Raw genomic sequence first — 491,687 nt, 5'->3', positions numbered from 1 at the left:
GCCATGTCTTTTTCTGCTTGTTTTTAAAAACTGGCATATGAAGAAAAGAGCCCTATAGTACTTAACATTCTTTTTAGCCAGGTAGCTTGGTACTATTCAGCATTGTTTATGACTCTGCGAGCATTCAGAACTCAAGTGTGCTTCTGTGTATGTGAATATAGAGCAAGTAGACATTGGCCGCACTCCTACATTGCTATGATGTGCCATACAGTTAGGGGGTGAGGAGGGTCCTTGCCCGTGAGCTACTTGTATTTCCAAGTGTACCCTTTCCATAGCATCAGAGATGCTGACCATCTGGCAAGCTTATAGGAAATGGGCTCTCTCGTTCTTCAATAGCTATACTCAGAGAGAAATATATTCTTCTGATACATTGTGTGTATGTGTGTTGGGGGTGTCCCAATCTTTTCCATTAAGCATGAAAATAAAAATACATACATGCAGTCATTGGCATTTTAGCTGGCTGTATTTAATCACAATTTATCTTTCTGTCATCACTGAAATTTCAAAGGGTAACCTGAACAGGTATGAGTGTTTCAGAAACATACTAATTAAAGATCCATATTCTTTTGAAAATGATAGGCCATTTAAAAAAATTAAGGATTAGCTGAACTTTTTGGATGCATATGTAATTTCCCAAAGCTACCTAAATACATGACCCCCAAATTTATCTTATGGCAAGAAATTTTACGTTTTTCAATAATTAGCTTATTCATACTTTGATTCTCATTTTCTAATCAGCCTCACTTAAAGATACCAGTACATTGCTTTCTGCTAATCTATATTTGATTTGGTTTTTTCATTTATTAAATAGGGAAATGTTCTCTTGGCTTTTTTAAACCTTAAGAAATGGATGGTGGAGAATATACGCCACTAAACAGACCAAATAGTCTTTAGCTTAGAAAATGCCACATTATGACCAACAAATTTTATTGAAAAGTTTTCTCTGAACATAGTTGGATTTTTTTCTCAAATGATAGATAAATGATTCTAGGGGGCAAATTAAACGTATGTGAAACTTAGGCAAATGAAAGTGTTATCCGGATATTTTCATCCTTGATGAAAAAAAACCATGCACACATTATACAAAATTCATGTCCCATGTAATTTGAAGCCTGCTTAGTTACCAGAAATCTTAAGTAATGAAACAATAAATGTTTCAGTAAATTATGTTCTTGCTAACCAATAATAAGAAGTGAAGTGTTTTTATGTTTCTTTAATTTTAGATTTAATGCTTTTTACCATTCAATCCACTTTACTGGCATCCCAGTGGAACTCAGTAAAACTGTAGTAGCACTGTTACAATTATGTGATTTCATTAAATACATCAGCACCACCATGCCTATATCTAGCACTATACCTAGTAAAATGTTGGAAATAGTTGACTTCTCTAATAAAAGTATTCTAACTAGCTAATGAGATTTACTTTCTTTTTCCCCAAAATAATTTCTTTTACAAATTCTTGAATTTTCATGTATAAATAGATCAGAAATTATATGCTTCATTCTTAAATTATGTATATATACTATATTTTCAATACAACTTGTACACTTTTAGCTACCAAAAATTTGCAACCATTTTTACATGAAATTTACATTTTTCTTATTTACAGTTGTTTGTAGAAGGTTATTGCAAAACTAATTGTGCAAGTAGATTACACTGTCAATACCACATACCAATCTTTGAAGAAAATATTTGCTAAAAAATAAATATTTCTGCACAGAGTATTTCAAAAGCATCATGATTTCATGCTACATTATGTGCATAAAGACTAGGAAAAAGTATGTGTTTTGGTAGATTGTTTCTTTATGTTTAAAGCATTCCAAGGTACTTACTACTTAACCACTGTGAGTGAGCTTCTTTGTATCAGATGACTGACATTTTCAAGTGATTACACACATTATTTTTTGAAATGAATTATTTAACCGGCTAACATTCTGATGAACATTTTCCTATCAAAATCATAGAATGCAGATTTCAGCTAAAAGGAGGTAATGTGTCTTTCATTAAAATCAGTAGGTGCCTAGGAGATGAGAACTAGAGATTCCTCAGTATTTTTATTTTTATTTTTTTAATATTTGGGAAAAAGTGTAGCATATAATTTCAATGCTATAATTATAGAGGCATTTTGAAGACACTATGGAGGAGGTGATTATAGGATTACTGATCCTTGAACTTTACTCCTAAATAAATAAGGATGGTGGAATGGTGTGGAATTTTCTTACATGTACTCAAAATACTTAATATATACTTAATATTTATATATAATGTATATAATGATAGTACAAAAAAGATATGGTTTAAATGCTAACAGGTGTGATGATTTTCAATTTAAAACAATACACACAAGGTAAGTACCAAAAATATAGGTAAACATACAGTGCTTTAAAACCATAAATGTACCAAATTATTTTGTATCTTTTAAATTAACTAAATGGAGGTCACAAACATATGACTACAGTTTAGGAATTCAACGTAGTTTTGACATTAGCTCTTCAAGACTAACCATGTTAAATTTGCCATTTCTCATAATAAAAATATTTTATTGAGAGCATTTCGATAATGCTTGCTACTCTCAATTCAAAGTTTGATTGTAACTGGTAGAACAATGACATTGATTAAATGATCATATAGTTCTGTGTTCTTAACATTGCATTCCTGTAGATGTATTGTCCATCTATTCATAGTAATAGTCTATTAGCTTTAAATAACTTCTTGTTAATCCTCTCAACCTCCACTTAATAGTTTATATAAATAAGCTTTGTGATATTTCTTTTCATGCCATCAGTTACTAATAATTCATGTCTTCCTGTGAATTTTCTTTTCTGTATTGCATATTCTTAGAGCAACATGTATAATTATCCTAAACTCAGGCCCTGGTCAAACACAACAACTAATATTTTATAAAGCATTTTAAAGCATCCTTTTAGTTTTTGAAATGTGTTCACTTCACTTCCTTGTAAGTTAAGTGGAAGCCAGAGAAGGTAGCTTTGAGTGAGAACATTTAGGAAATGAGGAGGGAGAGGGAAGCTATTGCATACCTAGAAGACAACTGCAATGCAAATGCATGACAGAACCTGGGGTGCTGCATCACGGGACACTTCCCTAGCCTGCTGTTCCACTCTTGACTAAATGGACCTGTGAGAGCCGAGTGAGAATCACCGCAGACATTTTTGTTACAGAGGGGAAATGCTGTCAGTGTTGGGTAGGGAAAGAGCCATGGAAGGTTTTCAGAAGAGCTAGGTTGTGCGATGGCATTTCCGCCCGAAGGACATCGTATTGCGATGCTGTTCAAGTCCCCAAGTTCAAGGCTTACAATTACGTGGGGCTGTAGGGTTTACGAAGCACTTCCGAGCATACTTCAAGGCTTCTCAGGACCCCTCAAGATATTTAAGACGGCCCCTCTACATTTTGGGCTCCTGGGGCTCACTGAGGGTTTGTCTTGAAAGTAAGTGGAGCAGGTAGGATTTTAATTAAGATTTACCACCCCGAATCTCTGCCCTTTCTACCACCAAACACTGGACTTAGGTAGGCAGTCTGGTCTGTTTAACATATCTGTGCATGACGGAGTGGGCCTAGATGTGCTGGAAAGAACCACGACAACTATAAATTATATTTTCTGAAAAATAGAAAGTGTATTTTCTTCCAAAAACATATTTTGAAAATGCATTTTCAAATATCTACGTGGGAACTATATCATGGCTCTAAAGAGGGGCTTCCCCGGTGAGCCAGGCTTTAAAGACCACCTTCTACTCGTACCGAATTCAACAGATCACCTAGCATAGCTGGCATTTAACACTGATTCAGGATAGATAGGTTTGTAACAATGACATTCATATTCTCGCTTTTAATTATTATTATTTTTTATAATTATTTTTTTTAATTATTATTATTTTTTAAGATTTTGTTTATTTTCTTACTTGAAAGAGAGAGAGACACAGCGAGAGAGGGGAACACAAACAGGGAGAGTGGGAGAGGGAGAAGCAGGCTTCCCACTGAGCTGGGAGCCTGATTCGGGGCTCAATCCCAGGACTCTGGGATCATGACCTGAGCCAAAGGCAGGGGCTTAACGACTGAGCCACCCAGGTGCCCCTCGCTTTTATTATTACAAATAGTATTACTTTAAAGCTATAAACCTAATAGTGCAAAATACTGTTAGAAAAGACAATAGCTACACTTGACTTTTCTGAATCAAAAAATTAAGTCTTAATAACGGCTATTTAGCTGGAGACATAGCACATTATGTAAAAGCGAAATTGAGGAAAATTGTTTTCCTGATTGTTTTTAATATGTTCCTAGATGAAAATCAAAGAGTCTAGAGTTTAGGGCACCTACTATGTGCCAGGCACTTTATGTTATCTCATTTCTTAAGCTTCTTTGAGGCAGGTACCATTATCTCATTTTCACAAATTCAGGAAAAGGATTCAGGGACATTAATTAAATTGGTCAGGGTCACACAGTTGTTAATGAAAGAACTCATCCCAAGACCCAGCTACATTGATGATCTCAAAGTTTTTGTGCTTATTGGGATCATATATGGGAGGACTTATTAAAAGCTGGCTGCCAGGTCCCACCCCCAGAGTTTCTGAGTCAGTAGGTCTGGGTGGGACCCAACAATACACATTTCTAGCATGTTCCTTGGAGGTGTTAATGCTGCTAATTCTAGGACTACAGGTGAGAACGTCATTTGTCTTCCAAGTGCCTCTAAACTCACATGACAGACACATTCGTTGTACTGCCAAAAAAAAAAAAAAAAAAAAAGATTAGAAACCTAATAATATTTAAAGTTTTTTGTAACTTATAAAAATTTTGACTTGCAGGAAGAAATCTACTCAAATACATTGATCTGCTTTTGGTTTTAACCATGGCTAAGCAATTTAAAGACTATTATAAATTAGTCAGTGTTGTGATTCATTTTTAATAACTAGATCTACCACATTCTTTCTTTTTAGGCCATGAAAAGCCTTCGAAGAAAAGATACTGTAAGAATGATTATTTTAGGCATCCTGGTGAGGTGATAAATTTTATTCTTTCATAATATATGCTGGGATTTTAAATAACATTTGGTTAAGGACATTGTTCTTTTAGGCATTTTGGAACCATTGCTAAAGATAAACCTCCAGAAAGACCTGTAAGCAAGTCTCATACATACATACTCAACCTCATACCATGTGCTGCTATGCCCTGACCTGGTTTTTCTATCTTCTGACCTGAAGAGTGGGAGAATTCATCTTTGATCTTTGATGACCAATCTGTTATCGTGGATCTAAGAAACTAGGCTATCCCAAATTTGCCCCTACCTTCTCATGTTTGTTAAATGAGTGATTCTTAATGTAAAAATCTGCAAGGCTGGGACACCTGGATGGCTCAGTCAGTTAAGTGTATGCCTTCAGCTCAGGTCATGATCTCAGAGTCCTGGGATTGAGTCCTGGATCTGGCTCCTTGCTCAGTGGGGAGCCTGCTTCTCCCTCTGCCTGCTGTTCTCCTTGTTTGTGCTCTCTCTCTCGCTCGCTCTGACAAATAAATAGAAATCTTTAAAAAAAAATTTATAAAAATCCTGCAAGGACATTGCTTCAGTACTTTTCATTCCTCCTTTTTCATTCCTCCTTCCCTCGTTAGAATATGAGACTCCCGTATAGGGTAAAATGATACTTCCAGCTCTCTGCCCAGCAGTTAATAACAGCAGGGAAACATCTCACTCAGATAAACTTCAGATTTCAGATGGCATTTTATTTAGGCCTGGGAACTAGGAACCTTAATTTTTTGGTGGAAAGCAAAAGGAGTTACATTAGTGCTTCTAATTCCCTAGAAGGAGAGGCAGTACCATACTACTATGACTGGCTACGGCAGTTAACCCTGCCTCTCAGGACAGTCCCCACATTGGAGGGCTCAGGCCATTTGCTCCAGCCTGTGGGGAAAGTGACCGTGATTTAGGCATTAGACCTCTGGCTGGGACAAGGAGATGGATTTTGTAAATTCAGAGAATTGCTTTGGTTATCCATAAGTCATTTTAACAATGGAGCCTCTGACATCTCTGCCTAACTAACCACATCTTTACATTGTTCAGGCTCTTGTTAGAGTGATATTCTGTAAGCGGGGACCTTCTTAATCCTGTCCAATTCTCTGAGACTTAGATTGTAATATCAAGCGATTCTTTCCTGTTAGGGATTTAAGAGGAAGATGGTTTGTGTTATGCTCGAATTTAAAAAGCGGGATGCTTGTACACTCTTCCCTATTTTCCCATTCCTTCATGCTCAGTTTTTATAAAGTATAGAGACTTTATGTGGAAGGATGAATTTTACGCATGTCATACCAGTGTCGCAGTTGAAACATTCATTAATCCAACAATCAGATCTAAATTCCTCACCTGCCACATCTTCACTCCCTACAAATGAAGTCTCTGGTGAACTCATTCTGAATTTCCCTGGAGCTTAGGCTGGCAATCCTTATGAAATTTGTTGCAGCTGCAAAAATGTGCCTAAATATGGACACGAAATCCCTAAATAGTCCTCTGAATCAAAGTTAGCCATTTCTTTCCCCCTGCTAGGCACCCATAAATGTTTGTTGAATGAGGGAAGGACAGCATTAGTTAGTCCCTAAATTTGTATCTGCATTAACACCACAGGGTTTAAGAAGCTAGTTGAACTTGTTCTGTATTTTATTGAATGGCATGGTCATTTTGCCATACATACTTGTTTTGTTTTTTTCAAACATTTAGCAGGGATATGAATTTGCTCATGCCTACAGATCACCTCCCACACATGTGACCATTTAAAAATATATAGGGAGCAACTTAAAGTCACTTTAATCATATTTGGAATAGTGCAATAGCTTTGTAAATTTAAATGAATTGCTTGTCTTTGAAACTAATAGTGTCAAAGGTAAAGGTAAGTCAATAGATTACGTTTCTATCCTGGAGAGATAGAAATTAATCCATTTAATAATGTGCACAGATACATTATTTCTTTAAAAATATATGTGAGTGTCACAATTATTAAAAAATGAAGAAACTTGCAAAAAATCTCAAAATTTTGTCCAGAAGGAAAGGGTATAATGGGTCAGTCCATAGTAGGTTTAAAATTGTACTCAAATGAACTGAAAAATAAAACTTGGCTAAAAACTGACTAATCAGATTCTTGCAGTTTTTCTTCTGTATCCTGATTTTATGAGAGGCATGTATATCCTCCTCCCTCCAAAAAAAAACATCTAACAGTTGAAGATATTAAAATATATTTCATTGCATGTTCAGATATTCTGGGGTCCAAATATATTCCGCCCAGTCCATAAATAGCACGTATTCATTTAATCTTTGATTAGCAAATGTCTTCCTGAAATTTTACTGCTGGTGTGTTCATTGCCTTTACAGGCAGGTAAAAACACATTGTTTTTCCACAGCTGGGATAAGAAAACCAGGGAACAACATATACTTAATGGAAGCTAGTTTTGCCATGCACACCTGCTAAGTTTCACATTTTTTTAAAAAAGAACTCCGTGTGTCCACTCTTTTGATCCAGTTCAGCACAGCCCTAAAATATGAATCAGAGGAAAGCTGTGGATATCAGCTTGTGTCAGTCATGCTTTAGCTGTTCTTGACAAGACTCCCTCCCCCACCCTCAGAAAAAAAAAGAAAAGAAAACGAAAAATGAGGAAAAAACTTGTTTCTAAATGTTCAAGGAAATGTGCCAGTGAGAAATATTTTAGGTAATTTGTAAATGAAGTCAGAGACAGAATCATAAATAGAAAGGCCTTTTTGTCCTCACTGAAGCCGGCCCATATTCATGTATTTGGAGATGATTCCCTCCGTGATCAGAGATTTAGAATTTTTTGGAATTTTTTTAAGTGCGGTGAAATGAATGTAATTAACTACAAACATCTCCATACAGAAAGGTATCTGTTCTCAAAGTGACTAAGTTCCCTTCCTTCCCCTGGAACGTCCATGAGTTGAGGATCACCTGATTTGCACATATGAACAATGTTCCTTGGTTTCTTACTTGCTTGGAAGGCATTTTCATAACAAAATACTGGGGGTAGTAAAAGTAGTAAGTAGGAGTCTCCATGCAAGAGAAACTGGAGTTCCCTAACATGCACATGATTTTAAAAAAATAATACGAAGAAGATGCCTTGAGATGCTGGCAGTTTCAACATTTGGAACAAAAGAGTTCATATGTATATTTACATCCTAATTGCTCAGTTTTACCGTACAAGCTTCAATTTAGGAAAATATACAGTACTTTTGCATATAATGGTACCTTGTGAGCCCCTGAGTCAAGTAGAGAGGATTTAAATACAAAAAAAGGAAAACAGCCATTAAAAGCACTTACATTGTATGTGGAGTAAATAGTACAAAATGATTATTTCCCCGGAAGACCAGGATCAGAAACATGCCTATGAAGACCCAAGATTCCTACAGTGCTTAGGGATGAATCTGTCAAAGAAGGATGCCTAACTGGATGAAGGTAGGTTTTTCTTTGCCGCGGGTGAAGCTCTAAAGAGAGATCACTGTCTTGTTTTAAAAGTGAAGTCAAGTTGTCTTCTGAAGCTGTGTTCAGGTGCACCCCACTTGAGAGGGATTCTTTGGATTTAAGTTTAGATTTTTCAAGGTCTAGAAATTCAGGACACTGAGAGAAAGAGAAAAAAAAGATGTTTTTTTAAAATAATTCATTTGGACAGATTTCTAAAATTATGTTCACAAAATCTAAATACATTTAACTTCCTCATTAATCTATATTTGGCTAGTGATAGTGGCCAAGCTTTCCCTACCAAAGATGGGTCAAGGCATTGGAGGTTGGGCATCAGTTTGTCCTAAACAACCATTCTAAGAACTTTTACTCTGAAGCCAGATCAGATTCTTCTTTAAAACAAAGTGTACACACACACGCATTATTTAACATTGAGTTTTCCAGATGAGTTCTAATTCAATAAATCAATTTTAATTCAAAATTCGAGATAACTGGAATCAGAAACATGAGTCATTTGGTGAGTAAACAGTGTAAGGAGGACAGAAAAAAAAAAATGAAATATCACTCATCCTTGTGGTGAGGGAACAGAAGGCTGGCTGAGGACAAAGCAAAAGCTGACACCCTGAAACCTTCTCCCACCCTCACTCCTGGGGTGCGACATTCTTTAGGAATCTCCCAATTATCTTAATGTTAATACCTTGCTAGAGGGAAAAACCCTGACAATGACAAGGCCTCAGGGCATCCAGTATCTTATAGGTCCTCTTAAGCATATGAAAGTTCTATTGAAACCTCCCTTTTTCCTTACCTCCCCAACTCCCATCCTGCAACCTGCCACCCCTCACATCCTGCTGGGGCAGCAGCTCTCTCTGCCCATGGGTCCTGTCCCCATGCTCTAATAAACCTCTATTTTGCACCAACGATGTCTCAAGAATTCTTTCTTGGTCATGGGCTCTGGACTCCACCCAACTGAACCTCACCTATATTCTAAAACTTTATCATTTGGTCAGAAACTATTACCTAACTCCACCGAAAACAAAGTACATGGTTTTACAAGATCTAAGACATTCAAAACTACTTAGAGAAATTAAATTTCTACTTCATATTTCAGAAAGATTGCAGTGTTTTCCTTCTGCGTATTTCCCTGTTATTAATGTAGTTTCATTTCCCAGAACATATTACACTAAATTTCAAAACTTCTATAAAAGTTTTACAAGATTGTTTAGGAAATCCTTGCTCTTGGGTCCACCTTTCTTAGGTGCAGTTTGGCTATTGGGCTTAAGTAATAAAGAATAATTTCCTAAGTGGAATTCCAAGGGAGTTAGACTTTTCATATTAACATAATTCAAAAGGCCTTAGAGGTCTTCAGAGGCAAGATAAAGGACATCTTAATATTCCTCTTACCATGATGGAGATGAGAAAAGTTTAGATATCTCTGGGCATGTGTGGGGCACAAATGAGATTACCAGTCTGTTGGCTGTGGAACCTGAGGTCTTTGGACAGCTGCTGTTTCTCCTCCCCCTCCTCCCAGACTCCCTGCACAAGAGTGCCTCTTGTCACCAGAGCAAATGACAGACCTTTTTCTGAAGTGCTTTTTGGACTCGGGGCTATTGGCTTTGAAAGCTCTACCACATATAAACTTAAGCAGATTGATTCTTGAAAAGAATTTTTTTCTTAGAAAAAAATTGCTAATGTTTTTTTTAAAAAAAAAGTACCTCTAACTCCACTGTTCTCAAACTTGAAATGAACATGTTGATTAGTGGGGAGCTGGTTTAAATGCAGATTATAGGGGCTATTTCCAGCAATTTTAGAAACAGACGGGGATGAGAAACCTCATTTCCCATAGCACCCCGGATGATTCTGATTCAGGCGGTCCCCAGAGAGAGAGATTCCCAGTTTCACACCGTCTACACTCACTTGTGAGGAAGGACTGAAACTTCTGTCCGTCTTGATGGATGCTACAGGATGGCTGGTTCTCATCAGGCGGATGAGGGGCCTCTGATACTCGGCTCCAGCGGTTACCATGCTGTAGGCTGGGGGGACCACGGTGGTTTGTTTTTGCAGCAACTGTAAGATGGTCTGGATGTCGGCAGTCATTTGGGATTCAAGTCTGTGGGACAGACACAAATGGGGAAAGACAATCCTAAAACAGTCCAGGATCGCAAAGCATTTGAGAAAATTTCAGCACCACCAAGTAGAACTATGGCCCTGCTGTAAACAAGGATGACAGGAGAGGGAGCACGGAGATTCTCTCCTGGCTGATTGATGCTCACTTTCTGTGTCCCACTAATGGTTCTGATAAACACCGTTGCTTTCCTGCATCTACAATAAGATCTTCACAGAAAAGCAGCTCAGTTGAAATAGATGACATTTTTACTAATCTTTACTGATTTTAAATGTAAAACACACTGAGACTATTTTAAATCAGTAATCTGTTTTTTAATCAGGCTTTGCTGTTTCTTGTGAGCATTTTATTTATTCTTTAAAAATGGATTTGGCAGCACATTTCTTTCAGGGCTGTAGAAGTCAAGGAATTTCTTAGGTGTTTCAAATTTACATTACCTTTATTTTACCTTGCATCTCTCCTATTCATAGGATTGCATGTTATTCCTTTAGTGCTGTTAGATTCTTTATCATTAAGTGCTGTTAGATGCTAAATGCCTTTTCCATTCCTTTCTCATTTATAATTCCAGGACTTTTGTATTTAAGAAACGGACGAAATGTACAAGTTCACTTGCTTCTCTGACCCATCTGGCTTGCAAAATGCCAGTCTGATGATTTCTTCCTGCCAGATCTCATAAAGAGCCAACTGGTCTGTTCATTTCATTCTCATTTTAAAGTAAAATTCGAAGGAAAATAGCAAAATACAATAGGACTAACTTCCCCCTCTTTTTATTTTATTTTATTTTTTTGCATGTGTTAACAGCGTTTTAAAAAAGGGAATTTTGTGGGCATAAGAACAGAAAATTAGGACCATATGCCTCTTTAGAAAACCTTAACTCTTCACTTATTTGCACTATTTTGTTTCCAAATGAAAGCTGTAAGGAGAAGGTAAATCGTACCAAAAATGTTAAAATCACAGACCTTAGAATCTGCATTTTAACAAGATCCCTAGGTGATTCCAAAGAACATTAAAGTTTGAGAAACTCTGTTTTAGAACCAAGTGTTAATGATTTCCCTAAAAATGTATATCTGTAGGTATAACATATAAATATATAAGAACCCTTCTTATGTAGACCTTTAACCCAACATATAGTTTAATTGGTCATTAAAGCAGAAAAGCAGCAGGAGTGAAAATGACTCAAGATAGACCATTTATTATCTGTTTTTTTTTTTTTTTTTTGCATTGTGTACTTAATATGAATATTTGAATGAACAAAATGGGGTTGTGATTCACAGGTCTATATTTGAACAGAATGTGGACATTAAATAGGACAGACCCAACTCTAAGAAATGTCCCAGGATTCTCACTCTACAAAGTCCAAGTTTGAATTGAGTTGTCCTCTTCAAACTTATTCTCTATACCTTTGCCTTCTGGAGTAAAGTGGAAGAAAGATGATGTTGGAGATCTCAGTGCTGTAAACATGTAATGTGTTGGATTTTAAATCCAAGAGAGGCTAAGTGGAGTTAGGACAGAAAATATTTGTGAAAAAATTGGAGATAAACAGAAGTAAGTCAAAGTGAGAAATATGTCAAGGGACATACAGATGCTGGGACGATGTCAAAAGAGATGTCAAGAGAGATTTAATTGTACTTTTGAAAGGAAAATTTCATAGAATAATAACTAATGCAATCAAATAACAATTATTATTATTATTACTAATGGACAATTGCAAATTATACAGTCTTAGATGTGTGTGTCCTTAGGAGTTTACACTTAACAGTCCTAGGACATATTGAAAACACGTTTTCAGTAATCTTTCACTTATCTTGGCAGCAATGATTGGTACCACTGACCAGGCAACAAAGGAGTTCTAAAATCTGAATTTTAGTCCTGAAGAAAGGACTAAAGGAAGTACATGTAAAGTAGGAGGAACACCAAAAATAGAAGTAAAGTTCATTGCCTGTCAGATTTTACCTAACTGTTTACTTCTTGAGCATATATAGTTTCAATATATATCATATCTTAGTCTTTAACCATCTTTGCAGGTATGTATGAGTCAAAGATAGAAACTGAGGCTGGAGAAGCTTCAATGACTTGACCCAGTTATCCTGTACATAGTGAAGTAGCAGAGTTATGGTAATCTAGGCTAACTGCAAGTGTTTTGCTAAAGAAATCACTGCTGTCCCTGTCATTCACCCATTTACTCACTCGCTTTAATAGCTCCTCAACAAGTTGAACACATACACCATGTCCTGGCAGTAAAGAAATGGGCAGTTATTTTCTCTAAGTCACAGAAATCAAAGAATTCAAGTTCAGAGATCACACATATCAATTTTTATGTTTATACAGTATACAGTTTTATGTATCTTGTAACTAAAGGATCAACGTGACTTGGCATAAATAATAGGGAGAGTAAAAAAGCAAATGTATCAATTAAGCAACTTAATAGGTTTCCCTGACCATTAGTAAGTATTATAATGGGAAGTTCTTAAACTTGAACCAGGATTACTGACCCTAAGAAAATGATAGGCTGTTTTAATGTTCTCAGATATGTTTTAATTTGACAAGACCTGCAGTTAAAATTTAGGAATGGGATATGAACCTTATCACCAGGAGATTTTAAATTCAATTAAAATCCATGAAAAGATAAAAATACAAAATAAATCTTTAGTTCATGCAGTATTTTCCTACCTTTGGTTGACATTAACAAATTTATTTCAATTCACAAATTTGTCAATTTTCTAATTGTCTGTTTCAATTCCTGATTAACTTGTGATAGCAATGTATATGTGTGCGTACACACATTTCATATGCTTACTATATTGTTTGACACTGTTCATTTTTGAATTAAAACAATAAACAGCATGGATAAAACAATTAAAACAATAAACAGCATGGATAAAACAATTAAAACAATAAACAGCATGGATAAAACACACAAGAAACATTAAGGAAAGATTAAGTAAACCAGTAGCTTATGGGGTATACACAAAATTCCTGGGATGTGTTTAGTATAGATCATGAGTAAGCAAGTAGCTTGCCAGATGTGGACAGAATTCCTCAGCTGTATAGAGACAGCATGTGCATAACCTGTAAGACATGCCAAAGATAGAATAGAAATATGATGCAACAAACCAGAGTGTGGCTTATACAGATAGAGACAGAAAGGATGAATTATTCTCATGTCATCTCTGGAAAGAGAACTGCCCCCCCCCAACCTAAATTTGGCCATTCAGAGGTGACACACAGCAGAGGCTCATCTGGCTCTATCTGTGTTTTACCTACAAAAAGCAAATACAACCTAAGGCTGTTGAGTAGAATAAGTGGAAAGCCACAGCTGTGGCCAGGTGTACCTAGCCTTACATCTCTGTGAACGAATAAGTGTGGGCCATTGGGATAGAAGGAATTTTTTGTCTGTAGACCTTCTGTGTCAACCTCAACTCTGTCTGGTCCTAGTAACCACACCTCAGGGCAGGGTGATTCAGCACGTATGAACATTGCGTCAATCGGAATTCAGCTGTAGTGGGCTTCTTTTATGCTATGCTTGTATTTATTAGAAATGTGTTAATTACCTCTTCTCGCTCTTCTCATCTCATTGTATGTTTTATATCGGTTTAGTAAATTATGTGATTTGAACATTTTAGTTTCATCGGTGAAGTATTCGGTCTGTGACCACTGCCTTCCTTGGTGGTGTACCTGGAGGCTACCTTTGAATCAAGGTCAGCTCCCATATGAAAAACTACTCACACAGCTATATCATACTCATTCATTTTTTTTTTTTTCCTGAATCTCAGCGATCAATTTAATCTTAAGAAGTCCACACAGAGTTGGGTTAAGGAATTCCATCCCCCCTAAAACCAAAATTTATTCTTCATCTCAATTGGGTATAGATCAACGATGGAGGAAAAGTGGAGAAGACCTGGGCTTCGACTCTGTGGTATTTCTAATTCAATCACATTATTGAGAAGCTTTCTGAATAACCATATGTTTAAATAATTTTGTCTATACTGAAAAAAAAATGCCGTAACACATAACTAAGTTACCAGAAACAACCAAAAAGCATAAAAGCAGGATGCAAAGAGGGTGTTAGTAAACAAGCTAAATATGAATTATTCTGAGGAAAAAGGAGTTTTCTTCAGCAGCTGGTGTGGGTGATATACTAATTTTATGACAAGTAAAGAAAAAATAGGATTTACGTTGCCAGAATCATGAAGTTTCTAAATAAATGCTCCTTGCAATGCGGATTAATAATTCTGTCAACTTCTAGTCTTATTTTAAATAAGTAAGCATATGTGAAATATATGAGATTATGGTAGTAGGAATTTGCTAGTTGCAAGGGGAAAACCGTAGCCAACCAAGGGCCTGGGGGATGTCCTCCCTTTGCCTCACTATTGCTTATACCTGTTAAGCTGTTCTTGAAGCAGATCTAATCTTTGCTCCACTTCCCCATAAGTGAGGTCACTTTCGGTTTCCGAGATCCCCCAGGCAGCTCGCTGGAGTGCTGAGGTGCTTGACTCGTCAGCCTGAGTCTGCGCATGTTCCCAGCTTCTTGTGTCGGCGATATCTGTGGGAAACACCAAGATGGATATCAACTTCTTCAGGTGCCCCTTTGCATCAGCACACACAGACATCCTCAGGATGAGCAGGAAAGGATCTCAGAGTATAAGCCCGGAACCAGAGAGCCAGAGTGATTCGAGGACCTGTCCAGGGGCCACCACCGATGGACCGCTGAGCCCTACCGTCCTCACCCTGCCTGCCACCTCTTCTGCCCTTTTTCACATGAATAAAAACATAGAGACGGTTGTGAGCTTTGAATACGATTTTGTTGCAGATTAGAGAGCAGTGATTTTCGCTTCTGGATTTGGGAAGAAAGAACATAGCTTGCTCCTGTAGACATACCTCGTTTTATTGCCTCGCTTTGTTGAACCTCACAGACACAGGTTTCTATACGACCAGTGCTCTGACCCGTGAGCTAGGGAGCCTTCTCCTGATACTGGTTTTTACAGAGCAAAGGTTTGCAGCAATCCCGTAAAGATCAAGTCTATGGGCACCATGTTTCCAACAGCCTTTGCTCACTGTCTCTGTGTCATATTTTGGTAATTCTTGCAATGTTTTGAACTTCTTTATTACAGATTTGTTGCGGTCATCTATGATGAGTGATTACAACTCTCTGAGAGCTCAGATAATGGTCAGCACATTCTAGCAATACAGTATTTTTTGTTTTTAAGATTTTATTTATTTATTTGAGAGATAGACAGTGAGGGAGGGTATGAAAGGTGAGAAAGTCAGAGGGAAAAGCAGACTCTCCATGGAGCTGGGAGCCCAATGTGGGAATCGATCCTGGGACTCCGGGAACATGACCTGAGCTGAACATAACCAACTGAACCACCCAGGTACCCAGCAATACAGTATTTTTAAATGAAGATATTGCACATTATTTTTAAAGACAGAATGCAATGGCACATTTAATAGACTACAGTACAGTGTGAACAAAGAACAAATTTGACTCTTTTTATTGTGATAGTAACTTTTTTTTTTTTTTTTTTGCACTTGTGTGGAACAGACCTTGCAATACCTCTGAGGCATAGTTGTATGTATGGCTTCTCCTTGGATTGAAGGTTTTGGGAGCTGTTCTCCAGGATAATTAGCATACTTCATAATTCAAAGTGAGCCCAGGGAGAGAGCCATGGAAAAGTTCTGACTTTCAGGAGCTTTTCTTACGCCAACCCAACTCAAAGTAGAGCCATCAAAGATGGCCAGGGGTGTTAAAGGTCCTATAGTCCCATGATGCTATTGCATGTTTTTATCTTTCCTTGTAGCTCCTTCTGCACTGTCCTTTCTTATATCCATATTAATTTCCAATACACTTTCTTGTCATTCTTTTATTTAGAATATTTTTATATCGCTATACTTGAAACTTCCCACTTATCTGCTCAAGTCCACTTTTCAAAGGCTCTGAGGCTCTGTTATGTACCAGCGGCACTCTGCTAAATGTGGAGGAATTACCGGCAAAGAATACCCAGGCCCCACAATTGAAGAATCTGGTAGCAAGGTTCTGATCATTTCTCATACTGCTGATGAATCTCCTTTTAATTTTTGGCTTCTTGTACAATCTGTATTTGCAAGTTATCAATATTGGAGGGCAAATATAATCTCTTACTTTTCCTCTCATTTTTATCATACACTGTGATGGCTCTTCTTCTGCTTTCTTTCCCTCTACATTTTCCATATCCACATAAGAGCTTAAAATGATTTAGGCTTGGAAAATGAAAACCTAGAAAAAATACTAGTGGAGTTGGGAGTTTATTTCAGACGTAAAGAAGTGACATCTTCTCCTCATTGGGAGGGCTGGTAGGAGGAAAAGAGTATCTAAAAGTGGTCTTCATTTTCCATGGAAATAGATTTGAATTACAGAAAGTGATTTTGGTTTGATAGAAAAACTTTTTTTACTTTTTTCTTTTTCTTTTTTTTTTTTTGGACACTAGCTATGATTAAACACTGACAAAAGTTATGTAAAGTTAAGGAATTTATATCCTCAGCTATTTAAAAAAATGGGTAGAAAGTAACGATTTGGGAAGATTAGGTATGATTCTAGAAATAGGGAGCAGGATTTGCAGGCTTCTTGCAGTCCCTTCCTTTCCTGCAGTTTCTCCCAAAGTACAGTCAACTCAAAACCTCTCCTTTCTCCAAGAAACAGAGAAAGCCTCTGTACTCTTTCTTCTATCATTATGTCTTTACCATTGAATCCACAGAAATTTCTCTAATGAGGTGCCTACAATTGCTGCCTCAACTGGGTGAAGCCCTACCAAAGGAATTAGTACCTCCGAAGACAGTATTAGAAAAACAGAAGGTCAAGTTTCCCTGTTCTGTAGAAATGGCTATCAGATCTCATAGGGGTTATTAAGAATTCCAGAATGGTTCTTTGTGATTAAGGAAGGCTTCCTTAGCCTATGGGATCCTGGTGTTTTCTTTTGTCTTTTAAAGGGACAGAATATAATTCCTTTTGATTTTACCAAACAAACAAAATGAAAATGAACATAGAAAAACCATATTGCTGAAGTTTAGAGCAACGTATCAGCCGATTTTCACTGGAAAGTATGACTTACTATTCATAGACTTGTAACTCCATTCAAAATGAAAAACAACAATAAAATGTCTTAGTACAGGAGGTTTGCAATGTTGGAGCAGCAATCCCAAACATTTAGAGCACACATATAATGGTTTGGTGATGCCAGTGCTTGTCCCTGTCTAGCCACCTGCTAGCCGGTTACTATAGGAATCTTTAGAGAAGACAGTAAGAATTGGTGAGATGGAAGTTACATATAATGCTCAGAAGTTTTGTGTCAAGAAAGCTTACAGAATTTCTGCCTATGCTTAACAGCTCTCTCGTTCACAAATCATATATAATAAATTGATTTTTAAATAACAATGGTGAATCACATGCATGAATTATGTAGGATTATATTCTTTAACACTAGAAAAAAACTGATTATCTTCTCAGCAGAAATGAATAAAATGTAAACTATTAGACAGAAGCTTCCTTGATTATAATTTACTTTTTTATTAAGGTCTGGATATGCATGATTGGCTTGTTTAACAGCAATATAGAAGAAAAAAGTTCAAAGGGGAAATCCTGGTTAGTGGTCTTAATCAAAATGAACATCCTTGTAGACAGTTTCTAAATATATCTCAGAAAGAATCTGTACTTGGTTGCCTTGGAAAATGTTGCTATAGTTGCAAGACACATTTCTGGAAATGGATGAAGAGAAAGTAAACTTTTACTGTGCTCTGGGTACCCATTTTTTTCTAGAGTTAACCTTTGATTTCAATCTAAGTAGGATCAGAATCCACTTAATTTGCTTTTTTTCTTTTCAGTTTTACCAAAAAGGTGCTCTTCTGTTAGGTTCAGCATGGCAAGTGCAGGAATGTTAGTAAATGAAATTTCCTACTGATAAAATAAAATTTGTGGGGTTTAATAGTTTGCCCTGCAACTGTTGGAGTTGTACCCTACAAAGTATTCAATTTCTTGAACATCCCGTAGTATGTCACCTTAACAAATCATTAAGGTATAAAATTTCGCATGAATGAAGTTCTGGAATTCTCCCTTAGTTGGTCAGATTAATTAACCAGGTTAACTATGTGTCACACTGGTCAACTCTGTATGACATCAATTATTTTATTCAATTGACATGAATATTTAGCTATGCATTTTCATTCAAGGTAAGGATTTATTATTTGAATAGGGACTGAGTTGGAATTTTTTTTTGGAAATTATACATTTTTGGAAATTAAAAATTTGTAGATATTAAAATTATTTGTTAGGATACTTTTTTTTTTTTTACCCTGCATGAAGAATAGCTAATTAAAAACAATTGGAAGAAGCTGCCAAGAAAAATACAAGATGAAGGGCATGCGAACTCACTGTCAGCAAGAGTCATTACAGAGTCAAATAAAGTCCCAAAAATAAAGTCCCAAAAATACATCTTTAATGACTTGTCACTTGAGACTCCAAAACTCAAGAAGAAAACAACAAAAAGTACTTTTAAAAAAAATTAGGTCCACATTCTGCTGACTTTTGGAGAGTAGAGATGGTTTAGTGAGCTCTTCAGAACTTCTGACTGCCATAATACAACCTTTTCCTATTTTTAGTACTTCCCAGAATCCGATTTCATAAATAACTAAAATGGGACATTTGGTAATCACATCTAATATTCCATTCTTCCATTGTGATAAATGAGGCACTATTTTCATTCGCTTCATCAAGATTTTAAATTGTCCCGAGAACATTTGCATATATTCTTAGCTTACTTCAACATGGGATCATTGCAAAAGCTGATTTGATAGCATAGGGAAAGTAACTCTGGAAAAATGTGAAGCCTAAACATCCTAGATTCAATAAACTACTGTTGTCAGATATAGTCACTTCAAATAATGGTGACAAATTTAGGTAATATTTATTTACTCTGGGCCATCATTTTGCTATCTTGCCAGACCAAGACCATTTTCCTTTTATTTCTGTTATATTCTTTTGATTGTTTTTGGACTATACATTCTTTATCTCTACATTTTTATATATCCATTTGTACATATGCATTTTATATATACATTCAGTGATTAAAAACTTACAAAGTAAAATCTATGAGAAACTACTAAACTGAGTTAGAAAAAGTGATGTATGCATGTTACCTTGTTCAATAATGACAATCAATTAGTTGGTTAGAAAATGTTATTCTGTGTGAAAGATGAGCAAGCTGAGCTTAGTGGGGTCTGTCAAGTCACTTATTCAAAGACATAAAGGGAGCAAGTGAAAAAAGCAAATAAAGGGAGCTGGAGTTGGAACCCAAGCAGTCTGACCCACACCTGTTCTTGAACCCACCTAAAAAGGTTAGAGTTAATGAGATCTACAGCTCTAGCTCCCGTTTTGCTGAGTTAATTGTTGCTCCTGTGATAGTTCTTACCTTTTCCTGTTTCACATCCTTTAGAGCAAATTTGCATACATTAATCAAACATCATTCTCCGTCTCATGCATCTTTTCTACAATAAAACCCATATATTTGTGTATGCCTTCTCGTAGAGATGTTAAACAAATGTGTTTAAATGAGTTGGGTAAAGAACATGATTTATTTAGGGGCATTTCTCCCTGAAAACTGAAATTCTTTTTGGTGTTTTTTGTACTGTTACCATATTGGCCAAGAAAATGACTGGGTTGGGGGTGAGGAGTGGGTACAGTGGTTCTTATACATATATAAGAATTAACTGGTTAGCTCTCTTGAAATACTCAGTAATCCCAACTCCCTGTCAGAATCGTTACAATAGACCTTCCCACGATGTTCTATGTGGCATTATGTTAACTCTCACTACCACAAAAACCTCTTACGCTATCAATGTTTAGGAATAATTAACACTTTTCCGGATTTACACAAATGCTTTATACATGACCTGAGATCTGAACTCTGCAAATATTTCATGAAGTTGTAAACAGATTAAATTAACGTGTGTGAGTACAGTTCCTTGTTTGTGAGAAGGTGCCGTTTCACAATTAGCACCCAAGGGGGGCAATCTGATTCCTGAGAACCTTGATTACCTTTGCAAGAGTGACTTCTTTTATCTATGTGAATTCTTCCTGAGGTGGGTACTGTTTCTTCAAAATTGAGTCCAGCTGCTTTCCCCACTCCTGCAGGAGAATCTGCTATTCCTGAGAAGAGAGGCTTTTGTTCATCATCAATGGAGGAGATAAAAGATGAAGATCTGCTTTTTTTCTCTTCAAAGTGCTTCTTGGAAATCTGATAATGTCTTATCGTATCTACAGAGTCTTCAAGACCATTTGCACTCTTCCCTTTGCCAAAATCTATCAAAAAAATTATTGTATAGGAGATAATCAAACGTGAGGTTCTATGCACATTATATTTCCTAACGATACATAAACTACATTTTTAATAGTTGTGTTCTTTAAATAACTGTAACAGAGAATTTTCTTTAGGGGCATCTGGGTGGCTCAGTTGGTTAGGTGTCTGCCTTCAGCTTGGGTCATGATCCCAGAGTCCTGGGATCAAGTCTCGCATCCCTGCAGTGGAGTCCCTGTTCAGTGGGGAAGCCTGTTTCTCCCTCTCCTCCTGCATGCTCCTCCCCCTGTTTGTGTTCTTTCCCTCTCTTTCTGTCAAATAAACAAGTAAAATCTTTCAAAAAAATAAAAATAAAAAATAATTTTATTTAAAACCACCAGGAAAGTTGTTTATTCTCTTTTCCCCATTGAGAATGTAGCTACTTAAGGAAAATCTTTTCTTGATTTAAAGACATTAGATTATCTTAATGAAATACGCTGTGGTAGAATGAAAGGAATATCTGCATTATTAATAATGTTTACATCTCAGAATAAAAACCCTGTAATTTATAACCTTATTTATACATGTTCAATAGTCCTTTGTATTCTTAAAATCTGGTCCACTGTCGCTTTAAGGAAATGAAAAAAGGAGGGAAAATGTGTCCTAATTCTAAAATATCACGATTATGCAGGCTGTTTGTTTTTAGCCGCATGCCCTCTCATGTGGCAGCCAGTCGTGTGTTGCGAAGGTCAAAACCAGAAGCTTCCTTGTAGTGAAGGCTGACGGGATGAATTTCAACCTTAGTTCAGTATATGTAATGGCCTTGACATTCCAAGAAGTTTGGTAGTGTAGCATACTGCAAAGAATATAAAGCTTAAATACAGTAATTAAGGTGGGTTTACCTAATCACATTAAAGCCAGTAGTGCATATTGGCTGTTTTATACTGAAATGTCAGGATAATTTTAGCCCTGACGGTTGTTTTAGAATATATTTCAGCAGGAAAAACTCAAAAAGACAAATCCCAGAACTTATTTCCATTAGTGTCCTGGGGAGACAATATAATTCTCCATCTGGTAACTGCTAATAACTAACTAACACAACTCCAGAAGGTGTAGTATTTTTTAGAGAAATGGTTAAGATAGTGTCCCCATCTACTCTATGCCTGGTTGTGCTTAATCTCTTATTTATAGAAGTCCAAATGAGCTGATTTAAGCCACTCCAGAGAAACTTCCAATTATTTAAAAAATATGTATCATGATTTAAAATACGAGAAGCCAGAAAACAGCCCAAGGTCAAAATGAAGAGAGTTAAAAATCAACTTTTTAACTTGGGTGGCTCAGTGGGTTAGGTGTCCTACTCTTGATTTTAGCTCAAGTCATGGTCTCAGGGCCATGATATTAAACCCACATGGGGCTGTGAGTTCAGTGGAGTCTGCTTCAGATTCTCTCCCTCTCCCCTGCCCCTCCCCTGCTTGTGCCGGTGCACCCGTGCATGCACACACACTCTCTCTCTCATATAAATAAATAAATCTTTTTTAAAAATCAAGTTTATGTGAAATTGTTATTAAGGAGTTAGTTTATATCCTATCAATTAAATGTAGCAAAAACTGATTGTTTAATTTATTTTCTTTAAAATTTCATGCTTACTCAGTGATTTTATCATTGCTGAGAAGATCACAGACCTTTCCAGTTTCCCTTCCTTCCTTCCTTCTTTCCTTTTTTGAGAGAGAGAGATCGAGAGAGAGAGAGAGAGAGAGAGAGTGCGAGAGAGAGCCCCTGATGCAGGGCTAGATCTCAAGATCCTGACAGATAATGACCTGAGGCAAAACCAAGAGTCAGCTGGCTGCTTAACTGAGCCACCCAAGCACCCCTACCAATTTCTAGAACTGTGGACACATTGGTTGCTCAACATCACTTACATTTCCCCACTCAACCACTAATGTAATTGGCTGTAAATTTTCAGATCAGCATTTCCTTTTCTCTCCAATGTCCCTGACACAGTCCTCCTTAAACTTCTCAAGTTCATTATTATCATCTCATCCTCTGTTTTCTTTGGTTTTAACTTCTTCCCTCTTGAAAATTTGGTCCATGTTCCCGATTTTATAAGCATATCTCATTCCTCAAAAAAGAATCATTTCCAATTTTATGGTAGTAAATGTAAGGGGGGTGGGTAGAGCTTCACTGTTCTAACTTGTCCTCACACCTGCAGTACACCTTGTACTGCTCCTGAGTACACCTTTGTGCAGTTTGGGTACCAGTGGGATTTGAGTCAGTGCAGGCTTCTCATCTTCCTGAGAATGCCTTTCTTTTAACCATAGCATGGAGTCTTTTCCAGTATACTCAAATGTAAACTGAATTAACCATTACTTCGTATGCCTCCAATCCAAGTATGGAGAGTGCTAACATGGATCTCTGCAATGAATGTACATCACAAATTATGCAACATTTTGTCTTTTTGGCTTGAGAGGTCTTAGGAGTTCTCTGTAGACTTTTCAGTCCTCACACATAGTAAAATGTTCTGTCCTACCTGCCACCTGGGCCTTGCTTGGTCTTTGTTTACTAAGTATGACTTGATTTTGGATGCCAAGGGACAATCCCATCAGTTGAGAGATATTTTTCAGTTGAATTATAACTTGTTGATTTTAACTCAGGACAAATATTCACAAAATGTGGTGAATGAGGGATCATGATTTCATTCTCTAGTAAAATGGAACAGATTACTTTATATACATAGTCTCTAAATTCTATAATAACAATTCCAGGTAAAAGCAGAATCACAAGAGAAGAAGAAAGAGTCTAATATCCTTGAACTGTTCTAATTCATAAGGAGAGTTACTCTACATTTATTTCTGTGTTCATTGCTCCTGGATGATGAACCAGCTGCTTCCCGGAACCCAGGCCACACGGACAGCTTCTTTAAAGCAGCCTCGCTGCAGCCATGGTTTTCTATTCCTTATTAGAGAAATCAAAACTTCATATTCTATCACTGAAAATCAAAGTTGAAATGACAATCTATTTATGGATTAAAAATCGAAACTGCTCAGGGTTAGGCTGGAGGTTGGCTGAGGGAATACATGAAATTATGCTAAAATGCATTATAATTAGCCTCCAGGTACCTCTAGATTTTGATGGGCTATTCCATTTCTGCCTTCTTCTAGTTTAAGTGAATTATTTGATAGATATTAAATAGTATTGGGTACTGTTAATTCTTGATACTAATTTTTTTCTTTTTTTTTTTTTTAAAGATTTTATTTATTTGACAGAGAGAGATCACAAGTAGGCAGAGAGACAGGCAGAAAGAGAGAGGAGGAGGAAGCAGGCTTCCTGCTGAGCAGAGAGCCCGATGCGGGACTCGATCCCAGGACCCTGAGATCATGACCTGAGCCGAAGGCAGCGGCTTAACCCACTGAGCCACCCAGGCGCCCGATACTAATTTTTTTCTTAAGGCTATTCTTATCCTAAGTAGAAATAGTATTCTACAGGCAGTAAGGGAAGGGAGTTTTTACTTTTTCTCTTTAGTTGGAAGTGAGATTGTATAATCACTCCTGTTAGCCATCATTATACAAAGAAAAATTTTCATCTGTTTAATTAAACCTCAAATTTGCTTTCTGATTTAGATGATTAAAAACTTTTTTTTTTTTTTTAAATTTCTTGTTTCTGGAGGTTGATAGTTCACCTCCTCACAATTCTAAAGCATTTGTGATTTACCCTGTGGATGTCTCTCTGGGTTCAGACTGAATTCAAGAGCACAGGACAAGAGTGTCCTGATGGAGAGGTTGACCCATCCATCTTAAGAATGATAATGTAACATTATGCTATTTCAAACAATCTAGGAGCAAATGCTTCCTCACTCCATCTTTTATGGAGCCTTTATTTCAGATTAATTACCATTTTTATTTTTCAGACTCAGTAGATAGATCCAAATTTTGGCACTTAGTGTGTCCTGCCCTGTCAGCATTTGACACTGGATTTCCTACTGGTAACAGTTTTGAAATAAACTGAGCATTTAGGACCAGAAGCATTTTTAAAAAAAAAGTTATTTCATTAAAAATAGAGTTCTAAAATAAATTTCTTCAATTGATTTCAAATACCTTAGTTCCTCTCTAGCTTCAAGGAATGTTAAAAGGGGACCAATGTTATTTTTTTATACAAATTCAAGATAAAAACATTTAAACTATCTTAAAAAATTAAAGCAAATTACATTTATGTATCACTAAAGTGGATATTAAAAGCTAAGTATTACTTGTTTTTGGAGAAGATGTTCCTAAGAGATGCCAAAGTATAATACCAACATTTTTAAGGCTTAAATTAATAGAATTAAACCACTTTTATTACAAAAGTAGGTTCAACAATGTATATATTTACTCCATACTTCAGTAATTTTCATACTACTATATTACTTTGATACTGCATTTTCTGTCCATAGAAAGAGTTGTGCAGAATATTCCAAATATTTGGTCACAAAACCCCTATCGGTTAAAAGATACGTGTGTGTGTGTGTGTGTATCTTATGTGTTATTATACATGCTATTATACTAATATATTATGTATAATATATAATGGTATAATAGTATAAACTGTATGCAACATAAAATCTTAAATTATTATTCCTATCCACCCAATGAGTGAATCATATTGGTATACTCTGAAGTAAGTACAATCCAACTTTGAAGACTACTTAGAGACAACTTGTTTGGCATTTTCCAAATGACTCTACCTCATTTACTTCTGCTCAACCATTTTATCTTATTTTTAAAGATTTATTTATTTGACAGACAGAGATCACAAACAGAGTAGCAGGTAGAGAGAGAGGGAGGAGCAGGCTCCCCCCTGGCAGAGAGCCCGATGTGGGGCTCGATCCCAGGACCCTGGGATCATGACCTGAGCCCAAGGCAGAGGTTTTAACCCACTGAGCCACCCAGGTGCCCCTGCCCAACCATATTAATAAGTACTTAACAAAAGCCATTAAATAGGTCACTGAAGCATCATTCTTGTTCTTCACTTTCTGAAACAATGACTTTACTTCCATCTCAGGAACTGTAGGACCTCTTTCTACAATGGCCTTAGTTAAAGTTGGGCAGTTCCAGGGCACTTCCAGTCCAGAATTTGAAGAAATAAAAGAACTACTTGAAGATTAAACAAACAAACAAACAAACAAACAAACAACAAGAGGTCCTCAAATTCACAGCTAAACTAACAACTTTCTCTTGTTGAGAAGTAGGTTTATTTCATCAGAAGAAATGGGAGGCTCATGAGGACAAAGCACCTTCATCAACAAATTAATTTTAAGAGATAAGTGATCCACAATGCTAACTTCTATTTTGTTCAAGTCAGCTTGCCAGAGATTCTATGTACCTTTTCTTTTTAAATGTATCTTTTTGAATGTAAGCTCCTTAACAATGTGTAGCTGGCAAGATTGGAAGGGGTGGGAGGTGGTGAGGATTGAAGCCTGAAGAGTTCTGGTGCCTTGAGTAGGTAGTGAGTGGCAGTGTAGGACTCAGCCTTTGTCTGTTTCCAAAACCAGTCCATATGTTCTTCTCTCTGGTTCTTGATGCCTCTGCTAAGTGATTCACAGTCATCAGCACTCTTGGTTGTCTGCTTTCAAGGCAGTGTTTTACACGAGCAGTAAACTAACTAAAATAATCAATGCACTACATGAGCAGCTTTTAGTTTCTGTACCCCATAGCATTTAGCATCAATGATTTTCTGAAAGTTCTCTGTTCTTTATACTTATGTATGTGATTTTTTCTATACATTGATTCTACATCAAGATATGTATAAAATGAGTATTCTGCCTTTAGAACATTAAATTGGGGGCAATGGGGACTGGATTGTTTCCAGCAAATTTATATACTTGCTGTAGCACCATGGAGTCCTGACGACTAGAATGGGTTCTCAAATTCTGGATGACTGGAGTTAATTGTGTCTTCACATTGCCAAAATCATGCTTACTTATTGACACACCAGGAAACTTCAAAGAGCTACAGGCAGGCAAATCCCTCACTATGTATACTTTATATAAAATAAGCCCCATAGACTAAGTCTGCGATTAAAGAAAAGTTTTCAGAATCATTCAGAAATGTCTAGTTGCATGAGCACAACACATTGTAATATGGTCTCAGGGCCTTATCAGGAGATAACAACATTAGATTATTTAGCTTGAGAATGAGGAACATAAATAAGATTGAAAGGAGATTTAATAAATCTTCAAGTGTACCTGGAGCATTATTGTATAGACAACATTTTCAAGTTGTTCTTCATATTCAGCGAGAAAAAAAAATAAGAGATTAACTTTAGGATAAGAGATTTTGATTAAGCCTACAGAAGAACAGCTTGAGAGTAATGGTTCTGATTTTAGAAAAAGTTACCAAGAGAATAATGAAAGACACTGCAGAAATAAATTATCACCTATTTGAGTGGTTTATTGTTCCGCAATCAGCCAGAGGACTCAACAATTAGCCCAATTCAACAAATATGTATCAACCATTCTTTGTTAAAGGAATCTGCAGTTTGATAGAGAAAAGGGACAATAAATATTAACCACTGTGCTGGGAAAATCTGTATATTTGGGGAAATCTAGAGAAGAATATATTGAGGAGCATCTCTCTACTTGCTAGATAAGATGCTGCCCAATTCATGAATTGCTTATAAAGCCAATTCCATTTTAGAAAAAGAGTTTAAGTTGAATATATCATTGGAGATGACAAGAAAAAGGTAATTTTGGTTGACAAAAAAGTGGTGTGGTGTGGTGCATGGGCCTGTGTTTGACAATAGGAGGTAAATTCTGATTAAAGGAATGATATAAGCAAAAAGGCAGAAATGATTTACTTGGAAGAGAAGGCAGTTTAGTTTACTGGAAGTGTAGAGGAAGCTGATGTGAAGTGTAGATGAGCTGTCCTAGTGAGAGAATTCAGAGAGAAAGGGGCCAAAGAGAGAACTTGGATGAAGTCAAAAGGAGAAAGAGAATCAAAAGGAAGATGCTTGAATTCTATTCATTGATTGATTCACTTTTTCAACAAATATTTGCTGAATACTTGTTATGCGACAAGCACTAAAGTTACAGGTGACTAAATATTTCCCATCTTCATGGAGTTTAGAGTCTAGGGGCAAACAACATTGATTACATAATGATGCAAATGGACACAGAAGTACAACTGGAATTAATGCTGCAAAATAGAGGAGCTGTTGGGAGAAAAACAGGTTAGGGTAGTTGAGGGAAGGGGAAGTCCTTGGAGGGTAAGTCCTTTAAATATGTGCATGACATAAACATAAATGCATTTAGGAAAAAAAAAATCAGCAGTGGTCCAGTGTAAGGAGTAGATGACAGAGGGGCAGGCCAGATGTGAGAGGTGAATTAAGATGTTCTTTCATTATTCCAGGGATTGATTAGGGTAGCTTGGTCCAGAGTTGTGGCTAAGAAGATAGAGAGAAGTGAACAAAAAAGGACCTAGTTTGAAGACTAAATGAAGATATATTGGAGAAGCAATAACAAGATTTGTTGCCAGAGTTGATGGAAAGGTTGAAAAAAGGTCATCTCCTAGATAGATACCTGTCTAGATATCTGGTTTGGGCAATTGATTGGGTGGTGGTTCCATTTAGAGACATGGCAACTCATGAAGAGACTGGTTTTCAGAGGCACATCATGAGTTCAATTTAGGAAATTTTGAGTTTGAGCTGCCTTTGAGATTTCAAGTTTAGAGTCCTTTGAGAGTCCTTTAGAGAGTTCTTTAGAGTCCTTTGAGATTTCAAGTTTAGAGTCCTCTAATAAAGGATTGTTAGAGGGGGAGAAAAAGCCAGAAAGGACAAGAAGTGGCAACTTTGTCAGAGTGTAAGGATGAAGAGATCTATCAAATACCATCTTCATCTGCGTCATACATGTGAAAGGACAGAGGACTCTAGAGTCCTTGGATATATGAAATTGAAGCTCAAATGGTCTGGGATTAAAATGTAAATATTCACATCTCTTATGTGAGAATATAATTAAACAATGTAAATGAGATCACCCAGGAAAACATTTGAACGTTTGTATAGAGTGAGGGAAGAGGAGGCCTAGAGTCACACCTTGAGAAATTCTAATAGCTAATAACTGGTTTAGAAGATAATGATCCTGTAATTCTCTTCAGGGTATTACTGAGCATTAGAAGGAAAATTCTAAGACTGCAGTACCACAGATGTTAAGAGAAGAGTATTCAAGAAAACAAGGGGGCTTGTTCTGCTGAGAGCCAGATAAGGTTTAGACTAGAATGCTTGTTGGATCAGCTTAGGGTAAGAGTGGAGACTTCTTCAGGAAAACCTTCTCTTATCTCCCCAAGCTTAATTAAATATACCTTCATCTGGATTTCCATTGAGGTATGAGGTTATTCTGTTACACACCTGCTATTTTTATTCAAAATTACAAAGGGTGGTCCATTTCCCTTCCTATGGAAGATAGAGGCTGTTTTTACACAATTAGTTCCTCAGAAATTGAGTAGTTCTTTAAAAATGTGAAATGTTAAATATTCATTGAATTCATGAGTAAAACATAAAGGATTGTTAGAGGGGGAGAAAAAGCCAGAAAGGACAAGAAGTGGCAACTCTGTCAGAGTGTAAGGATGAAGAGATCTATCAAATACCATCTTCATCTGCGTCATACATGTGAAAGGACAGAGCACTCAGGCTGCAACAAGGGTCTTCCCTCCAGAACATTCTGTTTAGGAGCCCAAGTGTAGTTATTCAACTGCGATTAATTGGTATCCTTTTTAAATTTTTCTCTTTTTCTTTTTTCAACCAACCTACACTATATCTCTATCTGTGATGTCTCTGTAGATATCAGATGGCTTTGCTGAATAGACATAGTTAAGAGCTATCGATAAGTAACCCTATCTTTAGGTCCTGCTAAAAGCAAAGATTTGCTTTTCTAAAACCTGAATGAAACTCACCCTTGAAATCAGTAGTAAATGAGCATCTAGTAAGAAGAGCTAATAACCACATGTTGTACATTTAAACTTTAGAAATGAAATGAATTACCTTTGTCTCCCTCACTATCAAATGAGAATTTCCTTCTTCGTAGCTTACAGTTGTCTCCTTCCGAATCATTCACAGACTGTGATCGTAGTAAGAGATCAGCCTTTGTTAATGGACATGAAGATAAAATGGAAGATTATTCAATTTGAACATAATGTATTATCAGTAAGTTCTTTACTATGTCACATCATTTCCACCACTTGAGACTTAATTATTAGATTGCAGGCAAATAGCTACAATACTTTGCTTCTTGGTTGTCTCTAAATTATAAAATGGACTGATAGAATAATTCTAGTAGTTTCACCATCTGATGAGGAAATCATAGTTGTAGAAGTTATTTATCAGAAGTGTTTGGGGATAATGTTGTCAACATGTAGAGACAACATATTCTTTCATGTGGAATGTATTTCATGTAACTTGGTAAAGTTAAAATAAAAATAATAATTAAAAAATTGCAGAATCTGTATTACTGCAGAGAAAAAAGTAAAAGTTAATTACAACTAGCTTGATGTTTAAATACATGGTAATGATTGCAAAGTTAAATTTCACAGCAATAAATATAAGGTTAAATTCAATGAACACTGTGCTTTAGGCATTTTATTATTTTGTTATTGTATTCCCTATTTTTGTATTCCCTATTATTGTTTTCCCAGTTCTTCCTTCTTTCCTCTTTGGAAAATATTATCATTCTTGTAATAAAAATGGAAGCTCCCAAATAAGTAAAACCAATGGAAGCACCTGTTTTATTTGGTTGCTGCTTAAACTTTTTATGTAAAGATATCTTGTTGTTTTTTAAGGCAAAATCAGAGTGAAGTTGGTCACATGAAACCGAGATCTTAATAAGGTACTGAATTCATAAAAAAAAAAAAACCCATATGCATTTGATAACTTGAACCTCTTATCATCTAGGTATTTTTCAACTTCTCAGTATTTTAAAAAGAAGCAATTATCTGAGCTGATGCTTCAGGTTATTAAATGGTACCCTGGTGACTTTACAAGCTTATCCTTTTTTCAGTCTTTCACAGTAGCTGGGAATGACTGTAACTCTGGGAAAATAAAATCTACTACCTTTTACCTAACTATTGGCTTGAGAATTTTTTCTCCCAGAGAGCATATTAGTTAGCATAAAACAAACAAACAAACAAACAAACAAACAAAAACACTTGAAAGTGTCAAAAGCCCCAACATTTGGTTTCTGGCAAGAAGCTATTTAGAATCAGAGCTGGGGTAATGGGGTTTTGGGGAGAAATGGGAAGGAATAAAACTAGTGGTAAATTGTAGGCTGCAATTCTGTATCCTTAAAATAGTGGTAAGTCATAAAGACACATTTTCATAGGAGAAGAGAGTGAGGGTTACAAGAGCTACACTAATTTTGATTTGGGTTGAAGCCTGATTAATTTATACTTCTGTGATTTAGATATTGTGTGACATGCAGACCTAAACTTGAATGAGTTTAATATTTTCCATTATTATTGAAAAAACCTTGCTAGCTAGTATGTGAGGTAAGTAATAGCTGGGAGAATATTTTAACCCCTGTGTAAAATAAGCTCTTCTAGTTGACTTTCAACAGCCTAGGATGACCCATTTCCTACAAAGAACTGGTATGCACAGTATAAACCAAGTCCATTTCAAATCCAGTGTGTCAACCAAGATTTCTTGAAAGGTCAAATTTAATTGACCTCCTTAAAGTTATTCAGTGTATTTGAAAGTAATTAGAGGGAATTCCCTCTAATTTATAAATTTCAGCATGAAGTTGGCTTTTCCAATTCAGAATTGGTAAAGTTTTGTTACATTTTGCTTGATCTTTCAGAAGTATTTTGGTGATCCAAGAATAAAATAAAGTGTCATAAGTATAAAAATAAGCAAACTTAACATATACCTTTGCACTTTCATGTCTTAGGTTAAAAGTCAACTCTAGGTTTGTGAGAAAATGATCAGAAAACTCGGGGTACATATCCAAAACTTCTAGCAAGTCTTCTCTCTGGATCTTATGCAAGTCACAGTATGTGAGAGCTCTCACATCTGCGTTAGACTTTCCAGGTTTAGCATAAAGATGAACCATTTCTCCAAATATGTCGTTTTTTCCTAAAAAAAAAAAAGAGGTAAAAGGAGTCTGAACTTAATGTTTTCTTCCTAAAAGTACAAGGGGACCACTGACCAATCCTTGGACCAAGGATTTCAAATGGAAAATCCCACGGCCAACAGACACTTGGGCAGCAAAATTCCAGTATACTCTACTGACTGCTCAGTCACGTCTGTTTGCTGAGTGGAATTTTACCTCTTAACATACTGGTTCTGGTATAATTCCTATTATTTCTGGTTTTTATTCTTTGGCCAAGCTTCTAGAAATGCAGCAAACATGATTTTAGTCTGCTCTGCCCTGTATGGCTAGCAAAGGGTCTTGCCATATAGTAGGTGTGGTTTAATTTTGTCAATCGAGGAATTTGAAAAAGGTGGCAGTGGGACAGATTCACAAACTTTCTATCTCAGGATGGTCTGGGGGTGGGGGGATGCCAAGCACGGGGGTAGAGTGGAATGTTTCCAACACTAAGAGAACTAGGAGTATAATTTGAACATACCTTGTTCCCTTTAGTAATCACTTTTAGATTTCCCCGTGATGTATTTGTGCAATTGTTTAATAAATCTAGTTTTATTTATAGTCTTGCCTTTTTACCAAATGGCCTTTATTCTCCAAGTGTGGTCCTTCTTGTTTTCTTGCCAAACCGAGATTATTTCAGTATCCGGCTTCTGATGGGTCTGCCTCATCTCCTCAGCCTACTCACATGCCACCTGCTTTTCCAGGATTTGTTCAATAATGAGGATGATGACAGTAACAACAAATGCTTATTGAGATTTAAGTAGGTGCCAGGCACTGTGTAAAATGCTTAGGTGAATTATCTCATTTAATCCCTAAAATAACCTCATAAAGAAATTACTACTTATTATTTAAATATTATGACTATGGAAAGAAGATTAAAAAGGTAAACTGATTAGGTCAAGGTCACCTACTTAGGTGGGTGAAGGGAAGGAGAGAGTGTCCATGATTAAATCCCTTACATTATGACTTTAGTCAAAATTTTTTCACACTTGGTATGTCTAATTTCCTTCCAATATTTTACCTGAACGTCATGGCCATTCAGATTTTTCTGTCTCTGAATATCAAGACACTTAAAAACTATGGAATACATGCTTAATAATTACTGATAAATTATTGATCATATGACTTCTAAAGATCGTCAGTGGTAGTGTAAAATGGTCCTTTCTTATGTATATCATGAAGCTTCTTTTCAGATTTAGAAAAAAACTTTCTGGAAACGCTACGTTGATGGACAAGGTTATATATACCTGACTATGGAAACTATCAAAGAGTTTTTTAAACAATAACATTCCAATTGGTCAAAAATATCTGTAATGTTCTTATTTTAAATGTGAATTTAATGGGGAGAAATCAGAGCATATCTCTATGACAGAAATTGACATGGAAGAGAATACATTACCTTTTTTTTTAATATATATATATATATATATATATATATATATATATATATATACCTCACTTCAAAAAAAAAAAAAAACCACCTCACTTCAAACATGGAATGAATAATCATAATTTGTGAGGATTTTACATGGAAATGGGGACAGAAAAAAAGATTCTTGAAATTCTTTAGTTTTAATACTTCAGTGTAGATACTATCAAAGAAAAGCTCTCAATTAAATTCAGCATGAGCTTTGCATTTTAATTAGTTTACATGACTGTAAATGAGAAAAAACTAAGCCAATCGGTAGTGTACTGCTTAACTACACTTTAAAATTACTTTTTTTATAAGGCAGGAGAGCTTGTTACCTCCCTGTAGAAGCTGGGGCAGGCTGATTCTAAGATCAGGAATGCAATGAAGCATGCTTCTTTCCTAGCAATGTATAGAGCAAAATATTAAGGCCAAACCTGGTGAAAGTCCAAGTTTATTATGTAGCTGCCTCCTGATTTATGTTTTCTTTCTTTGTCTGCTTGAATTGTAAACCAAACTGTGTGTTTTGTCAATTTGGGATTTAAAGAAAACTGTCACTATAACAAAATCATCAAGATATATAGGAATTACTCAAACTTCTTCATCCCGTGCTAGGTCATACTCTGGTTCTACACAGCAGCAAAGAAAACAGACAAGATCCTTGTCCTTTTTTGGATGTTAACATCAAGAATCTAGTGAAAGGAAATTGCTGATCATTTTTTTTTTTTCAAATTGTTGATCATGGTCATTATTTAAATGGACCTGGATTTAATCCACAGGAAAACAAAGAAGTGTCTATGTTCACAACTATTGGGGGTGGGTGTTCCCATGGGAGGAGTGAGGCTTAAACATCCTGGTGAGAGTGTGGGGGAGAAAAACTGATCTTTCTCTCTGTTCCTTTCCTCTTTCACACTGTTCTAATATTCCAAAGAAATCCTACAAATTCACACTGACTAAATTTGGTTTTGAAGAGACAGATTGGACAGATGGACTTTCTTTTGCACCCGAAGCGGTTTAATTTACTAGTGAATTTAATCTCCTCATCACCTTTATCCCTGACTGCTAAGTTCATAGCTCTCTATATGACTTAGATAAGAATTCATATAATTCCATTTGATGGGATACAGCAGGTAAAAGCGAAGAGTGAATAGATGAAATTTATTTATGAAATTTAGTTTATGACAAGGCATTGGCATATACTAGCAAGAACCTTACAATGTATACATTTATTTAAGGTGTTAAGGGATCCACATGAATCTAAGGTTCTCCAACACGAGAAGAAAAATGTTGACTGTTTTCATATATTTGGCCTCAAACACTTAAGTAGCTGCCAAGAACTAAAGAGAGTCATGGAAGTATTTACACATCAGAGCAAAAGTGAGAGAGTATGAAAATGTGCTTTCTCCAAGGTCAGTTTGACTGGGATTGAATTTTAAATAAATTAAAATGACCTATCATTCTTGAAGAGTACTGACAAATAAATGGATCCATCCTGTTTTCTATCATGTTAAGCTACGTATTGCCCCAACTAATACCTCAATTTGTCACCATCAGTTCTGAAACACTCACCCAGAATAGCTACCACAATGTCATCTTTGAGGATTTCAATGGAGCCTCTGGATAAGAAATAAAGTGCAGTGAGGACATCCCCACAGTGAACCAGGGTGTCTCCTGGAGGTGCGTGGGTCGTCTTGAACTTCATTGCCAAAGCTCTAAGGCAACCTTTACTTGCCCCCCGAAAGGCTTTGCAGTTTTGCAGCAAAGTCTGGTTGAGATGTAGGCAAATGTCAGCTTGTAAACATTCTGGGAAACCCTTTAGGACCTGGGGGAAAAAAATAAAGAGTTTCATACTACCAGTGCACAGGGTACCTCCACCTGAGAAATAAAGTATATTTCTTGCTCACAGAACTGTGGGTGTAGTCATTGTCACACGAGTTCTTACAATGCTTCTACCTCGCCTACCTCAGTGAATAGTTGGTTTGCTAAACATGTCAGAATTTTAACTCAAAGACTTGTTCTCTGAATTAACTGCAGGCATTCAGACTCAACACAAATGCTGTCTCCTTACAATGTAATGCCTATGTTTCACACTGCTGCTTATTCCCTGCCTTTCGTGAGGTAGCACCATACTGTGCACATATGGAATGCAAATGTGACAATTAGTAAGACGTAACTAATGAAAGGTGGTACAGCTAGAAAGACAACCTTTTGAAGGAATCTCAAGTCAATTTGGATTGCTGTCTCTGGTATACTTCTTAATTAGAATTAGTAAAAATAGTGATCCTGAAATAGCTATGGTATTTGTAAATGTCATAGACCAGAGAGTCCTCTTAGCTAACAGGACTTGGAATATTTATGTTTCCTATACACACCATTAATACTAAATATTTTGATAAGCACTGAAAATAGAGAAAGTGAAGGAGAATAGCAATATTTAATATTACTTAGTACTAAATAGATATTTAATAATAATATCTAATTTAATAATATATTAAAAGTATAGGTATGTTTTCAGAAATGTAAATTGTGCCAAGAGTTTACAATGCAAACTTAAAGCTTCTAATAACACTACTGTTTTGACAACTTATTCAGTGACTAATTTAAACCTTACAGAAAAGATTAAATAAAGTTTGTGACAAGTGTCACTCAATTTAAACTGAATAAAATTCTGCATTATTTTATAAAATTCCTAGTATACAATGGGCCAAAGACATTCAACTCTTGCATCTCTGTGTGTGTCTTAGCTATTTTGGGTATCATATCTAGATTTTAATTCTCAGGTTGACTTTCCTCTGTCAGTAAAAATAAATCCATTTAAATGTGCTTTGGAGTAGAAGGGAGAGGCGTTACATAGTGCTTAATAGTGTAATTCCAGGATTTCCTTAATTTTGGTTCAACCTTGCTATTGCTATTCAATATAGCTAAAAGTCATCATGAATTAGTTGTCCAGATAATTGGAATGCATATGGTCCATAGAGGAACTTCAAATGAGCCCATATTTGCATTAACTTACACTTATGTCTATTGGAAATGTTAAAGCAGCCCACTGGTACACTGCTTCTGTAGGACCCCTGTGTGAGGCAATCAGTCAGACAGGCAAGGTATCATACAAACGGATCAAGGAGAGACCGAAACATGATAGCTACTACCTCTAGTCTTGTTTCCTTCATTGTGGAGTCACCCACAGATATGGGTCAAAGGTGTTTTAGAGGAAAACCCACAGAATGTGGGTTCTGGTGGTGAATTTGCCACAGGCTGACACTTGTGCAAGTCACTTCATCTATCTGTGTTTCTTTGCCAGAGAATAAGCGCTTTTTCGATTTTGAAATTTGTTGTAAGTTACCAGTCAATAGCGTGCCAATTTCTAGACACTGTATACCCAGCCCACACAGCTGCAGGAACTCAGACATCTATCCTGAAGTGTCTATATTACCTGGCTCACACCCAAAATAAATGAGCCGTCCTCTTCTCTGAATTCCTGGCACTCTTCTGAAACTTCTGTCCTTAACTCTATCTTTCAGACTTTTTCTCTGAGACGGGACTCCTACCAGATTTCCTACTTGGACTAAAGACCTCTCCAAAAGGATGAACTGCCTAGTCTTCACCCTTTTCTGCGTTTGAGAGCTGGGGGATTCTTTTCCCACTCTGTCAGATCCTAAACAACTCAGATCCTCTCACAGTGCTGACCCTCTGGTAGGTCGCTGACCCCTTCTACTGGTTTAGACCATCAACATGGGATTCTTTTACAAGTGATGCTACACTGGAAGTAAGCAAGGTTTGCACACTTTTTTTTTCTGAAATGGGGCCTCTTTGCCTGGGGGTGCTATAGTAGGAAAACCCCCAGTTTACTGGTCTTCCTGCATATGATCTACTTTCCCTCCTTGAAGCCCACTGTTGCAGTCTCAGCATAATTCTGAGATGTACCCATACAGATAAAAATGTAAGGAGCATCACACCAAGTAACAAGTTAGATAGATCTATTTTTTCCTTAAGATTTGGCTATAAAAATGTACAAAATGCATTTTATATTTCACATAAATGGGGAAATGACACTTTCTTTATAGTAGTTGGAATGAGATTAGTGAGCTTGTAGCTGCTATTTCTAGCATTTTCCTGAAGTTCCTCTGTTATACTTTCTGAGTATAGCCTGCTTATAAAAGGAAAAATTATGTATGTGTGTGGACACATGTGCACAAGGCTGTGTATGCATGCTTTGAACTGGAAGGTAAGATGAGACAGAGGTAGGGGTTATTCATTTCTCTGTTAAGATGGCCTATGGAATTAGATAGGCATGGCTGAAGTTCCAGTTCTGACACTTCCTAGTTGTGACTTTGGTTAATTTAAATTTTCTTGAGATTCAGTTTCTTCAATTGTAAAAATAATTTAATAATACCTACTTCACAGGGTTGCACCATAATTAAATGTGATAATGTATGTAAATTATCCCATACAATGTAGCTGTCCCTAGCTTACTTCTGACTTTTTCTTTTCTTCTTCTTGTCATACATATTTATAGTTCTTGAAGAACTAATAAGTTCTCTTTAGCTAGAAAATGAGAAACACAACACCCATTATATTCTCCTTGATATCTTTGGTGAATAGAAAATTCACCACTAAGTTTTTTGTTCTTTGCCTCAACAGAATTTAAGGTAACTTTTGTTTCCTGTTCTTTGTGTTAAATGTTTTGGCTTACTTGCACTTAGGTTTTCACTGTGAGTTGTCTTAAATTCTTTTTGAAAGTAGGCAGCTATGAAATCAATATAAACATGTTCTTGGAATGCCAATTCCAAGATATTCTGAGAATAACTCACCAAACCGTAAAGGGTACTTGGGAAAGTTTTTCAACAGTATTCTTTCCTCAAATGTTCTTAAGTGTCATCTCCTAGTATTTTTCCTATCAGATATGATACCCATTGGAAAGAATGGCCTCAACTTGGAAATATCACAGAGTTTCATGGAGAAGTCTTTGCTGGCCCAGAGAGAAGATACACACACAATGGCATGAAGGACTTATCTGGATTAAAGAATTCTCCTGTGGTGTTAGCCCTTCACTAACTTAATTTTCTTAAGCTAGTTACATAGATCACTCAAGTAAAAGTCAATAGAAGTTAATATTTAGTAAGTGAATCTCTTATTAGCCCAGAAGATTAAATGTCCTACTTAAGGTAGCTTTGGAATCTGGGGTATCCCTAAGTAAAGGGATTTTAAAAGCAGAATTAAAAGAGAGGGATTATAGAGAATTAGAACAGAAAAACATTGGAAAGGGTGAGGAGAATGGGATAGGTTTAAGTAGTATTCATCCAAAACACCCATTTCTGTTAGTTTCAGCAGCTGTGTTGTCTTCCTTCCTTCCTACTCATTATACTTTTTTTCATCAGGTTTTGTTTCTCTGCTCAACTACCTGACATGGAACTTCTCATTCAACAGTCAAATATTAGCATTCCACCAGTCCTACCAGATCTGGTTGTAAAGAGCAGGAATGTCAAGTACACAGGTACAAACGAAGACACAGCTGGTTTAGTGATTGTTATAATTTATATTTCCACTACACTCTATACAACCCTTTTGTCTGTCAAGTTCCAAAGCTCTGAGGGTACACAGCACCTTTCATCGTGTCTGGAGCCATAATTTATTGGGTTGATTTGATTTCAAAGACCCAGGAGCATCACCCAGAATCAGGGTCATAGCCTGCAGCTTGGAAAAGTAGCTCTCATTCTTTTACCAAATATGTAATAAGTATCTACCTTATACCAAGCACTATACTAGGCATGGAAGCATAACAATGAAAAAATATGTTCTGACCATATACCTGATCCTTAAACCTTTCTCTAAATGCCCAGATTAAAAATATGTATGTATGCATGTTTAATCATATATATATTTAGTTGGGTATAATAAATATAAAAATATATATTTAATCAGAATTTTCCACAGTTTGCTTTGCATGGCCATTTATAGTACACATTTGGACACTTATAGTCCTAATTGTTGTTCAAATGAATCCTCAATATACAGTTAATTAAAGGAGAATGAGAAGCTCAATTTAACTTTTCTAATATTTGCAGTTATGGTGGATTTTTAAAACTTCCTGACATTCCAAAAAATTTTTTCAAGGCTGATAAAAATCCCATGTCTTTAATATGGTATAAGGTCATGTGATTATTTTATAAATATAAAGCTAACTTTCCTTTCCTTGACTTTATGTGAATAAAACTCTTCGGGAGCCTCAACTTTATAAGACAAATGAGAGTCTTTTAAGTGAGTTTGAAATGCTTTCTGTGATTGCTAAAAGCAATCAGCCCTATAGCTTAGTACCAAAGGACCCGAAATTTAAGGACATTCAAACAAGAATAACTTAACAACTACACAAGATAGCATTATTAAATCAAACTAGATAAAACTCCCTGAAGAAGTTATACAAAGAGAGAGAAAAATTGAAATAATTAACTATCCCATAGCAAGCACCTATCAAACATGATCAGATATTAATTCAGAAGTACTTAATTTTATACTAAACTTCCCTCAAATGTGTATCTGCTGGCACACATATAGTGGAATAAATAGTACAATATCATTAATATTTGCAATTTTGCAGTGTGTGAATTCAAATTTTCTCCATACTGAGCAATGAACACAAAATTTAGAAAAGAATGGAGGCTGAGGTTAATGCCTGCAATTTCTGATCTGATATGAGTGTGCTCATCAAAATGGTATTTGTCTCATTTACTTTTTAATAAGTAGATCCTTAAAATAAACATATATACTTATGCCAATAAAACAATCATGGTACCTATTTTATGTATTAGGGTTTCAATGAAAAAAATAAATTTGGCCCAGGTCTATGACAATTAGAGAAATGTGTCCTGAGATTCAGTCAGTGGAGTCTGAGAAAAATATTAATAAATATTAATTAAGATTATTATTATTGTTTTTTACATGAAACTACTGTATCATCCTTCAAGGTAGGGGCCTACTTTCTTTAGAATATTGCTCTGGAAATAGTTCTTTTATAATTAAATTACAATACAACTTTATCTTTCAACAGTAACTATATATCCTGTGGGTAGGGCAGGTGATTTATAGCCTTAAAACCATGAATTTCTTCCGTGCCCAGCAGTTTAAGATTTTCTTTTATTCTATGAACCTTCATGCTCCTGGCTCCACCTGATGTGATTAAAGAAAGGCAAAAGTTGCAAGAGAGAAATTTGTTTCCTCATTCAACTTCTACCTGTATGCTGATAGATAAGGATTTTCAAATAAAGTTAAATATTCACAATATACTGACAATAAACTCCATTATTCTTTCCTCACATTTAAGACACACGCCTTCAATGTTTGCTGTCTCTTAGCTCAGGTTGCAAAATGCTCTTTTATGGTGGGTACACTTTCTAGCTTCCGTTAGAAGAGCATCCACAATGGAGTTTTTCACCACAATCCTCTCCAGAGACCATCCATGTTTTTTGAAACACTCTATTTACTTTAGAAAGCATCAAAATATATTTTCTTATGGACACCCCCATCCAGATAATATTGGAAAGTTGATTTGTGTTATAATGAGTGGTTTCTGATTTGTTTCACTTAGGGTAGCTGTAGAGGGAGATATTCCTAAAGGCAGGCTGAGAAGGGCACCATGAGGAAGGCAGTCTGAGTGTGTTAAATGATTCCCCTAAACAGCAAATTAATCATACGAACAAGTTTGCTAACTATGATAACTGACATTAGGAAATTTTCCAAGAAAATTCTCTGGCTCATTAAATACACTTAGATCTTGACAAATTAGGATTAATCAAAACACAAATTAATACTCCCTAAGAAACACAAAACCTCAAGTGTGATTATCAAATAGATGATGCAAGTAATATATTAAATCTTCAGTCTCTGCCCTAGAGCACAACCTTAATATTTTATAGCATTTTCTGATTCTGAGAAAATCATTGTTTGCCATGTGGGCATTCATCATTTGGTAAATCTTTACCACTTACAAGATACCAAATCTTGCTTTTTGTTGTTTTTAATAGCTAAGGTATTCCCTAATTTTGAGGTCATCCCAGATCATATTATTGCTACGGTTATGGTTCATTGTTAAGGAATGTTTTTCATGTTTCCTTGGGGATTTTTCATGTTTTTTATGTTTTTCATGTTTCCTTGGGGGTTACGTGTTTAATACATCTACATCATGTTCAATCAGTGGTCATGATAGGTGGGTTCTTTTAGCAGTTTTAAGCATTTAAGTATACATAGTCCTAGTCTGAAGCTCAAACTGCTTTGCTATCTGCTTTCTTATTTTACCTTCACATGGTTAATGAGAATGAGGAATTATTTTATTGTATAGGAAGGGTATCGTATCTGGCCAGAGTGAAATATTATGCAATCCCTCACGGGGCCTTTATAAGCCTTGAGAAAATTAACTAATTTTCTATGTGTAACTTTTGAACATTTATCACATGGTTACATCATTTAGAAGCAAATCATGAACAGAATAAAAACTTGCCACACACAGACATGGAAAACAACATAATAAATCCTGAACTGATTTTGGTGTAAGTAAAGATTCCCTAAAAAATGAAACAGTCCTTCCTCTTGCCTTTTCTTGTCTCTCTGGCAGCTCTTATGACTAGTTCACAGCATGATATGTGAGATGTTTCTCTGCTTTCAGAAGGACACTCAAACTTTAAAGTGACCCCAATTAAGTCAGGGCCAAGGATGAGTTGGAGTGTGGGTAATGATGAGTAGGCAGAGAGGATTTATTGCTTTTATATACATGTCCTTGTTACCGAAACTCTGGAGTTCTGCTAATTCAGCAACAGCCTGACTTAAAAAGGATTTATAATATAAGGTCCCAAGACGAAGTCATGGAACCCACAAGGGTCTCTAAAGGTAATAGGAGGAATCTGGTAACTGAGAAACAATTTCAGGACCTTCCCCTCAACCCAACTCCTTGAAAGAGGGAGGTGAGGGAAGGCATTAACAGAATATAAATATAGTGGGATCTGTTGGATGCTTTGCAAATACCTCTATCCAAATGGATTGATTGTAAATGACATGAGCTTGCTCACAAAGAAAGGAAAAGGGGGTACAATCTTCCAGGTAATGAAGAGGATGATTTAAGTACCACTTTGTACTTGATATGCCGTCGTGAATTTAAATCTACTTTTCTGTTTCAGAAACATCTCTCATATGATCACATTTTAGAATCAAATATTTTGATTGACTTGTCAACTTTATATAAGGAATAGAGAGTGGTGATAATCCCATTTTTATATGTGAAAGGTGACTCATAAAGGCAGTAGGGAATTTATCTGTAGAAGAACTAAGACTTCAAATTTATTTTACAAATTTACAAATTTATTTTATTTATTTTTTTAAAAGATTTTATTTATTTATTTGACAGAGAGAGATCACAAGTAGGCAGAGAGGCAGGCGGCGGCGGGTGGGGGGGGGGGAGCAGGCTCCCCGCTGAGCAGAAAGCCCAATGCAGGGCTCCATCCCAAGACCCTGAGATCATGACCTGAGCCAAAGGCAGAGGCTTAACCCACTGAGCCACAAAAGCACCCTTAAGACTTCAAACTGAGTCTAGGATTCTATCAACTATTGTGACTTGCCACAGCTGTCCATTAGACTGGATTTCTAAACTAGTTCCCAATATGCTCCCTATTCCTTTGATTTATTGGGTTTTATCAATAACTAACAAAGAGTAGAAATGTAGCATAAGTGTCCTTTTCACTTCGTATCAGTTAGGGTGTTTGTTCCTCAGAAAGGTTAGGGCCAGACCCCAATTCTAATTCTAGAGAAAGTGATGACTGTATCAACAATTGTATAATTTTTTTACAAAATAGGAGAAGCTCCCAAAATAGTTGAAGTTCTTTTACTAACAGATTCCTCTTCCATAAAACGTATTGATTCTTGCTGCCCCAGCACTCTGAATATTCCAGATATTGTCCCTACACATTTCTATTCCACCAACTGAATTTCAAACCAGCTGTGTACGTTCTGAAACTTATTTATGCTGGCCGTACTTGTTAGTGGAATTATATAATTTAATCATATTTTACATAAGAGGGTAAACTATGTGTAAAGAAAAGAAAACTGGTTTCCTTCCTCCCCAATAAAGCTAAATGTTTTGGAAAATCTGAATAAAAGATGAGTCATTTTAAATACTACAAATACAGATTTCTTCTACATTAAGTGTAGGTGCTTAAACATTTATAAAAGTAGAAATGTTATGTAGTTTGTTAACTCTGACTATAATCCAAATAGAAAAATATTAAAAAGTGACGAGAAAGTCAAAAATACATGGAAATTAAGAACAACACTCTATGATAACCTTCAGATCAAAGAAGAAATAATGTAGCAAGCAATAAAAGGAGAACATGTCATATCAAAACCCATGTTACCACAGAAAAGCTTGTATTGAAAGCAGAATGTATAGTTTTAACACCTTCATTTTTACAGAAGAAAGACTCAAACAAAAAAAGACCTTAATACAGAGACACCTGTGTGACTCAATAGGTTAAGCACCTGCCTTCAGTTCAGGTCATGATCCCAGATTTCTGGGATCAAGTCCCACTTTGGGAATCCCTGCTCAGCAGGGAACATGCTTCGCCCTCTGCCTGCCACTCTCAATCTCTCTGACAAATAAATAAATAAATAAAATCTTAAAAAAAAAAAGACCTTAATACAATGTTAAAAATAATAAGACAAAAAAAAATAATGAGACAATCCATAGAAATAAAAAAAAGGGGGAATTAATGAAGGCAAACTCTGGAAATAAAAAGAATAGTAACAAGTATAAATTCATGCAAAGGCTAGTTCCTTAAACAAAATCCAATGGAATTTATAAATCTTTCAAAAGCTTGCTACAAGAAAGAAGAAAGAACAAAAATATACCAGTTTAGGAATGAGAAAGCAGATATACCTGTTGATACAGAAAATACTAAGTGAGTTAGAAGAGAATCCTACATTCAATTTTACAACTTTGAAAGCCTAGATGAAATGGATGAATTCTTCACAAAACAGACATACTAATATTGACCAAGGAAGAAATAGAATACATAATTACCATAATAGAGTTAGAATGATGATTAAAGACCTGCTATGAAAACCTCCAGGACCACATGGTTTTACAGATGATTTCTTCCTAACAGTTAAAGAGTGTATAAGTGTATACTAATATCATTATAAAATAGATGCAAAATTCTAAAAAATTTACTAACCAACAAAATCAACAAAGAATCAAAAACTCTATGACCAAGTAGGATTGATTTCAGAAATGCAAAGATATTTTAAAAGTATTAGTCTTAATGGTGAAGTTATTTTTATTGAACTCAGCAATTACTACCCAAAATTGTTTTGTAGAATCTAGTGAACTAAAAATCATGATACATAGTATTTGAAAAGAGAGAATGAAACTATTTCTTTTTGACACTGACATGACTGCATATCTAGACCATATAAGAATAAATACTCAAAGAAATCCTCTCAAACTAAACCAAATTATATTAGACTAAGAAAGAGTTCTATCAGAACACGACAGGGAATATATTAAGGTGGCTATAAGGAAGATAGTTTCACTCTTCATTATTTATAAGCCAGTAAAGATAGAAATGTGTAATGTATTTCATTTTCTCAATTGATTATGCTGTATAAAACTTAAAAATGAATTTAACAAGAAATATAAGAATTTCTAAGAAAAAAATTATAACATTTTATTGAAGGAGATTTTACTTTTAAAGATCTATACCAGCGGTTCTCAATCCTGGCTTTGAGAATCAGGACAAGATCTCTTAACTATGTAAAGAAAAGTTGACTAATTGGACCATATATTAAAAAAACAAAACAAAACAAAACAAAAAAACCTTTTAAATCCAAAAGATATTTTTAACAAAACCTACACATTGAAAAGAGATTGGAAACAAGTTACAATATAGATGACAAATAAAGCATTAGTATCTATAATTCATAAAGATTTCTTATAAAATGATAAGAAAAAGGTAACAAGAACTATGCAAAATGCTACTATATATAGGTAATTTATAGAGGAAACATCCTGATTAACCATACCTGCTTTTTTATAATGTTTTGACCTCACTGCTTGGTGTCTGCTATTCAATATTAAGCACTGGTTATAGATAAAGCAGACAAAATTAGAGTTAGATTCTGGGCCAAACCTCCCATCTTAGAAAACACGACTAATGCCCCAGTTTCCGGGCATCCACACATAGTGATTCATAGTTAGAACAAGTGAAGGCTAGAAATGGAACTCCATGATTCAAATACAACAATTATACCTATGTGGAGTGAAACTTTGGCTTATCTTCCCACTCTAGTAGGTGTTTCTAGCTACTGGTAACTTTCAGTTCTATGTGTGTTATAGAGCATTCTGATCTGAGAAGATTATCACTAAAGTGGGAAAAAATAAATTAACATAGCTCTAGAGCATGGGTACTGGACCCTGAATAAGAAAGATTCTTATAATTCCTAAGTTGAGTGTAGATTTCTACTGGGCGTGACCCACCTGACCAACAGGAGCCCAAGATGCAAACAAAAAAGAGGGTGTTGTTGTTGTTGTCGTTTTTAAAGACCATCTGCTATGGAAGAGGCAATGATGATTATTTTTTTTCTATTCACACTCATCCTTACGGATAGCAATATATCTAAACCAAGAAAAACAATGAAAATATATGTAAATTCCCTAAATAATGTGGCCCTATGGCTGTAAGAGCAATTGGCATGGATGAACTTACTTTTGCTTATTTTCAACCTTTAAAAAAAGATTTAAAAAACTCTGACATATTGGGTGGAATACTGACATATTCATTTTAATATAAATATCTAGGCCCCTGTAATATCACAGGTAATTCTTGCATTAAAGAAAACACTGGATTTTTATTTTGGGAGAAATTGTGAATGACTTGATTTCATTAGGTTAGATAAATGCTGAGTTATTCTGATATCTGAATTAGAAGGGACTTAAAGTCATATTTACAAAGAGTATTTTAAAACTGAGATTTGAGGACTCTCTGTATTTTTATTATTGGTTAAACCTGTGTGGAATATTAAGCGATCTTAACATTGATTTGAGTTTAGATTGCTCCTCTGTTTCTACAACCCCAAAGAAAGTATTTGAAAACATGTCACATCCTCTAGCCTCAGGAATTACCCTCTAGGGTCCTGTTTGGATGGTACCATTATTTTAAAGAGTTAAAAAGTATTTCGAGACCTCATTTCCACTAACCTACTACTGGAAGAGGAACATCATTAATGAATGGAGAAACTGGAGTATGTTCATTGCCTAGTGTGGTGTTTCTGCAATGATGGTTTTTCATGTGTAAGGCCCGAGGCCATGCTGTCATTTCTCTAGGCTCTGGAACCACTAGAGATAAGATCCTACAGTTAAGAACTCCCTTTGCACAGAACCGGCATGGTGCCAGGTGTAAATAAATCCTTCTTGATAATGGTTGGAGACCAGGATGAAGTGACCAGAATCATTTGTGAAACGTGATTTAGGGCATAACATTCACGGCCCGAAAATACCAGACGCCTGTTTTAAGCTTGATATTCATGTCTAGGGGCTCCGAATGGTATTTATTGTTCTCTGGGTATTTGTGAGACTTCAGAATGAATAGTTTGGAGAAAAATAGGAAGGACATGTGCCTTGTCCTTTCTTAAGCACCTGCTGTTCAGGTTCTGGCTTTAGTAGGCAAGTATGTGTGCTAGTAGGAGATTTCTTGCTGGGCAAAATTTTACTACCTACATAATTTCTGTAGAGCCAGGCCATTTCTGTTAACGAATCAACATATCTATAAAAACATCTTTTAAAGTACATTGTAGACAACTCTTTTAATTCAAGTTCTAAAGGTAAGTAGGTATTTCTTTACAGAAAACTAAAAGATGTCACCAGTCCTAAGGATCATTATCATTTAAATGCAGGTTTTTTACAGTCTCCATGACCTATTTTTAAATGTGTGAATTTATTTGCTAGGAGAAGCAGCATGTCTTTCAAAGTTCAGTAATATTTTCAGTGCTTTTTACACATTGATTCCTGATTTTGAACCTATGCTTTTTTTGTTAAAATATTATTGACCAAACTAAAAATAATCAATGCAAATATACAGGCTCACCCATGTAAAAATTGTGTTGTACTGTTGATATCTTTCAATGCAAATAATTTTATTTTCTGAAGAATTCTTAGAAGCAGAATCCTTGGCCACTAGAGGAACAAATACGAGGGCGCCATATTTTTAATCATTTTTTAAGCTTTATGACTAATGAATCAAATGTTTTTCATTGACAGTATTTATCAACTTGACTATATAAAGGATGATTAGAAAAAGTTAAGGGAGGTGAAGACAAGCCATGTTATTTTGTATATTTTGCTTTACATTTTCATAAGGTTTAATGTCACCATGATTGTTTTTATATGAAGTTGCTCACTGAAAGAGCTCATTATTGCCTTTCACTGTGGTGTATCGAAATAGTCTGTGGGTGAAGGAGATTTGAATGTAAAGGTCTGTCATAGATGAAGTCATTTTGGGAAGTGTAGAGAGTGGGTACAACAAAGTTTTTGTTGTCATAGAATTAAATTATGAATGCAGATACAATCAATGTAAGTAGTTAGCAGTTAAGTAGATAGTAGCTAGTAGTAAGTAGGAGGAGGAGGAGGTAGCTAGTAGCAAGTAGTTAAGGTCAGTAATTAGAGTTAGCAAAGGGTATTCTGACAGGTAGCAGTGGAGCTGGAAAGGAGCCTTGGAAGGAAAGGAATCAGTTTTTCACTAAGATGCTTCTTAGAAATCATATCAGCTCCAAAGGGTAAGGATTTCTATTAAATAATATGCCATTATTTATTAATTCCATTTCCACTGTGATTGGCTTTGCTGGGGGCATTATAAATGAATGCTTTGTCACTAAGAGTCCACTGTGGTTCTAAGCATTTTTAGCCTAGTTGATTGGCTCTTGATAGAAATCTCTTAAGAATTCTCCCCCTTTTCAACTCTTCTTTTATACCTCCTCCCTTCTTAGGACTTAATGTACTCTCTGCTTAACCAAGGAGACTGGATCATGTAGTGTTAGTACCATTGAGTTTTCTTCTTTATTCCTCAAAGCCAGTGCCTTTACCCTTTCTCTTTTCGTTCCTGTCCGTCTTTAAGGAAAACTTGTCTATCTACCTTGATGAAACATTCATCTCTCTTCCTTATTCCAACTACTTTCTATGTTTGGTTTTCAAAATGTTCTCCGCTGATGCCTCAGGATTTAAAAAAAAAAAAAATCAGTTGCTCCTTTTCTTCCGAAAATAAATTAAACAAAGTTGTTTCTGGATTACTTGCCTCAGTTCTTCTTTGTGCTTCCCCACATATGATCCTTTATTCTTGTTCTGGCTTTTACATGAAATGATTCCCTTCTGTTCTCTGCCATCAACAATTCGTCATCAAAGAAAACTAGAAGCCCACTCAGAAACCAAAAGAGTAGGCAGCAAATAGGTTAGAATCTCCATTCTCAAGTGGAAAAACTCCCATAATAATTGTTCTACATATTTAGCATATTCAAATTCTGGTGCTTTACACACATTTGACAATGACAAGTATAATGAAATTGCAGAGAGGTTAAGTGACTTGTCCAAGATTAGTGGCAAATTGAAGTGCTAATGTTTAGGTTTTCTGAATTCCTGTTCCTAATTTGTTTTATATTATTAGGCATTACTGGCAAGACATTGTTAAAGAAAGAAAAAAATTCTTCATTAAATGTCCATAAAGTTTTTTTCTTCCATGTCAATATATTTTTAAACTATGAAGTAGTCTCTGTTATAAATGATTTATTTCTCTCCATCCAAAATGATGTATCTCTATACATCATTACTGGGGCTCTTCTTCATTCAAGCTAGGCTCTTGTATGTCATATGAAGATACTTGCCTCTATACTGACATGGAAGATGATTTTCAGTTCTTGCCCATGTTATAACCAGAGTCAATGTTGGATAATGTCAGAAAGTTTCAGACTGTGTCAGAGGACAGCTTTGATTGGGGGAAATTTCTTGAGATACCCTCAGTCTTAATATGAGAAAGTATCTCCTCTTCCCCTAACTAGTCAAATTGGGTGGAGAAGAAGGGAACAGTTTTCCAGAATTGACCTATAGACATTTTTAAGATAATTTTCACTATTGCTAAGCCTGACATTGGATACAAAAGAACACTTTCCTTTCTCTAACTTCATTTTCCTGACCTCTTTCCTTTTGTACTCTGAACCATTTCTTTCCATTGAAAGGAGCTCATAAATTTCCCGTGAATGCTTTTGGTTCTGGAACATTCTAGTAATAGCTATTTCAAAAAAAGCAAAAGATCCAGGGAATAAGAACAATGACTAGACATTTTAGGTAGATTCACTTCTAGGCGGTGAGATCTATCGAGGAATCAAATATTTGGGGTTATGAAGAATAATTTTAAGTCAATTAATACAGTGTGATTGGAAAACTTGTACCTCATCTTGACATGGTTGAACAGTAAAAAAAATGACCTGAAATGTTTCATGAGAACTTATATTTAAGGTTATACTTAAACAAAACAATATGAAATGCTGATGTAAAATACAACAGTTTGATGTACTTTCATGTATCACAATACATAAATTTAAATCACTTTAAATTATTACTAAATTACTATTTAGTTAAAAATAATAAGACACAGGGATGATAACAATGTGGTTTTGGAGGTGAGAAAATCCACTTTGATTTCTTTTTTTTTTTTTAATCTCTCAACAGTCTAAGAGTACAGTTGCTTTTCTCTAGCTTTTCTTCTATACATGGTGCTGAATAAACAAGCATCTTCCATTTGCTGAGTTTTCAGTTATCTTGCACTTTGATTTTTTACTCACTTTGTAGTCACAAGATGAGAAATGTAGACACTGTACAAACAAGAAGTTCGTGCAAAGTCAAGCTCTCAAAACCACATGCAAGACTCAGTGGCACATGGTTTAGAGCTCACACACTCCAGGATCATGTAATACAGGCATGCAGATGGGAGGAAAGAAAAGCACCTACATCATGAAAATAGAGGATGATGAAAGAGAATGACATTTTCTTTATGACAATTATCTAATGCAAACCGTATACCCATAAGCTTTACCAGATTGGGGAAAGGAGCAGTTAAGTGCCTTTTTGTGGGGAGTGGGAAACTGTATATAAATATTACTAGAGGTCAAGTTGTTGTTAAAGTTAAGGATTTCTGTTCTGTACTTGGCCTCTTCCAGGTTATCTTCCCCAGTTCCTTGCTTTGTATTTCCTCTGCTACGTCATGCAATAAAGATAGAACTAACATTGGAAATCACTTAACAAGCTCTAAACCTGACAGATAACAAGGGTGTTCTCCACAATTTACACGAGAATTAAATTGGATATAAATACCTCCTGTTCTTACCGGTGGGTGTTGTGATTCCATGTATTAAGGTGTGAAGCAGACAAGAAAGAGATAAATCTTTCATAAGTACATTATAAATAGGCAAGTGGTATATAAACCATATTCATAGGTAATAGAGTCAAACAATGAAAGGTAAATAGTTGTCAAAAAATAGACTTTATCACAAAAATGGTCACAAAACTAGTTATATGGAGAGGGGATGTACAATAAATGTTGATTACTGTTATTGATATAATCTGGCAGTATGGAACAACAAAATTGGGTGACACGTGTTTTGATTAAAAATTCTTGACACTGCTTCAGCCAACCCGCATTAGAGAATCCCCAATAGTTTCCAAATGCTGGTATCTTTGTTCAACAATAATACAGATGGAAATATATAAAGTGATCCATTTGTCAGTGCTTTCTAATGAGATTAAAATGTTATCTTAGTGATATCAATTTATCAAATGAATTTTCACAAGTAACTTCAGGATAATTAGAAATAGCACATGGGATTCAGTTATGCTTTTATATGAAATATGCTAACTGATAAGATTTTCAAATTAAAATTTTTATAGTGGTGTGTTCTTATTTCTCAGTCAAATAAATCACACAGGGCTTTGATAATCTTATCCTTATATGGCTTTCAAATTGGGCAATATTTGGCATGCCTTCTGTCCTTTTGCTTCTAATTTTTAACCTTACTTTTTTATTAAAATATTGCTGGTCAAATAAAAAAATGTCAGTCTAAACTGGATAGGCTCACTTATGTAAAAATTGTTTTATGCTGTTCATGTCATTAGATGTAAGTGGTTTTATTTTCTGAAGAATTCTTAGAAACAGGGTCCTTGCTAGGTGGAGGAATTGATAGATGGTAGGGCATCATATTTTTAATCTTTTTTAATATGTCTGTGATATGCCATAGAATTTGCGTATGTCACATAATTTATCTTTAGGAATCAGTCTTTATGGTGAAACAGGTCAAAAGAATGAGACAATTCACCTAATAATAAAAAATGCTCTTTAGATCGTGTTCATGTTATTAGTTATGGTGATTTTTAAGAATTGATAGAGATGGGAAGAATTATGAAAAGTGATTGTTGATGTTGATTTTGCTTAAAAGTTATGAAGAATTCCATACTTCCCCTTTGAAAGGAAAGATGCATTATACCAGGTACTGTAAAAGGGCACATGGTTAATTGTTGTAAAGATAGAAAAATTTGTCCTTAACAGAAACATGAAATTTCCTATGATAAAATGTTTATGGCATGCTTAAGCTCCCTAACCTCTCCTACAAACCCTCAGTGTCCTGTTTTGTTTCTGTTTTTGTTTTTTAAGGAATGTTAACTTTGGATTTCTGTTTGGGGGTATCATAGTGGTTGTTACTGTTTATTTGTCAAATCTTAATGCACATGGGTCCAACTGTTTTTTAGGGTGCTGGCAGCTAGGACATGTGGTAAAAGCCCAGATCCTATGTTAGCAATATTCTCTCTAACTGGAAGTGGGAACTCTACTACACACAGTTATATCAGTTTGCATCATGTTATAATGCCTTTGCCACACAATATAACTAGATATAGCACCATGCAATGCCATGAATTGAGAATGAGAGACTATCTCCAGGGGAGAAAATAAACATCGGAGAGGAAAACAAAAGCAAGGGGTTCAAAGCTGGTGAGACTGGGTTTCCCATTTGGACTGTAGTTATAATGCCTGAGGTACTTCCATTTTGGAAAACAGAAATACATACCATGTTCATGTCAATGCCATTGGTATATGTCCACGCGTGCTGGAAATATTCTTCAAGCCGTTGCCTCAGAGGGTTGGGGATTTGGTGAAAGCGAATGAACTCTTTCACTCGAAGCATCTGCATGTGGTACCTGGCAGTTCCCGAGTATAGTCTTTGGATAATTGCAGATACATTCCCAAAAATGCTTGCATACATTAGTGCTGGATTGGATAAAAAACAAAGTTATGGGGGAAGACTGCACTTTGGCTTCATTTTATCCTCTGAGAATCTCAAGTATATAGATATTTTTTATTATCTCAATCCAGTTGTAAGGATTTACCACTGGCCCACAGGGAAAAAATAAGTTAAGCCGATACTGTTATAAATTTTATAATTTTGATGACAAATCTGGAGAGGAAAAATCTCCAAACTCACCATGGATTCTAAATTAAAATATGAACTCAGATTGTTTACACTATCAGTCTATGATCTAGAGTACTGACTAGAGATAAAAATGCCTTTAGAATAAACATTTTCTTTGTTATATCATAAGGATGTATGTCAAAGGATTACTACAGATATATTTTCTGGAACTGGAGTTAAAAGATTAATTTTTAAATTGTGACATCTCTGACTTTTGGCCTCAAACTTAACCTATTAATATTAAAAAATCTATTATAAATCTTAAGGTTATTTTGAATACTTTGGTTTTGCTAAAGAATGATAAATTGTTCTAAGGAACTCATAATTTCCTTAGAGTATTTATTTGTATGCAATTTTTAATCTAAAATAATTCATTTTTACAGTATTTCCACATGTGAAATAGGTATCCCTGGCTTAGAATATGAGGATGGAATTTTATTTTTCTAGAAAAAAATGGGAAACACCTTTTTCTTTCATCTGTGAGAAGAGAGAAACTGCTCGAACAATCCTTGCCATACATTTCAGTACTTAGGTTGAGTACCCTTTTAAGTGGTTTCTGGCCAGGTTAAATCTTTGTGATTTAACAAGTTATTTGAGTAACTTCTCTTTCCTTTTATGTTTATATTCAGTTTCTAGTAATTCTAAAAAAGTGCTGTATTCTCTACAGTAAGTCAAATCATGATACATGGTCTGTATTTTGATCTTTGGGTGTGTGTTAAAACCTTAGAGAGAAGTAGTGTTATGTTTAAGACACTGGAATTGTTCTATTCCGAACAGGTTGTAAAAATGAACAGCTTAAAGTGTCTGATTCAACTGTATTCAACCAACAAATCCAACTCCCCCTCCCCCACACTTTACAAACCATTACTTCTTTAAACCACTTAATCATTTTTGAAGTAGATTTTGGCCTGATTCAGGTTAAGCATTTTAAAACAATTTATCTTCTTGGTCATTTGTTTTCTTTTCCATCTTATCTTTGTCTTTAGCTTAGTATGGTCCTTGTTTGCCATAGATATCCCAAATAAGAGAATGTCACAGAGAAAGGAATTATCCTTTGTTTTTTATCTATTTAAAGGGATGAGAGTTGGGGAGACCTCTAGGGAGCCTAAATTGGAATGTGTAAAAGACAGTAATTCTCAGTAAGATAGACAAGCTGTTTAGGTTGGATCTTCCACAGAGAAAAGACTTGAGCCTAATCTAAGTAAATGAATAGTTGATTAAGAAGAGAGTTAGCAATACTTGCCTGAAACTGATTCTTGTGATTAAAGGAGATTCATGTGAAGAATGTATTTTACTCTTCCTAATTGTAGTGTTGGAAATATTTATGCATGCTATTATATCTCCAAAGTATCTACCATTTTTTTAAGGAAATAGTTTAGTTTATACAGATTAATTTCACTTGATTTAATCAGAGGGCACATAATCAATGCCAGTTATTTTACCTAACCCACATATTTTGTGGAGAATCAGGGAAAACCTTGTTTTGTTTGTAATAAATACTATGGTTTCATTTCCATATTGTGGTTTTATCTCCATACTGCCATAAAAATGAACCAAGACATTAGTTTGGGTCACAAACAGGCATTTCCACCTGCTGACAACATGGCAAAATGTAGATTATAAGCATATAGTTGAATACATGAATAACATGTATTTCTCTTAGGTAGTTCTGTGTGATGGTTTTTAAAATTGTAATGAAGGCATGAATTATTTTTTCTATTTTTTTAGGAGCAACCAGAGCTAAAAGCTGTAAGCGAGAGAGAAACACAGTATAATCATATTCTTTATATATCATTTAGTTAATGCCCATCAATTGGCATAAAATATGAGTCAAAAGTAAGATGGCAGACTATATAAGGAAATTTATCTCCTCAACTCAATATTTTATTTAGCTTTCCTCAATAGCGAGTTCTAATTTCATCAAAATGGTTTGTTCTAGGTTTAGCTATCATAGAAATAAATCAGGTATATCCTAAAACTTCCTTCAACACACCACCCAAAATCTGATATGCTAACCAAACTAGTAAATTCAGTTGATCATTAGGCATTAGTTGAAATGTGCTTATAGAACAAATAAATTTCTTTTCTACCCATTACACGAACTTTTAAAAGTTTTAACTTAAAAACTTAGATGTTATAAGCATATCATTTACATATAATAAAATAAATCTGTCTTAATTGTACAGATCGATTAATTTTGACAAATGTATATATGCTGCTGCAAATACAATCAAGATATGGAACATTCTTGATATGGAACATTACTCCAAAAGATTCCCTTGTGTTTGTTGGCTGCCTACACACTCACTATAGAACCTAGACAACCACTGAGCTCCAATGTATGTCATTACAGGTTAGTTTGCATTTCTTAGGATTTCATATAAAGGGAATCATGTGTGTATTCATTTGTATCTGACTTCTTTTGTTTAACATGTCTTTGAAATTAATTCTGTTGTTGTATGTATCAGTAATTTGTTTTTTTTTTTTTCACTCTAGTTTGGGTTGCTTGACACTACTGGTTTATCTCTTCTGTTGACAGAAATCTCACTGTTTCTGGGTTTGGGCTATTATGAATAAAATTGCCATGAGCATTTGTGTCAAGTCTTTGTGTGGACACATATTACCATTTCCCCTTAAACACCTAGAAGTGGAATTGTGTGGTATGTATAATTTTATAAGAAACTGTTAGACTGTTCTCAAACATGTGTCAATTTATAATCCTTCCACCAATGATGACAATATCAATTGTTCCAACTTAACAGCTGGTATTGCCAATCTTTCATTCTAACCTTGTAGTGGGCATGTAATACTTCTTTTGAGTTTTAATTTGCATTTCCTGATGACTAATGACGTCTTTTCCTATACTTATTGGTCATTCATACATTTTGAAATGTCTATTTAAATCTTTTGCTCTTTTTTTAAATTGAGTTGTCTTTTATTATAGAATTGTATGAAATTCTTGGTATGTTCTACATACAAGTCTTTTTTTTTTTTTTTTTAGATCTAAGTGTTGAGAATATTTTCTTCTAGTCTAACACTTGCATGCTCTTTTTCCTAGCAGTGTCCTTTGTAAAGTTAAAGTTACTAATTTTGATGAAATATAATTTATCAATTTTTATTGTATGGTTCAGGATTTTTTGTTTGTTTCATTTTTGGTAATCTGTATCATTCAAATAACTTCTCTATCACATCTAAATTGTCATACTTATTATAAACTAATTTGTAATGTTATTTTATTATTATTTTAATATCTTTATAATGAGTAGTGATATCTCTCGTACAAGACATTGGTAATTTATGTTCTGTTTCATTAGTCTAATTGGAAGTTTATAAATTTTACTGGTGTTTTAAAAAGTCAGAATATACTCCCATTAATTTTCTCTAATGTTCCCATGATTTCCATTTTGTTAACTTTTGCTCTTATCTCTATTTATTCTATATTTATGTTCAGTTTGGGTTGTCTTAGAAGCTTAGACTTTGATTTTAGATCTTTCCTTTCTAAATAAAAACACTTAAAGCTACACATTTCTTTCTCAGCATGGTTTTAGCTGTCTCTTTCACATTTTGATACATTTTATTTTCATTTTCATTCAGTTAAATTATTTTCTAATTTTCCATGTGATTTTTTTCTTTGAACCATAGGTTATTTGGAAGTCTGTTACTTACTTTATTTCTTTCCTTTTTTTTTTTCTTTAAGATTTTATTTATTTATTTGACAGAGAGAGAGATCACAAATAGGCAGAGAGGCAGGCAGAGAGGGGGGAAGCAGGCTCCCTGCTGAGCAGAGAGCCCGATGCGGGACTCGATCCCAGGACCCTGAGATCATGACCTGAGCCGAAGGCAGAGGCTTTAACCCACTGAGCCACCCAGGCGCCCTGTTACTTACTTTCTTTCCAAATATCTGTACCACTCTTTTTTCTCTTCTCTCTTCTCTCCCTTCCCCTCCCCTCCCCTTCCCTCCTCTCCCCTCTTCCTTTCTTCTTCCTTTTCTCTCTCTCTCTCATTGATTTCTGGTTTCTCTTGTGGTCAGAGATATACTCTGTATGATTCAATACATATAAATTTGTTGAGTTTTTGTTTTGTTTCTGGTTCAGAATATGGGGTGCTTGGGTGGCTCAGTTGGTTAAGTGTCTGCTTTTGGCTCAGGTCATGATCCCAGGGTCTTGGGATCTAGTCCTGCATTGGGCTCTCTGCTCAGGGGGGAGCCTGCTTCTCCCTCTCCCCCTGCTTGTAATCTCTCTCTGTAAAAAAAAAAAAAAAAAAAAAGAAAGAAAAGAAAAGAAAAAGAAAAAGAATATGACCTGTCTTGAAAATTTGATGTGTAGTCCAGCATATGGTCTATCTTTGGTGATTATCCCACATACACTAAAACAGAATGTGTATTCTGCTGGTATTCTATAATGCCAATATATCAAGTTAATTGGTAGTATCATTCAAGTCTTTTATATCTACTGATTTTCTGTCTGTTGATTCTATGAAACATAGAGGGAGGAGTGTTAATTGCTGACTATAACTGTAGATTTGTCTTTTGAATTTGTCTATTTCTCTTTTAGGTTTGGTCAGTTTTTGCTTAATGTAATACTCTGTAACTCGGTGTTTACACACTTAGGACTGTGGTGGCTACCTTGTCTCTGGTAATAGTCCTTGTCCTCAAGTCTGATTTAAAATCAATACTGCTCTTTACATTTTCTCATAATTAGTGAATATGGGCACATCTCTTTCCATCTTTTTCTTTTACCTGTCTCTTTATATTTTAAGTGTTTTCTTTAGATAGGATAGAGATGAAACTTTTTTCAGAACAGTCTGACAATTTCTGCAGTTTAATGAGAGTTTAGCTCACTTACATTTAATGGAATTATTAATGTGGCTGTGTTTAAATCTACCATTTTGTTATTTGTTTTCTCTAGGTTCCCATTTCTCTTATTTCCTATCGTTTGGTTTTATTAAGTTTATTATTTAATTTCATCTTCCCTATTCATTTGTTAGCTGTGTTGAAGGAGTTACAGTATGCATTTTTAAGTTATCACTCTGGACCTTAAATAATATAATAGCTCTTCATGGATAATGCAGGAATCTTGCAACAATATACTTCCATTCCTTCTTTCCATTTTTATACTATTATTGTCACATTTTTAATTCTACATATGTTATAAAACCTAAAATTCATTCTCCTAATTTTTGCTTTAAAAATTATTTTTTGAAGACATTTAAAAATGGGAAAAAATCTTTTAAATCTATCTACATATTAACCTTTCCTGGTGTTCTTCATTTGTTTTTCTGGATCCAAATTTTCATCTTAATAACATTTTTTTTTTTTACCTGAAAAACTTTATAATTTCTTATACTCTGCTTGTGATGAATTATGTCAGGTTTTATTTGTCTGTCACTCTTGAAGGATAGATTAATTGAACCAATATTTCTGTGTTGACAGATTTTGTTTTTATTTGGGCACTTTAAAGATTTTATTACATTGTGTTCTGGCTTGCATTGTTTCTAATAAAAAATATGTTCTCAAACTGATGTTTTTCCTCTGTACATGATGTGTCTTATTTTTTCCCCTCTGGTTACTTTTATTAAGACTTTTTCTCTTTATCATTAGTCTTCAGTAATTTGAGTATGATGTGCTTTTGTGTGTGTGTGTGTGTGTGTGTGTGTTTTGCCTGCTTAGGGGATTCACTAAACTTTCTGAATCTGTGGTTTCTAGATTTTACCAATTTTGGAAAAATTTCAGCCAGTTAAAAAATATTCTTATGGTTCCCTTCCCCATTTTTCTGGAAGTCCACACACACAATTGTTAAAGTGCTTGGTATTGTCTGCTAGTTTCATCATTTCTGTCAATTCTGGTTCCGGGCTTTAGTTTGTTTGTTTTAGTAAGATATAATTGACATACAACATTATATTAGTTTCAGAAGTACAACATGGTGATTTGATATTTGTATAGAGTCAGAAATGATCATCACAAAAAGTCTAGTTAATATCCATCACCACACATAGTAACAAAGTTTTTTTCTTGTGATAAGAACTTTTAACATTTACTCTTTAAGCAACTTTCAAATATACAATACAGTATTATTAACTACATTCACTATACTATACTGTACTTTATATTCCTATTTATTTATTTATTAAGAGGAAATTTGTAACTTTGATTCCCTTCACGCATTTTACCTGCCCCTCACCCCCAGCCTCTGGTAACCACCCATTTGTTCTCTGGATCTATGAGCTTGGCTATTTTTGTTTGTATTTGTTTTTGTTTATTTGTTTGTTTGTTTGTTTTTTAGATTCTACACATAAGTGAGAGTATAGGGTATTTGTGTTTTTCTGTCTGACTTGTTTCATTTAGCACATAATGCCCTCAGGGTCTATCTGTGTTGTCACAATGGCAAGATCTCATTCTTTTTTCTTTCTTTTTATGGCTAAATAATACTCCATTGTAAGTATATATTACATCTTCTTTATTGATTCTGAGTTAAATTTTTTTTTCATTATTGTTTAGATTTTCTTATTCTTAACTTTTCAATTTTTAAATGAATTCTGGACACTTTAAATAGAACATTGTTTAATGTTGGTATGAATGTTGGATATTGTTCTTACACAGAGTTAAAATACTTGTAGATCAGTTTGTTTCTTTTGAGGCTTATTTTTTAAGCTTTGTTAGGGATAGACTAGCCCTAGTATTATAGCACTATTTTTCCGAATTTTCTAATAAATACTTTTGATATTCAATGAGGGCTTTTCACTCTGACAGGGATCTGAGTATTTTTAATACATGTGAGGTCAGGAAATTGTTCAATTTATGGTACTTCTGGTATGTATTAGATAGGCCTCAAGTTTCCCTCATGCATTCGTGACTTAGTATTAATCAGTAGATCCAAGAGGTACCTCTGCTTAACAGTGGAGCTTTTTTCTGCCATAGCTGCCTCTTTTCTCGTTGTCTGTCTTGCAAATTTTAGCACTCTAGTTACCATGACCTCTGATCTTGTTTTCTTAACTGGATGGGATCACTGTTATCTGCTTATGTTGCTTTTCCTTTCAGTTTGGTCCAGAGAGTGACTCCTGGCAGAAAGCTGAAGATATCATGGGGTCCATCTTGCTTGTTTTCCTTCTTCAGAAATCAAAATTCCCTACTGTTTTCCAATGACTGAAAACAATTGCCTTCTGTATTCTATTCAGTTTTCTGTTATTTTCAAAAATTTTGTGGGAGTGTGGTAAATTTTCAGTTATTCCATTATTGCTAAAAGCAGAAATCCAGTAATTTTCACATGCTATAAAACAAGAAATTCTCCCAAGATGTTTGTAAGAAGGTTAGAGATGGAATACATTTACCTTCATTTACTGGTTTATGTATTTTTAAAATTATTGTGTATATTATATTTATAATATTTGAACAAAAATATAAACTATAGGGTGCCTGGGTCACTCAGTTGTTAAGCATCTGCCTTCAGCTCAGGTCATGATCCCAGGGTCCTGGGATCGAAGTCCACATCGGGCTCCCTGCTTGGCAGGAAGCCTGCTTCTTTCTCTCCCACTCCTCCTGCTTGTGTTCCCTCTCTCTCTGTATCTCTCTCTGTCAAATAAATAAAATCTTCAAAAAAATAAACATATAGTATAATACATAGATATAAATATATGAGAATAATTTATATTTACATTTATTTAATGGCTGCTTAAGTTTTTCTTTATTTTTTGTTTTGAATTGCATACATTTTTAAAATGAATTCTCTGGTCACTCTTGTCTGTACACATTCAGCAATACAGTTGGTAACTGTCTTTGCAAACAACAGCTTTTAAAATATATCTACAGACATTTGAGTCATTTGCATTTAGTTAGATGATCTCTTTTTATGTTTAATTTTTAGTTTCCTTGAATTATATTGTTGTAAGAGAGATGGTAGATGCTTTGTTTTTTACAACTTGGCTTCAAATTTTTCTTTTTGAATGAAGATTGGTTTTAAAGAAGTTTAGGGATGATGAGAGAGTACACCTTGATAACTAGTGTTAGTAAATACACAATATTTCACATCATATTTTTTAAGATATTGTATATTATTTTAAGCTTAAATTTTTATTTTTATTATTTTATTTTTTTAAAGATTTTATTTATTTATTTGAGAGAGAGACAGTGAGAGAGAGCATGAGCGAGGAGAAGGTCAGAGAGAGAAGCAGACTCCCCATGGAGCTGGGAGCCTGATGCGGGACTCGATCCAGGGACTCCGGGATCATGACCTGAGCCGAAGGCAGTCGTCCAACCAACTGAGCCACCCAGGCGTCCCTAAATTTTTATTTTTATAAGGATTTTATTTATTTGAGAGAGAGTGAGAGATTGAGGGAAAGAGAGCATTAACAGGGGGAGGGCCAGAGGGAGAGGCAGACTCCCTGCTGAGCAGAGAGCCTGATGTGGGGCTGGATCCCAGGACCCCAATATCATGATCTAAGCTGAAGGCAGATGCTTAACTAACTGAGTAACCCAGTTAGGCTTAAATCAGGGCACTCATGATCTAAGGAGTATGTGTTTAGTATAGAAATATAACTAAACAAAGACAACCAAATCGTTTTCTAACACAGTTGGATCTGAATGGAAATACCATGTGTAGGTGCACCCATATACATGAAATGGCTAAGCACATTTTGGGGCATTCTTCTTATTAAGTTTTAAGTCTTAATTTGACTTTTTTTATTTGTAGCATAACAGGTGATGACAGAACTCCCCAGGAATACCTATAAATTTTTTCCTGTGTGACACTGAGCTCTACATAATTCCCTTTTGATTAAGGTTTATAGAACCAAGTCCATTACTCAATAAAGTATATTATGTGGAATGAGGTTCTATCTTACTCTACTCAATTAATTAGACCAATTGCTCTTTTTCTAAAAGATGAAAAATATCTGCAGAAAATAAGTATCCTTCTTTTAGAATTTATAGAAATAGCCTTGTATTATATTTAAGAGGGAAGGAAAGAAGGAATAAAGGAAAGAAGAAAGAAGGAAGGAAGGAAAAAAGACTGCCAATTATCCTGATTTAGGTATTAGAGATTGGATATAAACCAAATAAAGAACTGAGTTTCCCTAATTTAACATAATTCACTTCATAAACAGTACTATGTATTTAACATAATCCTCACAAGTGGTGGGAGTTTCTAAGTGGTTAGCAGGTTAGAAAATTCTTTCTTGCAATTTCTAAGTTTCAAAATGTAGGTTCTGTTTTATTTATTTAAAAATATTTATTTCTACATAGATGTTTGAATAATTAGGAACAAACTTTTAAAAATTTTGTTGGTTTTCTACCTATTTCACTAAAATTGATAAATCACTATATGATATTTACTAGCAGTTATAATCACAGAGTGGTTGGGACTGTGTTTGTCCTGAGAGATTCAATCTCTCTGGAATTAATTTTTCTGTGTTTCCTAGTAGGTCCCTTTTCCATCTCCTTCTGGGTGCAAGGCTACTTCTGTGTTTGTAGCCCAGACTTAGCCTGAATCTGTAGACTATCTCAAGAGTTATTAGAATATAATGCTATTTACCTATACAAATCTTATTAAAATAACAATACTGAGACATATATATGAAAAGCAAATTTTAAATACAATGAACAATAAACTGGATGAATTGATACAAGTTTCATAAATAAGGCATACCTAAATACATTTCATTTGCTATATGTGAACATTTAAAATCAACTCTGGATCTATTTTCAGATTTGTACACCATCTAGGAATGATGCCCTTTTTTAAGCTTTAAAATTCCATTATGGTTTAGTCAACTGCAACTTGGTATCACATCAGTTATCTTTAGTGACTCCACACTATGATTTTTAAAAATACTAAAATATCTTTAGTTGAACATATAATTTTTATTTCTTATTGTAAAAATATATCTCTTAATGATGCTTATGTCATCACCCCATTACAAGGTAAAGAGCAATCACTTAAACTTTGGAATAATATCATAGGGAAAGGAATTTTTAGCAAATAAGTGGTGAAAAATACATATATATATATTTATCTGTCTATACAGATATATTTAAGAAATATATATTATATATGTTATATAGAAATATATGTTACATAGAAATATACGTTATAATAAAATGTTATATATGTTATATCTGTATATATATATTTTCTATCTAGTAATATGTTATATATGTATATATATATATATATATATCTAGTAACATGTGTATATATATATATATGTATGTGTATATATATTTCTATCTATCTAGTAATATAAGCTATTCTTTCCTACTCTAATCTGGTCTCAGCTTAAAATAGAAAATAACCACTACCAGTCGTTTTACAGCAGCAAAAGTGAACTATAAGTATGAATTCTGGAATCCCAAGATCTACATTATTCCAGTTTATGTTTGTGGTTTTCTGAGGCTCTGAAAGTCCTTTTGGCATCTCCCCTTCACAGACAGAATCAGGTTTGATAGAATATAATACCCATATATGTAATTCCGTTATCTCTACAGTTTTCGATAGTTTTTTCTTCACCTTACTCTGAATTGTCTACAGATATCAATTCTGTGATATTTTATCCTAATAGATAACAAAAGAGAAATCTACTTACAGCCAATCAACATGACACAGATTGAAAAGATTTTCTCCGAATTGGTATTAGGAGACACATTCCCGAATCCTACACTGGTTAAACTGCTGAAGGTAAAGTAAAGTGCTGTGACGTATTTGTCTTTAATGGACGGTCCAGAACTTGAGTCACTGTCATTGTAACGTTTCCCAATTTGTTGTCCTAAGGAATCCAACCATCCGATTTTGTCTGTCAGGTAGGGCCTTTCTACATTCCCAATTGCATACCAAATGCAAGCCAGCCAGTGAGCTATCAGGGCAAATATGCACATTAAGAGCATTAGAACAGCAGCGCCATATTCTGAATATCGATCAAGTTTCCGGGCCACTCGCACAAGTCGAAGGAGTCGAGCTGTCTTCAAAAGACCAATTAATGTTGTTGTCTGTGGAAATAAATGTGTATGGTCAGAAATGGTTGGCAAACAATTCAGTGTATGTTTCTGTGAAGCCAAGTAAGTAAAACAGGTTAAAACAATATGGCAGCATTGAGGATGAATGCATATTTGAATCAAGTATTAAGGTGGTTTTTAAAAAATTTTACATCTGCTTTGGGAAATACTTTTAAAGTCTGTGGCACATTAATTCATTATAGTGACATGCAAGACCCATGGGACAGAGACTCCACCTGTCCAGTTTTATCTTCTAACCAAGTCCCTTGGTTACTCAGATAACGAATACTCAGGAAATTATCCCTTCACCAATAAACATCACTGTGTGTTGCTGGTGTGGCTAATAACGGTCACACACTGGGATTATAGTGTTGAGCAGGCAGACATGATCATTTTCATAACAGAAAGAGACATTTACTTACTAGACAAAATGCCTTCTCTAATGAGGAGAAACAAGGTTCACTGTCTTGTGGGGAGAGAAAGTTGTTTTTTAAAGAAACAAACAATAAGCTCATTTCAAGGTGAAAAGTGTGATAATGATAATAAAACAGAGTGGTATGAGAGATGGTGTCTGAGGGCATGGTCAGCATGGTGGTGACTTTAGAAAGAAAGGCCAAAGAAGGTCTTGCTGAGGAGCTGATGTCAAAGTTGAGAGAAGCCCACATAATGAGCCAGGCAAACACATCATTGGGAGATTTATTGGATGATTGTATGCATGCCTTATGCACTATATTTAAATTCATTTTTACTTTCCAAATGTGTTACATTGATGAATTGTTCCTTGATGTCGCAATGATATGATGTATTTTTCTTTGGGATGTGATATGTGTAACTAATTGTATGATTATTACTGACCAGGTATCTAATGATAGGACACTTCTATATAATAGCAGGATACTTAACTGGTTGTTTAGATTTGAAATCTGATAAGTACAAATTACAAGTTCAATTCTTAGGTTTCCTAAATAATGTCAGCTATAAGTACTATATAATTCACAGGGCATATAATTATTCCATAGTTACATGGTGTTTACCAATCAATTATTGAGTCATTTTATGTGTTCATTGTTGGTGTTTATTTTGCAAAGTACTACCAACTGCATTAAGAACGCTTATATTTTAATTAAAGAAATAGCACATGTCAGAGCTATTGCCCTCTATGTTTTCATATTGACTTGGAAAAAAAAAGCACTAAATGTTAAGAAAAATAGTTTCATTAATATTCCATAATAAGTGTTGTAGTTTCTTTCTCTTTCTTCTTTCCTTCCTTTCTCCTTCCTTCTTTCTTTTCTTCTTTCTTTCTTTCTTTCCTTTCTTTTTCTTTCCTTCTTCCTTCCTTCCTCCCTATCTATCTATCTATCTATCTATCATCTATCTTCTTTCTTTCTTTCTTTCCTTTTTCTTGTGCCAGAGTGGTCACTAGGAGAAGGGGAGATCCTTCAGTCTCCACTGAATTCTTTTCAGTTTGTATTGGAACCTACTAGAGATGAGAGAAAATTATGTAGTTGGGATGTGCTTATCAGATTTGGGCTCTGGTCTTTACTCATTATGGATTGTGTGGAAAAGTGGATCTTCCTTATTTTCAATGTTGAGTTACTAATTTTCAAGGTGGAATAGAGAAAACAGTATTCTTTTTCTTCACAGATGTAAAGAGTTTATCTCTTCTTGATCAATAAATGGAGAGTTTAAGTTAGTATTAGGTAGTTCTCTGGAAGAAAAATCAACTTCCATCATTTGAATTATCAACATTTTAACTGAGCAGCTATATATTTTTTTTTCAAATTTAGTTGGTTCTTTTTTGTTTGTTTCAACTTTTTATTTAAGTTGTAGTTAGTTAATATATAGTGTAATACTGGCTTCAGGAGTAGAATTTAGTGATTTATCACGTATAACACCCAGGGCTCATCACAGCAAGTGCCATCTTTAATCCCCATCACCCATTGAGCCCATCCCTCCAGCCCCACCCACCTCCCCTCCAGCAACCCTCAGTTTGTTCTTTATAGTTAGTAGTCTTTTATGGTTTGCCTTCCTCTCTCTCTTATTTTTTGTTTTTGTTTCTATTTTGCTCCTTAAATTTCATGTATGGGTGAAATCATATGGTATTTGTCTTTAGCATAATATACTCTAGCTCCACACTGTTGCAAATGGCAAGATATCATTCTTATTGATGGCTAAGTAATAGTCCATTGTATACATGTACAACTTCTTTTTCCATTTATCAACTGATGGATGTTTATCCATAATTTGGCAATTTTTGATAGTGCTGCTATAAACATCGCGGTACATGTTCCCTTTCAAATCAGTATGTTTGTATCATTTGGGTAAGTACTACAATTGCTGGGTTGTAGGATAGTTCTATTTTTAACATTTTGAGTCACTTCTATACTTTTTTCCAGAGTGGCTGCCCCAGTTTGCATTCCCACCAACAGTGTAATGGTCTCCAATTTCTCCTGCATCCTTGCCCACATCTGTTGTTTCCTGTGTTGTTGATTTTTGCCATTTTGGCATGTGTGAGGTGATACCACATGTAGTTTTGATTTGTATTTCCCTGATGCCAAGTGATGTCTGTTTTAGCTGATTTGTTAGGTGCTAGAACTTTGGAACAAACAAATGTATGTATGGATTCTGCATCCATACCAGTCTGTCATCTTGGACAAGTTGTTTATTTAATTTTTAAACCTCAATTTTTTCATCTCTGAATGGGTATGATAATGCCTCCTCACAGGGTTGTAGACAATGCCCCATAAATACTAGCTTTCTATGTTATTTAAATATCCCATGTGCTTTAGTTTCCATCAGTAAGCAGGAAAACTATATTGTGAAATAGATTGATAGAACTTACACATTTTCCAAATGCATTACTTTGATAGCTAGAATTCTAGCTGGAGGCTTCGTAACACCGGGCTTGTGGCCTCCCCAGGAAATGGCAGTAATGTTAAAGACAAGAGCATCATTTAGATGCCCTGACTGCTTGGACTTCAGTAACAGAAATCACCTTGGTTCAATGTGTCTCTTTCTACACTTCACAGTTTCAGTTTGTGTGTTTTTCTTCCTTGCTCTGTTACCTATTTACTTGTGTTGAGAAATCAGAAGCATTTGAAGATAATTGTTCAAAACTTATCTTTGAAAGAAAATTTCTCTCTGAACCTCAAAAATAAGTGAAATATAATGAAAATTCTCTAGGGTATTTGGTTAATGAGGTTAAATGCTTCAAAACAAATGAGATGTTTTAATAACATGTTGTGATAATAAGTACTAAAGATTCTTCTAGCTGCCAAGATAGTAAAACAAAAATGATGTTATAAAAAGAAAAAGAAAAAGGAATCAATTTGCTGTGTAGGCTACCTCCCTCCTTTCTCCTTCTTTCAAAAAAACATCTGATTCTTCTAGGATTGTATCAAAATGAGATAGAACCTAGGTGATAGTAAGTTCTTTAAGCAGATAAATGAATGTAATTTATATAATAACACATAAGTAACATCTTTTCTGGAAAAAAAACTTAAGAAATATAGCACATGATGGAGTCTCAACCTAACTGACATATTCCAACAAAGTTATTGAAGTTGTAGAGCAAGAGGGAGGGAGAGAAAGAGAGCAAGAGGGGAGGGAAGAGGGAGAGAAGGAGAGAAAAGTAGAGGGAGAGAAAACGGGGAGAAATAACGAAATAGTTGTTTCACCTTTCAGTTGCTTCATAAGGATGAGTGAAAATTGACTTCAACAGTCAAAGCTATTCTCTTGTGATTTCATAACATATAATCAAGAATAATCACATATGTTGTTTGACAATGTAACAAATGACTTGATCTTATTTTTATTGTTGTCAAGATGCTGCTAACACACCTGGGTATTCTTCCTTAGCTACTGTTGCATACAGAATATCTTGTAGATGACACCTAAGAGGGCAATAACTCTTTTCTTCTTCTTTAAATATCTCTTTAAAGATTTAAAGTGTTTTGCCCATATTACACAAAGAGAAAAACGATTGCACCAAAATTTCAGAGACAGTAGCCTAAAGAATGATCAATCTCCTCTTGCTGATTTGTTGGAGACTATTAATCCCCACTGTTTAGCTCAATGTACTCACTTTGTAGTATGTGCAAATGAAAAATGAGACCAACAACTACCTTATAGTTGTATTAACGTCAAAACTTGGCTAACTAGAATGTTTTTGGCATATATATTTCACTCACGGTATATCTAATTTCTAATTTCAGACATATTATGTAAATCTATTTTTGTGGGGTTTTTTCCTAATTTTTAAAAATACAAATAAAATTATCTTTTAAACTGTGCAATAATTTTAAAAGAGTAGAGGTAAAAATTTTCTCTTAGATGTTATTTCTTAACTTTTTACTGGTATTAGAAAAAATGCTGTTTATTATTACTTTTGGTAGACTAAAAAAGCATAAGAGCTCACAAGACTCTTGTGATTATGTGATTATGACCTGCAAGATATCATAATAGTAAGTAAGGTGGAGGAATAGGTGAGTTAGTTTGCCGTAGCTTGAAGCAAAGTACTTTGTTTTTTGGTTCTGTTCATGAACTGTAGCCAAGGAGACATAATGAATTCTAGCAAGCCGTGGCTCTGCCTCATTAGTACCTATGCCATTTCAGACCTGAACTCCTTTAACTGTGATTGAATGATATTGCAAACTCTTTCTGCCTGAATGCCACAGTAAAGAAAGTATACTTATTTAGGACTTTATTTTTAATGTACTTTGTCATAACTTTTAAAATGTAAAATAACTCTTCCTCTGGCAATTCAAATTATTCAAGTTCTGGGTGGTTGAAGCGTATCATCCAATTTAAATTTTTTTTTTTTTTAAATGTGCCCATATCATAGTTTATTAAAGCCCTAGATACTTTCAGGGATCCTGGGTGGCTCTGTTGGTTAAGTGTCTGCCTTTGGCTCAGGTTTTGATTGCAGAGTCCTGAGATCAAGCCCAGGTTAGGCTCCTGGCTCAGTAGGGAGTCTGCTTCTCCCTCTTCCTCTGCCCCTTCCCTGGCATGTGCTCTCTCTCTCTCTCAAATAAAAAAAATAAAAAATTTTAAAAATAAAATGAAACCCTAGATACTTTTTAATACTGAGGTAGAAGTAAGTTTCCTTTATTAAATATGACTTTCTTAACTAAACTTTATTTTAAATATATATACTCTAAAAAATTGCAATTTTAGAAACACCAGACCCAGACTCAAGATGACCATGTGATTTTTTTTTTTTTACTAGATATTTTACAATAGATGAGGTAATATCCTTTCTTAGTGTAAGTGAAATTCTTTCTGAAGGCCTGAAATTAGAACAGGGGACTTCTTACTATTATCAAACAATTCTCTTCTTAAGAATAAAGCCGGTTACACTTAAACGAGAAATCCTCATCAATAAGAGAAAATATTATGCTCAATAATTTTCAAAATAAATTTTAAGTAAGCATTTTCAAGAATTTTACATTTAAAATACTTTATTTCAGAAGTTTTCTAAAACTTTTCTAAAACTTTTGCCTGTAGTAAGTGGATAGAATTATTTATTTATAAATGGGGAAATATAAGTATGAGATCTTTAGTTTTGCCTACAGGATTGAAAGAATGAATCATCACTGAAAATTTCTCCTTAATCCATCATTCTGTTCTGTTTGTCAAGAAATATTTGGGTACAAGTGGGGAAATGGGAACACTTAGTAACACATTTCATAACTCTACACTCATGTTTTGCTTCAGGTTTTATTTTAATTTCCTCTAAGCTCTGTCGCTTATATATACCATTCCATGAATTGCTTACCCAATAAAACTTAACAATATTGAAACTAGTTTTGAGTTTTTTGTTCAGTTTGAGTCACACTTTTTCCAATATTTCTAAGGACACATTCACTAATGCAATAATAAAAAAGAAACCATATTTTGAGTATATAACAAACCTTAAGGAAATCACCTAATTTATTCTTTCTTTATTCATACCAAACCTTACAAATTCCTCCACAAACTGAGACTTTCAAACTCAAGAATTTACAACCTCCCTGTGAAACTCACTCCAATGTTTAACAACCTTTACTGTCAAGATGTTTTTATTTTTATTTTGTTTATAATTAACATTCTATTTTGCTGCAATTTGAACTCATTTTCCCTTTCTTTAGTTACAATAACATGGATAACTGGTCATCAAATGATTTTAAATAGTAATAAGCAAATGTTACAATGAATAAAAAATTTTGGATGTTATATTTTAAAAAGAGAATTTGACTTGTTTTGAGAAATATTAAACCAAAAATTGAACCTTTTGTCATCTCTAGCAAATTGTAGACAAAAGATCACACATACATGATGAATAAATGGTCAGCTAAATGAAAAACACATTTATTTTATGGAATGTTCTTATATTTCCTTGGTTCAAAAATTATTGCATTGGGGACCCTGCGTCTCTTACTTGTCAAACAACAGATTTTTAGAGGCATGACCAACAACCTCAAATATAAGCCAATGGAGACATCTGCCTTAACTTCCAAGAACTATCTAAATGGAGACACAGTCACTTTATGGGTAGGAATATATTATGTATACAGTTCTTCAAAATGTATTTTGTTTTTTAAATTTGAACATTAGTATGTCTAATGTTTTAGCAATTCACTTCTAACAAAATAATGGCAACTGCTGTAGATATTAGGTTCAGAAAGAATTCTGACAAGGTGATCTGAATTTCTATACAGATGCTTGCTAAGTTTTCCCTTGTATCCTTTCTATGATGCATCTAATAGACTACTGAAACAAACATATCAATGTCAACAGAAACTCCTCTTTTCTATTAAAACTTCCCCTCAAAGAGCACTGTATATACTTAGGTTTCGAAGACCTTGTTTGTATTCAGGATTCATGAAAAGTAACAGTAAAGTGGGAATCCAGAGAGGTCCACAAAGGAAGTAGTTAATAAAAAACAAACAAACAAACAAAAAATACTAATTTTCCGGAGAGGAAGACGTTAATGAAGTCTGTAACTAAAGAGAACGCTCTAGATTCTAACAGCTGATAGATTTGAAATTCAGATAAGCAAAATATGGGAAAACTTGAGGGAGGTAATGAAAAGTTGACTTTTTGGAGACAGAGTCAATAGTGTTGTTCTCTTGCATCAGTGATATTGAGACAATTTGCTATGGGTGGCATGATATTTGATGATGCAAAAATTAAGAAATAGAGACTCTTTTCCTTCCTTGGTCTGTCTGGATGGCATTAATAATAGGAAGATACTAATGACATCGGAAAGCCTAGTTATTGCCAGCATTTCTTTCTTTTCTTTTTTTAAAGATGTTATTTATTTATTTGAAAGAGACCAAAAGAGAATGAGAGGGTAAGGGCAGAGGGAGGGGGAAAAGCAGACTCCCTGTTGAGCAGGGAACCCAATGTGGGGTTTGATCCCAGGACCCTGAGATCATGACCTAAGTGGAAATCAAGAGTCAGATGCTTAACTGACTGAGCCATCCAGGACCCCTGTCAGTATTCCTTTCTTCAACATATTTTCTTAATATTTTGGAAAATCCTCTAGTTATTAGTAGAAGATTTGTTTTTACTTAGGCTAAAACATTAAATGAGTGTTTTGAAAAAGTGGGCAATTCTGTTCATATAAAATATATGTGTAATTCTGCTTTAGTAAAAATGTATATGCCAAGCTATCCTCAGCATTGCTAGGATATATGTTTTATAGATAAAATAATATAGATCCAAAATTCAAATAGGTTTCCTTCTTCAGGGCTGAGTGTAAATAGAACTGAAATATTACAGTAGCCTACCATTTAGAGAAATTGGCAAGGAAGACACTAATAGTTAATTAACTATTTTGACATTGACAAAATTGTTTTCTCTAAGGTAATCTGAGATGCTGTGATGCATAGAAAAAAACATTTTAATAATTCAGCTAGAGTTAAGCAATGATGAAATCATGGCTGCCTTATATTTAGCTTAAAACCACTGCTTTACTTGATTATTTATGTCTTTGTTTTGTAGAAATGTTCACCCGTGAGCATATGGATTTCTTCTTTGATCCAGATAAGGCCACCAAATCTTGCATATCTAAACAGCAGAAATTCCTGCCACTTTTAAAAATAAAGTTTTCAAGGTTTTACTTTAGACCTACCAAATGTGATCCAAACTCTTTTATAAGATCCTCATCAAAATCTGCACATGATCCTGAGGGAGAATCACTGGTCTAAACCAGTCTTTGCCATGATTATATCTAATTCATAATTTAATGGAGCTCACTTCTATTTCTTATACTCATATATATATCTTTCTAGTTGTTCATGGAGTCCCTGACTTGCCTACATGCCATCTGTACTCAGATGACTGATGGGCACCTCAAACTTCAAATGGACCAAAGAGGAATTTCACTCCCATAATGCACCTTCTTCTCACCAGGTTTTTCCTATCTGGAAAGTTGCTTCAGGACCTCCATCCTCCAAAATATCTCAAACAAAAAGAAAGAAATGACAAAATCTTTGAACCATCATTAATTCTGCTTTGCTTCTTACTCCTCCAACAATATTAATCCATCAACAAGCCTAACAGCTCCCCTCTACTATATCCCAAATGTGTCTTTATCTCCTCACCTCTATTGCCACCATGTGGTCCAAGCTGTTGCTGTTTTGTTCCTGCTGCATTATAGCAAAAGCTCGAAAGCCTTGAAGAAGCCTTCCCCTGCTTCCACCCTGACTAAATTGTCTGCAGACCATCAGCCAGGAGGTCTTTAAAACCATCTGTTAGATTATGTTGTTCCCACTCGGAAGGCGCCACTGCAGCCAGAATAAACCTCAAATCCCCAGATGTCACGGTTTGCATGTGATTTGGTCCCTGTCACTGCATCCTCCTGTCTTAGCACTCAACTCCCAATTCACTATGGTTCACCCCAGCTGCCACCGGCCTCTCTGCTCTAACACACCAAGCTTGTTCCCCAGTTGGGCCATTTTCAGTAGTGGGTTTTTTTTTTTTTTTTAAACATTAAATTTTTTAAAAAAGATTTTATATATTTATTTGACAGAGATCTCAAGTAGGCAGACAGGCAGGCAGAGAGAGGGAGAGGAAGCAGGCATCCTGCCAAGCAGAGAGCCCGATGCGGGGCTCGATCCCAGGACCCTAAGATCATGACCTGAGCCGAAGGCAGAGGCTTAACTCACTGAGCCACCCAGGCGCCCCAGTGGTGTTTTCTTTTGCTTGAAATGCTCTCCGTGTGTTTTCAAGAGACCAGTTTTTTCTGGTCAAGTCCCAACTCAAATGGCACTTCCCCACCAAATCCTTCCTAATCGCTTCATTCAAATTAGCCACCTGTGGAAGTCATTCTGCATCACAAGGCTTTTTCTTGTCAGCTCAGAAACTTCTTAAGGGGAGAATCTGAAACAAAAACACTAACTCTTTTCCTTCACCAGGTGTAGCCTTCCAGTACTGCCTTTCCCACCTGCTTTTATTACCAAGATTCTAGCAAGAAGGGGCCCTACATGCTTCCTGTTAATTTCTGAAGCCACTTCCATATGGCTGTGGCAAACGTCTGACCTGACACCACTTCAGCATAGTGAACTGACACACTTAGTGATTTATTTCTGGCCTTCATCCCACTTTATGTCTTTATACTTTGTAGTATTTGACACCACTTCCTGAATTTTTCCTTACTTCCCAGTACAGTGAGGTAAGTAGTCCTATAATGCCTAGAGTAGTCTCCAACAGCAGAAAAATTATCTGTGTCCTATATAACTTTTCAGTGTCTCACAGTCATTCATATTGGCAATACCTAAACTTTTTTTTGAGCTTCAATGCTGGGTTTTACATCTAAACAGATGTTAACTTTTGCACATTTTAATATTCATTAAAATATCCAGGAATTTAGCTACCTTGAAAACTGAGAGATAATTAACTTGTTTAGTTTGGACCTTCAGTAGGAATTGTTTACTGTTCTAGAAAATTATATCTTCAGTGACAGCAAGTCCTGTGGTATTGTATACTATGTATATATAGCATGCCTATGTCAGACCATGTTTGTTGTTATCACAGTCACGAGATTTCTAGGTGTGTGTATATGTTAATATATGCATAGATATACATATTTACCTGTACATGTGTATGCATACACATATATACCTATATAAACCTATATATACATAAACATATATACCTATATAAACCTATATATTCAACCCTTATGTTAAAATGAAAATAAAAGGCTATATTATTTGTGACCTTTTTAAAAAAAATGTATTTGTTAGACACAGAGAGAGAGAGATCACAAGTAGGCAGAGAGGCAGGCAGAGAGAGAGGGCGAAGTAGGCTCCCTGTTGAGCAGAGAGCCCAATGCAGGGCTCGATCCCAAGACCCTGAGAGCATGACTTGAGCCAAAGGTAGAGGCTTGACCTACTGAGCCACCCAGGTGCCCCTCTATTTGTGATTTTTATTTAACAATAATAAAAGGGGCTTTATAAAATATTTGTAATATTGGGTCTGATAGGACTGGGAACCAACACCTCATAGCTCCATGCTTCTAATGGGCTTCCCATCCAATTGGCATGACTTCCCCACCCCTTTTACCTGAAAGATGTCCACTGGTTTTCAGGAACCCCCCCTTCCATGTTCACATGTCCCCCTGTACATGGCACTATTAAAGCATTTATCAGATAGTACTCTCTGCTCATCGGCTGTTCTCATTGTAGACTGTAATCTCCCAGACAGTGGGGTCCTTGTCTTATTCTTTCTGTAAATGCAGGGTCTAGCATGTTGGCAGTAGTTGGTTCTTAATAAATGCTTACAGAATGAATGAACCTACTTGAGTAAAGGTTACCATAGCACTTTCTGGAAATGGCAAAATGAGTTAAGTCAATTCTCATTAAAATTTGTAAAAGAAAAAAAAATTACATGAAACTCCAGTTGGTGTAGTAGATACAATCAAGCTAATCCTTTACAGTGGAGGTGGATGGCTCTGAGTCTTATCAATCTGTCCTGATGTCAACTCTTGAGGGCCTCTGAACTCAGGCCAACTCTTTCAGACACCTTTATGATACCCCAGTCTGAAAAACATTGCACTGGATAATGTGTTAGAGTAACCTCTAGCTTAATGATTTTAGGATTTGCCATTTAGTTTTGGTTCAAATATCCCAAAAAGTTTTCTTTTTTTTCATATTCATGTGATAAAACTTCCCAATTAGTTCCTTTGAATATAAGATCTCTTTTTTTTTCTAGAAGCATTTTTCTTCTTTTTTTCCCAGAAACAAAAATGGAAGCTAAATATTTTTAATACTTTTACTACAAGACATTATACACTTTTGGAAAAGTATCATTCTGAACTATCACTATGTATTGAAAAACTTAACTAAAAGCTTGATTGTAGGGGTGCCTGTGTTGCTCAGTCAACTGAGCTCAGATACTCAGTTAAGCATCTGACTCTTGGTTTCGGCTCAGATCATGATCTTGGGGTCCTGGGATTGAGCCCCTGATTGGCCTCTGTGCTTTGCAGAGAGTCTTCTTGAGGGCTCTCTTTCTTCCTCTCCCTCTGCTTCCCACCTCACTTGCTCTCTATCTCAAATAAATATATATATTTTAAAAGGCCGATTATAGTTACATAATATAGTTTGCATATAAAAGAAGTATCTTCATTGTTACTCTTGAAAAATGTATAAAGTAGTCCAATAAATCATTGGTCTTGTTGTTACCTCTCATAGCCAACTCACCCCAATAGTTGACACCCTTAACCGCCTTCCAGACCCATGCCTTCCCTTGCTATCCTTGATGCCTACATACCTCCCTCTAAAATATGCCCTATGCTCCTTTGCTTTGCAACCTAATAACTGTCCTCAACATATTTCCTTTCTGTCTCCCATTTCTTCAGGATTCCTAACTGCAACTAGCTAATCAAATAACTACTGTAAGATCATAGACACTCAATAAGTATTTGTTCAATACCTGAATTACTTAGATATTTATGGATTACTATGGTAACATGTGAGTTTAAGGGAAGACTTCATTAAGAAATAGACTTTAATCCAAAGGGATGGGAAAGAGAAGAGTAACCTTTAGCAAGCACTTACTACCTACCTGGTACTGAGTTAGTCTTTCATATGTGCTGCTTTATTTTTTAAAATCATAAATTACCTTTCACCATTTTACAGAAAAACAAATGAAATCTTAACAAGTTAAATATCTTGCCAAAATATAACAAGTAAGTGGCAAAGAGGAGAGTCAGACCCAGGTCCAAGTCCAAAGTCAGAACTCCTCCGATAGCATATCACATCTTAAAAGAACGAAGAGTAGGTTTGGGACCATCAGAGAACCCATGAAAGCACATGGGATTAGAGAAGTTGTATTGCTTTCTTTGAGGCAAACTTCACCTTTTTCTCGATGCTACATGGAAAAAATAGTCTAGACACCATTTTTCCCAGAAACTATTTCCTCCTATACTAATGTGAATCACAATTAATTTTTGTTTCAGCTCTTGAAGTCCAGTCTGAGATAGTGATTATCTAAATCAGATATTTTAATTTTATTATTTTCAAGTGATATAGTAACTGGAAGTAAACTAATCAAAAGTTGAATCCTAAAAATTCTACCTTAATGGTTTTAATCAGCATACTCAAATACTGATTTGATTGTTATTGATGAAATCTCATCAGTAAATTAACTTCCCCTAACAATCCTATTTAACCTATTTATTTTTTGACTCATTCTTTTATTTCCACATGTTGAAATTTAATTTGGTGTACATATTTTAAAATTTGAAAGCATGAGATTTTACTCTATTTTTTATCAGTAAGAACTTATTTATTTATTTATTTATTTATTTTTAAAGATTTTATTTATTTGTCAGAGACAGAGGGAGAGAGAGCGAGTGAAGAGGGAGAAGCAGGCTCCCTGCCGAGCAAGGAGCCCGATGTGGGACTCGATCCCAGGACCCTGGAATCATGACCTGAGCCAAAGGCAGTTGCTTAACCAACTGAGCCACCCAGGCGTCCCAGTAAGAACTTATTTAATGTACGTACATGGATCACCCATTTTAAGAAACTCATAAAAGTAAGTATCAAGAAGTGTCTCGTTTTCTTGCTTTTTAAGTAACAACCGAAGTTAGGAATATCTAACATGAAATGGTCAACTGGTTTAACAACAACTAACTTTTTCTCATTATTTTTCTAAGAGTTTTGCGTGTATTATCTCATTAGAGTCTCAAATTAAAAATAAATAAATAAAACAATGTAAGTGGGGAAGTAATATTATTATTATTAATATTATTATCTTTACAGATGAGGAGAGTCAGGCTTGAGGCTTTGTGTAAGGTTTGTAGAATCCAGGAAGAACATATTGACTTTTTTTTTTTTTAAGATTTTACTTATTTATTGGAAAGAAAGAAAAAGATAAAGAAAATGAGCTGGAGAGTGACAGAGGGAGAGGGAGAGGGAGAGATTCTCTAAAGCACGCTCCATGGAGCCTGACACAGGGCTCCACCTTAGGACTCTGAGATCCCAACCAAAACTGAAACCAAGAGGCTGATGTTTCACCAACTGAGCCACCTAGGTGCCCCTTCACTGCCCTGTTCTTAACTGCCCAGAGTTCAACAGGCATGATCTACAGGAGATAATTCATTTCCAAACCAATTGTTCCTCTTGGTGGTGGAGGATTCTCTTATGGTCAGGGAGCAAACATCTGCAGGAGGCATTTGATATTTGACCTCCTCTTGAACAAAAAGCAAAGATGGGGTTCTCAGGTAGAAAAGCACCCTGAATTTTTAAAATTAAACACATTGAGGTTATCTTTCTCAAGCTACTCCCTTAGAACTACTTTCACATCTTCTGTAAGTCATTCAATTACAGAATCCAGGAAGATTATTTTCAATAAGAATTCGTGGCAATTAAATGGAGGGGGCTGTTGGAGAACTTAACTGCTTTTGGATCAAAGAACCCCTTAAGAATCTGGTTAAAGTTATGCACTTTAACCAGAAAATGCTCTGTACATATACTTGTCATATTTCCTTGAAGTTTCCAACTTCATAAGATACTGGGAACACAAGAATTATTTTCCAATATAGATATTATTTAAGAGAAAGATTTTTTTTTTAAGATTTTATTTATTTATTTGACAGACAGAGATCACAAGTAGGCAGAGAGGCAGGCAGAGAAAGATGGGGAAACAGGCTCCCTGCTCAGCAGAGAGCCCAATGTGGGGCTCGATCCCAGGACCCTGAGATCATGACCTGAGCTGAAGGCAGGGGCTTAACCCACTGAGCTACCCAGGTGCCCCAAGAGAAAGAGTTTTGAACAAGACATTTTAGAAGATGCTTCTTCCACATTATTTGAACATGAAATAAGTTCCTGCTGTCTCAAACCACAATTATGAGTCAAAAAAGAAAGAGACATCATCAACTTGGACAGTTTTATATCCGTGAAGTTAACATGGGAGATTTTATAGCCTGGAAATGTGTTACGTGTTATGAAAATTTTCCCAAAAATTTGCTTTCTTGGTTGAAAGATAGTCTTTAGTATCTCTTAACAAAAACAGAGAGAATTGTGAAGTGTTTGCAGTGGCAAAATTATGTCATTTCATTTTATAGCATTTCCAATAAGATGAAGTTCATCTCTGAGATACGGGAAGTTTGTAAAGCAACCACTTGTGGGATTTTTTTTTTTTTTCAGTTGAAATAGATTCACTTTTGTAATAGCAATCTTTCAGAAAATAAGATTCTGAAGTAACTTACCTCATCAGAACCAGATCCAAAAATCAGCAAGTCAAATGGAATTGCTGCAACCATGTCGATCAGGAACCAGCCTTTGAAGTAGTGTATTGCTATTTTGGCCGGATCACTTACCACTTCTTCATTCTGATTTACATACGTTGTTCTGAAGTTTATGAGAATATCTATGATGAACATAATATCCACAATCAAGTCCACCACATTCAAAGGGCTGCAAGAGTAGCCACATTCTCGTCTTTTCTGTTCTTCTCTGTCATTGAGGAGAAAGGCTGCAGAGTAGGGCGTGAATATAGCAGTGTATATGACCAAGAGAAGAATAAGCCAATCCCAGACAGCTTTGAAAGGGCTGTAGTGCAATATTGTAAACTTGTTGATGCGTGGGCTCTGCAGTTTATATTCTGGTAGGACATCCGCTCCTAAAGAGAGAACCTGAGCAAAAAAAGAAAATAGCACACTACATAAAAATGTCATTATTTGATCTCCTGACCTATAAAAAGGTAAGGTAATTATGCATCAAAATCTGTTAGGCAGGATACAGGCAATCCTGTATGTATGTATGAAAATGGCATACATTTAAAGGACCCCACATAAACCTCTATTCTGCAGTATATTTGACCCCAGAAAATTCCAGTCTTTTTTCTTGATAAATATTATTTTCACTGAAAAGTAATGAGTATTGTCACCGAAATAGCAAGGAGTGGTTACTGGTTCTTTGGAACATACACTACTCAGAAATAAAAATACATGGCTGTTTTTAGAAAATCATAAAACCATTCTGATATATGAGTAATTCAGTTTTCAAATCTCAGAAAGGATTGTCTGTAATGAACAGAAGAAGCCTACTTGGATCCATGCTCATATTTAATTTATATATGTTTAATTTATAATTAAACCTTGATAAATTAAATGCAACTCATTCAAATCTCTAATTATAATTTTCTCACCTGCAATCTGTTTTTAAAATTAGAAAAAAAGGCACATAAGTCTAAAATAAACACAAAAGAGTCTTTTTCCTAAAAGATTGAGAGAATATTTTCTATTCTGGGACAAATGTACTTGCACTCAAACTCCTCCATCACATTTAGAGAATTACAAAGAGACAATGGTACAAGGAAATGTTTAGAATATTGATCTAGAAATGTTGTAAGATTATTAGCACCAGTGGGCACGTAAGCTCTGGGATTTATTCTACATGATAAGACATTGGGTAGACTAAAGTAGTTCATCTTGTAAAATCTTAGTTTATCTGAAAAAAATGAGAACTAAACCTGAATCACAGCCCAGTAGAAAAGTTCATGAGTTGGTAACTTTAGACTAAGTTTCAATAACAAAGGTAGAAGCAAAAATGTTATTTCATGACCCCCAAAATGTAATTAGTCCTAATATAGAAGTGTACAAAAATTAAAAAGTTTTGATGGCTCCACAAGTAGCACATAGAGTCATGTTTTAAGGAAGCAGTGGGTGACACTCTTGTATTATGAATATCCCACATATATGCATTGTCTCTATTTTGGAGTTAAATTCACTAAATAAATTTTCTTAGGCTAGATTCTCCTAAATATTATCAGCTCCTAAATATTCTCCTAAATATTATCAGCTTTTCAGCAAGAACCTCAGACAATCCCTGTTAGTTCGTCAAAGAGTATTATTTCTCTGTTCTTGGTAATTTTATCCCTGTAGGTTTTAACTTGATTATAACAATAGCATAGGCAAATTTCAATTTTAAATCTTACTTTCATTGTCATATCTCATACATTGTTTTCACATATAATGAGTTACTATTGTTATCTTAAAAAGAACTTGAGAAGTTTAATAACAACCACAAATGAGATACAACAGATTTTTAAATATAACAGAAGAGTTCAGTTAAAATAGACAAAGGTGTTTTAAGATAACAGCTAAACCGATTTAACTTAAATTTAAAAAATCATAATAATACGGAACCTAACCATTTTTTCTCAGTCCAGAGTAAATTTGAACAGGAAACAGAGCTTTATTTTAAGCTACTATGAGAAAGGACAGGAATTATTAGTAAAAAAGAAATCTGGAAAATAAAGTGATTTCATTGTTTCTGAAATATTGAAAATCTTTAGAATCCAAGACCTCAATCTCTATCTCTAATTGTAAAGAAGAATAATGTTTGGAAAATCCGTGAGTTGATTACTGCAGACTGTTGATAATTGCAGACTGTTAAAACTCCAATCTTAGGCTCAGTACAGAAAAGTAGCCCATAATATTTTGTAGGATCATCTCTTCATCTCTTAAGGTGTTACTATGTAATGTCCCTTTCTAAAAAAAAAAAAAAAGGCAAAAACAAAAACAAACAGAACAAAACAAAACAAAGCAAAAAAACAGGGGAGATTCAGAGTGTACAAAATAAAATCCAAAACCTTATTTTGCCTCTCAAAGTCATCTAAAACCTGAACTCATGTTATCTTTCCAGTTTTTTCTCTCAGTAGATTCTTTTATGCACTCTGACAAAACTTGGCTAAAAATTTTAACCTACTGAGATATTTCCAAATCCCTAAATTCACAAATTTCTCTCAGAAAAAATGGGTATGTAATTATCCAACGAGAACAGCAACAACCAAAAAGTCATTCTTAATGAGAGGGATATGTATTTGAGTTTGCTCCCTGCTTAAGTGACATGCTTCTGATACCAACCTCCCACAGAGGGCAATTTGAATGCTTGTTTAAGCAGAAGTCTAAATTAGAATGCATTCAGCACCACGGAGCATCCCCTGAGAAGTGAAAACTGTGGATGGAACCCTTTCCATCACACATATGCAAGCATTCCTTTAACAGAGGACTGCTGGAGACTGAAAAATTGGGAAGACACTGTCCCTGACATTGCAGTTTATGGCCTACTGGGAGAAAGAAACATGCAGGTGAATGCAAGCTCTACTGAGGTCCACCCATTTCTGGGTTGGTGATGGAGCTGATGAAGGGGGTGGTCTCCATAGAGACTTTTCAGGGAAAGATGTCCCTTGAAGTGAGACATTGAGAGGAGAGAAGATAAGACTGTAGCTGGGGGATGAGGAAACTGGAAAAGGAAGACTATTAAGGCAGAGGAAACAGAACAAAGGTATGAAATAATGTCTTGTGTGTTGAGGAATTACAAGCTGTCTTATCCTGCTGATGGACAAAAATGCATTTGCAGTAATTGATACCAAATTAGATGATACAAGTTTGACTTCTGCATGGGTATGCCTGTGTTTTATCATTCAATTCTTTCATGAATTTTACTAGCCAATGATTTGAAAACTTTTATTTATACAGCATACTTTAGCACCACGAGGTCTCATTTGACAACCTGAATAGACCAATAACCAGTAACAAGATTGAAGCAGTAATCAAAAACCTCCCAGGAAACAAGAGTCCAAGGTCTGAGGGATTCCCTGGGGAATTCTACCAAACATTCAACGGAGAAATAATGCCTATCTCCTGAAGCTGTTTCAAAAAAAAAAAAAAAAAAAAAAAAGAAAAGAAAGAAAGAAAGAAAGAAATAGAATAAAAATTCCACAGTCTTTCTATGAGGCTAGCATTATCTTGATCCCCAAACCAAGCAAAGACCCCATTAAAAAGGAGAATTTCAGACCAATATCCCTAATGAATATGGGTGCCAAAATTCTCAACAAGATGCTAGCTATTAGAATCCAACAGTACCATAAAAGGATTATGCAACATGACCAGGTGGGCTTTATCCTTGTGATGCAAGGGTGGTCCAACATTCACAAATCAATCAGTGTAATAGAACACATCAATAGAGAAGAGACAAGAACCACATGATTCTCTCAATTGATATAGAAGAAGCATTTGACAAAATACAGCATCCTTTCCTGATTAAAACTCTTTAGAGTATAGGAATAGAGAGAACATTCCTCAACTTCATAAAATCCAGCTATGGAAAACTCACAGTAAATCTCATTCTCAGTGAGGAAAATCTAAAAGATTTTCCATTGAGATCAGGACTACAACAAGGATGCCAATTCTCGCCACTATTGTTCAACATAGTACTAGAAGTTCTTGCAACAGCAATCAGACCACAAAAAGAAATAAAATGTATAAAAATTGGCAAAGATGTCAAACTCTCTCTCTTCCCAAAATACTCCATTCCCAAATTACTAGAACTCATACAGCAATTTAGTTATGTGGTAGGATACAAAATCAGTGCACAGATATAAATTACTTTCTTATATATTAACAATGTAACTGTAGAAAGAAATTAGAGCATTTACAATAGCATGAAAAATCACAAGATAACTTGGAATAAACCTAGCCAATGAAATAAAGGGTCTATACTCTAGGAACTACACAAAACTTATGAAAGAAATTGAAGAAGACACAAAATGATGGAAAAATATTCCATGCTCATTGTTAAAATGTCTATGCTGCCCAGAGAAACCTATTATTTAATTGCCATCCCAATCAAAATACCCACAGCATTTTTCAAAGTGCTGGAACAAATGATCCTAAAATTCGTGTGGAACCAGAAAAGACCCTGAATTGCCAAGAGGATGTTGAAAAAGAAAAACAAACCTGGGGGCATCACGCTATGTTACAAGCTATATTACAACACTGTGATCACCAAGACAACACAGTACTGGCACAAAAACAGACATATAGACCAGTGGAACAGAGTAGAGAACCCAGATACGAACTCTCCACTGTATGGTCAACTAATTTTCAACAAAGCAGGAAAAAATTTCCAATGGAGAAAAGATAGTCTCTTCAATAAATGATGCTGGGAAAATTGGATAGCTATATACAGAAGAATGCAACTCGACCAATCTTTTACACCGTACACAAAGATAAACTCAAAATGAATGAAAGACCTCAATGTGAGACAGGAATCCATCAAAATACTAGAGGAGAACATAGGCAGTAACCTCTTCAACATCAGCCGCAGTAACTTCTTTCAAGATATGTCTCCAAAGGCAAAGGAAACAAAAGCGAAAATGAACTTTTGGGACTTCATCAAGATAAAAAGCTTCTTCACAGCAAAGGAAACAGTCGACAAAACAGAGACTCAACCCTCAGAATGGGAGAAGATATTTGCAAATCATACTACAGAGAAAGGGCTGATATCCATGATCTATAAAGAACTTCTCAAACTCAACACCCCAAAAAACAAATAATCAATTCAAAAAATTGGCAAACAACATAAACAGACCATTCTCCAAAGATGATTTTAAAATGGCTAACAGACACATGAAAACATTTTCATCATCATTAGCCATCAGGGAAATTCAAGTCAAAACTATGTTGAAATACCATCTTACACCAGTTAAAATAGCAAAACCTGACAAGGCAAGAAATTACAAATGTTGGAGAAGTTGTGGAGAAAGGGGAACTCTCTTACACTGTTGGTGGGAATGCAAGTTGGTGCAGCCACTTTGGAAAACAGTGTGCAGGTTCCTCAAAAAATTAAATTAGAGCTACCCTATGACCCTGCAATTGCACTACTGGGTATTTACCCCAAAGATACAGATGTAGTGAAAAGAAGGGCCACATGCATCCCAGTGTTCATAGCAGCAATGTCCACAATAGCTAAATTATGGAAAGAGCTGAGATGCCCTTCAGCAGATGAATGGATAAAGAAGATGTGGTCCATATATACAATGGAATATTACTCAGCAATCAGAAAGGATCAACATCAACATGCATAACATGGATGGGACTAGAGGAGATTATGCTAAGTGAAATAAGTCAAGCAGAGAAAGTCGATTATCATATGGTTTCACTTATTTGTCAAACTTAAGGAATAGCATGGAGGACATGAGGAGAAGGAAGGGGCAAATGAAGGAGGAGAAATTGGAGTGGGAGACAAAGAAATTGGAGTGGGAGAAACTATGGAGAAACTATGGACTCCAGAAAACAAAGTGAGGATTTAGAGGGGGTTGGGGGGATGGGTGAGCCGTGATAGGTATTAAAAAGGGCACGGATTACAGGGAGCTCTGGGTGTTATACACAAACAATGAATCATGGAACACTACTTGAAAAACTAATGATGTACTGTATGGTGACTAACATAACATAATAAAAAAAAATCCTCAAATGTGGTCATAGGCAGTGAAGTCAGGTAGCACTCTATTATTAAGTGATTATCTTACTGAGTCAGAAGATTATTTGGAGTTTTCACCAACATACACAGTTTTTAAGATTTTCTGGGAGAGTTTATGGCCCTTTGAGAATATTCTTTTCTGTGAATATTGGTTTAAGAATTATTAAAGGTTACCAGACAGAGAAGACAAGGTAACCAAATTAAGTTTTAGATAAATGCTTCTGGCAATGGAAAGCAAGAGAACCCAGAGGAAGTAGGATCAGAGGCTTAGAGATAAATTAGGACTTTGGTACTAAGAAAGATAGATAAATGAAGAGATCAGAAATGCCTGTATTAAGGGGAGGTGGCAGAGACTGAAAAGAAGGGTATATTTGGGAACTAAATGCAATTCAAGATAAGAATGAGGAATAAGGAAACATTTATTTCTTTGTGGTTTCAATAATGAGTTTTATTAGAGCCATTCATGGTAATACAAATCTATGAAGTTTCACCCATTTATAGACTAAGGGAAGGAACCCTAGATTTTAAATGTAAGGAACTGGGTTTAAAATTCAGATACAATTTTTCTGGTAATTTAATATCTCTGGATCTGGCTGTTTTGTTTTGTTTTCATCTGTGACTCTAGATAATATATATAATATAAATATATATACATTTATGTATATGTATATGTATATATTTATTTATATAATAGATTAATATAATTATATAAATATAATTATATTTATATATACATATATAAATATATACACATATATAATTATATGTATATGTAAATATATACATATAAAATATATTTATATAAATATATAAAATTTATATATAATTATAGTATATACACATATATTATATATTAAATATTTAATATATGCCTATATATTTATATTAAATATTTAATATATATCTATATATTTATATATTATATATTATACAATTATAATATAATTGTATATTATATACAATTATATAATTAGTATTAATTATAATAATTATTACATGCAATAATATAATATACAATTATATATTATAATTGTGTATTATATATAATTATAATATATTATAATTGTATGATATATAATATAATTATATATTTGTATTTAATATATATTTATATTTAATATAAATATAAAATGTGTTTATATTATGTTATTATATATATTTATATAATATATTAATATAATAAATGTAAATATATTTATATTTATATTATATAATAAATACAAAATATATTTATGTTTATAAATATATATTTATATATCTATATTTATATTATCTAGAGTCACAGATAATATATATAACATCTAGACTCTAGATAAATATAATCTAAAGACACGTATCTATATCTATCTATGTATAGAGAGACTTGTTATATATGTAGTTTTTAAAGAAACTGCATATACAGGGTTATATAGAGAGATATATAATATAAAGACTGTGTGTACATATGTGTGTATATGTAGATGTATGTATATCCAGAGAGAGATGTATTTATTTATACATACAGAGATACAGTTTCTATAAAAACTATATATAGTTTCTCTATACAGTCCCTTTTTGTGGCACTTTTCTATATGGTCTCTTCAGCAGGGTAGTAAAATGTCCATGTGGAGATTCAGTATTCCCAAGGGAGAAGCAGAAACATCTAGTCCTAAAGTCAAGGACTGGGAATAGTACGGGATCATTTTTTCCATATTCTATTGACCAAAGCAGTCACAGTCTAGCCTAGATTCAAGAAAATGGAGATATAAGTCTTTACTTTTTCATAGAAAAATAGCATATGTGTGGAAGGAAAGGGATAAATTGGGGCCGTCTTGGAGACAAGCTATCACAGGAGTTATTGACAATTGTTTTAGGCTTGATGCTATTATGGTTTATTTAAATAGTATTTACTTCTTAGGGGGTGCACCATGAAATATTTATGGACAAAATGCTATAGCTTTTGGGGTAACTATAAGAACATGAATTCCAGACCTCTGCTGGATGCCTGAAACTACAAATGATACTGAATCCAATATATATTATATTTTTTCCTATATATACACACCTATGATGAAGTTGAACTGACAAATCAGGCACAGTTAAGAGATGAACAAGAGTAACACTAAAAAGAACCACTATAACGACATGCTGTAATAAAAGTTATGTGAATGTTGAATCTCTCTCTCTCAAAATATCTTATTGTAATGTACTGACCCTTCTTCTTATAATACATGATATAATATAATGTCTGTGTGATGAGATGAAGTGAGGTGAACGACACAGGTGATGTAATTAGGTTATCATTGATCTTTTGATGATAGACAGATGATCACCTGCTTTCAAACCATGGTTGACCATCGCTAACTGAAACTGCGGAAAGCAAAGCTGCAGGTTAATGGGGGGTGTTGTAATCCAGAGTGAGAGAATGGAAGGTGGAGAGGAAGTCGAGTTATTTGCAGCAACATTAGTTGTACGCTGACTTTTACTACAACTGGGAGATGGGCATAGAGTATTTATAATTTTTATAACATGTTTATGTTTTTTCACTATAAAAACCAATACGTTTAGAATTTCAGCCAGAAAGGCCCAAGATCAACTGAGAATGTAATTTCTCGATGGAAAAAAAGAACTGGATCTACATGCATCAAGGGCTCACTCCTATCAGAGCTCCTTGTTGGGTAAGCTTGGATTACTGTTTCTACAATAGAACATTTAATTTGCTCTCTGCACATCTCATTCATATTATGTTGGTCTTCATTCAGCCACACAGACTAAACAACAATGCTGACTTTGCTGGCCTTGACATGTTTGCCTTTAAAGTCCCGTCAAATTGGTGGCTCAGACAAATCATGTTACAAGAAGATAGTTGAATAAGCTAAGTCTGCAAATGCTTATTCCTCTGAGTATACTTGGCTGCATTGCTCATTAAGTTAGATTAAAATACAGTCACTTCTCAGAGACTTATTAGGTTAGACCTCTTGTTGCAATACTTTTATTAACATTTCATATTCAAAGTTCAGGTTTTCATTCTGAATTGACATATGCATGCTTTTTTATTTTTTCTCCATAAGACTATGACTAAATGCAACATTTATGTTGGTTAACATCATTTTCGTAAATATTTGCCTTATGTACTCCTTTTATAATCCATTTCTAGGAAATAATATCTCTCTTAAGGAATCAAAAGGTTTCATTTCTTTTTTATTTTAAAAAAATAAGAATTATTCCATTAATTGTATCTCCTTTTGTCTTCTTACATAAAACTATGAGTTTAAAATTTCAGGACAATTATTTCTATTTCCCTTCACCTTGTTTTAATTGTTCTATTTCCATTTCAATGGTCTAAATGCATGTATCTTTTATAATGTCACTTTATACTTCTTTGGAAATAGGATAAATGTATAAATTATAAGACATAAGTAAGTTAATATTAATCTTGAAAGTGCTTTAGAGCCATTATGCTGGAAATGAAATATTAGACAGGCAAATATTTATTTTAAAAATGTGAATAGGATTCTAAGGTGCCAATGATTAAAACAGAGAAAGGCTGCTACACAATCCATTACGTTTCCTTAGGAGAGCCAACTTCTCCCACACATTTGAGAAATAGCATACTTTAGAAAGATAAAACACGATTAATTGAACTATTATAAGGGTTTTCTTTTAAGAGTCAAAGAAAAAAGAAGGAAAAAAAAAACCCTCACTATATTAAAAAGGGGAACTCCATGGTCTCCAGAAAGACACTTCTATTTTCTCTTTCCTCAAACCACCAATTAAATGTACAGTTTAACACAGACTAAAATATGGTTTTCTTCACCAAATCCAGTTTTTCTTCTTGCTAACACATTGCTATTTGTTTAACCTATAACAGTTAAGTGTTATATAAAACCCAAATCTTTATACGAAACAGCACTATTTATTCAATGAAGATCTACTGCGAAAATTTTGTGTGAACACCAGGATTAATAACTACTTTTCTCTTTTGAAAAGTGCAATAGGGAACGATTAAGCTTTCCAAAAGATTATACAGTACTTTTGGCAGCTGTTAAACGCCATGCTGAGGTGTTGGTAGAGACTGCTCATCTGTTATTTATCCTTTACTTGGGACTTGCAGTTAACTAATAGGCTAGCCATATTTTTATCTATCAGGAAAAGCAGTCAGTAATAAAATGAATCAGACAGATCATACAGCATCAGAAAATATTTAAATCCCCCTGGCTTTTCAGCAGATGATTTAAGAAGTCCAGCAAAATCTGAGTAATTTTCATTAATACAAGCAGCCTGATGGATAATTACTCAAATATTTAAATTAAAAGATGAAAAGATTCACACAATAAATGAAATCTGTCACAGAGGAAGTTTTTTAAATAAATAAAATATTAAAATGAGGTAGTAGAATCACTGCAGCAGTCCATATTTAAATAATTGTCCAAGGTTTAGGTTAAAGTAGACATTGTATCATTTATGCACATGTGCACATGTATGCTTGTGTGTGTGTGTGTTGGGCTGAATCAGAAGATAGTACAATTTTGTAAAAATCGGAGTCATGTGGGTACAGATAAATGCTAGGTTTAGTGTTTTGTTTTGTATGTAGTATGCTACGTACAAAAAATTTTTAATACAAAAAAATTTTATGTTAATAACACAAAAAATCTGCTTCTCAAAATATGTGACTCAGAATATGAGATAAATAGGTTACGTAATATCTTAAACATTTATAATATTCATAAATGACTGCAAACACATGTATATTAAAAATTGCAGTTTCTTCTAAAACCATATACTCTGAACTTCCACGGCAGTGGCCAGCTGGGCATCGCCCTCAGTTTTGGCTCCCTCACCCTGTACCAGGCTGGTCTGGGAGCTTGAGATAACACCTGCTTGCTGATACCAGATTGCTTCCTTGCCTCCTTTCTCCTTTTCCTTTTCTCACGGAGACGGCACACATGCACTCCTTTTCCTTTATCCTTATTTTTAAATGGATCTCCATTTAAGGCAAAGGAACAGGTAGCACACTGGTTTGTGAGAAAGCCTTTCACAAATGTTTTTCAAAAGCGCAGATAACTAAGAAACAGGCTTGGAGGTGGGAGAGAGGAGTGAAGGGCTGAGATAGGCTACTTGGAGGTAGATGCGCCAGGCGCCAATAGGAGAAGATACCTGGCAGACAGGAAGTCTGGGATAGAGCCCCTGAGGAGGTTGCAGCTCAAAATTTCATTCTGTCCAGGCAGGATGAAATTCTGGAAAGTGGATTTATTGGTCAAGAAAGTATACAAAAAGAGAGAACCCAGTGGGGATAACTAAAATGTGGGATAGAGAAAAAAAAGGCATAGCCAGTATTCCCGGGCTTAGCAGGGGATATATACATAGTTAGTAGGACAAAGAGTACTTGAGGGGGTGTGTCCGTAGGTTAAAACAGAAGAAAAAAGAGACGATGGAGATGGCAATATGGAAAATGCCCGAGAGAAAGGATTAGGATAGATATAGCTGCTGTGCACCAAAATTTGCTGTTTTTCCTTACATGGGATGGAGTTGTTGCTGCTCGAATGTGTCTGCTTGACCCAAAACTACATTGTCCAATCCTGTTTGAATCTAGGTATGGCCATGTGTCTCAGAAGTAGCACTTTTTGGCCCAAGCTTTCAAGAAGCAGGTGTGTCTTTTCCTGCTCTCTCTCTTTCCTTCCCCTTGGTAAGCACAGATGCTTCCAAAGCCTCAAGTCCTTAAATCCAATGGGGGTGGGAGAGCCTCAAATATAGGAAACTTTGTCACCAAATTACCAAGAGAGGGAAAATCCCTCATTGTACAGGAATACCAGCTTCTGCTACTGCTTGAGCCTGAAATCTAGTATTAGATAACCACAGTAATAAGGAGGTTTATTAGTTCCAGCAGCTAGCATTTCCCTAATACTTGGATCTTTTCTTTGGAATATGTTGCAATAAGATAACACTGACTCTGGAGAGAGAATGACTGCTTACTTTACAAATGCTTTGTCTTTGAGGAAGAGGACAGTTAATACCAAATATGTTTTGTGTTAGTTACCAGGCTCAGTACTGAATTATAGCATTCAATTCTCTCAACAGCTTCTTTAGATAAGCATAATTATCTCTGTTTTTATAGGCTAGGAAACCGACTCAGAGACTGAATAACCTACCTGAGTTCTCCGAGCCAACTAAAGTATTATCAACCATAATATTTTTTAACCTTACTGAATGCCTATTATTCACTGAAAATTATATGGGCATTATCCCATTTAAATGTCACAATTACAGGTATTTATTGTGGACTGAATTGTGTCTCCCCTGCCACCCCAAGAAAGAACACGTGATCTTTTTTGGAAATCGGGTCTTCATAGATAAAGTTAAGGTGAGGTCACACTGAACTGAGGCAGGCCCTAATCCAGTGTCACTCGTATCTTTATAAGTGGAGGAAAGAGACACAGAAACAGATCCACAGGAAGAACATCATGAGACAATGGAAGTAGCGACTGGAGTGACGGCCAACCTCACAGAGCTAAGAGAAAGGCATGGAACAGATTTTTCCCTAAGTCTTCTGAGACAGAACATTCTCCTTCTGACATCTTGATTTCACTTTGAGCCTGAATAATAGTAAGTGAATAAATAACTGTTGTTTTGAGCTATCTAGTTAGTGGCAATTTGTATGACAGCCCAGAAAATGAGACAGTGCTATTGTTTATTTCACTCTACAGATGTAAACTCTGAGGTTAGCTAACTTCCCAACACTGTCTGGTTCAATAGCGCCTGTCTTCTTATCTACACAGCATACCAATATTCAATTTATTCTTTTATGGGACTAAAGCCCATGTTTTCTCACCCTAAATACTGCTTCCAGAAGAAGAAATTATTTTATAGGGGTCCATGTGAATGCTTTCATAGTTATCAAATGCTCTTAATAAAATCCTGATCACTTATGGCAAAATAATAAATAAAGAGACTTATGTCGAACCACTTCTTGTCGAGAGCCTAGAAGCCACTTATTTGGAAGGACATACATGTGTAGGACAAAAACAAATGGAAATGTTAAATGGCTATGATGGGCACCAAAAATAAAAACAAAGACAATTTCCATTAATTAGAAATCCATAATCTGTCAAAGACTGCTGAACACACTAGACTCGAGTTTGAAATAGCCCTGTTAAGTAAATGGCCAGCTCTGCCATGGCTATTTAAAAAAATCTCCCTAGGTATCAGATTCTTTAGCAGCAAAATAGGACAGAAATACCTTCCTCATAGGCAACTGTGCAATAAGTACGAACACAAATGTATAAAGTTCCACAAATAATCCCAGTCTCACCATAAACAACAAATAAGTATTTTCATTATAATTTTATTCATTCATTATAATTTTAAGTGTATGTGTCTTGAACACCTCAAAATTTAATTATATATAACATTCAGCGCCAATTATAGTTATTGACCGAATTCAGTTCTCTGAGGTGACCCTTGGAGAAGTCAATTATGCAAAGATAGAAACAGCAAGAGACAGACAGACAGGCTCTTGATTATGTGTGTTTGCTGGTAAGATAACATGTTTTCTTTGTTTATGAACATCTCAGTTATGCTATACTGTCCTGTGGGCCGTGGTGATAAAGTGGCGATTTAGGGAACCAACTATTTTTTTAAAAGCCCTTAAACAATTTGAAAGGTCCCAGTCAAGCAAGTGATAAGATATTCTCTCATAAAAGCACATGCCCTAGACATAGAGAGCATTTAGTTGGTTTGGTTGGAATACTTATCATAAAGAATTGAACATCTGCTGGGTGGCTGGAGAAAATTACTTTTGGGCATCTTTGAAGAGTGCATGGAGTTCTCTATTTTACTGCGGGTAATGGAATATTTCTTTAATATGAATTCAATAAGTATTTATGACATCCTATCAGTTTTCAAATTTTAGTACACTTCCCAAGGATCCTATAGAAATGATATACATAACAAAACTAGTACAATCACCTCTGCAATTCTTCAATTCTGCTTTTTTTTTTTTCCAACAGAACAGGTTGTTCAGTTACACTAAATTGGTGTGATTTTACAGTGTATCAACTGCAGGTCAATGAATAAGATATTTTAAGGAAAGAAACTGGAAACTCTCTTCACAAAAATTCCAGGATGATGGGGAAATTAAATGTGTGTGCACATGTGTGAGTAAGTACATAAGTGTCTAGCACTGTATCACCCTGAGATGTACAGGTGGGCTTTTGTGAACTTCTTGAAATTGTCTAAATAACATAAGTTGTGTGGTGCTGTTTATTTCTCAGGAAATACATGTTCATGTTTTTTATCAGATTTTCAAGCATCTATGCCTGCAAGTAGTTAAAAAACCCAACTTAAGGCATGAACTTTTATGGGTCTCTGAGTCTCTAAGGACCACACACACATTTATAATCATCACAAAGAGAGAAATGCAAAATAATACGAACAGGAAATGTTTAGAGAGAAAATGAAGCATAAAGTAAAGGTGGTGGAACTACTAGGAAATGTCCTCAAAGTGGCAGTGAAGACAAGGATGGCATCTTCACTGATGCACAGGTGAGCTCTTTCTCCGAGACTGACAGATTTTTCTGAGTGTTTACAGGGTGAATGATCTGTTAATTCTCAGACCTGTGCTTCACTTTTATTTTATTATTATTATTTTTAAGATTTTATTTATTTATTTCTCCAACAGAGCAAGCAAGCAAGAGAGACAGAGAGCAAGCACAAGCAAGAGAAACAGCAGGCAGGAAGAGGCAGGCAGGGAAGAGGCAGGCTCCCTGCTGAGCAAGGACCTGATGTGGGGCTCTGTCCCAGGACCCTGGGATCATGATCTGAGCCAAAGGCAGCTGCTTAACTGACTGAGCCACCCAGTTGCCCTGTGCTTTGCTTTTAAATAACCTGGCTTCAAAGGCAGTTTCTCATTCCTGCTAAATTTTCAAATGAGCAATGTCTTTCTGTTGAGAACTGAGTACACTCAGTTACTATGCAGCCTTAGCAAGTGTGACATTCCTACCAAATTTGTAGTTAAGAGCCTTACTTTGATGGGCCATGTCTGAAGGTGAAGTGGCACTATCCTGCTGCCTTGCTGAAGCCTGAAAGGGAAGGCAGCTGCAGCACTCCCTTGCTCTCTGGTTGGAGCATTCTCCAGCTCCCAGCCTAAAACAGGTCAGACAAAGCACTCACCTGCGGCGTTCCTGAAGCCAACGGACCTACACGGTTAAGTTATCCACTGCCTTTCTGAAGCCTGCAAGCATGCCTTGCCCCCTACACTCTACAGCTGCCTTATTAAAGCCAGCAGGTACATGTGATCCACACAAGGGATGCCCCTTGATCTCACCTGGCCCTGATGGCCAAAGGAATGGTATTCTTGAGCACCACAGGAATGTGGCAACTGGAAAGACAGTTCTTAGCAGGCCACAATCCCAGGGCACTGCATAGACAGCAGACTGAAAAATAACCTCAGTCTTCCTATGAAAAAGGCCTATGTACTTAACCTGGAGCTTCAGCCTGAGGGATAGGCTTCAGGTTTCCTACACAGCTAAAAGCTACAGAGGGTTCCCAAAGAACACAAATACGGAGACACCCTTTGTATATACCTCCTTGGCCTCACTATCACTTAACATGACCTCCCAGAAAGGAGCTAATCTACTTGTCTGGAGCCCCAACTTTTGCAACTATCACTGAGGGGACAAATCCAGATCTCTTGGTCTGGAGTCCAGCGGGGATTATGATTATAGACCCACAGGACCATATATTCACATACTTCCAAAGCTGCTGTCTGAGGGTCGGGCTTCTGATCAGCCTGAAAAATAGGTGCTAAATGAGATTCTTTCTGTTGGATCACAGGTGTTGGAACACCCTCAACAATAGGGACATATCGAGAAAAAAAATTGAGCAGTTTAGACAATTGCAAAGGTTTGAGACACAAGAGCTAGGGAAAATTTGAATGAGAAGTGTCATTACCTACATAAGGCCACTTCTTCAATACTGAGAAAGGTAGCTGTTTTGCTTAATACATAGAAAAAAACACAATGGAGTACAGCAAAATGAGGAAACATAGAAATATGTTCCAAACAAAAGAACAAAATAAAACCTCAGGAAAAGATCTTAATGATATGAAAATAGGTAATCTACTTGATAAAGAATTCAAAGTAGTGGTCATAAAGATGCTCAGCAAACTCAGGAGAAGAATGGGTGAGCACAGAACTTCAACAAAGAGATAGAAAATATAAGAAAGTATAAAACAGGAGTCACTAGATAGATAAAGAATGCAGTAACTGAACTAAAAAAGACAGTAAAGGTCAACAGTAGAATGGATAAAGCAGATACACAGATAAGTGAGCTGGAAAAAAAAAAAAAGAAAAGAAACTTACTCAGACAGAGCAGGAAAAAGGAAAAGAATTTTAAAAAATGAAGATAATAAGGGATATACGGGACAACATCAAGCAAAATAACATTCACATTATAAGGGTCCAAGAAGAAAAGAGAGATAAGACATAAAGCTTATTTGAAGAAATAATGGCTGAGAAGTCCCCTAACCTAGGAAAGGAAATAGACATCTAGGTCAAGGAAGCAGAGAGTTCTAAATAAGATGAACTCAAAGAGATCCACACCAAAATACATTACAATTAGAATGTCAAAATTTATAGAATCCTAAAATCAGTAAGAGAAAAAAAATTATTACCTACAAAGGAAACCCTACAAGGTTACCAGCAGATTTCTTAACAGAAACTTTGCAGGTTAGAAGAGAATGAAATGAAATATTCAAGGAAAAGAAAAGAAAAAAGGAAAAGAAAAGAAAAGAACAAAAAAAGAAAGGAAAAGAAAAGAAAAGGAAAAAAAAAAAAAGGAAGGGAAGGGAAAAGAAAGGTAAGACAAGGCAAGGAAAAAACCTTCCAATCAAGAATACTTGGCAAGGAGATAATTTTCTAGGCCAATAAAAGCTAAGGAAGTTCATCACTACTAAAAACCCTGAAGAACCACGCATGCTCCCTGATTTCAAACTCTACTACAAAATTGTGGTAATCAAGACCATGTATTAGCATAAAAACAGGCATATAGACAAGTGGTACAGAATAGCAATAAACCCATGTATATATGGTCAATTAATCTATGACAAAAGAGGTAAGAACATAATGGAGAAAAGACAGTCTCCTCAATAAATGGTCCTGGAAAAACTAGACTGTTACACATAAAAGAATGAAACTGGACCACTACCTTTTACCACATCCAAAAATTAACTCAAAGTGGTTTAAGACTTGAATATAAGACCTGAAACCATAAAACTCTTAGAAGAAAACATAGGTGATAAGCTCCTTGATGCTGGTATTAATGATGGTTTTTTTGGACTTGACTCCAAAATCTAGAGAAACAAAAGTAAAAATAAACAAATGGGACTGTATCAAGCTAAAAAGCTTCTTCACAGCAAAGGACACCATCAACAGAATGAAAAAGCAATCTACCAAAAGGGAGAAGATACTATGATACTATAATCATCTATGCAATAAGAGGTTAATATCCAAAATATACAAAGAACTCATATAACTGGAAAACCAAAAAAAAAAAAAAAAAGTGATTGAAAATTGGGCAGAGAATCTGAATAGACCTCTTTCCAAGCAAGACATACAGGTAGGCAACAGGAACATGTAAAGATGCTTAGCATCACTAGTCATCAGGGAATGCAAATCAAAACCGCAATGGGATATCACCTTACACTTGTTAGAATGGCTAGTATCAAAAGGCAAGAAGTAATGTGTGTTGGTGAGTATGTGAAGAAAAGGGAACCCTCATACACTATGGGTAGGAATGAATATTGATGCAGTCACTGTGGAAAACAATATGGAGTTTCCTTAAAAAATTAAAAAATAGAACTATTATTTAGCAATTCCACTTCTGGGTATTTATTGAAAAAAATGAAAATACTGATTCCAAAATGTATATGTACCCCTATAGTCACTGTAGCATTATTTACATTAGGCAAGATATGGAAGCAACCTAAATGCCCTTTAATGGATGAATGGATAAAGAAGATGTGGTGTACCTCTACAGTGGAATATTTTTCAGCTATAGAAAAAAAAAAATATTTCCATTTGTGACAACATGGATGAAACGGAGCATTTATACTAAGTGAAATAAGTGAAAACAGAAAGACAAAAAGCACAAGATTTCATTTATATGGAGAATCTAAAAAACAACCAAGTAACGAAACAAAACAAAACAAAACCCAGACCACATATACGGAGAACATTTTGGGGTTGCCTGAGGGAAAAAGGAGGGGGTGGCAAAAAGGGGGAAGGGTATCAAGAAGGTGAACTTGCAGTTATAAAATAAGTCATGGGGATATAATACGCAACATGAAGAATATAGTCAAAATATTGTATTAACTTTATAAAGTGATTGATGGTAACTTACTGTGGTGATAATTTTACAATGTATGCAAGTGTACAGTCACTATATTGTACATCCGAAATTAACAGAATATTGTATGTCAAGTATAATTCAATTGAGAAAAGAAAAACACCTTGTCCTCATGGACCTTAGTTCCAATAGTAAAAATGGGTAACTTGTAGTTTTCATAGAAATGTTTAAAAAATAAGACCTCCCTTGGGGTGTCTGGGTGGCTCAGTCAGTTATGCGTCAGACACTTGGTTTTGGCTCAGGCCATGATTTCAGGGTCATGGGATTGAGCCCCATGTCGGGCTCTGTGCTGAGCACAGAGTCTGCTTGAGACTCTCTCCCTCTCCCTCTCTCTCCCCCTTTCCTTGCTCATGCATGTGTGCATTCTCTCTCTCTTAAATGAATGAATGAATGAATAAAATCTTTAAAAAATGAGACCCCCAAGTAGATCATGTAGGTCTTTTGTGTACAAACATTAAGTAATATTGAAGGAAATCTTACCTCTACCGTTTAAAGTACTTTTTGTTATACTAATCAGGCATATTTTACATAATTACAACCTGTAAATGCACAGATTTACTATGAACTTACAAAACTTTGGGTCTAAAAGTATAGAACAACACAATTTGCTTTAATATCTTCAAGAATAAAAAATCTTAGACAAATAGTACTTTCCTTCTTTATTCTGCCAAGAATAAAATCAATTTTTTAAAAAAGATTTTATTTATTTATTTGACATATGAAATCACAAGTAGGCAGAGAGGCAGGTGGGGGCGGCGGGGGTGGGGGGTTGGAGCAGGCTCCCTGCTGAGCAAAGAGCCCAATGCGGGGCTCAATTTCAGGACCCTGGGATCATGACCTGAGCTGAAAGCAGAGGCTTTAACCAACTGAGCCACCCAGGTGCCCCATAAAATCAATTTTTAAAAATATAACTGCTATCAGCTATAAGGTTAGAAACCAACGTTTCAGTAAAGTTCTGAAAAAAGGACTCACATTTGGTAGTCAGTCTAAACTTAGGATGGTTTGGTGTTAAGAGAGGAAATTTTTTCTTGAATTGCTGTTTAATAGAACATCCTTAAATTCCGATTAAATTTTTTTTAAAAGACAGAAATATGGCATTCTTGCATATTTAAAAGACTTGATGTAGAAGCATAAGTTTGTAGCAGGGATTCATTATCTTCCTGTTTTTGTGCATCTTCTTGCAGAGATAACTTCTTAGGAAATAATTTATCTTGATTCTAAGTGGTCCTGAATTCCATTTTGCCTGGTATTACACTTTATATCTCATTAGAGACTCTTTAACTTTTACATGAAAAAAGAAAACCTTCTAAGATTTTTGACTTTTATCCATGTCCCCTGGGGGAGGCATGAATATGATAATGCCTGTCTGAAACAACAAGTGTTATGCATGTGACGCAGAACAAGTGAAAATCAAGACAGTTTATGCCTCCTGATGTTAAGTATCACCTGCTCTATCACTTCTAGCCTAACAAATGTGTAATAATACGATTATCTTCATGCTTTATTCTCCTCGATTTTCTTATCCTTAAAATTTTTACATCTCATTGATAGATAAAATAAATGCCATTTTTTCAAGTACAGCTAAAATCTGTTATGTTTATTCTCTTGTTTGAGTCATACATGAATAACAAAAGATGCATCTTACATCCTTTGTGACCTTTTGTCAGATTTTACATGATACACAGAATCAATGTTCTTTAACATAACTCATCTCATAAATAACCCTTCTTAGTAATTTTGCCATATTGTTAAATTTAAACCTCTAATATACAGAATAAGCAATGGACTCCCTTCTACACTGGAATCTAAATCAGTGGTTCCCCATCTCTTGGATTTTATAGTCTGATAAAATTAAAAAGAATTGGCGTACGTAACAGGGTTGAGAAGGTTTTATTTAAACAATTACAAATGTTAGGAAAAGCAACTTTATCACCAACATTTCATAAAAGTGTGTCAAAATAAAGACAAACTTAGATAAAAGGCAATTACTCTTAAGTGAGTAAATTCAGCTATATGGAAACTTTGTTACACAGTTTCATCTTTCTCATTTTGTTGTGGACAGTTTAAAATTTGTATCAGCAAGCACTGCTCAGCAGGCCAGAGTTTAGAGAAATTATCACGCAAATGGTCTCAATTAGAAAATACGTGGGTTGAATTAAGTCATCTCTAAAATCCTTTCCAGTCCTAACATATTCTGTTTCTGATAGTTACTGCACTTTTTGTATTGCAAATTACTCTGCCAGTCAAGAGTGGTTACTGTGTTGGTCATATTAAACTCAAACTCTATCATGAAAAGGAAGATATCCAATAATATATGAATGCAATTTTTAAGCATAAGCTGTATCCTATACACTTAATAGACAGGCAACTGCTGTGGTAGGGCAGCACTTCATAGGGGCAGGCCCCCGAATGCTAAGCTTTCTGTCCAAGTGTATTTTGTGTCAATCCAAATGTCCTAAAGTGAAAGCTGCCTCAGATTACTCATTTTGGTCACAGACATTATTCTGCACGGGAAGCATTCAGTTAGTCCTGCTGAGTAATGGTGTGTACTGTATTCTTGCTGAAGGCACAGGGCAGGAGCTGACTACAGTGAACTATCTATATTCATATTATACATTGACCCCCAAATCCACTTAGTACCACACAGATGTGCATTGTGCTCTGCAGTCATGTATCTCTTTCTTTTCCATCTTTTTTTCTATGCATTTTTAAGTAGCTATGGATCCAGAAGAGTCATCTATTTTCCTAGATGATAGAGTGGCCACCATTCAATTATTTTTTCAAATCCATTTTCAATATTTGTTTTTATAGAGCATTCCTTTAAACTAAGCTCAAACTCTGAAGGTAATCAGACTTTACCCCGCGCTGCAGGCAATCAAACTTACCATCTCATTAGGGTGCTGTCTTATCTTTCTTTGTTTAATTGAATGCATCTATTTCCTTGCCACTGTAAGTTTAGTGGTTAGGTGTTAAGCTTATAACTGTGTTGCAAATTAGTGTATAAATACAATGTGTGTGTGTGTGTGTGTGTGTGTGTGTGTGTGTGTGTGTGTTGATGTTGGTATGTTGGCTAGAGCATGAAAATAGCAAGAGAGGGACACTACAAGTTACATGTGGCAGGGAGCTTTTGCCTGACACTATTGCATCATGACAGAAAACTTAGAATACATCAAAACCACATTTCTGTGACTTATAATATATGCCATATATAGCTATTTGGAATGGTATTACTTCATGGTACCTAGTTTGGGTTCCTCATTCAGTTTGACGACTGGTAATGTAAAGTAATTGTTGCTCAGCTCAAGTACTCAAAATTACCTAATTTCCAGAAAATTTGGAACAATTTAACTGGGAATTAACATTATAAATAAGTTGTGGAAAGAAGAGAGGTGATGCTAATATATTAAATATCTAATAGAGTAATAGTGAATGATTTTAAAGGGAGAAAGAATCACTTAAAAGTGAAGAGATGTGTTGTTCTATCAACTTTTGTTCATGTCTGTTCTTGAGGAAAAGAAGTGGATTACCGTAACCAGCATATCATTTCCAGATAATTCTGTATGACTCCAGGATGGATTTTAATTCCTTCCTATGACAGTGAAGGCTTTGTTCTGGAAATTCACAAGATATTAAAAGAAAAACAAGATAGCCTAAAGGATCCTCTGCTGACTGAGGACTGGAAAGCTATGTAAATTTCCTGTCTTTAGGGAAAACTAGTCGGCAGAAGATGTCATCGTGTCACAGAAAAGCTGGAAGTGATTCTTTTACTGAAGGATGTAAAATCAATATGTCAACTGAACTCCAAATGTAATCTACCATGTTTGATCAACTGGTGAACTTGTACATTTATGTGCCAAGAACCAACTGTCAGCTGCTCAGTATACTGCTGCCCACGCCTCTTGGTCCTCTCCATCTTGGAACAGCCTCCCTGGTAAGTGTAGGCTCACCAATGGCTCCATTTAAATGCATTTGGTTATGAATCTTGGCAACTATTTACCTTAAGTTGAAGGAGTCTGTTTACTGGGCACCTGATAGAGTTCAAGTTCCAATTAGAGAAGAAAAATTCAGCAGCAACGTCAAAGCATTAAAATAACTGGGACATTAAAATATAAATAAAAATGCTGATACGATCTGACCTTATGCCTTTGTACTAAGGAATATAAAGTTATTATGCCAATACAACTAAAAGTTATATATTATCTAGTTTGTGGTTAGCTATTCTAAATTATGCAAGATTATCAACAAAATGTCTTGGCAGAAGAATTTAATGTCCTATTTATATATCTTGGGGAAGCTATATATTCTTTATTATAATGTCTTTGAAAAGGTGGCATGTTATGGCTATATTCTTATGATATTTTATTTCACGTTTGAAAAGTAAACTCTTATGGACTCATGCAAGAAAACACATTTGAAAGCAAAATAATATTTTAATGTAATAGCTAAAATTTAAGGAAACATTGAGCAATGACTACGTTTGATCTTGTACCAAAAGTGCTGCCAGAGGTGGTCCCTGCATTTAAGTTGCTCTTTAACTGACCTGGAGAATTAACAGGCAAACTAATAATACTCATAATATCTGTCAAGAGCCAGGTAAGCAGAATCCATCAACTGTTGTGGGGCCATCTAGGAATGCTTGACATAGGTGCTATTTGAGTAAATCCTAAAGGGAAACTGTGATTTTTTTTTTTTTTTCCAGTTGGAAATGAGATGCTTTACAGGAAGAGGCCATAACACTAGTAAAGCTTGGAGGCATGCTCATCAAGACAATTCAGTGAGACAAGGCTATGGTCTTTAAGCCTTTCTATGTGAAAGGACTATCTAGGAAGCTTGTCAAAAGGCTGATTTCCTCTCTTCTGCTTTCTGAGTCTAGGTGAAGCTCAGGAGCCTGAATTTTAATGAGCGTCTAGAGTGAATCCAAAGCAGTTCTTGTGTATGTATTTGTGTGTGGGGGGGTTATGTTTGTGTGTGTGGGTGTGTACGTGTGTGTATGTGTTTGAGAGTGGGCAAAGGAAGAAGGGGATGTAGAGACGGTGAGGATAGAGAAGGCTGTGGGGAGCAGATTATGTGGAGCCTCAAGTGCCTAGTTGAAGAGTCTGGCTTGTGAAGCCATGCAATTATTACAAAGTTTAGACTTCAAAATCCCAAATAACAGGAAGGCAGTGAAAGAGATATGGGCTTTTATCCAGTCGTGTGTTAAGAGCTGCAAGTGAAGGGAAACATATTCTTTGATCTAAACAGAGAGCAGCAGTTCATGCTGCAGTCTCTTCCAAGCCTTAGTTGAAATATTCTTATGGAACTAGCGTCCGTGGGTGAAGGCATGAATATGTGAGGGTGAGACGCAGTATTAAGAAATGGAGACAAAGGGGGCACCTGGGTGGCTCAGTCGGTTAAACATCTGCCTTCAGCTCAGCTCATGACCCCAGGGTCCTAGAATCCAGCCTCACTTCGGGCTCCCAGCTCAGCGGGGAGCCTGCTTCTCCCTCTCATCCCCACTTGTGCTCTCTCTCACTATCTCTGTCTCTCTCTCAAACAAATAAACAAAATCTTAAAAAAAAAAAATGGAGAAGAAGGAAAGAAAGTCCATCAGAATCTCTCAAATCCCTCATTCATTAAATCATTCCCCCACATGTATTGGGGATCTAGTCTGTGCCAGTCACTGAGCGAGGCTCTGTAGATGTAAAAATATAAGATTGTTCTTTCTCTCTCTCTCTCTTTTAAAAATATTTTATTTGTTTATTTGACAGACAGAGATCACAAGAAGGCAGAGAGGTAGGCAGAGAGGGGTGGGGGAAGCAGGCTCCCTGCTGAGCAGAGAGTCCTGTGGGGGGCTTGTTCCCAGGACCCTGTGATCATGACCTGAGCTGAAGGCAGAGGCTTTAACTGACTGAGCCATCCAGGCACCCTGATTCATTCTTTCTCTTGAGATATTCACATTTCCATAGGTCCACAGAGAAATACACATGAAAATACAAGTATGATAAGTACCATAATGAGTTAGGGATGTGAACTGAGGGAAAACAAGATGCCACTTAACCCAGAAATTGTGTGTATGTATATGTGTATGTGTATGTGTGTGTTTGTGTGTGTTAGTATGCGTGTAAAGGTTTCCTGGAGAAAAGCTGAACTCCTAAATTGAGTATTTAAGCAAAAGTGAAAGTTCTTCAGGTAAAGGAGAACAAGAAAGGCTTTCCAAGCAACGAAAACAGTCTTACAAGAGGTCAAAATGGCCTCTTCACTGTACATTGGCTTAGTTGCTTGCATGGTATGTTGTGAAATGGCCTCAGATAAATGGGGAAGTTATAATAACAACTTATCCTTATTGAGGTCTTCCTGTGTGCTGGCCACTGCCAGTAGCTGCACAAGAATTTTCTTATTTAATCCTCACGATATTCCTATAAAGGAAATGCCTGGGTGGCTCAGTGGGTTGGGTCTCTGCCTTCAGCTTGGGTCGTGATCTCAGGGACCTGGGATCAGGCCCCGTGTCTGGCTCTCTGCTTGGCGGGGAGTCTGCTTCTGCCTCTCTCTCTCTCTGCCTGCCTCTCTGCCTACTTGTGGTCTCTGTCTGTCAAATAAATAAATAAATTTTAAAAAAGAATCCTGTAAAGTAGGTAACATTATTGTCTCAGGTTTCAGTGAGGAAATTGAAGCCCAATGAGGTCAATAAACTTGCCCAAGGCCATAAAACTGATCAACTGTGGAGCTTGGTTTTACAGCCCATGACCTTAGAGACTGTCTGATATTGCCTTCATGTACCATATGTAAAGGATCTTGTATGGCACATTAAGGTGGTTTGACATTCTCCTAAGTCCTCATTGTCCATGAGCAGTTGTTAGATGACATATTCATATTTGTAGCTTTTATTAAGGACCACTCTTTATAACAAGGGTAGTTTGATCAGAAGGGATCAAGAGTAGGCTGTGACTCTAGTTAGAGTGGTTGCTATAATTCCAGAAAGAAATGCTGAGGTCTTGGATTAATATAGTCTGTCAGTGTGGTAGACAGGCTCTGTGATAGTCCCTGATGATTTCTGACTTCTGGTGTTCAATGTCCTTGTAATCCCTTCAAGGGGAGCTGGACTGACTGACTTGCTTCTAATGAATAGAAAATGGCAGGTGTAGTGGGATGTCGCTCTCAATATTAGGTTATAAAAAAACTGTGGCTTCGGTCCCACATGTGCTCTCTCGGTCTCTCTTAGCCCACTGCTCTGGAAAAACCAGCTACTATGATGTGAGGCCTACTGGGAGGCCTGCATGAGGGAACTTGAGAGAAGATCTTCTGAGGTCGGTTGTTAGCCTCGGGAGTGAGCTTAGAAGCAGATCCCTCCCTAGACTAGCCTTGAGATGATTGTTCTGTGCTAGCACCTTCTTGCAGCCTTGTGAATACCCTGAGCAGATCCACCTAGTTAAGCCTCTCCTTGATTCCTGACCCATAAGAACTGAGATGATAAATGCTGCTTATCTTCAGCCGTGAATGTTTTGTAATTTGTTTCTCAGTAGCAGATAACTAAAGTATCAGGAGTCATCACATAGACCGCAAGCCCCTGGAGACACTTGGTATAAATGTGGCAGGTTGACACTGTTTAATGATGCCATTTGTGTACAGAGTACTAGGTAGGAGGGTTTCTCTGCGAGGATTATTACTACCTCTAATTGACAGTAAAGCCCTGAGGAATTAAAGTTGCTTATAATAATCTGTTTTTGTCTACTTTTCCAACAAAATATATTTTTGGTATTTCTGCATAATTCTGGGAGATCTGAGAGTGCACCCTCATGCTAGCTCATATGGCATGAGGCCAGATGATGGGGCTTGAATTTCCATCATCCACTCAGATTGCCCCTCGCTCTGGATACTAAACCAGTTCATTATTCTCTTTCTGGGTGTGTAGAAGAAACCACCGTGTTACACTATAGTTGTTGTGACACATAGAGAACACAACCCAGAAAGTGACTGTTGCGATATACAGCAAATAAATTTTGATAAAGATGAGATTGTTATGCACTCTTATGCTGAATTTCACGACTGTATAGGATATTTATAACCCTTAAATAACTGCCTTTCATTATGTATTCTTCCCCAAAATAGTTGACGAAAAAGAGGACAAATTTAAAATGGAGTCCTTGAAGGCCCCCCACCCACCCATGATGTGTACTTTCTCAGCCTTCTGAGTCATGAGCTGTGTGCATACAGTTGGCTCAGATGAGCTGGCACCCTTGAAACTGCAGCAGCTGCACAAAACAATTACCAGGCTCTGACTGAGAAAATTTCCCATGGGGGACAAAGAGCCAGCTGGGCATTGCTGGTGCTTGTCTGGTGGACGTTTGTTAGTTTGTATGAACACTGAAATTCCCAGGGCAGCAATCAATGGGTGAGATAATTCAGCCAAGAATACATTAACCTAGAAAACGGCAACTGGAGAAGACCCTTTTGAGGGGAAACTGTGCTTTCAGCAAAGCAAATTGGCAAGCCTTGTCCTGACCATTTAGAACCTGGAGGAAACCCCTGAAGCTTGGCATCTCATTAAAGGCATCTGGAACCCATTAATGAAATTCAATCTATCAAGCCTCAGTTTTCTCAATGTAACCTGCTGAAATAATGTCCTTAAACTTTCTGGTCAAAATTACACTTGAATTTTATACACAGAGAAAACTTCTAGTGCTAATCCTCTACGACATATTCATTATACCAAAGGCTGTGCCAAAATATTAATATTTGCCTGGATTACTGTCAGATAAGAATACCTCAGAGGACCTTAATACATTCAGTGATTCAGAAAAACTCATTATCTTGAAACTATCATTTACCTTGTTATGAAGACAGTAGGTGAAACGAGCTGATTTTTATGGTAGATTTTATATCTTTAATGTAATATATATTTAAAATAAAGGTCGTAAATCTTAAACTAAGGTAGGGTGTTCTTACCAGTTCATTTCAAGTTACTTCCATTTTACTAACTTATGTGTAATTTACTCTGTATTTTTAAAATTATAGATTCATTAGTACATTTATTTATATATTTAAAAACACATTTAAATACAACTAAATCTTGATATAACTGATCAGAGGTTAACCCCTATACTATCTGTAGTAAATGATAATGGCAGAGAACATTTTATATCATTTAGGAGAAAGAATACCTTCCCAGAGAATATTTGCAAATATGAAGCTTCAAAAAATAAGATTCTATTGTTACTTCCAGTAGAAACATAACTTCTCAGATGTTAAAAGTGGTTATGCATATAATTTAAGTTCCCTTTGCAATACAAGGTTTGGTGAGGAGCAGAAGATGCATCCCTGAACGTCTTTCATGTTTCATTTACCTCAGGAGTTAGGAAATAGGACATCTGAGGCTTGGGCTAGGCACAGGAAACTTGTCATTCACAAGAGTGAAGAAGAAGAAGGAGAAGGAGGAAGAGGAGGAGAAGGAGAGGAAGAAGAAGAAGAAAAGAATGAAAGAGAAGTGTGTAATTTTTGTCCGGGACATGGTAACAATTAAAGGCAGTCGCTTGAAAGTTTGGGGGCTTGTGAGCATTCCTGACACTCTGCAGCATTTCCTGCCGTGGTAAGTCTTCCGGGGTGAGAGCCCTCCTCACCTAGCTTGGATTTACTCAGCAGGAGACTAAGGCCCTGACAGGCATAACAGATTTGATTAAAATTGTGATATATGTAATAAATGGTAAAAGGGAGGTGCTGTGAGAATGTAAAACTGAGTGATTTTAACTTAGTCTGGTGAGGGTGGGGAAGGCATTCTTGAGGAAATGGTATCTGAACAGAAGTTGGCTAGGTAGGGTGGTGGCACATAGAGGTGATATCAGAGACAGGTAGGGCTCACATGCACGAAATCTCGAGGCTTCCAGTCACTTCCTGGACCTAGGATCTAGGTCTTTCCTATAAGGAGAAGTCACCATCTCCCATCAATCCCCCATCTTTTCCCAAAAGTAATTCTTTACAGCTTTGGGAACTTTGGTGGTCTTCCCATGTGGATGACAGCTTTATAGATGATTCGAGAAGGAAGTGGGCCAACAGATTGTCCAGCAAGCAGCAGTGGCCTGCTTCAGGTCACAGAGTATCATGGGTTACCTCAGTGGTGAACATCTTGTAGATGTAATCTACTTGTTTGCTGTAAAAATCTCAAGTTTAGTAAGAATTATTTGTAATTGGCACATTCATTCTGTGACTCTTCTAAAGTAATCCTTGATCAGTTTTTCTTGGTCTCTAGTCCCATAGGCTAAATATTTCCTGAATTCATTTTGCAAATTCTCCCCTCCACTGCCCCCGCCTCAACTTTAGAGAAAGCTCAGAACTATTTTGAGTTAGGCCATTATCTGAATTAATTCAAATTCAAAATTGTGTAAGTCTGAATGAATTAGGTTTTTTAGGACTTCATTACACATAGTAGTTCTCTATCCTCCCCATTTAATGTAAAGCCATGGAATCATGAGTCATTGCAGTTCTGGTGTTAATTTAACTTCAAACTTGCTTGCCTTTAGTCTAAGGTAGGCCCTTGGGCCGTTTAAGCTCCTGACCTACTTCAGAGTTTCTTTTATGCTCTGGAATGCAGCACATTTTACAGAGCGGGTTAGACTCTAGAACAGGTCATTAATCATTGTAGCTCCCTGGGCTTTCCTAGCGCTTTTGAGAAGGAAACAGAGCTGATACAAATAAAACATGTGGGAAATTTTTATTTTGAAAGCTTCAGATCTGTTCATAGAAACCACGAGGGAGGGGAGAGGTATTGCACTCTAAATTTAGGTAAGTAGGGATGACTCAATTACTGGAAAATGTTCACTTCCTCTAACAGGAAAGAGGGATATGAGGATCTAGAAGTCTTCTTTTAAGTTATATAAATGGTAATTCAGTATCTTGAAGTTATACCTAATATTTATTGATAAATTGATTGTAAATTATTTATCTTTTAAATTTAAATAGTAATTTAAAAAAACAACTATTTATGTATTTGAGAGAGAGAGAGAGAGAGAGTGAGCTCACACACATCAGTGAGGGGAAGGGCAGAGGGAATCTTCATGCAAACTCCCCAGTAAGCATGGAGCTCAATCCCAGGACCTATGAGATCATGACCTGAGCTAAAACCAAAGTTGGATGCCCAACTGACTGAGATCCCCAGGCTCCCAGTAATGCTAATTTTTAAAATAGCTAAGGATACCCTTACACATCGATCAAATGTTTCATTTTATGTTTAGGACTGCCAGGCCTTGATTTTTGGTAAAATAGAAGGCTTATGAACCTTATATATTTTTCTAAATTCCAAGCAAGCACATTTCTTTATGAGAGCAAATGATCGGTACCCAAAGTACAACTAAAGATTCAACTGAATGAGAAATTAGCTTTTACAATTTAAGCATAAATTAAATAATAATACATGCTTTACCCTCATTTCAAATTTTATAGATTAGAAATATGTATATTCACAGGATAAATAGGCATTTGAGGGACGTTCATCTGAAAAACTCAGTAAGATCTAAAATAATTGGATATGGAGAATAAAAAGTGTGAGGTCATAATAACTTTTCTGAGACCAGGAGTGTTTTCATAGGCACTCCTCACTTCCACAGCTGGGTCTTGCCTCAGCTCATCATGTTGGCGCTCTCCACCCTTCCCAATGCCCACTGTTCATGGCCCATTCCAGTTTTCCATGAAGTTACTCCTGACCACACAGATATAAGCTTTACCCATAAGCTAACTGCAAATAAAGTCTGGCTTATGCACATTACCTTTTAAACATACATAGCTCTGTAGTACATTAATATATTCTCCTATTATGTCATATATTATAAAAAGTCTTCCAACTAAGACTCATCAGAGGAAGTCACTATGTAAATTGCTTCTGCATAGCAGGTAGAGCATGTCTTATATGTCATAGGTACACAATAAAGGATGTCTCCAAAGGGTAGAGGCAGTGGAATTAAACCTGAGACACAACACTGAAGAAGTGTGTGTGTGTGTGTGTGTGGTAAAAATTGTTCTTATTTGCACGATGACTGAAGTGTGGCTAAAATCAGATTTTCAGAGCTGAACAAAAATATTTCCACCTACTTGGGAATGTATTTGGAGGGGCCTAGACAGGATTCCTACTGATGCCCCTTTTTAAGTTCTTTTCATTTCTGACTTTTCATTTTTCTTAGAATGGGAATAAGTACAGGCTGATCCTCAAGATAGGGGATAGAATTTATTTTAATTTCTACTTCATGATAATGTCATCTTAGATTTTATTTGAAGGCATTGCAAAGGTAACCTGATATTTTGTGAAGAATGATTTTGCCAAGGAGACCATAATTTCTCAAGGGCTTAATGAAGCTATTTCAAGATCTTATGAGAGGTGAGAAAATCTCTAGTTGAAGGCAGGTATTAGATTAAGCCATAAAAAATGAAGTTATGATTAGTTCATATAAGAATTCTGTTTTTTTAAATCTAGGTTTATTGAAATGTTACTGTTTTAAATAGACACCTGTGGTATAAGTAAGCACTTTTTTTTAGTTTTCCTGAGCAGTTATTACATTGCAAATGGTTCAGTCTACACTAAATGCAGGAAACTCAGCATATTCATAAATTTACTCTGAATAATAATTAATGCTCCTTTTTCAGGAGAAAACTGTTTTACTGAGCCCTTAACTCCTTCTGAAAGGGGAATGGGAATGGCAAGGTGGTTGAGTGGTACCTTAGGAAGGTGGTGTGGCAGGGAATTTGGAAAGATCCAGGCAGAACCAGAAGGCTTGTTACTTAAAAATATCTTTTCTTTTGCTTGTCATCCCTCATCTCCCTCCCTGACATTTCCATCAATAAAAGATTCATTTGAGTTAATGAGTTTCTCCTTCAAGACGAAAATACATCCTAGTGAGAACAAAACTCCCAGCTTTCATGCAGCTTTTTATATGAAATATTCCATCAAATTAGCAAAATTAACAAAAATTCAGAAACCATGGATTTTCATTATAATGAGAAGAACTGGAGGAATTTACTTGTAAACAAAGTCTATTTATAATTTTGTATATTACAGCAAAACACTTGGATAGTCTGTGGGATAGTCATCCATGACACAGAGGGAGCATTTTGGACTGGACTACGGACCAGGAAGAATGGTCTACCTTACAGAGCAAGAAGTTACTAGGTGTAAGGGGGTCAAGGAAGAGGAGGCAGGAAATAGGAGGGCAGTTCAGATATAGAAGCTCTCTCACCATGCATTTCTACAGCAGCCTCTGGGACTTTGTCTCCCCCATTAATCTGGTTTGAACATCTCTGCATGAATGTTTGTATGTACTGTGATCCTTACTATGCATGTCTCTAGCTGCCTCCCAGCCTCCACCTTCTCTCTTCATATTTTAGTGCAGGCACTTCCCCCTTTGACTCCTCCAGATTCCGTTAGATACTCTTTTCTCTGCTCACAGATCACCACTTATGCCACAGTATAATTTCTACCACGTTCTTAATGGGTTCTGTTAATCTTTTGATCTTTGTCCACATGACTAAATGGTGGGGATGTGTTACCATTGTAACCAGATTTGCAACACAGTGTCCTGTTCTGAGTAGGCACTGGGTCTGTACCTGAAGAATTAGAGAACCATTTGCTCTTCTGCTTTGACCTGAAGAGTGCCTACAACAAGAAAGAAATTATCCCTATTCAGATCCTAATTACAGATTCAAACCAGAAGGATCAAACAATGTCGCCAAGAACATGGGCAGTACTAGTGATGGGGCCTGGAATTTCAATTCACATGATATTCTCATTCTCCATTTTGAAGCTAATAGTATCAGAGTTGCCACCTCTTACAGATCCGCCCAGGCTAGTCCTCTCCCAATTGTTCTATCCAGCACAATGTCTCCTTATCATTTCCCGCCTCTTTTCTCATTGATAAAAAGGAGAAAATATGTATGTTTTTTCTTTTCTATTACATATATATATACCATTCTATTACATATATATATATACCATATATATTACATGGTAATATATACCTCTATAAAGAGGGAGTAGAATTAATTTTCCTGTGTCTTGTTTGATATGCCTGGTACTTAGAAGGAACTTAAAATGTTAAATGAATGGACACAGAATTTCCTTATTGCTTATTACCAAAGTATTATCAGAAGTTAGAATCCTCTCTTGTATGTGTCAAGAATATACTATATAAAATGTGATTTTACTGAGCCTGAATACCAATTGATGAGTAAGCCCTGTGGCTAGGTTTTTGGGGGCATATTTTAAAGATGTTATAATCTTATTCCACAAGGCATAGTTAGGAGGTGAAAAAAGTTATTATGAAGGCTTATGGACATCTCTCTATCTATCTATCTATCTATCTATCTATCTATTATCTATCTATCTATCTATCATCGATCTATCTATCATCTACCAAGATATACAAAAGAACCTGAAAATAAATAATTTAGTTTTATGAAAATAGACCAAGTGCCTTAGAGTTTAAGGATAGGAGAGGTCAACACAGGCTATGGTAGCTTACAAATTTACCTGGTGATGCTACAAAATTCAGAAATAGGTAGGATCTGATAGAGAAGAGGATGACAATATTGCAAGTCTAGGGATCACTGCCAGCAAACCTCCAGGTCTTATCATAAGTGGAGAAAGTGGAGACATAAGGAGACTGCCTAGAAGAGAGAGTATGTGCTGGTGAGGAGTAAGAATACAAGTGACAGGAAGGGGAACATAGGCATAGTGTTGATTGCTCTGGGGAGAAGAAATATTCAAATGTCTTCTGTAGTGTGTGTGTGTGTGTGTGTGTGTGTGCATTTTTCTAGACAGATGAGAGGAGTCAATTCCAAAGGATAGCAATATATAACTCAATGAACTGAGTTCATGTGGGTGATAGAGCAGAAAAGGAATTAAGTCATTAAAATTCCAAAGTTTTCCAAGACAGTGTTGGGAACAACTGTTTCAAACAGTGCCAGTACTTTTAAATAGCTGCACTGAACTCATTGGTTGAACCAGAATCAAAGTGTGCAGTAGGTCACTCAGGTGAAGCATTAAGCCAAAGCAAGAGAAGAGAATGAGGTTATTGATATCTGTTGCTTTCTGCAGCTACAGAAGCTTAGGGAATTGAAAATGTTCTAGAAGCAAGTTCTCCTAACCTTTATAGATTAATCAGGAATCTCTCCTTCCTATACTGGATAACTACACTAAACTGATATTTCCCTGAAACTTCAGAATCTATTTCTAATGTTTTCTGGAACGCAAAGTGAATGTCAAGTGTCAACTGAATATAATCATATCCCAGCTATTAGCAGGCTAATTTTCACATGTTGTAACTGAAAATTCTTATAACTCTTATGTAGCAGTATTTGTGCTCTGGGTTTGTTCTCAAGGGTTAAGGATGGGGAAGCACTTCTATCCTATTAATAAGGAATTAACTCTTCATAAGCTATGGAAATAAAAATAGGATGAAGAACCAATAACAAGGTATATTTCTCGTTTTTACATGCTCTCAAATTCCATTCTTGAATTTCGTAAATTTAAAAATAGCCAGTTTGATATTCCATGTGGGTAGGAGATAGAGATGCATGTGTTAAAACATGGATATATTTTTAAAGGTCTTATCTTAAAACAAATAATTAAAAAATCTTACATTTTAACCTTTTCAAATACTGTGGATAAGGAGCCATACTAGCGAAATCAAGTTTTAGGGTATAGCCCCCACATCCCCACGAGGTATATATTTCTTTGTACTGCTATCTAGCTTTTGATATAGATTTCAATTTTACATAAAGTGGACAAGGGATTTTGCAATGGAGAATTACTGTTCTTGACCACATTTGGGAATCTTATTTTTCAATGATAAAAATAATTTCTTAAGGAACAAAAGTTCACTGTTTTCTTTGTTGCTTTTTTAAATGTTCTTGTATATTGTATCTTCCTGACAGTATCAATTCTACATTTGAACCTGTTGGCACAAAAGTAGCATCAGATTTTTTTTTTTTTTTCTGAGAATATTCTCTGAACAAATGAGTAATAGCAGTCCAAATTTTAGTGACTGTGTTAAAAAAAAATGTTGTTTTCTTTTCCCCAAAGTTAATTTTCTGTCTTACTCTTGAGGCAGGTAGTGAAATATTCATCCTCAAAAAAGTAGCCTGTTTGCTTACTTGGTTTTAATAAGTTATATAGAGTTATATTTAGTAGTAACTATTTATACTTCTTGAACAACTTTATCTTGTAAAGAAGAGGATTGGAGTTAGGAATCGGACCAATTAGAAGGAGTTGGATCAGTTGATTGGATTCTTGGGCTCTGCCAGATTAGGTGGGAAGGAGCAAATACTGGAATTAAAATGGTCCAGCTCTCGAGAGGGCGAACCAAGTGGAAAAAATCCGGGACTCTCAGTCTAGAAATGAAGGTACTAGTCTTGAGTATGCAGTTAACAATTTATGGGACTCTGGGTAATTCACTTAAATCAAAATTCTCAATTAAATTTTATTCTTGACTAGAATCAATAGAATGAAATAGAATGAAAAAGTCAAAGTGGTTTTGATAAAGGAAAGCACAAAATAAATAGCAGAACAAGAGCAAAGTTTAGTGTCTGACCCTTTCAAGTTCCTCAAAACATTATACATGTATGACACCTTAAATGTCAATACATAAAGCCGCTTAGAATAAAGTTGATCTGACCAACGTAGCCATACAGTGGAGGTTCTGGAGCTCTGTCCCCTTGGGCCCAAGCTGCTTATTGGCACCCAGCACAAGTTTCACAGCTATTGGAACAATTATCTTTTGTAAAGGAGACTTCCTCCAAAATAGCACTAGAGTGTTTCTCTATATTACAGTCTTCTTTTCTGTATTGCTGTAGCAATAACATGGTGAAGAAATCACAAATACCACCACTGTCATTGTATATCACAATCTAGCTATTCAATGTATAATAATGTTTATCAGCAGTTTGATATGCCACAGAAGATAGGTGCATGGAAATATGAGCTAAGGAACCTATGTCTCTGATATTCTCCCTGAACTTAAAAAAAGGGGGGAGGTTTTGAAGGTTCAGGATAGAGCAAATCTGTCTTGTTGAAGGCAAGATTCCTTCAATTTCCCTGTGCAACAATTGTTTGCAGTTCTGGTTTTACTGGACTAATTTGTTTTTAAGTTGTTATTAAGCTGAAATAATTTGAAATAATATGAAATAATTCTAGTATGTAAAAATATGGTAATGATTTCTCTTTTTAAACTCCACAAAGTTAATGCCTTTGTTCTTACTCACTTTCAAGCAATCAGTTGTATAGAATGGACAGTAATACTTGTTCTTTGGAAAATACCATTTTTTCCCAGTTAATTTTATACTGAAATTTCATGCTTGCAGTTGTCCATTTACTAGAATTAAAGTACTTCATCCATCAGGATTTATGCCTTCACTTCTATGGAAGGAAATATAGGAAAGGGAGAGAAGGAATGTGCTTCACCTGAGACACAAAGTGGGCTGGTAGGATCTGATGATGGTAGAAAAATGATGCAAGGGCACGAGAAGTAATATGGCACTTAGTTTTGGAAGTAATTCAGGTGCCTGCAGGTAGGAAAATTTAGGGGCTTGAAATCACTGTTCTCCAATACCAAGCCATGAATAATGGATATAGCTATGGGCACAATTTACAAATTACAGCTTATCACCTGAAACAGGATTGTATAGCTCAACCGACAGCTGCCAGTCAACCAAGAAGTAGTATTAGAATATTTTTCTCCATTACATTCTTTTTTTCTTCTGACTTCCTTCACTCGATCTCAACTAGCATGGTTGCTGTGACCTGAAAATGAAGACCGTGTTCCTAGGTATAGTATGGAGATTTGTCAGCTTGATTCTTTCACCTCTTACCACATGCCACCTAACCTCTGTCCCCACCATTAAAGTGATATTCTTAGTACCACCAACCTCTGGATACTGGGAAAAGGGGCAGAAAAAGCAGGTTCTTCATTCTCAGCAACATGGCCACTATTATACAGCAGGTCAGCCTTAACTATGGTAGTCTCAGAAGAAAGACTGAGATACTTTTGAGGTCTCTTCTTCATGATCCTGCATTTCACATTTTTCCATTTCTACCTAAGTGATTCTAAATAAGTCAGCTTCAAAATACAGGTGTATTTGCAGCAGATGTATTTAAAACAGAGAAAAGAATATATTGGTGTTTTCTCCAGCCCCTTTAAGCTGAGTTGTATATTTGGGAGATGGTTCAAAAAGAAACCCAAGTTGACTTCATTAAAGCAATGAAGAAAAATGTACTTATTATGTACTACCACCTTCCCACCACTATTGTCTCATGCCTCTCCCAGTCTTGTTTCTTTTAAAAGTTTTAAGATTTCTAACACATCCATGTTTGCGTTGAACTACAGTGCCCACAGTTAGCCATGAAAAAGCTTTTTGTCTAGGCTGGTATTTCCTACAGAATTTCCCCTCAAATATGAATTCCCTAGAATATCAATAGGTATTATATACAAACAAACAACTAAAAATAGGTTCTGATAGGGTGCCTGGTGGGCTCAGCCAGTCAAGTATGTGACTCTTGATCTCAGGGTTGTAAGTTTGAATCCCATGTTGGGTGTAGATATCACCTAAAAATAAATCCAAAAACAAAAGAATACAAAAAAACAAAAAACAAAAAACAAAACAACAAACCTAAACTCCCCCCAAAAAACAAAACCCATGTTCTGTCATCAAAAAATATGAAATATTTGGTCAAGTAAATATCCATCAAGCAAATACTCATCAAAAAATATTGGGTAAAGCAAAGTTGTACAGATTTCTTTAATTTAGGACTTCTGAAAACTTCTAATGTGCTAATTTGCCATGTTAATCTGGGGCTGGGGAGAGGTGAGAGTGGTATTTAAATAAGAAAACGTTTCTTCTGGAAAATACTTGCGAGACATAGGCAAACAAATTTACATGGAGATTGTTTCTTAAGAGGGTTTGCACAGAAAGTGAAAATCGCAGTAGGTTCTCCTGGAATCAGTAGTTTCCCTATGAAAGGAAGTCTGTTTCTCCAATAAGAATTGCATAAATAGGGGCACCTGGGTGGCTCAGCGGGTTAAAGCCTCTGCCTTCAGCTCAGGTCATGATCCCAGCGTCCTGGGATCGAGCCCCACATCGGGCTCTCTGCTCCGCGGAGAGCCTGCTTCCCCCTCTCTCTCTGCCTGCCTCTCTGCCTACTTGTGATCTCTGTCTGTCAAATAAATAAATAAAATCTTAAAAAAAAAAAAAAAGAATTGCATAAATATAAGAATCAACAAGTTTTATCTTATTCAGAAATCTACAGAAAGAGATATACTTAGAATAACAATGAGAACTATAAAGCCTTAATCTGTACTTGGGTTCTCTTCTCGGTTTCTTCAGTGGCATAATGAATGGATGGGGCTACATTCATACTTTCCAAATTCGCCTGATCTTAAAAATGTTAGAATAGAGATTGCAAATGGAATGGAGATTGTTAAAAATTCAGAATCCTCAGACTCCACTGAAATTTACTGAATTTCCAGAGTGTGTATGTGTTGGGGGAGGAGAGAAAAGAGAGAGAGAGAAGTGTTCCAGATGACTCCATTGACCAGGAAGTTTTGAACAAAAATCTAGAGAAGATGTTATCTAAAGTTCCTTTGAATATTAAAATTATATGAAGATTAACTGCTTTTTAATGAAGTCTTTTAAAGCAATTGAGCTTTAGAGGGTTTATTATCTAACTACATAGTTTCCATTATAAATGTGACTTCCACAATACAGAAAATTAGAGTTAGAGAGGAAAATATATTACCCACAATTTCACCATCCAGAAAACTAATGAGACATTTTATTTTATTTTATTATTTTATTTTATTTTATTCTGTTTTTGCTGTCTTATATAGGATTTCCTTTTAAATAAGTTTCCATGGTTGAATTCATTTCCTGAGACTAGGGACAGTTCATAGCTACTTAACATTACAAGACCTTGGCTGCCTGGGTATGTGAAAATGCCATGTCTGCTCTGGAATTTCCATAGCTGATAAAAATCCTTTGCCTGAGTCTCATCCTGTGAAACATGAAAAATTTACTCCTGCCTACTCTCATTAAGCAACCTATTTTGAACTATTTGTCCCAACCCCTAGGCCATGAGGCCAAATGAGCAAAGAAACTCTCCCTCTAAAACGTCCTTTCTGTCTCTGGGTCTGAGTTTAACCCAAGCCTCACACTAACTGAGGGGATAAAAACGAAACATCTTGGCAACAGATATCCACAATCTTCCTATGTCTCTGTTGCTATAGTAACCAGGCTATCACTCTGTATGCTGAGCCAAATTGTTTTTACCTGTTCTTCTGACCACTGATATTTTACTTCTTTTCTTCAAGCATCTATTTTCAACCTGATTTCTTTGGCTGACAAAACTTTTAAAGAAGGCGATATTTTCCTCCTTCGTTCATTTAAAAATATGTGACGAATGTACAAAGCTGAACAGGTGTTTTTTTTTTTTAAAGCAATTATGTATAAATGCTTGTCCTATAAGCTATGGCTTTATTGCTAATAGGGCTTCATAAGGATGCTGTTCTTTCATCATCTAGAGTACAGAAAGTATGACTTTTGAGCTAATTAAGGTGTTTTAAACTGAAATAAAACTAATTAAATTAATTAGTAATAAATTACTAATTTATTACTAATTAGTAATAATTTAATAATAAATTAAATGTCTGTATTTACTTTTAATGTTTTAATTTAGAATATGTCAGCAAATATTGATCAGTTTTGATATGCATATAGTATTTAGTGAAAATAGACAAAAATTAATTTGTTGCATTTTAAAAATCACCTATTTCACCTTTCAAAATAATGAATTATCTTTATTTTACATTTAACAGCAAACAGCATGCTTGTAGTATTCAATTTTTACTTAAATGTCTGTATTTACTTTTAATGTTTTCCTCATCATAACTTAGGGTCTTAGAATATATCTATTTGCCCAGAGAAAACTAGATAACATAATCTAGGATCAAAGCTTTGTATTCAACAAAAGGCCCTTGAAGGTGAGGACCTTGATTTACACATTTTTTCATCACTATTGTACATAAAACTTTGACTTACAGTTGGTAAGCATTCACAAATACTGAATCCATAATGATCCTGATGAATGTGCTTTATTCCTACTTGTAGCATCCACATATATTTTTCATTTCAATGTGCGTGTATAGGCATAGATCAAACCCAATATATGGGGAAAACGCTAGATGGGGATTTCTGTTTTGCTGTGTCAGGTTTGATGGTATTCTAGAAATAATAATAAGACAATGAATGCAAAACTACATCATATTAAATTGGAAGTATTCAGAGGAAATTTTGAACTTCTGCATTACATTTCATATTTAATTTGGAATCTTATGATTATTACTATTTCTGGCAGTTCAAGATGATCTGTACAGTTTTATTGAGGTTTGCATGATTTTATATTAGTTTAGGCAAGAAATGTTTTAGAAAAACAGTTAAAACATACTGTAGAAGTATTGTGAATTTTGTTTTTTTTGTAATTTCATGAGTGAAGCAACAGTGAGGCTTTATAAAAATAACTGTTGAATAGAGACTTTTAAATGAAATGTAATTTTTTAAAAAGATTTTATTTATTTGACAGAGAGATCACAAGTAGGCAGAGAGGCAGGCAGAGAGAGAGAGGGGAAAGCAGGCTCCACACCAAGGAGAGAGCCTGATGTGGGGCTCGATCCCAGGACCCTGAGATCATGACCTGAGTTGAAGGCAGAGATTAACCCACTGAGCACCCAGGTGCCCCAATGAAATGTAATTTTTAATTCATGACTGTGATATTATGGTCTATAACAAGAAACATGTATTTGGTCTTCATGTTCCTGACACAGAGCTCTTAAACACTTGGCTGCTGTAAGTGAAGAGAGTGGCAAACATCTTTGTTATGTTAATGAGGTAACTCTGGAATGCCCCTAGGTCCTCTCAAGTCACCTGTGGAGGGAGGCTAATCATCAGTGGAACCAACTATGTAATTAGAGTGTTGGAACTTTCAATCCCAGCTCCTACCTCTGGTGGGGAAGGGGGTTGGAGGTTGAATATATAGCCAATAGCCAATGAGTTAATCAATCATATCTATGTAACAAAGCCTTCAGAAAAACCCAAAAGGGTGGGGCCAGGAGAGGGTCTAAAAACTCTCCACCTCTTTCTCCGTGCCTTGCCCTGTGCATCTCTTCCATCTGACTGTTTCTGAGTAATATCCTCCTAAAATAAACATAAGTAAATGTTTCTCAAAGTTCTGTAATTGCTCTAACAAAGTAGTCAAGCCCAAGGAACAGGTTATGAGGACCTCCTATGTGTAGCCAGCCAGTCAGAAGCACAGGTGACAACCTGGACTTGTGGTTGGTATGCAAAGTGAGGGGGGAGTTTCGTGAAATCTGGTGATATCTCCCAGGTCGATAGTGTCATAACTGAATTGAATTGTAGGCTATCCAGCTGGTGTCAGAATCTGAACTGGAGTTAGAATTACAATGGCATCACTAATGAAACTATTCCTATATATAAAACCACTTTTAATTTGTAGTTGCATCAGAAAGATATTTTTTAATACTGCCATTGAAGAAAGTTTAGGATTAAATTTATCCAATATGAGAGGAACCACAGAAAGTGTTAAGAAATTTTGTACTATTAAAGTCTGAGATGACAAATTATTATTTGTGGCTTTATTGAGGCTATTTGACATGCAAAAATTGTATACATTAATAATTTTAAACATTAGCTAATAAAATCAATACTATCCCTCTATTATAAGTCAATCTCCATTTCTAAACAAGTCCTGAATTATAAGCATTGTTTTGGGTTTCTGTCAAAAGTAAATATACGTTTAGAGTCATTGAGAAACATGAAGAGATAATGAGCATATTTGCAATGGACAAAAGTCAGTGGAAAATAAAAAGCCATAATCTTTGAGCTCCTCTTTATGTCAGTACTATCAGTGTAATTTTGCTTTTCCTGCAACTGAGTGGCATGCTACCAACAAAACCCCAAATCCTCTATCTTAATCTAAAATTAGCATAAGAAAAACAGGATAGAAATTTACACAAAAGATAATGCTGAAATGAAGCTCCCTGTTAAGGATTGTTTTCTTCTGCTTTTTGACAAGCTTGAGGAGTTCTAGAGAAAAGCTGCTATATCCTCTTCCCTATTTCTGTGGACTCACTTTTCTGGTAAATTGCTACTAAACTTTTAGATTAAGATTTTGACTAAACAGTCCAATGTTATAGGTATGTCCAAATGCCATCCTAACTTCTTAGCAGATCTCGCGGGCCTGTAGGAACCCAGTATAGACTCGTAGAGAGGGTGTACATTAAAGATAAAGGACTTCAAATTTGGGTTCATATGATCTCAGTTTGAAGGCTACTTCCACCATTTCCTTATGTGACCTGGACAAATTGTTTCCTCTCTCTAAGTTTGATTCCTCCTCTATGAGATGGAGATGTTAATAATAGTACCAACTCACAGGAAGGACTCTTATGTGGATTCAAATTGATAATCCATTAAACCATTTAGCATAGAGCTGGCACATAGTGAATGCTCAATCAATGTCAGCTATTATTAAGTCTATCATAAGTCTATTTTCATGCCAATAATACACTTAAATGAATCCTAAATAACAGGAATCTATTCTGGCTTTAGACTTCCATGTGGATTACAGGATTATATGGCCTTTTAAACATTCAGAGTTTTCTTTCTTGTGACCTAAGTCTCTGATCACTCTCAACACTTATTTTCTTAATAGTGGAACTATGGAAAAATTATACTTGTGGACTAGTAGTAATTCTTTTCCTCATCATCTTTTCACCAAATTAAAGTTTCCTGGTTCATTTACGGCCCTTCATAGTCTGATTTTCTGATGATCACAATACAGATTTCTATTAAATTCATCAGACATTCCTCTTAAGTACTCATGCAATAAGCTGTAGAATTATTTGATCATAATCCAACCAGTATTGAGTCTAAAGGAAATGTGAGCTACTTTTAGTTTCACAATTTTGTAGCATTTTTTACATTAGTACTTATAAATGCTATTATTATATATTGTTATATAGTGTTTCTCCAACTAGTTTATTACCCCTTGAGTACTGGTACTAGTTTTTATACTTTTGTGTTTCTAGTGCTTATCCAGCACATAATGCATAATGCAAAGTAGGATGTGTGTGTGTGTGTGTGTGTGTGTGTGTGTGAAAGAGAGAGAGAGAGAGACAGAGAGAGAGGGAGAGATAGAGAGAGAGAGAGAAAGAGACTCATGTTTAGCTTGAACTCCTATCTTCATCTTTGCAATGGGCCACTTATTTTGTTTTTCTTCTTTAGAACCTCTCCTCCCCCACAGCATTTTTCAGATGTGGTCATTGACCAAGGGGCTATGCTTCTTAGACCATAAGGATGAACACAGGGCCCACGATGGCCAGTAGGAGTCTACTTTCTCAGGAAGGTAATGGACACCAGAGGAGAGAATGCCCTTCTCATCAGATTACGAACTGTGAGCATAATGTGAGTTGAGACTGAGGTCCTTGGTTCCATAAGATGGGGAGTCAAGTTAATATAGAAGAAGGCATGGCTGAGATGGCAAGAATGTCATCACATGTTCAAACAATGAACACACCAGCCATGGCCCACAGCAGATCTGTCCTTGCACTTTTTAGTTATGTGACCCAATAACTTCCCCCTCTCCTTTCATATTTTGCTTAAGTGGTTCCAGTTGGGTTTCTGCTACATTCAGTTATGGCATTGACTGACTGATACAGTCTCCTGTGACTGGTCAATAAATATTTGGAACCAACAGCGCCTTCTTAAATCTTCCTGATACTCTTATGCATATGCAGGGAGAGTGATCTAATACCAGTTTGTAAAAGCTGAACATGACAACGAATAATACATTTTATCCTAAAAATTAGCATAACATTTGAACTAGAATTAGCCTCAGGAATAATGAAATCATACAAGAGTGCAAAAGTTCAGTTTACTTTTATTTAAAAGGGCGCAGATATAGCCAAGAATTTGATCCTCAACTGAGAACAACAAATGTATGGTAAAAGCAGATCTTTATTCTCCACCTACCCAACTTTTCTTCTAATTCTTTGTGTTTTCTCTCCACCACTCGACTGGAATTTGGTAAGAATTAGCCAACTAAGGCCCTGTCTTCTGAGGAAGGACCCTAGTACACATCAGCCTGTACAACGTAGATTATAGTTAAAAAAAAAAATACAGGTTTTTGAGAGTTATTTTTTATTTTCTCCAATTAATAGAGAAGGTCAGATGGAAATGACATAAAGAGCTAGTGCATTCCCAAAGTCTGGCCTATAAGACCAGCCAATGAAAAAAGTCTCCAGACCTGAAACAAGAGTCAGGCTCAGCATCTTGCCTATGAGGAGAATCTGGAAGGCAAGCATCTGCTTTGGAGATTTTTGACCAACAGTTACTCTTGCTTAATTCTCTTCAATTAAAAGATTCTCTTCAATGTCTTCAGTGGTCCATTTCCCAATCTTTTAAGATTCTTTTTATACATTGTGTAGGTACTAGTGATACAAACACCTCATGTTTCATTCCTTTTCTGGTACTCACAGTTCCCCAAATGTGCCCCATTCCAGATTCTAATTCCTAACCCTGAAATTTCTCAAGAGTTTATATTCCCCAACCACCATCCCAAAATCCCAATATAGGTAAGGTTTCCTCTTGCAGTACCCTCTGCACTGTTTTCCTGTAGTAAAATTCTTCACACTGCATCCTAATGTCCATGGATTGTGCTTGTCTATCTCTCTCACTTCTCAAAGGCACAGTAATTGCTTTTTCACATGAATTCCCAGAAATTATCACTGTACATAATAACTCTTTTTTTTAAGGATTTTATTTATTTATTTGACAGAGAGAGATCACAAGTAGTCAGAAAGGTAGGAAGAGGGAGAGGGGGATGCAGGCTCCCCGCTGATCCCAGGACCCTGAGATCATGATCTGAGCTGAAGGCAGAGGCTTTAACCCACTGAGGCACCCAGACACCCCCATAATAGCTCTTAATAAATGGTTATTGAGTGAATGAACAAATACATGGTGCATGAATGAATGAATGAATGAATGACTAACACCATGGCCCCTACTCTGAAGAAGCTCACTCTAGCTGGGGAAGAAATAACAATTTGGCTAATTAGCAATTAACGAATGTATAATAGAGATAAGATCCAAATATTGATAGAGCATAACATGAACAGAAATTAATTGTTCCTTTCATTTTATGCCTTTTTTCTTGATATCTGCTCTACTGTTGTGCTTAGAGGAGTATTTAAAATTCACTATTGAATGCTCTATGAACAAAACCCTGATTTCTTTTGAAGAAAGGGTTACCATACAGATCTAATAAAGGAATAAAACAAATAAGAACCTTAGATAAAGAAAATACTGCTGGCTGCCTATAGAAATACAGTTAGAATATCTCAATGAGGAGAATTTCCATACAAACCTAACAAAAGGAATAGTAAAATCTTTGGGTTTTTAACAGGGTATTTTAGTGATTGGAGGTCAATTGGTGTTCTATGTTGTGAATATGGAAATTCCAGAGACAGTTATGATGAGGAAACTTCACAAACATTAAGTGAGGCTAATCCTGCTTTCAAGTATTTAAACAAACTTTCCAGAATCATGTCTGCAGGAGGAATTTCTCAATATTCAACCTCTACCTTGTTTGGATTTACGTGTAGGCAGTTGGCAGGTTTGTTACTAAGAGTTATGAATGGCACGAAAAAGAAGATGGAGCATTCCTACCACCTCTTTCTAGTTTTTGGTCCCAGCCTTTTTTTAGTCCCTCATGATTTTTAGCCAGAACTGTAGCCACTTAAGTGTTCTGTTTTCATAATCTTCCTATCATTGTATTTTTTCATGTTGCTAAAAAACAGTGATCTTTTACAAAATAGTATCCAATCCAAATCTTCCAACATCTTTAAGGTGCATTGTTTTTCAGTTGGGGTCCTTTAGAGTCTGGGAGGAGCACTATACTATTTGGGTAAATTATGAAAAGCTGTAGGAAAAAGACTTTTTTTTTTTTTTTTTTTGAGGGCTTGGGATTATCTCATTGGTAAGTAATTTAAAACATTTTTTAAAAATGTTAAACAAAAGGGGCACCTGGGTGGCTCAGTCGTTAAGCATCTGCCTTCTACTCCAGGAATGAGCCCAGAGTCCTGGGATCGAGCCCCCACATCAGGCTCCCATGCTCAGTGGCTTCTCCCTCTTCCACTCCCCTTGCTTGTGTTCCCTCTCTAGCTGTCGCTCTATGTCAAATAAATAAATAAAATCTTTTTAAAAATGTTAAACAAATACTGTGATACTATGAAGGCAAATATAAAAGAGGAATTTTTTATTTTATTTGAGAGAGAGAAAGAGAATATGAGTGGAGATAGCAAACTCCCTGATGAGCTGGGAGCCCAACTCAGGGCTCCATCCCAGGACCTTGGGATCATGACCTGAGCCGAAGGTAGATGCTTAACTGACTAAGCCACCCAGGTGCCTTAAAAGAGGAATTTAAAAAGAAAGCATGAGACCTTAAAAGAATGCCAAGTGTTTGCTGGTAGCTGTCCCATTTTACTTATACTTCCAAGGCACTTCTGTGAAAACGTAGTGAAGAACCACCTAGAGGGGAAAATTGCACTCTTGTAAGTCCCTGCCCAGCCTATCCTCTCCTGGGCCAGGAAAATACCTGTTCTCAGAAGACATATGGATTTTTGTGCCTCCACAAATTTCTTTTTGTTGTTTTCTCTGCCTAGGATTCTCACCCCTTCCCTTTGCACCAATGTCCCCTTCCTCCCTCCCTTCCTTCAGTAAACATTTCATGAACTCCACTCCGTCAGGTGTGGAGGTTCTGCTGAGGTAGGGAGAAAATGCAGAGATGGTGAGGAGGGCAGAAGGAAGTCATACAAAAACATTCTAAACAGAATAATGACTAATACTGCATGCTATATACCTAGCACTGTGATGAACATTTCCACACATCACTCTATTTAATTTTTACATCAACACTTAGAAATAAGTTTTGTCACTAAAACTTGCCTTGATGTCACACAGTAAATGGCACTCATCTCCATGGCATACAATAAATGACTTAGCCAAAATTAAAACACAAGTGCCTGTGACTCCAACTTACGCTCTTAAAATCACTTACTACTCTATGTGACAGGTAACCTTCTAGATCCGGATGAAATGTCCCATCAACATCTTTCTTCTCTGAAAATTCTCCTTTCAAAGCATAATTACTTTCACCCTAAGTGTGTTCCTGTATTCATTATGAGCATAATTTCATTATAGCTATTTGTAATGTTTCCTCTCTCACCAGCCCTAGAAAGTCCTTAAAGCAGGCACCATCTCTGGTCCACATGCATGTCACCCTCTCCTGCCACCGAGAGTGGGCTAAATGTGACAGGATAGGGTGGACCCTGTGGTAAACCAAGGGCAGGAAAGCTTTGCAGAGATCACACTTGGCTGCCCAGACTTTAAGGTATGCCTTGTTTGGCTTAAAAAAACATTCTCAGTGAGTTTGCCAACTTTTGGAAAGTAAGAGCTTATCTTAAATCTTGGATTTCCAGCTTCTTTTTTAGATTGGAAGATTTGGAAAGCTTCATCAATCTTACATGACCACAGTCGTCTCGAGCTGAATGGTAACCGTCTGCTGTTGAGGGGCCCTCAACACTTCCCTACATTCTCCACTACTGTTGGGCTGTCCTGGTGACTCTGCTCACTTAGGCTACTGGCAGGGTCCTGACCCCAATATTTGCAATCAGTCTTCTGTGCAATTTCTGAAATCTCTTAATTTCAATGTTACAGGGTTATTATAAATAATCATTATAAATAATAGAAGTATAATATGATTATTACAAATTATTTTTCATTTCCAGTTTACTAAGTTAAGAAAAGTGAAATGCTAAGGGTAGAAAACCTCACTACTACATAAATATTAAAGCATGTACTAGAGATGCTCTCCAGTATGACATGGTAGAAAGCCTCATATACATATACATAAAACTGGAGGATGGACATTGGGGAGGGTATGTGCACTGGATATTGTATAAGACGGATGAATCACAGACCTGTACCCTTGAAACATACATTTTATGTTAATTAATTGAATTTAAATAAAAAAATAAAACAAATACACATAGTAAAGTATGGCATGTAAAAATCTCTCATCTCAAACAGAGGACTCAGATCTATTTATAACTGACTCACAGTCTTTCCATAGTTATTGCAGCACACATAATGGGTTATTTAGAGATGACTCAAGTACTGCTGGTAGTGATTATAATTACAGACAAAAACTTTATCAATTCAAAATATTCAAGGCTTGGGGCAGAGATTGGGGCCAAGTTTACCTTTATATCGAGACAGTTCTTGAAAAGATTTGCTGAGCAAACCTACCAAGCAAAGTGTTTGTAAAAGAACTTTTTACTTGACACAAATTTTAGAGTCATGAATTCCCAACAATGTAAGTGCGTTGTAAGCAAAAGCTAGATACTGCTTAGGTTGGTATTTTTATATAATAGGTACAAATTATTTTTATCTATTCTTTAAAGTAGGGCTCCTGCTAGACAGTACATTTTTAGCCCTAGTTCAAATTGTAATATTTATTTGAAAACAATAAAATATTGTTCCTGTGAAATGTATTATTTACTCTGACTTTTAATCATTTCAGCTCTTTTCCTCAAAGAAGTCTGCTTAGTAGAGTTTGTGCAAAAAAGGAGGTCATGGTTAAGAGTAAATCCCAGTTAGTCACCTAAAGTTTCAAGAGTCACAGCCATTATATTAAGAAACCATGCTTTACTATTGCAGGCATGGCAGCAAAACAATAAATGTCCAAACAGGATGAATAGCAGGTTAACCACCTCTGTAACAAAGAGAACAACAATACTAAGTTAGCCCATTTTTGCTTAATCTTGCAGTAGAGAAAAATCACAGTCTATAGTTTTATTTATCTGTTGCATTAGAGGGTTATCCAACATTTCAAGATAAATTGAAGTGCAAATAAATATCTTACCTCTTTTGATAATTATTCACATGAAAAATCATGTGTTTTACAGTACAGAGAACCTTGGAAATAGTTAAAATTGAGAGTAAAATCATATCCTACCTGGGTGACTTTCTCTGTCACATTGTGTGTTCGATCTTTAACCTTGGGTGCAATAATGGTTTTATCTGAAGAAGGAGGGGAGGCATTCTTTTTTTCGGTTTTGACATCTGAAAAATTCAGGGTGAGCTGTGGGATCTTGTTAATGGTGCTGTATTTGTTGAGATTTGAATCTGACGTGGATCCCAGGAGGCTTGACTTGATATGATTAAAAGGCCCTAAAAAAATTGGAAAATATTTGTAAAAGCAGTATCAGGAGAAATAGAAGAAAGAGATGGTCCTGAACGACCCGCTAATGGTCCACAGCCAGTGTGACCCTGCTTTGGGAGGGACTAAATGCAGCCAGCTGATACCTGAACACAAGTTTAGGGTCACTGTCTGCCCAATGGAGCAACATGTGAGTATCCGAGGGTAAGATGGGGTCCAAGGTAAGTACCCAGATGGCATCTTTCATTAAGGGCTTAACGTCTTTCATTAAGGGCTGGAATAAAAGAAGAAAAAAAAAACTCCACTCCTTATTATTGGCCTATTATTGGCTAAATTGATTTCTCAAGAATATCTTTTTATGATCCAGGGATTATTCAAGGAAGGACTTGCCTATGGTTAAAATCATGCTGGCGATGACATTTCTGAACAGGTTGTCTACTGAGCTCCAATATGCATTACTCCTCTCTCTTGGCCATGACAAACGACAAGCCAGCTGAGTTTTTTTGTATGAGATGATCTACAGAACTTCTAGAAGAGTTAAGCCCAGATGGAGGAATTTCAGCTAAGACTGAGAAGGGCCAATGTCTTTGTGTATATGTGTGTGAAGTCTATTGAAAACTCTAGAATCCTTTGTGAAGTTTTAAAAATCTTTCCTTTTTTTCTCCTTTTATTTAAATTTAAGACTTTCTGGATGGGGGGGGGGGGGTCCTTTATAAAGACCATTCCAGAAGAATGCTTTGACAAATGTAACATGATTGAAGTGACATAGCTAGGTAATGGGCTGGGGTCAGCAGTACCTGGTTACTTTTTTTTTTTTTTTTAATCATGCTATATCCTGGATCCCCAGAACTTATTCATCTTATAGCTAGAGCTTAGTACTGTTTGTCCAAACCTGGTCACTTCTCATATTTCATTTCTTCCCTGCGAAGACAATTGGTCAAGGTTCTAGGACTCCTGGCCCCCTTGTCCAGGATGAATACACTGACCAGCTACATCTGGAGACGAACTTACTGTGTGTTGCACATGGAAAGTCAGGAAATGCTCCAAAGAGTTTCTTGTACAGTGAGTTTTGCAACTTTTACCATTATATAGCTCTTAAAAATTAGCATCAAGAAGAATTTTATAGAAATCCTGAGCCTATGAGTGTTACCCAGCTGTTATCCTGCTGTCTCAAGAGTGCTTCAAACATAGAAACTGCAGGACTAAACTTGCGAGTCAGCAAATTTTGCCTTATGCTATTTTTTGTTGTTGTTGAGGATGAAACATATTTTAGAAGTTAAAAAGCACTTTATGTACCAAACAAGGTCTAACCACCTGAAAATTAGATTTACAGGTTGTATATTTTGAACCACAATAATAAATCAACTCAGCTTAAATATAATGCTAATAAAAAAATCCATCATTTAGTTCATAGTTAATTTGGAGAAAATTCATTCTATATTCGTTTATAAAAGTACATGTTAGGTTATTATAAAAGTTTAAAGTGATTTAAGAGAATTTCACCTATGTGGCAGATACTGTGTTCCTTGAAGTGCATTTCTATTCATTCTCTGAGTTTTATCCATGATCATGATCAAGTCCATCTAGGTGAAAAATGTCATTGAGCTCTTTGGGCATTTATTGTCCAATATGCTCTCATTTGCATACATATTAATATTCTCTTTTCTATTTATATGACAAAGAGAGAAATATGACCCCAAAATGGTACCATATTAATTTAGAGTTCAGACAGTTCAGACAGAAGCACCATCCCCTAGGTCTCTGTAGAAGCCTCCACCACACACCAGTGATTTATTATTGTAACGCATCCTAGATAGCATTTCCTTTTTTGTTATCATTTTATGGCTATATTCCAGACCTATATCTTAAAATTTGTAATTTGTGAAACATTCTAGGACTTGAGACTTCTTAGACAATGCCTTTTCCTCAACTCCAATGTTATATTTTCACCCATTAGGTATTTTTACAACACACAGGTATACTGAGAAGAGATTAGAGAAAGCTGAGCTCTGATACATGGTTGTGTTTAAAACTTTTACACCCATCTTGCAATTCTCTTTATCATCCCTCTATGTGGTGCATTTCTGTAGCGATTGTCTACAGGGTTGTTTATGAAATTGGGCAAAAACATGGAGGATCTATGACATTAAGGCAGACAAATACTGTTAAATATACTTTGATTGTTCTTGTGCCTGTTCCAATAAATGCCACTGCGTTGACCCTACCAATGAGCAAGAGGTCTCAATTACGATGGTACTTCATCTTCGGGGCATTTGTGGGGACATTTTTGTTTCTCATAATGATGAGAGGTGGTAGTTTTTCACCTGGAAAAAACATCCCATATGTTCCAGGGGACACTCATGACGGTGAAAGCCTATTTATAATGATCTGAGCCTTGAACGTATTCCACATATAAAGAGCACAATCTACATTTAACATGATTTTAATATACATTGAGCTTTCCAGGGCTATAGCTACTATGTAGGGGAAAAAACTTTGTATTGTTTTGTTCAGAAGTTTACCAAAACTTGTTCCTCATTTTGGAAAATCGCATCATCTGAAACTATGCTATTTGTGGCATTGGAATTTTGTGAAATATGACTTCAGGTCATAAGGTTATAGTTTGTGTTTGTATATTCTGAATAAATATGTAAGCAAAGAAATTTGACTCTTTTTTTTTTTTTTGCCAGTGTTGGAACCAAATATTAAATTTGCAGAGAATTATAGGAATCACAGTGAAAATCATTAATAAAATTTCTTTCAAATGTATCTCATATTATTGTTTTCTATATATGTAAAATGATGCATGATACAATCAAAGGAAACTATGTATAAGAGCTAAACACTTGAAATTATTTGTCTTAAGACTGCCTGTTGGTTTCCAGTCTCACTTGAGTAATTCCCTAGAGATCTGCCACACCTTCACCTAAATGTCTGAATTGCCATTTCTTGCTCTGAGTCCCATTGTTTAGGAAGGTATATGGTCTGCAAGGGCTTTTTTTTGAAATACTGGAAAAGATAGATGTTCTCACATTTGGTGGGATTTTCTCCTTCAGTGCAGTTCATTAGTATCACATGTTATCACACAGGGAATCATGCTGACATTACTCCAAGCTGGTAAGGCCTGGCACATTTGTGAGAATATCATTACTTCCTCATTCTTTCTCCAGTTTATCTTGGTGTATTCTTCATAACTCAATTTGGTTATTTCTTATTTTTAAAATTCATATATAAATAATCCTGCTCTGTTATTATTTAACCCAACAGTGGTTTTTATTTTGCTATCGACCCATATTCCTGCTCTGTTATCCAGTACTTATCTGGATAATTTAATGCTCTTAAAACCATTTTTTAAAAAAAATGTCTGATCATCGCATTGTATCTTCTAGTATAGTTATATTTGAACATCAACATATTGAGAAAAATAACCTTTTATTATAAACTGCTTTTCTTGTATTCTTCCTTTATATTATAGTTAAAGGATGAGGTTGACTTTTAGAATTAGTTTAATTATCTCTAAATGTGTTACAGTCTAGTAAAAAGAGTATAGCAAAATATTGTAGAAACAAGTGGACATTGAGTCTGACAGGGCTGAGAAACCCCTGGTCAATACATGTCATACTCAGATTTGCCCTCAGAGCATTATAACGTCATTGAGTCCCTGTTTTAGTTCTCATATTTACTTGTGGATAAACCTTCTGAACTGTTACTCTATTCTATTTTTTTAAGCTCTTAATATTAGAGATTTAAAGTAGACTCTTTCTTAAAATCTATACATTTAAAGAATTAGCAGAACCTAAAATGTTCCTTAAAATAATCCAAACATGCTACTTAGATACGACATTTACATTCTATTTCATCCTGCATAACAAAGATAATTATGCTTTTTCCCACTGATTTTGAAGCAGATGTTTATATGCAGAAGTCTGAGTCTATAAGATGATCAGTATTAGCTTAGGTTCCTCTAAAGCCTATCTAAATTCTGTAAAATTTTCCAACGCTTCAGTTAGGATCGGTATCCACAATATTCTCATTTTACCAATTGTAAGCCTAAGCAGACGGAGTATGAGACCAAAGGGGAATAAGCATCACGGTCTAGAAATCAGAATACAGGGTTTCCTACCTCCTAGGTCTATATTCAGAGAGGCCTTGGTTGAGGATTTAAAGGTGAAGGGCAGCCTCCCTGAGAGTGACCATGAACTGATGGGATTAAGGACTCTAATGAAAGAAAGGAGAATAACCTGAAAAACAAAGTAAATGAATTTAAATGAAATAAATGGGCAGAAATAAAGGGAAATAATAGATTCAATAGAAAGGAATGTAAAACTCCAAAGTAATAGGACTTGATGTTCTTTAGAGAAACATTTGCGAAATGGATGCCCAGGTTAAACGCTTCGGTGTACTAGAAGGATAAGAAAAACAGGTGACCAAGTAGACTAAACCAACAGCTGGATAAAACTCTCCTACATTACAAGTGTCTGATTAAAAATAAGGTAAGCCAGGTTCTGGCCACAAAGAAATATCCTGAATTTAGAGATCAAGCCAAAGACTAAAGCAACACCTGGAAAGAATTTTAGATTAAAGATATTTAAAATTTTTATGATGAGGCCATTTGAATTTATCATGGGTTACAAGAAACTGAAAGAGAATATATTTTCTTTTAGATGGTGCTGGGAATATAGCGAAGGACATCTGATAATTAAAAAAAAATCGTAATGCTATTTTCTTTTTTAAAGATTGCTGCTCTTGAGAATAAAATGGGACAGAGGAGAAGGAAAGCAAAAAAATTAAGGTTGTCAAAGCATCAGGTCTTTACACAGTTTTATTTCTTAGGGCACTGAGTTTATTAGGGTAAAGTTTAATAAAATATAATTTGCTGAAGTGACTTAATATTAAAAAATGCAAATGAAGTGCCTAGTAATTGGATTTTGTAAAAGAACCGTGGCAACCAGTTTAACGCTTAGAAAGATAGATAAGTAATCACATTATTTGTAGTCAGTATTCATATTGTCTGGGTTCAGTGCATGACACATGATTTTCAGAAGAAAACTATCACCGCTGAAAATCAGTTTGCAAATTCATGTAAGAACACAAAAACTTGGTAACAGCCAGTGTAGCTTAAGAGACACAACCTGTATCAGATCAGTTGATTTCTTCTGTGAGTCTGATAGGTTTTGTGGTTTGAGGAGATAAAGGCAGTGATAAATCTTACAAATAGTTTTGTTTCTGATTCATAGGTCAGATTCATAGACAAGATGGAAACTTGAAATAATAAGGAGGTGGAAGCAATAGAGGGGTAAAATTATATTAATGATCTATTTATAAGTAGGGTAAGTGGGGTTAAATTTTATGGATGACTTGAAAAGCAGAATAGGCAGAGAAACCACTAAATTTGAGGTGAAAATCAGTTTACCCATAGTTGAGATAGCATTAGGTTCACCTCTCATAATATTAAAGAAATTATTTAAAAATTTTATGTACATACACACATATAAACAGCATACATAATTTATTTGAGTTAATTTTTTTCAATCCTTGATAACAGGGCTACACTTAGATCTCTGGAGTCTTATTTCAAAGAGTCAGAGTGCCAAGGAAATTTATTCAAGGGAAATAACATTAATCCCATGAAATAAGGTTAAATGGAAATGATTCCATTTTAGAAGAAAGGACTGAGTACCAATTTGCAGTTTTTATACAGTGCTATTATATCAAGATTAAAAGTAACCGGCTGGTATCTGTCCACTCAGGATAGATAAAGGGGGCAAGAAAATTGCATTTCAGCAAGAAGGATTTAGGCTAGCTCTTTGTGTAACAGGCAATAAAATAGATTCCCCAAGAATATTAAAGAATGGGGTCCTTGGGAGATAAAGATCTTCTACCACCTGTGTCAGGGATTCAGCCAACACCCTGCCCAAGGTGAATAAACCAGACAAACTTGAAGTCCTTCCAAGTGCCTGCCAAAACTATTTACTTTATTTTGGTAAAGAAATTATGTTTGGGTGATTTAGATATTGAAAAAAAAAACACCCTGTAATTATGCATTTGTATACAAAGAAATATAGAAATCCCTTTTATTTTTTAAACCTTTTATTTAAATGTGGTTTAGAAACAACACCAAAAAAATTTTTAAAGTACACTTAATGTACTGTTCTGTATATAATTAGTATATTAATTGTTCTGTGAAAATCTTAAAGAGCCGGACATTTAAGGTTCTTTTTGATAGTTTCAAAACCAGAGTCTGAAAACTTTGGAGGGTACATTTACATTAATTTTAAAACTAAATTTGCACAATTTCCCTCTAATTTGGGAGTTTGACTTCATAAATATTAACATGTAAAAACTTCCTACAATGGTTTAAAGTTTCCTAATCCCAATTCTGACTTTGATGATTCATTTTTGTTCAAAGACTATTGCTGTTCAAAAAAAAATGGAGGGTTGAGGGAAAAGGGTTGGAGATTAAATGGATTCATTTATGAGAGAAAAATAAAATTAATGTAGTTTGAATGGCAACTGTGTGAACTGCTTGTTTGGAAGATAAGCAAGCTTGATTTTCATTTATTGAGAAAAATTAGATTCATTTCTCACTGCATTTAAAAGATCACTGGAAAAATAATGTCTAATAATTAATTGCTAATTGTTAAATGCTAAAGGCAGTCATATTTCATATAGGGGAGTTGGCAAGAGGTGTCTGTGTTCTGTTTCTCGACATTATATCCTGAATTATATCAACACAAATCACCATCACAGCTGACACTAATTTGCTGCCTTTTAGAAATTAGAGTAGACAGGCCAAGGATAGAATAATCATGTAGATGAAGTACCATCCTGCTATTGGAGGTCACCTCCATGACCCTTTTTGAAGTGCTTGCAAAATAAAATTGGGATGGAGAGAAGCTGTCATGATTTCCCTTCTTTTCAAATCACCCGGGACAGCTGACCAGAAAACAGCTTTAGTGTCTAGTGCTATTAATTCATAACCATCACCAGCTCTGACTTAATTAGGGGAGCAATTGAGAAATCAATATACAAAACTTCATAGTGATCAGAGTAGCAGTGACATACAGAAGAGGCCAAAACAGTGAATTTTAAGTAGTGATGGTTACTGGTGGAGACGTGTCCATGCAACACACATGCACAAAATGAGTCATTGTCACCATAGGCACACTCACAGCAGCATGCATGGCCTATGTTAAAAGACTAAGCCCGAAAGTCTTCAACTTGATGAGAATAATGTGATTACTGTGCTTTGTGATTCCTTATATCTACTCTGATTTAGTAGAAAAAACCAGAGGTGAATTTCAAGTTTTTAGTCAAATCCAGATTTATCCAGAGGTATGGCCCACTTAAACATTACCCTACAGGAGCTACAGGTCATGCCAGTGATTTCAGACTAATATAGGACACAATTAAAAATGACTGAAATGTAAAATAGAGAAAGAGAAAATGACTCTCATGCATGTACAGTTTATTACTACAGTAAGCTTAAAACCATACCCCCTGCCATCCAGGAACGTGAAACTAGTTTTAAGGAAACAAAAGAGGAACAAGTGAAGTGATACTGTCATGTAGCACTTTGATTACTTTATTTATTCTTGCACTCAAAAATTTTTTTGGCTGAAATAGGCTTATGTGCCTCTTTCACAGTGGAATATATTTAGCTTGATACTTGTTTCTTTCCAAATGGTTTAGATATTCAGGAGGTAATCATTGTCAACCTAGCCTTATACTTCTTGCAGGAAAAAGGAACTCCTAATCATTTTGGTGACATGGCCAAAAAAGTAACAATGTCTCCAACAAAATCAAGCCAGGATGTCTCCACCAGGCACCTGAACTAGCTAAGGGCCAGCATGATGTTGCATTGAACAGGGCATACAGCAGGCAAGTTAACATGCCAAGTAAAGGGGCACTCTGAGCATCAGATGATGAAATTCGAGTTCGTACATTACCTTTGACATTGCGACCATTGTCTGTTTTGAGCACATAAGGATAAAAAAAGAAAGAAAAATAAAAAAGACTAAAATTATGTTATATACACTGAATTACCTCTGTAAAAACAATCAGAGTAAACAGGATATAAGGACTGAAATGTATCTTTGAAATTAGCATTTTGTATTCTTCAACCAAGTAAAATGCACAAACCAAAAATGCTATCTGCTGTAAGCATGCATTTTCAAATATGTGAAACATTTATCTCACTTAATTTAACTAGATTTCAGGATACAGATTTTATAATTATGACAGTCTGGAGAAAGGCACCTCCAGCTGCCTGCAGTTGTGATAAAAAACTTTAGATCTTGTCAGAAGCCAATTTTAGTAGCAGTTCAACCATCATTTACAAAGAAAGACTGTGCAACATTTGGTACCTAAAGTAATATTTTTTCCCCCATATGATTTAACCTAGTAAATTAATAAGGACAAATATTTCTAAGACAACAGCTTACCTTAATAAACCAACTTGTGTTATTATCAGAATTCTCTTCACTGCCCCTCCCCACAAATGTTCTTCAATGTATATTTTGGAAATACCAAATGGTGCTCAAAGAGTCATTCTTAGGCAAAAGTAATTGTAAGAAATCAGGGAAAGATTTGACTGTTAAAATAACATGGGAATTTTAAGTTTTTTGTTGTCACAGGGGACTCAGTGTAATAACTAAAATATTTAAGAAATTCATTTATATTAGCATGGGCTGTTTTCAAGTCTCAGAATGGAGTGTTTTCAGATTTATTTTGAGATTAGAAATCTGAATCTTTAATGCATATTTGCTACTAACAAAATATGCATTACTGGTTTTGAAACAAACAAGCTTAAAATAAATGAAGTCATGTCAAAACCATTCAAATATATCCAAGATTTGAAAAAATCTGTTCAACATTTGTTGACATCTATGCTACTGCTGTGTATATTTAGAATCTTGAGATATATCGTAATTCTTTCAAAGCTTACAACTGAAGCAATTTCAATAATGTGGTATATTGAATTGCTAGTGTACATTGCCTTTGACAGAGATACACAAAGTTGTGACCTCATGTGATAACTCTGCCCTCTGAGGGACCATAAAAAGGCAAACAGAGATTACAGAGAATTAATTATCTTCATCAGAAGCTTGTCCCCCAAATCATTAGTTTACTAATGATTTACAACTGCTTACAAGTAGTTAAAAATTATAACATTGCTTATCATCAAAATTACACATAAAGATTTGTAAATTTTCAAAAAACCTGATTCAAGCTGCATCATATGGTTAATGATGCTTTGACATTCTAAGAGCATTCAGTCAGGGCACTGAGGCTAGTTGAGACCTTGTTATTTGTCCATGACAATGTAAGTGCAGATATTAGAGAAAGCATTTGGAGTCCTATAGCAATTTGACGGAGCAACTTTATGTCTGGTCATTCTAATAATAAAACAATTGGTGTTTATATTTTCTATGTCTGTTTTTTATTTCATTTTTCTAATAGTGCATTTTAAAAAAAGTATTTACAAACGTATTCATTTGTGATGGATTAGAAAAAATTCTGGTCCTTCATCATTAATGGTTTGAGCAGTAGAGTTCTAAGGTACTTGATAAGGTAAATTAAGTAAAAGGATAATGTAAACTATTACACACTACTACATTTGCAAATTATTTGAAGTTCTAAAAAGATAGTCAGTATAGAAGGTAATTTCTCTTCTTGAATGAGGAGGCAATAATCTGAATTCAAAATCTGCTGCAAGTGGGATCTAACCTATTAACCAGTCATATGAATTCATGAAACTAAAATCAGTTCAAAAATTTTTTCAAATTCATGGGGCATTGTCTGTCAACTCTACTCAAATAAAAAAAAAAAAATTAAGACATTTAAAAAAAAGTGTTCCAGCTTCCTTTGTCAGTGGCTCACTTTCTAAAATATACCAAATTAGCTACCCTTAGAAGGTGTAGTTTCTTTTCTGCTAATCGGTTATTTATAGCTAAATTTGTTCTAAAGCTAAACTACCAAATACCCTTGAACTATATCAATCAATAGCCAGATGACTGGAGCATCTGCCAGAAAGTGATTTTTTTTTTTTTTTTTTGAAAATGACACAGCTTGGGTGGAGAAAGAAAATCGAGGATGACTTCATTACTGAGGGTCCTGAATAGAGAAATCCAGAAGTATTAAATCACCTTTTCCCTTACCTGTATTAGCAACTGTGTACTAAATAGAGACCACATACATATGAAGAAAATAAAGTGAGATCATGGAATCTGATCTAACCTATTCAGCACCACTGTCAAACCACAGTTTAAGTCTGTACCACGCACTATCATGTATCATTTAAAAGGTAAGAATGTTAGTATACTATAACTCAGGAAAGAAGGCCAATTTCTGAAGTCTGTACAATTCCTAAAGATGCTGACACTAACTGGACTAACTAACTAAGTCGGGCATCTGAATCACCCTATTGGGTTTGTCGCTGTTCAGCCATGGGATTCATTGCTCAAAGATCAAATTTCAGAGGTTTTCAGTTAGGAGATCTTGAGCATGCCATTACTAAACAGTATGGGGGCCTGGATGATTATTCAGTTTGGGAATTGTCCTTGATTTGATTTTCCTTTTGACCTTCTTCAGATCACAGATTAAAATGGATGTGCTAATTGCTTTTGTACAGATACAGTTTCGCAAACCTATCTGTGGAAAACTTCAGTTTTTGTGATATTGACTTATCTCTTTTTGAATTCTTCCTGCCAATTCATTTGCTTTCATCACTTCTGTCTTCTCAACTTCACCATGCCCTTTACATAAAGCTCCCCCACATGACTTAAGTAGGATGGGGTACAATCACTTCCTGTTGCGTGCGGTTTTGAAACATACTTCACAAGCATAGTCCTGTCAATTTCACACCAACATTTATTGAGTTCCTGCCATGAAAAAGGCAATCGTGATTCTAAGGCTACAGATCTAACTGTGCCCAAGCTCCCGCACTGGGGGAGTTCACAGAAACATAGAGTGCTTTGCATATCTAACAGAAATGACAGACTTATAATGTGGAATAAAGGCAGAATGTAAGAAATGCTAAAATATGTGCAAACATTGCTTTATACACTCAGGTGAGAAATCATTTAATTCTTTTGGTTTGGAAAGTAAAAATGGGTCCTTATGCCTGAGAGAGTCAGAATGAGGAGGGACAAAGTGGAGAAGAGTTATTCCTGGCAGAACAAACTAATGAAGCAAGAAAATGTGTGATACATTTTTGGGAAAAAGCAATTATCTTTGTGTGGGTTTAAAGTGGAATATATAGTAGGGGAAGGAGTCCTTCACGAGCAGGAAGTAAGGCTTGAATTATATCTGTGGTACCTCGTAGTACCCTACACTGTGCCCAGTGCTTAGATCTATGTTTTAAGAAGAAAACTCGAAACCATAGCCGTGATGATGGTCATGCACGGTAATGGATATCACAGGAAGAACAGTGGGCCTCTCAAGAACCCGAGCTTGTGCGATTCAGAAAAGTGGGACTGATACATCCATTCAACTGGTACTTTGAATCTCCAACCCTGGGGGAAAGTTCAGTGGGTCCACAGAACCCTTCTACCATGGGAAATTCTGGTGTGGTGGACTGTGGACTCTGGAGATGGGTGATCCTGTGTGTGAAAGATGACTCTGGTGTTCTGCAACCTTGGACCAGTTATTTATGTAGTAGAAATAAACCTCAGTTTCCTCATCTATAAAATGAGGCTTCATAATAATTCCAAACTCAGAGAGTTGTTGTAAAGAATTAAGAGAGAATTAATGTGTGTCAAGCATTTATATTGCCTCTCACATAACAAATAGTATATGTTGGCCATCATCATGTTAATGATGATAATAATTTTATAATAATACATAATATATATACGTAATATATAACAATAATACAATTTTATAATAATAATGATGATAATTTTCTCCAGAGTCTTTTGAGCATTGCTGCTTTCACTACTGGCTTATCGAAGAGTATGAACACCACAAGTCCAGGGAAAAATAAATGAATTCTGAGTTGCTCTGACTTTGGTTTTCAAGTTTGGTCTTTCAGGACTCTCAGGGTTTGTTTTGGTTGTTTACCTCCTAAAAATCTCCCCTTCTTCCTTCCTATCTCCAACCCACCCCAAACACTTACAGCTTTCTAATGATGACTCAGTACACCCACATTTTATAAACCTCTTCCTTTGGAAAGATTTGGTTAATAGGCCTGTGAAGACACACCACTCATTCACCCCAAGGCTCGACTATTTGCTAAATGCAGCAAAATTAATTATTCTTGAGATGATAGTGTCATCACCTAAGCATATGTTATATAAAGCATTAATTAATACTCCATACGGTAGGCAGATAATGGTTATCATACCATTTTAGAAACACAGAAGAAGCCAGAAAAAACCCAAATCACTCACTATGGTTCAAAGAGGAAATCAGTAACAACTCTGAATGTAAGACTCCTAAAATTTAATTCCCATAATTTACTTGCATCTCTTTCTCCCAAGGCATAAGGATTAATGTCTAAATTAAAATCAATATGGAAATTACCTTTCATTCCCCATTAATATGCATTTCCATATTTTAAAAAAAACATACCTTCACTGGCATGTCGGTCTCTAAATATGTTCTTGGGGTGGACACTGAATCCTTCTATATCGTGAACTGAAGAAGCCCTCCGTATGCTACAAATGCTCTCCTTCGATCTGGAATGAGTCAGCTGGGTACTTGACTGCAGCATGTCAGGGTAGAGTCGGTCCCATTGCCTTTTGGGAGACGAATGGTCCAGAGGTCCAGATATATTCACCAAGGGGGAACATTTGCTAGGCTGTATCAAAGCTTTTGTATCATCTGCTTCAGAGGGGCTGCAGCTCTCTTTTGTAGGAGACTTGAAGTGCTTCATGGCTACCGAATCATCACTGTGTTTAGATGAATCGATTACGACCACATCAGGGTCTTCTTGTGGTAAGGACTGCTTTCTGTAAGTGAGAACTCTCAGACCAGGGAATTTGAACCCAAAAAGTTTCCCTACAAATGGAAACAGGAAAAAACATTATTACAAGACAAATACCTACAGACACAAACACACAGTATACATGTGTATAAGACATATTCCTTAAGACAAACAAATGAACAAGTACCATTGACTCAAATTTAAGTACCATGTAATAAAAGTTATTAATCAAAACTTAATTGAGTCATTTACAGTTGGAAGAGGGATATTGTAGAAAGCTTCTGAGACTAATATGAATTGTCACATCAGCTGTAAGAAAATAGTAATATAATCTTATCATGTTTCTGATGGTTAAATAGACTCCAATGACATGAAAGCATTACTTGATGACACGAGATTTCTTATTTCAATAAATTAAAGACAGGTTACACATTGTAACATATTACATAGTGTTAAAAACCCTATACATCCATTTTTAAGGAGATGTGAAGGGCGGAATACAGTTTAGAAAGGAAAAGAAGGGAAGGGGCACCATATGTAAAAGGGACAGGCACAGGAGAGATTATAGTGCCTATGTATGCTTGGGGGACTAGGGAGCTATTGTCCTTGAAGTAAGAGGGAAGAGAATGAGGTGGGCATAAGAAGTTGGCATGACATATCTAAGAGGGTTTGTGTTAGATAATAAATACTCTGAGTCATGTGCAGATTGGAAAAGTGGGGTCGACAGTGTATGAAAAAAATTCCTCATTCCATTCGGAATGTTTGAAAAACTGTTGGTTTCAGATAGAGATGTAAAGATAAGAATTTCTTTTTCCTGATATTTTTTGTTCCAAAATCTGAGAATATGGCATGAAATGCATCTCAGTAGATAATGCTTAGAAGGACAACTAAATCTAACATTAAAAGGTGGGTATTAAAATTAAAATGTTAACTAATAAAGATATAAACTCACTGGCAATAAAGATGAAAATCAAAACAAGGGCATATCATTTTCCACTCTTCAATTTAGCAGTAAATTAAAAAAGAACACATAATGTAGTGATGGCGAAAAATGCTGGTGAGCATTCTGGCACTTTGCTGATGGGACTGCAAATTGCTACAAATTCTTAGGAAAGTCATTGTACAATATCTATTAAAATGAAAGTATGTACTTTCTTTTTTTTTTTTTAATGTTTTTTTTTAAGATTTTATTTATTTATTTGACAGAGAGAAATTACAAGTACACTGAGAGGCAGGCAGAGAGAGAGAGAAGGAAGCAGGCTCCCTGCTGAGCAGAGAGCCCGATGCGGGACTCGATCCCAGGACCCTGAGATCATGACCTGAGCTGAAGGCAGCGGCTTAACCCACTGAGCCACCCAGGCGTCCCAAGTATGTACTTTCAATCTCATTTATAGGGTAGTACAAACACACAAAGACAAGATACAGTCTGAATATTCATTAGAAGGAGAATGGTTGAATAAATCATGGCATTTTTATAGTTAGGAATCTTCTTTTAAAAAAGTGTATTTAAATAAAAATACTAATATATATATATTTTTAAAAATTTTATGTATTTATTTGACAGACAGATCTCAAGTAGATGAAGAGTCAGGCAGAGAGAGAGGAGGAAGCAGGCTCCCCACTGAGCAGAGAGCCCGATGCGGGGCTTGATCCCAGACCCCTGGGATCATGACCTGAGCCGAAGGCAGAGGCTTTTACCCACTGAGCCACCCTGGTTCTCCTAAATATATTTATGTCTTGATTAGAATTAGAAGATTATTCAAAAATAGCGTAAAGTGAAAAAGCAAGTTTCATTTTAATATTTATGACCACTCATTAAAAATAATCAAAGTATATATTTGTCCATGTAAGTTGTATAACAGTAGAGAAATATGTGAAAGAATACATACCAAACTCATAATGTTAACTGACTAAGTGGGTTTGGAAGTGGGGGAAGGCAATGTATTGCATTCTTCTTTACATGTCTTTATTGTTTGTTACATCAAACAAACATTCCGTATATATTTTTTTAAAAAATTAATAAGGTAAAACTTCTACTTCTAAAAGAAATGAAGAGATAAGAGAAAACATCCAAACACTATTATATGATTCAAAGCTTTTCCAAGTATCATCTCTAAGAAAATGCAAAGTTTCGAGACCCTATTGCCAGTGCAGTTGTCTATGTCCGCATGGCCCCATGGCTTGACAATTACACATTGCTCTTCTAGTCAGTTGGATTCCTGCTTGGGGTTCAGTCAGTTGGAGTCTTTGGGCTACGATACTATCTACCTTCTTATATTCTTAAATGTCATGGGTACCCTCATCTTTGATATATTTATTATAAACTTTTCCTCAGTGCATTGAGGATGGTTTTAAAACATGGAAGAAGAGTCACAAAACTCATGGACTTTTCTGCATTTTATTTAAATACACTCTTCCAATACGTGGTCTTATCTGCACACCCAGATTTAATTCCATATTTAATCCAGTAACTCATAAACCTGCATCTCTAGCCCAGACCTATTCTCTTAGTTCCAAACTTGCATATCTATTGACCTCATTGACAGCATCACTTAAAAGTCTGAAAGACACCTCAAAATCCTGTAGCAAATCCAATCTCATGATCTATCTTTCTGATTTTAGCCCTTTTCCTGACAAACATTTCTGTCCCCCCGTGGACCATAGGCTTCGTGAGGGCAGGGCCCCTGACTATTTTGCTAACCAAATCCCACCTCTGACTGAAAGCCTGAGCATGATAAATGAATTGCTATAAGCAGATCCCAAACTGAAAATGTGCTTCAATTATGACTGTGGAAAATTAGGATATTTAATTGCTCTGACCAACTTAATTACATAATTTTAGCCTTCTGGAATGGCACTGACCCATGTTTACCAAAAATGATTAATTGAGTAGAACTCAGTAGCTCAGGGAAACGGTGAACTCTCTACCATGCCCTTTGTACCTGATGCAACTCTTATTGTCAATTTCACCGTTTTCAGAGGTTATTAATTGCTACCATTCTGGTTTTAGAACATATTAGAAATGTCTCAAACTCTTCATTTTATGTAAAATACCTATTACAGAGAATTTTAGAATTGCAGGCTAATCTATTATTATAAGCTTTTATTTGTGGGCTAGTAGTTAACAGTGTTCAATACAATTGTAATTGAATTTATCTTTCTGATAAAAGACATGACACAATGTGCAAACTCCAAATATGTTTACCTTTAAGTTCTAGATTAATAAATTGTAGATGAGAGTAACCAATCTGTGCAAATAAGATTAAGCAACAGTGTACTACAGTAGCTGTTTTGCCAGCATTCTTACATAATTCTACTAACAACTCTTACATGCTCAAGTAAATTGCCAAGTTAAAAATCAGTGAACTGCATCAAAGTCACTTGATTAGTTTTTAATGCACATAGAAGTGACTTATAAAGCAGTTTACAAATCAATTCTGCAAGCTTATTACAATGCACTGGAGGTCAATACCTACTTTTGTTCATTTTTCATCAGTTACATTACCCTCCTCCTTTAAAAACAATTCACTGCCTTTCTTAAATTAATGATCGCATGAGGCATTTAGTTTGCTCTTGTAGTTTGGTCATATCCAAGGTGGTACAGATGGTCTTTTCTGCATCACTAGGTTCATATGACCATGTTATATTGCATTACAGATTTAGTTGTCTAAATGCAGCTCATCCGGAAAGAATACACATTGAGAATTTTGTTCAATGCTAGCACTTTCAGGCAGGAAATATAAAGCATAGATGAGTATAATCCTGTCATGGTTTTTACCACTGGAAAATACCCTTATAAGTCAAGTCTCCACATTGTACTAGATTTGCTTTCTAACTTAAACAACCAAAATAGATACCATTTAGCCTTTTGTTTACTGTAACATTTGACACATCTGAACATAAGAACAACAAAATAAGAGTTTTTACCCATTTGTGCACTCTCCCAAATAATTTTAAGTACTGATAAACTGCTTACATGAACAGGATTTTCATCTAAGATGTATCTAGTTTCTAACACATATGGATGAACTACTGCTATAATATCTTTCTCAGAACATGTCACTTTTAAGAAGCTGCCTAATATAAGTTTGGAAGCTTCATCTTTGCATATTCTGTATCATATTTAACTGAGATCTTTGTACTTCTCACCCATGTAGGCACACAGATAATCTGTCATTGTTCTCTTTAAAAAGCCTGGAATTATGACATCTATCTATCTATCTATCTGGATATAAATATCCATATTGAGGATCTAATGAGAATCATAACTCTCTCCTAAATAAATATAGAAAAATGCATACACAAAATTTTGTTTTTGATATCAGAAAATGAATAACAAAATCCCTCTCCCTGAAGGAAAACCCTTCTACTAACCTTCCCAAGGGTTCCCTGGGATTAGCTGACTCTTAACATTCCTTCCAGTTCTGAGTTTCTTTACATATATATGCTAGTCATAGTTTTCACAAAATTATAATGATCACAGCTGCATTTCTACCCAATCTCCTATGGTAATGGGACTTTAGAATATAGTTTTACTAAACTTTTCAGAATGGAAAAGGTCTCATCAATCTGAACTGCTATTTCTCTTTCTTTCTTATCTTCTCTGGGAGCTGGTTCTTATCTACTTGAATTTGGAAGAAAACAATATTTCTAATTTAAGAATTGATTTAGGAATATTAGAAATAATATTTTTTTCAGAAAAAACAAATACTGGGACACCCGGGTGGCTCAGTGGTTAAGCCTCTGCTTTTGGCTCAGGTCATGATCTTAGGGTCCTGGGATCGAGCCCCGCATCAGGCTCTCTGCTCAGTGGGGAGCCTGCTTCCTCCTCCCTCTCTCTCTGCCTGCCTCTGTCTACTTGTGATCTCTCTCCCTGTCAAATAAATAAATAAAATCTTTTAAAAAAACAAACAAACAAGTATTTCCCAAAAGTCCTCCATGTATTTCTAGTCATTGAATTTCCTCACAATTACAAATTCCCAATCATTCTCTTAGTTCAACTTCCTTTCTGCAAACTCTTAGAACTTTGATTATCTAATAATTTTACTATGAAAACCCAGTTAAATATAGACCAGAAACAATTTATTCTTGCTTGGTTTTCCATTGAATTATGGGCTAAAAAGTAGAGAGAAACTTTAGTTCAAGCAGTCATGCAAACTAAAGGATATAGTTGGGTATCAGGAGGAGACACACATGGGTGAAGGGAATGGGTATATTATGAAGGCCCTGAACAGAGATATTTCATCTCACAAAAGAGTAGAGGAGGTCAGATTCTGAGAAAGGTCTGTGCTAATAGCTTTCTGAGGAGCGTTCTCAGGAGGTACTCCTGAGGAAAAGGAGGAAGACAGGATTGGGCAGAGGAAGTTAAACTCTTATGCAAATGTGATGGGGTTTCTGCTGACTCTCTGTTCTTCAGAGTGATGCCGAATTCAAGTCATGGTAACTGGCCTTTGTCTCCTGCATAGCTAGTCTCGTGCTACCCCATGAGAAGGTCCATAACCTATGTAAGGCAGTTCCCTGTCTTTGACTACAATTCTCAATGAGGAGCAGAGCTGTGGACCCTCAGTAGCCAATATTCACAGCAGCAGGGTGAGGAAGGTGTCTGGCTGAGTAGCACAGTATCCACAGTGCAGAAAAGGAACAGAAAAGGAACAATAGCCAGATTTTGGTCTAGGAAAAAACCCTATGATCTAAATTAAGTCTACTATCAGCTATTATCACACAAAATAAGGATTTGTGAGTTATTGTCTACATGCCTTTCTAAAATCATGGTATTCACACATCTGACACTTAAATTGCAAGCCTTAAAAATCACTGAGATTTTCTCCAGCCAAATAGCTCTGTATGTGCAGAAAAATGACTTTAATCTCTAAGTCAGAGAGAGCAATAGATTGAATCTGATGGGAGAAACAGGGAAGGTAATTGATATATCTGCCTTGTCTTTTTAGGGAGGAATTTCCATAGAGGCACTCTGCAAGGAGATGAATCTTTCTTACTCCTAAGTGTGTAATGAGTATATGATACTGCCCACAGAACAACCCATAATATTGTCAAAGAAGACAGCAGTTGGCAATTAGACTGGGAAAAAGGATCACTCAGTGTGAACTCAGGGCTGACTTGATTAACTTGAACTGTGGGTGACGAACATGCAGTACAGTCAGTGTGGTCCTAATGTTAGTGACCAGAAAAGATCACCAGGAAGTCCATCCATCTAGTAAACCTGAAGGTAAATTTGGGACACTTTAAAGGAGCAGATGTGGTCAGTAATGCCTTGAAAGGCTAAGACTCTTGGGAGATTTCCTCGGATGAGAGATACCACAGAAAAAGCAGCAACTTGCAATAAGGCGGTAAGTGTAAAACCAAATTAGAATCTTGAAGCAATGTGAGTCCTGACCCACTAGGGTATGGCACACATGGGTGGAAGTGGGGGAAGGTAGTGCCGCAGTAGCAGTTAGGCAGCAGTTACTGTCTGGGAGCTGCAGCAGCAGCAGCAGCAGCAGTAGTAGAGAACTTCTGGAACAGTTCATAAATGCTGATGATGTCTGAGAGATACTGCTTTCATCCTGGCCAGGTCATCGTGAAAGCAAAGAAGCAGAAAAGACAGGTTTGGGATAAGGGAGATCAGGCAGAAAACAGGACAGGGTGATGGGCTGCTTTTAACTACCCAAGGTTAAAATATCTCAGTGAAGAGGGATTGGAAATGAAAACAAATGCCATCAGAAGTATATTTACCTAATAAGGTGTTTATGTGATAACTACGTAATACATGAATGTTTCATTTATCGATACTATTATTGTGGTTCTCTTCAATAGATTTCTTCCTTTGCCAAATGCCAAGTTAAAGAAGCCGTTCAAATTGTGTGAGCATAAGAACATCTTAAACTAGGGGGGCCTGGGTGGCTCAGTCATTAAGCGTTTGCCTTCAGCTCAGGTCACCATCCCAGGGTCTTGGGATTGAGCCCTGCATCCTGCTGCCTACTCAGGGGGCACCTGCGTATCCCTCTCCCACTCCCCCCATTTGTGTTCCTTTTCTCTCTCTGTCAAGTAAATAAATAAAATCTTAAAAAAAAATAAAAGAACAAATTAAAAAAAAAAGAACATCTTAACCCAAATTGATCTGGGATGCCCATATACTCATCACACTGACAGGGATTCCCTTGATGGAGCATTCTAAATACAAACGGTACAGAAACCAGTTGCCTGAATGCAGTATGAATAGGGACCATCCTTGATTTAGATGTTGCTAGGTAACAAATGTTTCCAAATGATATGCACACGAGGACTTTCTGGCATGGATATGCTGATTTAGACAGTCATTAGGATTCATTGTTAATAGAGAGATAAAATATAATTTTTTTCAACTACCAGCAATTGTCCCAATTTTAGAAAAATGTACTTTGCCCAAATTCTAGGGGGGGAAACAGAAGATAAAGTTGATTGCAACCTGTGACTGAACTTTTCCCATATTTCTTTTAGCAATCATGTCATAGTTTCCTTTCTAGATCAAATTCAATCTTTAAAAAGAGGAAACTTTCAAACCTATGATAATAGTAAATATTAGTTGCATTGTAAAACCATTAATTAAATTCATCTGAATAATAGATTTTCTCTGTAGTAATGCTCACTGAGGGGGTAACTCTATAAAACTACTGTAGCTCTTCATCTTTGAATTAAAGAATAACTTTCAGCCCTAGTGGAGAATGGTGAAAATACTGTGAATGCCCTTTCATAATCCAGGATATAGAAAATTTATTTGTTCCTTAGTGTGAGGTCTGAAAACTGAGATGCAAATTTAATGTAGCTGTTCAGGCAAATATGTATTTTATGTGTCAATTATTCAGAATAGTTGGGTCCAAAGCATATGAATATATTTTTAGTGGTTTAAATTAGTTAGATAATTGCCTAAATTACCAGCTGTAGTTTGCATGTATAGACTTAGCTTCAGTCAAAGCTTTTAGAGTAATTCAAACTTTTATTTTAATAAGGATAAAAGTAGAAATTCTCCTTTGATTTGGAGACAACAATTCTAATCATTTCAAAGATAATGGAATCTCCTTTGTCATACCTTAATAAGATTAAATTAGATTAAAATGTTCACTTTTGAAAAGAACTGTAAGGATAAGAGACTATAAAAATTAAACTTTATTATATTTTTACATTTAATTTCATTTAAAATATATCTTTATAGTTTTATGTAAACATTAATTAACTTATACAAACAGTTCTCATTGTGACTTGTAGTATAATCATTTATAAATTAATAAAGTTCATAGTTTTTCTGTAAATAAAAGAAACAATGTGGGTCTGTTTTCTTGTTGAGAAATATTTAAAGTTTAGTACAATGAGACTGTTTCATAGATTTTTGACAGTGATGGCAAGAGTAAATTAACTAGACTTAAATTTAGACAAAAACTATCTTAAACTAATATAAGGAGAGTAAAAATGTTATTAAAGTTTATGTGGGGATATAAGCTGAAGATCAACTTTTCTAGGGACTCAGACTGACTCTTCAATTTTAAAATAAGATAAAAATATAAAATGCATTCATTTTCTGTTTGGATGTATATTGTTATACCAAGAAATTTTTGTTTAATTGATGTTCCCCATAAATCCCATGAAAATTTTTTAACAAACAAAATGTGTGTGTGTGTGTGTGTGTGTGTGTGTGCATGAAAGGGTCAGACTGGTGATCCTAAGAGGTCTAAACCTCTACCATAAAATAGAAGATATATAAAATTCAAATATACTTACAAATAATTTAATATGAAACTTAAATATATTTTACTTAGAATAATAAAGTGAAAGTCTCTTAAACTTGATTAGCAAAAACACATAATTTGGTTATCTTCCACACTGTGCAAATATTTCATAGCAACAGATACAAGAATAGGAAAAAAACCCTGCATTTCCCCATTCCATTAGTTCTTTTAGATGCAGTCCCCATTTAGTTGGTAGGAAAAGTACAATTTTCTCTTTCATTTGATATTGTTTCCATTCTTCAGACATTAAGGTCTTTAAAGAAACCATTAATGAGAAAAGACTTAATTATATATTTTATTTGGCATTTATATTCTTTATGTAGCAATTAATTGACTCAATTATGCAGTATTTATCAATTTGATAGACTTAGCAATATAATACTCTCTTCTGTACTTGCTTCATCGCAGGGGACATAAGACACTTATTTGTGGCTTGTTCTAGATCTTCAACAGAGAATAAGTTTGTGAGAAATCAGTTTTTTCCCAGAGAAAGCTGCTCACTTTAGTTGTGTAAGGTTCCTGACCCAGAAATTAGATATTTGTTTTTTTTTTTTTTTTTTTTTTTTTTTAAATTTTTTTTTTTATTTAACAGACAGAGATCACAAGTAGGCAGAGAGGCAGGCAGAGAGAGAGGAGGGGAAGCAGGCTCCCTGACAAGCAGAGAGCCCGATGCGAGGCTTGATCCCAGGACCCTAGGATCATGACCTGAGCTGAAGGCAGAGGCTTTAACCCACTGAGCCACCCAGGCGCCCCAGAAATTAGATATTTGTATTGAGAAAGGATTCACCACTTTATTTAAGGCAAAACAAATCTCTAGAATTTTCTCTGTCCAATTTATCATAGTTCCTTTTTGTGATACATCTCTCTACTATGCATTTAGCTTATTTTCTATTATTTCTTTATTTTAATTTTTTTATTTTTTATAAAGATATATTTTTATCCCCAGGGGTACAGGTCTGTGAATCACCAGGTTTACACACTATTTCACTTTCTTCTTGTCTGTGTTTCTTGTGTTGTCACTTCACATTTTTCTCTTTATTTTGTCTTCACTCCAGGAGAGGCAGTTACATTTACAGAAACCCACATCTTCTCAAACAAACAATAGACTTTTCCTCATTACTATCACTTAAATTCTTACTTTTGGGGTCTTGCACACACCCCCATCCTGACACACTTAAATATTTCTTATTATATAAAAATTAGGCATTTTGAAGGTTAAGATGTTTTTGCAAAAAAAAAAAAAGCATATTAGATTTGATTTACTCATTTCTTTTTTTGTTTGGTTTGATGGTCACCACTGGAACAACAATGTTGAAATAGTTAATACCTTTATTTTACACAGGGAGTAAAGTGGTACTTTAAGGAAAAAAAATCAGGATTTTTCCCACAGTCAGAAATAATACAAAGCAGAATTTGGATAGTATTAGAAGCTACCAAGTGTAATTTTTCTCTTCAACTTTTCTGATTGATTTAACAATCAACACTTCATAAATTGACATCAAGTCAAGGAAATTCCAGAGCATGAAATGACAGAAGGGTATAATCAAATCTAATATACTGGTTGTAAACAATGGTCCTTTGTAATGCTCTGGAAATGATTTTATCTGCATATTTATATTTTCCCCAATGACTCTGTATAGGAGTGACAGCTGCAGTGTAGGGAAACCACTCATAATCACAAAACAAAAAGCAATCCTACTGAATTTGCTATGGCTTACACATGAGATGCTATTTTAATCACAGTATAAAATTGCATAGGTTATGTGTTACATCCTGCAAAGCTACTGTATAGATTATCTTCCATTCAAGGAATCAAAGTTTCAATTCCCCATTTGTATTTCAGTTTGAAATGAATACTTTGATTTTTTAAAAAATTGCCCCCCCCCCTTTTTTTGCGATGCTGCTATTGCACAACTCCTTTTTTCAGTTCTATTCAAGTTGCTGTACCATGCAAAATAACTGTTCTATGGGAAAATGAAGAATTTGTGAAGACAATGAAGAAATAAAATCAGGCATCCCCCAAAACAAAAGTTCTTACTGATATTCATGACCAAGATACAGGCTGTCATTACCTAAAGTACACTCCCAGGAATCATTCAATAATGACTTAATTGGTTAGTGGGAAATATAAAGAAATAAAAATAGTCATCAACTTAGAGGAACAAGACTTTGGTATTACAATAATTCTTTTAAAGTACTTCAATTTAATTTTTAAATATGTCACCTGGGAGACTGACATATTGATGATTTTTTGATAAAGAGTTTTCCCCCAAGTGTGATATTGTTCAGAGCAAGATATTTAGTATATTAGAGTCATGTTGCATTAATATCGTTCTCCCAATATTGGTTTAACAGAATATTGTACTGTCATTTGGACATACCTAAGGAAGAAACTGATTCTATGAAAAATTCTCAGGTGTTATGCATTTGATTTAGTATTCAACTTAGATTTAATGATGTACTTTGCTATCTGAGTTTATATACAGGATAACAATATTTTTCCAAATATTAAGGTATTGTGACAAGGTTTCCAGCTACCCACAGACAATAACAGATACCTAAATTCCAATTTCCTCATGGATCTTCCAAAAACCACAGAGATCAACATATGAGACAAGTAAAAATATCCATAAACTATGCCTAAAGAGTAATTAGAGACAGAGACATTACACACTTTAATTTACATATAGGCAGGGAAATAAATTCCTGAGACCAGCAGAATTGGTTCAGGAAAGCACACTACAATAGAGTTACACAGAAACTTAGTGAAGAAAGGGGGAGTACAAAGGTCTCCTTAGAGTGATGGAAAAAGTATCAAATATGGTTTACCCACAGAAGAAAAGAACACACTATGTAAGAAATATTGAGAGCAGATATGTGAACTGAGTGGTCAGAGCACTGGTTAATAAAGAGACTATAAAAAGTGACTTGAAAAGTGCACAAGACCTCAGTTAGCAGTCTTAGAAAACATTACTTCTTTCGGGTGGGGGGTAAAGACTAGTGCTGAGGATTGAATATCTTTCACTAGAAATTTAATACCAAAACAAAGGTCTCTGACAAACTAGAAATACTGCAACAACAGCAACAACAACAACAACAAAAGGAGAAGGAGAAGGAAATACAGGATAAGCTCATCAAGGACCTTGTTGGTGAAAATTAGGAATCAAATAATATAATTTAAATTGACCAACTGAATGGCAGAAAACCATTCTTAGGAGTGCAAAGATAAGAATTAAAGCAGATATTATTAGCTAAAACTGCATGGTGGAAAGGGGAGGAAAAGAATTACAGGCTAATTTTATTCAGCTCATACTAAATCAAAATACAGTGAGGAAAACGAGAGATTAAGGACATTATATACAATTTTCTATAAAGGCAGCTACTAGAAAAAAATACAAATATTTTCAAATACCAAAACAAAAACGAAAACAGGATAAAACAAACCCAAAACCACACAGTTAAAGTTTATAAAAAAAACAAAGAGAACATAACATAATGACATGCTTTAAGAGAGTATATTCAACATAGAATATGTTCGTACTAAGAAAAAACATAGTAGTTATATCAGTAAGTATAATTACCTATTTTAATTATAAATTAAAAGAGAAGTATTATTTTTTCTTATAAGAAACAAAGGAAAACCAACTCTGGAATATATTAAAAAATACAATTAAAACAAAGAAAGACTAAAAAGTGGTTTAAATATGTAATAAGGAAATAGAACTGGGAAAATCATTTAAAAAAAACATAAAAGACTACTTTGCAGAATACTACTAAAATAAATTTTTAAAATCTAATAAAAGTCTGAGAAATAAGACTTTATAAAACTGGTACTAGTTGAGAGGGACAAGGGACTACTTGAATAGCCCAATCTCTGGAAAAAAAGAAAGAAATTTGTCAAAAAGCTACTCCACAAATAAGTATCAGACTTGGATGATTTCACGGGGGAATCATTCTTAACTTTTAAAGATCAGATAATCCCCAAACTATATGATAGTTCTTTAGCATGGAAAATAGAAAAGAATTTCCAAATTATTTTTGGAAGGAATTATAACATTGATACCAATACCTGATGAAATTGCACATATAAACACACACACACAAATTGCAGATGAGTCTCCCTAATGAATACTGATGTAAAAATCCTAAATTAATTTTAGATAAAGAAAATCCAACAGCGTAATAGAAAATGAAATACATCATGACCATATGTGACTCCTTTCAGAGATGTTAGTAAGACCATTAGTAAAATATATCATAAAAATAAATAGAATTGCATACCCATTTCCACAGATGCTTAAAAGGCAATGTGCAAATTTTAACACCATTCTTAATAAATATAAGTTAATGGAAAGCCTTAAAAGTCTAAAACACATACAACTCAACCCAAATGCTATCATTTGAATTAATGAAAAAACTTGCCATTCACACAAAAACCAGGAACAAGGCATGCTATTTACCATTAATTTCTATTTAATAATATGATGGAGGTAATAGCTAGCACAAAAGAACTAGAGAAAATTATTAGATGTACAGGAATTGGAAAAAATGTAAAATAATCTCTATTTGAGATAATAAGACACTTGAAAAATTCATGAGAGTCAATGTATAAGCCACTGGAAACTAAGAAAACTCACTAAGGTAGTAGGATATAAAATTAACATACTCAGAAAAAAATCACTACCCTTAAAAATGATCTGAAGATATAATGAAAAAGAAGATCCTATTTATAATCTCAACAATAACAAAAAGTTAAATGCCAAGTAGCAAACTAAAGAGTAAGAAAACATTGTGAACACTCCTGAAAGACAAATACTAGATTTAAAAATGAAAGTACATATAATATTCTTGTATAGAATGACTCAACACATAAAGATGTTAATATTCCTCAAATTAATTTATAAACTTAATGCAAATCTAGTAATTTTTTTTCCTTATCGAACAAGTCATTTCTAAAGTTCATATAGGACGCTATAGCAAGAAATAACCGCAAACCTCTGAAAATTAATGTCAAAGGGAGCATGTCATAGCAAAGATTCATTGTATATTTAAAACAATGTGATTCTGAATGATAAATAAGCTAACGAAGGAGAATAGGAAGTTCAGAAATATACTCAAGCACATAAGGAAGTTTAGTATCTGGTAATGGTAGCATCTCAAGTTATTGATGAAAAGATAGACTTTCTAATAAATGATGTTAGAACAACTGGAGAGTTGTTGATAAAATGATAAATTAAACATATGCCTTGCTAAACCAAGGTGTGTGTGTATACCGATATAAACCAAGCTAAACTTAAAATGTAACAGAGATTCTAAAGCGATACAAGTTCTAAGAAAATAATTTTTACAACCTTGGCATGGTAATAGTGACTCAAAAATTCAGAATCAACAAAGGAAATGCTTGATAAATTTAGCTGCACTATAAACAAACAAACAACAACAAAACCTTTGCATGACGAAAATCAGGAAAAAGACAAAAAAATATTTGCTGGGAAGATGTGCCACTGATTTTACCATTTGAAAAAAAAAAAGACAAAAAATGTATGTAAGAAATGGACAGATGACAGAAAAAGAAATGTCCTACTGCTTAAATATCTGAACCTCATTCATAATAAAAGAAATGTAGGGGCACCTGGGTGGCTCAGGGGGTTAAAGCCTCTGCCTTCAGCTCAGGTCATGATCCCAGGGTCCTGGAATGGAGCCCTGCATCGGGCTCTCTGCTCAGCAGGGAGCCTGCTTTCTCCCCTCTCTGCTTGCCTCTCTGCCTACTTGTGATTTCTCTCTCTCTGTCAAATAAGTAGAATATTAAAAAAAAAAAAAAAAGAAAAGAAATGTAAACTAGAACTAACTGAGGTATTACTTCTCACCTATCATAATGACAATTATCGAGAAGACTGACTCATTCTGTTAGCCTGGCTTTGGCAGAAAGATCTATTACATTGTTGATGGTAGTGTAAAATGGTTCAAACTCTAGGGAGGGGAATTTAGTAGATTCTAAAAAATTGCATATGCATTTACCTTTTGACCTAGAAATCCCACTTATCGACTCTTCCCCTGAAAATAATTTTCCCAAAATATACATACAGGTACTCAATTCATTCTGGCATTGTTTGTAATGCCCCAAATTTGGAAACAACCTTTAAGTCCATGTAGGGGACTGGATTAACAACAGTACAACCAAGTCAAACGGCTGTAAAAGCAACTGATCAATTCTGTAAGGCACCAAAGGGTAATGACAGTTATGTTTTTTTTTTTTTTTAATTACAAAATTATAATGGAAACATATTTTGAAAACACACTCAAATGAAGAACGTATTAAAATTACTAGTAGCAGTAATATCAGTAGCAGAATATCAATAGCATTATGTACATGTTGCCTTTTACTTACGGTTTACAGTTTTGACTGGTAATATTGGGTTTACCCTCTCTGGGGAGGCAGCATTTTCTTCATCTGTCACATATTCAAAATTAATGATGAACATCATAGCCACACCCTCTTGGTTTTTCACTGGAATTATGTGAGTGTTACAAATGAAAGTGGACCCTAAGGAGATGAAAAATGAATGTTAGGTCAAAAACATGCTTTCATTTTGAAATGTTAGTAATATTAAAATTATAATAAACCTTTAGAATTTTCTATCATAAATGACTATTAAAATTTAAGAAAAATAATTTGACTTTTATTTCATATTTCATTGAATGTTTATTTACATAAAAATGTACAAATTTTGACATAAAGACCTTAAAGGCAAATTTGGGTACTTCCTTATGGAAAAACAGAACATCAAATATTATTTGTCTTCACACCTACCACTGTAATAGTATAGGGGAAAAAGCATATTCTTTAACTTTGTAGAAAAACTCAGGCTTCTTATATATATTTTGATTAATTCTGAATTTGTATAAAATATAGCTATATGAACAGAAAGATAACTCATTTGTGTCATCTTGATCTTTGTGCTAAATTATTTTTTTTTTTCTTTTAATTTCCTGGGTATAAAATAGTAAGTTATTGACTCTGTATATATTCCAATACTTCTTTTCTTTTTATCTGCAAAATTCACAGTGCCCAAATTATAATGATTTTATTTGGTATGTAATCTGTTAGAAAATTAGAACAATATTTTGTATATATTACTGTGTTAATTTAATTCCTTAACCGAAAAGATGATATTCTTTTTAAAGCACAATTGTGGGGCTAATAAGATATATTTTATTAGACTTTTCTGGAAATGAGAACAAAAGAATGACTCAGTTTACAATTAACTACTGTCATCCATCCTCTAACAGAAAATCCAAGATCCAAGATTTAGAGAATTCTGTCAAGATGTTGATTTCTTTTAAATCAATTGACTTCTGACTGACTTCTTGAACTTGATTTCTAGAACTAAGTATTTCCTTAAAGTAGCTTATATCTTTACCCTCTGGATATTTCTTTTTTTTTTTAGTCATGATAATGGAAATTTCAGGTTAGGGATTTGTTTGGGTTCAAAAGTATTTTATTTTTAAAATGTAAAACTTCAGGAAAAGTTCTCAAGTATTCAGACAATAGAGCAATTTTTTAACTTTTTTTTTTGACTAGCTGGAACCATTGTGAATCTTGAGGAAAATGGTGGTTCAGTGCAGAGAGAGGAGCAGGTTGGGGGCAAGCTGGACCTGGATACAGAGGGAGCTGTGAGAAAGTGAGAGACCAGGAGCCTGAGGCCAGGGAATTGTCAAATAACAGGAAGAATGTAGTTGGAAGCTCAACATCCCTAAGACCAGTGGACTAGTATTCCAAAATGGTGTCCTATGTGTGCTATAGCTATTAAAAACAAAGTAAGTGTGAGAAAATTCTTTCCTTTTTTTTCATCCCTAAAACCTGGCTCCTACTGCCAGAGCTGAGAACAAAGACTATTGCTAGTATTGCTATAGACTGAGACATCACAGATGGAAGAGCTTTGGAGGGTGGGCCTAGAGATCTACTTGCTATTTATGAAATTGTTTGTATGAGTGAACATGTTCTAATTTCTAAGGAACTGACTTACAAAAACACTTTTAGAACATGGACTCTTGGTTAGTTGGGGAAGTCTATGTGCTAGTTATGATTCAGATTTTTAAATGTCAATAGCCTGCCAGATTTGAAGTGTAGAAGATCTTATTTATAATTAATCTCGTATTTTCTATAAATACGGCCATGGTTTTACAGATGTTGAAAAGTATGTCTTAAGAATGACATGCTGCACCTTCATAGTCTTCAGCTATATCTTCGATTCATTTAATAAAATAGTTAGCTAGAAGACTTGTCATAGTTTCCATGGTAACAAACGGGATGACTTTAGTAAACAGAAAATAAACAATTTAAGACTGTTCCATTAGAACTAAAAATAGAATTGCTTCAGGCCAGGCATTACAATACAAACTGGCTAAACAGAGAGACTGAGAAGATGCTAGAAATAGCCATTGTGTATTCTGTTAATGAACCAAAATACATATTGATTTAACCACTTAAAATGAGATTTCTTGGATCATTTAGAATATCATTGTGAATTCACTGATTTGTTACTTAGCAGTTTCAAATATTCTAACAATTGAAGTGTATTGCTGATTGTACTATAAGATATAAAGCACAGATTTTTAAGAAATCAATAAATAAAAGATGTGGGAATAGAGATCTAATAGGTTGGTAATAGAGCATAGTAATTTCGCTTCTGGTAATAGGGGCAAAATCACGTATTGCAATACTAATGCTTGTAAATTTACTGGCTCGTGCTAAAAATCATAAAACTATAGTGCTTTATAAAAAAGTTCAGTTATATGCATGGTCTCCATAGCATATTGAATATATGTAATTAATCTGGGATTTACTGCCCACTAGCATTGTTTCCTGTGTGTTTCTATTAAGCAATATATCTCCTCTAAAGTCAACTAAAAATTCACATTTACAATTTTTTCCCTTTTAGTTTTTGGATTTAATGTCTCCATCAATCTTGCAAAGCATCCTGGAAAGCAGATATTGAAAGGAGATAAATGGAATTTAAAAGAGAAGGAGAATTAAATACATTTTATAGAGAAAAAACATTTTAGCTTGCATCATTCGCAAACTCCCAAGTTCTGTCAAGGTATTACTTTTGTAAAGTAACATTCTTTTAAGAAGGCATTACTGTGTGCTCCTAAATACTGTTCTTGAATGCAACATTGGGAGAAAGAGAAATGGAAATACGATCCAGCAAACACTAATCTAGCAATGAAGAAAAAAAACAGACACACTCAATAATATGTAAATTAGAGAACAAAACCAATCTAGAGAGAAAAAGTTCAATCACCTTGTTAAAATGAATCAGTATTCAAATGGAATTAATAGTGTTTGTTAAGAAGCTTATTTACAATAAGATTATCTAATAATTTTACAATTATACATGCAATTATACAAATATTAGTTAAACCCAGGTTCATTTCCATGTTTTGTCTCCTGAGTAAAAACATTCTCAAAACCAGGAAAAGCTGCTTAGGAGAATAATGCTCATTATAATAAAATGTCTAGTATGTTAATTTTTAACTGTGGCCATACAGCAAACAAACTCAGGTAATCTGAATAATTTTTGTTTTATTAATAAATTGGTGGTATATTCCTAGCTTTCTCATTTAAAAATAAAAGACCAGGACTCCTCCCTTTGAGCTACTTTAAAGACGTTTTATTCTACTGTTTTTTAAAAAAATATTTTATTTATTTATTTGACAGAGCACACATAGGGGGAGCTGCAGGCAGAGAGAGAAGGAGAAGCAGGCTCTACACAAAGCAAGGAGCCCAGTGGGGGCTTGATCCCAAGACCCTGAGGTCATGACCTGAGCTGAAGGCAGGCACTTATTCAACTGAGACACCCAAGCATTCTATTCTACTGTTTGTATTCACAGGGCATACATATGTCCCCTAAAATCAATAAATGTGTATTGAGTACCTAGTGTTGGGTCACACACTGGTCTGGGTTCCCAGGTGGTGATGACAAAAACAGCAATAAAAAAACCAAAGCTTCTGCTCTTATGGAATTTACATTATCATAATATATAAATGAATAGACACTTAATATATGAAGTAAAAATAAGTACAGTGAAGGAAGAGAGAGCAGAATAAGAAGATAGATCATAATAGTAGTAAGGGGATGCATTTCTTTTGAAAATGACATGTAAGCAAAGACATAAAAGAAGCAATGGTGTTCACTGTGTGGTCCATGGATAGAGTGCAGGAGGCAAAGAAAACTGCAAGTACAAAAGTCTTCAGTTAAAAGCAGGGTTGTAAGCTCAAGGAACAATGTGGAAGCCAGTATAGCTAGTGCAGTATGTTGGTTGTTGGGTAGGATGTGATTGAAAAGTAGGTAAGATTGTAGGAGGAGTAGGAAACCACACCATGTAGAAAGCTCATGCATGGATTTGGAACTTTCTTCTCAGTTACACAAGAAGGTTTTTGTGCAGAGGCTGACATGATTTGACTTAAAACTACCCCTCTGACTTCTGTGTGAAAAATAGCTTGGTATACCAGCACAAAAGCAGGGAAGCCAGTAGGAAAATATCACACTAATACTGACAAGCAGTAAGAGTGTCTGGACCAGGGTGGTGCTGAAGATGGTGAGAAAGGGTCTGTTTGAGATGGTTTTCAAGGTAGGGATTATAGGGCTTGCTGGTGTAATACATGGCATGTGTGGGAATGAGAGGGGTCACAAACAAGTCCAATCTTGGAGGTTGAGAAAGTGGAAGAATGGAGATGCTTATTTATTAAAATGGGGAGGACTGTGGAAAGAGGTGGTTCTGGGAATTGTGTAAATCTATAGGTTTGGGTTATGTTAGGTCTGTGGTTGCTTATTAGATATCCAAATGCAGATGTCTAGAAGGCAGTTAGGTATAGGACACTGCAGTTTGGTTCAGGGATTGATCCAAGCCAGACCTATGAACTTGAGAGTAATTAGGAAATGGATTATATTTAAAAATAGTACAAGGTCATCTAGGGAACGAATAGAGAAGTTGGATTTTGAGCTCAACATTAAGGGACTACAACATCAAAGAAGGGAAGATGAAAAACCAGAGAACATTGTAGAGGAGACATAGAAGTGAGAAGCAAATTCAGAGTCTAGTGCACTAGGGGTTAAGAGAAGAAAGTATTGCTAGAGGAGGGCATGAATCAACTACAAAAAACTTGCTAATAGGCTCAATGAGGGCTAAGAAAAGATCAAGTCAAGGGTAACTTCTTTTAGTAGATTAGGTAGATTAGGGGCTAGGAAATTATTTGGAATACATGTAAGAATGAACAAGAATAGAAGTGTACAGTGGGTGCCTGGCTGGCTCAGTTGGTAGAGCAGGTGACTCTTGATCTCAGGGTTGTGAGTTCAAGGTCTACATTGACTACAGAGCTTATTTTAAAATAAATTCTTAAAAAAAAAAAAAGAATAGAAGTGTACACAATTACAGGAAAGTCTTTTGAGGTGCTTTACTAAAAAGGTGACCAGAAACTGGGGCTGGTAACTAGAAAAGATTTTGAAGTGATCAGACATTGGATTTTTTGGGTTGAGAGACACTACAGAATATTTATATACAAATGGAATTAATGTGTTTATTGATTACATTTCAAATTTTTGTTGCATAACAAAATTCGGTATTCGGTCCCACCATTTGGTAAGGTCAGTAAAAGTCTAATAGTAATTTACAGGACAGTAGTTTTCTGATTTTTGTTTCCTTAGTCAAGTGCAACTCGACTTTAGTGTTAATTAATTTTCCATGTTTTTGAACCTGTAGAAAATAGTTTATAATCTATTGCTTGAGAGTATCACTCTGTAACCAGAGTGTCTGAATCTGAATCCTGGCTCCATCCTTTAACTGCTGAGTAAATGGATGGTTTTAGAAATGCCACAGCAACTCAGTTTACTCTTCTGTACAATGAAGGGGATTCTTACTTCATAGAATTGTTCTGGGGACCAAATGAATTAATACCTGTGTACTTTGATATTAGAATAGAATTCTCCCTTTCTCAATTTTCACTCATGTGATATGCTAATAACTCTCAAGGAACTAAAGTGAGAACAATGTCTTTCCAATTCACACATGCAGATTATGAAGGAAATAGCTATAGAGCCTTTATATCCAGGATGTTAGAACAGATAGGGAGAGGAGAGTGGTGAGAGGATTGGGGAAGTGATCTTTTTGGAGAGGACTGGCCCATTGCTGGAGCTTCCCTCCTTCCACCCTCAAGTGCTACCACTTTCCAAGGCCAGGCCTAATTAAGAGATTTTAAAGGCCCCCTCTAGGACCTTTGGAATATGTTTTCTGAAGATGAGAGACATGGACAATTGGTATTTGAAAGCTATGTGGATGAATGGTAGGTCATAGTGGGAACTCAACCATGAGGGTGTAGAGGGACGAAAAGGAACAACCTCTCAATTTCTGTGGCAGAGACAATGGGAATAATTATTGGGACAGGCAGGTATAACCAAGTATTGGCAGAAGGGCCTCAAGGTCAAGTCTTCTGGACCAGGAGTGGGCACAGGGTCCTCCAGGGATGGGGATGAAGGAACTGCAGAGGAAGAGAGAGATAGCAAACTACCAGACACTGGAGGCCAAGGAAGAAATAGGCAAGAAACTCCAGAGTGCAGGGATAGAACCAGCAAGGGAAGGAACCTAAAGGGAGGCAGAGTCCTGCAAGAGTTCTGAAGAGCCTATCTAGGAAAGACAGTGTCAGCTCTGCCCTTTGGACAGATCCAGAGAAGGTAAATACAACAGCCAAGTATGGACTACCCTGCTCTATAATCTTTCTGCCTTCAATGTCCACAATTGCCAAACTATGGATAGAAGCTAGATGTCCATCAACAGATGAATGGATAAAGAAGATGTGGTATATAGAGACAATGGAACACTATGCTGCCATCAAAAGAAATGAAATCTGGCCATTTGCGATGATGTGGATGGAACTAGAGGGTATTATGCTTAGTGAAATAAGTCAATCACAGAAAGACAATTATCATATGATCTCCCTGATATGAGGAAGTTGAGAGAGAACATGGGGGGATTGGGGGGTAGGCAAGGAATAAATGAAACAAGATGGGATTGGGAGGGAGACAAACTATAAAAGACTCCAAGGTGAAATATAATGCACTTGCTCTTATCAAGGAGGAGCATCATGAAATATATTAATTTCACATAAGGCTGTTAAGGACATAATGGATTACTAGTCTTAGGAAATTATTTTTTTAAGGGGAATAGTGAAAAACAACACTTAACTCAAGATGAACTCCAATGTAGCCTCCATGTAAAAGAAATATTTTGGTTGTATAGATAAGACCATCCAGATATCTCTCAACTCATACGGTATATGTAATTGCCTGCTGATATCGATATCACTATAGAACAGAAGACCATAATGGAGTCCCAAAACAGAACTAGAAGAAATTTCTATGATTGGAGAGTTCATGGGCCATTGTTTAGCCATTTAATTATTTTCAACAGATGTTTTCCCACTCTTGATAAGAAGAGCAAATACAAAGGCACTTCATTTGTACTCATAATCCACTTCAAGAATGCATTGCAGAATAACTGAGTTGTGAAAATGTTCCATTTATAGCACATTTATAACCAGACTGTAAGCTTCCCAAAGACAAGATGTTATCAGTCCATGCACACAAACCTCAACATATTACAGGAGTTCAGTGAATATTTGCTGGCTACTTTTCTTTCTTCCTGATAGTGAGTTGTTTGTGAAAAGCTGCCCACAGGAGATGACCCTTGAGCTAGGCCAGAGCAGCATTTGTGACTGTGGTGGGTAGTGGCCTACAGTCTTAAGAAGATGGATTTGAGTTATAGAGAGAGACTTGGGTTCTAAACTTGATGAGTTATTTCATTTCTCTTTGTCTTGTCTTAGCTTTTTCTCGCACATTCAGAACACCTATACGTCTCTTTTAAAGTTGAAGCATGAAATGAGAGGATGCATTTAGAGTTTGGTGCCTAGCATAGAGTAGGGTGCCTAGCATAGAGTAGGTACTCACAAATGGTAGCTTACGGGAATGTAATCTTTAATACATTTTAGTAGGTGTAGAAACTGAATATACCTAAAGTGTTACTCTTATAAGAGGCAAGGGAATGTGGGGCTTAAGCTTTTCAGGCTGAGTAAGAGTAAACTTGGAGAAGAAGGAAGTTTCATGGAAAAGAAACATGCATAATTTAAACCAATTTCACTCTAACAACCAATTATTCAGAAACCACTGTGTGCCAGGCACTGTTCTAAATGTTACAGGTTCAACAACAAACAAAATTTAGCTAAATCCCCTCATGTAGTTTATGATCTAGTGGAGTTGGGGGAGACAGAAATAAAAAAAAAAATACAGAATAGATTGAAGAGTGATAGTATCATTGAACACCAGAGAGAAAATAAAGAAAGGGGTAGTGAGTGCTGTGAATAGGGAAAGGTCTGTAACTTTTAGTAGAGTAGGAAAGGCCTCTCTGAGAAGGTTACATCTGAATAAAGAACTGATGAAGTTGAGAAGTGAATTATGAAGGTATCTGGGGAAAGAGGTAACAACACATGTGAAAGCCCTGCCTGGTGTGGGGCTGAATTACATCCTCTAAAATTCATGCACTGAAGCCCTGTATTTGGAGACAGGACTTACGAGGAGGTATTTATGGCTAAATGAGGTCATAACGGTGTGTCCCTAATCCAAAAGGACTAGTGTCCTGGTAAGAAGAAGAAGAGATACTAAGAGTGTGTGTACAGAGAGGAAAAGCCATATGAGGAACCAGTGAAAAGACAGCCCTCTGTAAGTCAAGTAGAGAGTTTTCACCAGGGACTAACCCTGCCAGCACCTTGATCTTGGACTTTGAGCCTCAAGAACTGTGAGAAAATGTATTTTTATAATTCAAGCCACCCAGTCTGTAGTACTTCTTTATGGTAGCCTTAGCTTATTGGGATGAGCCCCGAGGCTGAGGAGCAGACAGTCCGTGTAGCTAAAACTAATTAAGCTGAGGGGAAAGTGGTGAGAGATCCAGGGCTGAGCGACAACAGAGCAGGAAGAGGGGAGAGCAGCAGCAGAACAAACCCCCTGTGGGCACTCTAATGCCTTCCACGGACAAAGGGAAGGCACTGAATGGATTTAAGAAAAGGGAAGTGATAGCCTCTGGCTGCTGTAAAGACATGGACACATGAAGCACTTAGTTTGCTAAGCAACTTGATCTGAACAGACTAACAGTATACCAGGTCATATCACATGGAACAGGAAGTGATGGAGGAGGCTTTGAGGGGTAGAAGGTCATGTTGTGAAAGTCTCCAATGTTCCTAGAAATCAGTCTTTTGAGGTTGTGGGAACAGTGACTTGTTTTAATCCTGAGAGTATCTTCAAAAGCAGTATTTTAGTATACACTTTGGACATGGGCTGTTTTAGGTACTAGTGATGGCTTAGGGAAGAGAATTAAGTTCAAAAGATATAGATGTTATTTATTTGAAAAGTCAGAAGGTACACTTAGAAAAACTATTTATTGGGGCGCCTGGGTGGCTCAGTCATCAAGCATCTGCCTTCAGCTCAGGTCATGATCCCAGGTCCTGGGATCGAGCCCTGCATCGAGCCCCACATAGGGCTCACTGCTGGGTAGGGAGTTAATTCTCCCTCTCCTACTCCCCCTGCTTGTGTAACATCTCTCACTGTTGTCTCTCTCTGTTAAATGAATAAATAAAAATCTTAAAAAACAAAAACAACAACAACAAAACTATCAACAAGAATAATGGAATAGCCTATGGTTTAGAGGGCCTTACGGTTTGGGTCAAATGGGACTGTTTACTGGAAGGCAAATATTCCAATACTTGCCTATTTCTCTTATTTTCCCAGTCACATGGTTACATCTAAAGGAATCTGACTAAGTGAAAGCAAATTGGAAGAAGTCATGTGAGCTAAGAAAGACATTTTATACAGAACCATTATTAACAAAAAGACTGAGCTGGCAAAAATTTGTCAGTGCACCTAACAATACATTAGGTATAAAAAAGAAACAACATAATAATTACCAACACATACAGTTTTAGCCTCACAATCAGAGATATAATGAAATCATAGCAATTATGAACATACTTAGATAGTTGAAGTTGACAGAGTAACACGGGACCAGCAGTACCTTCACAGAATATCCAGGAAGGATTATATAGATGCCTTTCATTCGAAAAATGAAGAACTAGCCCAATTTACACAATGCTCTTGTCACATTCACATTCTGGGTGGTAGTATTAGCACTGTCTGAGATGTCAACAGTATGAATAATTTATTTTTAATGGTTTCTTATTTTAGACTATTTTAAACATTCAGAAAATGCTGAGGCAATGCCAGTGAGTAGTGAATTTCCTGGATAGGAAGCACTATGGAGCCCCTGAAACTGTACTTACCCAGCTCTACTGTTATTCATGGGGTGGCCTTGGGCAGGTTACTTAATCTCCCCCAAACTCAGCTTCCTCATCTGTAAAATGAGGATAAGAAGGGAAAGCGCCTCACCTCATAGTGCTCATAGTGTTGTTGGGAAGATGAAATTAGAGAATACTTATAAAATAGGTAGATGGAATCCGGTGTATAAAAATTAAGCAATAAATGAAAGTTATTATTAACAACTGGGGTGGGAAAAATAAATTTCTTAACTTGTAGTGGTGGTTGAACTTCCCTCAAAGGTTCAATGATAAAACTGAGTGTTTCGACTCCTTATGGAGATTCAGTAATGAACTGATTACCTTGATCCCTTGTCTTCGGATGATAAAATGCATCAAATGGCCATTGGAATGGGGTAGGAGCTTAGTAATTTAATTATCTACTATCTTTAGTATCTACTACCTTTAATTATCTACTGTCTTCAAATATGTCTCCTTAACTTTAAAGTGACAAGGCCCCTGGGTTGATTTCCCCTTGTCCCTATAAACTATCTTATTGCCTCTAAGAAGAAAACTACAGACCAGGTAACTAACAAAAACAGAGCTCAGCCTATTTGGGCAGGCCCCACAGTCAGTGGAATTTGGTATATAGCAGGAATGTGTGAAGCAATCTTTAATTCTGGGTTTGCTCTAGGAGTACCATAATTAGTATTTGAAAGCACATGTTAGGAAGAAGGGTAATAATAACAGCTAACATTTATTGGATGCCAGCCACCGTTTTAATGGCTTTATATGCATTAATATCACTTGCATTTTTACAAATGATGATGGCACCATTATCATCCCTATTATGTAGATGAAAAGTAAGCCATCCATATTTCTTTTTCCTTGATCTTGGGGCACTCCTTCCCCTCACCATGACTAGGGAGGAATACTTGGATTCCAATTCCTTCATCAGCCTTAGACGCTGAATTCCATGATTTTTAAATCACGTGTGTTCTAAGAGATTTTTATCTTTCATAAGTCATGGCCTGAACTAAAACTCTTTCTTCCTTTTCCCCCAGTCTTGCACATTTCTGCAGCACTCCAGATTAGGCAGACTTCCTTTCTCCTGCCACAGAAGAGGCAGGAAGTTACCATGCACTTGCTGGGAGGGCCTCAGCCCAGCATTTCATTTACTCCATTCAGTCCTGTACTGCCTCATGCCCTTTCCACTGCTTTTCCTTTCCTATCAGCCTCGGCTTTCTAGGAATAAGGGTGTTCTACTCTGCTTCCTCAGTCTCCCTATATTATCTTACTACTGCTGTTAACAACTACCTAATTAAGTCATGGCTACTATGTTCTGAATGATTTCTATGTGCCCTGTATTTCTCATGAGAAAATGTTATCTTAGAGAAGTTTCTGAAGGAGGTAGTAGAGCCAGGTTGGAACTCTGAACTTTCTAGCTTTTACTCTTTCTCTTATGTCAGTATCTCCCATAGAGTGAGATGTTAATAGGGGTTATTGGAAAAGTGTTTACTATAATCAATCCAGTTTGGGAAGTGTCCTCTTAGAGGAGATGCTCGAGGCACATTATAGCATTAGAAATTTTGAGAAGTGCTGCAAAAATAAGCATGTTTACTTTGTTCAATCCAGCACATTTCAGATTTATTTGACTCTGAAATACTATTTTAGAGAAATTTGCAATAATATGTAACTCTTTGCAAAGCCATTGGAAAACACTGAGTTGTGTCACACTCCCTATCTGTTTCAAAGACACCCTTCTGAGAGGGAGGAAAGTATATACCATAGCTGTTTATAGGAGAGGAAGAAACTGCAGAAAACACAAGGCTGAGACAGGAGGGGAAAGAGAATTGCAAAGGCCAGTGTCACCTACTTAATCTATTTTGCTTGGTATCAGTCCTGATCTGAGCGTTCAGAAGCCCAGCCAAAACAGTATTGTCATGTTTGATCATGTATCTTGTGGTGATGATTTCCCCATAACCTAGCTCTAAGCTGAAAGGTTATCACTAAATAGGAGAAATATTTCATATCCTATGTCCTACTACTTACCAGAGATTAGGTTTTATAATGTAAAAACCCTAATTCAATAACTCATTGGTATTCTGCACCAGAAATCACGTGAGATAACTCTAATATCTGCAAGGAAATATTTTCACTGTGTTTCCTTAGAAGTCATTCCTCCTTATTTTTAAAATATGGGGATATGAAACATAATTATTTGTTTACTCTCACTCCTTCCTATTGACACATTTTCTGTTAACATTTATGCTCAGTGTTGGGTTGTTTTCATACTTATAAACTTGATTATTAAAAAAAAAACAAGTTCAGCTATTTTTCTATTTTCTTTATGAACCACTAATAAATTATTTGGGGGATTGAAATTAGAAAAGTAAACCTCCTACATCTTGTCTGGCTAGTAAATAAGATTGAGTCTTGAGATGTGCTATTATGATCATCCCCTGCCCAGTCTTGGTTCTTGTTTCATTTTGGAGCTGTTTGGATTGAATTAGTGTCTTGGTATTAATAAGTGTTAGAACAAGCTGAGGCTGACTTACAGTGCTATATTCAATGTCCAAGCAAGCCAACTCTGTATTTGTAATGAGGAATTTTGGGATACATTTGTGACAATTTTTAATACTTTGTGTTTTTTACACTCAAGTAAATATTTAGTTATTTGGTTCAAAATTTTTTGTAACACATACTCATGTTACCAAGTTGCAAATGCATCTACAGAAAGCTCATCACACTAAACTATCATTTTTTCAGTAAAATTGCATTCATACCTAACAGACTGGATGTACTCAGAATATGAGCAAATTTGCACATCTCCAGAGTATTTACACACTACTGTCAAGGCCAAACGTAATTAGAATCCTAAGCATCAGTGTTTGGGTGTCATTGCTAACTAAGCCTGTCTGTGTCACATGTGTGGTATGCTCCATTAGTGGTATACTTGTGACTGCTGAAAAGAATTATATATTTTCTGCTCATGCTAGATTTGCAACTTTGGAGCAAGAACATAAGTTATAAATAATACAAGTTTATTTCATATCTTAGAATGAGTAAAAATATATTTTAAATCAATAAATTTTAAAAGGAATGTGTGAGGTACCTACCATGTGCAAGGTACTAGATCAGAAATTGCAGGAGTTATAAACACAAATAAAAAGGGAAACTTTCATAAAAAAAATAAAAAGAATCCACTCATGAATGTGTGCTATACCCAAAAGAGGACAAGCCATTCATGGAAAAGGCCTCCTTTCAGCTGGACCTTAAATGACTGTGACGGGCAGAAATTGGGAGGGAAAAGAGCTAGAAATGAAGAAATATGGTGAATCTGGGGCAAAGGGAGTGGTGTGTGGTCCCCTTTGGGGCAACCAATTCAATTACCTCATGCCTCATATTTCTGATTTTAACAACAACAACAAGAAATAGGTACCTACTATTAAACAATTGCTATTGACCAGTTATCGTGGTGGGTCCTGCACTTGATGTTATTTAATCCTCATGAGAACCCTAATGGAGTCCCTAGAGTAAATATCCCCACTTTATGGAAGACCTTGAGTCCTGGAAAGAAGCAACTTCCCCTAGTCACACACCCAGTCCATTGGTGAGTCAGGGTAATGATCTCAATGCCACCATCTTCACACAGCACAGTGAGGCCTTTTTCCCCCTACTCATCTATAGGTCACATAGAGCTCTATAGTCTTCCAGCGTTGGACCTGAGCACACAGCTTCAGAATGCTAAGAGATACCCTCCACTTCATTCAACACAGGATGAAGGAATATTTTAAACACCAAACAAATCACAGAAAGTGATTCAGACCTCTTCTGAGAGTGCTCTGTAGTGAGTACGGGCCTTAACCGGGTTAAAAGTAGGCTCCGTAAGCCTGCCTGGGACAAAAGCCATAGAAGCAGAAAAAAAGGGAAATTGAAGTTATCTCTCCAGGTAACTTAGCCCTCTTGTCTCATAGAATTTTCTATCCTGTTTGAGCATTACAACTTTGGATTTTCATTTTTATTTTTTGAATGCCTAGACTATTTTTACAGAACGACAGATGGAGCAGAAAGGATGTCCTGGAAACTAGTGACAAATGGGTTTTTACTCCCAGTGGCAGTGTTGGGGGAACACCCTCTCCTAGGCTTTGACACCAGGCTTGGGGGCAAGTGACTACTACAGATGTTCCCTGCTCCCTCAGGCGGCCCAAAGCGTGGGCCTACAGCAGAAGCCTGATGGCACGGATTGCTTTGTAATGGCTCCCATTGCCCTGGATTTATATTTCTGAATACAGCTGCACAGCAGGAGAGAGTTTTTATTTCAAATTCACAATATCCTCATTCATTGTTGCTTTTGTGTTTTACCCACATCAGGATTCGTGACCTAGTATATATTTTTTGAGATAGCAAAGTAGCAACTGCTATGGTCCATCTGTCCATGGAGTCCAAGAGAAAAATGTGGCTGGGGACAATCTGATTTGTGCACCCAGAAACATACGTTTATATGAGGGGCAGGATGTACTTTCTGATCCATGAGAGGTTGTATAAAGTAGCAGATAAGCATAAAGCTTCTGTATCGGACTGTCTTTTGAACTTGGAATAAGTTACTTAACTCATACATCTGAGACTCAGTTTTCTCATCCAAAAAAATAAGGATGATTTTACCCACTACATAGTGTTATTGTGAAGATTAAGTGAGCCAATATCTACAAAAAGCTTAAAATATTGCCTTATACATGGAAAAAATGTTAGCTATTATTACCATAAAAGAACTATCAAAGAATAATTTTGAATTCTATAACTAACATGTCATTAACTGAAAGATAGAGCTAAACTGTTTCTTCAAGTTAAGGGGAAGGAACAAAATGTGTTTATAATGTACTCACTTCCCTTGTGAGCATCTAACTGCCCATCCACACCCTGTATTTCTGGTTCTGTTGGCCTCTAACCATACATCTCCCTCCTCAGACCTTGCTTCTGGTTCTAAGCTTCTCCTAGCTTTTATCTCTTAGGAAAATTTACAAGTCCATATTTTATCTAAGGGTCTTGCCTAGATTTCTGTCAACAAGTGCACTTGTTGACAGAAATAAATGGGGCTTAATTTTCAAATAAAAGAATAAATCTCAGCTCTCATGCCTGAAAATCTTTGGCAGATAAGCCCTATGCTCATTTAATTTTATCCATAACTAGAAATATGTTGGACATAAAAGCTGGGTTAGTTCCACCAGCTGAAGTTTAAGCCTTTAGCTTCTCCAAACAGAAACCTCCATCTAAATACCGAAGATTCCTTTTTGCCTGATGAGTTTGTAGCTTACTAGTGACTGTCTGTCAACACCTTACTTCACTTAATCTATGTGCACTTTAAGGAAGCTACCCTAGAGATAAAATCCTATATTAGAGAAGATTCTCTAAAGAAGGAAATTTCAGTTACCTTGATGAACCAATGAGACAGACGTTTTGATGGCAATGGAAATTTATCACCCTTTAAATGGTAAATAACTGAAGAAAAAAATTAAATTGAGCACACTGGTGAGATTTCAATAGACATTATAAAATCAATGGCAAGGCTGATTTGTCATGTATATATTTGAGAAGAAAAAGATTAAAACTTTTAAGATGAAAAGACTTAATTTACTAGATTTATTTTTTCTGTCACAGTAAATGGCTAGGGATAAAGAGAGCAGCCAATATTATATATCATTGAAGCTAACAAGAACAAGGAAGGAGCCAACATTTGGTTACATACTAACATCATTAAAAAAATATAACAGGAAGACTTTGTACCTAAATTTCAATTTACAAGAAGAAAATTGATTTTGTCGATATTTTTAAAAATGTTGCTCCTTCTAAGAACTGCACCTGAGAAGTAATCAGCATTTTGGTCTCCACTTGTGGATTTTATGGAAAACCTCCCAGAAAGATGATATCAAGTTGCATCTTAGTGGAGAATGCACAAATATTTTTAAATTCATCTCAAAAGGCAAGGTGTAGAATGGTTGGTAAATATAGACAGTGAATGGTAACTCATAAGCAAGCTAGAAGGAAAATAATTGAACAATGGCATATGCTCCTCCTCAGCCATGCCCTCTTTAGGAAGGCAGTGAGATGGGCTGTCAGTGTTGGTATTTCTGTTGAATTTATTCAGTTTGCCCTTTCAGGCTTATTCTTCATCCCTCTCCTCCTATTCAGAATGGAGAGAAGATGCTAACAGGACTGCCTCATCCTCTGGCTTCTAGCTGGTTTTTAGCCAATAGTGATTTCCAGCAAGAGATTGAAGGGAAGGAAGAGAAAGATGGAGTATTTTTCCCCGGATGCTCCCTCTACTGGGTTGCAGTTTGGGATGCACCCCTCACTAAATTCATAGTTCCTGTGAGCCCTCAGCACATGGATCTGTCTCAGGATTCCAATAACTATCATGCCCTCTGCCTGACCCTTCTAATGACCCTTCATGGTTACTACGCCTGGGACATTACACTGTTTCTTGTTGCTTCTCCTAAACCCTACCCTCATTTTTGTAAATGGCTCTTTCATGAACTCTCCTCAAGTCATCCAATTTGAGTGTTCCAAAAATATTTGGATACTGATTCATACAGGATAAAAATATTACTAGACAAGGAATGTAAGTGAAAGCAGACATTCCATATTTAAACAATAAAGATGTAGCAAAATATGGGTGTGATGAGAATCAGTTGGAAATGTTAGACAAAAAGAATCTAAAAAATCAGGCCAGATAATAATAATAATAATAATAAAAGTGCACTACATTTGTCCCCATACTGATTGGCAGAAATCTTTTTTTTTTTTTTTTAAAGATTTTATTTATTTATTTGACAGAGAGAGATCACAAGTAGGCAGAGAGGCAGGCAGAGAGAGAGAGAGAGGAGGAAGCAGGCTCCCTGCTGAGCAGAGAGCCCGATGCGGGACTCGATCCCAGGACCCTGAGATCATGACCTGAGCCGAAGGCAGCGGCTTAACCACTGAGCCACCCAGGCGCCCCTGATTGGCAGAAATCTTAATCAGGAGTATCAGATATATGGAGCAAAATTACTTTCCAAGATTAATTCCTTTAAAAGTTAAGCAGAGATGAAATGTAATAGATCTAGTTCTGAGCGGTGGTCAGAGGATGGTAAAGCAATAAGCAGTACTAGCCTAATCAAATTCAACATTTTAGTGAAAGTCAGAGGAACTAAAAATAACCATCAGGAGAGTACTTGATGGAAAACAAACGAACAGAAAAACCTGACAGAAGATTTAAAATATTTTTTATAAAGTACTCATTAATATCCCAGGGGAAACTTTTAGATCACTTAAAAGCACCACAGTGTGTTTCCAAGAAAATAACTTGACCACAAGCCCTTCATGACTTAAATGAAGAAAACAAAAAGTTAAGAAATTTTTTCCAAAATGAAGAAATTGTGAAAGAAAATTAAGGCACCTAGTAAAAGTCAAAAGTAAAGTGTAAAAAATTAGGCCAAAAATAATTTGAGAAGTACTTGCAAAGAATTTTTAGGCACTTAATTAAGTTAAATGAGTTATTTAAAGGTTAAAAAAAAAAAGAAAAATCAAAGGAGATAAACTGGGGAACAAATGTGATCACTGATGGCACATTCAGTGTAGAAAAGGAAACTCAGATAAAGATCATTCTACAACACACAAAGGAGTTAAAGAACCATGTGTAAGTTCAGCTCATTAAATGTATTGAACAAAAGTAATTTAATAAGTCACCTTCCATGACCAAAATTTAAAGTACTGAAGGTAGGGTACTGGTGGCTAAAGTATGTAATGTATTACTTTAATGTGCAACGTGCTAGTCAATGTGATTCCCATTAAGCATTTAAGAGGGATCAACAGATTAGAGCAGTGTTTCTATGCCAGGCAAGCTGTTGGCAATGGTTATAAATTGTAGGACACTAGCGCCCTATTGAGAATAATGTGTTGGTGGAAAGGTAACATTTTTCTATAAAGCAAAATCTGGTCCGTTTCATCTGTTGGGTATTTTTTAGCTTAAGTAAATATCAAGCAGGATCAAAATGAAAAGAGAAAAGAAATAAAACAATGGAATAGAAATTGTTAGCTGGCCACTCTGGACCTAGCACTGTGGGAGGGATTTTAACAATCCATTAAATACTAACAGTGTTTTGGGGTTAAGAATTATGTCTGCATTTTACAGAAGGTAACAGGGCTACATAACCACATCACTAACTGGCCAAGTTGGAATTGCCAGGGAGAAGTAGAATCCAGACTCCTGCCCAGGTCTGTCTGGTTCTAAGTACTCTGTTTGTTTCAGTAAATTCATTTAGACTACTTAAAAATTCTTAACAGATATTTATCAGAGATTTTAGGGTTTAAAAAATTGAATGGCAGTCTTATCTGGACAGTGTTTTGCGAAGAGCTGATTCAAAAATAAGAAAGAAAAAAGGATAGGAACAATCAGGCATTTCTATGCCTGGAATCACTAACAGTGTTTGCTAGGCAGAATTCTTGTGTGCATACCCTGAATAATTCTAGTGACACTGAATATGATCGATCTGACCCTTACAAATAGTTTATGTCACATGGTACAGTTGACTTTAAGAAAGGGAGATTACCCATGTGATTCTCACATAATCAATTCGAACCTTTAAAAGCAGAGCTTTCTCTCCGGCTGGTCACAAGAGGGAGAGCCTTCTCTGACTTCTGGCCTGGAAGCAAGCAAACACTGATGTTTGAACTCTCAGAGGGGAAGCCCCTAGCAGCTGAATGGGTGCCAAACTGACAGCTAGTAGGAAATGGATTCTGCCATCAACCCTTGTAGTTGAAGAGAGCTTCAACCCAAATGAGAACCACAGCCCTGAGACAATAGCTTGATATCAGCCTTGTAAGATCCCGAGTAAGAACCCAGTCATACTGTGCCTGGACTTCTGACCCACAGAACCAAGTGCTTATCAATTGTTCAAAGCTGCTAAGTTGTATTTTATCATGCAGCTTTAGGAAGTTAATGCACAATAAAAACTACTGGAATTTGTCTTATTTGACATTTTTATAAAAGTTCAGGTGGCTGAACAGTAAAATTACAGGAAGACTTTGCATAACCAAAAGTTTGATCTGTGGGGAACACACAGAAGGGAGACTGAGTTATGTGGACTGTGTGAAATGGCAGAAGTTTTGGGTGGGGCTTCAGGCAAGGCATTTCAGGAACAATTAATCTCGGTGATATTTTCAAGATAATGGATGTGACTCAACCATCAATTAGGATTCATTAAAGAGCTACAGTGCACAGTTTCATTGTTGCCTGTAGACATGGACTCAATATGCTACTGTTGAGAAGATCAACAACATTTCTGAGTATCCTCAGGAAGGGTGGTAGAAACTAGAATCAAAAGGTCTGGAAAAAAAATATATGATTAATCCTTGATAATGTGAAGAGTTACGCTTCCTTTTTTTTTTTTTTTTTTTAAACAGAGAGAGAGAGACAAACCAAGAAACAGATTCTGTTACACTTCTTAAACATCGGGCAATGCTTAAGTAATAGACCAGGTCCCCAGATGAGAAAGTAAAATGAGCAATAATCTGAACTTTCTTCAGAAGTACATTTCGCAACTATGCCCTTGATCTGGAGAATTAGAGATAGAGAAAGTATTCTCAAAATTAATTTAAAAAAAAGAAGAACTTCAGAGAAGGTGTGTTGGTAACAATCTGAGAGGCCAGTTAGTAAGAGAGGTTGCTTCTTTCCTTTTGGTGTATTTCTTCCACATCCCAGAAGCTAGATTGGTATATAACACTCCTGACCACTTTCTATCCCTTTGGTCACCTTTGGGAAGGCCGAGAAATTTATCCGGTTGGTAAAATTTATGTGATATACTGGGCATGTTTGAATCAGCTGCTCTTTTTATCTCTTAAGAATAAGTCTGACCGAAGAGAGCACATTTTCTCCTCTGCATGTCTCTGAGTAGATAAAGCTGTTTTATTCTGTTGCTTAGTATGAAGAAGTCTAAAATTCCCCAAAATATAAGCCATAAACTCTACCCTAGCCTTTTTTTGAGTCATAAAGGTGAAATTTTGCTCCAGAAATCACATTTTTTTCTGTTATTTTTCCACTGGTTTAATTTACTTTTGTTAGGTGTCCTCAAAGACCCTGACAATGAGCGCAAGGCAGTGCTTTCAAATATTACAAAGAGGAATTATAAAACTTGAAGCTTAAACATAGTTTTTTTCTTCATAATTGATAGTATATTTAAGAAATTTGTTACTTTAAGAAGTATAGTGGATGGAATTACAAAGGACTTCAAGGAATGCTTAATAAATCTAATTATTACAAATTAAAAAAGAATTAAAGCCATGAGTACATCCCCACATCTCTAAGGTCATAAAATGGGGTTCTTATATCACTATGCATAGTATCCCTGGCACATTATAACTCATTAGCTCATTGTTCATGCAATAGTTTAAACTCATGTAGCATTTTTAATATTTGCAGAAATTTCCAGTGTGGAAATATTTCTAATGTCAATATATAAATTATAATATATATATATATATATATAATATATATAAATCGCCCATAATATATATATTATATATCATATATATGAGTTTTATATATATGATCTATAAATCACCCATAATCCTCAACAAGAAAGATTTATAATCCTAGTTCTCTTGTGTATTTTTCTATATTTACTACTAATTTTATAACAGCAAGTTTTTAGACTTTTTAACATCAAGTTTTTAGTTACTAAATTCTTCATACAGAATGTGAATTTTGCTTTTCATGATTCTTCTGGGAGTTGTTAGTACTTCTAGGAGCACTTTAACCAGTGAAAATGCATGACAAACAATAATTAAACTTTTAAACACAAATCTCCCTAACAAGACAGTGACAGAAGATCTAAAATGAAGACCTTGATTAATTGATAGGTTAGACATCTCATCATCATAGTTCCCTGGACTCAGGAATGGAAAAGAATTATGGTGCTTTCATCTAGAAAACACCACTTAAAAACTGTCACTTTTCACAGGAATTTAAGGAGTCGAAGGCAATGTATTTGACAATTCCAAAGGGTTCTATTACCCTTTACCTGGATCTCTTTTATCTCTTTATCTCTATTACCATCTATCTGGATCTCTTCAGCATTTTTGAAAGGATTCTTCAATCTATTATACCATTTACATTGATGGTCTATTTCATGGGATTCTGTCATATTATTTGTATATTAAATTCACAATTTGAGTATAAGATGAAGATATACCATTTATTTTATTTGTTTATTGAAACACAGCTTTTTTGTACATAAATGTTTTGTTCAAGTTTAATGAGTAAATAAAGTTCCTAGAGTAGGTCCCACCAGAAACAACATGGCTACTGAAGACAGACCTGTAGTATCTATGGTGGTTACCTTTGCCTACACACCCCTGGGATATTTCTTTACAATGTTTAGGGACTACTGTGTTATCAGTGGCTTAGGGATCCTAGTTCAAGAAACAAGTCACTTTATCCTTGCCATAGCTATTGCTATAACATAAAATCATTATTACAAAAAACAATAGAAGGAAGGTATAATTTACTTAGGACCCTTCACACAGTTTTAGAAGGATACAACTGGAATAAAAGCTGATGCAAGAAAATTGAGGGGGGAAAAATGAGGTTGAGGATTGCAAAAACAGGTAGAAAATACAGTCATGTTGGTGTTCTAATCAGAACTTAATCAGTTGTGAATGTTTGTAAAATGAGTATTTCTAGCAGTCAAACTCTTCTTATCAAACCTACTTTATTATAAAGAAATGAGCTATGGAATTCTTTATAACAATGTACTTCATTGGTCATATAGTAGTTTCTTGTTGCTGCTATAGAAAATCACCACAAATGTAAAGATACATTTATCTTTACATTTATCTGTTACATTGTTAAGACAATGTAAATTTATTATTTTATAGTTTTGGATGTCAGAAATCCAAAATGGGTTGGCAAGCGGTGCCAACTTTGTTGGAAGGTGAAATCTAGGAAACTTACTTTGGAGCTGTCTTGTCATAGCAAGCTTGATATTTTTACATAAATTTTGTTTATATGGTGGCATACTGAAGGCTGGACTTAATAATTCAGGAAACAACAGATATTGGAGGGGATGCAGAGAATGGAGAGCCCTCATACACTGTTATAAGAATGCAAACTGGTGCAACCACTCTGAAAAACGTAAGGAGGTTCCTCAAAAAGTCAAAGAGAGTTACCTTATGACCCAGCAAATGCACTACTAGGTATTACCTAAAGGACACAAATCTAGTGATTCAAAAGGGCAAATGCACCCCAATGTTTATAGCAATAATGTCCACAATAGCCAAACTATGGAAAGAGTCCAGATGGCCACTAACAGATGAATGGATAAAGAAGATGTGGGGCGTGTGTGTGTGTGTGTGTGTGTATGTCTCTGTGTATATATATATATAGAAATATATAACACACATTATATATAATATGCATATTATATATAATAGAAAGACAATTATCATTATGATTTATTTCACTCATATATGGAATTTAAGAAACAAAACAGAGGATCATTGGGGAAGAGAGGGAAAAATAAGACAAAATCAGAAGGGACAAGCCATAAGAGACTCTTAACTATAGGAAAAAGACTGAGGGTTGCTGGAGGGGAGGTGGATGGGGGGATGGGGTATTTGGATGATGGGCATTAAGGAGGGTATGTGATGTATGAGCACTGGGTGTTATATGCAACTGATGAATCAATAAATTCTACCACTGAAACTAAAAATACAGTATGTGTTAACTAAATTTCATTTAGATAAACTTAAAAAAAAAAACAAACAACTTTTGGAAGTCAAGTTTTTCTCTTTTTCTTGCTGCTCAAGCCAAACCCTTGATTCTAACTAGTGTTAGAACTAGAACTAGTGTGGTTCTGCAACTGTTAGAGAATTCTGCTTAAAGGAATGGAAAAGAAGAGATAAGGCAGGCAGGTTGGTTCCACTGCGTGGAATTTACTTGGTGTTAACACTGACTGATCAAACAAATTCTTCTCTCTTTGACATTTTATTTTATCCATTAGTTCAATTCAATGTTAGTATGCTAATGTATGTCAACCTCATTCAATTTCTCAACATCTAAGATCTGATACCCTTTACCCAAATTCTGTCTTCAGATACTCATGTATATTTGGAACTTAGTCTTTGATTATAATTTCACATGACATAATAAAGTAAGAGTTCTCTTTGTGACATACTAAACTTAATTTTAATGTCATAACCCGGAACTTTGAACTAAACCTGATTATTTAGGAGACTAACCTTGATAATTTTATGGGAATCTTAGGTTTCAGGTTTCTCTAGTTCTTGTAGTCTGCATAGATTTGTTCATCAGTATTTATTTTTACATGTAGATTAGCAGCCTCCTGGTGTCTGTAAGGGTTTGGAATTAATAAAGCCCTTGCCTTGTCATCATAAAATGGTCTAATATAGTTGAGTGAAGATTTCCATATATTTAGGGTAATAATTTTTCCAGCTTCCTTGTTTATAAGATCCTATGTGTTAGATAGATGCTAATAAAGATGTTCATTACAGTGTTTTATATGCTGGCTCAAATTGTTAAAACAAAACAAAACAAAACAAAACATTCAAATAGAACCCTGGGAAAATTTCACATATGTTGTTGATAAACTGGAATACAATGTGGTTGTAAAAAGGAACTAGGCACATTTCTGTGTGTTGGTATAAAACTACATTCACACGATATAATAAAGAACTGAAAAATCAGCTTGAGAACAGCATTTATGATTCCATAAATTTTGCTAAAATGTATTCATATAATTATGCATGCTTAGAATAGAATCTGGAAGGAAATACACTTGTACATCGAACTGTTACTAATTAAAAATAACACTGAATGCTTATTATATGTCAGGCTCTGTTCTTTAAATGTTTTGTATGTATCATTTTATATAATTCCACAAGAAGCCTATGAAATATTATTATCTTGATTTTATAGATGAAACCAAATCACAGAGAGATGAAATAACTTGGCAAAGACACTTGGTTACTTAACACCATCTTTGGGATGTGAATATTCAGAGGACTGTTATCTCTACTTTGTTCATAGTCTATGCTAGAATTTTCAAGTGTATATGTATTACTTTTGTAATTATAAAAAAAGCTATTTCTAATTTGGGGGATAAAAGATCCCTATAAAGGAGGAAATCACTTAAAATGTAAGAAAACTGATACTTGAAAACCTATCTTACTGTGTTTTCAAAATCCATTACTTTTGAAAATAACTTAAAATTCAATTTCAAAATTCCCACACAAATAACTTAATAAGAATTCAATGATTTTTTTTAGTGTTTACATGTAAGTTCCATTTTCCTAAATATTAATTTTCACACTAAGCTGCAAAACATGTGAAATAGTATCTTCATTTTAAAATTAGTCTAAGGGCACCTTCCTGTCTCAGTTAGTAGAGCATGTCACTTTTGATCTCAGGGTCATGAGTTCAAACTCCACTTTTGGCATAGAGCTTACTTTAAAAAAAATAAAGTAAAATACAATTAGTCTATAAAATTTTAAAAGTAACATAATAGCAATATGGTGTAATTGCCACAGGTTTTGCTTAAAAATCCCTTAGTTTTAGTCAAGTTATTTTAATAGATTCACAGAAAGAAACAAAGAACAAGTTATACAGATCAGTTGATGCTCCATCTAGTCATCTGTTGCAAACTACCTGAGTAATTAGTGTTTTAAAATGACAATTTAGTATTATTTTGCACAGCTCTCTAGGTTGAGTTCTGATCTGGGTTATTGTAGCTCAGTTTCCTTCATGTTATTGGAGTTGGAATTTGGTTATGGCTGCAGTCACCTGAAGGCTGGCCTGGACTGAACTGGACTGGAAGTCCAAGACAGTGCACTTTACCTGGTTGGTAGTTGAAAGTGGCTGGTGGTTGGGAGTTTAAGGACACTATACACTAGAATGCTTACATATTCCTTTCTCTAAAGTGGCTTGGGTTTCTTAGAAAAAGATGTTTTAGTTTTTAGAGGAAACATCTTAAGAATGAGTGTTGTGAGCTTTACAAGAAGCAGAAAGTGAAAGTTTCTAGGCCAATTAATGGCTAACCCCAGTACCAGTAAAGCATCACATTCAGAATGTCACAAGGCCCTAGAAGAATAGACTCCCCATCTTGATGGAACAGTGGTAAGAAGTGGGAGATAGAGGGCTATGGGTACAGCTGTCTTTGGAAAGGCAACCTGCTGCAGCTTACTAAGAAGCAAATTTTACCTAGTTTTTGCAAAATGTATTTGATGTAAAAAAATTATTGTGTCAGTGACAAGGCATGGTTGAATTCCTGGATGCATGAGCCTGGTTACAACAGATGCTATCTTTCTCACTGATAGTGATTATTTTAAATGATGCTGGATACGTCACTTTACATTTCTGACAGTCTATTCTTCTGTATCAGGTGCTTTTTGTTTTTTTATCACGGGTGATTGGGAAGAGAAGATGGGTACAGTGAGAGAGTGGGAATAAAGACTGGCAGTAAAGAATAAATCCACAGATAGAAACCATGAAACCATAAAACAAGTTTGAAGATAAATGCTGTTACTCTGCCAAGTTAATTTTTAAGAGAAGGAAGATCAATTTTTCTGCATGATTGTGATAATACATATCTCTGTTCTCTGTAGTTTACACAACTTTTCACACACGTATTTCCTGTTTTGAGTTGGCATACAACTTTTTACAGATCAGGAAACTGAGGAATAGGTAAGTTACATAATGTGCTTAAAGTCACGTAGCTAATAATGGAGATGGAAGCATCGGTCTTCTCTCTCCAGGACCATACACTTTGGATCATCATACCTTTCAGGCTTTTCTTTCTGAAAAGGACATGAGGAAATAAGAATGAACGAAGATAGCCATGTAACTGTGGGCAAGCCGCATGACCTTTTTAATCTGGGAAAGAAATAAAATGGGGACAATAGTAACCATGGCTACCTCGTATAACTGTTGGGAAAATAAGGTGGGAAAGTGTAATAAAGTCAAAGAGAATGTTTGCTGGCAGTTATTAATACTACATTAAAAAGACAATATGATACAGCAGACCAATTTTGGAGTCAGATGGATCTAGTTTTTATTGGTAAAACTTGCTACAAGTTTTAAGGCACCCCCCCCCCAAACAACACTTGGTGAAAATGCCTTTCTGACATTAAAATAGCCTGGGAAACTTCTGTTGAACATATCCATGTACTAGTCACATTTGGAAGACGACACTATGGAAAAAGCAAGTTCCCAAATCTTGGTAGTCTACTCCAAAAATGGCTTATTTTCTGCTCCTGTTAAACATAGACTTAGCTGTGGGTTGTCTGTGGCTCTGCTGCTAGATCCTTCTTCTTCCAGGATCCAAGCGAACAGGGCTGTCACTATTTGGGACACTTTGTTCTCATGGCAGAGGGAGAATGCAATGGCTGAGCCATAAAATGCTCTTAAAACTTTTGTTCAAATGTGATATATGTCACTTACACTCACATCTCATTAGCTCAAGACATACCGTATGGTTAAGCTCAACACCAATATGGCAAGGATATTAATTCTCTTATAGGAGGATGACTAAGTAATTAGAAACAATAAAACCATCTATTATAGTCCAAGACAGGAAATATGTGACTGAGTTCCTAAAGGAAAAAAAAAAAACCCAAACCTAAAATATTTAAAAATATTTGTTTCTCACTACCTAGCACACCACTTCATACCCTCTAGGTGCTCATTAAATATTAATTGGTGAATTTATGGGATAGACAAAGATTAACATGCAGCAGACCTTTGCACTGTAATCTTTTATCCTCCTTGCTCCAAAATGAAGAAGCAATGACTAATATTCAAATGTCTGTTGTTAACCTAGATGTGTATTCAAACATACTCAGAAAATGAATAAAGTGCTCTTTATATGATTGCAATCATAATGAAGGAAAGCAAGCTATTATAGGCAATTAGGTCAAGTTAAAGTGGTTAATTAATTCATTCAACAAATAAGTTATTAGAGGTTTCCATGTGCTAGGCAATGAACAAGTATTTACAGATGAATAAGAATTAGATTCTTGCCCTTAGTGGGGTATACGAACACCTAATCAGGTCCATAGTTAAGCTTTATAGTGAAAAGTTTTGTGGGTTAATCTGTTCTTTTATTTTTTTTAATTTTTTTTTTTTGATTTTTTATTTATTTTTATTTTTTTTATAAACATATATTTTTATCCCCAGGGGTACAGGTCTGTGAATCACCAGGTTTACACACTTCACAGCACTCACCAAAGCACATACCCTCCCCAATGTCCATAATCCCACCCCCTTCTCCCAAACCCCCTCCCCCCAGCAACCCTCAGTTTGTTTTGTGAGATTAAGAGTCACTTATGGTTTGTCTGCCTCCCAATCCCCTCTTGTTTCATTTATTCTTCTCCTTAATCTGTTCTTTTAATTTTTAAAAAGTTTTTTATCTATTCAGGTGTGTGTGTGTGAGAGAGAGAGAGAGAGAGAATGAGAGAATGAGTGGCAGGGGGTGGGTAGAGAGGGAGAGGGAGAAGCAGACGACTGACTGAGCAGGGAACCCAACACAGGGTTTAATCCCAGGACCTAGAGATCATGATCTGAACCAAAGGCAGATGCTTAACCATCTGAATCACCCAGGTGGCCCTGCTGTTTTAATTTTAATGTTCCATACTAGAGTGGGGAGGTATGTCTGTGTGAGGGAGGGTACATAATTATTTTAGTAAAACTGCTTTCTCTGAAAGTAAAAACAATAGTGGGTTTTTTTCCTAATGTCCTTAGAAATAAGAGATAGCACACAGAGCTATTTTGAAGAGGCCTCCTAAATCATGAGCAAAATGATCTTTGTATATTATGTGAAGCAACTATTTAAAAATGTATTTGTATACAAGAGTTAGAGTTCAACCTCCAAGTTTTACATCATCTTGTGAAGAGAATTTTAAATGCTAAATTACTTTGATAAGACATATGTATGTACAGAAAAAGCAACATGCAGTGCTTTAATTAGCATTTTCTTCTACAAAGAGACCATATTCAAGAACCTTCCATTTCCTTTCTTTTTCTTAACATAACAAGATATAAGTCAGCTATATACCCAAAAGATATCTAGAGACTAATGAGAATATACAGTGGGTACTAGCAGAAATAATAGGAATGTTTCCAAAGTTAACTTAAGCATTAGGCAAATATTGAATATAAACTAATAAATAAAATTAGAGTTTTCAAAATTTCTTCCTAATTAACAACCTGTTACATAAAACTGGTGGTGTTTTGGATATTCACAGTTTTTTTGAGTTATTTAAAATCACAAAAGACATATTAAGTCCCTGGCAAAACATTTAAAAGCATTCTTAAAAATGGCTTGTTGCTTTAACTGTAAGAGCTGTTTCAGTGGTAAACTGACACACCAGATTTTTACTGATAGAAAATAACACACACACAATGCTTTTATAAAATTATCATAATTTGAGGTTATTTACTTACATTGATGTAGATGTCATCTTGGGAAGTTTATCAGAAGTGCCTTTAAAATAAATATTTTCCCCTTCATATACTGCAGAATAATTTTTCAACTCAATATAAAGAAGAATCACAATTAAGTTATTCATTCTGCTGCACACCCATGACTGAGTGAGGCCTGTGTTGGGGGCAGTAAACACAGGGAAGCCCTTAGTGTGCATGTCACCCAGGGGCCCTTCTCTCCATAGCAGCTCAGTGGAAGCTGTTTTTTTCTCTTGAACTGGGTTTTACCCTTTCCAGTTGGTTCTTCTATCTCTCTACCAACAAGGCAGTGTGCTTAATCTGAGTTACCTGATCCTTCCTTGGGATTTTTGGAGGGACTTAAACTCTTTCTTCCTTCTACCTCTGTTCACCTTTTCCAGAACTGTAGTGAAACCCAGTTTAGGTGACAATCAAGAATCCTACTCTCTCCCTCAAGCTGCATTTACCCATTGCTTCATAAAGCCCTGGGCATTACATATACAGTGGGCTATGCTACTAAAGTAGGTTTTCAGTCCAAAATCAAAAATCTTATAAAGAGCTATATCAGCTATATTAATTAGAAAGTAAGCTCTAATCAATTAGAAAGTAAGCTCTAATCACAAATTGCAATGCACAAGGTATGATTAAAAATAAAATGTCTTACACGAAAAAATGCTCCACATCACTTGGCATCAGGGAACTATAAATCAAAACCACAATGAGATACCACCTCACACCAGTCAGAATGGCTAAAATTAACAAGTCAGGAAATGACAGATGCTGGCAAGGATGCGGAGAAAAGGGAACCCTCCTACACTGTTGGTGGGAATGCAAGCTGGTGCAACCACTCTGGAAAACAGCATGAAGTTTCCTCAAAAAGTTGAAAATAACACTACCCTATGACCCAGCAATTGCACTATCGGGTATTTACCCTACAAATACAAAGGGGCACGTGCACCCGAATGTTTATAGCAGCAATGTCCACAATAGCCAAACTATGGAAAGAACCTAGATGTCCATCAGCAGATGAATGGATAAAGAAGATGTGGGATATATGTACAATGGAATACTATGCAGCTATCAAAAGAAATGAAATCTTGCCATTTGTGATAATGTGGGTGGAACTAGAGGGTATTATGCTTAGCAAAATAAGTCAATTGGAGAAAGACAACTATCATATGATCTCCCTTATATGAGGAAGTGGAGATGCAAAGTGGGGGGTTTGGGGAGTAGGAAAAGAATAAATGAAACAAGATGAGATCGGGAGGAAGACAAACCATAAGATTCTCTTAATCTCACAAAACAAACTGAGGGTTGCTGGGGGGTGGGGGTGTCAGGAGAAGGTGGTGGGGTTATGGACATTGGGGAGGGTATATATATAGTGAGGGCTGTGAAGTGTGTAAACCTGGCGATTCACAGACCTGTACCCCTGGGGCTAATAATACATTGTATGTTTATTAAAAAATTTAAAAATTAAATTAAAAAACAAAATGTCTTTAAAAACATCCTACTCAAATTTGGATGAAATTTTATGTACCCCACTTTTACTATGTCCTACTCAAATTGGTGTTTTTTTCAAAAATAAATTTTGCTTTGAAATTCTTATAACTTTAACAGTCTATTAAAGGGACCATTTTACAGATGATATGAGGTCTGATAAATTATTTTAGAAAAATTTTAGTCTGTAAACAATCTAAAATAAATAAGTAAAAGAAGTGAATAGTGTTATTGTGGAAAATGTACAAGTGAGGATAAAAACAATCACATAAACATGCATTTTGGGGCATTCACACACAACTCTGAACTTTTTCTTTGATTCACTAAAGGAAGATGGGTGGGCATGCGGGTGGTTCAGTCGGTTGGGGGTCTGCCTTTGGCTCAGATCAAGATCTCAGGATCCTGCATTGGGTTCAGTGAGAAGTCTCCTTTCCCCCTCTGCTCCTCTTCCTGTTCATTCTCTCTCTCTCTCTCTCTCCCTCTCTTTCACTCTCTTTCAAAAATAAATAAATAAAATCTTAAAAGAAATAAAGGAAGATGGAATGGCCAACAGACACATGAAAAAAAAAAAAGAGAGAGAGAAAAAGCTTAACATCACTCAAAATCAGGGAAATACAAATCAAAACCAAGTGAGATACCACCTCAAACCAGTCAGAATGTCTAAAATTAACAAGTCAGGAAATGACAGATGTTGGTGAGGATGTGGAGAAAGGGGAACCCTCTTACACCACTGGTGGGAATGCAAGCTGGTGCAGCCACTCTGAAAAAACAGTATAGAGGCTCCTCAAAAAATCAAAAATAGAGCTACACTATGACCCAGGAGTTGCACTCCTAGGTATTTACCCAAAGGATGCAAACCTAGTGATTCAAAGGAGCACCTGCATCCCAATGTTTATAGAAATAATGTTCACAACAGCCAAAATATGGAAAGATCCTGATGTCCATTGACAGATGAATGGATAAAGAAGATGTGGGATGCATATAAAATGGAACATTACTCAGCCATCAGAAAAATGAAATCTCAACATTTTCAATGATGTGGATGGAATTAGAGGGTGTTATGCTAAGTGAAATAAGTCAGTCAGAGAAAGACAATTATCATATGATTTTACTTATATGTAGAACTTAAGAAACAAAACCCAGAGGACCATAGGGTAAGGGGGGGAAAAATAAAATAAAATATAAAATAAGATGAAATCAGAGAAGGAAACAAACCATGAGACTCTTAACTCTAGGAAACTGAGAGTTACAGGAGGGGAGGTGGTGGGGGGATGGGGTAACTGGATGTTGGGCGTTACGGAGGGCTTGTGATGGAATGAGCACTGGGTGTGATATGTAACTGATGAATCACTAAATTCTACCTCTGAAAATAAAAAAAAATTAAAAAAAGACAAACCAAAAAAAAAAAAAAGGCAAAAATAAGAAATAAAAATAAAGGAAGATGGAAGGGATCTGAATAAAGTATATGAAGTTCTGATACAAAATAGGGTGTTTTCTTAAAAGTGTTGTCCGCATATAAAAGAACAGATGGTTTACAGGTGGCAAACCTGTAAAAGTCTTTTCATATCAAATGGTGTAGAAATCATAGAACCGCAGCATTTTAGAATTCATCAATTTTAGGCTCCTCAATTAACAGTTAAGGAATCTAAACCAGAGAATTTAAGGAATCAGACTCCTAAATAAGAGATAATTTCTAAAGAACTCAATTACAGGACCATGTTTAAAGAGCTCTATATCAAATAATCCCAATGAATTATTTGGAGAAAAATCAATGTGAGAGTTGCCTATGACCAGCAGCAGTAGAATTAGTAATAAAGATGCTGACTTAAGCCAGAAACTGCATAAAATGCTCTCAATATCTGCTACTAATCCTAGTACCAGTATCACTATTTGCAGATCTATTTATTTTAGAATGTTTAAAACCAAGGATATTAAAAAAAAAAAAAAAGCTAATGCTTCTGCTAGTTTACCATTTTCTATGACTTTGCACTATGCAGTCAGACACACATAACCATTTTATATTATTTTCAAGTTACCCAATTGGTTATTTTTAGTCACTGCCACTATTAGTCGTCATTGCAACCACATTAAATTAAAGCTTTATGTATGATCACAGAATGCAACAAGAAAAACGTGGGACCCAAGCAATGATGATATCCATATTGATGAGGAAATGTAGCCCCCATAAGTGTGTCTGCATGGAACTGTGTAGCTGAACTAGGGTTGTGTCTATGCAGACAGTGGGGCAGGTGGACTGTGTGGATGTGTGCCTGAAGTAAGTTTGTCACTAGTGATAGTTAATGGACGGAGTTCTGTCTGAATCATGGGAACACAATTTATAATGTGGAGTTATCTCACAGAAATGTATTAGTTAATAAAACAGGGCAGAAGCTGTTCTCATCTTCAGAAATGGACACCCACTGTAGGCATTAGTTCTAGCTCTCTAAAGTATTTGTTTTCTAGCATATCAGCTTGACCTATATGTTTGTCTGTGATGAAATCAATTCTTTTTGGGGATAAACTCCAAAAAGAAGTGAGGATGCCCAACTATAAGAATAATTCTTGTGTGGCAACTAGCCAGGAACATTGTGTTCTCAAAATACAAAAAAGTAAATGCTAAATTGCATTGTTACAAAATTTGTGAATCAGGAACCAACTTTTCCCTCTGTGTTTGGAAGTTTACATTTCTGAAGCATTTCTGTACTATTTCAAAGTTTCTTGTGCATGTAAGATTCTGGTCTTAGAAATACTTGTGCTGACAAGCTCTTTTTTACCTCTCAGGAAGTAGCTAACTTACAACCATCGCATGGGAACAGGAGCAAAAGCAGCACTTCCTGGCTTCAAGAATTCAGGGAAAGGAGAGACCAGAGGCTGAAAGGTAAGAGCCCACTTAGCCAGGCTGAGGACCGCTGGGAGTCCGCACATAGAGGCATGGCTAGCAACCAGAATTAAAAAGGGGAGAGAGGAACAGAAAGGAACATGTGACGACCCAGCTCGGAACTGTTTAGCCTTTATGTATAAAAGAATACCTGCTACATTCAAGGTGAGAAGTGTTATGCCTTTGCCAACTAGTGAAACTGGTCAAGCATGAAAAAGAATTTGATTATTTTGGAACATACGGCTTTAATGTCTAGATTGTACTTCCAACACCAAAACTGAAGAAAAACCAGATCAAACTAATATGTTCCCTTGAGCTGTTTGTTCAAAACAAAAATAATTTTATTTCTACAAATACTTGTGATTTAAAAATATTGCTGAGTTACAGCAGATTAAAGGGGTTGTAATCAGATTCCTTAAAAGGTGACTCTCCAGGCAATGGCTCATTCCATGATTCACCCTTCTTGAAGTAACTAAAGTATGAGGGCATTTTTTCAGGATGTTAGTCTCTGCAAGGGTGTTAGTTGTTGAAATGGAATGATTCTTATACAGAACCAGGGTCGTCAGCTAGTTTCACACTTAAAGTATAGATTTGATGGGGTGCATGGGGGGCTCAGTGGATTAAGCCTCTGCCCTCGGCTCAGGTCGTGATCCCAGGGTCCTGGGATGGAGCCCCACATCAGGCTCTGCTCAGCAGGGAGCCTGCTTCCCTCTCTCTCTCTCTGCCTGCCTCTCTGCCTACTTGTGATCTCTCTATCTCTTTGTCAAGTAAATAAATAAAATCTTAAAAAAAAAAACACATAGAATTCAAATAGCTTTTTTTGTTTTATAATCTGGAAAAATTCTTTCCATTGACTATTGGATTTTACAACATCAAAATTTTTGCTCCTTAGTGGATTTCCCTCAGATCCATAATTTTTATTTATATTCTAGAAACATCACAATTAGGCATCTAATTTGTATTGAAAATTCATGACATATAATTTGTGTTCTTCCCTTTTCCTTTAAGCGCTTTATTTTCATCTATTCGTATTTTTGCTGTGGCTGTTGCTTTTGCTATGAAGTAACAGCAAAAGTTGTTATTTTTGCTGAAAAGAATCAACATCTCATTTTCTTTAAAGCAATTTTTTATTCTTAAGTAAAAATGAAAATTTTGCCTTTGTCATGCAGTATACAAAATTTAAAATCAAAACCTAAATTAAAATTGGAATATTGTATTAAAATATTGCTTGTTTATAATTAAAAATCTGGGTAATTGAGACAGGCTTTAGAGGTAAAGACATGGGTTTGTCAGTGAAACACATAGGTCCCTCTCTGTGTACATATTCTGCCTTATGAACACTGTATGTATCTTTTAGATGGAGACAGTGCCCTGTGTAGTGTTCTGCAAAGTAAGCAAAGGATAAGCAAATAGTTTTAGGAACCCAAGGAAAAAATGTTGGTTCTTTAACTCAGATGTTGGAACATGGGAGACGAACTTGTCTCTCTCTGGGCCCTGCTCACATAGGCTGGGCTTTGAGAAAGTTCAGAATGTTGCCAGGTTGTCAGAGAAGGGTAGCCTCTATCAAAGAGAAGCAGCTTTCTTAGGAATCCCAAATGTCATGGGATCTTGCAAACTGACTTCTCAATGTCTATGTTCCTTTCTTTGTCTTGTCCTTGTTGCTATTCATGGCCCCTTGGCAAAGTCTGATTTAAATGTTCTAATATGAACTCAGCTCTTCTAAAATCCATTATCAAGTTGAGTAGTCACATTTATGCCATATAGCTGGGTACGACCATGGCAGTAGAAAATAATGCTTGCCCTTGTGGAGATCCTATTGCTATTGCTAACATTTGAGGATAACAGTAGGTTTTGGTCTTTCTTCAAACTGTCACTTAGCTGACTAAGAAACACAAGGTCACTTTCCATACGGTAACTATTTTTGACACTTGTAATTTAAGTGACTGCCACTAAATGAAAGATGGCATATTCCCTGAGTTTAAATGTGCAGTAATAAGCATTTCCCAGGCAGGGACAACTGCCAAGGGTTTGAGTTTGATCTTTGCCTCATATTATCTGAAGAAAGTTGCTTTCTTCATCTAAGAGCTCAGCTAACACTAGGTCCCTTGTGGGTGGTGTTCAGCATGGAATTGTATAATGACTAATATGAAAGTGCTGAATATATGAACTGTACTACTTATTAAGCAACAATTGATTAGTGCTCTAAGGTATGTGGGCATTTACATGGGAATTACTCCATTTTGTACCCTATTTCTTGATTAAAACAATATGGAAATCTGTGTGTGCATGCACATACACTCAAGTGCATGTACATACACACACACACACACACACACCCCTACTTCAGTGGAGGTTTTATTTGCATGGCCTAGAACACTATTATGCTTTTTTTTTTTTTTTTTTAGCCGATAATATATCTAGGATGGAATCTAAGAATGCCCTTGTAATAATTCAATGACTTCTTGCATTATGTCCTTAAACTTCCAGATTTAACTATCTACTACTATTCTTTTAAAAAAATGAAAGGAAAATTGAGTTCAAAGTTTGTAAAGTGCAGAATGAAAAAACTAATCCAGCATGTTGACTGTTGAACAAAAGCATATAATTAGAGTTTGCCGTAAGACCATTTTCAGTAGTAAGTGACTTCATGGCATTGTCTCCTTATGGTTATAGACAGTGTCTGAATCTATTAATCTGTCAATTTACACACACACACAAAGGGATTTTTTTTTTAGCATAAGAGAAAAAGTTCTTTTTTTCCTTAACATTCTCCTGTGCCTGGCATTTACAGTGATTTATTGTGGGATTATCTAAGACATATATTTTATAATAAAACTCACAGCTACTCTTTATAAGAAGCTTAAAATGTGTCTAAAACAAAGGTTTCATTGGGCATTCATTCTCTAATAGTAGTAAATTAGTGAAACTCAAAATTCTTCTTCCAAAACTTAAAACATACATGTGTTTTTCTTCTATATCTTTCCCACACATAATTAATTTAAAAACAATTATTATCACATTTCTGTTGCTTCCTTGATCCTGTTTTTCTATCTACATTTCTACTTTTCCTTTTTTTTTTAATCTCTCATTCTGAAATCTCTGCATAACATGGTTAAGACCTGCATTTTTTTCTACCTAATTTACAGATATGAGCCAGAGAGTTTAAATGGTATGACCAAGGTTGAGGAACAAGGCAGAAATTTCACAGGTACTGAGTTCCCCTTAAAAGCATTAGCACAGACCTTGGGAGTGTTATATTTGCAGAATTCTTCTCAATGAATTTTCTTAGCTCTGCTAACATAATGCAAGCATTGCACTCCTGAGGAAATTGAGGTCCAGAGAGGTGAAAGAGAATTCACTAACCCTTAAAATTGCTATACAATTGATCTGTTCTGCTTTTCTTTCTTAACAAACCTTGGGAAGATCTCTCATGGTAAATTTAAAGAGACATCTATACAGGTTATTTCCCTTATTATTTTTACGAGTGACCTTGATCACTAATTCTTTGTAACATTAAGGATGAGAGGATTATTGGTTTAGGATTAAGGAAGTACAACAAAATATTTTTGCATCTGTAAAATTACAACAGGATTCTACTTCTGAGATTCATTAAAGGGTAGATCATCATCCTGTTCATTTTTAGCTCCCTTAGCTCGATATATCTTCCGCATCAAACTCTTTGCCCCATATTTCATAAGCTTAGAAAATTCATAATAGCTTTCCATAGTTTCTCCAAACCCCACCTGGTTAAAGTAAGTTTAGCATTAAGTTAGACATGTGATTCAGAGCCATTTTTTTATTTCTGAAGGCTAATTCAGCTCAATGATGGATTAGTGATGGCCTATCCCCTTACCCTCCAAAGTAATTTGTTTTTATGTTCTCAGCCTGGAATCATGCCCTCACTATTAATATTTCATACCAATACGTAAGGGCTTCAATATGCCCATCTGCTAAGCTGGCACAATTCCTGCTACCCATATCTAAATATTGCCCCTAGGAATGAGTAATGATTTTCAGCCTCCTTCAGTTGCCATGGTATTTTTTTCCCTAAACAATGCTTAGACTAGAGTAGCATATTTCTTTCCTGATCATCAGTTGTTTAAGTAACATATGCAAATAGATTACTTTGTTTGAAAGAGACCAAAAACTCACTAGCCCTAGGAAATATCTCCATTTACGTAAGTTAGAAAACATAGGCTATTTAAAGAGATTTCATTATTTAGTATATCCCCCCACTAGGATATAAATACATATAAATGTTAGGAAAATTAGTAGCGTACAACATGATAAGCATCAAAGGCTGACAATTTTTACTGAATGGCAACGTAAGATGGGAAAGGAAAAAGTCAGTGTTATGGTGCTGTATGAGATTTCAATGTGTCCCATTAAATAAACTTGTGGTGTACAGCAATGGTGTACAGTGGATACTTACTTCTACGACTTTAAACACATTAGGACATTACAAATCAGAAGTCAGTGCTGGATCTCCCAAGATCCTATTACAAAGGATTTGAAACTGTATTTTTGAAATTTCATCATCTGTTATATTTTAAGTTTGGGAATTGGAGAGGAGTTTGGAATGTCCTGACATCAGATTCAAATATTAGCTTCTTTATTCTGACCCTGGCCAAATTACTGAGCTTTTGTACATTTGCTTCACCATTTATAAAGCATGAAATTATAAAGTGTTGTCCTGGGAATAAATAAAATAATGGTTATAAAAGTGCTGGGTATTAAATACTTAAATACTAACTTATCATGTATTGCTTTAAGACATTTACAAGTCATTTTAATTTTTTCTGGAAACTATGTCCTGCCAATGCTAATGCTCAGATAGAGAACTGAAAGTCTGAAAGAATTCAACCCAAGAGGCCACTGCCTTCTGGGGAATCTACTAGCACCAAAACTTTCCTCTGAAACAAGCACCTTTGTTTGTCGTTCTGTGTTTTTCCTTTTCCTCATATTTCATGGAGTTCACCAGCCTCATAGCTGGGACACCTATCTGGGTTTATGTCTTTTCTAAATCTATTTTTGATAGACACTTCGCCTAGGAAGACATACAAATGGCTGACAGACACATGAAAAAAATATTCATCACCATTAACTATCAGGGAGATTCAAATAAAAAACCACACTGAGATACCACCTTACAGCAGTTAGAATGACCTAAATTAGCAAGACAGTAAACTGGAGAGGATGTGGAGAAATAGGAACCCTCTTACACTGTTGGGAATGCAAGTTGGTGCAGCCACTTTGGAAAACAGTGTGGAGATCCCTTCAGTAATTAAAAATAGAGCTTCCCTATGACCCTGCCATTGCTCTACTGGGTATTTACCCCAAAGATACTGAGGTAGCGAAAAGAAGGACCATCTGTACCCCAATGTTCATAGCAGCATTGGCCACAGTTGCCAAACTGTGGAAAAACCAAGATGTCCTACAACAGACGAATGGATAAAGAAGATATGGTCCATATATACAATGGAGTATTATGCTTCCATCAAAAAGGATGAATACCCAACTTTTGTATCAACATGGACAAGCCTGGAAGAGATAATGCTGAGTGAAATAAGTCAAACAGAGAGAGTCAAGTATCATATGATTTCACTTACTTGTGGGGCATAAGGAATAACACGGAGGATATTGGGAGATGGAAAGGAGAAGTGAGTTGGGGGAAATTGGAGAGGGAGACAAACCATGAGAGACTGTGGAGGAGAGCGGAGTAGGGGGATGGATGAGACTGGTGATGGTATTAAGGAGGGCATGTATTGCATGGGAGCACTGGTGTGGTGCATAAACAATGAATTCTGGAACACTGAAAAGAAATAAAAAATAAAATAAAATGAAAAAAGAATGGTTACATTGTTCTAGTCCAATTTTATTTAGGCAAATCATAATATTTGGGGACTTGCAGGTGTTCAAGAAAAGCTTCATCATTATTTACAGTTCATTTATTCATAACAAGATTAGAATGAGGCTTCCTCACAAACTCAGTTCCATATGGCCTATACTACTGACACAAACTACCTGTCTTAATTGAACTCGTTGGCTTAAAAATATGATCATTTAGTACAAGGAAGGAAAAATAATTTACCATGTTATGAAAACAGCATTAATTCATTATTCATTTAAGCAGACACTTATTAACTATCTAATAAAGACCAGATACTTTGCTTGAAGCTGCAAAGACAAATAAGACAGAGTAATTGCCTTTATGGGGCTTTCATTCTGGTGAGCAAAGCTGAGGGTCAGGGAGAGATTAAATCTGTATACGCCAAAGTGTAACATTTTTGTTTTAGCAACGCTAAGAGAATTATGTATTGAACACAAGGGTACCCAAAGGGAAATCAATTTTACAAGATAGATAAGTATCAGAAGTGGCATTATTTTTCAAATAGTCTCTGGGGAGCCTTGTCCCAAAAGATGAGCAAGATTTGATCAGGATTTGGATGAGGATACGAGGGTTCAGGCATTTGAAAGGTAGAGTTTATTGATGACATGTCAATGGTGTAACTTTTTAAAAAGATTTTATTTATTCATTTGAGAGAGGCAGAGATGGTGAGAGAGAGCACACTCGAGCAGGGGAGAGAGAAGCAGGCTCCTTGCTCAGCATGGATCCAAACATGGGGCTCTATTCCAGGCCCCTGGGATTACAACCTGAGCCAGAGGCAGACACTTAACTGACTGAGCCACAAGGTGCCCCTACGTATTTCTATTTCATTTAAAATTTTATCCATTTTTTTTAACCACTATCCATTTTTCTATTTGCTTATTTGCTCAACCCCAGTATACAGGTATAGTGGTATAAGAATTGTTAACCTATACTTCCACGGGAAATAACTTTTTAAACTATAGTACAGTACTTTGGTATTATTCCTTTATTCATTATTCTTACAGTTTCCACTAATTTCTAATGTTACTTAGGTAAAATTTACCCCCCCATTCCCTTCATGAAGTTATGACAGAAATCTGTCATACAAATTTTTTAAATTTATTTTTGTATTTTTGTTTTTTAATATGTGAGCCCCCTTTTTTTTTCAGATTCCACACATGAGAGAGATCAGACAGTATTTGACTTTCTTTGTCTGACTTATTTTACTTAGCATAATGTCCTCAAGGTCCATCCATGTTGTCATAAGTGGAAAGACTTCATTCTTTTTTTATGGCTGAATAACATTCCATTGTATATATATTGCACTATTTCTTTATTCATTCATCCATCAGTGATCACTTAGCTTGTTTCCATGTTCCACATTGTAAATAATGTTGCTGAACATAAGATGCATATATCTTTTCATGTTAGTGTTTTAATTTTCTTGGAATAAATGCACAGAAGTGAAATTATTAGATTATAGGGTAGCTCTATTTTTAATTTTTTAGGAATTTCCCTGCTGTTTTCCACAGTGGCTGCACCAATTAACATTCTCACCAACAGTGCAGGCAGAAGAGTTCACTTTTCTCCACAACTCATCAACATTTGTCATTTCCTGTCTTTTTGATAACAGCCATTCTGACATGTGTAGGTGACAGCTTACTGTGGTTTTGATTTGCAAATCTCTGATGATTAATGATGTGGAGCATCCTTTTATGTACCAGTTAATCATATATATGTCTTCTTTGGAAAAATTTCTATTCAGATCTTCTGCTTATTTTAATTGGATTATTTGTTTCTTTATTGTTGAATTGTAGAAGTTTTTTATATTTTTTTATTAGCTCCTTATCAGATATATGATTTGTAAATATTGTCTTCCATTCATAGACTGACTTTTCATTTTGTTGATGGTTTCTGTTGCTGTGCAGAAGATTTTTTAGAATGATGTAATCCCACTTATTTATTTTTACTTTTGTTGTTTTTGCTTTCAGTATCAGATTTAAAAATCATCATCAAGATCTATGCCAAAGAATTCACTGCCTGTTTTCTTCTAAGAGTTTTATGGTTTCAGGTCTTACATTCAAGTCTCTATCTATTTTGAGTTTATTTTTGTATATGGTGAAATATAGTGGTTGAGTCTCATTATTTGGCATGTGGCTTTCCAGTATTCCCAGAACCATTTAGTGAAGAGACTTTCTTTTCCCTATTGTATGTTCTTGGCTCCTCTGTTGTAAATTAGTTGACCTTATATGCAAGGGCTCATTCCTGAGTTCCTTAATCTGCTCCATTGATCTTTGTGTGTGTTCCTATTCCATTATCATTCTGTTTTAATTAGTATAGCTTTGTAATATAGTTTGACATCAGAGACTATGATGCCTCAACTTTGTTCTTTCTCAAGATGGCTTTGGCTATTCAGGGTATTTTGTGGTTCCATACAGATTTTAGGATTATTTGGTCTATGTCTTTGAAAAAATGCTGTTGAAATTCTGATAAGGATTGCATTGAGTCTGTAGATTGCTTTGCACAGTAAGAACATTTTGACAACACTGGCTCTTTCAATCTGTGAGCATGGAGTATCTTTCTATTTGTGTCTTCAATTTCTTTCACAAATGTCTTCTGGTTTGCAATATACATATCCTTTGCCTTCTTAGTTAGATTTATTCCTGATATTTTATTCTTTTTGATGCAATTATAAATGGGATGGTTTTCTTTGTTTTTGTTTCTGATAGTTTATTTTTAGTGTGTATGCAAAATATCTTTGTGTTTTTGTGATTTTGTACACTGCAACTTGAATTAACTTTTTTATTTGTCTCAATAGCTTTTTGATGGAATTTTTAGGATTTTCTACATATATCTCATCATCTGAAAATAATGATAGTTTTATTTCTTTATTTCCAATTTAGATGCTTTTATTTCTTTTTCTTGCCTAATGGCTCTGACTAGAACTTCCAACACTATGCTGAATAGAAGTGAGGGTAACATCCTTATCTTGTTTCAAATCTTAGAGTAAAGACTTTCACATTTTCACCATTAAGTATGATTAATGATGGGTTATTTAGCTGTGGGTTTGTCATATTTGGCCTTTATTATTTTGAGGTACATACCATCTATACTCACTTTGTTTAAAGTTTTTTTTTTTTTTTTAATCATAGATTGGTGTTGGATTTTGTCAAATACTTTTTCTCTATCTATTGAGGTGATCATAAGAATTTTACTTTTCTTTTTGTTAATGTGGTATGTCACAGTGATTGATCTGTGGATGTTGAGCCTTCCTCTCATTCCTAAGATTATGGTCTATGGTACTTTCAATGTATTGGTGAATTCCGTTTGCTAATATTTTGTTAATGATTGTTGCATCTATTTTCATTAGGGATATTGGTCTAATTTTCTTTTCCTGTGGTATTGTTGTTTTTTGTTTTTGTTTTTGTGGTTTTTTTTTTTTTTTTTGGTCACATAGTGCTAGCCTCATAAAATGAATTTGGAAGAGTTCCCTCTTCAATTCTTCTGGAAGAGTTAGAGGATTGTTATTAGCTCTCCTTTGGATGTTTGGTAGAATTCACCAGTGAAACCATCTGGTCCTGGATTTTTTGTTTTGTTTTGTTTTGGTGCTGGGAGTGGGGGTAGGGTTGATTACTGATTCAATCTCCTTACTAGTAATTGTTCTGTCCAGATTTTCTGTGTCTTCTTGATTCACTTTTGGAAGATTTTATATTTCTAGGAATTTGTCCATTTCTTTTAGGTTGTCCAATTTGTTGGTATTTAATTTTTCATTGTAGTGTCTTTGATTCTTTGTATTTCTGTGGTATCAGCTGTAACACTTATTTCTAATTTCACTTATTTGAATCTTCTCTCTTTTTTTCTTGGTGAGTCTATCTGAAAGTTTGTTAATTTTGTTTATTTTTTCAAAGAACCAACTCTAAGTTTCATCGAACTTCTGTATTATCTTTTTAGTCTCTATTTTATTTACTTCTGTTCTAATCTTTGTTATTTCTTTCTTTCTACTAGCTTTGGGCTTTTAATTGTTCTTTTTCTAGTTCCATGAGGTGTAAAGTTATCCCTTTATATGTTTTCTTATTACGAATTAGCACCCTTTCTTTTCAGTTTTAGAAAGTCCCTTTAACATTTCTTATAAGGCTGGTTTAATGGCAATGAACGCTTTATTTATTTGTTGCTTATTTATTGCTATTGCTGATCTCTTTTCTCTAGAATAAAAGCTTTATAGGGCATTATTTACTATTTTAGCTACAATAGGGCCTGACCTATCACAAATAATTTTCAAACTAAAAAATTAAAGAAAGAATGATTTGGATAATACAAATACATGTATGATACAATGAGTCATTATTCAAAAACTTTTAAGATGTTAAATATTTTGTATCATTTCTATTTCTAGTCAGGTAAATAACAGAAAAAAATATAATGAAGCAAAGGTAACTGACACTTTAATAAGCATTTTTTCTTTGTTCAAAATTTATTATTGGGTTGTGTGATAATCAGATTCAATGTTTTATGTATTCTATGGCTCAAAGAATGAAGTTAGAGCTTAGATACAGTAGAAATAAGAAGAAAATCTAAAGATATATGAGAAATATGTAAAAGAAAGAATTCTAGTGAGAAAGTAGTGAAAGAAAATAATTTTTTAGGACTTAATGAAAATTATTGTAAAGAGAATCAAATGCAAATGGAGCTCAAATAGCATAAAAGATGCTTATCTTTTTTTTTTTTAGAAATATCTTTTTTGGTTTCTTAAAGTATCTTTATAGTTTTTCTCAGATATTATACATATGGAATAAATACAGGTATAATTTTAAAATAGGCCATCACTTAATGCTCTGAAAATAACTCTCAAGAAAATAAAATACAGTCTAAAATTTTTCAGATTAGATATCAATATACCCTGAAACTAATCCCTTCAAGAATTGCCGTGAAATGCTAGAGGGAAAATTACATAAATTAAGTATCTTAATGGTATCACATACAGAAAGGACAAAGGGCTATTGTGATGGAGGATAGAGGAATTCTGACATCCAACTGACCAGGTGAGAGACTCTCATGGGTAGGAATAATAGGTCATTCCTCTTTATTGGGTCAATATGTAATCCCCCAGTCCTTGAAAAAGGGGACCTAAACATTTCCTGAAGAAATACATACAAGAATGAATGAAAACTTCAGTTTCATGAAGGCACTGTTAATAATATAGTTATATACAGGAAAAACTCCATGCAGAGATTTCAGCTGAAATACCTTAGAAAGTCACAAAGCTATACAATTACATTGCTTGGGAATTTACCAAAATTTCATTTATTGATGATATGGTCCCAGAAATGTTGTAAAGTGTTTATGACTTTAATATATCTGTAAATGAGATTACCAACTTCAGCCCACTAGATAGATAAAATATTTGTTACCCTTACTTACTTACTTTTTGTTTGTTTTTTATAAATCTAAATTAAGATGAGCAAAACTATTCTGGGTCCCGCTTTGGAAGAACTATTCAACATGTGACCATGCTCAGTAGGATTACTTGACAGTTTTATATAAATATTGCTATCTATTTAACTGGCAGGCAACTTCTATGTTTCAACTTTTTAAGGAAAATGTAGAGAGATATTTGTATCCTAGTTTAATACATATGCAAGTACATTGCTCTATATACTCACTGGGAACAAATGCCTATGAAGATGGGCTGTTATATAAATTATGAATATTTTATAAAAAAAGAAGAATAAGCATATTTTTGAATCATAAATTTTCATTTATTCAAATTAACACAAACTTCTCTCTCTTAAGCAGGTAGACATTTTTAAGAATTTGAACTTATTCTTAAATATTGGTATCTAATTTTCTTTAATCACATAATTCACTGACTATCCACTGAACAAGTGTCAAAAGACAGGTGTATTTTTTTATGTCTGTGGCATGAATATTTATTTTCTTGGATATTTCAAACTACATACACTGAAGATTAATAAAAGTGAATGTTTAATACAATAAAAATGTAGCTGCTTGAAGCCATGGGCTATAGTTCTGACTTTTCATTTGTCATTCTTCAAGTTGACAGAGGAGCCTGTCAACTCATTACTTCAGAGCTTTCATTGTCTTTTTCTAACTGTAGCATAGTTTTCTTTTCTAAAAGTCTTAATTTCTTATTTTATAAAACAAAAGTAGAGGAACAAAATCTCAGTCATACACATGTTAGAGAATTGGCCTAATAGAACTGTCATGTTCCTTTATTATAACCTCTTAATACAGTTGTATGAACGCACTTGAAAGGTAAGCTATCTACTTATTAGATGGTAATGACTTCCAGAAGCTACTGAGGGCACAGTACTTTTTTGTTTGTTTGTTTTGTTTTTCATTTAGGCCTTTATGTATAGTATATAAATCCCATGTGAACTGTCTCAAAGAAAAACGCCTGAAAACTTAGTGGTGCTTATCCCTTTGAGTTTTGGAAGAAAACTATGGAAAGCTAGAGCCAAAACGAACATGTAAACTCATCCTACCAGCATGTACATGATGAAAGCCAATCTGGGTGGTGGTTGCAATACTGTAGCCAGGGCCCCCAAGTCCATGACCTGAAGCCTGCCCTCTGGACACTACGTTCCATGTTCTTTCCTCTGGATGATATGCCTAGGCTTGGTTTACAAAAGTAAAACACTAACTTTTGTCTCTTCTCATGATCAAATATTTTTTTCAGGTAGAATGTTAAATGTTCAGGTAGATAAGAATGGTAAACAACGTATGAGCCGTCCTCGGCATGCAATATCAAACAGCAATGGAAGTATTGGGCATTTGAGGCTCTTACTTCCTTGATTTTTCAGTTATTGGTAAAATATAGTGCTCATACCAGGCACTGACTCTGCACAGTTCAGCCCAGCCTCCTCCTCTCCAGCTAAGTCACTTGGCAAGCAGGCTTAGTCCAGGATCCAGAGCTCGGAATCTGACCGTGCGTGGGAGGCTTTAGAGCATGTAAAGCCTTCTATTTGGGGACACAGGATCAAATCACACCTGCTGCTAGTTTGCTCCTGACCTTGAAGTTCCGTAGAATAACTGGCTTTCTGCCTTATTCCTCAACCCTGGCTCCCTTCCATATTTACTCTACTCTTGCTTTCTTGTCTGAATCCCAGCCTTTGTAATTTGCTTTGGTTTCTACTCTGTTAGATAGTCTCCCATGGGGAAATTCTACCTCTGTCTGTTGTCTGGATCTCTGCTATTTGTAAACAGATTTTCCTGGGACCGACTGCCCACCTACTTACCTGAATTTTTGACACTGTCTTGTGCTGCCTGTGGAGCGATCCTCTTAACCTCTGTTGGATCTCCTTGTGCTCAGTAACATTCTGGACAGCCAGTTCGTGCCTACAGCCATGCTTCCTGCATGTCACAGTCATTTGGGACCAGACTTTCTCCCAGTACCAGCAGCTAGAACTGCCACTCAAGAGACTGACTTTCCCAGGGAATACAATTCCCGGTTCTGGCCCCTAGTGTCCGCCTTTCTTCTCCTGCATGTAATACCACTGCCTACATCCCAGGCCTTTCCAAGTGCTTTCTTTTGTCTTTTTTAAACATGAGCATTTATTTGTGAAGTAATTGAGAATACAATATTTTACCTTGGAACTAAGGAGATTATGCTTATGTGAGTTGAACTGTGAGAAATAATTATACAAAAATAAATAAATACACATAACACAAATACAAACTTTAAGCAAACTAAACAAACTAAATTACTATTTTAGTTAAAAAGTTCCAAACCTAGCCCACAGAGATATTTTACACTGGACTTTCTCAGTTAGCCATAGAACTGTAAAATTAAACCAAATATGTCTGCAGTGCTTGAAGCATTATGAACAATCTTTCAGAAGCTGACTCACTTGCAGGAAATGGGGTTTTGCCATGCGTAAACAACTTTGAGCAGCACATAATTTGGGTTTGATTTTAAAATTGAACCCATCAGTTTTAAAGAGGTCTGCATTTGGAAAAAGTGCATTTTTCTAATAGCAACATCTTTTTTTTTTTTTTGCATAAAAAGAGATCATGGCTGCACACCAAGTAACTGTTTTTTTGTTTGTTTGTTTGTTTTTACTTAATTGATGTGAATAATTTAAATTCTGGAATTTTCCCTGTGACTTTACTAACAGTTTGTTAAACTTTTTATTCCAACATTATCTGAGGGTAAGGATTAGGAGTTTTTGTAGTGAAAGACAAGAAAAATGGCTGTTCCAATAACTTCTTTGCAACTTTATGTGAGTTATGTAATTGCTCTGGCTTTCATTTTCTCATTCTGTGAAATTGTGGGCTTGGGGATAGTGAGAAAGAGATGAAATGTCTTCTAGTTCTAACTTACCAAGATTTAGGGAGTCAGGTACCTACTTGGAATGGAACCTATTCTTTAATGGGATCTGTTTCTTAGAACAGCAAACAACCACTCTTCCATTTTACCTTTACTGTTATTTCTGCAATTTCTGTCTTCACATTCCCTCACTTAAGGGAGGCCACATAAAATTATATTAATATCTTTAATTCCGTAAGTAGGGAAGAGAACAGGGGGAGTCATATATTAAGGAACCTGAAGAAGTTGCAAAGTTTGCTGCTCTGGCAACTTCGCTGGAAGCCTGCCTCAAATGGCAAAAAGAAGGGTGGGTCTTGGGTCAAAAGCCATGAGCTTTGGGTTTTGGACCTACCTTCCCCATTCATACAAGTTTTCCTGAAATTTTGGCCAAGACACTTAAATTAATTTCACTCACTTCTGTAAAACTGAGAGAATATAATCTGTTGTTTTCCTCACAGTGTTTTATTACCTTAGATGAAAAAGAGTTTTAGGAGGAGTATTTTATAAACTGGAAAAGCCCATTATTAACATAAACCACTTCATTTTTTTTTTCTCCCCAGAGTGGAATTGTCTAATCCTTATTAAAGTAGCAGAATTTTATCTAAAAGGCTTGTTTTCTATAATTTTCTGCAAGTTACCTATGGAATAAGTGAAAAAACGAAAACAAAGCCCTTCATGTATTTATCTTACCAGTGTCACATTCTTTCCATGTAGGCATTGTTATTTCTGTTTTGCAATTGAAGAGACAGAGCCTAACCAAATTAAATCACCTGTCCAAGGTCATAGAGCTCCTAAGTGGCTGAACTATGATTCCAAGTCTGCCTAATCTATGATTTTTCCACAAGGATGCCATGCCTTTTTGTTCCAAGGAATATTGAGACAAGTCCTTACGCTGTAATACATACCCAAGGCAAATGTACCTGCAGTGATTCGGGTCATTTTCTACAAAAACAGTGTTCTGATAGCATCTCTCTAAAGTATGCCACTCATTGGATAGTCTCTTCTCCATTCCTTTTCACTGATTTATTTGGGGCTGACTCAGATTATCCACCAGCACTAAGTGGAATCAAGATTGAGAGCAGACCAGAACAAAAGGCAGAAGTAGTTTTTTTGTAAGGGTGGGCTACATTTTCACAAAATTATCAAGAAGGGGAGCATGTTTTTTACTCTCCCGCCTGGGGCCTAGTTTGCACCCCTTCTCCCTAAATTAGGCCTTTCTTTCTTTTGAAAACTGATCCTCATAAAGCATCTGTTTTTAATTATTTATACCTTAGAGAGAAGAAATTCAGTCGTTAAGTAACCCTGCCCTGGGAATATTCATTATCTACAATTTGGGCTGCAATAATTTGTCTCTGGGTAGAAGAATTTCACAAATCAAAGAAGCAAGAGAACCCTTTCAAGTGATGTGTGTGTGCATATGCATGTGCGTGGTTCTTGGAAAACAGATTGATTTTTGGAAAACAATAGCTGGCAGTCCCAAAGGAGGAGAGCGGAACATAATGTGCATTGAAAAATAACTTTTTTAGTAAAGGAGTATCTGTTGGGCCAACCATTTGGTATAAGTTATTTCAAGGCATTTAAATATTTATATTTATTTTGTACTCCAAGCTTTCAAGCGTGTTTCCACGTATATATTGTAAACCTTTGTCTTGCCCCTGTAAAGCAGGTATTATTATTCCCAATTCACAAAGATTAAGGACATGTCTAATATATGACAAAGTAGTTAGTGACACAACCAAGTCTTCTGATCCCCTGGTCTGGGTTCCTGCCAGTGTCTCAAAGTCTATTCAGTAACCCCAGTATGACAGACAAGGTAGGGCACTGCACCTAGGACCTTAGGAAGCCAGGGCTGAAGCCTGGTTAATTGAAAATGAAAGGAGAAACTGAAGTATTTTGCCTTCTTCACACATTTGTTATGGCCCACTCTGAATGTCGCACCTGGAGAGATCATGCTGTTTGATTTATGGTATAGGAACTGAGGGTCGGAATACACTCCTTTACAAATGGAAAAGAGAAGAGTGATTTCAGGGTGTGAACATGGGACCAACTTCCCTTGATAAGCATCCTTTGCTATCACTGGGGAAACAAACAGACTTTCTACGAGTATGATCTTACCAAATTATTATTTTCAGTTCTACTAAAATCAAAATAAAGTTTTCATTCAGGTTTATATCTGCCTGCTCATCTATTGGAATACCTACAGTTGGACTGGTTGGGTAATAGAACAATACTATTTATTAGTGCAATCTAGCCACAGCATGAAGAAAAACAGATGTCAGATTTTTCCTGGGGCCATTTATAAGGCTTATGAGGGCTATGTGAATCCTTAAGAATCATATAAATTATTCAAGCAGAGAGCCAACCCACTTATTTGTGCTGACTGAGAGAATAGGGCCAGGAGGGGAACTTCACTGCTTCCCTAGCGTGAAGCTCACCACTTAAGTGAACTAGACTCACACTCAACTGGTCCCTTGGCTCCTTTGCGGGCTTCCACCACTCTACTCCCCAATGGGAAATAAAGAACATCTAAGTATGGAAGTGTGGGTTCATTCAACTTTACTTCCTGTAGAGGGAGATGCAGTATTTCTTGGCAGATGGAAGTGTGTGGAAAAAACTAGTGCAGTCACATTTCCAAGGCAGTAATGCCCTTCCTGTTCCTCTGCTGTGTCAACATGAAAGTTCTGTTTTCTTCTGTTTCAGTGAGCGGCTTAGAGATGCTTTCATCTCCCTAGTGTCTGACATTATCGGCTGCAGTCCAGAAACCTGTAGGGCTTCTTGTCCTTGGTGCGGTGAAACAGCTGGGGAGCTAGTTCAGGGATGTTGGTAGATAAAGTGCCCCTGTTCAGCTCACCCTGCACTTAGCAGATACATATGAAGCATGTGTAAGTCTTCCCCAAAGTCCGTATATCTTTTAATGGCCACAGAGGTTGTCGTTTAACAAGGAACACTAGCAAATCAGGTACAGTGTTACGGGGTGGATAGAGTATTTAATCATAGGGAGAAAACACTTTTTCTCCAGAAAGGTTAGCAAATAGAACTGTGAAAAAGAAAAGATTTACATACAGACAATGGTTTCTTATTTATGAAATATTGTGATAATGATTTTTAAATGATTCTTCATGGAAAAGTTAAAGATGTTCTCTATGGATGAAATATGTATGTATGTGTGTATATATATATACACATATATACATATATGTATACATATATATGTATTTCATGAAGAGTTGCTATCTTTTCATGTAGTAGTTCCTTACCTTCATTCAAAGCAGGCTTGGCTATTATAGTTTGGGTCATATGCACTTCAGGCTCTTCTCTTGGAGATATTCAGATAATACAACTTTGTCACCTTTCCTGACTTGTGCTGCAGACATCATAGCTTAAAGCCAGGAAGGCCTTTCTAAGTTATAATTGAATTTATATATATAACTTGCAAGTTATAACTGACAGTGCTAACTTGTTTATATTATTTATGGTTCACTGTTAAATGTCCATCGCTTAGAAACAGTGTAAGTTGATTTTCAGGCACACACACACATACACACACATTTTTTTTATCAGGGGCCTACAAAGAATGATTAAGACTCAGTTCCCATTCTTCGGGAACATGTAACATTTCATAAGAGTGATTTTTTTGAATAAAAATGGGTCTCAATAAACCTAAAACATGGAAGTAGCTATCACCTCAGAAAAACAAACTTAGTCTCACTGTAAGAGTCTAAGCAGGAAAGGCTTCAAAGAAGAAGGGTCCGGCACCAAGGTGTGCATCCTATTCCAGTCCTGCTATCATAGGCTAATCAACTGCATTCAAGTCAATTTAATTCACTTAGATTTTATTTATGTAACTCAATTCACATATTTTTAATTACAAGAACTTCATGTGTTGCTGTAGAAAGGAGGTCCCCTCTTGAATATCATGTATCCTGGAAGAGTAATGAAAGACCTGGATGAGAAAAAGAGGTGCTGCTAGGAGAAGTGATAACCAGGTCACCGTCGGAGATGACATGGAAGAAGCTTTTCTAAAAGAATGGCACCAGAGAGTGAGAAGAATGCTTGGTAGGTAGAAAGCAGAGAGCACGGCTTCAAGCAGAGTACCCCTGTGGGCAGGTAGAGAAATTTCTAAGCTCCCTATATAAGAATGATCTCAGGATGTTGAGAGGTCCAGGTGATATTCTTTTTTTTTTTTTTTTTTTTTTTTAAATTTCTGGGTGATATTCTTACAGAGAAAGAAGAGGATGAGATTAACAGATTTTTGAAACATGGTGGAATTATTTTTATTCGCTGTGCACAATGAGAGCCATGGACTATTTCCAATATTGCTTCACTAGAATCAAAGTCAGGGGAAAAATTAAAATTGTAAAGAATTTGGAGAGACCATGATGGGTAATGGTAGCAGGCTTCAGACAACTGAAATTTGATAAGTTCCTCAATATGTCCCTAATTAAAAAGCAGAAGAACTTCCACTTCGATTTCAAATAACAGGGTTCTCTATTTATGACAGATTGAAGTCAATACACAAAATGAACCTAAACTTTAAAACCTATTTTTGTTTTTGTTTTTTAAATTCCCTTACAACTTACTTTGCTAATTGCTTTTTTTGTACCCATAAGTATGGAAGAGACTTTAATAAATCAAACAACAATGGTACTCTATATTCAGAAAGGCACGAAATATATGAATGACTGAACAATACAACGATCACTACCATAACAGCTTAGCAAAAATAGAATCACTGTTTTATTATATCCATTACCAAGGTATTCGGGGCACATTCTTTCAGAGGTGAGTGCTTATTCTTTGCCTTGTAAGAAGAGTCATTGCAGGTCATATCCTTTGCTTGTCCTTTCTAACCATGGAAAATTACCTTTTGTTTTACTGTGACTCTTTTAGTTTTTTTTTTTTTTAAGTATATTTGACTACAGATTTTTTTCTCAAGATACAAACTAATTTTACATGTTGGTATCTTGTTAGGTCAATAGACTGATTAAAAGTTAATATTTATTTGAGTCATATTTGTAATCATTGGGGAAAATATAATACCAAATACCAAAATATAATACCAAATGCCAGAAGTAACGTCATGTATCTTAACTGCCTGAATTTTGATTTATTGAATTTTGACTTACAATTAAGAAAACTGCAGTGATCCAGAGAGATGTCTCAAACGTTTGTATTACAAAGGGACCGACCTGACTTGAGAAATGAAAAGCAGTGATGAGACGCTGGTTGTGTAAGAATCATCTGCTGAGTTGGACCCTCTCTTGCTCCCCTTCACGCTTCTCATTTGAAGATGATAAGCACAGCATCTGATGGGATGACTGGGGAGGTCTCCATGTACAAGCCAGCTTGCAAAGCAAAATGGGCTTGATAAACCGAAGGGCTGTTTAAACAGGGCTGGATAAGCTCGGCTGCACAATCATGACCTTTGCAGTGAGAGATTTATGAGAAAGGTGATTCTGAAAGGTCAAGATAATCTCTGCCTGGATAGGATGTAAGACTCTATTTGGCCTCGCAAGTAGTTAGATGCCCACGTGGTTTGGTTCGGGAAGAGGTCAGGCTGACATCTGCTGCCCTAAACAGCCTGGCATTCTTTTTTAAGATTGAAGAAGGTCTTCTGGAGTCCCTTATTAAAATAATGACCCTGAGAAGTGTTACCTCAAAGTCTTCTATATAGTGTGGCATTTTAGCATTTAACTCTTTAGTAAGGATTAGCAGGGATAAAGCATAAAATAATCACCTTAAGACCGGCAGGAAGCCTCCTTAGAGAAACTTCCCTATTTCAATTTGGTTGAGGCTTTCTGCCCTCTTCCTGGTGGGACAAGGTCATGGACACACAACACCCTACAATCTCATTTTCAGTGACTCAGCTTTGAGGCCAGGCCTCCGAAGGGGGTTTTGCTGAGTCACACTCTCTGTCCCCAGGCCCCACAACTGCCTTGGCAGCCTTGAGGCCATCGGTGTGCATGCTCTGGGGACAGATACTATCATTTCCTTCTTGGATTTCGAGTATAGCATTCCAAATGATGACAAAAACTGTTATACTGGACCCAGAATGAGAGGTCCTGGCTTAGATACAGCTCAGCCAAGTGATCATGCACAACCTGACATGTGAGGCCTCTCCAAACCGCATATTCTTCCTCAGATCAAAGAGAGTGAGTGACATTGTTCTATGATCACTGTCTTGGATGAGATTAGGTGACACCTGCGCTGAGAAAGTAAAACCAACAAACTCAATGAGAGTTTGCTATAATTACTTGCTCATAAATCTTCCCACACGGAGAAGCATTTTAAATGTTACATTTTAGTTGCTTAAGAGTGAGATATTTATTATCTATTTTTGGCATGGACAATGGAGACAACTTCTGTGGTAAATGCTAAATCTCAAAATTGCATCCCTGATTGTAGTTTTGAAGTTTTAAAGCAACCTAACTATTTAAATAAATCTGACTGACTAATAGCTATAAATTGCTTATAATTAGTTACTATATATTTAGGGAAATTTTCATTTCCCAGAATCTATAGATGCTTCAGGTAGGTGACCAGATGGTTAGCAGCAAAGACAGGTTGGGTATTTGTTTGATGAAAAAAGAATATAAATTTCTTATAGTAAAGAGGCTGGGATTTTCATCATGCTTTCTGTGAGGAAAGAAATTTAGATATACTTTCATAACCTGTTACAAGTAGTAAAAACTATTTTTTCTGAACACAGCAAAATAACACAGTCATATTTTAGGACATAGCTACATTTTCCTCAGAATAATTTTGTTAGCATAAAGCTTAAAAAGGTTAAAAGTCACTCTAAACTATCATCTTGTTATACTTGATCTAGTTATTAAGTATAATGTTAAACCAAGTTTCTCAACTATGACTAATATACTTGTTTTTAAATAAGCAAAGAAAAAAAAATCTTGTGAACCTTCCAGTAGATCTAAAATAATTTTATTATAACAGTTTGGAAAACATATGAAGCCATAACATTCAAAATTAATTTTAAATGTCCACAGCTCTTAACACATTTACAGCTAAAATATATTTACAAGTAAAACACATAGAACAACAAAAACAATGTAATCGAAACAAATACCAGTAATGTAATATGATGGCTGGTCTTGTTTGGCTGGAACAACACCAGCAATAAGAATAGAACACTAGTTTGGGGCACCTGGGTGGCTCAGTGGGTTAAAGCCTCTGCCTTCAGCTCAGGTTATGATTCCAGGGTTCTGGGATCGAGCCCCACATCGGGCTCTCTGCTCAGCAGGGAGTCTGCTTCCTCCTCTCTCTCTGCCTGCCTCTCTGCCTACTTGTGATCTCTGTCTGTCAAATAAATAAATAAAATCTTTAAAAAAAAAAAGAATAGGACACTAATGAGTCAATAAAGCTGTCATTAAAAATTAAAAAAAAATAGTATGCTTCCCATCTGATACAGAACCTTTGCAGTATCATACCTGTATAGATCTGCAACCTGTCCTTTGAAACCATCGGGGCAAGGTCCTTCTCAGAATTCAAAATTTTTCAGATTTTCGAAAAGGGGAAGTACCCAAACATCAAGCATACTAATATCTTTTCATCATAATATATAAATGCATACATATTCACAGTAAAATAAATAAAAACTACAAACGGCTTCATGTCCATACAGGTCAAGTTGGCTACCAAATGAGTCAAATGCATTACTCTTTTTTTTTTTTTCAAAACTTATTACATTTAGAATTATGGGTATAAGTCAAATGGCCTCTACTATAGTATACTATGTGATAATTTATTTTATATTCTGTAAAACCTTTCACAGCACAGTGTGACATCTTTTGGTTTTCATAGAAATATTACATAGGTATTAAGTCCATCTCCATTGGTTTTTTTATTAGCAATTTCAGTATGGTTAAAATAATTCTTGAACATTTGCTAATCCCCAAGAATATGCTCTTGAACTTTGTTTTATTTTTAAGATTTTATTTATGTATATATTTGAGAGAGAGAGAGAGAGCACAAGCACAGGCAGCTGCAAAGGGAGAGAGAGAAGCAGGCTTCCCACCTAACAGGGAGCTCAGCACAGGGCTTGGTTCCAGGACCCAGATACCTGAGCTGAAGGCAGATGGCAGATGTTTAAACAAGTGAGTCACAAGAACCGCAAACCCGAGGTTGAGAAATGAATGAAGATCTAATATATTTGAAATCCAATTACCACCTAAAGTGGTTTAGCCAAAGGGAGCTTGTCACAAACCTATGCGTCTTGTGTTCTAAATCCTGGAGCTATTGAAATTGGGAGTCGAGGTATTTAAGAAGCTACCACGTGTTAGAACTTATCCTTTGGTCTTTAAATACATTGCCTCATGGGAAACCTATATAAATGAGGAATCTAGATCTCAAGGTCACATAGTGTTATATCAAGCCTCTGCATTTTGCAGTGTTCATGAACTGTCTAGTAGATGTTACCGCAACATAAAGCTTTTCCCCACCAATTATGTTTCTGATTTGCTACACATAAAAAGAAAGAGGCAATAAGATGATCGCAAGGCTATGGTTTTGCACAAATTCTATCCCATTTTAGTTTTTCGTTTAGCTCTGGGCATTTCACTTTCCCTAATTGATCACCTGTTGCTTGATCTGTTAAACAAGGGCTCTAGCTGTCTCACTTATCGTTGTAGGATTTACTGAGAACATGGATATCTGTGAAAGTGCTTTGCAGAAAGAGATGTGTTGTGACCTTCATCATTATATCTCAGCCTCACTCCTGCCCCATGGTTAGCGAATTTCTTTGCATAAAGTATCAGTTGAGTAACTGTCTTTGATTAATAAGATGCATTAAAATGAAACACATACAATCTTTAAAAATGTAATATAATATATATAAACCCACTTTTTGCAAATTTGGGTTCATGTCTAGATTTTTTATTCTAATAATTCTTAGTTTTTGGAAGAAAATTAAAATTAACTTAATCTTTTGATAATGATTAATAAAGCATTTCTAAAATATCCTCTAACATATAACTGAATAATAGTCTCTAATATAAATGTACACAACTGGATAAAAGATTAAATAAAAAGACAGAACAGGATGAAAGATTAAATAATGAACAATTTTCTGTGCCATGTCTTTCTGACCCAAACTTAGAGCAAGACTTTCAAAGACACTATTAGATTAGTATAAAGCAAGTTAGGATTTGTGTTTGTATTGACTTGTCAACAAGTCTTATTTATACGTCTTCAAAAGAATGGAAATACATGTCTTATGGCAAAAATGTAGCAAACGTGTGAATTCATAAAGCCCCAGAAGGTTATTACAGAATCTTGGAATGGTTTAAAAATAGATTTTTATGCAAGAAAAACTTTTATTTTCAAATTAAATATTAAGTTTTCAGGATCTTTTTCCTATGTATTCACAGTTGGATTACTGTAATTTCATCTAAGTATTATTCCTCTTTTAATTTGATCATGTAGGAGATTGCAAAATATGGCCATAAATTCCTCCTGTCCTTATCTGCATGCCCATTTGCAAAGTGACTTCCCTGCTCTGCCCATCAAGGAGTGGGGTATCTTTCCTCACCCCTCAAAGCTGGCCTGAGCTTGCAACATGCCTTCAAAAGGCCATCAAGCTTCTGTTGTTCCCTTTGAGTATTTTGAGAGCACCAGACCCTGAAGGTGGCAGGGGGACCATAAGAAGAGAAAGGCCAAGTCATCCCAAATGAGGCTTCTGGCCTGTTAGGCCTCAAACTTGGAGCCATCCAAGATGTCCTGTCCTATCAATTATTCTGATGACTGTAACTCTGTGAGTCCAGCCAAAAATTTGGCTGGCTGAGTTAAGCCCAAATTTCAGAGTGAATAAATGGTGTTTCACTTAATGATTAATAGTCTGATGTTCACCATAGTAGGTGTTCAATAATATTTTTTAGTGAACATGCTGATTGACTAATTGATTGAATAGTAATAATTGAATTATCGAATGAACATTCTGTCATGGCTTTCTCTCTTCTAATCTCAGATAGGGTGTGTACCAGTAGCATTGAAAGGAGTCTAAAGAAAGGGCACGGGACTTCCTTGGTTTCACATTTATTTTTCTCAGTTTGGATATGTAATGTCTCAAAAATTGACGTCAATGGTTTTGCTACATGAAATACATATGTATCTATGACCCCGTAATTCCACTCCTAAAAATTTACCCAAGATAAATGAATATATATGTCCAGAAAAAAAAACCTTGTATAAGAATGTTCATAGCAGTTTTTGTGCAAGAATGTTCATAGTAACTTTATTTATAATAGCCAAAATAGCCAAAATCTGAGAACAAGACTAATGTTCATCAGCAGATGAATGGATAAACATATGGTGGTATGTTCATACAAAGAAATACTACTCAGCAATCAAAAGGAACATACCTGTTATATGCAACATGATATCTTGAATTTCATCTAGATAGGATAATAAGGTATATACTCTGGATTCTTTTGTTCAACATGATGATTTTGAGCTCTCTCCAGAGATTGCTATTATAAGTGAATAAATGGTGTTTCCTTTAAGCCGCCTAATTTGAGATAGTTTGAAATGCCTAAATATCTGGTAAAGTAAATAACTGATGTAATCATAGTGGCTTCTTCTCTGTTTACATTTTCTCCCTAGAAGTAGAAGTGGCATTTTGAAATCAATATGAAAGTTGAAAGTTAATTTGAAATTAGAAATACATATATATATATTTTTTTTGATACATATATATATTTTAGTACAAGTAATTGTTACCACATCATTAAATAAAAATAAGAAGCATTTGTATCAACTTCATTTCTTCATTCATCTCTACATATCTACTACATGTACTTCAGCACACTTTCATCATCATCACAACCACATTTAGTCAAGATTGCATGTCTAATTTAAACATGAACTCATAAAGTACACATACACTTTTCCCCCTAAGGAAGGAAGAGTTCATGCTCTTCCATCTCAAATTGCTGCCTAAATGTTATTTATGAGTGTCAATACTGTCATGGTGCAACTGTAATTTTTGCCTGTAATTCATATGTTTAATTTTCTGCTTAATTATTATGCTATTTACCTCATATTTATAAGTGATCTTCCTGTTCCATTAGGGAAATTTGTATGGGTTTTACCCAACATTTTGACTACATCAGTTTTTTAGTTAAGAGGTATTTAAGGTCCAGCTACCTTTATGTTTTTTTTTTTTTCCTGGGAAACTGTCACAGAGATGTAAAACCCAAACAAACTTTTAAAATACTGGGTAATAAGGTTTCCTTTACTTATATATATTTAACTCCTCCAATCTTCATGACACGCACTCACAGCTTCCTGAAGTATCACAAGGTTCATGTGAAAGAAGTAATAGAGAACCCATGTAAAAAATTGCCAAGACTTTTTTTTACACTTAAAAAATTTTTTAATTTAAATTCAATTAGTTAAGAGATTGTTTTTAATATCACTTTTATTGTGAAATCTTTGTCCTTGAGCAGTAGAATTAAATATAAAATTATTAAATATACATTTTTTTTAAAGATTTTATTTATTTATTTGACAGAGATTACAAGTAGGCAGAGAGGCAGGCAGAGAGAAGAGGAAGCAGGCTCCCTGCTAAGCAGAGAGCCCGATATGGGGCTCGATCCCAGGACCTTGGGATCATGACCTGAGCTGAAGGCAGAAGCTTTAACCCACTGAGCCACCCAGGTGCCCCAAAATATACATTTTTAATATACTGTTAAAAACAAACAGAAGCAGCAACAAAAAAACACTTTTATTTTTAGTTGTAGACACATGTATGTTGTGTCACCCATATCCTCTCTGTGTTCGTATGAGTCTGTTTTGGTATAGTTTCCTTGTCTCAGCTTTGTCCAGAGAAAATATTAGCATGTATGTTGATAAATATGATGATAAATTGCAAATAAAAAAGAATATCCTTTTTTGCACTTTTGTAGTGAATGATTGCATCTATGGAATATTCAAACATTTGCTTCTTCCCACAGTATAGGCTACTTTTTATTGACCTTGCCTTAGTATCTATTAGAGGCAAAGTCATTTAACTATGTCTTTAGGCTTTTTCACACCCTGAGAACACAAGATGAGCCAGTATATGTAACAATACAAGATAGCACAACCGAGGTACATAGAACTTCTGCTGATATACTTCCTTTCCCAGGAAGCAGCTATACATCTGTAATTGCTGCCAAGATAAGAAAACCAGTCATACTATGGAATAACAACAATGGTGCCATTGGCAAACTATCCCTTCTTCCTCCCACTGTTCCTGCACTGTACTAGCTATTAAAAGACCGCCGAGTGTAGACAACTACACACTGGAGCATATGAACAGAAGAATCAGTAATAACAACTCAATTCTGAACCTTACCTCTGAATGTTGTCCAAATTATGATAAATGACTTTTGAAAGAAAAATTAAGAACTAGCACAAATCTAAATTTAGTTATTTTTTCTTAAAAAATGATTATATTTTTATGGTTTATTCACCAGATAAGTAACTTGTTTAATACAGATCCTGGGCAGTTTCATTATCATATTGAATCTGAAGAAGATCTAATGTTTATGAACTCATTACTATTAATTTATTAATTAACTATTTAATATATTATTATTACTAGGGTCTTTTCCATACACCCCCACCAAAATGGAAACTGGGTGTTTATCAGATTGGGATATGTATAATAAGTTTATAAACCTCTTGTTAAAGTCAAAGTTGGCTCTCTTAATCCACTATTTGTTATGTCTAGATTCATTTCCCCTACAATCATGTTACATTGTCATTTAACCTGTTTATTCTCCTGCCTCTCACTCCATGTGGTCAATGGCACGTGTAATCCTAAACCTGGATTACTATAGTCAGGAGTAAATCTTGTATACCAGGACACAGGTCTGACACCCTGTACAACCCCAGTCACAATCTCATGAGTAGATCATCTGCAGAGTTAATATGGTTCACTAAAAGTGGTCTAAGTTCTTCATGTTTCAACCTGTACTAAATATTTCATCTCTGTTTACCTCACAAGCTTGATAAAAAAGTAAATGAAACAGGAATTCTGGGTGGAGAATGGTAATGTGGCCATGTCACCCATAAACTTTCTGGATCAAAAGATTCCCAAAGGAAGCCATAAACTGTATGAATCACGGAAGTGGTGGGAAGGGCCCATAAATCTGACCTCATTATTTATTAAATATGACTCTACTTCTGACGAAGATTATCTCTTCAATGTTTATCACAGAGCAGAGAATAGAATATTCTTCTTGATAGTTTGGATACATTACCATGATCCAAGGATTAAGAGGAGTGTGTGTGTGTGTGTGTGTGTAATTCATTAGCAACACTAGCGAATTATGTCATAACAAATAGAACATGTAGGAAAGGTCCCAAATATGACATTTTAAAGAAACAGATCCAAAATAATTTTTTTAGCACTGATGCTCAGATTGCATTTTGCAGAGCACAAGATTTCATATGAATAAATGTGTTGAGCATAATTACAGGACACACAGACAAGGCAGAAGAGGTAGTTCATCTTCCTCTTCTAGCAGAGCAGCTAGCTCTCCTCTCATCTAGTTTACATAGTGGGGATTGGGGCTCCACAAAGAAGTCTACCTGAGGAACAATTCCACGGAAGAAATAAGTTTTAAAACCATGAATTTACCATAAGAAACTAAATTCTCAGGTTTCAAATTAGGGTGGCTTTTGAAAAGTAAGGATAATGTATAAAGTATCATTACTGCTATTATCTCTATTATTGAGCTGGGGCACTTCCACGAGCACACACACTCATCCATTAAATGTGCTTTAGGTTGTTGTTAAAGTATTTGTACATTAAATCAAGAACTAATACACCAAGAATGAATGGTGGGAAATAAAACGCAAAGTAAAGAGGAAAAACACGCATGTGATGTGGAAAGCTAGATTAGCTTATTCAATGCAGAAGGCCTTAGTTAAATGGTAAAACCCCAGATGGGCACTAAGGAGGTAGCTCTGAATGGAGCTGGGAGTAGAACAGGAAAAGGAGATCTTCAACTATGGAACATGGGGGCAACTGGAGAAAAATTGACTTTTAGACTGTTCCATGTAGAAATATACTTGAAGATCGCTTTGTCCCACCTAAATCAAAGAGATTTCAAAAGTTCCCAACCATAGCATAGCTGGATAAAAGACATCTTGTTCTAGGCATTTACCCTAGTCCATTGGAGTGGAGCCCTGCACCTCCAGACGTTCTGGCGAGTGCTGAAGTTGAACACAGCAGAGAGTAAGGGTAAATATTTTAAAAACTGCAACTGGATTGACAAACACAGAAAATGCCTTTGAGATTCATATTTGAGCTCTAACACAGGTAATAGACTAGAGTCATGGGCATGTTGATGGATTAATGCCTAATCTCACTCGGACCAGAAGGTGACAGAGAAGCAGACCATAGGACCTGCATGCAGAAAAACAGCAAAGGAAGACAAAGGGAAAGCTGTACTCTTTAGTCTTCCTGGTGCTCAAGGCAAACACTCCCTAGCATCCAAACTGTCAGCACAAAATTATCTGTCTAATCCATCAATACCCCATTTTCTAGGTTATATTTAAAAATATGTATACTAAATCTATCCATTGATCTCCATTATCATTACTATTACTCTTTAGCTTGAATGACTGTAATAGTCCCACTTCTACCTTCCTCTCCCTAACACCCACCTTCCTTACAAATTTGCCATAGTGGTTTTTAAAATGTGGAAACCACAGCACATTGTTAAAGCCCTTCAATGGTTTCCCAATAAACCAATAATCAAATTCCAACTCTCAGGCCCAGCCTATAAGAACCACCATCTGGTCTTTGCTTACCATCTGGCCTCATCTCTGCCACCCCCAACCCCATTCATTATTTCAGTATCAATAAATTTGTTGTTGCTAGAACATGCCCAATCCCAACTCCCACCCGCGAGCATGTGCTGGTCCATCTCTTTTGACTACATTTCCCCCAGCTCGTCAACCAATGGCTGGTTCCATTCCCACCTACAGGGCTCAGACTATCATCTTCTCAGGAAGATCTTTCTTGCACAACCCATCTACCTCGCCCAGCAAGGTTATTTTGTTTATACATCACCCAATTTATTAGCTACATCACATTATCTGAAATTATACATTTCCTTTATTTGTATTGTTATTTTCCATTTTGTAATCTTACACCAGGATATGAATGCAACAGGACAAGGATCTTCCATCCTGTGTGTCTCTATAACTTTCTAACTTTATCTGGGATGTTACAGGCATTTAACAAGAGCTCAGTAATTATTTATTAAAACAAATGAATAACCTCTGATCACTTCTAACTTTCTATTTCAGAATTCAATCTTTACAGAAGAGATTTTTTTCCCCTTGAACTAAACAGCTACATATATTTTGTGGAAGACATAAAAAGCAAAGAGAAACCATGCATGGCATTAAAAAAAAAAAAAAAAGCCAGTCTTCATAGTGCTGCCACTAACTAGCCTTCATGCTGCTCTGATAAGTGGCTGAACAACTGCCCATGAGTCATCAAATGACTTATGTCTCATAGTTTTGACGTGTCTCTGTGTCCTTGTCACATAAAATCATTAAGATTTTTTTACCCTTAATTGTGGCTTCACCATTTTTTTCATATTACAGAAGTAGTGAAGAATTTTAATTTTTGAAATGTAAACTCTCATTGTAAATAGTTTCTTTTCCATTTAACTAAGAATCAACATACATGTTATTACTGTTCACATCCTTTCTTTTCCTCTCACAGATTACACTCCTACCTAGTTCCAGGATTCTAAGGCAGCCAGGTACATATAACCAGCCAACTTTCTGAGAAACTCATTAAAAGACTTGTAAATGATGGGGTAATGGTGAAAGTCCTATGCAAAATCAATGGATTTCAGTACACTTTTTCTTTTTTCTTTACTAGATTAACAGGGAGAAAAACTGAGAGAGGGAGATTGAGGAAAAGAGAGAGGCTGAGAAAGAGAGAGGGGGGAGGGATTGAGAGAGAGAGACTGAGAGAAAAAGAGAGACTGAGAGAGAGAGCAGTCCTATCCTTCCTTTTCCATTTAACAAAAACACTGACAAAGAAACAGTTAAGAATAGTATGCAAGGTTGGTAGGGTGATTCAAGTTTCCCACAGCTGAAAGGTTACTTAATTCAGAGTTGTGCTGAGTTGTGCTGAGTTTCCTGATCTATTCCTAGTATCCTGATAGACAAAGGTTTCACCCACCATCTGTAATCAGCACTAGAGTTATATTAAGGCAAGGAGGCTGAGGCATTTCTAAGTACATTGGCAAGGAAAGAGGAGGAAGCCGTCAGAGGCAGGGAGGACATTGTTAAGTATCAGAGTCCAGCCTAGTAAATCACAGTCCCCAGGCATGTGGGGGTTGGGGTGGGGTGGAAGGCAACGGAAAAACTGTGAGCCTACTAGTTTTATTAAATCCTCTCCATGGCTCTTCTTCCCACAAAACCTGGAGTGCATTGGGAAAATAGACTCTTGGTTGAGGGTTATGGGCAGGCTTAGAAATTTAATAGCAGGAAAAGTGTTAGGACTTAGGTGATGTGGCTCAATAGGGTCAGATCTGCAGAAAGTTGCAAAAACTGACTACAGGTAATGCCTTCAATCTCTCCCTGTATATCAGGTGTATCAGTGTATAATGGTGTTAATAAAGTATATACATCTACATCTATCTCTATATCTATCTATCTGGCTTTTCTTTTATGACTCTTATTTTTTGACTATACTGGCAAAGGTTTGCCTTATCAATTTCTTTATCTTCTGTAGAGCCGGCCAAGTTTACAAATAGCATCTTTCTTCTTGATATCAAAATATTGACATATCTTTGACATGTCATCAACTAATTCTACATTAGAAGTTATGATAGCATTTTGCAAATGAAATGAGTGTCTGCATCCTACTTCTACTTTCTAGGTTTAAATAGAGCATTACATTTTTATCCAAATCCTTTAATTTGCTAAAAATCAACCATTTATGTTACATTTAAAGGAACTACAGGCATGCTGTAGAGATATAGTGGGTTCAGTTCCAGACCACTGCAATAAAGAGAAAATCACAGTAAAGTGAGTCAAATGAGCTTTTTGGTTTTCCAGTGTATATAAAAGTTATGTTTACATGATACTATAGAATATAATGTGCATACCTTAATTTAAAAATTCTGTATTGATAAAATACTAACCATCATCTGACTTTCAGTGAATCAAACTTTTTGCTGGTGGACTTTTTTGCCTTGATGTTGATGGCTGCAGACTGGTCAGGATGGTGGTTGCTAAGGTTTGGAGTGTCTGTGGCAATTTCTTAAAATAAGAAAACAAGGAGTTTGTTGCATTGATTGACTCTTCCTTCAACAATTGATTTCTCTGATAGCCTGTGTTGTTATTTGGTAGCATTTTACCCACAATAGAACTTCTTTCAAAATTGGAGTTAATCATCTCAAAACCTGAAGCTGTTCTATCAATTAAGTTAATGTCGTATTCTAAATCATTTGTGGTCATTTCAACAATCTTGTCAATATCTTCACTAGGAGTAGAAATCACTTTCTCTGCTCAGTGTTAAGAGATAACTCCTCATCTATTAAAATTTGATCATGACATTGAAGCACTTCAGTCACGTCTCCAAGCTCTACTTCCAATTTGAGTTCTTTTGCTGTTTCCACCACATCTGCAGTTACTTCCTCCACTGAAGTCTTAAACCCTCCAAGTCATCCATAAGGGTTGGAATTAGCTTCTTCCAAACTCCTGTTAATGTTGCTATGTTGGCCTTTTCCCCTGAATCACGAGTATTCTTAATGGCATCTAGAATGATGAATCCTTTCCAGAAGGTTTCAGTTTACTTTGCCCAGATTCAGCAGAGGAATCACTGTCTGAGGCAGCTATAGCCTTAAAAAATGTACTTTTTAAAAGATTTTATTTATTTGCCAGAAAGACAGAAAGTATAAGCAGGGAGAGCAGCAGTCAGAGGGAGAAGCAAACTCCCAGCTGAGTAAGGAGCACAATGTGGGACTCGATTCCAGGACTCTGGGATCATGACCTGAACCAAAGGTTATTGTTTCCCCAACTGAGCCACCCAGGCATCCCACAAAATGTACTCCTTTTAAAAAAAAAATTATTTATGTATTTGACAGACAGAGATCACAAGTAGGCAGAGATGGAGGCAGAGAGAGAGGGGGAAGCAGGCTCCTTGCTGAGCAGACAACCTGACGTGGGGCTTGATCCCAGGACCCTGTGACCATGACCTGAGCCAAAGGCAGAGGCTTAACTCACTGAGCCACCCAGGTGCCCTGTACTTCTTAAATGACAAGACTTGAAAGTTGAAATAACTGCTTGATCGTTGGGCTGCAGAATGAATATTTTGTTGCAGGCATGAAAACAACCTTAATGTCATTGTATATCATCAGAGCTCTTGGGTGACCAAATGCATTGTCAATAACCAATAGTATTTTGAAAGGAATCTTTTTTTCCTGAACAGTAGGTCTCAACAATGGGCTTAAAATAGTCAATAAATCATGCAGTAAACAGATATGTTGTAATCAGACTTTGTTGTTCCATTTATAGGGCATGGGCAGAAGAGATTTAGTGTATCCTTAAGGGTGCTAGGATTTTCTGAATGGTACATGAGCATTGGCTTCATCTGAAAGTTACCAGCTGCATTAGCCCCTAGCAATAGAGTCAGCCTGTCCCTTGAAGCTTTGAAGCCAGGTCTTGACTTCTCCTCTCTAGCTATGAAAGTCCTAGATGGCATCTTCTTCCCATAGAAGGTTGATTTGTCTGTATTGAAAATCTGTTATTTAGTGTAGCCGCCTTCTTTAATGATCTCAGCTAGATCTCCTGGATCACTTGCTGCAGCTTCTCTATCAACACCTGATGCTTCCCCTTGCATTTTGATGTTACAGAGATGGTTTCTTCACTTAAACCTCAAGAACCAGGCTCTGCAAGCTTTGAACTTCTTTCTGCAGCTTATTCTTGTCTCTCAGCCTTCAGATAAGTGAATGGACTTGGGACCTTGTAGGTTTTGGCCTACGAGAATGTTGTGGTTGGTTTGATCTTGTATTTACACCACTAAAGTTTCTCCATATCAGCAATAGCACTCTTTCACTTTTCACCATTTGTGTGTTCATTGGAAGTATCATTTTTTAATTTCCTTTAAAATTTTTTCTTTTCTATTCATATCTTGACTGTTGGGTGCAAGAATTCTAGCTGGCAGCCTATCGTGGTTTTCAACATGCCTTCCTCACTAAATTAAAAATTCCTAGCTTTTGATTTAAAGTGAGGGACATGTGACTCTTTCTCTCATTTGGACACTTAGAAGTCATGTTGTATCTCAAGGAATATGGAAGACTGAGGAGAGGGGAATTGTTGGTCAGTAGAGCAGTCAGAAGACACACATTTATTGATTAAGTTTGGCATCTTATATAGGCATGGCTCGTGGTGCCACCAAATTCACAATAGTAACATCAAAGATCACTGATCATAGATCACCATAACAAATATAATAATAATGAAAAAGTTTATAATATTGCAAGAATTATCAAAATGTGACACATAGACAGGAAAGGGGAAATGCTATTTGGAAAAAAAAGTGACACCGACAGACTTGCTCAATGCTAGGGTTCAGTGTGTAAGAAACCATGTTATCTATAAAGCACAATAAAAGGAGGTGTGCCTGTATATTACTCATGGCCTTTTAAAGGGCTGGATAGAAAATATTTTAGGCTTTGTGGGTCACATAAGTTCTCTGTCACTGCATATTTTTAAAATAATCCTTTAAAAATGTAAAACTCATTCTTAGTTTCAGGGCCATGTAAAAAATAGGCTGAGAACTGGATTTGGACCATGGACCTTAATTTGCTGATCTTTGGCACAAGTAATGGAAACTATATTTAAGAATTTGCTTTGCTTCAACAAATAGCTTCATTTTTTTTTCTTTTTTGTGTAATGGGGATAATAATGTAAGCAGACAGAATTGACAGGTATTCTGTATTGTGGGAAAGATGACTCACTTCAAGAGTAGTGATATAAAACATTCCCAAATGCCCACTGCAGTGTATTCAATCTTAGTCTAGTCTAGGCTAATTTCAAAAAATTTGATCCAATATAACATTGGTAGCAAAATTTTTTTTGTTTGTTTCCAGAAAAGGCACCCTATTTAATTCTAAAATGCCATCTTCACTATTATTCTTTGGTTGTTGGGAGAAGGTTGGGCAGGGATGAGAATTGCCACTTCTCATCTGTGATAATATTATTTTCCATCTCTTTTTTCCTGCTTTCAGGCCAAATCGTCAGTCTTGATAACTAATAACAACAACAATAGGGCTGTGTGTCTATTTGACATTTCTCAGTTTGCAGAGTTTTTACTTCTAAATGAGAATGAAGATGATTTCTCTACAATTTTGTTTCTAATAATACTTGTCAAAGATTCACTCTCATAACCAAAGACAGGTAGTTGAATCAAAATGTCTTCAAAACAGATCAATTTATGTATTTTTTGAGTCAATATATCCATGAACAAGCACTCAGATACTGCACCCTTTCATTCAAATGTTGCATATGATCATTTTAGTGTTATCTTTCCTGTCTTGCACTTGCACTTGATTGGCTAATCTTACATATAAAAAATGAATTGAGAACTATGGTCTTGGCTTGGTAGCATCATTTTGAACATGAAGTCTTGTCTTCCATGACCTTTTGGGACCAGGTCTTCTTTCATCTAATGACAGTTTTCTCTGATTGCATAGGATACATTCAGCACATCATATTCCAAATAAGACTTGTAATTTAGCAAAGTCTTTGAGAATTTGGGGTGGGGGGAGCATATCCCTCTCGCTACCTTTTAGAATATTTCTAGCTTATCTAATAGACATGCTAATTTATAACCGGTGAATACTCCTTTTGGAACCACAGGCTCCATGAAATCCCTTCAGCCATGTTTAGTCTTTGTCAACCTCTCTCTCTGTCTCCATGTCTCTGTCTCTCTCTGTTATACACCATTTTTCATCAACCAAAGCAAAGTTTCTTATTGGGGGTGGATATTGAGATGAGAGAAAGAGAAAGAGAAGGTAGCCATACCAAATGAACATTTGGAAAAGCAACCCTTTTCCAGCTATCAGAAATAGGAACGTGTTTGGATAGCCATTGAAGCAGATGTGTAAATTTCAAAATCTAAGTTAGAACTCTGTGCACTATTTCCCGGAGAACCTTCCAACCCTTAAGTCTCAGAATTTCTAGCCAATCTTTAGCCTGTTTATTTACCCTGTACCAGTGCTCATTCTTCTACTCTTTCTCTCTTCTTACTCCCAGGGCTTGCACACAACTGATACTACAGATACCAACATTTCTTTCATGGTAAAGAAGGAGCTGCTGGAATCGATACTGTGCACACAAGTTAAACTGTGCAGAATCTAGCTGTATGCTGAAGATACTTTGGAAAGTTCCTTTAGAACACCTGTGAGGTTCACATGGAAGTTGCCATATACTTTTCTTTGTTTATAAGTTAAGGATATAACAACAGAGGTGGAATGTTGCAAAAAAAAAGTGACATTTTGCATTATAAATCACCATATTGACTACATATTTTAAGTGCACTTAAACCAATTTAAAAGTTCCTTTAGTGAGTGATTTGGTTAACTAAAAAAAAAGTCACTGCACACTGACAAGTACTGTGTGACTATCCCTTCAATTGTTTATAATTATTAAAGATGTTGTTACATCAATTTTGCCAAATAAAATGATTAATGCGACTAGGTCAAACTCTAGCCTCAGAATTTCATAGAAGACAAAGGATCTCACACCATTTTTCTCCTGCATTACACAATAGAGATATTATGTGGTATCAGCATTCCTAAGAAATGTCCCATCTCTTTGTGATTTTCTATATAAAATTAATATTAAATATTTTATAAAAAGGTTTTGAGGGAATTTTATAACTTCTCAATAGCTGAAACAATGACTTTGTAATCAGTTATCATGAAAGGTTATATGACTCAAATGGTTATCATAAATTAGCATTTCTTCAAGGAAAGCAATCAATACTTCACATAAATATTCTCCTTTGCAAGATCACAGAATCCTAAATTTTTTTGCATTGTTGGACTAGGCAAAGCTGTTAACAGCTTACATCAACACTACCTCTATGAAATAATGTTCCCAAATCAAATAAAATCAAATCAAAGTTTATAACATTCAAGATCTTTTGTCTTTATTTATGACCTAGATTCCTATGATGTTATTTAACATACTGTCTCTTCATTTCTCTTTAAATGTTGGCCAGCCTTGTACTCTTAACTTCTCTAAGTCCTTTTATTAACATTTCCTAACTTTTTCTACTTCCCTTATAATTATTTCCATCCTAGGTTTCTGATTCTTTCCCAAGGTTTCCAAGAGTTTCTTCACTGATATACCTCATAAATTAATTCTAAAGTGATAACTTAATGATTAACTGACATTTTCATTATTTCATTAACAAAATTATATATCACACTTAATCAAATAGTAGATGATACATTATATGAAGTATATATTAATCTGCTTTTTAAAATTATACAATCTGGAATTAGGCTACATTTCTAATTTGGCAAAACAATGCTGACCAAAGTACAGCTCACTAAGCAACTACTAGTATTTGCTCAACTCACCCACTTCAAACTTGAATTTGTGTAGTCTATGGTCTCTTTACTAAGTGCATTGCTACACAGTTGATTCTAGGAAACTCAATTTCATTTGCTTGTAATCATTTTTCTAACTGTCAAGGTCATTTTTAATTCTAATCCTGTCTTCCAAGGTGCTAACCCATCCTGATGATATGATTTACTTGGCAATTTTAATGAATACTCTCCAGCTTGTAATCAATCACACACAGAGATGTTAAATGCACCCAGGACTGCTCTCTGCAGAATATCATCTGTTCTGGGCTTGGGGGCAGTGGTTCTACATTACGTTATTTTTAAATTCTGGTGGTTGCTTCATTTTCCACACTGAGCCTCAGAGAAAGACCATAGAAACCTCACTGAGGGGGCACCTGGATGGCACCGTGGGTTAAAGTCTCTGCCTTTGGCTCAGATCATGATCCCAGGGTCCTGGGATCAAGCCCTGCATGGGGCTTTCTGCTTGGCGGGGAGCCTGCTTCTTCCACTCTCTCTGCCTGCCTCTCTGCCTATTTGTGATCTCTCTCTGTCAAATAAATAAATAAAATCTTAAAAAAAAAAAAAAAAAGATATCTCACTGAGTTAAATAAGACCAAGCAGATACAGGAAAGTGGCATCTTCCTCCAGGGCACCTCACAACTTAAGGCACCCTGCTTTGACATTATTTCATGAACAAACCAGATAATTTGAGGGTGGAAGATTTTTGCCTCTGCTAGGTATACTGGTTTTTATTTGTTTGTTTGTTATTGCAAGATAAGGAGCATGCTGCCCAGTATTTAGGAAAATTTTAGTTGATTCATATGAAAAGAACTGATTTCAGTAACAACTCCCTAAATGCTCCAATACTTCTGTATAGAGTAAAAATGGTAAGCAAGTGAGTCTTTCCAATGGTCATCTCAGTACTGAATGTTTTATGTTTACGGTTTGGTTTAGGAACGTCGAATATAAGGCAAAACAGATTAAAGTTTTTTTTTTTTTTTTTTTAAAGATTTTATTTATTTATTTATTTGACAGAGAGAGATCACAAGTAGGCAGAGAGGCAGGCAGAGAGAGAAGCAGGCTCCCCGCTGAGCTGAGAGCCCGATGCGGGACTCGATCCCAGGACACTGAGATCATGACCTGAGCTGAAGGCAGCAGCTTAACCCACTGAGCCACCCAGGCGCCCAAAACAGATTAAAGTCTTACTTCTCTTATGGATCAATTTATTTTCGATAGGAATAGTTTCCATTTCAAGATTGTAGGCTGAATCTCTAACTTAGCTCTGAATGAATTCTGGGCCTCTGCTTCTTTACCTATGAAATGGACATGTGGACTAGATCAGGTGTGGCAGGTGATTTTTACCTGGAATACCAATTGCCTGGAACTGGCTGTCTTAAGTGTTCTCCTGGAAATTGTGAAGTAGATTCTATGTTTCATGGGAAAGAACATTCCATGGAGTAGTGATATCTCTTGTGGAGAGAGAAAAAGAGAAAAGAAGCATCATGTATGCTATTTATTATCCCTGAGCTAGATGATTTTAAGTCCCCTTTGGCTCTAAGATCCCATGAGAACACAACCAACCACAAAGAAACTAAAGGGTAAATCTTTGTTCACATCAATACTCGCAGGAGAATAATACCTCATTGGAGTTCTGCTCTCCTAGGTACTTGAAGAGTATCTGTGTTCAACATAATCCAGTAAAAGCGTGTAGCCAGTAGTTCACAGATGATAGGGCAAATTATATCAGTTGAACAGGGGATCCCTTCCTTCAATATGAGTCTTTGAGTCCACCAGTCCAGAGTCTGGGCGTTCTGCTCTAATGTGTTTCACCAACAATTATTTGAGTATCTTGCATTTGTTTTGGATTCTCAATTTAAAAAACAACTTGTTTGTGTGTGTGTATGTGTGTGTGTGTGTGTGTGTGTTTTAACATTTCTCAGCTCAACTTTTAAATCAGGGCACAAGTGACTTTTAACGATCATGCCATTATTCAATTTGTACTTAAATGTCACATTCCCTAACAAACTATACAATTAATGTCATCAACTTTCTTTTTGGACCATCAATGGCAAAGTTTGTTCTAACTAGTCTTCCTGGAAGGTTAATAAGTTATACAATTATCTGTGCAATGAAGGATGTACTCAGTAATAACGGTTTCCTTTAAGAATTTTGGAAGACTTTATCTTCTCAAGTTATATTAAATATTGTATATACTTGGGGATGTTGATTGTTCCCTTTCATGTGTTAAACATGCTCTGTGCTTTGTTTTTCCTAAGAGCCTTTTCATGGAATGCACCTCTTCCACAAAGAGTGAATAGTTCATAGCATTTTTTAAAAATTCATGTTCTCTTGACAAACAGATTAATGTCAAATTTAAAAAGAAAAGTGAGAATAGTTTGGGTGTGTGTTTAAAAGGCAACATTATATTCCAAAGTATTATAACCCAGACATGAAAAATTAAATGCTCCTGAGTCCAGCTGGTAAAAGAACTAGACACATCCACAAAGATGTGAGGGTTGTTGCAGTGGGGTGGACTGGGTGGCAGTCCACATATGGGAGAATCTATTACAATAATTTGGAATAAAATGTAATTTCATTTTATTTTACTCCCTACTTCTAAGGGGGGTGAGGAACACGGTCTAGTAAGTTTAATTAGAGGAAATGAGTAGGAGACCTAGAAAGACATTTGCAGAGGACATCTCCTGAGTGAGAGCCAAAGCCTGACAGGCCAGCCCGTAGAAAGGGGAGAGCTCCAGGGCACCGCTTTGCCCAAGGAAACCCAAGACAAAGTAGTTAGCTAGAAGCAAAACCAAAACATGTTGGAAGCTGCACCAAGTTAACACATTGTAGGAAGAGGCCAAATATCAAATTCTCTACAAAACCCTACGTGATCTGGACTCTGGTTACCTTTTGAACCTTATTTTCTGCTTTCTGCAAACTCCTACAAAACCCTACATGACCTGGCCCCTGGCTACCTTTTGAACCTTATTTTCTGCTCTCCTTCTCTTCATTCACTGAAATCCAGCCTTCTCCCTTTGCCTCAACATGCAAACACATTGCTACCATGCCAGGACCTTTGCACTTCTATATTCCCTTTGTCTTGATATTTACTTGGGTCATCTTTTCACTTTATTCAGGCTTCTGCTCAAATTCCATTTTCAGAAAGACCTTTCCTGACCCCTTTTCCAAAATACTCCAATATTAGTTGTCCTATCACTCTGAATTGCTTTTTTGTATAACTCTTATCATCATTTGGTGATCTATTACATTACTGTTTTATATAACTGCATGAGCAAAGAGGCCAGAAAAGGAGAAATAAGCAATGAGGGGGAAAGCTGAGAGTGTCAAAAGCCCAAAGAAAGACAGGAAGTGAAGGGGTTAAGACAATATTTTAGAAGAAAGCACTGAGGTGGGAGGAGAAGCTGGGCTTCCCTTTTTGTTACATTCCTTTAGACGGGTTATAGGGTTCAACTTGGAACCACAGCAGGAACCTCTGGGGTCGGACTGGTGTAGCATAAGCACAGAAGTTATTCTGCAAGCCAGGCAGGCAGAGTTTAAGAGTTTGAGATTGAATTTTGTTGTCAATTCTGTGATTTTTGAGGTGTAGAGTCTTATTTTTCATTTCTGCTGAGTTCCAGGTCTCAAGAATACAAATAAAGGGGACTATTGACATTGCCAGTATGAAACATATGCTAATTTATCATTTGACTTTACTATGTTTGGGGGATGTATGGATTGCAAGAAGATAAATTATAACCCAGTAAAATAGAAGATGGTAGGTTTTACTATTTATTTTTTTTTTTAAATCTGTACTCCGTGGGGAACTTGGTGATGCTCCCAAATTCTCATTTTGCTTTTAGATTTGTTCTATATATGCAAGATTGGGTTTTGTCTCTATATAAATGTTATGCTTTTGTTATTTATATAGCCAATTATTTCCTTCTGCTGTATATTTTCAATGATTTGATAAAAGATACAGAGGTAGTTTTGAAAACATCATTCTCACTGTCCTTAAGAAAGATAATAGAATCACAGAGTTGTGACATCTGAAGATATTTTTCCATATACTTCCGTTCAAGAAACAAGTGAATTACCAGCCTTCGGAAAAAATGTCCTATATATTCCAAATCACTTTTCCCCTATTCTCTATGTGATATATGTTTGAACCCTTTCCTCAGTCCATTGTTCTAGAATGGAAAGATACAGTTCCAAAATTTACAGGCTAATTTCTCATCCCTTAATAAACTATTTTAACACTGTGTTTAAAAAATACAAAATAATTTTGCAGTATTGCTCGAATTTATCATCGATAATAATAAAATATTAACAGTGGTAAAATATACACCTTAAAAATAAAAATCTTGGTTCATAAAGTAGGGTAATTTAAGTTGTTAAGGAAGCTTGGCCTATTGTCCCTTTTTTTTTCACTGACATGAAAAAGTGTAAGTGGCCAACACTTAAGGTCATATTTACTTAGTTAGAGAAAGTTCTATTTTATACTAGAGAATCTATACCACATTCGATTGCTTTAAGAAGAAAATACATTTTCCCAATTGTGGCAGTCAGCCTTATTATCGCTTTTAAGAATTTAAAAAATTTCTGTTGGTTATGCATGGTCATAACTTACAAACAAAAAAGAGAGTAAAGAATAAATACAAGGATTCTAGAAAATCTATTCTTTGGTTCAATACTGGATTGTTCATTGGTCCTACAATTATAATTAATAGTAATTTTCCATTGAGATAATGGAAATTGATTTGCAGACTACTGCCATTCTATTTAGCTGATGCCATTCAACTCCATGAAGTCAATGACTCTTTAGGTGTTAAGGATTCTCAAATTTGTTTCTTTCTCTCAAGTTCCACCTTCATATCAGACTGTTTATTCCACACATATTTCATAAAGAATATATCCAAAGCTGAGCTGTTTGTTCTCACCTACAAATCTCTTCCTCTTTCTGTATCTCCTATCTTTGAGAAAGGTACCACTAGCTACCCAGGGACAAAATCCAGAAATAGGAGAGTTATTCCGGAAGTACTCCTCTTCCTCATCTTGGCCTCTTCTCAAATCTTTTTGACCTTTTTCATTTTACTTTCTCTAAATCTTTCATATCTATCCTCTCTCCCCCTTTTTTTCAAGCTAAGGTGTTAGTTGGGATTTTCTTGCCTTTGAAAAAAGGAAAAAAAGTCACCTTGACCTGCGAAGCAAACAAAAACTATGTTAAAAAAAAAAAAAAAGAAGTCTCTAGCCCTAATTCTTTATATTAAAAGCAGGAGTGGTATATAAGATTTCAGTACCACTGAATAGGTAAAAGTATTCTTTTTATTTATCTGTACATAGGGGAAAATAACCAAAAATGCTTATTATTTTATTAATTAATCTTAAAATACCATCAACTTATCATCCATATTTTCAGATACTACCATAGAGGCTCCTGAGCAATTCTCTTTTTCTCACTAGAAAATAGAAAAGATCCTAATATTACATGAGAATTGCAAAGAGGAAATGTGTATCAAAAGCTTCTTTTTTGGGAGAGATTGGAAGTGTGCAAACATGCCAATCTCTCTCATCCTGTGTGGCTGAAATGAATGGAGCTCAACATAGGTTTTCTATGCAACTAAATTATTGCCAGAGTTCTTGGGCTGAGCATAGAAAGCAAGTAAAGCAGCATTAATTACACTCACAGACTACGCGATAGAGTAGATTTCACCTTCATAGCGTCAGATTAATTTTGCTTTTCCATTTAGGTTGCTCCGGAGCTATTACAATATATATCATTTCTGAAAAGACTTATTAAAACCTATTAGGGTTCTTGTTTGAGCAACTCTCAAACATAATGGTCCAGTGCCAAGCAATAAACAGACATCTAGGGAGTTTATAACTAGAAATCTCTGGAAAAGGAATATAGATGCATTTTTATTTTTCAAATCTCTATGAAAAAATAAAATTTCCAATCTTTTGAAAGATTTTCCTTGTGATTTCTCGATCCCTAGAAGGTGATAGATGTGAGCCCTAAAATTTAATTTGAATTCTGCATTTCTCTGATAGAAAAGACATTATAGTTGTATCAAGTTTCAGTTTTCAGCTTTGATCCTTTCTCCTTGAAAGCTTGAACCATCTCTGTTACTTAGCTTGATTATTTGGTTTTCTTGGTATTAAAATAGACCCCTGACAGGTACAAGCAGAAAAATTCCAAAACTTACACAAGCCAAAAAATCTGGGGTTCCACTTCAGCTTAGACACAACTTGGATTCAGGATAATTATTTAAAGTTTACTCCCATTCTCCAAATCCTTTTGTACTTCTTCATTAACACATACTACATGCCTTCTTGGCGAATTCCATGCATATTCTTTCTTCCACTTTATTTTAATTGTATTAGAAAAATTAATATTCTGTTCAGAACAGGGTTTTTTTTAATTTTTTATTTTTTATAAACATATATTTTTATCCCCAGGGGTACAGGTCTGTGAATCACCAGGTTTACACACTTCACAGCACTCACCAAAGCATATACCCTCCCCAATGTCAGAACAGGTTTTATAAGCAGTGGCTGACTACCTATTAGAAGATCCCTTTGTATGTAAACAAATCTCCCTCACTACCTTTAAATTTTATTGTTAAAAATTTATTTCTGTGGCTCATAATTTTTTTTTTCACATCCTTTTCAGCTGCTCTGAGGTAATCAGCTTGAGCATGTGGCATGAGATATGTGGCCTGGGATAAAGGAAACTGCAACAATGTACAAGTCTTCAGTGAGAAACCTGATATAGGGATTCAAAAGTTAATTTTTTAAAGTCAAGCTTAAAAAAAGCTGAATGGAGTTAAAAATTATTGTGTTAATTAAAATTCTCATTGAACCAACTGACAGTAAATTAAAAGTTGATTAATTTTTAAGTATTCATTTAATTACAAGGTGACATTTACTGTTATCATTTTTTAAATTATTTTTTTTTCTACTCAGTGTCTTAAATCCTAAATTCTGTTCTGTTAATAGGAAAGAAATGGAAATATGATAGAGGATATGAAGAGTTAATAGAAGCAGTATAAATGGCTTATAAATGTGAAAAATGTTCCACCTCACTACTAATCATATTAATATAAATTTGAACAGATGACCATTTTCTGCCAATCATGATAACCAAGATAAATACACAGTGCTGTTGAGGATTTCAGGCTTACATACCTGAGAATAAATACACTAAAAAAAAAAAAAAAAAAGACTCCTTAGGAAAACTGTGGCAATTTGATTTTTACCATTCATACATTTTGATTCAATAATACTTTTAGAAATCTATTTTATTAAAATAATCAGAATCATAAATAAAAGATGTAAACAAAGACACCCATTAAAATATTATTTTTAAAAGGAAAAAAATGAAAACAGCCTCAATGTATGGCAATCAGAGAAGACACAATAATAGTACATTCATAGTTTGGAATATTATAATACTATCAAAATTGGTGTTTTCCAAGCATATATATTGACTTGGAATAATATTTAAAAAGGCCAAAACAAGAAAAGATGATACAATATGTATATCTAAGATCCCAATTTTTAAAGTATATACACAGATTTTAAAGAAGACTGTAAGTAAATATATCAAACCATGAATAGTGATTGTAATAGGTGGTAAGATTACAAATTATGTTTCCTTTATGTATTTATTCGCTTATGAACATACATTCATTTTCCAATTAGGATAATAAATGTTTTTTGAAAATGAGTAGAAATGTGGCTTGTATATTAGCAGAAAGCAAGTTGCCTGCGTAGCTGCTAAGTTTTTAGAGAATGAAAGCACGTTTGGAATAAAGAAAAATGTCTTAAATTATTACCTCATTTTAATTTGTATCAAATGGCATTAATGCATAATAGCATAAGCTTTGTGAAAGTACTCTCTTTAACAATATTTCAACATCGTTCATTATATATTTATGTAAGTTGAATGAAGATTTTAAACACATCATAGTTTATACAAATTATTTCCTGAACATGTATTAGTTAAATTTTACATTTCGCATAACTTTGAATAAAAATATAAAATTTTTATGTACTACCTTTTAAAAAAAAAACACAAAACACCTTAAATCTCTTCCAAACCGAATAAATTCAGTCAGCCAGAGATATGAATATAATTATAATGTTCTGAAAATAAGACTTTGCTGACTTAGAAAGTTTCTTAATTTATAAAATCTGATCTACTCCTTTAGCTGTTTTTAAACCCAGCAAGCATTTCATTTCTGTATTTTTTAGGCATGATTATTCTATTATGTTTCATTCCAAATCAAGTTAGTATCTGGGGTCATGCTTGGGCTGAGAGGCCCACAAGGGAGCTGCATTTTGAAGATGGAATTCGACTTCCACGTGTTGACCGTATCTACACACGCAAACACAAGTAGCTCAGTCAGCGGGCTGCTGCTGGGCCTGAGCTATATGGACTCTGCACTGACAGCAAACATGCAGCTGGCGTAAGCAGGTATTTGGAGACAAAGAGATTTGTTTTCAATAGTATTGAAGTTCACGCACTGGATGATGCCCAACTCTGAGCTCAACCGCGGCTCCTCTACTATAGAGTGTTCTGGGCACGACCTGGCCGCAGTTCTGCACCTAGAAGGCACTGGCCTCTAACTCTCTCCATTAGTGAAATTTCCCACCTCTCTCCTAAGTGAGGGACTCTGCGGGACTATCAAGATCGTTCTCTGTATTCAGCCATGGGAAGAAAGCATATTTGGAGGTGGCAAATGTTGCCCAGTGAATTCCTACTCATTCCCTAGATTTAGTCAAATGGGCCCACGGACAGACCACTGAACATTTAATGCATTCTTCTGATTCTGCCTTTGATCACACTGTTAATTCCACCGGGAACTATTTGTCATCATACCCTCTCCATAGGAGTTGGTATAGCTAATTTTAAGTAATTACTGTTAATCAACCTTTGAAGTTAAAGCCTTCTGTTCACCTCATGCAACTGGCAATTCACTTGTGTTTTCCTAGGAGCATCTTCTGAACTGTGATTCTAAATTGATGTTTAAATGTTCTATAGAGAAACTAAATTACTATGACACAGCTTCCTGAAAAGCAGGTACCTTTACTCTAACTTTCGAATCTTTACAAATGCTATTGCCTTTGATCAAGTCATTTTCTCCAGATTCCTTTTAATCATGGTTTCAAAACACACACACACTTCAAATCTCAGCAAAGGCATTATTTTTCCCAATAAGGTATTTCTATCTTCCCACCTAGGAGGTAGTTCTTCCTACATGAACCCCAAGCATCCTCTATTTTCACTATCATGATCCCTTATAACTGTTTCCTTCATCATCTATAAGTAAAGCCCCATAAGACTGAGTTTCTTTGTCATTTATGAATAAGTGAATGAATGAATAAATAAACTCCTTAAATATTATTTAACTTTCCTAGTACGTAGATCTTCTATACTTAATAATGAGGCTATAGGGTTGCTGAGGATAGAAATGTTTTGTTTTTTGTTTTTGTGTGTTTTATTTTTTTTATTTTTTATTTTTTTGAGTCGGCCACCACTCCACATCTCACAGTTAATAGATATTTTTTCAATATGTACAGGAGTTTTTTAAGGACTAGATTGGATTTTTCCTTTGCATTGTTGTCCTCATATGAAGTCATAGATGGGTCCTTAGAGATCACTTAGTCCAAACTTTTCATTGATATTTCCTTTGGATTTTACTGTGAAGGTATTTTAGGTATTTTGGCCCAGAGGCAAGATGAGTTAGTTAAGGGAGAAAGTGCTAAGTGTGCATAAATGAAGTTAGGGCAAACTTTTGCTGCTTTTTCCTCCTTTTGAAGGCATATTTGGCAGAAAGTAGAAGAGAGGGAGGGGAAGATCGAGGAGTGGAGTAGCAGATCCCAAAAAAGATCCACACTAAATGTGACTTTGGAAGAGTCAAGGAAACAAGTGAGTGGAGGGTCAGTGTTCTAAGACTTGGGCACTGGCCTGGGCTTCAGATAAAGTGGTCAGGAGGTTGTGGTCTGGAAAAGTCTAATTCAGGCTCAAAGCAGGTGATCCTTAGGAGAAAAGCAAGCTTAGATATGATTGCACTCACTGTATGTCTTTTTCTCTCAACAGCACTTTTATATTACAAAGATATGCTAAACTGAACAACAAAATGAACTTGGAAGGGGAAATAACATAAAACCCAAGATCTGGAAATCAGGTCAAGAGACATGGCATATCCTTTCAATGACATATGGGAGCATTGTTCTTAACTTTTTAAAAAGTATATTACAGCAATATAATTTGAGAGGTGAGGGAGCCTAGGCAAGCAGGGGAGGCATTTATGTTTTTTATTTTAGGTATCACAGTTCCTTTAGGGAATAGCTAATGAGTTATTTTTCCCACCTAGGTCTGGCAATCCACATCATTTTCAAGAAACACTATCTCTATGGAGTACTGTTTTCCCAAAGCCTAAGACACAAAGAGATTGAAGCAGAACATAAAAGTAGTTAGAGAACTGTTTTTATGAGTATATTTCTGGAGACAACAAAGAGTCCCTATTTTTATTAACTTACACGTGAATCACAATTTATTAAAATATCTTCCACTTTTCTGGTCTCTGTTTTCTGCCAATATTATACAATTGAGGTATAGGGTTGGTAATTCAGCTCTTTTCATTTTCATTCATCTTGTATCTTATAAGTTATTGAAATAATAACTGGGTTAATATCCTGAAAATTGGTGGTGTGTTTTCTCTTTTGCCTTTCTGAGTACTAGACCTTCACTTTGCTTACCTGAAGGCAGGAAGTGAGCAATGTAATAAGAATTAGGATTCATAAGTACTGAATGACATACAAAAGAAAAAATGTTTCTATGAGACAACATCTTTGAAGGTTAGGTTCAGTGAAAAGACATTCTCAGTCAACAATTTTACATAAGAAAGTAAACTTGGCAGCCCTGAGGTTTAAGTTTTCCAAACATCTTTAGTCATGCTCGGCATGGGTACAAATTTGAGAGGCAAGAGGCCCACCATAGGGCTTACTATAGTGGCACTGAAGTGAATAGCCAGTAGAGGGACAAATGGAGGTTGTGATAATGATGCAGAGGCCCCCAACCAGAGGCAAAAGTCGTGAGATCTTGAGTTACATCGGCCTTGCTCATTATCTAAGAGTTCCAGCAGGGCAAGCTGCAATCAAGTGAACAAGAGATCTTGTCCTGTGACATGAGTACCCAGATAGCATCACACTTCTAGACTTTGGCTTTTGCTCTCGGATACAAGGTTGTGTAAGATACACTACTCTCCAATACTTTGATGCTATTCTAGGGAGGAACTGAGAAAGAGATAATGAACTAAGAAATATGAGATATTAAGAGATCTTGTTTTCCTAGGTGTGAACATTATTTAAAGGCATTTAATTAAAGCAGCAGATCTGAAAAAGAATTGAATGGATTAGCCATTAAGTTAATGTTCTAAGACTAAGATGTACTTAAAGTTAGGGGAAAAGCATTAGTAATGTGAAGAAAAAAGAGTTCTATTTCCTGAGTACATTTGAACAGAGTGCGAGTTAAGCCTACAATTTTATCTGACAATAATGTACTGGATATATACAAGAAAGAGTAGTACCCATATCCTCTCCTGAGACACTTAAAGTTGACTAGAAATTTAGATATCACTATTGTTTCACTATGTCTGACTCCTATTCCTTATTATGAGGTTACTTGGAAGTGAGATTGTCAAGGAATGTTTCACAAAGGAGGCTGAAATTGAGTTGAATCTTAATTTATGCATAGGACTAATGAAAATGGAGAAAATCATTGCAGGAAGAATGTTCACTTGTTCACTTGTTCACTTGATTGCAGGGCAAGCTGCAAGCTGCAAGCTGCAATCAAGTGAACAAGAGATCTTGTCCTGTGAAGATCTTGCAGGAAGAGTGGAAGTTTGGAATGGAGCAGTGGAGTCAGGAGCTCATATAGTAGCTAACAGAAAACGTAGAATTTCACTTGCATTTTCAGCATTATAACATACAGGATAATTTGAAAAACCCTGTGAGTACAAAATACCTAGAAATGTTGGGATAAAATATAGCAAACATTTATTTAGACTCAGCATTGAACTTCTAAGAGAGGAAGAGAAACAACCAAGAGTCAAATGTGGAAATTAGGCTAAAATCAAAAGTAGAAGCTGATGTAGACGTCATGGCTACCTCAGAAGGGTTTCCCAACCCTGGTGACGAGGAGAACTGAGTATTAGTGGTCATGTAATTATACAGCAGAAAGCAGCACACAAAGCCAGGACCCATCTGAACACTGGACATGAGAAAAACAAGTAAACTCGTCTATTTTGACCTGAGCTTGAGTGAGAAAAAAGTCTCCTCTTTGTCTACATTCACAGAGATTTAAAGGTCAAATCTGTACTCTGCAGGTACTCTCAGAGATGCCAAATAGAAAGTTACCATAAGTAATTGGTACAGATGATATTATGTCAGGACATCAATCGAAAGGAAATAAAACTTCTCAGGACTCCTAGAGAATAAAATCTTACCAAACATGAACTTGGGATGTTTATTACAATTAAAAAAACACATGGGGGAGGATCAGATCTAATTAAAATTAGATCTACAAGAATACCAAACAGTTTACTTACTGAATATAAAATGTAAATCCATATGTTTAAAAATGCTTAGAGAAAAATAGGTTAAAATGTGAAAGAACATATATCTTTGAAAGATAGGTCGTAATTTTAAAAAGCACTTATATAGAAATAAAAAAATAATCAAAATTTAAAATCCAAGAGAAGGCTTAAATATTTGGCTCCTCCAGTCACCAGTTAAAGGGATACTTAATAAGAAAGTAATACGTATTAAAAGAATTTTGAAAAATTAGCACAGAGACACAAGAAAAAATTATGACAGGGTCTTAGAGGACAGAATGAGAAGTTTTTATATATATCCAATTGCACTTCTGATAAAAAGATTCTAGGGGCGCCTGGGTGGCTCAGTGGGTTAAAGCCTCTACCTTCAGCTCAGGTCATGAGCCTGCTTCCTTCTCTTTCTCTCTTTGCCTGCCTCTCTGCTTACTTGTGATCTCTGTCTGTTAAATAAATAAATAAAATCTTAAAATAAAATAGATTCTATATAATGGGAGAAATGTAGGAGAAGAAAAATCATAGACGTTTTCCAAGACATCTAGATCCTCAGATGAAAGGATGCTGATAAACCTTAAGCAAATAATAACAATAACAATAATAACAAAGAATCCATAGCTAGATATACCATGTCATAGTGAAACTGCAGAACACTAAATACAATAAAAATATTTAAAAAACAGTCTGAGATAAAAGCAGATTTTCTCCAAAGGGCTATAATTAGAGTGACTGTAAACATCTCAATAGCATCATTAGAAGTTGGAAGACTGTAGAACAATTCTTCCATGTACTAAGAGAAAATACTGTCACATAGGGTTTTATTCAAGGGAAGAATATGTATTTTAGTCAAAACAGCACTAAAAATTGCCATCAACAGAACTTCAGGAATGAAAGAACTTCTAAAGCATTAAAACTTCTTAGTTACTAAGAGTAAAATTATTCCAGAAAGCAGATAAGAAGCTCAAAATGTACTGAAGCAAAAAACTGGTAAAAATTTAGATGACTCAAACAATCACTGTTGGTATAAAACAATAATAACTATTAATTCAAATGACAAAAAATCAGAGGGAAGAATATACTAGATATAAATAATATGTGAGAGGGGAAAGAATGATTGTAGGTAAGTATACATGTTTAGTTTCTGATGGGTCGTCACTAAGAGTAGAAAGAAAGCATTTAAATTCTGTAGTGGAGGGGAAATGAAATAGAAATGGAATAATCTCTCTACCAAAACAAATTTTTGAAAGTTAAGCATAGGAAACATACTTATGTGTGAGTCTAGATTAATACAATCATTAGGAAGATTAATTGGCAGTATATTAAAGATTGAGTCGTGCATACCCCAGTACAAAACAACTCTATCCCAAGGTACATAGACTAGTGCAATACTTCTTTTTTTTTTTTAATTAATTAATTAATTAATTAATTTGACAGAGATCACAAGTAGGCAGAGAGGCAGGCAGAGAGAGAGGAAGGGAAGCAGGCTCCCTGCTGAGCAGAGAGCCCGATGTGGGGCTCCATCCCAGGACCCTGGGATCATGACTTGAGCCAAAGGCAGAGGCCTTAACCCACTGAGTCACCCAGGCACCCAACAATACTTTATTTTTTAAAGAAAATTTGTTTATTTCAGTGAGAGAAAGAGACAGAGAGAAAGAGAGAGAGAGAGGGGGGCGGGGAGGAAAAGTGAGAGAATTTCTAGCAGACTGTGCTGAGCCGGAGCCTGAAGAGGGACTTGATCTCCTTTTAAAACGTGTAACCTGCTGCAGAACAATAATGTTCCAACATACAAAATTGTGTGAGCGAATATTGTTGTAATGTCACATTGCTGTAAAGGATTTCAGCTGCTTCTTCTTGGTGGTTGTCCTTAACTCATCATAGACACTTAGTAATTCATTGGTTGACACTGATCCATACCGCCCTTCAAGCGCACTGCTATACTGAAAGTCTTAAACACGTGCGTAAGTAGAAATACATCAGACTAATCCCAGCAACACTGTTTGTAATAAATAGCAAAACCAAACCAAGCCAAACCAACTAGCTAAATATTCCCCAAAGAACAGCTATGGAAATTGTGGAATATTCATACATGTAACAATACTTACCAATGTGAATGAATGAGCTGGAAGTATATGAACCAAAACGAATAAATATTTTAGAAAAATGTAATACTTGCAGAACACCTCACATGTGATAGTATTTTATAATACAAAATGATGCTGTTTTTGTAAGGAATTCACGTATTGGTAGTGAATTATAAAAATATGCATGGGAGTGATAAGCACCAAATTCAGGGTAGTTCCTTGTTCTGGGTGGTGGAAAGGGAAGAAAATGCTATTTCAGAGGGTTCTTGAACTTTGTATTGTTCACACTTCTTCAGCTGAATAACAGTCTCAAGTGTGTTCATTATACTCATTATACCTTTTCTCTTATTTTATCTTTTTGTACATTTGATAATTTAAAGAGGAAAAAAGATATAATGAACAAAATGTCCTTAAATTGAGAGTTAAAAATTATATCCATCTGGTTTATTGTCAGCAACCATTTAGATCTGCCATTCTCAAAAACAGAGTTTTGTTTTTCATAGTTTACAGAACTTCAAGTTACGTGCTGTTAATATTTCAAGTCAGCGGAAGTGTATCATCTGTGGCTTCTGGTCACTTACGCTCCTTGTGGAGCCCTACTCCTACACAACGCCAATGTTTTCTAGGTATGGATGTGCCTGGAGTCCATCAGAGATTTTACAAGAAGATTCTAACAAGCTCTGGAAACCACTGTGCCTGCCATATTCGAATTCAAACTGAACTGCTATACACTTTACAGTTTCTTTTTTCTTCTTTTTTCACTTTTCAGTTTCTTATTCAGCATTTCAAACATTGTCTATAAACATGTTGTAAATAAACAGGCGATTGCCTTACTCAGCTGTTTACATAAAAGAAAAAGCATTAAAAAATATATTGCTCAAGGGACTAAGATAACAACTTAGAAGAAGCAAGAATTTGACTAGTGGTCACAGTGGCTTGGGCATTCTTTCTTAGCTTCTCCTGAGGCTTAAAAAATTTATTAGCGTTCTCAAATGTTAGGTAGCAAGGCAAAGTCATAAACCTACTTTAAGAATCATATTACCTCTCTGCACACATAGTAAGTATTATCTATCAATTGTTACTTTTAATTATAATTGCTTATCATTTATGCAGCACTCTCTCAATGCAGAGTAATTTAGAGTCATTTATTTATTGTTAAGGTAATGAAACAATGAGCTTATTAAACCCTCCCAGTGCTTTATTGTATTTTTTTTTCTTTTTAAAAGATTGTGATCAGCAAATTGTTTTAGCTCTCGGACAATGTTTATGAATGCAATTATAGTTGTGAATGCACATGCAAAAATGTACAAATGACCCATACTAAATATACTGGCAAAAAAAAAAAAAGTACAACTTATTTCCTGAATTGCTTATTAGTTAGTTTTCAAGTAATTAACAAAATGATTTCCTATTCACACTAAGAAGTCACTAAATTTGAGATAGGAAAGTTGCTGAGTTTCTAATACTATGGTTTCTAAACTACCTTCACATCCAAGTGTTGCTGGAATGGAATCAGGCAAAATTCTTTAAAAATACCAAAGATTCTGATTTTGTTAGGCATGGCCCAACACCCCAAATTTGTCCACATTAGTCTCATCTCTACTTCCGAAGGTCAGTTTTTGACTGAACTTGAGTGAAATTTAATTCCACTCAATTCAATTCTAACTCATATATGTTAAATAAACCTTGTGTTTATATGTTAGCATATATGGAGGCTGAAAATGGAGCAGGTAACAACTTTTCCTTATCAGGACTCTTGGAGACATTTGAGGGAGACAAGACTTGGGAATGGTAAATCTTTTAAGTGAAAAAATTGTCACAAAATCATATGTCATACATGGTGAAGAACAGAAGTGACCTAGGCTTTAGGAAAGTTGTATTACTGGGATGCCTCTGCGCTTAGCGGGGAGTCTGCTTCTCTCTCGCTCTCTCTCTTGCTCTACCTCTGCCCCTCCCCCTTGTACTCACTCTCAAATAAATAAATAAATCTTTAAAAAATTTTTTTTCTAAAGATTTTATTTATTTGACAGAGAAAGATCACAAGTAGGCAGAGAGGCAAGCAGAGAGAGAGAGAGAGGAGGAAGCAGGCTCCCTGCTGAGCAGAGAGCCTGATGCAGGACTCGATCCCAGAATTCTGAGATCATGACCTGAGCTGAAGGCAGAGGCTTAACCCACTGAGCCACCCAGGTGCCCCAAATCTTTAAAAAAAAAAAAAAATTAAAACAACAACAACAACAACAAAAAACATACTCTTTAAGGGCGCCTGGGTGGCTCAGTTGGTTGGACGACTGCCTTCGGCTCAGGTCATGATCCCGGAGTCCCGGGATCGAGTCCCACATCGGGCTCCCAGCTCCATGAGGAGTCTGCTTCTCCCTCTGACCTCCTTCTCACTCATGTTCTCACTCACTGTCTCTCTCTCAAATAAATAAATAAAATCTTTAAAAAAAAAAATTAAAAACCAAGGAGAAGAGCGTGGAGTCTTCTTGGGATTCTCTCTCTCTCTTTCCCTCCACTCCTCCCCTTGCTCTAATAAATAAATAAGTAAATAAATAAATAAAATCTTTTTTATAAAAAACCAAACTTGTATTATTGTCCTCATGTGTCACCAACCAGTTGTATGACTTCAGTTAAGTACCCCTTTTAACTTCCTGGGTCTCAGTTTTCTCATCAGTAAAATGAGCAAATCCGATAGTATGATGTTTAAATTCCCTTCCAGTCTTTCTACTAGACCATCAATGTTACTGGTCTCCTGGTCCTTACATAGGATTTGTCAATGGCCTCAGCCTCATCTTCTCTACACCAAGACAAAAACAGAAACAAACAAACAAACAAACAAACAAACAAAAAACGGTTGGTGGCAGAATGAAAAGGGAGCTACACGGAAGTGCAAATTCTGGAAAGGCCTTCAGAGAGAACATGTGTCCTGGGGTTTCTCTTGACATGAGGATGTAGAGTGATAGAAAATATTTGTACAATTCTATTACAAGAAAAAAACGATTTCAAATCTAAAAAACGAGCATTATTCTTCTCCCAAAGGGAGAAAGGAGAAACTCCCTGAAACTTTTCTGCTTAAACATATAGCAGTTCGTTCTAACGAGGAAAATTCAGGGATCCTATGTGCATAAGGTGTGGTTTCAGTTTACATACACACAGTTGTGTTCTCTTCAGGTTGTAAATGTGCTTCGCGCCTCTGCTCAGAAGTCATGGTCCTGAAGAGGATGTTTAAGGTGGGGAAGAAGGGGATTTGCGAGCCGATGAGTCGATTAACAGAACGAGTGGGGACGTGGGGGTAGGAAGGAAGCAAAGTGGAGACTGATGTCTTGTGTTTAAGAACTTAAGAGAAATCAAAGCATCCAGACTTCAGTGGCCATTCGACTGGATCTGAGGATAGAGGAAGGAAGCACAGGACTGAGAAACATGCAAAACCAGAATCACACACGTGAGCTGGAGTTAGGATCCTCAAGAGGGTTAATGCTGGTCTCAAATCAGACATGCGGAAATTGTTTGGAGAACACTTAAGTGGCAAGCAAAATTAGTGTAACATTTCTGATGAATTAAATGGGTTATTCATGGTGGCGGGGCCTTAGGGGAAGACTCAGTAAGGAGACTATGTGACCCAATCTCAGTGTTGTATAAAAAAAAAAAAAAAATCTCAGAATTGTAAATTGGAGTTCCATGTTGGGTGCAAAGCTTACTTCAAAATAAAATCTTAAAAAGTTTGTTTCTTCATGTGCAAAGAAGTCAAAATTTTATGAAGTGTGATGTGAATTAGTTCTAAATAAAACGTACAAAATGATTATAAAAATCTAAGTCATATATAAGGAGAAAAATCTTCCTGCATTTCTTAAAATGATATCCATTTAGAATATTTTCTCTAATTTTTTTCTCTTTAAAGTTCTTATATAAATCTTAATTCAGATAATCACAAGCATAAAATTTAGGGAGTTCTAAAAAATATTTATTTATTTTTACTATTGACAGAAAAAAAAATAATGATACTATTTCCAGTTAAATGAAGCTTTAGTAAAGAAAATGGACATTATTAATTTATTCTATCAAGCAGGATAATGAAGGGAAAAATTGATTATATTTTTCTTGGTAAATGCTACATAATAATAGTAAAGCAATTATAAAGTCACATACTCATAAATTATTCTAGCTGCAAGAGATTTATCTACTTCTTTCCCCAATTATGTAGTCTCAGGCTGCTGCATTTTGTAAATGAGAGTTGTTCAGTTGCTTTGGAAACAGTATGACTAGCAAAGATAAAATCAAAGTATTCTCCTAGTCTCTGATAGGGTCCAGGGCACCCTACCCTAAAATATGGGACCTTGGCATATTAATATCTTAAGCCCCAAAGTTTGAGAAACAGCATGTTCAGAAAGAACTTTCTGTACTTTCCCTCATGTGAGGGGTCCCCTCTCTCTACCTGGGAGAAAAGAGCATCCTTATCTCTGAAAACAAAACAGACACAGAAAGGAATCTGAACAAACAGGCCTTGTGAAGTTCCACCAAGTATACTATACTTAACTTACACCCTTTGTGCTTTCACATTTTTACCCTCTTCATTAAACTTAGCATAAAATCATTCAGATTTAACTATTTCATCTGGTCTTCATTTCCTTATGAAGGCTCTCATGTCATGTAAAACTTATATTAAATAAGTTTGTATGCTTTTCTCCTGTTACTCTGTCAGTCTAATTTCAGAACCCAAGAGGGTCAAGGAAAACTTTATCCTCTCCTATATCCCTAATACTGAATTTTATAACACAGATCCTACAACATCATTAAATGAGCTGATTATTATAAAACCTATATCTTACAGATCATTTTAGAGGACAGGTGTGTGCCCGTGCTCACACACACACAAATAACACATGCACAAAGCTTACATAGAATTTTAGTCTAAATGTATATAAAGATATCATTAGATTAAAAAAAAAAACTCAAGAACAGATTTAGAAATAATACTGCATCTACCCAATTTTACTTTGGGAAGATGAAGTAGTCTAATTCTTCAAACTGTAGTCTTTTACAAACTGCCACATTTAGTTTAGAAATTCTTTTGTGATTTCTTCTTCATGACTTACGATCTGTAAGAATCTATGAGTTTATGGTTTCAGATGTTAATGGGTTGATGTATCAGTTGAATCTTCTCTTTAACTGAAGGCTTAATAAAAGTCTCAGAATCTCCTCTACAGGTACCAAAGAAGGTGTGGGCAGCTGTTCAAGACAGCAAACTGATTTTGTCCCATTATCGTATGGGTTAATTAGACAGGGAAGCAAAAGAGTAGAGTAGGCTGCTTAGGACACATTAGACCAGGCACTTTGCTATCATTCTTTAGCATGTTCACTAACACAAGATTTGATTCATTCTTTCAGTAAACATTCGTTAAAATTCTGGCTTGGGTAAATCTCTCCTCTAGGCACTGGTAGGTATACAGAGATGAAAAGGAAAAAAGTTTCTGTCCTTAAGGATATTATAATCTTTGCCACTTTTGCTGAGCATATACATCATCTGCCTACCTATTCATTTATTTATTCATTTAATTATTCTTCACCAACTATGGTGTGTTCAGAGCTGCTGTGTCTACCCAGTCTACTCAGTTACTAACAGTGGAAAGTACAAAGTTATTATTGAAAAAAGTATCTTCCTTAATGCATCTGATATACTCTATTAAAGTATGTCCCAAACAGATAACAAAGCCTGAAAAGGTATTGCTAAGAGGATAAGGACAAAATGAGAAAAATATCATACTTTTGTTACCTATGGGCAGTCAGGACAAAAGACCAAAGGTAATACTGAAAAGTTCTTTGAAGAAAACTAATTATATATCAATTAATTATAATTCTCCCTAAGAGAGAACAAAAAACAGAATTATACCCTTGCTTTGGAGGGGTGAGGGGATACTCAATTCTTCCCAAACAAACAAAAAATAAATCCCTACCTAGTCTCTCTCTAAAAAAACCTCCAAAATCAATGCTGGACAACAGCTGACCTATTAATGTTTTGCTTTGTGATGGCGCAACCTAGAAACAAAATAGAAGACAATTATGCCCTTCCCCCAAAGGGATCCTTTTTTATAGATTAGCCAATATACATCCCTATCATTGATGAAATAATTCTCTTTTTCTCTTAGGTATTTGCTGACAACTAAAGACTTTGTTGACAATTGCAAATTAATCTCCAGATCCTGGAAGATGCTTCACAGTAATTAAACTCACCGTGTCCCAGAAATCTATTGCAGAGCATAGAGCTTGGCAGTCTAATTTGTTATTATCTATTACTCAACTTCTATTTATCTTTGTGCCCTATTTTTAGGAGGACATAAGGAATTTTCGTAAAGATATTTCAATTAAGTATACTATCTATTAACCTTTAAGCTTTGGGGATTTTACCACAACTTGTTCTATGGAGTGCAGGTACAGAGTACTGGGAGACCCAAGGTCAGTCCCCAGATTTACTGCTTTAGAGTCTGTTGATCTTGCATTGACCATTATAAGTTCACTCTCTATGTCCCTCTCTGTTCTCTGATAGATATACAGATAGAGAGGGAGAGAGGTATGAATATTGGACTCCATGCTAGACACTATCAGTGAAAATATATGTTCCAAGATCTTTAAGATTCCTTCATAAATTAAACGTCCACTTATTTCAGAAAATTTAAGATCCATGCAAAATCACCTAAATGCTGATGCTTTCAAATGCGTATTTCCTGTTTCTATGATTACTATGAGATGACACAACTTATTGGCTTGCCTTTTTGACCCCTGCATATAGTATTTTTCAGATAGTCGTCTCCTATTTTCTCTGAAAAATATTTTTCTTCCAATTTTTCTTCCCTGTTACTGACAAAGCCATTTCCTAAGTTCCCTAGATTCACAACTGATATCTACTTTTGAGATCATTTATCCATCATACTTTATTTTAAATCATTTAAAAATTCTATCAATTACCCCTCTTTTAGGTCTTATGGATCCCCCTCATTCTTTGTGTCCTACTCACTAAATAATAGTAACTTCATGTTTATATAAATGGTAAAGCCTGTCACAGCTTTTCCTGCCTCCCTTCACTCCAGATGCCAGGAAATCATAATATAATCTTACTGTCACAGACCCTCTGTCACATAATTCCTTTGCTCTGTAATATACAAGAAATCCCTAGTACTAAGCATAGTATAATGTATTATTCAAAGTGGATGTCACACTGGAACAAAAGGCATAAACTGGAATGCCCCTTTGAGACATATGGTTACTCTAAACAGAAATTACCCAAACCTCCTCCCATGACTTCCAAAGGCTTCCACCAATTAATTTTCCTGCCCTGTCTTCCATTTCACGTGAGTGTGTGTGTGTGTGTGTGTGTGTGTGTGTATTGTTCTGGTTAAGCATTTTTTTTTTTTTTTAAACTCACTCCCATAGGATATTGCTAATTTTGACATTGTAGCTTCTGCAAAGGCAAGTCTATAATTTTATTTTGTGATTTCTTGTTTTTCTTCTGCTTCAAATCCTGGGTAAAAATCATCATTAAAGTCAGGGAATATACAAGGATGATCCATAGAATGTGGGAAACTAAACACGTGCCCCTGCTGGCAATAATTTTCTAGTTCACGAAGAGGCAGAGCACACAGACACTCCTCTCCACTGAAAATGCTCCTTTGGCTCTGCCCTCCGTAGGAACCTAGGAATGTCTCTCATTTCACGTTCCAAAGTGGGGAAGAAGGCCAAAACCTTTTGTAGTGACTGTCCTCCTTTTCTAAGATTGTAAAAATGATTTGTGCTTAATTTGTCTTGATAATTGATTACACACTTTTAACTGTAAACCACAGAATTAATATCTGCAAAGTATGTTTAAATCACAGACTTCAAATCAATAAGTACATATTCAGGACCTACTCAGTGCCAGTGGGTATCTACATAGAAAAAAAAAGATTCAATTATATTTGAATTTAAATTTTGAATTTTATAAGCTGGTTAAATCTCTCTAGAGGCAGAAATCTTATGTAAAATTCTCCTTTTACATAAGAGGTTGTCGAGTATACAAAGTAGTCATTACCTTTTGTTTTGGCAAAGTGGAAGTCAGTTATTTAGTTACATTTGTTGAAGAATCAGTTTGCGCTATCTTCTGCATCATCACCAGTTACACGCACAGCACAAATATTTCTTTTATGAGAAGAGTCACCAAAATTCAAAAAGATAAAATTGCTATTAAAGGGTATTTTCCTCTTGCCACTTCTCATGTAGGGCTTTTTAAAGAATATTCAGTCTAATTTCTGTCTTGATATATAGTTTGCTATTCTATTTCTGCAAAATGAGAACATTCTGTTCTATTCATTCTCCCACTTACTTTTAGAAACTGCAGAAAGGCTTAAATTAAACTCCTAAAGAAATTAACTGCCATTCTCATGCATGGTTATCAAATATACAATACTCCTATGTCGGCCGCTCACAAGAGTTGTGCCATGCTGATGAGAGCGATCAGCTTTGTATTCACATTAAAAATCAAAAGTGGGTCAGTAGCATCCCTTCATGTGATGAGACAGGTTCATGATCACAATGGAGTGCACAGAACAGAATTTGGTTTGTTTGGCTTTAACATAGCTATGCTGGTGATTCTTTTGTTGCCAATCAATTGTTAAGTACCATCAAATAGTTCCTTCAAAATCACAGGATGTCAAATGAGGTTAAATTAATTTACTCTTAATACAGAGTACTTATTATTAAATACCTATGTGCTAAAAGAGCCTTTGGTTCTTCCTTTGGTTTCAATTTATTGAAATTCTTTATTGGGCATGGGGTGAAAGACAGGATTGACCTCTGTTTTCTTCTGGGTCTAAAGTGTTGTCTTTTAATGTTTAGGCTTCTGGGATGGGATGGTAAGTTCTTCAATTTATGTTTATGTATCTGCCACTAGAAGCCCAGTTGCAATGAATGATAAAACCTGGTCATAGATCTCTTAAGAATGAAAAGTTCTGTTTACAGATGCCTAGAGAATCAAAAGTTATCAGGCATATAATTAGCAAACAAATAGAGAGAGCTGATACAGAATTTGTGCACTGACTCTTGGCTTTGTCTCTCATACATTTTATTTCATGGATACTTTTTGTTCCGTGGATTTCAATTCTGCAAAAGGAAGGGACATTAGGAAGCACTGCAAATTTTTACCCTATGATTCTAATCGTTAGTGAAATACTAGTCCAAAGATGGAAAAGAACAAGCAAGCTTCTTCTTCAGAGAAATTCTTGCATTATTTATGGCTGAAATAGGTGGAATGTATAATATGGTTAGACAGTTTTTATGCTCAAAAACTTTCTTTACATTGTAAATCGTAAGGCTGTGAAAATTTCAAGGATTACCTCACTTTGTATTCTGTATTTGATGAGGTGATTGTACTCAAAAAAATCACCATTTTTTTCCATAACAATATGGGATTTTTCCATAACAATTTTTTTCCATAACAATATTTCTTTCCATAACAATAAACTAAAAAAAGTTGCACATATCTTCTTATATCTAGATTTTTAAGCAAATATTTGTTGATCTTTTACTGCTTACTACATTTAGTTTTCTAAAATGCTGTATTTTTAAATCATTTTCTTAGAGATACTGCATATTATAACCTCTTTTGCCATTTTTGTTAGCCCATTATTTAAATATTAGCAATTCCATATAGTTTAAAATAATGATGAAAATTTATACTCAAGTAAGATTTACATTATATATTTTCCTGTTAAAGGACCTGATATGTTGACAAAAATGAACTTACTTGACTCCAGAGCTATTTATTTTTTAATATGTGGCCTATTAATACTGCAGGCAAACACTGAAAAACCCTGATCTAATAAAATTCTCCTTACTCTCTTTTAGCACAGAGGTTGAGAACATGGATTCTAGAGCAAGACAACTTGGTTTCAAAACCCAGATTTATGAGTCAATCATAACACTTGGAGCAAATGAGCAAATTATATAATCTCTGTGCCTCAGTTCCCTGTGAAATAGAGATAATACTACCTATGAGGTTGTGATAAATATTAAATGAGCTAACATTTACAAAATTATTTGAACAGTGAATGCATCCACTTTACATGAATGTGTTGGTTAATATCATTAATTTTTGACCCAATAATTTGTGAAATTTTTGAGAGAGAGGATAACAACTAGATTAGGAGTAATGACTGTAGGATCACAGAAATAAGGATTTGAATCCTTAGCCCTTATAAATCTGTTTTCCCATTTGAAAAATGCCTATAAATGCATAGTGTAAAACCCGGCCTATTATTCGCTACTGTGCAATGCCCTCTTATGTACTCACTCTTACCTCTCTTAATTTCTAGGAGCGTGTTCAAATTCTGATATTCTAAAATTAATTAGAGATGTCCTTATTTATTTAATATGGTTAAATAAATATTAACCATATTAAATAAGGATGTCTCTAATTATATTAATTAATATATTAGTTAATATCTTATATCTTATTAATATATTTATTAGTATATCAATAAATATCTAAATTAAATTATATTAATATATTAATTAATATATAAATATTAATATTTATTTAACCACATTATCTGTAATTTTATGGATTGCTATCACACAAATCTTCCAAGAATGAGGAATTGTAATCATTTTCAGTAACTCCCATACAACAACCTTGCCACTTCCTTTACCAGTTTCTGAAGTTTCTTTCCTAACCTCTGTAATTCCACCCTGAGTTGTGTAATGATTCACTACATTGTATCAAAGTGAGTTCAGAGAGTTTTTAAACAGCATGGTGGTTAAATATGTACGTCTTAAATGTAACTCCCTGGGTTCAAACCTTGACTCTGTTACTTACTAGTCCTATGATCTTAGGTAATTTACTTCACTCCTTGTGGTATCCATTTTCTCCTCTATAAAAGAAGGAAAAAAAAAGAGTCCCTGCCTCACCACGTTGTTGTGAAGATTAAATGAATAAATGCAGGCAAAGCAAGCAGTGGGAATTCAGTTTTAGAGGTACAACTGCTTTAGGCAGAAACAAAGCAGGGGTAGCAAGAGCCCCTTTTAAAGAAAAAGGTGTTCTCTAGTTATTACATGATAAAAACAATAGAATTGCATAACCGGAAAAAAAAATAATATGGATATTCACCCCCCCCCCAACATACACAGGGTTTTTGTTTAGTTTTCTAGTATACAGGTATGCATTAAGATAATAATTAGAAAGAGCTGCAAGACCTGAGATTACATTAGAGATTACATTAGAATGAGGAAATTACAGTGGAAAGAGAAAAAGCTCTAACAAAAGGGAAGAACTGATCAGGAAAGGCAGGGGTAAGAGCTGAAATAAAAAGATATAAACTGATTGTGTATAAGTGAGAGAAGGAGAGTCTGCTCACTTGGGGGGAAAGAAGTTTCTCTAAAGTCTTGCTGTGGGAATATTAGTACACACCTGAAATTAAAAAAAAAAAATGCTTGTCAATCAAATGGAATTCATTTGAATGTGGTCTTGCCATAGAGCTAGGACTTTCAGACAGTCCAGTTATACCCTGGTTAAACTTTTGGTGTAATTGTGGAGTGGAGTACTGTGGGTATGGGGGAATTTTATTTATATTAATATGTAGTTATGTAACTCAACTTCTAGTAAAAAATATACTATTTATATAGTATACAGTTCACTTCCACTCTCACATACAAAATGTTAATTGTAGGGAAAGCAATTGAACAAAAATGTTGCAAACACAAGCCATTTGTTAATTAAGAGAAAAAATATTTAGAGACACAGGGTACCTATAGAAAACTTTGACACATTTGAATGAAGCCTGTATATGAACACTTAGTTTTATAGCCTCTGCAATACATGGCCAATGTCTCATAAAATAATTGTAATATTAATTATAAAACATGTTAAAAATAAAAGATGCTGTTATTTGGTAGAAAAGAGGAGTAGTTAATATAAAAGAGAAAACTGGAGTTCTGAGCATCAGGCAGACAAATACGTTGGCTGTGATTAAAGAGCCAAAATTTCTTTTACCCGCAGAAATAAATGATTGGCATGTATGATGTATGGTAATCTAAATGCAGTTTGATGAGTAATGGATGCTGTGATATAACAAATTCAGTCATAACATCAGTGCTGAAATTAATTTACTGATTTTTCTGAATTGTAGGTTGGCAGCACCATCCTTAGGAATAGGTGTTATCTATCACCGCATAGACAAGTTCATTCGATACCCATTATGGGTCATTATTAAAATTCATGTAATTACAGAATTTTTTAAAAATGAGAAATACTAACTTAGCAGGTATAGCAATACCAGTTGTAGACATAAAGACAAATAATTAAAAAGTCAATTATCAATATGGAAAATAAGCTGGTAGAACTTCAGTTTTTATGCTGGATTATTTTTCCAAACCTCAAGAGTGAGCTGCCTTTATTACTCTATGTGGTACCGATAAAATAAAATATTTAAAAAAAATATATTGCCATTGAGTATCTATATTGTGGCAACTTGAAAGATCATGCTCACAGAATGCACTCAAATAAAAATATTTGTTGAATTAGGGAGTGAATTCCCTTGTAGCCCTGAAAGAGGCTTCTCAATCATATGTACTGTTTGACATCTATGGGGAAATTAAAGTCTATCCTTTCATCTTTTGCCAGAGACATTCAGCCTGAGGAACTTGATTTTTCTGGCATCTAAGAATACTGAGAGTGCACTGCAATCTAGATTGTGCTCAGGACTTCAGATTCAAGTAACTGCAGTTATTAGAGGCAGTTCATGATTGGTGATTGATTTATCCATCTGTCTGTATGTTAATTGGTGTCATAGATGGGGTGAGAGGTGAATAAAATAGCATGTCTGACCCAGGTGAACATTACTTATCAACGTTATAGTTAAATAATGAAAAGTATAAACTAGCCACAGTGAAACTAAATTAACATGTGTACAGTATTAAATAAACTTTATTCCTAAACATGCATTCCAACAAAAAAGATAACTAAATGTGTTAATTTGTTTATAAGTAATAAATACTTGGATAATACACAGTGTACAGAATAATTGAAATTCAAGGCTAAATATTTTTAATGAAGCAAAAACTGAAAGATCTGAGACTACTAGTGATTTTTGTATCTTATGGTTTATGAAATTATAATGCCTTTGATTTGGAATTACTAAGAAACTTGGGGTTGGCCCAGACTTTGGAGGAATCTGGCCATGGCATCTGTCACTGTATTGATTGCTAGGATAAATCTGGTTAATTGAATGACTGACATAAACAATATTTAATTTTTTCTAGTGAGGAAAATTCTTTTTTTTTTTTTAAGATTTCATTTATTTATTTGACAAAGAGAGGGAGAGAGCACAATCAAGTGGAGTGGCAGGCCGAGGGAGAGGGAGAAGCAGGCTCCCTGCCAAGCAAGAAGCCCGATGTGGGGCTCGATCCCAGCACCCTGGGATCATGGCCCGAGCCGAAGGCAGATGCTTAACTGACTGAGCCACCCAGGCATCCCAGGAGAAAAATTCTTGAGAGTAGAAAATATGTGGTTTTCTCCCTCTTTAGTCTTACTTTAGCTAATAGCAACTCGTACATAATAGATATTTAGAAATTGTTAATCAAAAGAATGACTTATTGACTATAAAATATAGGGCAGTCACACATTATATGTATACCATCTTCGCAGTTTCTATTGAAAGCATTGAATTGAATACAAATAAAGAATGATTAGAATTAGAGTTTTTACAAATTCAAGACACAAATGTGTATACACATATTCCTCTATACTTCCAAAGTTCAGATGATACTGAGATAGAGAAAAAAGAGAGAGAAACTCTGTAATCTCTTCATGAGAATATTGGCATTCAGGGGAAAATACATTTATTTTCTTTTAATTGATGTTTGCCTTGTAACATAAATGTTTTCCAAGAAATGTGGTATTAGAGAAAGAAAAAAAATTTTCTTTGCTTTTTGGGGTTTTTGTTTTTTTGGTTTTTGTCTTAAGAGAGAAAGAGAGAGAGAGAGAGAGAGGAGGCAGGAGATCGCAGAGACAGAGGGGGAGAATCTTAAACAGGCTCTATGCCCAATGTATGAGCCGGATGCAGGGCTTGATCTTACAACCCTGAGATCATGACCTGAGCTGAAATCAAAAGTCAGACACTTCACCAACTGAGCTACCCAGGCACCCCACTTTTCTCTGATTTTGAAACATGCCCTACCAGGAATCATATGGAACAGAAAAAATAGGTTATTGATGCTCTAAAAGAGTGGATTGTTCATCTTTTCCTATTGTAGGTGGAGATGTAATATTAGCCAGAAACAGAGAGAGGGTCTTCAAGCCAAACAGTTTTTGTGGTTCTCTAGTCTCTGGTGCCTTATTCATCTTTTCCACATGCCCTCCTTCTTCTGTGTGACGTGGGGAACACTCATTCCTCTTTCCTTACAAGGAATGTTTATTACCAGAGAGACTTGCTCACAACAGTTTGTACATATTTCTCAACATGGGACCAGTATACATTTTGGACCTCAAGTTCAATGAATGGCAGAACGCATAAGGCAATCATCTCTCCTGGGGTGTGGCATAAGGTCAGTAGCCAAATGGTATCATAGCATGATCAGTTGAAACAAAGTAAAAATCAATAAATGCAACTCCCTCCCTGCCCTCACACACATGAGTTGTGAATGGTGGTGTGGTGATGTGCTGGAAATAACAAATTTCCCCCATGGGCCTACAGAGGAGTGCTGGACCAGGGCAAACTTGCCCATCTCACCAATGGACTGCTCAATATGGAAAATACCCTCAAGCAAGGATTCTGTGGACTATTCCTAGTGGCTCTTCTTTCACGAGATCACTGACAAAAGAGCCTATGATTGTGATGCTTCAGTAGAACAAAGAGAGTTACATAACAGAGCCAGTGGCAGAGACTGCACTGGTTAAGGACACCAGCAGAGAAGTAACCAACTTGTAATTTCTGTGGACTCATTTGTCAGTAGATTACATTTCCGTCCCACTGCCCTTGTTGGCAGAGGAAGTATTAGTGTAGGGCCTGATGCAGTTTAGAATCTGGCATGAGCCAGAAGGAAAGTAATGCAAACCTAGAGCCTGTGAGGGGGCTGCTGGAGCCACCAGGGCTCTTGCAAGCTCTCCAGACCTGATTTTGCAAAGATTTTCCCAACACAGCATTCAGGGATATCGTGTTGGTAGCTTGAAAGTGGCCACAATGGGAATATTGCAGAAATCAGAAAGCTACAGAAATTAGAAAATGTTATATATAAGAGGCTCTATTTTTTACAGAGCTATTTATTAAATATTTACCAGCATACTGCTGTTTAGAGTGAATTCTTAAAAGACAGGACATTGAATTATAAATAATGATGGAGATAAAAATACTAGAATCTGAATTTACCCAAGAAAGACTCAATTATAACCTGGAAGAATTTTGGATTGGACTATTTTCACTGAGTGAGATCACATAAGTTGTCATTTCGGATTACAGAGACCGAGAACACCCAGTTGATGACAATATCCATGCTTGGTCACGGGGTGACATATCAAAATGGAGTGGATCTGAAAGTCCATGGAATTGAGACAATCAAGGAATTACAAGGGTTAGGGTCTGGAAAGGTCACTCCAAACAATGGTAAGAATTCAGGAATGTGTAAAACTGTGTTGAGTTGTCCAGAGAATTTGAAATCCCTATGGGGAACCATCTGTACATGGGTAAGTAGTAGCCATAGGATGTGTGGATCTAGAATTTGAGGGAACATAAAGTTTCAAGTTACAATTCTGGGATTTAGATTCATTGCTATGACAATGACAATATCTAGAAAAGATTACCCAGGAAAAGATACATAGCTAAGACAAGAGAGGCTAAGGACATCTTTAGGAACATCTATAACTAAGAGACGGAGGGAGGATGAGAAATCAAGAAAGAACATTAAAAAAAAGACATGGAAAAACAAAGAAACCAAAAAATAATTTAAAAAATACAATGTTGGGGTGCTTGGGTGGCTCAGTGGGTTAAAGCCTCTGCCTTCAGCTCAGGTCATGATCCCAGGGTACTGGGATCAAGTCCCGCATCAGGCTCTCTGCTCAGCGGGGAGCCTGCTTCCCCCTCTCTCTCTGCCTGCCTCTCTGCCTACTTGTGATCTCTCTGTCAAATAAATAAATAAAATCTTTTAAAAAAATAAATAAAAAAGTAAAAAATAATAAAAATAATAATAAAATATAATGTCATAGCCAAAGGTGAAGACATGGGCTGTAGCAATTAGAAGTTGTTGTTTTTCTTGGAATCTACAGTTGTTTCAGGCAATGGAATTAGAAGATTAGACAATAAAAACACTTAATGCAGATCACCTTTTTAAAAAATGTAATGGGTTTTGCCAAAATAAGTGAAATAACTAAACATAGATTGGCAATATTGGTGTAGTAACAGATTCTAGGCAGTTTTAAAGGTTGGTTTAGCCAGGGTTAGTGGTACCCATGGGAAAATGATCTTTAAAAACTGAAGTCTTCCTTCGGGGGAGGAGCTGGATCAAAGTTTTGATTTTCTCCAAGAAAAAAGGTTCAGAGTTAGTGAGACACCTACCAGCAATTCTGCAGGCCTAAATTCCCAAACTGGGTTCCTGCTAACTGGGAGACTCCTGGCATGGAGTCTCCACAGTGATTTTGGATATCCCTCTCTGCCTGCCATAGGACCTAGTTTTCCCCATCCAGATTACACGTGGAGGGAAAGACCACCATCAGTTGATGCTGACAGCAGTTGGAGCACACCGACTGAGTTTTCACAGCTGGGCCTCAAGAATACCATATTAGCAAACTGAATAGGTTTGTCCTGGTATTTCACTTAACTCCAACAAGTGCATTTAGGCAACTGAATTTTGTGCGGAGCCACTTAACTGTGTTCTGACATGGTTTACTTTACTTTCATCTGGTGGGGACCTATAGACTGGGAAGCTTGCCCCCTCATCACCTCACTGCGGGGGCCACTATGTTTCTAGCTCTTTGGTTTACATTTTTTTTTCTCTGCAAGCTGAAGGAATTTGCATTTTTTTTTTTCTGTGTCTCTGTGTATTTTTCCATCAAACCACACCTCCCTGTGATAATTGTATGTGATGGAAGTTAAAAATGATGCACTCCTTTTAGAAGCTGGTCTAACAAAAGCCCAAAAAAACTAAGGAAAAAAAAAAATAAACAGCCTCTCATAACAATCTGAAGAAAAATTTGATCTGAACTGCTCCTTATAGCTAGATAGATTCAATATCTAACTCCTAAAAGTGAAGCTGAAATAAATTTATAAATAGTATTCCTTAATTTTAACTTGTAAGATTGTTAAAAACTGTTGAATTCTCTACAGTAAAATGTGTAAAGAAAAGAAAAAACAGCTTATATATATCTATCCATCTATCTGTCTATCATCTATTTAGGGCTAGGATAACTGCATCAAACTTTAATTTTATTTATTTATTTTTAAAGATTTTATTTATTTTATATTTTAGAGAGAGAGAGGGAGCGGGAGTGGGTGGAGAGTCAGAGAGATTGGGCAAAGGAAAGAATCCCAAGGAGACTCCACACTAAGCACAGAGCCTGACACGAGGCTCAATCCTATGACCTTGAGATCATGACCTGAGCTAAAACCACAAGTTGGACACTCACCTGACTGAGACACTCAGGCAACCCCCAAAATAGCTTATTTTTAAAATCACAGAATAACGTGAGTTCATTTCGGTGTCATATGAATTGGTAAACATATTTATAACACCCAAAAAGTACCTGAAACATTAGAAAAAAAGAAGGAAGCAAAGGAAAAAAAAACTCTAGATCACAATGAATCATAAACAGAATAAAGTTAATAGTCCACTATCAGGAAAAAAAAATTGACATCACAGAAAATGAAAAACTAAAAGAGGATTAAAAAAGATTGTAGATGTGTTATAGTTCATTTTATGAAGTATAAAATGAAAGCATTGTGAGAAATTGTGTTTCGAAATGTTATTAATTAATTAAAATAATTAAACCAACAGGACACTCCTTTAAATATACTTTTTAAAATACAAATATTTTTATTAACATATAATGTATTGTTTCAAGGGTACACATCTGTGATTCATCAGTCTTACACAATTCATAGTGCTTATCACAGCACATACCTTCCCCAATGTCCATCATTTTTGTAAAAATATTGAGCAGAATTTTTCTATTTTCCACCACCTCCTCTGCCCATTTTTCAGGCATTTATCTCCCAGACAAAAATTTTAATGTCCCTTTCTCTGATTGAAGGGTTCCAGCATGGGGAGTGGTTTTGAAAGAGGAGGGGTCTCCCTAAGCCCAATGAAAATTACCTATTGGAAACAAAACAAAACAAAACAAAAAACAAGGGCGCCTCAGTTAAGCATCTGACTCTTGGTTTCGGCTAAGGTTGTGATCTCGGGGTCTTGAGATCAATCCGCACTTCAGGCCCCTTGCTCAGCTCACTGTGGAGTCTGCTTAAAGACTCTCACTCCCTCTAACCCTCCACCCCTCAAACAAACAAATATTTTTTAAAAGAAAGAAACATAGAAACAAAATCATACTTACTGGTTAAGTATTACAAATCTCCCATTATTAAACTCTTGGTACAAAACTATTCAATATCATACATAATTTCATTCATTGCGGCACCTGGGTGGCTCAGTTAAACATCTGCCTTCAGCTCAGGTTATGATCCCAGGACCCTGAGATCGAGCCCCACATGGGTTCCCTGCTCAGCAGGGAGTCTGCTTCTCCCTTTCTGTCTGCCCCTCTCTCCTTGTTTGTGCTCTCTCGCTCTCTCCCTCTCAAAATAAATAAATAAAATCTTTAAAAAAAATAAGAAATTTCACTCATTCATTCAAAAAGAAAAGGTAAGTAAATGAAGGTATAAATATTGGAGAGGTGGGGAAAAAGCTTTTAATATTTAGAGATGATAAAATTATCTAAGAGGAAAACGCATATGACTTAAGCCAAATAAGTGGTAGTAATACAATTATTCAGCAAGATAATAAGTTCACCAAGCTCAATAGCTTTTCTATAGAGCAGGAATATCCAATTAGAAAATCTAATTGGAAAAGAATATCATTTGAAATAGTAACAACAAAAAAATAAAATGCTTGAGAATAAACTAAAAATAAACACATTATGACAATGTGAAAAAAACTACAAGTTTATTGAATGTGTGGTGCTAAAAAAAGTTTAATGAGAGAAGTATATCAAGTCCCAGGCTTTAAAAACTCAGTTCCTTAGGAAGTGGTGATGCAACATGGAGGCTTAAGTGGGTAGGAGAAGAATAAATGAAACAAGATGGGATTGGGAGGGAGACAAACCATAAGTGACTCTTAATCTCACAAAACAAACTAAGGGTTGCTGGGGGGAGGGGGTTTGGGAGAAGGGGGTGGGATTATGGACATTGGGGAGGGTATGTGCTTTGGTGAGTGCTGTGAAGTGTGTAAACCTGGTGATTCACAGACCTGTACCCCTGGGGATAAAAATATATGTTTATAAAAAATAAAAAGTTAAAAAAAAAAAAAAAAACTCAGTTCCTTAGGATGTCAATTTTCCTCAGATTACTCTATAACTTTTAACAATTACGATAAAAATCTCAACATAGAGAACTTGATGAGTTATTCTAAAATTTATAAAAAAGAGTCCAGAAAAGTAACTTTAATAAAGAATGTTACCCTAAAAGGAGTAAAAAAAGAAAGAAATCTATAGTAATTAAAACAGGGAAGTTGTCTGAAGAGTAAATACATAAATAGAAAAGAACAGAATTCAGAAACAGACCTATGAATAAAAATTAACATAGCTTTAATAAATGACGTGTAAAACTTCTTAGAAAACTGAAAAAGAGGGGAAGGCTTTCTAAATAAAATGAAAAACCCAGAGCCAAGGAAAAATCTAATACATCTAGATAAGTAAAAATTAAAATTTTCTCTTTCAAAAGACAAAAAAAAAATCAAAGCAAGTAACTATCTTGATAAAAATATTTGCAAGATTCATATCAGAAAAAGAGTATATTAAAATTCATGATCTGTAAAACTACATAACAAGGATGTCATCCTTTATTATTTTTAGCTTACCATTTATTGAACATTTTACTCTGTTTTAGGCAATGCACTAATGTCTTACATATTTTTGAATTTGTCATGTTAACACTATGACATTTATTTTTTCAAATTTTCATTTTAAAGATAAGAAAATGTAAATTTGGGTTAAATCATCAGCCTGAGATTGCATAGTTATATGTGCCCCAGGCAACATTTAAACCAGTCTTTTAACTGAAAAATCCCTAATTCTATGAATTTATCTTTGGTTGTGCTGATAGAACTTTACAGTTTTTCATTTGTAATTTAATTTTTTCATATGTTTAAGATGGTAAAAGCTTAAAGAGTCTATAAAAGTACAACTACTCATTAATATTCATGCAGTTACTATGTTTGATCTGTAGCATGCCCTCCCTGCAACAAATAAGTAATATTTTCTTCTTGTTTCTTGGTGTCATTTCATATAGGCCTTTAATCCACGTGGCATATATTTTTGGTATACAGTATGAGGCTAAATGCTAAACTGATCTTTTCCAATGCAAGTGACCCTTTTCCTATGTTAAACTCTTATTTTTAGTAGGGGCCATTTTGAATTCATACATTTTATTCTACTTTTTTAAATGTGTCTATTCTTATACCTATATTACATTGGTTTACTTATTGCAGCTCTATAATTTGTTTTAATATTTGATGGGGCAAGCTCATTATTCTTATTTTTCAAAGATTTCCAGAAACTTTTGTGCAAACCTTTGATTTTAAAAAAGATTATGCTTTTCTACAATGTTTATTCTTCCCAACCAAGAACAAGGCATGCCTTTTCACTACTTCATGTTTTCTTTATATTTAATTTATATATATTTATATAAATTTGATAATTGTCTTCTAATAGACCCTTCACACTTATTGTTAAACATTTTCCTAGATTACTTATTTACCTGTGTTTGTGTGATGAAGGAGTTGTGTATGGGATAAATATTGCTACATTTAATTGGATGTTTTCTGTTTTATCATATCTTGTATTTGTTGCTCTTGCTGGTTGCTGTATAACTATCTTATTTTCCATTAACAGCAGCAGTGAAGACTGTATTTTTATATCATTCAAATTCAGTAATCATTTTAACCACTAAATACCAGGTTCTGTTCTAAGAGTATGAAGACATGAATAAGACAGAAATCACTCCTTCAAAAATGTGCAAGGCCTGCCTTTATATGAAGGGACTAAGATTAATGACATATTGATGAGGGACAGAAAAATTATTGGTACCTACATGGAATAAATGGAAACTTTTTGGAAATCACTCTGGTGACTATACTGACTCATAGCTGGTGACTATACTATTCCTTCAATATCCTTGCAGTACTGAACACATTATTTTGCCCTTAACAACAACTACAGCAGATGTTAACAACTAGGGACAGCTACCATTTACTAACTCTTATGTATCAGTCATTGCCATAGAAACTAAGCATTTTGTCTTTAATCCTCCCAACAACCTATCAGATGGGTTTTACAATTCCCGTGTCGCTGGTGAGGAAACAACAGGTCTGCGTGCTTAGAATTCTATAGACACAGAGTCAATAATTATGAGATGGATATGTGATATTTGGTCACTGCAAGTCAACAAGGAAGACTGTTCCCTTTTAACTAACCTGAAATATGAGACTATTTTTAGACTATTGAGTGAGGAGACAGATGGTAGTCAAGCAGTATTGAAATAGTAAATTACAAAGCCAACACCTTCTATTCCCTTTACTCTTTTGCAAAATGTAGCACCACACTGCCCAACATATGGATAACTTCACATTTAAGTTATTTAAAATTAAGTAAAATTAATAATGCAATTCTTCTTTCCATTAGCCATATTTCATGTGCTTCATAGCCACCTGTGGCTAACAGCTACCAAACTGTGCACTGCCAAATATTTCCACCATGGAAATCTCTGTTAAGCAGTGTTGATTAAGCACATCCAACCCAGAAATCATATTCTAGCTGCTCTATAATTTCATTTCCTCAGCGAATATTTAACATGCCCTAGGTACCATGACATCAGCTAGGCACTGGTTTACCAAAACTGGTAAGACATGGTCTTTTTCCTTAAGTTTCTCAAAGTCCATTGGGAGACAAAAGTAATAAAATTTCCATTCTTGGGAATAATAATTACAAATAATAGTGATAAAAATAATGGGCCCCAAAGAGACTACTCTTTGTGATCTCTTTCCCTTCACAGATGTATAATGTTTACCGATAACAGGTTGATGTGGCGTGCTCTGAATTATCTACTGCCTTGAGATTCTACAAGTTCAGTTAACCTTCAAGTTTTGTAAATCTTGGTGATGATTTTATACTCACCTACCCAGGCCCAGCACTGCTGCCTTGGCCCACATCTGAATCACAATTTCTACTAATTCTTCTTAGATAATAACTTTGTAGAGAGTGATCTATTCACATCTTCTTTGTCTTTGTTACCTAGTGAAAAATAGACATTCTTGACCTAAAATTCTCCTGTTTATCTTCTATGAAATAAGGATTGATAAAATTATCAGCAAAACAGTCTGATTCTTTACTATTAGGTATTTGAAGTTTTATCACTTGTGAGAAGCTGCTAGAGAACATTTATTTTTCCACCATGTAAGAGAAAGCTTTACTTCCCTATCAATTTTCATCCACATGACAGAAGGGATTTGGGGGAACATCTTGCTGCCACAAAAAACTATCAAATATGCACCCTATGTGGTTCTCTCTTTATCCACAATTAGAGTAATTTTCTTCCTCACTCTAAAAAACACAACAAAAACTAACTTCATTTTTGCTGGAAGAGCCACGTCCATTTCATTAGAGCTTCCTTTTTGCACCTGCTTTGATTTTGAGTAATTTAGAATTCATGCTTAAAATGTCTGCTTTCCAAAGTGATGTTTAAGTTGTATTTATTTAGCACATTTTCCTATTTGGCAGTAAGAGCATTTTATCGGGTGGCATTATTTCATGGAGATAGCCTAAAATTAGCACTATCAAATGAGGGGTAAATCAGAATCTTAGCCAAAGATGGAAACACAGAGGAAAAGATTAAATGTATCTAAAACATTGATCTTCTTTTGAGAAAAGACTTGTCACTGAACGTTGTCCAGTTTTTACCTGAATCATTATGTCTGTAGAACATTCATTACAGATGCTGCCAAGTACTGTCAACTGAAGAGCCGATGTCATGTTGATTGCTGTTTACTGCTAGTTGTTGGATCCTCATTGTATTTCCTAGTCCATGCAAAATCAGCCTTGGCTGGCTTCTCACATTCACTTTTTCTCACTGTCTAGATAAATTTTTCTATTTCATTTCCAGGTCTGGATGATTTAGGGCTCCAGTACTTTAATGCCAAAGAAACGAATTAACATGTGACATGACATAGCCATCACATTATCACATACTGCATATGTCATAACACACAGTGAATTTTTTAATACACTGACTATAGTCAGTTGCTTTTTAGATATTTTTTCTTTATGTAAATGGAAGCAATGTATCCCATTGACATGAATAAAACCAAAAAATCCCACCAGATTAGCCTAGAAATTCCTTGAGGACAAGAAAGAAAGCTGCTCATCCTATTTTTCTCCACAAGGCCCAAGTCTTGTACTGTGCTTGGCAAAGGCAGCCAGATACATTTTGCTGAGTAAGAGCTTGTCTTTGTCATTTGCAATTTAACTCTCAACCTCTACCTTTCCCCAAGCTATTCCTCTACCTAATCTAGTGCCACCCAGCTTGCTAGGTAAGTATCTGCTCTGTGGACTAATCAACCTGCATTAGTGGAAAAAACATATCAGGTAGTTCTAAGTGACCAAAAATTTGAACTCTATTCTTTAATCCATTTGGCTCATTATAAAGCTAATGTGTTAATCTCCACTTGATCCTGGAGGAAAAGAATGGTTGTAATTTGTTGGCTCCTGTTGACCCAAATATTAATATTGTTAGTTTGCATGTTAGCTGATGAAAAGTCCTAGTCTGTCTTTTCTCTTAGTGTTCATATTTACATTATGTTTTGATAGTTCCATGTGAGAAACACAATGTTTTAATCAAAGCAGGTACTATGACGGAGGAACTGCAAGTCAACAAGGAGTTGACTGCAGGAGAGGCTGCAGGAGAACATTTTTGTAGCAAAATGAATCTTCAAATCTTATCATTCAAAGGAAACCATACTCCAACTATAGGTAGGATACTTGAGGATAACATTCTTGGCTACTTTATTTTTGTTACAGAAGTGGTATTTCCATCTAGAGGCAGACTCTGAATTTTTCTAGGTCCACCTTCAAAGACCAGGAGTCGAGCTGTAAAAGTGCTGCTGATCAATGGAAAAACCTTTCAGGGGGCCAAAACAGTCACTAGAGGTATATAAATTTAGATTCTGCTTCAGATTATTACTCTTAAGAAAGGAGTTGTGCTCAATCATCATTTGAATTTTTTCTACTAATTTTGAGTCAATATTTCAAATGCTGGTTTGAATGTCAAATAAGGTCATCTTATATACATTGCTATCTGGAGTAATTCTAACAATATAGCAATGCCTGGAGCATATAGTAAAATAGATTTTTGCATTTTGAAAGCAGAAGAGCAACTTTTCAGCACTCTCAGTGAATCTTATTGGTAGACAAGATGTCATATTGTTAATTCTGAGGAGTTGCTGAAATAGGCATAAATAAAAGCATGAATTTTAAAAGTAACCAGAATTTAAGACCAAAAAAGCAAAGCCCAAGAAGAGTTACTGAACATGTCTGGTAACTATAGGCAATGTGTTCTAGAAAAGTGGAGTTATTCCCAAGGAATATGCAATATTTGCATGTAAACATTCACGCTCTGGCTGATATCTAGGAGTATAAATTAATATATTATTCAATGAATGCCAGACAAAGTGTTATTCTGAATTTGAGGGAGCCAGTCAAAAAAAGAATCCTGAAAAAAGTGAGCTTAGGCCAGGGTTAAAGAGGGGATAGTGGAGGGGGGTGGAAGGGATAAGACAGTTGAATCACATACAGACCTGTACCCCTGAAACAAATAATACATATTATGTTAATTTATAAAAATAAATGGAAGTAAAAAAAGAGGGAATAGGAATATGCTGGTAACCTATAAGCTATCTTTAGCATGTTCCCACATATACATTTATTATCCATCTAAATCAAATATTTTCAACCTTGGCACTATAACATTTTGGGTCAGATAATTATGTGTTATAGGGGTTTCCTATGAATTATAGAAAGTTCAGCAGAACAGAACCTACTACTCCAGTTGAAGCAACCAAAAATGTCCCCAGACATTGCCAAATGTCCCTTGGGGTGGGGATAAGATCATTCCCCTTAACCCCAAAGGACCATTGATCTAACCATATTATTATAGGAGAATCTTTCATTTCATATTCATGGTCTAATAGTAACAGTGATAACAGCTAAAATTCAAATTTTATCTGTTATAGTAATGTGTTAAGCATTTCACCAGTATCCTTTCAGTCATTTCTCACCAGTTTGTGAGATAGGCAGGTACATTTAGTATCAAGATTTTAAAATATTGAATTTAAGTTTATGGGACAAATGAATACATTGTACCATTTGGCAGATAAATAAACTGAAGCTTATAGGAGTTATGAAACTTGTCGGGGTAACACTACTAGGAAGGGATAGAACATGGAAGTATACCTAATTTTCATTACCTCAAAGTCCATGCATGCAAGCACTATATTACAAGATTTTCCAACCCAACTTTTACTTTAACTGTAATAAAAACAAACAAACCAACAAAAAACTGACGTAAAAGTTAACCATATGCTGAGATTAAAATATCAGAAAGTCTGAATGCCTGAATGTTTTCCCCCTAAGATCAGGAAGAAGGCAAAAATGTCCATTGACAGAACTGTTACTTAATATAGTGATAAAAATTCTAGTCAGTGCAATAATACAAAACAAGGAAGTAAAAGGCATCCAGACTGGAAAGAATAAAAAAATGTCCTTAATTTGTACATGGCATGACTGTCTACATAAAAAAATCCCAAAAAATTTGCCAAAAAACCTCCTGAACTAATAAGTGTGTTCAAAAATGTCATAGGATACAAAGTAAACATATAAAAATTAATTTTATTTTTATATACTAGCAATGAGCCAAAATTAAAATAATGCCATTTCTAATCAACAAATATATCTGTATTTTATTTAATTTTTTATTAATTGATATTTTAACATGAATAAATAAATACTTAAAGGGAAAGAGGGAGGCAAGATGGCAGAAGAGTAGGGGACCTCATTTCATCTTGCCCTTGAATTTAGCTATATATTTATCAAATCATTCTGAACGTCTATGAGTTCAACCTGAGATGTAAGAAAATAATTGCTGGAATTCTACAAATAGAAAAGTGACCAATTTTGCAAGGTAAGAGATATGGAGATGTGAATCCGAGGGGATATATTGGAAGATAAACCAGCCCTGAAAGAAATAGTAAAGAGGATCCTGTAAGTGAAGAGAGAGCCGAAAAGTAACATAGATCAGAAAGAAACAGAGACAATCTACAGAAACAAGGACTTGACAGACAATACAGTGGCACTAAATTCATATCTTTCAAGTTACACTGAATGTAAATGGGCTAAAAGACACAGAGGATCAGGCTGGATTAAAAAAAAAAAAAAGCAAGACCTATTCATATTCTTTCTATAAGAGACCCATTTTAGACTTACAGACACCTCCAGACTGAAAGTGGAGGGGTGGAGAAGGATTTATCATGCTAATGGACATCATAAGAAAGCTGAGATAACAATCCTCATAGCAGACAAATTATATTTTAAACCAAAGACTGTAGTAAGAGATGAAGAGGGACATTATATAATACTTAAAGGGTCTATCCAAGAAGAAGATCTAAAAATTATAAATACAGATGCTTCTAAATTGGGAGCAGCTAATTATATAAGCCAATTAATAACAAATTTAAAGAAACCCATTAATAGTATTACAATAATAGCAGGGGACTTCAACACCCCACTCAGCAATGGATAGATCACCTAAGCAGATCAAGAATGTCATGTCCAAAGTAACAGAATACACATTCTTCTCAAGTGCACATGGAACGTTCTCTAGAACAGATAACATACTGGGGCACAAATCAGGTCTCAACTGGAACCAAAACACTGGGATTATTCCCTGCATATTTTCAGAGCATAGAGCTTTAAAACTTGAACTCAATCACAGGAGGAAATTTGGAAGGAACTCAAATATTTAGAGGTTAAAGAGCATCCTACTAAAGAATGAATAGGTCAACCAGGAAATTAAAGAAGAATTTTAAAAACTCATGGAAACAAATGAAAATAAAAACATAACTTTTCAAAACCTTTGGTATACAGTAAAGGTGGTCCTAAGAAAGAAGTACATAGCAATACAAGCCTTTCTCAAAAAATTAGAAAAGTCTCAAATACACAAGCTAACCTTACACCTAAAGGAGCTGGAAAAAGAACAGTAAATAAAACCTAACCCAACCAGGAGAAGAGGAATAATAAAGATTAGAGCAGAAATCAATGAAATATAAACCAAAATAACAGTAGGAAAAATAAATGAAACTAGAAGCTGGTTCTTTAAAAGAATTAATAAGATTGATAAACCCCTAGCCAGACTTATTAAAAATAAAGAGAAAGTATCCAAATTAATAAGATTATGAGTGAAAGAGGAGCGATCATAACCAACACCAAAGAAATACAAACAATTTTAAGAATATATTTTAGCAACTACATGCCAACAAATTAGGCAATCTGGAAGAAATGGATGCATTCCTGGAAATTTATAAACTACCAAAACTGAAACAGGAATAAATAGAAAACCTGAAAAGATTGATAACCAGCAAGGAAATTAAAGCAGCAATCAAAAATCTCCCAACAAACAAGAGTACAGGGCTGAATGACTTCCAAGGGGAATTCCACCAAATATTTAAAGAAGAAATAATACCCACTCCTCTGAAGCTGTTTCAAAATTAGAAATATAATAAAAACTTCCAAACTCATTCTATGAGGCATTACTTTGATCCCAAAACTAAACAAAGACCCCATCAAGAAGAAGACTTATGGACATTGGGGAGGGTATGTGCTTTGGTGAGTGCTGTGAAGTGTGTAAACCTGGTGATTCACAAACCTGTACCCCTGGGGATAAAAATATATGTTTATAAAAAATAAAAAATTAAAAAAAAAAAAGAAGGAGACTTACAGACCAATATCCCCAATGAACATGGATGCAAAAACTCTCACCAAAATACTAGCAATAGGATCCAACAGTACATTAAAAGGACCATTCACCATGAACTGGTGGGGTTTATTCCTGGGCTGCAAGGATGGCTCAACATTTGTAAATCAATCAATGTGATACATCATATTAATAAAAGAAAGAATAAGAACTGTATGATCCTTCCAGAAAAAGCATTTGACAAAATACAGTGTCCTTTCTTTTTTTTTTTTTTAAAGATTTTATTTATTTATTTGACACAGAGAGAGAGAGAGATCACAAGTAGGCAGAAATGCAGGCAGAGAGAGAGGGGGAAGCAGGCTCTCCACTGAGCAGAGAGCCCGATGCGGGGCTCGATCCCAGGACCCTGAGATCATGACCTGAGCTGAAGGCAGAGGCTTAATCCCACTGAGCCACTCAGGCGCCCCTACAGTGTCCTTTCTTGATTAAAACTCTCCACAGTGTAGGAATAGAGGAAACATATCTCAGTATCATAAAAGCCATTTACAAAAAGCCCACAGCAAATATCATTCTCAATGGGGAAAAACTGAGAGCATTTCCCTAAGGTCAGGAACACCACAGGGATGACCACTCTTCCTGCTATTGTTCAACATAGTACTAGAAGTCCTACGCTCAACAATCAGAGAACAAAAAGAAATAAAATGCATTCAAATTAGCAAAGAAGAAGATGACATGAAACTTTATGTAAAAACCCAAAAGATTCAACCCCCAAATCACTAGAACTCATAGAAGAATTCAGGAACATGTCAGCTTATAAAATCAGTGCAAAAAAATCAGTTGCATTTCTATATACTAACAATGAGACAGAAGAAAGAGAAATTAAGATATTGATCACATTTACAATTGCACCAAAAACTATAAGATACCTAGGAATAAATCTAACCAAAGAAGTAAAGGATCTGTACTCAAAAAACTACAGAACACTTATGAAAGAAATTGAAGAAGAAATTAGAAATTGAATTTTCCAAAGATTTGGAAAAACATTCCATGCTCATGGATTGGAATAATAAATACTGCTAAAATGTCTATGTTACCCAGAACAATCAACACTTTTAATGCAATCCCTATCAAAATACCATTGACATTTCTCACAGAGCTGGAATAATAATCCTAAAATTTGTATGCAACCAGAAAAGACCCTGAATAGGGGAATGTTGAAAAACAAACAAACAAACAAACAAACAAAAAACCCAAAGCTAGGGCATCACAATTCCAGACTTCAAGCTCTATTACAAAGCTGTAATCATTAAGATAGTATGGCACTGGTACAAAAACAGACACATAGAAACAGACACAAAGGAACAGAATAGATAACCCAGAAATGGAACTCTCAACTCTAAGGTCAACTAATCTTTGACAAAGCAGGAAAGAAGAGCCAATGAAAAAGAACAATCTCTTCAATAAATGGTGCTGGGAGAACTGGATGGCCACATGTAGAAGAACGAAATTGGACCATTTTCTTACACCATACACAAATATAAAAGAGACAGGAATCCATCAAAATCCTAGAGAACACAGGCACCAACTTCTGTGACCTCAACTGCAGCAATCTTTTGCTAGACATGTCTCCAAAGCAAGAGAAGTAAAGCAAAAATGAACACTGGGATTTCATCAAGATAAAAAGCTTTTGCACAGCAAAGGAAAAGTCAACAAAACTAAAAGGCAACCTATAGAATGAGAGAAAATATTTGCAAATGGCATATCAGATAAAAGGCTAGTATCCAGACCTATAAAGAACTTATTAAGCAGTTCATCCAAAAACAAATAAATGATCCAGTCAAGAAATGGGCAGAAGACATGAAGAGACATTTCTCTAAAAAAAAGCTTACTAATGCTTAACAAACACATGAAAAATTCTCCACCTCACTTGTCATCAGGGAAACTCAAATCAAAACCACAATGAGGTATTACCTTACACCAGTTAGAACAGCTAAAATTGACCAGACAGGAAAAAAACAAAAGTTGGCGAGAATGTGGAAAAAAGGGAGCCCTCTTACACTGTTGGTGGGAATGCAAGTTCATACAACTACTCTGGAAAACAGTATGGAAGTTCCTCAAGAACTTAAAAATAGAGCTACCCTACAACCTAGCAATAGCACTACTAGGTATTTGTCCCAAAGACACAAATGTATGAACCCAAAGGGGCACCTGCACCCCAATGTTTCTATGAGAAATGTCCACAATAGCCAAAATGTGGAAAGAGCCCAGATATCTATCAACAGATGAATGGATAAAGAAGATGTGATATCTGTGTGAACACACATGCACACACAATGGAATATTACTCAGCCATCAGAAAGGATGAATACTTACTTTTTACACCAACATGGAGAGACTGGAAGGTATTATGCTGAAAGAAATAAGCCAATCAGAGAAAGACAATTATCATATAGTTTTACTCATATGTGGACTATAGGAAACTGCATAGAAAATCATAGGGAAAGGGAGGGAAAAGTGAATGGGAAGTCATCAGAGAAGGAGAAAAACCATGAGAGACTGAATTATGGGAAGAAAACTGAGGGTTGCTGGAAGGGAGGGGAGTGGAGGGATGGGGTGTCTGGGTGATGGGCATTAAGGAAGGCAGGTTATGTGATGAGCACTGGGTGTTTTATGCAATTGATGAATTACTGAACACTTCATCTGGAGCTAATGATATATATTGACTAACAAATTATATATATATATATATATATATATATATATATATATTGACTAATTGAATCTAAATAAAATAAATACATAATTAAATAAAATAAGTACTTAAAGGTAAACCTAACAAATATGTATAGAACTTGTATGGGGAGGTCACACAATGCTGATGAAAGAAAATGAAGAAGATTTATAACTATAACTATAATATATCTTTGTATTAATTTGTATTAATTTGTATTAACTTGTATTAATTTATATAAATTTATAAATAAGTGGAGAGCTATATGTTCATGGATTGAAAAAGTCAACAGTAAAGATTTCAATTCTCTCCAAAGTGGTATGCAGTTTTAACACAATTCCTATAAAAATCTCAGCAAGATTTTTAAAAGATAGAGATAAAATTATTAAAACTTTATTTGGACAGGAAAAGGAACTAGAACAGTTAGAACAATTTTGAAAAAAAAATGAAGTGGGAAATCTAAGTCTATATGATTTCAATATAATTATGAAGATGTGTAATATTAGTAGAGCATAGATGTACAAATTAATGAGACAGAACAGAGAATCCAGAAACAGACACACACAAAAATGCCCTAGTGATATTTTACAAAGGTGCAAAAGCAATTCAGTTGAGGAAAGATAACATTTTCAACAGTAATAACAACAAAAAAAAGGGATCTCAACCCAAGTCTCAAATCTTATATAAAAATTAATTAAAATGCATCATAGGCTTAAATATAAAGTGTAAGTCAACAAAATTTTTAGAAAACATCATAGGAGAAAATCTCTAAGATCTAGACTAGGGAAAGAGTTCTTAGACTTGACACCAAAATCATAGACCAGGAAAAAAAAGAAAAAGATAATTCGGGCTTCATCAGAATCAACAACACTGATAAAAATGACAGGCCACAGAATGGGAGTAAGTATCTGCAAACCACATATCCAAAAAAGAAGTAGAACCTACTATGTATAATGAACTCTCAAAAGTCAGCAGTAATAGAAACAAACAACTCAATTAGAAAATGGACTAAAGGCAGAAAAAGAGATGTTCTACTGAAGAGTATATATAGAAGCAAATAATCACATGGAAAGATGTTCACTTTCTTGACATTAGGAAAACACAAGTTAAAACCATAATGAAATACTACTGTGCATCTATCAAATAGCTAAAACAAAAATACTGACAAAATCAAAATCTAGTGAGAATTTAGAGAAACTGAATCAATCATATATTGCTAGAAAGGCCACTATGCAGAGACAATTTGAGAGTTTCTTAAAAAAATAAACATGTAACTACCACATGATAAAGCAATTGCATTCCTGGGAATTTATCCCAAAGATGTGAAAACTTGTGTATATATAAAACTTATGTTTATATAAAACTTGTATATGAATGTTTATAGCAGTTTTATTCATAGCAGCCAAATCCCTGAAATAACACAGATGCCTTTCAACAGATGAATGGTTAAACAAAACTGTGGTACATCTATACCATGGAATACTACTCAGCAATAAAATGAACTAATGATACATGTAAAAACCTGGATGAAAAACCAGGGGACTATGCTGATGAAAAAAAGCTAATACCAACATGTTTTATACTGTATTATTCTATGTATATAGCATTCTGGAAATGAAAAAAAAAACTGTAGAAATGGAAAACAGATTCATGGTTGTGAGGGGTCAGGAAGGGTGTTGGTAGAGGAAGAAAGGTGATCACTAAGGGATGCTAGTTGTGATAAAACTGTTCTGTATCTTGAGTATATGGATGATAATATCCTGGTTGCTATCTTGTAGCATGCTTTTCAAGATGTTACCAGAAACTAGGTAAAGGGTACATGGAATCTCTCTACTCTTTCCCATAACTGTATTTCTTACAATTATCTCAAAGTTAAAAAAATAAAAAAGATTAAAAACTATGGCATCGAGAAAATGGTAAAGAGTCTGAGACATTTGGATAAGTTTAATAATTGACAAGCCTTAAGCATACTTTTTAACCAATTCAGTTTCAATGAAACCCAGGCAGTCATTTTCTTTTATTTGCTTATTAGAAAAAGGACAAGGGAGGAGTCAAGATGGCAGAGAAGTAGCAGGCTGAGACTACTTCAGCTAGCCGGAGATCAGCTAGATAGCTGATCTAAAGATTGCAAACACCTGAAAATCCATCGGCAGATCGAAGAGAAGAACAGCAATTCTGGAAACAGAAAAACAACCACTTTCTGAAAGGTAGGACCGGCGGAGAAGTGAATCCAAAGCGACGGGAAGATAGACCCCGGGGGGAGGGGCCGGCTCCCGGCAAGCGGCAGAGCAACGGCGCACAAAATCAGGACTTTTAAAAGTCTGTTCCGCTGAGGGACATCGCTCCAGAGGCTAAACAGGAGCGAAGCCCACGCGGGGTCAGTGTGGCCTCAGGTCCCGCAGGGTCACAGAAGGATCGAGAGTGTCTGAGTGTCGCAGAGCTTACGGGTATTGGAATGGGAAAGCCGTCTACAGGGACAGAGCCGACAGTAAGCTCGCAGCTCAGTGTAACCTTGAACCGGTCGCAGGCTCGGTGAGCTCGGAACGCAGCTGGAGGTCTGGCAGACAGGAGTAACTGGTGCTGTTCTCTGAGGGCGCACTGAGGAGTGGAGCCCTGGGCTCTCGGCTCCTCTGGGCCGGAGACCAGGAGGCCGCCATTTGTATTCCTGTCCTCTGGAACTCTACGGAAAGCACTCAGGGAACAAAAGCTCCTGAAAGCAAACCCGAGCGGATTACTCACCATGGCCCCTGCTAAGGGCGGTGCAATTCCGCCTGGGGCAAAGACACTTGAGAATCACTACAACAGGCCCCTCCCCCAGAAGATCAACAAGAAATCCAGCCTATACCAAGTTCACCTACCAAGGAGTGCGGTTTCAATACCAAGGAGAGCAGCAGAATTCCAAAGGAGGAGAAAGCAAAGCACAGAACTCATGGCTTTTTCCGTGTGATTTTTTTAGTCTTGCAGTTAATTTAATTTTTTTCTTTTTCATTTTTTGTTTTCTTTCTCGTCTTCTGGTAAATTTTTTTTTTTTAACTTTTACCTTTTTCTTTTTTTAGCGTTTTTTAACCAGTTTATCTAATATATATATTTTTTCATGTTTATATTTTTCTTATTTGTTTTCTTTTTTAAAATTCTTTTATTTTTTTTCTTTTTCCTTTTTTTTTTCTTTCTTCCTTTTTGAACCTCTTTTTATCCCCTTTCTCCCCCCTCACGATTTGGGATCTCTTCTAATTTGGTTAAAGCATATTTTCCTGGGGTTGTTGCCACCCTTTTAGTATTTTACTTGCTCCTTCATATACTCTTATCTGGACAAAATGACAAGAAGGAAAAATTCAACACAAAAAAAAGAACAAGAGGCAGTACCGAAGGCTAGGGACCTAATCAATACAGACATTGGTAATATGTCAGATCTAGAGTTCAGAATGACAATTCTCAAGGTTCTAGCCGGTCTCGAAAAAGGCATGGAAGATATTAGAGAAACCCTCTCGGGAAATATAAAAGCCCTTTCTGGAGAAATAAAAGAACTAAAATCTAACCAAGTTGAAATAAAAAAAGCTATTAATGAGGTGCAATAAAAAATGGAGGCTCTCACTGCTAGGATAAATGAGGCAGAAGAAAGAATTAGTGATATAGAAGACCAAATGACAGAGAATAAAGAAGCTGAGCAAAAGAGGGACAAACAGCTACTGGACCATGAGGGGAGAATTCGAGAGATAAGTGACACCATAAGACGAAACAACATTAAATAATTGGGATTCCAGAAGAAGAAGAAAGAGAGAGGGGAGCAGAAGGTATACTGGAGAGAATTATTGGGGAGAATTTCCCCAATATGGCAAAGGGAACATGCATCAAAATTCAGGAGGTTCAGAGAACGCCCCTCAAAATCAATAAGAATAGGCCCACACCCCGTCACCTAATAGTAAAATTTACAAGTCTCAGTGACAAAGAAAATCCTGAAAGCAGCCCGGGAAAAGAAGTCTGTAACATACAATGGTAAAAATATTAGATTGGCAGCTGACTTATCCACAGAGACCTGGCAGGCCAGAAAGAGCTGGCATGATATTTTCAGAGCACTAAACTGGAAAAACATGCAGCCAAGAATACTATATCCAGCTAGGCTATCATTGAAAATAGAAGGAGAGATTAAAAGCTTCCAGGACAAACAAAAACTGAAAGAATTTGCAAACACCAAACCAGCTCTACAGGACATATTGAAAGGGGTCCTCTAAGCAAAGAGAGAGCCTACAAGTGGTACATCAGAAAGGAACAGAGACCATATACAGTAACAGTCACCTTACAGGCAATACAATGGCCCTAAATTCATATCTCTCAATAGTTACCCTGAATGTTAATGGGCTAAATGCCCCTGTCAAAAGACACAGGGTATCAGAATGGATACAAAAACAAAACCCATCTATATGTTGCCTCCAAGAAACTCATTTTAAGCCCGAAGACACCTCCAGATTTAAAGTGAGGGGGTGGAAAAGAATTTACAATGCTAATGGACATCAGAAGAAAGCAGGAGTGGCAATCCTTATATCAGATCAATTAGATTTTAAGCCAAAGACTATAATAAGAGATGAAGGACACTATATCATACTCCAAGGGTCTGTCCAACAAGAAGATCTAACAATTTTAAATATCTATGCCCCCAACGTGGGAGCAGCCAACTATATAAACCAATTAATAACAAAATCAAAGAAACACATCAACAATAATACAATAATAGTAGGGGACTTTAACACTCCCCTCACTGAAATGGACAGATCATCCAAGCAAAAGATCATCAAGGAAATAAAGGCCTTAAACGACACACTGGACCAGATGGACATCACAGATATATTCAGAACATTTCATCCCAAAGCAACAGAATACACATTCTTCTCTAGTGCACATGGAACATTCTCCAGAATAGATCACATCCTCGGTCCTAAATTAGGACTCAACCGGTATCAAAAGATTGGGATCATTCCCTGCATATTTTCAGACCACAATGCTCTAAAGCTAGAACTCAACCACAAAAGGAAGTTTGAAAAGAACCCAAATACATGGAGACTAAACAGCATCCCTCTAAAGAATGAATGGGTCAACCGGGAAATTAAAGAAGAACTGAAAAAAATCATGGAAACAAATGATAATGAAAATACAACGGTTCAAAATCGGTGGGACACAACAAAGGCAGTCCTGAGAGGAAAATATATAGCGGTACAAGCCTTTCTCAAGAAACAAGAAAGGTCTCAGGTACACAACCTAACCCTACACCTAAAGGAGCTGGAGAAAGAACAAGAAAGAAACCCTAAGCCCAGCAGGAGAAGAGAAATCATAAAGATCAGAGCAGAAATCAATGAAATAGAAACCAAAAAAAACCAATAGAACAAATCAATGAAACTAGGAGCTGGTTCTTTGAAAGAATTAATAAAATTGATAAAACCCTGGCCCGACTTATCAAAAAGAAAAGAGAAAGGACCCAAATAAATAAAATCATGAATGAAAGAGGAGAGAGATCACAACTAACACCAAAGAAATACAAACTATTATAAGAACATACTATGAGCAACTCTATGCCAATAAATTTGACAATCTGGAAGAACTGGATGCATTCCTAGAAACATATAAATTACCACAACTGAACCAGGAAGAAATAGAAAGCCTGAACAGACCCATAACCAGTAAGGAGATTGAAACAGCCATTAAAAATCTCCAAACAAACAAAAGCCCAGGGCCAGACGGCTTCTTGGGGGATTTCTACCAAACATTTAAAGAAGAACTAATTCCTATTCTCCTGAAACTGTTCCAAAAAATAGAAATGGAAGGAAAACTTCCAAACTCATTTTATGAGGCCAGCATCACCTTGATCCCCAAACCAGACAAGGATCCCATCAAAAAAGAGAGCTATAGACCAATATCCTTGATGAACACAGATGCGAAAATACTCAACAAAATACTAGCCAACAGGATTCAACAGTACATTAAAAGGATTATTCACCACGACCAAGTGGGATTTATTCCAGGGCTGCAAGGTTGGTTCAACATCCGCAAATCAGTCAATGTGATACAACCCATCAATAAAAGAAAGAACAAGAACCATATGATACTCTCAATAGATCAATAGATGCTGAAAAAGCATTTGACAAAGTACAGCATCCCTTCCTGATCAAAACTCTTCAAAGTGTAAGGATAGAGGGCATACACCTCAATATCATCAAAGCCATCTATGAAAAACCCACCGCAAATATCATTCTCAATGGAGAAAAACTGAAAATTTTCCGCTAAGGTCAGGAACACAACAGGGATGTCCATTATCACCACTGCTATTCAACATAGTACTAGAGGTCCTAGCCTCAGCAATCAGACAACAAAAGGAAATTAAAGGCATCCAAATCGGCAAAGAAGAAGTCAAATTATCACTCTTCGCAGATGATATGACACTTTATGTGGAAAACCCAAAAGACTCCACTCCAAAACTGCTAGAACTTGTACAGGAATTTAGTAAAGTGTCAGGATATAAAATCAATGCACAGAAATCAGTTGCATTTTCTACACCAACAGCAAGACAGAAGAAAGAGAAATTAACGAGTCAATCCCATTACAATTGCACCCAAAACCATAAGATACCTAGGAGTAAACCTAACCAAAGAGACACAGAATCTATACTCAGAAAACTATAAAGTACTCATGAAAGAAATTGAGGAAGACACAAAGAAATGGGAAAATGTTCCATGCTCCTGGATTGGAAGAATAAATATTGTGAAAATGTCTATGCTACCTAAAGCAATCTACACATTTAATGCAATTCCTATCAAGGTAACATCCATCTTTTTCAAAGAAAATGGAACAAATAATTCTCAAATTTATATGGAACCAGAGAAGACCTCGAATAGCCAAAGGGATATTGAAAAAGAAAGCCAACATTGGTGGCATCACAATTCTGGACTTCAAGCTCTATTACAAAGCTGTCATCATCAAGACAGCATGGTACTGACACAAAAACAGACACATAGATCAATGGAACAGAATAGAGAGCCCAGAAATAGACCCTCAACTCTACAGTCAACTAATCTTCGACAAAGCAGGAAAGAATGTCCAATGGAAAAAAGACAGCCTCTTCAATAAATGGTGCTGGGAAAATTGGACAGCCACATGCAGAAAAATGAAATTGGACCATTTCCTTACACCACACACAAAAATAGACTCATAATGGATGAAGGACCTCAATGTGGGAAAGGAATCCATCAAAATCTTTGAGGAGAACACAGGCAGCAACCTCTTCGACCTCAGCCGCAGCAACATCTTCCTAGGAACAACGCCAAAGGCAAGGGAAGCAAGGGCAAAAATGAACTATTGGGATTTCATCAAGATCAAAAGCTTTTGCACAGCAAAGGAAACAGTTAACAAAATCAAAAGACAACTGACAGAATGGGAGAAGATATTTGCAAACGACATATCAGATAAAGGACTAGTGTCCAGAATCTATAAAGAACTTAGCAAACTCAACACCCAAAGAACACATAATCCAATCAAGAAATGGGCAGAGGACATGAACAGACATTTCTGCAAAGAAGACATCCAGATGGCCAACAGACACATGAAAAAGTGCTCCATATCACTCGGTATCAGGGAAATACAAATCAAAACCACAATGAGAATGGCTAAAATAAACAAGTCAGGAAATGACAGATGCTGGCGAGGATGCGGAGAAAGGGGAATCCTCCTACACTGTTGTTGGGAATGCTAGCTGGTGCAGCCACTCTGTAAAACAGCATGGAGGTTCCTCAAAATGTTGAAAATAGAACTTCCCTATGACCCAGCAATTGCACTATTGGGTATTTACCCTAAAGATACAAACGTAGTGATCCAAAGGGGTACATGCACCCGAATGTTTATAGCAGCAATGTCCACAATAGCTAAACTATGGAAAGAACCTAGATGTCCATCAACAAATGAATGGATCAAGAAGATGTGGTATATATACACAATGGAATACTATGCAGCCATCAAAAGAAATGAAATCTTGCCATTTGCGACAACATGGATGGAACTAGAGCGTGTCATGCTTAGCGAAATAAGTCAAGCAGAGAAAGACAACGATCATATGATCTCTCTGATATGAGGAAGTGGTGATGCAACATGGGGGCTTAAGTGGGTACGAGAAGAATCAATGAAACAAGATGGGATTGGGAGGGAGACAAACCATAAGTGACTCTTAATCTCACAAAACAAACTGAGGGTTGCTGGGGGGAGGGGGTTTGGGAGAAGGGGGTGGGATTATGGACATTGGGGAGGGTATGTGCTTTGGTGAGTGCTGTGAAGTATGTAAACCTGGTGATTCACAGACCTGTACCCCTGGGGATAAAAATATATGTTTATAAAAAATAAAAAATTATAATAAAAAAAAGAAAAAGGACAATAATGGGGTCATGTAGATTATATCTTTCAAGAGGAACTAAAGACTCCCGAACTCAATAAATTCTACTAGGTAGGTATAGAGTATGGGAAATTTTGCCTTGATTAAATTCTGTCTTAAGTCCTGCCCAATCTTATGAGGACAAATCTGTTCAGGTTTTCTGAATGCTCTGCAGTGATGACTCCTGTCTAGACTCTGAAAGCACTCATTGGTACCATAACTCAGAGAGCATAGTAATCATAGCAGCAAATACATATCGACTAGCCCCTATACATAAAACAATTTGCTATAACACAGTGCCTTTTGTATTATTATCTTGTCTTTTAATTTTTATGCTAATTTCTATCCATACATGCTTTTTTAAAAAAATTAAACAAATGGGTAGCAAGGCCCTTAAGGTGAATTCTTGTCTCTTGTCTGTGTATCCATTAGGACTTTAATACAATGTTTCGTGTGCAGTAGGAATACAGCATATATTTTTTTGAAATAGGGGATTAACTATAATGTTCTCAGTTTAGCTATTTACAGTGCCTTCTCAGGAAAGGCACAGAATACATTGTGGGGTATTCTTGAAGGCGTGTGCTGTCGTCAGTATTTGAATGATTCAGGAAAGATCATATCTGCTGCCAAAATGCTTTTCACTTGGATCACACTTGGCTGCCTCCTGGGGCCCAGAGAACAGCAGGCAGCAGAAACACCTGCATGCGTCTGCTGGAAGCCACAGAGAAGCCTGGGGCTGCAGTAACACTTGATCCACTTAAAATCCACATCAGCATGCAGTTGTTTTCTTGCTGTTCTGGAATGGAGAGTAGAGAACCAGGACGCTGGCAACCAGGAGGTTACTTAGCACTAGGTAGCCAGAAAACAACCAAGTAATAATGTTCCGGAGATTTCAGAATGTGTTTACTGTTACGCTGAAACAGTTTAACGAGGAAAAGCCTAGCGGTCAAATTATGGGCATTTGGGGAAGTATAAGACGAAAGAGTGCTTATGGTTGGAGAATTTTAAAAATACTTTATGGAGTGAAATGGAGAGAATATAGAAATATTTATGCAATTAAAACTTGAAACCGTACACAGCTCAAGCTATTACTGAGAGGAATCCTTGAGCTAATGGGATTTCTTCCCTTGATATATTTTAATGACTCTAAGAACTGCCCTCCCAATTCTTTTATGGTGATTTTTGTCAAATAATGCTAAACCAGCTTACTTTCTAACCTTATTGTATCAATCAGGGCGGCCAGCTGTCTCAGAGCATCCCTAATTGATGATCGTTCAAACTATTGATTTGGTTTTAGACACCACTCTGAGCAATTTATCAGAAACTATTTGCAAAACGTCTCCCAGAATATGCCGCGTCACTCTAATTACACTGTAAATAGAGGTATACATTTCAGAGAATCTATATGTAAACTTTAATAGCTGAAATGAAATTGCATTTACATTATGGAAAACAAAGAAATAAGTTTAATTATTTTAAGAAAAATGCTTAATGAAGCAAACTGATATACTATCCAATGAGATTTGTCTGCACCTATAAAAATAACGGTTCTGACTCAAAGGATTAGTGGGATTTTATAACAGAAAGTTCAAACTTGTTCCTCAGTGGACCGATTGTGTGGTTCCTGTTGATGAGCTTGGAGTTACCACCACTTTTCTACTCGCTACCTTGTCTTCTGTCTGCAACTTCCCCTCTTCTATCATCTGTTCAGGGTTTAAGTAAGATTTTTTGGATAAATACAGGAAAAATAGGCTTGAGAAAAGGCTTGGCATCTATGCTATCTATTTACAATTAAATTAAGCGTCCCCAGTCTTTAGCTCTGAAAGGAAACCTTAGCAAGCAAAAAGTCATTTGTATGAGGAAAAAAATGTTGATGGTACATCCTTTTAGTATGTCAAGGGTTTTGTTTTTTTTTTTTTTAAGATTTTATTTATTTATTTGACAGAGAGAGAGATCACAAGTAGGCAGAGAGGCAGGCAGAAAGAGAGGAAGAAGCAGGTTTCCCGCTGAGAGAGAGCCCTATGCCAGGCTTGATTCCAGGACCCTGGGATCATGACCTGAGCTAAAGGCAGAGGCTTTAAACCACTGAGCCACCCAGGCACCCCGAGGCTTTTTTGTTTGTTTGTTTGTTTGTTTTAATAAAGTTGTCCATATAAATAAAATAGTTAATAGCAACTCTTGATTCCAAAACAATATCCTATAACTTTATGCATCGGATCAAATTGTTTTTATCTGCCAGAAAGTTCCCTTGGTTTCTGTGACACTATATCGACAATTTTTTTTTCTCAACAAACGGCGAGTTAAGCCATCCTGTCCTGAGTATAACAAAGGGCAGTTTAATGATTTGAAATCTGACAAGTATCAGGGTTTATCTGATATTGAACAAATGTATGAACAAATGTAAGATTTTAGCCATTAATATCTCTATAATGAAAACTAATAATTATTCATTTTAATAATTACTTACATTTAAGCAAAGTCATAACCCAAAATAAGTTATTTTTTGGCTACTTTTATGTCATACACCTAGGAGGAAAGAATCACTTTGCTTTTGCTTTTCTAAATAAACTAACACAAGTTGCTTTTCTCAGATGACCTATTTCTTTTTTAATTATTTTAATTTTTCTTCTTTGAAAAACTTGGAACATCCTTATGACAAATAGACTACACTCAAATATTGCTTTATTAAAGGTCAAATACTGCTAAATATATAGAATATCTCTTTGCCTGAGGTTTCTTGACCCTAAAAAATAACAATTTTATAACTATAGCAAGTCTTTCTGTTTCTCTCTCTATATATATATACACATATATAGAGTCATTTATATTTAATTTCTAAAAATCACTACTACTTTCATTCATACTTCACTCGTGGCACTTCACAGTTAGTAAAAGTTTTCTACTCTGTTTTAGCAAAACAATCTATGTTTAATAAGACTTGTGTTTTGTTTTGTTTTTAAAGATTCCCTATGGTATTATTGTGTATTGCTCCTATTTGATTGAGTTCATACTTACTGAAGCATTTTTATAATCTGTAATTTTTTATTACTTTTTAAAACTGGAAAACAACTCTCTGTGGCTGAGCTCTTTTGCAATTGTAATGAGCATATACGGTATACTACCCGCTCCATGACTATTAAAAAAGGACATTGCTCTTTTTAGGTATGGAAAATATTAGGAAAAAAATGTATCTAGATTTTCTGAGGTTATAGCCATACAAATTTATCACCTACTGTCCTGGAACTTTGCAAAAGAGGCTACATCAATTTGTAAGTCTTTACTGTGCCTTGGGCATTGGAAGAATGTGCATCAGTATTCTGTTACTTCAAACTTTCGTTCTCTCTCCCATAGGAGATCACTCAGAGTTTCTGGTAACATCCAGAGAAAGTATATTTCCCTGGGAAAGCTACACTGATGCTTCATGAGACTATTTAAACTCTGTGTATGACACATCTTTCAACTCACATAATTCATCTCTTTTCCTGGGTTGATAAGCCAATGACAGTTATTTGTCCATCTTATCCTAGAAGGACATAAATGAGTAGTTTCTAAACACCATGAGTACTCCAGGGGTTTAAGAAAAAGATATGCATTCACGTAATGAAAGTAGACAAAGACTAGTTTTTTCAATGCAATGTATACAACAAAACATGCAGCAATAAATACAAGGGCTTCAGTTGTGGCTCCCAGAGTCAAAAGGCTTCTGGTCCCAAGTAAAAAGATGGAGAACCTCAGTCTATGTGTCTACCTGAGAGCACATGGGGCCATGTGAATTAGTTAAGTAGCTTCTGGCTCAACCTGCCTACATAAAATCTTCAGTTTCACCAGCTGACCCCTAAAATCTTAAATATCTACTATCTGGCCCTTTATAAGAAAGGGCCATCTGGCTTTAAGTCCAGATTAAATGCCATATTCCTCATGAAACCTATCTAAATTCTTCCAGGTGGGGGAAAATATCTTCTTCTAAGTCTCTTCAATAGATTACTAAGCAGCTAGTTAACATTGCTTTGCTTTTCTCTACACATAGAATGCTCAGAAATGTTTCTCCAGGTTCTAGCTGAATATACTTCTACATGTCATTCTTGTCAATGAACAACTAAACATACAGGAACCATTTGAATATCATAACTATTAATTCATAAATATTATTGGTAGGAGGGAGTAAGTGTTTATAATAAACTCTCTATTCATATCTGACATTTATTTACATAGTATTGCTAAAACTAGTCCTAGAATTCAGTACATGTTATTAATATGTTTTACATAGTTTTATTCTTTAATTTTTTAAAAGGTTTTATTTATTTGACAGAGAGAGAGAGAGAGAACACAAGCAGGGGGAGTGGGAGAGGGAGAAGCAGGCTCCCCACTGAGCAGGGACCCCCCCCCCCCAATGTGGGACTTGGTCCCACACTGGGATCATGACCGAGCCAGAGGCAGCTACTTGACCCACTGAGCTACCCAGGTGTTCCCATTTTACATATTTTTAATATAATAGTGTAATATTGTAAGTGATATTAGTATTCATGACTGTTTATTGAACGATTCTGGGTGTCTTTGAGCATACATAAATCTTCAGTTTTAAAGTTCTAAAGGTGTAAAAACAGTTTCACTATTTAAAATAATTTTGAGAAATGATATGAGGAATGTTAACAATATATAACGATAACAATATTAAAGGAATCCAAGTCGACAATGACCCTAAAATCCCATGATAAGGTGGGAAAGATGAACAGAAGCACTAAAAAATAAATGAATTAGTTGAATATGAGAACAAGGAAATTCCTGAATATTGATCAAATAGAAATATTGGATGTCAATAATCAACAAATTGCAATCATCATGGAAGGCCTTAATATGGAAAATAATGTTACAACTAAGAGATGCTGAACACATCAAAAAAATATACAAAATCCTGTAGTTACAAAAAGTTTTATTTGGCCTGCTGCCTCATGCATCTACTCTCTTATATGTAGGTGCTTACAGGAGAGTCACTCAAAGCAAAAGCCCAGAGAATCTAAATAAGAGAGCAGCTGAGGGGGTGGCTGGGTGGCTCAGTGGCTTAAAGCCTCTGCCTTCAGCTCAGGTCATGATCTCAGAGTCCTGAGATGGAGCCCCGCCTGCTTCCTCCTCTCTCTGCCTACTTGTGATCTCTGTCAAATAAATAAATAAAATCTTAAAAAAATAAATAAAAAAAAGAGAGCAACTGAGAAACGGCATTTGTATTTGTGGCATCAATATCCATTCAACTGCCTGGAAATAGTCCATAAGGGTTTCCAATACAAGTTAGAAAAAAGAGAATGTGTTAATATTTTATTAATAACTATTAAGACTTACTACAGCAGCTTTTTTTAGTACACAGTGAATAAGTACTAGAGTTATTTGCTAGATTTTTCCTTGGCTATGATTTTGAGGTTTTCATGGGTAGACAGTATTATTATTTATTTATTTCTATATTTTGTCTGTATTATTTTTTTGCATAAAGTAGATACTCAGTAAGTTTTTTTTAAATAAATGGAAGTATGAAAAATGAACTGATGAATTTTGTTTTTTTGTTTTTTTTTTAAAGATTTTATTTATTTATTTGGCAGAGAGAGATCACAAGTAGGCAGAGACGCAGGCAGAGAGAGAGAGAGGAGGAAGCAGGCTCCCTGCTGAGCAGAGAGCCCGATGTGGGACTCGATCCCAGGACCCTGAGATCGAGCCCCGAAGGCAGCGGCTTAACCCACTGAGCCACCCAGGCACCCTGAACTGATGAATTTTGAATGAACCTCTTACCACCCTTATACTCAAATTAAAATATGGGTGACTTACAGATAACATGAAGGTAGCAAGGCTTAAAGGGTCACATGGTGCTTCTTTCCAAAGCTCTAATTTTGTTAAAAAATTTTGGTTAATAAAACATAGTAATAGGGGTACTGGGTGGCTCAGTGGGTTAAGCCTCTGCCTTCAGCTCATAATCTCAGGGTCCTGGGATTGAGCCCTACATCCAGCTCTCTGCTCAGCAGGGAGCCTGCTTTCCCCGCTTCTCTCTCTACCTGCCTATCTGCCTACTTGTGATCTCTATCAAATAAATAAATAAAATCTTAAAAAAACAGAAATGAATCAGTTATGCATTATGTACTAAAGTATGAAACTTGCATTAGTTTTTAAGTTGAAAAACAAAACTTCTAAGATATATATAGCTTGCAAAAAGAACTTTTTTATTGTTGTTGTTATTAGTTGCAGAGACACATTTCACTATGATCTGCCATTAGGAACATTTCAGTGGAAAAGTTTGGGTTGGTGGTGCCTTGGTGGCTCAGTGGGTTGAGCCTCTGCCTTCAGCTCAGGTCATGATCCCAGGATCCTGGGATGGAGCCCCACATCAGGCTCTCTGCTCAGCAGGGGGCCTGCCCCCCACCCTCTCTGCCTGACTCTCTGCCTACTTGTGATCTCTCTCTCTCTGTCAAATAAATAAATAAAATCTTAAAAAAAAAAAAGTTTGGGTTGTTTTAAGTTATGAGGGAGAAGAAAAATACATCAAACTATATGTTGGTTTTCTGAATTTCAAAATATGAAGTCCAAATAGACTAACTGTGATAATGTAGTTTAGAACTGTAGTGTGTCAGCTTTGCCATAGCAGTACCTAGAGAAATAGAGATTGGCCCTGGGGTTAAGTTCAGAGCTTTTGAATGTTAAGACTCAGCACTTAGTGGTTATATTAACATCTATCTCTGAGCCTTGTCAGCCTTAAGGCCAACTTTATTTTAATTAAGTAAGCAACCAAGTAATGGATGGATAATCAAAGTCATTAAACGCTTGGGCATCAGACATACCTAGTTCATGTCCTGTCTTTGTCACTAACTAGAATTACGACTTTTGGCAAATTATTTTCAGTAAACTTTATTTATTTCTTCATTGGTAAATGGGCTTAATTGTATATATAAATCAAAACAATGGAAGAAATAGAAGAGATAATACAGGTAGAAGACAGCACTGTACCTGGTTAAAGTAAGCGTTCCATTAATTTTATTTATTAGCATTAAAAAAAATCCCTGATGAGGAGAGAGCAGTCATTCCTAAATAATCTGCTAATAAATACTGGTATCTTCGCTAGAAATGTATGGTTTCCTTACAGCAGCAGTGTTTTCAACATAAAGTTAATGAATGCTTAACAGCCTTTGCGATGCCTCCAGCTAATGTCTGACCTACTTATTAGGAAGGAAGCACCAATAATCTGGCCCTTATAAAGGCTCTGTTTTCCTGGACTGAGAAAATTGCATAATTGCTACTTTATATATTGCTATAGAATGATTTCAATTATATGAAAGTACTACAATCCTTAAAGTAGTTAATTTGTTACTCTTCCTAAATTTATCCTTTCTAAATCATTGTCTCAAATCCCCAGAAAAATATAATAAATGAAGTTTATAAATGTACTTATAATGTGGATGCTATCATTAGTAATCACACTTTAAAGTATCTAAGTTTTAGCTTTTTTAATGTTACAAATAAGACACTACTATAATAAAGTAATATGATTTTATATTAATTATATAATATACTGTAACTGTGATAATATAAATCTTAGTGGTCATGTAGTCTCTCTCAACTCTATAGTGTCAAATGAGATCATAATCAGATTTTTATAGTCTTCTATTCTTGATATCACATTTTAGAAAGGAAATTGATAGAATAAAATCCTCAGAGGAAGAGGCAACAGAAGATGGAAAGTTCACATGAGGAATGAGTGAAAAATATCGAGACTGGGTAAAAGAGATTTCCCAGAAGCTGCAAGAGGTGCAATCAGAGTTGAAAGACAGTTGTGGAAGAGGGAAAGATTACTGTGATTTCAGAAGACAGAATAGGGACTAATAAATAAGAATTACAAGTACCATTGTTCATAAATGGGATAGACAATTTGGGAATAGTTTGGGGCTTCCTGTCCTTGGCAGAATTCCAGTAGAAACCAGATAATGACTTCATTGGAATCATGGGCTGCTAAGTACACTACTCATTTCTTAGTCTCTGATTAAGTGGTTCTAGAACATTAGGCAACTGAAGTCCATTTATTTCTGGGCTTGAGTATCTTCAGATTCGAAAAATAAAAAGTATTGGAGTGGGAGTGGATCTTATATTGGAGGACTCTTTCCAAATGTTATGATTCTAAGGATGATTTTTTTCTGAATTTTATTAAATGAAAGTGTAAATTTAACCACTTTCAAGGTGATGGTTTTGAATTTTGATGGATCTACAGAAGCTGTATCTGTTTCAATGAAATAATATTACCATTAATGCTGTCCTGTCTCTGAAACTGAAAAACAAATACTTATTTAAATTAAAATGTGTTAAGCAAGAAAATGTTTCTGTGATGACCATTTTCTCTTACCAGTGCCTATATGGTTTTAGTTGAGCTTAATGAAGAGCGATTAGTGCTTGAAACATTTTCCAACACAGATACTTTATATGGTTAACAGAAGTTGCAGTCAGGCTGTCAGGTAACCGCACATCAGTATTAGGTAATAATAAAAAGTTATAAATACAGAGTTCATGTTTCAGAACGATGGAAATTTCATTAAGACTCTATTTCCATTATCAATTATTAAATAAACTCACCTGAGTGTTTTCTTCTTCTAACCTAGTCAAGACAAAACCTTCTCAGGGAAGAACGTCTTTGTTATGCATGAATGGATTTTGAAATAAAGCACTGAAGTCGTTTTTTTGTATGGTGAAGATTTCTTAGAGATTATACCTGAATAATTATGTCACAAAGCTCTTTGTTTCCAGAAAAGCTCAAGTCTACACAGATAGTAAATTTTTAGAGAACAAAAGTATGCCAGAAAATCTTGAAAATGATTTTTACTTTTAGGTTTATAATAACAACCATCTAGGACAATTTTGCATTCAAGGGATTTTAAAAATACCCCTTATTATTTTGAGGTCATTTAAATATTAATTCTCTCCTGAGAAGTCACATTGCTGTGCATAGTAGTACAGTATGTATTTTCTTGTTTTGGGCACTGGTACACTAGGAGATTCCTTATGAGAACTCAATGAGACAATGGCAGAACCTGAGAACAATTCCTGAGTCTTAATTTCCCAGTTCTGCATTGAACTGGAAGTCTTCTTTGATGAGTTGTCCTTGAATACTTGCACAAAAAAAAAAATAATAAATAAAAATGGCATTTTCAGATGTTGCTTGCAACTCAGGATATCTACTTCAAATTAAAATGGATTCTGTTCTCTTTTTGTTGGGTCAGTAACAGAACATAATTAAACATGGCTGCATTTGCATTCATCTATACAATTATACAGCAATAATAATAAATTCTATGTTAATGACACAAGATTATCTGATTGCATGTTTACTCATAAAGTAATTAATATATTCCTAACATACTCCTAAGCCAAATAATGCAGTAAGGAGTAAAAGAAAAAAAAATATTTCCTCTCTCTTTTATGTTCTTATAGCACTTTAATAAGCTAAAGAGTCTGACCTTCAACATAATTAGATGATATTTTGCTCATTGCTCATATGGCTCTTTGGCTTGATTATGGGGTCTCAGAGCAGGGTACATTATCTTATATTTCTTTGAGTCTCTAAAGCCTAGCACAATTTCTGGTCCATTATGATAATTTTTGAGTTTTTAATGAGTCTCATATGACTAAAGCTTCTGCATATTTCTTTACATCCATACAGTACATAGTATATTTAGCTCATATATCAATGGAAATGTTTCAGAACTGTTTCTATGATAGTATTTTTTAAGAAATCCTTTTATTGTGTATAAGGATATGTATAAAATGAGGACTTTATGACTTGTGCACTTCATTTATAATTCTTTAATGGGTCTTTTTCACAATTCAGAACCCAGGTGTTCAGTTATGCTCTTGAAGGCTATACTTCAAGATTTTTTTTTAAGATTTTATTTATTTATTTGACAGAGAGAGAGATCACAAGTATCACAGGATCACAGGCAGAGAGAGGGGGAAGCAGGCTCCCTGCTGAGCAGAGAGCCCAATGCGGGGCTGGATCCCAGGACCCTGAGATCATGACCTAAGCCGAAGGCAGAAGGCTTAACCCACTGAGCCACCCAGTTGCCCACTTCAAGACTTTTATAAATGAATCTCTACACCCAATATGGGACTCAAACTTACGACCCTGAGATCAAGAGCCACATACTCCACTGACTGAGCCAGCCAGGTGCCCCAAGGACTATGCTTCAATGTATAAAATCTATTCAGTATGAAAGAAGCTAACACAAAGCCCTGGCATATGCTGGTACCATGAAGGAAACTTTTTTTGTTCATTTGCACTTGGTCAACTCCCATTTTTTTCTCAGATCTAGTTTCAAATGTCAATTCTTTAGCAAAGCCTTCTCCAGTCTTCTTGACAGGGTTCAATTCTCCTATGTTCTCTCACAGCACTATGGATCTCTGCCTCATAAAACTTACCTCAAATGCCAATTTTCATCTTTTAGTTTGTTTACTCATGTGATGCCTATGTCCTCTCCTAGGGTCTCAGCTGCACCAAAATTTGGGCCATGTATGCTTTTGTAGTTACTTTCTTAGCCTAAGACCTGGCGTGGAGGAGACCCTCCATCAATACTCACTCAATGAGTGAACAGACACATGAGCCTGTGAAGACCCAACTGAGACTCACTTACCAGGTAGGTACATATAACAAAGGCCATACACACATCTAAAAAGAACCACACCATGAATAGCATTCAAGACAGCATATTAAAATACAAACAAACAAACAAACACATAAATAATCCCTTATTGTCTTGAAAAAATGCATTGCTTTTATACTGAAGAAGGACTGCTTAGTTTTGGAAACTTTTCTTTTTTTAAGGAATAACATTATCTAAATGCATTTTGACTTTTTTATTTATTAAAAAGTAAACTCTGGCATTTTTCCTATATGCTAAAGATCAACTCTGAAATATGAATACCTACAAAATGTAGGAGAGAAATAGCTTAGTGTGTTTTTATTATTATCATTATTTTTTACAAAATCTTGAGCAAAAGAAAATGTTTTGTCTCCTAAGCACTTCACAGTCATCTTTAGTTTAATTAGGAAAATGCAAAAGCAGTGAACTTCAAAGCTTTTGAGGTAGTGGAACGAGTTGAGACTTTACAATCTACCACACTAACTTGAAGAAAGCTCCTAAATTTCAGAGCCTTTAACTTACTCTCATAATGGAGATAATAATAATAATACCAGTTAAAAGAGCTACTTTGAATAAAACACTTTGTACTGTAGCTACTTTGTAAATACTAGCTCCGATTTCAGAACTTTCATAACAGTAAGCATTTACTAAAAGTCTTTTTCTTTCTTTACATCAAACACACTGTTTTAAGTCACAAAAATTATGTAGACCATTCGAAGAAAGATGTTGAATCTGGATAGCACCTTTCACTGTGTCTTTGGGATTCATGTAGCTGTAGATATTACTGAGTGATATCTGTGTGTTAAGAACTTCACTATTTCATCTAATTCTCACCAAAAAGCCCAGGGTTATAATTGCATTTCACTTGAGAGAAACTGAGGCTTATAGGGCAAACCTGACTCAAACATCACAGACTTTAATCTTGTCTTAGCAGATTTCAGGCAACTGCAATGTCTAAAGCTTTGGGTTTAGGATATAAGGTGTTGGTCCGAGTAAAACTATGTGTGTGATGTTTAGATATTTACACAGATACTCGGTTGAAATCAACAGAAGTTATCGATGTAATTTTAATATTTTAAATACACCAAGCTTTGAAGTCCAGTATAGTAGGTTATAATCCCAGCTCTGCTATTTGTTATGAAACCTTGGATAATTTAACTGCATCTGTAAAATGAGGATAATAATGTATGGTTCACAGGGTCATTGTGGTTATTATTGAGATATTACATACAAATTCTTAGCATAGTGATTAATACATAGGTAGTTCCTGATCAAATATTTGGCATAAAAAACAATATAACACAGAGAAAAAGGTAGAACTATGCCTACTTACAATCACTTAAAATAACTTCATGTGGCAAGCCTTTCAGAAAAGATTCTATTACACTATAAATATACAGTCCTTAAAATATGAGACTTTTTAAAAGATTTTTATTTATTTATTTGACACAGAGAGAGAGAGATCACAAGTAGACAGAGAGGCAGGCAGAGAGAGGGAGGGAAGCAGGTTCCCTGCTGAGCAGAGAGCCCGATGCAAGGCTCTATCCCAGAATCCTGAGTTCATGACCTGATCCAAAGGCAGAGGCTTAACCCACTGAGCCATGCAGGCACCCCAAAATATGATATTTTAATATATATTAAATATTCTTTCTTGGAGTTTAATTTTGTAAATACTCAAGGAAGTCTGAAATGATGTCTTTTTGGTTCCTGACAAATGTCTCTGGAGAAACAGAAACAAACACTAAACTCACTGACTCAAGTTTCTATATGGCCTTAGTGTCAATCTTTTTATAAAATTCTACATAAAGTCTATACCCACTAGACCATAAAATAAGTCTATATAGAATATAACATAGTCTATATGTGCATATTTGAAATACTCAGTATATGAGGAGTGAGCATTTAGAGGTGAGTCTCTTGAATCCAATTCTTTTGCTGCTCTTCCTGCTTGGTTTTCCCCCTGCCTCTTATCCATCATTTTTCTGAGAAAACAAATCATAGACTAAAAGCAGATAGGGCATTGCAGATGGGTGAAAAGGTATTGCTCTACTTTAGTGATAATGATCAGGAAGGAAAGATGAGCATAAGGGCTAGAAATCATCTCTTTTTCTTTTCATTCTCTGAAACTATAGCCAGGCCTGTTAGCAGGACACTGCAACTTCGTTGCCATGTTTGGAGACGTGGCAGAAAACCAATAAATGAACAGATTACATTAATGGCGGAACATGTGGATATTCATTTTGAAGCATCAAAAAAGAAGTAGAAAAATATACAGGAAAAATCTAGTGATTTGTTAAGCTATATCCAGCTTAAAAGAAACATTGAATGTTAGAAATGACTTATCATCAAGCTCAAGGGTTACAAATTCAAGTGACCACAGATAAGAAAAGTGAGAAATAAGCTGGGGAGACTGGCAATTTGGAGGGCATGTGTCCTTTCTAAAGATGCCAGACTGTTCTAGCAGATTGCTACCACACAAAGAGATGGTTGTGTACAACTTTAAATTATTTAAAATATACTTTTTTTTTTTTTCTGGAGCAGTTTTAGGTTTATAATGAAATTGAGCAAAAAGTAAAGAGTTCTCATATTCTCCCTGCCCCCACATGGACACAGCCTCTCCCTTTACTAACACCTAACACCAGACTAGCACATTTGTTACAATCTACAACTTACATTGACTGATTAATACCTTATTATCATCCAAAGTCCATAGTTTCTATTAGGGTTCACTCTTAGTATTGCACACTTTCTTGGTTGTGACAAATGTATAACTTATAGCTACCATTATAGTATACAGAAGAGTTTTATTGCTCTGAAAACCTTCTGTGCTTTGACTATTCATCCCTCCCTCCCTCTGAACCTCTGGCAGGCATGATCTTCCTACATTCTCCATAGCGCCGTCTTTTCCACAATGACACATAGTTGTAATCATGCAGTACATAAACTTCTTAGTCTCCCTTTACTCACTTAGTAATATGCATTTAGGATTCTTTCATGCCTTTTCAGGGTTAGACAGCTCATCTCTTTTTTTTAGCGCTGAATAGTATTCCACTGCATAGATATACTGCAGTTTATCCATTCACCTACTGAAGGACATCTTGGCTGCTTCCAAGTCTTGGCAAATATGAATAAAGGTGCTATAAACATCCACGTGCTGGTTTATGTGTAAACATAAATTTTGAGTTCATTTGGATAAACGCTAAGGAGTGTGACCTCTGTATCATATGGTAATTGTATGTTCAGTTTTGTAAGAAAGTTCCAAACTGCCTTCTCAAATGGCTATGCCATTTTGAATTCCCTCCAGCAGTAAATAAAAGTTCTTATTGCTCCATATCCTCACCAGCATTTATTGTTATCAGTATTTTGGATTTTCACCATTTTAATAGGTATATGTATATATATTTGTTTGTTGTTTAAATTTGCAATTATATAATGTCATGTGATGTGGAGACTCTTTAATTTGTTCATTTGTCATTTCTATATTTTCTTAGGTGAGGTATCCATTTGTCCACTTTTTTATTGATTTTCTTTATTGTTGAGTTTTAAGTCTTCTTATGTATTTTAATATATAACATAATAGCCCTTTACTGTATTTCTTCTGAAAATATTTTATCTCAGTCTGTAGTTTCTCTAGTCGTTTTCTTGACAATGTATTTCACAGAGCAGATTTTAGTTTTAGTGAAGTCCAACTAAACAATTATTTCCTTCATGGATCATACCTTTGGTTTTGTATTTTAAAAGTAATAAACAAACCGAAGGTCATCTGGATTTTTTCCTATGTTATCTTGTAGGAATTCTACAATTTTTTTTTTTAAACATTTTGGTCTGTGATCTATTTTGGTGAATTTTTTTGAAGAAGGTAAGATCTGTGACTAGATTTTTTTTTTTTTTTTTTTTTGGTGTGTTGATGTATAGTTGTTCTAGCACCATTTGTTGAAAGAGTCTTTTCTCCATTGAATTGCCTCTGCTCTTCTGTCAAAGATCAATTCATTCTAATTGTATAGGTCTAATTTTTGGCTGTCTTATTCTGTTCCACTGATCTATTTGTCTATTCTTTCACCAGCACCACATTTTCTCATCTACTGTAAACAAGTCCTGAAGTTGGGTAGTGTCAGTCCTCAGACTTTATTCTTCTTTGATATTATGTTGGCTATTGGTCTTTTGCCTCTCCTTATAAACTTTAGGATAATTTTGTTAATATCCACAAAATAACTTTGTGGATTTTATTGGGATTGTGCTGAATCTATAGATTCGGTTGGAAAATCTGCCTATCTATAACATTGAAATAGTTCTGTTTTGTTTGTTTGTTTATGTCTTTCATGAGAGTTTTATAGTTTTCCTCATATTTTGTTACCTAAAGAGTTCATTGTTGGGGGTGCCAACATAAATGGCATTGGAAAGTTCAAATTACTGTTATTTATTGCTGGTATATAGAAAAATGACTGACTTTTTGTATGTCAATATCGTATCATATAACCTTGCTGTAATAGCGTATTAGTTGCAGGAGGTTTTTTCCTTGTATTTTCTACATAGATAATCATGTATCTGCAAACAAAGACAGTTTTTATTCCTTCCTTCCCTATTTGTATACCTTTCATTTCTCATTCTTCTCTTACTTCAGTAGTTACGACTTCCCATTTGATACCGAAAAGGAGTATTGGGAGGGGACATACTTGCCTGTTCTGATCTTGGCAAGAAAGCTTTGAGTTTCTCACCATTGAGTATGTTATCTGTAAGGTTTTTGTAAATATATTTTATCAAATTGAGGAAGTTATCTCCTTATTCCTACTTAAATAAGAACATTCTATAATGAATAGTTATTGGATTTTGTTAAAGGCTTTCTCTATAACTACTGATATGGTCACATGCTTTTTCTTCTTTAACCTATTAATGTGACTGATTTCCATTAATCAGTTTTCAGTTTTTGAACTAGCCTTGCATATATGGAATAAATCCTAATTGGTTGCTGTGTAATTCTTATTATATATCATCCAGTGCAATATGCTAGTATTTTGCTGAGGATTTTCTATGCTCATGAAAGATATTGGTCTCAGTTTTCTTGTGATGTCTGGTCTCACAGAATGAGTTAGAGGTAGTAGCTCTGCTTTAATCTTTTGGAAGAGAGTATAAAGAATTGATATAATTTCTTCATTAAATTTCTTCATCTGCACATAGTGCTTTCTGCTTTAGAACGTTATTAATTATTGGTTTGGTTCTTTTAACAGATATGGACTTATCATCCACTTCTTCTTATGTGAGTGTTTGTAGATTGTGTCTTTCAAGAAAAGGTCCATTTCATCTAGATTATCACATTTTGGGGCATATAGTTGCTCATAATATTCCTTTACATTCCTTTTAATCTCCATAGGATCTGTAGTGATGTCTCCTCTTCATTTCTGTTATTAGTAATTTGTGTCTTCTCTCCTTTTTTCCCTCTTGGTTGACTTGACTAAAGGCTTATTAGTTTTATTGATCTTTTTGAAGAACCAGCTCTTGGTTTTGTTGATTTTCTCTATTGATTTCCTTTTTTTCAATTCCACTGATGCCTGATATTTTGTTATTTTCTTCTTTTTACTTTGGATTTGGTTTATCTTCTTTTTCTAGTTTCCTAAGATGGAAACTTAGATTTGATTTTAGATCTTTCTTCTTATTTAATATATGCATTCAATGGTATAATTTCCCTCTCAACAGTGTTTTTCTGGATCCTACACATTTTGAGAAGGTATTTTCATTTAATTCAAACTATTTTTTATTTCTCTTCAGAGTTCATCCTTGACCCATGATATTTATTTAATCTCCAAGTATCTTGAGATTTTTCAGCTTTCTTTCTCCTATTGATCTCTAGCTTAATTTCATGGTTGTCTAAGACACTGTATGCTCCCTATTCTTTTAAAACATTTAAGATGTATTTTATGATCTAGAATGTGGTCTACCTTTGTGAATGCTTTATACAAACTTAAGAAGAATATGTATTCTTCTATTTTTGGATATAATATTCTTTAAATATCAAATATATTCAATTTATAGATAGTGCTGTTGAGCTCAACTACATTCTTTCTAATTTTCTGCCTGCTAAATCTATCCAAAAACTCCCAATTTTCACTTAAAAATTATTTTTTTAATACAATGGCAAGCCAAAAAATGCTGTGACATTGCAGTGTGGATTTAAATTTAATACAATCTTTCAAACTGTTTATGTAGAAATTAAGACCAAGAGAAGGTAAAAATCTGTATGTTCTATAGTTATTTAACAGTGAGACAAGGACTTAGTTCTTTTAACACCAGTAATCTTGTTTCCACTATGATTGGTTTCCTGATGATTCTTGATAAAAAGTTCTGTATAATAATCTAGTACTTTTCCTTGGCAAAAAGATCTTTGAAAAAATTTTTTTTAATTTTTTATTTTTTATAAACATATATTTTTATCCCCAGGGGTACAGGTCTGTGAATCACCAGGTTTACACACTTCACAGCACTCACCAAAGCACATACCCTCCCCAATGTCCATAATCTTACCCCCTTCTCCCAAACCCCCTCCCCCCAGCAACCCTCAGTTTGTTTTGTGAGATTAAGAGTCACTTATGGTTTGTCTCCCTCCCAATCCCATCTTGTTTCATTGATTCTTCTCCTACCCACTGAAGCCCCCATGTTGCATCACCACTTCCTCATATCAGGGAGATCATATGATAGTTGTCTTTCTCTGCTTGACTTATTTCGCTAAGCATGATACGCTCTAGTTCCATCCATGTTGTCGCAAATGGAAAGATTTCATTTCTTTTGATGGCTGCATAGTATTCCATTGTGTATCTATACCACATCTTCTTGATCCATTCATCTGTTGATGGACATCTAGGTTCTTTCCATAGTTTGGCTATTGTGGACATTGCTGCTATAAACATTCGGGTGCATGTACCCCTTTGGATCACTACGTTTGTATCTTTAGGGTAAATACCCAATAGTGCAATTGCTGGGTCATAGAGCAGTTCTATTTTCAACATTTTAAATTTTAAAAAATAATTTGACTTAATAATTTTTTGAAGAAACTATGACAATCTAAAATTATTCTCAATATGCTCCAAAGAAATAATTTTTCCACAGGTAAGACTGAATGTGACAATACTATGATCCTGATGCCCCAAATAAATAGTGTTACAGTCCAGTCTCTAACTCTTGCCTGCACCAGGTCACAGAAAGAAGTGCTTCATCAGTGGAAACCCTGTGAATCTTTACCTGTTAGCAAAAGCAAAATAAATTATAATCCCTTACACTTACAGAAGATTACCAAAATGCTGAAAAGTTGCTGTTTGAGACAAGAATTTGGAAATGTAGGGAATTCAGAGTTTAAGGAAATATAGTAAAGAAAAAAAAGTTTGTAAAAGATGAACTAGATGTTAAACTGAAACTGGAATACGGTATGTTTAACAAAATTCCTTGTATATTTTTGGGGAAAAGTATACACTTGCAGAAATTTTGCTTGTTTTTGTTTCATCGATATTTCTAGTTTTTTTTTCCATATTTAGTTTTACCCGAAGTTGTGTTTTGATGACAACTTTCGATGATTTACTAGAGACAATAAATTCAAGTAGAATTTTTCTTATTTACTTTCCTCTCAGAGTAACACATAATTTTGATTATCACTAAATTCTCCTTTTTCATAAAGAACTGATTAGATTGCTCTTGCAGAAAGCCATCATTTAACTTTTTTGCATACTCTGAAAATGTTCAAGAGAATCAAATAATCAACTGTCGGAGAGAATAGAAACTGAAATGCAAATCTAAACATTTAACCTGTGTAGGAAAGAACTCACTGAATAGGCTTCATCAAACCAGTTATTGAGAATATCAGTTACTGAAAATAAGTTAACACCAGACAATATGATAATATAACAGTGATGAGATGGCTTAAAAGTCACAAAATTGGGTAGAAATATCATGTGAAATATATAACACAGTAAACTGAACTATGTAAATGGTTTTTAGTATCAAGGAGGGATAAAACAGAAGCAATTTGGAAAATAAGGGCTTCCCAGGGATCTGTTAAAAATCTTTGCCCTTACTTTGGGCCCCATTACAAAGATTCCATGTTTTCTACCTGGCTTTATTAATTCTATCTGACCTTATACACTCCTTTCAGACAACGCTACTTTCTTTCCAAGACCATATCAATGTTATGGTCTCCTTTCTTTGCAAATTCTTCATATTAGTTTCCCTGTCTAAAGTCCTATTCAGCTGCTGTTCTTATTCTTCATCTTTTTCTCTTTCCATGGCATTCATTTTCCTTTTTCTGCTAACTTTTCTTCAATCATTTTTTCTTTTTAACTGTTTTAAACTTAAAACACCCTTTAAAAGTTGAATAAATACAGGGGCACCTGGGTGGCTCAGTGGGTTAAAGCTTCTGCCTTTGTCTTGGGTCATGACCCCAAGGTCTTGGGTCATGATCCCAAGGTCTTGGGATCAAGCCCCACATCAGGCTCTCTGCTCAGCAGGGAGACTGCTTTTTCCTCCTCCTCCTCCTCCTCTCTCACTCTCTCTCTCTCTTTGCCTACCTCTCTGCCCACTTGTGATCTCTATCTGTCAAATAAATAAATAAAATCTTTTTAAAAATTTGACTTAATGTTTAAAAAAAAAAAAGGAATTAACAAAAACAGTGGACTCTTTCCCCAGAGGAATATATATTACATATAACCAGATTTTACTTGAAATTTTGGGGTATTTTTGAACATTATAAGGCCCAACTATGGATAAACTCCAGGTGAAGAACACCTGTGCTTCTTCCAACTCTCAAGCAGTAGCAACAGTTACCATTTATGTGGTAACTGCCATGCACCAGATACTGTGCTGGATGTTTTCTGTTATTTGTCTCTACATTTCATGAGACCCATTTCACAGAAGATGAAGTTGAATAAGAAAGAAGTTAAATGATTTTTCCAAAATTATATTTAGTTTGTAGTGGAACTGGGTTGGGAATCCAAGTCTAATTCTAATTACATACTTTATCCACTTCACCTCACTGTTTTGTGACATTTGGTGAGAAGAATCAGACACAGAAAAGAAAATCAATTCAAATTCCACAAACTTACAGGCAATAAAGTAGAGTTTGTATAGAGTATTGCTTATTCCATATCCATATAACTTTTCCGTATAACTATAGAATAGCCATATACAAAGTATATCAGCTTTTTATATAAATTTGGTATTGATAAGACAATATTGTTTTATGTATACACTTGCAGTGTAGTTTTATGGCTAGTATGCAGTAGAATATATGCACTCATTGTTAAATATTGAAAAGAATACCTAACGGTCAGAAAAATATTCAGATTTAATTCTAGATTATCTGGCTTCCCTGCCCCTCTCAAAGGACACTGAGCAATTAGGAATTAAAGTTTTTCATAGCATGGCCCCCTGCAAAGACTGTTTAAGATTTGCAGAAGTTAAATATTCTGGACATCTTGGTTATGGACAGAACATAAAATAAGTTGTCCAATTTCTCCTCCAAATCTTTCACCACTCTTTTTCTTTCAGGTTACACTCAATTCATATTTTTCATCACCTCTAATTACCTTTGAACGTATATTCTGTTGCTAGAAATGCAACACAAAAAATAGGAAACGTCCTGTGGATTTTGCTTGCAATTTTGAGATCTATTTTAATCTCCTAAATTCTTCCTTTCTTTCCTTAAATTCTGTAAGAACATAATTGATCTGAAGAAGTCTTAGAAAAATATTTTCAAAATTGCCTCTAATTATAATTGTGTTCCCATCTTATCACAATTGAATTTTAAAACCAAACAAACAAAATCCTACTTTTTGTATAGGTGTACTGAATAAATCCAAAATTACAATAAAGGTTTTGGCTTATGTACAAATAGTTCACCTACAATTGAAAATTCTAAAATTCATTTAAATAATTAATTTAATTAATCAAATAATTAAATAACTAATTAAATAAATTAAATAAATAAATGATTTATTTAAATAATTAAATGAATTAAAAATTTATTTTAAATAAATACATGAAATTTTAATTACAAATTACTAATGTATTTATTATTCATATCATTGGATGAAAAACTATGTTTGGCTCTGAATAAAAGGAAATATTGGGAGAAACAGAATTAGTTATATTTAGAAATAGAGATCATTTTCTAATGTCTGTCTAAAATATCATAATGATGAAAGAAAAATATTCCAATACTCATTGAAATTGTTGTAAGGTAACCAAACACAAAAACAAAATAAAACAAACAAACAAGCAAAAAAAACAAACATAGATCTATTTCTAACCTGGTATTTTATCTAAAAGCAACTCATTTTTGAGCTGTTACTAAAAACCTTTGATCTGTTTCCCTCTCTACTTCCTCTTATCCAGTGATTCAAGGATCAGGTGTTTCCTGATAATTTCTTTCATTCCAAGAGTATTAAATTGTAACATGCATGCATCACTTCTTTACATACTTTTCTCTCTATTATTGACTGACCTCTTTACTCTCCTTTGACCTCATGGAATTTTCTGCCCCAAAACTTTATGAACATGACAGGGTATATGGAAGTCAGTATTTCTCAAAGTATGGTATGTGTTTACTACCAATGTTTTATAAAAGGTGAGGGACAGAACATTTTTCATTTTGCAGTTTTATCTTTATTTCATTATACAAACAAACAAAACACATAAGATAAGAACTATTACCTCAAGCATTTTCTTCCACAGAAATTATTTCTTACAATGAGCCTAGGATGACTAGTCATCCCAAGATCCTCCATTACCTTGTGCGACAAGGCATTAGACTTAAGCCAAATAGGGAAGCAAGCTATGCATTGGTTTTCAATCACTGTTGTGTGCTTATATCATGCCCCATATTTCCATTCATCTCCAACAGCATCACAAGACCGACCTTCTCAGATTCTCTCACATCTTACTAATAATCAGCTTCCAAATCTTCTGAAGGCTCTGTACAGTCCCTAATAATTCTTGCCCTTCACCTTTTCCTACCACTACCTTCTTTAAACATTCCACAGTGTCTTTTAAAATTCTCATTGTATCCAAAAGGCAATTTTTTCCTTCTTCAAGCTCTTCTATGTTTTCCTTTGCATCCTTCCTTAGTGAAACCTCATTCCTTCCTGAGGATATTGTTTATCTGTGATGTTCAAACAGATTCTAGTTCTTGCCTCAACCCTTTCTTTCCACACTTCATGTGCCTTAAGACCTGGAGTTACAGTGATGTCGTCTTTGCTCTCTACAGCTGCTTTTTGTCTCTACTCCTTCCCTATTAGAAAACCTCAACTTCTTTAAAGCACATATTTAACTTTACCATTCATTACATCCCCTCTTTATTGTCATCTACAAACTTCCAAGTCATTTTATATCACTTACTGTTGATGTTTACAACTAGTTCTTGACTTCTTCTCCAATGTCCTCGGAGATTTCTAGTGTCATTAAGATCCACCCTAAACTGGTTCCTCTAGTTCTTGACAACGATGATCTTTTTTCTGCTTTGGTCTTTAGTCACTGCCATGACCTCTGAATTTCAGTTCTATCATGTCTCACTTATACATTCACCTCCAGTACCTCAGCTACAGTATTCTTTTGTTAGAACCATACCCTAGATCTTGCTATCACTCCAATGTCTGCATATCCTTCAACAAATGGGCTTTGGCAACCCTCTCACCAAAACTCCTCTTCTCTCCTTTACAGCCATTCTTATCTAGTCCATCCCATCCAACAGTTCTGTATGCATAGTAAATCTTCCATTTTGTGACCATACTGTAGGCAAATGCTTCTCTATCTAGACTAATTCCCATGGTCCAATACTCTAATAATTCCTCTTTAAACATCTTAACTATCCAACCTCATTCTTCCACTGTCAAAAATGCCTAATAGGGCACCTGGGTGGCTCAGTGGGTTAAGCCGCTGCCTTCGGCTCAGGTCATGATCTCAGGGTCCTGGGATCGAGTCCCACATTGGGCTCTCTGCTCAGCAGGAAGCCTGCTTCCCTCTCTCTCTCTCTGCCTGCCTCTCCGACTACTTGTGATTTCTCTCTGTCAAATAAATAAATAAAATCTTTAAAAAAAATGCCTAATAAAATCTTAAATCCAGTTACTTAAATCCAGTTAATTCAATTACCTGCTTGCAAAAGACCTACAGGTGTACCACTATAGATGAAAGTTGTTAAAGAAATTTTTAACTGAATTTATAAGACTCACTTTAATTTTATGTACACTTAGCTTAGAAGTATACACCCTAACTGGTTTTCTTTCTCATTTCCCTTCATTGGCATCTTCTTTACCAGATCAATAATTGCTTAATTACCCCTGCTCTTTGTCCTTAGTTTTCCTCCCTCCTGTATACTCCATCTCTTTGTAAGAAATTTCATTCAATTCAATGGCTTGAAACACTACAAAATTTTGATGACTCTCAAATTTTATCTCCATCTTAGACTTCTCCCTACTTACAAAATATAAAATCTCCTTCTTAATGTATCTAATTGGATATATAGTAGACATTTGCAACTTAAAACACTAATAAAGTAACTACTATATTTCAAAGAAAATGCCTGTCTATAAAGTTTTATTTCAGTAAATACCATCCTGAGAGTTAGCCTTTATTTTTTTTTCTCATATACTCAATCTATTACAGTTCCACATGTATCTTAAGCCAATCCTTCTAAATACCACCTCTTCTCCAACCCTAAACCTTTTCTATAACTCATGTGGATAACAAAATCATTTTTACCAGTTTACATTGTTCTTGCACTATCCAGTCCATTTGTTATACAATAGTAAGAAGGATCTTTCAAAAGTGTAAATCAGATCAGTCATACCCATGTATAAAGCCTTCCAATGGTTCCATATTCCATTTATTAAAATACCCTACCCCCTCACCATGGTCTATATATTTTATCATTTGTCATATACCTTTATCTTTAAACTTGTATCTCTCTACTCATCGTCCTTTTTTTTTTTTTAAAGATTTTATTTATTTATTTGACAGACAGAGATCACAAGTAGATAGAGAGGCAAGCAGAAACAGAGAGAAGAGGAAGCAGGCTCCCCGTGGAGGAGAGAGCCTGATGTGGGGCTTGATCCCAGGACCCTGGGATCATGACCTGAGCTGAAGGCAGAGGCTTTAACCCACTGAGCCACCCAGGCACCCCTCTACTCATCTTCTTACCTTTTGTATTTACACTGACCATCTTTTTTTTCCTTAAACACTCAGGCTAATTTGCATCTCCAGAACTTTCCAACTATTTTCTCCTAATTGGAATATCATTCATCTTTGAATGAGTATCTAGTTCTCATTATTCAGGCTTCAACTATATTTTATTTCCTCTAAGCAACTGATCCAATCTCTAGATAAATCAGTCCCTTCATCCCATATGACTTTATTATATCATTATACATAATTTTGCCTACTGGACTCATTGGTGTCCAAAATTATTATTTTTATGTCTCTGTTTTGGGCTTATTATATTTTTCTTCCCATTAGAATGTAATAATTTATTTGAGGGATGGATTCTGTCTTACTTAAATTATACTTTTAATGCTTACAGTAATGATTAGAACAACATAGATGTTCAATATATGTTTACTGGATGAATCAAGTATGTACCATTCTTAGACTCCAGTTTATTTCTACAAACACAACTTACTTATAAACAAGTATTTTAAAATAAATAAAAATTAACTTCCATTTACAGAATACATTAAAAAGCTCTCTGATTAATGTTTATTCTTAAAAAAACAACTAAAAATCTTCATTGTTATTGAAGAGTGTGTTTAAATTTATTGCTGTGCTGTCAAGAAAGTAAGAAAAACAACAAAAGGCTAATGTAAGGGAAAGTAAGAATCCAGAAAGGTAACTATTATCAAAACTTGTCAGTTACCTTGAGGGAACCTATCAATTCTGGTTGATGGTGATGGCTTCTGCTTGATGATGGTAGCTTAAGTTTAAACATTTTCTAAATGTGTGAAAAATAAGATTAAGACTAGGGTTTACCAAACTTTAAAAATCTGACAAGGTAGAATGCAAAAACTCAAAGGACTGTACTCCCTGTGAGACCTACTCAATAGAAGTAGAGGCAGTTTTACACAACAGTAAAGGATTCTGCCTTGAACTTACCACAGTTGATGAGAGGAGGGGAGAATTTCATTGAGAATTCAAAACCTCAAGCCTAATATAGGATTTGAGTCCAAATTAAGTTATGAATCATCTTCAAAACCCTAACTATAGCATTAAAGTGATCCAAGGTTTGTATTTTTCTCCAGTGCTTGACAGAAGCAGGAGCTAGTTCTCTTTGGAAAAGAATAAAAATATTCCACCAGGCCCTTATAATGTTCTCACAGATAAAGTTGACAATGAGTATGCAATGGAATCATAAGACACACGTAAGTATAAGGAATCATGAATAGAAGCAGTAGGGGAAAAATGAGAAGATTTACATTTTCAAATATATTAAGTATTGGAATTTTCAGACAAAAACTATAAAACAACTAAGTTGCTATGCATAAAAAAGGAAAGAAAGAATCAAAAATACATATGAAGATCCAGAAACCTTAAAAATTGCTAATACATTTTAAAAAGTTTCATAGGGATTAAAATTGTAATATTTAAATAGTAGGTTAGGTAGCTAAGTAGAAATGTATTTTAAAAGTTAGAATATAGGAGCACCTGAGTGGTTCAGTCAGTTAAGCATCTGCCTTTGGCTCAGGTCATGGTTCCAGGATCTTGGGATTGAGCCCCAGGTCAGGCTCCTGGCTCAGTAGGGAGCCTGCTTCTCCATCTTCTTCTTCTCGTTCATGTTCTCTCTCTCGTTTGCTCTCTCAAATAAATAAATGAATAAATAAAATTTTTTTAAATAAAGTAAAATAAAAGTTAGAATATAGGTAGGAAAAATGAAACTAAAAATAAACCAGAGAGTTAGAAAGGTGTAAAGTCTGAAAAAGAGATTAAGAATTATAAAGGATAGAGTGGAAAGTTATAATATATGTTCAGTTGGATATCCAGTAGAGAGAGAGAAAAAAATGAATAGAAAATAATTAAAGACATAATAGGGGGTGCTCTAAAAATAACAAAAGATGTGACTATTTGGATGAAAAAAACTAAATTAATCTAATATAAGATGGATAAAAAGAAATCTAGCCCTGGGCTTATAGACAAAACACAGCACACAAAGCCAAAGCAGCCAAAACACATCATCTTTAAAAACATGACCAAGTTTCAAAAGCAGTGATAGAAGCCAGAAGTGAATGGAATATGTCTTCTAATTTCTGGCAAAACAAAGAAACAAAAAAACAAAAAACAAAAAACAAACAAACAAACAAAAAACCCACCCAATCTAGAATTGTATACCCAACAAATATACAATTAGCTCCTTCAAGAGTAAGAGCAAAATAATAAATCTTTAAGATCCAAGTTTCAACCAAATCTTGATTTTAATGTCAAAGATATTTCCAAAGCACTAGTTCTCAAGCTGGAGTAATTTTTGACCCCCTCCTTGCATCTTCTCTTCAGGATATTTGGTATCATAACTGAAGGGTGTTATGGGTATCTGATAGGTATAAGTCAAGGATGCTGCTAAACGCCCATACTATACGGAACATACTATACACACAACAATTATTTGATCCTAAAAATTAATAGTATTGAGGTTGAGAAACCCTACAGTAAAGTAGTGTCTAAATATGTATTGAAGAAAGGAGGAAAAAGGACCCCAGAAAGAATGTCTACAAGGCAAGAAAAAATATAATAGGAAAGGTAAGCAGTCATAAACATCGACTATATAAACACAGAATAATTCATAGGGTGAAAAAATAAAACTAAATTACTGGAAAAGGATAGCATATAAATTAGGGTTTAATTAGCTTTTTAGTGTCCTAATAACTCTAATATTTCACAAATTCTATCAGAGATAGAAATACATGTTTTTTAAGCTATAATAATGTTGATACCAAAATGAGTAGCAGAAAGAAACATTACAGATCAATTTCACTCAGGGACAGACATGTGATGATTCTATATAAATACAGCAAATTCACACTGAACAAGCTATGAAAAAAGATGAAACAATGTTATCAATTAGGTTTATCCTAAAAATGCAAAGTTAGTTTAACATTAAAAAATCAATATATGCCATCACATTAACAGATTGCATTAGATAGTATTGTCTATTCAAAATTATTTATTCCTTCTCTACACTTCCATACTTCTTCATCTCAAGGTCTAGGATTTGGCCATCTGATTTATTATGGATGATAGAATATGAAGAAATGTCCAAGAAGATTTAAGTGCACTTCTGTAATTTGGCTTTCTCCTCCCTTATAGTTTTGCTAACTGCCATGAAAATAGTATATCCCAGAGAGAACTTGCTCATCCAGTATGGATGGGACTCATCGGATACACATTTGAACCACAACAGTCATGTGACATAAAAAAGAAGTGAATGTGTTTGTTGTATGCCACACATTGTTTCTTTTGACTAAAGAAGCAAAGCCCTGTGTTAATTTCCAATAATCAAAGTAATTTAAGAAAATATAAGTTCTCATCTTTCTAAAATATATTAAATTAGAAATTGAAGAAAATTCCTTTATCTGCAAATAAATTTGTATATGATACTTAACACATTTTTTAATGTTGAAATATCACAAACTTTCAGCACAAGAACACAAACAAGGCTTAACATTACCATTTCTAGTAAACAGTTATGAAGAGTTACCTCACAGTAAGGCAAGGAAAATTAATTGAACATAAAAAGATTGGAAAGGAAGAATTTTCAGATGATATATTTACATAAAAAGAAAATTAATTGAACATAAAAAGATTGGAAAGGAAGAATTTTCAGATGATATATTTACATAAAAAGAAAATCCAAGAATGTGCTGATAAGGTTTTAGAATTAATAAAAGAGTTCAAAAGCTTTGTTGGATACAAATTAATATAAAAATCAACTGCATTTATATTTAATAAGAAGAAAGAGTGTTAGAAAATATGGCAAAACTAATAGGAACAAAAATATTAAGTATTTAGCTAAAATCTAGTAATATTTGTGTGAGATATTTATAGAGACAATTTTTAAACTTTAATGAAAGACATTTAAGAAGAATTGAATAAATGTAGTAATATGCCATATTTGGGGATAGAAAGAATCAATATCCTTGGAATGCTTATTCTCCTTAAATTCAACCACAGAATACATGTAAGTGCAATAGACATATTAACATATATTCTTTGTGGAATTTAAAATACTGATTCTAATTTATAGAAATGTAAAGGTTTAAGAATGGCCTAGGCATTGGTAAAGAATAACAAATTTGGAGATATCAGTATTCATTGTAGAGTTATACTTATGAAAAGATGTGTTATCAGTCAAATAGAGCAATTCCACAAAATAGAAACTGCAGAAACATTTTCATACATCAGGGGAATTCCTATAAAACAGAACAAGCATGGCAAACAAAAAAGCAGCTCATTTTATAGAAAAATATATATATCTACTCCAAACTATAATAAAAAATCAATTCTAGGTGGATTAAAGATGACATATGAAAAACAAAAGAAAAACCTTTAAAAGATAATTTATGCAAAAAAACTTTGAGAATTTGCAATAAGAAAAGACTCATTTACCAAGACCCCAAGGCATTAATCATAAAGAAAATACTGATCAATCTGTTTACATTATAATATAGAACTTATATTCATAAAAAATGCATAGAAATTCAAAAGGCAAACTACATATTGGGAAAAGATATTTACAACAAATATTTACCAAAAGGTTAGATGGCAGAACATGTACTAAACTCCTACAAATCAGTAAGACTACAATAAATATTCTAATTTCAAAAAATAGGCAAAATGAGCAGATATTTTACAGGACAGGATACTTGATATGTTAAGAAATATTATGTATAAAATATATTAAAATATTAAGAGATGATTAACACAACTAGTAATAAATAAGATCAAACCAAATCTACAAGTTAATGTTTTATTTTAATTTTAAAATTGACAAAAGTTAAGAAATCTTATAGCAAATATTATCTATTTAGATAGTATGTGGACCTATAGAAAGTCCTTAGAGTCCTGAAGGGAATATAAATTGATATAACTCAGAAAAATAATTTTGAATTTTCTTTTAGAATTAAAATATGCAAGACAGTTTCCAACAGCAAAAAAAGTACAAAATAAATGTATGTTAAATTAATGTTGGATGAATAAATCACTATATTCATACAAAGTATATCATTTAATGGTGAAAATTAATAGAACTGTGATATATGCATCAACACAAGATAAATATCATATCATAATTTTGAATGAAAAACATGCAGGTAAAAAGTAACATGAAATGTATTTCTAATAAGAAATTCAAAAAATATTCAAAATGTTTTGAAAATATTCAAAACATAACCATGTATAGTTTACTGGTTTCTTTTAAACTTTAGAGAAAATAAAAAGAATAATAAACATAATATAGTAAGGAGGGGAGGATATATTTATGGGGATTTCAAGAGTTCTAATTTTTAAGCTCAATAGTGGATATTTGGTTATTATGATTATTGATAATATATACTTTTACAATTACTTTATACTTGTTAATCATTTAGTTAAGTAATAAAGCAAAAAGCTAAGCAAAATTTTATATGACAGACATTATGAAGGAAGAATGCAGTTTTAGAATCAATGGTATACATCAATCAATTCTTTGAAATTATCATACTTGTTCAATACCAGGATTCCATTAATATATTAAGTATATCTCCAACAGCTTTCCAAATTGGAAAAATGAAGGAGTGCATAAAAAGGCATAGATAAGAAATCAGTACTTCATCTTGTATTTAATTTGAGTGTCCTTTTCTAAACATCCCCTTTCCAAATTTTAAATTAACTTGAGGGCTTAAAAGGAGACATCGTGATGTCAGTTTTAGTATCTTATAGGGATGATGCTGTTGAAATCTATCTTCCATTCAGGCAGGAAGATTTGCCACTGAGGCTCTTTTCTACTTATGGGAAACCATGTTAATATTTAGGGAAAGTTCTTAAGGTTTTAAAGACAACAGTGGAGCCTATTAAGTAATCCAGTAAGAGATCTCATTGAAGACACTTCCAGATCTCTCTTAAACTTATATAGAAAGGAATCTTATAGTAAAAATGGGTATATTTCATGTTCTTATCCATTTATGAAATGATTATCAGTTTCTGAGCATTTAAGATAAAACTTGGGAAGCTAACCAAGAGAAATGCCAAATGTTTCAGTCCCTTTGTTCTCACTGATATAACTGCATAATACAGTGTCTAACAAAAAAAGAGATAATGCAGGAAGAACAAAATTGAACTTTCACTGCAAGCAAAGCACTTCCATTTTTACTCCCATGTATAGGAAATATTTAACTGCCAAAGCTGATATTCCCTAGAACTTCTTAAGTAACTTTATAAGAAATCCAGAATAAATGGTACAAACAGAAGCACTTTTGGAAGTTCCAGTAGTTACTACTGTCATGGTTTTAAAATTTGAAGTAAAAATGAAGTCTTCCAAAATAACTTCACAGAAAACTTTCCTTATTCTGTACTGGCATATATAGCTTAATTTTGTGATAGAATACTCACTTTCCTATTTCATGTACCTGATGTTCCCCTGATAAAAATCACTTATGCTTAGAAAATTTGTAAAGATATCATTTATGAAAAAACAAAAAACAAACAACAAAAATCCTTTGGCATCAAAGGATTTGTTTGAAGATAGGAAAAATACATATGGATGTAGACATTTTTCTAAAATATTATAAAATATTTAATAAATATTAAAGTAAAATATTACTTTAACATTATTAAAATCATTATTTTAATATCTATTGATTTATTTAATTCTGCCAAACAAATTGATTAACTGTAATAATATTAGTAAAAATGACTCAAACCATTGAAATCCATGGTTCTTTTAAATTTTGACAGATTATATAGCAGAAAGTGTAGAGACCTGGGAATATGTACTCTGAAAAATGTCTAATTGTTTGGTCATTAATTAATTAATATTCATTTTGGAAATGTCATCATGTTTTTTTTTTAACATTATTTGGAAAGGAATAACATGGAAGAGTAGGTAGATTATAAGTACACCACCTAATGAATTTTCACAAACTGAACATATCCATTTTACCAACACCCAGATTAGGAAACAATGTTACAGTACTACAGAAGCATACCCATTCAAGATACCTTCCCCCTAGACACCATTTTGCCTGGCCTCCTTCTCAATATTACATGAGAGGCATCCATACTGTTGCAGGGAGTTGTAATTTGTTTATTCTTACTGCCATGTAATATTCCACAGTATAGCACAATATGTTTATCTATTCTATTCTTGAGGAGCATATGTGCAGTTTTCAATTCAGAATCACTATAAATAATACTGGTGTGGGCATTTTTAAAAAAGATTTTATTTATTTATTTGAGAGAGAGGGAGAGAGAAGTCATGAGCAGGGGGGAGGGCTGAAAGAGAGGGAGAAGTAGGCTTCCCCTCTGAGCAGGGAGCCCAACGTGTCTCTCCATTCCAGGACCCTGGGATCATGACCTGAGCCACAGGCAGACGCTTAACCAACTGAGCCACTCAGGCATCCCTTGTGTGGATGTTCTTGTACATTTCTTTTGACATACATATTCTGCATTTCAGTGAAATTACTGAGTTATAAGGTACACATGTGGTTAGCTTAGTAGTAGCTGCCACTTTTCCAAGCTGCTTTTACCAAGTTATAGTCACTCTGCTCAATTGTGGGAGTGCTACTTGTTCCACATTCTAACCAATACTTGGTATTTTCTGTTTTAATTTTAGCCGTTCTGGTGGGTGAGTAGTACTATAACTTTATAATTTTAATTTTCTTGTTCTGGTGAGTATCTCTTCATTTATGGAGCATTTGGACATCCTCTTTTTTAAAGTGTTTGCGTAAGTTTTCTTGTTCATTTATTTGAGTTATCATCAAGTTATTTTGAGGATAAAACAAAATACTACAAATGAAAGATCTTTATACATTTGTAAGTAATGAACAAATTAAACCATTTTTATTATTAATTTTATTATTAATGTTGGCTGGAAGACTGATGTTTTTCTAGGTCAAATGAAAGCTGTGGGTTTTCCTAATGCGTTGTTTTTCTAACATTCTTTTTATGAAGATGAGAGTGTGTGTGTGTGTGTATGTGTGTGTGTATATATGTATGTATTATTATTTTTTCCTTAGAAGAGGATATAACATTTTGTACTCATGAAGTAATTGAGCTAAATAAGTAATAGTTTTTGTCAATTATAATCACATTATTTGAGTTTGAATTATTGAGAACATTGTTAAGGACTGATGATAACCCTGAACAAGATGGAACTCAATATCTAACCAATGTTAGGAAAAACTGTAATTGATGGAAGATTTTCATCAACAATGAAAAACTATTTCCAATGCAAATCTCTTTATGGTAACTCTGTACATAATGGGGGTAAGTAGGAAAGTCTAAAGTCTACGAGAAACCTTGTAATGCTCTGGGAAGATAAGCAGCCTGAGGATTATGGCTTCATTGACATCATTACACAACATATCAAACTCAGATGAGTATATGCTGGGGGTTTTGTCTGTGTGAATTTTACTTTAGAGTCTCAGAGAGTAAGAAACTTCTTTTAAACCTTAGCGTTTTTTGTTTTTTTTTGGGGGGGGGATGGTTGTGATCTTTTAAAAATTTTTTTAGTGTCCAAAATTCATTCTTTATGCACCACACCCAGTGCTCCATGCAATATGTGCCCTCCTTAATACCCACCTCCAGGCTTACCCATCCCTCCACTCCATGCCCCTCTAAAACCCTCAGTTTGTTAACCAACTTTGGTTACATATGTTTGGATTGAATGACTGAATTTCCTATTGAGCACAGCCAAGAAATTCTTTCAAAGTTCTTGAAGTTGAGTCTATTTTCCTAGCAGGTGGTGGGCATATTAAGGATCGGGGTAATATTAAGCCTGCATAGAATATTTATCCAAATGTATAGTGAAAAAGTCTGGAGTTTTGAGACTGAATGAAGACGACGATGATTGCACAGTCACTAGACAGTGGATCAGAGTTTGAAGTGAATAAAACAGGCACTGGATGCCTTTGCAGGATATTTGAGTCTAAGAGTTATATATTTCAACATAGACTTTACAACTGTAAATACGTGATGAGTCAACATTTGAAATAACAGGTCACAGGTGTGAAATTGGAAACAACAGCAGCATATAGATTATCCTAGAGAGCAAATTTTCAGAAACAAAGGTTTTTTTTTTTGTTGTTGTTGTTGTTTTTTTTTTTTTTTTTTTTTTTTTTTTATTTTGTGATGAAAAGAAGCTGTTGAGAAGTAAAAGGAAGGGAAGAGCCACACACAATAGGACTGGCAAACAGTGGTCCAGAATAGTAGTTTCCCTTGCATGGTTCTCAGAGTGGAAAGAATTGTTACCATGTAGTTATATCTTTAGTCATCACAGAGAAATGTTCAACAAGGAATACTGCAATATTTTCAGGTTTGCATATGTAAGCTAATGTGTTTGTGTGTAGAGTGCATTTGTAGATGATTGAGATATATTGTTTTAATTTAAATTATTTGCACATTATACTTTGGGTAAGGGAAATTACTAAGGTTTAAAAAACTCCCAGAGTTGAGACCATTACTCTATATTAATTCATCCCTGATGTGCTAATTACCAAAACATTCTGAGCAGTTGTTTAAAATATAGGAGCAATTTAGAGAGTTAAATACAGAATAACAACATCAAACTATGCATTTTCTTGCTTTTATGTTATGAGTCTTACATTCAACTCTTTTTAAACATCATTATCTTTATTTTTTTATCCATTCAGTAGCCCAGGAGTCATATGAAAAATACTTCACAGTGTTTTTAATTATCTTTATTTCAGGGTGAAAACCAAGGCAGGGTTTAGTTTTGTGTTAATTAATGTATTATGCCTTTTTTATGTCTGCACCCCATATTTCTCAATTTTAATGACCTTCTGAAATATTACTAAATTTGACTTAATTTGCTTTTGAAAACTATTTCAAAAACTTATCTGAGAACATTTAAAGTGTCCTTCAAGTTTACATAATTTAAGATATAGTAATTAAAATTTTATTTACAGAAGTAGAAAGCATGTCATATTTAAACGATAGTAGAAACAGAATCAATAAAGAACATAGCATAATTCTAGATGAAGAAGGGCAATATGTAATTAATTGAGTACCTTAATGGCTTATTGTATTTGACATTACAGTCTCGGTATCTTGTGCTGATTCACTTTCAAGGATCAAAACTGAAAAGGAAGGGATGTTTATTAGAATCTAGAACTGTACTGCAATTATCCCCAGAGGTGAGTGAACAGCAGACTGGTGTTCATACAATGGGCCACCCTCTCTCTAATGCTATTTCATTCATGTAACAGCAGTATGGAAGTTTTGAGGGGGGAAGAGAAGGAAGGGAAAACATAGTAAAAAGAGCAGCCTACAATCTTAGAAATATTAGACAATAGAAATAGAGGACTCAGTTGCTGGACAGGCTACTCATTGGTGGAGTGAGTAGGACTGGAGAAATGAAAGAAGTTGGATTTCCAGAGTGTATATAAGCCTTATGGGAGAAACTCAAACCTTCCTAATTTTTCCTGGCACCAGCTAGACAGCTATGGAATTTGTAACCATATACATAATCAGCCCCCCCAATCCATCTACCCATCCATTCACTATATACCTACTGAGATGCAGTAACAGGATGATGCAAATGATACATCTGTGTTCTACCTTCACAGGTCCTGCAAAATAGTGGAAGTTTATTTGTATACCATTATGCCAATAAGTATACAAATAATTTTGTAATTACAGTCATGATCCTTCCATGAAAGTAAATTTCTAAAAGCAATGACAACATTTATCAAGATCTCAAATCTGGGGGTGCCTGGGTGGCTCAGTGGGTTAAAGCCTCTGTCTTCAGCTCAGGTCATGATCCCAGGGTCCTGGGATAGAGCCCCACATCATGCTCTCTGCTCAGCAGGGAGCCTGTTTCCCCCTCTCTCTCTGCCTGCCTCTCTGCCTAATTGTGATCTCTGACTGTCAAGTAAATAAATAAAATATTTGAAAAAAATTTTTTTAAAAATCTCAAATCTGGTATTAGAGTCCACACAAAAAGTGTGGAATAGTGGTTAAGAGCCTGAGTTCTAAAGTCCGAGAGTCCTAGGTTTGTTTCCCTACCAGCTATGTGGTTTTCAAACTTAACTAAGCCTTTGTGTACTTACTTTTTAATGACTACAATATTATCTCTATACAGTCTCTGTAAAAGGCAAAGACACAGCACTGTGAAGAAAGGGAGTTGGGAGATAAAATCAGAAAAAAAGCCCATAGGACTTTTATATTAGTAATATAACTTTTCCCAGGTTGCATAGTGGATTATGACTGATGGTTATCATGCTGATATTTATCAGATATATTCTTTGGTATTTATCAAATTTTTACACATAATTAAAAAAATAATTTCTAGTGAAGTTTAAGAAAGACTTTTATAGTTACCTCTGGTATAGTATTATGGGGAACTTTCACTTTCTCTAGTATACATTTCTGGACAGTTTTAATTTCTGAAGATGAATATATAATATCTGCTTTTAAAAAGATACAGAGATGAAAGGTACCCGGGTTGCTCAGTCAATTAAGCATCCAACTTTTGATTTTGGCTCAGGTCATGATATCAGGGTTGTGAGATTAAGCCCTGTGTCAGGCTCCACATTCATGTGTCAGGATCTACGACCAGAGAGAGAGTCTCTCTCCCTCTCCCTCTGCCTCATCCCTCATTCTGTCTGTCCCTCTCTAAAAACGAGAGAGAGATAGAGAGAGAGAGACTAAAAGAAGATAAATAAGAAGATAGTGTAAGTAGAAGACTCAGTCCAGAGTATGCCAGTGAAGGGCTTAAGCAAGAGGGCTTAGACCATTCAGGGAATTTGAAAGACCAGGATATAGCTGAAGCTTAGGAACATGAGAGTGGCCAATGAAGGGCTGCAAAGTAAAGAGAGGGGAAGATCATGAGGACCTTGTTGACCAAGTTAAGTTCAGATGAGATAATGTTTCAAGAAGAGAACAGATGGTTGTAAAGAAGTGCTAAATTGATTAGAATGAACTGGCTGATAAGTGTTATCCAGAGAAGAGGTTCAGGTCCATAAAAATTATATAAATTCAACTGTTTTCTAAGTTCTTTGAATGGAAGAACTCACTCAAAGTCACTTTTCTGTTCTTGTTTTTTTAAGCAACATTGCTTTTTGAGTAAATTATTAAGTCTTCATGTATTTAATATTAGCAAATTCTAGGGATGATTTTTCCTAGAGGAGAAAAAAATGCACATTTTAAATCAATATAGAAGTTAAAAACAAAAGGGAACTCTGAATGCCATTTTGTGGGGTGACCTTGATACCACCACATCAGCTCCCAAGTGCCCATAATTTCATCTCTGAAGTCATGCACAAGAGCCACTGCTGTTAGGTCAAAGGACAAAACTTAAAATGGATTCAGAGAGATGAGGTTATCACATCATAACTGAAGATACAAATAGGGACAGAGGTGGGGACTGGATGAGTTATTAATTTTCATTATAAAAGAGGAGCAGAATGTCTTTTTCAAGATACCCTATTGACATCTACTCTGTATTTCTCAGTGACTTTCTAAGATCATTCATCTGAAGTTTTGCTCATGTAACAACCCTTCTAAATCATAGACCACAGTTGACGAAAGAAATAGTAACACTTGTAACTCATCTTTGTTTCCAGTAGATGTAGCACATCTAACATCATCCAACAACTATAATATGATATTGAATGATAATGGGCAGTACCTGCCTTTAGTTAATCATTTGTTTTATTGATATTGTGAATCACTCTGTTGAGGGCCAACTTTAGAGATCATTATTCTATGTGGTTATGCACTAGCCAATTGCCATTTATAAGGAAAACATAATTTAAGGTTTTCATTCTTTATACTGTTTTCCAAAAGCAGGTACCACAGGCATATTTGTATATGGGTGAGTGAGAGTTTCCAAAATTTCTGTTTGAAAATTTTATCTAAATTAACTTTGAATTTCGGGGCGTCTGGGTGGCTCAGTGGGTTAAAGCCTCTGCCTTTGGCTCAGGTCATGATCTCAGGGTCCTGGGATCAAGCCCCGCATCAGACTCTCTGCTCAGCAGGGAACCTGCTTCCTCCTATCTCTCTGCCTGCCTCTCTGCCTATTTGTTAATTTTAAAATTAACTTTGAATTTCAATGATAATCTAAAACATTAGAACAGATCTATGCTTGATCATGTGGATTATCTACTTTATAATTGGTACTGCTGGGGATGTGCTTGCTTCCTTTTATGTTGGAGTTTTCATGAAGTTAGTACTACATGGTACTTTTGAAAATCTTTAAATTAAAAAAAATTTTTAAATGGTATTGCCAATTAAGGAATTAAGGGCAGGAACATTGGGGTCCAACCATTTGGGTTTGAATCCTAGAACCATAATTTACATGCTATAAGACCTAAGGCAGATTATTTATTCTCTGTGTGGCCCAGTTTCCTCATTTATAAAAATATAATAAAAGAATAATAAATAATATGAAGAAATAAAAACAAATAAAAATAATAATAAAATTTTATAGTCCTATTTGAAGATTAGATAAATTCGTTTCAAGTAAATTCTGAGAAGTGTGTGCAGCACATAGTAAGCACATTTAACAAATGTTAGCTATCATCAACAAGGAAAATGTGGACTTAACACATCAACAATAAATTTGTGTCAAAACAAAAAGCCCAATAGTGCCACAGAGTGTTATAAAAACAAAGGTTTCACAGTACAGATAGCCCCTACTATTTCAATGTTTGTTGTGAAAGACCTACATTAGTAACCTCTTTTCCCTAACTGAAAGAAATCTGAAAAGGGTATTCACTTTTGTAAAAAAAAAAAAAAAAAAAAAAAAAAGGCAAAAGGCAATAATAGCATTCAGCATTTGTTTTGCAGTGAGCTGTTACAGAGCAGCCTAAACCTGAAGCAGCGAGACTGTTCCTTCCAACCTCTTTCCCTGAGAAGTACATTCCCCAGTATCTCAGCGTCAAGCCACCATAGCTTTGAAATGTGTCTGTGAATATCTGTGCACGAGTTCCTTATTTTCTGCATCCGTTGGCAAGATGTGTTCTAAGGTATCAGAAAAGCCTAAGAGAGGTTATTTTTGGGTCTTGGAACACTCAAAAATTTTCTATATAAATTAATTGTAATTGCTTCTTCACTTAAGGTCATTGAGGTTTATGAAAGGTTTCATAGGAATGCTCTACTTTCCAATACAGGGGGATACCTGTACTTCAAAAATAAAGTATAGAAATTGAGCAGTCATGGGGATTGCAGTAGTACAAACATGCCACCCACACAGACTATTGCTGGGTGGTCTTTAAGAAAAAGGATGAGCGTAGAGACTGGGATAGGGCACAAGGAACACGTCTGGGTTGATGATGATATTCTCTTCTGATCTGGGTGATGATTATGTGGGTAACGTTCACTGTGTGATAATTCAGAAAGCTGTACAATTATGATTTGTGCACTTTTATCTATGTGTATTTTAATAAGTAATTTAAGTAAAAATAAAGAAGGTGCAGACTTCTTCTTCTGATGTTTCCCCAAAGCGCATGCCTTAGCAGTCCGCACCACCTTGATGCTTTTCATGTTATGAAAGCGGTTAATTTTTGGACCAAAAAAAATCACCCCATTAGTGTTGCTTACTGAAATGTCACTAGTTTTGTGTTTTGTTTGGAGTCAATGTAAATTTTTCTTTTATAATTTTATAATTAAAAGCCAGAGTTTGCAGCTAGTTTTAAGTGTATACACATTAAATAACATAAAGATAGCTCAACTCGGAATTGTGACTTTTCCTTTTAAAAAGATTCCTTATTTATTTAATTGGCTTTGATGCATTTGTGATAAAAATGATTTACAAGGGGTACCTGGGTGCACTCACTTGGTTAGGTGTCTGCCTTCAACTCAGGTCTTGATCTCAGGGTGCTGGCATTGAGCCCCGTGGGGAGTCTGCTCCTTCTTCTTTCTCTGCCCCACCCACTATTTGTGCTCTCTTCTTAAATAAATAAATAAAATTTTTAAAATTAAAAAAAAAAAGGTAGGAAAGATAAAGACAGTCAGAAAATCTTAACTTTTTAGCATTTGTCATTTGTTAACTATTACTGAAAATTAATTTTTCTTGTTTTCAAAATTAATTTTATTCTTATAAAGATTGGTTGAAATGAGCTTATTGCCATAATTTATTTAAAAAGGCAAAGTCATAAAACTATTTTGACCCAGTGAAGTGATGGGTCAGATCTTAGCATACAGTGCCAATAGCAATGCACAGGGATTCCATGTAGGCAGAATGGAAAAGCTAGAACTCCCTTTCTTACAATAGAGTATGAATATTTCCTCACTGAGGAAATATTTATATCATTGACAAAGGTTCCAGGTACTACTTTAAGCAAGGAGAATTAGAAATGGAAATGCACACATGTATACGTGGCAATGGAAATCCATTTCTTAGAGGCCATTTTTAGAAGCATAAATCCTTGCTGTTGCTACTACCCATTTCTTGCCAGTTTTAAGAACTGATTTATTAATAACTCTAGTATTCCTGAGAGGGAGAGAAAAGATATCAGAATTTGAGAGATTTTGTTACAAAATACTTAGGACTAATCTATCACAGTCATGGTTTACTCAAGTCTATATTTCAGGGCTTATGATGAAGTGACATTTATTTGTTTTTCAAATGACACATATTATAACAAAAAACAAAGGAAGAATGTTAAACAAAATGTTATCCATGGTTATTTGTGTGGTGGGGTTATATATGATTTTATTTCTTCTTTGTGATTTCTATAAATTATAATTTTAAATAGACATTAATAGCTTTTCTAACCAGAGGGAAACACTGAATTGTAATTTATAGACTTTGAAACTAAATTTAAAAATATACTAGTAGACCTGCTTATATCTGCAATGACCAATACCACAAAGTTTATAGAACCACAGAGAACCATCACTTCCTGAATGTTCATTCAGGAAAAACCTAGACGGTAAATGATTTGCCAGTCAATACATTTCAGCTTAAACAAGACTTTCTTACATAGTGTCTTGCACTGAATTTGGCTTGCTTAATATATGAAAATATAGATTTTTTTTCTTGCTTTCCTCTTCTCAAGGGAAAAGATGATATTGAAATACAAAGTGCTAAAGTACATGGTTAAACTTTAAGCATTGTGGTAAAAGGAAATGTAGGTACAGAAATGGTTTTCCTGACGAGTGAACCAGAACTCTTTATTGCAGGGCAGGACAAGGTGATGATGTCTATTTATTTACTGGGGGATGCACTGAATTTTAGTACGTAGAGATTTATACTATCTCTATAAAGCAAACTGGAACATCAAGTCTCTTATAAGTATGTATACTACTTGATATTCAAAGCATCCGATTTTCTACAGATATTGAAAAATTAATTTAATATTTTTCAATCCCCAGGTCAAAAATTCCTCATTAGAAAAAGTTCTCACTTAGAAATTACAGCATTTTAGAGCTGAAAATAGCTTTTGGATTCATCAACTATAATTTCCTCATTTTTGAAGTGAAGGCATTCGCGGTAGAGAAATTAGGTGGCTCAAAGTAACCTAAATGGTAAAAAAGCAAAGTTCAATTTGTGCCTGTTCTTCTATTCCTAGCATGATATCTTTCTGTTAATCTTGTCGAAAATGATTTTTAAACCTTCCACCTCTTCTAATGTACCATTTTGACAACTTACTCTTCACAAGTATTTTTCCTTTTAGATTTTATTTTTTATTTAAACTCCTAAATTCACCCTTAATCTGACCTCCTGTGGCTCATTGAAAGCATCTCAAGGTTTTAAATACACTATTTCTGTCAGAATTCACAAATGTGAAATACAGTGAAGACATATTCAATAAGAGACATGAAGTCACATTAAGAAAGAGATGGCTAATTCTCTAGTATAAAAGGACATTTCCTGCATGTCTAAATTCATTTAGACGTATTATTTCTCTAATTCAATCATCATACTTTCTGGTATCAACAAGTAAGTTTTTATAGTACTTGCTGAATTTCTGGAAATTGTTAGGCATTAAAATCAATATAAAAAATTGGGGGACTGTACCTACAGGGGTGCTAGCACTTCATTAAGGAGATAAAATGCACAATTAGAAAATTGGCATAGGATAACACATAACAGAAGGCCAACTGAGTATATTCTGATGAGAGAACATATATAGTAAGATGGCTGGTTACAGGTGGCCAGAGGAAACACTGGAATTATTGGGAATGGCTCTGTGATTCATCTGAAACTGAGCTGGTACTGGGAGACCGGTAGTCAAGGTTGAAACATTATATTCGCAAGAAAATAGAAGCAAATGTTGGGGGTGTGGTGGGAGGGGCTGTTTCAAGGCGTATTAGCACAAGTAAGGTGAAGCCAGGTGGAAAGTTAGAGCCATGAGAGACTAACAAAGTCATCCAGGGGTTGTGTCATGTGCCTGGCCCACAGAATGGAAAGAAAAGGACAAATGAAAAATCAGGTAAGGAAATTAGGATATGAAAACATATCGATTTACTCAAACCTTAATATGACTCATTGTAACTCATCCTGTCAGGGAAGATAAAGCAATGCAGAACAAAACAATAAAGCAGATATCTCATCCAAAAATGAGAAGTCAGCTTCCTGAAGTTTAGCCATTTCTTTTCCTAATCAGGTGACTGATCATCTGACTGGGGTGGAATATGAACACCTCAGTTTAACAGTCATTCTCTGACATTACTGTCCAGACCATTAGGTAGTTTTAATGGAAGAGCCAACCAGGTCAAGGAGACTGAGGCATAAAGTGAGAAAGTGCATTCATCAGAATATTGAACAAAGCTTAGCGTATGGTGAGGCAATGGCTTTACCTTCCGATTGGCATAAAAAATGATCTTACAGGATTTTGTGGTCACTCTATATACTCCTTCTATAGCAGAGGAGGTAAGCACTAAAACATTTAAAAGCAATTTTGAAACCCAAGCTTAAAAACATGTTTGCTTCTTTCTTTCGCCAAGGATTAAAAAAACAAATTATTCAAGGTGGTTAACTTCTCCGTCAACCAGAGGAGGGATTATACGAGTTAGTTTCTAATTCTGAGTTTTTTGCAAATATCATCTCCCAAACAAAAACAGCAATTTTTATTAGCTATGTTTAGCGAGCACAAACTATTTCATTGCCAGAAATAATATTACCAACCTTGGCTAGTCATGCTGTGAATGTTCGTCATGGTTTTGTCTGAAAAGGTACCCAGGGAGACAATGTGGTTCGCATTTTGCAAATCTCAGTCTAAGGAGATGAAAAGCAGTCCAGGCCTTAGGATAGGTCTGGAACAAGTTCATCTACAAATCAGAACAAAGTTGCGTGCTATAAAAGGATAATCTCTACCTTCCTCCTTTGAAATATTTCCTGACAGCCCTTTTGTAATTCTGTATTTTCTTCCGTATCTTCCCTTTTTAAAATGTGCCTATGCCTTGTAGGTCCAAAACAGTTTCACAGACAAACCTGCCTAGGCCAGTACAAATTCTTGAAGGTCCCTACCCTTCCTGGCATGCAGGCAGCCTCACATGAAGTTTCAACAACTGCCTCCTTACAGATGAACAATTTTCTATTCATTGGAATTTTCCAGATCCCCTGGGAAGCCCATGCTCAGTATGGGAAAGTTGTTTGTGTCTGTTTGTTTGATTTCCAAGGAAGAAAGTATTCCTATCAGAGTAGTTGTGACTATTAGCTGTCCCCAGATTCCTTGTCTAGATCTATCAGGGTCACTGTGAACAGGAAGAAACCAGAAAAGTAGTGCCCAACTACCTTTCCCCAACTGTGAAAATGTCCATTAGGAACAATATGGCTGGTGAAAATCTCAGCCTCAAAATTGACCCTGATTAACTTTGGAAATTTTCCAGACAGTACTATCTTCATTCTCCATATCCTCATTTTCAAAACCTTGATGTTTTGCACTGCTATGTAGTTATGGAGGAAATCATATGCCTAATATCAGTGGTCTGCGGGAGCTGGCTAATACTACCTCACAGGTCATGACTCCTAAGAAGTGAGTGCTACATGTTTAGGACTTTTATGACACAGCAGTTAAACATTGTTATTATTAAAAATTAAATTATTTAGATTAACAAATTATATTAAAAACAAAGGTAACACATATATAAAATTCTCAGTTTCTGATTATTTCATAACATTTTACTATTATTAGAGCTTTTGAAGTGATTTATGCTGTTGTATCTACCTGTATGGTAGAAATACTTCACAAGGTGTATTAATGCACATTTTTTCACAACTGCACATTCAGTGACTTAACACTGGTAGCTTGAGATCCGCCACATGGAAGTGTTTGCCACAAAAATGGGCAGAGAGTACAATTCAGAGTTCCCTTCCCCTGTTAAACATTTACTAGTACACCCCTAGTAAGGACCTATCATTTTGAAGGCTGAACCATGGGGCAGAATAAAGATATGTTAATTAAAAATTTAAGTTTTTTTGTGCATGATAATCACCAAACTTATTTTCTATTGGAAAAGTACATTCAGAAGATGGGTTTCTAAGAAAAATGGCCCAAAAAACTCTCTGGTAAATAAGAACTACTTGTGTGCACAATCCAAGTTACTTTTATCAAGCATTTCATCAAGAAATTTTTAATTAAAGCATATTTCACTGTATAGAGGAATAATTTTTTAAAAAAATTACTAGCGATAATTTATCATATGTAGAACTAATACTCAAGTTTTGACAATGAAATAAAAACTCATTAAGCAATTAGGAGACTTATAGTTTCTACCAGGCTACTACTTTGTATTGGGAATATAGGGCTAATTCTAGTTAGGACACTTCATTTAAAGTGTTGGAGTTATGGCGTATCAAGTAATCCAGTGCAACTCATTCTTTTGCTGTTATGAATTTAACACATAGTGTAGGTATTTGTCCCACTTTTTTTTTTGGTGTCTGCTAGCTACATTGCCATTTGATGGCATGCTGTGTTCACTCTCATTCACAGGTGAGTGTAGGTGTCTAATGTCCTAGGGTTTTACAAGCTACTATAAGGCAAAGAGTCCAGACAGAGTCAGAAAGATCTGGAATGAATCCCTTCTCCACCAGTTATTAGCTGTACAACTTTTGAGCCTCCACTTTCCTATCTATAAAATGGGTAAATCGCCTGGCATCTTTTTAATTTTGCTGTAAACCTGAGTAATGCAGTATGCAATAATGCTCTGCAACTTCCTAAGTCAGTGTCTGGCACATACTTCATTTTACATGAACAGTATTTATTATTATACTCTTGAGATACTAAATAAGATACTAATAATTACGGTATTAAATTATTCTGGTTATTTGGTCTCTCTTATTTAATAACACAGAAATCTCAACTTTTTTTTCTGAAAAGACAAACATGTTGCCTAGTATAAGTAAATTCAAGAACTATGATATGCAAGGTACAGTTAAATCTGCTTGTATTGTTTCCTATTAAGATATAGTGTTTTTTAGGGGCACCTGGGCAGATCAGTTAAAGCATCTGCCTTCAGCTCAGGTCATGATCCCAGGGTCCTGGGATCCAGCCCCGCATTGGGCTTTCTGCTCAGCGGGGAGCCTGCTTCCTCCTCTCTCTCTCTCTCTCTGCCTGCCTCTCTGCCTACTTGTGATCTCTGTCAAATAAATAAATTAAATCTTAAAAAAAAAAAAAGACATAGTATTTTTTAGAGCCTTATGACTCAAGTAAAGGAAACAGTGGTGTTTACCCATAGGATTGTGGCATGCACTATTCAATCTAAAATTAACTGATTTCTAGAGGCTCTGTTTTATAGAGGAAATGTATAAATATGTCAACATACCTTTCAGATATGAATATGAATATCTGAAGAGGATGAGAAAGATAAGGAGTATAAGGAGGATAACCTTATTTATAATGAGTGGCTCTATGAATAATCTGCCTTCTAAGACTTTTTTTTTCACACTCCAATAAGAAGGAAGAAGAAGGAAACAATGCCCGTCTTTAAATAGGAGAATTTTGTCAATATTATCTTCTCAAATAATTGGCATTTAACCACACTTTCCTTTAAGGAGAGGAAACTTGCAGGCAAGCTCACATTCTATTCCTGCGGAGGAAGCCTATTGCCTGTTCCATCTCCAGCACTACCTATTTGCTGGAATTTCCTCGTTGGTTTTCTGGACAATGATGAATTTTGCTGAAAATAATAAGCATTTTATGTGTAACTCTTTATAGGTACAGTCAGTTCACTCTAGCAAGTTCAGGAGTAATATGATTGGTAGGTCACAGCTACCTGTGAAGACAACGGACTACAAGGTTGTATTTTCCACGTATGTGTGGGATCCATTTTAAAATGCTTTTGCAATACGGTTAAAAACTGGTCTCTGGTCCTGCAGTTTCTTCACCTATCCTTTAGTTGAACAGCAAACAGAGACTTCTGGTATAATTTGATAACTGTCTTCATAAATTTCTTTTATTTTAACAGATAATCTCATATTTTTTCAAGTCAAATACTGATATTCCATGATCTTTTTAATTAATCAATTAAAGTGAAATATCAACCATTTGAAAATAAATGAAACAATTCTGGTCTTTGAGGAAAATGTCATACACCAATGTCCTTGAGATCGTCAACATTGCATAATATTCTCTTATAGCTTCAAAGAAAAACCTCACTGTTTTGCTCCTATGATTTCTATTACTATTGATCTATGGGAATCATGACATGACTAATTATATTTAGTTCTGCAAATATGATAGTTCACATTTACTTATCATTAAAACCATGCCACTGTCTAAGGGACATTAATGCTGATATGAACAGCCTTAGATTTCATAATCAAAGTTACACTATAGCTACATTGAATTGTGGGTCTTAGAATCCATCTCAAACTCCTTTAAACAAAATCCCCTAATGTATACATACTCATTCACATGCACCCTCCCCCCCCACATACATACGGTTTTATATGTGAAATGTTGGTTAATGAATTTGAAGACTTTAATAAAAACATAGTATACCAAATTTTGAAAAGACTGTGTGACAACAAGGAACAGATTGTTTAATGCTTCATTTTTCTACTGACAAATCCAATAAGTACAAGGGAGTCTCAAGATAATTAGATTTTTCTCTCTGTTGATATTTTAGAGTATATGCCATATAAGACTGTTAAGGACAAAAGCAGTATTGAGGTCAGGTGGTAAGAATTGAGAAAAGTTCATATCTGTACTTTATTTCCAACCATTGGGAAAGAAGACAGGTATCGCTGTTCAAGAATTAGGGGCCACATGGGAGGATTCAGCAGCCACTTCAAAAATAAACATAAACCAGTTTAAATCTTCAGTCTTATTGGGCCCTATGGTTTCCACAGGAGATCATACTACCTCCTAGCTCTAAATGAGACTTACATGGCAAAAAAAAATAAACCCTATAGGCACCACACTGCAAGTAATCTAGCAAAAGTGTGAAAGAGAAAGATGGATAATGATTAAGAAATGTTGTGCTAGAGTTCCAAAGAGAACTTTTATTTATTTATCTTTCTAGGACTTATTTATTGGGGCATCTGGGTGGCTCAGTCAGCTAAGTGTCTGCTTCTGACTCAGGTCATGATCCTGGGATCCTGGGATGGAGCCCCATATCAGTCTGCTTGCTTAATGGAGAGTCTGCTTCTCTCTCTGCCCCCACTCTCTGTGTTCTCTCTCTTTCAAAGAAATAAATAAAATCTTATTAAAAATAAAAATTTATTTATTCATTTTAGAAAGGGAGAGAGGGAGAGGCGGGGGGAGGGGTAGAAGAAGAGGGAGAGAAAGAGAATCTCAAGCAGAGGCTGACATAGGGCTCAATCTCACAACCTTGAGATCAGACCTGAGCTGAAACCAAGAGTTGGAAGCTTAACTGTGTCACCAAAGCACCTCCCTACAAGAAAACTTTTAAATAATCAGAGGGAAAAAATGAAATAAGTAAATGAAAGAGAATTTGCATGATCATTTATTTTACTTAATTTGTAAATGATCAGACCTAGATTATATCTACATAGGTATGAATGCCAAAGAGTTCACATATGCTAATATGCTAAACAAGTGAGAAAAAGAGGTTTTGGAGGAAGGGACTCTAATTTACATGGACCATTTCATCATTTACTTGCTAAAACTGCTCATTGAAAATCACATTACAGAGCCCTTTAGTTTAATTCTTCATTTTAAATGTGCTCCTCAGTAAGCTGACCACCAAAAAATCCACATTCAGCACACATGCACATGTAACACCTAAAAGGAGCTTAAAGAAAAAAAAAGAAAGAAAGAACGAAAAGAAAGGAAGTGCTAAATTTTGAATAAGGTAAGGTTAAATCGGTAATTTTCAGTAATTTTCAACTATAGCATACGATTTGTGTTTCTTTCCAATCAGTTCTAATCACACATCAGAAGAATGTCATATCAGGGGAAGTATTAAAAATAAGTAAGGTGAGACTGAAGAATTATTCCATGTTTAAACAGCATCACGTCAGTGGAAGGTCATTTTCAGTGTGCAACATGCTATGCCATGAACACATACAGCCTACTGCAAATCAGAACACTAAGGACAAGAATCACCACTGAGGGCAGGGAGTAGAAGGCTGCGTGATGCTTGGAGGTACTGGCAATGCATCTCTTAGGGGAAAAGCTTGCTGAGGGGCAATAGACTGTTGAGCATGTGGGTAAGAAAATATGACACAATGACCTTATAAAGGAAGATGACATTTTTGATGTAATGAGTAAAAAGAAAAAAAAAAAAAAAAAGACAACTTCCAAATCTCTGAACTATATGTGGCAATAGGCTGAACACATATACTAAACGTTTTTCATGTCAATAAATATAGAAAAAGAAAGGCAGGCTGCTATGTCAAAGGATATTACAGATAATAAGGAGTCAATTAAGATATTATGAATAGAAGAAACACTATTCCATTAGTGCTAATTCTGAATGGTGCAGTGATTTCATAATTTAATTAAAAAAAAAAAAGCCTGTGAGGATTAATAAGATAATATTTTCAAGGTCCCTTAGAGAAAGGTGTTATAAGTATAAAGTCTAGCCATTAACAACTATCTACATATTTTAATGATATATACTCTTTCTCTGAAAGCATATTTGAGGAACTAAAATTAATCACTTCCATTTTAATTCTCTTATCTTCCAATAATTTACAGAGGGCATTATAGAAAACTCATTAGCACGTCAGAACGTGGGAAATTGTGCACTGGAGGCTGGGCTTTTTATTAAAGTGATACAGAAAAGGTATCTGATGTCACTGAGAAAGATAACTATGATGAGTCATTGATACATCAGATTTCTTTCTCTATCCTGACAGTTCAGTCTTCCATAGGGTCATCTCCCTCTGGCAGAGAGGCAGGGGGCATTCACAGATCTTTGGAGTTCTGACCACTCAGAGAACTATATTGGGTGTGTATGTCTGTTTGTGTGTGTGTGTGTGTGTGTGTGTGTGTGTGTGTGTGTATACTTGATACAAACATAAGGAGTCATAGCTTTTCTGATTCTTACGCTCCTTACTTGGGAATCTGATGTTACAGTCTGGGAATGAGTATGCATAATCTGAGGCTATGTTATGGGTTCTTCCTCTTTCCTAGAATTTCCTTCATAGGAATGGAGGACAGGCTATGACAAAATAACTAAGAGTAGGTGAGGAAGTAGAAGCACTCCTTAAAGCCAAGAGATTCCTGGAACACAACTCCTAGAGAGCTCAGAGTAAGAAAAAGAAAAAAAAAATATATATATATATATATATATATATATATATATGTATATATATATATAAAAAACAGTGGAGATTTTTACTAATTCTAGGTATCCTTACTTTAGTTTTTTGCTTTCTAATTATATTTGAAGGAATAAAAGTTTCATGTTTTTCCTAATAAAAAAACTTATGATATCATTACCTGTGTTATTTATGTAAATCTGTTAATTTTCTTTGGCTATTAACTGCAGTACTTTCATGTGTCTATTGAATAATAACCAGTTATTGGATTTGGGAAGATGGTTATGCTAGCATCAATTCATTTGAATCCCAACCAAAAGAGACAGATTCACAAAATAGCAGAACCAAGAACCCCAGGACAATATTTTATAACAAAATTAGCTGAACCCTCAAGGGCAAGCTTCTGAGATTAAATCACTGGCAGACACTAGCTAGAATCTTTAGAATCATTACTAGAATCTCTAGAATCATTACTAGAATCTTTATGGAATAAACAGAGGGAAGTAATGGGACACAGGTTGATCCTGAGAACCTAGCAGTAGTCAGGAAGTTTTAACTGGAAAGTACAGCGGGCCACCTCCAAAACAGCGGTTAAAACTGACAGTGATTTAGCTTAGCCCAAGAGTCAGTGAGTGTAAGATATGTAAACTGGGTATGTCTTCAGAGCACAAGGGGCCACAACAGTCTAGGCTCTGGATCTCTCAAAACTGACAACCCAGAGCCCCACTCTAGGGAGGAAACTACTGGAGAAGAATCAAAACTAGACTAACCATTGACAAAAGGAAATTAGACAGAAGGAAGGTCCACATTAAAGTCGGTGAGGAGAATAGCTCTAGGAGATACTGGAAAACAAGCTATGACATTTTTTTGGATCACTCACAAGAAAACAACACAAAAGGGGCTCTGTGCATTTAGAAAATATATCTTGACCCCACCTCTTCCTAAAAGTTCAGAAAGACAAATTTCATATAAACGAATTAGCTCTTCTTGAGGAATCTACCAGAGAATGACCTTCAAACAAGTCAAATGACCAAAGGAAGCAAAATGATGAGGACTGAGTTAATTGAGTGTATGGTTACTTGTAGAACTAAGACTAAATGAGAGTTACAAAGAGAGCAAAGGTTACTATTTAGGTAGTACAAATATGATACTAGTGAAAAAAGGACAGAAGAAATAATATGTTAAAACATTTTATAAATGTTGATGATTTTAAAACTAAAATTATATATATATTTAGAATTATATATGTAATACTGTTATTTGGAGTCTATTACGTGTATAACATGGTACAAACTAACTAAGTAATTGTGGCCTATTTTAATTCTATTATCCCTGAGTTTTTACTATTAGAGTTTTTATACAGAAGAGGTTAAATGATAAATAATAATAAATCCTAGAGTCCTGATATGAATAGGAGGAATCCATAGAAATTCATAAGGCATTTTATTTTTAAAAATATTTTTTTCTAGTGCTGTCTATTGGAAAGTTCTGGAAAACAGTCAACAATGCATCAGCAATGACCATACCTTGACCAAGATGTGGCTTTAAAATACCCTTCCCAACAAAAAGAAACAAGGACTTCTTCAAGAAAAGGCTGATTCTATGTCTATGGCACAAATAGCACAATGAGCCTTAGAAATTCTCATATCAGATATTGAAGAAGCAAGCAGCAACTACAAGGATCATGTCAGAAGGACTTGGGAACCAAAGCAAAAGTACTTCATTTCCACAAAATGGAAATATTTGAGCCTCAAAAAGAAAAATAATTGCAGCTAACTGAAATGCTTCAAATATGTTCAAATTCATAAGCTTATAACTACATTTAAAAAGTTCTAATTGGCTTTTGGAAGATGATAGGAAACCAATGTATTTTATGTTGAAAACTAGTAAATAAATGGACAGAATCAAGCTGTAGTCTTGGTTCTTTCCATTCAACCTGTCTTTTCTACATGGACTGTACCACTGGCTAATTAAGGAGCACATGGGGGAGCATCTCTTTAAAAAACTATTTCAATTAATAAATGAAAAAGGAATGCCAGAAGAAGCTTGTAATTGCCAACGAATTAGTGGATCTAGGCACTGAGCATCAATGGCTGTTTGCATCCCCAAAATAGAAGCAACCGGACTTTACATGCCTCTTGAGAAAAGAATACACTAGCACTCAAATCTTGCCAAAGGGTTGGAACACAGTCTAATTCAGTATCTGAATCTCTCTGCTAACTTGCAGAAAATACGGAGGACAAAAAGTCATGTTACAAGATGCCATGGGTATGCAATCAGCAAAATGCACACTAAAGGAATGCTACAGGTTGAATGCCCTGGGAATGAGTGTAAATAAATTATAAGAAAATACTAGGGCTCGAGGAAAACCCTATAGACTGAAAAACACTTGGAACTGAAAAAGGATGGGCAAAGCTAAAATAACAAAAAACAAAACAAAACAAAAACAACTATGTGTTCTAGGGAATTAAGGTCAGGTTGATGGTTACTCAGTGGACAAGGAAGGGAGGGGTTTGGTATTGGTACAGGATATGGAAAGGACTTCTGGAGTATAAGATATTTTCTTTCCTAGATGGGAAAGAAAATATCTGTATTATAATAACTCATAATGCTCTACATTTGTATGGTCTTCTGCATCTGTGCTTTATTTTATAATAAAATGTTAAAAAATAAAAATAATAATAACAAGTTGTCAATCTACTGCCAGAAAGACTTAGTGAATGAACAACTAGCTTTGGTTGACCTCAGCTGTCTCATTTTATATTCTTGTCATTTATACTTTTAATCTCTTATCTCTGAATTTCTATCTAAGAAAAAAAACTTCATACTACTTGTGTCTCAATCCCTGAGCATGAAAAATAAGACAATTAATTTTCTCAAGGTAGACTGTTAACAGCTTGATGTAGGATTTCTAGGCTTTCTAAGGTTAGTATCACCTTGTTACTCTCATACTGTTCATGGCACTTAAAAATGTGATACAAAACTCACAAACTTGGGACAGGTGAACTGAGAATCATAGCCTCTTGCTCAGTTTTTCTCTGATTTCGTTTCCTCAGCTCTTTAGCATTTTAATCTTCTGGTTTTACTTAAGGCCCATAAGATATTTAACTCCAACAAGATGACATTTTATAAAAGGTCGCCTGGGTGGCTCATTGGGTTAAGCCCCTGCCTTCGGCTCAGGTCATGATCCCAGGGTCCTGAGATTGAGTCCCGCATCAGCAGGGAGCCTGCTTCCCCACCCCCCCTCTCCGCCTGTCTCTCTGCCTGCTTGTGATCTCTCTGTCAAATAAATAAATGAAATCTTAAAAAAAAAAAAAGATGACATTTTACACATGTGAATGGAATACTACAGATATCAATGAGAGAAGATTTTGTCCTATTAAATTAATGCATCTGTCTGAAAATGATATCTACTCTAGCACTTAAGATTATGGATAGAAAGCCATAACAAATTGTAAGCAATAAATCTCCCTTATAATTATTTGTTCTGCCTTTTCTCTAGGTACGGGAGTATAAGTTTTCATAAAATGATTGTAATCTACCTTTGTTTTTTTTTACTATCATTTCTTGATTTAACATTTCCAAGGCTTATTAATGTGCCATATTTTCTCCAAAAAAGCTTTGTACTTCAATTGACTCTCATTTCTTTTTATAATAGGTCAAAATTAGAGTCCCTTAAGAATCAATTGCATTAAATAAAATCTTAAAAAGGGAGGAGCACTCGGGTGGCTCAGTTGGTTAAGCAGCTGCCTTCAGCTCAGGTCATGATTACAGGGTCCTGGGATCCAGGACCGCATCAGCCTCTCTGCTCAGCAGAGAGCCTCCTTCTCTTTCTTTTCCTCTGCCTGCCTGCCATGCTGCTTATTTGGGCTCTCTATCCCTCTGTCAAATAAATAAATAAAATCTTTTTTAAAAAAATTAAAAAAAAAAAAGAATCAATCGCTATCCCTCTCTCTATCCCTCTGTCAAATAAATAAATAAAATCTTTTTAAAAATTTTTAAAAAAGAATCAATTGCATTTGATCAAAACTCAGAGAACTGGATTTTAGAAGGAGCACTAGCTTCAAGTCAGACAGACCTGTATCTCATTTCCAGGTTCTGTATTTACTTAGGGGGAAATTACTTCATCTCCACGAGCTTTTATATCTTCATCTATAAAATGAAGACCATGAGACCTATATCACAGGGTTGTTGTACAGATTAAAGGAGGTAATTCATCTAAAATATTTGATGCATTTCAGATACCCTTTAAATGACAGTTACTCTCCTTCACCTGTTAAGTATTATATTCTCAAGTTTATGTTTCATGCTAGAGTGGATTTATTTCTGAAATAGTTACTGGGCAAGAAAATATTTTATTTGCAGCTTTTGGTTTTGTTTTTGTTTTTTTGAGTACAGTTGACACACAATGTTATATTAGTTTCAGGTATACAACATAGTGATTCAACAACTCTATAAGTAATAGTATCTTCACAAGTGTAGCTACCATCTGTCATCATATAACACTATTACAATATCATTGACTATATTCTCCATGCTGTGACTTTCACTCCTATAACTTATTCATTCCATATCTGGAAGACTGTAACTCCCACTCACATCCATTTTGCCCATCCCCTCACAACCTTTAAACTTCCTATCCTTATTTTCCCCATATTTATTTTGGTCAAAATATTTTGGTGGGACTGTATCGAATATGCATTCAGAATCTACAGCCTATACTCCTAAGTGATGGATTCTTGTCTTTATTTTAGATTCAGTATCTTTTCAGACATTTATATGTTTAAATCTGCTCTTTTCGTGATCTGCTTGAGATTTGATAGCCTCTTTTTAATTTGCTTTTAACGTAGTAAGTGCTGACAAATGGATAGGCAATAATCACCTCTCAAAACATGGTCTTTCATAATGCTGAACACAGTGAGAGGCTTCACTTTGAACAGCACAGAAAGAGCCATTTAAGTTCTGTATCTCTAAGAGTGTGGACCATCCCCCTACCCCCTGCCCACCATTGCCCCTCACTGCTTATTTTTCTAAACTATGTAAGTCACAGGGAAAGAAAAGGCAAATAACATGATCTAGGAGACAAAGGAAAGATAGTTTTTTTGTTTTTGTTTGTTTGTTTTTCCCCAGTAGAAGGAGCTGTGATACTTTTTAGCTATGACCATGTTTTCAACTTGGTACTGCCTCTGTAGTATGATTCCAGGGTGTTAGAAAGAAACCTAAGTTCAATAACTCATCACATATTCCCTTTCCTTTTCCAAAAAAAATTTTTGAGAGTTCCCGATGAATATGCAAATCTACCCAAAGTTGAAGCTGACTCCCCGCCGCCGGAGTAAGTGTTGTGATGTTGGTAGTGGGATATAGTGAGCTTGGAGGGCAGAGGCACCATTGGGTACACCATCTCCAAGGCCCTAACCAAAGGAAAGAGGAAGACATTTCAAATATTACTGTAAAAAAAAGACCAAATGCCAACACTTTCATCCATTCTGCTGTGGACCATGAGGTGCCATTCTGAATCCCTGTTCATCCCACAAGTTGATGACCTTGTGAAGACGTCAGAAAGATGTCTGTTGGCCAGCTTCTCTGCTTTCCTTTCAGTGGGAAAGCTTCTACTCTGTAACAATCATGATTTGAAATACTTATTTTTGGTGCACATGAGAAAGGAAAGAGGGCTGAATTAAATATGTCAAAACTGCTATCCTTGCTCTAGTAGACAAGTACTCCAGAATTCTACATGTAAAAATGTAAATGTTCACAAGGAGTCTCTTCTTTTAAAATAATCCATTACTTTATGACTGTCAGCATATTTGAAAAATAAAAATCCTTTCCAATTTCTTTGAAGCTAACAGAATCTGTTTCTTAGTGATTGTGTCAGAGGTTTAAAAGCTGTTGCTCTCAGTTTTTTCCTTAACATTTAAGAATCTGTTCCTTTTTTGAGTCTGTCAAAGGCTTTTAACAAATTGGAAGATTGTTGCTCATTCAGTTAGATTTTTTTTTTTTCCTGGATGAACACGATACAACAAATCTGTTTTGGTGTCTTTAAAATCCGAGTTTTGGCTTATTAAAATAGTTAAATATTGGTTGCTCTCTTTAAGGCTATGGGGTTGTTCTTTCAAAATAGAATTTTTTCTTGTATTTGCCCTATGTGCCAGAGCACTGATTTCATAACCAACTGGACCAATAGTTTCACATAATCAGATTCTCAGTTAATAAGGAATGACAAGCATATTGCACTCCTGGCACCTTCAGAACTATTATAATACAGTCGATGAATTGTTACTAAGGACACTGTCAAAATATAATGGTTCTAAAGTAGGCTTTGGGAATAAGAAAAAAAAAGCTATTTTGGATATTGTCAAATATAAATAATTAAGACATTCTCATTCCTGTGGTTTAGATTTTATTTATAGTTTATCTAGTGTAAACATAAAATTTTTTTTCTGTAAGATACGCAGAATAAAACTTTTGTTAGTTGTATATCATTGACAAGTTACCTGAAGAATTATTATATTTAGCAAATACCTATATAAATACAAATGTAGTAGACTATTATATATATATTTAGTGTAATCAACTGTATATATTATATAATATATATTAGTGTAATCAATTATATATATATATGTATATATTTATATATACACACACACATACATAATTATCTACCTGGGAATGTTCAAAAAGTGCTTACAGACCATTCCAAAAATTACCTTGGTTGAAATCCATTTATATAGCATTTTCATCTTTTAAAAATTATTTTACCCATTACTATTTTTAGCACCAAGTGCCTAGAAAAAAATGATACTGACTGGAAGATTCAGATAGTCTAGATTCTGCTAGAAAGAGCTATTGTGTACATACAAAATGTTGTCTTCAAAATATAATCTCATAACCACCCAAAACACCTCTAAAAGCCAGTAACTACACAATTTGAAATTAGACTTACGGGTTAGAGTTTAACCTAATAACCATTTAAGATCAAATTAAAGATTCTATCCTACTACTCATCAACATTTTATAGTCAACCAATTTCAATTTCTAAAGGGCATTACAAAGTGATAAAATATTGTTTTCCACATCTTAAATCCTTTTAAAGAAGGAACAGAGAAATATCATCCTGCATGAATCATAAACAAGTTCAATACATTATTACCATTGTCACTGTTATTACTGATTATGGTAAGCACAATACTCTCTTTGGAAATCAGAAAAAGCTAGATCTCTATTCTGTATCTCCCTTCTTCCTGCCACAGTATTGACATTTTGAGGCTATTATACTATATTATGCATAGATTAGCCACAGTAGTAAAATAAGTTGTATGATATCAATTAGTTTTGTCAAATAAAGGACACACGATCAGGTAGAGACATCTGGTTCCCATCTTGAATATAATGTGTTATCATTTTAGTGCAATCAACTGAAATACTGTGCCTCAAATGATACTACTCATCATTTGCTTGGATTGCTTAAAAATATTCTAAAAATAATTGCAACAATTATCCCATAATAATCTGTCAAATAGTTAGTGCACTGTAGATGTGATAAGAAAGAATTCAAGACATGTGTTCCAATATTTGAAGGGAAAAAAGTCAAATTCCCAGTTAAATTATTATTCATGAATCTAAAGCACTGTGATCCTTAATTCTTCTTTCTGTCTTAACACTCCGGCCCCTAAAACAAACTCATCTCTGTGTCTGGAGTACGTTCTCCCAGCTGTTACTATACAAGTTAGGGTTTTTTTGTTATTGTTTATTCTCTTTTTTTTCTTTTGATCTTCTTTAGTCATGTTAATTGTAAATCTTTGCTTATTTTCTTTCTTCCTCATTAGTCCAAATGTTTCTTGAGGGATAACATTTAACTCATCTTTGGAAATTCAGGGTTCCCAAAATACACTAGTTTTTTGTAGGAACTTAATAAATCCTTGTGCAAAGAGTGTTATGTAGCACTAATTCAGGAAAGCAGCAAACACCTGAGCCATTGTCAGAGAGGGGTATGAAGGATGAAAAAAAAAAGTGCTAAATATGATAGATATTCAAAAGAAAGAGAAGCTTTCACAGCAAATTATGTACAGTAATAGAAGGCAAATAATAATAATAGCTAATCATAACTAGTAGTAACTGCTACTGTACACCATGCATTGTGTAATATCTCATTTGACTCCCATCACCACCCACAAAGTGCCTACCATTATTATCTCTACTTTATATATGAGATACCTAAATCACAGAGAATGTAAGCAAACTTCAAGGATTTAAGCATGTATACTTGAGAAACACAACTGGCAGAAATATGAAATACCAGAGGAAGAAATAGTTTGGATCACTATCTTATCTATTTCATTATATCAGTAAATTTTCACATTTAAACAACCAATTTCAAAGGACACATCTATATTTAAACACAAATGATGTTAAACCTTATATATAATGTTTATGTGATAGCAATCTCTTTTTAAAAAGTAGGTATTTAAAACAGATATAAGAAATAAAGAAGCGTAAAATTTAAATTTAACAGCTTCACGATTTGGCCTAGGACTAAGACTGACTTCTACTAGACAGGAATTACCTACTACCATCTTCACCATTGTACTTGGAGGATAACAGAAGTCTTTTGAAATGGTAACTCAATTATCTTGTGGCTAGACCTTCTAGCACTTCTGAGGCACTACATATATTCTTAAGGAAATGGTAGAAATGGTGCTTTAATCAAGTAATCAACCTGCCAAATGTTCAAAATTATACATGAGTTTCTTGGAAGAGGGCAGAGAAAAGAATAATAAACAGCTTTTTTATTAACATAGAAACATGCAAGAGTGTGAAATATCAATTTGTGTAACACTGTGACTTCTGCTATTCAAATGTATTTAAGGGGTTACAGTGAAAACTATAATATTAGCAAATAACAATACTATGACCTTTCTGAAAAAATATTAGGATAATATTTTCCAAAGTGGAACTATAGATTTGGATATCCTGTTATGCCTCCTTAACCACTGAAATTATGTTTGGCCTTGACTAAATCATATAGTATTCTCTGTAGTTTAGTTCCCCTCTGTAGTTTAGTTCCCCTGGAGAAATGTACCTATTTTTAGAGTAAGCAAGTGATTATAGATTTGAGAATTAAAAGGTAAAAAATAATAGCAAAGCATTATTCTTACTTTAACATGTTCGAATAAAAAAAAGTCAATTAGAAAAGCAATCAAGTTAATGAAATCTCAGGGAAAGACATCATGGACATAATTTTTTCTCTCATGAGTTTAAACTGAATTGAAATGTAACACTTGGGTGTACAGAAATTATAGCCCGTTTTTTATGAGTTGTATGCCTTGATTCAGAGTGAAAGTCAAGGTCAACATTTCAGGTGCTGTGTCTTTTGGAAGAATTATTACTTTTAAATACTGGATTTTTTTTTTTTAAGACAAATCCCCAGCCTTGTCTAGTTAGTTTCTCCAGCTCCATAAGACAGAACAAGAACCAAGGCAATGGGAGAAATAATTTTTCCAGTCCCCCTTCTCAGGTTCTCTGATGTTTTTAGCCTGGGTGTTAGCCAGCTGTTTCTAAAATCATGACCCCCATTTGGGCTCTCTAGGTGACTGAAGGCAAAATGGTTTTCTGGCTAGGCAGAGTATACAAAGATACAAAAATCTACACAGATCTGTCCTCTTAATCAAGGGGCTGGAGTTAATCAAATTGATCTGAAGTAGCATTGGAGATAAGGAAAAAGAAATTCAGGAGAAAAAAGCTTATAGCAAGAAAAGTTCTCATATTTTTGAAAACCTGGGCTTTGACGAAATTAAAATGAAAAGGCCTAAAATAAATGAGCTAAAATTCTTAACACCTTTAAATAGTTTGTCACAATGGATTTTTTAAAAATCATTTGTAAATCATAATTCATTTCTATTATCATACATTGTACTTACAAATTGAAGACATATGGAAATAATTAAATAATACTAAAATCAAAAGAAAAACTGGTGTAAATATTTCATAGCATTTAGGTAATTTATCCCAAAGCAATCTAGTAACTCAAAATTGATATACTGTGGAATTTACATGTAGATCACCCAGCTTATTCAGTAAGAGTTGTGAAAGATGGCCCATTTGCAAATATTTTAGAAGTAGCAAATTTGAGTAACTAAAGGATTTAATGGCAATTTTATTATCACTAGCATCCTGTCAAATGGATACGATTTTTAAATCTTGAGCTATCCTTCTCACTTGTGGGAAGGCTGTAAAATTACATAACCATTCGCCTTTTCAGATCACTGAAACAATGAAGTGGCTTCAAGTTGTTTGCCTCATGCCTCAAGGGGAAATTATGTCTGGACATAACTCTTTTGTGTCTTGTCTGGTGTAAATTTGTTATAGTATAAATTGTGAAGAGGTACTAAAGTGGTGTTCAGGGATTTGTCCAATTAATGATACCCATTATTATCCCCGGGCTAATAATATGGACTGTGTTGTATCATGAGTGACTAGCAAGACCCACATCAGGTAATATTAAGATTTTAAATTAGCCTTCGCCCATCTAAAACCTTGCTAAGAGCAACCAGCGAAAAACTGGTATTTAGTATTGAAGTCAGCAAATCTTTCTCATCAATGGATTTTGGGTACTGAATTGGAAAAGATGCATTAAAAATGCATTTTTCCTAAAATGCATTAAAAATTAAGTTAACACACTCTAAACCAACTGTCAGCCAGGGCTTCCAGCTGGAGCATTTATGATGCAATAAAATTAGAATGTTGGAAAGGAAGCACACTCTACACAAATGCACAGGATTTGAAAGTCAGACTTTACATTTCAAAGTTTTTGATATTTCAGTTGAGCTTCTGCTCTGTATGCCCACAAAAGTACACTTTCAAGTCACAGAAGAATGTTATGCTAAATGTAAAATCCTTTGTGCTCCATTTCCCAAAGATAGAAGGACTTAGAGAGCTTTGCTGGAGACCACGGTGCTCTGATGCACTTATGATGACTTAGTGAACATAGCAAACCTTGGGAATTATTTAAAATTCACCTTTAATTTACAGAAACATTGAGAAACAGAAAACTTTTTCAAAACTTATATACTGGGGGAAAATCCTACACTCTCCTTAAAAATGGCGTTAGTAATTTTGTAGATGATCATGATGCTAGCATGAATGGTGATGATATTGTTCATGAAGACAGGAGTAGTTCTTATATACTCAGTGACTGTCTCCATGTACTTTACATGCATTACTCAATCCTCCTAAAAACTCGAGCATTGGCACCCTTGTTACCGTGGGTGTCTACAGAAAAGTACACTGAAGTTCAGAGGTATTAGATAAACTGACAGTGTCACAGTAGGCATATGGCTGAGCCCAATTAGGAGCTCAGGTATACCTTACTACAGTTTTTATCCTTTCTTTCCCCTTAGTTTCTATCCTTAATCATTGTACCATTTTATAAACTGAGGATGTTCAAACTCCTCCAAAAAATATTCTAGTTGGTATCTCTTTAAAATATTTTTATTTCTACAGCCTTCAAAGTTCTTAATAAACTATTTGCCTCTAATTGCTTTCACCCACAGAGAAGTCATGTCAGTCACCATCGAAGTGCAGCTGCCTGTAGGAGGGAAGAGGCTGGGAATAATGCTCGTCCACATAGGAAATAAAAACTGCTTAAATATCCTCTCATACTTAAGAAGGTAATAACAACAGTTAGAGGTTGTTCTGGTCATTTAAACCAGCATTTTATTTTTTTACAATGTGTGTTGCTGAGACCTTTAATGAGCACAGTTGGAGTGGGGAAGCTTTCTATTTCTGAAAGCCAAGGAACATCTCCAGTTTCATAGCGTTCCCTCACAGTCCATGAGAATGTGCATTCACTTAAGCCCAAGGACACAGCTTATTAACACATCTCTTGACAGTCCATATTTTTTCCCCTAAGAAGTTTTGCATTTACAGAACGTTTTCTCCTTGCATTTGGAAGTCAAAGCAAGAGAATCCAAATCTATGTGACTATAAAACATCTAATTGATTTTATTTTTGTTTAAGAATTTTCATCTTGGCTGTGAATTTGGGGTTACATTTGGTACTCCTTTAGATTTAAAAGAACAAGCACAGAATGCAAAAATTCAAAAAAGGCAAGAAGAACTAGGATTATTAACCTTAAAGGGAGAAGGCTTTGACATCAGTTGGTAACAGCCAAATTTAGATATCATTCTGCTTAAAACAGAAAGACGAGTCTTTATCAATAAACTATGTAGCTTACAACCAACTGTCATCTACAAACATAATTTAAAGAATTTAAAGTATGTATAAAGAAATGCTTCATTTTATTTTAAACATCTTATTTATTTATTTAGACAGAGAGAAATCACAAGTCGGCAGAGAGGCAAGCAGAGAGAGAGAGAGGAGGAAGCAGGCTCCCTGCGGAGCAGAGAGCCTGATGCGGGACTCGATCCCAGGACCCTGAGATTGTGACCTGAGCTAAAGGCAGAGGTTTAACCCACTGAGCCACCCAGGTGCCCCGAAATGCTTCATTTTTAAAGTCATCATTTACTTCATTTAATTTCATTAAAGAAACACTGACGAAGCACATCCATTATATCTAAAGAACAAAAGTTGACTCTGTGAGGGTCCAGTGGGTAATGAGTTTAAACTCTTATGTACGAAGAGTGAAGGTGGGGCTTGTGTATAAATAGACCTGACATACAAGAAATAGGTAATGAATATTCAAAAGAGGTAAAAGATAAGATGGAATACAGTAGAAGCAGATAAGTGACATGACCTGACATATCTGACATCATCTCCTACCCTACTCTCCCCATCACTCTCTCTGCTCTGGCCAGAACCACCACCCTGTGGTTTCTTGAATCACCAGATACTCTTCAGTCGTGGGATCTTTGTACCTGCTTTCTTCCCTGCCAAGATCTATCCGTAGGTATTGCTCTCTCATTTTCATCTAAACTTTCCTCAACTGTTTCTAAGTGACACCTTCCCTCATTGTCCTATTTAAAGTGACACCCTCCCTACCCACTTGCCATTGTCCTTGCCTACTTTATTTTTCTTCTTAGCTATTATTTTCATAGTATATTTTCTAACTTACATATTATCTGTCTCCTTACCATCTATGAGTCACAGTAATTTGTTTAATATTAATTTATTAGAGCTTGTACTAGTTCTTAGCATGTAGTAGGCATTCAACAATTATTTGTTAAATAAATGAAGCATTGAGTAGTTTAGGGTAAGAGTCCTTAAGACATAATAATTTAAAAATTTAAGATACTAACTAGAGTAATATCAGGTTCCAAGAAAGACTTGATTTACTAAGAAAACTAAGGTAGGTTTTAAACACATTTGAGGGCCAAGGAATATGAGTCAGGGACCACAGAAAGAAAAAAAAGAATTAAGAAAAAAAAATTGAAGATCAAAGTCTTGAAAGAATTGCAGGACACAGGCTTCGAGACATAAGTAGAGTAATTAGCTTACTCCCGCGGAACACCTCATCCTTTAAGACAAGATCAAAGGAAAGGAGAGAGCTGGGTGAGAATAAAAAGGAACTCGTAAATGTGAGAAGAATGAAACCAAGGAAAGTTCCTTTTTCCAGGGCTATTGGCTGAGAAAGAAGCATGCAGGGCAGAGACTGGGGTCTTCTGGAATGGTAAAAGTTAGAACAGCTGTTCAGTAGAATGCAAGGAGAATTACTGGAGATGAGCAGAATGTCTTTTACGAGTGGCGAGAATCTGACTGTAAGTGTACAATATGCGCCTCTGGAGCAACCAATCAGCTGCCTGATGTGTATGTGTATATGATGAGTGTATGTCTGGAGCCACCTAATGTTTAACACATAGTGCGGGAAGGCATAGTGGGCACCCAATATAGGACAGCTCCTATGTCGTTTTGTACAATTTAAGTAATCGTGCAGATGAAAGAATCAAGGCTAGATTCAGTGATAGTGACGAGTGGGGCGGTAACATGCTAAAACTTGTCATTAAAGTTGTGTGTAGCCCCAATATTCTGTAAGGTTCCAAATATGCCTTAATTTCATCATCTATAAAATAAGGATGATATTAGTACCTATCTCATATATTTATCATGATGATTAACTAAAATTCATTTTGATCCTAGGGACAAAAAAATTATTTGAAGAGGGATTAAAAACTGATATAAATTATAGATGAAGTATCTAAAATAACATCTGGTTTAGATAAGCACAGTATGTCTTGACTTTAAGCAATAATAACGTGATGGTTGTTGAGGATCTTTTCTCCTAAAAGGCACTGGTTCCTTGTTAGTGGTGATTGAGCAAAATCCTGATAACCAAACCTCCTGATCCAGTGGTGATTAGTATGTTCCCCAGCTCATAAAATGACTAATAGATAAGAGGGTAACCATCTGTAACAGTTGTTAACTAAAGCAGAAATGCTTAACTACTTGTAGAGAAGGTGAAGTGGTTGCCAGAACACTAGTATGACTGATGAAAAGAGGACATGGGTGTGTGTGTGTGTGTGTGTGTGTGTGTGTGTGTGTGTGTACGCGCTTCTGTGTCTCTGAAATGGAGACAAGTATTTCCCTCAACTGGGATTATGTCCCAATAAACCCCTTATAAGTTGAAAATACAGTAAATGCATCTAATGCACCTAACATACCAAACAGCATAGCGTAGCCTCGCCTACCTTAAATGTGCTCAGAACATTTCTATTAGCCTACAGTTGGGCAAAATCATCTAACGCAAAGCCTATTTTATAGAAAAGTGTTGAATAGCTAGTGTAATTTATTGAATACGGTACTGAAAGTGAAAATAACTGTATGGGTACAGAGTGGTTGTAAGTGTATCAGTTGAAAATAGCTGTATGGGTACAGAGTGGTTTTAAGTGTATCAGTTGTCTACCCCTGTGATCACATGGCCGACTGGAATCCTCAGTTCGCTGTGCCACTGCCCACCATCATGAGAGTATGGCACACATATCACTAGCAAGGGAAAAGATAACAATTCAAAATTCGAAGCACAGTTTCTACTGAATGTATATTCCTTTTGCGCTATTGTAAAGTCAAACTGTTATAAGTTGGGAACCGTCTGTACGCTACCGTCTGTAGCAGCTTTGCATATTATAATAATATCTTCTCTAGTCTTCTTGTGTTTTTCTTACTTCTTCTAAGATTGATTCTTTATTTTGATCTCTACTCAGGCTTGTATTTTTAACATCTAAACGAGTATATTTTTATTACTGTGTATATACATGTGTGCACATTTAAGTGCATAACATATACCTAATAAATATTTATTACATGAATAAATGGTTTCCCAAATTAGCTGCCTAAAAGCTATGGCATCATTCCATGGTCTGAATTTTCTGTGGCTATTTCTTTTCTTTTCTTTTTTTTTTTCAAGATATATTTATTTATTTATTTGACAGAGAGAGAAATCACAAGTAGGGAGAGAGGCAGGCAGAGAAAGGAGAAGCAGGCTCCCTGCTGAGCAGAGAGCCTGATGCGGGTTTGATCCCAGGACCCTGAAACCACGACCTGAGCCAAAGGCAGATGCTCAACTCACTGAGCCACCCAGGCACCCTCTGTGGCTATTTGTTATCTACACAGAATACACTTTGAGCTCCAAACCCTGGAATTTAAGGCCTACCTTATTCTGCCCCTAACTTCTCTTGTAGACTTTACTCCAGCCAATGAACCCGTTTATACTTTTCCTAACATCTCAAGGCACACCTTATCTCTGAGCCTTTGTTTTTCTCTTTGTCTGTGTTTAGAATACATTTTTGCCTGGTTTACTTACATACTGGTAATGATCTATTCAAGCCCTTCCTTTCTTCTCGATTTGCTCCAACCTTACATTAACTTCCCTCTAAATGTTTGTTGAACTTAAAATCTGTATCCTCTCTGACTGACCAATACATACCAGATGCCCCCAAGTGCACATTACTACCAAAGTACGAGGGCATAGAGTTTTATCATTCAACAGTAGATGTTGAAGGGATATGGGTCATTTGAGAATGACTTTTGGAGAGAACTCACCCTTTTACACATGCGTGATTATCAAGCAAACAAGATAATGAGGTAAAAAAAAGAATGAATAGGTATACACTTGAAAGCCTGTTGCTCAGACTCTATAGCATTAAAATGACTATGGGGACCATGATAGTAATTTGAAACAAAGCAATGTTAACCCATAAAATACAATACACATAGATGATAAAATTAGACTAGTTTATTTCTAGATTTTTTTTTTAACCAAAATTCTGGTAAGCTCAGAACTTTTGATTTTTCTTTCTTCTGTTTTATTGACGACCCATGCTTACTGTTAATCCTTTGGTATTGATACTATGGAGAAGCTTGTGGTAGAATTCACAAACTGACATCATAAACCATTAATATTTGGGAAAAGACATTCTTTGATTTGATTTTTTGTTTGTTTGTTTTTAGAATGAAGATCACACACCTAGAAGCCTTCAAGGCAGGTAACAAGCATTGAGTATGGAGTGGGAAGTGCAGGTACAGAACACATACACTGTAGAAGACTGTGGCTTGGTGTCAGGGATTCCAGCAAACACTGGTCAGAACTGCCCTTTAATAGAGTTCTTGTTACTTAGCTTCAGCCAACTTTGCCATTTGAGAACATAGGCCTCGTAAAGCAACATCTTCCAAGTTATTGGGAGAAGTTGGGACTTTGACTTTTTAATCTGACATTTAAAGATTTTAAAACTTGACACAAATTCGTCTAAAATATCATGGATCAAACCAAACACATCTCTGGCCCTGATATGGCCTGTACATCCCATTTTGCAGTTTTTGCTTTTGATTCCTGTGATGATCTTCTTCAATGTCACTTCAATTCAATAAAAAACTAACCTATAAGATGTTAAAAATAACCATCATACTGTTAATAATATATTTCCACATGGCTGAGAAAAACCCTTATCTAAAAATAACAGGAAAAGCTTAAAAACCAAGAGGCAAGGAAGAGGAGTTTTTAAGGGAAAATGTAGATTGCATGATATTCTTGCCCCTATTTCATTCAGTGTATGCCTTCTGGGCTGAATATTTTCCTAAAGCAATAATCCAGATGTCAGCTCTGGGTCTTCTGTATCAGCAGAGATTTTGAAAGGTATTATATTTTTAGAACTCTTGCACTAGGGCTGCTATTGCTACCATTAATCTATTAGTCTCTGCCTTTGCTAGGAAGGTACTATGAAAATAGTCTCTGAACAGCAATACCTTGATAGAGCATAAGTGGGAGAAACAGGGAAACAGGTTATGCATGGCAAAAGCTTCTGCAACGTGCGTTGCTCAGCAAAAGTTATAAACTATTGCCCCACTTCCACCTACATCCTGCATTTTCAGTAACAGATTTCAAAGGGAATTCAGTTCATGTTATTGTCATTAAAAGAATGACTTTGGAGCTATTGTGTGCCCAAGCAACCTCGAAGGGACTTTTCCTAATGACCAAAAGTCATGTTTCCCTTCAGCAGTTAACATAGCTCAAAAATTGGAAAGGGTAAAATATGCTCTTAGCTTAGAAGTCAAATGGCCAGAGTAAGTTCTGAACACTTCGCACAGCAAACGATTTTTTGTTCCCATAAAGAAGGAGCACACAGCAGAAACCTCAGCTCCTGCAGCAAAGCAGGTTTGCAATAGCTATTACCTTCAAAAGGAGAGGGAAAAGAAAGCCAAGGGACCAAAACAAATACATAAACCCCAGCTAAAGGCAATAAATGTGAAAGGCTCAAGAGCCCCCAGGTGACAAAAGGAGAGCAGTTCCCTCAGCCCACTCTATCCCCCACCCTCCTTTCCCATCTGCCTTTGTCCCTTTTTCATTGTTGTGCATTTAGGATATTGCATTTTTTCCTTCAAAGTTTCACAACAGGATCTGAGCACTTTGATCAAAGGGTATTTTGCCCTCCTGTACAAGACTTACCATTCAGCACTTTAACTTGCTGAATTTTTTACTCTATTAGGACTTTTCCCATCATATGTTTAGCCTTTGGCTTGTGTAGCATCTTGAGTATTTAAAAAAAAAAAAAAAAAAAAAGGGACGCCTGGGTGGCTCAGTTGGTTAAGCAGCTGCCTTCGGCTCAGGTCATGATCCCAGCGTCCTGGGATCGAGTCCCACATCGGGCTCCTTGCTCCGCAGGGAGCCTGCTTCTCCCTCTGACTCTGCCTTCCACTCTGTCTGCCTGTGCTCGCTCTCGCTCGCTCTCTCTCTGACAAAATAAATAAATAAAATCTTTATTAAAAAAAAAAAAAGTAAGCAATTTGAATGCTTGCTGAACAAAAGCGGATTTGGAGAATCACAGAAAAATGCCTCTGTGCCATAAACTCTTCGCCCCTCAGTCCTAAGGGTACAAGTTGGTGTTCTTCGTGAGACTGACTCCTGCTTCACTTCATTAGCAGTCTCCCCATGCCACCTCCCTTCCGCTCAGTACAGCCATTCTCTGGCACTGGCAAAGGGCTCCATGAACGTCCTTCTCTACAGGGCCTTCCACTAAGGCTGCTCTTGCTTTTGATGAGCTAGGAACAGTTTTTTTGCTGCAGACGGGAACAGTGGTTGTGACAAAATTACTCAACTGCACTCAGAATGGTTTAAAATAATTAAAGTTTGAAACAGACAACTGTCAGAGTGATTTTAAAACAAAAGAGAATGATTAAATGAACAAATCATTCTCAAAAGGTTTTTTGGAATAGATTAATTTATACTTTCTAAGACATCTGTATTGGTATTTTATTTTGCACAGATGCTTTAATATTGCTCTTCTACTAATTTGTTTGCTATCAGTTTTCAACATGTATGATTTAAAGGACCATTTAAAAAGTATTAGAAGCTGACTTAGGTTTTTACATTTCAAGCTTCACTTATCAGAACAATTCACTGAACTGTCCTAGGCAGAAGGAAGATCTTTCCTCCTTTATTTGAAGTTCAGGGGAAAATATACACTTATATTTAATGGTAAAATGCCAGTTAAATGCTGTTGTTGCAAGATGTAGCTACTTGGTTATAATTTCTCTCTTTTTTCAGCATTTGGAAGGAAAGATGTGTATAGAGTTCAAGTAACTGACTGAGGACGTTGGTATGACAATTCCTTATGACTGGAGAAAGTAGTCATAGATAAGACATTCACTGTCAAGAAAGGAAATAAGATAGAAAGTTCTTATTTTTACCAGTTTAGAGAGAATGACTGAGAAGGCCAATTTGGAGATAAAGAAGTGCTAAGACAACTGCTGCCTGAGCCAGCAAATCTCTGAAGGCAGAGGACATGCTTGTGGCTGGTAGCTCTGGGCAAAATTGATGGCATTTTGATCCCCAAATGCACTGAATACTTAGAACCTTATGTTAGCATTGAAAGTGAGCTCATTCCAAAGTAGAAATAGAGGTGAGTGAAAAAGGAGCTTTATAATCCAGCATGAGGGCAAAAGCAGAATTATAGGAAATTATCCTACTAGTTTAAATTATACTAGTTTAGTGACTACTCATTAAATTATACTAGGTTAGTGACTATTCATAAAATCAAATAAATAGGTTAGTGAACATAGTTAAAAATGGAAAGAATATATACAAGCATGATGATACTTCTGAGTTGGCATTATCGAACAACATTATGTAGTTAATTTCTTAAATAAGGATGAAGTAGAAAATGTAAACGTTAGCTAAACATCTAATGAACCATGACTACACCATGATACAGCAGTATTCTAATACGTAGAGTCAGAATGTCTGAATTCTGTATCAGGCTATTCTTTTTACTAAATATTCACTTATGTCTGAGGGGTCTGCCTTGTTGGAGCCTAAAATGTCAGGTCAGAGCCAGGAGGCTCCAGCTGGGGTGGGGGTAGGAGGGTTCTAGTTTTTGCTGCCTCTGACAGATGGGAGTATTGGCAGGGTGCTTCCAGAAGAGGACTTCTCCTTGAGATGAACTTTGCAGGGAACAACTGGTCACTGACACATCAGTTAATTGTCCAAGCCTAAACTGCAAGGACACTGCAGAGGGATAGCCAGCTAGTGTGAAGTTGAAAGACTAAATAAAGCAATAGAGCAGTGGGGGAAGAAAAAAAAATAAAGGTAGACATTAAGCTGGCAAAGAAGGTACATTATTACTGCCAGTCAAAATCATATAATATCACTTTTGACCTTTCCAAATTTTCACTGAAGGATCTTGGAGGAGTTATCTATATCACCATGCTAGACTTCTTGAGAAATGTCTGTTTAAAAACTTAAAATCCATATAAGTATCCTACAGTAGGGCATCAGAAAACTTTCTTCCTATAAATAGCCACATAGTAAATATTATACATGCTGGGGTCCAAATGTTTTCTGCTTCCGCTGTTGAACTCTGCCATTGTAGTGCAAACACAGCAACAGATGATATATAAAATAAATGAGCCTGGCTATATTCCAATAAAATTTTCTTTAGAGACACTGAAATTTGAATGTTACATAATTGTACATTATATAAAATATTATTCTTAAAATTTTATTTTTCAACTATTTAAAAATATAAACACATTCTTAGTCTTTGGGTTATACAAAAAAGAGGCCATAGGACAAACGTGGTCCACAAGCCAAAGTTTGTTGACCCCTGTTGTAAAGTTTTGTCAGTCAGGACTGCTTTATTAGAAATATCTTGATAATAATGACAATGTCTGTAACAATAGGATGTGCAAAATGTATTATAATTTACTGAGGGCTTTCAAGAACTTCATTTCGTCTTCAAAAATGTCCTATGAAATAAACTGGTGGGTGTGGTAGATTGATCACACATGGTCTCATATGGGTTACATGAGAATTCTTCAGTTCTCCCTGTATCCATGGCCATTGCCATGACTTTGAAGCTCCTCACAGCAAGAAAATGAAGTACATTCAACTGACCCTTATTCTGAGTTCAGCCTTGTGATTTACTTTGGGCAATGGTATGTTAGCAATTGTGACACAAGCAGAAAATTGAAAAATGCTTGAATATTTATACTTGGTGCTTATCCCTTAGAGTTACTATAAGAACATGCTGGAGGCAGCCTGTTGAAAAATAAAGAGCATAAAGCTGATAAAAAATCAAAAAGGAACTAAATAAATAGATATCCCATGTTCATGGATAGAAAGACTCCGTACTGTCAAAGTGCCAGTTCTTTCAAATGTGACCTATGGATTAAATGTAATCCCAATCAAAACACAAGCAAATAATTTTGTAGACTTGACAAGTGGATTATAAAGTTTACATGGAGAAGCAAAAGACCCAGAATAGCCCATAATATTAAAGGAACAGAACAAAGCTGAAGGACTGACACCACTTGACTTCAAGACCTACTATAAAGTTACAGTAATTCCAACCAGTATGTATTGGTGAAAAAAAAAATGAATAGATCAATAGAACAGAATAGAAAGCCCAGAAATATGGTCAACTGATCTTTGATAAAAGAGTAAAGGTAATGCAATGGAGCAAATACAGTGTTTCAACAAATGATGTTGGGACAACTGGACACCCACATGCAAAAAAGTAAATCTAGACACTGACCTTACACCCTTCACAAATATTAACTCAAAACTGATCACAGATCTAAAGGTAAAATGCAAAACTATAACACTCTTAGAAGATAACATAGGAGAAAATCTGTGAAATAGTTGATAAACTAGACTTTATTTTAAAAAAAATTCTGCTCTGTGAAATGCAATGTTAAGAGAATAAAAAGAGAAGCCACAGACTGAGATAAAATATTTGCAGAAGACACATATGATACAGGACTGTTACCCAAAATATACAAAGATCTCATACAATTAATTAATTAACAAGTTAACTTATTAATTAGTTAATTAATTAATTGTATGTGATCTCTACACCCAATGTGGGGCTGAACTCACAACCTCATGATAAAGAATTAGAGCTCTTAAAAGTCAAGAACAAGAAAAAATAAGAAAAATGGGCCAGAGACCTTAATAGACACCTTATCAAAGAAGGTATACAGATGGCAAATAAGTACATGAAAAGATGCTCTATGCTATATGTTATTAGGAAAATGCAGAATAAAACAATGAGATACCACTACATAACTATTAGGATGGCCACATTTTTGAATACTGTTAACACCAAATACTGGTGAGGATCTGAAGCAACAGGAACTCTCATTCACTGTTGGTGGGAATACACAATGGTACAGCTGCTTTGGAAGACAGCGAGCTGGGGGAGGGGCTGAGAAGGAGAATATTCTGGCAGATTCCTTGCTGAGCTCAGGGCCTAATGCAGGACTCAATCCCCCGACCCTGAGATCATGACCTGAGTTGAGACCAAGAGTCAGATGTTTAACTGACTGAGCCACCCAGGTAACTAAACATACTTTTATATATGATGCTGCAATTGTGCTTCCTGGTATTTACCCAAAGGACCTGAAAACTTATCTCCACAAAAAAACCTGAACACCGATGTTTACAACAGCTTTATTCTTAATTGCCAAAACTTGGAAGCAATCAAGTTTTCTCTCAGTAGGTTAATGAATAAATAAATATTATTACATCTAGACAATGGAATACTATTCAGCACTAAAAAGAAATAATCTCTCAAGCCATGAAAAGACATGGAGGAAAGTTAAATGCATTTTGTTAAGTGAAAGAAGCCAATCCAAGAGGCTTACTGTATGAATCCAACTATACAAATTTCTGGCAAAACCATGGAGATAATAAAGAGATTGGTGGTTACCAGGGGTGAGAGTGAGGGTAGAGATGAGTAGGCAGTGCACAGAGGATTTTCAGGGCAGTGGCAAAACTCTGTATGATATTACAATAATGGATATATATTATAATGAATTTGTGAAAACTCATAAAAAGTAACACCAAGAGTGAATTCTTAGGTAAACCACAGTCTATGAATGATTATGATGTGTCTGCATATGTCCATCCATCATTGGTAAAAAATGTACTATTCTGGTGAATGGTGTTGAAAATGGGGAGGCTATGCATGTGTGGGGCATAAAGGGAGATATATGGGAGATCTCTGTGCTTTCCTTTTAATATTGCTGTGACATAAAACTGCTCTAGCAATATAAAGTTCTAAAACAGTAAAGTTCTAAAACACACACACACTCTCTGTCTCTCTCTCTCTCTCACACACACACACACACACACACACACACAGCAGAGCTAATACTCCCATAGCTCCACCTCAGGCCATCCACATCAGTCAATAACCAGGCAACAATAGATATGTGAGGACACCCAGCTAAGGTCAGCAGAATCATCTTGCTAACTCATAACTCATCTCAGATGCATGAGTAAGCTCAGCCAAGATCAGCTGACCCTTGCTTATTTGTGAACTAACTAAATGTTTATAGTTGTATGTAACTTAAATATTGTAGCTGTTTATTACATGGCAATACATAACTGACGTAATCGGATGATAGTTTTTCTATTTTACAAAGAACAAGATTTAGCTAGGCTCTAAGTAGGATTTGTGAAAAAAAATCTAAAATTCTGAAATTAAGAATAATCTTTGAGAATTTTTTCAGAGCCTAAATCAATTTCCCAGAGGCATAGAGTTAGTAATTGGCACAGCTAGAATCAGAACGTAGGTTCTTTTAGTGAAATATAAATTCAAAGAAATACAAAAACCAATATGATGCAAGAGAAAAGCATGCTGACTATTTAAAAGAATATACAATGAGATAATTTAAGAGATCTAAAATTATTTCATAAATAAAGATCTATGCTTGCATTTAATGGATTTGTAAATTTTTTTCTAGAAACTGTAGAGTCTTATTTACCTACACATACTCTAGAATAAGAGACAAAAATCTAATCCAACTATTCCGCTAAGGAGTAAATGGAATTGTGTTCAGAGACTCAGAACTTAGTCTAAAATACTGTGAAATCAGATCTTATACAAGCCTTTTAGCTTTTACTTACTTTCAGACTGCAGAAATTTCAATTTTATAATCAGTTCTATTATACCTTCTGCGTCCAGAGTATGTATTATAAAATGTTATCTCAAAAACTGTTTTAGGTAAACACTTTTTGCAAATTGCTTTGTGCAAAGAATCAAAGTCTACAATAGTATTGAACAAGATCTGCAGAACTACCTTTTTAAACTGAAAATTGTCTCTCTCACCAAAGGATTGATAATAGCTTTAAAAGTGGTCTAGGGTATAAAGGGTTATCTGAAACAACTTGGATTACTTTTTCTTTTTTTAAAGATTTTATTTATTTATTTAACAGAGAGAAATCACAAGTTGACAGAGAGGCAGACAGAGAGAGAGAGGGAAGCAGGCTCCCTCCTAAGCAGAGAGCCCGATGCGGGACTCGATCCCATGACCCTGAGATCATGACCTGAGCGGAAGGCATCGGCTTAACCCACTGAACCACCCAGGCGCCCCTTGGATTACTTTTTTATATCAAGTGGTAATGTGGACTGATCTTGTTTGTTGTTTGTTTTTAAATATTTATTTATTTATTTGTTTGTTTATAGCCAGCAGTGGGGAGGAGCAGAGAGAGAGGGAGAGAGAGACCTGAGCAGGCTCCACTCTCAACACAGAGCCCAACATCGAGCTTGATCCCAGAACCCTGAGATCAGCTAAGCTGAAACCAAGAGTTGGACCCTTAACTGACTGAGTCACCCAGGTGCTCCTGTGGACTGATTTTGAATGTGAAATTTGAAACAGTATTCTAACTGCCGGTGAAATCACATAGGTATTTTAGGTATTTTAGAAAGTAACAAGGGTATAGTTTATTTGGGGATTACAAAGAAACTATGTAAAACTTATCTTTCTTTTGAGACAATAACTAATTTATCACAAAGAATAAATGTTATCATTACCAACTAGAAATTAAAATTTTATGAAAACCTGTCAGACAGATATATATGTAACCTTTGACAATCCGTTTTCAGATGAGAAACCTGAGGCTTAAAAAAAGTTCAATGACTTTTAAAGAGTTGGCTTTTCCTGCGAATAAATGGTGGAGCCATAGTGTCAATGATACTGATCTCTTCCCAAACTCGTGCCCCTTCTTCAGTATGAGGTTATAGCATACAATGGCTTGAATATGAAAACATCAAAGAGACTCTGAAGAAGTTTAGTAGCCAATGATTTCTTCACTTATTGAGAACCCTCATAATAAGAGATATTTTACTGTAACACATAGTTATAGTACCACATTAAATGGTTAGAATTTTATTATAAGACTATAAAAATGTAAAACATCTAACAATCTAGGAAACCCAGAGAAGAAAGAACACATAGAAATTATCTTTCATTTTACAGACAAGAAAACTGGAGTAGAGACGATGTCATCTGTTAAAAAGTCACAGAACACAAATTTTAAAAATTTGAAACCCAGAATCCAGTGCCCTTTCTATTTTTGAGGAAAAATACACTGTTTAATAAAATACATACTAATCACTTGGTTGGACTTTACATAGGCAGTTAATTTTTGGCTGAGATTTTACTTTGTGTGCTGACCAGCAGTAGTGACTACCAAAACTTGTTTCAGTAAGGCTGTGTCCAATCAGCACTTTAAGGAGAAGATTCCTTTTTGACACTAGATGAGATAACACTGTGAAAAAAAGACTGAACATGTGAAATTTTGGGTGTTTTTAGACTTATTTTATCTAGGTCTGTATTCTACTTGGAAAATATTGGGATAAGAAAGACAAACGGAGAAGAAAGTTAAATTTTAATAAATTGCTTTTAATGTGTTTTATAAGTTTTTAAGATTTGTTAAAGGAATACATACACTGAAGAAAAAGAGAGAGAGAGAGAGAGACATGCCCCTAGATGGAAAGATTTCTACTGCAAAAATGTTAGATAACTTCAAATTTATTTACAAATTTAACAAAGTTCTGATCAAAATTAATTATAAGCATACATTTTTAAAATTTCTACTCAGGCATTTATTTTTACTTTTAATTAAACTTTTTGAGATGATTATAGTTTCAAATGTAGTTGTAAAAAATAATACCAAGAGATCCTGTGTAGCATAATTAACTAATTTCCCTCAAACGTCACCACTTGCCAAGCTATGGTATACTATCACAACCACGATATTGAAAGTGATAAAGTCAAGACACAGAATGTTTTCATCTGTGTATGAATGTTTTGATACAGTGATGAATGTTTTCATCACTGTATCATGTTGTTCTTTTTAGTCACATCTACTTGCTCTCACCCACACCCCATCCTTAATCCCTGGAAAACATTAATCTGCTCTCTATTTCTATGATTTTATCATTTCAAAGATGTCATATAAATGGAATTATGTGGTGCATAACATTTTAAGAGTGACTTTTTTCACTCAACATAATTCCCTGAAGCTTCATCTAAGCTGTTAAATGTATCAATAGGTGTCTCATTCCTTTTTATTTCTGAGTAGTATTCCATGCTCTACATGAACCTCTATCTCCATAACCATTCAACTGCTGACAAACAATGGAGCTTTTCCCAGATTTTAGCTATTATGAATAAAGCTGCAAAATTCCTGTACAGGTTTTTGTGTGAGCATGAGTTTTCATTTCTCTGGGATAAATGCCCAGGAAAGCAGCTACTAGGTCATATGGTGGTTTCATGTTTAGTTTTTTAAAGAAACTAGTAAACTGTTTCCCAGAGTGGCTGCACCATTTTACATTCTCACCAACAGTGTACGAGTGATCCAGTTTCTCTACAACCTTGCTAGCCTTACATAGGTGTTACTTTTTTTTTTTTTTTTTTTTTTTTAATTAGCCTTTCTGGTAATGGTATAGTAACAACTCACTGTGGTTTTCATTTGCATTTCCCTAATAGCTAATGATGCCGAAGTGGAGGAAAAAAGGTGAAGCATAAAGAATTCCTTTTAAATCTGAGTTTTGGTAAAAGCACACACATACACATACTCAAACAGGCAGAGTAACATCATATATTCTCAGATTATAATGTGAAAACATCAGCTTTTCCAAATACATCTATAAATTGAACACAATTGCAACAAAACTCCCCCAAAGTTTTGAGCTTAATAATACAAACCTTATCTGAAAGTGTAATAAACCAAGAGTAGACAATAAAATTATGTTAAAAAGCAGTGATGTATAATAAATTTGCTAAAAGATGGTTAAAATTTATATTATTATATATTTGATGTAATAATTTGAATGTAACATTATTAAAATAATGTCATATTGGCTCAGAAAAAGACAGTTCAAGGAATGAATGAAAGTCCATAAACAGACCCAAGTAATTTTTATACCTTTAGTGCTTGAGAGAGATTGTATTTCAAATTAGTAATGAGATAAGTTTTGCTTTTAGAAGAAAAAATAAAGTTAGGTCTCCATTGTGTCACACAGCAAAATAGTGATAAAATAGAAAATCCAATGTAAAAATCAATTATAATATATGATTCAATCTCTGCGGCAGTACTGAGTCACTGGAACTGGTTCAAGGTACTAATACGTAATCACATGGAAAGATATTCTGATGGCAGCCACGGTGCACACAGTTTTCCTATATTTCTGTGTTTTAAATTTTTTTTCCTGAACAGCCATGTAATACTTTTGTGATTATGAAAAAAGCCATAAAAATGTTATTTCAGTTGTGTTTTTGTAAAGATCTTGAACAGAGTGGGTGCTGCTTCGAAGGAGCTAACCCTGAAAGTAAATAAATGGCAGCTGTTAAAAGGAGGTGTTGAAAGAAAGAATTGCATGGAAACCCCCTAATTTTTCACTGGAGCTAGAAAGTTAAGTATTTATTTAAGGGTTCCCCTTAAATATCTGTTCATATTAAAATGTGAACAGATACTTAACTCTTTCTTTTTTGAAAGAGACTTCATGTCTCCACGCTTTTCCTCCAGCTAATTCTTGACTGCTGAGAGCCCGCTGTCAAGTGCTGCCCACTTGTCATCTTTTTTAATCTCCACCACAATGAGATGGTGCCACTGTTATTTCCATTTGGCTGTTGGGCATCCAAACAGGGAGATGTTAAGAAAACAGATAATAGTGGATGAAGCTAAGAGATGGGCCCTGGACATTAATTGCTTTCCTATATGCCATTTAGAGGAAGTGTCAACCTTTCTTACCACCGGCCCCTGCCTACACCTCTTCTGCTCCATGGTACCTTGTTGTTCCTCAAAGTTCTCAGGATGTCTGCACTGTGTCATCTGGTAGGAAAACATTCCAACCAAATGCATTCAGATGTGATCATCTGTGAACCTCTCAAAGAGGCCTTTTTTGATTACACTGATTAGTATCCTCCAAAGCCCTTCACCCAGCTTAATTTTCCTCATAGTTCTTCTTACCACCTGATCTTGTATTATTCATTCAGGTGTTTATTGTCAGTTTCCTCCACTAGAAGGTAAGTGGCTGTTTAATTCAAAACATATATCCCAACACTTGAATGAATAGATGATCGAGATACAACTACTTCTGGAAAATAAATTCAGTAGAATAAAAATTATCCCTAAAGAGTGAATTCCTTAGAAAAGTTCTAGAAAAAAAACTGTAGGAACTCTGGACACCAATATTTGATTTTAAAACCCCGGGCCACGTTTAAGGAAATCAACCGTGTGCCCAAGAAGCAATGTGACTTGTTAAATGAAACATACTAGAATGTAAAGTTTTAAGTAGTGCTTTCACCTCTAAATCAACCCCTTGCAGGCAGTGTACTGACTCTAATGACTCTAGGATTGTTCAAATATGTTTCTTTGAACAACTCTTTGTCAGTGCCTCAGAGCTTGTGAAGACTGAATTGTAATATATTCCAAAATGGATATTTTTATCTATTAAGAGTGGGCTCGGTCTTGGAAATAGCCAGAAGTCATTTAAAGCCCACTGTGGGGAACATGGTATGAATAAACCAGACCTCATGAATTTTTCACCAAAAAAGTGTTACGACTCAACATAATGAGATTCTCCTTTTCACTAATTGCTCATAAAGTGGCTCTGGAAGAACATTCATAACTGGATTTTGAAACTCATTTTGAATGTCATTGCATAACAGGAACCTTGATATTGACACCCCCAAACCACTACTTTGGATGGAAGGACACTCATTTTGATGTTCATATTAGGAAATGTTTGATTTATGTTTTAAAAATTCCCACCCATTTTATAGTTAATATATACAGAGTTTAGAATAAAACATATTCTCTCCAGTCTCCATGTGAACTTTAATTCAAATGTCTCTGAACCTGCTTATGGATACCTTTTTAGTTGCTCTCTATAAAATCATGCAAACTAGCTAGCTGGATAAACTTCATTTTGCCCAGTGGATATATTTCTGACATGTTGTATAACAACCCAATTTTAAGAGTCAGAGAGGTATAAAATTTTAAATGCAGAAAAGAAATTTGTTCTGGAACAGGCAAGTCTATGGGGATAGTAGACAGATCAGTACACATGGTCCCTGATTTACAATGGCTCAACTTAAACTTTTTTGACTTTATGGTGTGAAAGCAGTATGCATTTGGTAGAAACCATATTTCAAATTTTGAATTTGGATCTTTTCCAAGGCTAGGGATATGTGGTATGATACTCTCATAACTCCGGACGGAGGCAAGCACAGCTCCTAGTCAGCCACAGATGACAATTATAAACAACAAATAATACACTTAATGACTATTCTGTACCCAGCCAACCATTCTCGTTTTCATTTTCACTACAGTAGTCAACAAATTACATGAAATATTCAAGAATTTATTATAAAATGGGTTTTGTGTTAGATGATTTTGCCCAACTATCGGCTAATATATGTGTTCTGGACATGTTCAGAGGTAAGCTATGAAGTTCATTTGGTAGGTTAGATGTATGAAGCACATTTTTGACTTAAAATATTTTCAACATAATGATGGTTTTTTCAGGATGTAAATTCATTTTCAGGACAGTGAAACTACTCTTTACCATACTAGAATATTAGATACATGGCATTATGTTTTTGTCCAAACTCAGAGAATGCATAAGAGTGAGCCCTAATGTAAACTATGAACTTGGAGTATTATGATGTGTCAATGTAGGTTCTACAATTGTAACATATGTGCCATTCTAGTGGGGTATGTTGGCTATTTTAGTTTATTCCTTTTCCTACAGTTCAAAATGTATGCTCATGTTTTCTCTTATATAGGATTTATAGGGAATGTCACACCCTTGGTAAGGTTCAGTCTAATTTCTTGCTAGTTTTGCACATTACAAACTAAAAAAATTTAAATTACATTTATAATAATGTTAGTTACTTAAGAGCTGTCTAAATCATTAAAGATTAAATTAGTTCCATATGGTCTTATAATATATATCTTTATATATACACATATTCATATATAATAACATATATTCCTATATAATAATATATTTATATTTAATAATAAAAATTTGTAAATATAATAGCTGGTACACTCAATCAACTTGAACAGTATTTTCCCCACACATTTAGAATAAATATAAATTCCAAATATTTGTAAAAAGAAAACAGAATTTGGTTCATGATCTTCCTCCTGTTTTCCAATTCAGTGATAATGTCACTCTCTCTGAATGAAGGGATGCCAGGAGACATGAGTTGTTATTCCATATTGGGTAACATGTTAGCCATAGATCTCAGACAAGATACCTAACTGTTCTGGGCCTCAGTTTCTATGGTGTGGATGTGAATTTGGACTAATTACTACAATTCTTTCCAGTCCTAGCTATTCTTTTATTCAGTGGTTTAGTGGGAGCTTGCTATTTCCAAGGACTTTATTGTAAAGTATCTTGTAAAGCTAATTTTTATCCTTATTTAATCCTTTTTAGGAAATGTAATAAGTGCGCGAAACATGGTAAAGTAACATAGTTTATTTTTTGTACTGACATGTTAAATATATAAGCTGCAGAGTTTTTTTCTTTTTTGTTTGCTCTTAATGAATGATATATTGTAAATCCACACTTGTGTTCTAAAAGGTTTAAATGTCAAACTGTTAAGTAACAAAGTGTACTTTGAGGGTTGTACTTGAGAGGATTTGTTCTAAGCGAACTGACTTGCATTTTTTTCTAATATCCACAGAATACCTCTATTTTGTTAGAAATAAAGGTGTTCTCATGTTTTAGCAAGAAGCATTTTATTATATTAAAAAAGAACACCCTGACTATGCAAATAACAGATCTAAACAGATGGAGTGAAAACCCCAATTTTTGCAACCTCCTTTTTAAATAGGAATATGTGGGCTAGATACTAAATCCAAAACCATGACTTCAACCTACTCACTATCCCAAATCGCTTGCTATTTTCAATCAACATCTTCAGGTTCAAGAAAAAACAAACAAACAAAAAACTCCCAAGACAGATAAAGTTTACCTGAATTTGCCATTTGGACTGTTCCATACCCCTCCCTTGAGTTCATCTTTGAATGGTTCTCTGCAGGTTTATTTATAACCTGGTTTTTATCCATGGATGTGTTTAAAATACTAGGAGCTGCTAGTTCGGACCAAAAAAAAAAAAAAAAAAAACCAAAATAAACAAAAACAAAAAACAAAAACAACCAAAAAAAAAAAAACCATGCAAATCCTGCAGTTGAAATTTCCATTGACTTGCAAGTATAAAGATAATGGTCTCAAATGTATGGCTTTCACTGATATCTTGAGAATGCTCTATCAGGAAGCCCAGGAATCAAGAATATTCCTTGTATATTTGTGGAGATAGATTTGCATCTCAACAAATTTGTTAGCTGAAATGCTAGCCTTCATAAAGCCCTAGGGAAGATTTGTGGGGCAGAATTTTTTTTTCAATCAAGTACAGAAGATAAACTAAATCACAAATTCTCTACAGGCCTTTCTTCTTTCCGTCTACTTAAAAACCAGTGATGTTTGATTAGAAAAGAAAAAAAGGAAGAGTGAACCATGGTGTGGAGAAATCAAGTCTTAAAATAGTTATCTGAGACCAAATCTATTTGGCAGTGGTGTCCTATAGGCAGTTCAAAACTAGCTTTCCTGTGTCCACCCTCCAAAAAAAAAAGTGTGCATCATTATACATAAATGAGTTGCCTATAATTTTACTAATATAAAGGTTATATAGCACACAATTTTAAGATAATAACAAAATAAGCAATATTCCATTGTAAACTCCATATAGCCAAATATGATTGCAGTTGATAAATGAGTATAATTCCAACTTGAATGCCGGTTAACATTTTCATAGAAGTTAATGAGTAAGATGAAAGTGAAGCAACTATGACATGTGTAGGAATTTCACCTGTTTGTCCTGCTGTAACTCCATCTAACTGGTAACATTTTATGAATGCTGGAAGAACATTCCCTTGATTTCTTTTTATGTGATAATCACAATATAATCATAATACAATGGCTACAGGCATTACATAATTTTACCTATAATCTGCATCATTAGCATTTTCTCTATCACTTTTTAAAATTTAAACAACTGACAAAACAATGTATCAAGTGCAGATCTGTAGTGTTCGCTGAATTCCGAGGTGTAACTACCGACACTATAACCTGCTCCAAGCTACCAGTACGATGCCAAGAAAATGGGAAAGGGGGAAGAGATGCACAGCAGCATGGCAGCATAGACAATAATTCCACCATTCATACAATAGATGTAAATAAGTTCAAGGGCATAGATAATGGTAAGATGAAATAAAATAATTAGGGAATGATGAGTTTTGAGGATTTGTTAGCTTTGCTTTCAATGCATTTTTAAATTGTAAGTTTGTATGCCTTAGTTTTTCGTAATAGCTAGAATTTTAAAACGGCTTTACTTTAATAAGTTTCATAAATTTTTAAAATGATTCTTAACAATGAGCTGACAAAATTCCTGAAAATTCAAAAAATTTAAAATTTAAAATTTAAAAATCAGTTCTTGTAAGTTGGTCAAGCTGGTACCGGCACAGCACATGTGGACAAAGACATCTGAAATCAAAATGTCAAGACACCACGTTCTCCTACTTATCCTATTAATTATTAATTATTAATAAGCTCAAGACATTAAAAGATACAGACACCAAGATTTTTCCCTAGTCCCAACGCAATATTTCCTCTCTCTTAGGTCACTCTCTTTCATTAGCTGATCTGTACTACTTGATCTCACAACACAGTAGGGAAGTGAGAAAAACAATGAAATCACACACAGCTATGACTGAACTAGCCTTTTGGTTGCTGTAGCAGTTCTTTTTTAATGACTAAATTTCATAATATGTAATTAATAAGCTTTAATTATTTTGTACTTCAAATGCTCTGAGAAGTAAAAATTTTCACCGTGAATCTGAAGGTGCCAGAAGGTCTACAGGATCATTTATTAAAAGTTTTAAAATTCAAGTATTATAAAGAGGACTAAAGATTTTTAAGTATTTGATTATATTTATTTGAAAAACAAAATCATACCAATGTTTAATGTTTCAATGAAAGGAAATTGATGGCTGAATACTTTTATATCCTATCAAGTAATTCTACATAATTTAAATCTAAGGGCGCCGGGGTGGCTCAGTCATTAAGCTTCTGCCTTCAGTAAGGTCATGATCCCAGGGTTCTGGGTAGGAGCCTCACATCTAGCTCCCTGCTCAGCAGGAAGCCTGCTTCTTCCTCTCCCACTTACCCTGCATGTGTTCCCTCCCTTGCTGTCAGAGAGAGAGATAAATAAATAAATAAATAAAATCTTAAAAAAATAAATAAAATCTAAGAAAAAGTAAAGTTGATTGCATACAGAAAAAAATTAATAACAATATCTGACACTTTCTTTTATTTTTGCCATGTATCTATCTCTACTGATGACATTTCTTCTTTATGATGACTCTGGAGTCCAGTGTTCAATCTTTCACTGGTACATATCACTGCTGTAACAGCTGATCCCCAGGGGAACATTAGCACATCGGCCAAAATACGCACAAAAATTCTATTTACTAAATGAAGAAGAAAAGGAGAAACTAAGGCTTTAAAATAATCATAGTAAATATACTCAAATAGTTTAAAGAAGATAAAACAATGAAACAAGAACAAAAAGTCATTTAAAAGAAATCAAGAACAATTTCAAGGATAAAAATAAATGTAACAGTTGAAAAGCATACTAAAGTGGACCAGGAATAAATGAATAAATGAAAGAAAGAAAGAAAGACGACCAGAAAGGTACAGGACAGATAAAGGCAAAGAATAAATTAGTGAGCTGAAAGATCAACTTGCGATGTCGTAACAGAAGACACATAAAGAAATAAAGTCAAAAGAAAAGCGAAGAGAAAAAGAGGATAGGATGGGAAATGTTGTATCCAGATAATACAAATCCCAAAGGAGATTAATAATAATAATACTAAATTTCCAAGAACTAAAAACAAATGAACTGTTTCTGATTGTAAACATTCTTAGAATATCCATTTAACTGAAGTCATCATGCTTTCATACCTGAGAGTGAAAAAATAAAATGAAAAATTCCAAAAATATTTAGAACCAAAGAACAGACTAATAAAAAGCCAGAAATCAGACTGATCAGATATTTTTTAACAACAATGTTATAATATACATGAAAAAAAATAAAATTTTAAGGGTTCAAAGTGGAAAAATAATTAAACCTGGTTTAATATTCAGTCAAACTACCATTTATTTATTTATTTTTAAAGATTTTATTTATTTATTTGGCAGAGACAGACACGGTAAGAGAGGGAACACAAGTAGGGGGAGTGGGAGAGGGAGTAGCAGCCTTCCTGCTGAACAGAGAGCTCAGATGCAGGGCTTGATCCGTGAGTGCTGGGATCATGACCTGAGCCAAAGGCAGATGCTTAATGACTGAGCCACCCAGGTGCCCCCTGAATTACAGTTTAAATAAGAGGACATAGCACAGATATTCTCATATTAAAGTATTTTAGAAAGTTTATCCCATGAAGATTAATTCTAAGACTCTCCTGGATTAAGAATCTAATGAGAATAAAAGTAAAGAGGAGACTAAAAATAGAGAAAGCAAATAAAGTTTACTATTTTCTAAAACAGAAAGCAGCAAAGAAGTGACATACCAAACGTACATTAATAAAACCCCAAAACTTTAATTCTAAGCAATATAAACATCGCCTCATTTGGGGATGGGGAGAGGAGGTTATGGATAGTGAGAACGTTTTAAAAAATCTACATGACTAAATACCTGTTTGGATCTAAAGGATATCCACCATATAAACAAAAACAGAATGATTTACTTTCAAATGAGTTAAAGAAAACTTGACTAACCAGCTGGAAACAGAGAAGAGAGATAGGTAACCCAAAGGGAGTAAAGTAAATGAAATTCTGAAAAAGAAATGGCAAAAATAAGAGTAAGTAAGATAAATGTGAATGTATTTAACTCACCAACTAAAAGATATTTTCAGACTGGGTAAGAAATACTTAAAAATATATCCGGTAGGAGTGCTTGGGTGCCTCAGTGGGTTAAAGCTTCTGCCTTTGGCTCAGGTCATTATCCTAGGGTCCTGGGATGGAGGCCCCCCTCCCCTATCTAGCTCTCTGCTCAGCAGGGAGCCTGCTTCCCTTCCTCTCTCTGCCTACTTGTGATCTCTGACAAAGAAATAAATAAAATCTTTAAAAAAATCCAGTAAAAGAGACACACTTAAAATATTGGGATATAGAAATGTTAAAATAATAGAAAAAAAATAAACCGGCAAAAATGAATCAAAATAGATTTGAAATAGTTGACTATCTAAGAAATTTAAATCAAATTTAAAGTAGAACCTAAAACAAAATGATACAATAAAGGACAAAAAGAAATGAACAAAAAGGGAACAATAGAGCAGAATATATAACTGTTACAAATGTGTGTAAAATTAAAATATATAATGCAATAAATAAGAATACTGCAAGAAAAATAAAGCACCAATCATATTTTAAAAATCTAACAAATTCTTTAATAAATAAAATATAATTAATCTGAAAATATAATTAATAAGTTTCAATTACTAGATAAATATAGAATACTACATTAAAAACAGAGGTGGGAAGAGAGAGTACCCAGTACTTAAGTAAAGTTCTAAGTATACTGATCAGGAAAAATATGGAAATTAAAATTTTCCATTTAAAATCGAAATTAAAATTAGTTAAGTATTCAAATCAAAGAATTATTTAAAATTATTTAAAAAGTGACTGAGCAACACCAAAGAAACAAGAAGAAAGACCATTATAAAAAAAAAGGGCAAAAATCATTGAAATTTTTAAAAAAGCAGTAAACAAATCACTATTCTTAAATATGTTAATAAAACAAAACTCTGACAAATTTAGCAAAGAGAAAAAGAGTAGATGCACATAGCAACATTCAGAAGGAATTACCAAAAAAGCACTACAGATCTAGAAGTTTTTTAAAAGGTATGATGAATATGCAAACTTTAGCAAATTTTAAAACCTGTAAGAAATTATTCTATATCTAAAAATATTTAAAATGCACAAAGTGGGGCGCCTGGGTGCCTCAGTGGGTTAAGCCTCTGCTTTCAGCTCAGGTCATGATCTCAGGGTCCTGGGCTGGAGCCCCGCATTGGGCTCTCTGCTCAGCGGGGAGCCTGCTTCCTCCTTGCTCTCTCTGCCTGCCTCTCTGCCTATTTGTGATCTCTCTGTCTAAATAAATAAATAAAATCTGTTTAAAAAAGTAAAATAAAATGCACAAAGTGGTACAACAAGAAATAGAAAACCTAAAAAACAGATAAATCATTATTGAAAATTGAAATGGTAGACTTCCTTTCTTACAATCTAGGATCACATAGGGAAGTTAATAACATTTAGTTCTAATCCTTATTTTTACTAGCTCTAAAACACAGGGACAGAATGAAAGCTATCACTAATTTCGTGATGTTATGTAATCTCAACTGCAAACCTGGTAACAATAAATGGAAGAATAACTTAAGTCATTCCATTCATTAGTGTATATGTTCTAGAACTAGAAGTGAACCTCCTTAGTTTGGTTAAAAACACCACCAACAACAAATATCCTGTTTAATGTATGGAAAGTTATAAGAAAGAAAAAGAAAACGAAGGTGCCAAGATCATAAATTAGAATTTATAAGTAGTATGATCATATAGAAAGAACCACATTTTTAAAAATTCCAGTTTGTAAGAAAGGTTAGCAAAGTTGCTAAATTAAGTTAAATTGAACAAAAATAATGTATCTTTTCCCAGAAGTATGTGCTAAAAAGATGGCATTCAAAACTGGTTAAAAAAATTTTTAGAACATATGTAGGAACTAGTTTAACAAAGAACACTCAAGACTTATTTAGAGAGAATGTTAAAACTCTATTAAAGGACATAAAAGAAATTCTGAAAGCTGGAGATGGAGAAACATTCCATGCTTTTGACTGGGGCATACCTAATAAAATAATTATATAAAACCTAGCCAATTGAATCTATACATTCAACAGAACCCCAAATCCCAATCTAAAATTCCAAGTGGATTTTTTAAAGAATGTGATAAACATAGTTTAAAATTTATAGAAAAGAACAGAAGTCCATGAATAGCTCTGTTAACTCTCAAAAAGAATTCAAAAGGGGCCTTGCTTTACTAGACTGTAAAAGATGTTCTAAAACTATATAATAAAAATTGTGTGATAATGACACGTAACTAAAGAAAGAGACCAGTGAATACAACGGAGATTATACAGACGCACGTACAAAGGAAAACTTAATTTGTAATGTTTCCACAAATCAATAAGGAAAAATCAGATGCTTTATAGATGGTCTTATTAAAACCAGCTCACTATATGGATAAAACAAACAAAATTCCTGCATACTACCTATGCAGAAGGGGCTCCATGTAGATTGCAAAACCCAGATGTAAAACCTAAAAGTATAGGCGAATTATCCAGGGGTGGAGAAAGACTTCTTTTAAAAAAAGTATAGAGCTCATAAAAGTTCTTTAATATCTTAGTTCTGGGACTAGAATCATGAAGGCTATAATAACAGCTAAGGATCAATTCACATAGTTTCAAATAGGTTCTTATCAAGTTTTACTGGAAAGATGTATCTGATAAAGATTTGATTGAAAAAGAATGAAGTGTTTTCTAATAACTCCAGCTTATTGTGAACTTGAAAAATGAGATAAAGGAAATCAACAACTTTGGAGTAAGAGGTAACAATGAAGCACAGTAAATTCTGCCTAATATCTTTCTAACAGAAAAACAATTGGTTGCCAGACTTGTTAACATGCGTAAATCTACTGTGTGTGTGCACATGTGCATGTACGTGTGTACTATGTAGGATTAAAAATGAGTATTAGTCAAATAGATATAATAGCAATTGACTATATCAAAGGAAAAGGTTCATTCTCTTAAATTCCATACAGCCCTGGAAAATACTTTTTCTTTCTTTCTTTCTTCCTTTCTTTCTTTCTTTCTTTCTTTCTTTCTTTCTTTCTTTCTTTTTTTTTCATGACTCACTGAAGATGTGTTTTATTTTTGGAATGTCTTCTGCAAAGCTAAGGTCACATCAGTCAACAGCTTGCTGATGAACACTTCTGTAATATGAAAAAGAAAGCCCATACACCTAATTTTAGCCATACTGTGGTTTCTCAACTCAACTATATTTAAATGAGCTTCTTTCATATGTTTCTGATAACATGATAAGTTACAATGTTAATGCAAATACAATTTTGTTATTGGTAACATTCCCTTATATATGTTATGGTCACATTGATTATTGCTTCCTACTTCAATAGTTTAATATATAGAATAAGTGGGATCATACTATATCAAAGTCTTCCTTCACATTCTTTTCCAAATTATGTTCTAAATTTAGAGAAGAAGCATTTATTATCATCTTTCTTTAGACTTTTATAATGGATATTTGCTAGGGTAGGATTTCTCTTTGAAAAATAATTATAAATAAAAATTTTTAATCATAAGGTAATCACAAGAACTATGGAAGATATATTCAGAATATATTCATGCAACTTTCATGCATTTTTTTAAAGATTTAATTTATTTATTTGAGAGTGAAAGAGATAGACTGAGAAGGGGGAGGGTCAGAGGGAGAAGCAGACTTCCTGCTGAGCAGGGAGCCTGATGCAGGACTCAATCCTGGGACTCCAGGATCATGACCTGAGCTGAAGTCAGTCACCTAACCAAATGAGCCACCAAGGCGACCCCCATGCAGTCTTTTTACAAAAGGTACCCAATATTAAATGAAGTTTAATTACCTTGTCCTACTTCATTTCATGTCAGTACACTAGAATAATAAAAGCACTCAGAGGTTATACAGGAGACCACCAATAGAAAGAAGGCAAACGTTTCTTTTTCTCTCTCTCTCTTTTTAAATCATTTTTAGGTATTTTATACTGTGTATATAGTGCATAAGTTTTTGTTTGGATGGACATTCCAAAATTTTTCTTTTTATTCTTATAGAAGTTTCTAATACGTTCACAATTAGAGATGATAGAGTAGAAATAACTGATGCACTTCCTACTCAGCTTACATAATTATAAGCTCCTGGGTAAGGTTGGTTCATGCATATCTCATATCTCTCACAATTACTTGTTACCAACCTATAATGTATATAGCAAAACAAGGTAAGTGCTTGAGTATTTCCTTGTATTTTCCAGTCTTCAAAATAATAAGCTTGAATGATTTCTAGTGTGTTTTTTTTAACGTATTATTATAAAATCATATTTAAGCATGTTTCAATCTATGGAGATTATAGTTATTTTTCAAGTTCAAATTGCCCCATCTATGGCTAGTAAAAACGTCTTTGACTCTAGTGTCTTTTTGGTACGTTCACAATGGTTTTAATAGTTTATTGCCTGGTATGATATTTTGCGCTCATATGTACATTTCCCATTCTACACTTGAATGAAATCAACCATTTCCTTGTTCATTTCACTTTAATCAGAAATGGTAGTTAGGAATCACCAACTAAGTATTGGGGAAGAACCTAATCGTTGCTACTGGGTCAGTCCACATTTTCAAGTTTGCCTTTTAGTAGCAGGGCTAATTTTATTTTATTTTTTTTTAAGATAAAAACACCATGAATCCATAGAGATGCCTTCAATTCAAATTTAAAGGTATATAATGTATCTGTTTCTCCTTTACCTGCACAAAAAATCCTGATTCTCAAAGATAACATAATTACTTATATATTTTACAGTGCATCTTTAAAATTCTTAAAATAATAATGCTAACACTACCAACAAAATATAATTACTTTTAAAAAGTGAAAATTTTTGGTTCAGTTTTTCTTTAGTCTTAGTGAAGAATAGCAAATTATGTCTTTAAAATCTTCTTTACTGAAGTACAGTTGTCTTGCAATAATACTGAACATTTTAAGTGTATAGTTTTGGTATAGACTACACTATAATTAAGATAAGTTCCATCACCCTCAAATTTCCTTTTATATCCCTTTAGAGTCAATCTCCACCATGACAATTTATGGCCCAGAATCCACTGATATAATTTTTGTTACTATAATTTTACCTCTTCAAGAATTTGATAGCCATGGGATAATGTTATACGTATTCTTTTATTCTTTTCGTCTGGATTCTTGCTCTCAGTATAATGTTTTTGAGATTCAACCACATTGTTAATACCTTCTTTTAGTAGCTAAATATTACTCAGTTGCATGGAAATCAGCACTTTTTGTTTATCCACCCTCTTGGTGATGGGCACCTGGGCATTTTCAGGTTTTTGCCTATTATTTATAAATTTACTATGAACATTCATATACAAATTTTCATGAGTACATATGCTCTCTGGCAGGGAGACTGCTTCCTCTCTCTCTCTCTGCCTGCCTCTCTGCCTACTTGTGATCTCTGTCAAATAAGTAAATAAAATCTTTAAAAAAAAAAAAAGAAATATATATCCCTAAGTATTTTCTCACAGTGGGTGGCTTGGTTTTTTAAATTTTCTTAACAGTGTCTTTCAAAGAGTAAAAGTTTAACATTTTGGTGAAGCCCAACTGATTACATTTTTATTTTGTAGTTCATGCTTTTTATGGTTCTGTCTTAAAAGTCTTTGTTTAAATCAATATTATGATGACTTTCTCCTAAGACTTATTCCAAATGTTATGATTTTTACCTCTTATGTTTAGGTCAATAATCTATTCTAAGTTTAGTTTTATATGCTGTGGAGTAAAGGTTCAAGGTTTACTTTGCTTTGTTTTGTTTTCATATGGAGATCTAAGCATTATAACACCATTTGTTTAAAAGATTATCCTCTTTTGAATTCCCAATATACCTTGACCATATATATATATATATGTAAATATATATATATAGATCACACACACACATACACACACACACACACATATATATATACACGCATGACTCTGTGTGTGTGTGTGTGTGTGTCTTCTTGTCAACTTTATACTGTTCCACTGATCTACATAACTATCATATATTCCCTATGTCAATATCGCCTACCATGATTAATGTAGCTTTTATAATATGTTTTGAAGTCCTCCTCTGATTTTTTTCTTTTTTCAGTTTTTTGGCTATTCTAGGTGCTTTGCCTTTCCATATGTATTCTACAATCGGGTTGTCGATTTCTTTGAAATTGCCTATTGGGATTTTGATTAGGATTACATAGACTCTACACTTCAGTTTGTGAATAGACATCCTAAAAATACTGTATTTTTCAAACTTTTGTAGTTTTCAGTGGCCAGTTCTTACACCGTCTGCTAAATTTATCCTAAAATAAAAGAGGGTTGATTTAAAAAATACATATAACCAAAAAATATATACATAGTAACTTAAAGTTGTTTTACAGTTCCTAAGAAACTAAAATCTAAAAGTATGATAAAACATTTTATTAAGGGGCACCTGGGTGGCTCAGTGGGTTAACAATGGGTTAAGCCTCTGCCTTCGGCTCAGGTCATGATCTCAGGGTCTTGGGATTGAGCCCCATGTCTGGCTCTCTGCTCAGCAGGGAGCTTGCTTCCCCCTCTCTCTCTATCTACCTCTCTGCCTACTTGTGATCTCTCTCTCTGTCAGATAAAATAAAATCTTTAAAAAAATCTTATTAAACACACCTGTATTAGGAAATTGGAAGATTTTGAATGAAGAGATAAAAAACATTAATAAGAAATTAAGAATCATGAATGCAAATGATTCTAACATTTCTAGAAAGAAAGAATGGAGAATGAGTCAATACTAAAAATGACCATAGTTGAGAGTTTCCCACATTTTGTTAAAAATACAAATCCCTAGTTTATAAGTACAGTAAGCTTGAAGTAATATTAATAAAAATACATACTTAGATACTTTGTTATGAAATTTTATTAATCTTAAATGAGAATTAAAGAATATGATCCACACAAAATAGAAAGTGGGGAAGTGGATAAAGAGAAACAAGGAGAAAGAAAACTCAAAATAAGATAGTTGAAATTAATCCAAATATGTCAGAAATTATAGTACATGTATATGAAAAAACTTACTTATTTAAAAAGCGCCACAACAAAGCTTATTGTATATTCACAAAATTATGTAATTAACCTATATGTTTTTTTACAAAAGACAGAAAAACTTAAGAATATACAAAAATAAAAAGTAAATGAATGGAAAAGTATATATCAGACATATACTAATAAAAAATAACTTGTAGTTACAGCAATAGTAACATCAGACAAAATTTGTTTTAAGGCAAAAGAGAATAAGGTAAAAGAGGGTCAATATATAATGCCAAGAAGAAAACTAACAAAATTGTAAGTCAAAACTCCAATGCAACCAATATTAGAGCTTCAAAATATATGAAGCAGATATTGCAGAAAAAATAGAAATTGACAAATAGCCACAGTTCTTAAAAAGTTCTTAATGTATCAAGAAATTATTTATTTGCCAAAAACTACTATAACAACTTATTTCTGGGGGGAAAATAAACTGACCACAAAAAAACCTCAGGGCTAGAAAACAGGTATTATACAAGTAGCATTCATTAACCACATGTAATCAAATTAAAAATAATAATGAAAAATGAACAGGAAAAAATACATTTGGAAATTTTACAAAATGAAACTCTTTCTAAATAACTCATAAATGAAACGGAAGTCATACAAAAAATAATAGAAATAAATTTAACTATATTTAAATCTTTAAAAAAATCAAATACTATAGGGGCATCTGGCTGGCTTAGTAAATAATGAATGTGACTCTTGTTCTTGGGGTTGTGCATATGAGCCCCACACTGTGTGTAGCGATTACTTAAAAAAAATTTGAAGAAAAATTAAATAGTACATATTAAATTTATGAAATTAAATTTGGAATTAAATGTTCTTCTTTTTTTTTTAAAGATTTTATTAATTTATTTGACAGAGAGAAAGATCACAAGTAGGCGGAGAGTCAGGCAGAGAGTGAGGAGGAAGCAGGCTCCCGCAGAGCAAAGAGCCCAATGCGGGGCTCCACCCCAGGACACTGAGATCATGACCCGAGCTGAAGGCAGCGGCCTAATCCACTGAGCCACCCAGGCGCCCCGGAATTAAATGTTCTAAGAGAAAAATTTATAGCTATAAGTTCTTGCATTAGAAAATCATAAACTATAAATTAACCATGCTTACAACAAAACCTAGGGCAAGAATTAGAGAAAACCTAAGGAAATTTCTAAAAATTAATTAAGAAATTAAAGTGGAGAGAAGAGAAAAATGAACTAGAATATCAAGGAACAATAAAAACCATTCTTGATTCTTTGAAAAAAGTAATAAAATTGAACCCTGGTCATCTGACCAAGAAAACTAGAAAATGCAAAACTAAACAATATTAGAAATAAAAGGCTCAAAACTAAAGACATAGGGATTTAATAAATCATAAGAGAATACTTTAATAAATTTCTACATTTACATTTAATATGACTAATATGAAAATAAATTAAAAACCTGAATTAGTAGTGACTTAAGATAATTGAATCAGTAGGTTAAAAACTATCTATTTGTCCCCAAATATCCACCCCTTCAAATTTATCAACAATGTGATATCTTTTTACAGGCAATTTCTACCATCTTACATAAAGTGTGATGAAAGCTAAAAATCAAGAGAGAAACTCAGTAAGTCATTTAATCAGTTCAATATAAAACTCGTGCCAGAACCTGACAAAGACAGTATAAGAAAGCAAAATGTGTTCCAATGTCACTTACGAGCACAGATACAAAAACTAAACAAAATTAAAGTTGTTGAACAATGGGTTATCAAAGAAAGGAAGGAAGCAAGGGAAAGAGGGAGGGAGGGTGGGAGGGAGGAAGGGAAGAAGGAAGGGAGGGAGGAAGGGAGGAAAGAAGACAAAACAAAAACTGGATCTAACCTTATACTACACACATAATTGATAACAGTGAATTACTGACTTAGTGAGAAATTTAAAATTTATAATAACAAATAAGAAAAAAAATCTGTATTACTTCAGAGCAAATAGGATATCTAAGATGCAAAATATAAAATAAATACTGGTTTAAAAAAAATTTTCTGCATTACAATTAGAAATCTCTCAGAAAAAGAAAAAAAAAGTCCACCATAAACAATGTGAGGGGAAAAAAAATAAGTCAAAGCCTGAGAAGATATTGATATAATGTATATTAATTATTAAAGACTTTATGTACTACATTTATATAAAGAGCTCTTAGAAATCAATAATACAGATAATCTTCCCCCAATTTGGGCAAAACAGAAAACCTAAATGATAAACAGAAGAAGATGTTCAAACTCACTAATGAGATACAATTGTGCATCCATCATATTGAACAAAATAAAGTCTGATAATATCAAATATTGCTGAGGCTGTGAAGCAATATGCTATTTCATATATTTTTGAAAGAAAGGTAAATCTATTGCATCCATTTGGAGAAGTATTTAGCAATATTCAGTAAAGTTGATGTGTATATTTTTTAATACAGTTCTATGTCTAATTTATACACATTTTAAAATTCTGGCACATATGCACAAAAATTGTTCTTGTACCTTATTTTGAAATAATAATCTAAAAGAAAGAAAACACAAAGGAAAAGGAAAGAATAAAGGAAAGGAAAGGGAAAAAAGAAAAAACAAAAACCTAAATGCTCGTAAACATAATATTGACCAAAAGATCCTTGTATATGTATTCTATTGAATCTTATACAGTGATTAAAATAAGTGAACTTGTGCTACATGTATCTGTATGAATAAATAAACATAATATTGAACAAAAAGTGTACAGTGCAGAAGACAGAAATATTTTTACCATACTTTACCATTGCTTTATATTCAAAGCAATGCCTTACTATTTTTATGAATATCTGCTATGAATAAAAATACATGAATCTTTATGGGCACCTGGGTGGCACAGTGGGTTAAGCCTCTGCCTTCGGCTCAGGTCATGATCTGAGGGTCCTGGAATGGAGCCCGCATCAGGCTCTCTGCTCACCAGGGAGCCTGCTTCCCCCTCTCCCTCTGCCTGCTTCTTTGCCTACTTGTGATCTGTCTCTGTCAAATAAGTAAATGAAATCTTTAAAAAAATATATATATGACTATTTATAGAAATGATCTATACCAAACTCAGGATAGTAAATTACCTCTGGGAAAATTCTAGAGAAAAAGAAAATAAAATTCGAGAGTTTTCTTACTTTTTTTAACTGAAATAATTCTGGCAAAAGTTAAATTTGTAAAGCTGGGTGATGGGCAAAGGGGTGTCAGGTATATCATTTTTATTTTATTTATATTTGAAATATCTTGTAATTACAAAAATGGGAATATAAAAATAAGCCTGTTGGCTTAGAAACCTGAACTGCTGACAGCAGGCAGATAAAGTTGGCAGAATTAGGGTGGTTGAATTTCCTGCTAAATGACAGAGTGAGCTGCAGACACTCTGCAGACACTCTGTGCTGAGGGGGTGACCAGACATCCCTGCTCTCCTCTGCAACTGTAGAAACATCACTGCCACCATGGTGATGCTGCAGACCAGATGCCTCGGGACTGGGCAGATACTTTGGCCATTGAGAGGAAATGTGTGTGAGGAGGATGAAGATTTTATTTTCCTGTTTCTGTAGCAAGTTGTTCTCCCGAGTTAATACTAGAAGTTAAAGTGATATTTGATTGGTTATCTGACAGTCTCTGATGCAAACTGTAACAGGGAACGCCATCAATGATTCAGGGCATTTAAAACTGATAAGTTCTATTTAGAAAAAAGGAAACCAGAAGTAAGTCAAGCAGACATCTGGTATATATATACCAGATGTCTGATTTACTTTTGGTTTCCTTTTTTCCATATAGAAGTTTATAGATAGATGAATAGGCAGATAATTTTATTCTTTATATCTTTCTTCAAATGATATATTCCCTTAGAATTTATATGTTCATATGGATAAATAGTACTTCAAATTTATTCAGTCATTGGTTAAAGAATTGATGCTTAAAATCATGATTAGGGGGGCACCTGGGTGGCTCAGTGGATTAAGCCTCTGCCCTCGGCTCAGGTCATGATCCCAGAGTCCTGGAATGGAGCCCCAACTCGGGCTCTCTGCTCAGCGGGGAGCCTGCTCCCCACCTCCCTGGTCTGTCTCTCTGCCTACTTGTGATCTCTCTGTCAAATAAATGAATTTTAATTAATTAATTAATTAATTAAAAATAAGAAAAACATCTTTAAAACTGTGGTTAGGAATCCTGTAGGTAGAACTAAACTAAATGCAAAGTATAATGGAAAAAAACAGAATTGGAGATCCACCAGTTTCATTTCTAATTATAAGGTGTGCTCACTTCAGCAAGTGACTCTGTTTCTTTGAACTATCTTACCTCATTTGTAACAGTAAAGTTACAATTTAATATCCACCTCAAAAGATTACTGTGAGGCTTGAAAAAGATGAGATAGGAGGAAAAAACCCTCTGTATAGGCATTTGGTACTCTTTATGTCTGAGAAAGAAAGAAAAAGAAGGTAGGAAGCAAACAAGCAAGGAATAAAGGAAGGGAGGAAAAGAACAGGAGAGAAAGAAAGGGAGGAAGGAAGGAGGGAAGAGGAGAGGGAGGAAAGGAAGGAAGATAGGGAGGAAGTGGGGAGAAGGGTAGAAAGAAGGAAGGGGAAAAAAGTCATCAATCTGGAATTCTGGAATTGCAATTAAAATCCTTCTCTCTAGTAATTCATTTTGGTCAAGTGGATCAATGTAATTACAGTAAAGCAAAATATACTTGTATTCTTACTCTCAAGTCTTATGTTATTTAATTAGAATATTAAATGGGGGTTCATTATTTTGATAGAAAATCGATATCATCTTGAATATTAATTAATTTAACAGGATACTGAATATCTATTTTGGTATAATCCACTCTGTTAGGTGAGGAATCCTGTAGGAGTGAGATAAAATGCTCTATTTTCCCTTTAGCTATATGTTCATATACTTCAAATGTGGCTTTTGTGGTCCTAATTCCAGACCACAGCAAAGGTTAGGATGTTAAACAAATAGATGGAGGGTAAGGGCATGACTTTACCTCCATATTCTGAAAAGAAGGCAGTCTTTTTAGATATGAAAAGAAAAGTTCAATTATCTCATTTTTTTAAAGATTTTATTTATTTATTTGACAGAGAGAGATCACAAGTAGACAGAGAGGCAGGCAGAGAGAGAGAGAGGGAAGCAGGCTCCCTGCTGAGCAGAGAGCCTGATGTGGGACTCGATCCCAGGACCCTGAGATCATGACCTGAGCCGAAGGCAGCGGCTTAACCCACTGAGCCACCCAGGCACCCCTAGAATATCTAATTCTATCAGTGTAAATGTTTCATGTGATAGAACAAATCCTTCACTTTCCACCTAAATATTAGACATATTAGTCACACAAAAATGAAGTCCCTAGAAGCTGGCCACTCCCTAACAATGGAAAAAGAAAATGATCTACTTATTTACTATGTAGCAATATGACAACTTCCTTGGTTACTCCCTCTTAGAAACTGCCAGTCAGAAAAGTGGAGGGATCTCTAGCCACACCATGATATTATTCAGAAACTAGTCAGTGAGCCAGATTTTGTTCAAACCATGTGTCATTAGCCTGACACTGTGTTATTAAAATACTCAAATTAATTGATTTTAGGAAATGTAAATATTTTACATAAAATTCCAGATTCCCAGCTTTTCTTGAAAATCTGGCATGTATAGCAATAGTGGATGCCCATTCCTTCCAGCCCTGGAACAATCTGATACCTGGTAGTAGAGTTCTACGGCACTGGGATATGTCCAGGAGCTGGACCTGGCTCAGAGCCAGCTATGAACTATGAATGGACAGAGTCACCAATCCTCATCTTCTTTTGGAAATATAGATCTAGTAACTCTAGGTCCACAATCCTCCATGACAGCAAATAAACTGGAACTGAGTAGTTAGCTGCCAGTAGTACCTGTGATTCTCTGTTGTTTATATCTTGTCTTCTTTATATTCTTTTATGTTTACTAACTTTGTTAAATTGTATTATTGTTCAAAATACTTGTTATTTTTCCCATTAGTGGAATATTCTTTCCTTAACCCATTAACATTAGACTTGGCCACATAACTTACTTCGGCCTGTGAATTGGAACATAATGCCAGTTCCAAGCAGAAGTTCTAAGAGACCTCATGTGGCTCTGCCTTCTGCAATTGTCCTTGCAGCCAAGAGATCAGGATTTCCCCCAGCTGAGGGCTGCTCCTCTAGTCTAATTCCAGAATGAAGATGATAAGGAGCAGAACTAAAGCAGGCTCATGATCCACAAGTAGCATGAGCAAAAATAAGAAATTTTTTATGTAAGCCTCTGAAATTTCAGTGTCATTTTCTATCACAGCAGATCTTAGCCTAAACTAACCCATAGATCTTCTTAGCTCTGCCAGCCATTTTATTCTGTTGAACATTAACAGCAATCTCTTGCCTGCCTAAAAAGAAGAGGCATTTGATTCACTCATCTAAAACTAAGTATTTTGAGAAAGGGGAATGAATGTATATAGCATGATAAAAGTATCTGGTTTTGCATAAAATGGCATATATATTTCCTTAGTCTTATAGTTTAGAATGAAATGGATATAAATGAATATTAACTGAAGTCCCACCAAGAGCTAAGTATGTTCCATAGTTCACCCATTTTAAATGACCAACATTACTTAAATATATAGTTACTGTTTTTCCCAGTTCTTAAACAAGTAAATTGTAGGCTCATAAATTTAGATTCTGTGTTTGTATTTGATTACATATGATTTTTAGTCCTAAACTTGTATCTTTTTTTTCTAAATCTACTCTATTCTTCACCGTGTGGTTTCTGCAAAGTCGTATTCAAAAAGTTCTCAGAAATATGGCAGTATTCAAATTTATCTGACTTTTGAGTAGAGACAATGATTCCTTCATGGATCTCTGATATCCTTTTATAAGGTTTTATCATGTTAACCCCCCAAACCCCCTGACAGAATATGGGCATATGCCATAAATAGGAAAATACGGTGCTTTTTTTTCCCATAATGCTCTGTATCATCAATAAAGAAAGGACTGTTTTATTTTTAGATTATGACCTTTACATGTTTTTATGACAAAATGTTTTTCCTCTGGGGCGCCTGGGTGGCTCAGTGGGTTAAGCCTCTGCCTTCGGCTCAGGTCATGATCTCAGGTCCTGGGATCGAGCCCCGCATCGGGCTCTCTGCTCAGTGGGGAGCCTGCTTCCTCCTCTCTCTCTGCCTGCCTCTCTGCCTACCTGTGATCTCTGTCTGTCAAATAAATAAAATCTTTAAAAAAAAAAATTAAAAAAAAAAAAATGTTTTTCCTCTGAGAAATAATGACCATAGATGCTGATTTTGTATAATGTTTTTATCTGAAAGCATTAAGGGAACATGGTATAAGTCTTTACTTTTTGTTCTTAATGCAGTTGTCCTACCTATGTATGGTGGATGTACTCTGAAACATGAAAAGAAAATGTGTTTTCCCCTCTGTTATCCTTTATCACATGAAAGTCCTCCTCCCTGTGTAAAGAAGACAGCAGAAACTTCTTGCCTCGGGACAAGCTGCTCAAACAGAAATAATGTTTTGAGCTCCTAAATGGACTTTCAAAAGTCATGGTATAGTTAGTTTAAGAACAATTTTCAAGATCATGACTTGATTTTGAGCTCAGTAGAACCCAAGGCATAAACCTTATGTCATAAGTCATAAGCCACAATAATAGAAAAACCTATGATTGATTGGACTCAACTATTTATACTAATCCTTCTTAAATCAACAAATAAAAACAGGAACAGGAGAGAGTGGTATTGAAAGAGAGGCATCCCAGTGGAGGCAATAGATTTAAATGCTGATGTAAGTCTTTGAGAAGGAGCTTTAAACCCTATTTCTTATGTTTATTGCCTTGTCGCTAAGCATAATATTTGGGGCTCTAAAAGCCAAGAAATTATGTAGGGGATCTTAAAGTTAACAGAACTTGTACCTCTATTTCTGGGAGACGGCAAGACTTACAGTCAATCTCACATGGTATGGAGCAGCAAGAAATGACTGAGTCATGTCTAGGCAAGCAAGACCTGATAGAGCACCCCACCCTACACTGCCTACAGAACCTTCCTCGAGAAGGGTGCAGAGTTAGTGAGAGAAAGCCAGTAGATCCGAAGGGCCACATGGTCAGGATAAGGGGGATGCTGAGTGACTTGTGTTGGCTAATAACTTCACCACAGAAAGAATGGATCTTTTGAGTAGATGTCTCCTGGTTTGGTGCTGATAAAAACAAAAATCATACCAACACTATCTGTTAATGGATGTCATCATGGGCTGGGGTTAAGGACTTAAGACCATCCCTACATAATCCACTGACATAACTCCAGGAGAAGCAAAGAAATCCCACTCTGAGTAAAAATCCTGATTGAACCAATAATACCATGAATACAATGAGTTTTTGTGTGGAATGGAAGCCCATCATCAAAATTAATTTCAGTAATAGAAAAATCAAGTTAATTCTGCATATATCATCTTAAGAAATCTAAACAGTTTGCCCGTTTTGCATAAACTTCTCAAATATGGGAATGTATGATTTTTAATGCCTGTGTCTTTGTGGTCCCTACCAGATATGATTTACTTCAAAATAGAAGCTTTAAAAGAATAATGTTCTGTGGGGCACCTGGGTGGCTCAGTGGGTTAAAGCCTCTGACTTCAGCTCAGGTGATGATCCCAGGGTCCTGGGATCAAGCCCTGCATTGGGGGGGGTCTCTGCTCGGCAGGGAGCCTGCTTCCTCCTCTCTCTCTGCCTGACTCTCTGCCTACTTGTGATCTCTGTCTGTCAAATAAATAAACAAAATCCTTAAAAAAATAAAAAAGGATAGTGTTCTGTAGAATAAATGAGACAAGGTGACTTGTCCTTATAAAGCAATGGTAAAGCTACAGGTTAAAAAGGGAGCTGTCTTTAGTAAGTTACTTAGTAAGTGATCCATTTGTGGCTAAGGGATATTTAAACAGTTTTCCCACCACAGATGATATGCTGTTCTCCAGAAAGCATAATTTGCTGTCATTTCTAAGGTAACTAAAAACACACATAAGAAGAAATGGGTGTGTTGGGCAGTGGTCATTAATCAATAGGTCATTCATTTCCTATTAATGAAATAGGAAGCATCAAGAAGTATTCTCAGAATTTAAAGAATGACACCAAGAGAACAGGATCTTCCAAAAAAAAAAAAAAAAAAAAAAAAGCACAGGATAAAGCCATTGCTAAAAGACTCTATAGGAGTTCTATTACCACCCCATGTCTTAATTATCTTTATTGTATTTCCTCATAGTGATTGGCAACTAAACTAAAGACTTGTGCTTTCATGATTTCATCAACTATAAAGCAGCTTTGCTAAGGAGGTAAAGCTTTTTCACAATCCAATTATCTCACAGATCCAGACATCTAAAAAACCCCCAAAACAAAAAAACAGTACTATGGTTCTGGAAAGATGGTGTGGTTAACTCTGTAGCTTAGCAGAAAGTCTCCCAGAAAACACACTGCGGCTTCAGAAAGTGATCTTCCCCCCAACAGTAACACAATTGTGGATATAACTTCCCAGTGAAGGATGAAGCACATTTCTATATTCCTAAAGATTTGGGGAGTGGCCAGAGAGATGAAACTGAAGTCTTTCGAAAGAAAACTGCTGGGGGGTGGGGTGGAAGAGTCAAGATGGCGGAGAAGTAGCAGGCTGAGACTACATCAGGTAGCAGGAGATCAGCTAGATAGCTTATCAAACCATTGCAAACACCTACAAATCCAACAGGAGAGCAAAGAAAAGAAGAACAGCAATTCTAGAAACAGAAAATTGACCACTTTCAGAAAGGTGGGACCGACGGAGAAGTGAATCCAAAGCGACGGGAAGATAGACCGCGGGGGGAGGGGCCAGCTCCCAGCAAACGGCGGAGCAACGGAGCACAAAATCAGGACTTTTAAAAGTCTGCTCCACTGAGGGACATTGCTCCAGAGGCTAAACCAGAGTGAAGCCCACGCGGGGCCAGTGTGACCCTAGGTCCCACAGGGTCACAGAAGGATTGGGGGTGTCTGAGTGTCACAGAGCTCGCAGGTGTTAGACAGGGAAGCCAGCTACAGAGACAGAGCAGAGGAATGAGCTCTCAGCTTGTGCTTACCTTGAACCGTTGCAGGCTTGGTGAGCTTGGAGTGTGGTGGGAGACCAGGGAGATGGGAGTGATTGGACTCTTTTCTCTGAAGGCACACTGAGGAGTAGGGGCCTGAGCTCTCAGCTCCTCAGGGCTGGAGACTGGGAGGCCGCCATTTTCATTCTTGTCCTCCGGAACTCTACAGAAAGCGTTCAGGGCACAAAAGCCTCCAAAAGCGAACCTGAGCAGATTACTTAGCTTGGACCCTAGTAAGGGTGGTGTAATTCTGCCTCGGGCAAACACACTTGAGAATCACTACAACAGGCCCCTCCCCCAGAAGACCAACAAGAAATCCAACCAAGACAAAGCTCACCTACCAGGGAGAGCAGCGAATTCCAGTGGAGGAGAAAGCAAAGCATGGAACTCATGGCTTTCTCCCCATGATTCTTTAATTTTATTTATTTTTTTCTTCTGCTAATTTTTTCTTCAACTTTTACCCTTTGTTTTTTTAAAGTTTTTTAACTAGTTTATCTATATATATATATATATATATATATTCCTTTTTATATTTTTTATTTACTTGTTTTTTTTTTTAATTTTTTTTTTCATGAACTTCTTTTTAATCCCATTTCTCCCTCCCATGATCTGGGGTCTCTTCTGATTTGGTTAAAGTGCATTTTCCTGGGGTCTTTGCCACCCTTTCAGTATTTTATTTGCTCCTTCGTATACTCTTATCTGGACAAAATGACAAGGCAGAAAAACTCACCACAAAAATAAGAACAAGAGGCAGTACTGAAGGCTAGGGACGTAATCAATACAGACATTGGTAATAGGTCAGATATAGAGTTCAGAATGACAATTCTCAAGGTTCTAGCTGGGCTCAAAAAAGGCATGGAAGATATTAGAAAAACCCTCTCTAGAGAGATAAAAGCCCTTTCTGGAAAAATAAAAGAACTAAAATCTAACCAAGTTGAAATAAAAAAAAGCTATTAATGAGGTGCAATAAAAAATGGAGGCTCTTAGTGCTAGGATAAATGAGGCAGAAGAAAGAATTAGTGATATAGAAGTCCAAATGACAGAGAATAAATAAGCTGAGCAAAAGAGGGACAAACAGCTACTGGACCACAAGGGGAGACTTCAAGAGATAAATGACATCATCAGACAAAACAACAGTAGAATAATTGGGATTCCAGATGAAGAACAAAGAGAGAGGGGAGCAGAAGGTATATTGGAGAGAATATCCCGACTATGACAGAATTTCTATGTAGAAATTCTATGTATGTAGAGAATTTCCCTACTGTGACAAAGGGAACAAGCACCAAAATTCAGGAGGTGCAGAGAATCCCCCTCAAGATCAACAAGAATAGGTCCACACCCCGTCACCTAATAGTAAAATGTACAAGCCTTAGCGACAAAGAAAATCCTGAAAGCAGCCCGGGAAAAGAAGTCTGTAATATACAATGGTAAAAATATTAGATTGGCAGCAGACTTATCTACAGAGACCTGCAGGCCAGAAAGAACTGGCATGATATATTCAGAGAACTAAACAAGAAAAACATGCAGCCAAGAATACTATATCCAGCTAGGCTATCATTGAAAATAGAAGGAGAGATAAAAAGCTTCCAGGACAAATAAAAACTGAAAGAATTTGCAGACATCAAACCAGCTCTACAGAAATATTGAAAGGGGTCCTCTAAGCAAAGAGAGAGCCTAAAAGTAGTAGATCAGAAAGGAACAGAGACGATATACAGTAACAGTCACCTTACAGGCAATCCAATGTCACTAAATTCATATCTCTCAGTAGTTACCCTGAATGTTAATGGGCTAAATGCTCCAATCAAAAGACACAGGGTATCAGAATGGATTAAAAAACAAAACCCATCAATATGTTGCCTCCAAGAAACTCATTTTAGACAGGAAGACACCTCCAGATTTAAAGTGAGGGGGTGGAAAACAATTTACCACACAAATGGACATCAGAAGAAAACTGGGGTGGTAATCCTTATATCAGATCAATTAGATTTTAAGCCAAAGACTATAATAAGAGATGAGGAAGGACACTATATCATGCTCAAAGGGTGTGTCCAACAAGAAGATCTAACAATTTTAAATATCTATACCCCTAACGTGGGAGCAGCCAACTATATAAACGAATTAATAAAAAAATCAAAGAAACACATTGACAATAACACAATAATAGTAGGGGACTTTAACACTCCCCTCACTGAAATGGACAGATCATCCAAGCAAAAGATCAACAAAGAAATAAAGGCCTTAAATGACACTGGACCAGATGGACATCACAGATATATTCAGAACATTTCATCCCAAAGCAACAGAATACATATTCTTCTCTAGTGCACGTGGAACATTATCCAGAATAGATCACATCCTGGGTCCTACATCAGGTCTCAACTGCTATAAAAAGATTAGGATCATTCCTTGCATATTTTCAGACCACAATGCTCTGAAGCTAGAACTCAATCACAAGAGGAAATTTGGAAAGAACCCAAATATATGGAGACTAAAGAGCATCCTTCTAAAGAATGAATGGGTCAACCAGGAAATTAAAGAAGAATTGAAAATATTTATGGAAACAAATGGTAATGAAAACACAACAGTTCAAAATCTGTGGGACACAACAAAGGCAGGAAAATATATAGCTGTACAAGCCTTTCTCAAGAAACAAGAAAGGTCTCAAATACAGAACCTAACCCTACACTTAAAGGAGCTGGAGAAAGAACAAGAAAAAAAAGCCTAAACCCAGCAGGAGAAGAGAAAAAATAAGGACCAGAGCAGAAATCAATGAAGTAGAAACCAAAAAAAAAAAAAAAGAACAAATCAACAAAACTAGGAGCTGGTCCTTCGAAAGAAGTCATAAGATTGATAAACCCCTGGCCAGACTTATCCAAAAGAAAAGAGAAAGGGCCCAAATAAATAAAATCATGAATGAAAGAGGAGAGATCACAACTAACACCAAAGAAATACAAAAATTATAAGAGCATACTATGAGCAACTCTATGCAAACAAATTTGACAATCTGGAAGAAATGGATGCATTCCTAGAGACATATAAACTGCCACAACTGAACCTGGAAGAAATAGAAAACCTGAACAGACCCATAACCAGTAAGGAGATTGAAACAGTTGTCAAAAATCTCCAAACAAACAAAAGCCCAGGGCCAGACAGCTTCCCAGGGGAATTCTATCAAACATTTAAAGAAGAACTAATTCCTATTCTCCTGAAACTGTTCCAAAAAATAGAAATGGAAGGAAAACTTCCAAACTCATTTTATGAGGCCAGCATTACCTTGATCCCAAAACCAGACAAGGATTCCATCAAAAAAGAGAATTACAGACCAATATACCTAATGAACACAGATGCGAAAATTCTCACCAAAATACTAGCCAATAGGATTCAACAGTACATTAAAAGGATTATTCACCACGACCAAGTGGGATTTATTCCAGGGCTGCAAGGTTGGTTCAACATCTGCAAATCAATCAATGTGATACAACACATTAATGAAAGAAAGAACAAGAACCATATGATACTCTCAATAGATGCTGAAAAAGCATTTAACAAAGTACAGCATCCCTTCCTGATCAAAACTCTTCAAAGTATAAGTATAGAGGGCACATACCTTAATATCTTCAAAGCCATCTATGAAAAACCCACTGCAAATACCATTCTCAATGGAGAACAACTGAAAGCTTTTCCGCTAAGGTCACCACTGCTATTCAACATAGTACTAGAAGTCCTAGTCTCAGCAATCAGACAACTAAAAGAAATTAAAGCCATCCAAATCGACAAAGAAGTAGTCAAACTATCACTCTTCGCAGATGATATGATACTATATGTGGAAAACCCAAAAGACTCCAGTCCAAAACTGCTAGAACTTAGTAAAGTGTCAAGATATAAAATCAATGCGCAGAAATCAGTTGCATTTCTCTACACCAACAACAAGACAGAAAAAAGAGAAATTAAGGAGTCAATCCCATTAACAATTGCACCCAAAACTATAAGATACCTAGGAATAAACCTAACCAAAGAGGCTAAGAATCTATACTCAGAAAACTATAATGTACTCATGAAAGAAATTGAGAAAGACACAAAGAAATGGGAAAAGGTTCCATGCTCCTGGATTGGAAGAACAAATATTGTGAAAATGTCTGTGCTACCTAAAGCAATCTACACATTTAATGCAATCCCTATCAAAATCCCACCCATTTTTTTCAAAGAAATGGAACAAATAATCCTAAAATTTATATGGAATCAGAAAAGACCTCAAATAACCAAAGGAATGTTGAAAAAGAAAGCCAAAGTTGGTGGCATCACAATTCCAGACTTCAAGCTCTATTACAAAGCTGTCATCATCAAGACAGCATGGTACTGGCACAAAAACAGACACATAGATCAATGGAACAGAATAGAGAGCCCAGAAATAGACCCTCAACTCTATGGTCAACTAATATTTGACAAAGCAGAAAAGAATGTCCAATGGTAAAAAGACATCCTCTTCAATAAATGGTGTTGGAAAAATTGAATGGCAACATGCAGAAAAATGAAATTGGACCATTTCCTTATACCACACACGAACATAGACTCAAAATGAATGAAGGACCTCAATGTGAGAAAGGAATCCATCAAAATCCTTGAGGAGAACACAGGCAGCAACCTCTTCGACCTCAGCTGCAGCAACGTCTTCCTAGGAACATCGCTAAAGGCAACAGAAGCAAGGGCAAAAACTATTGGGATTTCATCAAGATCAAAAGCTTTTGCATAGCAAAGGAAACAGTTAACAAAACCAAAGACAACTGACAGAATGGGAGAAGATATTTGCCAATGACATAGCAGATAAAGGGCTAGTGTCCAAAACCTATAAAGAACTTAGCAAACTCAACACCCAAAGAACAAATAATCCAATCAAGAAATGGGCAGAAGACATGAACAGACATTTCTGCAAAGAAGACATCAGATGGCCAGCAGACACATGGAAATGTGCTCCACATCACGTGGCATCAGGGAAATACAAATCAAAACCACAATGAGAACCACCTCACACCAGTCAGAATTGCTTAAATTAAGAAGTCAGGAAATGACAGATGCTGGTGAGGATGCAGAGAAAGGGGAACCCTCCTACACTGTTGGTAGGAATGCAAGCTGGTGCAACCACTCTGGAAAACAGCATGGAAGTTCCTCAAAAAGTTGTAAATAGAACTACCCTATGACCCAGAAATTGCACTACAGGGTATTTACCCTACAGATACAAATGTAGTGATCCAAAGGGGCACGTGCACCGGAATGTTTATAGCAGCAATGTCTACAATAGCCAAACTATGGAAAGAACCTAGATGTCCATCAACAGATGAATGGATCAAGAAGATGTGGTGTATATATATATACAATGGAATACTATGTAGCCATCAAAATAAATGAAATCTTGCCATTTGTGACAACATGGATGGAACTAGAGGGTATCATGCTTAGTGAAATAAGTCAATCAGAGAAAGACAACTATCATATGATCTCCCTGATATGAGGAAGTGGAGATACAATGTGGGGGCTGGGGGGTAGGAGAAGAATAAATGAAACAAGATGGGATTAGGAGGGAGACAAACCATAAGTGACTCTTAATCTCACAAAACAAACTGAGGGTTCCTGGGGGGAGGGGGATTGGGAGAAGGGGGGTGGGGTTATGGACATTGGGGAGGGTATGTGCTATGGTGAGTGCTGTGAAGTGTGTAAACCTGGTGATTCACAGACCTGTACCCCTGGGGATAAAAATACATTATATGTTTGTAAAAAAATAAAAAATTAAAAAATAAAGATGAAAAAGAAAGAAAGAAAACTGTCTTCACATTTTCTAGCAAGCAAAATGTAGTCATTTGGGGAACATGGTTTTTATTTGGGACCACCCAAAACTGAGCTACTACTATCCCTACATTATCTGTGAACATGTAGTGTTTGGTGAGGTGAGCCAACGGCAAACACTTCAGACTGGACCCCATGTCTTTTATCAGTCCATCAAAGGCATCTGGGCAGGAAAGGGTAATCTACCCTAAGTTTTGTTAGGTTAGAGATTGTCTGCTTAGTCTGTAGAATTTGGGTTCTCTGTCTAAGTGATGTAAGGTCCCAGACCAGTTGTTGAGGGCTTGTGAACCCCAAGAGGAACAGCTGCTTATAGATTTGGAAAGGACCCTGTTTACGCTCATGGATCACAACAGTGAGAGTGCAGCCTTGGGACTAGCACAAGGCAAGGTGAGATCACCAAGCAGGAAGAAAGAAATGAGACACAGCTCCAAGGACATGGTGGAAATGTGAGTATTCCAAGGATTCTCAAAAATATTTAAGGAAGGTGTCCAGGTTCTGCTGTCTTTCAGGTGAGAGATAAAATACAAACATTTGGACAACATATATTAACTTATATTAGACCCCTCCTGGGAAGAATATGGACGAAGACTAAAAAAAGTTACATTCAAAAATAATCACATGCTATATTGAAAGAAAATAATATTAATGATTGATAGAAACCATAACTCAAAGACAATAATACTACTCAAAACTAATCACAAATATACTCTGGAACTTTATTAACTGAATCTAAAATATTTTTGCTCCCTTTACCACTACATTCTCCTGCTGTAAGCTGAAGAAGGTCGAACACTGGGTGATATTGCTTGGCTTTTGAAAATAGTTATAAAAAAAAAACAGCATTATTTTGTTCTTGCTACAATGAGACAGAATATTTCTACAATAAGTTCCTTTTAAAAATTCTAAACTTGGGGCACCTGCGTGGCTCAGTGGGTTAATGCCTTTGCCTTCGGCTCAAGTCATGATCCCAGAGTCCTAGGATTGAGCCCCGAATCGGGTTCCTCTGCTTAGCAGGGAGCCTGCTTCCCTTCCTCTCTCTCTCTGCCTGCCTCTCTGTCTACTTGTGATCTCTGTCTTTCAAATAAATAAATAAAATCTTAAAAAAAAAAAAATTCTAACCTTGAATGTTAGTAGCCAAGCCATTGGTCAGTTCTAAGGGTATGGGGTTTGTGCATATCTGTGCGTGTGTCTATACACATATACACATACATTTGCTGTTAATCTTCGTTTGCAAACACTATATTCCTTCTGTGTATAACCACTAGCTGAGAGAGGTTGAGTTATGACCAAGTGGTTTGCGCGGTAAGTATTTTTCAGCACAGAGAAGCACAGCTCTTGTATCAGCATCTGCCTTTCAGCTCAGGTCATGGTCTCAGGGTCCTGGGATGGAGTTCTCCATTGGGTTCCCTGCTCAATGGGGAGCCTGTTTCTCCCTGTCCTCCATGCTCCTGGTCTCTCTCATACTTACCCTCTCACTCTCTGTATCAAATAAATAAATAAAATCTTAAAATAAAATAAAATAAAATGATCAGTGCCCTAATTCGACATTTTTCAAAGGATGTGTTCGCCTTGCTGGTTTCATTTAGTCAAGGGTTCTGTAGAACTTGCTGACAAAGTCTTTCTGAGCCAGGAGGTCTCTGAACTCTGTAGCTTCCTGCTGAATGCTGCCTAATCTGACCCAGTTCTTCCCCATGAACAAGAATCCTAAGGAAACACTGAAACTGAGTCAATACCAACAGAGCACATTGCACAAATATTCAAAAACAAAGCTCAGAGCCCTGTGTGCCCTGTTTTCTGACATTTGTCTGCCTGTTAAGATATTTGTCTGGGACTAAGCCAGAAAATGAGGGTAACATCCTCATGCAGGCTCTTAGGAAGATAAAATAAATAATAAACATAAAGTAGCATCATCTGACGCATCTTAATTGTCATTCCCCTCTTACTCAGACCTAGACAACCAAGTTGTCTAAGCGCTTTCATCCTGATGATGTTGAACTCCATCACAAGGTAAGTTTGGTAGAGGAACACCACTCTCATTGAGTCTATATCAGGCCCAGCCTAATTCCTAGTCCATAATTCCTCCCCGTGAGATGCCACTTTGAGAAACAGAGCTCTGACTCTGCTTTTGGATGCTGACCTACACCTGCACATGACTGCAACTTTCCCTGAGCCCCTCATGCCTGCTGGCATTCAGGACCTTTGGGAATACAGATGCCTGACTTCTTTGGGAGTCTTAGACACCCTTGGCCTCTGTAGCTCCAGCTCTTATAAACACTCTTCTACTCTGATGCTTGGTTTTCAATTCTTCTTCTCAAAGCCCCTGTACACCTGCCTTGCTCTTGGCTCTCTTTCCTTTTCAACTACATTCACCGCAGCTTCCTGTCTAAAAAGCTATGAACTATGCTTCAAATTCCTGCTAAATGGCTAAGGTCCACGTCCCAGCTTATTCATCTCCATGCCAAATGTCTACCACCATTTCTGAGCGTTGTCACCATAGATCCTTAGATGCCTCATCACCGTGTTCTGAAACAATTCCACTTCATCCTAAACTTTTGGATTGCCTGCCATATGCACCTGGATGTTCTCTGTTTGCCTTACTACCTGGGACACCATGTCTTTTTCTAGCTGATCATTTAAATTTCTCCTCACTGCTTATGTCACTGTACCAGTAGAAACCATACTGGACTATTTCAAGAGACTGAAACATTGTGCCCCAGCCCCTGGATGAGGCTCCATCAACAGGTGAACATTCCTAAAACTTTTCTATGTTTCCCACTGGAAACTGGGAATGGCACTGAGGACATTTCAGACCTGGCCATGGTCCTGTGTGAGGCCTGGTCATTGGGAGCACCTCCCCAATATTTTCCCATATAGCTTGGTTTGGCTTCAAGGAGTGGTCAGAATGCTGATCCAGGCCTATTCCTTCCTGCCCCATTCTACTACAAGTAATCTGAAGTCAGTAGCCACAGCTAAAGATGTGATCACTAAGACATGATGAGACGAGACACAGCTATGAGGAATGGTGTGTTCATGGGTGAGAAAGGTTGGGATTGAGTTGCATCCCAGAAGTGTGTATGCATTAAAGCACCACACAGGGGAACCATTAACTTGAGCACAAACTAATTTAGACAAGGGGAGCCAAGCAGTCGAAGGCCAGTATCCCAAGGGGCCGTTATGTCAGGAGTGGCTCAACAAGTTTTAGCATGTCTTTATCTGGGGTGAATGGTGGGTGATTCCATTCAGTGGATGGTACATAAGCAGGGATAATTCAATGACAAATGGTAATTCCAAGTCATCATCACTTAGAGGGATGTATCCATTTATATTAGGACCCAGCCAGGAGCTGAACAGCAGATGCATGTGAGCTGATGGAGAGAAAAAGGAGAAAGTTGGAGCCAAATACTCAGAAGAGACAAAGACTTACTAGAAAATGGGTTTAGAGCAATGTCCTAGTCTGAGGTAAACCTGAGACCTTAGGCAGCTAGCAAGGCAGACAAGAGCGTTTAGGAAGCATTGTGATGGAAAGGTCAAAAGATCCCAGGGTTCCTCCCAACCATATCAGGCACTTGAAGAAATTGGTAGCACAGCTACACTTCAACAAACACCAGACGGTAAGAACGGAGATGCTGACCTTCCTCCCCGATGACAGGGAAGTGAATCTGAGTCTGCAGGTGAAATTCAAGAGTATATCCAATTAAAGAGAAAAGTACAGGACATAAGAAATATTAGTCACACCCCTGCTCAATGATGCCTAGCTAGGAATCATATTTGAATCTTTAAACTGGCATCGCCAGCTTGTCAAGGGTATGGCAGATCCCAGGGTCCTAGCCTTTTTCATTTCGGGCCAAATCTTTAGGAGTGACCTTCCTATTCTACATCATGACATCCAGTATAGTCCCTCAAAATTTCTGCTGTTTCTGCCTCCATCACTTTACTCTAGACTCTTACCTACAATTTCTTTTTCTCTTTCTGTTAGCTTTCCAATGCTTCTAAGTTATCAGAAATGCAATAGTTGTTATGGTCAGTGTATACCTGTGAAACACTTTTTTGGGCTCTTTGGAATTGTCAGTTTTCTAGACACAGTAGGTTGTAACAATCTCAAGGGCATGATATTTTCTGTTATTATTTCTTTGGAATTCTCTCTGAATCTTGATTCAAAAATTTGCACATGGTATAGACTTCAGAAATATTTAATGATTGACACATCACTTATGCATATCCAGACAAAAGTTAACTTCATCTTCTCAAGGTAAAATTTAGTCAGTTTTTCAGGGGAGAGGTAGCTGGCATTACACAATGGCATACAGTTGTGCTAGCCCTATACATATTAGCATATGTCATTTTTATGTTAAATTTTTAAAATGTAAAAACCACACACATTTTTGTAATAAAGTTGTTACATATTTTATGTTGCTAAAATTTAAATAGCATTGCTATATATTTTATATTATTATATGTTGTAATTATTATAAAATATTATATAACATATGCTCTGTAGGTCAGATATTAGATGTTCTATATTATGTTATATATATGTTATATATTATATAATATATATATTATATATTTCATATCACCAGTGCTTAATCAGCATGCTCATAAATAATTATAATTCCATGTCACTCAATGGAACTGATTTCAGCTCTTAAATTCAGCTTTTAATTGTGAAAATCTTAACTTTCATAATCTCTGTTGTGCTCCTCCTAAGAAATGGATAACTAGCAGTTCATAATATAAAAATAATGGTGTTTGCATTTCAGCTTATAAAACATGTTATATTTTTCAAGGAATTTTCACACAATAGCTCCCTCTAAAATATACTCCCATTTTCATGAAGGAATGTGAAATATGTATAAGGTTGTAAAACTTAGTTTAAAGTGGAAAAAGTCTTGTTTTCTTGAAGTTAAGATTATTTTCTTTGAAGCAACAGTGTTGTATGTGAATAGATTTGTAGATACAGAGAATGTTTGGATTTATCTTCATGATTTGTTTTGAAAATATACTTATTTTCTCACTTGTGATATGATAACCAATGCTCAAAACAATTGCGAGGATAAGTCCAAATATCTTTAAGACCAGAATATAACTTCAAATCCAAATTATGACAGGAGATCTAATGCCACATCTCCTGGTATTTGTGTGGCAGAGACACAGTTTCAAAGAATAAAAGAACACAGAACTCGGAGTGGCATAAATAATGAAGATCAAGGTGACTTGAAGATGGTCCAGGGTAATACGTATGAGAAGAGGGACAGAAGGAATTGGTTTCATTTATGTGTTAACTTTGACCTTATATTTGTTAATGCAATGGTTGTGAAATGGGCTTCCTCTCACTTCATTTCTATAATTTTCATACATCATTTGTTTTTCCTCTTGTTCTTTATTGACTATAAAACATTAAAATATTTTTTCTAATATAACCTATTGATTATATCAATATGCTTTGCATATTTAATCCATTTTTTACTATCTGGCTACTATTTTACACACTATGCTTTTCATATTTCATTCCTCATTTTATTTTTTCCTTTTTCCTTTTTTCTTATTCCACTTGAGAACAAAAGATTTTAAAACGTTTCTTCAGAAAGAATAGAATAACATTGTAGATATATTATTTCTAATTCCACTAAGTCAATGATTTTAACAATACAGAATTTTTCCTGTTAGGCTCCATTCCATTCATCACACTGCTCTCTGGTATTAACTTGTTACCATTGAAGAGGATAACGGAGATTGAGAGACCTCCCTATAGTGGGTGGAAGACCTGAAATTTAGCAGACCCATTTTTTGTCTGTGACCTATGCTGTTGGTTCTTGTAATAAGAATAGGGATACACCCCAATACTTCAGATAGTAAAACTTTATTGTCAGATTACAATATGTGGGAGTAAGGAATGTCTCAGAAGTAGTACATTCAGGTTTGAGGGGAACTGGAATGTTATTCTTCTTGGTAATCTGCCAGAGGTTCTTGTAGCCCAGTAGAAACTCTACTTGTCTGTTGTATTTGGCATCCAACTTTTCCTTTTGTGATTCTCTCACTAGCTGCTACTTCTTCCCATTTCATTGATTATTCTTGTCAACATGACTTATGTCTCTGTTAATTACTATATCGCTATACATGATGCAGTCTACCTTCTGGAGCTCTCTCCAAAACTGTTTATAGGTGGTAACTTCTGGCAAGTGGAACTGGATGGCTAGGGGCCAAGGATGAGAGCCTTTTTGTATACTGGTTTTCTCATTTTTAATTTGATGTCTTGTGTATTTATTTTAAAAATTAATAAATCAATAATTTAAAAGAAGCTCTGCAGAGAGCAATTTCAAACTCAAGACATTATGAGAAGGAAAAAAGAGGGAAGAAAGAAGAAAAAAGATGAGTATATCAAAGATTTAAAAAGGAACACCAGAAATTATTTTCAAAATCAAAATAATATCACATAACATAAAATGTTGGTAAAACAACAGAAAGGACAGAACACTGATTTACTAAGATAGGTAAAACTTGATTAAGAACTGGAATCAGAATTCCGGCTCAGTGACTGGAATACCAGACTCATCACATTTCTAGTATTAAAAATTAAAAATATGCAAAATATTTTAGTGCACTTATACTCTATACCAATGGACATTGCTAGGGGCCAAAACTTCAGTAGTCTGGAGCAAACTGACTACAATGACAACAAAAATAAGAGAGACCGAGGTTCTTAGAATCTACATTATGCTACTCTAGAATGTCTGTGCCTGTCCTTCATACAAACCGTAAGCACAGCAAGAATTAAGACATGTTACCACAACGTACATCTAAAGGGAAGTAACATAGTTTATAACATTTCTTCATATATCGTACTAGTGTGTAAGAAGGATGGTCCATTACTGCAAATTATATAATAAACATCACATTCATCTAAGTTCTAGTGAAATTGATTTATTTCAATATATTTTACAGGCACAAGAAGTCCTCTTCTATTTCAAATTCCACATAATTCTTGGGTTCACCGTATCCACCAAATGCTGATGATCTAGAAGTCACTAGGAAGGTAGGGAGATTAATAAATAGAAAATAAATCATCCTTACAAATATATCATTTTTCAGGTTATAAAAAAAAAATAAACTTACAGAGACAGCTAACTATTCACAGAGGATTTAAAAAGCCATAAAGGTCTACCTTAATAAATGCACTATAAGTAATCCCCAGATTCAAATTGCCAAGGAAAATGTGACATCATTTTAATTGTATGAAACAACAGTTTATTTTTGATAGTTCCTCTAAGATATATAACTGCGGCCAATACAATCTTTTAAAGTTAGGCACCAGCCTTTTTCCTCCCTCAAGTGTTTCCAGTATTTTTCTTTGTAGTCACTGTAATTAAGTTCTCCCCAGGCAAACAAGCTTCCCTACCAGGCAGGTATTCCCAATTCCTCCTGGCTCTAATCACAGCATTCTCACTAGCTGTGTCCTGACAATTTCAATTCTACACATATAGTTGCACCCTAATTTACAGAACTTTTAATTACCACAATAAACTGCGATTATTCTGGAAACAAGACTGGTATGGCAGGCCTGCTGATATTCAGACCCCACTGAACCTTGAATGGTTCCACAAGTAACCAAACACTTCAAAACAGTCAAAGCTACTGCTCATTGATTTTTATGTATTTGCATTTTGACATTTAAGTAGCCAAAACACGCAAACATGCTTTGTTCCTGGGCTACATTAAAACACTGAAATTTGAAAGTATCCTTGTATGATTACTTGACTTTATGTGAACTTAACTAGTAGCATTTCTAAGGCTTTTATAGACAGAGATGGTTCATAAAGGTCTTGTTAACAGTCAACAATCATAAAACAAGCAAGCTGACGCAGTGATTTATCAGTTCAATCCCAATTCTGTTTTAAGCTTCATTTACTTTAAGGAGACTCACTTACCTCTACTCAACCACTGTATTCAACCTACCTTTTATAGCTGCTACTTGACAAAATCTAAGTGTCAATACCTAAAAGCTTTTATTTTTTTTTTCTTTTTAACTAAAGAGCACAATATTTAGAGTGAACTTTTTTACCAAGAATATTACATGGGATATTTAGGAAGTGGTCTGGGTTAATTCCCCTAATTGAAACTTTCCTTTGGTTTGAAAATAAGAGTATTGGGGCACCTGGGTGGCTCAGTGGGTTAAAGCCTCTGTCTTCGGCTCAGGTCATGATCCCAGGGTCCTGGGATCGAGCCCCGAATCGGGCTCTCTGCTCAGCAGGGAGCCTGCTTCCTCCTCTCTCTCTGTCTGCTTCTCTGCCTACTTGTGATATCTGTCTGTCAAATAAATAAATAAAATCTTATAAAAAAAACAAGAGTATTATCAGGCAATTTCAATAAAAACTTTCTTTAAGGGGAGCCTGGGTGGCTCAGTCTTTAAGCATCTGCCTTCTGCTCAGGTCATGATCCTGGAGGCCTGGGAGTCCTGGGAATCCTGGGATGGAGCCCCACATTGGGCTCCCTGCTCGGTGGGAGGCCAACTTCTCCCTCTCCAAATCCCCCTGTCTGTGTTCCCTCTCTTGCTGTGTCTTTCTCTGTCAAATAAATAAAATAAAATCTGTAAAAAAAAATTATCTTTAAATAAAAAATAGTAAATATGATTTTTATTGCCTTTATGAAATATTCCTTGAAAAAGCAATATTCCCCACAGAAGGTATTTTCCAAATACCTAACTAGATATTAAATAGCATAGAATAATATATAATAGTATACTATTTTGTATTTCCGAAGTGTTTGTTTAATTATAATTCATGAAGACCAAAAGTAAAACAAACAAACAAACAAAAAAAGAAATTTAAAATAGGTAGTAAGTATGTTTTTATTCTAAGCATGCATCAGATAAAACATTTTTACAATGTCTTTTCCTTGGTGTTTTTCTTTTTAAAAGAAAAAAGCTTTCTGTTTTTATGTGTTCATTTGTTTATTTTTAAACATATATAAAAGGTATTAAAGAACACTTAAATGTATTGTAGCTTTTTCTTACAAGCCAAAGTCTCCTGTCTCCCAGCTCAGTTAGCACATTAATGCTTAAAAATGACATAACTTTATAAAGACTGTTGGTTTTACATATGTAAAATTTGCAAAATGATATTCATATACTTGCTGTTTTCAAAGGTAAGGGGTTGCTGTTTTAATTCCTGTACCTATGTATTTTAAAAAACAGATACATAATACTCATTTCTATTCAACCTCCCATTCCTAATACTTTGGTTTTCAGATTTTCAAGATAAAACTATAATATAAATATAGTAATTAATATTGCTGGAAAATGAGTTTAATAATTTCAAACTCACTGGCTTTGTATTTTAGCTGAATCATTCTTAATAATGCTACAATAAAATGTATAGTCTTCAAATAGTAGTTTGTCATCTTAGCCTGTAAAAAGATGACTGATTTGGACAGTAATGCTCGAGGTGTTAATATATAAAAAGGAATTTGAGTTAGAGGTCAGAAAGTATTTTTATCTTGAAAATATTTATAGTGAATTCGGCTTTAGTTCCTGGGTTCTTATCCCTTGAGGATTGCTCTGAGATCCAGGTTTAAATGAACCAGAAAACTTAAACTCAAAACTGATCTCACACTGCCAAACTTTACATGGTTTCTGCCTGAAATAATAAATCAAACTTGAAATTCAGCCCAGATTTGTTCAGAACTCCAATTTCATGAAATCATCAAGGTCTTGAAACTTTAATAAAACTTTTTATAAATCTAAAGCAAGTATGTAAATCAGAAATAAGGTAAGATGCCAGTAAATCCACACACTAAAAAAATGCATCAATCTATTAGTGCATTACCTTTGCTTATCATGATTTCTGCAGATGACATAAGGGAACAGCATAGATAATTAGTGTAGGAAACTTAAAAGACAACATTTTTAACAATAAGAACTTGAAGTTACTCATAAAACTTATCAAAATAGTGATGTTGGAATAAAAGAACTAGAAAAAAAAGCAAAGACTCTCTTTATCTTTATTGAATTACCATGAATTTCCAAATGATCTTGCCATCAGCCATTAGTAATTAACAATTTAGGTTTTTCTTCCCACAAAAAAATAATAACAGAGCCAAAGTAGCAGAGGAGAGGGAAAAAGTATGAAAAGTTTTATGCATTTTGTTGGATAAAGATCTAAAATACTGCCTATACAAATATTCTTAATGCATTAATTTTCAGTTTTAAACAACTCCAGAGTGTACCTGTGTGAGCAGTCCATTAGCTGGAGGAGGAGTGGACAGCATGATTAAAAAGAAGTTTTTAAAAAAAGGTAGGAAAAAGCCGTCTAGTATGAACAGCAATTGAATGTGTAGGAAAACTGTGCATCTTAACAACAAAACAACAATAACAAACAAAACAAAACAATGTTATTTAAATGGGAGTCAGATTCTGAGGATTTAACACTGATGAAATTTAAAAATAAGAAAAAAAATAATAAAAGAAACCATTAAGAACTTTGATCTGTTAGCACTGAAAAGGACAGGAGCCAATATTTTTGTTCCAGAGAATTATTTCCAAGAGTGTTCAAAAGCAAGTACCTATTCTCTATTTTTTGTAGATAAGAATAAAGTGCTTAGATTTTTAGTGCTTTTTGTTGATGTATTTTCAAAGTGCTGCTTGTACATTCTAGGTGACTGTGGGTTGACCAGCTAGGAGTTCATGAAATGACAGCAAATGGGTGGGCAGAACTGAACTCAATATCCCACCCAACAGCCTAGTTCAAGATGATGGAGTAGCTTGCTAATGGAAACCACCTTACTAGTTGAACTGAATTTAAAGACTTTTCAGAAAATGGAACACACTGGGATGATGAAAATCTATGAGCGCTAACCAGGTAGTTTGATGTTCTGTAATCCCTAGGGTAGAATTGGGTTCTTGATATTCAAATGCCCTCATTATTCAAATAATTCCTTTTTACGAAAAGGTTGATGTATAAATCACGACCTATTGACTCTTAAGAACTACTTATAGCAATTTCTACAGTGGCCTAGAAAAAAGATGTACTAACGTATATCATGTATCTACCTTCCCTATGAAGAAACACTCATTCTGACCTTTCATTCTTACTTTTCTGACAGATGTTCTGTAGTTCAGAGATTTTTGATTCGTTGAAGTGATTGCCTGGGAGTCAAAGCAAATAATGAACCTTGAAATAGTAATCTTTGTATATCAGTAAAAAAACACATTTTACTCTGAAAAGTCTTCAAAAGACACTAAACTGGTCTGTGTAGACTTGCACAAAGGAAATGCAAATGCCTTTGTGGCCTCATTATTTCATTGCCCTCAGGGAAATCCTATGGGACACCATGCTTAGAATACATTATAGAATTCTCTATACCATAAAGTTTTGTTATGTCTCTGTGAAATCTGTCTTAAGTATTATCACTAGAGTTTTAAAATTTCATGTTACCCATTGATATCTGATTGGATTTTTAAAGCTTCACTTTTTTTTTTTTAAGCTAGAACAATAGTTCTTTTGCTGAAATGAGATACACTAGATTTTTATTCCTTTCCTAAGAGTCATTAAACTTATTTTTCAGACTAGTCAAGCTGTTTAATGAACAATCATAGTGCAGGTATATGAAATATTGAATACCTAAGCCAAGGCATTGATGGTGAAAGGAAAAAAGAAGGCTCTTCATGCATGAGAGTTATCTAAATGTAATAGTCTCAGTGATTTTTTTTTGATCTGGCTAGCTAGGCATGCACTCTCCTTCTTCCTCATAATTCTGTGTTTTTCTCTCCAAATTTGATCTTGCCAGAGTAGAATTATCCTCTGATATTAGTATACAGGTGGCCATATTCTTTTTGCAATAACTTTCAAAAGACTCCTAAAAATTATGCAGGTGTGACCATGAACAAAGGAGATATGACACTAACAAAGCAATACCAAGCAAAGTCAACAGGCATTTGTTTAACCTACCCACCTACCTTCCTCCCTTTTTCTTTCTTTCTCCCTCCTTCCCCCCACTCTTTCTTTCTTTCTCCCCTCCTCCTTTTTTAAATTGGGTATCTACTCAATGTGGATATTGATCAACTTTTTTGAAATATGCTGCACTGAGTACTAAAGAGCATGGAAACAGGACACAATGAAGGAAATTGATATTATCCATTCATTCAATAATTATTTCCAGAACACATATTATATACCAGATACTCTTCTAGATTTGTAGGATATATTAGTGAACAAAATGAACAAAAATCTCTCTCCTTATGGGACTTAACTGCTAGTAATAAAGGCAAACTGTAAGCAACACCATAAAAATAGTATATAAGTAAATTTTATATGTGCTGTGAAATGTGACAAGTAATATGTGAAACAGTTAGCAGACGAGGGGTTTCAAGACTGTGGGTAGGGATGACCACGTGAGGAGAGAGGAGAATGGCAAACAGCAATTTGACACAGTAAGCCTTTTTAGGAAGCTGACATTTGAACAAAGATTTGAAGGGACTAGACAGTCCTCAAGTTAATCTCCAAGATCCTTGAACTATATAGTTGTGCAGCAAGTACACAGACTTGTTAAAAACCAAAACCCAACCAATTAAATGTGAAGATCCAAATGGCTTTGATAAGCTATTCATGAATCAGTAAGCATTCCATCTAGCTCCCATCCCAAGTGTGGGGGAGCTCCCAGGAGTAGTATAAAATGGAGGTTTTTATAGGAAGGAAGGTGGGTGAAGGAAGTTATTAGTGAAGAAAAGAACTATTGCTGACAAGGTCACCCTCCCTTAGGGATAAGGGCAGACAGAGTGTCTTCTCATAACGATTACCTTGTCTTCCTTTTGGGGAGAGGGGAATGGAGAGGGCCCACGTGACAAACTACTAATCAGAAAATTTCCAGTTGATTGGTTTAAAATTCTACTCCCAGAGAAGCTGAAACTGTAACTAAGTCTTGGTTTGTTATCCTAGGGGCAAGAGACTCCAGCTTGGCTTGTAATTTTCTTTTTTTAACTGACTAAACATGACAGAAAATGCCAAAAAGCAATATAACTCAAATAACAAATTGGTAGAATACAGTGGGTCCCTCTGAGCACTGGAGGAATGCATAGGACAGAAGTATTAGAATTTAAGAAGATAATGACTGAATGAGGGAAAGACACCGTTCTCTCTGAGAGTTGGTAAAGTTTAAAGGTAGAACAAAACAAGCTATGATAGGAATGACTACTTTTTAATGAGTAAACTTAATTTCATTCTACTGATGACCTGGAAAGACCCTCAAAGTGGGTTTTCTCTATTTTCCAATATGCAACTTACACTGGGGATTTATGTGAGCCTAGGAAGGTTAATCAGATTAATTAAAAGAAATGACAAATCAGAAATGAACCTGTTAACACAGAGGAGATAAGGATGAAAACTTTAAAATCATTAGTGACATCAAATCAGCCTTTGCAAATCCAGCCAGTCAACAGAACACACGGGGGCACTGGCTTCAAGGCAGTGTCACAGAAAAAAGGTGGCAATAGGATGGGTTATAAAGAAAAAGAACCATAAGCCTTGCTGTACTCTGGGTGGAAATACAAAGACAGTACAGAAAATGTCTTGGAACTTAGTCTTTAATATCACAAAAGAAAGAAAAAAATCATATGAGCAAACAAAAGTTGAGGCCAATGGCAGGCCATCCCAAGATGGGCCACTTTGGAACAAACATTATTTTCAGTTAAAAACAATCAAAACTCAGTAGATTCAGGAAAAGCTCCCTACCTCCCCCTCAACTACCTCTTATATCAAGAAGAGAGTTATTAACAGAGATTCTTTTTAACTAAGAAACTTACCCATGATAAAACAATCTTTGTTTTCCAAAAATCCTGATAATGGTCTTTCTCCCCTTCATATCCTCAGACTCTTACCCATCTCCCCATTTCAAATAAATAAGCCATTGCCTCACAGTCTTTGGAATCTCCATGTTTGTGTAAATTCCTCTATCTGTACTATTACATTTGATTTTTCTCCTATTAATCTGTCTCATGTCAGTTTGATTCTTAGTCTAGCTGAGAAAACTGAAGGGCAGAGAAAATTCTTCCCAACATAAACAAAAAATACTGGATAAGCTTAAGCTTATGCAGTCAAATAAGTGTAAGACTTAGTGATACTAGATAGGCTTAAAAAAGAATAAAATGTTATTTACATTTGATAAACTTCATGTTAAATGAGTAAAATGCTTATAGAATTTACATTTGATAAACTTCATATTAAATGAGTAAAATGGTTGTAGAATTAAAAAAATTAATATAACCCATAAAGTATATACAAGGGAATTAATAAAATATTTTCCAAATTAAGTTCATATTAAATGAATGCACTTGTATTCTATGTACATACTAGAGATAATTTAGAGGTACAAGAAGTACATTAAGACATTTATAAAGTCAAAAGGCAGGTTGATAGATATGTTTAGCCCTGTAGGGCAGCTTGATTTATGTAAGTTTCATCAGGATTTAAATTTTATTTGATGAGCTTTTGGGCCTGTATGAAAGAATGTGTCACTTTGAAATTATTTTTGCTCATATTCTCACATATAGAAACAAAAAGGAATAAAAGTGATGCCTCCCAATATTTAATAGAAAACATGCCTAATCTGAAAACGTCTCACTGAAAATCTCTACCTCTTTCTTTTATACTATAATAAATACATATTTTTAATCTTAAAAAAAAATAACTGGCTTGTTTCTCCTTCCTTCTGCCCTCCCTCCCTTTCCTTTCCTTTCTTCTCCTTTCCTTTCTTTCTCTTTCTACTTGCCAAGACTCAGTTACCTTACGTACAGCTTCAAGGCCAACTTCAAACAAACAAACAGAAAAACAAGATAACATTATTAACAATAATTTTCATGAACACATGATTCATCTCCCACAACTCTTTCACTACATGTATAATACAGTCAGAGAACAAGAGTCCATTACCATGATACTCTGGTCCTCTTGATTTCTGGATGTCTTGGATTTCGTCACCTATGTAACATTGTATTTAATTTTTGTCTAAAGAGGAAGGCATTCATACTTCTCGAAGAGTGAGTTAAAATAGAAATAGGAATTCATGATACCCCTTATAATAGCTAAACTGCTTCCCACCAAAGTACTGTATCATCATTTAATGTTTTACAAGAAAAATAATGTATCAAAGATAAGCAAAATAAATTAGAGAAGTAATTTACTTTTTCCTGTTTATATGGTTAGAAAGAGAACCATAGACCCAAAATGGAGTCATTCAGGCCAATTCACCAAACCAGGGCTTAAAACCTAACCTGGTTACAGTTTCAGCCTCCCCCCAGAAGGCAATCTTCTTAACCAATCAGGCATCTTCTGGTCAACACCCAGGAAGTAATCTGTCCCATGGGTCCTATCCATCTCTCAAGGAAGATGAGGTAATACATCAAATAAGACCCACTGCCCTTCCCCCTAAGGGAAGGTGACTTGCCTGGCACAATTCTTTCTTTTCTTTTGCTAATAACTTCCTTGCCCAACCCTCCTTTCCTTAAAAACCTTGTTTTGGTACTTTTAGGAGCTCCCTTTCACCTGCTAGATGGGATGCTTCTTGATTCATGAATCACTTAATAAAGCTGTTTAGATCTGCAAATGTATTCAGTTGATTATTTTAAGAGATTAAATCTCATGTTAGCTTTTCTTCTGCTGTCTCTTTCTTGCTGTACTTTATATTTTCCACATGTCAGTAAGACTTATTGTTCTATTTAACTGATAGTTATATTTACCTAAGATGGAGGCTGATTGTACAAATAATCCATCATACAAAATACTAACTCAAAATTATGAGAAGTACTTATATAACCAAATGGATTTTTTGGCATAAACAACATTTTTGTTTTATTTTATGCTAAAGTTAAATCCAAAACCATTAAAGACTAACCAACCAATGTCTAACTAACTAGGATCATAAAGAGCACAAGAGAAGGACTTTAAAAAAGAAAATGCAACTTTGTTTTTTCAGGTATTTTTTTGCTTTGCAATATATATACCTGGCATTTCTTAAAAAACAAGTCAGCTAATGTTCTATTTTTGTCTAAATATTTTCTCATATAGATTTTCAGGCTTAAAAAACAGGCTTAAAATAGCCAAAGCAGAAGTCGTGTAAATAATTCATCTATGCTCAGTCAGGATCATACTTTGAAATTATCCTAGGCCAGGAATTTATACCTGTGATTCAGGGAGTCCACTAAATTGGAGGGGAAAAATTCTACCACCATGGCAGAAATTAAAAGAAATTGAAGATTTCTTTGATTTTTGTTACTGATAGTAAGTAAATATCAACTACATTGCTGTAAATATCTCAAAATATCATTTATACATATCATTTTTATTCTCATTTAATGTTATTGAAAAAAGATTTATATGACATAAAAATTCATATTTTTAAAACCGCTTAAATTTCTATAGTTTCTGATAGATGATAGAGAGAGATTTTGGATTTGGAACATTATTCTAAGTTGGGTTTCACTGACTTCACCAGAATGTCAAAGGGACACATGCATAATGGAAGATCAAGAAATTTTGATTAGTAGTAGTCTTAATTTTAATTTTATTTCTAAAAAAAAATCTTTAAACTCAGTCAAGAATATATTTAACCATTAAAGAGTCACCCAGAATTTTACAAATGCTTATAATTTTGCCCTGATCTTGGTCTCCCTCTGCCTTCTTTGCTCATTATGAAGACAGGTAATATTGGGGAGGGGGGTTCTAACATTTATTCTTTTTGTTATTTTACGTATTCCCAATGTTATTAACATTATTTTTGGTCTGTTTGCTGAATTTGACAAGCTTAGATGTGGAAAATGTGCACATACAATTTCAATTTCCTTTAACAGTTTTCCGCCATAGTTATTTTCTGTATTTGATACATGGTAATTTCACTGATGCTTGTGAAAAGATTAAAAATTATGGCTTAAACCAGACCATTAAGATACTCCTTCCCTACACTCTGACTCATGAGCAGAGGAGCAATGAAACTGAAAACACGGATGTTCTATGCTATCAAACAGTGGTGTTAAATTTAGTGAATTCAACCCATGGTTGAGTTGGCAAAACCCTAAAATTATTTCAGCAAATTTCTTACCATTTATGTTAGTTGGAGTCAGTTCTGTTACAACAAAAAACTAATTCTATAATCTCTCAGTTGGCATCCTAGAGGAACTGCTGCAGATGGGACGATTCCATTTTATAATTTTTAAATTAGTTTGGGAGAAGCTGCTTACCCTTCTTTGCTAATAAGATTTTCCAGATGAATGACTTTGGGTTTAGGAATTATTTCTTGGGGCGCCTGGGTGGCTCAGTCATTGAGCATCTGCCTTCAGCTCAGGTCATGATCCCAGGGCACCTGGATGGAGCCCCACATCTGGCTCCCTGCTCAGCGGGAGGCCTGCTTCTCCCTCTCACACTCTCCCTGCTTGCGTTCCCTCTCTCACTGTCTCTCTCTCTCTGTCAAATAAAAATTTTTAAAAAATCTTAAAAAAAAAGAATTATTTCTCCTCCCTATTAGTTTCTCTGTTTACTTTCTCTTCCCCTCTAAAAGTTTAACAAACTCCTACAGTTCATACATAGTCAAGTCATAAAAGTCCTATTTGCAGATTGAAAGGTAGCTTAATTTGTCACCCCAAAATTGCCTTTTGACATAAGACTTATCTTCAGCTGGTTATTTTTTTGAGAAACTACAGACATAGGAAAACCTTTGAAAATAACAGAAGTTGCCCTTTTGTAAAAGAAATGTACATTTATTTATTTATTTATTTAAGATTTTATTCATCCAGTTGAGGAACAGAGAGAGAGAAAGGAGGAGAGGGGAAGAGGCAGAGGCAGAGGGAAAAAAAGCAGGCTCCCTGCTGAACAAAGGATCCCCACATGGGACTCAATCTCAGGACCCTGGGATCCAGACCAGAGTGGAAGGCAGATGCTCAACAGACTGAGCCACCCAGGCAGTCCAAGAAAATTACATTTAAAATGGAAATCTCCATTTATAAGGGTTTTTTCTTATTGTGTACCAGGAAGAGGAAGATAACTAAATCTCTAGAAACATCAGTGGAGAAGACAGGGACTTAAATGTGCATAACAACCAGGCCCTGGTTTTCTCTGTTTTGCCTGAAAACTACCGTAACTTGTTCACTCAATCCCAAGGTTTTTTTCTCTTTAGCTATGGTATTTAGATATGGTTATTCAGATATGGTATTTAGATATGGTATTTAATGTGACTGTTTGGACCATTTGGGGGAGTTACTCAGTTTCCCTGGATATTGGTCCCACGTATAGAGTAGGTACACATGTAATTAAATTTCTGTTTGTTTTTCTTTTGTTAAACTGTCTTTTATTATAGAAGAGTCTCAGCCAAGAACATAAAAGTCTAGAGAGAGAATCATTTTCCTCCCTTACAAAATAATAGCTTAAATGTCCTATGGGTTAATCATTTATATTTTCCCCATTAATTTCAACTAAGATTGAACAATATGCTAAACAACATTACTTGCTTTTAATCTTGAGTATAATATATATAGATAATGCATATAAATGCATTTTCCAGGGGCACCTGGGTTGCTTAGTTGGTTAACTGTCTGCTTTTGTATCCAGTCATGATCCCAGGGTCCTGGGATGGAATAGGGAGCCGCTTCTCCCTCTCCCTCTGTTACTCTCCCCTCTTGCGCTTTCTTGCTCTCTCTCTCTCAAATAAATAAATAATATCTCTAAAAATAAATAAATGCGTTTTTAGCAGAATAAGACATTAATACAAGGGAATGCTATTGATTATTTATTTATTTATTAAATGATAATGTTTATTATTTATACTGTAATATCATTAGAAACAGCCTTTCATTTCCGGGAGTACATAGCCTAAACCAACACAATGACTGTCATTTTATAAACGATACATTTAAGAACGTAGAAATTGAAAACCAGGAGAGGAGAAAGGGATAGATCAAGTGATGATTCTCAAACTGTACCCAAATAGTAGAAATGAGAAAAAACAAAGAGGAAAAGACATTAGCAGAGTGAATAAACAAGTTTGGCAACTGACTGTCTAAGAAGGGGATAGGAGGAAATGAGAAGTGTAAATAAAAAAATAAAATTTCTAGCAAAAATAAAATTAATGGATAGTCAGAAAAAAAGGTTTGGAAGAAAATGGTTACAATGATTAGTGCAGATTTCAACATGAGGAGAGACTGAAATATTAGTAACATTTCCATGTGGAGATATCTATGTAACAGGTGAGAAATCAGGGTTGGGTCTATAAATTTATAAATTATATAACATGTCATTATTGTAATAATAAGACCAGAAGAGTAAGTCCAGGCACAGAATTTTGGGGAATTTATATTTACTTTTAAGAGATTAGGAGATTTAAGAGATGGATAGAGGCAGCTGGAACAAGGAAACTTGGCACATTCAAATCAAGAGATTTAATTCCATCACATCCAAAGAATATAATACTAAGGGAAAAAAATGAAGCTACAAACAAGCCACTGGGTTCAGTACTTAGCAAACTTTGGGAAACTTGGGAAAGCAGCTTTGGTAGAGAGTTAAGAACAGGAATCAATTTGTAAGAAATTTATTTTGGCCCCAACTAAACATAAGAAATGCCCACACTGGGCTGGAAACCTGCTACTTTATTCCACATCTAATGACTGCCACAATAGGGTCTGAACAGAAATAAGAAGTTTCTTACACTACAGTAATCTTCCTGTTTATGGTCAACCTTCTCTCTATCATAATTTTTTCTCTAGAAAAGCAGCAACAAAATTAAAACTTTTTCCAAAAAATACATTTTCTTTTGCAGCACCTGGGTGGCTCAGTGGGTTAAGCTTCTGCCTTTGGCTCAGGTCATTATCTCAGGGCCCTGGGATTAAGCCCCACATCAGGCTCTCTGCTCAGCAGGGAGCCTGCTTCCCCAGTACTCTCTCTCTCTCTCTCTCTCTCTCTCTCTGCCTGCCTCTCTGCCTACTTGTGGTATCTGTCTGTCAAAGAAATAAAATCTCTTAAAAAAATACATCTTCTTTTGAACAGAAGATATAGCCTATTCCATTATGTTTAAGTACATACCTATCATATATTTAAAAACCCACAAATTTTGTCAATATGATTTATTTAGTGTAACTTTTTTTTTTTTTAAAGATTTTATTATTTATTTGACAGAGATCACAAGTAGGCAGAGAAGCAGGCAGAGAGAGAGGAGGAAGCAGGCTCTCTGCTGAACAGAGAGCCTGATGCAGGGCTCGAATCAGGATCCTGGGATCAGGACCTGAGCTGAAGGCAGAGGCATTAACCCACTGAGCCACCCAGGTGCCTCTATTTAGTGAAACTTAATGCAGTTTTTCTCAAAATTGTTTAGATGGAATGCTCACGTGATACTGTGTGAATGTAAATTTAAATGTAAAGATGGTCATGGTGAACAGTTCCTAGCAAACACATATGGAAGAACTACCATGAATCTACTTTAAGATGTAATGAGAGAAATTTCACTTATGGACACATCCAAAAAAACATTGTTGTTTCATTATTGACTTATGAAAACCTTATTGCTTATATTATGACATGAAATACTAATCATGAACTGTAATCAACTTGGATTTTGGGGCTGAAAATCTTCAGGTTATTCTTGGTAAATCTAAAAGACAAACTTAAAGAAATTTAGAAGTAATGTGTTCTATAACCAGAGTAGTAATCCTATTTACATCTGTTTTATTATCCCTGAATTAGATAAACTGAGATCCTACTATTAACAAAATACTAAGATAAGAAAAGCAAGTGACATTTGTAAATTCAATGTTTCATATTTTATTTTAAGGGATATGTCTAATTATGATGACTAAATAAGGAACTCTATTTTGAGTTTTCATAAGATAATCATCATAAGTGAGTTGTTATAAAATAAACATAAAAGAAACTATTAGTGAGGTGGCTCAGTTGGTGAAGTGTCCAACTGACATTTGATTTTGGCTCAAAATCAAGATCTCAGAGTGGTGAGACTGAGCCCTGCCTTGGTCTCCACATTGGGCGTAGAGACTGCTTATGATTCTCTCCCTCTGCCTCTTCCTACCCCCCATTTTCTCATACACTCTCTCTCTCTAAAAATAAATAAAGAGAAATATTAGCTGTTTTATTCAGTAGACTTCAAGATAGAAAATTTTATACATCTTTGTCTCAAAATATATCAAAATTTCAATAAGATAAACCAAAGAGGAGGCTAATCTTAATTAGAAAAACAACTAAAAGAGATTAAAGTGACTTACCAAGATTTCGACTTTTCCAAGTCATAGGTTGAATGTAAACTATGTAAGAGCAATGTCCTTAACCATTTGTTTACTGCTGTACTCAGAGTCTAGGACAAATCCTGGACTATATTAGAGTCTTATTAAATGCCTATCGTTGAGGTGACACTCCTCTGGCTTCAGTTTCTTTTTACATCCAAGGAAAATCTCATCTCTGTTGCTTTCATTTGGAACTATTAACTAAACTAAATCAAAACATTTAGAGGACTTTATTTTAAAGAGTGATTAAATGGGCGCCTAAGTGGCTTAGTGGGTTAAGCCTCTGCTTTCGGCTTGGGTCATGATCTCGGGGTCCTGGAATCAAGCCCTGCATCGGGCTCTCTGCTCAGCAGGGAGCCTGCTTCCCCCTCTCTGTCTGCCTGCCTCTCTGTCTACTTGTGATCTCTCTGTCAAATAAATAAATAAATAAATAAATAATCTTTTTTAAAAAAGCAATCTAATTTAATTCTTATAGTGACTGTGTCTAAAGTGAGATTTGCTCTTAGATAATGCAAATTAAAAAATAAAAATCAACTACTCCTCTAGCTAAATCATTACAAAATTTAAAGTAATAGGGCCTGAATCTACCATTTTCTTTAAACGTTGAAGTTAGTCATCAAAACATAGGCAGTGGTAAAATTAGGTCCTGTTTACATTTTACTGTGATATTTTCTTTCCACCATTTGGGAGAGTATGAGGGGAAAAAAATCTATTCGTTTAAGAATATTTTTCTATGTTTAATTTTAGTTGTGGCTTTTTTTATTTTTAGATTATTATTTTTTATTTGAATCTGGAAAGCTGTTAGAAAATATGGAATGAATTACTGAGGTAATCATCTGCTGTTTTACCATTTCCTTCTGGTGCCAGCTAAAATTAAAATGGGAATATCAGTGTTTAGAGATTTAAATGTTAGGGATGATTGAAAGAAAGGGTTCCAGACAAATCTCTCCACAAGTATTGAAGAGGCAGCTGATTTTAATGACTAGCCTTCAGGTTCCCCAATTAGTCTATTTAATGAATTTTTCCCTCTAAAAGTGCAGTCTTGATTGGGCTACTGATGAAATGATATAGTTTTATTGCTAGAATTGAAATCTGTCAAGAAATAAAAAGCAAAATAAAATCTCCCTGAAATAGCTATATACTGAGTTAGCCCATCATCCCCAAGAATGTATATTCCAGGAAGCTTTTGATCACAAAAGTATTCCAGTTACCAAAATTTCTAAATAAAGGAACTGCAATGCAGAGATGATTATTTCTTCAGAGCTCACAAACATGCTACAAAGGATGATGGGAAAGTATTCACCGCTACCATGCTCTGGGAGCATATGATGTCAGACCCTGGATTTCTCACAAGATAGTAAGAACAGAAAGCCTGGGTGGCTCAGTCTTTTTGCACCTGCCTTCGGCTCAGGTCATGATCCCATGATCCTGGGATGGAGCTCCATATTGGGCTCCCTGCTCAGTGGGAAGTCTGCTTCTCCCTCTCACACTTCCCCCTGCTTGTGTTCCCTCTCTTTCTGTCTCTCTGTCTCTCTGTCCAATAAATAAATAAACAAAATCTTAAAAAAAAAAGAAAGTAGTAGTAAGGACAGCACACATCTCTACAATAAGTAAAAAGCCACTAAAGACCTTGTTCCTTGGGGGCAATTGTCAAAATTACACAGTTTCTCCAAAATTTAGCACCTATCAGACACTCTGTCATTGAGTCCTGGGTTTTCATGCACTCAACCATCCAATCCACACAAGTTTGTACCATGTACTTCTGAGATGACTTTAATGTCAATGAGCTCATTGTCCCTGGGCAGAATCAGAGCTAAAGTCAGTACAATGAGTAAGACTAGAGATTATGTATGCAGATCCAGTCTGTTAACCCCAGGGGGAAAAAGGGACAATAATCTATCCTTTCTCTGTTGTTTCCATGAGTCCAATTGTACCTGGAACATAATAAGAGCTGAGTAAATATTTGTTAAATAAACAAATGGATATATAAAGAGTTTGTTCTAGGAGATACAAGATATGGGAAACTGAAGATCAGAGAAAGTCAGAAAAATTGGGCAAATTATTGTCGGGTTTAAATTCTACCAAGAAAGCTATATCATTTCATCAGTAATCTTCAAGACTATAATTTTATCCCTGGAGAGAACAATCTTCTGAGCTCCTGGGCAGGCATTAAAGATTGGTTAGAATGCCATATAAGCAGCAAGGTCATATTGGTATTGGAGATATATTATGTTTAATCAAACATTATACAAATTATACAAATTAAAATTATTAAATATTTATTAAATAATTAAAAATATTTATTAAATAATAAAAAATTATACAACTATCAGGCCAAAAATGTTGAGAGAACTCTAGTAGTAACTAGATTTCTGTAGTTGTATTAGTGCTAGACACATCAAAATATATGCAAGCAGCTCTGGTAAGGTATTAAATTTAGAAGGAATTGTCGCCTATAAGAAAAGCTTTATTATTGAATCCTCTTATACATTCATCCTCTATACTTAAAATGTGAGTCAATTTATAGAGGTTTCAATAAAATTGAAAGCAAACAAGTGATTAAAAACTCTATTGCTCTTTAACCAAACTTTGAACTCTCATGATTTGCTATGCACAGGAGGAAATTTACAGATATCCTTATGAACTCATTTTGAGAACAAGGAATATAAAGGGAAAATAGTAAATTATTTAAGGGAGAAAAGTATGACACAAAGCATAGGTAAAGATATTGTCATAGATTGATCCAATAAAAATTCCTTGTTGAGTGCCCTGAGAAGTTTTTGCCTTTTTAAGAAAGAGACATACTTTCCCTTCTTTTCCCAGGTAAGTAGGTAAGGATTGGGTCTTTGCTTCTTTTACCTCCAGGAGCAAGTCCTTTGTTTTAGAAAATAGAGATCTCTGAAGGGATTATTAAACTACATTTACCTACATAATAAAAGGATAGGGACTTTGGGACTCCTGGATAAAAAAGGGAAGTTGCCTAGCCAGATAAGTGAATTGTATTGCTTTTTCTATTAATGGTGGTGATCTAAAACCTAGCCTCACACACAGGTCCTAGAAAGTGGCACAGCCCCTGAGGAGGAGTAGGCTGAATGAATGTTGCATGAATGTTGTTGGAATCTGCGGAGAACTGCCCAGCATAGCATTGAGGAACTGAACGTGGTAATAGAAATTCCACATTTTAAGCAGATGTCCAAGACAAGATTAGGTATAAAGGATTAATCAATCAAATCTTCTCAACCCATTGAGCTAAATAAGCCTTAAACCCTCCACAAAGCAAGAAGTATAAGGGTGCATTAAAATAACTGCTTTTGGACTTATCACTGACATGGGTTGGAAAGAAATTGCAACCAGGTTTGACTGGATTGAAGATCAAATATAAGGAAGAAAGAAGGAAAGAAGGAAAGAGGAAGGGAGGGAGGGAGAAAAGGAGGGAGAGAGGAGGAAGAGAAGAGGGAACAAAGGAAGAAAAGAAAAGAAAAAAGAAAGAAGCAGAGAAAGGAAGACTTTTAGAATTCTTAAAACCAGAGACTCAATTTAAACCTGTTACAAATGTATTAGTACTTTCAAGATGATAATGGCTATCTTTTCATTAATCATTTTCTTTTTTTTTTTAAATATTTTATTTATTTATCCGACAGACAGAGATCACAAGCAGGCAGAGAGGCAGGCAGAGAGAGAGGAGGAAGCAGGCTCCCCGCTGAGCAGAGAGCCCGATGTGGGGCTCGATCCCAGGACCCTGGGACCATGACCTGAGCCGAAGGCAGAGGCTTTAACCCACTGAGCCACCCAGGCGCCCCTCATTAATCATTTTCAACACTGCTACTAATATTGTCAAATTAGGATTCAGAGTCCCACCTATTAAAACATACAAAAGATACAGAGCCCTGAAGAATCCATATGTGGTAACTTTGTGTGTAATGCATTTACTAAAAATGGGTGAAAATAAAGTACGACCATGCCTCAAAGATACTATATGTTTGATTCCAGACCACTGCAAGAAAGCAAATACTACAAAAAAGCAAGTCACATATTATGGTTTCCTACTGCCTAGGAGAGTTATATTTACACTATCCAGTAGTCTATTAAGTATGCAATAATAGCATTATGTCTAAAAATGCAAAGCACTTACCTTAATTAAAAAATACTTTATTGCTAAAAAATGCCAACCACCATCCTGGCCTTCACTGAGTCCTAATCTTTTATTGGAAGACGGTCGATGTTAATGCCTGCTGACTGATCAGCATGGTAGTTGCCGAAGGTTGGGTGATCCTGGCAATTTCTTAAAATAAAACAACAGTGAAGTCTGCCACATTGATTCTTTCACAAATGATTTCTCTGGCAGCATGTGATGGTGTTTGACAGCATTTTGCCATAGTAGAAATTTCAAATTGGAGTCAGTTTTCTCAAACACTTTATCAACTGCTTTATCAACTAAGTTTTATAATATTTTAAGTTCTTTATTGCAGTTTCAACAGTCTTCACAGCATCTTCACTAGAGTAGACTCTCAAGAAACCACTTCTTTGCTCATTGATAAGGAACAACACTTTATTCAATTGGATCATGACGCTGAAGCAGTTCAGTTCCATCTTCAGGCTCCACTACTAACCTGTGTTCTCTTGCTATTCCTACCATATCTGCAGTTACTTCCTCCACTATAGTCTTGAAACCCTCAAATTCATCCATGAGGGCTGGAATCAACTGCTTCCAAACTCCTCTTAATGTCGATATGTTGGCATCTTGCAATGAATCACGAATGCTCTTAATGGTATCTAGAATGGTGAATCCTTTTCAAGATGTTTTCAACTTACTTTGCCCCAATCCATCAGAGGAATCACTATTTATGGCAGGTATAGCCTTACAATATGTATTTCTTAGATAATAATACTTAAAAGTAAAAATTATCCCTTGATCCTTGGACTGGAAAATGAATACTGTATAGTAGGTATGAAAACAGAATCTCATACGTCTCTGGCAAAGCTCCTGAGTGACCAGGTGACAAGAGAATCAGTCTGTCCTTTCAATATTTGAAGCCAGGCAGTGACTTCTCTCTAGTGGGAAAGTCCTAGATGGGATCTTCTTCCCAGAGAAGGCTGATTTGTCTACATTGAAAATCTGCTGGTGAGTTACCTCTTAATTCCCTTAACTAGATCTCCTGGAGAACTTGCTTCAGCTTCTCCATTAACACTTGCTGCTTCCCCTTGCACTCTTGTGTTATGGAGAGGGCTTCTTTCCTTAAACCTCATCAAACAGCCTCTGCTAGCTTTGAACTTCTTTCTGTAGTTTCTTACCTCTCTCAGCCTTCAGAGAATTAAAGCAAGTTAGACTCTTGCTCTAAATTAGGCTTTGGCCTGAGAGAATGTGATGGCTAGTCTGGTCTATGCAGACCTCTAAAGTTTTCTCCGTATAAGCAGTAAGAATATTTTGCTTCCGTATCACTTGTTTGCTGGAGCAGCACTTTTGATTTCCTTTAAGACCTTTCCCTTTGCATTTACAAGTTTGTTAACTGTTTAAACAGACTCAAGAGGCCTGGCTTTCAACATGCTTTCCTCACGAAGCTTAATCATGTCTAGTTTTTGATTTCAAGTGAGAAATGGGTTACTTTTTCTTTCACTTGAACACTTAGAGGCCATTGTAGGATTATTAATCGGCCTAACTGTGGTACTGTTTTGTCTCAGGGAATAGGGAGGCCCGAGGAAGACAGAAAAAGGGGAGATGGCCAATCAGTGGAACAATCAGAACATACACAACATTTATCATTTAAGTTTGCCATCTTATATGAATGTGTTTCATGGTCTCTCAAGGCAATTTTAATAGTCACATCAATGGTCACTGATCGCAGGTCACCATAACAAATACAACAATAGTTTAAAAGTTTGAAATACTGTAAGAATTACCAAAGTGTGGAGGCACACAAAATGAGCAAATGTTATTGGATAAATGGTATTGACAGACTTGTTCTGTGTGGGGTGGCCACAAACTTTCAATTTGTAAAAATGCAACATCTGCAAAGTGTAATAAAGCTAAGTACAATAAAATGAGTTATGCCTGAGCTTATGTGGAAAGTGTCTTAATATTTTCATAATGTTAAGTAATTGTGTGGCATGTAGCAGGTAATTTCTTAATACTATAAATTAATATAGCTTATGATGATAGAACCTTTATTTTCAACAATTCATTGACATAGTTTAACAATATGGTGCATTTCAGTGAGACTCTAAAGCAGGGCTTCAAACCTTTTTCAGTTTAGGAACAATTTTACGCAATTTTAAACACACCTCAAGTGTGCACATAATGCTTTGTTCTGACATATATTGATTAAAGAGATAATGAGTACCCTGAACCTTTATTCAGTAACTTACATTTGTATCAGTCTCAACAACTTTTCCTTACATTAGAAAGAATTATATGTGTGTGAGGCATTTTTAAAAAAATATCTTATTTACTTATTTGTCAGAGATCACCAGTAGGCAGAAAGGCAGGCATAGAGAGAGAGAGGGAAGCAGGCTCCCCACCAAGCAGAGAGCCCGATGCGAGGCTTGATCCCAGGACCTTGAGATCATGACCTGAGCCGAAGGCAGAGGCTTTAACCCACTGAGCCACCCAGGTGCCCCAGGCATTTTTCTTTTTAATAGAATCTTCAGATATTGCTTATTTCTTCTGGATGTGTAATAATAATTCTTCATTCTCTTAAGGTTTGTGATCTACAGGTTGGAAAGTTATAGTCACTTAGTTACCTTTAAAAGTGAAAAATATTACAAATTTTGACTTGAGGCTAAGTGTTATTAATTTAAGATCCCTTCATTAGTGCTCTAATGCTATCTTCTGAGACAAATACTAGTATTCTTAATGTGAACAAAAGTAGCAAATTACTGATCTTTAAAACTTAATTATACCAGAAATGCTAAGTGTATCTATATGCATACAAATAAACTCAACTTCAATATTTTATTTCACTGTAGTTATTTCATTGTAGCATCTTCTGAACAAGGATTTCCCTTTTAAGATATATGCTCTATTGAATGCATAAATAGTCTTTTTGAACAGCACACTTAAAATGTCTCTAGATGTTCATGCTAATAAAACTTACTTCTAAAGATAAGCACAGAGTATTATTTTTCAATTATGAACAAAACATTATTTGTATATAGAATAGTGACTAATTAATAATTAATAATTTCTATATCATTCTAGGTGCAGTGATTTCTAAGTTTATGTATATTTTTAAAATTTCCTATACAGGAATAAGACTGATACATTACAGCAAAACCAAGCTTGTTTTTCTTACTCTATAAAACTGGCAAAACAATTATTTTTTGGCCACACAGTATTTGTCTAATCTATGCCTATATTTTCTTCATTTTCTTTTGTACCTCTATCTACATTAATATCTATATCAGGGATACAGTTAGAGACCCACTCAATCAAGCTTAAGGGAAGGGAGATTCAGTGTAGGCATAAGATAGATACTGTAGACATCTATATGTGGTAAGCATATATTACTTTATCTGCTCAGCATCCCTTCTGTCTTTTTCTCTGCGATTGTCCCTCCCTTACTGACTTTAGTCTTGTAGTTCCAAAGTCCCTTTATTCTTACAGTCTGAACACATAACCATACTTAGGATAATTAGGAACAGCATCAAGCTGTTTTCTAACTAGAGCCTACAGAACAGAGACTGTTTCTCTTAGGCAAAAGTTCTATGAGAAGTGAGCCCCCAAAGCCAAAATATCTGTTGCAACAACAACAGTTGGTATTTGTTCAGTTCAGACACTGTACCAAGCACTTTCAATGTTTTACAACCCTGTCTTAAGTCACCACATTACACCGGTGAGGAAACGATAATTTAGAGGTGTTGTCCAAGTCGTAGTGCAAATGGTATGGTGTCTGAAATCAGGGAGTCTGATCTTCATCTGGTGAGTTTTAACAGTACATTCCCCTCCTGCCAGTGGAGGACAACTGTGTGAGAATGTGATATACATCGTACAGGGATTAGACAAGACTATCTGGTGGTATTTGAGTCTGTGGCTCCAGCTGCTTCTAAGTGATGGCAATGTCAGTGGCCCAGCCTCTGCCTTTTTGGTTTGTTTAAATATCCCTTAAATTCTGACAGAGGGGTGCCTGGGTGACTCAGTGGGTTAAGCCTCTGCTTTCGGCTCAGGTCATGATTTCAGGGTCCTGGGATCGAGCCTCGCATCGGGCTCTCTGCTCAGCGGGGAGCCTCTTCTCCCTCTCTCTCTGCCTGCCTCTCTGCCTACTTGTGATCTCTGTCTGTCAAATAAAAATCAAATAAAATCTTTAAAAAAGAAAAAAGAAGAAGAAGAGAAATTCTGACAGAAACTCTCATTCTTCTGGTAAGTCTTCCCCGACCAACCAGTAAGTTTCCCCACCCCCCATCCACCAATGCCATTTAACCTAGCATGAATTGGTTGCTGACACTTCAAGGAAAGGAAAGGAAACATAGTAAATGTGAGTCCCTCAGAGATGGATAGAAGATTTGGGAAACGAAGATTCAGTGTTGCTCCTTCTCTCCTCCAAGGGCAGTAAGGTTTCCTTTCTTTCTGCAACCCTCCATATTCTTTACTCTGTCTGTCTCGTGCACTGGTTTTTCTCATCTGTACATTTTACTTTTAATGGTCGAGACTTTCATTTCCTCCTTTTTTTTTTTTTTTAACTATATCCCCTACACACTATACAATTCCTTGTAAATGGATCATGAAATAACATATATACGAATGAGTCCTTGTTTTAACACTGGGGCAGTAAGTAACTTAAGCTAATGAAGCTCTTGTTGGAGGGGAAGAAAGACTAGGACGGGGTGAGAGTAAGAGGCGTGGGGAGAAAGTTTATGCCTTCTCGAGGAATGAGGAGAAAGAGGGCGGTTTTAGATTCACTCTGGTTTACTCAGCAGAGGAGGAATCGACAAGGCCATCCCATGGCAGAGCCTAGGAGGCCTCCTCTGAAACTGAGCGGCATTGAGCACATCCCTCGCTTAGAACACATTCTAGGGTGTCAGGTGTGTTTTGACAGCTTGTTAAAGTCTGGGCTCCTTTAAGGGAGTCTGAAGAAAGTTTGCTGGAGCCCTGAGAATTAGATTTTAGTCATACTATCTCTGTGCCTAAAACTTAACTGTTTCTACAGTAAGTACATTAACTCCAGCCTACTTTATAAAATCTGTGAGACCTGAAATTATATAATTAATATGAATATGTGTAGAAAACCATAAAGATATAATTAAACATGGGACATAGTTTTATTCAGACTAAGCAATCAATATATTCTGTATATTTAAGAAACTATTATCTCAGTATTTCTTTCAGTGTGACCGAAAGAAGAACATTCAGTCACTAATAGATCCATTATGACATCTTTAAAGCATTTTATTATATGATGGATAGAATAGAGATGATAATAAGATCCATCATTGCTACTATAATTCTTCTGTCCAATTTTTTATGCACCCTTCTAAATTGTAGTTCAGGAATGATGTCCCAAGATACCCTCCAATTGATGTATTTCTTTTGAACTTCTATAACTTTGTCTGAATTATATAAATTGGCTCTCATAAAGGAATGTGCACTTTTAAGGTGTGAGCACCATTCTTGAGTACTCAATAAACCCAAAATATTATTTCTGAGTCATTTCCAATCACTGAACCAGTCATCACCTTTGAGAAAATGTCTTGCGTCTACATTCCCTTTTCCACCAATTACCATGGTGCCATTTTGTGTCCCATTTATGGTAAGAAAAATAGATACAATTTGTTCAACGCAAATAACATCTGCTCAGCATCCTTTCAACATTATTGATTTTATTATCTAAACCTGCAAGTTATTCACTGCAAGTTATACAGAATGTTTCTTTCCAGTTTCTGTCACCATGCTGATGTTTAGAACGATCAGAAAACGTTCCAAAACTGGTGGAGAATAAGGGGGTCAGAGCTTGATGCCTCCGCAGATGGTAAATATTTGACTGAATTGGAGAGGGAGAAGAAAGGAGGAACTAGGCACAGGTTAAAAGGGATGAACAACCAGGGGTCATCATAGTGCTAGTAATTTTGTCTGAGTCCCGTTGATCATCTGGTAGAAAATTAACTCGAAGGAAAGCAATTGCAGCAGTAGCATTTTACACTGCTTGTGCATATTGGTTTCTTCTTCCACAACATAATTTTTTAGAACCTACTAGTATCCTCTGTGGATGAAATTCAGAGTTTTTTTTTTTTTTTTTAACTGAGCATATGTGTAAACAATGCAGCAAGTACTATAACGGATCAAGGAGAGCCAAATAAAGATGCTTTAGGGCTTAAGTGTGCATGGAAAGAGGGGGGCAATTCTCTACCTGAAGGAAAGATTTTATACCAATAGACAGTGTTTGTAAACTTCTTTCTTTTAGTATTTTTCTTTCCAAATTCTTGCCTTTTCCATTGCTTATATTTTTCACATCAGAAGTGGGTAAATATTTTTCAATAATATATTACTATGACTATAAATTTCCCAAAGGTTTCATGTAAATCTCAAGTCAGAGAGGTGTAAGTCAGGAACTGGAACATCTACAGTCAGCATACTATCTTGGAAAGTTACATATTATAAAAGAAAAATATCAACATCTACAATAGCCAGTGATGCTTTGGTTTTATGGTTGGTATGACTATAAAAATTCAAGGCACAAGGTAGCAATATTTTATATAAGTATTGAGAAGAAAATCCTTTACAAGGGAATATTTTCCTCCATGTAGCCTGCTTTATAACATCTTATAACTAGAAAGTATATTGTATTTTCTTCTCCAATTATCTAAATATTAGTAAAGTTGATAAAATCTAGTATAAACCAGCAAGATAATTCTAAGGTATCATTAGAAACTGATAAAACTTGAAAATGATACATAAATGCTTTACAAATGGATAAAACAGACTGGTCCATGTAAATTACACCCAGGTATAAATAATCACCTCTTTACAAACCACCACAAGAACAATGGCTAGAACAGAATTGATGGGATAAACAATGTGCGCTTGGATATTAGGCTTGGATATTAGATACCTAAAAGATCTTCATAAATTATCTTTCAAAAACTAAAGGCATGTACCCAATGCAAGCATAAAAATCTCTAAGCAGATGCAGTTTCAACTTTAATTTTTTCAAATTCATGATATTTTAGTATGTTATGAAGCATCATGTATAAGTTTACTCCAGCCAAAATAAATTTATGTTAAATAGGCAAAGAGAACCCAGCCAATATATTTTAGTTAGCTAACATAATTTTTAAAGCTGTTATATTTTTAAATTGTTAGGCATATATAACCATATAAACATCAAATAGAGCCATAAAAAGAAATTCAAAAAATATTAAAATGTCATGATACTAACATGAGTATTTACATGGACTTTATTTTGGTTGATGTGACTAGGAAAAGGATATGAAAGGAGGGAAAATAATATAGGGGAGCAGAAAACAGAAGACCAGTCTGTTACTAATGCCAACATTCAACAATAAACTTAATCTTTAGAGGGCAAGATGGAGGAGGAGAAAGCAACCTGAACAAGACTGAATTCAAGGTACAGGAAGAGGAATATTAATAGGAACTAATTTGGGAGTACAGACAATTAGTAAATTGAAGGTAGACTACCACAAGAACTATAACAGTAAATGAAAGACACTGTTGATAGATTAATCAAAACAAAACTTTGCAAGACATTAAAACTGAGATAAGATGACCGGAATTTTAATTATTTGGGACAGGATTTCTGAAGCTAGGGCCAATTTTTATAAACCACGCCTATATTTTCTACCATGTGGAGAAACACAACAACAATTTTGAGCAATCAGCGCCACCCACCTACTTCTGAAATCAAATATTTATTTTTTTTCTATGTCAATAGCAACTGTGGAATCAGATTCCATTCAGATTCCATTCACCCTGCCAGGTTTGGCTCATGGGTATGTGTGTGCGGTGAGGAAGAAAACTGAAGAGATGAAAGAGACATTATTACTTTATCACGTAGAGATAGGCCAGTAGTATTTTTTAAAGGAGAATAAAAAGCAACCCAGTCCTTCATAAGCGTCCCTTTCTGCACCTTCTGCACCCTTTTCATAAGCGTCAAGGCCTGGAGGAGCAAGTCTTCCAGCTCCTGCAAAGTCTAGGTGCAAGCTGCAGCCTCCCCTCTGCTTGTCCCTCATCCCTGCCCATGTGTGGTCAAATCACCAATCACCGTTTCTGCCCTAGGGCAGTTTGTACTGGTGCACAAAAGGAAAACAGGGAGAGGTGAACAGGAGGGATTGGCTAATGTTAAAGAGAAAGCTTTTCCAGAGTTCTATGGTTGCTATAGTAACGACTTCTTTTGTTTGTACATATTCAGAACAGCTGCTTCCTTTGGGTTTCTGGTGGCAGGGGTATTATATTATAAAGGTAACTGAGAGAGGAAGAAGCACCACTCTGACCATGGAATAGTATCCATAGTGAGATTATTCTTGTTTAACTGGCTTTAACTTCATGCTAGTGTCAAATGGGGCTTTTGAACATTGGCAACCAGCTTTTTTAAAGGACGAATTCCACAAGGAAAGACCTAGGTGTGCTAGGATCTGCAAAATGTCTTATGCTAATTTGGATAAGACATCTACTTTCTGTGCCCTTAAGATTCAGAGCCCTCCATTCCCATTTTACCTGACGTACATGCAAACTGTATTGCAAATTCTCGGGGAGGTATTTCTCTCAGGAGAAAAATACCCCTTCCAAATACCCACAAATCTCTGTTCCCCTTTCCAAGTCCTAATTAATTCCTTTAATTAGAACTCTTTCTGGGTATAACCATTTACGAAGGTGAAATGCTGCTTAAACACAAATTTAATGAATATTCATAAACTAACAATATTCACTGAATTAAGTTCTGTTGTCCACATACCGCTATTACAACCAGCCTATTTTAAGGCCTTCTACAGATCTTGGTAAGTAATATGTCAGTGATATGGACAAATGTAGTTTTATTTTACGGAACGGATGCCTTACCAACATATGTATGTATGTATATGTATGTGTGTGTGTATATATATATATGCACATATACACATACATATATGTATATATCCATATTTGTGTATCTATATATCTATGAAACTGTAAGTACATAGCATAAAGGAGAAACACAATGGGTTAAAAAATATTGAAGCAAAACATTTAAAATGGCATTCGCTAGCTGAGTAGTCAAATTTTGTAAATATACAAACTTAAGATGCAAATAAGCAAAACAGAAGGAACAGATGTCCTTATAAACAAATTAATATTGTACATAGGAGTACTACTGTGTTTCTAACCCTTTGGGATTTTGGAAAAGTGCAATATGAAAGCAAAGTGATGCTCCTGTTTTTTTAAATTAAAATTTATTCAACATTTGCCTAACAAGGGGTTTTTGAACTTTGAATTTTTAATAAAATCCATGAATTTTTTCGTTGGTTTCATTTGCCAATTGCAGGTATTCAGAGGTGCTATATCTTAAGTCTCAGTTCATGCAATTTGATTACATATTTGCCTGAGAATTCTCATCATAACCCATGCATTTTCTCTCTATACAGGGTAAAATCTAAATGAACTGACTGATTCAAAATGGGAAGAAATCTAGAGAACCCTAAAGATGTTTAGATTATGTAATTAAATACAGAATTCCTGAGTAGTGCTACTGGATCTCGTATGTATCCTTATTTTATTTATTTAATGATGATATTTTAGAATCCAAAGACTCTATTACTTTCAGTTCATTATAAATGACTAAATGTGAGGTTTTGGTCCAAAGACAAGCTCCAGAATTTCAGTTTCTCTGCTTTTTTGCTGCTTCATTTGGGGCAACATGTCTAAATGTTTTAAGTAGTAGTCTCACAAACTACAAAACAATGATACTAACACCTGTGGGACGTGCTTCTGAGAGAATCAATTTAGACCAGACATATAAATTCATTGACTTTGAAACCATAAATATCATACGATACTGCTATAATAATAAGTATTATTACAAGAAAATAACCTGTTTTATTATTTTTCATCTCATGAATTATGTTATTGTCACTTTTAACCTCTTAAGTCTTGTGTATTATCAATATGGTGATGACATTCAAATCCCTTGATTTAGTCGAACTCTAGACCAAATTTTCCCAAGGTGAGGTAAAATATCATTTCTTGATGAATTTTCCTCAATTCTTTTCCTTATATTAAGGGAGAACTATGTGGCCCTTTAGCTTTAAGTCATTTTTTCTATGTGTGTATTTCCAATTGCCTTGAGAAATTTCTAGATATGTTCAATCTAGCAACTATTATAAAAGGTTTAATACAGTAGGTATTTTAAATGATTACAATTTCTACCAATTTAAACAGTTTACACATGACTATGTATAATTTCTGGTCTATCCATAATGTCTCTATCCAAAATCTAAGAAACTTAGATTTCTTTTAACCTCTCATCTGATTTCATACCTTCGTATCTTCAGAATGTTTTGATTTGAGTATTTCATGAATAGCTTTAAAATTATGTATTTTATGAAGAAAATCATTGCTGGAATATACCCAATGAGTAGTCTTGGCTTTTAAAAGCAAATATGCAAGAAAAACAGCCCTTTTTCTTCCTGAGGACCACTGATGCTTGAGGTTAAGTTATCTGAAGACCCTGTAAGTGGACAGTTGAAGAGGACAAGCCTATAGGTAGAAGTAGGAACGTATAAAGAGAAAGAACCTGAGTCCACAATGACATAGTTGAGCTGCTGAATTGTCAACTCTGAGTCTATTCTATCTTTAAACTTCTTGTAACATAAGATAATGAATCCCTTGTTGTATAAGTCCCTTACAATCAAGTTTTCTGTTACTCTTAGCCAAAGACATCATAAAGAATAGCAAAGGAATTCAGAAAAATGAGTTTGATAGTAGACCATGAGACCCCGAGGAAAACAGCGGAGATAAAGAGAATAGGGTCACAATGACTTTCAACTTCTTATGAGCTAAGCTATACTTCTTTTGATTGGTCACTAATTTCCTTTTAATTTTTAAAACTTATCCCTATTTTATTTGAGTTAGTAAATGGATTTCAGGTCCCAGAGTAAAAACAATCCCTTAAAAAAACCCATATATTATCATATTCAAACACCATGACAAATAACTCTATAAGTAAGATATTAGGATTTCTTCCATTTGTGAAGTTCATAGCCAATAACCAGAGAGTCTAAACTTGAACCCAGACTGTTCTTTTTCACCATACTATGTCCTTCCCACTGCCTTCATTTTATGCATTTTATGGCCTCATCATCGTCTTATTTACAACTTCTCCAGTGACATCAATATATTGCCTCTTTGGCTTCATAAAAATGAAATCTTTTTTTTTTAAACCTTTATCCTTTTTCGGTCCCAATTTAGTCAATATAGTATAGTTTCTCCTCTTCATGTATTTATTACATCTAACTTCCTTTTTCTCCACTTTCCATTGGCCTTGAATGTTTTTAAAGTCAAGTGAGTACCAGAGCAGCCAGCTCAGATACAGCTGGAGACACAACAACCTATTTCAGCCTTAAGATCCTCAAAGCTCTATTTCAATTGCATAGAATCAATAGTGGAGGCCAATTAGGGCTATAATTAAACTAAATATGACCTTAACGTTGACATCTCCAGCATTTTGCCTCCCATTTCTTTCTCTAATTCAACAAATCCATTGCATTAAATATTCATTGTGTGTGTGTCAATGTGAAATATACTGTCCTTGCCTTTGAGCAGCTTATACAGTAGAGGAGAGAGACACATATACAGCTCAGAGAAGAAAAGCAGAGCACCAGTCTCCACTCTTTCCATTCACAGGACAAATGGGTCACTATACGTGGCTAGCCTAATCACCTCTCTGAAGCTTTGCATCTATCTTTTTCCTGGTAACCAGATGTCATCAAGTTTTACCTCAAATGGATCAGTTCACCTCAATCATTAAAGTGGCCTTTTACATACATTTATATACAATTGTATTTGACAAATTTTCCTACCATATCAGAATTCTTCCTAAAGCAAAGAAAAATATCTATCTTTTCTTAAATTAAATGGTAACTTGTTAACAGTCAAAAATAGAGAATGTCTATTCTCCAGTATCAAAGGAAAACAGTCCCTGAACGGAGATAAATAACATGTCTTGCTAATAATAAAAATAAAGACACATGTCAAATCAGTATTTCCCATATCTTAAACTGGGAATTTCTGAATCAATAATACTCACAAAATTTGACAAAAATTCATTAATGTATTCAATATACATTTATTACATAAGTATTTTAGATATAAAAACAAGTAAGAAATGAGTACAAGCTAGAAATAACATGCAGAACAAATAATTCCTCTCATACAAAGGGAAAATTTCTAAATAAATTCTAGGTGGACACTAGCTACTGTTTTCTCTGGTCCTATTATCTAGTAACTGACAAGTGCAAGTTTAATCTGACAGCTCTCAATGTTCAAGAAATTATATATAATAAAGAAAATTACAGATTATATAGTTCAGTCAATATGAAACCAAAAGCCCTTTGAATATTGTAGTCACAAAAAAGCATCATTCTAAATCCAGTATGTCTTTATAAGGAGCAGCAACACTTTTAGAAGCTGTGTCCTACCAACATGAACTAAAGGCGTTGGCAAATGACAGGGAAAAAAGGGGGAGTGTGAATTGTGTTAACTTATGACTCAGAAATAAAACGAAACAGAAAGCACACTGAGAAACAAACATAAATAAAAACCTCCTAACACAAAACCAAAATCTAAAAGGGAAGAAATGAATCATTTTATACCCACAAATTAATCCTTCATTTTGTAGCTGGAATTAAACGTTATCAGAATCAGTGTCATCACAATACAATATGACAAATATGTCAAATATATCAATTCTGATTATCAGTATTTTGTAATTGTTTAAATCTCGTATTATCCATTTTGTTTTTAACAATGTTAAAAGTATTTGATTAGCAGTGAGATAATTTCTTTAAAAACATAGTAGGAAAGAACAGATTTTTTTTTCCTACTTAGGAAGAAGAAAGCTGAGGTTTACCCTAAACAGATGCTTACTCAAAGAATTTCGTCTTGGGAAAGGGTTTATCTGAATGGTTGTATATGCCGCTGTTTTTTTTTTTTTTTTTTTTTTTTTTCTTTTTCTTTTTTTTTTTTAATATAATTTTTTATTTTTTATAAACATATATTTTTATCCCCAGGGGTACAGGTCTGTGAATCACCAGGTTTACACACTTCACAGCACTCCGCTGTTTTAAACACTTATCCTACATGTAAGGTGGGCAACCTCAGGTTTCTTTTAACTTACAGCTATAAGATTTAGGGCCTCAAGTAACACGAGCAAGCCTGTTCCCAATATGGATTGGCAAACTGGATGCTCTAGGCTTGTTTGTAATGAGAAGTCAGGTATTAAGGAGATTCCTTTAAACACAAACCTAACAGAAGAATATTGCTTTCATATCATTGTGCTTATTGGAGAAAACTTGGAGTACCCAAATATATTTTCAAAAATTATGTATAATTCTACCAGGCTGAGATGAATGCTACAAATATTTTGGTGTCTGAGTCTCCTTGTTTGTGAATGTGTAAACATCTGCATTTACATATAGCTTTAGGATCACTTTTGTAAACATTACTTCAATGCCATTTAACAATCATACCGATTTTTTGTAAAAATCATTTTAATAGTAGCATATTTTATACATATGATCTCTAGCTTTATGTTTTCTCATTTTTGAACATTTAAATTATCACCAGGCTTGATTTGTATAACAGGGATGAATGAGTAGCATTGTACACAAATTTATGCCACCCTTGAAATAATTTTCTTAGCATATAATTTTTGAAAGAGAAATTAATGAATTTTTTTAAAGATTTTATTCACCTCTTTGAGAGAGAGAAAGAGCACGCACAAGTGGGGGGAGGTGCAGAGGAAGAGGGAGAAGCAGGCTCCCTGCTGACCTGAGGGTGGGATGGGGGGGATTTGGCTAAGACACAGACATGGGGCTTGATCCCATAAGGCTGGATCCTATGACCCTGGGATAATGACCTGAGACCTAGGATCATGACATGAGCCAAAGGCACATGCTTAACCACCTGATATTTTAAAGACTTTAAAAGACATACTACATATTCTTTGCTTGAAGTTCACTGTTCTCCTACTTATGTGTCCTCTACATCAGTCAGTATTGCCATTTTTTAAAATGTAGTAGTTTAGTTAAAAAAAAGAACATCTGCTTTAGCTTTTCTGAGAAAAGTAAGTCTAAGGTCAATTTGAACTATCTTGTACTTTTCATTGTCTTTGTATTTTACATAATGTTTTGAGTTTTTGAGATTAAACTGTCATTAAGACTTACTCTTTGTTGCACAAAAGGCTTTCCTCTTATTGTCTACTATGCTTTCCTTTCTACTCACATATTCTCCTTTGAGAAAGCACTGAAAATTTGTGGTTCTGGGCTATAGAACAGAATGGTTTCTACTACAAGAGGAGCAGTCACACTTAGTCATAAAGTGGATATAAATAAAATGGCTATTAGAAGGAAGAAGATTGATAAGGGGAAAAAAAAAGAATATAGAAATGTAGAACCAGGGAGAGGAAAAGAAAAAATATAAAACATTTTTAGGAACAAAATGTTAAACTTTTTTAGCCATCCATTTGCATTGTATACCAGTCAACTCTGACCTTCTTGGTATCTATTAATTTACTGTTATACAACTCCATTCTCTTATTATTTTTTTAAATACTACTGAAAAGTGCTAAACTATCAATAGTGGTATAAGTTAAAATACACCTGTTTTATATTGTAAGAAATAAAGTGCAGAGTTGGAGCTGGTCTTGAATGAGTTCAAGAGGGCTAGAGCCACAGTACCTAGGAATAGGCTTGGCATAGGCTTGGCTTTGCCCTTTACTAGCTGTGTACCCTTGAACAAGTTATTTAACCTTTCCAGGCCTGATTTTCCCATAGAATTGTTGGGAAGACTACAGACTGAACACATGGACTGTACATCAAACAATGCTTAGCTAATGATAAAGACTTGACACATACTGGCTGTCAATTATTAGTAAAGCTGAGAATCTTAGCAAGATAAGCAATGAACTCAGTGTTATCATTTATTTATTCATCAGACATTTATTGAGCACACACTACTTTCCAGATCCTGTGAGAAGTGCTAGGAAAATAACTGCTACTTTCCTAACGAACCCGCTCATATGGCCTCTGGAGGGGAGTCTTACTATAGGCATCACATGACCACAACCCAAGTGCTCACCTTCTTATCTATGAAGGCCAATCCACTGATTAACACAAATGATCTGAGCCAAAACAGCTCCTCTCTGGGAAGTGTAATTAAAATAGTGAAAGACTGAGCCAATTATCTTTGAGTGATGAGTTGAAAGGATATATTGATTTAAAGACTGCATTTGGGACCAAGTACAAGTGAAAAATGTTGGTAGGAGGTGTGGGGAGTGAGGGAGAGAATCAAAAGGGACAGGCAGAGAGAGAGGAAGAGAGAAAAGAAAGCCAGGGTGCAGAGGGTGGATTAGAAGGGAGAAGAGAAAGACGAGAGGACAGGAGGCCAAGTGACCTCTGAAAGAGAGAGTAACTCAGTCCCGGATTTAACAATTCCTCATTTCCTGTCCATGGGATATGACTGTGCTTCACTTTGTGATCTTGGATAGCAATGAGATTGGCTCTCATATCCTTAAAATATCTGCTACTGTCCCACTTCCATTTCTACTTGAGATATTGAGGTGTGGTTCTGTTTTTCATTCCTCAAAGAGCCTAACTAAAGCCATGCACAGGGGCATTAGTGTGGCTCATTCGGCTGAGCATGTGCCTTTGGCTCAGGTCATGATTTTGGTGTCCTGGGATCAAGCCCCCTTGTCATCGGGCTCCCTGCTCAGTGGGGAGCCCGCTTCTCCCTCTGCCCAACCTCCCCAACTTGTGCTCTCTTTCTCTCTCAAATAAATAAATAAAAGTCAATGCACAGTAGAGAAACATGAAGTAACTTCCTGACTTGAGGAAAGTATGGACACAGGATGAACTATTCTATAAGAAGTTTTCTCTATGAACCCATGCCCTCCAACAATTATTTTCTTTTTCTCTCTCCCTGTTCTCAGCGCTCTGTTTTTGGAGTTGGAGTTTGTATTTAGAGCCTACTGAACACTCACGATCTCAGATCCTATACATACAGGCCCAGTGAGTTATCATATAAGGGAGTTCTGGAATCTTTAACTGTTTTTCTACTATTATTATTCTACTGTTTACTAAACAAGCATCACCAACAGAGTACTGTCTTCCAGGGGCATGAAAAGTGGAGGAGTAAATGTTGAAGTTGAGACTAATCTATGTTGAATATGTTTTAAATAATTAAGCATTATGCTAAGTACCATATATATACTAACTATATTATCTCATTTTACTCTCTAGCAATCTTATGGGGTTTGTTTTGCAAAGAAGTAAACTGCCACTTAAGAACCTGTACCCCTGGGGATAAAAATATATGTTTAGAAAAAATAAAAAATTATATTAAAAAAAAAAAAAAAGAAAAAGAAACTGAAGCACTTTTTCAATGTCTTTAAGGCCAGCAGAAGAGCCAAGATTTTAACCAGAGCTAAGACACATGGCTCTGAGTAAATTCACAACAGGATGTCATAGAGAAAATGGTAACCATGTACTTTATTTTGGTCCCTCATGAGAAACAAGGTAAACTAGTGACACAAACTCAATTAACATTAATTGTATTATCCTGCTGAATGTAATACTGAGTTGAAGCATGTTTTTTTAAGGATTGATTTTTCTAAGAGTATTTCCTAAAAATTTTTAAAGAGCTAGCTTTGACCTATATAATGAACCTTTTTGGTGTGTATTAGGTAAATGAATCATTAACTATAAACCCAGTGTGTACATTAAAAAAGATTGGAAGCAAAGGGCTTGCAAGTAAGCTTAAACTACTGCAAACTGCTTAAAAGGATAAACCAAAATGCATGAAGGGCAGCAATGTACATGTATAGCAAGACCAAATGCCCAGTGAGCCACCATAGTACCCATCAAGGTGAAATCATGTTGAAGTTAAATCATATTTGCATGAGAGATAAAAGATTAGCAATCAAATAAATACCAATGTCAGTGGTGTGGGAAAAATCAGAATGCAGAACAACTGAAAATACATGAACAATAAGAGGATACATGTCAAAGGAGACACAATAAAAGAAGATTAACAAAAAAGATTTTTTAAGGAAATTTAGTATCAAAATGGATAGGGATAAACACTATATTGCTTTGCTTGAGAATAATCTTGGACAGTTAATGTTCTTCTACTCACATGTGTTTAACTGTAAGAAAGAGTTTTAAGAACAAACTAATGTTATGAGTAAACATTTACTCCCTATGCTTAATGTTTCCATGCGGAGAACTTTTGCTAGCTTGGCACTCTTGGTTCTCACCCCTCTCTTAAAAAGCAATGCTTAAGGTGCAATTTAACAGAAAGTATTATAAGGTCTATTTACTTTCCAGCTAAGCCAAACTCACCAAACCTAGTTTTCACTGGTAATAAAATTGACCTAGCTATTTGAACCCTGCATCTGAGTCTCAATTAGTTTCTATATCATGTAGAAAGGATAAAGTTTCTTTTTTACTTCCTAAAAGTTCAATAGCTAAGACAGATTATAAGGTAGTGTATGTTGTGGGTATAATAGCTTACAGATCTTTAATCTGTACATCATGACCACTCATGTATGTATAAAGTCTACTCATTGACAATTACTATAAAAATGTTTTTTTTGTTCTACTTAATTTTGGTTTTGGTATTTGAATCATGGGTAGTATATAAAAAGCATATAATGATCAGTAAGGATTAGAAGGGCAAAGACAGGGAAAAAAATCAACTGGAAGTATTCCTGGGTGACTAGGTAGGTGGCCATGTCAATCTCATTATGCCCTGGAATTGCTGTAGAAAGACAAATGCTGAGGTTGAAACATTTGTTAAAAATAAAAATAAATGCGAAGTCAAAGTACTAAGTTTTCAGAGGAGAATAATCTGATCGTATCCTCTAATTCCATTAAAATCATACCAATTTCAACAAATAATTTTGTAATGCTAATGAATCATTTAATTTATTCTTCAATGCCAAGGAAATTGATGTTATGCTAGAAAGTTTCCTACTTGGGCATGGACATGACAAATTGTCTATTAAGAAAGTATTAAAAAAGATGACTGAATAATAAGGAGAAGTAGGCCAAAGTCAAGCAAAGGGTTCACTTTTGACACAAATAAAAATGAAATCTACTTTAAAGTCATGCAAAACTTGTTATGATGGCCTAATTTCCATAGTATTTTAAAATATAATAACTTTATAGACAATAATAATAATAACTTATTATTGCTAAAATTATCAAATATGTCCCAAACACAATGTTAAGCACAAGACATATCATTTTGACCTCATCAAAAAGCATCATTTTTCTTATTTTGCAGATAAGGAAACAGGCTGAGAAAGGTCCTTTTCTCAACGTCACTTGTGTACTGTTGGGAGCTGGGACTCCATCCCAGGTTCCGCAGATCTCAGGTCTGTTCTTTGTACTGTGCTACATTCAATGCATTACACATGTCTTTTTTTTTTTTTTAATATTTATTTATTTATTTATTTATTTGAGAGAGAGATAGATATAGCAGTGGGGAGGAGAACATGGGGAGAGAGTTGTAAGCAGACTCTGCACTGAGCAGAGAAGTGCCACATAGGGCTTGAGACAGGGCTCAATTTCATGACCTTGAGATCATGACCTGAGCCAAAACCCACAGTCCAATGCTCAACCGGAGTCCCAATGCATTGCACACTCCTAAAATAAATTTCTCCCTCTTCCCCTCTAATCTTTGCCTTTCAGCTTTCCCATTTCTGCTCTTATTCACCTGGTTCTGATGCTGGATCACCCCTGATGTTGTCTCACAACTCCATTCCATCAACCACCCAAGTCCACATCTATCCTTTCCCACTTGCGCCACCTGGGAAGTCTCCTATCACTTCTTTCCTGCAACAACAAAATAATTGATTACGCATCCACCCAGTATGAACAGCCATGTTAAAATCTTGTTTCTACATATACCATTATTATGTTCCACAGAATCCATTTCATTTGCTAACAACTTTCAACAACTCTTTTTTCCCTATAAGGATAGACAAACTTTTTCCTGTAAAGGGCCAGCTAGGGAATATTTGAGGCTGTATGAATCACATGGTCTCTTGCAACTGTTCAACTCAGTCAATATAGTTCAAAGGCAACCAGAGATAATATGTAAATGTGAGCCGCACATTCAGGTGAGTGAGTGTGGTCCTATTACAATAAAATTATACTTAGGAAAACAGAAAGTGGGCCAAATTTGGTCCACAGACTATATAGTTTATCAAACCCTGGTATAGGATAAAATAAAAATAAGAACTTTCACTTGTTCTTCAGGGATTTTATAGATTACTAAACAATATAAAATAAATATTGTTAATGAAACACACAATTCAGCAAGTCAAAGAGGTCATTGAACCCCCACTCCATAACTTTTCTTTCAGGGTCAAATGTCATGAAAGAATTATGTACACAAAATATTCACTTTCTCCCTGTTCTATCCACCCCCCAACCACATTCTGCAATCTCACTTCTTTCACACCCATAATGTTGGCAACACTGAATTTTGTAGTTAGAACTGAGTTCATATACCAACTTATTAGTTGTCTGACCTTGGGTAATATATTTAACATCTTTGATTCTAGGTCTTTTCATCTGTAAAATGATTATAGTAGTATTACTGTTATAGCAAAGACTCAAGTGAACAGCCACATAAAATGTAAAATAACATAGCTACCTTGCAGATGATAATGAATGTCACCCTTCCTTTTTGTAACCATTGCTAAAGTCACCATTAATAAACCTAACCAATGGTTTGTGGACTTTTCTTAAACTTGGTTTTTCTGATTCAGTGTTGATCACTCTTCCTTTGAAGGCTCTCCTCTCTCATCTTGGACAGCAATACTAAACTCCTTCACCAGCTATCACTCTGAGGGCTCTTTTTCAATTCTTCTGGACAGCTCTCTTTTCTCTGTTTTAACTATCAATATATCCTTTTGCCCAAAGCAGGCTTTCTCTTGACTTTCTTAGGCCTGGCTTCTTCCTGCCATATGGACCTTAGACAGCCTTCCAGAGAGGCTTCTGTGATCACTGATCCACATTAGCCCTCCTGTTACTCTCTCACACATCAACCTCTTTTAACTCTCGCATAACCCTTGTCACTGACTGATAATGCCTTCTGGATTTTGTTTGTTTATTATCTCCCTCCACTACAATGTAAACTTCAAGCACCCATTCATCACTATTTCTCAAGGACTTAGAATAGCACCTGGCACATAGCAGGTGCTCAATAATCGTTTACATAACTGAATTGTACTGACATTGTATTCCCCGGGGGTCTGCTCTTAGCCCACATCTCCTCTAACTATACAAGACCTCCCTGAGCTAAATGATCTACTTCCAGAACTCTTGAGTACAAAACTTATTCCAAACATGAACCTTTTCCTTCCTCTCTCATCCACTCCACCCCCAAGCTCCACCTCCTTGGCTCCCTTAATTTCTCTCTTGACTTTAACTGCTGGCATAGTTATTTTTCTAAGTTATAAATCTGAACTCCGAACATCTGGATTAAAATCCTTCAGGGGTTCCTCACTGCTTGCAGAACAGAATTTAGATTCCTAAACTTATCAAATAAGATCTGTCTTTTGCCTCACTTTCCAGTGTTATTTGTTACCACTTCTCCAAATAAAAATATTAACAGTTTGATAAACTTTGAGTTCTTATTGTGACTACAAAAATCGAAAAAAACAGACACCTTTCGGTCCACAGGCTTTGTAGGAAAAAATACCTAATCTCAATAAATTAAAGGGGAAGAGAAGAGAGTCTCTCTTTATTGGGAGCCTATTTGTTTCCTAGAACTGATCTCAATACTCCTATGTGTATTTTTTTCATTTAATCTTTATTGCAAGGAAATGATTATTATGTTATTTATCTGATGTTATTTATCTGAAGAAACTGATATGTAAGTTCTTCAAGGTCAAAGATTATTATCCGTTTTATTCACTTCTATTTGTCCAGCACCTTAAACTGTTCTGAGTACATGTGAGATCCTCCCTAAATATTTTTTTTATTAAATGGAGAATTAAAGAAACTAATTAATTGTCAATATTGCATCAACAACAAGCAACATGTCAGGATAACAGTAAGGTTTATTTCAGACCCTTTACTTTCTCATAATCATACACCATGAGGGTTGGGACTCTATGTTTTCATCATCTTGTTGTCAGTACATAGAACTTGGCACAGGACAAGTAACTAGAAAATATTCTTGAATAAATAGACTCAAAAGATTCTTCCCTACATAGAATAGATATCAAAAAATTATTTTATAGCCTGATCTAAAATACTACAAAATTATTAAATTGTGTAAATGGATCAATAGAAAATAAATAGATACAATAAATGGATACATTTATGTCATGTGAAACTGATTTATTTTAGACATTCACATTTTAAATTAATATATATACTATTAGACATCAATGCGCAACATGATTTACTGAGATAGGCACGAACCTTATGTCTATCACAGAAGATTTTATCCATGGAATTATGTGCATTTACTGCTCTGCCAGTTTTGATTCCATTATTCTGACACCTTATCAGAGAGAAGCTCACTATTTTTTCTATTTTTGGAGGATTCAGCTTCCTCAGTAATTCAACTCAAATTCTAGTGCAACTCAGAAATTACTGCTGACTTCATGACTTATGTCAACTCTGTTTTAACTTATAATTCACTGTGTTTTATTTTTCTGACAAATCCAAAAGTCGTTTCATTTCTACCTTCCCTCTACCAATCACTAACCCATCCCAACCCATACTAACCTGGCATCCAAACTGTTTTGGGTTCATGATGCCACCTGCTGGCAGAAAACTGTCTGAACCAAGCATGTTCCTCCAAGGCCTCCTCACTCTTAAAGAAATTCTGCATAATCCAGTGTTACCTTTTTCCTCTTTTCTTATTTCTGTATCTTATTTCCACCATAAATAATTTCTTTCTCACACAACCTTTCGAACCCTCTTCCCCTCTCAATTGCCTCTATTTCCTCATGGTATGTCTGTTTTCTTCTTCCCTCTGTTGCAGTTGAGCATTTTAAACAAAATCCTTCTGGACAATGATTGATTAGTATATTAAGGGTGTTGATGGTATAAATATATCTAAGGAGATGGAGAATACGAAGTCAAACTATGTGCTTCTAAATTCATTCTGATAAGAAACAGCAAGAAAAGTCTCTCTCTTCATTTCCTGTTCCAAGAAAATTCTCTTCCCTATAGGTATTATTCTGTGGCACGCCACAGACATATACATAGAAACATTATTTTCCTGAACAAAAATCATAGCTTATTATTCAGACCTTTCTAGGCCTTGTTCCATTTCCATAGTAAGTATTTTAGTGATGGTTTCACAGAAGTACACAAAGAGCGGCCACACTCCTTTTGAGTGCTGCATAGTATTCCACAGTATGGCTGTGCCTCATACATGTGACGAGTTCTCCAAAAAGGGTTTTTAGTTTAGTAGGGTTTTTTTCCTAATCTTTTACTACTACAAAAATCAATGCATTGTGCCAGTGCTAGGGTAGTTTAATGAACACTTAGAGTCACTGAGTCCTAAGGGGAGCAGCAGAAAATACTGAAATGTTGAGATGAAATGAAGGTAAAAAACTGGTACCTTGTCAGTCTTGTGGCATAGCCCATAAATTTTGTGACAGTGTCCAGCTATAACTTTCAGACTCATCTAAACCATTCTTGTCCATACACGCATAAAGAGATGTGGCCTCCATTTCTAACCTTAAATCTCTGTAAAAGGTTTTGGAGTTCCAAACAATTGACTTAGAATTTGGGGGAGAAAATGTATTTGTAAGGTTAAGATTTCCTTCAGAAGACATTTTTTCAACTACTTATTAAACTGAAAATCTTATTAATTCACAATTTGGAAAAATGTACTGCCTTACATTAATACAGTTTGTTTTCAGAAGAAGTAGCTGCTACCAGTCATGTATAAGGACTGTAATAAACTGGTATGAGGATGTTATATATTCTATTACCTTCATTGTTTAATCAATTTAAGGGATAATTCAATAGAGGTTGTATCATACTTTTATACATGCAAACACATAAATTTATTCTTAAGCTTTATAGTGTAGACTGAGAGTTTTATAGCTGAAAAGGAGGTTAAAGATGTTCCCATTTTATACTTGAGGAAACAGACAAGAGAGATGAAGAAGTATTATATACAAAACATATATCTACATTTTTAAATAGTAATATTAATAACAACATGAATTTAATGTCTTTGGCATTGTGCTAAATGTTTTATGTGTATTCACTCATTTGGCATTGTGCTAAATGTTTTATGTGTATTCACTCATTTAGCCCCATAAAGATAGAATCCATATTATTTATTACTATTTAAACAAGTGGAGGCTTAGGGAAATAAAATTTCACAAAGTGAGCCTACAGTAAATGGTAAGGCAACAGACTGAGTTTGGGTTGCCTATTAATCCTAATTTGCATATTTATTAAGTCCCTATGTTTATTAACTACATCCACATGTTTATGAACACTCAACATTATTTATGCATATTTTCCTGACCTAGAAGAATGAAAACAATTAAACACGGCAGGAGAGAATGAGGAAGATAAAAATTAGACTGAAAGTGGGGAAAAAAAATGAAAAGCAGAAGAAAGGAAGACAGTGGGGTAATAGGTAAAGATGTTTTAGGATTTAGCTATATATAACTTTCTGTCAAAAGCACTTTTTGAGCATGAGGTCCTTAAAGATTAGTGGCTACACAGTCAAACATAAGAAATCAACAGGTAAAACTAGACAGCTGTTTTGTTTTGTTTTGTTTTGTTTTAAGATTATATTTACTTATTTGAAAGAGACACAGTGAGAGAGGGAACACAAGCAGGGCGAGTGGTAGAAACAAGCTTCCCATTGAGCAGGGAGCTCTATGCAGGGCAATCCCAGGCCCCTGAGATCAGGGCCAGAGGCGGAAGGCAGATGCTTAACACTGAGCCACCCAGGTGCCCCAACCCCTGGTTTTGAACTGTTCTTTGCCTAAGTTTCAAAGTTCAAACTTTCAAAATTTCAGGGGGATCAGGTGGAAAAGTGACTAATTCAGGGCTTTGAAAAAACAGCAAATTTCTTATCATGACTGAGAAAATTTTCATTTATGAGTAGCTATTTCAAAAACCTGCAAAGGGAAAATTAAATAGCCCAGTAAATGCAACAAATATTCCTTTATGTTGAAAGTATTATCTCAGTGACATGAAAGTCAAAATGAAAACTACCTGGAATTCAGATTTTTCTAGTATTATTAATTTTGAAATTTGGCATCTAAATTTACTCTTTGTATTCATAACACAAAATCCCTGCATGGTCCTTATGAATAGGTCAAACAATTTTGTAACTCTGGTTATTTCATTAAACAGATTCAACAAATAGTTGTGGGGTTGCTACTGGCTTATATATTCATCATGTGCCCCACATAGTAGTAAATGAAACAGACACTTTCTGCCCTCATGAAGCTTACATTCTAATGAGGGAGAAAAGAGAGCACACAAATATATATATATATATATATATATATATATATATATATATATATATATACATATATATATATGATAACAATAAATGAGAAAAATGTGAAAAATTAAATTAGGAAAGATAAACAGGGAGTCAGGGGTACAGTTATCAATAAAATAGTCATGAAAAACTTTTCTAAGGAGTTGACATTTAAAAATAGACTAGAAAGAGGTGATGGGATGAGTCACATGGATTAATTTAGAAAAAAGCATTTTGGGAACAGCAAAGTACAGGCATTAAGGCAGGAACACACACACACACACATAAATAAATAAATTATATGTGTGTGTGTGTGTGTGTGTGTGTGTGTGTGTGTGTATTTTAAGATTTCATCCATTCATTTGACAGAGTGCACAATCAGGGGGAGTGGGAAAGAGAGAGGCAGGCTCCCCACTGAGTGGGATCCCAGGACCCTGGGGTCACGATCTGAGCCAAAAGCAGAGGCCCAACACAACTGAGCCACCCATGCACGCTAAGCATGTCAGATATTTTCAAGGAAACCTGAGGGAGCCAGACAAGGTAGCTGGAGCTAAAGAGGGGGAAGAGGGAAGGCTGGAGATAAGATTAGAAAGGACATGAGGAGTTCACCTTCAAAATCTTTTAGGTCATAGTACTTTGACTTTCCCATAGAGGAAAAAACAATGCCCCTAGAGAGTTTTAATGAAGAAAGCATCCAGGTAGTAAGAACAGCAATGATTCCAAGTGTTTCTGTTATACTTTTCTAAGTAGAGTAAAGTCAAATAGCTTCAGGAGACTAAACAGCCTTCACCATGGCCAGCAATGGAATGGCCATCCATAGCATGCACTTTGGAACACGGGATGGTTTAAACAGTGTATCTGGTCAGGCTGGAAACTATGCTTCCAAACTCCCCTTCCCTGTATGATTGCCAAATGTGGTTGATCAGAAGGGGAGCTTGCATGAGATCTGGAAGGTGAAAGTAGAGTAGTCCACTAGGCATTACTGTGAGGGTCACCATCACTAGATGCTGTGATAGACAGGTGCAGAGGTACATGGCAGGTTGTAGTCCATCCCAACTCTCCTCCACTCTATATCTAGTATCTTCCTAGCTGTTGACCCTGTTACCAAGCAATGGCTAGGGCCATGCCACAACTAGACACTTCACTGTGGAAATCCAGAGGTGGCCACTCATCAGAGGCAAAACTTGCCTAAAAACTCACAGGCAAGCTTTCCCTTGACAGTCTAACCTGGCAGCAAGAAGTGTGTGGTTTCTCAGATTGATTGCTTCTCTAATGATATCACTGTTGTTTCTGAACTTCACTTCCATGGCTCCTCCCACAATTATATGAGGTTTAATGTCTTTGAGAAATTCCTTATCCCTTAACATTCATTAGTGACCACTCGTTAGTGGAGCTTCCTGATCCAATCCATTTACAAAAAATTGTCCATTTGCTTCAACATTTGATAAACTTAGCAATTATTGGCAAGTTTTGGAAAACTGAAAAAGGAATGTTAAGTCCTTGGCTTAGGCCAACGATGTTTTGAGGTATTTTCAGGAAGGCTTTACTGTAGCAGACAGAATACTGATTTTATAGCCTGATCCAAGGTTTAAGAATACCATCTAATCCCAACTTCTGCTTCTGAATACAATCCATTTGGAAATGAGAGCAGATGTTGACAGAGATGTAGTTGTCAGTCTGATGCCTCAGCAAACACTCTTAAGAAAAGACAGCGTGAAACTAGATTGAATAAATATCGTCTCTTAAATTTATTTTACCAATCCTTTTAGCTGTATCCCCCAAAGGTGACATTTCTAAGATGATGAATACATTTAGTGTTGCCACTAAAACTCAGCAGAGTCTATACGTTAATACCACAGCTTCGAACATAAGACACCCACATTAAAGAGAATTTTTCTGCATGTTTTAGTTTGAAATGTAAATGAATGTTTGACTTATTCATCAGTAATTCCAGACTTCAGATTTTCTCCTTTCTAGATGTATTGAGCCGCATTCTAGTTGCGGCTCAAAGTGCTAATAACGACTATGTTTGAGTAAAACATATGTTGATATCCTTTGAAAAGAAACCGTGTTTGAGGAATTCATTTGATTTTTATTCAAGCGAAACTCCCATTAAATCTGAATTTACATTGTTTCTATCATTTGGATTTGGTGAAATGCAGACAGCCTGTAGAGAGCAGTGGAAGTCTTCAGTAAATTAAGGTTTAAAAAAAAAAAAAAAAAGACTTAGATGTTACTCAATACTATTGACACAAAGTCAACAAGAATTGATTGAGCTAATATATATTATAGATTCTCAATTACAGATTCTCTAATATATATTATAGATCCTCTATTCATTGCTGACGAATAAGTCAGACATTCATTTACATTTCAAACTGAAATATGCAGAAAAATTGTAGATTCTCTATTACATTGTTTTACTTAATCCTCCTGACTATTCTGTGATCTGGTTTTACAGAATATGGAGCTTCTGAGAGGTTAAACAGTTTGCCCATATTCTTAGCACCAATAAGTGACAAAGCCACTGTGCAGACCCTGGCATATTAACTACAGATTAGCATTCCTTCCTTCAATCTCTGTAATGTTAGGCATGGAAATAATATTTTATTTTATTTATTTCTCATTATTTTATTTTATTTTATTTTATGTATTTCTCATTTTTAATTTATTTTATTATTTATTTTATATTTTATTTCTCATTATACCCTTATCAGGGGTATGTTAATTCTCCTATTGTCCATTACATAGCCACTGACTTGAGCACTGAAGAATTAACTTTAAGCTGAGTGGTTTTGTGCTTTATTTTATTTAAATATCTCCATTAAGTATTAGAAAGAGCTTAAAGCCTGAGGACGCCAGAGCCACCTTTTTGCAAACTTGGCAACATCAGGCAAATGACTCTCTGAGCTTCATTGTTCTTATCCACAAAAACAGCAGGCAGATCACCTTAACCCCAAGATTGCAGTGATGGGTCAAACGCAGTCTGGTGTTTGATAAAGGTTAGATTCCCTTCCTTTCCTAAAGATTCCATGGGCGGCATTGGTTAGGATACATTATTATTCTGTATAACTTCATCACATACATAAGGGAAGAAGGAAACTTTGACAAAATTGTCCTGTTTTACTAACAGTGGTATTTCATAAGCTTTTAATTTAGAATAGAGTTAAGTCTGGACCAATGGAATATAATGTTTTTTTAACTCCTTGTTAATCTCCACAGCATTATGACCAGCCCACAAGAGGAGGAAAGGGGGATACGGAAAGGTGCTGAGGTGGTTTGGGAGAGAGTAGTCTCCTAGACCTCTTCCAACTTCTGTTTTCAATTCACCAGTAACAGCTGACATAGACACAACACAAATGGACTCTGCTATTCAAAGAGTCTGCACTAGAGGCACCTGGGTGGCTCACTAGGTAAAGCCTCTGCCTTCAGCTCAGGTTATGATCTTGGGGACCTGGGACTGAGCCTGGCATCGGGCTCTCTGCTCAGCAGGGAGCCTGCTCCCTCTCTCTCCGTCTGCCTTTGTGCCTACTTGTGATCTCTCTTTCTGTGTCAAATAAAAAAAAATCTTTTAAAAAAAAGAGTCTGCACTATTTCTTAATTTTTTTATTTTTTAAACTCATATAAAATATTGTCATCTATACATATATTTCACTTTTGAAAGGAAATATTAGCTTGTCATGAAACAGCATAAATTGAGAACCACCAATGTTTTTAAGTGCTATGAATGACTTTCAGCCTGAGACAAATATACCAGTTAGCAACATTTGTTCATAAGATCGATGGTCTTAAATACAGCACTTTAATAAAACCCATACTTTTCTGTTAACTTCTTACTCTATCATTGTAGCTCTTGTTTTGTATGATAATCTTTAGTATATCACCACCACTTATTTTATATAAATTTTTTTTAACATTTCACTCTTTTATTGATTTATGATCATAATTCGCTGTTGGTTAGTTATCCAGACTTCCTTCACTGGAATTTTTGTAGTCAGTTTAATCTGACTCTCTGGATATTTAAGTAAGTGAGTTGAAAAGGAAGACTTTCTGCGTTTTCGTTTTTCTATTTCTCTGGCCTCCAATACTACTTCCCATTCAGGGTGCATGTGGAGTTTTTGCTTGTTTATTTTGTGGGGGGAGCAGGAGTAGGTGGGATTTTTGTTTTCGTTGTTGCTTTTGTTTATCGCCGTTGTTGTTGAGTTCTTTGGTTCTTTTGGACAACTTTCTCAGGAAAGAGTCTGAGACCAGGGCTGCTTAGAATCTAGAATCTTTTGAATCTGGATATTGATTTGTGACTGTACCACTTTAATTAGGCTATTAATTCTCTAATAATTTAATGATTTTAATGGTTCTGAAAACTTCTACTAAAACTGGCAATATGAACCAATTTTCACAGAGTACTACATGCTGGGTACTATTCTATGAGCTTGACATCTATCAATTCCTCCTTACAACAAACCCAGCAGATAGACATTATTACCTCCATTTAATAGACAAAAGAACAGGCCTAAAGCTAAGTCACTTATGCAAGGGCACATAAGGATGCAAAATCCAAAGTGGTCCCAGAGCCAGTATTCGGCCCTTGGAAGTATGGTTTCAGAACTCTCGTACTTCTACTAGAAGCAAAACAAGTTTAAAAACCAATGTAATTTTATAGATTGAATAAAAGTTGGCATAATGTTTTTAACAGTGCCTTAAAGGGGCACCTGGGTTGCTCATTGGGTAAAGCCTCTGCCTTCAGCTCAGGTCATGATCTCAGGGTCCTGGGATCAAGCCTCGCATGGGACTCTGCTTAGCAGGGAGCCTGCTTCTTCCCCCTTCTCCCCCCCACCCCCCCCCACTCTCTGCCTACTTGAGATCTCTCTCTCTGTGTCAAATAAATTAAAAAAAAAAATTTAAAAATTAAAAAAACATGTTTACCCTGAATGGAAATTTTATGGTAAAATAAGGAAATAAAGATAGATGGATGGATAGCTAGCTGGCTAGCAAAGGAAGGAAGGGAGGAAGGGAAAGAAAAGACCAAGAGGGAGGAGGAAGGAATTTGATCATCTTTGTGTCAGGGATTGACTCAGAAGTATCATATACTTAATGTCTGATATATGTGTATGCAAAATCACTCCTTGTTCTTTGACAATAACCAACAAGTAATTGCAGATAGTATCACCTCTCCCCTCCTCAAACACAATTCCTCTCATTGCTGGTCTAGAAAGACTGTGAGAAAAACCAGAGAAAACGTTACAGCTGTAGCCTCTATATACCCACTATAGCACTCATATATTAATTGCCAGAGTAATTTCCACAAATATGCAATAACTACTGTCCTTATAATGTTTTCTTTTTCTCTCACACATATGCTCTTCCATACATTTATACTCTTAATTCTGCTTCTACTGCCTATATGAGAAAAGAGCCTCAGAGGAACTTTTTACTTGAATAAATTGCCTAAACTCACTGTACTAATGAGACTTACCAAACCAATTTTTATTGTATCATTTATGTATTCCTACTATTAATACACGATAATGCCTTTCAAAAAGCCTAACTTTGAACTGTAGCATGATTTAAGTCTTAGAAGAATTTGACATAGACAAATGACCTTATTAATATGTATAGAAACACATTAATTTTATTTCTTGATATCCTGTGGTTTTAATAGTTTTAAAAGTTCTGATTCATGACCTTGAGTAAAATACATATCAGAAGCAGTGAAATTACACTTTCCATTTTTTTCTTTTTAAGTTATTCATTGCACTTTTAGCTATTTTGCCCAGTCAGTAATTAAGAACATGCTTTAGTTTTTATAACATTAAAATGAATAAGTAACCACAAAATCTATATTCTTTGGCAATGAACTCATTTCATAGATAAAAAAGGACTATTAATTAGCTTCAGATTAAGGTTTGCCTTGTATGGTATCAATAATTTAATACTATATGCTCAATAATTAGATAACAATTACTTTCTATTAAGATCTTTTTTGTCATTACACAATTTAGTGGATAAATTGGAATGAAATTGTTTAAAACTTTACACTTTCAGGAGAGTTTGGTAATGAAGAAAGAGAAGACAGAGAAGAATAGAGAGAGGAAGCAGCAACAATTACAAGGAATTTAGAACACAGGTATGTTTTAAATTTCTCGTTTTGATTCCAAGAACACCTTTAACATGGTTAAAATAGGATGGTTAGATGGTTAAAATAGGATGAAGTCGGTCCTGAGGGCAACGCCCCACCACTGACTCCTAACAGTTCTTGAGTCCTAACTTCAGGATCCATGCTTTGTATTCACTGACTATTAGCTCTGAAAATCTACAATTCTAAATCTAGCAAAGGAGAAGACTATCAGAGAAGCTGTACATTTAGACTGTGACATGGAAGGTTCCTCTGGTCATACTGAGATGCGTTGTGAAACCTCTGTAGAATAGAGACCATTTCTCGTTATTTAATCTTGAGAAATAGGAGTTTATGTCTACGGGATTCATACACAATTTAAGATAATAGTTGTGAACACCTTGCTCTGACTGGTTCCATTTCTACAGTGAGAGAGGAGAGCATCCTAGGTCCTGTCCTACCTATGAACAAATCTAAGAGCACAGAATCATGCACGTACTCTATGCAGAGAATCACAGATGGATGCCAGCTATTTTACTTCTGTGAAGTGCAAGAGAGAAAAGTTAAAAAAAAATGCTGCCTCAAAAAATAAAAAATAAATCCTATGACAAGCATAATCAGGCCCAAGGAACAAACAAATGGGATATTTGAAATTCCAGTAAGTTAGCTTTTTAAAAAGTTGTTTATACAGACCATGAATTACAATAAAAGAAGAACACAGTTACTGGAATCAGAGAGGCTGGGTTCTGAATCTCGTATCTACCGCTGATCCATGTCTCAACATTGGGTTAGTCATTTAATTTTTCTGACTCTTACTGTTCCTGTTTGTAAAATGGGCATCACAATCTGAAAGAGTTCCCGAGAGACTGAATGTGGTACCTAAGGGGCCAAGCCATAGCACAACACATGATAGACAGCACGCCCAACACTGTTTAACAAGGAGACCTTTCCATCGATACGAATGAATGAGAGTCCATTGGGATTGTAGTATTTTGCCCAGTGACATACTTAACCATCTGCCTCAGGTGAGCTTAGTGGGCTCAGGCACCTCCTTAATCATAGTAAATTTAGAGGTTTTCTCCCTATGTAACCCAGTTATATTACTGACCTGTGGTCATATATTACCCAGCTTGTCTTAGATGGTATAATAAATAAAATACATGATAGTATTTCCCATCTCTTCCCCTTTTTTAAAAGATTTTACTGATTTATTTGACACACATAGAGAAAGAGAAGCAGCAGTGGGAAAGGGAGAAGCATACTCCCCTCTGAACAGGGAGCCCGATGCAGAATTCGATCGCAGGACCCTGGGATCATGTCCTGTGCTAAAGGTAGCTGCGTAACCTGCTGACCTACTCAGGCTCCCCTCCCATGTCTTCTCCCCTCCTCAGAAAAACATTTCTGAGGACGGATACCACCCGTGGCTCTTCAGTAGTAGTAGTAGTAGCAGTAGTAGTTAAGTATAATATACTCTACATTATGCTTAGCATGGCACATATGTGAACATTTAACAAGCCATTTTTCCTGTGGACTAGCAACAGCAGGGTATCTATAAGAGAACTGTAGGTTCAGAAAAATAAGCTGTGTTCATGTTGTTTGATTGTCATCACTCAGGACTTTAAAGAAAACCTGTTTTTGTTTAATCATGTTTTATTTTTAAATTTTTAATCCCTTTGTATATAAAGTAGCCGCAAGAGATAGGAGATCAGAAAATATCTCCTTTTCTGACCTGACTTAATCTCATTTCAGTCTGAGAAGGAGGCTTCCATGTGTAAAACTCTGAGGCAGGTGCCACAAGGACACATGCATTTAGGATGCACACTCACCTGGTTGGACTATAATCTAGTTGAAGGATGGCAAGGCAATATGACAAGTACATTAATTACAAGGCATAATATGGCGAAATCGCATCTACTGGAACCACAGAAGGTTGATATATTCTCATCTCTCACAGCCTATGGTCACCAATAATTGTAGTCTTTTGCTATGAACTTCGATTTGTTCTTAAAAATTCCCAACAATGTTTCATCAGAGTCAGTTATCTATTTTGCGTCCTTACATTATGATGTTGTGATTCTTTCTGGAAAACACATAAGTCACCTAAGAGAACTGATCCATTCATTAGTAGATATTAGGATATCAACATCTTCTATTTGAACCGAGAAGTTTAACATTACTCAGCAGAAAACAAGAGCTGTCATAGGGATGAAGAACTAACATATCTTCAGGGGCCAAGTGATTATAATAAATGAGTGTAATGGGCTGTAAGTGAAAACAAGACTGGCTGGACTGGGGCTATAGCAGAACAGACACACAGGGGCATTCAAATGAAACACTGTCGAGAACAAAATGAAAAGAAATTGAAGGAATCTTTGGACTATTTCTAGCCTGTAGGCCACTGTTGCAAACCCCTGATCTGTAACATAAATGTTAATGGTATGGGAATGAGGTTGTCAATGTCGATCTTTAAATGTGATAGCACAGTGGGCAGCATGGACCCACAGGCAGCTGTAAGTTCCAGAAGCAAGAGCACCATTTTGCTTAAGGCAAAGCCTATTTGTACTAAGGCTGCTAACTGGACGTGCAGCTGGAACTGGAAGTTCATTTAAGGTCAGACAGCAATATTATGCAAATTAATCAGGTATATAACATTATAGATCTGGAGATTTCAATTGTTGCATTAGCTGTCTATAGTGGCCCATTTCTGAATTAAAAGGGAGATTAATTCTGATTTTTTCCTACTTGATAAAGTACAATAATGACAAGAATAATATTGTTTATAATATGAATTTAAACACTCTTTAAAGAAATACAAATTTATCTGTTTTCAGTAAATGAAAAAACGATGGTTAAGAAGATTTGTCCCCTTGTGCCCTATATATACTATATGTGGATATAACTTATAGCTTTTTTGTTTTCTGTAATAGAAACTTTCTTTCTAGAAAAAAAGTAATTTATTTACTTAATTATTTTAATTTTTTTTCTTTTGTAAATGTTTATTGAACTCCTTTACAACACCAAACAATTGTGCTTTTAAGTCAGAAATTTACAACATTTAGATAAAAGCTTGTTTGTACAGTACCATTTTTCTGGCTCATCAGTGGAACACACGCATCGAGAAAATGACTTAATGTCCAGTACTAAATTACCTATCATTCCAAGTTCATTGCTCTGGAGGCCTTATGAATTCCTTATATCTCCTTTGATTCCCTAGACACTAGGGGTAAATGGTGTCTTTCATTTTTGCTTAAGTCATTAAAGATAATACCTTCCTTCCTAGGTCTCACTGGAGCTGGGATAGAAATGATAATTATTTTAGAAACAAATTATTTTAACTAGAAAATAAAAGCAGTTGGTCCAAAGGTTTTTTAAAATTTATATTATTTTTTTTTTCCTGTGAATTTACTCTTCCAGAGAATTTTTTTTTTCTTTTCTTTTTTCTTTATTTTCTGTCCTGGAGAATTTCTGAAGGAAATGTTGTGGAGCTAACACTCTTGGGAAGAATTTCAAACAAGATAAATTTTGCCAAAGTTTTCATTTGCATTATAATTGCTATAAATATAGTCAGGTTCTTAAAGTGACACACACAAATTTTAGAATATTATACATAGCTATTTCAAAGTCTTCATTGCACATTCTATAATGTGTGATATAATCTTAAACAACTTTTTAGGATTCATTTTCTGTGAATGCTTTGTTTCCTTAGTTTAAGAATATAGTGACAGATCTAATCCAAATACACAATAGTTGAAATTTTGGTTCAAACCAAAATAATCCACTATATACATTGAACCCCTTATGTCTTTTTGGTTTTGTCACTTCCTTAAAAAGTAGACAGTCTGAATAAGTCTTCTATTCAAATGTTTTCTTTAAAAATACTGTCTTAAACAAAACCATTTTTAAGATTAAAAAATAGAAAAGTGTCTTATAGAACATGTTAATGGAAGAGTTAAAACAATCTTTATACTATTTTTTTTTCCTTATCAAGTGCTTAATATGTACCAGGCACTATACTGTAAATAAAAAGTGTAGGACCCATAAGGGGACCCTGCAATTCAATAATGAAGATGGAAAATATAAACAACATATAAACAATAAACAAAATATAAACAGTTAACAACAATTATATATATGGGAAACCAAATACCTGTTTTATCTATGTGTGTGTGTGTGTATATACACAAATATATACATATTAACATATATATATTTCATTATAAGAACATTTAATATGAGATCTATTCTCAAAAGAATTAAGTATACAAAACAGTATTGTTACTTATAAGCATGAAGTTGTACAGACAATCTCTAGAACTAATTTATCTTACATAAGTGAAACTGTATCCCTGTTGATTAGCAACCCCCTATTTCCCTCTCTTCCTTTCACAACGCCAGCCCCTGGCAACCACAATTCTACTCTCTGTTTCTGAGTTTGACTCATGTAGATTATCTCATAGAAGTGGGATTGTGCAGTATTTATCCTGTGACTGGTTTATTTCACTTGGTATAATTTCCTCAAAGTCAGTTCATATTGTCACATGTTGTAGGATTTCCTTCTTTTTAAATGCTGAATAATATTCCATTGTATGTATATATCATATTTTCTTCACCCATCTGCTGATGAACATTTAGGTTTTTTCACATTTTGGCCACTGAATAATGCTGTAGCGAAAGCAGGAATGCAAATATCTCTTTGAGATCCAGATTTTAATTTTTTGGATAAATATCTAGAAATGGAATTGCTGAATTGCATGTAGTTTTGGCTTTATTTTTTTGAGGAACCTCCATTGTGTTTTCAACAGTGGCTGTATCAATCTATATTCCCACCAACGGTGCACAATGGTTCCAATTTCTTCACATTCTCTTCAACAACTGTTATCTTTTGGGTTTTTGATAATGGCCAATATTATTCTTGGTTTGTTTTTCCTATTTTCAAAAATCTGGTTCCCAATTAATGACAGAACGTTTCTGTACCTCATACTCTTGACAGATAAAAGAATTTTCAACTTTCTTATCATCAATACACCTGAAAGAAATGGGAATAACAGAGGATTTTTTGAAAGACATTCTTGCTAGAAATTCTCAGTTTTGTCTTTGAAATAGAACAACGAATAGACTTTTAATACTTGTTGATGATTTTCAATGATGGACCCTATAAAAAATGAGTTCTCTCACCAGTTTTCTGTTGGGTTGTATTTGAGCAGAGTTAGTTATATATCTATCACCAAAGACCCTCTGAGTAAAGAATCATTGAAGAAATGTATTTTATTTTTTCAGTACCAGGGAGAGCTTTGCTTCCCCAGAGAAACAGATGTTTTCTCCTTTTTAACTGGCCCTTTCTACATTTTCCTTAAGCTGTCAAGAAATTCAGTGCCAAATTCAATGCTCAAATATAGCAATTATGGGGTCTGAATGATGTATATATTGTTTTTTTTCCATAAATATTCCTTTTAACTTTTGTAAAAAAGTAAAATTCTGTTTTAGACTCAGGAAAAAATATTTTATTATTGAGTTGCATATATCTTTGCTAGGGCAGTTACCTATTTCTTGTGAAATGATATGAAGCATGGGGCATAATCAATGAATTAATATTTTTTAAAGATTAGGTAAACATTGATATCATCAATCATTATAACCAAGATCTTAAATTTTTAGAAGACTTGTTTTGCATGTCATTATAAGTAGTCTCTTCTATTTTATCAGTTGGTTCTATTCAAAAATTATCTTGTATTTATAAAACCAAAAATTTTAAAACTCAAATATGAGTATATAAATGCTCAAGTCCCCCCCTTTTTTCATCCTTAGAGTACTTAAACATTTTGAGGCTCAAAGGATACCAAACACCAAATTTGAGCCAATTTGTGTATTACAGCAAAGCACAGGTGCAAAGGAAACAAACTGCTATCACACAGAACATTTTCAGTTTTGGTAAAAACAATTTTTGTGCCTGGTTTTCATTTTAAAGGCTTAGGAAATCCAGGGACCATCAATTATACATCTGTCCTTTCTGTATTTATGTACCTACCGGGCTTATCTAAGTGTAAGAGAGTGGTTTTGTATTACAAATATAAAATATTTCATTTCATACACATACACACACACATACACTGTCTACACAGACACTGTGAATAGCTTCAGAATGGGGAGAACCAACTCAAACCCTCCAAATGCAAGAAATAGAAATATGCATATTTTATCTTTTACCAGAGGAACAGAGCTCTTATCAACATATCATCACAACAAACTAGCAGGAGCCTAGGGGCATACACTGAACCTTCTAAAAAGAAGGAAAAAGGATGGCTGGTATAAAAAACTTCCCCAGTGTAGAAAGGTGAGCTGCCCAGGTGCAGCACTGTAGAAGAAGAAAGGACCAAGGGCTTTTGCTAGATCATTTTAAGGCAAGTTATGATCATCATTAGTATTTTCAATTTGTATTGTATATGCTATTATTACCTATGTTAATTAGTTCATATCTTCACCCATCATGTCTAACTTCAAAACTTTGATTAAAGCAGTTGAATTCCAGGATGTTTCAAGCCCTAATTCCAAATACTCCACCAGGTGCCCTTTGAAGCATTTAGCCCAACTGTCACAGTAAAGAATATTATTTATTATCCACCCATAATGGAATAGAGTATTATTGGGTCAAATTACTATGTTTTTAGATGACATTATTCATGCAGATGAACAAGAATAGCACTTGTTAACACTAACAATACCAACAAAAAGCTGCAATGGCTCCTATTATTCCTGTGTTTTAGAATATAAAATATAATAATCATCAATGTTGACATGAATGTTACATGTCAAAGTGCCAGACCTTTGATACCTTCATGACATTTAAAGCTCTTTGAAGAACTCCTAGCTTTAGAGTAGTACAAGAGTAGTATAAGTTATCCTGTTTTCTTGTATGCTTGTCCTGTTTATTTAAAAATTATGTCTTGTGTGTCAGGAGGTTTGTGTTTGGAAAGGGATTTTTTAAGGTGACAGTACTTAACAGATTTTTCTTGCTGGCTTGTCTCTCCTTGTAGGAAAAGGAAAATGTACTCAAATAGTACATGCATATATTGACTTTTTATTTCACATTCTGATGTAAAATTCATGTTTTATTTCTTTTTAAATCTATATTTAGGTTTATGCAAGAATACAGACAAGTGTTGTTCATCTTTAAAAGAAGGAAAAATTCATTTTGATGTATTTGGAACTAATGTGAAAATGGGTAAATATGTTTACAAAACAAATGCCCAATATTTTGTAGATTTAAATAAAACTATCCCCAAATTAAATAAATAATGGGGGAGGAATTTATAATTGGGGACTTAAAATACAAAAAAGGTTTTCTTTCTTGATTTAAATATTTGAAGCTAATATAAATATTGAGGACACTAAAATTAATAGCAGAGATGATAATTCTCAACAAAGTAATTTTCTTTTTCTTTTTTATTTACAGAAGCAAACTCTGGAATAAAAAAAATAGTAAGATTCTGAAGTAATTTCTTAAAGCACCCTTTTTTTCCTTACCAAGAATGTCATATTCAAAATAATTTAGCACCATAAAAGTTACATAATCATTCTGACATTCTTAAAAGGCAACACAATCATTTTTCATCAAAATGGATGCAGCATAGAGATACTTTAAAACTTACATATTATCCCATTCAGCAATTTTGTGCACATTATGAAAAGTAAAAGCACTGTGATAGCCTAGACATCCTTGCATCTCAATAAATCAGGAATTATTTGAGAAAACTAAGCACTGAAAACCATTAAGACAATTAATAACAATAATCAAATACTAAACCAGGAAAACCCATACCTAAAGGTCTTTCTGAAACTTAACAATTTAATTAATAACAAGTAGTTGGAAGAAGGAGCCATGACTGTGCTTTAATGAGTTCCTTACTGACTTAGGACTTAATCACGGCCTTATATTTAGCTATCCATTAATACCTGTTGACTTAACACTGTTTTCTCAGCCTATTAGTTAGTGAATTGTACTCATCAGCACAATTATATTCCAGTACAAGAATATTATATTTCAGAGGTTTGCAAACTATAGCATGAATCAGAATCATCCAAGAGGCTTAAATTAGAGATTTCTGGACTTCATCCCTGGACTTCTGATTTTAAAACCAAAGCAATTTAATTTTATTTTCACTCTCTCACCCTCAATTACACTCTTTCTATGAGTAAGAGAATGGGGATACCTAAATGCCCAGACATTGAATTTTCTTATCTTATTGCCTCAAAGAATTATGCAGATTTATAATATCATTCTAAACTAACTCTAAGTTTAGGTAACTCGGTTTTAGGAAAAACAACTGAACGAAGATAATAATATGTTATTTATAACCTACAATTTTTTGAGTTCTTACTATATACTGTTTTGTAATACCAGAAAATAGTATATGCCCCAAATTATTACTATGGTTTATAGATTTCCTTATCTCAGTAATTCATGGATAGCAAGCAGGCAATTACCAATAGTTATCATGACTCTTAATAAAAAAAAAATGATCCCACTGCTTAGTCTTCAAATTTTAGTCAGTGTCACAATTCACAATATGCTTTAGAATATTCTCTTAAAGTCATCAATGGAAGAAATATTAGTAATCTGAGACAATATAAACTGTCCTAATAAGGAAATGATATTTTGTATTCCATTAGACATTTACACCACTGGCAATACTAGATGTTTGAATGGAATGTATGGTTTCAGTAAAACTACAGTTGTGGGAATAAGAAATATTATTTTTAATGAGGTTAGAGCTATTAAAATGATAATTAGTAGCCAGATTAACTCTTAAACTAAAAGTACTACCTAAACTTGCTGGTACTGACCATAATATAGATCACATTTTTTTTTAAAGATTTTATTTATTTATTTGTCAGAGAGAGAGCGAGCGAGAGCGAGCACAGGCAGACAGAATGGCAGGCAGAGTCAGAGGGAGAAGCAGGCTCCCTGCAGAGCAAGGAGCCCGATGTGCGACTCGATCCCATGACGCTGGGATGATGACCTGAGCTGAAAGCAGCTGCTTAACCAACTGAGCCACCCAGGCGTCCCTAGATCACATATTTTAATGATTTTCTTTCTTTTTTATTTTAATGATTTTCTATATGATATTTTTAAACACATAGATTATACAGTGATCAAATTATAGGAAGTCAAGGGTCTGAAAACAAAGCTAATGGTTTATTTGCATTTGTAAAACCCAAAGTTTAACATTCCTTTGCAAGTTGAAGATAAAGAAAACATAAAGTAGAAAAATGACTTCTAGATAATTTATATAACATGGACCTTGAAACCATTTACTATTTATATTCTTTGCATTTATGCACTTATTTTTCCCTCTCTCTCTCTCTCTCTCCTTTCTTTCCTTCTTTCCTCTCTTCCTTCTTTCTCTGTTTCTCCCTTCTTTCCTTTATTCCTTCCTTCCAATATAAAGCAATTTTAGGTTCACAGCAAAATGAAGTGGTAGATACAGCGATATATCCCTTGCCTCCACACATGCATAGTCTCCCTCCTCATTATCAACTTCTCCCACCAAAGTGGTACATTTGCTGTAATTGATAAACTAACATTTATATATCATTATCACTCAGAGTACATAGTTTGTATTAGGTTTCACTCTTAGTGCTGTATATTTTATGGATTCAGACAAATGTATAATGACGTATACCCACTATTACATACAGAGTATTTGTACTGCCCCCCAAATCCTCTGTGCTCTGTTTATTCATCCTTCCTTCCCTCTTAACCACAAGCAACCACTGATCTTTTTATTGTTTCCATGTGTAATTTTGCCTTTTCCAGAATGTCATAGAATTGGAATCATACAGTATGTAACCTTCTCAGCCTGGTTTCTTTCATTTAGTAATATACATTTATGATTCCTTCATGTGTTTTCATGGCTTGATAGCTCATATCTTTACAACACTGAATAATATTCCATTGTATGGATGAGTACAATTTATCCATTTACCTACTGAAACATATCTTGTTCTGATTTTTGATAATTATGAATAAAGCTGCCCTAAATATCCGCATACAGATTTTTTTGTGGACATAAAAGAGAAAAAGTTCAAAGCTCCTTTGGACAAGTATCAAGGGGTACGATTGCTGGATCATGTGTAAGAGTCCTTAATTCTGTAAGAAACTACCAAACTCTCTTTGAAAGTAGTTGTACCATTTTGTCTTCCTATCAGCAATGAATGAAAGTTCTTCTTCCAAGTCCTTGCCAGCATTTAGTGTTGTTGGTGTTCCAGAATTTGGCCATTCTAATAGTCATATAGTGGTACCTCTTTCTTGTTTTAATTAGGATTTCCCTTATTTACCATGTGTATATCTTCTTTGGCAAGGTATTTGTTAAGTGTCTTTGGCCATTTTTTAATTGTTTATGTTCTTATTGCTGAGTTTTAAGTTCTTTGTATGTGTTGAGAAACCACACATCATCAGATATATGTTTTTGCAAGTATCTTCTCCCAGTCTGTGGCCTGTATTTTCATTCTCTTGACTGTTTCTTTTGCAGAGCAGAAATTTAATGAAGTTTAGCTTATGAATATATCTTTATTGGATTGTGATTTTGATGCTACATATGAAAAGTCAATGCCAACCCTAAAGGCATCTAGATTTTCTTCTATAGATTTCCAAGGAGTTTTACAGTTTTTCATTTCATATTTATGCCGAGATTCAATTTGAGATAGTTTTTGTGAAGGGTGTAAGTTCTATGTCTAGATTTTTTTTTTTTGCATGTTTATGTCCATTTGTTCCAACACCATTTGTGGAAAAGACAAGTTTTTTCTCCATTGAATTGTCTTTGCTCCTTTGCCAAAGATCCATATATATATCTATATCTATATTTATACTTATATCTAGTCTATTTCTGATATTTATTTCCATTGATCTATGTGTCTATTCATTTGCCAACACTACACTTCCTTGATTATTGTAATTTTATGGCAAGTCATGAAGAGGGGTAGTGTCAGTTCTCCAATTTTGTTCTCCTTCAATATAGTGTGGGCTATTTTGTTTTATTTTTTTCTTCCCTTTTTTTTTTTTTTTTGACTCTCCATACAAATTTTAGATCAATTTGTTGATATTACAAAATAACTTGCTGGAACTTTGGGATTACTTTAAGTTTATAGATCAACATTGGGTGAACTGACATGTTGACAGGATCTATGAGTCTTTTTATCCATGAACATGGAATATCTCTTCATTTATTTGTTGTTCTTTGATATCCACTCTTTTTTACTTTTCCAACAAATATTCAGTGAAGGTCTGATTTATGCTAAGCACTGTATAAGGCTTTGGATCTGTGGTGATAGTCTTTACACTATTAAGCCTTTAGTATGGAAGGAATTCAGAAGGAGTTGATTAAATGAGATATTCTCTGAGAAGTAGGATCCAAATTCTATTTTTCATAAGGTAATTTTGGAACTAGTTTCTCATCTCTAAGGACAAGCAGCTGTACATAAAAAATAATAGGGAGAAATGCTCCAAGTTTGTGAAGTAAAGGCAACTAGGGGTTAAATTTTGCCTGAAATAAGACATCATGCTAGTCTAACTTGGGTAGTCCAGTGTTTGCTCTGCAAGTCTCAGTACTTGAAGGGTGAGGGATGTTTTGATTAGCCAGATTTCCTGATAGATTTTTCTAATGCACTAACAGTTAAATTTTAGACAAATATGAGTCAAGATTTAGACAGAATCATTTTTGAGATCCATCAACTGAGAATTTGTTTCACTTAAAGATGGTTATTATCATTCACTAAGTAGTGATATAAAACTAAATTACAGTTAACCCCTATGTTATAAAAGAGAAAAAGGTCAAAGAAAAAAAACATTTATCTGGCAACTGTTCCCACTCTTTTCTTGAGGCAATCTGAATAAGAAGTTAAAATAATTTGTATCAGCTTAAGTCATAGGTCCTTAATATTCTTTAGCTTCTTGTTTCTTGTGATAGGAAGTTATTAAGAGCTAAATCTTTAAGAAGATGTTATCCCTTTAACTTGTAACACTGAGAGATACTGAGATGAAATTTTAGAAATTTTTGTTTTCCCTTTTCCCAGGATAAGGTCAAAGCTTTATTGAAATGCAACTTAACATTGAAAGTAAAGCATTACTCAGTAGTTACGGTAACTATCCAGAAGATCATTCAAGCTCATTTTCCTAAGAAACAAATACTGCATTTGTATATCAGAAGCATATTTTGCTGGAGATATTTTGGGGAACATAATAAGATTAGTGGATCTTATAAGAATTAAAGCTTTATAAAGCTTTATAAAAAGCTTTTTTTTAGGATACCCAAGATGATCCTGGTCTAAGTCTTTCATTTCATGTTAACACTTCCAGATATTTTTAGGGTAGTAAATATATATATAAAAAGATAATTTTCAAATTTTCCCTATTAACTGAGAGGAGCAGAGAGGTAAGCTGGAACTAGAATAACATTAATTTATTTGATTCTATAAAAGTTTTTATAATCTTTTGATTGGTAGATTCACAGATTTCAAAATTCTCTTGTAAACCAAGCATTCTCACCTATTCTTTTTTTTTTTTTTAAAGATTTTATTTATTTATTTGACAGAGAGAGATCACAAGCAGACAGAGAGGCAGGCAGAGAGGGAGATAGAGGGAAGCAGGCTCCCTGCTGAGCAGAGAGCCTGATTCGGGACTTGATCCCAGGATCCCGAGATCATGACCTGAGCCGAAGGCAGCGGCTTAATCCACTGAGCCACCCAGGTGCCCCTCACCTATTCTTAATACAGTATACATTTGTAACTTAACAGCATCTATAATATGTATGTATATACTTTATATACTATAATACATCTATATACTATGATATTCATATTATAGTATAAACTGAACCCAACAGAGAGTATACCTTTTTTTTTCACATTAAGGTTTTTATTAATATATAATTATTTGTCATATTGCCTATAAGATCTTAAAAAGTTGGCATTATTTCCTCGTACTCAACAATCTATACTAATTTTTGAAGCTCTTATTCATGTCCTTACTTTGTTTTGTTTCTTTATTTTTTTCTTTATTTAAATTAACATATAATGTATTATTTGTCCCAAGGGTACAGTTGTGTGAATCATCAGTCTTCCACAATTCACAGCACCCACCATAGCACATACCATCCCCAATGTCCATAACCCAGCCACCCTATCCCTCCTCGCCCTAAAGTCCCCCAGCAACCCTGTTTGTTTCCTGATATTAAGAGTCTCTTATAGTTTGTCTCCCTCCTGATCCTGTCTTGTTTCATTTTTTCCCTCCCTACTCTCACGATCCCCCAGCCTGCCTCTCAAATTCCTCATATTAGAGAGATCATATGATAATTGCCTTTCTTTGATAATACCCTCTGGTTCCATCCACTCATTGCAAATGGCAAGATTTCAGGTTTTTTGATGGCTACACAGTATTCCATGGTATGTGTGTGTGTATCTCACATCTTTATCCATTCATCTGTTGATAGACATCTAGGTTCTTTCCATAGTTTGGCTATTGTGGACATTGCTGCTATAAACAGGTGCACATGTCCCTTTGTATTACTACATTTGTATCTTTAGGGTAAACACCCAGTAGTGCAATTGCTGGGTCACAGGGTAGCTCTATTTCCAACTTTTTGAAATACTGTTTTCCAGAGTGGCTGTACCAGCTTGCATCCCCACCAACAGTGTAGGGGGGTTCCACTTTCTCTGCATCCTCACCAACATCTGTCATTTCCCGACTTCTGAATTTTAGCCATTCTGACTGGTGTGATGTGGTATCTCACTGTGGTTTTGATTTGTATTTCCCTGATGCCGAGTGATGTTGAGCATTTTTTCATGTGTCTGCTGGCCATTTGGAAGTCTTCTTTGCAGAAATGTCTGTTCATGTCTTCTGCCCATTTATAGATTGGATGATTTGTTCTTTGGGTGTTGAGTTTGATCAGTTCTTTATAGATTTTGGATACTAGTCCTTTATCTGATTATGTCATTTGCAAATATCTTCTCCCATTCTGTCAGTTGTCTTTTGGCTTTTTTGACTGTTTCCTTTGCTGTGCAAAAGCTTTCGATCTTGATGAAGTCCCAATAGTTCAATATTGCCCTTGCTTCCCCTGCCTTTGTCGATGTTTCTAGGAAGAAGTTGCTGTGGCTGAGGTCGAAGAGGTTAGCTGTCTGTGTTCTCCTTAAGGATTTTGATGGATTCCTGTCTCACATTGAGGTCCTTCATCCATTTTGAGTCTACTTTTGTGTGTAGTGTAAGGAGATGGTCCAGTTTCATTTTTCTGCGTATGACTGTCCAATTTTCACAATACCATTTGTTGAAGAGACTTTTTTCCATTGGACATTCTTTCCTGCTTTGCTGAAGACTAGTTGGACCATAGAGTTGAGGGTCCATTTCTGGGTTCTCTATTCTGTTCCATTGATCTATGTGTCTGTTTTTGTGCCAGTACCATACTGTCTTGATGATGACAGTTTTGTAATAGAGCTTGAAGTCTGGAATTGTCATGCCACCAACTTTGGTTTTCTTTTCCAACATTGCTCTGGCTATTAGGGGTCTTTTCTGGTTCCATATAAATTTTAGGATTATTTGTTCCATTTCTTTGAAAAAAAAATTGATGGTATTTTGATAGGGATTGCATTAAATGTGTAGATTGCTTTAGGTAGCATTGACATTTTCACAATATTTGTTCTTCCAATCCATGAGCATAGAATGGTTTTCCATTTCATTGTGCCTTTCCTTAATTTCTTTCATGACTACATTATAGTTTTCTGAGTACAGAATCTTTGCCTCTTTCATTAGGTTTATTCCTAGGTATCTTATGGTTTGGGATGCAATTGTAAAAGAGATTGACTCCTGAATTTCTCTTCTTCTGTCTTGCTATTTGGTGTATGGAAATGCAACTGATTTCTGTGCACTGATTTTATATCCTGACACTTTACTGAATTCCTGTATGAATTCTAGCAGTTTTGAAGTGGAGTCTTTTGGGTTTTCCACATAAAGTATCATGTCATCTGCAAAGAGTAATAGTTTGACTTCTTCTTTGCTGATTTGGATGCCTTTTATTTCTTTTTTCTGTCTAATTGCTGAGGCTACAACTTCTAGTACTATGTTGAATAGCAGTGGTGATAGTGGACAGCCCTGCTGTGTTCCTAACTTTAGGGAAGAAGCTCTCAGTTCTTCCCCATTGAGAATGATATTCACTGTGGGTTTTTCATAGATGGCTTTTATGATATTGAGGTATGTACAGAGGTTATATTTTTAAAACAGATTGCTGATATAAAATAAGTTTATTATCCTAGGAACACACTTCTGAAATGGGAGAAATGTGGGTAAGGAAATCAAGATATGAAGTGGATATCAACAGAAAGTCTGTTGGAATCTGCCATAATATCAGAGGTTACATGTTTACCACTCATAATAAAAAACAAATGAACTAAGAAAGAGAAATGTTTTATACTGAATTTAACTTGAGGTGAAGGTAAACTAACATTGCTAAGAAAGTCATACCTATGTTCATGTTTGCTTATTACATCCATATTTAGCCTTTATGTCTGTTATTAGTCTCTGTTACCTAATGCTTTCTGACTGATGCTAGATAATTTATGCCAGTAAGTTCCACTGTTGGGAAATTGGTGAGTAAAAAACCATTTTTTTTTTAATTTAAAACATTTAACAGACATGATTTTATGTGTGTCACTTTTCTTTTAATCTGCATATATCATAGCACAGAAAGTTGAAAATGTATTTAAATTTAGTTCTAAAATCTGATGCAATATGTGCCTCTAAAACTTAGTGTCCTAGTTTATCTTAAAATACAAAACCTTCCTTTCACAAATTAAGAAAAAAATAGCATCTCATAATTTGTCAAATAACTAGTTATGCTAAAGGCCAAACCAACACCCACCCTTCCAAAATGAAGAATTAGCTCAAAATATTTCTTTTTTCATTTCAGAAGCTTTTCAAATTTTTAAATAAAACATTTAAAATCAACTTAATTTGGTATAATGAGCCTTCAGAGTTGGTAGAAACAAATCTTATGATGAAAGACTCTTCTACAAAGAAAAATATAATATAGAAGCTGGTTTATCTCTTTGTTCTCTAGAACATTAGAGAGTCATATATTGATTACTACAAGAGGTGACAAGAATTTGAAGTCATGCATAATTTCCATTTATTATTTGTTAGACTTTGTCTAAAAAATTATAAAATTTAGAGAAATGTGTCTAGTAGGTAATCAGCATAGTCAGAAAAGTGTAATAAGGAAAACTGGAGAAAAGATAGTATTTGAAATTATTTTAAACAGATAGGAAAAAGAAACAAGCAAGAAAAGTGAAAAAATGGTCATAAGTCAGGGCCATGTGTTTAACAACAAACATTCAATGTGAGGGGAGGGGGATGGTATATGCCAGGAGTTTTTGCAAATATTCTCATTTCATCCTTTTGGCAATTTTCTAAGACAGGTTCTAGTGCTCCTGTCTTATAATCGACAAGGAGATATTAAGGCTTTTGCCCAAGATCACAAAGCTTATAAACAGTGGAGCTAAGATCTGTACCTAACCTTCAGAAACCAAGTTCTCTTCACATCCCCATATAAATCCAGCAGTTTGCTAAATAAATTAATTGCAATCTTATTGTTATTAAAAAATAACTTTTAGTAGCTTTGTTTTGACCACTTAAAATAAGTGGTATAGGGGATATAGTGTTATTCTTAATGATTTTGCAAGCTAGATAGGAAAGATATTATTTATTACTATGAAACCACTACAAAATCAGCAGAGGATTATGGATCATCTCATCCTTAGAAAACCATGAGAGACTCTTGATTCCAGGAAACAAACTGAGAGTTGCAGAAAGGAAGGTGGCTGGGGAGATGGGATAACTTACTGATGGGCATTAAGGAGGGCACATGATGTGATGAGCACTGGGTTTTACAGGCAACTAAAGAATCACCGAATAGTCTGTCAAATACTAATGGTATTTATAATATAATAATAATGATAACTAATTGTTGGCTAATTGAATTTAAATTAAAAAAGTAATAAAAGTTTGGATTTTAAGAGGAAAAAAAGAAAAAAGAAAAAGAAATGTCATCCTTCAGAGGAACTGGGGATTTTCAGAAGCTCTAGCTGTCTTACTAATTAGAAGACTCTTGAACTAGAAAAACATGAGTGAAAACTCAAAAACTTGAGTACTTGTGCTTTTAGGGCAGGGATAGACTTTTCTGGACAGATTAGAGGGGCTAGAGTGTGAAGAAGTGAAAGATCAGAGAACCTGAACCATTTCAAACTGTGTGATCATGATGGAAAGTCAAGAGAAGGGCTCATAAACTTCATATTTTAAAGGAATCAACAGGAAAGTGATAATAAGCTGTATGTAGTATGTGTGAATATTGTTTCAGCAAACTTTCTTTCAAATATGTGAGTGTATAGCATGGTGTCTGTGTGTGTGTGTATGTGTGTGTATGCCCATACATCTGAGCACATGCCAGGTTAATATGTTAAATATATATATATTTGGTCATGGTTAAAAAAAGTTTGAAGAACATCCTTCGAAAAGTTTGAATGGAGTTAGTTTATGAGAGACCGTGAAAGTTAACTTATCAACAGAGACTTTATGGGAACCAGAAAGAAATGGGAAGCCCTCCAATACATTTTTAAAAAACATGACAGGAGTTGAGACCAAAATGACAGTAAAATACAGGATCATTGGAGTGAAGTTGAAATAAGCATTAGGCATTAGGAAATGGTACTTGACTACAGTAAAGTAATAGTTCCATAGGTAAGGATGACGAAGTCAAAGTACAGATGAAAGATCAATAAAGATAATAAGTAATTAAGATCCAAAGAGAGTAGAAGATGAGAATCAAACAATCAGAAAGGAAGAACACTGCAACACCAAGAAAGATGAGAAAGGAGAGTGACCTGGAGTATATTCTGAAGAAGGGCAGGCTTACCTTGCAGTGAAAATATCTTTAATGACCTTTGAGAGTGAAGTTTCACTAGAATGCCTGGTATTCAAAGATTTTTTGGACCTCAAAGATGGAGAGAGTGATGAGGAAATTCAGAGACAGGGTAGGCAGAAAAAAAAAAATCTAAGAATTCTTATGTGGAAAAGGGGACAAAAAAAACACAAAGAATAGCCGATGAGAAAATAATAGAGATCCGCTCTACCTCCCTCTGAAACTTGGGCAATATCTTTGCATGTTCATAGGGAGGTCAAGAACTGTGGAGACAGGGGACTGGAAATGTTGAAGATGAAGCTGGAAAATATGGCAACCTGTGTAGTTAACGTTAGATTGCTTTTCTCCCAGAATCCAAGGAGGGACAGGGATAATACAGATGTCAACCTTCAGTTCAAAGAAAGGTAAAACAATCACGGATTAAAATTAAAACCAATTAAAGCCAAGCATCTTCCTCATCAGGTGCATCCCTCTACTTCTGTATACACAATAGTATATCTGAACAGTGGGGAAGAAAACTTTATTAGATGGGCTGTAAATTATCAGGTTGCCATTATGGTGATTGGCGAGGCTTATTAAAACTTGGTGAAACCTCGAAAAACTTTAGATCAGTACTTTATGCCCATCATTCACTCTCTCCCAATAGTTGCTGGGAAAAGCCATAAAGGAACTAAGAGAATTATTTCCCAACCACTATGAACCACTGCTTACACAACTTTATGAATTTAACAATTAAGTCATCCAAATTTCTCTTAAGTCTGTCATTAGAAAAATGTTATTTTCATATCTGTATTCTCTTACATTTATACACCAAATTTGACAGAAGTATTTAATAAACCATGCCCTAGCATTATTTAGAGCTTCGGAAGAAATCAGAGTTGCAGTGAATTATCAGTAATACTGTCTATCTCTTTCAAGACTGCTCCAATAACTTCTAAACTCCATATACTAAGAAATGTCTAAACAGACATTTAGTGTGATTCATAAAAATTCCTAACCTTTTTCTCATTGAATATCTGATATGGAGACAAACTCACATATGCTGTAATAACTCAGCTATAGTAAAAGAAATTGTGAATCATCCCATCAATACATTCTTGATAGAAAAATTCAAAATGTAAAAACCTTTATTTCAGGTGTGGGTGGTATTGTCTTTTAACATTTTCCCCCAATAAATAACTCTTCTTACCCACCTAGTAAATTTTCTATGGGAGTAGACCAAAAATTTACTACACCAAGCTTTGCTAATGGAGGCTTACTTTCAAGAATGAAAATCACTTAAGCACTAGTCATTTCCATTTCAAGAAGTTTTGATTAATATTCCATTGTATAAATGGACCACATCTTCTTTATCCATTCATCTGTTGAAAGGCATCTTGACTCCTTACACAGTTTGGCTATTGTGGACATTGCTGCTATGAACAATAGGGTGCATGTGACCCTTCTTTTCACTACATCTGTATCTTTGGAGTAATACTGTTTTTCAAAGCCATCAGAAAGGATGAATACCCGCCATTTGCATCAACATGGATGGAACTGGAGATTATGCTAAGTGAAATAAGTCAAGCAGAGAAAGATTATTATCTTAGAGTTTCATTTATATGTGTAACATAAGGAATAGTATGGAGGACATTAGGAGAAGGATGGGAAAAAATGAAGGGGGGAATCAGAAGAGAAGACAAACCATAAGAGACTATGGACTCTGGGAAATAAACTGAGGGTTTCAGAGGAGAGGCGGTGGGGATGGGTTAGCCTGGTCATGGGTATTAAGGAGGGCATGTACTACATGGAGCACTGGGTGTTAATACACAATGAATCATGGAACACTACATCAAAAACTAATGAGGCTGAGGGTTTCTGGGGGTGGGAAGTAGGGATAGGGTAGTTGGGTTATGGACATTGGGAAGGGTATGGGCTATGGTGAGTGTGTGAAATGTGTAAGCCCGATGATTCACAGACCTGTACCCCTGGGACAAATAATACACTATATGTTAATAAAAATAATTTAAAAAAAACTAATGAGGCATTGTATGGTGACTAATATATATATTTTAAAAAAATTTTTGAGAACCCTGGTATAATACCAGAATTATAATGACTCTAGGAAATAATGTTGAACCTAGTTAACAAATAGTAGTTTCCCCTCATTCTAGACTTAAACCAATTAGGCACCCTAGTTATATACTGTTCATACTGAGCAAAAAACAAAAAAAAAAAAACAAAAAAAAAAACAAAAAAAAAAAACATATGAATAATAAATAGTATAAAATAATGAGGCAAAATGTGATATTTGTAAATGAAATAAATATATGTATATAATGACCTGGTAATTACACCCAGTATAGCCATTCCTGTTAATAAAATTCCAAAATATTTTTGGATACTTTGGTAAACAGCCAATAATCATGGCTTTTTGGCTGCCCACCCTACCTTGGTGCCTCTGACTCCAGAGACTATCATCTGATCCAGTTACTACAGGATTATTCCTGGCACATGAGGGCCTCAGGAATGTGCTCCACCATATGCTTGGCTGGCTCCCTAGTTTTTTGGGAAGTAGTCTTTTCTGGCAGGTGGTCTGTTCGGTCTAAGTCCATGTCTTAAAGACAGAGTAATATCTCATCTCTTCTCATATAAGTGAAAAAAAAAAATCAAGCCAGATCATAGTTATGATTCCCAACCTTAGAATCCTTTATCTTTTTAAATACTATATATGCATTTTAGTGGCAGTTATACTGGGTTTTAATCAGTTTCTAATCAAAATGAGTAACATGATTTATACTGTAAGCTACTTCAGTAATGATCCCCTCCTAGGTTTAGATTTCTCAAACACCTTGTATTACAACATAACAGTTAATGAGAAAAACTAGATTATTGAAATATTATAATAATTTCCTCCCCTAATTGTCATTTAGGAATTAAAGGGAAAAAATGGTTTGGAAAAAAGCAAGCCACAGACACCTAAATCTTGGAATAAAATAGATAACATGATTCTCAATACTATTATTTTTTGTGGCAGAAAAACTCAACAAAGCATATTACACAATTAAAAAGTTAAAGTAACAAAGACATTATCTACCAAATGAAGGTAGCAGCAAATGGAATTGTGCATTTTAAAACTCTCACCAAACACTTACCCTCTCAAGAGATGGGGTTTTTAAAAAATGAATGTTTCATTATTTTCCACAATTGGGCAAATTAAGAGTGCAATCAGCAGGGCAGATCATGCAGGAAGAAATTATCATTAACTGGGGTTTCTTTAATTGTCCCACCACCGGTGTCCTCTTAGGCACAACTGGGAGCCAAAGGGCACAGGATGATCATAGTTTGGGCTATGGCGGTGCTTTGAATAGAGAGTAATCTCTAAGGATTGTATTCAATTTCTGAAACTGTGCTAAGAAAAACACACAAACTCAGAAGTCTAGCTGTAAATAGAATGTACTGTCCTCTTTCCCCACAGTGAACATGAACTGTTTTCATGGCACGGCTAAGCCTGAATGATAACATTTCGTACAGACACAAATACAAACATTCTCCAAAACTACCTGCAAGAGCTCATAAAGCCAAATAAGCCAGACTCACCAACTCCAAACAGATTTACATTCTGTTTCATTTCTAATGTCCCTGTAGATGGTCTGTGAGATGTTGAGTTCCTTTCTTAGAATACTGCAGTATCATTTTATGGCAAATAGTAATGCCTTACTATTTTAATGTAGAGTACAAGTAGCACCATCCCTTCTCAAGGGGCTTAAATCAATTTATAGATCCATACACTTCATGTATTATATTGGAAAAATAAAGTGTCATGAAAGGTTGTTTAAAAAGCACCAGAAGAGCAAATGAAATGCTCAATAAGGAAACACACAGCTATATGATTGTTCAAACTCAGTGTGAAATGCTGACTTGAAATTCAGGCAATATGTTCCTCATCTTCAATAGAACAACAAAAAAACAAAATCTTTACTGATATTTGTAAGAATAGTGCTTAGTTGAGAGCATGAGGAAGAAGCAGTGCTTTCATTCTATAATGGGAAATCAGCCCTATTTTAGAAACTGGAAGCTATGAACCCTGGTCTTGATGCCAAGTGAGCCTGGGCAAGTTGCTTGGCCTAGGCTTCTACGTTTGTAAAAGGTTGTTGAAAGAAAGGAGGAGGAGCAGGTGGGAAGGAGGAAGGGAGGAAAAGAGACAGGCAGGAAGGAACCTTGGTTAGCATTTGGAGGGACTGCTACGCTGGGCCAGGAACCATTCACTCACTTCCTGGAAAGTCTAATACAGAATCCCAGTTCCTTACTATCTTAAATTTTTGTGATTCTGCAGCATTTCATGTTTAGATAATATTGCTTTAAGTTGACTCAAGGGTGGCAATGCCATTATCATCATGATCCTGTTTTCTGTGAGGTTTAATGTAGTTACTGCACCAAAGAGATGAGGCGTCGAAGGCAAAATAGGCCCTAATCATTAGCTTCTACTTTTGAAAAAGTAAATCTGTTGTTTGGAACAAAGACCTGTTATCTATAGAGGTTAAGTTCTTTCATCTGTGTAACTGTCAATATATGGCCTCACACAATAAGGTATAACGAATTCCATTGCTGTGGCCTTTGTTACAGAGACAATTAGGGTGTCCTGTTATCCATTATTCATCACTCTTGCCTTAGCTCCAAATAGAACAGCATACAGATCTAAGGAATAAATATTCTTCACACTGAAGTATTCATTCTTCTAGGATCATGGTGTCTAGTCTCAGATAACCCTCTTGAACTTGTGCTTGTCGAAATTTCATGGGCATGTTTTCTTTTGAGGGCAGGAAGCAGCAGTCTCTCTCTCTCTTTCTCTCTCTCTTTTTTAGGTATATATTCTTCTTTGTATTATTCCCTCATTCCCTTGAAGCAGTTCTCCTACCCTACGTACTTTCCACTACAGGTCTGTGTACTTGTTTTCTTTGTACTTCACAGTTTTGTTTCCTTACATATTTTCCCCTACGCTCCATTTCGGTTTCTGTTTTTCTTTTCTTTTCTTTTCTTTTTTTTTTTTTTTTGCCTTTTCCAATAACTGATCAGCAAATATGCACTTTGTTTTTTAAACTCTGAAAATTATATTCCCCCCCCCCCGCACAGGAAGCAATCTCTCTAAATATTTCAGAGTCAAAGACCAAAAGATCCCAATCTAATGTTTACTAGAATTAAAGGAGAGGATATACCTCATCCTCTAACTTATTCTAAACAGTTTATAATTAGTAAAACAGAATTACCAAAATGAAGCCTCTGTTTAAAGTTGTGAAATTTTAAAGATTCTAAACCAATAAAAGTAATCAGAAGGATAATATTAAAAAATGAGAACATGAAAATTTTCCCAATAAAGTTACTCAATAATCTTTAGTGGTTTATCACATGACAAAATAAGTAGGATGTAGTTCAATTCTCATTATGATTAATGTGAGCAATACTCAGTCATTAGAAAAATCTTGTAAAGTAATGCAATTGTATATTCCCTAGGTTTGAGGTGTGGTTTTGAACTGATCTTAATCCATTAAACATAAAGAGGAATAAAAAAAGTAAGGAACACAAAAATTGGGTCAGAATGCCCTGATGGATTTTGCATTCTTGAAAGCAAAGGGGACACCAAGGGATGATCACTTAGGAAAACTGGTTTTTCTTTGTGTCTTTGTGTCAGTCTTAAATGAGTCAATAAAACATTAAGTTTGTATCACAAACACATCTGTTTCAGCTCTAGCAGCCACAAATAAACTTATTTTAAAGGATATTCATCAATTTAATCAATGCCATCTCTTGGGGACAGGTTTATTTCCTCAATATAACCATACATTTAAACGTGCTCTCTTTCAAAGAAAGCTAGGTCATTCTAGATTTCAGGATTTTGGTGAAGAAAAGATGTATTTGGCCACATGAGCAACACGTATATATCTTTCAGATTACCCAACTGATTTCCTCATAACTTTTATTCTCTAGATTAAAAAATTCTAGTTAGAAATCTGTCCTCTTTCCTCTTTCTTTCCTCTTTCCTCTCATTTATTTTATTTTAGGAGAATCTTTGGATCTACATCTAACAACAACAAAAAAATGACTCTCATTAAAATTGTTTTTTCTTCCTTAACCATAATAGAATCTTGAAAACTACAAGCAGAAATCAATAGAGAGTACCCTACCCTGAAGGGTTCACAGATTAATGAAGATCCATTTGCCACTTAAAAATAAAAATAATAATGCCCTTAAACAGAAATGAGATACCATTTACTAATGTAGGAAAGAATTAAATGCAATTGGCTTATAGTTTAAAGGGGATGAAATATTGGATTTAAAATTATGAATTACCACTTTTACCAGGGGTGAAAGTTGATGGAAAATAGGCCAACAAAACAATAGATTTAGTGTCTTTGAGGCACTGCTAAAATCTGAGAGGGCATTGGGGGAAATAAACAAAACTAGTTGCTAATCAAATGTGTAACTCCTCTTATTTCCTAATCATGAAAATAAGTCCTCCTTGATATTTCAGGATATTACTAATATCTTTCAACTTTGAAAAAAAAAGGGCAGAAAATGAGTTATTAGTTGTGATTTTTACTGCTATGATGAAAATCATATTTCCTTTGATGCATTTATTTAAGCCATATTAAAGTCTGTAACAATTGTATGGTTACAGAAAAAAAACTATCTGACTCTGAATGTAAGTAGCGATTTTATTACAGTGAAATTCAAATCTAAGGATACAGTTTGTTAAGTTTGGATCAATATAGACAATCATATAATCCACACACCAATCAAGATCTAGAATGTGTCCATCATTTTCAAATTCCCTTATATGCAATTCCTACCCCCCCCCATAAAAGGCAACTACAGTTTTGATTTTTATCACCATAGATTAGCTTGTCTTTCCTAATATTGACCTATATATAAATAAAATTACTCACTATTAATTATTGTTATTTTTTTGCTTAACATATTTTTGAGAATCATTTATAATGTTGCTCTTTCATATTAATAGTTTGTTCTTGTTTATTGTTGATTGGTATACCATTGACAGCTATACCACAATTTAACTGTTTGCTTGTTGATGAACACTTGCGTTGTTTGCAGATTGGAGCTATTATAAATGAAGCTAATGCAAACATTTTAGACAAACCATTTTGTGGACATATATTCTCATTTGTCTTGGATAAAGATCTACCTAGAAGAGAAACTGCTGGATCTGAAGGTAGGTGCATATTTAATTTTATAATGAAACACTGAACAGTTTTCCAAAGTATTTATACCATTTTATAATCCCATTGGCAATGTATGAAACTATCAGTTGCTCCATATTCTCACCAACATTTGATGCTGTCAGTCTTCTCACTTTATATATTCTGGTGAGCATTAAATAGCATCTTACATTGGTTTTAAATCCTATTTCCCTTTTCATGTGCTTTTAAGGCCATTGTATATTTTTCTTTTGTGAAGTATCTGTATGAATCTTTTGCCCATAATTTTTATTTGTGTTGTCTTTTCATTACTGATTTGTAGACATATGCACATATTTATTATATGGTACATGGTATATATACACATGTATTTAAAATATAATTCCTTAGTCAAATAAATATATTGGAGACATTTTCTTCTCAGTCTATTGAATTTTCAAGTTCTTTTGGAGGGGGGAGATAAGTCAATAGTGTATTTGTTTTTCTTTTTTTTTTAACATCTTAATTTTATTTTTTCAATGTTCTAAGATTCATTCATGTTCTTAATGAAAGTTTTTGAAGTACGTAAATTTTTAATTTTGATGATGTCCAGTTCATTACTTCTCATTCTTATGGATAATGACTTTTAGATATTTCCTTGGAAATCTTTGCCCACTCAACGTTATAAATTTTTTTCTTGTTGTTTATTTCTAATATTTTATAAATTTAGCCTTTATGTTTAGGCCTACAAGTTCTAACAAATTAGTTTTTGTGCATAGTATAGTGTAAAGGTCAAGAACTACTTTTTCCATCCATTTTTCAGTTAATCTAGCTCATTTATTGAAAAGACTGGCATTTCTCACCACTGAATTACTTTGGTGTTTATAAAAAATCAAGTAACTATATATGTGAGGATCTCTTTATGGACTATCTGTTCCATTGATCTACTTAATTGTACTATATGCCAATACTCTACCATCATGATTACTGTAGCATAATAGTAGTTCTTAAAATCAGGTGGTTAGAATTCTCCAAATTTGTTCTTCTTTTCTGTAATTGTTTTGGCTATTACATATCCTTGGCCTTTTCATATACGTTTTTGAGTCAGTTTGTTACTTTATATATATAAAAAAATCTGCCATAATTTTGGTTAAAATTGCAGACTGATTTGGGAAGACTACGCGTCTTTATAGTATTGAGACTTCTAATTCATGAACATGTAGTATCTCTGTATTTACTTATTTGCTCCTTAACTTCTCTTAATAATATTTGTGATTATTTTAATGTAGATGTTTTGAATTTTTTTGTTAAATTTGTGATATTCATGCTGATTTTAAGAATATTTAAAAATTTTATTTCCTAATTTTTTGTCAAACCGCGCAAAAAATGGTAAGACAAGTGATGAAAGTTAAAATCAATAATGGGACAAACTAATATTAAGTGCTTCTGGTAATGCTCTGAAAAGGATACAGTATCATTTATATTTTATATATAAAACAAATCCCATAAGTTAAGAATTAAGTTATAACGATCTGTCAACCAAATTAAAACTGAACATTCTACAAAACAATGAGCCCATATCCTTAAAGAATGTCAATGTCAGGAAAGACAAGAAAGGCTGAGGAAGTCACTCAGTCATCCATTTAAAGGAGACTAAAGAGACAAGACAACAAACTGCAATGTACCATATTGGTTGAAACCATGAATTGTTAAGAACTAATTAGCTAAAGAGCAATACAGGGACAACTGTCAAAATTTGAAGGGCATATTAGATAACAGTATTGTATCAATGCAAAATTTTCTGAATTTGATAATTAACCTGTGATTACATGAATGAATTTTCTCGTTACTCACGGAGGAGCCTTAAAAATTGAAATATTTAAGGATGAAGGGTTATGATCTGTACATATAATTTTCAATTGTCTCAGCAAAATAAGTAAATAGACACAAAAGAGCAGTGTTTATATGTCACACAGAAAATGTAGAGAGAGATAAAGCCAATGTGGCAACTTATAAACAAAAGTTGAATCTATATTATGGTAATATGAAAGTTCCTTATAATGTTTTTACAACTTCTCTGTAGGTCTGAGTATTTTCCAAAATAAAAATTTTAATTCAAGTGATCATATGATCACTTTAGAGTCAGACATATGGATTTTTCCTGTTATTTTAAAAGAATAATGTTAATCTGAAAAAGAATAATGTTGATCTGGGTGCCATTTGAAAGATGATAATACCTTTTGCTTTCCAGCTGCCAAAGCTTTCTGCCATGTCCACCTCATTATGCTTTGTTTAGAATAGGGAGTTGAGAAAGAATGCAGGGTAAGGGACAAAGAGAAATCACTCCTAAACCAAGAATATAGGCTGCTCTCTTCTGTGACTTGTTAATGCTAAATTGAAAATAATGCTGATTTGACAGCCTGTGTGTGTGTGTGTTCCATCCTAGTTCATTAAGAGAGATGACATTTCAGCCAAAAAATATGATCACCCACAAAAATGCAACTTCTATCTCCACATATAAATCAATGTATTTATTCGGATGTTTCTTTATTCCATGAACTTTTATTTAGCAAATATAAAGTGCATGAGACTCCACAGATGGACAGGAAAACAAAGCAGTGTGGAGGGTATAATTCCCTAAACTTCCATTTATCTTTCTCACAGTCTTCTGGTAATGTTTCATCATGGGCAATGACCTCAACAATCAACAGTATTTTTAAAAAGACAGCTAACTGAATCTGGAAGGAAAGAAGGACTTTCATAATTACTGTTATTCATAGTTGTTTTTGTTGTTGTTATTGTTTTTCCTTTATGGATTATAACACTGCAAAAACTAAATTTATTTACAAACACAATTTTCCCATTCAAAAATTACTTCCTTTATGTTTGTATTGGATCTAGAAAAATACAAACAATATGAGAATGCCAGTTGTATCATTTTTGCTTAACTTTCCTCTGAAAAACAATGGCTTATTGCTTAATTTTGATTTTTTTATAATTATATCTTTCTTTTTAAATTTGGAAATATCAACTTCCACTTAAAATCATGAGAACTAATAATTTAGTATGTACTGAAAATCTGAATGGATTTATTGTTTCTTTAAATTGCTTTTATTAGAATGTTAATAACTTTCTTCTTTAATGCTGTCTGTCCCAACTTATCTGGGGTTGTTCCTCCTACTTAATACATATCCTATACACACAACAAATTGTATACATGAAGGAAGGCTATTTTATCACAGGATTACAAACAGACTAACACATATGACTACAGTCTGACAGGAAAGCTGGGAAAAAGACGGTTGGTCACACACTCTGTACACACCATGTTTTTACAGATTCCAAGTAAAAGATCCCTTACAGGATCTCTGAGAGTCAGAGGTACCTTATAAAGGACTATAGGCATTCAACAATGAACTCAGTCTCTTTACTTTTAGTCCATTCTGATCTTATGACTCACCGTGGTTCACAAAGTGGCTGAAGTTAAGTCCTTTACTAAGAACCTTCAACATGGTATTTATAGAAAGATTCATTTGTAGTCTTATTTCAAAGAGGTCAGCAGGTGCAATATATTCTTTGGAGGAATTCTGACTCATTTCTCCAGATCGCAAGATACTGTCTTTGTCTACACAGTAAGCATTTTAGGCATCACAAGAATGAGTCGCTACATTTAAACTCACTACTTTCAGACAGCTACAAAATGTTCATAAAAAGTCTGCACTACAGAATGGTATACAGTTTGAAAACCTGACACACCGTGACAGTTATGGGTTGTACTTACAGTGTTCAGACATCCAATTTGGACAGTTCTGGATTTTTCATGTTCTCCTGGTGAAATTATTAATAAATTCTCCTTTTATTTCAAAAAAGAATCCTGCTTTGGATAATAAGTTATATGGTCCCCTCAGCTATACGTGGGCATCTATATCCAAATATTTTATTGAAATCAATAGGTTTCAATTAATTCCATATCTTTGAGCTGAATAAGATATCTCTTGCTTCCCACTAAGCTTTTGGGGAGGAGGCAGGGGCTGACTTTACACCTCACTGTGACCTGAACTTACTCTTTCAAAACACACAGGTTTCTGGAATACCGTTACTGGAACTGGGGTTGCAATGAAGCGGAAAGACATCTGTGCACAGAGTCCAAGTTGCCCAGACTGCTGACATTATCAGGGCAACCGCACCTAAAACAAGTTTTAGTATTTCAAAATAGGTCTAAGGATAAATTATGCAGAATTTGAGGCCACAATCTCCAAGGTAAAATTTCTGGGATTTCACATTTTAAATTTTTAAGAAATACTGCTGATGTCTTCTTTTACCTACTGACATCAAAATTTGGTTCACATTTTTTATTCAGTCACACATGCAGCTCTAGGTTTCTTTTTGAGCACAATGCTCACTTAGCATATCAACTTACTATGTATTTTTAACCCAATTCTTTTTAACACATTTCTTTCCTGTTTGTATTATTCCTTTGTTAACAATCCCATTATACTTACTGGGTGCCAGGAGGAGTTATAAGTGTTTTTACAAATATGGACACATTTAGTCCTTGCAAAACCTATAAGATAGGTTCTAGTACTACCAGAGTCTCCATTCACTGATGATGAATCTGAGTACATAGTAGTTAGGTAACTTGCAGAAGATCACATACACAATGTGTATGTTCACATTTAGACCTAGGCAATCTGACTCCTCCATGATCTTAGCCACTATGTTATGTTCCTTCTTTACCATCCTTTCCAAATAGACAAGAGATGACTTCCAGTTTATTGAAAGAAGTAATTGGCAGGTCAAATGGTTAAGAGAGGGTGCCTGGGTGGCTCAGTTGGTTGAGCGACTGCCTTCGGATCAGTTCATGATCCCAGAGTCCTGGGATCAAGTCCCGCATTGCGCTCCCTGCTTCATGGGGAGTCTGCTTCTCCCTCTGACCTCCCCTCTCTCATGCTCTCTCTCAAATAAATAAATAAAATCTTAAAGAAAAAACCAAACAAACAAAAAACCCACAAATGGTTAAGAGAGTTTGTCTCATGTTTTAATGAATTGATTTAAAGATTATATATGCTTTAAAGATTTTATTTATTTATATGACAGAGATCACAAGTAGGCAGAGGCAGGCAGAGAGAGAGGGGAGAAAGCAGGCTCCCTGCTGAGCAGAGAGCCCAATGCAGGGCTAGATCCCAGGACCCTGGGATCATGACCTGAGCCGAAGGCATAGGCTTAACCCTCTGAGCCACCCAGGCTCCCCCTTAAAGATTATTTTTGATTAGCTGCTTTTTGCAAGGTACTGAATTAGGCAGTGAGGAAAGAGATGAATTTATTTTCAAAACACCAGAAGCAGGTGTTTGTTTAATTGCATTTAAGAAAAGAAGATCAGAAGCCTCCAAATTTAAAACATTTACATGCCTCAAATCAAAAAACAATTCATACTTTTCCATCAAGATAGGACTTGACACTACAGATGTGAACACTGTGGGTATCAGGGCCAACACCTGGACAGGAGGCCTGCCCAGGGGGGTCCTGGAGTTCTGAGGACATAGGCTCTGAAAGAAGACAACCTGCCCTGACATTGCACCTATGTTATAATACTATTTGTGCAGCGTTGGCGAGTTTATTGACTTTATCTTTTCAATTTGTAAAATGGGACTCCCTACTTCATAGGAAGTTGTGAGGATTAGAGAAAAATGAGATTTTAGAAGAGTACCATTGCATTGTAAATGCTCAATTAATGATAGTTAATATTATTAAAATGTTCCAACCACACTGCATTATCCAGCATTGCCACAGATGGATAGTTTCACAGGCCCAGTCTTAACTCTGTAGCAAGATACCAGTGTGCATGAATGTAAATAGACTAATATCAGCAAAAAGAACAACAATCCAGCATCTGATTTTTCACTTACGTTATGCTTAAACTAGCTGTGAAGATGGGCAAAGGGTGACTATTTCAATTCTGGAACAATGGGATCAGTAGGAAGGGGGCCTGGTTAAAATACTATAATGTCATTACTGAAAGCCCCCCCCCTTTTTTTTTCTTGGAATCTTCAACGTAAGTTTGTTTCTTGGAATCTTTAACATAAGTTAGCACATATAACTTCTTCTGGAATGAAAATGAAATGTCTGGAATTTCTTTTGCTTGTCTTCTCCAGGTGAATCAACATGCAGCTAATGTAGTTAAAAGGTATAGCTTCTTCCTCATATGAGGAAGTGGTGATGCAACATGGGGGCTTAAGTGGGTAGGAGAAGAATCAATGAAACAAGATGGGATTGGGAGGGAGACAAACCATAAGTGACTCTTAATCTCACAAAACAAACTGAGGGTTGCTGGGGAAGGGGGTTGGGAGAAGGGGGGGTGGGGTTATGGACATTGGGGAGGGTATGTGCTATGGTGAGTACTGTGAAGTATGTAAACCTGGCGATTCACAGGCCTGTACCCCTGGGGATAAAAATATATGTTTATAAAAAATAAAAAATTTAAAAAAAAAAGGTATAGCTTCATCTTCATTCTTTATATTTTAATTTTGAAATTCTATAATCTCAGATATTCTAACTAAAATATCTAAGCCTTCTCTTCTGGAAAAAGTGTTTTTAAATGTTATTAATAATTTTTCAAATGCCATATGAGAAGTATTTATGAAAATATTCTTGCCTATTTTTTAACACTCCAGATTAAGTTTCATTAGCTGAGCTGTAGCTCAACCAAATATTTGTCTTTATTTTCTTTTACTGAAGACAAATTAAGAATGTATTGTGAAACTGACTTGGTAAAGATTTAGAAAACATAGTCAGTATCCATTACACTTTAAAAAGTAGATTAATAACAAAAGGTATTAACAGAACTCTTTTACATGAAGTATTCTCCAGAGGGAAACTGATCATTGAAGTTTTGGCATCCTCAAAGGAGCGAATAATTAAAACAAAATGTTGTGCAATTCGCACTGTACTCACGTTGTTGTGAATATATTAAAAATAAAGAATGTTGGTGGGTATGAAATTTCAGTAGGCCACCCTCTGCTCACTCTGGAAACATGAACTGCAAAGAAATGAATCCTGCAATGGTAGAGAGAGAACTGAGTAGGAGCCAGCTAACGGGATAGTCGAGGCTGTGCATCATTAGTGGCATTTTTGTGTAGTCCTTCATTCAGGGAGCAAATTCAGAGAAGAGCAATCTGGGAATCTATAAATCCTACTGAGCTTTGGTTAAGTGACATTCATTATAAAGAACACCTAGAGGGAAGACCCGAGAATTGAGTCACAGCTAGAAAGATCAGATTACCTGAGCTCTGCATGTCTTGGTTAAGCAAGGCAGCCTAGGAAGAGAATGATCTTTGTCTGCAGTCATTTCAGTGGTGTTATATTGGATAAAGTTACAGGTTTATCAACTACTATGTTCAGTTTCTGTCATTTGTTCATTTCTTATATATTATTGTGTATTCTAAGCATTTAATGTCATTTATGGTTTCTAAGTACATTTTGTTTCTGTTACATGGTATCTCAGCTGAATGTTTATTATTATGAGTTCACTACCTTTCATGCCTCTCACGTCAAATCTAAGCAAAACTGTAAAATATTTAAATATGTGTAGCTATACATATACATACTCAGATGCAAACTACCAAATAAAAACTCTCTTCATTAATCGAGATTTTCATTGTTATTTACACAGATAATATAAAGTACAAAATACTGAAAATAACTTCAAATCCAATTTATTCCAAATAGAAAGGACAAAATGTCCACAGAATGCTGCTAAGTAGTCAATAATTAGAACTAGTTTCTGAATCTGAGGCTTGGGAAGCAGTCAGCAAGTTACAGAAATGAAAATGTGAATGTGAAGAGCTGTTCTTGGAAAAGTGATCCTGGTGTGGGATGAGGGGTCTAATCTGCCCAACCAGCTACTCAGAGAGAATTCCATCACTCCCTAGGTTTGGCAATACTGAGTATTATTTTCTTTAAAATAAGAAAATAAATTGCATCAAATATTTTCTACTTGTGTTTTCCAATAAAGATTGCAGGTTAAATTCAGTGATGAATTCAGTGCTTTTTTGGGTCAACAAGAATTTAAAAGATTGCCCATCTTTACTACTCACAGTAAATGTGCAATTAGATGCATCAGCTTTGAAGTAGAGCTCAATAAAAGGTACCAAAAGTGCTGTTTTACCCAGCACTTATACCTCTAGGAATATACACTAAGAGAACAATAGCACAAGTGTGCAAGAGAGCCTCTTTGTATGTGTTTACAACTGTGAAAAGTTGATAATAAAGTATTGTTGGTAATACTTTACTTCCTTTAATGTAATAGTTTGTGAATATTCAAATAATTTATGGACTGTCCACGTGTTAAGTGTTACACAATGATTAATTTCTGAGTGAGGAAAACAGGCTACAGTTTGGTATAGACACTGGTCTATAAGCTGTCCTGGTCTTAGCAAAGAAAACAGAAAGTGTGTGTGTGTGTGTGTGTGTGTGTGTGTGTGTGTGTAGAAAATATGCTTGTTCTTTAGGTAAAAAAATTATAGGTCCTTTTTCCTGTTTCTCAATATTTTCTAATTTTTTGACAGCAAAGTTAAATCACTGTGAGAGAGAGCAGAGATATGAAGTCCTGGCTGAGGTGGTGAAATCCCGTTTCAGGGACGTGACTGATGAAGTGTCTGCTGATACCAAACAGGCCTAACCATCTCAACTTATGACTCTGGGTTTGGGGAAAAGAATGAAATGTGTTGGGAAACCAATGCAAGTATGGAGCTGTTTTCAGTGCTTAGAGAAAGACTGCAGAAAAATACATCAGACTAATGGCAAGGATTTGTAAGTATTTTACTCTGCATATTCGACTAAGGACATCCAGGGGGAGCTGTGATTGCTTCAAATGGTCATATACTATTATAGAGCATACAGATGTATTCTTTATTTTATTGACCTGAAGATGCCCCCATCAGAATCAGTTGACTAGGTAGGCATTAAAGATCTATCTGGACTGTCCTGGCCATCTACCTCTCTCCTTCTAGGCTAACTAAAGAGGAGTGATTAGTTGTCATGTCTTTAGGAACAGCTACAGATTAAGTATTACAATAAGTTGCTTCATAATATATAAACCGCATGGCAGCAAATTATTAAGTTAGTTATAAACAATGTAGGTTTTACAATTTTTACAATTCTTGCATCTAGCAAGATGACTGGCACAGTATGTCGAACTAATTAGACTTCTTTAAATATGCTATCCTTGGATTCTTTAAAATTTATTTATTTATTGCTCTCTTTCTCTTCTTTTTTAAAAATCAGTGCCTTAACAAAAAAGCCCTTCAAAGAGTTCAACACTGAGTGCAAGAGACAGACATAGAAACAAATTATTACAAGATAATTCATAAGTGTTTCTAACAGAGCTAAGAAAAAAATGTTAGAAAATGTGGACAAGGTTGCCCAGGGCCTTTAGAGAGGACCAGGCATGGAAGAGAATAGTGGCCTTTGGGCAGAGCTCAGAAGCACAAAATAATAGGGTGTATAGCAGAAATTAAGACTGACATTTGGAAACATGATGAAGAAAATTAAAGGTGTTTTAAAGAAACCACAGGCTCTCTACACCAGTAAATTTAGGATTTCCCTTTTACATCCTAGTGATGAATTTTGCCAAATCATGTAATTTTGCCAGGAAACAAAACTTCGTTGTAGGAAGAAGAAGAGGATAAGAACACAACAGAGCTTCTGCCATTGAATCACACTAACATAAGAGTTTTCTTCCAAACTTCTTAGATAAGAACTAGATAAATAGTAGTTGAGAATCCCTTAACTAAAAATATCCCCCAAATCTAAGTTGACGATATAATTTACAGTCCCAAGTGAGGACACTTTTAAGAGGGAAAAAAAAGTGCCATTAATAATTATGCAAAGATTACAGGCATATACTAGCTATCCTCATTCCTCTGCAACTGAGCATCCCATCTGACAGAATCCCTTTTGAATGATACAGTCCTGTTTAAAGTATAAAACAACTAGGCTAAATCTTCATTCAATTTTTGGTGTGAATTAAATCAATCAGATTCACACCTCAGATAATAAGAAACCATAATTAAGAACTACCATTAAGACATACAATATGGAGTAGGTTGAGGCTTAAGAAGTGTACCATTTAGAGGCTAAGTTTATAACCACAGACAAATTTAGATTTTAAATTGATCTCTATTCTAGCTTGTGATCCTCAGTACTTTACTTAACTTCTCTGAATGTCAGTTTAACCTGTAAAATGGGATAATATCTATTCCCAAAGCTGTCATGAAAATCAGATAAAGCAATGTATATAAAGAGCCAGTCACAAGATTGGAACTCGATTAACATTAGTCCTTTGGGAGAAGAGAAATAAGGTGGAGGGCTATTGTCTATGAACTACAGCCATGGGACTCAAAACCTGGAGAGCACATCTGTGTGGATAAAGGACCTAAATAAATATGTAGTTCAAGATTAACTGATTAACACTACTAAAGAACATGGATGGTGCATATAATCAGAAGAAGTTTTAACTAACTTAGCTCAGAGAAGTGCATGGGAACGTGATGAAAAATTGTTTATATAACATATGATGTTGCATAGCTCTAACATTGATTTTATTGAATTGATGTGATCTTAATATACTCAAAAACCCAAGGATTATGATGTCAATATGTGATCTTTTCTAACAAAAATGGATTATTTTTTTAATATAAGTATCCTATTTAGTTTGTCCTAGATTTTATTCTTTACTTGATCTTTGAGATGTTGGTTATGAAACCACCACTAACTTTATACTTTCATTTTTGTCATCACACCAGTTATCTTGGGTCATTAGCACAGGTTTCACTGATTAGAATTAACTATGGTGTTCTTCACATAAAGGTCAAAAGTCAGCATGAGAAGCAACAGCCATTCTGAGGTGTCTTGAACCCATGCTGTTACTACATGTTTCTCAAAACCAATATTCTGAACAACACAGAAAAATCAATGTCCTATCGAAACAAATAAACTGACAAATAGAAGCACTCCCCATGATCCTCAGGAAAACAGAGAAAAACAGAATAGAACAGGAAGAAAAAACCCCAATAAAATCAGCAATGGTGAGAGTCCACTTTCTATCACAATGTCACCCGACTGGTCACCCACAGGAAAAAGCAGGTAAGCCAGAGCCGCGTGGCTGGGGCAGCCCCACATAGTCTAGTTCAGATGAGTTCACCAACACAGCTGACAACCAAGGGCCAAATGCACTCTCTGTCCTCTCACACTCCTCTCCAGTCCTCACACACCAAGCACGAGCCAGGGATGTCTTACTCATTTTCAAAATAAAAAGTAGTGTGAGACATTCCACAAAACAGTGGGAACCATGAAAAAAGGTTTGTACACACACAGACCTACTTAAACAGAGGAAAGGGCACAGGGAACATTCTCAGTCACCATTTGGACTGCCCATGGAAAGAGTACTTTGGGTTTTGGCTTTTGTCTTTAAGATTTAATCTATTTGAGAGAGAGAGAGCACTCAAGAGAGAGGGAAAGAGAGAGAGCATGAGCAGAGAAGGGGATGCAGAAAGAGAAGCAGACTCCCCACCCAGCAGGAAGTCTGACACACTGGCTTGATCCCAGGACCTGGGATCATGAACTGAGCCAAAGGCAGACACTTACCTGATTGAACCACCCAGGTGCCCCTACTTTGGTTTTCTTAGTTAGACATTTCATATAAATTAAAGGACTAAGAGAAAGATATGCAATGTTCAGTCATAGCAAAAGGAGCCTAGTATTTGGATTTCTCTTAACCCACCTATGACAAGTGACAATTTTACCTTACCTGTTCAGTAATGGAACAAATCTCCTCACTATGTTGATTAATGTCTTACTGCTGATAGTTTCTCAGTAGTTTAGCACTTTTGCTAAATGCAGATAGTTCAGTTAAGAGAGAGAAGACATTCATTTGATGATCATAATTCATAATAATTCTTAATTATTATTAATAAACTAATTTTATTATTTTAGATTTAACACTGTAATTATTGAATGGCCCTGAGAGCAGGCATCACCGTCAATTAGAATTTTCAAGGAACACTGAGAAATAAAATGTTATACTAGATATAAAATGTCAACTCTGGGTAACTTACGTAGTCAGTAGAAGAGTTTCAAATGCAGCAATAAACTCAAGTCAGAAATGAACAGGAGAGAACTTTGGGTTTAGCTATTACAAAGAGCTTGTTGGAGATACCAGTGAGAGTAGTTGTGATGTGGTGGTAAGCGAGTGATACTCGGGTAACTGGTTAGTTATTTTTGGTTAATAGCTTCTCTCTAATGCTTTATTAAATATTTTCTAGCTATTTGCATAGTTATAGGAAATGAAGATGATTTATTCCTTAGCTTATAAGCAAAGAAATAGAGCCATTGATAAAATTCAGGTGGAAACTGTTATTAAGAACATTTTAGAAAGTAAGAAAAATCAAAATATTACATATTCCCTATAGCTCACTTTTGTGAAGATCTCCAGATCTCAATCTGTTTGTTTCTCCAGAGCTATGGTGCCATTTCTCATCTTCTCTTCATTCTGTGTCTGAATGCTACTTAAGCACATACTTCATACCAGGTACTCTACTGTATATTCTGGACATAGAAAGTAATAAGACTCAATATTTTTTTGAATGGACTTTAAAAAACAGATAAAATTAACTACAATAATATGTAATGATATATAGCATATTTCATGTGCTACACCAGAGGTTAGAACCAAGTGTTGTGAAAACACAAAGGAATGTTCATATTCTGGAGCAGGCAGTGGGGGCATCAGGAAAGACTTCACAGAGAAGTCTTTTGATATGTCTTTGGAAGGATGATAATAGTTTCTTTAGGGTGAGAAGCTGAGGGAAAGGCAATCCATTCAATGAGGATTTCCACTGTTTATTACAGATGAAAGAAAATTTCCGAAGGGTGAGCAAGCCTCAGTGACATAAGAAAGCAGGGCTTGTTTGAGAAACTCAGAGCAATCAAATATTATTGAAACATAAGACACATAAGACAAATGGAGTTGGCAAGATACTCAACTAATTGGTATTTATTGAGTACATATTATGGGCAAAAGCCCAAGCTAGAAATAATGCTATGTATTTTATTGTATATAATACACCCAATCACTCTAACAAAGTGGCTGTTATTCTCCAAGGATGTATCAAGGAAGTAACTGAGGTGCAAGGAAGGTAAACTTGGTCAGACCTATGAATTCAGCTGGTTCCTCTAAACATACCCTACTTAAAAACCCAAGCAAATTCAACTCTGAAGGGGATGAAGAATCCTTTTAAAGAGTCTACAAATTTATTCAGAGAGCCTTAATGAGTTAAGATAGGGTTTTTAAGTCAAGGTGTATCATAAGGGCGTTGAGCAGCAAATATGGTGAAGTTGCTAAGGGCTCAGATGTCACCACTTATAAGCTGTGCGATTCAGTGAATTAATCTCTCAGGGTCTCAATGCTTTTTCCCATAAAATGGGGATGATGAGAGTTTATGTTTTAGGAGACTGTTGTACTCATTTAATATATGAAATTCATTTACAGTGATGCTTGGCTCCAATAAGTCATCTGTGTATGTGATTCTTGTTTCAAAAATAGCTCTCTGGCCTGAGGACTCTGAGAAACAAACTGAGGGTTTTAGAGGGGAAGGGGTTTGGTGGGATGGGTGAGCCTGGTGGTGTTTATTAAGGAGAGCATGTATTGGATGGAACTTGCATGGAGTGCTGGGTGTTATATGCAAACAATGAATCTTGGAACACTATGTCAAAAACTAATGATGTATTGTATGGTGACTAACGTAAAAATTAAAAAAAAAATAGCTCTCTGATGGCATTGTAGAGAATGGATTGGGAAGGAAGGAAAACTTCAGTCCTCAATATTCTCAAAGAAGAATGAAAAGGGTTTCGACTAGGGCACTTGGCAGGGATGGAAAAGTAAAGGTCACATTGAGAGATACTTCAGATGTAAGCAATGCAAGGAATTGGTGAGCAGTGGGTTTAGGGAGGAGAGGGAGGAAAAAACAAAACAGAAAACCATCTGACCCTGAGATTTCTCGTTTATATGGCCAGATGAATGTTGATATATTAACATTTCATACTTCAACTGCTCCTTTCCTGTGAATTAATTATCCTAGGACTCTCCTAGCTGCTGACTGCCAGTAATTGATTTAGTGACTATTTATAGTGAAGAAATAAAAATAAAAACAATGCTGAAAGCCATTAGAAGCCAGAAAGCCAGTTCCTCCCACTAAAACCAGCCTATCCCTATTGCCCTAAACTGACCCTGTTCTCAAGTCCCTTGGGTGTGAAAATAACTGAGCAGTTATCTCCGAAGCCTGCAGACATTGTGGATTCTTTTTAGAACCAGAGCTGCAAGAGGTACGGTGCTGGTGGTTGGTAAAAAGGGGATTGATGAGCATAGCACAACTTCAGTTTGGGGACATTTTGTTTTCATTTGGGACAATAGTAAAAGTTTTCAAATTGCAAGGAAGAATGTTTCTGGAGAATTTTGAGTTTCTCAATAAACACACTGATCAAATTTAAGCTCTATATAATATCCAGAGTCCATGAGATGTTACAAAGTTTAGGTATATGAAAGACAGTATTTTAAGATTACCATTACAGTACTCTGTTGGATGAAACAAGAGAACGTACAAACAAAAAGTTAAAATGAACACCAAAATAAATTCTAGGCAAGATACTCCTTAAAATTTTTCTTAATGCTTGAATTACATACACATAGAATATAATTCCATTCTTCTCTAAAAACTACCATCTGTATCTCTACTATACAATTATGAAATTATGAAAGTGGAATATTTCACATGTCATATAACTTATAGGACTATTAGAAGATTTATTTTTGGGCTGTTACAGTTTTAAGTAAACCACATTGCTTTAATAAGTTAGTATTACGTATAAATGACAAAAGGAGACAGGAAATACACAAAAACAAGTTTATTTTACAGTAGGGAGATAGAGGAAGAGTGGTAATTAAGCCCAAATTCTGTTCTCCATTTATATAAAAGCTTCTCCATTTCGTAGTCTACTCTTTTCCCTTTAAAAAAAAAAATCATGAAAACATCTTGGGGTTTTGAAGATAAAAGTGAGCATTAGCCCCTCCATAATACAAATGTCTGAAAGCAGAAATGAATTTGTGTCCTCTTCTGCGTCTTCTCCAGTAGCACGTTCCTCTAATGCCTAAAAAATTACCTTAAAGAGAGGTGGCGGCACTCGGTATACACTTTCACCTTTACTTCCAACAACGCAACACTTTCTAAAAGGTCTTTCCAAAAAAACTCTCAGAGATGGTAGATTGAATGTTATCAAACCAAAACCTCTTTTGAATTTAGCTGGCTCAAACACTGCCTCTGGAGTTTTGTCCCGACATGACTGCTGCCCTGTCTGGATCTGGTCCCTGTCTGCATCAAGAAAGGACTTCCCTCGGCCTCTTCTCATCCTTTAGTTCTTTGAAAGCAAGGCAAAGATAGGGACATCTCTGATTTGTTAGCAATTTTGCCATTGTACCATGCCTGAGAGCATAATGGCAAAAATATAGGAATGCTCCAACCTCTAAAAATAAAGCATTTTATATGTCCTGTTTTCCTACTGAGTTAAGACCTTTATTTCTTTTGGAGAAACTTACTTTGATTTTCCAAATGTTTAGAGTTGCTTGACAATTTAAGATAAAAATCATGTGTCTACATATGCCTGAAGTGGAAAAGCACTTCAACTGCTAGCACCATTCCATGACACACTCCAAACCTGACAAGCAATAAACTGAAAGATGACTGACTTCTCTGTTTCCTTAGTATTAGCATCACCTCCAAACCATGTAACTTATATTCACTTAATAACTGAAGTGTTTTTTATTCCTCAATCCAATCTAATGCTAAAAAAAAAAAATTGTTTTTATTTTCTAAGTAAGCTCTATGCCCAATATGGGACTTGAACATACAACCCCAAGATGAAGAGCCACATGCTTTACTGACTGAGCCAGTGAAGCACCCCTAAAAAGTTGTGCTTAAAGTGAATGTATTATACTATTAAAATACATGCCCATCCTTGTGTAAGCCTCAGTGTAATTATAGTTTTGTATAATTAGAGCTTTATGTCAAAAGATTTACAGCTTTATCACCTCAAGCAATACTTCACAGCTGCCAAGAATGATTTATGCAATAATGACTTAAACTGTAAAATAGAATCCTCAAAGGAAGGACTGTCAAATATTCCTACTGCAATTAACTAGTTTTTTTTTTTTTAATGATATTCTGGTAAACAGCAAGTTCAATTGTACCTGATAAAATCACATCAAGTAGGATGGTAGGAAGTGTTGTTTCCTAAGAATGATCAGGCAGTTCACCATGCACTGCATCTAAGTGAACTCATTACGTAGATCATGGGTTTAAACTGCTTATAAAGCCTCCGGCCGATCTGAAAGACAAGCTTTCAGAAATAATACCATGCACAAGTTTTTCTACACCAGAATGAGTGAATGGAAAAGTGGAAACAATATCTCAACTGTTAATTTGCTCACTGTGCTTATTACATTCCTATCTGTATTCCTATAAAGTGATAAATCGAGAATACGTAAAGGAAGCATTTACTGTACATACTTAAGAAACCAAGAAACCTCCCAAAAGTAAAGGACCTCAATAATAAAGAGTCAAGGAAACTTTGAAAAACAAACCAATAAAAAATGTTGGTGATTTTATCCCTTCCTGCTTTTATAAATATAGAGTGGTTGGCAGGTCTCTAAGAGGCAAGACTTTCAAAGCATTTGAACTTCACAAGCTCTGACTGAATTTGCAGTTGCCATGTGAATAAAACCAATGCACTTTGAAGATTCTATTCAAGGTATGTGAACTAGGCTCAAAAACACAGGTTGATTACATTCAGAGCAAACAAGTCCTACTGTGTCTTTGTAATCTGAAAAGGTCATAAAATTAATCTTTCTCTTCGGAAAAAGAAAAAAATAAAAAGCTTGGTTCATCATCTCATGTATCCCATATTGAAAGTGAAATAAGCAGCACTTGTTATTAGCTCTAAAGATTACCAAGTCCTTGTAGACTGAGTCAAATCTGAAAATGAAGCCAACAGAATCAAAATCATCACCGAAGGTTGATATTTATATACCTAAGCAAACTTTCAAGTAAATCCTCATCTAAAACAAGAAGGTTTTAATTTATATAACCAAGTGCATCCCTCGGGTAGAAAGATTTGCCTTAGTCAGCGTACAAGCATCTTTACTATAAAACTTTTACATTCATGTTTTTGATTCCAAATTTACCTGCCTTTCTTAGGGGTTTTGAGATAACTTTACACACTCCCATTGCACAAGTAACACAAGGTTTTAAAATAGCACCATTCCACTTGAAGTATAATAAACAACTTTCATTTCAGAATATTGTCTGAAAAATATAGTAAGTATCTAAGTGATCCTAACAGTCCAAATTCATTTTATACCTAAATTATATAAGTTGAAAAAGTTCTGAAATGTCCTTAGAAACATAAAGATCAAATGCTGACCAACATGCCCTGTATAGCCAGAATGCACACGATGTCAGCATCGTGATAAATATTCAGGTGGAGAAAAAATGTCAGACATTCAAATTATTCCAAAAGCCCAAATTGTTGGCATCAGAGACACACACAAAAAAAGATGAGTTGCATTTGGGTGGTGAGAGCCTTAGTCCAAGAAATGCTTTCAAGACATCAGAGCAATTAGGCTATTTCTAGGAAGCCAACACCACTGATGGAAAAATGGTGGTGGTGGGGAGGGGGGTGAGAAGAACTTTAAAAACAGTCTTTATGTTGGCTGATAATCATATAATTGTTTTCATTCCAGATTAACTCAAAGTTATGCAAACCTGTCTTTCTAATCATAGTTTGTCACATAGACTCATTCAAGTTAATGTTAAGGAAAATTTAGTAATTAAGAATGACAATTTTCTACCATAAAATATTAAATTGTAAGAAATAAGAGGAAGAGTTGAACCTTTTCTATGCTAGAATTTCTGCTGTGTATTTTATCAAATAATCAGTATCTCATATAAGCTATAACACATCACTCATTTTCTCATTTGCAAGGGTTTCCTAAAACATCTGACTACATATCCCTCTGCCTCACTGATTTTTATCAATGGCAAAAAAAAAAAAAAAATAATGCAACATCAATAAAACTAACTACAACATGCATTTTTAGCTAATTTATCTTTAAGCACTAAATTGTCAAATATCAGTAAATGTGCACATTTGAGAATGTGTATCTTTTAAATGGGTACATGTGAATATTCATACATGTGAGTTCATATACTATATGGTATGTTTAATGAATGCATGTGTATTAAATGAGTATTTTTTTCTGAGAATGGTTATAGGTCAAACATATTATGAGCCCATAACAAGCCTGAAAGAAGGAGGAGTACCCTTGGATTTGAGGTGTGACCTTAAGTTTGAGGTACCAATTTTGTTGCAGCTAAAAAAATGAGTACAAATAACTCCATAGTATCATAATTCCTTTTGTCCATTTCTTATTTTAGGACAATTCTTGAATACATGAACAGCCTTTATTATTACCTAGCTTTACTAGACCAATTTTGGAAGTTCTTATATATCACCCTTAATGTTGTATAAAAAGGAGCAAAAGAAACAAGAGGTGTTGCCTATCAAATAAATCTGAAAGCCAAGAAACATTTACGACTGCAATAATTTTAGTTCGGATATACAGTTTTCAACAAGATTTTGCTCTGTGAAATATTTTCAAGCTCAAGCAAATAAAACTCTGTATTTCTCTCTTACCAAATACATTACAATACAATCAGTAAATTATTGGCCTTTATGTTATTCCCTAGAAAGGGGAGAAAGTAAGACTGAATTGTGGCACTTTGTTCTCACTTATAGTAAGTTACTACTTTTGAAGAGTACAGAGTTCCCTCATTCAAAGAAGAAATTGTTCCTATTAGTCCACTAATGACAGTATCCATATTTTTTGAGTGGTAAAAAATATAAGCAAAAAATATCTACAACTGAATATTTGGAGCTTCTCTGCAAATGAACTTTCACTAATCGGTTGTCAAAATTTCATTTCAATGGAATCAAATAAAAAGAATTCTAAATAGATGAACTTTACCATTTTTGTGATAGTAGGTGACCTCCACTTTCCTCTCCTCTGACCCCAGCAATGCCTGGGCAATTTGGGCAATATCATGTCTCTTGGTCTCAGGCCCATGGAGAAAGTCGCAGGTGCACGGCTTTTGCATGACATCTGGCCTGGAGAAACCAGTCATCTCGCAGAACCCATCATTGCAGTAGATGATGGCACAATTTTGCACTCTGGCATTTGCAATGATAAATTTTTTATCTGTAATAAGAAGACAGTAAGGCATCTTTTAGAGAGCTTCCACAAGATTTTCATAAACACTGGAGGAAATTGTTGCATAATAGGAGATCTGAAATGCAGGTGCTTCCCAAATTGCTAACTGCCCAGGGTTTTAAAAGGAAGAACACGAAAACCCTAAACATAAAATTAATGGTCCTAAGTAGTTTTAATAAGAAGTATTAAGGAACTACTCTTCAAATTTTGAGAATGTAATTTCCCAAATAGTCTACTTCTTAAGCCTTGTGACTCCCAAGGGTACTAAGGCACACTCAAACAAGCAGCTGTCCCATTGATATTTCCAGAATGCCATTTAATTGTAAGATAAATATTTTCAAAGGCAAACAATGAAACATCCTGTAGCTGACAAATTTCTTACCTCAACCTTGACCCTTGAAAGTACAACTTTCTCAAAGTAGCTATTATTTTTGGATTTGACTTTTCTCTATCCCTCTAAGGCATACTACACATTTGTCATGTTAAAAAACAAAACATGAAACTGTTAGCAATAAAACTATCTCATGTTAATTAATAGTTCAATAATTTGAAGATTCACCTTTCATAATATATATTTTCCAGAAGATAATATTTACACATACACAGGTAAATATTATGTCAACACCTTTTCACTTTTACTTTGTGAGAACCTTGAATTCCTTTGTGGTAGAGGGTATTTTAATACAAAGGACTTATTAAATTTTGACCACAAATTATATTTATTATTTCCAGATAGAATATGAACAAGATACATTAGTTTATTTGATACACAAAGTACTATATCCTCATGTCACTAAATACAGCGCCAAAACAACTGCAAAATGCACAACATAACTGTGTGTTAATGTAGATTTAAGGAAACGTTAAATATAAATTAACAAGGATTTAGAGTTAATATATTTATATAACAATAATTCATTCCTTATAGTTAGTCCACATCAGAATGTTAAATTTCTTAGTTGTGGGAATTTACTTACTACATTTCAATTTTCAAATTCCTTGATGGAAATTTAGGGAAATGATAAAGAGGCAGAAATATTGCTTTGAATACTGAACCGTTTGCATTGGGAACCAGTACGGATCAGATATTGCTTTTTCCAGATAATCCTTCTTGGGATATATTTGCATTGATTCAATGCAAAGTTTAGCTTCTATAAACTAACAGCAAGCAAGCATCCCTGTCATAACACAGCTTTGCGATTTAACCAAGGTAAAATATAGTTTGCATAGCCGCTTACATCGCTGTTACCATTTACATTCTCTTGTTCCAGTGGTATGCTCTGCCCTACTCCTGACTTTCAAAAAGTGTACAATTAAACATCTTCAAAATATAAACCCATGTTATACTAGTACGTTCCCTTTAAGATAGTAGAAGAGTAGGACATTAAGTAGCAAAGCAGATAATGGAGCAGTGGGAGAGGAGGATCAGATTGCCTCCTATAATGGAGACCATAATCTAAAATGTAAATCAGAATTAATATCTGGGGGAGAACACTCCTGCTGCCATTCGAACCTCCTGTCTCGGTTTCACAGCCTGTTAACTTGAAGGAGCCGGGAGTTGCCGGCTCCTCAGCCTGTACGCTGCGAATGCCAAGTGCACTGTCAAAGCAGAAAGCGAGGGAGAGAGAAGAGAACAAATGAACTTACTTTGCCCTTCAAATTTCCGTATGATGGTCCCCAAAAATGTGTTTTGTGGTGCCACATGCCCCCTGCGAACAGGCATGTTGACCCCGGTCTTCCGAGGAGCGCTCCCCCCCGAGCTCTGGAGTTCTCCCGGGATCTCTCCTCGGCTAGAGCCCAGGCCAGCGCGCGAGCCGCTCTTTGTGGCAGAGCATCCTCTTTTGAAACCAGAAATCTCTTCCCATTAGCACCACTTCTAGACACCCGCTTTCCCCAGCGGAGTCCAATCCATCCCCTTCACCTTCCGGAGGGGGCCTCGCACCGGACTGCCGCGGGTGAGAGGGTTTGGGGGTGGGGAGAGGGAAGGAGGCGGGGTGAGGGGGATGGAGGGGGAGGGAGGGAGGGAGCGGTGGGGGTGGGGTGGGATGGAAGGGGGGCGGGGAGTCACAAGGGCAATCGATCTGTTTCTCTTCTCCCAAACAGCGCCAATTTCCCAGTGCAAATGGGCTTAACCTGGCGGTTGCCCAGAGCTGTGAGGATGGCTCAGGGGGGGATGGAAGACTCGTGCGGCTTTTGCAGGAAGGCGAGAAAGAAAAGGAGGCTGTGGGGGGGTGCTGGGGGGAGTTGACGTTTCTATCCCCGCCCTCTCCCCTACACACACACACACACACACACACACACACACTCTCACCCGCGCGCGCGCGCGCACACGCGCACACACACACACGCACACATACACCCTTTATCCCGAGAGCTTGGGAGCCGCCACAGCTCGGATTACTCAAGCGTGCTTTAGCGGAAGCCAGCCAAGAAATCTCCAAAACTCAGTAACAAACAGCTACTCTGGGAAGGTGATCTCCACGGCCACCAGCCACAGGGCTCCATCCCTGAGCTCCTCACGCCGCAGTAGCTAAAACACCCTTAGCTGCAAAGAAAAGACAGGTGGGAAAACAGTCCTTCAGTGAGGACTATTTCTAGGCTCTGGTGGCGTTCGGGAGTTTGAAGATTGAGGATGAGCCACATAAGGGTGCAGGTTTAGCCCGAGGGTGCAGCTCGGATTCCCGGGCTCCTCGGAGGTGGGCGCCAAAGCCTTAGCTGAAGTGGTACTCCTATCCCTGCCCGGAGCTGAGCCGAGTCTCCCAAAGACTAAAGACTACTGGCGCCGCCGCTGGGCATGCCCGGTGTCATTGCTTGAACCCCTGAGGAGTTGCAACGTTGGGGGTTGACAGGGTCTGTAGGTGCTAGAGGCTGCGAGAAAGAGGGGAAGGCCAAAGACTGCGAGCAACTGGTACGAAACAAGGGAAGTGCTTGAAATGGGCGAAGCTGGTTGCAAGGGGGAAGGAACAAAAGGTGGGTGGGGCTAAGAGTTACCAGCCTTGGTGTGACCTCCAGTGCCACTTTCCTCCTAAACACACTAGGAACACCATTCTATTTACTCTCTCCCACTATTTCTAACAAATTATCCCGTTTAGGATGGGAAAGTGTTCAAGGAGCAGAGTGGAGTCCTCTTCGTTCTTTTTTCTCAGAGCCTGCCAAGGTGGGAATCCCATGAATACATACACTTCTGTCCAAATAGTCATCCTGGAGCTTAGGAAATCAAATGTGACAAGTCATACCAGAAGAGGGTGTTTTCTAAGTTGTTTTTTCTAGCTTTTCTTGCTTTGTCTCCTTTAACCTAATAGTCTCTTCCACATCCCTTTCTCTAAATGGAATTTGCTACTGCTACAACCTATGGAGCTGCTAGAACACAGACAAACCTCTTGTTTCCAGCTGTTGATAAAAGTCCTAAGTCCTCTGTAAAAACCTGATAGTGTTGGGGGTTCTTGCAACTCATTAGCCTGTTTGCCTGTGCCTTGAATTGGTCGGGTTCATATTTTCTCAGTTACAACCTCAATGTGAAGTTAAAAAAAAAAAATAAGGATGGAACTGAAAAGGGTGGAGAGAGAGGTTTAGATTATGAAGGTGAATCATGTGGATTGCAATAAATAATGAGGTAATAAACATAACGACTTTAACTTCAGGAAGTTGCAGAAAGCACAGCCAAGAAAAAAATCACCACTGAACAAACTAACAAAAAAACAAAAACAAAAACAAAACAAAAAACAAAATAACTCCCAACAACATGAGAAAATCTTACCCTTTCATGTCAGAGTAATAAAAATGAATTAGAAATGTGAGACATTGCCTGGGAATGTTGAATTTTCAGGTTAATTAGCTTAACTTAAAAAAAGAAGCAATCTATGAAAACCCCATAGGCTCTTATGGTAGCCTGGGCTTTCTTGAATCTGCACAGTTCCTTCTCTCGGAACATAAAAAGGCACGCTTCTCCAATGTACAGTTTTATTTTCCTCCCTTGCAGTGTAAGTAGATCACTTGATCATTCTGTTTCCTAGCTGCAGCTGGGCTTGTGAAACCCTGGAGTTTTTCTCCCAGGTGTTAAATGTGTGGAGCTATCCGTGGTGCTGACTCTGACTCTGCCTTTAGAAACTCTGCCAACGTCCAGCCACACAACAGTAAACTCAGGCAAGTGGCCCTGATATATTCACATACACTACTTGTTTTTACTGGATACCCACAGAAACCGTGATATTTGCACCTCATATCTAAAAAACCATCTTTTTCTACTAAGCTTGTTAGCTTAATCCAAGCTCAAATGCATTCTTTCTAAAACTCATCAAGTACTCCAGAGGAAACAGGGTGCCTGAGTGGCTCAGTGAGTTGAGTGTTCAACTCTTTTTATTTATTTATTTATTTTAGATTTTATTTATTTATTTGACAGAGAGAGAGAGAGAGAACACAAGCAGAGGGAGTGGGAAAGGGAGAAGCAGGTTTCCTGGCTCCATCACAGGACCTGGGATCATGACCTGAGCTGAAGGCAGATGCTTAATGACTAAGCCACCCAGGTGTCCTGAGTGTCCAACTCTTGATCTCAGCTCAGCTGATCTCACGATTGTCAGTTTAAGCTCTGTATTAGAGCTACTTAAAAAAAAAAAAAAAGGAAGAACTCCAGAGAAAACTGAACAAACTTCATATTCTGCAGATTTTCACTTATGTCTCAAGTACACTATAAAGGCATAATCAAATAACAGTAGGTTATGGCAAGGTCATATGGAAAATTATTTCTTTTTCAAATCACAAGTAAATTCAGTGAGTGAATATTGCTTTAAAGGGAAACAGGCATTTCCAAATGCAGTTTGAAACAGATTTATCTGCCATATGACAAGACGTATTGACATGCAAAAGGTAACAGTGCAAACTGTTTCTAGTATGAGTTTGATACTTTCACAGTTTATTGAATCTCAAAACTCCTGAATTCCTCCTTAAAGGTGGAAAAGTGGCTGCTTCAAGAGAAAAAGGGGCTTTTCACTCCCTGATACATTATTTCTTTCTCTACAACCTTCAGAGTGGTTTCTGTTTGTTTGTTCTGAGTAATTAAACACATAATAGTTAAGTTCCATTGTCTGTGTTCATTTTAGCAATCTCTGTGGGCTTCACATTTCCCACCGACCTCATTTAGTTCTAAGATTAGTTCTATTAAGAATTCAGTGTAAGATCATAGGACATTCTATAACCTATGTATTGTAATTGATTGATCTGTACAGAAGATTAAAGGCATCCTGTTTCTAAATTACCCCAGTAATCGTGTTCATGCATTATACATTGGTACAGTGGAGACA

General features: G+C 35.3%; 1 protein-coding gene and 2 long non-coding RNA genes across 6 annotated transcripts; 2 read left to right on the top strand and 1 right to left on the bottom strand.

Moving 5' to 3' along the window:
- Nucleotides 1-5,498: 5,498 nt before the first annotated feature.
- On the bottom strand, nucleotides 5,499-488,511 carry KCNH7 (potassium voltage-gated channel subfamily H member 7). 4 transcript variants are annotated; one of them, XM_082691246.1, is made up of 17 exons: nucleotides 488,038-488,511; nucleotides 486,148-486,378; nucleotides 155,419-155,574; nucleotides 139,917-140,345; nucleotides 135,293-135,313; nucleotides 134,841-134,864; nucleotides 127,140-127,354; nucleotides 78,607-79,032; nucleotides 63,503-63,902; nucleotides 52,526-52,725; nucleotides 34,958-35,210; nucleotides 31,762-31,967; nucleotides 29,886-29,985; nucleotides 20,642-20,905; nucleotides 14,959-15,121; nucleotides 10,371-10,563; nucleotides 5,499-8,615 (listed from the first exon to the last, which is right to left on the bottom strand). In XM_082691246.1, the coding sequence occupies exons 1-17, from the start codon at nucleotides 488,111-488,113 to the stop codon at nucleotides 8,349-8,351; spliced, it is 3,624 nt and encodes a 1,207-aa protein (XP_082547372.1). In that variant the 5' UTR covers nucleotides 488,114-488,511; the 3' UTR covers nucleotides 5,499-8,348. The 4 variants fall into 4 exon arrangements, with proteins under 4 accessions (XP_082547372.1, XP_082547373.1, XP_082547374.1 ...); XM_082691247.1 differs by having other exon boundaries at nucleotides 34,958-35,201; XM_082691248.1 differs by lacking the exon at nucleotides 134,841-134,864.
- Nucleotides 419,432-427,568, top strand: LOC309844410. Its single transcript, XR_014300668.1, has 3 exons — nucleotides 419,432-419,487; nucleotides 420,648-420,760; nucleotides 427,518-427,568. It is a non-coding gene; the product is annotated as an uncharacterized lncRNA (long non-coding RNA).
- On the top strand, nucleotides 427,644-439,296 carry LOC309844409. The gene is made up of 3 exons (XR_014300667.1): nucleotides 427,644-427,793; nucleotides 429,565-429,655; nucleotides 438,997-439,296. It is a non-coding gene; the product is annotated as an uncharacterized lncRNA (long non-coding RNA).
- Nucleotides 488,512-491,687: the final 3,176 nt, after the last annotated feature.

Source organism: Mustela nivalis (assembly GCF_964662115.1).
Source record: "Mustela nivalis genome assembly, chromosome: 11".
Taxonomy (NCBI): domain Eukaryota; kingdom Metazoa; phylum Chordata; class Mammalia; order Carnivora; family Mustelidae; genus Mustela; species Mustela nivalis.
Note: the sequence above shows the minus strand (reverse complement) of the source record. Positions and strands in the feature narration are given on the sequence as shown.

Bases quoted from the DNA above. Each gene is read 5' to 3' on its own strand.
- KCNH7 (XM_082691246.1), bottom strand. From the start codon at position 488,113: ATGCCTGTTCGCAGGGGGCATGTGGCACCACAAAACACATTTTTGGGG. The intron at 35,211-52,525 runs GTATGTATTTCT...TTTTTCCCCCAG, and splicing joins ATGGCATTGACATGAACATG to GTCCTAAAGGGTTTCCCAGA. The intron at 8,616-10,370 runs GTGAGTGTAGAC...TCTTTCTCTCAG, and splicing joins GTTTCAGTCCTTCCTCACAA to TGTCCTGAATTTCTAGACCT.